The sequence below is a fragment of the Bubalus bubalis genome, chromosome 23, assembly GCF_019923935.1.
Source record: "Bubalus bubalis isolate 160015118507 breed Murrah chromosome 23, NDDB_SH_1, whole genome shotgun sequence".
NCBI lineage: Eukaryota > Metazoa > Chordata > Mammalia > Artiodactyla > Bovidae > Bubalus > Bubalus bubalis.
Window position 1 is genome coordinate 14,702,142 of NC_059179.1, and position 505,605 is coordinate 15,207,746.

Consider the following 505,605-nt stretch of genomic DNA (forward strand, 5'->3'; position numbering starts at 1 on the left):
CAGTCTCTTCCCCAGAGAATATTGGCTAATGTATCATTATCACCCTCAAGCAGTATGTCCTAAAGTGTCTTTCCAGGAACATTGATTTCTCAGGATGAGAAGAGATTTCTTTAAAAAAGATTCTAAGTCAGCTAAGTTTAGGAAACACTTTATACTCTAATCCCCTCTTAGAGACTTACCACGTGCATTAGAATTGTAAGGACTGAGAAATGGTTTGGTAACCCAACATTACCTAAACTCACAGAATACATCCCTTGCTAATTTGGAGTTGTATTACATGAACATACTTTGGGAAATGCTGCTTTAAGTCAGGATTCTAGCAACACCCTCTCGATGTCTGTCTTTGACAGTTTGGGATGAACATATTTTTTAAGTGATGACTTGGATAAATACATAGAGGAAATATGAATTATATATATAGATTACACAGAGCTACCTAAAATGATAGCAGACAGAATCAAAGTGCTGTCTGTAGACTAGAGTGATAAGCCAAAGCCAACAAAGTTACATTTAGCAAGAAAAATATTGAGTGTTCTGTTTAACTTTTTTAAAATTAAGTTTTTAAAAATACAGAATGTGGTAAATCTGACTTTTATTATGAAAAAGATCTGGTTGTTTTAGTTAACTTTTAAATGAACCAGCAGTGTGCTGGAAATTCTTAGACTGCATTAATGAATGTGTGATATTTGGGTTAGACTACTGTGATTTGAGGCTGTTAAGACTGTGCTTTAAGTATTGCATGATTTGGGAACACATAAGAGAGAATTATAAGGGTAATGAGAGATCAGATACCTTGTCATATGAAGAGCCTTTAAAGATGTGATACTAGGGGACTTCCAGCAATCCAGTGGCTAAGACTCTGTGCTTCCACTGTAAGGGCCATAGGTTTGATCTCTAATTGGGGAACTAAGATCCCACATGCCTTGTGGCTAAAAGAAAAAAAAATCTGGGAATATATAGTCTAAACCGTTAGAGAGGTATCCTTTTATAGTGAAAATCAAATACGTGGTTCTTATTAGCCTATATTTGAGTCATTTTCTATACCATTTTCTGCTGCCTATTACAGTTCAGCTCAGTTCAATTGCTCAGTTGTGTCTGCCTCTTTGGACCCCATGAACTGCAGCACTCCCAGCTTCCCTGTCCATCACCAACTCCTGGAGCTTGCTCAAACTCATGTCCATCGAGTCGGTGATGCCATCCAGCCCTCTCATCCTCTGCCGTCCCCTTCTCCTCCTGCCTTCAGTCTTGCCCAGCATCAGGGTCTTTGTCAGTGAGTCGGCTCTTCACATCAGGTGGCCAAAGTATTGGAGCTTCAGCTTCAGCGTCAGTCCTTCCAATGAACATTCAGTGCTAATTTCTTTTAGGATTGACTGGTTTGATCTTCTTGCAGTCCAAGGACTCTTAAGAGTCTTCTCCAACATCACAGTTCAAAAGCATCAATTCTTTGGCACTCAGCTTTCTTTATGGTCCAACTTTCACATCCATACATGACCACTGGAAAAACTATAGCTTTGACTAGACAGACCTTTGTTGGCAAAGTAGTGTCTCTGCTTTTTAATACGCCGTCTAGGTTGGTCGTAGCTTTTCTTCCAAGGAGCAATAACCCTATGCCATAAAAATTACAGTTTTTCTTTTCCAATATAGGATTAGATTCCATTTTCAAGTATTCTATTTCTGGCAAAATAGAGAAAAGAGGAGTGATCATTCCTCTGAACTGTGTGTAGAGAATTTTAGAGAGAATTCGCATTGTGTAAGATATATTTGGAACTCACAGCACTTTTCAGATAAATGTTTTATTGAAATATAACATACATTCAAACAACTCATAGGTATACTATTGCTAATTTTTGACAAAGTGAATACATCTCTGTAACACCCAAATCAAAAAGAACAACTTGACTAGGAAGTACCCCGAAAGAGACCACCAGCCCTCACTGTACTTCTCCCTCTCAAAGGATAATAACTTTAATGATTTCTAACACCACAGATAAATTGTGTCTGATTTTGGACTTTGTGTGCATGGAATCAGGACTTCCCCTGTGGCTCAGTTGGTTAAGAATCTGACTGCAAGGCAGGTTCAATCCCTGGGTGGGAAAGATCCCTTGGAGAAGGAAGTGGGAACCCACTCCAATATTACCTGAAAAATCCCATGGACAGAGGAGCCTGATGGCTTACAGTCTATGGAGTTGCAAAGAGTCAGGTACAACTGAGTGTCTAAGCATATAGGCATATCTATATATGTGGAATCATGCACTTCTAGCTTTTTAGTTCTGTCTTCTTTTGCTCAGTATTATGTTTGTGAAATTTATCCATGCTGTTACATGTAGCTATGGTTCATTCATTCTCTTTGCTGTGTAGTCTACCATTATATAAATATACTGTAATTTATACATTGATGGGATATGAATTGATAACAGTTTTACTGTTATAAATTGTGTTAACATGACATGCTATTGCATGTCTTCTGATGAATGTGCACACATTTTTGTTGAGGTATTTTACCTAGGAGTGGAATTGCTGAGTCAGGGGAATAGGTTTATAATCATTTGTAATAGATACTGTGAAGTAGTTTTTCAAAGCAGGAGTACTACTTCATACTTCAGCCAGCGGTGTAGAAGAGTTCTTTCTGCTCTGTGTCCTTGCTATCACTTGATATTAGTTGTCTTTTCCTTTTCAGGCTTTCTAGTGGGTATTAAATACTTTTACATTGTGGCTTTAATCTGCATTTCCTTGATAACTTATAAAATTGAGCTCCTTTTCATTTATCTGTTGTCTATTTGAATATCCTCTTTTGTGAATAACCTTTTCAAGTTTTTGCCATTTATTTTTCAATTTGGAGAAGGCAATGGCACCCCACTCCAGTACTCTTGCCTGGAAAATCCCATGGATGGAGGAACCTGGAAGGCTGCGGTCCATGGGGTCGCTGAGGGTCGGATTGTCTACTTCTTACTGATGTCTAGAAGTTCTTTGTATATTCTGACTATGAGTCCTTTCTCAAGTGTGTGTATTGCAGGTATCTTCTGCTCTGTGAGTTGTCTGTTAACTCTTACTGATGGCTTTTGATAAATAAAAGCTCATAATTTTAATGAAATCCAATTTATCATTTTTTCCTTCATGATTAATCAGTTCTTTTCATTGTTCAATTTAAGAAGTCTTTACCTACCCCTGAAATTGTAAATGTTTTCTTCTAAAAGTTTTATTGTTTTACCATTCGTATTTAGGTTTACAGTGCATCTGGAATTGATTTTTGTGCATGGTATAGAGTGTAAGGTTCAAGATTCATTATGTTCCATATGTTATCCAGTTGGCCCAGCACCATTTATTGAAAAGAATTGGCTCTCATAGCATTTCAATGTAAAATAATTATAAAACACAAGACTTTGAAACATAAATGATATGTATTTCTAATATACAAGTAACATGCTTTCTGTTGTCCCCCAGTTAACTGTATGCTTATAGTTCATGATTCATCCATTCCTCATTAACAAATTAGTTATAGGGCTGAGGTTTAAAAATAGCAGCCTAACTATATCCCTACCACATCAAAGGTATTTTTAAAAATAAAGCAGTTCTGGAGAAAGTATTCATAACAATACAGGTAACATAAAAGAAAAAAGCAAAGCGATAAGCCCATGAAGGCAAGAATCATGCCTTTTTTGTTCACTACTGTACATCTATTGCTTAACGCTATTCCTGGCAGATAGTAAACAATCAGTAAATGTTGAATAAGTGAATGCAAATTATTCAGCTATATTAAAAAATATTTTTGGTGTGTAGGTATTACCAAATATTCCTAATTGGGTATTAGGAATTGGGATACTCCATGTAAGTTAACCTTCCCTATAAAAAACATACTTTAAAAGAAATAAAATTTTCTTTACTATTTCAGTTATTTTTTATGGGAATAGTTCTAAAAAATACATGACACATTGCTCTGCCTTTTCATGTAAAAGTGTAAGCATTACAAACATTTCTTGATTTCTCTTGGTCATTTAGGGATAGTAAAAGAAATGTTGTCATTGCTCCAAAACCAACTGTTCTTTTACGGATAAAGAAATATTTTTAGTAGGAGAATTATAGGAATTTAGACAAAGGCAGTATATGCCTTAACTGAGCGATCAACAATGACTAAATATAAACTAGAACTTAAATAAAGCAACATTTATTTGGAACAGTGAGTCATGAAGAAAGTAGATTATAGTCAGTTAATTTTAGGAAATCCTGAATATTGTGTTTTTCTCTTGTAAATTCACAATTTTATTAGCACATTGAAGGCTTTGAGAGTCCTATAGTTAAGGTATATCCCTCCCTCCCACCACCACCATCAGGCTTATTTGAGTATAAAATACTTTAAAAAAAAAAAGTCTCTGGGGACTGCCCTGGCGATCCCATGGCTAAGACTCCTAGCTCCCAATGCAGAGGACTCAGGTTCGATTGCTGTTCAAGGAACTAGATCCCATATGCCACAACTAAGAGTTTACATGCCAAAACTGAAAGATCCCGCGTGCTGCAGCTAATACCTTGTGCAGCCAAATAAATAAATAAATAATTTTTTTTGTAAGAGAAAGAACAAAAAGTCCAAGTATGAATCCACACAAATATAGTCTTTAAAAAAAAATCTCTTACTGTCCTGCAAATCAATGCTCTATAGCACAGTTTGAAAACACTGAATTACCTGGACTGCTGCAATGCGTTAATCTATGGATTTCTAGAACTATGTTCTGGTTAAAACAGAAGCCTGTGAAAGCAAATAGATAAGCCTTTTAGTAGATAGATGAAATTTAAATATTAAAACACAGATAATACAAAAATGATGAAAAATAGTAGAAAGCTTTCAAAAATAATTTGTTGAACTTCCTTTTTAAAAAACACATTCAGATGATTTTATGAAGGATGGTAATTACTAGAGGATTAATGCTGCTTAGCTTCAGTAAACCAGTCAGTCAGTCATACAGAATAACTTGTTTTTTAAGAAGAATGAAACGGTAATACAGGATTGCTTGTGAAGAATGAAGCGATTTAAGAGGGAAATTAAAATATCAGCTCATATGGAGTTCAGAGCCTAACAGTTGTCACATTCCTTAGTGAATCTCAAGGCTATTGTTATTGAGCCACTGTATGCATACTTGGAGAGAAATAAAGAATATATTTGCTACTTTTTTTTCTCCATTAGTAATGCACTGTAAATGAGATGAGAAAATTTTGAAAGAGAGGTATTTTGATAAAATAATCAAGTTCTATATTTTGTTTGTTGTGAAGAACATCTCCTGGGTTGCCGTTTCCTACTCCAGGGAATCTTCCCAACCCAGGGATTCTTCCCAACCCAGGGATTGAACTCACATCGCTTGCATCTCCTGCATTGGCAGGCAGATTCTTTACCATGGTGCCACCTGGAAAGCAAATACATTTGAAGTGACTTTTTTCAAGATAATTGTACCTTTCCTTAAGACAGAAAACCCTAATACCTTCCAAATTAAGAATCTTAAAGCCAAAATGTCACAAAGAAAATAGTATTACTACTTAGTGGTACTAATAATGTGGTGAAAAAACTTCTGTGAGTCCTTTAGGAAAAGGACTCACAGAAATTTTTTGCTCGGACAGTTTGTTGTGTGTGGGGGTATATGTCCTCAGTTGTACTCTGCAACCCCATGGACTGTAGCCACATTAACTTAGCCGTAAGCACCTTAAGATACAAAAAAGAGAAGAGTTAGGGAAACAAAAGCTGCTTTATTCAGTTTGTCTCTTTTGCCTATCACCAAGTCCTCCCTGGCAGCAAAGGAGGACTTGTACACCTAAAAAAACTTTTACCTTCCATCACTTCGTTGATCTGACTTAATTTAAAGAATATGTTTTTTAAAAGTCATTTTGTGACCCTGCATATGCATCTTTTATTAATGGTACCCAGGGAAGGTTCTCTGCCTCCCAGAAGAGTCAATGGACATTCTGAATTCTGAATTTAAGCCCATTCCTTTTAGTTTTTTTTAAAAACATTATCAATTTCTGGAACTTGACTGTCCATATCCTGAGACAGTGTGACTTCATATACTTGGAACAGGAGTATAGTACATGCCATTTTTTAAAGAGGCAGCCCCTAAAACCCCTCTTCCCTTTGCAGATCTGTTTTCTTAATTACATATGTCATTAACACACATGCCATTTTCTTTCATGATAAATTCCAAATCTGGACCTCTCAACCTGCATGAGGTAACTCAACAGCCCATTAGCCATGACTATTACTGATTTGACTGATTCTTATATTCTACCACTTTATAGACAGATCTGTTAGGAATGATTTGCAGCTTTTTATTATTATTATTGTTTCCTTAAGCATTCAACTCCATGAGCAGGAATTGGTTATAACATAGATTGCATTGCATAAAGGTCCTTACATGCCTTAAATCAGGGATTCTAACCTGGGGATCACAGGTTGGTTTAGATTTATACAAAATCTTTTCTATATGTGCATATTTCTGAGAAGAGGGTCCAGTATTTTCAGTAGATTCACAAAGGCATCATATGTGACCTAACAGCAGTTATCTCGCCACCACTGCTCCTGGGAAACTGAAAACTGAGCATGCACACACACCTTAAGACACCTTTGCAACAGGAAGTGTATAAGTAAATTAAACATTTGTTAGTGAAATCCTAGAAGTATTTGTAGTAAAAGGCATTATGTATGTATGGATTGTCATTTATTTATTTACTAATTCATTTATTCAACAAGTGTTTATTGAGTGCCTTCTATAGCCAGCTACTGGGTAAACAATTTAACAGCAGGCAATAAAAGAGCTACACAATCTGAGAGATGAGTTAGCTAGTATCACAGAAGATAAAGTTGAAGATAAAGACTGTTCGATTCAGAAAGGTATCTTGACTAATAGGATGGAAATTAAGGAGTGTAGAAAGAAAGCCATTGAAGAATCCAAATGGTGTGCTGAGGAGGACATTATTGTAGAGGAAATCGTCTAATATGATGAATTCCTTCTTCTCTTAATAACTACCGTGTGCTGTTAGGAACTGTTTCCTGAACTATTTCAATGATTTAGTGAAATCTGTGTGGGAAAATGGTGTATAATTTACTTATGGGAGAGATCTTTTTCATGACATGCTTAATGTTTGTTGCTAAAATTAGTGGATTGTGTGAAACTTGCATTGTAGGGATCATTAGTTCATTGAGTCAGCAGTTACCATCTCTTTGAGTATACTATACTTCATCAGGGTGATGGCAAGACTGGTGTGCCAGCTCTGTATCATGTTAAACTATGAGTGTAGTTCCTTCTAATAATATTGTTTAATAAGGGAAGTACCCTGGGAACCCACCTCTCTGTTCTCATTACCACTCTCACCTAATTTCTTCTATCCTTTTCTACATAGTCTGACAATCTCTCTCTAACATGCCCTCAAATAGTTATAAAATTTAGGAAAGAAGGTCAAGTGTACTTCACCAGAGAAAGATAGGAGAAACCTGATAAATATATACTTGTGTTTGACTCAAATTGAACAACTTTGGTTTCTACCTAAAAGAGAAGGCAATGGCACCCCACTCCAGTACTCTTGCCTGGAAAATCCCATGGATGGAGGAGCCTGGTGGGCTGCAGTCCATGGGATCGCGAAGAATCAGACATACATGAGTGACTTCACTTTCACTTTTCATTTTCATGCATTAAAGAAGGAAATGGCAACCCACTCCAGTGTTCTTGCCTGGAGAATCCCAGGGACGGGGGAGCCTGTTGGGCTGCCGTCTATGGGGTCGCACAGAGTCGGACACGACTGAAGCGACTTAGCAGCAGCAGCAGCAAAGGGACATGAACGAGCCTTGAAAGTTATGAAGGAATTGTTAGGCCATAATTCTTGCCTTGGAGACTGGGTGTCTGCCAAGACTTTACTTTGAAATTTCTGTCTTGTTACTAATCTTGAGGCATCATAACATACAATTCTTTTGCCACTAGTCCAGTTTATTCTTTTATGATGAGGAAGAAGGCACTTTTAAATAACAATTATTTCCACTATAATTAAACAAATCTTCTTTTGTTTGCATTATATTTGTTACTATATTGTATACACATTCTGCTTGCTTAAACATGCCCCTCTGACTACTTCACAGGAACTTTCTTTAGAAGTTTTAAAGTCTTTGACTTCTTAAAGTATTAATGGGATTTGCCAAAGTTGTAGTATCCAAATGCTTGACTAGATATAGTAGCAGGACAACAAGCTTGTTCACACAGCTCCTCCAGCAAGCATTTTTCCCTTCGACAATCCTAAATTCATTTGAAGTGCCAGAGAATTAAAGGAAGACATTTTGGGGGTTTACTTCTGAATATAACAAGATCAGACATCTCGCAAAGTTTACCTCTAAGGTCCAGATATTAGAAAAGTATGCTGCCCTTTGGGAGAGCTTAGATTAGGAAGGATTAGGCTGTACCTGAATGGCTTTGCCTTTCAGTGTCGTAATTCTGGTGCCTTACAGCTTATGAACTTAACTAGGTATGGAGTTTTATGCTCATACCTTCTTTAGTTATTGATTCAAATTTTAAGCTAATAGATTTTTGTGATATATTTAATTAAGGGTAAAAGTTTGGAGCTGTTTTGTAGTTTTGGAAAGTTGCTCTCTCAATGATTTTTTGAAAGCAAGGGGGAAAAAAACAAATAACATAATAATTACAAAAATAATACATGTTCATGGTTCTTTTTGGTTTTTTAAGTAATTACAAATTTACAAGAAGTTACAAATACAGTTGAGAGAGGTCCTATGTATACTTCACCCAGCTTCCCCAATGGTAATTAATGTTTTGTATAGTTACCTGGAACGGGAAGTCAAGTGGGCCTTAGGAAGCATCACTATGAACAAAGCTGGTGGAGGTAATGGAATTCCAGTTGAGCTATTTCAAATCCTAAAAGATGATGCTATGAAAGTGCTGCACTCAATATGCCAGCAAATTTGGAAAACTCAGCAGTGGCCACAGGACTGGAAAAGGTCAGTTTTCATTACAATCCCAAAGAAGGGCAATGCCAAAGAATGTTCAAACTACCGCACAATTGCACTCATCTTACACGCTAACAAAGTAATGCTCAAAATTCTCCAAGCCAGTCTTCAACAGTACATGAACCATGAACTTAAGATGTTCACGCTGGATTTAGAAAAGACAGAGGAACCAGAGATCAAATTGCCAACATCCATTGGATCATCAAAAAAGCAAGGGAACTCCAGAAAAGCATCTACTTCTGCTTTATTGATTATGCCAAAGCCTTTGACTGTGTAGACCACAACAAACTGTGGAAACTTCTTAAAGAGATGGGAATAGCAAACCACTTTACCTGCTTCCTGAGAATTATGTATGCAGGTCAAGAAGCAACAGTTAGAACTGGACATGGAACAACAGACTGGTTCCAAATTAGGAAAGGAGTACATCAAGGCTGTATATCGTCACCCTGCTTATTTAACTTATGTGCAGAGTACATCATGCGAAATGCCAGGCTAGATCCAGATTGAAGCCCAAGCTGGAATCAAGCTTGCTGGTAGAAATAACAATTACCTCAGATACTTAGATGATACCACCCTTATGGCAGAAAGTGAAGAGGAATTAAAGAGCCTCTTGATGAAAGTGAAAGAGGAGAGTGAAAAAGCTGGCTTAAAGCTCAACATTCAAAAAACTAAGATGATGGCATCTGGTCCTATCACTTCATGGCAAATAAATGGGGAAACAATGGAAACAGTGACAGACTTTATTTTCTTGGGCTCCAAAATCACTGCAGATGGCGATTGCAGCCATGAAATTAAAAGACGCTTGCTTCTTGGAAGAAAAACTATGACCAACCTAGACAGCATATTAAAAAGCAGAGACACTACTTTGCCAGCAAAAGTCTGTCTAGTCAAAGCTGTGGTTTTTTTCAGTAGTCATTAATGGATATGAAAGTTGGACCATAAAGAAAGCTGAGCACCAAAGAATTGATGCTTTTGAGCTGTGGTGTTGGAAAAGACTCTTGAGAGTCCCTTGGACTGTAAGGAGATCAAATCAGTCAATCCTAAAGGAAATCAGTCCTGAATATTCATTGGAAGGACTGATGCTGAAGTTTAAACTCCCAATACTTTGTCCACCTGATGTGAAGAGCTGACTCATTGGAAAAGGCCCTGATGCTGGGAAAGATTGAAGACAGGAGGAGAAGGGACAACAGAGGATAATATGGTTGGATGGCATCACTGACTCGGTGGACATGAGTTTGAGCAAGCTCCAGGAGTTGGTGATGGACAGGGAAGCTTGGCGTGCAGTCTATGGGGTTGCAAAGAGTTAGACATGTCTGAGTGACTGAACTGAACTAATAGTTAACTACTGTTATTAAAATCAGAAAATTAACATTACATGCTCCTTGTTTAAAACACAAAAAAATCAAACATGTAGAAATGTATAAAAAGAAGGGCCTCATTTTTTTCCTCCTCAGTCTCTCAGAATCATTGCTGTGTTTCCCTGTAGACCTTTTAAAATGCACATTTAAACACACACACATGCATCCACTTTGTGCACACATGTAGAATTCTTGGGGGGGAATGATCATATATGCTATAATTTGCATTTTTCATGCAATACTATGTTGTTTCATATGGGTAAATATGAATCTTCTTTACTCTTTTTCATTTTTTGTTTGTATAAGTGTGCATTTGGGCAAATATGGAATATTCCTTATCTGTAAGTATTATAGTATGATTAATTTTGATGTACATTGTCAATATGTTACTTAAGAAATAAGGCTTTGTCCCCGTGGACTGGGAATTATAAGCCAGTGCATAATGTAAATAGAGATAGTCATAAATTTAAATTTTTAAATCATTGATATTCTTGCTGTTTTTTTCACTGACAGGGATAGGTTAAAATTTTTAGAATAGTCTACCATGAATAAAAAATAGTGATATTCTGGCTCTTAATAAATATTGTACATCCAGTAATATTAGATATAAAATCAGTATTTGATGCTTTCCAAAAGGGAACTTTATCCTTCCTCTCAAAATTAATTCACATTTTTGTCTAAATTCCAATTATTCATTTATAAGAAAAATTATTTTCTCTAATAATTTTTTCTTTTATTAAACAGAAATGTTTCTCTTTTTAATTATCAATTTCTTTGAGTTGTGAGGATAATTTATGAGAAGTTTAAATATTTAAATGCTTTGTCAGAAAGAATAATGTACTATTTGTTTCACATACTAATGAATACTATAACCAGAAACACCATATCCACTGTTATAATCTTTTTGCAGCATAAAACAAAATTTATTTTTTTGGGCAACTAGGTTGGCCCTACTGTATTTGCTATATCTAATGTGAAATCTTACAGAAGTGTTCTGAGAAACCTTACCAAGCATTTTTTATTGAAAGCAGATAGGTTATACATACAAATAAAAGGAAATCTTTTATAATTAAACCATCCTAAATAAGTTATTTAAGCACTTAATTTATAAATTTAGGAAATTAGATTCTAATCTTTATATAAATTTGAACTAGACAATCTCCCTGAAACTCAGTTTCTCCTTTTATAAAGTATAGAAAAGTCTCCACTTCACTGGAATAAAATGGTCAAGTGAAAGTTATATACAAATATGATGAATGATCTGAAATAGAGATAAAAATGAACAGGTGATTAGTGAACTTTGTGTAAAGACTATCAGAATCTTCTAAGTAATCTATGTGTGAAGGAGTCCCGAGAGTCAGGCTGTGTTTGTGCAAATCTTTTTTAGTGGCCTAATTAGAAGCTTTTACTTGTGTGTAAATTTCTCTGCTTTTCTTTTGTGGCTATGTTTTTTTCAGAGAAAAAACACAGTCCTTAAACTTTTGCTTCTCAAAGTGTTCTAGGAAATGTAATTTAGTTCAGTTAACCAGCTTTTATAGAGTACCCTAAAAGAGAATTCGGAGAAGGCAATGGCAACCTACTCCAGTACTCTTGCCTGGAGAATCCCATGGACAGAGGAGCCTGGTAGGCTGCAGTCCATGGGGTCGCTAAGGGTCGGACACGACTGAGCGACTTCACTTTCACTTTTCACTTTCATGCATTGGAGAAGGAAATGGCAACCCACTCCAGTATTCTTGCCTGGAGAATCCCAGGGAAAGAGGAGCCTGGTGGGCTGCCGTCTATGGGGTCGCACAGAGTCAGACATGACTGACGCAACTTAGCAGCAAAAGAGAATTAAGAGATATTATGCTGCCCTTGAAAGTCTAGTAATTTGGTTGGAAAGTGAGAACAGACATAACCCCCAGATTAGGTATATGTATATATTCTAAACTTTAGGAAGTTCTCAGTTGCCTATAGAGCCATCCATCCTCAAATTTAGATGGCTCAGGGAACTCAACACTGCTAACATTAAGCTAGCACTTGGAAGGAATGCATTCCACTCATATATTTATAAAACCATATATTAAAATAAATTTAGGTTAGTGTCTTTTAAGTCAGTAGTGACTTAAGAGCCAAATGTATAATACAGTCATGATGAAAATTTTTGCTAATATATATGGAAAGGATGTGATTTGCTGAAGGGATTAATTGATTTGAGAATTAATCATTATAGTATTTTTGCCTGAACTTCCTTCTTAGGTATACATTACAATGCTTAGTTCTTAATGTTAAGTGATAGTTTAGTCCCTAAAGTGTTTTACAATTTATAGTTCTTTTTCTTTGACTCTTTTCTGTTTTCTTAAATGTCAGATCATCTTCCAATTACCTTCAGTCTGTGAATCAGTAATTTTCATGGTCTGCTCTTCAGAGTCCTGAGACATCTACATTCAGAGGCCTCTCTGCCCTTTGAAAACCTCATGGCAGCTTTCTCCGTTTCTTCCTGAGTCTTGGTCATTATCATTTCTGGTACTTCCCAGGCATGCATCTTTCTTTCTAGAAGATTAAATATTTGATTGCTCAATAAAGTTTCTCCCTACTCTTTCTGCTTTCTTTATCCACTCCTTCCTACCTCCCAACCTGTTTCCTGTCTCATTCCCTGTTGTTTTGTTTACTCTGTACCTTCTTGCTTCTTCTAGCCCTTTCTTTATACCTTCATTCCAATGTAAACAGCCCTACGGCTTTTATTCTGGGGCAGAATGTTTTCTCTACTACCTAATTATGGAATTCTAAGGGGAATGCTACAGAGAAGGCAATGGCACCCCACTCCAGTACTCTTGCCTGGAAAATCCCATGGACGGAGGACCCTGGTGGGCCGCAGTCCATGGGGTCGCTAAGAGTGGGACACGACTGAGCGACTCAGTTTCACTTTTCACTTTCATGCATTGGAGAAGGAAATGGCAACCCACTCCAGTGTTCTTGCCTGGAGAATCCCAGGGACGGGGGAGCCTGGTGGGCTGCCGTCTCTGGGGTTGCACAGAGTTGGACACGACTCAAGCGACTTAGCAGCAGTAGCAGCAAGGGGAATGCTAACCCTGTAGTAGTTCACTAGTGGTAGCCACATATTCTTCCACAAGCTGCACAGTGGGGAAGAAATTGATGTTCTCCTAGGTCCTCATTTCTATTCATAGATTCATTGTTCTTCCACTCTTGAGTGAAAGCTCCAGCCTCTTATACCTCCTTCATTCCTCACTGCCACTGTCCATCTCTCCCTGTTGCTTTTGCAGTCACAGTTTATCTGTATTTGCACTCATCTTCCTTTCCTTCCTTTAGAATCAGATGATAGGTAGCCATTTTATTCAAAGCTCTCTTGTCTTCCTTTTTTATGGGACTTTGTTTCATTACTCCTGAACCTTTCCTCTGCTTTATCCTTTTCCGAACTACCTTAGCCTAAAAACATGTTCAGATCTTTCCTATCTGAGAGGAGGAAAGAAAGAGAATCTTGTTTGGCTTTCCCAGGGGCATGCGGGATCTCCCCTGACTAGGGATGAAACTCATGCCCCCTGCTTTGGGAGCATGGAGTCGTAACCACTGCACTGCTAGGGGAATCTGACAGTATCTTCTCTAGTCTCCTTCTGGCTATTTCTGATCCCTTTTTTCTCTCCTTTGTACCCTCATTTCTCATTGATTCTTCGATCCTACCTGCTCTGCTACACTGCTAACTAAAACAGTATTCACCAGGGAAGGCCAGTGGACATTTTTAGCCCTTATCTTACTGGTTCTTCCTACTGCATTTGATAATGTTGATCATATCCTCTCCAATTTTCTCTTCTTCAAAGATTATACTCTCTTAACATTGTTTTTCTGTGTCTTTTGTGGCTTTCTTTTCAACTACTCCCTGATTGTTGGTGTCTCTGAGGTTTTGTTCTTAGGACACCTCCCAGTATACACTTTACCTGGGTGAACGCATCCATTTTCATCTTATCTCTGACAGAAATGCTATATCCAGTTGATCGGTAGACATTTCCACTGAGAAGTGTGTCTTACATCTTGTGTGGCTAAAGCTCTCAACACATCATCTTCCCTCATTCTGGATCACATCTTCTTTCCATTTTCTCTGTTTTGATTGATGGCACCACTCTGCTGTATCCCACACCTAGTCATTCATCATGCCCTGGGGATTTTTCCTCCTAAATATTTCTCAAACCCATCCTCTTCTTTCCATCCTAACTAACTGCCTACTACCTATCCAGCATCTTCTCTCCATCCCATGGGTAAAATCTTTCAATGGCTGCCCAGAGTTCCTAAACAAGGCATACATGTCTTTTTATGACCTAGCCCTTGTCCCCTTCTCCAGTCTATCTTGTGCTACCTACTTCCTTCCTTGTATTTCAGTTCAGCAACACTATAAAGTGCATTATATTCCCCATAAGCAAAACTATTTCTTATCTTTGTACCTTTTTTCATGCTGTCCCATCTATTTGAAAAAACCACCACTCTTCCTTTGATTAACTCCTTTATTAAACCCAGTTTGGGGACCATCTAAGATAATTTCTTGGGTTTGCATTTCACTCTCCTAAGCAAGAGAAGGCTCTAATAATAATAACCTACACATAACTCTATCAGTGTAATTCACATGTTCATAATTATGTTTGTATTATCTCTTCCATTATACTTAGGAACTCCTTGAATCCAAACACTGGATCATCATCTTTAATTGCTAGTGTCAAATAGAGTACGTGTCATGTATAAATACAGTCCCTTCATTTTATGAAAGAGGAAGTTGAGATCCAGAGTTTATTACTACCTTAAATGATTAGTTCAAAATGAAAGCTGATTAAAAAAAACTTAATTGGAAGAGAATTTAATAAGGTATAGATATAAATGCTCTGTTGGTGTCAAAAGAAAAAGCATTACAAAAAAATTTTTTTGACCACGCTGTGAGACATGTAGGATCTTAGTTTCCCAACTTGGGATTGAATTCCCATACCCCTTGCAGTGGAAGCTCAGAGTCTTAACCACTGGACTGCCAGGGAAATCCCGAAACAGCACTTCTTATCCAAGTCAAATATGATCAAATAAACCAAGTCATATCCAAAGAGTATTGATTATGTGAGACATTGGAGGAGCTTGAGTTTTCCAAACCAAATGGTACCTGATTTCTAACATCCTACAGCACTAAAACCTAATGTCAGATATTTTTTAATTATTGTGTGTAGGGGGGGGAAATGCTGATTCTTTTTAAGTTGTAGTGTTTGTTGAATCATTCTTTAAAATCATTGACTATTCTCTTAATTAACCCAGCTTCTGCTTAAGAATTAAATTCCTTTTTAAAAAGAATACTTATTTTCAACTTCTCTGTAAATACTTAAAGAATGCTTCCAACTTTCTTACCTGTTTGTTAACCCTCTTTCCCCTTCTTTGTCTTCCTAATTATCAGCAAACTTTTACCTCCTCAACTATGTTGAGGGCACTGGGCCAGGCCCCGTTTTATGTATTACAAAGAGGAGATGCTATGGCTCGAACTTTTTCCCGGATGGCCTAGTGTAAAGATGTTTATGCAGAGTGTCAATGGAAACACAATTATCTTAACAGGATGACACAGCCTATTTTGCTTAGAAATGTCCTAATTTCCTGTTTAGGTTATCCAGAGGTCAGGTAGGGATTTCTTTTTGCACTCCCTTAGTGCAGATTCACATCCTGCAAGCCTTGTGGGACTTAGATCACAAGCCCTTTAATTCCACTGGCTGCATTTATCTCCCCAAGAAAGTAAGTCCTTCCTCTGTTGTTTTTATTTAGTTTCTCCTTTTGTATTTTACTGCTAAAACCTGTAGTGAAAGTGATGCCAAGAGCTGTTTACCCATAGCTGCTTCTTAACTAAGGGGCATCTTAAAGTTTGCATTGTTGCCCCTTTGAAGTTCACATCACAGTGCTGTTACTGTTACCCTGTCCAGAGAGTTAACCAGTTACCTAGGTGGGCTGCCGTCTATGGGGTTGCCCAGAGTCGGACATGACTGAAGTGACTTAGCAGCAGCAGCAGAGAGTTACCAGAGAGCTGTAACTAACTAAGCACTCAGCCATCGCCAGTCTCAAAGTAAACTATGGAACCTTCTACACACCTACTACCTTCGTGAATTAGCTTCTGCATGTAATTTCGTAACTGCCCCCCCCCACCGCCTTTTTTTTTTTCATATTTAGTTATGCCATGGGGCTATGGAAAAACCAAATTTATCTGTGAAAACAGACTAAGCAGCAAGTGTTCTAACGCGTTTATTGAGCAAATTATTATACCTGACAAAAGGTAATTACGTACAGTTAGGTCTGGATAATTGTTTAGTCCCCAAGTCATGTCCCAGTCTTTGCAACCCCATGGACTGCAGCACGCCAGGCTTCCCTGTCCTTCACCATCTCCCGGAGTTTGCTCAAACTCAGGTCCATCAAGTCAGTGATGCATCTCATCCTTTTGTCACCCCTTTCTCCTGCCCTCAATCTTTCCCAGCATCAGGGTCTTTTCCAGTGAGTCGGCTCTTTGCATCAGGGAGCCAGAGTATTGGAGCTTCAGCTTCAGCATCAGTGCTTCCAGTGAATATTGAGGGTTAATTTCCTTTAGAATGGACTGGTTGGATCTCCTTGCTATCCAAGGGGCCCTCAAGAGTCTTCTCCAGCACCACAGTTCAAGAGCATCAATTCTTTGGTACTCAGCCTTTTTTATGGTCCAGCTCTTGTATCCATACAAATCGAACCTGGGTCTCCTACATTGCTTTTTTTTTTTTTTTAACTGTCTGAGCCTTCTGGGAAGCCCCTGGATAATTCCAGTTCCAGTTCAGTCACTCAGTCGTGTCCAACTCCTTGTGACCCCATGAATTGCAGCACCCAGGCATCCCTGTCCATCACTAACTTCCGGAGTTCACTCAAACTCATGTCCTTCGAGCCGGTGATGCCATCCAGCCATCTCATCTTCTGTCGTCCCCTTCTCCTCCTGCCCCCAATCCCTCTCAGTGTTGCAGGAAGGGGGACCCTTTCCAGAGCCCGAAACAGGGCTCTTATCTAACACTCGGAAATGAATTGTCCGAGGAGACACATCTGCTGACAAAGTAAGAGATTTTATTGGGAAAGGGCACCGGGTGGAGAGCAGTAGGGTAAGAGAACCCAGGAGAACAGCTCTGCCGCGTGGCTTGCAGTCTCGGGTTTTATGGCGATGGGATTAGTTTCCATGTTGTCTTTGGCCAATCACTCTAATTCAGAGTCTTTCCTGGTGGCACACACATCACTCAGCCAAGATGGATGCTAGCGAGAGGAATTCTGGGAAGTGGACGGACACGCGATGTCTCCTTTTGACCTTTCCTGAACTCTTCCGGTTGGTGGTGGCTTATTAGTTCCGTATTCCTTATCAGGATCTCCTGTCATAAAACAACTCATGCAAATGGTTACATGGTGCCTGGCCAGGGTAGGCAGTTTCAATCAGTGTGCATTCCCTAACACCAGAATCAGGGTCTTTTCCAATGAGTCAACTCTTTGCATGAGGTGGCCAAAGTACTGGAGTTACAGCTTTAGCATCATTCCTTCCAATGAACACCCAGGACCGATCTCCTTTAGAATGGACTGGTTGGATCTCCCTGCAGTCCAAGGGACTCTCAAGAGTCTTCTCCAACACCACAGTTCAAAAGCACCAATTCTTTGGTGCTTAGCTTTCTTCACAGTCCAACTCTCACATCCATACATGACCACTGGAAAAACCATAGCCTTGACTAGAGGGACATTTGTTGGCAAAGTAATGTTTCTGCTTTTCAATATGCTGTCTAGGTTGGTCATAACTTTCCTTCCAAGGAGTAAGCGTCTTTTAATTTCATGGCTGCAATCACCATCTGCAGTGATTTTGGAGCCCAGACTTTTATTTTTAAAGTCTGACACTGTTTCCACTGTTTCCCCATCTATTTCCCATGAAGTGATGGGACCAGATGCCATGATCTTCGTTTTCTGAATATTGAGCTTTAAGCCAACTTTTTCACTCTCCTCTTTCACTTTCATCAAGAGGCTTTTTAGTTCCTCTTCACTTTCTGCCATAAGGATGGTGTCATCTGCATATCTGAGGTTATTGATATTTCTCCCCGCAATCTTGATTCCAGCTTGTGCTTTATCCAGCCCGGCGTTTCTCATGATGTACTCTGCATATAATTTAAATAACCAGGGTGACAATATACAACCTTGACGTACTCCTTTTCCTATTTGGAACCAGTCTGTTGTTCCATGTCCAGTTCAAACTGTTGTTTCCTGACCTGCATACAGATTTCTCAAGAGGCAGGTCAGGTGGTCTGGTATTCCCATCTCTTTCAGAATTTTCCACAGTTTATTGTGATCCACACAGTCAAAGGCTTTGGCATAGTCAATAAAGCAGAAATAGATGTTTTTCTGGAACTCTCTTGCTTTTTCCATGATCCAGCGGATGTTGGCAATTTGATCTCTGGTTCCTCTGCCTTTTCTAAAACCAGCTTGAACATCTGGAAGTTCACGGTTCATGTATTGCTGAAGCCTGGCTTGGAGAATTTTGAGCATTACTTTACTAGCATGTGAGATGAGTGCAATTGTATGGCAGTTTGAGCATTCCTTGGCATTGCCTTTCTTTGGGATTGGAATGAAAACTGACCTTTTGCAGTTCTGTGGCCACTGCTGAGTTTTCCAAATTTGCTGGCGTATTGAGTGCAGCACTTTCACAGCATCATCTTTCAGGATTTGAAATAGCTCAACTGGAATTCCATCACCTCCACTAGCTTTGTTCGTAATGATGCTTTCTAAGGCCCATTTGACTTCACATTCCAGGATGTCTGGCTCTAGGTGAGAGATCACACCATCATGATTATCTGGGTTGTGAAGATCTTTTTTGTACAGTTCTTCTGTGTATTCTTGCCACCTCTTCTTAATATCTTCTGCTTCTGTTAGGTCTATACCATTTTTCTCCTTTATCGAGCCCATCTTTGCATGAAATTTTCTTTTGGTATCTCTAATTTTTTTGAAGAGATCTCTAGTCTTTGCATTCTGTTGTTTTCCTCTATTTCTTTGCATTGATCACTGAGGAAGGCTTTCTTATCTCTTGCTATTCTTTGGAACTCTGCATTCAGATGCTTATGTTTTTCCTTTTCTCCTTTGCTTTTCGCTTCTTTTCTTTTCACAGCTATTTGTAAGGCCTCCCCAGACAGCCATTTTGCTTTTTTGCATTTCTTTTTCTTGGGGATGGTCTTGATCCCTGTCTCCTGTACAATGTCACAAACTTCATTCCATAGTTCATCAGGCACTCTATCAGATCTAGTCCCTTAAATCTATTTCTCACTTCCACTGTATAATCATAAGGGATTTGATTTAGGTCATACCTGAATGGTCTAGTGGTTTTCCCTACTTTCTTCAATTTAAGTCTCAATTTGGCAATAAGGAGTTCATGATCTGAGCCACAGTTAGCTCCCGGTCTTGTTTTTGCTGACTGTATAGAGCTTCTCCATCTTTGGCTGCAAAGAATATAATCACTCTGATTTCAGTGTTGACCATCTGGTGATGTCCATGTGTAGAGTCTTCTCTTGTGTTGTTGGAAGTGGGTGTTTGCTATGACCAGTGCGTTCTCTTGGCAAATTTAGCCTTTACCCTGCTTCATTCCATACTCCAAGGGCAAATTTGCCTGTTACTCCAGGTGTTTCTTGACTTCCTATTTTTGCATTCCAGTCCCCTATAATGAAAAGAATATCTTTTTTGGGTGTTAGCTCTAAATGGTCTTGTAGGTCTAAATAGAACCGTTCAACTTCAGCTTCTTCAGCGTTACTGGTTGGGGCATGGACTTGAATTACCATGATATTGAATGGTTTGCCTTGGAAATGAACATTGATCATTCTGTCGTTTTTGAGATTGCATTCAAGTACTGCATTTCAGACTCTTTTGTTGACCATGATGGCTACTCCATTTCTTCTAAGGGATTCCTGCACACAGTAGTACATATAATGGTCATCTGAGTTAAATTCACCCATTCCAGTCCATTTTAGTTCACTGATTCCTAGAATGTCAACGTTCACTCTTGCCATCTCCTGTTTGACCACTTCCAATTTGCCTTGATTCAGGGACCTAACATTCCAGATTCCTGTGCAATATTGCTCTTTACAGCATCGGACCTTGTTTCTATCACCAGTCACATCCACAACTGGGCGTTGTTTTTGCTTTGGCCCCATCCCTTCATTCTTTCTGGAGTTATTTCTCCTCTGATCTCCAGTAGCATATGGGGCACCTACTGACCTGGGGAGTTCATCTTTCAGTGTCCTATCATTTTGCCTATTCATACTGTTCATGGGGGCCTGGATAATTAGAGGTTAATAAATTATTTAACATAAGTAAGTGCCTTTTAGATTTAGAGGAACAAAAAATACATATATTTTTAAGTTGAGTAAAAGTTACAAAATCTAATATAAGATTTGAAAGAAAAAAATGAATGACAATGCAAGACCTGTTAAATATTTCATAGAAATATTCACCAAGATATTATAGTATTGTCTTTAATATAGACTGCAAAGGTCCTTATTTTCCTTATTCCATCATACTAAGTACAGTAGACTAGCTAACTCTGTATTCTTTGTGAATCTAAGGCATATTGGCAAAGGGTCTGCATTTATTAATATATTCTAGGACATAAAACAGAGACCTTTATCTCTAGAAAGCTGAACAAATGAGACATGCATCTGAAATTCACTTCCCCACCTCCCCAAAAATTTCTTGCAAGAACTAGAACCGGAGTATTTGCTTTGTCAGTTCCTGCTAAGTTATTACCATAGAAACTCTCCCCCTTTTCCTCCTGAGGCAGTTAGGATATAATGGTCATGTTGTGCTTCATTTGTCTCAAATGGCCTGAGTTCCATTTCAAAGAATAGAATGATAATATGTACTGGGGCCTGAAGTATTTAGTTTTAATTTTAGTTTAGCTTTGTTTTTTCAAAAGCTAAAAGTCAGTGTTTATAACTAGTGACAAGTTATAAATAATATATATTATTTGACTTGCTAAAATTTTATAGTAAAACATATGTCACTAATTACTTTTAAGACTAAATTAACCCAGCTATTTGTGTCTCCAAGTTTTCATTTGCATTATTTTAAAACACAATCATGGGGAGGAGAGGAGAGGAGTAGCCACTTAGACTCTTACAAACTTTAAAAATGGTTATCCTCTCCCTCTTGTTCTTCTTAATAAGTGTACTCTACAGGAGTACTTAAAGAAATCCCAGCCCAGTCTAGCTTCTCTCATTTGAGCAACTACTATATCCTGGAGTAAAGACACATTGGCATACAATTCTTCTTCATTGGCTGATCCATATTGTTTTCCTTTGTTGTTTGAGTTCTTCCAAAGTCAGTTCATATTAGCAGATCATATTTCTTCAGAGCTGCAATGACAGAATGACTTATCATAGAGAACTAAAAGTTTAGGGAAGGAGCAGTGTGAAGAAGAGGCGAGAGCGACCCCTGGATCGACTTAAAGCCCGCGCGCCACTGCATCCCCGTGTCCAGCGCCTACGTCCCGCCGCCGCAGCCACCATGCCCAAGAGAAAGGCTGAAGGGGATGCTAAAGGAGATAAAGCCAAGGTGAAGGACGAACCACAGAGAAGATCTGCAAGATTATCTGCTAAACCTGCTCCTCCAAAGCCAGAGCCCAAGCCTAAAAAGGCCCCTGCAAAGAAGGGAGAGAAGGTACCCAAAGGGAAAAAGGGGAAAGCTGATGCTGGCAAGGATGGGAATAACCCTGCAGAAAATGGAGATGCCAAAACAGACCAGGCACAGAAAGCTGAAGGTGCTGGAGATGCCAAGTGAAGTGTGTGCATTTTTGATAACTGTGTACTTCTGGTGACTGTACAGTTTGAAATACTATTTTTTATCAAGTTTTATAAAAATGCAGAATTTTGTTTTACTTTTTTTTTTTTTAAGCTATGTTGTTAGCACACAGAACACTTCATTGTTGTTTTTTGGGGGAAGGGCACGTCACTAACAGAATGTCTCCGAAGCTGAATTGACGTGGGGGAAAAATACCTTTCCCGTCTAGTTTTGAGAGACTTCCTCTTGGTTCCCAGGAAGGAGGGATTCCTTGATGTTGACACACATGAGCCACCTTGGCACAAACGGCCTTGTGGTGTGGGGAACTAAACTTTAGTTTTTATGTCCTCTTCTCCCTCTCCACCTCAGCACAGACTTGACTCCCCTAACCCAGAGACCTGTTGGAACCTGAACCCCGTGCCCCCCCCCAAAATTGATGACCAGTATGTCAGGCAATCTGGACTTTCTAGTGTCACCATTGAGATGGCGTCCTTCAAAAGAGCAGCGGTTCCTTTTTTTAGACTGTGGCTCCTCAGAGTGATACTTCTGCCATTTTCATTTCCATTTCCTGAAAGTCAGGGTCGGCTTGTGAAAAGTTGTTAAACAACATGCTAAATGTGAAATGTCAACCCTCACTCTAAACTTTCCCTGTTCAGAGCATCACATGAAGATTTCATTGGGTTTTATAGTGGCTTTCTGATTTTGGTAGTCCATTGAAAAAGGGAGTTTGAAAGTTGTATACTGTTAACGATTGTCTGCCCATGTCCTGCCTGAAATACCATGATTGTTTATGAAAAGTATCTTTAATAAAGCTGGATACAGTTTGGAAAAAAAAAAAAAAAAAAAAGTTTAGGGAACACCTCACATCATGAGTTTCAAGGTTTGATTTCTTTAGTATTGGAAGTCTGAGCTTCATTGGTAAAGGCATTACATAACTCCCTGTTATATAAGTGTGGCAGATGATGTAATGAATCTGGATAGAAAATTAAAGGTATGACCCAGGAATGTTTATTTAGCATGTTTGATTGTGGCATCACTGATTACAAAAGGTAATCTCAGGAGTAGAACTTTGGTTATGAAATATTTTACTATATTCTATAGCACAAATTAAATCAAAGAGACTAAGTATCTGGCTTTCAGAATAATATAAGGCATTACTAAAAATTTAGAGTTGTCTTGATTGTAAATAGTAAAGTAAATAATAACATAGCTATCTTATTAATATATATGATGTGGGCTCTGCATAGACATAAACTCTGTGTCAAAAGGTAACATTTGCTTGGTTCCTGCTATATACCATGTACTGGGCCAAAGGTGAAGGTACAGATGTTAAGCAAAACAAGTCACCAGCTTTGAGGCACTTACAAAGTACATTAATAGGAAGGAGAAAAGGCTTCACTACTGCCATATAAGAAAAAGTCAGACTGAGTTAGCCTTGCATCATTCAGACTACAGAAGGAATTATTGATATTTGATTCTTTCGTGGGGAGACGGACATAGTAACTGTGATATCAGCATAGTGTGAAAAACAGTGTAATAGAGATTTTGTGAAGGGGAATGTGAGGACACACGAGAGAGAACAGCTAACCCACGGTGGTCTGGGAAGGCTTCCTGAGAGAAGTGAATCCAGACCTAAATTGTACGGAATAAGTGAGAGTTCCCTGGGTGAAGAAAGAGGAGAAAGGGACTCAGAAGAAAATGACAATTTCGTGGGGGATCATCATGGTTAAAAAAACTCTTGAGTAGTTCCTTGTTTAGGAGCTTGAATTCCGAGGCAGGAGAGGAAGCCAAAAGATCACTTTGCATGTCATGTTAAGGAACTGGAACTTTATCTTGTAGGAGCTGGGAAGTCATTGAAAGTTTTAGGCAAGTGAATGACATGATCAGATACGTATTTTAGCTGCTTCTGTCTGGCAGCAGTGTGGAGGTTGATGGATCCTGAGGAGCAGGCAGAGGGAATAGGCAAGACCAAAGGCCCCAGGGGACAGAATCTGATATCTAAATCTAGGACAGAAGTAATAGCAGTGGTGGAAAGTAAATAGCAAGTGAATTCAAGAAATATTTAGGAAAAAAATATTTAAGACATTAAGTTGACATAATTTGGCAATAAATAAGGAGCAGAAGTTGTGAGAGAGAAGATTCAAAGCAGAGTGAATCCAGATTTCTGGTTTGGGTAATTAGGTTAAGTGCTAGCACTCAGTGTGTGACTCACCCCACAACATGAGGCAACTGAGCAAGGTACTCATGAAGAAAAACAAGCCGCATATACATGTGAAGGTGGCATACAAAGCAAAATCACACTCAACTGCTTGAGGAAAATATCTGAAATGTTCTTTTCTATTTGGCTAGTTACTAGGTTTTTTGTATTTTAGAAGTAGAAGATAAAAAGGTTATTTGGGGGGAGGGGGCTGTGCCTCATGTCATGCAAGATCTTAGTTCCCCAACCAGGGATAGAACTCATGCTCCCTGCAGTGGAAGCGCAAAGTCTTAACTACTGGACGGCCAGGAAAGTCCAAAAAAATTCTTCATAATAATTTACTAATACCTGTCTGGATTCATACAGAACTTTATAGGAAACTTCAGTTAAATATCTTTTGTTATGTGAGTTTAAATATATAATATAAATATTTTAAACCCCAATTGCCAAAAGAATTATTTAAAACTCAACTATATAAGGTGCTAATATTCTTACATTACTAAACAGAAAGTCAAAAGATCCTCTTAAAAGTTTCTGTAACCAGTTCTACTCCCAGATATATACCCAAGAGTAAAATGCATGTCCACCAAAAAACGTGTTCATAGCAGTATTATTCATAATAGCCCCTGAATGGGAACAACCCAAATGTTCAGTAACTGATAAATGGATAAGCAAACGTGGTATATCCATATAACAGAATGTTATTTTGCAGTAAAGAGGAATGAATTACTGAATTACCTGCTACAACATGGATAAACATTAAAATATTATGTTAAGTAAAAGAAACTGGACGCACAAAAAACATGTTATGTGACTCCACTTTGGAGACTGATTGCTAATGGGTATGGGGTGATAAAAGTGTTCTCAAATCGATTCACATGGTTGGAGAATTCCGTGAATGTACACAAGACCACTGATTTGTATACTTTAAAAAGGATAAATTGGACCATATATGAAATACATCTCCAAACTGTTAAAAAAATTTTTTAAGGTGATGCAAGAGGAAAGAGTTTAATTATATTAAAATTATAAAAGCAAAAATAGAGAAAAATTATTATAACTGTCAAAAATAGGAAGGTAGTATAAGTAAGATAAATCCTCATATATGCTAACTGTATGATGATAAATAAAAACAAGAAAAATAAGTATATTTAGAAATATTGAGGTAATCACCAGTATTAGAAGGAGTTAACATGACTGCGTCTGAGAATGGAAAGTGTAGGATAGTGGACTGTTGGTTTTATGATGTGCCCCATTTGATTATTAACCATGTATTACTTGATAAAATTAATCTTAATAAAGAAATAGACCACATAAAATCAAACACATATATGTATCTGCATGGTCTTTTAGCCATGGTAGTGACCAAGAAATTCAAGATTAAGTAAATACAGATGTGTATAAATCTGATGATGTAAATTCCTTTTGCCTCTTTTTTCCCCAAATTCCAAACCAACCTAGTAGTTATCTAGGACTACTACTTGGCTTATCATCAGAAATACTTTAGGAGCATTCTGCTTCTGCTGTGTGCAGTTCACTAGAGTTAAGTGACTTGAAGAGAAGAATGCCTTTAAGCCACAATGTGCTGAGACCTCGCTCCTGATCCTCACGTAGTTAGGAGTGGAAAGGCTGGCTGAGAGTGGACTATTGGCAGATGGACTATTTGAAGAGGGCAGGCATGGGTTAGGGGTCAGGTGTATCAGAGAGTCAAAAGGCAGCACGAGGGCAGTGAACACCTGGAGGCAAAAAAATGAAGTGGATAGAAGCTCAACACTGCTTCTTTAGTTTTTGCCCAAGCCCATTCTATCTGCTACTGAAAATTCTTTTCTGTGCGGCATGTGGAATTTTCCAAATGTGTTTTCAGATAGCTGGAAAGGGGTAAAAGCCAAGTGCTTTAAAAAGCATATGGAGCTCATCATTTGATTTCAACATCTATTTAGAAAAAGTACTTGTATTCCCCCTCCCCAATTGTGGCCAATTTAATAAGACCCATTTTTCTTGAATCCCCAGTGCCTAATTACTCATATTTCTTCCTTAAAGCTACATTCTGGTTTAGGATTTTTGTTGTCGTTTAAGTCTCTGAAGCACTCTAGGAACCCTTGCTCTGGCTTTGTTTTTTTGGAAGCAAAGGAAAAATGATCTTCTGGTTTACTTTTGGAATCTGCAAAGCAACTTTGAGGTCCCAGGTGGGTTTAGTGTTTGGAAAGGGGAATTTGGGGGACTAGGGTTGACCCTGAGCCCCCAGATCACTGTTCCCATTTACAAAAGCAAACCTGGTGTCCCCAGTTGCTTTTCTCTTGAGGTTGGCTTAACTTTATTTATCTTCTGCCTTGGGTCACTGCCCCTGAGGTGCTTCAAAAGCAAAACCCAAAGACCCAAAACAAAGAAAGCTAAACCAGATTCAAGGAAAAAATGACCTAGCACTCTGGGTTCACTTTTACAAAGGCAAAAAGTCACTTCAAGAGTTCCATAGAATGGTTTTAAGTCGGCCTAGATTCATTGTGTCCTTTGCACAAAGTGATCTCAACAGGTCTGAGACCCCAGGTTTCTTGGGTGTAGATTTGGAGTGCAGTTTAGGATGGGAAACTGTCAGCAGGCTAAATGCTTTGACACAGACTAACTCTTCAGTGATTCTGAAGTGATTCTCAACTATTTTGAGCATATAAATGGACCACCCATGGAACCATTTCTTTTCTTAAGCCGAATCTTTTTGTTTGCTGGACATATGTAGGAATCACTGAGGAAGTGAAATGTACAACTCACTTTAAAAAGTTTGCATAAATCCACCTTATATTATCAGATTACTTATGAAGGGCATTTTTGAATCCTTGGTTAAAAAAAAAAAAGTTAGGTTACTAATTTTAGGTAATCTTCTAAATCATGATGAAATAGAACTGAGACACATTATTTTGCTATTCATTTTTGTATGATCCATACTTTGCTTACTTCCCCAAAGGATTTAAGATGGAATTACTTTACTTGACTATTGGAACAAACCCATTTTTAGAACCTAATACCAATTTTTGTTATAATATGCCTGAGTTTATCCTTTAATAAGTAATTGTAAAACTGCTTGTGGATAATCTAGGGGAGATTTTTGTTTTTGTTCATGTTTGATCTACATCTTTGAATTTCAGTTATATGTGTTAACTAATAAATGCACCTGTTGAGACCATGTCTCACAGTTTATTTACAAGACTGAGGGAGATTTTTTGTGATTAATAACAGATGTATTATTTTGTACTGCCATCTGAAGGAAGCAAAACTTGAGACAGAGAAGTGAAGTTTTCCTTAAGGACAGAGTACATCCTGTGAAAGCACAACGAATGTGAGAGGCATTCCCAAAGCAGTGACTATGTGGAGTGAAGAAGTCGGTGGCACCACTCCAGTTTCCTCATCCCTTCCTGTCACACTTTGGCTCCAGAGCAGTCATGTTTTTAAACCATCCCAGAAACCTGGGATCCTGCTTCTTGGTCAAAATAGGCACAGGTAGCAGCTTGCAGAAATGGACTCAGTCCATGAGCCTGGCCCGGCATAGTGTTACGTAGGACCCAAGAATAATGCCTTTGTTTTGTGTTACATCTTTCATCTCAAAAGAACTGTACTTTAAAAAGTGAAAAAGGACCTTATAATTGTTATGGATGGAGGGACACCTGTAGTCCATTCAGAAAAAGCAGTGCTTTTTTCTCAAAGTTCATTTACCTGAATTAACATTAGACCCAATGCCTTGTAATGAGGAAATCTATCCTCTGTATCAAGCCCCTGATGTCAAGAGCCGACTCATTGGAAAAGACCCTGATCCTGGCAAAGACTGAAGGCAGGAGGAGAAGGGGATGACAGAGATGAGATGGTTGGATGGCATCACTGACTCAATGGACTTGAGTTTGAGCAAGCTCTGGGAGATGGTGGACAGGGAAACCTGCTTACTGCAGTCCATAGGGTAGCAGAGTCAGACACAACTTAGTGACTGAACAACAACAGATGGGCAATTAGGTTAAATTTTGTGGTTTCTGTAATTTCTAAAGAAATTTCTAGCGATAAGAACTTTGCATATGAGTATCCGACCTTGTGAGAAAAGAGCATAGTATTTCTTTATCTAGGAAAGTCTGTTTTTGTGCTGTAAAAGAACCACTTCTGTACTCACAGTTGGAGTTGGTGTAGGTTTTAAATTCATTAAATGGGCTCCTCCTTTCTCACCTGGGGGTAGATCAGCTCTTATTTTAAGGCCTTTTCCTCTTCCAAATCCCAAAGGTCATGTTGCTGTTGCTTTTCGGAAAGAAAGGGAATTTGCAGCCAGTACATTAAGTGGTTACTTTCTGCTGACTGTGCGCATGCCCACACACACTTGAGCAAACACAAATGCATACCTGAAAGAGGACTCCTTCAAAATAAGGCTTTTAACAACTGTGTGAGGGGAATTCATTATTGGAATTTATTGGGGGAAAATAAAGTATGTATGTAAACCTTATGGAAATAAAGACAATCACAGTTACCCATAATCCCACCATACAAATTACAGCTATTCTTAACATTTTCTCAAATTTTATTCCAGTCTCTTTTGATGGGTTTTTATGTGATTTTATTAGTAATGTTTATCATAAGCTTCTTCCCAAGTTATTTAAAATTCTGTGTAAGCATTGATTTGAATAACCACTCTATCCATAGATATACCTCACTGTTTAACCCCTCTGTTAACATTGAGATTTAACCTGTTTTCAGTGTTTTTTTTCCTTCTTCAATTTTTGATAACACAAATAACATTTTTGAGATTAATATATTTGTTGATAAAATTTTATCTACCTTTATTATTGTTCACTGAAGTTAGATTCCTAGAAGTAGGATTAGAGTCAAAGGGAATGGCCATTTTTTTTAATAAGGTTCTTACATAATGCAAAATCACAGTCTAGAGAAGTTATATTAATTTATATTTTCATTGCAGAGTGTAGAAAGTATTCCTCCTTGTGAAAGAAGGGGAAATGTTGCTTTAGCAAGAGTAAACTTGGAGTACTTGGAGTACTTCCCTTTTCTTTTTCAGTGTATTCTTTTAACATTGTCTCAGTGCAGTTTCTGTACCAGTGTCTTAACGTTTGGCATGGCCTAGAATGTTGTCTGAAAGAAAAAATAGCCTGGCTTTTCATATTAGTAGCAAACATTTTCATTATAGAATTTTCTTCTTTGTACAAGAAAGTCTCTAATTAGTAGAGAGGGGAAGAGTCAAACAAATCCGTTGTCTTCCTAAGGAAGAGCTAGTGTCTTGTAACTTTTCTCTGGTTTTTAACCACCCCAGAAGTTTTCTCTCTCTCAGAGTCAGTGGATTGGCTCATGTATTCTATGAGTAAATACAAATACTTCATTTGAAAGCAAAACCACTACACCCCGTACTTGTAAAGTGAGCTAAAACAAAAAGAAAGAATAATATAAAAACTGAAGGAAGGTAGTAAGTAAAGCATTTAGCTTTCTGAAACAGTTCAGATGGGGATAGGAAGTTGGTCTTAAATGGCTTAAAGGGGATTAGGGTTTTAAAGTTGGATAAGGAGTTTGGTGCTTTGGTTTAGGCATGGCATTGCTTTTAAAAGATTACTTCTATATTTGACAACAATTCTAACTGGAGATTATAAAGCAAATAGTCAATTTTAAAACACTATGGAAAACAAGAGGGTTTCCTTTTTGTTGTTGTTTGTTTATACAAAATGATTGCCTAGAGTTAACAAGCTGAGTCCTGAAGACCTCATTTCATAACACTACTGAGGATCTATCACCAGGGAGAATCCAGCAGAGGTTGTTTAATGCACTTCATTGAGATTATCTGAGCTTTTTGGTTTAAATTACTCTGGGAAAGTCTAGGTGTAAACGACTTCTTTGAAAGGTAAACATACTTAACCTCTTAAAAAAAAAAGGTTCAATTTAAATTCTTTAAAATTCTTCAGTTAGTGGCAACCTTTACTAATTAAATCTGAGTATGAACCAAATAACGTGTAAAGATTAAATCTCTATACATTAGAACAAGTGTTAATGTATTTATATAAAAGTGTTTTCATTATTTTACAATTATTTGGAAATGCAATGAAGTACTTTATTAGAAAGGCAACCCCTCACAATTTTAGTTATTTCAAAAGTGAAAAGACACTATACACTACATTGGTTATAAAATGTAGTTAATGACGTTTTAAAAATAAGATTGGTTATTCTGTTCCATCTGAGAAGCAGATGGATCAAATGGATCAAGAGTAGCATATACTTTATGTATTAGCTGTGGATAAATAGTCAAAAATTGCTTTAACATTTTTCCCATCTTCCTCAGCTCCTCGACCTGTTTATGGTTTGGGATTGGTCTACTTATCTAGCTGATTATGGTCAGCCAGCGTCTAAGTACCTTCGGGTGAATCCAAACACAGCCCTTACTCTTTTGGAGAAGTGAGTATACTCTGAAAGCTTCACATATCATTTTAGCAGCTGGTAATTCAGTGATAATTGAAGAACTGGAGATTTTTAATCAAAAGAAAAATGTCTACATGGAGCTTAAAAGTTCAGTTCATTTTAATGACCAAAATATAAGCCTCCTTCTTTCTGGCCTTCAGTGTTGGTATAGATTTTTACGAGATTTCTGTTTGTGTTGATATGAACTGAACATTTTTCCTATTGTGTCCTCAGTATCGGGCTTAATTAGCTTTAGAAAGGGACTGGAATCAGTTTGCCATCAGTGCTATCTAAAGCCTACCATGATGGGCTTGGATTCCTTACAGGTAGAGAAGTATGCCTTTTGAAAAAATAATATTCTGAAATCTGAAGTAACAGAACACTTACTGGTGCATCTTGTCCAGAAAACAAGTGTTGGTGTTTCTTTTCCTTCTCATTATGCAGCATGTTTTCTTTTCTCTGTATCATATTTCAGATATCACTATTAAAAATTTCAATTTTTGCATTGAAAGTGTGTCTTATTTTCCCACATTTCAAAATATCTGTGGTGTATTTGATTTGAGAAGGACACAAGGAACGGTTTTAAATAAATTGTTTTACAGTGCCATGAAACACCACTGAGGCAAAAAAAAATTACTGCTTTAAATTTTCTGTTGTTTTTCCTTTCACCTTGTCTTGCTATGAGCATGATTTTCAGAGTCTGTAGAGGGTGTGTATTTTAGCATACTTTATGGAATGATATTAGAAAATAGTATCATGTAAGAAAACATGCTTTTAGATTTATATACTAATGCAAGAACACCATTTCATGTAGAATGCAAAATAAAGCTGCCAGTATTTTCTGTGGTTGCTATCTCTGTAACTCTATTAGTAATACCTATTTTCTTTGAAGTATATTTTTCAAGCATAGATTTAGTGTGAGATAACACAGAGCATGCCAAGATATCTTAGTTGTTACAGTATAACTTTTAAATTCCTTCTATTAAGCTTCTTCATTCACATATATTCCTAGGATGAAGGATACTAGCAAAAAGAACAATATATTTGCTCAATTCAGGAAGAATGATCGAGACAAACAGAAGTTGATAGAGACAGTTGTGAAACAGCTGAGAAGTTTGGTGAATGGTATGTCCCAACACACATAGCCTTCACATCGCTTGTACTCAGTGACACCAAGTCTGTGACTCAACATTGATCTCTAACGGGCACTGGTCATGATACAGAAAATTGTTTGCAGAATTAAAAAATACAATAGGGAAAAGACACTGATGAGAGCTTAGAAACAAGAATTATAAATATCATTTGTATGGATTTTTAAATAATTGAATACTATTTTATATATGGAAAATGTGACATTAATTTTTTTCACTTCTAGGGAAAAAAGGCAAAACTGTAATATATAAATCAGGTCAAAAATTGTACATGAAACTGATTGTGTAAATACATTAGAAGAACTTATGCCTCTATAGGTGTTTTTTCTATTTAGACTTCAATGATTGTTCTGGTTGTTTTTTTTTTCTTCCCAGTATCTGGTTTTGGAATGCAATCATGTATGACATTTCCCTGACATTTTCTGACTTGTAGCTTTAATTTTCACCTCACTAGTATTTAAGTAGACTTAATTGTCTAATTCTGCTGATTCTGAGGGAGGAAATAGACAAATATTTAAAGGAACCTGAAATCGAACTTAATTTAACCCAATAAGAATGTGAATTACTTGTTCTACTTGGGTGGTTTAATTTAATCTGAATATGAAGAAAAGGTATTTGGATTTTCTGAAGATGCAATGTTGTTTCTGTTCAGCAGGGTTAATATTTCTAACTATATTGTTTGTAGCTGACCCCATTTATTTGGTTTGGTTTGGTTCAAGTTAGGAGGACAGAAGCTAAGTGGGGCTAACCACTTCAGGTGCCACTTGTGCTAGGAGAGACATACTCCTGCACATACAAGTTACCACAGGGGTCGGGTTACTTTCTTCAAGGCGCAGACCTCAGTGCTGGATCCTTATTGCAGAAACAAGCCAAACCAAAATGAACTCTGGAAAACCTAAAACGAGTGTACATTTTACTCTGTGTAAATTACTGTGGTCCAAATGGTAATATCAATCTGATCCTTACTTTGTCTTCATTGTATTTATGCTGAATAATCCTTTTGCATTTTCAGAATTTACGCCTGTAAGAAACTTATATTTGACTCTGTAAAATAAGTGTAAAGAATTATATGTGCATTTCTTGATTTTGTGATTAAATATTAAAAAGGTTGAGCAAGTTGCTGAAAATTCATTGCTGTTGCATCTGTTTAGAGTTTCCTGATTTGAAACAACTGCTTTCTTCAGAAAGGCTGTTATTTAGTTACTGGAACGGGAGTATCGCCAAAACAAAGAAAAGCATTTATTCTCTTGACCTAATCCTAAATCTCTTGATCTAATCCTAAAGTATTTAACGTTTTAAAAAATATTATATGGAAAGCATGGTTACTTCTAGGTACAATACAATACATTCTGGAAGTTACTAGAGACGGCGAGCTGCTAGTTCTCTTTGAGGACTGGAAAGCGGTGGCCCTCGACTGCCTTACCCAGCCCTCCAGGGCACTTGGGACGTCTCCCCGGCTTGGGCTGAGGCGTCCCGGATTCAGAGAGACGCCGCCTTTTCACTGTTTGGAGCAGACCACTGTGGGTTCGCAGCGGCGATGGTCTTGAGGAGTTTACTTTTCTCAGGCAAACAAGCACCCGGCAATCCCCACCACCACCCCGCCCCGCAACACATACACCCCTTGGGTTGAGCCGTAGTGGCTAGGACGCCCGAGTCCTGGGCATTTAGGGCCCCACAAAAAGCCCGAAAAGCAACTATGTAGCCTAATGGGATGGAAGGATACGAAGGGGGAGGGATCGGTGAATTTGGTCCTCGAGACCCGAAAGGCGCCCGGGGATATCTGCTCCTCGTGGGGTTAGGGGGAGTCTCCGTGAAGCTTTGGGCAGCAGTGACACTACCCCCTTTTGAAGGATTCTGGAAGTGGTGGACCGGAGACCTCGGAGGGGAGGGGATGTCGAAGAATCGCAACCCAGGCCATCCTTTGTAGGCGATTGCGATGCCAAAGCAGGCATCGAAGACCGCAATTTCCCTGAAATAAAAGCAGAGCAAAGTGGAGAACCCCTATCCCTTTTAACCTTGTAGTGCCGTGGGAACCTTGGGAACCGGCACCTGGAAGTTAGAGAGAGCCCCCGTTAGCTCCCCTGCGCTAGGTCAGTCCACTCGCCGAGCTCCTGCTTGGAGTCGGGAAGTTGTTGGCGCGAAACCGCAGGCCCCGCCCGAGGATCTGCGTCGGGCACGGCACCGGCTGAGCGGTAGCGCAGCAGCTACTGCCACTCCCCACACCAGGCCCCCGGAGAGCTCGCCGCTGCCCACCGCCTCCAATCATTACCCTGCGTGGAGCGCCTTAAATATGCAGAGGCGCGTCATGTCGTGTGGATCGGGATCAATCCGCAGGGAGCAATCCAGTATCTATATAAATGTTGCCTGGGTAGGCCGAGAAGGGTTAAAAGGCTGGAGAAGAGAGAGGTGGGCGGGGGTCTACACAACCCGGGTGAGCGCAGCCGTGGTTGGCAAGCCGGTGAGTTGCTCCTCTCTTTGCCCTCCCTCGCTGCTTCTGTCGTAGGAGTGCTGACCCAGGGCGGTGGGAGGTGCTCGGCGCGAGCGGTCCTGAGGCAGCCCGCACCCCCGCAAGGAGGTGGCATTTTGGCCCTGGAGCCATCCGACTCAGGAAAAAGTCCTGAGCTCGCGGGTCTCTATGAAGGCACGTTCCCTAAGGGCGCGTGGTCACTGAGATCCTCCGCTGCCCCTCTGCTTGTAGAGCGAAGCCCCTGGTAAATCTCAGTTTTGGTCCGCAAGCCCCCGGACCCTTTCCGGACAGAACAGGTGAGCACTGCGCGCCTCAGCTCCGGCGCTTCCTGCGCTTGGAGCGGCCCGTCCCCCGCAGGCTAGCCATGTTACCCTGGGGGCTGAGCTGCCTGTCCGCGCTGGGGGCGGTGGGTACCGCGCTCCTGGGCGCGGGCCTGCTACTCAGCCTGGCGCAGCACCTCTGGACCCTCCGCTGGACGCTGAGTCGGGACCGAGCCTCTGCCCTGCCTCTGCCCAAAGGCTCCATGGGCTGGCCCTTCTTCGGGGAAACGCTGCACTGGTTAGTTCAGGTGAGCAGTCCGTCGTTTCCGCACCTTCTTCTTCTCTGTCCCCCACTGCCTCTCAAGGTTCCCAGGGCTCGTAGCCATTCTCTTTCTGTCGCCCAGGGCTCCAGGGAGCATATACAGCCCTCCCCTCTACCCAGCTTCTCCCTCGAAGGGACCGTGTGTCACTGGCGTTCTCTCCAGCACAACCTAAGACCCGACGCCACGCAGGGATGAACAGAGGGGTTCTAGGGCCCTATGTACTGCCACCATTGAATCGGGAGTCAGGGGCACGTCTCAGCCCTGGGCTATTTGGCACTCAGGTCCCCATTCTAAGCCTCTGTTTCCCCATCTCACCAATGGGAACGGGAGCATGTACATCCCCGTAGGGTAGACAGTCGCGAGGCACCTTTGAGACCGTTTTGTAAAGAATAAGATGCCAGCCTGAAGCAGGAGGTTTTTATCAAGAGGCAGTTGGGATGCCTGGGCTAGTTTCGCAGCCGAGACCCAGTGGCCCCATCCCTCTTCGCTCCTGGCTCGCAGGGCTCGCGCTTCCACAGCTCTCGCAGGGAGCGCTACGGGACGGTGTTCAAGACGCACCTGCTGGGCAGACCAGTGATCCGCGTGAGCGGCGCGGAGAACGTGCGCACAGTCCTGCTGGGTGAGCACCGCCTTGTGCGTAGCCAGTGGCCGCAGAGTGCGCACATCCTTCTGGGCTCGCACACTCTGCTCGGCGCCGTTGGAGAGTCGCACCGGCAGCGGCGGAAGGTGAGCCCAAAACAGAAGCGGCCGTCGGGACGTCGGACTCGCGGCTTCTGAGCGGCTGCCGTGGGCCAGGCCGGGGCGAGGTGTTAGGGATACACTGTGAACCTGACCAGGGCCCCTGACAAGTGGGTGGCATTGGGTTGGTAGTCCCTTACCTTCTCCGGGTTTGTCTTATAAGGCCAGGACTGGGACTTAAAGATTCTTTCATCTTCGATCTTCTGCGACTCTGATGCCAGAACCGATAGAAATTCAAACTCAGTGTTAGGGACGACTTCCTGGAGTAGGTGGCCCCTGGAGCCTGGATGGAGAGGAGGCATTGTGTACATTAGACAAGAACTAGAGGGAATGGTGAAAGCAAAACCCAACACATTTGGGTCCGGGTCGCTTAGAAGAGGAAGAAGGGGCCGAAATTGGCCTCTTGGCTCCGCTGGAGTCGTGGAGCAGAGGAAACCGGACGGCGGCCAGGGCTGACCCTGTGCGTTCCCCTCAGATCCTGGCTCGAGCTTTCAGCCGTGCGGCACTGGAGCGCTACGTGCCTCGCCTGCAGGGGGCGCTGCGGCGGGAGGTGCGCTCCTGGTGCGCGGCCCGCGGGCCGGTCGCTGTCTATGAGGCCGCTAAAGCGCTCACCTTCCGCATGGCCGCGCGCATCCTGCTGGGGCTACGGCTAGACGAGGTGCAGTGCTCTGAGCTGGCCCGGACCTTCGAGCAGTTCGTGGAGAACCTCTTCTCCCTGCCCCTCGATGTGCCTTTCAGCGGCCTGCGCAAGGTACTGCCGCCCCGCCCGCCCCAGACCTTCCCTTTGAGGCTCCCTTGGTGCGCCATAGGCATCACCTCTGCTGGGAGATGGAGGCTCTGCCTAGTGTGGGGAGGCGGCATGGTGGCGGTGGGCCTTGGGGCTGGTCTCTGTCCTGACTCGCTGTGTGAGCCGGGGCGGGCCACACACCCTCTCTGGACCACGCCTGGCGGGACGAGCTCCAGCCCCAGCAGCCGCGGGCTTCCCGACGTTGGGTCTTGGTGGCGGGAGCCCAGCCAGTCGCCCCGGCCCCTCCCCAGAACGGCGCCTCCAGGCCCGGCCTGCAGCGCCTCTTTGGAAGCCCCGTGGCTGGGCAACGGATGGGAGCACAAGGGCCCCAGACACGCCCCCGGCCCAGGCCGGCGCCAGCCGGGGTTGGAGAGGGGTGGGTGTCGGCTCACCGCCCGCGGCCCCAGGCCCGCTAGTTTCCGGATTAGAGAACCATGGCCTCTTCAAACTTCAGAGCAATGGGCCGGACTTAGAGAGCAACTGATCTGGGGCTTCTTTCTGTGCCAATGTCCTGGTTTTCATTCACCCAATTAAAAATAATAGTTATGTGTAAAGGGACCTGATATATGGACCGATTGCCTCGGGTACGTTTTTCTGATTTAATCCTCTTGGTTGCAAAATATTATTCTCATTTAATTGATGAAGAAACTGAAGCTCCAAGAGGTTAAATGACTTGCCCAAGATCACACAGCTAGTAGGGGCAGAGGCAAGATTTGACAGCTCCCCACCCCATCTCCGTCTCCCCCGATAAGAAGCCGATGTGCTCAAAATGCTTCCCCTGGCAGATGCTTTCTCACCGTGCTTGCTCCCTGAACTCTGGGGGACCACCCCAGCCCTCCTGGCTACCCCTTTTTACAAAGGCTAATGTTTAGAACTTCCAGTAGTGTTCTTTAAGCCAGAGCTTTCCTGAGTACATCAAGGTGTCCCTTCCTCTCTGCACAGGTGCCAACTGCCCCTGCAGGCAGGAGAAGGGCGGTGGGCTAACTCCCAGGCTGGGTTCTCTGCCAAGCACAGACACTTGAAGCTGCGTGACCCTGGACAATTGCTTGACCTCTCTGAGCCTCAGCATCCTCCCCTTAGGAGGACAGTAAACTGTTGGCCTTGCTCCAAAGAGGGGCTTGTGATCATCAAGAGAGAATGGTATATGAGGGTAAAGGACAAATTCCTGAGCCTTTATATTGAGTCCCTTCTACAATGTGGAGCTAAGCTGGGAATCTGTTAACGCTAGCTTTCAGCAGAGCCAGACCAGCACTGGGAAGATGTCGGGGGTAGGTGTCCAGGGCTAGCCCCCTCTGCCTTCCTACCCCAACTCCCTTGTCTCCCCACACATCAGGGCATTCGGGCCCGGGACCAGCTGCATCGGCACCTGGAGGAGGCCATTGCACAGAAGCTTCTTGAAGACAAGGCTGCTGTGGAGCCAGGCGATGCCCTCGATGGGATCATCCACAGCACTAGGGAACTGGGCCATGAGCTCTCAGTGCAGGAGCTGAAGGTATGTGGCCGGATTTCTCCTCCCCTCTTTTGCATGTATAGCAGGTCTCTACACACAGGCTGAATCCCTGGAACAACGGAGCAACATCCTGTTTGGCCCCACTTGGAGCCACAGACACTCCTCAGGGTGAGGGAAAGAGGAGACCTGGGTCCAGTCCTGGTTCAGCCGCACCCCCTACCTCTGTGGCTTTGGGCCAAGCGAAGGCATGAATCCTAGGTCCTCCCTTACAGCTTCTGGCAGCAAACAGCTCTCCTCTTCCCCACTTCCCTGTCACTTCATGCTTTCGCCTCTGCAGTCTGTCTGCCTATGACGCTTTCTTCACCCCTTTTCTCTACAAACCCTAAGGGTTCAGGGTCAAATTCCACAATTCCTTCAAGTGTCCCCTTTCCTCCCCAAATCTACGCATCCATGAGCCAACTTGGCACCTGGTACCTCGGGTACTGGTCTGTTTTGCCACTGAGCATCTACTGGAGAATTAGAAACTGCCACCCCCTCCCCCATGTATGCATAGAACACATGCAGTGGAAGTAAGGAGGGGAGCTTTGGAATGACCCCTGGGCCCACCTGCTCAAGAACCCAAAAAGGAATGTAGCGGCTGGGGGAAGGGGGGGGGCAGCGGGCAGGGGAGTTAGAAATGGAAACACTTCATCCCTTCCATAAGCAGCTCCCATCCTTTCTCTGACACTCATTTTCCCACTGGTGAGCCACTGAGCCTGAGTGTCTTCTCTGAAAATGGGACAAACAATCTCTTTCCTAACTTCTGGGTGGTTGTGAAGTCTCGAAGAGTCAAGGGGTTAGAAGTAGATGAGGAGGGCGCTGGTGAGTCGTGGGGGAGCCGGCAGATAGGAATAGTTCTAGGCTGGGAAGGGGAGTGGTACAGAAAGACGTGGACATTCCCTCTGCCTTGGCAGAGCTGGGGAGGGCATGACAACACTGTCCAGGTTCTCAGGAAGGGACCCACTAGCCAGAAATCTTCAGTTCTGGCTGGTCAGGAAGAACCTTGGAGCCCCAGGGTCTCCGTCCCAGCTCCCCATCTTCTCCAGAACAGCCAGTTAGTCTTGGATCAGCTCATTCATTCCACAAGCAGATTCTACCTATTCAGTGCCAGACTCTATACAATGAGCAAACATAGCCTCTGCTAGAGAGGAGGGCTCCACATTCACCCTGTGAGCACATCCATCAGTGTGTAAACACACACCTGCTGCTGCCAGGAAGGAAGACACCATACCAGGAGTTGGGAGGAGGGCACAGGCAGGCAGTGAGGACTGGGGCCTGGATGATGAAGCCTCCAGACAGTGCAGACGGGGAAGCAGTGCAGTCACTCACTGGGACCACCACTAAGCGGGAAGAGGACCACGATGCTCACTTTGGTGCCAGGCTGCTGCTTCTGCTGCTGCAGGTGCCTTGGTTAATTCCACAGCAGTCCGGGTCAGGACGGCCAGGGGCATTGTCGGCAACACTGCATGGTTAAGAGTGCTGGACTCCTGGCCCCGACTACTGGGCTTGGTGACTGAAGGGACCTTGGGCACCTCTCAGAGCCTCAGTAAAACGGGCAGAAACGGTGCCACACACACTGCGGGTGAGAATCCAATGACTTAAGTCACTTAAAGCACTAAGAACACTACACCAAAAAAGTTCTGGCATTATCTATGGGAACCTCCCAAGGCTATCTGTGGTTTCCCCAGGTGGCGGACTTGGGATTCAATCCACTCCCGGACCCTCCCAGGTAGCCGTGCCTCCGAGCACTCTGCGCTCTGGCCTGTGCGCAATGGCAAATGTGGGGGCCCCTGCACCACAGCCTGAGAACCGGCTAATGGAGACAGCGCCCCTGGGCTGTGTTGCAGGAATCAGCTGTGGAGCTCCTCTTCGCCGCCTTCTCCACCACGGCCAGTGCCAGCACGTCCCTCGTCTTGCTACTCCTGCAGCACCCCGCAGCCATCGCCAAGATCCAGCAGGAGCTGGCGGCACAGGGGCTGGGGCGCGCGTGCGGCTGCGCGCCGGCGGCCTCGGGGGGCGGCGCTGGGCTCCCTCCAGACTGCGGTTGCGAGCCCGACCTCAGCCTGGCGGCGCTGGGCCACCTGCGCTACGTCGGCTGCGTGGTCAAGGAGGTGCTGCGCCTCCTGCCGCCGGTGTCCGGGGGCTATCGGACAGCCCTGCGCACCTTCGAGCTCGACGTAAGTGCGCCGCTCGCCCGCCCCGCCTTGCAACCGGCCGCTGGGAGGTGGGTAGGGGTTAGGACGGCGCTGTCTCCTTTTCCCTTCTCCGGGCCTCCTGGAAAAAGGGCTGAATCCGATCACGTTTCCCGGAACCACGGTTGAGAACGCAAAGCAAGGTTAGGGACCCCGGGCTATGTGCTAAATTGCTTCAGTTGTGTCCGACTCTTTGCGATCCCATGGACTGTAGCCCTCCAGACTCCTCTGTTCATGGAATTCTCCAGGCAAGAATAGGGGAATGGGTTCCATTTCCTCCTCCAGGGGATCTTCCCAACCCAGGGATGGAACCCACGTCTCGCGTCTCCTGCATTGGCAGGTGGGTTCTTTACCACTAGCGCCACCTGCGAAGATTTTGACTGCTGTCTGGGTAGTCAACTCAGTTAGAGGCCAGTTTTAGAATAAAATCATCCTTTTCTCTGCTCAGCACTCCCCTTTCAGCCAGTGAGCCTGGGTAGCACACAAAGAGCCGCCCACTCTGTCCTGTGCTCCATTTCTCCAGCTCTCTCACAAGATAAAGGGACCAATCATTGCTACCTGTCCAGGGTTCTGGCTGAGGCCAGGTTCCAGGAAAACGGGATTATTAAAATATGGGTAGTGATCTGGTTGGCTTGAGCCGGGCAAGAAAGTTAAGGTTTAGGCTTGGCTCTGTCTCTGTATGACCTTGGCTAATTCCCTTCTCACTCTGGGCCTCAGTTTGCTCTCTGGAGGGAAGCTGCCTTGGTCCCTTCCAGCTTTAACTCAGGGGAGGGGAACGCTAATGCTGCCAAACTGAGGGTGTTTGCCGCTGCACCCCCCCACCCCCAGCCCAATCCCTGGGCAGCTCCAGGCAGAGTGGGCACCTTCTCCCCTTCGCCTTAAACAGCCAGTGTCCCCATTGCATGCTAGAGTTTGAGAGGATGAGATGACTGGATGGCATCACGGACTCAAAGGACATGAATTTGAGCAAACTCCTGGAGTTAGTGAAGGACAGGGAAGTCTAGCATGCTGCAGTCCACAGTGTGGCAAAGAGTCAGACACAACTTAGCAACTGAACAAGAGAAAGAGATTCTGCCCTTGAGGCGCTGTTGTGGAGAGAAAGGGGGCGCAGAGCCAGCAACTTCATCACAAACTGGTGTGAAGAAGAGAGTGACCTCTAGCTGAATGATACCAAAACATTTTGGGAACTGGCATTTGAACTGGAGCAGTGAAAGGTTCAGATGGGGACCACATATCACCAAGACGGCATGGTCCAAAGGTCGGTGGATTAGTGAGGTGTTTAGTAGTGTCTGGGATGCTGAATTTTGGAGTTCAGACATCATTGAGCAGGCCTGGGGTGCAAGACTTAGGGAAACCAAGGTAGAAGAGCACTGGACCACTAGAGTGAATAGGGGTAGGGGTCTTAGCCAGATGGGAAAACTGAGGCCTAGAGAGGAGAGGGCACGCCTTGATGATTTCAAGATTTTCTATTTGCCTGTTGAGAGCAAGGCTCTCCTGAAGCCTGTTCAAGCAAGGGAGCCGGATAGTCGGGGCTGGAAGACCTCTCAAAAGTGGAATAGTTGAAAAAGAGGTGAGCTGAGGGAACATGAAAGCCTTCATCATTTTAAGCTTCCTTCCAACAATTTAATCCTCACATGCACCTTCTCAGAGTGTGGCTACTGGATCTGAAAGTTATGTACAGCTCATGGCTAGTGAGTACAGAGAGGCAGTTTTCAGTTGAGTGTAAAGAGCTGAAAAATTGAGATGATCGTAAAGGAGCTGTCCTTTGCTTTGCTCTGACGCAGGCAGCTGGTATATGCAGGACTCGAATTTAGGTCTCCTAATGTGAGAAGAAAACAGAGAAAACAGTGAACAGTAACAGAGCACACTCACTGACCACTAATACATATGTCAGACCCGTTATTTGAGTCCTCACAACAAAGCGGGCATTTTTGGTCTCACTTGATCACTTAAGAAACTGAGACTCAGAGATGATGTAGCCAACGTCACACAGCTCACCAGAGAAGGAGCTGAAACAGACGGGAATGCAAAGCAGTCTCCTAGTTTCCGGTTAAGACGCACTTCCCTGCCCGTTTGGAAGCCTGTTGGATGAACCGCGGGTGAAGGATCGGTTAGGGCTGGGTTTCCGGGTGCCTGGTGGTCAGGCGGGTCTCCTCACCTCCCCGCAGGGCTACCAGATCCCCAAGGGGTGGAACGTGATGTACAGCATCCGAGACACGCACGAGACGGCCGCAGTGTACCGCAGCCCGCCGGAGGGCTTCGACCCAGAGCGCTTCGGCACTGCGGGCGACGATGCACGGGGCGCCGCCGGCCGCTTTCATTATATCCCGTTCGGCGGCGGTGCGCGCAGCTGTCTTGGCCAGGAGCTGGCGCAGACCGTGCTCCAGCTGCTCGCGGTGGAGCTGGTGCGCACGGCGCGCTGGGAACTGGCCACGCCTGCCTTCCCCGCCATGCAGACCGTGCCCATCGTGCACCCGGTGGACGGGCTGCGGCTCTTTTTCCACCCTCTTGCGTCTCCGGCGGCGCAGGATGGGCAACGCCTCTGACTTGCTGCGCTGTGGAACCTGGCTTGGCCAGCGGCTGCGGCGCGCTTGCGGCGCCGCCCATCTGCCGTTCTCCAGTGCCGGGTCCGGCGCGCTCTCATTCATCAGAAGGTTACTGAACGCAGCTCTGTGTCCGACTCTGAGGGAGGAGACTCATGAGCCACCGCCACCTCCCTTGGTGAAGCGTCCTAGCTGGTGGGATGGTGCCTTCAGCACTTCGCACCCTTAGGGAGGAAAGGTGGTGGCCCAAGTCTCTTATGCCTTTCTCAGGATTTCAAAGCAGGGATGGTGGGAACATTTCCCCTAGGATTCAAGCTGGGGAGGAGGCATGGGTCGTGGGGAGGTGGGGTGGGGTGGGCCGTCGAATGAGGGAGGGCCGGCAACTGTAGCGAGGAAGCGGGGACGCCAGGAGCGCATCTCTGGCCTGGCTTTGGGCCATAGGAAGACACTGAGAAGGCGCCCAACGGAAGGCCCTCAGGCAGCTGGCCTCCGCTAGGTGCGCCCTGGCCACTCTGCCTGTCTCGGCAGAAACCCAGAATTGCGGGCGCTTTCCGGGCTCTAAACAGGATCAACAGCGCCGGATTCTACTGGCGATTTCTTAAAAGAAAAATTCCTAGTTCAAGAACGCATATAATCTTTCCATTTATACAGGAGAGAATAGGTACACCGAGAGGATTCTAAGGCTGGATTATTTTCATGGGAGGTTGAGACATAATCAGAGAGGTTTGGGGTATTTGTACCCAAAACAGGAAGGCCGAGAAATCGTTTCCTGGCAGTAGTTGAGTGAGAAGGCTGCAGCTTAGCTGGGCAGCTGCTCCTCGGTGGGAAAGTGGGATGGAGGTGGCAGAGACTCAAGAAAGACCCCCTCCCCGGAAGGGCCTGCCCTTCATATACCCAGAGAGGGGCTAGGAACTGGACAGCCTGGGGCCCAGGCTGCTGGAAACTCTCGAGCATAGCCCCAGGGAACTGAGCTACAGATTATCTCCAAGATGATAGCTGACTGCAGGGTCGCCCTGGTTTACTGCTTCAACCTCCTTCATTACAAGGAGAGACTGAGGCCGGAGACTAGACCACTCAGCCAGTGCTCTCCTCCACCCCATCCCTTACCCCCTGCTCCAGTCTCTGGCCTGTGGCCACCATGTAGCTCTTGGCCTTTTATCCTTTCATAGTGATCCCTAGGTTGGCCTAAGGACACTCTGTATCTTTCCAACACAAAAGTTCCCAACAGTGCTTAAATCTAAACCAAGAGCCTCCTTTTTTCCTAATACGCTGTAACCTGCTGCCCACCTTCGGACAGGCTGGGGGCAGTTGAACATGATGGGTGAGCCAGAGAAGTTGCCGCCAAGTCCTGAGCTGACCCCTTAGTGAACCAGAAGGAACCAGAAAGTGCCCTCCTGACCTTAGGCTTAAGGTGGATCCTGGGGCCAGAAGGGAAGGGGAGGCAGCAGGCTTAGGCAGGGCCCAGTAGCTCAGGAGCAGGAGCACAGCGGGCCCTTCTGAGCTCAACTGACACAGTCGTAACCCCATCTGCAACAATTCATCACCCACCGCTGACCACAGGCCCTGGCGCCATGGGATCTGCAGGCAGGCGCCAGAGCCACAGAGCCGGTGAAAGTGGTAGATCTGAGGCCTGCCCTCAGGGCGCTCCTGACGCTACAGAGACAACATCTCAGCTCAGAAGCTCCACTAGGGTGAGGTGGTGGGAAGACCAGGGCTTGGGGTTGATTCTGATTTGAGGAGAGATAGATGGGGCGGGGCTCTCAGAAGCCTGGACTTCCCAGGTTGCAAGATACCCGATTTACGTGCTGTGTGGTCTGTTCTAAACTATAAGCCTCTGAAAGGGCAGCTTCAGTTTTACTGTGACTTCCCAGTGATACATCGACTCATCATTTCAAGGAAAATCAGAGCTCTTGATTCTGATTCTCTGAGTAAGGGGCAGATACGATTCTTACCCTCTTGGACTTGGTGTGCTCGCAAAGGAAAGAGACAGTAAATAAACTAACAAACGAGCAAGAATAATTCTGATGATGGTAGAGCTGTTTCGAGAGAATAAAACAGGGCTGTCATACAGAGTGCCTGGCGGCTCTGCTGGGGGCTGGAAAGAGTGGCATTCGACTTTGGAAGGAACCAGCCAGGGGTGTCCGGGGACAGAAGAGCCCCAAGCAGAGAGTACAGGAGGTTTAGAACCGAAGGGGTGGGAATCTGCTCAAGACAAGGGAAGAAAGTGTTGACGGGAGAAAAGTGGGGGAGGGGTGCTTCAGCTGACCTCAGTCAGGAGCTCACCTCCCCTCCCAGCAAAAAACTACTCCCTACCCCTGCCAACCCTTACCACCTAAGATGTTTTGTAAACATCTTAGAAACATTATTTTGTTTTCCAGCTAACGAAGCCCTCTCCCTACCCACCAGCACCCAAGAAAGCCTGGTAAAGTTTCTAGATCAAAGTTCTTATTGGGTTGGTCATTTACCGACCCTTCCCCTCTTCAAGATGCTCTTTAGTGCTCTTCACTATCCCATTTAATCCTTTCCCCCGGTCGCCCACGCGGGCCTGGATGGCAGATAGAGTAAAACATTTTTCCCCTTTGTGGCAATTTCCAGCGGGCAGGCCCCGCTCATCTTGTGACCCGGCGCGCGCTGAACTTGGCGAGATGGCCCTGCAGAGTTCACTCAGATGTCACGGTCCGGCCCGCAGGGGTCACAGGCGGGTCAGGCCGGAGGACTGGGACTGGGCCCCAGGTCACGCCCCCGCTGGCCTGCTTTGCTCACCGGCCGGAGGCACCGTCCAGAAAGGGGCGGGCCTAGGGTTTCTGAGAATTACCTCCAGCGTGTCTCGCCCGGTTCCAGCCGGTGCCCCCAAGTGGTCTGTCACTGTTTACAGTTGTCAGTTCATTTGAAGAAACGATTGTGGGCGAGACCCTTCCCTGGAGCCTCTGAAACACCAGTGTAGGGTTATGGTGAACCGCCGATTCTCCGAAAGACATCCTGGGGCTAGCCAGGCGTGGAACGTTTCTGCGAGCGTGAGGTCCCGGCGACTCCGCAGACATTGCCGGACCCGCCCGGTTGCGGGACCACGCGGGAAGGTCGTGTATTTAACTTAACAGCTCTCGGGATCAAAGTGTTTTCCATCTCCAAGGGACGCTTTCCAAGGCGTGAGACTCGCTCCTGTGAGAGCCGCTTTTCGGCTTTAAACAAACTTATACGTTATTGTTTCGTTTTTGGCGCGGCTGGTGGGTTCAGCGTTGAAACCGAGGGAGCGAATGGCCCTGACTGGTCCGAGGAAGTTCGGACCCTGTCCCACTGGCTCGACAGGGTTGGAAACGGGGAGCGCACGTGCGCTTCTCGCAGTGTCCGAGCTCCAGGCTGTGGCTGCAGGAGCGGCCAATCGTATAGGTGGGCAATGGCCAAAAGACCCACTTCCCAGTCAGGATTCTCTCAACACTCTTAATCAGCGGCCGGTAGAGGCCTGGTTTAGGACCCAGCACCCCCTCTCCTCTGGGTAGGTTTCTGCCGGGTGGGAGCTAGAGAGCCCAGGTCACCCTGGTAAGGTAGCCTAGCCTGGGGTAGGGAAGAGTATGTGCAACCTTAGTCTAGCCTAAGGTAGCCCAGCCTGGGGCTGGGAAAAGTATGTGCAACCATAAGCCACTTTTGGAAACTCACAACTACCTGGAGGTGTAGACTGGTCAGGAAAGATCACCTTCACATCAAGGAGGAGGAAACGGGCTCAAGGATGTGCGGTGACTTGCCCAAGATCATTCAAGTAGAGATGGATCCGGGACTCAGAGCCCAAACTCTGGGCTTTCCATCCATCCTCCTGCATCTGTGTCTTTATCCTGCGAGGATTAAGGACTCTCTTCCCTTCTGCCTAGCTGGAGCTGCTAACCCCAGGGCCCTCGGAATCCGGCTTTGGCCGGATTGCAGAGCGCTGTTTGCCACTGAGTCGCAGATGAATTGCCCCTGCGGTCCCGGGCTAGGGAGTCAGAGTCAGGGCTCAGACTTGAGCAGGGTTGCACCTGGAGTCCTGGGGATCTGGAGGCTCTCTTGAACCTTTAAGTAGGACCTTCCAAGACTTCATGATGTGAGCCTCGAGGGGTTTGGGAATCTGGGAATTAGTGGTCAGCCGGTCTTGAATCCCCGCAACTCTCACTTGGGAACTGGCTCTGGGCTCTTCTGTGGGGTCTCTGGAAGAGTCAGGAGGCCTGCGTTTTGCTCCGCCTTCTGAATCTCAATTTCCTCACCTGCGGGACAAGGCAGCTGAAGATCCCTGAACGCACTCCCCTTTACTTCCTCTGCAGGTGGAAGGGGGCCCTGTAAAACAGAAAGCGGGTGCAGGCAGCTCTGGGCTGGGACCTCCCGTCGGACCCGGCGGGAGGGATTCCGAAGACACAGCCAGGGAGCCCGGGGCGTGGAGTTTCCGCTCCCCGGTGCCCCTGCCGCCGTCCGGGAGCCCCGCACACTTTGTATGGGGGCAGCAGGCTGCTCCTAGCCCCGCGCCCCAGGAGGCGCGCTCCGAGAGAAGCCGCCACGGCGCCGCCTCTGCCTCGGCGCGGAACAAACGGTTAAAGATTTGGGCAGCGCCTCGCGGGGGGAGGAGCCAGGGGCCCAATCCGCAATTAAAGATGAACTTTGGGTGAACTAATTTGTCTAAGGTAACGTGGGCAGCAACCTGGGCCGCCTATAAAGCGGGCGCGCGGCGGGATTCAGAGCGCTGAGGGTGGCGGCAGGTGGCGCGGAAGGTCGCGGCGCGCCATGGGGCTCCCGGCACTGCTGGCCAGTGCGCTCTGCACCTTCGTGCTGCCGCTGCTGCTCTTCCTGGCTGCGATCAAGCTCTGGGACTTGTACTGCGTGAGCAGCCGGGACCGCAGCTGTGCCCTCCCTTTGCCTCCCGGAACGATGGGCTTCCCCTTCTTTGGGGAAACACTGCAGATGGTGCTACAGGTAAGGGAGCTTGGGGCGGGATTGCACGATTCTCCCGAGCCCGACTCGGTTCCAGACTTCCACTGAAGCGCCCCCCGGGAGGGAGGTGACTGGGGCTAGGATCAGGACTGGCGGGAGGCTCGGCGCTCCCCGGCGCCCCCTCACGCCCGCTCACTCCTCCGCTTTCCTCTCGCAGCGAAGGAAGTTCCTGCAGATGAAGCGCAGGAAATACGGCTTCATCTACAAGACGCATCTGTTCGGGCGGCCCACGGTGCGGGTGATGGGAGCGGACAACGTGCGGCGCATTTTGCTCGGAGAGCACCGGCTGGTGTCGGTCCACTGGCCCGCGTCAGTGCGCACCATCCTGGGTTCTGGGTGCCTCTCTAACCTGCACGATTCCTCGCACAAGCAGCGCAAGAAGGTGAGGGAGGGGTGGCGGCGCCTGGACAGGAAGTGGGACCGGATTCGAGTAAGGGGTTCTGGCAGATAGGTGCTGGGCGAGCGCCAGCTGTATAAGGCATCGGCTGGGACCCTCTCAAACCCAGTGTAGCTTTCCCAGCCAGGAAGTGCCTTGGGTCTGGTGGGGTTGCAGATGTCTAGGAGACCCTGGAAGGCAAGAGGGGCGGGTGGGGCCGGGCTTTAATACTCTTCCCTCCTCGGAGTTCAGGTGATTATGCAGGCCTTCAGCCGCGAGGCGCTTCAGTGCTACGTGCCAGTGATCGCCGAAGAAGTGGGCAACTACTTGGAGCAATGGCTGAGCTGCGGCGAGCGCGGCCTCCTGGTCTACCCCCAGGTGAAGCGCCTTATGTTCCGCATTGCCATGCGCATCCTGCTGGGCTGCGAGTCCCGGCTGGCGAGCGGCGGGGAAGACGAGCAGCAGCTGGTAGAGGCCTTCGAGGAAATGACCCGCAATCTCTTCTCGTTGCCCATAGACGTGCCCTTCAGCGGACTGTACCGGGTAAGGGCGCCTTGTGGGGTTCGGAGCTAGGGCTCCGGGGGCGCGGGATCCGGACGTCTGCTCACCGCGGCGCGCTCTCTGCGCTCAGGGCCTGAAGGCGCGCGACCTCATCCACGCGCGCATCGAGGAGAACATTCGCGCCAAGATCCGCAGGCTGCCGGCGGCGGAGGCGGGCGGGGGCTGCAAAGATGCCCTGCAGTTGTTGATCGAGCACTCTTGGGAGAGAGGAGAGAGGCTGGACATGCAGGTAAGCCGCAGCTTCAGGAGCGGCACGGCGTAGTTTGCTCCCCTGGCTTCCCAAAAGCAATTCCTAGGGTCTCCAAAGTGCACGCAGAGGGGCCCAGGTTTCCAGAGTGAGAAGCCCTCCCAGATCCCAGGGACTGGACCCAGAGATTGAGATACCGGGTCTACAGAGCTCTGGGGAGAGGCCTCGTCGCCCATCCCTTTCAGGTTTTAAAGGGAAAGTTGGAATTTGCAAGATGTGAGTAATGTTGGGTGACTTTAATACAACTAACGCTTTTAAGAGTTCCAAAGAGAGTGGGAACTTACTGGCCTTTCCGGCTGTAGCTGAACTAAAGGGTCTTAGCATTTTGTTTAAATAGATTTTCTGTCAGTCGACTTTCAGCTCTTCTCATCTTCCCTCCTGAATCCTCAGTTCTATTCTGAGTAGTTGCTGTGTAAAATTGCATGCAGACTTGTCAAAACGTTGGTCTTAATCCACTTGTAGGCATTAAAGCAATCTTCAACAGAGCTTCTCTTTGGAGGGCATGAAACCACGGCCAGTGCAGCTACGTCTCTGATCACTTACTTGGGGCTCTACCCACATGTTCTCCAGAAAGTTCGAGAGGAGCTGAAGAATAAGGTAGGGGAACTGGCAGTGGGGGTGGGGTGTTGGCATGAGTTGAGGGGGGGCTGGCTATTAGCTTAAAAACCTCAGCAGCTCTCTAGCCAAGTTCCCAATAGTTAAGTGTGCTGCCTTCCTTGAGTATCTGGGAAGTACAGGGCTAAGGGTGAGTGGGTTGGATGGTGGGAAAGATAATTAACTGTGTGAATAAGAAGGAAGGAATCTTGAGCTGTAATCCCACTCTGGCAGGGTTCAACCTTGTGTTTCTTCTCCACTTTTGGTGGATCCTTGGAGGTTTTCAGACTTTCTTAGGTCTGTGTGTTCAAGGGCATGAATGGGAACCCCTAGGGGGTTGCGGTGGCAGCCAGCAGCCTTGGTGGGGACTGGGGGATGGGGAGAAACTTGGTGGTTCTAACTGGTGAGCTGCATTATCTTGGAATTGTAAATAATGGTTTGGGCCCAGGGATGGAGGCAAACGATCACTAGCTGCTCCTTGTTTCCCCCCACACTCTGGGATCACGAGGCTCTTTGGGTCCAGCCGCCACTTAAGCCTGTTTACGTCTGCTGGGCTGATTTTATTGGAGCGCAGAATAACCGTTCACTCTGTGTGACTGTTTTGATAGGGTTTACTTTGCAAAGGCAATCAAGACAACAAGTTGGATGTGGAAATTTTGGAACAGCTTAAGTACATTGGGTGTGTTATTAAAGAGACCCTTCGACTGAACCCCCCAGTTCCAGGAGGGTTTCGGGTTGCCCTTAAGACTTTTGAATTAAATGTAAGTTAAAAGTTCTCTCTCACCCGCCCCTACCTTTTGTGTAGTAGTTTTAAATCTCCATTTGTTTCCTGTGCTTTGACTTACATTTCTTTTGATAACATTGCCCTGCCCCTGAATGTCTGTTTTTTTCTCTCTCCACCTCTCTTTCCTCCTTTTCTTTCAACTCAAAACTCCGCCAAGGATATAAGTCTTAGATTTTTTTTTTTTCCTGTTGACAGTTGAATTTCAGTTTGTCAGCCCTTTGGACATCATAATCTTTTGCAGGGATACCAGATTCCCAAAGGCTGGAATGTAATCTACAGTATCTGTGATACTCATGATGTTGCCGATATCTTCACCAACAAGGAGGAATTTAATCCTGACCGCTTTCTGCTGCCTCACCCAGAGGATGCATCCAGGTTCAGCTTCATTCCATTTGGAGGAGGCCTTAGGAGCTGTGTAGGCAAAGAGTTTGCAAAAATTCTTCTCAAAATATTTACAGTGGAGCTGGCCAGGCATTGTGACTGGCAGCTTCTAAATGGACCTCCTACAATGAAAACGAGCCCCACTGTGTATCCTGTGGACGATCTCCCGGCCAGGTTCACCCGTTTCCAGGGGGAAATCTGATGGGCCAGAAAGCCCAGACCTCAGACTCATTTGAAGTGTACATAGGCATTTCTACCTAGTGTCATGTTGATTTGATTATATTTAATTTTTAAATGTATATTATAATATTTATGTGTCTCTTCTACAGTACCACAGTCTTTAAATATTAAAATAATGAATTTGGATAGTTTCCAAATAAAATAAAATCTGAAGGTGCTCGTCTTGCATTTAATATTCCTGTGGGAAAAAACTCACCGGTTTTATATTCATATATTTAACTAGATTTCTAATGTCTACAGGCATGACTTTGTCATCTGTGCCTATCTATTTTCTGGGAAGAAGAAACCTTACCTGTTTTTTTCTCTTAATAGTTATTAGAAAATATATATTATATGTGTGTGTCCAAAGGTAATTTAGTAAATTTTTCCATGATAGTTTATATTCTCTATTTGGAAAAGCTATCAGAATTAATTTAAAAAATGAGAAGGGGTTTGCTTTACAGAGAAAGTTGAATTTGAAAAGAGAACACTTTGAGTTGATCCTCTTCTAATATAACACTTTCATAATTAGTACATTTAATACACATAAATCTGTGGTATTGCATAGTGCTAGAACTGTTTTCTGAAATTAAAGTTTCAGGTAAGACAAAGTTATTGACTAAGACCCCAAATCACTGGCCTGCTTCCTTTACTCTGAAGTTGCATATGAAAACAGTATTGGAAAAGGCCAGTCTTTGGTTTAGATAAGCGAATCCAGGTTTTCTTTATTGAAAATGAGGCAGGAAGAGTAGATTTAGAAAACTGACAGATAAAGTTTTTATCTATGCCAGGCAATAGGGTGTGAGCCTGACATGACTGATAAAATGGCCCAGTCATGACCCTGTGAACCTTGGCTAACCTCCGCGAAAGCGCAATTTTGTCACATTTCTGACCCTGGCATAGCCATGTTCTGAACTGAAGGCCAGACTCTCAATCCAGAAAGGTTAGCCTGGTGACTTGCTTATGCAAGCACATTTTCAGTTTTGAAATGGCACAATCTGCTTACTGAACCTCTGATGGCTTGTCGGTTTTGGACTTTAAAATTTTCATTACAATTTTAGAATCTGGCAACACTGCAGAAAAACTGGGTGGTCTAAATAGGTGTTTGAAAAGAATTCTGACTACAATGAGAGTTACATGTTCTACCTGACTTTAGTTTTTTAGGTGAAGCTTGGATTGTAACTTCAGTTGGAACCCTCTGATGTTTTAAGGGGTATTTACAGAATAATTTATAATACCTTATAATAACCTTATAATGCCTTTTTTTTTAATGAGAAAATACAGTTGTTGTTGTTTTTTTCCAGTCAAAGCTTTAGTGTCCCTTGGTGTGCAAAGCTGACCCTTCCCCCCGTAACATTCACCCTGGATCATTCCAGTTAGGAACACACTAGCCTGAGGACATTATTTCAGATAATTTATCCAAGGTCATTTTTTAAGAGTTTCAATACTTCTCTTTTTGCCAGAGGACAGTCAGTGTTTCAAAACACCGTCTTAGGTGACTCCGTGAGCGTGTGTCTCTATGAGCATAGTGCAGAAGGAAATTTGAGCCATTTTATCATATAATTTAATTTTTAAAATCTGCCTTTATTTTTTATCCTGAGAGCTTGGAGGAAAGTGCTTCTGGCTTGCATTTCCCAGAGCAATTAGCCTAATTATATTCATCGATTACAGAGTAGTACAGAAATTTATCTCGAAAATACGTTAAAAACACAATCTTTGATAATGCGCTTAGTACTGAGTAAAGGCGGTTTCCATGTGTGTGAGTGTGAGGCAGGATCGATGTCTGTGGCTGCTGTGTGGCTTTGATGGGTCGGGTCACGTGGTCTGGGCAGGCGTGTTTCACAGACCAGGCTCCTATGGATCCATGTGTCACCTGGTGGAGAAGCGTTTCGGGAGGAGGAGGTCAGTGTTTTGTAGACTTGGCCGAAGTTGGGGGAGGCGGGGAGACCACGTAAGAAAGGACTCTCTGGGGCTCCCAGGGGCCTGGCACAGTGCTGTGCCCTCCTGGGCCTTGGGTGAACCTGCCAACTGGCCCTCTGTTTCCCCTTCCTCATGTACCTCCTGCCCTGGCAGCCTCCCATTCTCTCTTCAGTCAGGGGTATGGTGTCACCAAGGACAGAGTACTGTCAGGACTGGCATGTGAAGACTTCCAGCGTAGTCCATAAAGCAGGACACGCATTGGGATTTTAGCCTTCACCAGTGTAGCCCCAGGAGGCCCAGAGGGGCACTGTAACTTGCCCAGGGCCACCCAGGAAGTGGCAGAACCAGGAAGGACCTCCTGCTGCCTTTTCCTTCTTTTTCTCCCAACGTCTAATAACACCTGCCTGATTTCTCTTTCTCTTACAGATAGCTAGGTCCAGGAGTGTCCACCTCCTAACTTCCCTTTGTGTCCCCCACACTACTCTCTGTCCTGTGACAGTCCAGATCAGGAGACTGCAGGCAACTGGGAAATGGGAGCAGAGACAGGAAGTGGCTGCTCCTCCCAGAACCCGCATATTCTTGGAGGTTTCAGGGTGCTTTTTGCATCCTGCCACCCCTCAGAGGTCCACAAGGGGGCGGGCTTCTCCCTGCTATGCCAAGCTCAGCACCCAATGGTTCCCCCACCAGTGTCCATGAAATCCAGTGCCCACAGACTCTGGGCCAGGGCCTCCTTTTACCCCAGACAGCAAAAGGCCACAATTACCCGTGGCTTAGCCTTAGTCTCAGGCCTGGTCACGGCTTTTAGGCCCCTCTGGGAGGGTCACCCTCGCTGGGTTGATCTTTGATCTCTACCACCTTTTGGTTTCAGAAGCAGCCACTATCCACTGTGAATCTAAGGTCAGCTGGCTCTGGTTTCGAGCCTTGTCCATGGACTGCCTATGTTGCTTTCACCATCCCTGAAAAATGGCTCTCAGTTTTCTGGGAGTGGGGCCTATGCTTTTCAATGTATGTGTGCATACTAGCCAGTGTTCAGATGACCCTCACCAAGCCTAGAAGCCACCCCACAAAAGCACTGTGTGAGGAACCAGGAATGTTTATCGAGAGGTTGTGGGGGCCCCTCCTTCCTTCCAATGGTGAAAGGATTGCTATAGTAAATACAGGTTCAGACCTGCTCTGAAGGACAGAGGAGGGTAAGCAAGAAGAAGAGAAATGTTAGTACCACATAAGGAAAACGTGAGACAACTAGAGCCCAAGACTTGACTCTGTATCAACTGCTCAGATCGTTATTTTACTTTAAAATGCAGATGAACTCCAATTTAGGGAGATGGGACATCCTGACAGCTTCTTTCAGAGGCATTCTGCAGTCCATGGTGATCATTCCGCTGAAGCTCCGAGTCAAACGAGGTGGGACCTGCGGAGTCTGACGCGTGTCCTCAGAGAGACACTGAACCCCTATGCTGATGCTGGAAGACCTCTCTCCTGCCCTGTGACCTGGTGCTCGTGGCTCCCGAGTCCTGCATCTGCTCTCGCACCCCAAAACCTCTCACAGCTGTGCCATGCTGACCGTCCACTTGACCTGGCTTCTGGGGTAATGCTCTGAGATGTTCCCCAGTGCTCCCCGGTCTCCACGATGCTGCACACTGACACTGGACTCTGCCCAACTGTCCTCTCTCTCCATCTGCTGAAAAGTTACTCACAGGTAGGCACTGTGTGTCAACACTGGGATCTTATAAATTCAGCCCATTCTTGCGTATCTCCCTGCCCTCCTCTGGAACACACTCACGCATAAGAGGTGTTCTTTGGGAGAGAACGGTTCCTGGGGCCAATCGACGCCATTCACCTTATGTCTCTCCAGCTTCACGGTGCCATGTTTTCCTTTGAAAAGTGAAACTTTCATCTTTGGAAAATCTCAGCAGCCGCAAGCTTACACGGCTGTGGTTTAACAGCATGTCACATTCCTGAAACTGATGCTTCATGGGTTTTTGGCCAAACAAGCTTTCCTTCTTTTGAAGTAGAGTCAACTTGAGTTAGAACCCTGGGACAGGGTGGAAATTTAGCCCTGGATTACGTGGTGGGTTTTCTGGGTGAGAGTTATCATGTTGCAATATTCATAACCGTGCACTACAGCACCGAAGCCGACCCACAACTTATAGTTTTTCATCACTGCCAAACCCCTCCCTAGACTATCCAGGGGTCAGAAATCGACTCACTCATTTCTGACCATAGAAATCTACTCACTCATATCTGACCATAGATGCTTCAAGAATTTTATCCGAGCAACTCACAGACTCATTTAACTCAGATGCTTTGTGAAAAGAAGACAAGGTGCTTTGCTTAGACAGATATTTTACAAAACCATGTTGATTCATTAAGTACAGTCATACTGTCCAACATAACAGTGATTTATTTAATGACAGAGTAGGGGATTTTGTATTTTGAAATGGAAAGTTCATTTGTCAATTAGTCACAGGTTTTTAGGGCTGGAAGGGAGATTATGGATAGATCATCCAGGTCCCTCAGTTTGCAGCTGAGAAATCTGAGGCTCACAGAAATGTAAGGTCACAACAGAGAATTAGGATTGGCTGTTCAGTGTCTGTTAGTCTATCTGGTGTCTGATACATTGTAGCATAGTCCTCAATTGAAAAAAACTATTGTATTTATATAAGTATATAAGTGTATATGTGTACACACACACACACACACACACACACACACACACACACACTCACTCACACAGGTGTCAGGAATCAAGGGCAGGTGAGCACATTATTTGAGACTAAATTGCTTACAGGTTCTTCCTTCTACTGTGACTCTCAGAGCATGCTGGGTACAGACTGCTGGCATTTCTTGTGGGGCTGGGGGCTGGTGCTGCATATTAGTAGGGCTGGACCCTCAGCATTTAAAGTGCCTTCTTCTGAACAGCTGAAAACAAATTCTGTATGGTTTAAATTGCATCTCTCTTCCTGGAAGAAAAAAAAAAAGTTACATGTCTAACCCTCAGTACATAGAAATGTGACTTTATTTGGAAATAGGGTCCTTACAGAAATAATCAAGTTAAAATGAGATCTTTGGTGTGGCCCTCATCCAATCTGACTGGAGTCCTTATAAGAAGGGGAAATTGGAACACAGGGAGACACACACGAAGGAAGATGAGGTGAAGACATGTGTGGAGAACGCCGTGTAGAGATGGAGGACTGAAGTGATGAATCTGCAACCTAAGGAATGCCAAAGATTCCCGACAAACCTCCAGAAGCTAGGGGAAATCTAGGAAAGATTCACCTGCAGCTTTCTGAGGCAGCCGACTTCAGACTTCTAGACAAGAAGCGCCTCAATTTTTTAAAAACATTTATTTGTTCCGGGTCTTAGTTGCCGCACATGGGCTCTTCAGTCTTTGCTGTGGCATGCAAGTCTTAGTTATGGCATGTGGGATCTAATTCTCTGACCAAGGGATCAAATCCAGGCCCCCTGCATTGGGAGAGCAGAGTCTTAGCCACTGGACCACCAGGGGAGTCCCAAGACAAATCAATTTTTGTTGTTCTAAGTCACCAAGTTGTAGTACTTTTTAAAATGGCAGCCCTGGGAAACCAACACAGTTTCCAAAGGCAAGAAACCTTATTTGTCAAGACTAGAAACCTTGTCTCTTATTTGGGAAAAACACTAGTTCTCACAGTTAGCATGCTTTGGAATCCCCTGGAGGGCTTGTTGAAATACAAATTATTGGGCTTCACTGGAGTTTCTAGACCGATGCTCAAATCTGCATTACTAGGTGATGCTCATACTGCTGGTCCCAGGACCACACTTAGAGAATAATCGACAAAAAGTTTTCTGATCTCGAAGTCAAGGACCACAAAATCAGGAGGGCCAGGAGGTAATTTAACAAGTGATATGAATGAGGGAGAGAAACAGCTGGGATTGGTGCGTGTGCTGATACAAGACATACCAATACCCTTTAAAGTGGCAGGAGCTGCTCAGTCTGGCCTGTCTTTGACCTGTAGGAATGAAAACTCTTCCAGTTTTTCAGGAGGTGCTGGAAATCCAGATTTGCATGGGAATACTCTGATGACTGAAGTGACTTAGCGCGCATGCATGCACTCTGTTTCGATGTTGGCAACTAATTAGCATTAAGACATTGTGCAGGCAAAATAAAGCCCATCTGTGGCCCTGATGGCTGCCAGTTTGCAACATCATAGGTCTTTTTTTTTCCTCTTGGGTCTTTGATCCTTGACGTTTTCAGAATGCTTGTTTGAGAATGGCTCAGCTGTGTGGTTCTGTCACAGTCTCTCATAAGGTTGGGGTTAAGTTGTTGGCTGTGGCTGCGTCACCTGAAGGCTTGGCTGAAGCGGGAAGATTCACTTCCAAGATGGCTCCCTCACAAGGCAGGAGGTCTCCGTATCTTGCATTGAGTCTCTCTTAGGACTGCTTGGGTATCCAAGCAGAAGACCTCCTTTAGAGCAAGTGGTCAAAAAGGCAGTGAGACAGTGCTGAAGCCTCTGTTTTTTTCATGACCTGGCCTTGACAGTCACACTCCATTTCCACAATATCTTATTGGTGACAGAGTTTAACCCTATCCATTGTAGAAGAGAGCCACATAAGGGTGTGAATACAGGAGGTGAGGACCATTGGGGGCCATCTTGGCTCCCCTACTCAATTTTTGAGTGGGTGCCTAGAGTCTTTTCCTGATCTCTCTTAGAAGCATTTTCATCTCCTTTTCTGGGCAGTCCTCGATTTCTAACATTTTGTAGTGACCTATCACCTATGGAAACTTAAAACTGCTACCAGAAAAAAAACTCTATTACAGAATTTCTCAGCTGGATGGAGATTGAGGGATCACGTGTGCCAAGGCTACAAACTGGAGACTCTTGGGTAGAGCCTACCGGTGGACTGTTGTGGTCGACTCTTGTGTTTGCCAGTGCCTCCAACCATATCGCTGCATTCACTTCTATTACTTTCCAGGCCTCTGACTCTGCCTAATCTAACTGTCCTGTTTCCTGGACTCAGGATTTTCCATGCAAAAACTCAATAGTCCTGGGAAAAGTCAGATGGTCGATCACCCTAATCAACCACATTATTTGCAAAATGAGCAAAATTCAGCTCAGACAGCAGATACAAATTGATTAGATCCTTACAACTCGAAGTATAGTCCATGGACCAGCAGTACGTGCATTGCCTTGTTGCTTGGTAGAGATACAACATCTCAGACCCCACCCTAGACCTGCTGAGTCAATCTGAAGTTTAACAAGAGTCCCAGGTGATTCTTAGGGGCTTCCCTGGTAGCTCAGCGGGCAAAAAATCTGCCTGCAATGCAGGAGACCCCAGTTTGATTCCTGGGTTAGGAAGATTTGCTGGAGAAGGTCTAGGCTACCCACTCTAGCATTCCTGGGCTTCCCTGGTATCTTAGCTGGTAAAGAATCTGCCTACAATGTGGGAGATCTGGGTTTGATCCCTGGGTTGGGAAGATCCCCTGGAGAAGGGAAAGGCTACCCACTCCAGTATTCTGGCCTGGAGAATTCCATGGACTGTATAGTCCATGTGGTCGCAGAGTTGGACATGACTGAGCAACTTTCACAGGTGATTCTTATGCACATGGTAGTCTAGGACTTCCTGAATAGGAGCAAAACCTGAGCTTGGGCTCTCTGAGGATTCAGATGTGCAGTCCATATCGGTGAACTAGATCCAACAATGACCTACTTGTGCTACGGTAATCTGACCTTGACTTGAGCATCTTACTTTTACTTCCTGCCTCCCAGATTCCCCCAAATAAATGGAGCTAAAGTTGCATTGTTGGAAGGAATTGAAAGTTCCCAATTCTCACCTGGGTTTGTGTAGTGGTTTTTATAAATCACTTTTCAGATTTGACATTCTCCCCCCTCCCCAAACAAAATGCCATTAAAACAGAGTTTAGGGGCAATGTCAGGGAATTTAGGTTATTTCCAGTTTCTGATACTCCAAGCAACTGGCAATCAATAAGTAACCTTGTATGTGTGGGCTTATGTACAATCTATTGCTTTATTTCTGTAGGATTGAGTCCTAAAAGTCCTGCTGGGTCAATGTGAATATGCTTTTAAAATTGTAATGAATAGACAAAAAGGTGTGTGTCCAAAGAGGAATGTCTGAAAAAATAGTGATGCATTTATGTCATGGAAAGTTATAGAGCCATAATAAGGTTCATACATGATACATGTCCACGGACCTTGAGGGATAACTACCAAATACTGTTAAACAGAGAGGAAAAGTTGCAGAGGGACTCAGGCAATTGGCAGGAAAAATTGAGGGGGATATTATACAAAGGGATTAATTACACTTTCTGAGTACATTTATGGATGCTTCTTATGGTTGTAAAGAATATGTGTTGATTTTGTAATTAAGAATTTTAGGAGAGAAAAGTGAAGGTGCTGTAGTTGAAGTGAACAGATATTCTACAGATCTGCCCTCAGTCTCCCCTGCCCATTTCCAACCGCCCCCAGCTCTTTGCTTTCAGAAACCGCATCCCAGATGGGAGCATCTGATTGGCTGAGCCCAAGTCACATGCCCACGCTCTAGCTGCTAACTGTGGAGGGAAGCTTTGTTTGACCTCGTTTGATCCAGCCTGGCATGCTGCAGTCCATAGGGTCGCAAAGAGTCGGACACGACTGAGCGACTGAACTGAACTGATCCAGCTATCTTCCCTGCCCAGCTGTCTAGGTATTACCCGCAAACAGGAGGTGTGTAGTGATATAGCTGACCCCTAAGCAGAAACTGAAGTTGAAAGCCTTAGAGCATTAGCCTTTTGAAAATCTCGCTGTGATTGGGAAAGCAGTTTTGAGTTAATTAACCATATTTTCCGGAGAAGGCAATGGCACCCCACTCCAGTACTCTTGCCTGGAGAATCCCATGGACGGAGGAGCCTGGTGGGCTGCAGTCCATGGGGTCGCTGAGGGTCGGACACGACTGAGCGACTTCACTTTTTACTTTCATGCATTGGAGAAGGAAATGGCAACCCACTCCAGTGTTCTTGCCTGGAGAATCCCAGGGACGGGGGAGCCTGGTGGGCTGCCGTCTATGGGGTCACACAGAGTCGGACACGACTGAAGTGACGCAGCAGCAGCAGCAGCAGCAGCAACCATATTTTCAGAGAGTGCAAGTAAAAATAACAGACAGGCTTCATTGAGCATTTGCTATATGTGCTAAGTATTTCACATTATCTCACATTCTCACATTTCCATGATGCAGGTACAATTTTTAATACCCCTTTTACAAATGGAGCCACTGAAGCACAGAACGGTTATGTAACTTGCCCGGAGTCACACAGCTAGTAAGTAGTAGAGACAGGATTTGAACCCAGGCTGTCTGAGGAAAAGGTTCTGATCATTACATTGTATTGCCTCCAAGTTTATAGTTGGAATGGGCACTGATTTTTAGTTGGAATAATAGTGATTCCTGTTGTCACTGAATGCTTAGTGTATGCTGGGTACTGTCCTGTTATACATGAATTAATTTAATCCTCACAACAACCCAAATGAGAAAACTGAAACTCGAAGATGTTAGCAGCTCAAACGGGGCCCCTTAGCTTTTAAGTCCAACCCAGAGGGTCTGTCCCCAGAGCTCAAGCACTGAGCTCCACCCTCCAGAGCCATCTGTCCTTTACTTCTCAACACATCAACCCACCTTTTCTTCTCTGCTGATCTGAAAGCAGTTCTCTTGAGAGATATTGAAGTTTGGGCAATTGTCAGGATAATTCAATGGGAGCTTTGGATTTTATTTCAATTTTCCATTTCGTTTTGATACTGAGAATCTGACCCTAAGCTGATGTCACTGAAAATAATTTAAATTAAATCTGATCACTTTCATTTGTGAGGATTTGTTGGGAAGAAATATAAAAAGACAAAGGAGGTGTGTGTGAATGTGTATAATTGTGCAATTCTAAAATTTTATCATTAAAGAGATGACGGGAAAAAATAAGAAAGAGAAAAGAGATCAATAGCATTTTCTTGTTAAATTGTTACACATATAAAGATATGGCTTTTTGTGGGGAATTTATTCAAAAGAGAATTTTATTGCTAGAGGGAATGTGCTTTTCTCAGTGAAAATATAGTTTATCCTCAATTTGAATTGCAAATCCTTTCAAAAGCAGAGTGGAAAGGAAGAATAGTGCCTAACGGGAATGAGTTCTTTCTACTTTGTTTTTATAAAAACTTCCTGAGACAAGCTTTAAAAAATCATAATTATTTTAAAAAATTCAGATATTTTTAAAATACCTGATCTGAAAATTTTAGGTAAGTAATCAAAATAACCAGATGATTTTATACAATATTAACTTGGTTTAATATGGGAAAGAAATGACACTCAATACCCTTGCAGCTGGTGACTGGAAGCAGAAAATTGCAGGATGTCTTTGGCAAACTGTGGCTCTCAAAATCATATTTGCCCCTAGAGGATAAACCACATCATAGAGAAGTGGGGGGAAGGAGAGACACATTAACATTTGTTTGGCACTTACTGAGCATGGTGCTAGGTACCAAAGTTTACATATGGTACCAGAGTTTATCCTCACCACAGCTCTGTGCAGTGAGGTCATTATACCCATTTTGCAGAGAGGATAACTGAAGCTCAAGGAAGTAAACTGGCTTTTCCCAAGTTCCCCAGCTGGTAATCGGTTGTGTTTATCGGAGAAGTTCAGAGGAGAGCAAGCAAGGGCACATTTGGGTGTGTTAAGGAGGAGACAGAAGCCAGAGACAAGCAGGCAGGGGGGCTCTGTGATGCTCTAGATCAGGGAATGAGGAACCAAGAGCCCAAGCTTGGCAGCCAAGGTGACTTGGCACAGGTGAGGTCCCTGAGAGCGTTGAGAGGAGCAGAAGCTGGTTAGGGGAAGAGATAGGTGAGTCTGTGGACTGGAAACCCACAGAATGCCAGATGAATGTGTCCCAAGCAGGTCTGCTTCTCAGGAGAGGTTGGCTTGTGGACACAGGTTTGGAGGGAGAGAATGACGTCAGTGGGCATGGTGTGTAGAAAAGGGGATGGGAGGGAAGCCAAGGGAGGACGGAGAGAGGCTTTTGTGGTTCTGTTTTTTTCAGGTCTCTTCAGGAGGTAATAGCAAAGGGCACAGAGCAAGATGTAAGCCTAAGAGAGAGAGAAAACTACAAAGGGAGGATGAAACATTTTTTAAAAAGATGTAAAAGTTGGATTTTGAGGAGCCAAGCTTTCGCTTTTAAATAGGACAAAGATCTGCTTTGTTATCCCTCTCTTCCATCTTTGGATCTTTTTTGTTCATGGAATTTTCCAGACAAGAATACTGAAACAGGTTGCCCTTTCCTACTCCAGGGAATCTTCCTGATCCAGGAATCAAACCCATGTCTCTCGAGTCTCCTGTGTTGGCGGACGGAGACCGCCATTAGAGCTACCTGGGAAGCCTCCCTGTCTTCCATCTTAGTGAATGTTAAGGTCTTTGTACATGAGTGAAAACACAATGTAATGAAAATAGTGTTTTGGGAGCTTTAGGGGAGGCCATGGGTCAACTGAGATGATGAAAGTGGAGGGGGAGGGGAGTTTCTATATACATCTGGGGTGATTGCAGCCTCATTGGAGGAAGGGCTCAGGGCCATCCAGTCCCCAGTGCTCCATGGCCTCCCCCCCAAGCCTGCCTCTGCCCGTCTGGCACTTTCCACATGTCCCAGCAGGAAAGCCTGGGAAACGTGTCAGGAGGGGCCAGTTCTCCTTGGCCAGCCAGTCCTGGGCTGTGCCTCCTATATTCAAGGCTGCTCATTTACCCAGTGGGGCTGCCTCTGCCCATGAAAAATCGGCAGGAATGGACCAGAGGAGGAATCAGCAGGAATGGACCAGGCAATGGACCAGAGGATGGACACCCAGGGGGGCTGGCAGAATTGTGTCTGCTCTCGGATCCTGGTAGTGGGGTGGCCAGGGGCCAAGGCCAGGGCAGATGTGGGGGCTTGCCAAAGAACCTTCCTGCTCATGCCTCGGAAGCTGGTGCCTGCTGTCTGCAGCAGGCTGTGTGTGCTCAAGAGGTTTTTCAGGCGGTGCTGCTGGGCAACTTCACCACAGGAGAGCCTCCTATGCCCAATTTTGAGAAAGAAGTGACTTCTTAGTCAACCCAGACTGTCATAACAAAATAGCACAGACTGTGTGGCATAAACAAAGGAAACTTATTTTCTCACAGTTCTGGAGGTTGGGAAGTCCAAGACCAAGGTGCCAGCTGATTCAACTCCTTGTAAGAGCTCTCTTCCTGACTTGCAGGTGGCTGCCTTCTTGTTATGTCCTTCCAGGACAGAGAGAGAGAGAAAGAGAGGGAGCTTGTGTCTCTTCCTCTTCTCATAAGGATGCCAGTCCCATAGGGTTAAGGCCTCACCCGTAGTATCTCCTTTAACCTATCACCTCCTCACAGGCCTTATCTCCAAATACAGTCACTTTGGAGGTTAGGATGTCAACATATGAATTTGGGGGTGGGGAACACACTGATATTCAGACTACAACAGGTAGGAACTTTAAATCTGCCTCCCAACTCCCAACCAAAACTGCTTGTCTTCAGGAGCCAGTCTGTAGAGTGGCAAGAGGCACTCAGTGGTCTTCTAGATGGAGAAAGGGAGGCCCAAGGAGAAAGTGCTTTGTTTGCATCTGGATGGGAATCCTGGATGCCCCAGCCCTTGTGTATTCAGCTTATCCTGGGTTCCCCAGGTCCAGCCACAGAAAGGGCTTATACCTGTGGGGAGACTGGGTGGTTTCTCACTTCCCAGAAGATGGGGCAGGTGAGGCAGCAGGGAACTACTGAGTCAGTCTCCCGTCTGTTCAGTCCATCTGTCAAGACTGATAAGCCATTTCTCTGTTGCCATCCAGGCTCCTGGGCAAGAGTTCCATTGGTCCAGCTGGGGTCGGGTATCCCCGCTCGAGCCTGGGAGAAGTGGGGCTTCCAGGGTTTCTAGAGGGGAGATGACGGTATTGTGAGTTGGGAAGATGCTGCTGATGTTACTTTAGAAGTACTTGAGAGAGGATTTGATTTTTCTTGTTGGCAAATGCTGTTTACCTGTTTGTATCATCTAGAAGGGGTCTATCCATTTTTTAATTTGTTTAAAAAAATTTTTGACTTCACCATGCGGCATGTGGGATCTTAATTCTCTGACCAGGGATCGAACCTGTGCCCCCTGAGTGGAAGTGTGGAGTCTTAATCACTGGACCACTAGGGAAATACTGTCTATCCTTTTCCCCCTATTATTCTGAGGAAAAGGATCTTTCCTTTAGTGGGATATCATAAATTTAATATACATTTTCACATTAGTTGGAATAGAACTGGCATATTTTGTGATTTTTAAAAATGTATGATGAAGGCAAATTTTAATTAGCATTCCCATGGATTTTGTTTTTCCTTTTTCCATTTTAACCAAAAAATTGAGCTTAAAATTAGTATAGAGTTAGTATAGAGTTCCTTTGTTTTGGGGTGCCACCCAGAAGGAGTACAGTACAGTCAGGACCTTCTTATCTATGGGTTTTGCATCTGCGGGTTTAACTGTGAGTGTGAAACTTGTGGATACGGAGGGCTGACTGGACCATGGCCATTTCATATCAGGGACTTGACATCCATGGATTTTGATACACACAAATACCAGATACCTGGAGCAACCCCCTGCCGTTACCAAGGGGTGACTGTTTTGATGTTTTCTTCTCTCTGTTTTTAAGCAGAAATATGACTCTCATGGAATAGGTGTAAACCTATTACAATGCTTGAATCACTTATTAACAACAACAGTTATTGGTGCCCTTTGAAGTTCTGAGTGGGTCCTGGAACTGCTGGTGCTGACGGCTTTTTCCTGGGGTCTCTTGGGGGAGTGAGCATCCCTGGAGCCCAAGACTTACCTGCAGCAGGTATTCCTAGCATCTGTTCTCCCAGTCCTATTCCTCCTGCAGAGCCCTTCACAGTCCTGGGCCACTTAAGTGGGGAGTATCAGGGCCCCTGCTGAACTTTCTAACCCGTGGAGCTTTCCTTTTATTCCCTAGGGTGACTGTGGATTTTCCCTCCCCAGACCCTTTGCACATGCTGTATTCTCTGTCTGGAATACTCCTTCCCCTTCGCTGGTTGGTTAGTTAGATCTCTGCTTAGATCCCAGTTATTTTATATCAATGCGGTATCCTTCACAGCACTTGCTGCAACCTGTAATTATTTTATTTCTTATTTATATGATCACTTAGCCATCTTCCCCATGAAATCAGCAGGTTCTTGATTGTCTTGTTTAGAGCTCTCTGTATAGGCACCAGCTACACAGTAGGAGTTTAGGAAGTATTAGAGGAGTGGAAAAAACCAAATGCTTAGGAGCGGACAAATGCCATCTGCCTGCAGGACCAGCTGCCACCATGGGCTTTGCCACTTGCTGGCCAGCTAGTTACCAGTCTCACTAGCTTCTTCCTTCCACCTGGCAGGTCATAAGCCACAGCCCCAGCTTCCCGATGCCCTGGTAACCGTGTCCCCTGGTCCCCCTTCTGTCTTACTTCTGTCTTACTCTTTTCATGGACTCTCAGCTGGCCTTACACCCAGGCATTCAACTCACATCTCTCAAGAAGTGCTTACTGAGGGTCAATATTTCATATCCTGACCTGGTGTTCCTGGCCTGTATATATATACCTATATATAGGCAGCCTTACCCCTATATATCTCCACACATGGGCCAGAATGACCCCTTAGAAGTGCAAGCAGGGTCATGATACCCCTCTCCTCAAAACCCTGCAAGGGCCCCCTGTGTCGTTCTGAGTAAAAGTCAAACAAAGCTGTGACGGTGCCAGGGAGGCCCTGTGTGCTCTGGAGCCCCTGCCCTCCTCGCCTGTCTGTCTTGTCTCCTGTTTCTTTTCCTGCTGCTTCATCTGTGTCTGGCCTCCTTGCTGTTTCACACACATGTGCAAGCCACACTACTGTCTCGGGGCTTTTGCACTTGCAACTACTTACACACCCAGCTGACCAGCCCCTTAATCACCTTTAAGTCCTAACTAGGTTTACACATCACCTTCTCAGACATCCTTCCCTCCCACCCTATTTAACATTGCTTCCTTCCTCCCTGCACCTTCTCTCTCCCCTTTCCTGGCTTTGTGTTTCTCCAGAACACACAAGTCACCATCTCACAAGTGAAGTGAAAGTCACTCAGTTGTGTCTGACTCTTTGTGACCCCATGGACTATATAGTCTGTGGAATTCTCCAGGCCAGAATACTGCAGTGGGTAGCCATTCCCTTCTCCAGGGGATCTTCCCAACCCAGGAATCGAACCCAGGTCTCCCATATTGCAGGCAGATTCTTTACCAGCTGAGCCACAAGGGAAGCCCAACAATACTGGAGTGGGTAGCCTATCCCTTTTCCAGCGGATCTTCCTGACCCAGGAATCAAACCAGGGTCTCCTGCATTGCTGGAAAAGTCTTTTACCAACTGAGCTATCAGGGAAGCCCCATCTCACATGTCATATAATTTCCTTATCTTGTTTGCAGTCTGTGTTCCTTACTACATCAAAAGTCCTTGAAGACAAGAGTTTTTATTTTGACATCGTTGTACCCCCAGCACCTAGAACAAAGTGCCTGACCAACATGTCTTCCAAAATCACTGTTGAAGGGATGAGGACACATTTCAGTCAGGATATCCCATAGAGCGTGGGGGTGGGGGGAACCCATATGTCTGAAGGTGATTGGTCGCTCAAGGTTGAGTGAGGGGGCATTTTCCTCAGGTGCAGGCCTGGGTAATCATTCCCCTTCTCCCTCAGACAGGAAAGTCTCCTAAGTTACACACAAGAGTCTGAGGTGGTCACCACCATGCTCATGGAGGACTAAGGGGTCATCATTTCAGGCTGAAAGGCAACTGATTGTGGGAGGCTGTCTTAGTTTCTCCCTCTGGGGAATATTCTTGATGGTGGCTTAGCTCCTGTCCAACTCTATGGGCCTGTTCTGATACTCAGGAGGAATGTAATCATGGATTAGGGTTATTTTATGGACTAGAAGGGAGAAGGCAATGGCACCCCACTCCAGTACTCTTGCCTGGGAAATCCCATGGATGGAGGAGCCTGGTGGGCTGCAGTCCATGGGGTCGCTGAGGGTCGGACACGACTGAGCAACTTCACTTTCACTTTTCACTTTCATGCATTGGAGAAGGAAATGGCAACCCACTCCAGTGTTCTTGCCTGGAGAATCCCAGGGACAGGGGAGCCTGGTGGGCTGCCGTCTATGGGGTCGCACAGAGTCGGACACGACTGAAGTGACTTAGCAGCAGCAGCATGGACTAGAAAGAGGAGACAAGGTAATTGGGGCTGAGGTCCTTACCTTTCTTCGGACATGGTTCTTTCCTCAGGGAGCTTGTTTCAGAATCATAGGAGCATGGCCGTGGCCCAGTGTTGATAAGTGCCGTCCCTCCAGAAGTGAGTCAGGCCGTCCAGGGTTCAATGTCTGGCTCTGCCATTTGCCCCCAGTCAAACCTCAAGCAGATTTCTCAAGCTTCCTGTGCCTTGGGTTTCTCATCTGTCAAACAAGACCAAAGTAGTACTGCAAAGCAGACAACCTAGATTTGGGGAGATTCAATGTGGTGACACAAGCCAAGGGCTTGGTGTGTGCCTGATATCTCGTAGGAGCATAATAATTGTTAGTATTTGTTAGTGTCTCCTTCTGGGACATAGATGATTGGAGCAGGCAGGAACCACAGGCCCTCAGCATTGGCCCATGCAGGAAACAAGGCTCATCTTGCTCGGGCTTGTAAGCAGTGCCAGGGCTGGGATGAGAACCCACGAGTTCTGGCCCCCGGGTCTCTGTCCTCACCCTGCTCCAGGCTGCTGCCAGCTGGACTCGGCAGCCAAGGGAGTCATGACATTTGACACAGTGTTCTCCCTTGTGATCACTGACAGTGACTGTTCTGTGACAATGGTTGAAACAAGGCATTTCTGAGAAATTTAGAATTACTGAGCTGATTCAATCAAGCAGAAATTGGATCTTGCTCTCTGCTCCAGGCTCCTTGCTGTCCTGTGTCTGGCTTTTGTTCTCCTGCTCTAGGGGGATGGAATTCCCCCTGGAAAAGGTTGGGCTACCCTGAGCCCCTAATTAATCTAAATTTTATTATTCATGCAACAGAATTTGAGCTGCCTCTAATCACTTGAATGAAGAATGCTTTGTAGTCTGGTGTGGATGGGGATGTAGGAAGCATAATTTGGTCCATTATTTTTGGAGGACAGTCTTGGCAATGTGTATCAAAACCCTTCAAATTATACATGTTCTTTGACCCAAGGAGTCTAATTTTAGTTTTTGAGCAAATATTTAACTATAAGGATGCTCGTTGGAGAATGTGTTATTCAAGACAACATGATGTCCATGATAGGGGTTTGGGGAAATTATGGTACCTCTAACAATAGACTATTGTGTAGTCATTAAAAATTACCCTGGAGGCTAAGGACTCAGAGACATTTAAGGATATTTAGTTGGTTTTGAAACACTTAAGAGTGAGAGGGCCAGTTCTGGAATCAGATCTCCTGGGTTGAAATCCGAGCCCCACTATTTCATTGCTGGATGACATTAGACAAGCTACTTAACTTCTTTAAGCTTCAGTTACTCCATAAGTAGAATAATAATTATATCATCACTCAGAGTTATTGCAAAAATTGAGACAATCCAGGTGAAGGGCTTAGCATAAACTACCCAGGCCAGGTAAGCACTTGCTCAATAAACATCACTATGATTTTCATGAACCCACTTTTGCTTTCAAAATCATATACATTAAAAACAGAAGGAAAATAAGGAAGAAATGAAAACAGAATGAAGATGGTTGTCTCTAGGTGATGTGATCACGTGTAGTTTAATTTTCCTCTGTGTTTTCTGTATTTTCAGAATGCTGCACGATACATAAGAGCCACTCATGTATGAAGGAAAAGGGTCACTAAGAATAGTGGTGGGAAGAGTGCTGTCTTGACTTGTTGAAACCCTCAGATAAGTTGCTCAGCGACTCCTCTGTCTTGGCTTAGAAGCCACTGAGGTTGGGCACAGTGGGGAGAACGGACAGAAGTTGGGCCCTCCAGCCCTCCACACCTGCCCACTGATCACACTTGCTCTGCCCACACATCCTTCCTGCCTCGCCCAGCCCAGGAGGGCCCCAGAAGCACAGCCTGAGAGCTTAGCTGCTCAGGGAGGTGAAGCGACCTCCCTGAGGAGGTCTAGGATTTCGGAGAGGCCCCAGTCATCTCCCTGAATCTTATCAAGCCCAGCAGCCAGGAAGAATTCATGAGAATCCACTCCTGCCCCTTCTGCCGCTGTGTCTGTTGTCAGCCCGGCTGTTCATTAGCATGTGTGACAAACTCCTCCAACAGAAGCTTTAAGCAGAACCAAACTGTTTCAATCTCCTTGGAGTGACAGCAGGGGACTTCCCCAGAACTGCCTGACAGTGGGGGCTGGGTTGGGCCTTTGAGCGGTCAGGGAGAGTCCTGGAATTGCTGTCCTCAGTGTAGGAAGGGGAGAGAAGAGCCCAGAGCAGCAGACACGCAGCTGTTGGCTGGGGACAACTGATGAGCTGGGGAGGGTGGTTGGAGCCGCACATGGAGAAGGGTAGAGTGCGTGCCTGTGTGGCTCAGTCATGTCTGACTCTCTGTGACCCTTTGGACTGTAGCCTACCAGGTTCCTCTGTCCATGGAAAGCAGAAGGGCAGGGCACAAGTAGGAATTGGGGCCGATCTTCCTGTCCAGTGAAGCTTTGGCAGGCTGTGAGGGAGCTGAAAAAGCTCTGGAGCTGGTATTGGGCATGGGGGATCGGGAAAGACATAGTGGGTGGGGGGACATGGAGAAGGGGAGACATGCGGATGGAGCAGAGCCTGGTGTCCAGCTGACCACAGTCACTCCAGCCTCTGTCCCAGTCTCTGTGCAGCGGGGAGGGGAAGTGAGGGGGAAAACAGCAGCTGCAGGATTCTGAAGGATTTAAGTGTCCTGAAAATCGTTGTTTTGTGTATTTTGTCCATTCTTTTTGGTTGTTTTGGGCATGGAGGCAAATTTGGTTTCTGTTTCTCTTTTAATTGGAAATGGAAGAAACTCCTCTTTTCTATGGCCGTAAAATTCAAATAATACAAAATTAACCACTTTTAAGTGAACAATTCAGACATTTAGTATATTCACAGTGTTGGACAACCACCACTTCTACTTCATTCCAAAGCATTTCCATCACCCCAATGGGAAAACTATTAAGCAGTTTTCTCCCATCTCCCCACTTCCTTCAGTCCCTGACAACCACTATCTGCATTCTATCTCTACGGATTTACCTATTCTGAATATTTCATATAAATGAGATCCTACAATATGTGACTTTTTGTGTCTGACTTCTTCCACTTAGCATAATGTTTTTGAGGTTCATCACCTTGTAGTATGTATTAGTACTTCATTTCTTTTAGTGGCCAACAATATCCCATTGTGTGTGTGTGTGTGTGTGTGTGTGTATGTCATATTTTGTCTATCTATTCATCCATTGATGGACATTTGGGCTGGTTCCACCTTTCAGCTCCGTGAAAAGTGCAGCTATGAACATGCCTGTTCATGTGTCTGTTTCAGCATCTCTTTCCAAATCTTTTGGGTACATACCTAGGAGTGGAATTGCTAGGTCACAATGTAACTTTATGCTTAACTTGCTGAGGAACTGTCAAACTGTTTTCCACAGTAGCTGGACCATTTTACATTCTCAGACTCTTTTTTTAAATAGTCAATCTTTTGGTGGCATAATTTACATATCTTAAATTGCACACATTTTAAAGTGTACAGCTCAACTAGTTTGTCAAATGGATACATTTGCATAATTACCATCACAGACAAGAAATAAAGCATATCCATCACCTTCGAAAGCTTTCTCATGTCTATGGCGTCAACATGTCCTCCAGTCAACCACTAATATATTTTCTGTCCCTGTAAATTAGTTTTGCTTATTTTAGAACTTCATACAAATGGAATCATGCAGTATGTACTCTTCTGGATCTGACTTCTTTTGCTCAGTATAAAGTTTTTCAAGATTCATCCATGTGGATATGTTTGTCATAGTTTTTCCCTCTGTGTTGTTGTTTTAGCTGCTCAGTGGGTCCAACTCTTTGCAACCCCATGGATTGTAGCCTGCCAGGCTCCTCTGTCCATGGGATTTCCCAGGCAAGAATACTGGAGTGGGTTGGCATTTCCTTCTCCAGGGGAATCTTCATGATCCAGGGATTGGACACCTGTCTCTTGTATTGCAGGTGGATTCTTTACCGTGGGGCCACCAGGAAAGCCCTTATCCTTCTTTATTGCTGAGTAAAAATCTAGTTTATTGATATTCCACAATTCATTTATCCATTCATCTGTTGATGTACTTCTGGGTTGTTTCCAATGTGGGCCTGAAAAAGGTGTTAATCACTACAAGCATTTGTAAACAAGTCTTTTTGTGATCATATGTTTTTACCTTGAGTAAATTCCTCAGAGTGGACTTGCTGGATCAAAGAGTAAAGGTAGGTTTAATTTTTTAAGAAACTGTCAAAATGTTTTCAAAGTGATTATCAAGTTGGTTGATGTTGCTTCTTAATGACTTTTTTTGCTTACTTGTGTCAAATTTTGCGACAGGAGTATTAAAATATCTAACCACAATTAGAGGTTTGTCTATTTCCTCCTTGATTTCTTTTATTTTTTTCTTCATGAGTTTTGAAACTCTATTCTTAGATGCCTACAAATTTAGATTTGTTTTACCTTCTTGAAGAATTGCCCCTGGTACCATGATATCTTTAATGATCCTTTTATTTTCAGTGTATTTGTGTCTTTATGATTAACATGTATCTCATGTAGATAGCATGTATTTGAGTCTTATTTTTCATCCAGTTGAATCACCTCTGAGTTGTGATTGGGGTTTTTACCCTTAAAGTAATGACAGATATGGCTGTGTTTAAATCTGTTATTTTGCTACTTGTTTTCCATTCCATTTTTGTTTCTTCATTGCACTTGTCTGCCTTCTCTTGGACTAATAAAATATTTTTTGATATTTCATTTTACTTTCTCTGTTTCTTGGTTATACATCTAAAGAGTATTTTTAAGTAGTTTCTCTATGACTAAGAATATGCATTATTAACTTATTAAAGTCAGTTTAGAGTCGATTTTACCACTTCAGACTTTATATATCACACTTCATACTTAGACTTCCTATTTCACAAACACAAAACCTTATAACAGTATGATTCTGTTTGCCCACTCCCATTTACAAGAGACCTCTTATTTCATAGAACAGGTTAAATGATTAAGCCAATTTGCCTTCCCTCAATTAGCCCAGTACAGGGGAGAAGATGGCTATGCAAAGGAAGGATTGTATTGTGGGGAGGTAAAAAGAGAAGGAAGCCTTAAAAAGAGGCATATGTGGCCTCAAAGAGAAACTTATCCAATTTGACCCAACAAGGTTGGGAATCCAGGAAGATCTCACAGAGGAGGTGTTAAAAAATGGAGTTGTAAAAACAGGTATGACTTACCAGGAGCAAAAAGAGAAATGTGGCTCCATGGGCAGAAGGAACTAGAAAGTACAAGTAGTTTAGTGTGTAAACTAGGAGCAGGCAGTAGGCAGCAGGCAGATAGTGAATAGATGAGGCTGATGTCTAGGGCATTTTATCTGCTTCATGGAGAGTGAAAGTTTCAATTCCAGTGCAATTCCAGTTCCAGAAATAGGGAGCCACTGTTTCAGGCAGCAAAGGCTGGACAGTGCCCTGGCCTTCTGGGGTTCAGAACTTCTCCTGGACCTCAACATTTCTTACCACAGCTTCCTGTAATCAGGATCAAAGTGTGGAGGATGTGGTAGAAGGGAAGCACGGTATCAAGTGGTAGGTGTTTCCCCTTTTAGGGCTTGGTAGGGTGTTGGAGAAGACTCTTGAGAGTCCCTTGGACTGCAAGGAGATCCAACCAGTCTATCGTAAAGGAGATCAGTCCTGAGTGTTCATTGGAAGGACTGATGCTGAAGCTGAAACTCCAGTACTTTGGCCACCTTGTGCAAACAGTTGACTCATTGGAAAAGACCCTGATGCTGGGAGGGATTGGGGGCAGGAGGAGAAGGGGATGACAGAGGATGAGATGGCTGGATGGCATCACTGACTCAATGGACATGAGTTTGGGTAAACTCCGGGAGTTGGTGATGGACAGGGAGGCCTGGCGTGCTGCGATTCATGGGGTCGCAAAGAGTCAGACACGACTGAGCGACTGGACTGAACTGAACTGAAGGGATGAAAGTAGCAAGCTCTCCAGCCATATGAACTGCAGCAGTGACACAATGGGAAACGTGGGGAGAGGGGAGGGCTCTTGGGATAGAGGAAGAGTTCTCACCTCTTGCCAGGGACTTGGTTTCTTTCTTTATATTTGGCAGTGTTGGCTCTTCATTGCAACATGGGCTTTTCTCTAGTTGTGGTGAGTGGGGACTGCTCTCTATTTGCAGTGTGTGGGCTTCTCATTGGGGTGGCTTCTCTTGTTGCAGACCATGGGCTCTGGGGCATGTGGGTTTCAGTAGTTGCGGCATGTAGGTTCAATAGTTGTGGCTCCCAGGCTCTGGAGCACAGGCTCAATAGTTGGGGTGCGTGGGCTTAGTTGCTCTGCAGTATGTGGGATCTTCCTGGATCAGGGATGGAACCTGTGTCTCCTGCATTGGCAGGTGAATTCTTTACCACCGAGCCACCAGAGAAGCCCGGAACTTGATTTCTAACTTTGGTCTTTTGTAGAAGGTGAAAGAAAACCAATAAAATGCACTTAAGCCAGTGGCTCAGATGGTAAAGCGTCTGCCTGCAATGCGGGAGACCCGGGTTTGATTCCTGGGTCGGGAAGATCCCCTGGAGAAGGAAACAGCAATCCACTCCAGCACTCTTGCCTGCAAAATCCCATGGACAGAGGAGCCTGATAGGCTACAGTCCATGAGGTTGCAAAGAGTCAGACACGACTGAGCGACTTCACTTTTACTTTCACTTAAGCCATCTCACACACACACACACACACACACACACACACACACACACACACACAAAGCAGGAGAGCAGAGAAAGGAGTTTGCAGGAGAATTTGGTTGTCCCTGTGAGGAACAATGGCTGCTTCAAGGCACCTGGAGAGAAAGGCTACAGAGGCAGGCACTACAGGGCGTTGAACAGGACCCTATGATCAACTGGCTGTGCGGCACGCCAGTGAAAGAGGTATCTGGGACGGCTAGAGGTGGAAGTAACATTCACTAGGGTAGAGAGGGTAGACCATGGTCAATGACAGGAGACGGGGGAAGAGGAAGAGTTCAGGATGGGATGTGTTAAATGTGGGACTGTTTGGAGGTGGCCAAGAGGCAGCTGCACATGTGGTCTGGTGTTCAGGGAAGAGAAGAATGGAATTGGGATTCATCAATGGATGGCAGTGGGGGGAGCGTGGCAGCTGTGGTTACGGATGAAACTGACCAGATGAAACATGTGGAGTCAGTATAACAGGCAAGAAAGGAGGCTTGGAAAAGGAATGAAGGGAAACCATCCAAGAAGAGCGCAGCTGGCCAAGATTCTATGCTCTGGAGGAGCATCACTGGCTTTATTCACTTATTAAATAATCCATTTGCCTTTATGCTTAACCTAAGAGAACACTGCACATTAACTGAGCATGCGTGGTTTTATTCCGTGTTAATGTAGCAGTACCTGCTTCTCAAAGCCCAGGAGGGTGGGTCATGTGACATTTTCAATGGATCCCCAACCTCCACTGCTGGGCAAGGTAGGGAAGGATGAAGCGCCCATGCCAGCTGTCTCTCCCCGCTGTCTTGTCTTGTTGGGGACAGGCTTGATGGAGATAAAACAAGGCACCCTTTAATGAGAACCTTATATGCTAAGCACTGGGGAGACCATTTACTATTTGTCCTTCCAACCCCAACAGAGGAGTGTGAGAAAGTGATTAGCTCATTCTATTGGTAGAAAAAACCCCAAAGGCTCAGAATTCTGGAATGTACTAGAGGCTTGAATTCTTTGCCATGTTAACCTTTTTTCCCTTTCTAGGATTTCTGTCTTCCTCTTTCTCCTCATTCAAACAGAAAGTCCACCAATGCTCCTAAGCTCAAGGTAGATTTGAGACAGAGTTTCCTGGTTTTTTGTTTCTTAAAGCTTAAGATTTTTAAGAATAGTATTTGAGAAGGGGAGGATTTTATTCACATATAAACACACACAAAGCTTCCTGGGGTTGGAAGCAGAGGGTAAGGAGGGTGAAAAACCCTCTTCTCCACCAGGACTGCAGGGAAAGTAAGTCTCAAGTGAGGGAATAAGGGACCACCTCCAGAAGGTCCCTTCTGCAGAGGTGGCACAGAATGAGGAAGAGGGCGGCATTCTGAAGATACCTTGCCGACCAGAACAGGGATCTCCTGGGGGTGACCTCAGTGGAGGCATGACTGATCAGCTCACTCCATTATCAAATCTGCCCTTGGCCCTCTTCCCCTCCCAACATCAATGCAGGTGCTGGGAAAGGAAGGGGACCAGTGGAATCTGGTGAGCTGGCTTTCAAAGAAAAGAAGCCCCGATTTGTAGCACTTGCGGATTGTGTGGTGTAACTGCTCCACCATGGCTGATTTCAAGCTTCCAACATGAGGCGCTGTATGCAGAGTTGGAGAAAACCATGCGCAGTCTGCTGTCCTGAGCTGGTGCAAGCTGCCTCCCCCAGTCTAAAATCATCATTTCTTATCAGCAAAATAGAAAGGAAGCTGTGCTTCCAAAACATACAAATTGATCTTTCCTGTCTACCTGGTTTCTGAACAGAGATTGTATCTGTTGCTTAATCTAAACACTGAGGAAGTGGCCAACCTGGGCTATGAACCAGGGCTCCGTGACTCCAAGGACTTGCCAACCTTGTGATGGACTCTGTTCTTTAGGCTGAGGCCCTGTGGGGGTGTTTGACCTGTGGTACTGTCTTAGATTCTGCCATCATCCTCCACTCTTGCCCTTCCATGGTCCTATGAGAAGAACATCCTGGGCTGGGGCTGAGGCAGTGGTCAGGGGTATCCTTTAAACCATCCCTCTCCTGCTGTAACCAACGGTTCCCTGGAAATCACTAAGCAGCAGGTCTAAACTTTACTTTCCGATCCTGGACACACAGCCTAATCATGCCAAATGTCTGCTGGCCACAGCGGGGACAGGAAGGGGTCCTGTGGGTCATCACGTGGCTCTGTGGCTCACTTTGCCTGCCCAGCTGTCTATGCTCTCGGAAGTTGGGAGGTTGCGCTCACTTCTCATGCTCACTGTGGTAGGTCATTTGATCACCAGAGGAAGGTCAAATATGCAGCTTTCAAGCCACCATTTCTCTTTTCTAGGCTTATGGTCCACATCACCAATTTATCACAAAGTTTTTTTTTCTTCTTCTGAGCCTAAACTTCATAAGCCTCAATACTGCATTCCAGGAGGCAATTCCCAGGTAGCTGAGCCAGGTTGTTGTTCAGCCACTCAGTCGTGTCTGACTCTCTGTGACCTCGTGGACTGCAGCATGCTAGGCTTCCCTGTCCTTCACTGTCACCCGGAGTTTGCTCAAACTCATGTCCACTGAATTGGTGATGCCATCCAACCACCTCATTCTCTGTTGCCTCCTTCCCCTCCTGCCTTCAATCTTTCCCAGCATAGGTTCTTTTCCTTTTTTAAAATTTTATTTTATTATTTTATTTATTTATTTTTAATTTTATTTTATTTTTAAACTTTACATAATTGTATTAGTTTTGCCAAATATCAAAATGAATCTGCCACAGGTATACATGTGTTCCCCATCCTGAACCCTACTCCCTCCTCCCTCCCCATACCATCCCTCTGAGTCATCCCAGTGCACCAGCCCCAAGCATCCAGTATCGTGCATCGAACCTGGACTGGCGACTCGTTTCATATATGATATTATACAGGTCTTTTCCAATGAGTCGGCTCTTCCCATCAGGTCGCCAAAGTATTGGAGCTTCAGCTTCAACATCAGACCTTCTAATGAATATTCAGGATTGATTTCCTTTAGGATTGACTTGTTTGATCTCCTTGCTGTCCAAGGGACTCTCAAGAGTCTTTCCAGCACCACAGTTCAAAAGCATCAGTTCTTTGGCACTTAGCTGTCTTTATGGTCCAGCTCTCACATGCATACATGACTACTGGAGAAACCATAGCTTTGACTATTTGGACATTTGTTGGTAAAGTAATGTCTCTGCTTTTTAATATGCTGTCTAGATTTGTTATAGCTTTTCTTCCATGGAGCAAGCGTCTTTTAATTTTGTGACTGCAGTCACCATCTGTGGTGATTTTAGCAGACCCAAATGCCTGTCTCAACTCCAACCTCACCCTTCCATACCTGCTTTGGGATGCTGGGGCTGGGACTCTGCCCACCAGGGGGAGCTAGAGGGAAGCTGCCTGGCTGGGGGACCGGAAGGGACTGACTCCTTGGGGTCTTCCTGTGTTCCCCGGCATATCTCCTGGGCAACACTCCTTCTCTCCAGCAGTGGCAGTTTCTCTTTGTAGTAATTCTGAACACATTTTGAAGTTTTTCCAACACACCTGTCAGACCAGTCTCCTTGTGCTCCTTTAGAGATGTGGGCACGGCTTCATCGGGGGTCTGAGTCTTGTCTCTGAGGCCCTCTCCTGCAATCTCCAATGTTTTAATAATTTCCTATGGGTCCTGGTTATAGGAGTGTAGCTGCTTTTTCAGTTGCTACCTCTGTGATACCCTGAAGGTCTCTCTTAACCTTTTGCATACATAATTAGCAATTCTTTATATTAAGTTCTGCCTATTAAAATACCTGGTGTGATTTCTGTCCCCTGACTGGACCCTGATTGATACAATGCAAACAAAATAAAACCCATTTGCCATCCCTGAACTAGGCCACTCAGTTTAGTTCAGTCGCTCAGTTGTGTCCGAGTCTTTGTGACCCCATGAACTGCAGCACGCCAGGTCTCCCTGTCCATCACCAACTCCCTGAGTTTACCCAAACTCATGTTCATTGAGTCGGTGATGCCATCTAGCCATCTCATCCTCCGTCGTCCCCTTCTCCTCCCGCCCTCAATCTTTCCCAGCATCACGGTCTTTTCAAATGAGTCAGCTCCTCGCATCAGGTGGCCAAAGTATTGGAGTTTCAGCTTCAGTTTCAGTCCTTCCAATGAACACCCAGGACTGATCTCCTTTAGGATGGACTAGTTGGATCTCCTTGCAGTCCAAGGGACTCTCAAGAGTCTTCTCCAACACCACAGTTCAAAAGCATCAATTCTTTGGTGCCCAGCTTTCTTTATAGTCTAACTCTCATATCCATACATGACTATCCATACGTGACTACAAAACCATAGCCTTGACTAGATGGACCTTTGTTGGCAAAGTAATGTCTCTGCTTTTTAATATGCTGTCTAGGTTGGTCATAACTTTCCTCCCAAGGAGTAAGCGTCTTTTAATTTCATGGCTGCAGTCACCATCTGCAGTGATTTTGGAGCCCAAAAAAATAAAGTCAGCCACTATTTCCACATCTATTTGCCATGAAGTGATGGGACCGGATGCCATGATCATTTTCTGAAAGTTGAGCTTTAAGCCAACTTTTTCACTCTCCTCTTTCACTTTCATCAAGAGGCTCTTTAGTTCTTCACTTTCTGCCATAAGGGTGGTGTCATCTACATATCTGAGGTTATTGATATTTCTCCTGGCAATCTTGATTGCAGCTTGTGCTTCCTCCAGCCCAGCGTTTCTCATGATGTACTCTGCATAGAAGTTATGTAAGCAAGGTGACAATATATTTAGCTCACTATGGTGGTATTAATGGCAGGAGCTTCTGCTTCATAAAACTTGAGGCTTTTCTATTGTTCCAATATAGTGCAAACCTAACTCAACAAGCACAATGAGGCATGATAAAGTAGAAAGGGCCCTCAATGACTTTATTCTATTGGGCTAGATGTCCAGGTGGCAGGCTCCCCTCCCAGTGCATGTACTGAAATTCCAACTTTAGAGCTGAGTTGGTGTGAGGGAACCTGAGAAATACACTCCTTATTTTAGAAGCAAAGAGATCCAACCAGTCAATCCTAAAGGAAGTCAACTCTGAATATTCATTAGAAGGACTGATGCTGAAGCTAAAGCTCCAATACTTTGGCCACCTGATGCGAAGAGCTGACTCATTGGAAAAGATCCTGATGCTGGGAAAGATTGAGGGCAAGAGGAGACGGGAGTGAAGAAGGATGAGATGGTTGGATGGCATCACTGACTCAATGGACATGAATCTGAGTGAACTCCAGGAGCTAGTGAAGGACAGGGAAGCCTGGCATTGCTGCAGTTCATGGGGTCAAAAAGAGTCAGACACAGACTGAACAACAATATCTTAGAAGATAAACCCGAGACAATAAAATGGGAAGGGTGCTGACTAAGGTCACACAGAAAGTGAATGATAAGGTGGGATTAGATCCCAGGTCTCCTGAAGCACTGAACTTCCTTGGATCACCAACTGGGTCGTAACTCTCCCCACTCTGTAAACATCTAGGCTTAAGGTAGAGGTTGTGCCAACTTGTTTCTCTACTATGTTGAATAAAATAAACAGTTTTCTCCTAAAATTGAATACAAATGATTAAAATATTTTTTCTTTTTTTACAAAATTCATTTTTTATTGATGTGTAATTGTGTTACAGTGTTGTGTTAATTACTGCTGTACAACAAAGTGACTCAGTTATACATATCTGCACATTCTTTTTCATATCCTACCTTCTCCCACCCCCTTCCCTTTGGCAACTACCAGTCTATTCTCTCTGTCCCTGATTTTGTTTCTGTGTCATAGATAGGTTTACTTGTGTCATATTTTAGATTCCACGTATAAGTGATATCATATGGTGTTTGTCTTTCTGACTTGATTCACTTAGTATGCTAACCTCAGGTTGCATCCATATTGCTGCAAATGGCATTATAAAATACTTGTTCTTTATGCATTTTCAAGAATAACCTGATCACTAAGCATAAAGGCACCACCCTAATGCTGTATTTTTAAATGTGGCAAAGTAATGTGAAAGCTTGCCCCCACCTACATCATGCAGCTAGTGGTGAGATTATGGGAGAATTCCTTGACTGCTGTTTCCTGTAAAATGGCAGTTCTAATCATATTTACCTCTCAAGGTCAATACTGGGGCAAAGCATTCCTGTAATAGGTGGGACCTGTTGTTGATGAATGACTCTGATACTTGCTTCTCATGCAATTTATCCACTTCTTTTTCCTATTGGTCTTTTTGGTTCTGAAACAGTCTTTTTTTTTTTCTTCCAGTAGCACTATTCTTGGCATCAGCCTAATCTCAGTAAATGCTGGAGATGATTAAGTTGTCAGTATCAGCATGTGGTGTTTTCCTAAGAGCTCTGTGAAGCAAAATTCCTACCCAGAGAGACAGCCAAGGCCATGTCTTTGGGGGAATTGAGGACGCTTCTTCCGCCACCTCTTCCTAATCCCGTGAAAGGTCCTTTCTGGGGACTGAGCAGGCTGACAGGTCTCACACTCCTGGTGACCCATCTGCGAGGTCACTGAGTACAGGGCCTGCTGGGCTTAGCCTCCAGGATAAGGGGCCCCTGAAGGCCATCACCCAGCCCGGCTGGGTTCACACCCAGTGATTTACCGAGCATGGGGGCCACTGACACCTTTTATGCTCCCTCCTTGAAGCCAAAGGGACTCGGCGAGGGGAGAGGTGGCCGGGAACCCACGCCTGGGTCACTCCACAGAACTCTCCCATCATTGATGGTGTCCCTTTGCCCCGGAAAACAAAACCCGGGCCCCTCGACTTTGGGTTACCACACTTTGGCACCACCTTTGAAGCCATGATCTGAATTTACGACATGAGCGTGAAAGACCATTTCAGGCTCTGCCCTCTTTCCCGGCCGCTGAACTTGATGTGGTCCAGAGTAAATCACCCTAATAGCCACGGGGCCGGCATTGTTGCGCGAGGTTTTATACCCATACTGGCGGTTCTTTAGGGAGCCAAACTGCTTTGCCAAGTGTCGAGTTACGGTTACAAAAAACCATCGCCTTGTGCATAATTATGAAGAGATAGAAGTATCCAAGGTGGGTTCAGTGCAGGACTTTCAAAAGCTAGGTTCATGAAGGAGAGGGAGAAAATACGGCAACTGTTTTCTAGCCTATGAAGGGGCCTCCTTTTTCTAACACTGTGGACAAAAAGTCACTTTTTCCTGGGAGAAGAGGTGGTGCAGGTCACCAGGTGGTCACTAGACGCGATGCTGAGGAAAAGAGTGTGTGTTCCAGGCCCCTCAGGTGGCCGGGAGCTGGGCCTGCCTGGCTCTGGGTCCTTAGTGTACAGAGGGGGTGATGGGGAGGAGGTGACAGGTCCCAGAGACACTTGCCAACTGAAGCTGTTGTCGGAATAAAGATCCTTAATCTCTTCTCCACTCACATTTGTACCGAGTGCTCATATTTATGATGAGTTGTTGCATTGCATGGGGGCAGCTGTTTATACATCTGCAGCCCCAGAGGGCCTTGGAAAGCATGCTGCCCTCTTAAGGGACAGAGCCCAGGGACCCAGCCTCCGGAACAACCAGGCCTCGAGATGCACGAGTTACGTGTGTGGGAGATTTCTCTCCTGCTGCTTAGGATGATATCTGTCCCCCTTGGGGAAGATAGAATCAGTGATGGTCTAATTCCCCTTTCTTTCTTTTTTAAAAAAATATTCTTAGGAGGGAGGTTCAAGATGGAGGGGACATATGTATACCTATAGCTGATTCATGCTGGTGTATGGCAGAAATCAGTGCAATATTATAAAGCAATTATCCGTCAATGAAAAAAAATACATTAAAAAAAGCATGTTAAAAAAATTCTTAGTAACTTTATTCATAAGAGCCCCCAGTAGGAAATAACCCAAATGTTCAGAATGGACCAAAACAAGTTTTCATACAACAGAATCATGCTCAGTGATAAAAAAGGAATAAAAGCACCCAACAACATGGATATGCCCCCAAAGAGTATGCTAACTGAAAGAAGTCATACGCTGTATATGTTCATCTCTATTAAGTCCTAGAATAGGCAAAGTGAATCTATAGCAATAAAAATCAGAACACTGTTTGTGTGTTTGCTTACTGGGCAAGAGTTAGCCTGAGACGAGGACGTGTGATGAGGGGTGATGGAGGAGATCTACCTCCTGATAGCAGGGCTGGTTAACAGGTACAGGCTATTGTCAAAGCTTTTCCTTTCCTTGCTGGCGTCAGGCGCGGTGGTGTCTCTGCTTCTCCATCCGGTGATGAAGGGTGCAGAAGGGAGAGAGGCTGGTGAAGCAGGTGGTGCTAAAAAGGGCCCCGGCACCTCCTGCCGTCTAGGCAGCCCCGTCCCCTCACACGTCCCCTGAGGGTCTGACCTGTGGTGACTTTTCCTTCTTAAGGCTTCCTGCTCTTGATGCAAGTGCTGTTTAAGAAGCTACATTGTAAGAAGCTACAATGTGTTTTGCAGCTACATTGTAGCTGAAAAACACATACATTCCCACAGTAAAGAACTCACCTAAGAGCATTTAGTGAAAAGAAGACTCCTTTGCTCCTAGAGCCCAGGTTCCCTCTGCTCACCCCCAGAGGAAGCCGTCACTACCAGTGCCTGGTTTGGAATGTCCATTTCTGTACTTACTTTTACTTATATATGAAAAGGTCCCAGTAATTTTGTGGGCACTGGAGGGGACCAGTTTAAGATGGGACTTGGAGAAGCAGAATTTGGCTGCCAAGTGAGAGTGTGCATTAGGAGCAGAGGTGCTCGAAGACTCCGGTGCGAGTGGTCAGGGCCTGGGGGAGGGGAGGGTGACTACCACGCCTCCCCTTCCCCCACTCCAGCACCAGCCAGTCCATCACCACATCCGGCCCACTGCTCCTCCTCAGTCTCTCACAAGTCCATCCGTCCTTTTCTATCCCCAAGTCCCGCTGACACCCTGGATCAGGCACCATCCCACCTGGATCTGGTGTACTTCATTGGCCTCCACAGCTCCATTTTAACTTCATACAACCCAGTTTGCACTCAGCAGCCACGGTGATGTTTTCAAATGGAAATATGATCACATCACCACCCTGCTCAAAACCATTCAGATGTTTCCTGTTGCCATCAAGCTCCTTAAGATGACCTGGCCTTTGTTGTTGTTGCTCAATCGCTCAGTTGTATTTGACTCTTTGTGACCCCATGGACTGCAGCACGCCAGGCTTCCCTGTCCATCACTATCTCCCAGAGCTTGCTCAAACTCATGTCCATTGAATCAGTGATGCCATCCAACCATCACATCCTCTGTCATTCCCTTCTCCTCCTACCTTCAGTCTTTTCCAGCATCAGGGTCTTTTCCAATGAGTTGCCTCTTTGCATCAGGTGGACAAAGTATTGGAGCTTCAGCTTCATCATCAGTCCTTTTAATGAATATTCAGGGTTGGTTTCTTTAGGATTCACTGGTTGGATCTCATTGCTGTCCAAGGTCTCTCAAGAGTCTTCTCTAGCACAACAGTTCAAAAGCATCAGTTCTTCCGCACTCAGCCTTCTTTATGGTCCAACTCTCACATCCATATATAACTACTGGAAAAACCATAGCTTGGACTATATGTACCTTTGTTGGCAAAGTGATGTCTCAGTTTTTTAATAACACTGTCTAGGTTTGTCATAGTTTTTCTTCTAAGGAGCAAGTGTCTTTTAGTTTATGGCTGCAGTTACCATCTGCAGTGATTTTGGAGCCCAAGAAAATAAAGTCTGTCACTGTTTCCATTTTTTCCCCATCTATTTGCCGTGAAGTGATGGGACAGGATGCCATGATTTTAGTTTTTTGAATGTTGAGTTTTAAGCCAGCTCTTTCACTCTCTTCTTTCACTTTCATTCTCTTTCATTCTCTTCTTTCACAAGAGGCTCTTCAGTTCCTCTTCACTTTCTGCCATTAGAATTGTGTCATCTGCATATCTGAGGTTATTGATATTTCTCCCACAATCTTGATTCCAGCTTGAGCTTCATCCAGCCCAGAATCTTGCATAATGTACTCTGCATATAAGTTAAATAAGCAGGGTGACAATATACAACCTTGATGTACTTTTTCCCCGATTTTGAACCAGTCCGTTGTTCTGTGTCTGGTTCTAACTGTTGCTTCTTGACCTTCATACAGGTTTCTCAGGAGACAAGTAAGGTGATCTGGTATTCCCATCTCTTTAACAATTTCCCACAGTTTATTGTGATCCACACATCAAAGGCTTTAGCATATTTTCTGGGTTCAATATCATCACCTCTCTGAGCTCCTTGGTCCCCTCCTACCTCCCCCATTTTTTCCTGTCATACAGGATTTTTTCAATGCCATGCTCTCTTCTCGCTTGTCTCCAGGCCTTTATGCGGGCTCTTTCCTCTTCCTGTAGTTCTCCGTTTCACCTTGTGTCTCCCATGAGCCCTAAATGGTCTCTTTTCTGTCTTTTCAGGAAAGACTTTCTGTTTCACCAAGACTGGGTCAGGGGGCCCCACGACAGTGCACCTACCCCCATCCTAGCTCTTATTGTGCTGAGTCGTGACTGCCTTGTTTGTTGTCTGCATGCTGGACTCAATTCCAAGAGGAGGGCAAACTTGTGTCCTTAGCCCTTAGCATAGTGCCTGGCAGGTAGCTGGTACTTAATAGATTTAGAGTTGAAGGACGGAAATCTGAGATGTGAGAAGGAAGAACAGGTGGGGGCTGAGAGTCGAGCTAGGGAAGGAAGAGTTGGAGGTGATGTCATCAGGAACAGCTGGTGGCCATGGGACAGCAGCAGTAGAGATGCTAAATATCCCCTGGTCCTTACTGTGTGCGAGGCACAATTCTGGGTGCTTTATGCTCATTAATCCTCCTGAAAACAATATGAGGAGGATACCATGAGTATCAGAGAAGGCGATGGCACCCCACTCCAGTACTCTTGCCTGGAAAATCCCATGGATGGAGGAGCCTGGTGGGCTGCAGTCCACGGGGTTGCTAGGAGTCAGACACGACTGAGCGACTTCACTTTCGCTTTTCACTTTCATGCATTGGAGAAGGAAATGGCAACCCACTCCAGTGTTCTTGCCTGGAGAATCCCAGGGACGGGGGAGCCTGGTGGGCTGCCGTCTATGGGGTCGCACAGAGTCGGACACGACTGAAGCGACTTAGCAGCAGCAGCAGCAGCAGCAGCAACCATTAGTATTCCTCTTTTACAGATGAGGAAACTGAGGCACAGAAAGGTTAGGTAACTTATCCAGAGTCATACAACTAGTAAGTGAGAGGGCTGGGATTCAAACAAAGGAGTTCAGTTCCTACACTCTCTGTACACTACAAAGACACATTTAATCTGGGCATTTCAGACTTTGAGTGACAGTACATTCTGTCAATAGTTTGCACCAGCTTCGTGGAGTTGGGAAGAGCTCAGCCAGTCCAAATTGGAAAGGCTAAAGTACCTGTCTAGATCTCTAGGTGCCCCTAGGATGACAGGAGAGCTCTAAGCTAGCACTGAACTCCAGCCCAGTGATAGGGCCCAGGGGGGCAGCAGTCAGGCTCTTGCCTGGTGCTAGTGGTACGGCCTTAGGGGACTTCCCTTTCTTTTCCCCACTTTTTATTTTGTATTGGGGTATAGCTGATTAACAAAGTTGTGACAGTTTCAGATGAACAGCAAAGGGACTCAGCCATGTGTATACATGTATCCATTCTCCCCCAAGCCCTCTCCCATCCAGGATGCCACGTAACATTGAGCAGAGTTTCCTGTGCTATACAATAGGTCCTTATTGGTTATCCATTTTGAATATAGCAGTGTGTACATGACTATCCCAAACTCCCTAACTATCCCTCCCCGCTGGCAACCATAAGTTTGTTTTCTAAGTCTGTGAGTCTCTTTCTGTGTAGCACATATGTACAGTGGAATATTACTCAGTCATTACAAAGAAGGAAATAATGCCATTAGCAGCAACATGGATGAACCTAGAGAGTGTTATACTGAGTGGAGTATGTCACACAGAGGAGAAATATTGTATGACCTCCCTTACATGTGGACTCTCAAAGGAAAGGATACAAATGAACTTACTTGAAGTGACTTTCTAAACTGAGCAGCTTGTGGATGACGGTGGATTTTGCTGACAAAATAGACTGCCAGTCAAGAAACTCCATGCTTCTTGGTGATATAAAAACTGGCTATATTTGTATATTAGTATTAAAAATTCACATCCATTTTATGGACCTCAAACCATCTATTGTAAGCATGAGAGGTATGGCATGAGAAGGACAAAGATGAATCATTCATTCAATAATATTTACTGAGCACTTGCTCTGTGCTGGACAAAGGCAGGGGCTGGGCTTACAGGGATGGAGAAGCCAGATGGCCCCTCATGGAGCTTACGTTATAGTGAGAGAGACACGTGGGAAACAAGTGAACAAAAAGTTACTGCTTGCAATTAGTGTTATGAAGTCACACACGAATGTGGTTGTGGTGGGTTGCACGTGAGGCGTGCAAACCAATTTTAGTTCAGACGCCTTTGGGGTCTCGCTAGAAGGACGCTGGAGAAATTAAGGGTGATTTCAGGCCATAGGAGTTGTTTGAAGCATGATGCCTCTTTAATAATACACTCGAGGTTCTCTTGAAGAAAGTAAGCAGTGGGAAGCAAGAGGGCGCCCTCTTGAATGCTGGAAGAGTAGTCCTTACAACTCTTACTCAGATATCAAAGGGGCTATTTCATCAGGACCCCAAGGCTAAAAGTGGACCTTTTAGGTCCCTCTGACTTTGGAATTGTAAAGCAGTTCAACCTTTCTGCAGAGATTTTGCAATATCTACCAAGAGTCTTGAGAAGGGCATTGCATTCTCATCCAGAAATTAATCCCACAGATATATTCAGAATTGAGGACAAAAGATTGATAACTATGTATTTTTCAGGGTAGTCTAAATTATGTAAAATTGGAAACTGTGAAAAATACGTAAACAATTGTATATTTTCATGACATTATGGCAGTCATTTTCGATGAATATCTAATCCTGAAAGATGTTCACTGTGTAAGTGATGAAAACAAAACATAAAAATATGACAAAAACATTCAACAATGGTAGGATTCTATGTTTAACAAACATCGAGATGTATGCACAAGGAAAAGATGGCAGACGTTATTAGTGGTTATCTTTGGCTGGAGGGGATTTGGGGGGGGGATTTGATTTTCTTTGAAATTTTCTGTGTTTTTCCAAGTCCATGTCTCACTGATAATCAGGAGAAGGACATTTAAAAATGTACCTTTACGTTCAGTTCAGTCACTCAGTCTTGTCCAACTCTTTGCAACTCCACGGACTGCAGCACACCAGGCTTTCCTGTCCCTCACCAACTCCTGGAGCTTACTCTAAGTCATGTCCATGGAGTCAGTGATGCCATCCAACCATCTCATCCTCTGTTGTCCCCTTCTCCTCCTGACTTCAATCTTTCCCAGCCTCAGGTCTTTTCAAATGAGTCAGTTCTTCACATTAGGTGGACAAAGGATTGGAGTTTCAGCTTCAGCATCAGTCCTTCCAATGAATATTCAGGACTGATTTCCTTTAGGATGGACTGGTTGGATCTCCTTGCAGTCAAAGGGACTCTCAAGAGTCTTCTCCAACATCACAGTTCAAAAGCATCAATTTTTCAGAGCTCAGCTTTCTTTATAGTCCAACTCTCACATCCATACATGACTACTGGTAAAACCAAAGCTTTGACTAGATGACCTTTGTTGGCAAAGTAATGTCTCTGCTTTTTAATATGATGTCTAGGTTGGCCATAACTTCTTCCAAGGAGCAATCATCTTTTAATTTCATGGCTGCAGTCACCATTTGCAGTGATTTTGGAACCCAAAAAAATCTCTCACTGTTTCCATCGTTTCCCCCATCTATTTGCCATGAAGTGATGGGACCAGATACCATGATCTTAGTTTTCTGAAAGTTGAGCTTTAAGCCAACTTTTTCACTCTCCTCTTCCACTTTCATCAAGAGGATCTATATTTCTTCGCTTTCTGCCATAAGTGTGGTGTCATCTGCATATCTGAGGTTATTGATATTTCTCCTGGCAATCTTGATTCCAGCTTGTGCTTCATCCAGTCCAGCATTTCTCATGCTGTACTCTGCACATAAGTTAAATAAGCAGGGTGACAACATATAGCCTTGACATACTCCTTTCCCAATTTGGGACCAGTCTGTTATTCCTTTACATTAGGTGAAAAATAAACATGTATTCAAAGGTTAAAATGCTTCTGCTAGTTTCTGACGTGAAGGAGCTATTGAGGCTTGGAAAATAAGCAAGAGAAAGAGTGAATCTCCCTCAAGAAAAGTCCTGCAGGCTCCTTAACCCCACAAAGCCGTTTCCATCCCTTCTCTGCTGCTACTTTAGTGCATTCTCTGGCACTAGTGAGAGTGAGTCTGGTACATGAGGCACCGAGGAGTATCCCCCCTGGTTTGCGGGCAAGCCTGTGCTAGCAGAGGTGAAAGAGGAGCTGAAAGCAAGAAGGACAGTTGTCTAGTGCTTGCTCTGCATCAGCCCTGCTGTTGAGTGTGACACACACTCTGCTGTCTTCTGAACTTATGAATGCATTGCCCTCAGAGTGACCTTGTAACTTTGGTATTTCCACTACTCCCATTTTGAAGATAGGAACACTGAGGCCCAGAAGGACAGTGTCCTCCATGTCACACGTCTGGTAAGTGGTACTGCCAGAATTTGAATCCAGATCTGATGGCGCTACGTTGGGGAAAAAATGGAAATAGTGACAGACTTTATTTTCTTGGGTTTCAAAATCACTGTGGATGGTGACTGAAGCCATGACATTAAAAGATGCTTGCTCCTTGGAAGAAAAGCTCTGACAAACCTAGATAGCATTTTAAACAGCAGAGACATCACTTTGCCAACAAAGGTCCGTCTAGTCAAAGCTATGGTCTTTCTAGTAGTCATGTATGGATGTGAGAATTGAACCATAAAGAAAGCTGAGCGCTGAAGCATTTTGAACTGTGGTTCTGGAGAAGACTCTTGAGAGTCCCATGGACTGCAAAGAGATCAAATCAGTTAATCCCAAAGGGAATCAGTCCTGAGTATTCATTACAAGGACTGATGCTGAAGCTCCAATACTTTGTCACTGGATGTGAAGGGCCAACTCACTTATGCTGGGAAAGATTAAAGGCAGGAGGAAAAGGGGGAGAACAGAGGATAAGATGGTTGGATGGCATCACCGAGTCAATGGACAAGAATTTGAGCAAACTTCAGAAGATAGTGAAGGACAGGGAAGCCTGGCATGCTGCAGTCCATGGGGTCGCAAAGAGTCAGACACAACTTAGCGACTAAATAACAAAGTTGAGTAGTGGGAAAAACAACGAACTAGAGAGGAAAGGACGAAGACAAAAGAGAGGATAAATCTAGCTTTGGTATGAGCAGGAGGCCAGTAACTGCAGGGTCCTCTCCATTCTGGAAAGCAACACCAGATTGGGATGCCAAGAGGCAGTTTGGAGTAGAAGAAAGATTGTTACCTTCGCCTATGTGGACCTCGATGATTCCAGCACTACCTCTCACAAGGGCCACCCCTGTGACCTGGACCAGGGTTTCTTTCCTTCAGGAGCAGCAATAGAAAGATTAAAAGAGAAATTGTTTTGGACCAATCATGAGTGCTGGTATTTGAGAGTTTTTCTTAAAGGTTAAGAAAGAGGCACACGTTTCTGGATTGATTCCTAAGAGAACTTCTGGGCACCTTCAAGGACTTCCTAGGTGGATAGCAATGCTTTTTATTCCAATTTCACTTTTGAACAGATGGCTTTTCTGTTCTGTGCTCCAGATAGAATTGCCCCTACAGCTCCCCTTATGCTCATCAGCTCCTTTTGAGGTTGGTTTTTGGCACCCAAATTGAACACAGATGGAGAGTGTTGGGGGAAGGTAAGAGGAAGTGTTTTCAGAGGTTTCTGAACAAATGAAGGAGAAGAAAAGAGTTGGAAGCTTCATGTGAGAGACAATGCCAGTGGCTAGTGATAGAAGGAGAAACAGTGACAGGAAAACAGGGGAAGTGCAGCGTGAGTATGAGCCCCTTGAGGGAACGGAGAGAGAACCAATACTTCATACCTGCCGACAGGTGGCAGCACGGACACAATACAGCTTGGTTTTGTCTAATTTTATCTGAAGACGTCTCTGCGACTGTGGGGTGGGAGTGATGGGAAACAGCAGTTTGGGGGCTGGCAGAGAAGGCTAATGGCAGCGTGGGTCTGGCTGATATAAAGAATAGCACTCATAGCTTGTATATGGCCTGTATTCATCATCATAGGGCCCATTTCCCAGCAAAACACAAGGTGAAGTGATTTAATAGAAATCAGGTCATTTGTAGAGATGTGGATTGGCCTAGAGAGTGTCACACAGAGTGAAGAAAGTCAGAAAGAGGAAAACAAATACCATTTATTAATGAATGTATGTGGAATCTAGAACAATGGTACAGATGAACCCATTTTCAGGGCAGTAATAGAGACACAGAGGTAGGAAATGGATATGTGGACACAGAGGATATGCGTGGAATGAACTGGGAGATTGGGACTGACGTATGTGCACTGCTGCTCAGTCGCTTCAGTCGTGTCCGACTCTGTGCGACCCCATGGACTGCAGCCCACCAGGCTCCTCCGCCCATGGGATTTTCCAGGCACGAGTACTGGAGTGGGGTGCCACTGCCTTCTCAGGCTTAGCGCTGCTGCTGCTGCTGCTGAGTCGCTTTAGTTGTGTCCGACTCTGTGCGACCGCATGGACGGCAGCCCACCAGGCTCCCCTGTCCCTGGGCTTAGCACTAGGAGGATGCAAAGCCAAGATCCAACTCTGAATCTGCCTGCTGCCAAAGCCTGTTTTGATTTACTTTCCATGTTGATTTCCAAGACCAGCTGGAGGCACTGTGTTTATTGTTTAACCATCCTCACTCTTAATGTCCCAACTTGATTAAGTCGGTCTTTTTTGATCTTATGTGAACTTAAGGATTCCTGAGATATTTGTTAAAATATATCAATTTCTGGGCTGTACTCCTAGAACTACTGATTAGAATGTCTGTGAGAAGAGCCCGAAAATCTATTTTTGACATGCTCCAAATGTGATTCCCACGTACTCGGCCAGCTTGGTCAACATTGGTAGAGGTAGATTGTCACATTTATGAATATAAATTCAGTTGGCTGTAAATGGTGTATCTTTGCAAGGTTTTATATGGTTCAGGAAGTAAAATCTCTCATGTTATATTTATGTGCTTTCCTCTGATCACTGAGATTTTTTACATTGTGACATTGAAATGATCAATGAAGATTATGTTTACTTTTGGTGGCAAGGGTGAAATATAGCAATACTTCACTCCCTGTGGTGTCATTTCCCATTTTACTTTGTATTTTAGAGCTGAAATATTTATCTGCATGAATTGAATTGAAAGGCATTCTCTGGTTAAGCAGCAGGAGTTTGAATTCTGTTTAACACTGAGTCATGCAAAGGTCAAGGTTCATCGTTACCTTAACATTTTTTCTTTTAATAATTTTATGTGTTTATTTTTGATTGTGCCGGGTCTTCGTTGCTGTGCAGACTTTTCTGTTGTTGCAGTTCACAGGCTTCTCACTGTGGTGGCTTCCCTTGTTGAGGAGCATATATAGGGTGTGCGGGCTTCAGAAGATGTGGTGCACAGGCTCAGGAATTGTGGCTCCCAGGCTCCAGAGCACAGGCTAAGTAGTTGTGGTAAGTGAGCTTAGCTGCTCTGAGGCATGTGGGATCTTCCTGGATCAGAGATCGAACCTGAGGCTCCTGCATTGGCAGGGGGATTCTTTACCACCGAACCACCAGGGAATCCCCTCATCTTGAACTTTTTAATCTTGCTTTTGGTGAACCTTGCTGCGCTTCCTAACTTTGTCCATCTGAATGGATTTAAGAGGAGGTAGTTTAATCTACATTGATAAAATTAAAGAGAAATGGAGATTTGGGGGAATTATCCGTAATTAGGCCCCAAACCATTTTTAGGCTAAAATACCCAAATGTCAATTCTAATAATGCTTTTTGGGAGTCTGAAGTTAAATATGACTTACAGGAAGCTTTTACTTTACACAGGATCATCTGAGATCCAATATTCCAGTCTTAACAATTGGCAGGTAGCACAGAGAAGAATTCCCTAATAAATCAATGCCCCTTTGAATACCTTCACCCTACCTAATGTCAGCATATATCCAAGCTAACAGCATTTACAAAATATCTTAAAAAGATGCAGGATTTCATGAAGCATTCTGATGGGTGATGTTGGAGGATTCCTATGGTTTCAGACAAAGCTGTTAATAAATGAGGATTTGGCAGAACTAGTCCACTTAACGGAAGAAGAGAAAATCAACAGCATGCTTCCAAAGAGAATCATTTGAATATGAAATATTAAGAAAGCCTTCATAAAATGGATGAAGTCCTCTAATATTTTGGTGAGAATTACTGTTTTTATGATCATGCTAAAAATAAAATGAGAAGAATAATACTGTTGTGCTATCATGTAATATCAGAAAAACTTCACCAAGAGAAACCCTAAGAATATCCATCTGTTGTTTGTTCTAAGTATTAGAGTGCATTTATTATTATTTTTCATATGTAGTTTAACATAAGGTAAAATAAACTTAGTTTTGCTTAGTTTCATTTTTTAAACAAATTTCCATCCATTTTCGTCACTATTATGTCACTATTCACTGCAAACCTTTTAATCTTGTTTAAAGAGGATTCACTTTAAGTGAGGATTAAATGAATTTTTACATGTAAAACATCTAAAAAGTGAAAGAAAGAAAGTGAAGGTCACTCAGTCATGTCCAACTCTTTGTGACCCCATGGAGAGTCCATGGAATTCTCCAGGCCAGAATACTGAAGTGGAAGATTTCCCTTCGACAGGGATCTTTCCAACCCAGGGCTCAAACCCAGGTCTCCCTCATTGCAAACAGATTCTTTACCAGCTGAGCCACAAATACATAATAAGTAAATATTCTGTAACTTCAGTTATTACTGTTTTTAAAGTGTAATTTTTATTAATTAGTTTTGTGGCAACAGCATGTGGCTTGAGAACCCCAGCTCTCAGCAGTGAGACTGCAGGATCCTGAGCACTGGACCTCCAGGGAATTCCCAAAGTGCCATTTTTATAATTGGTTTTATAAACACCAATTATACTTGGATAATAAGGGCAGCATGCTTTGTATTTGGTCTTAGTAGATGTTACTGTTTATTATATTCAATTTATTAGACACACTTTACATATATGATTTTATTTGATTCTTACAACCCATGCTAGGAGACAGGCACTACTTTTCGTTCCATCACAGTTAAGGAAACTGATGACAAGCAGTATCTTAAGTCTCACACTGGTAAGTGGAAGAGCCAAGATTTGAATCCAAAATTGACTGAAAAGACTTGGATCTTCCTTCTTTTCCTTTCTTTCTTTCCCTCTCATCTTTTCTTCTAATTTTTTACTATAGAAAACATCAGATATACCCAAAAATAGCAACATAGTACCAAGGACCTACCCCCACCCCTCACATAGGCTTTTCCCAGTTTTTGCAATAAACAACTTGAGGCCAATCTTCCTTTATCTCTACCCCAACCTTCACCCCTACCCTCAGATTATTTGCACAAAATTCCAGCCATTGTATCATCTTCACTGTAGATATTTCCATGTATAGTTTTAAAGATAGGGACTCTTGGCCAAACACAACCTCAGTATCATTGTTGCACCTAAATAAAAGAAATTATATTAACCAACATTTACATGGTCTGTGAAATTTTCCTGATTTTCCCATAAATTTAACATTTGGTTAGTTGAATCAGATCTGCACATCACATCTGTTTCATATATTCCTCAGAGCTCTCTTCATCTGTAGATTTCTTCTCCATTTTTTCCCCTTGAGATTTATTTGTTGAAGAAACCGATGTTTGTACTGCAGAACTCTCTGCAACCTGGATTTTGATGATTTCATCCCTATGGTGTTTAGCATCTGTAAACTGGTAGTTTTTCTTTTCTTTTACTGCAAAATTTTCTTGAACTCCTACTGTATTTAAGGTTTCCGTCCACCTGGTTCCCTCTCACATGGGGCTTAGGGTCTAGCCAGGGATACAGACACTAAGCAAGCAAGCTAGCCTGATATTTTATTTCTATTATACTTATATAATATATAAATATATGTTGCTTTTGCTATAACTCTATTTGGTTACATAATAGTGTGAAATAAAAGGTTCTGTATTATACTAAAGAGGCCACTGAGACGTCAGAGAACCAGACAGAGTTCAAGTCGTCTCTATTATATCAATTCTGTGTGACCATGTGGTGGTGATGGGGGTGTCGGTGGGAGGGGGGAGGAGGAGTTGGTGAGGAGATGTACTAGGTCTGGATTCTAGAGTCTTCATCATTAAAAATGATGGGTTTGGACCAAGAGAGTCTTTCCTTTGCTCTAAGAATTCCTTAGAGCAAAGGAATTCTTTTTCTCCCCTACATGAGCTCTCAAGCCAATTCCTGATATATAAAAGGTAATAGTGGAGCTGAACTGAATGAAGCAGGGGGTGGCTGTTGAGCCTGGCCCCATCTCACTCTTTATCTTTTTTTATCTTATTCCCCTCCATCCCCTAGGATGATCACTGACATGTCCTTAGAACTTAGGTCTCCATGGAGAAGTCAGAAAACCACTGGGTTAGGTAAAGTTAGATGTTCATCTAAGTATTACCAAACCGGTAATACTTAAAATATTAACTATATTAACACTTAAAATACTAAGTAAGTACCAAATCTGGAAAGGCCCGGATGAGTAATGCCTCGGTTTTCTCAGTGGGCTTGGAGCTTTATGCACCCTTATTTAGTGTGTATGTGTGTGTGTGCACGCATGTGCATGTGGGTGAACATGACATGCCAGAGCTGAAATGCTCTAATCCAACCTCTCCTCAGGGAGCCCATCTTCAGTTGCAAGCGACAGAACCCAAGTCAAACTAGCTTGTGCATTACAGGAAAATCATTGTTGCATTTAACTAGATAGAAAGTCCTCACATGGATCTGGCTTCAGGGCAGGGGTTTAAGCCCATATCATCAGGATAATATGGGCTTCTTAGCTCTTCCACTTCTTAGCTCTTCTATAGTCTGCACGGTTTCCTTCTGTGGCAGGTGTTCCTCATGATGAGGCTGCCAACGCCTCTCAGCTGATAGTCTAGGAACCCAACAACCTCCCTGGAAAGAGAGCACGCCCCCTTGTTAGTTTCTATGGAAATCCTTCATGCCCACCCTCATTGGCTGGGTATGGGCCACTTGCTCAGCATTGACCATTGCCATGGCCCGGGGATGCAGACCGCTAATTGGCCAGCTTGGGTTATCGAACTCACTTAGGGCAGGCGGATTGTACTACCCCTTACGCTGCAAGCCAGGCTGAAATACCGGTATTTGCAGCAGGAAGAGCAGTTATTTGCAAGGCAGCCAAGCAAGAAGGCGGGAGACCAAATCTCAGATACTGCTCCCTGAAGGCAAAGGGCTGGAATATCTGTAAGGTAAAGAATAAAGAAGCAGGGTGGTCTAAAGCACGGGGAGTGTGGAGAAAAGATGCGGTAATTAGCCTTCTTGGCAGACGTAACTAGGCTGCAGGCCTCGAGGCCTTCTGAGGATGGAGTTTTCCGTTCTTTGACGTTGAAAGGTGGGTTGGACTCTCATGCATACCCAGTTGGGGGGAGGGGTCTGTGGGCCCATCCAGTCCTAACCGGCTTAGCTCAAACTAGCCAGGCTGACCCCAAGTTCCTGGGAAACAGCTAGGGCAGAACCTCCAAGGCTATCTACTGCTTGGCATGCAAGTCTTCAACCTTGATTAATGAAGGCAGGTGAAAAGAATTTAACCCACAGTTTGAATTCCTCAAACATCAAGGTGCTGCTACTCAAAGAACGGGGAAATATCCCTATGAGAGGAACACTGAAGTGACTGTATAACTTATGATCCAGACTGGAATACTTTATAGAGAGTAACAGGGGACCCCATTCATAGTTACAGTGGAGCCATAGATGTAGACAGTACTGTTCTAGGCAACTCAAACAGATAGTCACACCAGCTGTACCCCTTGGAGAAGCTAAATGACTTCACCAAGGTGATGAAGTAAGAGAACCGGCTGTAGAACCGATTCCAGTATTTTCCACCAAAAAGTCATTATCAGCCACCAGGAACTTGTCTGGGATTATCTCGATGGAATAGGGTTTAGTATTCTACTGGTGGCTCATATGGTAAAGAGTCTGCCTGCGACGTGGGAGACCTGGGTTCGATCCCTGGGTTGGGAAGATACCCTGGAGAAAGGAATGGCTACCCACTCCAGTATTCTTGTCTGGAGAATCCCATGGACAGAGGAGCCTAGCAAGCTACAGTCCATGGGATCACAAAGAGTTGGACAAGACTGAACGACTAACACTTTCACTTTCAAACTGATAGAACCTCTGATGAAATTGGGCTGAGTCATTCGTGGTGTCTTGTCAATGACCAGCAGCAACAACTTTCCATCTTTACCATGTTCAGATATCCTGTATTGAATACTTGGGTGCACAGACATAAAACACCCCAGGATGGTACGGCATGTGCTAAGTCGCTCAGTCGTGTCCGACTCTGTGCGACCCCATGGACTGTAGCCTGCCAGGCTCCTCTGACCGTGGGATTCTCCAGGCATGAATACTGGAGTGGGCTGCCATGTCCTTCTCCTGGTATGACATAGTCAGTGGTTAAAGACTGTGAGGTTAGAATCAACTGTGTTTAAACCCATCTCTACCACTCATTGGCTGTATGACTGGATAAATTAACCTGAGTCTGAATCGATTGCCTTATCTTTTAACAGAAACTAACAATAACACTTACCACAGAAATTTATTGTGAGGATAAAGCAAAACATTGTTTATCAAGTGCAGCGATGGAACAGGTGCATGCTGCAGAAATGTGACTGTTTTTCTAACTTCTATTATGAGCAGGCCTATAGAAACCTGTGCCGTCCCTGGCTTGGCCCCCTTGAACTCTGGATGCTCCCTGGTATAGGAGGACCATGGACAATGACAGGAATGGTGACCTGCTCTAGCTCCAGCCACACACCTGCCCAGGTGTTCCTTCTCTGTGGTCAGCCCCTCTGTGACCTGATCAGGTATTCGCATCCCAGCCCTCATCCAGTCAGTGGGGGAGCTGTCAGTTTTTGTGTGCAGCATGGCCACTGCACTGAGAAGTGTCCATAAGGACACTCTGAGGATTACAGCATCTCTGGGGATTGTTAAACTGCAGGGAGGAAAAACTGCATAAAGGACAGTCAAAAATGTATTTAAAAAATCAAGTTGAGCCATCACCAAGTCCCCGCAGTTCACACTGTTAAATTCTGAACCAAAAAGGAAAATCCGAGCCAAATGATTTTAGCGAATGGCTTTAGCTTCTGACACCTGGTTTGGAAACACATCACCACCTGTGCTGCATTAAACCTGCGAAAAACTCAGGAAGGAGATACAGTGTGTGAGGCCAGAAGAGGGTGGGCTCCTGGATCCCTTAGGTCAAACAGCAGGCTGTAAATGACTCTTTTCAAAACAGACATATTACTTCCCAAGATTGCGGCCTGCCACAAAGGAAGGTACACACAGCAGTTGTTCCCAGCAAGAGTTATACTATATGGCTATTAGGGGGAATGGGAGCAGCTTGATTCTCGCCAATGACAGGAAATAAGGTCAAGTAAAGATAACAAGTCTTTGAATTAAGGAGGCTTTAAACACACATCCTGGCCCCACGGCTTTAGCAGCGAATGAGAATTATGGAAAGAAGCCTCAGATTTTCTCACTCCCTTTAAGCTGGACTTCTGAAACACACCCTTCCACGATTAGTGTGAGGAGGCCTGCCTGGGGAAGGCACCAGTTTCCTCATACCTTTGGCTTGTTTACACTGTTTCTAAATAGACCTCCCTGCCATGTTGCTCAGGCAGTCTGTGCTGGGGTGGTTTCAGGAGTTGTCTCATCTATAGCGTGTGTGAGTCTTGCTGGTTAATACCTTCAGATCTAGAGGTCAGGATTGTAGTACTTCTGTCCAGGTGTTGGGGAGGGGAGTTCGGAAACCCCAGGTGTAGCCAGGCCAGTGTATTTTTTCTTTCTTTCTTTCTTTTTTTTTTAACTATAGATCAATATTATTTATTACCATGAATTAAACTCTATAAACAAAAAATTAGCAGTCAAAATTCAATATCATAAATAAGTGGGATACATTTCAGGATGTAAGGATGGTTTAATATTATGAGATCTATTTACATAATTAATCTTATAAGTAGATTTGAGGAGTAAGATCAGATGATCATCTTCATAGATTGTAAAGGGATTTTAAACAACAAACATCCTTGATTTAAAAAAAAATTAATAACATACGAATAGATACTTCTTAAACATGAGGAAAAAATCTATCCCAATTCAAAAGCCAACATCAGACTTAACGGTGAAATACTGGAAGCATTTCCAATGAACTCTGCAGCAAGACAAAGATGATCATTTCAATTTACTATAGCTTACAGAATATAATGGTCAAATCAAGTAGACAACCATAAATTAGAGGTGTAAGAATTGGAAGAGAGGAAATATGGCAGGTGATATCATTGGATATCTGAAAAACTGAAAAAAATCAACTGAAAAACTACCAACAAGCAGTAAGGGAATACAATAAACTAGTAGGGAACAAAATTAATGTGTAGAAATCAAGTTTTCTCAATATAAATGAGGTGATGGAAGAAAAGACTATTTACAATTGCAACAAAAACAAAAAATTAAATACCTGGAGATAAAGACAATAAGAAACACTCAAGTTCTATGTAAATAAAAAATTTTAAAACACTATCCAAAAGAAAACTTGAACAAGTAGAAATATTACATGCTCTTGGACAGGAATATGAAACATGATGAAATGTCGTGCATCGAACCTGGATTGGTGACTCGTTTCGTGCATGATGTTCTACATGTTTCAATGCCATTCTCCCAGGTCTTCCCACCCTCTCCCTCTCCCACAGAGTCCAGGAGACTGTTCTATACATCAGTGTCTCTTTTGCTGTCTCATATACAGGGTTATTGTTGCCATCTTTCTGGATTCCATGTATATGCGTTGGTATACTGTATTGGTGTTTTTCTTTTTTTTTTTTTTTCAATTTTATTTTATTTTTAAACTTTACATAACTGTATTAGATTTGCCAAATATCAAAATGAATCCGCCACAGGTATACATGTGTTCCCCATCCTGAACCCTCCTCCCTCCTCCCTCCCCATTCCATCCCTCTGGGTCGTCCCAGTGCACCAGCCCCAAGCATCCAGTATCGTGCATCGAACCTGGACTGGCAACTCATTTCATACATGATATTTTACATGTTTCAATGCCATTCTCCCAAATCTTCCCACCCTCTCCCTCTCCCACAGAGTCCATAAGACTGTTCTATACATCAGTGTCTCTTTTGCTGTCTCGTACACAGGATTATTGTTACCATCTTTCTAAATTCCATATATATGCGTTAGTATACTGTATTGGTGTTTTTCTTTCTGGCTTACTTCACTCTGTATAATAGGCTCCAGTTTCATCCACCTCATTAGAACTGATTCAAATGTATTCTTTTTAATGGCTGAATAATACTCCATTGTGTATATGTACCACAGCTTGCTTATCCATTCATCTGCTGATGGACATCTAGGTTGCTTCCATGTCCTGGCTATTATAAACAGTGCTGCGATGAACATTGGGGTACTCGTGTCTCTTTCCCTTCTGGTTTTCTCAGTGTGTATGCCCAGCAGTGGGATTGCTGGATCATAAGGCAGGTCTATTTCCAGTTTTTTAAGGAATCTCCACACTGTTCTCCATAGTGGCTGTACTAGTTTGCATTCCCACCAACAGTGGAAGAGGGTTCCCTTTTCTCCACACCCTTTCCAGCATTTATTGCTTGTAGACTTTTGGATCACAGCCATTCTGACTGGTGTGAAATGGTACCTCATAGTGGTTTTGATTTGCATTTCTCTGATAATGAGTGATGTTGAGCATCTTTTCATGTGTTTGTTAGCCATCTGTATGTCTTCTTTGGAGAAATGTCTATTTAGTTCTTTGGCCCATTTTTTGATTGGGTCATTGATTTTTCTGGAGTTGAGCTGTAGGAGTTGCTTGTATATTCTCGAGATTAGTTGTTTGTCAGTTGCTTCATTTGCTATTATCTTCTCCCATTCTGAAGGCTGTCTTTTCACCTTGCTAATAGTTTCCTTTGATGTGCAGAAGCTTTTAAGGTTAATTAGGTCCCATTTGTTTATTTTTGCTTTTATTTCCAATATTCTGGGAGGTGGGTCATAGAGGATCCTGCTGTGATGTATGTCAGAGAGTGTTTTGCCTATGTTCTCCTCTAGGAGTTTTATAGTTTCTGGTCTTACGTTTAGATCTTTAATCCATTTTGAGTTTATTTTTGTGTATGGTGTTAGAAAGTGTTCTAGTTTCATTCTTTTACAAGTGTTTGACCAGAGTTCCCAGCACCACTTGTTAAAGAGATTGTCTTTAATCCATTGTATATTCTTGCCTCCTTTGTCGAAGATAAGGTGTCCATATGTGCGTGGATTTATCTCTGGGCTTTCTATTTTGTTCCATTGATCTATATTTCTGTCTTTGTGCCAGTACCATACTGTCTTGATGACTGTGGCTTTGTAGTAGAGCCTGAAGTCAGGTAGGTTGATTCCTCCAGTTCCATTCTTCTTTCTCAAGATCGCTTTGGCTATTCGAGGTTTTTTGTTTTTCCATACAAATTGTGAAATTATTTGTTCTAGCTCTGTGAAGAATGCTGTTGGTAGCTTGATAGGGATTGCATTGAATCTATAGATTGCTTTGGGTAGTATACTCATTTTCACTACATTGATTCTTCCAATCCATGAACATGGTATATTTCTCCATCTGTTAGTGTCCTCTTTGATTTCTTTCACCAGTGTTTTATAGTTTTCTATATATAGGTCTTTAGATTCTTTAGGTAGATATATTCCTAAGTATTTTATTCTTTCCGTTGCAATGGTGAATGGAATTGTTTCCTTAATTTCTCTTTCTATTTTCTCATTATTAGTGTATAGGAATGCAAGGGATTTCTGGGTGTTGATTTTATATCCTGCAACTTTACTATAGTCATTGATTAGTTCTAGTAATTTTCTGGTGGAGTCTTTAGGGTTTTCTATGTAGAGGATCATGTCATCTGCAAACAGTGAGAGCTTTACTTCTTCTTTTCCAATTTGGATTCCTTTTATTTCTTTTTCTGTTCTGATTGCTGTGGCCAAAACTTCCAAAACTATGTTGAATAGTAATGGTGAAAGTGGGCACCCTTGTCTTGTTCCTGACTTTAGAGGAAATGCTTTCAATTTTTCACCATTGAAGATAATGTTTGCTGTGGGTTTGTCATATAGAGCTTTGATTATGTTGAGGTATGTTCCTTCTATTCCTGCTTTCTGGAGAGTTTTTATCATAAATGGATGTTGAATTTTGTCAAAGGCTTTCTCTGCATCTATTGAGATAATCATATGGTTTTTATTTTTCAATTTGTTAATGTGGTGTATTACATTGATTGATTTGCGGATATTGAAGAATCCTTGCATCCCTGGGATAAAGCCCACTTGGTCATGGTGTATGATCTTTTTCATGTGTTGTTGGATTCTGATTGCTAGAATTTTGTTAAGGATTTTTGCATCTATGTTCATCAGTGATATTGGCCTGTAGTTTTCTTTTTTTGTGGGATCTTTTTCAGGTTTTGGTATTAGGGTGATGGTGGCCTCATAGAATGAGTTTGGAAGTTTACCATCCTCTGCAATTTTCTGGAAGAGTTTGAGCAGGATAGGTGTTAGCTCTTCTCTAAATTTTTGGTAGAATTCAGCTGTGAAGCCGTCTGGACCTGGGCTTTTGTTTGCTGGAAGATTTTTTATTACAGTTTCAATTTCCGTGCTTGTGATGGGTCTGTTAAGATTTTCTATTTCTTCCTGGTTCAGTTTTGGAAAGTTGTACTTTTCTAAGAATTTGTCCATTTCTTCCTTGTTGTCCATTTTATTGGCATATAATTGTTGATAGTAGTCTCTTATGATCCTTTGTATTTCTGTGTTGTCTGTTGTGATCTCTCCATTTTCATTTCTAATTTTATTGATTTGATTTTTCTCCCTTTGTTTCTTGATGAGTCTGGCTAATGGTTTGTCAATTTTATTTATCCTTTCAAAGAACCAGCTTTTGGTTTTGTTGATTTTTGCTATGGTCTCTTTTGTTTCTTTTGCATTTATTTCTGCTCTAATTTTTAAGATTTCTTTCCTTCTACTAACCCTGGGGTTCTTCATTTCTTCCTTTTCTAGTTGCTTTAGGTGTAGAGTTAGGTTATTTATTTGACTTTTTTCTCGTTTCTTGAGGTATGCCTGTATTGCTATGAACTTTCCCCTTAGGACTGCTTTTACCGTGTCCCACAGGTTTTGGGTTGTTGTGTTTTCATTTTCATTCGTTTCTATGCAAATTTTGATTTCTTTTTTGATTTCTTCTGTGATTTGTTGGTTATTCAGCAGCGTGTTGTTCAGCCTCCATATGTTGGATTTTTTAATAGTTTTTCTCCTGTAATTGAGATCTAATCTTACTGCATTGTGGTCAGAAAAGATGCTTGGAATGATTTCTATTTTTTTGAATTTACCAAGGGTAGCTTTATGGCCCAGGATGTGATCTATCCTGGAGAAGGTTCCATGTGCGCTTGAGAAGAAGGTGAAATTCATTGTTTTGGGATGACATGTCCTATAGATATCAATTAGGTCTAACTGGTCTATTGTATCGTTGAAAGTTTGTGTTTCCTTGTTAATTTTCTGTTTAGTTGATCTATCCATAGGTGTGAGTGGGGTATTAAAGTCTCCCACTATTATTGTGTTATTGTTAATTTCTTCTTTCATACTTGTTAGCATTTGTCTTGTTTTTCTTTCTGGCTTACTTCACTCTGTATGATCGGCTCCAGTTTCATCCACCTCATTATTTACATTTCTTTAATTGGCCATTTTTCTATTGTGTAACTGGTCTTTACTTATTGACACCTAGGGGCTCTTTACATACAAAAGAGATTACTCTTTTGTGATCTGATATGAAAACATTTCTCCCAGTTTCTTATTTATTCTTTAACTTTACTTATAATGTTAAACATTAGAGTATTTTTTTTTGTATGGTTGATCTTATTAATTGTTTATGGCTTCTGGGTTTGGGGTGACAAAAAGACTTTCCTTACTATAAGATGAAAGATATTTTCCCATTTTTCTTTTAAAACGGTTGAGGTTTTTTAAAACTTTTTTTTTTTTTGGACACATGTCTTGCAGCATCTCAGTTCCCCCAACCAGGGATTGAACCCAGGCCAGGGCAGTGAAAGCCCAGAATCCTAACTAGGCCACCAGGAATTCCCCAAAAGTTTAATTTTGTATTCTTTTGAAGTTAACTCAGTGAAGCATGAGGAATGGATTCAACTGCATTTTGTCTAAGTGGCTACCCATTTGTCCCAACACTATTTATTTAGTGGTCCATACTTTTTCCAGTGATTTGAATGTCGCCTTTATTACATTGTGTCTATGTGTGATTTTGTGACTATTTTTGCCTGTCTTTGTATAAGCCAGCATTACACTATGTTGATTGCTGAGATTTGATGATATCTTTTACTAGTACTAGTACTGCTAATCTTCCTTCCCTGCCGTGGCTCTTCCTTTTCACACTTTTCATCACTGTTCTTGCTCCTTTCTTGTTCTATATAAACTTTAGAATCAACTTATCTAATTTTTTAAAAGCCTAATAGAACACATTAAAATTTTGAAATAAGTTATGGAGAACTATTTCTTTCTTTCTTTTTTTAATTTGTTGCCATTATTATTATTATTTTTTTAGTTGGAGGATAACTGTTTTGCAATGTTGTGTTGGTTTCTACTGTACAATAAGGTGAGTCAGTTATAAAGGCCAGTGTATTTCTATGTTGTTGTGTCTTTCAAGATATTCAAACAGGCTTCACTTAATTCAGTGCGACACAGTATCATCAGTTCAGGGGGGGAAAAACTCACAAAAAACAAAGCCAACATTAAAAGGTTGTTTCAAATGTAGAGAAATACAGGTTGTTAGCCTAGCTTCCCTGCCCTGTTGCGCAGAGTGTATGGGTTCTATACCCACCTTGATTTTCCTCCACCTTGATTGGGAGGGCGGGGACAAGAATAGAGTAGAAGAGGGGAACTTAAGTTGAGCAATCAGTTATAACAAACTAAAACAAATCCTGTTAAGTCAGTTAGCTGACTGGCTTGTCTACAGATAACCAGCTGGTTGGTGAAACTCAATCTTTTCTTTTGAAGCTTGTTGGCATTGATTCTGTTGCACAGGACTATGGACCTGGGCTAGCTTTTTTCCTCCAGTAACTGTTAGAAGAAAGTACACAGATTCTTTGTGCTTTTAACATTTTTTATCTTCTGATAATTAAAATAGAAAAAAAAGATCTTGGTTTTGATAGTTAAGTGAGGACCCTGGCCTAATATGGCCAAAGAGACATTGTTGGCAACATCCATAGGGTGTGGTACCTGAAAAAAATCAAATGAAAGGATTTGCATCTGTGCAGAGACAGAGGTCAGGGTCATCTGTTTGTTAGCTGTGTGTCCTTAGGCAAATCCCTTTACATCTTCAAGTTTCAGTTTTCTCACCCAAAGACTGGGACTCATGCTTGGTAGTATCTGCTTCATAGGGTTGTTGAAAGATTGAATGAGATGATGCAGTGCTTAGCCTGATTCCTGGCACAGAGTAAGGAAGACTTCTGGAAACGATAACTAACGGTTCACTGTGTCATCACTGAGATCTTTGTAGCTCACATGTACTTCATTGGCTTCACGGAGAGTCTGTGAATCTGTAAGTTTCAGTTTCTATCGTGTAGAGAATGGTTTGAATCGTTGCTGACTAGTCTTGGTTTGGTTTGAAATGGATCTTTGGTTCCTTGGTTTTTTACCTGAATTAAAAGCACAATTCTATGTTCTGGTATGCTTCAAGATTTTTAATATGTATGGACGCACTTTTTTTTTTTTTTAACAAAATCACTCATACTCACTGATTTTTAAGAAGTGAATAATTTATTTTTTAAAAGTGAATGAGTATCATGAAGAAGAATAAAATAATTGATAATTCTACCATTCAGAGATTACCACTGTCCACTTGGGTAGACTATTATTGTACATGTTTTGCAAATTTTCACCTAATTGTATATCAGTTGTCTTTCACATCATTAATAGTCTTCAACATCATGTTTAATGGCAACAGAATTTTATCCATGAGGCACCTCATTTATTTTAGCAGTCCTTTTATGGACATTCAGACCCTTCCTAATTTTTCCACTATCAAATAACACCATTGTTAAACTCCCAAGTCACCAAATCCTGTGATGTGGTTTCCAGTTTGGGGCCTTCATGCCCCTTCATAAACTTTTCAGTTTTTCTGGAAGTTAGAAATCCCCTACATCTAAAACTAGCCCCAGGGATACCCTTTGAAAAGCTTGAGAAGGGAAATTCTTCCTTCCCAAATGAGAAGAGGCAAATTTGGGGTCATTTTCATGATAGCTGTTACTGTGGATGAGGCGCTCCAAAGAGGCATTCCCATTCTTTCCTGTTTCCCTTTAACCGTAGGCAGTTTCCTCACTGCAGCAGCAGCCCCACCTTTCATGGGCAGGGTCAAAATACATCATCCAAATAGATGGTGCCTAAGACTAGGGGAGAGTTCACACGCGTGTGTTCTGTGCGATGCTCTAGCGCCTTCAGACAATGTTTCACCTCTCATTCCAGGGTGGAATTGACTGGTGAAGCCTTTTCCTGTAACTGGAATTCAGACTCATTTGAAGGATATACATGACTGCGTTTGCAGCTAAAGACAGATTGTTCAGTCCAGGAGTGGGGATGTGGAAGGGGTTTGGAAGTATGAGGTGAACTGCTCAATAGAGAGACATGGCTCAGGGGAGCCGGAGGAAGTTCCGTGGACAGTTTTGGTTGAGTGCTCAGCCCTAGTTAAGCCCTAGGCTAGTCCTGGGAAACACTGTCAAGTAAGGGCTGTCTTCCAGGTCTCCCCAGCCTTTTCACTGTCCCCATGTACCCGAGAGCATCATGAACTTGGTAGGGACCTCTGGCTCCCACTGGGTCAGCTGCTCAGGCCACCTTTTAGGGAAGCCCCTCACTGCAGGCTAGAAGAGGCCCAACCTTGTCCTAGAGATGCTGTGTGTGCTAAGTTGCTCAGTCGTGTCTGCAACCCCATGGACTGTAGCCTGCCAGGCTCCTCTGTCTATGGGGATTCTCCAGGCAAGAATACTTTGCCATGCCCTCCTCCAGGGAATCTTCCCAATCCAGGGATTGAACCCATGTCACCTGCATCTCCTGCATTGGCAGGTGATTTTTTTTAACCTCTGAGCCACCAGGGAACCCCAAACTTTTCTTAACTATAGTTAAGGTAATATATATTAAGTAAACAAAAGTTCAGTTCAGTCGTGTCTGACTCTTTGCAACCCCATGGACTGCAGTATGCCAGGCTTCCCTGTCCATTACCAACTCCCAAAACAAAAGTTATAAACACTCAAAACTTAATCACTCCCTAATTATTTTACTGTGTTTTACCATTACTGAAACTTTTGAGGTAATTTGTGTCTATTGTATGTATGTGGTGGAAATACTGGAAAATGATGGGCTACTGCATGCCTCCTAGAAATCAGCCATGGTGGGAGTGTTTACATCATGGAAATTGGCAAGTGATACAAATTAGGGGCCATGTTTTACTCTTGTTGTATGTTTAGAGAAGTGAAATAGCAAAGTTGCTAATGTCAGAACTGTAAGTGGAATCCATTTCTCCTGACTCCATCAGTGCTTCTGAACCATGTTTTGAAAAGTTGTTTTCTCAGTCCTTACCTTATTGGCCTACATATTCAAAAGCAGAGACATTACTTTGCCAACAAAGGTTCGTCTAGTCAAGGCTATGGTTTTTCCTGTGGTCATGTATGGATGTGAGAGTTGGACTGTGAAGAAAGCTGAATGCTGAAGAATTGGTGCTTTTGAACTGTGGTGTTGGAGAAGACTCTTGAGAGTCCCTTGGACTGCAAGGAGATCCAACCAGTCCATTCTAAAGGAGATCGGTCCTGGGTGTTCTTTGGAAGGAGTGATGCTAAAGCTGAAACTCCAGTACTTTGGCCACCTTATGTGAAGAGTTGACTCATTGGAAAAGACTCTGATGCTGGGAGGGATTGGGGGCAGGAGGAGAAGGGGATGACAGAGGATGAGATGGCTGGATGACATCACTGACATGATGGACCTGAGTCTCAGTGAACTCCAGGAGTTGGTGATGGACAGGGAGGCCTGGCGTGCTACGATTCATGGGGTTGCAAAGAGTCGGACACAACTGAGTGACTGAACTGAACTGAGTGTCTCTAAACAATCTTTACCCCAAAGCATGAAAGTGTTTGAATGTGAACGTGAAAGTTGCTCAGTCGTGTCCAACTCTTTGCGACCCCATGGACTATACAGTCCATGAAATTCTCCAGGCCAGAATACTGGAGTGGGTAGCCTTTCCCTTCTCCAGGCGATCTTCCCAACCCAGGGATCAAACCCAGGTCTTCCATATTGCAGGCAGATTCTTTACCAGCTGAGCTACAAGGAAAGTGTTTATATACAGGCTATTGAAAAAGTCATAGAACTATATGTTCAACAGACATTTATTGAGTATGCTGGATTTCCTAGGTGGCGCTAGTGGGTAAAGAACCTACCTGCCAATGCAGGAAATGAAAGAGATGCAGGTTCAGTCCCTGGGTTGGGAAGATCCTCTGGAGGAGGAAATGGCAACCCACTCCAGTATTCTTGCCTGGAAAATCCCATGGACAGAGGAGCCTGGCAGGCTACAATCCACAGGGTCACAAAGAGTTGGACACGACTGAAGCAACTTAGTATGAAGTGAAGTGAAAGTCGCTCAGTTGTGTCTGACTCTTTGTGACCCCATGGATAGGCTTCTCTGTCCATGGAATTCCCCAGGCAAGAATATTGGAGTGGGTAGCTGTTCCCTTCTCCAGGGGATCTTCCCAACCCAGGGATCAAACCTGGGTCTCCCACATTGCAGGTGGATTCTTTACCTTCTGAGCTACCGGGGGAGACCAAGAATATTGGAGTGAGTAGCCTGTTCCTTCTCCAGCAGATCTTCCCAACCCAGGAATTGAACTGGGGTCTCCTGCCTTGCAGGCAGGTTCTTTACTGTCTGAGCCACCAGGAATATAAATGAAGTGTATACACACACAATTGCTTCACTATTATGTGGTGGTCTACACATTAAAAACTGTAAATAGGGTCCTATAGTAGAATTGAGGGAGGCCAAAAAGTGCAGTGATTAAGAGCATGAGCTTTGGGACTTCCCTGGTGGTCCAGTGGTTAAGACTCAGTGTGGTCAATGCAGGGTGCCTGTGTTCAATCCCTGGTCAGGCAGGTAGATCCCACCTGCTGCAACTAAGACCCGGTGGAGCCAAAAAAAATTAAAAAAAGAAGCGCATGAGCTTTGAAGTCAGACTAACTTGGGTTCAAGTACTGACTGATTCCCTGCTAGCTCCATGACCTTTGGCAGATTACTCAACTGTTCCAAGTTCTAGTTTCCTTGTGCGAATAAAAATGGTAATCCCCTCATAAGGGTTATTTGAAGATTACACAATAATGTATGTGAAGCACTCTATGACTGGTGTGGAGTCAACATTCAATACACATGAGCTTGAAACAAACCTTGAAGAAATAAATCTTAAAAGAGAAGGATACTAATTCTTTGGAATTACAAGCAATTCATGTATTTCTGAAGTTTGAATTTCTGTTAAATGAGTTTCATTTACTCTGGGCTTAGAATGGAGGCTTATTTGAGGTCTTTGCAGACACCCAGGGTCCCCTTTGACCTCTGTGTTTGTCTTTGTGCCCCTCATCCTCTGGTGAACTGACCACATGTCAGGGCTCACTCAGTACTGACCGCTCCCTTGCTCTTTACCCCAGTTTCACTTCCAGCCAACCACAATCCATGAAAAGTGCTCTTACTTAGGGCACCAGAGGTGTTCTGGCTGAACTTTTTATGGCATTTGATATCCTGATGACTCCTTCTGTCTTTAAGTAAGGTCTGGCCAATTTAGCTTTTAACTGTACCCAAAGTTGGAGAAAGTAAAGGCAAGGAGGCTTGAGGAAAGAAGTTGGGAGAAATAAGAATATCTGTGAAAGCTGTGTTTCTCTTGAGTGAATATAATTTCCTAAGAGTTCTCATCACAAGAAACACCTTTTTCTCCCCTGTTTTTTCAGTGTTGTATCTGTGTGAGATGATGGATGTTCACTAAACTTCCTGTGATAATAATTTCATGATATATATAAGTCAGATCATTATTTTATATATCTTGAACATATCCAGTGCTGTATGTCAGTTGTATCTTAATAAAACTGAAAGGAAAGGAAAGAATGAAGGTAATTCAGAGAAATTTTAAAGCAGAGCTTTGCTGTATTTTTAGAAGCTGGAGTGTGTCTTGTTGATGTTATTCATGGTGATTTACACAGTCAGAATCACAGAGCTACTACACCCTTCCTGTGTGCTTCACCCCCCTGCTTGCATCTCAGATATTCTTCTGGGGTAGTTTTCTTTTTTGAGGTCTGTCCTTTAAGGAGCACTTTTAGTGGGAGTCTGTCAGTAAATTTTCTCATTTTTTTGGTTTACCTAAAACTATTTTACTTGCATTCTTGAAAGAGTTTCTCTAAGTACAAACTTTTAGATTGAAAGTTCATTTTGAAGATTTTGTTCCACTGTCTATTGACTTCTGTCTTTGTTGCTGATAATTCTTCTGTAAGTTTAATTTTTATTGTTTTAGAGAATTTCATCTTTGCTTTTTTCTGGCTCTTTCTTTTTTTCTTTGTCTAGGATGTATCCTGCTTCAAATTTATTGAAATTCCTGAATAAAAGGGTTGAAGTCATATTAGTTCGGGAAAATTCTCAACGTTATCTTCCTTCCAGAATATCAGTTAGGTATATGTGGCATCTTCTTACTATCCTTGTGCTTACTTACCCTTTGTTTCATATTTTTTGGTCTTCTTTGTGTTATTTTCTGTTTACTTTCCTCAGATTGATTTGATTTTTTTAGTTGTGATTGTTTTTCCCTGTGGTTTAACCCATTGAATTTTAAATAAAAAAATTTCTATTTTAATTTCTAGAAGTGATAGTAGGTTCATTTTCAGATTTGTTTTTTAAATTTTAGAAAAACATCTTGAATATTCTTATGATGTTTTGCATGCAGTAATTCTAATACCTAAAGTTGTTATGAATCATCCTCTGTTATTCGTTGTTTCTGCTGACTTTCATTCTTAGTGGCTTGTTTCCTTTGTTGTATGTATTTTTGATTGCAAACTCATTTGCTGAAAATATTATTTTGCAATAAAAATTCCCTTGCTCTTTTTGTGAGCGTTGTAGGTACTACCATTTGTGTTCCCAAACCTCTGTGTGTGGCCAAGTTTGTGGTTACAAAATCTCATAGAAATTTTATTGTTATTTTTGTTATTGTTAGCTCCACCCAAGCCAGGGCTAACACAGACCATTTTCTTTGTTGTCTGCCACTGCTGGGTGGGTTTTCTTCTAGGTCACATTTTCCCCAGGGTACAGCCTACTTGAGTTGTGGCTTTTTGCAGGGTGGCTCTGGCTCTTCACCCTAGATGAGATAGTTGAAGATCCATAGATGCTCCCAGCATAGGCAGTGGTGGCAATAGTCACTTAGCTCTTGTCTCCTGATTCAGTCTTGGCCTCAGGGAGGTAAAGTACTGTTATTTTCTTGGAAGCTAATCTATTGAAAGAGGGCTTTCTCTATTTTGTCTAGACTTTTAAACTTTCTTTGTACCCATGATATTTCCGTATACCTAGGCCATTGTGTTGAGGAAATGGAAATCTGTGTGCTTTTCTCTTACCACTGACATTTTCAATATGTTTTTATTATACCTTTCAGCTGTTATTTCTTGCTAGCCCAAGCAAAATTAATTTCTGACAATGGAAGCGAGAAGAAAAATGAAAATCACTTAATGGAAACTCACTTTCTAGGAAACTTGACTCTTGGCTAACTCTGCAGTCTAGCCAGCTCACAAAGCTTATAGTCAACACACATTAACTGAGCTCCCAGGGCTGCTGAGGAATGGAGGAGCTATCTAACAGAGGGCAGCTCCTCCTGTGGAGAAGATTCACAAACCAGCATTATCCCCATAATGTTTGGATGAGAAGGGCCAAAAAACTCCATTAGACTAGTTTCTCATTTGCAGATCAGTGGCTTGGTAGCCAGAGAGAGTGTTCTGTTCAGGACCACAGAGTTGGGACTTCTCTCAAAGATATGAAGGCAGAAACCCATTATTATTTTTATTTTTATTTATTTTTTTTAAATTTTTTTAAAATTTTATTTTATTTTTAAACTTTACATAACTGTATTAGTTTTGCCAAATATCAAAATGAATCCGCCACAGGTATACATGTGTTCCCCATCCTGAACCCTCCTCCCTCCTCCCTCCCCATTCCATCCCTCTGGGTCGTCCCAGTGCACCAGCCCCAAGCATTTGCTTGTGAATTCATGTAGACTTTTATTCACTGAACATTAATTGAATGTCTTCTCTATGCCAAGTCCCAGGATGCCCTTAGCTAGTAAGTACTCAGTAAATCGGTAATATGCACACATATTTGTCTGTATACAGAATAGACACTCTGTGGCTTCTAAGTCTCTTTATTCTCCCTCTCCATACCTCCCACGCTAACCCTGAGCTACATACTCTACATATAGGTGAGAGGGTTTGTACCTGGTGAGAAGAAGAATGATCAAGCAGGAAGTGCTGTTATGGAGCCCGGGGGACTTGGGTAGGATTGGCTGAGCTCAGAGCCTTTGCTCTTGGGACCGTGACCTCCAGAGGGAAATCAGGGAGAACGGGCCACCGGCACGTATGTGAGTCTGACACTGCCACACATTACCTGTTAGACTCTGAGCTTCAGTTTCCTCTTCTGTAGAGTGGGAGTTCCTACTACTGAGTGTTACGCACTCAAGAGACATTGTCCTTGCCTTTAAGAGCTTTTTCTTTTAAAAAATGGGTGAGAAAAGGGATTTCCACAATGTCCTAAGTAACAAGAAAAAAAAAAATCGCCCTTAGTCCATAATGCCAAGAAGTCTCTGTCTATCTATTTAGCTGGGACAGATGTTTCTACAACCGGGCTTACACTGGCAAACATGGGCAGTCATTCGTTTGAGCCTACCACTCTCCTTCCTTAGGGGCGGCACCTGCCAAGATTTGTCTTCAGTTGTCATTCCCCAAATGACGGTACTGTCACATGGGCTACTATTACCCAGCCACTAGGGGGCCAGACTCATTCATAAAATGCTGCATTTAAAAATGAAATCCTAAATAGATCTTAAAATATCTTGAAGTTGGGGAGTGTGCTTTTGTGGAACTAAATCCAATTTGAGTATAGAAGCCAACAAAAATAAACAAGGACAATAAGCAGAACAAACATCTTGACACCCCAGGAAAAAGCCATAGCTCGTTGTTCGAACAAATGGCGCTAACTCTGTTCCCAAAGAGAACTCTGCTCATTCAAAAACTATCAAGGGCGATTCTTCATGACATCAAAGTTAGGTTTTAAACTCACTTCTAGTTTCCACCATGGCAGTGCAATTCCTGGACAGGTCTACTTGAAAACAGTCAGTGCCTGAGCTGAGTGGCTGATGCTGGGTGGGGAGTTGGTTGCTGGGAGGGATGTGTGGGGGGTGGGTTTGCATACCTAAGGGCTGTGGGAAATGTGAGTGAGCTGGGATAAAGGATTCTCTTGCAATGAAAACCTCTTATGCCCCATATATAGAGGGTGGCATCCCAGATGGATGTTTTCCAGGTCCAAGCCTATGAAATTGTTCTGCCTGATCTCTGCCCTACTCTGAGGGTGAGAAGAAAGTTCACTTACTGAGGAGAATGAATTGGGCACAGATGCTGCAGGCCGTGGACTTGCCCTGACCTGCCAGTCTTCCTGGCAAGGCAAGCAGTTATTAGAGCCTGGTGACGACTCCCTGTGTCTGGGGACGCGCTGTCTGCATTTCTAGGAGCCGGCTCCTTCCCAAGGGGAAAGAAGAGTGCCAGACTGTGGAAGGGTCCAATTATTGGTGGCTCTGCTTTGCAGAATGACTGTCTTTGAGTGAAGTATGTGTTGTGGAATCAAACTTGGCATTTTTAATTAAGAAAAGAATCTTAGTTCTCACCTGCCATGTCCATGTGTAAGAAAAAGGATTCTTCACACACTTCTCAGGAAATAACTTCAAAGCTGCTTTGCTGCTCTGAATCTTCTTGGACCCAGTTGCAAACAATTGGTTACATAAATGGATTTTTCTAATTTGTATTTGATCCTTGTATTCAACTTCCTTAGGATTAAAAAATTCTTAATATTGCTATCAAAGGTAGCTGTTTCTGCTAACATTGTTGTAATCAGATCTGAGGGGTTGAATGGGTTATGAGCATCTTACCAGGGCCAAATACCTGTGACAGAAGAATTTTCCAGGCGCTTTGGGGATATTAGAAGCTGGAAAATTGGCAGCCCCATTCCTGGTCTCAGAATGGGTCTGTGCTTGAAGACTAATGGTTTAAAGAACTGTTCTGACCTTGGCCTTGAAGTAAACCACTGAGCTAATCCAGTTGACCTAGCACCATGACTGCAACGCAAGCAACTCTGCATTTGGGAATCCCATTTGACTTCTAGCTCTGCTGTGTATGAGCTGTATGATCTTGTGGAATCTAATCAACTTCTCTGAGACTTGTAAAATGGAGAAATAACCCTGTCCTTACAAGGCTGTGGGGAGGAGAATAAAATGAGATAATACATGTAAAGCACCACATTCAAAGCTTGTCCAGTGGACAGTCGATGTCTGATAGTGTCCCCACTATCTCTACCCTGTGAAGTCAACCCCATTTTGAAAAAAGAAAAGGGCTGCAGCTTCAGAAGACTGACGGTTCTTTTACCTTTAGGTGCAGAGAACGCTTTGATCCTCCTGAAATAGATGGCTCCCAAATTTACCTTCCAGCCCTGATATCTCTTCCAGGCTTCAGGCTGGAGTCGAAAGTTTACAAATGGTAGTTCTATCATGTTAAAGTATCCAAAAATAAAATTCATCTCTGCTTCTGTTTCCCAACCCATGACAAACACCTGGAAACCCCAACCAGCAAACCTGGTTTTCCTTGTGTATTTCTTTCTTTTTTTTTTTTTTCTGTTAATAATAGCACCATTGTTCAGGATTCCCAGACTTCAACTTAGAATCAGTTAACTCTCTTCTCTTTTACTTTCATCCCATCCAATCAGCCTCCAGATCTACCTGAAGCCGCCTTCCTTCTTCTTCCCTCTTCTTCCATCTTCCTTCCTTCTATTCAAGTCTCAGAGCCAGCAGCTCAGGTACAATAGAAAGTGTCCACGGAGGCTATTTAGCTCTTCTAACCCCATCCTAGATTGTACATTTGGAGCCTTCTCTGATGCTGGCATTAGCCTCTCCTATCTACCCTGTTGTCCACCTCTTCCCCCCAGATCAGTTGCTTCCTCAGCTTTCTGTATACCATTTTCCTGCTCATGATTCTTCAAAGACTCCATGTGATCTACAAGAAAGATTCCTTAGTTCAGGGTGCCCACCTTCCATTTCTGACTTAGTCTCTCACTTTCTCTGCTTTGGCCATATATACCCACTTCCTGAACCTGTCATTCCTTTCTCCAGCCAAGCTACCCACCTACCCACTTCCTTCTTAGTACCTACCAGCCTAAGAGTCCTCCTAGACTCTTTCTTAATCAATTGGTTGGAACCAAAATCCTTTCTGACATTTGAATACTTCCTTCAATGTACATTTCTTCATCGGGCCTACCATCCCAGAGTCAAATCAGACATGATTTGTGAGATGCCCCAGTAGGTTCTATGACACCCTGGGAGATAATGCAGTGTAGTGGTTAATAATCTGCTGCTCTGGTGTCAGAGGAATCTTGGTCTAAGTCCCAGCTCTACTATTTGCTAGTCATATGTTTGGGCTAATTCTTTAGCCTCGCCTACCCTCTGTTCTCTTATCTACAATGCTGAGTAACAGTCAGGCCTACTTCACATGACTGTTGCAGTCTAAGGTGATGATGCAAGGTTAAGCACTTGACGTAGTGGCTGGTACCCAGAAAGTGTTTGGTAAATGATTGCTATTATCTTTCACTTCTTGCTTTATTTAACTTTTTATAGCTGGTTTATTAGTGAGGAAGACTGACTGTGATTCCAGATTTGTTCTAGGGCTGTATAACATTTAAGATGGTCAAAAGATTGCAAATGGAAGCCAGAGAAATGGAAGTGATAGCTTATTGGGTTGTATGCTTTTCAAGGGCAACGATGATACTACTTTCATTTTTGTATCCCCAGCCTTAGCAAAGGGGTGTAGTTAGCATTCAAAAAATATGTTCAAGTCAACTCAATGTTGAGTTCCAAAAAATTGATTTTGATTACCTGTGGTCAGTCTTCATTCCTGTCTGTTTCTTATGATTGTCAAAGTGAACTTTCAGAATGCTGGGATTCACTCATTTCCTGTTCTTAAAAAAAGAAAAAAAAAAGTGTTTATATGTGTGAATATACACACATACATTTAAATTCTCACTGTTTCTAGTCTGTCTTGGTTGGGTGTATTCCTCTTCCTCTTTTGCTATCCTAGACATTTTGGGTTTGGGTCTGACCATAGACTTTTGGGTTATAGGTCTATATAATCTTAGATTATAACCAGGCCCAAAAGAACCTTGCTGAAAGGAGAGCTACATGCATCAGACCTACCTGAATTGGGCCCTGGAGTTAAATCTTCAGTAATCCAGTTTTCAGAGTGAGCTGGAAGAGGTCACTCTGCAGATGCATTAAGTCTGCAGATTGCTGATGAGCTTTGCCATTTTCTTGAAGATCTACTACCTTTATTTCTGGGCCATTCCACTGGACTTGTCACAGTGTGGTTCATGTACTACATGAATTCCCAGTGTAATGTCTAGATGGGTAAACAGAGTGCTTGCTTTGTTGTTACTGTTTAGGTTCTGGGAGCTTAAAGGTAGAAATTTAATATATGTGTTCGCAATGTACCAAGCACCTTTTCTGGAAGGGTTAAAATGCAACATTTAAGTAGTTACTAGAGTAATGAGTGAATGGTAGGTAAGGTTTTTCTTCCCCTCTCATCTCCTTGTTTCCTTTCCCTTCCACTCTTTCCAGTGTAGAAAAGGAGACTTTGTAAGGAGGACAATGCATAGGGATGTGGCCACGATTACCAAGACATGCACTTGTCTGTATTGTATTGTAGATGTTTATTGCAGAGAGCACGGAAGTTCTGGTGCCCCCTAGGGGTCTGGAGGCCCTCAAGGATCTGCTTTACCCCTTCAAATGGAACCAAGACCCAGAGGGAGTAGTAGTACAAAAGAGTAGAGGAATGGGATATACTCCTACTGTCTGACTTTGGACAGCACCTTGCTAAGGTCTGATCACCTCGTTACTCCCAGAGTCTTTGATTCCCACAAAGTATCCCTTTACTCCAGCTGGTTCTGTGGCTTTGGTTGAGCTGATGTGGGTTAGGCCCATGGAGCTCTTTAAACTTCCTCGTCTGGATTTTGGGTCTGCAGGTGGGCTGCTGACCTGAGCGGACGGTTCCTGAAATGCAGCCCCTCGGTGTTCCTGACCCTGTTGACTGCTTCCTGCCTTCAGGGAGGCTGAGGGGACTGTCACAGACCTGTGGCTTCTCCCTTTTGATGCCATCATGGGAGAGCGGCACCATCTTCCCTGGGACATTTCTGGTGAAGAAGTCACTTTCTTTGGTTAAAGCTTTACAGGTAGATAGCCCTGGGATCTTCTTCAGGTTCTGCCAACTCTTGGCTTTATGGCTGGGACCCTTTGGCCTAAGGAAGGATAGATATCTCAGGACCGAGCCTGGGAATGGAGCAGGGAAGAGGCATCCACCCAGTTGAGGGTGGAAGAGGAAGAGGAAACAGCAAATGGGACTGAAACAATCAAGAGAAGTCAAATTTATAAAACTTATTAAATAGTAAAAAGGAATTATGGGCCCTTTGCTGTTCATGGCCAAGGATGAGGTAGGACTGTAAGAGCGAGAGTCTTCTAGATTGCCCGCCAGTGCCAAGTGGCCCAGAAGTAAGGATGACTGAGAGGGGTGCTGTGTGAAGTCACTAGAGACCATGGGAGTTGGAGGGTGTGGAACAGGGAGGAAAAGCATGTGTTATCATTCATGTGGGGTGAGTGGATAAGGAGGCTTCTCCCAGGAAAACACAAATGAAAACTCTAGTTCCTATGCTGGGATACATGCCCCTGAATTTACAAATAAGGTCTGAAGCTCATTATCAAACCCGTGTCATTAAATTTCATGCCTGTAAAGGAAAGAATCTGGAGCTTGCAGAACAAGAGCTCAGCTCTGGGTTAGGCTATGTGTGTTTAACTGCACAACCGGCTCAGCCCCTTGGTTGTGCATCTTTGAATAAACGAGTTTTTTTCCTCTCTCAGCCCTGATTTTCTGTTGAGAAAATACAGAATAATAATACTCACTTATTGTTATGGGGAAGACTAATGAGTTCGACTCTAGAAACTATTGGCATGAGAATTGCCCCCAAAATGGTAGGTGTTGTAAAGTTCCAATGTCATCATTGTGCACTTATCAGCAGACATGGTTGACTTAGTTGCTATGTGTTAATAACATTCCTGATCATACCAGGCCATTTCCCCCTGGCTTTAAAGCAAGAGTCGCAACCTGTGTGCGCCTGGGTAGGTGAGGGCGGGAGGTATATGCCGGGCTCTGGAATGAGCTGGGCTTCCTTTTCTCCTGTCAGAGCCATCAGTACAGAGCCAGGCCTCTAGGGAGACCTCAGAACTACAGGCCTGTGGCTATTTCCACAGGATGTTTGGGACTGGGGTCAGAGGGCATCTATATGTTCTGGGCACAATGGTCTCTTATCATAGAAACTTCTCTTTCATGGGCCATTTAGGAACACTGAACCAGAGGCCCAGCCTCATCCTAGACTTGGGACTTGGACAGGAAACTCGAACTGGGCTCACAGTTTCTCTCAACAGAACGGTTGAGCTCTGTCTGACAGCCTGGGAGGGGCGTCTCTTAAAGGGAACAGGCTCGAGGAAGGATCACAGAGTCCCAGGAGAGAAAGTCACTTGAACTGAAGAAGTTTGGCAAAGACAGATTAAGCAGCAGGGCTCAGAGAGATCAGGGTCTCCAGGGTTGCGCCCACCCCATTCCTGTGCCCACTCCCTCCCTAGCCCTTGCCCCAAAAGATGCTCTAGAAGAGGACTGGGTGCTAAGGTAAGAACTGTCTCTCCCAGCCCAACACCTCTGTTGTGGGAACTCCAGGGAAGGTAAGATCTTGGCAGGTAGGCAGTCAGGAGGGGCCTGCTTGCAGCCCAGGAAGCAGCCCATGGAGGTCAGGACAACAGCAGCCAAAGCATTGCAGGGCAGAGCAGCCTTGACTGACAGGCTGCGGGCTACACTTATTACTACTGGACTTGTGTAATGTGTCTCTACCTCCCTCTAAAGCACCTGCCTCCTCGATTGTGGTAGTCTGATAACAGTGCCAGGCAGCAGTCGGGCCTCAGGAAATGTTAGCCTTATTGTTGGAGAGCCTTATTGTCTCCCAGGTGAACTTATGGAGGGAATAGTTGGGAGTGAAATCCTGGGAAAAGATGGGACAATTTGGAGAGTGGCTTTAAACGTGATCATTGTGCTCACTGAAGGGTTACGATGGCCCTGGAGTCAGTGTGTGTGGAACCAGCTCTGAGGTTTCCTGGGCCCAGAGGAGGCACCAGTTTGTATAAAGCTCGTCGTGGTTGATCTGTCTGTGTCAAACTGATGGCTCTGTTCCCTTGTTGGTCTGGGGTGATGGGAACAGTATTTCAAAAAAAGTCTATTCCCCCTGCCTGGCCTTTGGGACGGAGGTGTATGTTAGGACCAAACTTGCTGGGTTTTCTTCACGTTGTATCAGCAGGGAGATTACTCTCATCGCTTCTCCATCACAGCAGCTCATGTCTCCCTATCTCCGAAACCCCTTTCCTGCTGAGATCCCACTCATTTTTCAAGACCCCGCTTAGGTCTGGGTAAATCATTCCTTGTTCCCAGAGTTGCTTATTTACATGTTCATACGTTCTGCAAATAATGCACAGACCTTTGCTTACCTTATCAGGTTGTAAGTTCAAGGGCGGATGCATGCGCAGGTGTGTGTCTCTTAGTCATTATTTTATCCCCCATGGGGTCATGTAATATTTGCCAAAACGAATAGGAAGTCCTGTGAAGTAAGCAATATCCTGACTTTACACATAAAGAAACTGAGGCTTAGAGAAGGTAAGTGCCTTGCTCAAGGCCACCCACCTAGTGGCTGAAGGAGTCAAAATCCAGGCCAGCCAGGATCCCAGCTTTACTCACTGTACTCTACTGACTTCTATGGGAGGAACTTAAATGGTCCATGGATTAAATCTGTCCAGCTTCCTGGGCCACTTTTTTTTTTTTAAGAGAATTTTTATTTATTTTTAGCTGTACTGGGTCTTCACTGCTGTGCGGGCTTTTCTCCAGTTGTGACCGGCAGGGTCCACTCTAGTCGTGGTGCTCGGGCTTCCCATTTCAATGGCTTCTCTTGCTGTGGAGCCAGGTTCTAGGTGTACCGGCTTCAGTGGGCTCCAGAGCACAGGCTCAATAGTTGTGGCGCTTGGTCACGGGCTTAGCTGCTCCGTGGCATGTGGGATCCTTCCCGATCAGGGATTGAAGCTGTGTCTCCTGCATGACAGGCAGTGTCTTTACCACGAGCCAGCAGGAAAGCTTCATGGGACTTCTTTTGAAGATGTTCTGTATCTTCAGTTGCCTGTCACTGCCAAAACAAAGCAAAACAAAAAAACCTAGATTTTTTAAATGCTGTCAGAAGGTTGAAAAGAAAATGCCATGTAGATGTAGTGACAATGTTGCTTCATCCTTAGTACAAACAGGTGTCTCTGGCACTGTGGATAGTGAGTAATATCGCAAATTATAAGCCCTCCAGTCTGAAAGATTTTGAGTAAGCCCCCTTATGATCAGCGTTAAAGGTGTTTCTTCTGTTTTCTTCCCCCAGAGAACATTGCAGTTCCTCTAGCTGAGTAATTTATCCTGGAACATTAACATGTAGGGTCTATTCATGTCTTAGAAAAATGTTCTAGTAACTCATTTTCTCTTTTCTGGTAAAGTCATTGCACTGAATCATCCCCTCAATGAAACTCTTTTAAAAAACCATTAATGCAAATGTTAGTGTGTTTGTACCACGACATCCATCTAGATTTAAATATTTATTGGGCAAACAGAAGAAATGAAGAAATCCCCTTATGAAAAATCAGTCAAAACTGCCTCCGCCCCCCTGACCCCCCCAAAGCCTTGTCTTGTCGATGATGTCACAGACCAGCCACCCTCACCTTTGCATCTGCATTTCTGGCACTGAATTCAGTCAGCTGAGACCAAGCTACCATGTAAGGAACAGATTAAACTAACATCCATCAAGGTGAAAGATAATTATTACTTGTGTCAGACAACACCTGTTTTTGCAGCATTCCTCAACTTAGTTAAACTGGAGACAGGCTAAACTTTCCACTGAATTTTCCACTTGACAGTCGCTCCAGGCAGTGTGTCTGCAGAACACCCTTGCTATGTTTACATTTTTGAGGCAGATTAAAAATGTCATCCGTGAAATATAACCCGAAAATATCAAACTGTAATACAGAAATTCAGGGGCTGAATGGGAGTCATTCTGAAGAAGACCAACCCTTCGCTGCTTCAAGGGCAGACATCTTTCATTGCACATCTTTTACTGTGCTCCACGTGCAGACTGGCCACAGATAGCCCCATACTTCACATCACGGTGGTGTTGATTACTCGTCACTTGCCCACTTTTGTACTATGAATCATTTCTCGACAGCTTCTGCTATCTTTTTACCCATGGAGAGCCAGGTGCCATTTGGAATCTGTGGGCACCGGGTCTCCTTTTCATAGCTCCATTTCCATGGCTATGATGATATTTTTACCTGGGAAAGGAATCTCTGACCCAGGGCAAAAATCTGAAGACTTTAGTTTTTAATTGAAAAGTGACATCGGTGTGGCTGCTGTGGAAGCGCGAATGTCACGGCCAAGTATGCTGCCCGGTCGTCCCTTGATGGAAAACAGGGAAAGCAAAAGAGGAGGAAAGGGCCTGTGGTACCTCCAGAGGTTTAAGCTGGGACACGTTTTTGTACATTTTCCAAGAGAAAAGGAGAAAAATGGAAAACGGGGCGCAGGGCTCCCTCTCTGAGGGAAGGTTACAGATGCTGTAGCTTTTCTGGGCGTTAATCTTACTCATCATGTCTGTGTTGACTTCAATCACTTTCTTTGGATGTACTCTTGATAACGGGCTGCAGCCTAACTGAAGGGAGAGGGGAAGGAGACTTGAGACATCTCTTTAATGCAGGTATAGACATTAAGAGGCATTTAAGATATGTAAATCTTAGGATTTCAGCCATGAGTGCTGCAATATTTAAAAACTCCTGTAGTCACCTCCAACTTCTCATCCTCACATACACTCAGGTTCCTGATGGCATCTGAGCCTGGTTCCTCCTTTTTCCTTTTTCTCCCTGCCCCAACCCAGCCTTTTGCTCTTGTTCAGCCCTCCATAGTGAAAGTGAAAGTGTTAGTTGCTCAGTCTTGTTCAACTCCTTGCAACTCCAGAGACTAGCCCTCCAGGCTCCTCTCTCCATGTAATTCTCCAGGCAAGAATACTGGAGTGGGTTGCCATGCCCTTCTCCAGGGGATCTTCCCAACCCAGGGACTGATCCTGGGTCTCCTGCATGGCAGGTGTATTCTTTACCATCTGAGCTATCAGGGAAGCCCAGCCCTCCATAATCCCCCTCCTGGTCTGGAGTGGTAGCCCTCCATCCTTCTCCAATCTAGGCTCTTCCCAATCCCAGTTTATCTTCTGGGTACCAAGTCATTTCCCCCAAACACTAGTTTGAAGATCACCATCCTCTGTTAGAAATGTCTAATCCCTTGATGATAAGTGGCTACATTCCTCATTCCTTATCGTGTTCTGATTCAAGGCTTTTGTAATCTGGTCTTAACCTTTTAAGTCAGCTGTCTCAGGATGCTTTTGTTTATTTAAAAATGTATATAACCTTAAAAATATTTATTTGCGCCGGGTCTTAGCTGTATCACGCAGGACCCTTGATCTTAGTTGCGGCATGCAGGATCTTTTATCTGCGGCATGTGGGATCTAGTTCCCTGACCACGGATCAAACCTGAGCCTCCTGTGTTGGAAGCATGGCGTCTTAGCCACTGAACCACCAGGGAAGTCCCAGTTAGGATCATTTTAGTTGCAAGTAACAGAAACTGACTTGAGTGATGGGAACATGTATCCCCTTACAATACAGGAGGTCCACTTGTACCACCCACTTCAGGCGGTCTGCTGCAAGGACTTGATATGGGCCAAGCACCAGGTTCTTTCTACCTCCCAGCTCTGCTCTTCTTTGTCCTCAAGTGTGATAGCAGGATGGCAGCTGGAGAGGTTCCAGCCTCAGAGTCAGACCTCATGAGGTACAGATAAGGAGTGGAGCCCCTCCCGCACACCTTGCTTCATCTCTCACTGGCCAGAACTGGTCTCATACCCACTCCCCAGTCAGCCACCGGTGAGGGGCTGATGTCACTCTCAGGCCAACCAGTCCCCTCCCAACCAGTCCCCACATGGGTGGTGGGGTGGTGGGGTGTTGGTGGTGCTGCCAGCTTCCACTGAGGCACATGGCTTCATGGGGTAAGAGGTGAGGCCTGAACAAAACACATTTGGTTAAGAAAGAATCAGGGAAACCGATGCTGGGTAGGCAAGATGCGGTTTCCACCACCAGAGTTTCTGGCACATGGAGAGGAGTTTATTGTGTCCCCAGCCTACTCTGTTCTCCACGCCTATCATGGCCTTTGTATTTTTCTCAAATAGAAATATATATGTAATGCTTTCCCACTTTTTTTCCCTGGAAAACTCTCCTTCGTCCTTTATAACTGCATTAGTTTCTTAATGCCACTGTAACAGATGGTCACAGGATTTGTGGCTTCAAGCATTGCAGATTTCTTACTTGATAGTTCTGGAGGTCATCAGTCTGAAATGGATCTTATGGGGCTAAAATCGAGGTGTTGGTAGAGCTATATTCTTTCTGGAGGTTGCCAGAATTCCTTAGCTCCTATCTACAGCATTGTCACCTCTGTTATTATATCTTTCTTTCTGATCTGCCTGCCTCTCTCTCTCTTTTTTTTAAATTGGAGGATGATTACTTTATAGTGTTGTGGTGGTCTCTGCCATACATCAGCATGAATCAGTCGTTGTTATATATATATCCCCTCCCTCTTGAACCTCCCCCCTCCATTCTACCCCTTGCCTGCCTCCTTCCTAAAAGGACCTTTGCGAGGACATTGGGCCCGCTCAGATAATGCAGGATCCCATCTCAAGATCCTTAACTAAACCATGTTTGCAAAGCCTCTTTGTTAGATAACGTATGCACAGGTTCTGAGTATTAGGACATGAACACTTTGGTGGGTGGGTAGGGAGCATTATTTTGTCCACTACAAAGACCCAGCACATATGCCATCTTTGCTGCAAGGTCTTCCATGACTGTTTCAGAAAGGCCACCGGGGCAGAAACAAAGAAGAGATTGGAAGGAGGCAGGGTGTTGGCCAGCCCTGGGGCGTGGTCTTGGTGCCACCCCTCCCGCTGTCCAGGGAAACCTGATGGCAATGCTCTGTGGTCACGCCTCTCCTGGACTTGTTCTCTCACTTCACTTTTCCTGTTTTTTGACCTGACGCTGAACTTCCTTTAGGTCTGAGTCAAAGAGATTTTATACCCAGCCCATCGTGGTTTGTGGAGGCATTCACTAAAGGAAACGAAGAGGAAAGTCTACCCACAGGACAAAGTATGGCTTTATGTGCCCCCAGGTTATGGCAGTTTAGAGTGAGCCTTCTTTGCTGACCACATGCCATCCTGGCCAGGCCTGGGTTCTGGTCTATGGACAGAAGTTGTTCAGCTCAGGTCAGAAGGTCCCTCTGTCTCTGTCTTTTTCTTAAGTATTTATTGTGTACCTGTGAGCAGCATGGTGGCGGGCACCATTGCTCAGAGGCATACAGTGCCCCTGAGAAGTGGAAGATCCTTGTCAAATGATTTGTTCACAAGAGTTCCCAGTAAAAACCGGAAGGAGGAGAGGCATGGGACAGGGAGGGGAGGAAGCCAACCAAGGGTGCTCTCTCAGAAAGGTCCTGTCGAGCGTAATTTTGGATCAGTCCTCCAGGGCCACCTGGACACATAGATCACTCCTTGCTTGTCCTGACTGGGGGCAGTTGTCACTGGTTAAGGGCTGCCAGGGCACCCAGGGAAGGCAGTTCTGATACCTGAGGGGAGCCCACCATCAACAGAGGTACAGGTGCTATTGGCAATGAAAGCCCAGTGTGAACTGGTCTGTTCAGAGGTGGCTCAAGATCTGAGCAGGTCTGGGCGGAGCACTGACACCCTCTGCTGCCTAGGGAGACCCTGTCCCAGTATTTCCTCTTCTTTGTGGCCTTGTTTCCCCACCCCCAATCTGTGACTATTAGCCCCACTGCCAGTCAGGGCTTACTTCAGGGCTGCCCATGCAGAAAGCTGACCTTTCCAAGCTCAGATGCCCTGAATAGGCTTCAGGTCACGCCATGCTTCTACTTAGCTTGTTCAGGGCTTGGAATCTTAAAAGTGTTGGTTCCTCAGTCAGTTCTGACTCTTTGCGACCCCATGGTCTGTAACCCACCAGGTTCCTCTGTCCATGGAATTCTCCAGGCAAGAATATTGGAGTGGGTAGCCATTCCTTTCTCCAGGGGATTTTTCTGACCCTGGGATTGAACCCAGGTCTCCTGCATTGCAGGCAGATTCTTTACCATCTGAGCCACCAGGGAAGCCCCTAGAATCTTAAAGGAAGATGCCTATTAGCTTTTAGAACCCTAAAGTTTCCTGTGCTGACTTTCTAGTCACCTCAAGAAAAAGCCCATTTCTACCGAAAAAAAAAAACCCCAAAAAACAAACAGAAAAAATGAGGATGGTGGATATAACTGTCTGTGAGGGCTGTGGAGACTGTCCCTTGTGGCTGTCACTGCTGGCTAGTCTCCTGAGCACCCAGAGTAGAGGAGGTTGCTCTGTCCCTGTCTGGTCACCTTGTCTCCTTTGAGGTTCTCCCTCCCTTCTCTGTCTTTGGAGTGACTCTCCTCTTGACCCCACTCTCTCTCAACATTTATTTATTTGGCTGCCTTGGGTCTTTGTCACCACATGTGAGCAGCATGTGGGCTCTAGTTCCCCAGCCAGAGACTGAACCTGGGCCCCTTGCTTTGGGAGCACAGAGTCTTAGCTCCTGGACCACCAGGGAAGTCCCAACTCTGCTCTCTTGGTCTAGACTTCCCTTCCACACAGCAGAGGTCAGTTCTGCATTCAAGGTAGACAGTTTTACCCAAAGTTTCAACCTTCTTTTGGCAATGGCACCCTACTCCAGTACTCTTACCTGGAAAATTCCATGGATGGAGGAGCCTGGAAGGCTGCAGTCCATGGGGTTGCTGAGGTTCGGACACGACTGAGTGACTTCACTTTCACTTTTCACTTTCATGCATTGGAGAAGGAAATGGCAACCCACTCCAGTACTCTTGCCTGGAAAATTCCATGGATGGAGGAGCCTGGTAGGCTGCAGTCCATGGGTCGCTAAGAGTTGGGCACGACTGAGTGACTTCACTTTCACTTTTCACTTTCATGCATTGGAGAAGGAAATGGCAACCCACTCCAGTGTTCTTGCCTGGAGAATCCCAGGGATGGGGAAGCCTGGTGGCAGCCGTCTATGGGGTCGCACAGAGTTGGACACAACTGAAGCGACTTAGCAGCTACAGTGCTTAGGTGCCTTGGGCACTGACAAAGGATGCTGTCCACTTAGGTAACCTGAATGGAGGACTTTGTCAAATCACATCATTGTTTTTAAAAATGCATTAGCTACTTGAGCATAAACTGATATATATGTAATAATAGTTATAACAACAGCTAATGTGTGAATATTGTGCCATGTAATACTTCACATGCATCATTCCATTTCATTCTTTACCAACCCTCCAGCAACAATCCTACTAGGTGGGAACTGTCATTATCGTCATTCTACTGGTGGGGAAGTTGAGGCTCAGAGAAGTTAACTAATGCCACAGAGCTTGCAGAGCAGAAACTTGAATGCAGGTCTGAGTCCATAAGCTCAAAATTATCACCCTATATTGCCCCTTACTTCATGGTGAGAAAGGAGTCTTCTTCTCAAAGTTAAGAACTTTGAAAAGGAGTGGGTAGGTCTGGCAAATGAGAGTGTTTCTTCAGAACTTTTAATTCCAGTGGTGCTTAGTCACCCCATTTATTAGATTCCCTACCCAAGAATTAAATAGAAAATAGGCTCTTCCCAATCCCTTTCAGATGTGTTGGCCACCAAAGCAGGCTCCATCACCCCAAAGTGAGTCACTACGCAAGCCAGCTTTATTTCAGTTGTACTTTTCTGGAAGAGGGGCTTAGACCCCCCATACTAGCTCTTTTAAAACCAGCTTTCCTGGGAGCTCCACCCAGCTGCTGCTGCTTTTGTCTCTTTGGATAGACTGCAAAACGACTGCCCAACCGTAGCAGCAAGGCAGGCTGAGAAATAAAGTTGGTGTTTTGGTTGTTTTTTTAAGCTTGGTGCCCCCAGTGAAATCAGCATTAGAAAGAAGGGGATAATGGAGACTGGGTAAGCAACTCTCAGTGTCTGTTATACCCCACTCCCATCACTTTGTTTTCCAACTGAGAATTCATTTCCCATTATTTCAAACAGTCTCGGGTCAGTGTTCTAAACTCCCTGGCATTTACACTTCCAGTGCATTTGGTTGTTCCAAAGACATCCAAACTCACTGTGTCCTCAGCAGAACTTCTCTTCTCAAACATATCCCCTCTCATCTGAGTAACTGGTACTGCTATCAACACCGTTATTCAAACTAGAAATATAGACATCATCCTTGTTTATTTTAACTCCACCCATCCTATCAGTCATGGAGCCTGTGATTTTGATTCCTGTTTCTCTGATCTACTTCTCTATCTTTTCCTTCTTCCATCTAGCAGTACATCAAAAGCATAATATATCATGATCAAATAAGATTTATGCCAGGGTTACAAGGATGGTTCAGTTTGAGGAAATCTTTATCAGTGTAATTCTCTGTATAAACAAAGTAAAGAAAAATCCATAAGGCCATAGACTGAGAAAATATTGAACAAAATGTATACCCTTCTCTGCAGTTAAAAACAATAGGAACAAAATAGGAGTTAATTTTGCTGAGGTGCAAGACTTGTATACTGAAAAGTACAAAGCATTGCTGAAGGAAATGAAAGAGGACCCAGATGAGGGGAAAGACGTGCTGTGTTCACATGTTGGAAGTCTTAACAGGGCAATGATAGCAAAGAAATCTACAGATGGAATGCCATCACTATAAACATTTCAATTTCTTCCCCCCACCCAGGAATAGGAAAGCTAATCCTAAAATTCACATGAAATTGCAAATAGCGTTGAATAATCAAAAACTTTGGAAAAAAAAAAAAAACACAAAGTTGGAGGGCTCACACCTCCCAGTTTTAAAACACAATCCCCAATTTCAAAGCTACAGTAATAAAAATAGTGCTGTTCCAGCATAAAGATACAAACAGAATCAGTGGAATAGAATTCAGAGTCTGGAAATAAATCTTGCATCTATGACCAATTTATTTTCAATAATGGTGCCAAAACCATTCAATAAAGGCAAATTAGTTTCTTTAAGAAATGGTGCTGTGGCAACTGTATGTTCACAAGGAAAAGAAGAATGTTGACTCTTACTTCACCATATATAAAAATTAAAATGGATAAAAGACCTAAATATAAGAACTAAAACCACGAAACTCTTAGAGGAGAACATAGACATAAACCTTTATGGCTTTGGGTTTGGCAGTGGTTTCTTTCTTTTTTTTTTTTTTTTTGGCAGTGGTTTCTTAAATATGATACCAAAAGCAACAAGCAACCAAAGAAAAAAATAGATACATTAGATTTCACCATAACTAAAAGCTTTTATCCATGAAAGTACACTATCAAAAGAGTGAAAAGACAACCCACATAATGGGAGAAAATATTTACAAATCGTATATCTGACAAGGGTCTAATATCCTGAATATAGAGATTAAAGGTGCACACACATAGTTGAACAACAAAAAAGGCAAACAGTTCAATTTAAAAGTGGGCACATGATCTAAATAGACATTTTTCCAAAGAAGATATATAAATGGGCCACAAGTATGTGAAAAGATGTTCAACATCATTAGGAATTGAAATTAGTTTCTAATTTCAATTAGGAATTGAAAATTAAAACCATTAGGAATTGAAGTCATTAGAAATTGAAAATTAAAACCACCGTGGGATACTACTTCATATCCACCAGGGAAAATAACAAGTGTTAAGAAGGATTTGGAGAAGTGGGAGCTCTTACTCATTGCTGGTGGAAATATTAAATGGTGTACAAACACTATGGAAAACAGTTTGGCAGTTCCTTAGTAAATTAACATAAAATATATGTATGACCCAATAATTTTATTCCCAGGTGTATACCCAAAAGAAGTGAACAGGTATTCAGACTGAAAATTGTATATGAATGTTCTTAGTAGGACTATTCATAATAGCTAAAAGATGGAAATAACACAAATGTTCATTAACTGACAAATGAATAAACAAAAGTGGATAAAGATAATACTATTTGAATAAAGGAATAGAGTATAGCTATATGATACAACACAGATGAACATTAACAATACCCTCCATGGAAGAAATTAGTCAGAAAAGGCCATATTACATGATTTATAAGTAGGAAAATATTTTATTTTCACATATATGAAAAATAATATTGTATGGTTCCATTTATATAAAATATTCAGAATATGCAATTCCATAGAAAATAGATTAGTGATTACTGGAGGGGGAATAGGAGTGGGCATGGATTTCTTTTTGGGGTGATGAAAATGTTCTGGAGATAAATAATGGTGGTGACTGCATGGGGCTGTGAATGTATAAACGTCACCAGTGGTAAGTCTTGTGGTGTGTGTACTTGCCACAAAAAAGCCCCAATTCATACAAAGAAACATCAGACTTTTAGTAGAACTGCAGGAGAAGCTAACTTCCTCAAGCTGATAAAGGGTATCTATGTGAATAATACTAAATGGTAAAGCATTAGTGGGCTTCCCTGGTGGCTCAGCTGGTAAAGAATCCACCTGCAATGTGGGAGACCTGGGTTCAGTGCCTGGATTGGGAAGATCCCCTGGAGAAGGGAATGGCAACTCACTCCAGTATTCTTGCCTGGAGAATCCTCATGGACGGGGGTGCCTGGTGGGGTACAGTCCATGGAGTTGCAGCGTCAGATGTGACTGAGTGACGAAGCATGCACAGAATGAAGCATTAAATGCTTTCCCACTATAATCAGTAAAAAGCAAGGATGTCCACTCCATTCCCTCTACCACCATTGGACTAGACATCCTAGACAATGAAATATGACAAGAAATAGTTCTTGTGGATCTTTACAAATAGGCAGGTTTTAGTGTCCTCTGTGTATTTAAAGTTTTTAGTAAAAGTGAATCCCAAAGGAGATAACTGAAGTGAAAGAATAACAGGAAGCCAAGATTCAACTTTGAAAAGTTCTCATGTGTGGGGATAATGGAGTAGAGAATGGAGAATAAGAACTGAGAAAGGACAAGAGAAAAAAGAACTGGCATAATATATTACCACAGAAGCCAAGGTTGGCAGTGTGGAGAGTTTTAGGAAAATTACAGATTGTATGGTCAGGGTATAAATTCCTTGGAGATGCAGAAGACAGTAAAAACTGAAAATGTCATTTTCTTTGTCCAGTAGAGGCTATTGATGACCTTCGAGAAAATGGCCTCAGTGGAGGAAGTAAAAACTGGCTTAAAGAAGAGATGGGGGCAGGAGAAGCAGTGGGTACAGACCATTTCCTTGAAAAGATAAGTGGTGTTTGATAAACATTAGTGGTGCCTGAGATGGCTTGTGGGGAAGAGAATGGGTTGGGCCTGTAGTTTCCCCATCAGCTCTTTAACCCTCACAAAACTACTGCAAATGAACATCTAAGTAAAAATAGTGCTCTACAGGAAAGCACCTAACTCACTCTTCTAACTAGAATATTATCACAAGTCACTCATATAATGAAATCCTGGAGCCACCACAATACAAAATCATTTAAATTTATTTAAGCACCTGCCCTTAGCAAACACTGTCAGGGCACATGCTGAGTGTCCTTGGCGATGAATCTCCAACTGCAGAGCTGGGACAGCAACAGCAACAGCAATCTCAAGCAAAGGTCGATTGGAGTCAAGGCACAACCTCACAAAGTTCTCCTTTTCATTTTTTTGCACGATGTGATGAAAACTATCCACCATTTGCATATTTTCTTTTCTTTTCTTTTGGCAACAGATACATTCTTATTAGCTTATTTTTCAAAATGATCCATGTTGTTTATAAAGTACTGCATTAACAACCACCCCAGGTGGCTTGCTGAATTCTGATCTTTGTATCTACTTTAGTGCTGTATTTAGTGCTGTTCCAACTTGTAGAGTTCACTTAAAATGCTTTTGGTTCAAATAATAGTTATGACATATTATCCCAAGACACCAGATGGTGATAATCTTTCTTTTGGTCAAGATATATTATGCCTTCTCTTCTATTTTACACAGTAAGTTTTGATTCTGTTTATTCTAAGTATATATCTGGCACAGAATTCTATAATGGATTCCATAGATGAAATAACCCATTTTTCATCAAGTAATGCTAGGAAATACATGCATATTTATCCTGTTGGTTTTATGCAAGAGTACTCGTGGAATGTTCTCCCCACCCATTCTCTCCTTACCCCACTCATCCACAGATTCATACTCATCCAGTTGTACTCAAGTTTTCCTCCTCTGTGATGTTTTCCCTGACTTCCTCAGACTGGGTTGACCTATCTCCCCTTTGCATGTTTAATTTTTCTTTATATTTTACTTTTCTGATAGATATGTTTGTGATGAGGGCATTGGTGGTATTGCCTCTACTGGTCTGTGAGCTTCTAGAAAACAGACACTCTGGCTTTCCAGGGCCCCAAGCACTTTGCCCAGAACTCGATTGTTCATGAAGTATTTGTTGAGTTGGATTGCATGGAGCCTTCCCAGATGGTTCTAGTGGTAAAGGACCTGCCTGCCAGTGCAGGAGATGGCAAGAGATTGGGTTTGATCCCTTGGGTGGGGGAGATCCCCTGGAGGAGGGCATGGCAACCCATTCCAGTATTCTTGCCTGGAGAATCCCATGGACAGAGAAGCCTAGGGGGCTATAGTCCATGGGGTTGCAAAGAGTTGGACATGACTGAGGTGACTTGGCATACACGCACAGACTACTGTTATGGCTGCTGCTAAGTCACTTCAGTCGTGTCTGACTCTATGTGACCCCACAGACAGCAGCCCACCAGGCTCCCCCGTCCCTGGGATTCTCCAGGCAAGAACACTGGAGTGGGTTGCCATTTCCTTCTCCAATGCATGAAAGTGAAAAGTGAAAGTGAAGTCGCTCAGTGGTGTCCGACTCTTAGCGACCCCATGGACTGCAGCCTACCAGGCTCCTCCATCCATGGGATTTTCCAGGCAAGAGTACTGGAGTGGGTTGCCATTGCTTACATGCAAAAGCCAATGGAGTTCTGAGAAAAGATTGGTCAGGCCTTGAGTTCTCTAGGCATGAGGAAAGAGTTTCTTTTTTTGGCAGAAGAAATAAGTGTAAATGCATGAATTTATAAAGACCATGCTTACTCAAAGAAAGATGGAAAATTTGGTGCCTTGGGACCATAGAGATGATTCTGGAGAAGGTGGTTTGATCCTGATGATCTGTGCCCTAAGAGATGTGTGCTTCAGTAACAGAAGTCCAAGAGAGGTTTTTAAAGAAGAGAATAAGGTTTATTTTCAAAAAGCTAACTCTGGAAACCTCATGTGAACAATCATGATGTGTGTATGTGGATTCATCAGTTATAACAAATGTACCACTCAGCGGGGAATGGTTACAGTGGGGAGGCTATGTATGTGAAGGGCCAGGGAATGTATGGAAAATCCACCTTGCTTTCAGTTTTGTTGTGAACTTCAAACTGTTCTAAAGAATAAAGTCTATTTTTTAGAAAAGGTAACTGTAGCCATAGTGGGCTTCTCATGGGTGGACTTTGTAGGATCACTTCCTTTGTGTGTTCCAGAAGTGCGAAGGGCTACATTTTTTTCAATAGGTATTATGACTGTCAACTGCCACAATCCTACAAATCACACTGCATCTAGGCATGGTCTTCTGACCAGAAACCAGAAGTGAAAGAAAGACCTGAGCCGGGTGTCAGGAGTTTGAACCCAGAAAGTAGATCTCATGTTTTTCAGTGGTAAACCCTGACAGAGGGCCAGAAGGACAAGGTTGTGTCAAGAACCCACCTGTGGGAGTCATCAGAGAATTAGAAGGGGCGAGAACAAAAGCAAGCGTAGCTGGGAAGTTGTGAGGTTCTGCAAGGGGCCAGAAGCAGTTAATTTCTTTGAGTTTAATGAATCTCTTTTTTTGCCTCTAAGGAAATTACTGAAAAAGCAAGTGTGGTGTGGGCTTTAGAACACTAATCTTTGTTTTTAACCCTTTCTCCACAATGTCCTGGAATATCCTAATTTCTCCAATCTTCAATCTCCTGACCTCTAAAATGAGGATAATGGCACTTCACATAATGATGTAGGATTATTGGGAGAATTAGAAATAATATATGTACAACCATTTAATAAAATGCCTGGAAATAATAAAGGAATTGGTCTTATTCTTAGACTGCATTTAAACTTTTTTGACTTTCCCAGGGGAAAAAGAGGTGTTGAAGTTTCTTTAGAGGACTGACATGCTCTTCACTTGGTAAAGCTATTCCTTTGCCAGTGGGTTAACTGGAATGGGTGGGGATGCTTCACATGTCATATCTTGTCTGTAGAAGATGCTGTTGGTGGCCCTGCTCCCCACTTGGGCTGCCCTGCGTGAGAAGACTGCCACATGGTGTGGCTGTGGGAGGCCTGGCCTTTGGTTTGGTGTGTGCCAGTGTCTGCCGAGGCTGCTCCTGTTTGTGGCTTGGCCTCTCTGCTTCCTACTCCGCCTCTGAGGAGCCACACTGTCTGTTCTGGGAGCCAAGCCTGTCTGCTACTGCTGGTTCCTGGGAATCAGCCACTTCCCCCTTCTGGGGAAGCACGTCGTCACAGCATGGCTGGCCGCCACTGGGAAATTCACCCCTGCTTGAAATCAGAAAATTTCAAAGCAGTAACGTGGGGAAGCAAATTGTGAGTGGAATATATTGTGATGTGTGTACTGAAGGTGTACTCCCAGCTCAGAGAGAGTAAGAGCACCTCAGATCATCAGAGTCCTCCAAAGAGCCAGTTTACACTCAGGGCTCTTGACATGGAAGAGGCTGCCAGTAAAATTCAGTTTTGTTGCGAGTTGGGTAAGAAATCAAATAACAGCAAGAAGCAAAAATTCCCCTCAGGTAGGAAGCTGTCTTTGTTTAAGACACTTTGAAAAGCCTCTCCAGGCAGAAAATGAGATTCTGAGAGCATGAGTTAGCAATGTCCAGGGTTCAAACATGACAACCAACTTGGTTATCGTTAGAACAGAAGGGAAAGTAAAGAAGGATGGAGAAGAGGGAGCTTGGCAATTACAGAGCAACCGAGAGAAGCTGTTAGGGCAGGGTGGCGGGAGATAAGGAAAGGAATGTCTAATATCCAATTTAAAGTTCGGGTCGTAACATTTGGTCTAATGTGGTGAACGTTCCATGTGCACCTGAAGAGAAGGTGTTTTCTGCAGTTGTTCAGTGACCTGTAAATATTGTTTAGGCCAGGGTGTTCTAACAGTGTTATTTATATCCTCCCTGCCGTTTTGTCTTCTTGTGCTATAGCATCCACCACGGCGAGAGGAGTCTCCAACTGTGACTGTGGACTTGTTTCTTCCTTTAATATTGTCATTCTTTCGTTTTGTGTGTTCTGAAGCTTTATTACTGGGTGCGTGTACAGTCAGGATTGTTATATTTTCTTCGTTAATTGTTGTGAAATATTCCTCTTTATGTCTGGTAATTCTCTTTGTCTTGAAGTATAGTTCACCTGCTGTTAATGTGCTTGGTCTTTGCACCTTTTTTCTTTCTTATTTCAACGTGTCTGTACCTTTATATTTAATGTGTTTCTTTTAAACGGGACCAAGTTGAGTCTGCCAATCTCGGACTTTTAATTGGAGTGTTTAGTCCATTTATAGTTAATTATTGGTCTGATTGGGTTCTAGTCCATAATCTTGATATTTGTTTCCTGTTTGTTCCCTTTTTCCCTCTGTTCCTAATTTTCTGCCTTCTTTTGGGTTAACTGAAAATTTTATTTTTTTTGGTATTTCATTCTTATTTTTATGTTGAACTTCTAGCTACCTCTTTTTTATTCTTTGAATGATTGTTGTAGGGACGGTAATAGGCATCTTAATCACAATCTACCTTAAATTAATATTCTACCACTCTGCATATAATGTAAAAACCTTCTAACACAACTGATTTCATTTTCCTCCTCCCGTCCTTGTACAGTTATTTTCATCTGTTATTTTTCCGCCTAAGTTGTAAACTATACAATAAAATGATATTTTGCTTAAAAACCAATTGTCTTTTAAAGTATTTAAGAAAAAGTCCTTTCTATTTACCTGTGTATTTGCTATTCCCGGTGCTTTTCACCCTGTCATGTAAATTCATAGTTCCATTTTGTATCATTTCTCGTCATCCCAAATAATTCCTGTAGCATTCCTTACAGTGCAGTTCTCTCAGCTTTCCTTTATTTATAAATGTCCTAACGTTACCTTAATTTTTCATTTTTCAAAAAAGCCTTTTTGTTTTGTATTGGGAGTATAGCCGATTAACAATGTTGTGATAGTTTCAGGTGAACAGCAGAGGGATTCTGTCATACATATTCATGTATCCCTTCTCCCCCAAACTCGACTGTCATCCAGGCTGCCACATAACATCGAGCAGAGTTCCATGTACTGTACAATAGGTTCTTATTGGTTATCCATTTAAATGTAGCAGTGTGTACACGCCCACCCCAATCTCCCTGTTGTTACTAAGTCACTAAGACATGTCTTACTCTTTGTGACCCCATGGACTGCAGCATGCCAGGCTTCCCTGTCCTTCATTGTTTCCCAGAGTTTGCTCAAACTCATGTCCTTTGAGTTGATGATGCCATCCAACCATCTCATCCTCTGTTGTCCCTTTCTCCTCCTGCCCTCAATCTTTCCCAGCATGAGGATCTTTTCTATCAGGTGGCCAAAATACTGAAGCTTCAGCTTCAACATCAGTCCTTTCAATGAATATTCAGGGTTGATTTCCTTTAGGACTAATTGGTTTTTATCTCCTTGTAGTCCAGGGGACTCTCAAGAGTCTTCTCCAACACCACAGTTCAAAAGCATCAATTCTTCAGTGCTCAGCCTTCTTTATGGTTCAGCTCTCACATCCATATATGGCTATTAGAGAAACCATAGCTTTGATTATATGGACCTTTGTCAGCAAAGTGATGTCTCTGCTTTTTAATATGCTTTCTTCCAAGGAGCAAGTGTCTTTTAATTTCATGGGTGCAGTCACTGTCCACAGTGACTTGGGAGCCCAAGAAAAGAAAATACGTCACTGTTTCCATTTTTTCCCCATCTATTGACCATGAAGGGATGGGACCAGATACCATGATCTTGGCTTGTGAATGCTGAATTTTAAGCCACATTTTTCACTCTCTTCTTTCACTATGATGAAGAGGCTCTTTATTTCCTCTTCCCTTTCTGCATATCTGAGGTTATTGATATTTCTCCCAGCAATCTTGATTCCAGCTTGTACTTCATCCAGGCCAGCATTTCACATGATGTACTCTGCACTGAAGTTAAATAAGCAGGATGACAATATACAGTGTACTCCTTGACGTACTCCTTTCCCAATTTTGAACCAAGCCGTTGTTCCATGTCCAGTTCTTACTGTTGCTTTTTGACCTGCATACATATTTCTCAGGAGACAGGTAAGGTGGTCTAGTATTCCCATTTCTTTAAGTATTTTCCAGCTTGTTGTGAACCTCACAGTCAAAAGCTTTACTGTAGTCAATGAAACAGAAGTAGATGTTTTTTTTTGGAACTCTCTTGTTTTTTCTGTGATCCAACGGATGTTGGCAATTTGATCTCTGGTTCCTCTGCCTTTTCTAAATCCAGCTTGTACATCTGGAAGTTCTCAGTTCATGTAGTGCTAAAGCCTCACTTGAAGGATTTTGAGTATTACCTTGCTTAAAATGAGTGTAGTTTTGAATTGTGCATGTAAAATGAGTGCAATTGTGTGGTAGTTTGAACATTCTGTGGCACTGCCTTTCTTTGGAACTGGAATGAAAACTGACCTTTTCCAGTCCTGTGGCCACTGCTGAGTTTTCCAAATTTGCTGACATATTGAGTGCAGCACTTTAACAGCATCATCTTGTAGAATTTGAAATAGCTCTGATGGAATTCCATCACCTCCCCCAGCTTTGTTTATAGTAATGCTTCCCAAGGCCCACCTCACTTCACTCCAGGATGCAGTCTGGCTCTAGGTGAGTGACCACACCATCATGGTTATCTGGATCATTAAGACCTGTTTTGTATAGTTCTGTGTATTCTTGCCACCTCTTCTTAATCTCTCTGTTTCTATTAGGTCCTTACCATTTCTGTCTATCTTTGCATGAAATGTTCCCTTGGTATCTCCAGTTTTCTTGAAGAGATCTCTAGTTTTTCCCATTCTGTTGTTTTCCTGTATTTCTTTGCATTGTTCACCGAAGAACGCTTTCTTACCTCTTCTTGTTATTCTCTGGAACTCTCTTCTCAGCTATTTGTAAGATCTCCGACAATTACTTTGCATTCTTCCAGTTCTTTTTCTTGGGAATGGTATTGGTCACCACTTCCTATACAGTGTTGTGTGCCTCCAACCATAGCTCTTCAGACGTTCTGTCTACCAAATCTAATCCCTTGAATCTGTCACCTCATGTATAATCATAAGGGATTTGATTTAGGTCATACCTGAATGGTCTAGTGGTTTTCCCTCCTTTCTTCAATTTGAGCCTGAATTTTGCAATAAGGATCTGATGATCTGAGCCACAGTCAGCTCCAGATCTTGTTTTAGCTGACTCTGTAGAGCTTCTCCATCTTCGGCTGCAGAGAATATAATCAGTCTGATTTCAGTGTTGACCATCTGGTTTTGTCCATTTGTAGAGTCATCTCTTGTGTTGTTGAAAGAGGGTGTTTGCTGTGACCAGTGTGTTCTCTTTGCAAAACTCTGTTAGCTTTTGCCCTGCTTCATTTTGTACTCCAAGGCCAAACTTGCCTGTTACTCCAGGTATCTCTTGACTTCCTACTTTTGCATTCCAGTCCTCTGTGATGAGAAGGACATCTTTTTTTTTTTTTTTTTTGGTGTTAGTTCTGGAAATTCTTGTAGGCCTTCATAGAACCATTTAACTTCATCTCCCTAACTAGATGTTATCTTAATTTTTGAAGAATATTTTCTCTAGATATGGAATTTTAAGTTTACATTTTTTCCCTTCAGCACTTTGAAATTGTACAGTAAGTACCCTACATACAAACCTTCAAGTTGCAAACTTTCAAAGACGTAAACATGCATTCTTATGTCCAGTTACATTAGTTCACATGTCTGGCATTATTTTTAAAAGTTGAGTACTTAGGCTAACTTGGTTATACTTAAAAGTTGGGCTTATGAACATGCTCTCAGAATGGAACTCATTTGTATGTTGGGAACTTGTTATGTTTCATTGTTTTCTGAAATTGTTTCTCATGAGCAGTCAGCTGTCATTTGTGTGGATATCCTTTAATAATATCTTTTTACTCCACCTGCTTTTCATATATTATCATTATCTTTGGTTTTCAGTAGTTTTACTTTATGTGCAGAGATGTTATTTTCCTTGACTTTATTCTGTCTGCAGTTCCCTTAGTGTCTGTGGGTTGATCAGATAAGGAAAATATTTCTTTAAATATTTTTTTCCTACCTAGTTCTCTTATCTCACTTTTTGTGATTTCAATTACATGTATGTTGGGCCAGATGATATTTTTCTAAAGGTCCTCAAGCCTTTACTTTTTTTTTTTTTTTAATCTTTTTCTCTCTGTTATTTAGTTTGTATAATTTCTATTAATTTATCAAATTCACAAGCTTTTTTTTCCTGTGTTGTTTTATTAACTTGGATTCTTCAATGAATTTTTCATTTCAAATGTTGCATTTTTCAGTTCTAGGAATTACTTTTGACTCTTTTTTAGAGTTTCTACATCTTTCCTGAAATTCTCCATTTCTCTACCCACTGTATCCTTTTCCAATAAATTCTGTAACATATTTATCAAAGTTATTTTAAAGTTGTCTACTAATTCTAACATTTGTTCACTGGATCTGTTTCTATTGACTGCTTTTTTTCTTCTCCATGTCTGAATCAGATTTTCATGCTTTTTCACATATCTAGTAATTTTTACTTGATGATACATCACAGAAATCCTGGGTTCTGTTTTCTTCTTGAGAGGAGTATTGTATGTAGTTCTAGCTGGCAGATCATCTTGATCCTGTGAATGCATGGCTTATGCTTTGTTAGAGTGGATTTGTTTGGACTTTGCCCCTAAATTCTAGGGCATAGCCTTTAGTACTGGGATGTGATCCTTATTCCCAAGGTGTGGCTCTTTTGTGTTTCAATGGGAGGCTCAAGGTGCTTACCAGTTCCCTGTAACTTGCTGGGACCTGAACTCCAAACTCTGGGTCCCTGGAGCTGCATAGCTGTTTGGTTTTTTCAGTCTTCCAGTTGTTACTTTCCATTGGGCTCCTGTGGCCTTTCCCATGAATACACAGTTCAGGGGTTGGTCAAGGATTTGAGGAGAATTTATATGGAAAATTTGAGGCTCCCTCTCTGTGACTCACTGTTTCTGGGATTTCTCACTTCCATTTTCCGCTGCTATGACAACTCTGAATTTCAAACTCTGAACTCTTCAGCCTGATAAAAACTGACACTTCCTGCTTGAGCTCCATCTGTCCTTCACCTGGCAGACTGAGCTGTGCCCTTTAGGTGAAAATCCACACACAAGTAGATTTTATCCATGTTCCCTCCTTTAAGAGTCTATCCCTTTCAGTTTCTGCTGGCTCTTCATTGCTCTCTAGTGTCTGCAAACTGTTATTTTTGTTTTATTCAGAATTTATAATTATCGATAGGAGACGTTAGTCCAATATAAGCTACATTTTGCTAGAAGTCAGAAGTTCCTGAGTGATTCTTTAAAATTAGAGATTAGATTTCCTCCAGTGGCTTCTCATCTTTCATGGTTTGAGTTCCCTCTGGAGCAGATTCTGAGATAAGGATTTTTAGTGAAAATTATTTGGGAGATGACCTCAGGGAACACTTGCAAGGGAGTGGAGGCATGAGATGTGGAAGCCAACAAAGGGTGTGTAATTAAATTATGAGCTACAGTTGAGGCTCAGTTTGGCTGAGGAACTTTGAAAAACAGTGAGGTCATGGCTTAGTTATACCAACCAAGGTACGTGCTTGGATTTTTATCCACCAGTTCCCTGTACTCATCTAGGATTGATGGTGGCGCTTATCGGTCTATGTCCTGCCAGAGGGTGGCTTCCAGGGCATTGATCCCCGGAAATTTTGGCTTGCCATGTTTGTAGTCCTCAGACAGATAGTCATAGGTGTTTGCAGGAAGCAATTTTTGTTTAATTTAGATGAGAATTCTGAAATGGGTGAGGTCCTTACATGTCTACTACGCCATCCTACTAAGAAAAAATAAAAACTGCCTGTGTGAGTGTTAAGTCACCTCAGGCATGTCTGACTCTTTGTGATGCTATGAACTGCAGCCCAGCAGGCTTCTCTGTCCATGGGATTTTCCAGGCAAGAATATTGGAGTGGGTTGCCATTCCCTTCTCCAGGGGATAAGCCCTATCCTGTCTTTAAAAAGTATTGCCTACCATAATTCATTCCTCACTCTTCTTCTCGCCACTGAGATCTGATTGTAAACCTTTGTTTTTTTCTTGAGCATACAAGCTTGTTTTTTTCTTTAGGGCCTAAGTACTTGCTATCTCTCTGCCATGAATGCTCTTTTCATGTTGGGTCTTTTTTACATTCAAATTTTAGCTTACCATTTCCTTATCAGAGATGTCTTCCCTGAGCACCCTAAAGTAGCCTCCAACTCTTTTATCATATCACCTGATCTTAGTTCTATGCATATCACTTATGGTGACTGACTTTTTTGATAATTTATACCTTTGCTTGTCTATCATCTGCTTCTCCCACCGTATAAAAGCTGTTTAAGAGCAAGAATCTTATTTATCTTATCACAGCATAAACTTACAAGAAGAACTCACAGATATTTGTTGAATGAATGAATAAATGAAAGAATGAACATACTAAGCTTTTCAAATAACAAATTACAAACAAAAAAACTAAGGTGGAAGCCACTCAAGTGTCCGTCAACTGATTAATAAATGAACAAAATGTATACACGTACCATGGAATGTTATTCAGCCTCAAAAAAGTAAGGAATCTCTGAGACATGCTACAACATGGATAAATCTTGAAAACGTTAGACTAAAAAAAAAAATAATCCAGTCATGAAATGATACTATTGTATGATTCCATTTATATGAGGTACCTGGAGTAGTCAAATTCATAATAACAGAAACTAGAATGGTGGTTGCCAGTGGCTGACAGATGAGAATGGGGAATTAGTGTTTAATAGGTTTCAACAGGATAAGAAGAAAAAGTTCTGGAAGTGGTGGTGATGGGTGTACAACATTGTGAATGTACTTAATGGCACAGAACTGTACACTTAAAATGCTACGTTGTATATCATGTGTATTTGGCCACAGTAGAAAATTAAAAATGAATAAGTTACTCTTCAGTTTACAGAGAAAGATTAAGCCTGAATTTGAAATCTGACTCAGTCCTTACTATACCACCTTGAGCAATTTACATTTTGAAATTTATATGAACCAGTCTCCTGCCCTATAAAATGGTAATAATGATAGTACCCATTCTATGTGTTTGTTATAATAATACAGTTGTTCTTAGACTTATAAATCGTTTTATGACTCATTAACGCTTCAAAGTTATATACATATACATATATTCTTTTTTTGGTATTCTTTCCATTATGGTTTGTTACAGGGTACTGAATATATTTGCCTGTGCTATGCAGTAGGACCTGGTTGTTTATCTGTTTCACATATAATAGTTTGTATGAAAAAAGTATTTGAATAAAAAAAAAATCTAGAAAGAGAACAATCTTAAAGAACATTTTTTTAAAAACGACTTCAAAACTTCCAGTATCATAATTGTAGCTGAGGTAATTCAAACCAACTCTCCTGCTAAGAATAACTAGAAAAGCTAAACAAAATCTATTTAAAAATCTTTTTGAAGACATCAAAGAGACAAAGAGATAGTAAAGAACTACTTGGTGCTAGATTCAAGAGAAGAAGAAAATCCAGAAAGATGATCCTGGCACTGAGGGTGTTTGTCAAATCTGGACAAGGTGGTTGAGAGACTGGCACTTTTAGCTGCATCATTAGGTTAAGAAAACAAAATTTGGAATTCAAGACCCACGAAAGTGGCTGGCCCACCCCTTCTACCATTGCCCCTTTGAGTTGAGCTCTTGAAAGGCTGCACCTTAGGAGAAAGAGTAAACTTTGGGCTTTCTCACCACAGCTTTGGATGATATCAGTCCTTGAAATTAGATTAAGGTAATTCTGAATTGCTAGTGTCCCTATGCAACTACAACAATCAAATGTAAATCTTCTCTAGAGGAAGATAACACTCTAAGTCTCAATAACTCTACAAATTAGTCTCCAAACACAACATGTGGCAAAAAAGAAAACAACCAAGCACTCACGCAGACAAGAAAACATGAATGAACCGACAGAAAAAAAAAAAAAAAAACATGATAGACCTGTATAGGATCTATATATTGGAATTCTTAAGCACAGAATTTAAAATAATTGTGCTCAGTATTCAAAGGAATAAGTGATGAGATTGAGAATTTTGGCAGAGATCTCAAAACGAAAATAAATGGCATAATACATTTAGGAATGAGTCAAATAGAAAATCTAGAACTGAAAAACACAATAGCTAGCCCAAATTAAAAATGTAGTTGATACTCTTTATAGAAGATTAGAAATGGCAACCCACTCCAGTATTCTTGCCTGGAGAATCCCAGGGACAGGGGAGCCTGGTGGGCTGCCGTCTATGCGGTCGCACAGAGTCAGACACGACTAAAGCGACTTAGCAGCAGCAGCAGCAGCAGACAAGGTCAAAGAGAGAATTAGTGAAGTGGAAGGTATGTCAGTGAAAAAGATCCAGAATGACTTATAGAAAGACAAAATGCAAGAGAGAAGGTAAGAGACATAGAGTAAGAAGATCTAATATAAACATGTTTGGAATCCCAAAGTAGAAAGGAAAGAAAGTGGAGCAAGAGGAATATTTAAAGAGATAAAGACTGAAAACTTTCTTTAACTGTTATTAGGGTTTGGGCTCCCCAGGTGGTGCAGGAGATTTAAGGGATGTGGGTTCAGTCCCTGGTTTGGGAAGATCCTCTGGAGAAGGGAATGGTAAGTCACTCCAGTATTCTTGCCTGGAGAATCCCATGGACAGAGGAACCTGGTGGGATACAGTTCATGGGGTCTCAAAGAGTTGGAAAGGACTGAAGCAACTTAGGATGCATGCATGCATTATTAGGATTTAATCATCAGGGTGCAGATTCAAACCTGAATGGATTAAATATAAAGAAGCACACACCTGGATACATCAGAGTAAAACTGCTGAAGACCAAAGACCAGATAAATCTTTTTAAAAGAGAAAAAAAAATAGTGATTACTTACAAAGGAACAACATTTAGACTGACGTCTAACTTCTTAAAATAAAAAATGAATGGCATGACTGCTCAAAGAAACAGTGGAAGCCAGAAAACAATGAAATGGTATCTTTGGTGTGCTGAGAGTAAAGAACTTCCAACCTTCTATTCTAAATTCAGGAATATATCTCTTAAGAATGACAAACAAAAGTTAAGAAAATGTATCATCAGCAGGCTGCAGAAAAGGAAATATAAAATGGGGTTCTTCAGGCAGAGAAAAAATAGCCCAAATGGAAGCTCAGAGGTGCGGGAAGGTATAAGAGCAACAAAAAAGACACGTATTTGGTAAATCTAAATTAATATTGTATAAAACCATTAAAATATTTAGGGTAGTTCAAAATACAGATATCATCTGGCGTAACATTTTGTAGGAGGGGTTAATGTAAGGAAGGGGTAAAATTTTCAAATATTACTAGTACTTAAGGATGCATTTTATAATCTCTAGGGTGGCCCCTAAAAAATAGCCTAAGTGTATATTTCCGAGCAAATGGTGAGATGAGTGGAGTGATAAAACAATATTCAGTTAATGCCACGGAGGACCTAAAAGTAGTCAAAAGGAACTTAGAACAGGTAGGACAACTTAGAAAGCACATTATAAAATGTTAGACTCAAACCTGTATAAATCATTAATTGCATTAAATATTAGTGGGTGAAGTGCTGACAGAAGGCATAATTGTCAAATTAAAAAAGAAAATCTAACTACGTATCATTTTTAAAAGGCATTTGCAAAATATGAGAGGGAAAGTCAGCTGGTCCCCATATGGCAGGGGTATGTAGTGGGGTCACCCATATACTCATTTTCAAAGGAGGAATAATAAAAATATAATAGGTAATTTTGTTAAGTGTTTATTAAAGGGCTAGATTAAGCATTTTATACAGTTTATCTCAACTATTAGTGTCCAGGAGACGTTTTTGTGAACATTTTCAGGAGCATTCCCTCCAAAGGGTGGTGGTGTTGGGTGCATAGTGATAACAAGAGTTAGCATCACACTGTAGGAGAGCTTTCTGGGCACATTTGCTCCCAAATCCAGGAGGTGATGTTTTGGGTTGTAAATAAAAACTCTGCAGAAATCAGTCTGATATTTAGTCAAGCAAAACAAATCTTTTTTCCCACCCTGAGGCTACCAACCCTTACTTTCAAACTCCATCTAAATTTGAGATGTGGAAGCAAGGAAATCTGAATGACCTCACACTGACTTTGCAGTCAAGAATGGAAAGCGAATAAGCTTTAGAGTTGGGGATTTTAACCTGACTCTGCTCTTGCCAGTGATGTGACTCTGAGCAACTCAGTTTACTCACCTAAACTTGACTTCTTCAGCAAGGTGTGTGTAGGGGAGTAATCCTGCCTTTCTCAGGTTGAGTTAGGGTTAAGTGAGATACTGTGAATAAAAGCTCTTCTCTTTTCTATGTGGAATTCTCCTCCTCCAGTGCCCCACGTGCATATACCAGCATCCCAAATCTCAGATCACCTTGTCCAACTTTTTGTTTTGCAGGTGAAAAAACAGGCACGGAGAGGCTATGGGATAGCTGTGTGATCTTGGGCAAATTGCTGAATTTTTCTGGTCTTAGTTTCTTCATCTATAAAACAGAGATTGTAAGAGCAGCCTCACTGAGTTTGGGGAAAGATTGAATGGAAAAAAAAAAAATGAATGTGAAGGACTTGGCACTTGGTAGCCATATGATGCATGGTAGCTGCTACTAGTTTTTAAATGGATATTGTTATCATTTTGTGTAACGTGAGAAGTCATCCTACTCTGGGTTATTAAGAGCTGGCAGGCTGCAGCCATCTGGTCACAAACCCTGGAGTTGGTGGCTTATCCTGGGAAGACCTTCCTCATGGGGTCAGGGAGAGTTCAGTGAACTCGCAAAGAAGCGTGATTTTAGACGCTCCAAGGTACATCCACCCATCTCCTCTCCACTCCCTCTGCCTGTTATTAAACTGGTAGTTTTTACAACATCTATAAAGAACTTTCCTACCCAATTACCCCAGACAATAGGCTGAAAAGCAGTTTCGACTATGAAAACTTCGTGTTGGGTTCATTTAGATTGTTTTGCTGTGTCAAATCCTCACTTGAGTTCAAAAGTTCAGCTGAACCATGAACTTTGTAATTTCACAGCAGGCAGTTCTACAAATATAGTGGGAAGTGAAAAAGCATACAATATTTAAGGTGGGCTTGCTCTTTTGTATGTAATCTGGTTAGGAATGAATGTACGGAAAATAGCCCTTAATTTACAGTACATGGTAACACATCAAGAAGAAAAGTAAATAAAACTAAACCAAACTATTCCTTGAATTACCTGACCTCCGAGGCTTCCGAGGGAAAGCACATTTGTGACTAATCATTAGTGGACAAACTCAAGCCAGCTAATCTTCTTAATAAATTGTGAAGTCTTGTATACCTCTTGGTTTTAGTCGTGGCTTTTCTGCCTGTCTGGAACAGGCAGCATATCCAAACAAAAGGGTCATGACTTTATGTATTTGTTAAAGTTAAAATCCATGTTCTCATGTAACTCAGGCTTGATTTGACCTGGTTACACAAGTGGAGGTGGAGCGAAAGTTTCACAGGAATGAGAATAATGCTGTGCTTTCACTTGTCTATTAATAAACACACACACACACACACACACACACACACACAAGTTCAAGAACCCCTCATTTTGTAAGACTTGTATTTGTGCAGCTTACATACAGAGCAAAGCAAACAAGATAACTAACTCACTTAAGCTGTCTTTCAGCTTGTTTCCACTGAGTCCTCCATACTGTGGAACATGATTTCATGTTGCATCAATATTTTCTTCATTTGTTACGAGGAAATGGGTGGTTCATTGGTTTTTATGGTGCAGCATGTAAACGTGAAGAGACAACTTACGGCAGACAGCTTGGGGCAGGGGGGTCAGTACGAGCAAGGTGTGTTTTTCTACAGCAGCTGTTTATTCCCATTTATTTACCAAGGGGTTGGTCTGTGGGGTCACAAGCGGAAAGCTATGCTCGGTCATTTGTGGAAGCAGAGAGGAAAAGAGGGGGTGAGAAGGTCACGTCCTATGACGGATGGCTCCTCGTGAGTTTAATGGGACCGGCTTTTTGAAAGCAGTTTCCCTTTTTACTGACTTTTATCTTCAAGTTGCCAGGATTCTACCTCTAGCCAGCTCAGAACACTTTTTAGAAAAATTCCCCAGCGGGGATGGTCCAATGTTCTTCTACTGCCCTCCTCTGTGTCTCCATACCGGAAGGTTCTGGTCCAGTTAAGAGTTAGTGAAACTTTCTGTTCTTTCCAGACATAAATCATCACATAAGATTTCGTGCCTCCAGCTAAGAACCAGGATAACAAAGGGTGAGAGAGTGGAACGGAGACTGTGAATCTGGTTGACCTAGTTAAAGGTGGTCTGTCTTCCTGGGGTTATGAAGATGGAAGGAGAAGCAAGGGTCACTGCCTTTGTGGCTGGATGAACCGGGCTGCCCAGATTTTACAGCCTGGTTTCTGGTTGACTTGCCCTCCACAGTGGGACTGCGTGTCTCCTGATGAGGCCAGCACAGGAAGGAGTTGGTGGCATTCTTTTCAAGGGCTTGTAAGATAGTGAATAGCGACAGGGGGTTTTGTTCCTTCAGAAAGCATTTATGGAGAACGCCCTTCAGGGGAACGACGGGGACCGGTCAGGCAGAGGTCGGCTGGGGAAGAGAAAGAGACTTCTGGGGGGAGATGCTAGAAGGTGCAAGTAGGGAATGGGGGCTGCGTCTGGTCTGCACCCCCTGGTTATGTCTGTACAACAGTAAGAAGGGAATAAAGATTCCTAAGGGACAAGAGCGTGCTGGCGTTGACCCAAGAATAAAATGGAGAATGGGAAAACAGGAAAGAAGCGAGATTTCTGAAGCAGTCAGGCTGAGGAGGTCTGCACAAGCTTAGGAAAGGCTGAATAAAGGCAGTGGAGGCGATGGGAAAGGGAAGATGGCATTTCAGATGCAAAAATGTCCAACTTTCAGCTCACTGCTCTGTCCTGTGATTTAGCTGCCTGATTGGATCTCACTCTGCATTAGTTTTTAGGACCTTCAACAGCTGTTCTGCTAAGTTGCTTCAGTCGTGTCCGACTCTGTGTGACCCCACAGATGGCAGCCTACCAGGCTCCCCCGTCCCTGGGATTCTCCAGGCAAGAACACTGGAGTGGGTTGCCATTTCCTTCTCCAATGCATGAAAGTGGAAAGTGAAAGTGAAGTCGCTCAGTCATGTCTGACTCTTCGCAACCCGATGGACTGTAGCCCACCAGGCTCCTCTGTCCATGGGATTTTCCAGGCAAGAGTACTGGAGTGGGGTGCCATTGCCTTCTCCCAACAGCTGTTCAGGGGTCACCATAACCAATAGTTACTTGTCATCTCGGTATCAGTATCTTTATGCATATATTTATCTCTGATCCTTAAACAGTCCTGAAAGGTATGTGCTAGGATCTGTAGCTTATGACTGAGGAAATTGAGGTCCCAGGGTTAAATGTCTTAACAAGTGTACCCAGTAGACAGCGGCAAGGATGGTCTGGGAGCCAACTCTCCTGATGTAAGGCTTCAAAGAGAGAAGGACGCCACTTGAGTCCTTGGATGGTGAGGACATAAATAGCTGCCTTTGTGGATGGCCATGACCCACCAGGAAGACTGCTTGGGTCTGCACTTCCATGATCTGGGATGGGTTTGGGAAGCCCAAGAGATGTCCTGGGGTGGCCTCCTTGGCCAGGTGCATCTCAGCTTTTTTTCTGTAGCCACAACAGGAGAAGGTTTTGAGTCTGTATTTCTGTCCAGCAGGACTTGGTAAAAAAAAAAGAGAGAGAGAATAAAGTTCTTTTGAAATGGATTCATTAAGTCCAGGATAATTTGTGAGACCTGTCAGTGATGAGAAAAGAAAAAGTTAAAACCAAGCTCAGTTTTGCTATGTGCATTCCACATCTACTCCATTTTCAGCTGTCTGCCAAGGTGGTGCTGAAGGCAGCGGCTTGGCAGCTGCCCACTGAGTAGCTGTTTGGATCGTGTGATCCATATTCTGCCCCCCAACCCGCCCCCCGAGCTGACTGGAGGTGAAGGTTGCTGAGCTCTGAACCTGGCTGCAAAAAATAAGCTATGCCATTTGGGAGGATTTGGCTTTGGAAACTGAGTGACTGAGTGAGTGTGCAAGGGAAATTGAAAATGAAAAGGCAGGATTTAGAGGAGTTGAGAGGAAGGAGAAGCCGGGGTCTAGATAATGAGAACAGCATGGTCAAATTCATGAAGGTGACAAGGCTTTTCCACTCTGTTTGGGGGACAGTCAGTGGCCACTTTCCCCAGAGTAGAAGGTTGGTGCAGGGGAGGGGTAGGAAATGGAGAGAAGTGAGCAGCTCACCAGGTAGGGTTGGGGGAGACCCTCAGTTGCCAGGCTAAGCACTCTGGGCCGTAGGTTACAGGGAGCTACTGAAAATGAAGTATGAGGGAGGGAGGCAGGAAGGATATTTTCAGAATATGAAGCTTGTAGCAGTGTGTAGAACGGATGGAAGGATATGAATCTGGTAACTAATTAATGTCAGGCAATAATCAAATGTTATAATCACGGTTTGGCTGCCTCTTCAGCTGACACAAAGATGATCATTATGTGAATAACTCAGGTCTCTGCCGCCTCCTCTATTCTCAAACTGATTGCTGGTTTCTGCTCATTCACCACATATTATTTGAGATATATTCTATTCTAGAAGTGTGGCTGTCCCTGTCCCTCTGTTTTAGTACCGGCAGCCTTCTGCTTCCTATAGTTATTTATACGTCTGCCTCCACCACTACAGCACCTCCCGGAGGAATCCAGATTTCCAATTCGAGTCTGTTTCCTAGAGCATGCCTGGACTAAGATGACTGGAGCCAAGGAGATCTCTATCAAAGAAATAGCAACCCGGCCTCCTAGTTCCTGAACTTGGCTTCCAGGGTGGAATCTATTATTAAATAAATAAGGTATTAACCAAATCAAACAACTTTTAATGACCCAGAAAAAATAATTCAATTCACAGAGCAAAATAAAGAGCAGAGCAGACAACTCAGCAACGCGGCTCTCAGTGGAGTCCGAGAACACTGGTAGCAATGTGATTTCACGGTTAATCTTGCAAGAATCCCGTGCAGTTTCCTGGGGGAGATGGACATCTGCCCTCCAGACTTGGTGTACGTGTGCTCACAGATGATCAAGACAGCTAGAGGTCACCCTTCTTCCTTCCTTTAGGATGAATTGGTGCTAGGCCTCGAGGATGCGAAGACAAGGAGACCTCTCTCAGTCCTTAGGGTGGGGGACTGCAGATAAGACAGTAAATCCAGGGTGAACAGGGGTCCCACAGAGGCCAGTTCAGAGGAAGGAACCATCAGCTTTGCTGTTAGGAAAATACAGGGATCCAGGAAGGCTGCCTAGGGGAGATCAGTTTTGAACTAGGCCTTGGAGGATGGGAAAGTCCGGTGGAATGGAGTAAAGAGAAGAGTATTTTAGGCAGGGGACCCTGTAAGAACAAAGACACGGAGGGGCTCGGGGTGTTTTTATTTGGTGGTGGTTTTGTTTTCATTTTTATTGGAGTATTGTTGCTTTGCGGTGCTGTGTCTCTACTGTGCAACACAGTGAATGCTTTTAAGCAGAGGTGCTATTGGCATTTTGGCCAGGACTGTTATAGGATGCTGCCCTCTCCCTAGTTGTACTGCACACACTTTACATCCCTTCCCTACCAAGCACCCCAGAGTGACAGTCAAAGCTTCCAAGCATTTCCCAAGGCCCCAAGAAAGGAGTGGGTAAGGGTGTGTTTGGGGTTCAGTGCCACCCTGCCTGAGAACCACTGGAGGGAGTGCTTGAGACTTGATCGGTGGTGTGTGGGGCACCATATTTTATGGATTCTTGTTTAAGGAAGCTTGGGCCTTTTCCTTAGAGTGTGGCAATCAGTGCAAATTCTGGACGAGGGGAAGACCTGGGTGGAGGGATCTGGTTCTATAAAGATCATTCTGACCTCAGGGGTGAGGGTAAATTAAAAGAGGCAGAAGCTGAGATGTCCAAAGTAGTTACTTCCTTCCCTCCTTCCCTCCCTCTCTCCCTTCTCCCCTTTCTCCCTTCTTTCCTTGTGGATGTATTTTTAGCAATGCACAGTTAGTAAGTTAATTGTTCTCTGCTTTTCCTTCCATTCACTTATAAATTTCAAGGAATGGAGCCTCTCTCCCAGGACCTGCCATGTTGCCTGGAAAACTGCTTTTCTGAAGTGGTTGTAAATCATCTCAACGGCCCCATACCCAGCCTTGTGTACCTATTATATGGATGACAAAACTGAGGCTCAGAAGTCTGCATTTAAATCCTAGGCTCTTAATTACTGTAGTGACTGAGGTGTTCTTGTTGGCATTTTCCTATTAATTTAAAAGAAACCAAAACTCCCAGTGTGGTACCCAGGGAAACATCTCTGAAAGATGGGAATTGGTTTTTTGCCTTGCTCTTCTCCTTTCCGTTGGCTTTTCGGGATCCTGGAAGCTGTCTCCTGTAAGCCTTAGCACTGGGCCACTGTGCTTTAGTGATCGCCATTGCCTGATGTAAGAGGCCTTCAGTTCCCCTTGGGGAAAATTACTTTACTGAAAATCATTCACTGCCCTCAACATCTTTAGCCAAGATGTTCTCATTTTCTTGGAGCCAGAATAAGCTGGCAGGGTGCTAGAGTCAACGCCGGCTGGGACCCACGTGTGCTTCCGCTGGCCAGGGAGTGACAGACGAGGCAGCAGCATCCTTCAACCCAGACTTTCTCCCGGCCTGATTTATTGCTCCCGTCTCTTGCTCTGGCTTTTGGCTAAGATTTCCTTCCAAAATCTTTGCTGCCGATCCAGGACTGTCCATGTGTGTTTTCGCTTTGCTGCTGTTGACGGAGAGCTTTGGGTAGATGCCCTGACACCACCCACTCTGGCCTTATCTGCAGGAGCCATCTTTAATTTGTCAAAACCCAGGTCTACTCACAGGCTCGGGTCCAAAGCCACTTCCGCCCCTTCCCCTGCTCCGGCCACAGGTGACTGAGTAGCCGGCTTCAGAGGCTTGAGGACACAGCCCAACCTCTTTGAATTCTGACCCAGGGCTCCTAGTACACTCTCTGGTCAGTTGCATCAGAGATCCCTTTTGTAGAAAAATAAAAAATTTAAAAAATGCAATAATGTTGTCTCAAGAGAACCAAAGTAACCATTTATTTTGGCTCCACCATATCAATTCAAGGAAATCTCTTCCCTCTTCTTTAAACTGTCCCTGGAGTCGGCTTGGTTTGTGCGCTCCGCCATTCACCCAGGGCAAAACCCCTTCCATCTAGCCCCTCTGGATCGCATTTGCCAAAGTGGGAAAGCGCTCAAGCAAAATATCTTCCCCAGAATTAGTGAAAGAGTCCTTTTAAGGATAGTTAATAAAAATCAGGCATCTCTTTTAGTGTAATTTTTCATCTCAAAAGCCAAAGTATAGCCTTGCTTTTAAGACATGCAGACAGCAGAAGGCCTGCCCTGGGTGGGTTGAAGGTTTCCTCCCAGACACCTGGAGCTCTGGAGTCCCCACTTGGAGCAGCTTGTCTGTGTGGACGTCTGACTCTCCCTCTCCCACATAGTTCACATTTTCCTGTCATCTGACTGTCACTCCAGCTGCATTGTAAGAAACTAGTATTTTTATTTTTGACCTTTGGAATTTTTTTTTCCCCTAGCGCCTAGGGACAGTAAAGCTGGACTGAGTCTTTGTGGAAAAAAAAAAAAATTCTCTTGTGTTTCTCCAAATTGCAGACTGTCTAAGACTGGTCTCAGGATCTGCTTGTATCAGCAGCTGCCACTCAATCCCTGTTCTTTACACTGGTGGGGAGGGCAGGGATGTGTGGTTTGAAAGAATTCTCAAGATGATTCCAATAAATACCATACCAGCTCCCTTGAGACTCTCAGTTCTAAATAGAGGTGCAAGTGTTTGGCTCCTTTGAGTAAACTCATAGGGCTTACCGAAGTTTCAGCTCTGAAACCTCAATCAACCCACTTTATAGTCTTGATTTGGTCAAAATGGTTGAACTGGTTACGTATGGATGTTTGAATATGGCTTTATTTAAAGTTTTTCAGTCTTTCTGAGAATTCTATAAACTTTTGCACAGGTCCTACAGTTTCTGCTTCATTGGGCTTAAATTCCTTGGGTTAACTTTGGCAAATTGTTAACCATTTGGAGTGTCCGGTTCTTCATCTGTGAAACGGGAGGGCTTGTACCTGGCTGTGCTGTGGGGACTAGGTACGTTGCCTTGCGCAGTGGAGGAGTACAGCAGGGCCCTCGATACGTGGCTGCTTCAGTGACAGTGATATTGACAATTGAGAATAAAACAACCTACTTTTCTTCTCTGTGACACATCCCAATCTCTATGGGCAAGGTATTCCAAGATTCCTCCAACTCTGAAGACAAGGGCGACAATCGAAGCTATTTATTGAGCTTCTACTATGTGCCATGGTGTGGGGTTAGGTGCCTGCATGTACTCGCTCATCTCACTGTTTTGAGGTGAAATTGCTAGTCCCGTTTTATAGCTGAGCACGTTGAGTCTGAAGAGGCTGTTAATATGTCAATCAAGGTTCTTGCTTGCAAGTAACAGATTGATTTAAGCGGAAAAAGCTCTCAGGCAGCCCACAGAATTGCTGGGAAGGTTAGGGAACAGGCATAGAAAACAGGCTCCGAACACATGCTCTGAGGACTACAGCCAAACCCACATTGCAGAGCTGTGCACCAAAACCACTAGCCCGGGACCGTGGGAGCGGCCACCACCCCGGTAGCCGTTTGGAAGTTGAATGTTGCTGTCACTGCTGCTGCAACAGAAAGAAATTTTTTGTTTGTTTGTTTAAATATTTGGCTGTGTTAAACAAATATTTAAATAAATATCTGGCGGAGGGCATGGCAACCCACTCCAGGATTCTTGGCTGGAGAATCCCATGGACAGAGGAGCCTGGTGGGCTACAGTCCATGGAGTCATGAAGAGCTGGACACAACTGAGCAACCGAGCACGCATGGGTCTTCATTGCAGCATGTGGGCTTAGTTGCCCTGTGGCATGTGGGATCTTCAGTTGCCTGACCAGGGATCGAGCCTGCGTCCCCTTCAGTGGAAGGCAGACTCTTAGCCACTGAGCCACCAGGGAAGTCCCACAAAGAATTCTTTCCTCTTCTTGCTTCATGAGTCCCTGGCTCCCAGTTCTAAGCCTGGGATGGGTACCTGCTTACCCTAGTTTGGACCACATCCTCCCGCTCTGCTGCAAGGGAGGCTGGGAAAATAAGTATATGGCTTTAGGGAAAGGGAATATTCTGTTCCAAGGCTCATTTGGTGAAGAATTCCCCCAAATGTAGAAAGGAAAGCAGACACTAGAGTAGCCCCCACACCATTAAATGTCTGCCACTTTGAGAAATTGGGATTCTTCACCAACCTGCACACACCCAAACCCCCCTTACTGCAACCTTCTGTGGGTTGTGTGAAATCCTTATTTGCCTTCTCCAAGTCAGATATTTCACTGGTTGCCAAACTGCCAAACCAGACTCCAAGTTCTTGCCCTCAACAGGTATTTACTTCAGTTCAGTCGCTCAGTCGTGTCCGACTCTTTGCAACCCCATGAACTGCAGCATGCCAGGCCTCCCTGTCCATCACCAACTCCTGGAGTCCACCCAAACCCATGTCCACTGAGTCGGTGATGCCATCCAACCATCTCATCCTCTGTCGTCCCCTTCTCCTCCAGCCCTCAACCCTCAAAAGCATCAGGGTCTTTTCCAGTGAGTCAGCTCTTTGTATCAGGTGGCCAAAGTATTGGAGTTTCAGCTTCAACATCAGTCCTTCCAGTGAACACCCAGGACTGGTCTCCTTTAGGATGGACTGGTTGTATCTCCTTGCAGTCCAAGGGACTCTCAAGAGTCTCCTCCAACACCACAGTTCAAAAGCATCAATTCTTGGGCACTCAGCTTTCTTCATAGTCCACCTCTCACATCCATACATATTTACTTAGTTCTCTATAAATATTGGTGTTCATAATAACAAAATACACGTTAATAGTGCTAAGAAAACCTCGGTACTCAAATACATGAGAGGCACTGGAGGCTGAGGATCCCTGAAAGCATAGTCTTTGACTTACAGGGTCATTTGATGTTTGGTTGGAAAACATTCCTGAGCTGGTCTGATCCTCCTTTTTACCTGGAGAGGAGAAAAGTGCATGTGAGAAACCATCCGTAGTCACAGATGGATTGTATGACTCAGTACCCTTCCCCTGGCCTATAATCTCATAGAAAACTCTGAGGGAGAAAAGCAGGGCTCCTTCAAAAATAAAATCAAACCAACAGACAAAGCCAAATTTGGTACAGCCTTTCTAGGGGCAGTTGGACAATATGTGTCAAGAGCTTAAAAAATGTATTTAATTTTTTTTGTTTTGGAGGATAATTGCTTTACAACATTGTGTTGGTTTCTGCTGTACATCAACATAAATCAGCCACAGGTATACATCTGGCCACTCCCTCCTGAACCCACCCCCCATCTTCTTCCTCATCCCACTCCTCTAGGTTGTCCCAGAGCACTGGATTGAGCTCCCTGCATCACAAGTAAATTCCTACTTGCTGTCTATTTTGCATGTAGTAATGTATATGTTTCCATGCTGTTCTCTCAATTCATTGCACCCTCTCCTTCCCCTCACTGTGCCCACAAGTCTGTTCTCCACATCTGCATATTCATTGCTGCCCTGAAAATAGGTTTATCAGTACCATCTTTTTAGATTTCATATGCATAAGTTAATATATGTCCATCGACAGATGAATACAGAAATTGTGGTACCTATACACAATGGAATATTACTGAGCTATAAAATAGAATGCATTTGTGTCAGTCCTAATGAGGTGGGTGAACCTAGAGCCTATTATACAGAGTGAAGTAAGTCAAAAAGAGACAAAAAATGTATTTTTGATTCACTAAGTTCATTTAGAAATCAAGCCTGGGGAACTGTAGACAGAGGTGTGAAAAAAACTTGTGTTCTGGGATATTCATATGAAATAGGGTAATTTATGCTAGAAAAGTATTGATCCTGATTTTTAAAAATACATGTCTATACTGACATATGTTCATACAAAAATCCAATTAAGAAATACAGCAACATGTCAATTGTGAGATGTTAAAAAATTTTTTTTACTATTTTTGAGATTTCCAGAACATTCTTCAGTAAATGCGTACTTTTTCTATAATTAGAAAACAATTTGTATTACTTAAAAAATTCCATCAGATAATACCATCTTCAAAGAAACCAAAGAAAAAAAAATTAAACCAATTTTCAGGGGGGCAGGGCCGCTCTGTCTGTCCCTAGGGGCCATCTGGGTATAGGGCAAATTAAAACCTGAAAGTTTAAAGTCAATCAGTTTGTCTTCATGGGCCCTAAATGGGGAAAACTTCAGTCATTTCCCTTGCCTGGCACTCTTGTGGTCAGAGAATGAAATCCAATCGTGGGGTCAGTTGGGTTTATACATTCCATGGCAAACCAATTTGGCCATTTCTCTGCATTTCCCAAAAGTTCTCTGACTTCCTAGACAGGAATTGTGAACACAGGGAGACCTTTATGCTGGTTCCTGCAGCACATCTGGTTTACAGCGTGTGCCAGATGGGCCCCCTTTCATCTGGAGAGAGGGGCAGGAGGGGACACAGGAGCCTCTGTAGGTCCACGGAACTTCCCCAGTGGAGGCTCTGGTTTTTGGTGAGAGGTGTTTCAAGTTAAGCTGTGAGTGTATCGTGTTGGAATCCCAGTGTCCTTTAACTTTAGGGGAATATGCTTTTTATTATGCCCACCTGGCATTTAGGTTTGTTGCTCAGCCCAGAGATGTCTTGGGCAAGTTATTGGTTGGCTTGTGACACCATCATGCATTGCGTGAATATTTATTAAGCATCTAGACAGAATGCTGACTTTCTAACCTTCATAGCCTCAGTCTGTTGTTTGGTCTATACCTAGCCTATGATCATACCAGACTTTCCATCACCTTGAACATGCTATAGTAGTGTTAGTTGCTAAGTCGTGTCCGACTCTTTGCGACCTCATGGACTGTGGCTTGCCAGGCTCCTCTGTCCATGGGATTCTCTAGGCAAGAATACTGGAGTGGGTGGCCATTGCCCTAAACAATGTCCATGTTTACAAGCCTGAGAATAGTGAAAAGAAAGATACTGCTGGAGGAGAGTTGCTGAGAAGAGAAGGATAAGATGGTTGAGTGGCCAGTACCAACAAGGCAAGAGAAAAAAAGAAGAGTGGGGCTGAAATGCAGGTGCCTCTGCAGCCATGTTGGGCTTTGGTGAGTCCACATCAAGTGTCTCTCCAGGAATGTCTCTGCCCACTACTGTTCTTAAAGATTCTTCTTTCATTCCTTGCAGAAACTTGGGGAAAGGAAGCCAGACACATTCTCCCCATTCCCTAGTTACCACCAAACTCTTTTCTCTTACCCCAAAGGCCTAAATATTTCTACTGAACACTTTCCTAGACAACCAGCCCAAGGGGACCTGACCAACCCTCACGTCACATAACAGGACATTTCTCTTTGTCCAGAAACCAAACAACCAGAAGCCTAATCACTGAAATACTCACAGTTCTCTAGAAGAGTGAACACTATCTATAGTGACTCCAAGATTTCTCAAGAACTTAACATGAAGATGGAGAAAATAGTGCTTTGAAAAGTTGTTGGCTTACATGCTTTGTGCCATTCTTCAAAAAAAAAAAAAAAAAAAAAAAAAACTAATTTCTATGTACTTTAGATACAGGATCTCTCAGGGTCCAGGCAGGAAGCATGGTTTAAATTAGGAGACTTAGGGAGATGACCACCTATAGAAGGGTAATCAGGGTTGAGGGAGCCCATGAGGAAAGTTGAGGCACCGGAGACTAGCAGCAGTGGGCATTCATCACCACCTCTGGGCCTAAAGGCGGAAGAAGAGGGACCAGTGTTAGTGGAGATCAGGGAATGTAAGAGACTTCTTGGAGGGAGCTGGTGGGAGCAACAGACTCAGAGGGGTGGAATCTCTACCAGAACCAGAATTCTAATGCAGAATAGGAGCGGGGAAGAAATACCCTGACTTCTTTCTCCTCTCCCTTGCTAATTTCCATTGACCAAACCCAACCAGAAGCCACATGGTCTAAGGGAGAGTTCAGAGGAAGAAGATAATACAATCCCTAGGGACCAGCCTCCTGGTACACAGAATAGAGCAGAAAAAAGTAGATAGTGGACTGAGTAGGGCAGGGCACAGGTACTAACTCTCTCTTGTACCCAGAATACAGAATTATTCAGAGCATTGTTTTCCATCACTCTTGCTAAATGTCATTTTATTGGTCAAACCTCCCAAGAGTTGTGGGTTTTTTTTTCCCTCCCACAAATACTTTCTGAAAGTCATGGCTGGTTATCCCTGTAACAATATATTTTCCTTTATTGAAAAATATTTATTGGGTATGTATGTACCAGACACCATTGGAAAAGGGCCCACATTTGCCCCCCCCTACCCATCTTTCACATTCATGGGGATCATTTCACCTCCAATTTTTTCAACAAATAATCCTTCTGTTTGCACCAGTATTTATATAACCACATCAGCTTTATTTTTTTGGTAAATCTCAGTTTTGTTTGACTTGATAGTCTGTCCTGGACAACTGAACTCCAGGCATCTCTGAATCTAACAGAAATTTGACAGGTTTTTTTTCCTCAAGTAGAACTCAAGTTGTTGGTAGTCCTATATATATTTTTTTAATGAGGAGACAGTACTTTTGGTTTTGTAAAGAACTTTCAAAATAAAACTAAAATGAAATAATAAACAAAAATAAATATAAAAATTTAAAAGTCCTTTTTTAGAGTCTACATCAGCAGATTTCAAGTTTTTTGACTGCAGCCCACAATCAAAAATACTTATTGTATCCCAACCTAGTTTCATGAAACAATAAGCGCCATTACCTTGTTGGAAGCATACTATTACTTTCTTTTCTATCCTATCCTATTTCTTTAAAAATGCTGATAGTAGCCCACTAGTTGATTTTATAGTGTATTAGTGGGTTGTACTCTGCAGTTTGGAAACCATTGGCCTACATAATCTCTTGAAGCTTTTTTCGAAACAGACCCAGCACTGGAATCTGTATTTCAAGGGTAATTAAGATGTCCTAAATGTTTATTTCTTTTAGCCATCATCAGATGTGCCAATCTCACCATTTTTCTTTTATTTTAAGAGCTGCAAGCTGGTCTGAGCAGCAGCTCTCCACTATCTGTGGGAGAGTCCTGTGTTTACTGTCAGTTTGGCTTTCTGGGAAAGATTGAAGGCAGGAGAAGGGGACGGCAGAGGAAGAGATGGTTGGCTGGCATCACCAACTTGATGGACATGAGTTTGAGCAAACTCTGGAAGTTGGTGATGGACAGGGATGCCTGGCGTGCTGCAGTCCATGGGATCACAAAGAATTGGATACAACTGAGTGACTGAACTGAACTGGCTTGTGATTGGTAGTGATTGGCAATGGGGGTTTCCAAATCATTTTTCTAAATACAACCAGTGTTTTTTGCTTGTTTATTTTAGCCTGAAGAAATCTGTTTGACTTGCAGTTTGGGGGAGGAAGGCTTTATTGCAAAGATAGTACAGGTGGTCCTGGGTGGGCACCTGACTCATTGCTGAGGGATTGAGGGGATTTAGATGGGATTGGAGTGCTCTTCCACCACCAAGACTACATGGGAGGGGGCCAAGGAGTGAAAATCAGTACTGCTGTTCATCAGGCACTTAGGTGTGTTGCGTGTATGTGCATGCTCAGTCATGTTCAATTTTGAAACCTCATGGACTCTAGCCTGCCAGGTTCCTCTGTCCATGGGATTTCCCAGGCAAGAATAGTGGAGTGGGTAGCCATTTCCTCCTCCAGGGGTTCTTCCCAACCCAGGGATCAAACCTGCATCTCCTGCATTGGCAGGCAGATTCTTTAGCACTTGAGCCACCTGACATTTAGATGTGTTAAGGGCATTCTGTACATTCTCTCATTTAGTTTTTATAACAATCCAGTGAGTAAGTATTATTTTCTTCATTCTAGGGTGGAGGGAGTGTTATTGCCATTTAGACAGGAGGAAACAGAAGTTCAGAGAAGTTTCATAATTTCTTAAAGCTTCCACAGGTAATGTAGAAGGCCAAGCTAGAAATCAATTTTATCTCTTACTTGTAATAGTATAATAATTCTTTTGTCTTTAGTCTGGAAAGAGGAGCAGGTAAAGAAAATCCTTTTGGCCCTGGAGCATTAGATGTGTGGTTTAGGGGTGGGAGTTCGCTTTCAGTATCTTGGATTGCCCTGGGAAGGATGCCATTTTTTGTGACTTGATTTCTTGGTTAAAATTTAGAATTCCAGGTGTAACACAAAGAGATAATTGGAAATTAGAGGGCAACAAATGTTATCATTCAGCTTGATAGTAAGAACAGCACACTTCTAAGAGTCATTTAGACTGTCTTTATCATTCATAGCATGGGCACTATGAAAAAATTTTTAAAAGAACATCCAGTTTCAAATAATGTAATTTGAAATACATTTGATTTGTGAACTGGTGAATTCATGGATTTAATGTAGGCATGTCTGATTGTCCACCCCCACCCCCCAACCAATGATAATGCATTATTCATTTACAAAGCTGGGAACAGAGAATTGGGACCTATGGAAAGAAAGCTACATCATAGGCTTCTACTGTAATAAGTAGATTTGGAAAAAAAGGGGAGAGGGTTGCTTCAGAATTTTCCCAGAAAGACTGGTGTTGAGACTTTTAGAAAGAAAGATGTAGTAACAGACTTGATAGTTTGAGAACCAAGAAGGAGTCAGCATATATATTAAGGATACTGGGACTTTTAGCCAATTTACAGACTAAATAATGTTAAGATCTTTTAGGCTAAAATAATGTTAACATCTTATAGGCTACGGTAGTTTCGCAGGCATTGTAAAGACCTTCTCCTTTGAGACTTTGCTTAAAAGAGCCAAAGTAACAAGTTTATAGTCTAGATCAGAGATCAAATACATCTTTTGGTACTTGGACTTTTTATTTTCTTTATGTGATATTGTTACAGTTATGTTTAAGTGAATTAACTAGACATTTTAAAGCCCAATGGATATTTGTCTGTTCTATATAAACATCAGTGAAGTATCACTCTGGGTTTTAGCTTTCCAGGACTTAAATTGTCCATGAAATAACTGTTTTGCTCATTACATTAACCAAAAAAAAAATCAAGGCAGATCAGTTGATAGTTATAACTTGAGATGAGAGTTAGGATAGGGCTCCTTTTGGCATATGTCCCCCCAGTTTAAACATGGGTAGTAAAATTAAAAAAAAATAGAAAGAAGATAAATCACATAATGCTTATATAGATAATACAAGTTACAAGTTTGTGGATCCACAGAGTCAAATGCTTATAGTGGCCTGGGAAGTTACATGTAGCCTCAAAAATCCAGTGGCTCTGGAAACTTCTTATATGTTGCTACTCAGATGCCCAAAAGATTTGTGATCAAAGGCTCAAGGCCATGGTTCTGTACAGACTCTGCCTCTGAAAATGACTCATAATGCCTTTCTGATTAGTTTTTGGCTTTGAAAACAAAGATATTTCCATTAGATTTGACCCATGGAGGAGAAAGAGAGATGGTTAGCATCCTTCTAGTGTCCAGCCCAGATTTTCTGTCTTGGGGATGGACCATCACGATTCTCTTTTTAAGCTGCTGTTTCAAAGCCAGAGACCAAGGAACCAATATTCTATTCTCACCAAAGTTAATATTAAGGGTTAGGTACACTTAATAAAATTACTGCGGACAGTGACTGCAGCCATGAAATCAGAAGACGATTGCTTCTTGGCAGGAAAGCTATGACAAACCTAGACAGTGTGTTAAAAAGCAGAGACATTACTCTGCCAGCAAAGGTCCATATAGTCAAGGCTATGGTCTTCCCAGTAGTCACATACAGGTGTGAGAGCTCGACCATAAAGAAGGCAGAGTACCAAAGAACTGATGCCTTTGAACTGTGGTGCTCCTGAGAGTCCCTTGGACAGCAAGGAGATCAAACAAGTCAATCTTAAGGGAAATCAACCCTAAATATTTGCTGGAAGGACTGATGCTGAAGCTGAAGCTCAAGTATTTTGGTCATCTGATGTGAACAGCTGACTCATTGGAAAAGTCCGTGATGCTGGGAAAGATTGAGGGCAGAAGGAGAAGAGGGCATCAGAGGATGAGATGGCAGGATGGCATCACCAACTCAGTGGACATGAACTTGGGCAAACTTTGGGAGATGGTGAGGGATAGGGAGGCCTGGCATGCTACAGTCCATGGGGTTGCAAAGAGTTGGACACGACTGGGTGACTGAACAACAACATTCCCTGGGTAAGCCACACTATCTGAAAGATGGGCTCTGGATTCTCCAAATAGGTTCCATTTTCTTCCCTATCTTGGTTCATGTGTAGGGAAAAGGACAGAAAACCAGGTTTGGGGTCAACATGAAGAAATGCTATGTAGATTCAAACACAAGAGTGATTAGAAGAGCCGACTCTCATTAAACAGGATTTGCTCTCTTCCAACTGGACATGGATAGGAATTGGTTTTTTAAAAAAGTATTAACTTATTTTTTTTTCCTTCAAGCTTAGCCAGAGACCTCATGGAGGTCTAAACTCAAGCCAAGCTTGATCTGTTTTAATTCAACCACTGTTGATTTATGGCTTAGCAAAAAATGTCTGAGAATTTTTTCAAGCTAAAAATTTTTTTTACCCAAACTTGACTCTCTCACATCTCAAATACAGTTGAGGGATATTTCTCAGACTTTCAAAAGACAAAGCCATCTTTGGAATGGAAAGGAGCTCTTAGAGCTTCAAATCCCGGTAAAGGATCCTGTGATCATTTATATACAAGTAAGAACAAATATATTGGAAGGTCATATGACACTTTAAGTATGTTCATTTGATTCCTCTTGAATAGAGACAAGAATAGAATCAACTCAAGACCAAAGGGGAGATGAGGGCTGAGGGGAGGGGGCCTGGGTTGGGAGCATTCTCAGAGTTGGTGCCAGCAGGAGGGAAACAAAAATTCCTCTTCTTTCTTCCACCTCCCCCATTCCAAAAACAACCTTCCCTAAACATTGTCCAGATAGAAAACCCATAGCAGGTTTTCTTCCCTTCCCAGCTCTGGAATGGGTGTCGTTACACGATGTGAGTAGGAATCAGGCTAATAAGCAGTTACCAACTGTGAGGAGAAAACCAACACCAGGTCACTCCTCCGTTCCAGCTCTAACATTTTATGGGTCTAACCCAGTTCACAAGGAGCCATCGTTTCTCTGCCTCCAGTAGCATGGAGCCTGTGCTGCTTGGTTTAACCATTCACCAGCTATGAGTTTATAGTTCTCACCTTCTGTTTCTCCTTGTGTGAGCATCCATCTTTCCTGTAAGATTGTAAGCTCAGTGAGAGCAGGAACTGATCATATATTTTGTCTCCTTTCCCACAGCTGTGACCTTCAACCAAACATTCACACGAGTCCAGTGACCATCAGAGTCTTCGGCCTCAAAGAACACACAGAAGGAACAAAGGTAAAAGATGTCTTTCTTCCTAATGCCGAGGCCGAGCTAAGCATATAATTGCTGATAATTGCATTGCATTCTTTGTGGGGAATCTTGGAGAAGGAGGAAAGGGCATTCTCTGCCATCGTGTATTTGTGCAGTGTCTGTTTCTCTACCAAAGGTAGCTCCATGAAAAAATGCTTATGCAGCAGCTCTGCTCATGAAGGTTAATATACGTCCAGTTCTTAAATTGTCTTGGCCCAGACCTAGAATTACTGATTTTACTTCTAATGCTTTAAATTCCTTTCATGGCTTTAGTGTTTCAATTTCATGACTACAATTAACTCCTCAGAGACCTGCACCACATCTGTGCTGTGTGTTAGCTTTCTTGCCTCGGACATCATCCTGGTTGCATATCAAGTAATGGATTAATGGGCAAGAAATAGGCCTGGTCATGAAAACAAATGAGATAATGGACCAGAATCATGCTGAAGTAGTTGAAAAAAAAAAGTCCAATTCTTGGCATATAGACTTTTTGCCAAAACATGATGCCAGTTTTAGACATGAATTTATAAGGACAAAGTAGCTGACGTTTATTGAGCATTTATATTGTTCCATGTACTATGCAACGCACTCCATAGCTATTGTCTCATTTAGCACTGAGAACAATTCTAGGAGTTGTTACTGCTTATGATTTGGCACTATTGTTGTTAAATGTATGCCACCAATATTCAGTGTGACTCATGTGATCCTTACATGGGTTGATGATATCGTGTGTGTTTATCTTGTACTATGTGAACATTTTGTAGTGTTTTTTTTTATGTTAGTTGCTGAAAGAAAAAGGTCCCTAAAACTAGTTGCATAAAGAACAAAAACATTTATCTCTCTTTCATGTAAAAATCCAGGAAGCAGGTTTCAGATTGGCCAGTGGCTGCACTCCACATGGCTGTTTAGAGACCTTGGCTTCTTCTGTATTTTCTTCCCCATCATTTCCTAGCTGTGGCCTGGAGTTAAGATATCAGACCAGTAGTGACATATATCATTTCTACTTAACTTTGGAGAAAACTTAGTTGTATAGGCTATAACTTCATATGACTTCAAAGAAGGCTAGGAATTATATCTGCTGGCCAGCCAGGTGTCTGGCAACAGTTCTATCACTTTGAACAAGGGATGAATAAAATTCAGTAAGTAGCTCACTATGTCCATCACAGACTTCAGTAAACAGACTCTAAGCAATTAGAGAGCTAGGTCTCTGTCTTATTCACATTTGTCCCAATGGCAGGATAAAACACCCGCTACAGAAATAACACTTGACTCATGTGCCAGATCGCCTGACCCTGGTGCCAAAGGCAGACATCACTAAGCAATCATGAAACTCTTTCCTGATAACCTGGTTATGCCCTCAGAATCTTTTGCAACACAGTGACTCTGGAAGCCACCAGCAATCAGTAGGAAGTGGCACATGATTTGAATCCTATTAGCCATTCCTGATGGTAGGTGTTCAACTATTGAATAAAAAGAAGAAAGAACCATACTAGTTTCCCCCTTATTTCTTGAAAGCAGATATGTTAGTTTCTTGTGGTGATTTAAAGTATGTCTCCAAATTCTTTAACATGCCTTTCTTCAAAAGGTGGAGTTTAATTCCCCTCTCCTTGAATGAGGGCCATTGGTGACGTACTTCTAACAAACCAAACAGGGCAGGTGGATGCTATATGTCTTCTGAGACTGTCATAAAGGGATACCTTCTACCCTGGGTTGGGTATTTTCTCACTTTCAACTGCTCACTCTGGGGGAAGCCAACTACCATGTTGCAAGGACACTCAAGCATCTGTGTGGAGAGGTCCATGTAGAGAGGAACCTCTGGCCAACAACTGTTATCAATGTGTCAACTGTGTGAGTAAGCCACCTTGAAATGGGATCCTTCAGCTCCAGTCAAGCCTTCAGATGATGCAGCCCCAGTCATTATCTGACTGCAACCTCATGAGAGACCCCAAGCCAGAATTGGCCAAGTGAGCTACTCCCAAATTTCTGACCTACAGACACTATAAGCGATAATAAATGGTTATTGTTTTAAGGCACTAAGTTTTAGGGTGCTTATATAACAAATAATATGGACCGATAGATAAATGAAGAAGGAATGAATAAAATAATTACCTTCTTACAATGGGAACTTGTGCAATATTGAGAAAACTAAGACCAGGAGGGACTGGGCTTGAAAATTAGATCATGGCAGGGATGGAGGAGCAGGTTAGTGGAGGACCTAGTTCCTGGGGGTTGATGGAAGCTGAGGCAGGAAGATGGAGCAAGCTACTTCCTTGTAGATTGGAAGGTAGGGGGCATTAGGGTCTTACAGCAAGTTGGGAGCTCACCCTTGATCAAGGTGGCCTGGACAAGGACAGGTGACCAAATGCCAGGAGTTGTTTTAATAGTATCTGTAGTGTCTGAGGGTGCTAATGGGGGAGCAGAGGGACGAAGATTTTATAATTGTTTTTTGGTTGTTGGAGTTTTGTTTTGGTGACAGCAACTCCTTACTTGGACTAAATCAGGAAGGGGCTCATCTTTATGACACATCTAGAAGGATGCTTAAGGAGGAATCAACAGGTTCACAAGAAATGGAAACTTAACAGTTATTCTGTGGTTTTCCCAGCTAGGTAGAATACAGGAGCTACAATAGCTTGAATTTTTTCATTTTGATCTGTGAAGAGACTCCAAGATACTCCCAAATCATACTCATGTCCTACCTTCCCACATGGCCTTGTCACAGTCACCCTAAGTGCTTCCTACGTCTGTGATCCCCCTAATGCTGTCCCAAGATCCCGTCCATCCACACAGTGCGGCTGCAAAATGCCCCTGCCTCTCCCTTCCGCACAGCCTAGGTTTCCAATCTGATCATCCCTTAGACTCCGCCTGCATCTGTGTGCCCTAGTGCATGCTTTAAATGTGTACAGAGTTTACATACAATTAATGTGGCTTTAATTTTTTAAAGTGAAAATGGCAATGATATTATTATGCTGGAAAGGAAAGTGTGTGTGTGTGTGTGTGTGTGTGTGTGTGTGTGTTGGGGAGCTGGAGTGAGTGAGTGAGTGAAGTCGCTCAGTCGTGTCTGACTCTTTGCGACCCCATGGAGCCTACCAGGCTCCTCCATCCATGGGATTTTTCAGGCAAGGATACTGGAGTGGGCTGCCATTTCCTTCTCCAGGACATCTCCCCAACCCAGGGATTGAACCTGGGTCTCCCGCATTGTAGGCAGAGGCTTTACTGTCTGAGCCACCAGGGAAGCCTCACCTATTAGTTCATCAGATGACTCAAATGTCATCTTGAAAGAGGGGGATGCTAAATCATCCTCCATAGTAGAAAGCCAATAGAATATCTCTGAACTTGAGAGAGTCAAGAAAGCATACTATAAGCATGCTGTTTACAAAAACACAGTAAAATATGAAAAATAGTTGAAAAGATAAAAAGGAGTTGCCTCTGGGAGCAAGAATTGAGAATGGGGAGAGATGGACCTTTTTATTATAAACATAGCAGTAGTATACTATTTGTCTTTTAAATCAGTGTGATTCCAATTTTGTGTGACTATACACACACACACATATATACACAAGTGTATATAAATATATGTATATATCTATGTATATACACACATTGTATATAACAATATATATCATATAAATATTACATTGTTTACCTACATCTATGCACATTAATATAGAAGAAGGCATACAAAAGTCAACTCTGCTCTTTCCTGGGAGGGGAAGATTAGGATTGTAGATAAGCTTCAGCCTTAGTTTTGGCTGTCATCTCTATTTTCTGAACTAACTATAAGGAAGATACATTGGTTTATCATCATAATTCTTTGAAGAGGGAGAGAAAGGAAAGACAGGAAAAGACACCTTTTGGGGATGTAAGAGATCTGGGTTCATCCCCAGCTGCACCACTAATTCCCTGTGATCTTAAGCAAATGACCACCTCCTTGGGCCCCTGTTGATGCAGCTATAAAAGCAGAATTGAACTGAACTCTGAATAATAGCAATGCTCAGAGCTACCATTATCTAGGACTTATTATGTTGGCAACCCTGTGCTAAATTGCTTTCTTTACACCAGTGGGTCTCAAACTTCTTTGGGCTTGAGAATCACCTGGAGGGCTCTTTGGAACACAGGTCACTGGGCCCACCCTCAGTTTCTGATTCATTGGTCCTGGGCTGAGGCATGATAATTTGCATTTCTAACAAGTTGCCAGATGATGTTGATCCTTGTAATCTGGGACCACGCTTTGAAGACCATTGACTTATATTAATTCATTGAAGATTTACAAAGACTCTGCAAGATATTATATCCCCAGTTCTTTAGATGGGGACACGGATGTTGGAGAGATCAAATAGATAAGGTCAGAGCTATGATTTGAACCCAAGACTATTTGAACCTGAGTTCTTCCTCTGACCATTGAACATACAGCTTTCAGATTCCTATGTTTGTAGCTTACAAATGACAAAACCCTAAAGAGTGTCACCCAGAGTGAAGTAAGTGAGAAAGAGAAAAACGAATATTGTATATTAACACATATAGGTGGAATCTAGAAAAATGGTACAGATGATCTTATTTGCGAAGCAGAAATAGAGACACAGATGTAGAGATCAAATGAAGGATACCAAGGGGGAAACAAGGTGGATGGGATGAATCGTGAGATTGGGATTGACATATATACACTACCATGTGTGAAATAGGTAACTAATGAGAATCTACTTTATAGCTCAGGGAACTCTACTCGGTGCTCTATGGTGACCTAAATGGGAAGGAAATCCAAAAAAGAAAAGGATGTATACATATGCCTGATTTACTTTGCTGTACAGCAGAAACTGACATAGCAGTGTAAAGCAACTATATTCCAATTAAAAAACAAAAACAAATGACAAAACCCACACATCCAAGACCAAACCAAAGCTCTCCAGAAAATCCCAAGGTGATCCTAAGTATCTGCTGATGGTGGATGAATGGGTGCTGAACCCAAGAGCAGCTGTAAGAGGGAGAATGAGGGACCATGGAATGACTGGGCCTGAGCAGGCCAGCAAAGGGATTCAAATCGCATTAAGGCATCCCCACACAACTGACTTGAACTTTCTTTTCCCTTATCCTACCATTTATTTGGCATTTTCTGGGTCCTTAATCCACAGTCATCTGGGTGGTTAAAAAAAAGTGGAAATGAGCTTTCTTCAGTGTTGACATTTCTTTCAAATTCATGACGATTGTGGTGTCCCCAGGAATGGTTATTTTTGTCCCTTTCTCCCTAGCGTGAATTCTCAAGTAAGTAGCAAACGATTTCAAATGCATGCCGACCACAGTGGACAGCTGCCAGCAGAGAAGTGAAAATAAACTGGTGACAGGAAGTGTCACAGTTCACAGAAAGGGCAGGGAGGATATACTGGAGCAAGCCCATGACACTTCTGGGTCCACATGCTGAAAGGCTTACCCAGACCGGCTGCAGAGCCACAAATCTCCTAGTCATTCATTAAGTAAGGGAAGCGCTCCCAGAAGCATTGCTCTCCTCTCCTAACACCCTTTGTCTTTTAATTTCCAAACTCCGGGTTCATTCCTATGTCAAGCAAGCCTGGTGTCTCTCTAAACAAGTCCTTCATTCGTGATGGGACACATTGCAGCAAACTAATGCTTTCTAAATGTTTTAACAGGCTGAGGAGGTTTCCAAGCTTTAGGACCGCAAGATGGATATATGATCAGTGTGAACTTACAAAATAGCATCAGAAACAGCATGAGGGATGGTGGAAACAAAAGCAAATCATGTGGTACTTTGCCCAGCAAAGGGATGACAAGGCAAGAAGGAAAGCTACAGGGATGAAAAATTACACTAAAAGTTCGTCACAAGATAAAATAACAGAGTTGAGGTCAAATATATCAATCAATGTAAAGAAGCTTAATTTGCCTGTTTAAAGAAAAAAGTCGTCCAATTTGACTAACAAAGCAAAATCCCACATTCTGCTCTACACAAGAGACACACTTAGAACAAGAGATCCCAAAAGGTTAAAAATAAAAGGATGGATAGAAATATTAAGACAAATGCAAAGTAAAACCTAAAATTAGAGTTGCAATCTTGATATCTAAGAAGATGAAATTTGAACCAAAAAGCATTACAGGAGATAAGGAAGGAGACTCTAAGATGCTAAAGGCAATAATTCACAGTGAAGATATATCGTTGTTAATATTTATACACTTAACAATTGGAGATGCAGGAGAAACACAGAAACCCACTAGTAATAGGTGATTTAACTACATCTCTCTTACCCAACACAAATCAAGTAAACAGTAAGGATAAAGGAGATTGAAACATATAATAAGGTAGGTCTTATAAATCTATGTAGAAATCTGAACCTCATTAGTAGAGAAAATACCATCTTCTGTGTGACCATACCTTGAGATACGAAGAACACCTCCATAAACTCCACAAAGAACAGAAAGAGTACTTTCTGATCACAATGCAGAGTTGTTATTTAGTTGCTAAGTTGTGTCCGACTCTTTGTGACCGCGTGGACTGTAGCCTGCCAGGCTCATCTGTCCATGGGATTTCCCAGGCAAGAATATTGCAGTGAGTTGCCGTTTCCTTCTCCAGGGGATCTTCCTGATCCAGGGATCAAACCCAGGGCTCCTGCATTGCAGGCAGATTCTTTACCGCTGTGCCACCAGGGAAATACCATTATTAACAAATAAAAAACCAGAAAGACCACACCATCTGAAAATTAAAACAAAAATCATGTTAATAAGTAGCTGTTGTTCAGAGGTAGAAGTGCCCGATGCTATCACAGAATTTCTTGAAAATAACAATAATGGAAACAAATAATCAAGTCTATGGTATTCAACTAAAACAGTTAATAGAGGTAAAAGTTTAGTGTTAAATACGTGTATCAACATAATGAAAAAAAAAAATGAATCAAGCACCCACTCAGAAAACTAGAAAAGAATAATGTAAGTAAAAAGAATCCAGAAAAATGGAATTAATGAAGACAAGAACAGAAATTAATGAATTAGAAAATGGGAAAAAAAAGAAAAAAATTCTCAGAGCGGAAGCAGTCAATAAAATATACAAACTACCAGCTAAACTAATTAAGAAAATAAATGGTAGAAAGCATAGATACACTATATAAGAAGTAGTAGCAGTGGGTGGGTAGGGAAAATCATCAAAACAGAGGAATCTAAAATAAAAATGTAAGAGATTTTTTTTCACACTATGAAAAATTATTTGAAAACCTAGATGAAATGGATAATTTTCTAAAAAAAATTGCAGTTTACTTAATCCCAGAGGAGACAGTCTTAACAGACCAATTACCACAGAATAGAAAAAATGATGAAAGAACTTCCCTATGAAAAAACATTAGGTCCTAATGGTTTCACAGGGGGCTCCACCAAACCTTAAAAAGAGGAAAAAGAAAACTTTAGATACTTTAAGCATTATAAGAATAATAACTGCAGTGGACTGAAACATGGGAAGTATGTTCATTTCTGTGAGTTTATAATATATATGCCAATGATACTAACAAGAACAACAAAACCTACTTGTCACCTTTGATGATTAGAGTCTTTATTTCGAAAGTTGGCTGTAAAGGGGGAAGAATCTGTTATCTTTTTTTCCTATGTAGAGTGTATATCATGATGAAGGTTTCTCTTTATAGAAACATTTTCAGTTAAAAAATGAAAACTCCTGGTAGTTTTAGAATATCACCATTTTGTAACCTCTAACAAAATATGTGGATCTGGACTATGATTATTACAGGCTGCTCACTTCTCAAAGGGACAGATCAAGAGACATTACATGTTTTTTGATGGAAGGCCACTGCATCACCCATAATGTATTCTTGGCACAAAATCAAACGTGAATCTGACCAAACCTCTAGAACTACTAATTTACAAGAAACACACAGTCCTGAGGAGACTGTATAGTAATAACTTAGGAATACAATCAGCAAAACCCAAACTGTGTAACTTCTACAGGACAAATAATTCAATTTCCTAAACAAAAAAAATTGCAAAAGGGAAGAAGAGATGGTGGGAGTATCTGTCCAGTTAACCAATCCAATGATGCAGTTTGGATCCTGAGTCAAACAAATGATGTAAAATTTAAAGGACGATTGGGGGAAGTTTGGATACTGAATCATAATATGATGACATAAAACATTTATTGTTAGTTTCTTAAGGTGCAATAATGGTATTATAATTTGATTCTTTTTTACTTTATATTGGAAGTTGATTTACAATGCTATGTTAGTTCCAGGTGTACAGTAAAGTGATTTAATTATGCATATACATGTATCTATTCTTTTTCAGTTTCTTTTCCCACACAGGTTATTACAAAGAGTATTAAGTAGACTTTCCTGTGCTATACAGTAGGTCCTTGTTTATTTCTATTTTATATATAATAGTGTGTATATGTTAATCCCAACCTCATGATTTATCCCTCATCCCACCTCTTCCCTTTAGTAACCATGAATTTGTTTTCTAAGTCTGTGAGGTTGTTTGTGAGTAAACTCATTTGTATCATTTTTTAAGATTCCACATATAAGTGATATCATATGATATTCTCTGTCTAATTTCACTTAGAATGGTAATCTGTAGGTCCATCCCAGTTGCTGCAAATGGCATTATTTCATTCTTTTTAAAAAAATTTATTAGAGGATAATTGCTTTATTATATTGTGCTGGTTTCTGTCATACATCAACATGAATCAGCCACAGGTATACATAAGTCCCCTCCCTCTTGAACCTCCCTCCCATCTCCCACCCATCCTACCCCTCCAGGCTGTCGCAGAGCACTGGTTGAGCTCCCTGTGTCACACGGCAAATTCTCACTGGCCGTCTATTTTACATATGGTAACGTATATGTTTCCGTGCTACTTTCTCCATTTGTCCCACCCTCTCCCTTCCTTCTCTGAGCCCACAAGTCAATTCTCTATGTCCACATCTCCATTGCTGCCCTGCAAATAGGTCCATCAGTACCATCTTTTTAGATTCCATGTATATATATATGTATATTATATGTATTAATATATGGTATTTATTTTTCTGACTTACTTCACTCTGCTCAATAGGCTCTAGGTATATCCACCTCATTAGCACTGTCTTAAATGTTCTGCTTTGTGGCTGAGTAATATTCTATTGCATATAAGTACCACAACTTCTTTATCCATTCATCTGTCAACGGACATTAGATTGCTTCCATGTCTTGGCTATTGTAAATAGTGCTGCAATGAACATTGGGGTGCATGTATCTTTTCAGAGCATGTTTTTCATCAGATATATGCCCAGTAGTGGGATTGCTAAATCATATGGTAGCTCTATTTTCAGTTTTTTAAGACACCTCCGTACTATTCTCCATAGTGGCTGTACCAATTTACATTCCCACCAACAGAGTAAAAGAGTTCCCTTTTCTCCACACCCTCTCCAGCATTTATTGTTTGTAGACTTTATTTTTTAAACTTTTTATTTTATATTGGAGTATAGTTGATGAACAATTTTGTGATAGGTGCAGATGCACAGCGAAGTGATGTTTGTTGACTTTTTGATGGTGACTATAAAGCTCAACATTCAGAAAACTAAGATCATGGCATCTGGTCCCATCGCTTCATGGCAAATAGATGGGGAAACAGTGGAAACAGTGTCAGACTTTATTTTTGGGGGCTCCAAAATCACTATAGATGGTGACTGCAGCCATGAAATTAAAACGCTTACTCCTTACAGATTCTGTGTATTAATTTTGTGTCCTTCAACTTTATGAAATTCATCAACAAGCTTAAGTCAGTTAGTCAGTCAGTTCAGTCACTCAGTTGTGTCTGACTCTTTGCAACTCTGTGGACTGCAGCACACCAGGCTTCCCTATCACCAACTCCCGGAGCTTGCTGAAAAGACATTGCTGCAATTTATGTCAAGAGTGTTCTGGTAACATCTTGAGATTTTCTATGTATAGTATCATATTATCTGCAAATAATTATAGTTTTTCTTCTTCTTTCCCTATTTGGATTCCATTTATTTCTTTTTCTTCTCTGATTGCCATGCTTCAGACTTTCAAAACTGTGTTAGTAAAATTGATGAGAGTGGACATCCTTATCTTTTTCCTGATCTTAGAGGAAATGCTTTTAGCTTACCACTGTTGAGTATGATATTAGCTGTGGGTTTGTCATATATGGCCTTTATTATGTTGAAGTATGCTCCTTCTATGTCCAATTTCTGGAGAGTATTATAGCCTTTTTTAAAAAAATAGAGAATCATATATTTCAGAGATACATTCTGATATATTTAAAGATGAAATTATATGATGTCTAGAATTTACTCTGAGAGATTGGAGGTAGGAAGAAATAAAATTCAATGAGGCTATAAACTTAATATGATTGCCAGGAGTTAGTATTGAATAAAAACTGAGTGATGCACCAAGGAAACCAGAATTGAAAGAGACATGTGTACCCCCAATGTTCATCGCAGCACTGTTTATAATAGCCAGGACATGGAAGCAACCTAGATGTCCATCAGCAGATGAATGGATAAGAAAGCTGTGGTACATATACACAATGGAGTATTACTTAGCCATTAAAAAAATACATTTGAGTCAGTTCTAATGAGATGGATGAAACTGGAGCCTATTATACGAGTGAAGTAAGCCAGAAAGAAAAACACCAATATAGTATACTAACGCATATATATGGAATTTAGAAAGATGGTAACAATAACCCTGTATATGAGACAGCAAAAAGACACTGATGTATAGAACAGTCTTTTGGACTCTGTGGGAGAGGGAGAGGGTGGGATGATTTGGGAGAATGGCATTGAAATATGTATAATATCATATATGAAACGAGTCGCCAGTCCAGGTTCGATGCACGATACTGGATGCTTGGGGCTGGTGCATTGGGACGACCCAGAGGGATGGTGTGGGGAGGGAGGAGGGAGGAGGGTTCAGGATGGGGAACACATGTATACCTGTGGCAGATTCATTTCGATATATGGCAAAACAAATACAATATTGTAAAGTTAAAAAATAAAATAAAATTAAAAAAAAAAACTGAGTGATGGGACATGGAGTTTCACTATACTATTTTTTTTTCGCTTTTGTATATGCAGTTATTGAAATTTTCCAAAGTAAAAAGGTTTGTTGTTGTTTTTGATTAGTGACCATTCTGGGTGATTGTTATTTTCCCCTTATACTTTTATGTCTTTTCCAAGTTTTGCACAGTGATGGTGATTTATTTTATTTTTTACATTAATTAATTAATTTTTTATTTTTGATTGTGCTGGGTCTTTGTTGCTATGCATGGGATTTCTCTAGTTGAGGTGACTGGGGGCTCCTGTCTAGTTGCAGTGCATGGGTGTCTCTTGTTGTGGAGCACAGGCTGTAGTCACACGAGCTTCAGTAGTTCCATCGTGGGGCCTCAGGAGCTGTGGCGCACGGGCTTAGTTGCTCTGCGGCACATGGAATCTTCCTGGACTGGGGATTGAACCTGTGTCTTCTGCATTGGCAGGTAGATTCTTATCTACTGTACCGGCAGGGAAGTCCTGGTAATTTGCTTTGAATGATGGGAAGAATACTTTGTGACAAGAAATAAAACAAAAAATTTAAACACTCCCTAATTTCTTAGCTCACTGTGCAAAGTTTGATAACACCTACGCTGGATCATGGAAAAAGCAAGAGAGTTCCAGAAAAACATCTATTTCTGCTTTATTGACTATGCCAAAGCCTTTGACTGTGTGGATCACAATAAACTGTGGAAAATTCTGAAAGAGACGGGAATACCAGACCACCTGACCTGCCTCTTGAGAAATTTGTATGCAGGTCAGGAAGCAACAGTTAGAACTGGACATGGAACAACAGACTGGTTCCAAATAGGAAAAGGAGTACATCAAGGCTGTGTATTGTCACCCTGCTTATTTAACTTATATGCAGAGTACATCATGAGAAACGCTGGACTGGAAGAAACACAAGCTGGAATCAAGATTGCCGGGAGAAATATCAATAACCTTAGATATGCAGATGACACCACCCTTATGGCAGAAAGTGAAGAGGAACTAAAAAGCCTCTTGGTGAAAGTGAAAGTGGAGAGTGAAAAAGTTGGCTTAAAGCTCAACATTCAGAAAACATGGCATCTGGTCCCATCACTTCATGGGGAATAGATGGGGAAACAGTGGAAACAGTGTCAGACTTTATTTTTGGGGGCTCCAAAATTACTGCAGATGGTGATTGCAGCCATGAAATTAAAAGACGCTTACTCCTTGGAAGGAAAGTTATGACCAACCTAGATAGCATATTCAAAAGCAGAGACATTACTTTGCCAACAAAAGTCTGTCTAGTCAAGGCTATGGTTTTTCCAGTGGTCATGTATGGATGTGAGAGTTGGACTGTGAAGAAGGCTGAGCGCCAAAGAGTTGATGCTTTTGAACTGTGGTGTTGGAGAAGATTCTTGAGAGTCCATTGGACTGCAAAGAGATCCAACCAGTCCATTCTGAAGGAGATCAGCCCTGGGATTTCTTTGGAAGGAATGATGCTAAAGCTGAAACTCCAGTCCTTTGGCCACCTCATGTGAAGAGTTGACTCATTGGAAAAGACTCTGATGCTGGGAGGGATTGGGGGCAGGAGGAGAAGGGGACAACAGAGGATGAGATGGCTGGATGGCATCACTGACTCCATGGACATGAGTCTGGGTGAACTCCGGGAGTTGGTGATGGACAGAGAGGCCTGGCGTGCTGCGATTCATGGGGTCACAAAGAGTCGGACACAACTGAGCGACTGAACTGAACTGACTGAAATGTTTATTGAGTGTTTATTGCAGCTGATATATTCCAAAATGTATATGTGGATTAACTTCTTCTTTTTATTATTATTGAAGTATAGTTAATTTAAAATGTGTTAATTTCTGCTATATAGCAAAATGATTCAGTTATATAGAAATACATTCTTTTTTAGCATTCTTTTCCATTGTCATAGGATACTGAACATAGTTCTCTGTGGTATATAGTAGGATCTTGTTTTGTATCCATTCCATACATAATAGCTTACTTATGCTAACCCTAACTTTCCACTCCCTCACTCCCCAACTTTGGCAACCTCCAGTTCTTTGCCTTTGGCAACCTCCAGTTTGTTCTCTGTGATTCTACTTGTTTCAGATAGGTTCATTGGTGTCATATTTTAGATTTCACATATTCAGTTCAGTTTAGTCGTTCAGGCATGTCCAACTCTTTGTGACCCCATGGACTGCAGCACGCTAGGCATCCCTATACATCACCAACACCTGGAGCTTGCTCAAACTCATGTCCATCGAGTTGGTGATGCCATCCAGCCATCCCATCCTCTGACATCTCCTTCTCCTCCTGCCTTCAATCTTTCCCAGCATCAGGATCTTTTCCAATGAGTCAGCTCTTCTCATCAGGTGGCCAAAGTATTGGAGTTTCAGCATCAGTCCTTCCAATGAATGTTCAGGACTGATTTCCTTTAGGATTGACTGGTTGGATCTCCTTGCAGTCCAAGGGACTCTCAAGAGTCTTCTCCAACACCACAGTTCAAAAGCATCAATTCTTTGGCACTCACCTTTCTTTATGGTCCAACTCTCATGTCCATATGTGACTACTGGAAAAACCATAGCTTTGACTAGATGGACTTTTGTTGGCAAAGTAATGTCTCTGCTTTTTAATATGCTGTCTAGGTTTGTCATAGCTTTTCTTCCAAGGAGCAAGCGTCTTTTTATTTCATGGCTGTAGTTACCAGCTGCAATGATTTTGGAGCCCAAGAAAATAAAGTCCCTGTTTCCATTGTTTCCCCGTCTATTTGCCATGAAGTGATGGGACCGGATGCCATGATCTTAGTTTTCTGAATGTTGAATTTTAAGCCAACTTTTTACTCTTCTCTCTCACTTTCATTAAGAGGCTCTTTAGTTCTTCTTCACTTTCTGCCAAAGGCTTTAGGGTAGTCAATAAAGAAGAAGTAGATGTTTTTCTGGAATTCGTTTGCTTTTTCTGTGGTCCAATGGATATTGGCAATTTGATCTCTGGTTCTTCTGCCTTTTTTAAATCCAGCTTGACCATTTGGAAATTCTCAGTTCATGAGAACAGTATGAGAAGGCAAAAAGATATGACACTGAAAGATGAACTCCCCAGGTCGGTAGGTACCCAATATGCTACTGGAGAAGAGTGAAGAAATAGCTCCAGAAACAATGAAGAGGCCAAGCGAAAGCAAAAACAATGCCCAGCTGTGGATGTGACTGGTGATGGAAGTAAAGTTTGATGCTATAAAGAACAATATTGCATAGGAACTTGGAATGTTAGGCCCATGAATCAAGGTAAATTGGAAGTGGTCAAACAGGAGATAACAAGAGTGAACATCAACATTTTAGGAATCAGTGAACTAAAATGGACCAGAATGGGTGAATTTAATTCAGATTACCATTATATCTACTACTGTGGGCAAGAATCCCTACTATGGAGTTTCCCTACTATGTAGGCAAGAATCCCTAGTATGAGAAAAATCCCTCACAGTCAGCAAGAGTCCAAAATGCAGTACTTGGGTGCAATCTCAAAAATGACAGAATGATCTCTGTTTGTTTCCAAGGCAAACCATTCAGTATTAGAGTAATCCAAGTCTATGCCCCAACCACTAATGCAAAGAAGCTGAAGTTGAAGGTTCTATGATGATCTACAAGACCTTCTAGGACTAACACCAAAAAAAGATGTCCTTTTCATCATAGGGTACTGGAATGCAAACGTAGGAAGTGAAGAGATAGCTGGAGTAACAGGCAAGTTTGGCCTTGGAGTACAAAATGAAGTGGGGCAAAGGCTAACAGAGTTTTGCAAAGAGAACACACTGGTCATAGCACACACCCTCTTCCAACAACAAAAGATACAACTCTACACTTGGACATCACCAGATGGTCAATACCGAAATCCGATTGATTATTTTTTTTTTTGCAGCTGAAGATGGAGAAGCTCTATACAGTCAGCAAAAACAAGACCTGGGGCTGACTGTGGCTCAGACCATCATATCCTTATTGCAAAAGTCAATTAAATTGAAGAAAGTAGGGAAAACACTAGCCCATTCAGGTATGACCTAAATCAAATCCCTTATGATTATACAGTGGAAGTGAGAAATAGATTCAAGGGAATAGATCTGATAGACAGAGTGGCTGAAGAACTATGGATGGAGGTTCGTGACATTGCACAGGAGGCAGTGATCATAGATTCCACATATAAGTGACATCATATGGTATTTGTCTTTCTCGTTATGATTTATTTCATGTACTAAGTTATTAAATCTCTAGTTGCATCCATGTTGCTGCAAATGGCATTATTTTGCTCTTTTTAATGGCTGAATAGAATTCCATTGTATATATGTGCCACATCTTTCTCCATTCCTCTGTTGATGGACATTTGGGTTGTTTCCATGTCTTGGCTACTGTGAATACTGCTGCTTTGAACATAGGAGTGACATGAATCTTTCTGAATTAGAGTTTTGTCCGGATATACGCCCAGGAATGAGGTTGCTGGATCATATGGTAATTCTACTCTTAGTTTTCTGAGGAGCGTCCGTACTGTTCCTCATCGCGACTGCACCAATTTACATTCCCACCAACAGTGTAGGAGGATTCCCTATTCTCCACATCCAGCATTTGCTATTTATAGATTTTATAATGATGGCCATTCTGACCAGTGTGAAGTCAGAATTGTTAAATTATTTATTCTTTAATATATTTTTTCCTCTTAGAAATGAGAAAATGGAAGCCCAAATACTTGAAGTAACTTGCTCAAGATAATATAGCTGGTAAGAGATAGAGCCAGGATTGGAACTCAGGCTGACTGACTCCAGATCTTACTCCTCAAATCACAGGCATCCTTGCCTCCTGATTTCAGTAATTGCTTGGTGAAACTTCAACATCCTTCTCCCTTCCTCCATAGCAGCAAGTCATATGTGTGTTTGAACATTGTGACAATGTCCCTAAAGAGTCTGGCTCTGTTTGCAGGATTGTGGGTGACCTTGGGCACCAAGTCTCTTCATTCTCTGAGCTTCAGTTTTGTCACCTGTAAAGTGAAGAGGTTGGACTGTTCGGTGCTAGCTTGTTGCTTACCAGCTGTGTACCTTGAAGAAGTATCATAGCCTCTCTGAGCTAGATTCCCATCTCTGAAAAGGGCATCATTATTTCTGCCTTGCAGGGCGGTTGAGAAGAATATGGGAGACCATGTGTGAACAGTGTGGGGCACCATGCCTGGCGTGATAGTGATAAGTGATGATGGCCATTGTCTCTTCCCAAGAGTGCCTGAGTCTGGAGGGGTTTGGAAGAGGACTCACTTGCCAAGGGAGATCCTACAGGGCCTTGCAAGGGCATTCTGATGACACTGTGGTGAGGATGCCACACTAGCATGCTCCTGCTGCTACGTTGCTTCAGTCATGTCCGACTCTGTGTGACCCCATGGACGGCAGCCCACCAGGCTCCTCTGTCCATGGGATTTTCCAGTCAAGAGTACTGGACTGGGTTGCCATTGCCTTTTCCACCATACTAGCATAGGCAGGGGATAAAGAGAACTTTCAGCTAAAAGGGAGCCTAATAACTGTTTGAGCTGCTGTTTATTAAGCCACTGCTCTTCTCTAGATGCTTTACAAATACTTCACACAACCTTGACTCAGTCTAATAGGGCTGACATTAATGGCATCCCCATGGCCAGTACTGAGTAGAGGATTAAGAATGGAAAACTCTGCTCTTTCTCCTTTATCATTTTGCTCTAATTATGCCTAATTAGATATTTAAAATTATGTGCACCAATTACATTGATTTTTGATTAAAAAATCAATTTTTAAATTACCAATTAGATTTTTTCAGGTGTACAACAAACACATGTGCAATAGAGCAAATACAAGAAAAATCCAGAAAAATAGACAATCCACTGGCAAATCAACTATCCAGCATATAGACGCAGCTGTGACTTAACATTTTTTTCTAGATCTTTTTTCTTTTTTAAATTTATATGGTGGCATTGGGTCTTAGTGCAGATGTGGGCTGTTTTGTTGCTGTGTGAGAACATCTCTCTAGTTGTGGTGCTCGGGCTCCAGAGTGCATGGGCTTGGTTTCCCTGCAGCATGAGGGATCTTACTTCCTTGACCAGGGATCAAACTTGAGTCCCCTGCATTGGAAGGCAGATTCTTAACCACTGGACCACGAGGAAAGTCTGTAGATCTTTTTTCTTTGTATGTTTTTCTTATATTACTGAGATCAGGGGATGGCAATAGGTTTTCAACATCATTGAAATAATGAAATGACCTCAGATGATAAGGACCTTAGATTAAAGGAAAGATATAAGTATCTGAATGCAGAGTTCCAAAGAATAGCAAGAAGAGATAAGAAAGCCTTCTTCAGTGATCAATGCACAGAAATAGAGGAAAACAACAGAATGGGAAAGACTAGAGATCTCTTCAAGAAAATTAGAGATACCAAGAGAACATGTCATGCAAAGATGGGCTCGATAAAGGACAGAAATGGTAGGGACCTAACAGAAGCAGAAGATATTAAGAAGAGGTGGCAAGAACACAGAAGAACTGTACAAAAAAGACCTTCATGACCCAGATAATCACGATGGTATGATCACTCACCTAGAGCCAAATATCCTGGAATGTGAAGTCAAGTGGGCCTTAGAAAACATCACTATGAACAAAGCTAGTGGAGGTGATGGAATTCCAGTTGAGCTATTTCAAATCCTGAAAGATGATGCTGTGAAAGTGCTGCACTCAATATGCCAGCAAATTTGGAAAACTCAGCAGTGGCCACAGGACTGGAAAAGGTCAGTTTTCATTCCAATCCCAAAGAAAAGTAATGCCAAAGAATGCTCAAACTACTGCACAATTGCACTCATCTCACACACTAGTAAAGTAATGCTCAAAATTCTCCAAGCCAGGCTTCAGCAATACATGAACTGTGAACTTCCAGATGTTCAAGCTGGTTTTAGAAAAGGCAGAGGAACCAGAGACCAAATTGCCAACATCTGCTGGATCATGGAAAAAGCAAGAGAGTTCCAGAAAAACATCTATTTCTGCTTTGTTGACTATGCCAAAGCCTTTGACTGTGTGGATCACAATAAACTGTGGAAAATTCTGAAAGAGATGGGAATACCAGACCACCTGATCTGCCTCTTGAGAAATTTGTATGCAGGTCAGGAAGCAACAGTTAGAACTGGACATGGAACAACAGACTGGTTCCAAATAGGAAAAGGAGTACGTCAAGGCTGTATATTGTCACCCTGCTTATTTAACTTATATGCAGAGTACATCATGAGAAACACTGGGCTGGAAGAAGCACAAGCTGAAATCAAGATTGCTAGGAGAAATATCAATAACCTCAGATATGCAGATGACACCACCCTTATGGCAGAAGTGAAGAGGGACTAAAAAGCCTCTTGATGAAGGTGAAAGAGGAGAGTGAAAAAGTTGGCTTAAAGCTCAACATTCAGAAAACGAAGATCATGGCATCTGGTCCCATCACTTCATGGGAAATAGATGGGGAAACAGTGGAAACAGTGTCAGACTTTATTTTTGGGGGCTCCAAAATCACTGCAGATGGTGACTGTAGCCATGAAATTAAAAGATGCTTACTCCTTGGAAGGAAAGTTATGACTAACCTAGATAGCATATTCAAAAGCAGAGACATTACTTTGCCAACAAAAGTCCGTCTAGTCAAGGCTATGGTTTTTCCTGTGGTCATGTATGGATGTGAGAGTTGGACTGTGAAGAAGGCTGAGCGCCAAAGAATTGATGCTTTTGAACTGTGGTGTTGGAGAAGACTCTTGAGAGTCCCTTGGACTGCAAGGAGATCCAACCAGTCCATTCTGAAGGAGATCAGCCCTGGGATTTCTTTGGAAGGAATGATGCTAAAGCTGAAACTCCAGTACTTTGACCACCTCACGGAAGAGTTGACTCATTGGAAAAGACTGATGCTGGGAGGGATTGGGGGCAGGAGGAGAAGGGGACAACATAGGATGAGATGGCTGGATGGCATCACTGACTCGATGGATGTGAGTCTGGGTGAACTCTGGGAGTTGGTGACGGACAGGGAGGCCTGGTGTGCTTCGATTCATGGGGTCGCAAAGAGTCGGACACGACTGAGCGACTGAACTGAACTGAAGTTACTTTTTTGCAGAAGGTCTCAATTGTGGGTCATTTTGCCTCCACAGGAACATTTGGCAAGGTCTGGTGCTATGGTACGGGTGTTTGTGTTCCCCCTAAATTCATACGTTGAAATCTTAGCACCCAGTGTGATGGTGTTAGAAAGTAGGACTTTTGGGAGGTGCTTCGGTCCTAAGGGTGGAGACCCCATGAATGGGATTAGGCCCCAGAGGGCTTACTAGTGCCTTCCACCATGTGAGGACCCAGGGAAAAAGTTCTGGCTATGAAGCAGAAAGAGAGCCACTATCCGAACAAAACCATGCTGGTACCTTGACCTTGGACTTTCCAGCCACCAGAACTCTGAGAAGTAAATTTCTGTTGCTTATGAGGTACCTCATCTGTGATAGTTTGTAACAGCAGCCTGAACAGACTAGGCCTCCAGAGACTGTTTGGTTGTCACAACTTGGGAAGGAAGGCCACTGTCACCTAGTGGGTAGACACCAGGGATGCTGCTGAACATCCCACAGTGCAGAGGGCAGTCAGTCCCTACAACACAGATTATCCTGCTCGAATGTCAGTAGTGCCTAGATGGGGAACCCTGGTCTGTCTGATGCCTTCAAACACAGTGGCTTTGTTGGTGTTGGAAACAAGCAGCTGCATCCTGCTCGTCTCCATGGCAACACACCAAAGCACAGGGGGTCCAGCCTGATTAAGTGGTCGGGGAGGGCTGGTAGCTTTGGTTGCATTTCTGAGGGGCTGGGATCCAGGTCCCTGGGGGTTGGATTTCAGCACCTCCCTCTCAAAGATGGTTTCCCATCCCGGCAGCATTGCCTCCACTTTCACAACCACTTTGTCAGTGGTCTGTAGTGAAGCCAGAGGGCTGGGAGTGAAGCTGGAGTACCATTCCCACTAATTATGAGACTCTGGGATTTGGCGGGTCAGAGGTCAGAGGCAGGTGGAAATTAAGAGGAGGACATCAAGACCCCAGCCAGGAGAGGTGTCCTGAGTCTGCCCACATGGCCATCAGGGCCGTCTTTTGTTTCCTTCTGTCCTGAGGGAGTTGGGTCAGGAACACACTGCTGGTAGAGACTGGGTGGGAGAACAGGCAGAGACTTTGCCCTCATGTTAGTTTTCAGGGCTGCCGTAACAATGCACCACAAATGGAGTGGCTTAGTCCTCCCTGATGACTCAGTGGGTAAAGAATCTGCCTGCAGTGCAGGAGACACAGGTTTCATCTCTGGGTCGGGAGGATCTTCTGGAGAAAGGAATGGCTACCCGCTCCAGTATTCTTACTTGAAAAATCTCATGGACAGAGGAGTCTGGCGGGCTACAGTCCACAGGGTTGCAAAGAGTTGGACATGACTGAGCGACTAAGCAAGCAAGCAAGACAACAGAAACTTACTGTCTCACATTCTGGAAGCTAGAAGTCTGAAATCAAGGTGTCAGCAGGCCACGCCCCCTCTGAAGATGCTAAGAAAAGATCTGTTCCAAGCCTCTCTCTTGGCTTTTGGTCGTTCCTTGGCTTTTGGCAGCATTACCCCAGTCTTCATATGCCATCCTCCTTATGTGTCATCCTGTCTCCAAGTTTCCCCCTTGTATAAGAACATCAGTTGTATTAGATTGGAGACCCACCCCACTCCAGTATGGCCTCATCTTAACTGCTTCCACCTGCAATAACCCTGTTTCCAAGTAAGTTCATATTCTGAGGTGGGGATTAGGACTTCAACCTATAGATTTAGCGGGGACACAGTGCAACCTGTAGCAGAGCTCATGTTTGGGATGTGGCTTTGGTGTTGCTAGCCAAGCAGGAGGATCTGAATCACATTACCTGGATGCTCACAGGTGCTTATTAACAATGGAGTCTTTCCTGTGTAGATGCCCATCTCCTGAGGGTCCCCTGCCCTGTTCTGCACCCAAAAGAGGTAGGGATGGGGCGGTAGCCACTCAGAAGTCCTGCTCCACCCAGTGGCACTTAGGCAGGAGGATTTATATGTCTGGACCATGATGGTGGGGATTGCAGCCCATGGCCAAGAATCCATGTGATCTAAACCAAAATGGAGAAAGAAAAAAAAAAAAAAGGAAGAAGAGAGATTGGAGACTGGGAGTAGGATGAGATGTAGACACAAAAGGACAACGGTGCCCTGAACTGCTCTGCATCAGGAGTCATGTGGGCTGGAGCAGACTTTTGGGCACACATTCTGGTCAAATTGATGGGGGTTTCCCAACATGGATCCTGTGGAATACTAGTTCTGTGGGATTTTTAATAGATACTACGTGAAGGGTTAGGGTTAGGGTTAGGGTTAGGGCACTCCAGTACTCTTGCCTGGAAAATCCCATGGACGGAGGAGCTTGGTAGGCTGCAGTCCATGGGGTCGCTAGGAGTCAGACACGACTGAGCGACTTCACTTTCACTTTTCACTTTCATGCTTTGGAGAAGGAAATGGCAACCCACTCCAGTGTTCTTGCCTGGAGAATCCCAGGGATGGGGGAGCCTGGTGGGCTGCTGTCTATGGGGTCGCACAGAGTTGGACACAACTGAAGCGACTTAGCAGCAGCAGCAGCAGCAGCATGCAAAAGAAGGATTCCATGGCAAAATAAGTTTGGAGAACAATACGAAACTGAATTTTGTTTCCAACATCAAGATTTTGGAAATTTCAATATACTAATTTGGACTGTACCTTTTCCAGAAGAATGAACAGTAATAGCATTCACAACTTGATTGGGCCACAGAAACTTTATTCCCAGGAGCATCTTGCAGGATGCATTTTGAGAAATATTGAACTAGGAAATGGACAAGCCCATAGTAAAGAAATCCACATACTTGATAGATGCGATAAGTAATCATCTTGAAAATTTTCTAATTTATGTTATTACCATTCTATAGTCCTCCCTTTTTAGAGCTTCCTCTGTTGCCAGGATATTGGATTTTCTTGGTTTGTGAAACATTTCTTGATGTTTATACCTTTTTGGGGGAATGACTGATAAAATCCTCAACACTGATTACACAACTGTCAGCAAAATTATTTTAAATGATGCCACAGGCCTAGCACCAACTTTCAAATATATCCTGCTTTTTCTACCTCTAGTCGGCCACTCCCCACAGCCCCTGCAACACACACGGTCCTTTACAAAGTGTCTCTGGGTCCCCCATGGTCTGCTTAAGCCAACATGGAATAGAAAGTCATCATCATATGACCCTTGGAAGGTCTGCTGGCTTCCTGAGATGAGACAGAGCATACTAAACATATTTAGGGCCCAAAGTTCATTTTCTTTTCATATTTTATCCAAAATGCATCATTTGTTTGGAGTCCCCACCAAACAAACCTGGAGCCAGCTTCTTTGGCAGGTGATCCCAGCAATCTCAAATGAAGGAGTGGGAAAAGTGAGACAGAGAAATGAGAAAAGCCAAGAGTCGGTACATTAAGGAGTGGGTTCTTGTTGCAGGGAACTGAGACTCGGTTGAGCTGGGGAGCCTTTGGGAGACCATGACACATCTTGGAATTGTGTCACCTGAGGATGGAGTGACTGGAGCATTCACCAACCCACCCACCCCCTCTCCCTCCATTCGTTCAGAGTTGGCAACTGGACTGAAGCCTCCCCCTAAAATTTGTGTTATTTCCAGAACTTCATAAGGTGATCTTATTTTGAATTAAGGTATTGCAGATGTAATTAGTTAAGATGAGGTCATACTGCAGTAGGGGGGCCCTTAATCCAATGTGACTGGTGTCCTTAAAAGAGGAGGAGACACAGACAGACACAAGGGAAGGTGGTCATGTGAAGACTGGGGCAGAGATTAGAGTGATGCTCCTACAAACCAAGGTACATCAAGGATTGATGGCTACTACCAGAAGGTGGGGGGAAGCAGGAAAGGATCAGAGAGAGCATGGCTCTGCTGACACCTGGGTTTTGGACTTGATTGACTCCAGAACTGTGAGAGAGAAGTTTTTGTTGTAGTAAGCCATCCAGTTTGTGCTCCTTCATTGTTGGTGCTCAGTTGCTAAGTCATGTCTGACTCCTTGTGACCCCATTGACTGTAGCGTGCCAGGCTCCTCTGTCCTCCAGTATCTCCCAGAGTTTGCTCAAATTTATGTCCATTGAGTCAGTGATGCCATCCAACCACTTCATCCTCTGCTGCGCTCTTCTCCTTTTGCCTTCAATCCTTCCCAGCATCAGGGCTTTTTCCAATGAGTCGGCTCTTCTCATCAAGTGGCCAAAGTATTGGAGCTTCAGCTTCGGTCCTTCCTATGAATATTCAGGGTTGATTTCCTTTAGGATTGACTGGTTTAATCTTCTTGCTGTCCAGGCGACTCTCAAGAGTCTTCTCCAGCACCACAATTTGAAAGCATCAATTCTTCGGCACTTAGCTTTCTTTATGGTCCAACTCTCACATCTGTATGTGACTACTGGAAAAACCATAGCTTTGACTAGATAGACCTTTGTCAGCAAAGTGATGTCTCTGCTTTTTAACATGCTGTCTAGGTTTATCTAGGTACTTCATTAGGGAAGCCCTAACTGATAAAGTCCAGAAGATGTAGAGCCCCCCACCCTACCTCCAATTCTCCCCAGGTGCCTGAGAAAGCCTTCAGGAGAGAAACAGAGATGCAGATTGTTTGAGGTGGGACACTGTTGATGAGCTGAAACCATCCCAGCTATAGTGAGCTCAGGGTGAACATGGCAGTGTCTGCTATGGAAGTATTCTCATTTATTAAGAGGTATTATGTCATAGCTAAGTGCATGAACTTAGAAGTCGGATTCAAGCGTCTGCTCTATCACTTACGGGTTTTAAGACCTTGGGCAAGTTATATAATCTTTCTGAGACTCAGCTTTCTTTATTTAGAAAATGGGCATGAGATCATACTTCACAAAAATGCTGTGAGTACCACTGAGTTCACTTTTATAAAGCATCCAGCACATGGCACCATGCAGTAAGCATCATCTATTATCATTAGGTATTATTAGTAGAAAGAGTTCAGGCTTTGGATTCAAACAGATTTGAGTCTAAATTTCAGCTTTGTTGCTACACGACCTTGTGCAAGTTACTCATTTGAGTTTCAATTTTTCCATGAAGATAATAACACTGTGTGTGAAGCCCCTGCTAGTTTGAACTTTTCTCTGCTGCTCAGGAAGCATGAAAGGATTGTCCTGGAGGCGTCTTTCAAAGCTTCCGCTCACTCAGGGATGATGTTCCAGCGGGTATTTCTGAAACCCAACGTCTCGCCCTGGGCCCATGGTAGACTGCAGTGGCGTGTCCTCTTGACCTTGCTTTCTGATGCTCGTATTTCACCTGCTGTCCCTCTGGTATCTTTTTGTACCACCTCCCATCACCCTGCATCTGACTCGTACTAATAAAGCCCAAATCCCCAATGTGACACGTAGAGTCTGGGCTGACGCCTTCGCCGGCTGCCGGGCGGGCATTCCTTTGAGTGAGGAAAGGAAGCTCAGACGCCTGCCCGTGCCTTTGCATCTGAGCTGGAAATGTGGCCACCGCCTGCGGAAACGTTGGCAGCAGCTTCATGGAAAGAAGCTGGAGACTCTTTCCATGGGCAAGGAGTGGGGAGGGGTTGGCCCCCTCTCTGGCTTCTTGGCTCGCAGACAACAGGCAGTGGGGCAGGTGTTGATGGGATGATGTTGGCTGTTAAACTTTCCACTCCCCATCTCACTCTCAACTAGCAGTTTGTCCGGTGCTCTATGGGCAAGTGTGAACAGAGGGGAGGACGGTCTCCTAGGAGTCCTGCTTACACGCTCCAGTCCCCACTGTCCAGATGTCCTATATGGTAGCCACAAGCTGTGTGCGGCTACAGGACACTGTAACGTGCCTAGTGCCACGGGAGATCAAAACCTTGCATTTTATTTAATTTTTAATTTAAAAACAGATTCTCAATTCAGTTATTGGAAAAATTTTAAAAATTTATTTGGAACAACTTAGGTATGTGGATCATACCTTTTACTTTTACAACTGTAACTTTATGAAATCTAAAAACAGATTCAGTATTTCCAGTGAAAATTTAGCATCTGAATGGAGACGTGCCTGTAAATATAAAATACATACCAGATTTTTGAGGACTTATTTTGAGAAAAGAATGTAAAATAAATCATTATAATTTTTTAAGCATTAATTCCTGGATGAAATGCTAATATTTCAGATGTATTGAGCTAAATATATTGTTAAAAGTATTTACCTACCTTTTTTGACTTTTAAAATATGACTAAAACATTTTAAACTATGTGCATAGCTTGCATTTAAATTTCTGTTGGACAGGGCTGCTCTGTAGATTGTAAAAGCATAAACATCAGCACTGCAAAGAGCTTTAGGCATCATCTGGAGCATTCTTGCATTTTCCATGTGAGGAATCTGACACACGAGATGCTTGAATGGCCTTCCCAAGAACTAGAACCCAGCCCTTTTTTCTCCTGGCCACAGTTACACAGAAGCTGGAGCATTACAAATAGACCAAGTTGCATAAAGTGAGGTAATGGGTTGAACATATATGAGGGTTGGGAAGGGGAGGGAGGTGAGAGGGCATTTAAGCAGGGGGTGGGGATATATGTATACCTAATGCCGATTCCGGTTTATGTATGGCAAAAACCATCACAATATTGTAATTATCCTCTAGTTAAAAAAATTATATATTAAAAAAATTATATATATATAAAGAAGGTACATGTTGATAATGACATGACAATAGTATCACAAGGTGTTTCAAATGTGAAATGGAATTTGTTATTACTTTTGCCCTTTTCTGAGGAGCATAACTAGACTAGGAAGTATCCATTGAGATTTCTCAGAGGGGCAGAGCCCTCCCTCTCATCCCCCCTCACCCCGAGGTGTCTGCCTCATTCTGGAGCTCCAGTGTCTAAGGCTCTTTCCTGTAAGGAATGTTCTCCTCTCTTTGAGGCGGTGCAGAAAGCAGGCTCAGGGCACAGAAGCCATCCTGTGACTTTGGGCTGAGTGTCTCCTCCACTTTCCTGTCTCTCCCTCTTTCTTCGTTTCCCATTCTCTACCACTTTTGGAAGGGGACAAAGAGAGTATTATTGGAAGGTAAGGACCTCTCTCACATATCCCTAGCTCTGGGTGACATGTTGACATGCTGGAGTTGGTGATAGGGAGATGATTGCTCACTAGTCAGTCTGACCCTGACCGTGGCATTTGGGTGTGAATTTGACCAAAGCGGAGACTGTTAGTGTGATTCTAGCTGGGAAGAGAGGGTGACTATAAATGTAATTACAGAAAAGGGAGGGGGCATTGACTGGTCTGAGGGTCCTTGCATATTTGGCTTTGCTTGTATGCTGGGGTGTGTGTGTGGCTGTAACCTTAGGGGTATGGTTGTGTGTCTGTGTATGTGAGCTGAGCATGGTGTGGGAGTAGGAGGGGCCTGAAGTGGAGGTGCTCCATCCCAGTGTTTGGGTGAATGGAGGGCAAAGAGGAATGGAAAACTGATTTTGAAGGAGTTTTTGTAGACTTGGGGAAATTAGAGCTTTGAGCCTATAGTATGAGTTTGAATGTCTGCCCAGGTGGGTGTGGTTATGGATAGTGGCAGATGTGGCTGTGTGTCTGAAGGTGGAGTCAGCCCCTAGAGTATGTGTTTTGTGGCCTTCTTGTGTCAGAACTCAAAGCATTTCCTGTTGGCACCAAAGCATTGCAAGAAATTGCAGTAAGACGGGAAGAGAGTGGCCATGATGGCAGAGTAAAAAGACCCAAGTTCAACTCCTTTTATGAGAAATTGCAGTAAGATTATTATCTACTATCTTCCACCCTCTCTCTCTTCCTTCCCTGCTTTTCTTCTCTGTATTAGATTTCAAGGTTACAGAGCTCTTGCTTAGTGACAGGCACTGTATTGGAAATATTTGTCTCTTGTCTTTTGTCTCCATAAAGTAACTCCTTAAGCTGACTTAAGGTGATCGAGTCTGTGGATCCATGTCCCTGCTGCTTATTCTTCTGCAGCCCCATTGCAGACCCCAGAGATGTCTAGCCGGGTCTGCAGCATCATGGTCAATGCCACGTGTGGCCTGGGCCAGCCCTGAGGCCTCAGAGCATGATTTTCTCCACCAGCAGCCTGTCCCTCTGGCATGGGCCTGGGCAGCCTGGCTGCCTGCAGGCTGTCACACAAGCCTCAGGACTACCAGCCGAGCCTGACCCCGGAGAGGGTCACAGGACCTGGCAGAGGAGAGGCTTCTGGTGGGGTCACTTCTCCCCCTTCAGACTGTTGACTGTGGTCAAGCACAATGTCCTCCTTGACCTGGCTCCCTGGAAAGGACTTCCAGCTGCCCACAGGTCTTAGAACTTAGTGATGATATCACTTGATACACTGAACCCTGCCCTCCAGGGCTCTGCCCAGCTGGGCTCATGGTCCACACTTGGTCCTCTGGCACAGCTGCCTTGGCACTCAAAAGTGGGTTTGCAAAGGAAGAGGGAGTGCTGTCCTCAGAAAAATCCTTCAGCAAACCTGGAGCCTGGCCCCCTCTGCTTCACCTTGTTTTCTTAACTCTGTGTTTATAAAGAAAATTACAGAGAGATAAGGGAACACTGGGTCTCACAGGTGGCTCAGTGGTAAAGAATCTGCCTGCCAATGAAGGAGATGTGGGTTTTTGATTCCTGGGTTGGGAAGATCCCCTAGAGAAGGAAATGGCAACCCACTCCAGTATTCTTGCCTGGGAAATCCCATGGACAGAGAAATCTGGTGGGCTACCGTCCATGGAGTTGCAAAGAGTTGGACATGACTGAGCACAAAGGAAACATTATGGAATTTGAAATGTCCAGACCCAGAGGGTCTGCCTTGTAGGGCCTTGGGACATCTGTAATGCCATCTGGACCCCAGCATGAACTCCTTTGTGAAGTGTTTTTGAACCTCTCTGAGCCTCAGGTTTTCAAATCTGTCAAATAAAGACATCTTCTTGATCATTGTACATGGTTATGCTACTGCTAAGTCGCTTCAGTCGTGTCCGACTCTGGGCGACCCCATAGACGGCAGCCCGCCAGGCTCCCCTGTCCCTGGAATTCTCCAGGCAAGAACACTGGAGTGGGTTGCCATTTCCTTCTCCAATGCATGAAAGTGAAAAGTGAAAGTGAAGTTGCTCAGTCATGTCTGACTTTTAGCGACCCCATGGACTGCAGCCTACCAGGCTCCTCCATCCATGGGATTTCCCAGGCAAGAGTACTGGAGTGGGGTGCCATTGCCTTCTCTGGTACAGGGTTATAGTTTAGGTGAAATGAACTAGGCAGTGTGAAAGTAGTTTGCAAAAGAATGGAAGGGAAGGAGGAGACAAATGGTGACTTGGCACTTCCTGTATTACATGGACTTCACAGACTGCATCTGAGTCTGGAGCTGGACTCTGTAGACTGACAGCTTTCCTGACCTCCACCAACTCCCTTTGCTCAAACTCTAGTTCTTATCTTTCCTCCTCCATGGACTTGATATAAGCCATTCTCAAGGGGGAACCCTGACCTTTTGGTAAACATTTGTGCAGAAGCATCAGTAGTGTGTAGACAACTTCTAGGAGTTAGGAGTCCTGGGCTCCGGTCCAGTCCTGCCACTCCCGGTGAGATTTGGACAGAGTAGCCAAACTCTGGGCTTTCTGTGCACAGGCGTATCCTTGACTCTTCATCCCCCTGACACTCCCAAGGATTCCCCAAGCCTTAGTGTGAAACCAGATGCCTCAACTGGACATTCATAATCTCTAAAGTCTGGCTTCCATTTACCTCTTCCAGTCTTAAATTCCTCCTCCTCCCTGCCCTGACTCCCTTTGTCCTGCCAAAGCCCTGAACTTTCCCCTCCGTGCCCTTACCTCCATCTGTGAATGGAGTGTGTTCAGGATGCTTACAGCCGTGCCTGCTGCTGACCAAGTACTCTGTAAACGCAGCTTTGATCACTTCTGCCTAGAGCAATCACTCCTTGTCTTCTGTACCTGCCTCATCCACACAGCATCACTCATACAGTGCTCTAGGCAAAACTATTCAACCAGACTTTAACAAACAAGTTTAGACGGTGGAACACTGTGCAAGATATTTGACCGGGATTTTTCAAAGGTGTCCTCCATCCACCATTGGGTCCTTACATAGTTGTCTGTGGTCCTTTACTGTTTCCAGAATACTTATGACTGTTTTCCCTCAAACACATCAAGTTATGCTTCCAAAATATTTATAACTACCTCTTTCACCACATCTCCTCCATTCTCCGGGTGTCCATGACACAGCTTCTGTCAAAGTTTTGGTTTTAGAGTGTTTTGTATATAATGCTTTTAGGAAAATTTTCATTCCAATTCTGGCTTCTGTGTCAACTTCTCCCCCACCCCCAACCCCCTGCAACTACTGAGGATTGGCTTATTTGCTGCTCCTTAGCTACCAGAGCCATGGGATGCCATTTTATAGTTGTGGCCCCCTACCTTATGGCAATAAATTAAGCATATGGCTCTCTGAGGTTCCTAAGGAGCTGCACCTAACACGTGTTGAATGCCAGCTGTGTGCCAGGCCCTACTTGGAGCTCTCGTTTATCTCATTTAACCCTTAGTACTGCTCTGAGTAGGACTTCCCTTGTGGCTCAGATGGTAAAGAATCAGCCCACAGCGTGGGAGACCTGGATTCTATCCCTGGGTCAGGAAGATCCCCTGGAGAAGTGAATGGCTATCTGCTCCAATATTCTTGCCTGGAGAATTCCATGGACAGAGGATCCTCGTGGGCTACAGTCCACAGGGTCGTAAAGAGTCGAACATGACTGAGCGACTAAGCACACACTTTGATTCCTGGGTTGAGAAGATCCCCTAGAGAAGGAATAGGCTACCCACTCCAGTATTCTTGGGCTTCCCTGGTGGCTCAGACAGTAAGGAATCCACCTGCATAATACAGGAGACCTGAGTTCAGTCCCTGGGTTGGGAAGATCCCCTGGAGAAAGGAAAAGCTACCTACTCCAGTATTCTGGCCTGGAGAATTCCATGACAGGGGAGAGAGACTTGCAGGCTTACAGTCCATGGTGTCGCAAGGAGTTGGACACAACTGAGTGACTTTCACTTTTTCACATTTCTCACCTGGAAGACAGAGCTGCCGCATACCATCTGGCAGGCTGTGCCCTGCACAAAGGTACAACCCAGGGGCAGTCAGGGCTATTAATATAATTCAGATCATTGTCACTGACTAAACCACCAGCCCTGGAGGTGCCCTTTTAAGAAGGAAATCTGTTTTCCTTTAGTTCAGTTCAGCTCAGTTGCTCAGTTGTGTCCAACTCTTTGAGACCCCATGGATTGCAGCACACCGGGCCTCCCTGTCCATCACCAACTCCTGGAGCTTCCTCAAACTCATGTGCATCGAGTCGGTGATGCTATCCAACAGTCTCATCCTCTGTCATCCCCTTCTCCGGCCTTCCATCTTTCCCAACATCAGGGTCTTTTCCAATGAGTCAGTTCTTTGCATCAGGTGGCCAAAGTATTAGAGCTTCAGCTTCAGCATCAGTCCTTCCAATGAATATTCAGGACTGATTTCCTTTAGGATTGACTGGTTTAATCTCCTTGGAGTCCAAGGGACTCTCAAGAGTCTTTTCCCCAACACCACAGTTCAAAAGCATCAATTCTTCAGTGCTCAGCTTTCTTTATGGTCCAACTCTTAAATCTATAAGTGACTACTGGAAAAACCATAGCTTTAACTAGATGAACCTTTGTCGGCAGAGTAATGTCTCTGCTTTTTAATATGCTGTCTAGATTTGTCATGGCATTTCTTCCAAGGAGCAAGAGTCTTTTAATTTCATGGCTGGAGTCACCATCTGCAGTGATTTTGGAGCCCCCAAAAATAAAGTCTGTCCCTGTTTTCCATTGTTTCCGCATCTATTTGCCATGAAGTGATGGGACCAGATGCCATGATCTTAGTTTTTTTTAATGTTGAGCTTTAAGCCACTTTTTTCACTCTCTTCTTTCACCTTCATCAAGAGGCTCTTCAGTTCCTCTTCACTTTCTGCCATAAGGGTGGTGTCATTTGCATATCTGAGGTTATTGATATTTCTCCCGGCAATCTTGATTCCAGCTTGTGCTTCATAGAGCCCGGCATTTTGCATGATGTATTCTGCATAGAAGTTAAATAAGCAGAGTGACAATATACAGCCTTGATGTACTCCTTTCCCAATTTGGAACCAGTCCGTTGTTCCATGTCCAGTTCTGTTGTTTTCCTTAGGAGTTACCATTAAGTTACTGCTTATGGCTTGATGACCCTGGTACTTCCAAGGCAAGCCTACAGGCTCATTCCCGCTGGAAGGAACCACAGAAATAGTCTAAGACCTCAGTTACACTCTCCACCACCCTCATGCTTGCCTGGACCACAGAGTAGCCCTCTTGGGATTCTCCTACTTTACTCCATTCTCCTTCCACAGCAGCCAGGGGATGCTTTGAAACCTGAAAATCAGCTCATATCACACTGCTTCCACCAGAAGCTCTCCCATGCTCCTTTAAATCCCCTCCCCACATGGCACTTTAGATAAAACTCAAACTGCTTTTTGTCCTCACTCAAAGATCAGCTCAAAACTCACCTCCTCAGAGAGGCTTTCTCTGACCACCCTGTCTAATAAGCTCTCAATACCCTGCCTTCTGTTATTTTTTATCTCAGTGGTTTGAATTATGTATTCACCTGCTTCCTGGTTTCTTTTATCTGTCTCCCCTACCAGACCGTAAACTATGTAGGAGCAGAGCCAGTGTGAGTCCGATTCACGGTTTAACTCCTGTGACCAGCAGAGAAGTGGGAGGTGCTGGATAAGCTTTCCTGGTCAAATGAAACAATAGATAATTGTCTTTCCCTTTCACATTCCCTCCCTCGTAAGTTTCAGAGCTGAGCAAACTGAAGCCCAGGGTGAAAGGTGAGGTGCGTGGAGTAAAGGTCTGAGCTCACACCACACCATCAGCCCCCACCATCTAGTACCAGTGGAACCTGATCCACTGCCTCTCAGCACCGGGTCTGCTGTAGCCAGAAACACTGAAGGCTCACGAGGATGCCTGATGCTCTCAGGGCAACCTGAGTCGTGGGCGACTTTTGGATGTCCCCATAACCCAAGGGACGTGATCTGATGTCACATTCCAAGTCCCCCACTTCCCTCTGAACCTTTGAGAGAAAAGAAGTAAGAAAACAAAACCACTGGACCGGAACATCTAACTTCTTGCCAGGTGCCACACTGCATTCAGGTCTGATCTACTTACTCTTAACAGATTTAAGAAGATCTTAAAATTCATGAAAGGCTTTTCAGATTAACTTTTTATCAAAAAAAGTAAAAGAGTTTAAAGAGTCAAATAATGCTAACAAGCTTGTAACTTAAAAAAAAACACGCAGTTAATCTTGTTTAATGCTGAGCCAAGTGGTATATACTATTATGACATTTATTTTCTTGTATAACATTTTTCGTTTCCTGGGGCTAATTACTGCTCATTTTTTTCATTATTTAGATTTCTTTGAACCCTTGGCTAAGTTTCCCCACATCCTCTAATACACCAAAAGTGTTTCTTGATACAATTTTCCCCATTAGTAAATTTGTCAGCTAGTCTCTCAGTGTCATATTTTTGCAGAGATGGTGCTTCTGGCACCTTCCTTCCTCTCTTCTCTAGGTCCTGTGGCTCTCTTGGCCTCCTGGCCATGGTTAAGGGAATAGGTGTGCTTAGAAAATAGTGACAGCCACATCCCCACTGGACTTCCCAGGTGGCGCTTGTGGTTAAGAACCTGCCTGGCAGTGCAGGAGGAGACGTGAGAGATGTGGGTTCAATCCCTGGGTCAGGAAGATACCCTGGACAAGCAACTGGCAACCCACTCCAATATTCTTGCCTGGAGACTCCCATGGTCAGAGGAGCCTGGCGGGCTACAGTCCATGGGGTCACAAAGAATCAGACACAACTGAAGGGACTTAGCACACAGCATACCTCCACTCTCCCTTGGGTCTTTGGTTCCATACCTGTGTTCAGTCACCTTCTCTTACCTACTTCCTTAAAAGAACATTACCAACATTTCATCATATATCAGCTATCCAGCATAGGACAAAGGGAAAAGACATGCTATTACACTTAGCCTGGGTCCTACTGATGCTTTGATTTTGCCCCATGACTGGAATGTCTGAAGCAGATCTGTGTGGGATTTTGGCCTGGTTGTTGTTGAAGTAAACTTAGTGGTGCCCCCCGATTTCCTCAGGCCCTCAAGTTTTATGGTAACTCAAAAGATGAACTCCATTAAGAAGAAACAGAATCTTCCAAGCATCCCTCAGATCTTGTTATTCCACCCAGAGCCAGCCTTGTAAGTGGTCAGGATTGTGATTTGAAGGGAGTCCTAAAGAATTCAGTTCAGTTCAGTCACTCAGTCGTGTCCGACTCTTTGTGACCCCATGGACTGCAGCACGCCAGTCTTCTCTGTCCTTCACTCCCGGAGCTTGCTCAAACTCATGTCCATTGAGTCGGTGATGCCATCCAACCATCTCGTTCTCTGCCCCTAAATATCAACTCTGCCTGAATTTCTACCATTAGTGCTCTGATCTCTATTGCCTAAGGAGTTGTTGTTGAAATTCTCTTGGAGAATCACCTTTAAACTACATCCAGGTTTTTACTTTAGGAAGAATAGGTATTGACTGCTTTCCGAAGAGTAGGTAGAGTAGAGGGGTAACAAAGCGAGCTCTTCCATGGGGCTGCAGCCCACCACGTCCTGCAGAGTTGATGAGGAACCCTCCATTAGCAGACTTGTCAGGGGAGCGTAGTATACAAGGAGGGTTGGGGAAAGGTACCTCTGCAGGAACTGCAGACCCTCAGCTCCTCTTTATTTTCACCCCTCATCCAGATTTCTCACCCCCAAGTTGGATGTGAATTTTCCGGCTTCCTTTTGTGCCATGACAGCTAAGTAGACATCAGAAAGGATGGACTCAGTTCCTCTCCTTCCTGCCTGTGGTGTGGCCCTTGAATGTGAAGATCCCCTAGTGTGAGCTGACTCACATCCCTAAAACTAGGGAGGCAGTCTTGCAAGGTCACCAGCACCATCTCGTGGTACCCAGATAACACAGGCATCTGCCCTGGTGCCCACAGCTGCTTCTCAGGGCTTTTTGACTGCAGCTGGACCAGAAGTTTAGCTGATGTCTGCAACTGTGGAACACCAGCGCTTGCTGGGCTCTTCCAAATATTAATATCTAACTAGCCCAGATAGGAGGGTTGACTCTTCAATTCAAACTCACATCCTCTGTAAAGAGGAGACTTGAGGGAAAGTTCATGGCAGACTGATGCAGTGTGGGCTCTGTAGGACAGGAGTCCTCAACCTCTGGGATCAAATGTCTGATGATCTGAGGTGGATCTGATGTAATAGTAATAAAGTACAGAATAAATATTATGTGCTTGAAACCATCCCCCACCCCAGGTCCATGGAAAAGTGGTCTTCCACAGAACTGGTACCTGGTGCCAGAAAAGTTGGGGACTCTGCTGTAGGGCACTCCACAGTCCTGGTTCTGTGTGGATGCCTTTGTCGCCATCTGTTTTTTTCCCCTCTCTCCTCTGGCTTTCTCTCTCTCTCTCTTAGTCCCTTCCTGGTTCCCCTTTTTCTCTTTGTCTCTCATGTTCTCTAATCACAGCTTTCCTTTCACAAATCAAAGAAACACTGAAGCAATGAGACAAACTTGGGTCCTGAAAGGTCTGAGCTGGGACGTCATCAGCCTTTGCTCTGCAGATGCGCGCATGTGTGTGTTTGCTGATAGTTTCATGTCATGTCAAGGAGAAAGAGTCCTCGCCCATATTCCTAGCAGGTTGTGGGCCCTCCTACCCCCTCAATGACTGGAAGTATGAGTTTGTCCTGAATTATCAACATGGGTCTTTGCCCTCCGGGTTCTGTCTGTGACTGTAACCTTGAGCGTATTCTCCATGTTTATTAAAAGCTTAGCTGAACCTAACTATAGATCAAGTTAATAAAACAAAGAGCCCGTCCAAGAAGCTTGTGAATACAGTTCTTACTGCACACCCTGCTGGGTTACAGGCCAATGATGACTGAGCTACAGAGCTCTTTTGCCTTCACTGAGGCAATTTGTGGTCAGTAGTGGTTGTGGTAAAGTGATTCCTGAACCATTTTGAGTGCATTGTAGTAAATGAGTAAATAGATTGGTATTTGAGGGAACTAGGATTATATGGTGGAAGAAGGGAGATACGAATATGGCAGGGGAAGGAAAGGAAGAACTTTTGGTGTTGGGTTGGAATTGGAGTATTTGTACAAACATAACTTGAAAAATAGATACATATTTACTAGTTCTGTTCCCTCCAAAGACCTAGAAGCAATGATGCTCCAGGGGTAATGAGCTCTCAGTGGCACCAGAGCTCCTTGGAGAAATGGTTAATTCCAGAGCCAGAGGAGGGAAAGTACTAGGTGGGTCTGGCATCTACTAAGCCTGTGTGCCTAGAACCTGTGCTCTGCAACAAAAGAAGGCACTACAATGAGAAGCTTATGCACAGCAAGGAAGAGTAGCCCCACTTGCTGCAGCTAAGAAAGCCCACACAAAGCAAGGAAGACCCAGCACAACCAAATAATGATAACAGATGTTTAAAGAAAAGTCTGGGCAAGAGTCAGCTTGTGGTGGAGTCTGGAGGCTTGTTCAACACCATCCACTTTTCTAGTGGGTAAGACTTGATACTTGAGGCTTGGTCATTGCTGGGAACAGATTAAGGAAAAGGACTTAAACCTTCCAGAAGATCAGTTCCCAAATACCAATTGCCTCTGGTTGACTCTTCTCACCCCCCTTGGAACTAGTTGGGTGAGGGAACTCATCCTGAAGGACTGAGCACCAGCCCCTGCCCTGGAATAGGAATTTGTGATGAAATCCCAAGTGCTTGCCATAGAACGAGTTCCTATAAATCAGATCTCTGTTACATAGAGTGCTGCATTCGAATAGGAATATTCCACATTCTAAGACCAGGTGCATGGCAGTGCGTCCTAAAACTAGCAGCTCATCTAATCACCTCCAGGGCTTGTTAAACCAGACTGCTGATCCCTGCCCTCCACACTTTAGACTCAGCCTATCTCAAGGACACCCCAGAATCCATATTTTTAGAGAAATGCCCCAGTATATCTAATTTGGAAATGGGGATTGAAACCCGTGGACAGAGGTGGCCTTTGAGGAACTTTGCCACTCTCAATGTATCTCTACTTAAACATAGAGAATAAAAATAAAGACACACTTAAGAAACTTATCCTTGATCATTGTAGTCATCTGATGGTAATCTACACTGTCTGATTCAAAGTCTGCAGTGGGAGTAGTACTTACTGCATTGGAGTAGATTAAAGAATCGAGCCACAACTTGGTCTTGATGTTAGAAAGGTATCTTCAGATGTTGCACACGCCGGGTGTTTGGATCAGGAATGTGGTCTGGGTGCCTTCCAGGCAGAGCCTACCCATGCCAGGCTGGCAGGTTCACAGCAGGGCTCAGCCCCTGTCTCCCTTGGCTTAGGAGAGCTTAGTCTCTGCCATGTGGGAAGGAAGTTGTCTAGGTCTAGGAATACAGCAAAGTACTGAATGTATCTGTGAAAGCTGGAAATCTGGAATCAGAGACAATTTGCACTCAGAGGAAATTAAGGCTTGTCCCGTTCCCCTCTTGGACCGTTTTGGCAAGGGGGAGCTGAGATCCAAGCTTCGTCATGGCTGGAGAGTGTCAGGGATGGGTCTCCTCCGATGAGTCAGAGTCAGGGTGGGGAGGGGGGACGCCGTCAGTGCATCCCAGAGTCTCTGAAGCTTATCTCTGTTTGATCCAAACACCCTGGCCCCTGTTTTAGTCATATGTGAATATAATAAAAGTCAAGCATTGGGTGAAGTGGAGATTACAGAGTAAGAAAATTTAGGCCAAGTTCTCCATGGCAAGAAAATGCCTAATAAGTTGTAGGATTTTTCTGCCCTTTATTTTTTCCTTGGATTTTTCTTCCCAAATGAACGCTTTCCGTGTCAGCCTGTCCTTAAAAGACAACATTGGTTAGCATTTTGTGATAATGGGAGTGATTTCTTTTGCTGTCAGTTTTTGCCTGATTTGGATAAACCAAAAAAAAAAAAATTAATTATATGGGAAATCTTTTAAAATAATTAGTTTGTAACTCCATTGAAAGTTGGATATTTAAGGGACTTCCTTGGTGGTCCAGTGGTTAAGACTCTAAGCTTACAATGCAAGGGTTGTGGGTTTGATCCCTGGTCAGGGAACAAAGATCCCATATACTGCTTGGTGTGGCCAAAAAAAAAAAAAAAAAAGGATATTTAAAATTTGTTAATCCAGTATTTATGTGGGTACATAGTGAGTAAACATACTAAAAACCTAAAATCCCTCCCTCTTGGAAATTATAAGTTAGTGGATGAAATATTAGAGGTGAATCCAATAGGCAGTCTGTAGCAATTGTCTAAATAAATATAACTTTAAATGTTAACCATGCAACACAATAATGTTATGTGAAGACAATGTTATAGATAATACATTTTCTTGTTCTTAAATAAGACTGTGTATAAGATACATAAGATTTTAAATAAAATTATTATATATTTTTGCACATTTCTGTTGCTTTTTAAAAACGTTTTCATTTTCACCAAAAAAATGTACCTGTCTGAATCTTAAGTTTCTGCCGGGGTCCAGCCCCGGCTGATCCAGGGTATTCGAAGCAGGGACGGCATCGGCGACCTATTTATTTATAAATATTTATCAAAGATATAAAGAGTAATAGAATGAGGATAGCTCAGTAGGAAAATTCAGTGGAGAAAAGAGGCTAAGTAGCTTGGTTTACGCGGGAGACCAATAAAACTTCAAGACAAGAAGTTTGCACCACTTACGTAGGCCGCAGGCGTCCTTCCGTTCTCCCGAAGGAGAGGAGACACTGAGGCCTCCCTGGTCGGATCTTAGAAGCCCAGGCATAATTAGCAAGCATGGCGGGTTCCACGCTCCAGATGGAGACTCAGCCAGAATTTGAGAAAGAGAGCGACATGGGGAGACCAAGTTTCGGTGAACAAGGCCCGCACTTTATTTTCCAAAGTAGTTTTTATACCTAAAGTTGTGCATAGAGGATAATGGGGGAAGGGGTGGAGTCATGCAAGGACAGCAGTTCCTGGTCCTAATCGAAGCCAGGCTTTCAAACTTATCATATGCAAAAGTTCAGGTGAATTACATCATCTTCTGGCCAGGAGGCCTGTTAACATTTTAAGAAACTTTGATTTGGGAGAATGGCATTGAAACATGTAAAATGTCATGTATGAAACAAGTTGCCAGTCCAGGTTTGATGCACGATACTGGATGCTTGGGGCTGGTTCACTGGGACGACCCAGAGGGATGGTATGGGGAGGCAGGAGGGAGGAGGGTTCAGGATGGGGAACACATGTATACCTGTGGCGGATTCATTTTGATATTTGGCAAAACTAATACAATTATGTAAAGTTTAAAAATAAAATTAAAAAAGAAAAGAAAAGAAAAGTCAAGAGAAAAAAAATAAAATTAAAAAAAAAAACCCCAAAAAACTTATCTTTCTCTAAAGGTGATTATTCCAAAGTCAGGCACCAGCCTCCAAAAAAGCATTGGACAAAGCTGCATTCCTATAGGGCAAAGGTGAGGTGGGCTCAATCAAGAAAAGAATTAACTCAAGGGTCCAACGTTACAAACATTGAGGCTACTACTTACATTTCTATACACCCATTATATCAATCAATACACTGCCAAGGACACAGTAGGTAAGGAGTATGGAGACTTAGTAGCAAACATTGGCTCAATAAGTGAAAAACCCTTCACCAATACAATTTCTAATCAATCTTTTAACTACTCAAAAGAATCTGTGTTTAGACAGTTTAGAACATCTCCTGCCTCTCACAGTTGGGAGGCTCTGAACAATCACATGTGGCCGGAAAAACCTATTCAGGCAGGCTAGAGGATTTCCAAAGGAGTTTGTAGGTTGAAACACTGTCACACCCAGGAATTATTAACTGGAGCTGTAAGCTAACTCTTTTTTCAGAGAGAGGTAGTGGGGGACTGCCCCCGTAAAGTCAGAGGTGTAGGTGAGAGCACAAAGCTGAAAGTAGGCAGACTCTGATTTGGGGGTAGATGCTCGAGAATTTCCAGGGGGACTCCTGAGGCTCGATCGTGCCTTTGCATGTGCCGAGCCTTCTTCCTCATGACCTTTGCCATGGACGGAGCTCCTGCTCCCGGCAGTGATAGAATTCCAGTTGAGCTATTCCAGATCCTGAAAGATGATGCTGTGGAAAGTGCTGCACTCAATATGCAATATGCAATATGCACTCAATATGCAATATGCCGGCTCCTGGCAAGTTTCCTAGAGAGTTTTCTTCTCTTAATGGGGCTTCCAGAATTGAAAGGATTAGCAGTGTTTGCTTTGGGACAAATTCCTGGGGCAAGTAGATAGCAAGTGGTTTTGGGGGGGATTCTACTCAGAATCTTTTTGGTTTTGAAGAACAGAGACTCACTGGACTATCATTAAGGAAAAGGGCCTTGGTTATGAGAACCCAAGAGGAAACACAACCAAGTCTGTGGACCAGACCCCAACACAGGACATCTCACTGGAACTAGAGTGAGAAGCCTTAGGCTTGCTCTCTGTTGCTCTCTCTCTGGCCATCTCTCTCTCTCCTCCCTCTCTAATGGTTTCCTGGCTTTTCTCCGTGCCTCTGCTCTCCACCCTGCCCCTCTCTGGCTTTCCTGTGTGGTTCCAGTGTCTCCTTTCCTCCACATCTCAGCGTGCTCTTGAGCGTAATGGCCACGCCCATCTCAGTCTCCTGGGGTTTTCAGCGGTAGCGCCAGCACCACTGCCATCGGTCAAGTTCCCCTGGAGAATTTTAGTTTAAATTTGCAGGAAAGGTCCTTTTCTTAAGCCATGCCATGTAAGTATACGTTGCCAGCTGGTTTATGGGTAGTCCCCTCATTGGGTCAGGTGACACTCCTGGTCCAACTAGTCATGGCTAGAGTCAGATGATACAGAAATGACCATTGAGGGCAGCATCACCATGCAAAGGGGCAAACTCCTCTTTGGGGACAGGCAGTCTGAAACTCTTTTCATTTTGTGGTGGTTATTTCCTCTCAGATCAGAACCTTTGGGGATAGCCATAGTTGCTCCTGAACCCTATGGTGTTTTGAGTAAAGTCAGGGATTGGGGGTTCAAAAATCCAAAACTGGACCCAGGAACTCAGTCTTTTTTTTAATGCCCCGCACCCCTTGGTGTCTGTGAAATACAAATAAAAGTGAAATGGGGAGAGGGGAGATACCTGATTCAGATTCTTTGGCATCCTTGACTGCTCTTGAATCTGTATCTAATCCCAGAGTTCAGGGTAAGCTTGGGCCAGGATGAACCCTTGGTGGTGGTTAAAAGGAAGGACATTCCATGCAGCTCATTTTCAGTTTGAGCTCATGGTGGAACCTCAGTCAGGAAAGTCTTTGGGGGCGATTGCTGCTTAGAATGAGATCCTGAGTGGGATCTGCCAAGAAGACACAGTGAGATTTGGGTTAATCCATCTGGAAAAGATGGCTGGGGCCATAGAAAAGTGTAAGTGGCCAAAAATTAAGCCTAGAGTGTTCTTGTCAGAAAGAAGTTAGCTGAGAATTATTAATACATCCTGGAAGCCCAGGTTGACTTATAAGGAGATGGAATACATAGTATTCCAGGGAAATGGGAGGGCCAGTTAGGAGACTGTTGTGCTTTTGATCAGATGAGGTCACATACAGCAGGTTTTGTAAAGCCGATAAATGACAAGGCTGATGGTAATGTGGGCGAGCAAGGAGTTGAGAGAGCTGACTTTGGGGTCAACAGAAACTTCCAGAGCTGCAGCCTCAGTTTCCTCATCTGTAACATGCAGATAATACGATTTCTCAGGGTTCTTAGGGAAGTTAAATATCATATTATCTGTAAGATGAAAATGTTAGCTATTCTTCAACAAACTACAGTCCTTATCATCAGAATATTTGTCCATGATGACTGACAAAACAGATTACCAGGCAATATTTCATTTGGCTTTTGCCATTCAGAACTGCATTCCTTGATCTCAGCAATGAGCAGAAATTAGGAGGGAACGAATAGGCTTTCAATATTTCCTTTGAAGTTACCTCTTCTTTTTGGAATTCTCTTTCATCTAGGCTCAAAGCTTCTATTCTAGGGTTGAGGGCTGAAACCTTCTGGGAAAAACATGACTTGAATAAAAATTCACACGAGAGTTCTAAATGACTCACATAAAATTTCTCTTATGAGAAATGTTTTTGGTGGTCAGGGCAGGGGTAGGGAGAGAGGGAAGGCATAGGCATATTGGGTGCTTAAAGGAAGCAAAAGTGAATGAAAATAGGTTAAGGGAACTAAAGATCAGGTCCTCACTTTTTCTTGAGAATAGCATGGCCTAAGTGCTTCTCAAAAGGTACTCTGTAAATTCTACAGCCTCTCCAAGAAATTCATAATGTAAACTAGTTTTGAGAAGTTCTGTAGCTAAGAAAACACCCTCATTTCAGTTAACCCCCCCATTTCTAAACTTCTTGCCCATGAAACACCTTTTTCGACCTAGATCCCAGTAGCCTCTTGAGGAGGAACCAGGAAATCCTGCTCTACGTATAATCAAGGATGAGTACATCCCATCCTGACTTCTCTATTTTCTCACCTTGACTTCTCTAGGTACATTAGAGAAGACAGGATTAGAAAAATAAGATAATTGTCTTCCAGTGTGTGAAACATTGTCACCTTAGACAGAGGGATTGGATTTGCTCTGGATAGCTCCAAATGAGAGAGTGAGGGTCAGTAGCTGGATTTCAGGACAGTGGACTTCACTTCTGAATGAGAGAAAATTGTTCATAATTTCCTTATTTTGGAAAAGACATTATAAACCCATGGCACAAAATTCAAAAGGTATTCATACCAAGTGTGGCTGTGGGTCAACAGAAATACTTACACATTGTTGAGGATATTGCTACTTGGAAAAAGTGACCATTTACAAGTTCCATGACCTAGTCATCTACCATGTAGGATATGCCCCCAGAGAAATCCTTGCACATGTGTGCCAGAATTTGTGTACAAGGATGTTCTTGGAAACACTATAAGGGCCTCAGTGACCAAATGTCTACCAACAGGAGAATGGGTAAATAAATTATAGTATTTTCATACAGTGGAATAGTATATAGTGATAGAATTGAAAAAACTACAGATATATGCAATGAAATGGAAAAAATTTAGAAACAATGTTGATATGAAAAAGTTGTAGATCAAAGCAATCTATAGATTCAATGCAATACCTATCAAGCTACCAATGGTATTTTTCAGAGAACTAGAACAAATAATTTCGCAATTTGTATGGAAATACAAAAAACCTCAAATAGCCAAAGCAATCTTGAGAACGAAGAATGGAACTGGAGGAATCAACCTGCCTGATTTCAGACTATACTACAAAGCTACAGTCATCAAGACAGTATGGTACTGGCACAAAGACAGAAATATAGATCAGTGGAACAAAATAGAAAGCCCAGAGATAAATCCACACATGTATGGACACTTTATCTTTGACAAAGGAGGCAAGAATATGCAATGGAGAAAAGACAATATCTTTAACAAGTGGTGCTGGGAAAACTGGTCAACCACTTGTAAAAGAATGAAACTAGAACACTTTCTAACACCATACACAAAAATAAACTCAAAGTAAATTAAAGATCTAAATGTAAGACCAGAAACTATGAAACTCCTAGAGGAAAACATAGGCAAAACACTCTGACTTAAATCATAGCAGGATCCTCTCTGACCCACCTCCCAGAGTAATGAAAATAAAAGCAAAAATAAACAAATGGGACCTAATTAAAATTAAAAGCTTCTGCACAACAAAGGAAACTATAATCAAGGTGAAAAGACAGCCTTCAGAATGGGAGAAAATAATAGCAAATGAAGCAACTGACAAAGAATCTCAAAAATATACAAGTAGCTCATGCAGCTCAATTCCAGAAAAATAAACGACCCAATCAAAAAATGGGCCAAAGAACTAAACAGACATTTCTCCAAAGAAGACATACAGATGGCTAACAAACACATGAAAAGATGCTCAACATCACTCTTTATCAGAGAAATGCAAATCAAAACCACAATGAGGTACCATCTCACACTGGTCAGAATGGCTACAATCCAAAAGTCTATAAACAATAAATGCTGGAGAGGGTGTGGAGAAAAAGGAACCCTCTTACACTGTTGGTGGGAATGCAAACTAGTATAGCCACTATGGAGAACAGTGTAGAGATTCCTTAAAAAGCTGAAATAGAACTGCCATTTGACCCAGCAATCCCACTGCTGGGCATACACACTGAGGATACCAGAATTGAAAGAGACATGTGTACCCCAATGTTCATCGCAGCACTGTTTATAATAGCCAGGACATGGAAGCAACCTAGATGTCCATTGGCAAATGGATAAGAAAGCTGTAGTACATATACACAATGGAATATTACTCAGCTATTAAAAAGAATGCATTGAAATCAGTTCTCATGATGTGGATGAAACTGGAGCCTATTATAGAGAGCGAAGTAAGTCAGAAAGAAGAACACCAATACAGCATACTAATGCATGTATATGGAATTTAGAAAGATGATAATGGGAAGAAGCTGAAGTTGAACGGTTCTATGAAGACCTACAAGACCTTTTAGAACTAACACCCAAAAAAGATCTCCTTTTCATTATAGGGGACTGGAATGCAAAAGTAGGCAGTCAAGAAACACCTGGAGTAACAGGCAAATTTGGCCTTGGGATATGGAATGAAGCAGGGCAAAGACTAATAGAGTTTTGCCAAGAAAATGCACTGATCATAACAAACACCCTCTTCCAACAACACAAGAGAAGACTCTACACATGGACATCACCAGATGGTAAACACCAAAATCAGATTGATTGTATTCTTTGCAGCCAAAGATGGAGAAGCTCTATACAGTCAGCAAAAACAAGACCAGGAGCTGACTGTGGCTCAGATCATGAACTCCTTATTGCCAAATTCAGACTTAAATTGAAGAAAGTAGGGAAAACCACTAGACCATTCAGGTATGACCTAAATCAAATCCCTTATGATTATACAGTGGAAGTGAGAAATAGATTTAAGGGACTAGATCTGATAGATAGAGTGCCTGATGAACTATGGAATGAGGTTCGTGACATTGTACAGGAGACAGGGATCAAGACCATCCCCATGGAAAAGAAATGCAGAAGAGCAAAATGGCTGTCTGGGGAGGCCTTACAAATAGCTGTGAAAAGAAGAGAAGTGAAAAGCAAAGGAGCAAAGGAAACATATAAGCATCTGAATGCAGAGTTCCAAAGAATAGCAAGAAGAGATAAGAAAGCCTTCTTCAGCGATCAATGCAAAGAAATAGAGGAAAACAACAGAATGGGAAAGACTAGAGATCCCTTCAAGAAAATCAGAGATACCAAAGGAACATTTCATGCAAAGATGGGCTCGATAAAGGACAGAAATGGTATGGACCTAACAGAAGCAGAAGATATTAAGAAGAGGTGGCAAGAATACACAGAAGAACTGTGCAAAAAAGATCTTCATGACCTAGATAATCACGATGGTGTGATCACTCACCTAGAGCCAGACATCCTGGAATGTGAAGTCAAGTGGGCCTTAGAAAACATCACTACAAACAAAGCTAGTGGAGGTGATGGAATTCCAGTTGAGCTATTTCAAATCCTGAAAGATGATGCTGTGAAAGTGCTGCACTCAATATGCCAGCAAATTTGGAAAACTCAGCAGTGGCCACAGGACTGGAAAAGGTCAGTTTTCATTCCAATCCCAAAGAAAGGCAAGGCCAAAGAATACTCAAACTACCGCACAATTGCACTCATCTCACACGCTAGTAAAGTAATGCTCAGAATTCCTCAAGCCAGGCTTCAGCAATATGTGAACTGTGAACTTCCTGATGTGCAAGCTGGTTTTAGAAAAGGCAGAGGAACTAGAGATCAAATTGCCAACATCCGCTGGATCATGGAAAAAGCAAGAGAGTTCCAGAAAAACATCTATTTCTGCTTTATTGACTATGCCAAAGCCTTTGACTGTGTGGATCACAATAAACTGTGGAAAATTCTGAAAGAGATGGGAATACCAGACCACCTGACCTGCTTCTTGAGAAATTTGTATGCAGGTCAGGAAGCAACAGTTAGAACTGGACATGGAACAACAGACTGGTTCCAAATAGGAAAAGGAGTTCGTCAAGGCTGTGTATTGTCACCCTGCTTATTTAACTTATATGCAGAGTACATCATGAGAAACGCTGGACTGGAAGAAACACAAGCTGGAATCAAGATTGCCAGGAGAAATATCAATAACCTCAGATATGCAGATGACACCGCCCTTATGGCAGAAAGTGAAGAGGAACTAAAAAGCCTCTTGATGAAAGTGAAAGTGGAGAGTGAAAAAGTTGGCTTAAAGCTCAACATTCAGAAAACAAAGATCATGGCATCTGGTCCCATCACTTCATGGGAAATAGATGGGGAAACAGTGGAAACAGTGTCAGACTTTATTTTTTGGGGCTCCAAAATTACTGCAGATGGTGATTTCAGCCATGAAATTAAAAGACGCTTACTCCTTGGAAGGAAAGTTATGTCCAACCTAGATAGCATATTCAAAAGCAGAGACATTACTTTGCCAACAAAGGTTCATCTAGTCAAGGCTATGGTTTTTCCTGTGGTCATGTATGGATGTGAGAGTTGGACTGTGAAGAAGGCTGAGTGCCGAAGAATTGATGCCTTTCAACTGTGGTGTTGGAGAAGACTCTTGAGAGTCCCTTGGACTGCAAGGAGATCCAACCAGTCCATTCTGAAGGAGATCAGCCCTGGGATTTCTTTGGAAGGAATGATGCTAAAGCTGAAACTCCAGTACTTTGGCCACCTCATGCGAAGAGTTGACTCATTGGAAAAGACTCTGATGCTAGGAGGGATTGGGGGCAGGAGGAGAATGGGATGACAGAGGATGAGATGGCTGGATGGCATCACTGACTCGATGGACGTGAGTCTGGGTGAGCTCTGGGAGTTGGTGACGGACAGGGAGGCCTGGCATGCTGCGATTCATGGGGTCGCAAAGAGTCGGACACGACTGAGCGACTGAACTGAACTGAACTGAACGATGACCCTATATACAAGACAGCAAAAGAGATACAGATGTAAAGAATAGACTTTTGGACTCTGTAAGGTGAGGGTGGGATGATTTGAGAAAATAGCATTAAAACAAGTATATTATCGTATATGAAACAGATCACCAGTCCAGGTTCGATGCATGAGACAGGGTGCTCAGGGCTGGTCCACTGGGGTGACCCTGAGGGATGGGATGGGGAGGGATGTGGGAGGGGGATTCAGGATGGGGAACACATGTATACTCATGGCTGATTCATGTGAATGTATGGCAAAAACCACCACAATATTGTAAAGTAATTTAGCCTCCAATTAAATAAATTTTTTAAAAAGTTGTAGAAAAGCTACATATAGCATGATACGTTTTTTATAAACTCAAAATCAAGCCAGATAGAACAGTATATTGCTTAAAGATAAACTATATAATAAAGTTATTTTTAAAAGATAGTAAGAAGCAGTGTTATTCATAATAGCCAGAAGGTGGAAACAAGGCAACTGTCTTTCAACTGATATAGTATATCTATACAATGAAATATTATTTCGTAATTTTAAAAAACAAAGTCCTGATACACGCAACAGCATGGATGAATTTTGAAAACATTATACTAAGTTGAAGAAGCCAGTCACAATGATTTCATTTATATGAAGTCCCAGAATAAATAAATCCATGATAGTAGAAAGTAGGTTGCTGGTTTCCTAAGGGCTGGGTGGAGGATACTTCGAGGGAATAAGAGAGTGACTACTGATGAGTATAGAGCTTCTCATGGGATTAATGAAAATGTTCTAAGATTGATTGTAAGATTGTAATAGTTGTACAATTCTATGAGCATAGCAAAAGCCATAGAATTGTATAGTTTAAATGGGTGAATTCTATGGTGTGTGAATTATATCTCAATAAAGTTGATATAAAAAGTAGCAAGAGTATAGCACAGAGAACTCTGCTCAATGTTATGTGGCAGCCTGGATGGGAGAGGACTTTGGGGGAGAATGAATGTATGTATATGTATGGCTAAGTCCCCTTGCAGTTCACCTGAAATTATTATATTACAGCATTATTAATCAGTTGTACTCCAATAAAAAATAGTTTTACTGCAGTGTATTGATAATTTACATAACATAGAACTGACCTGTTTTTAGTGTATAATTCAATGAATGTGAGCCTATTTACAGAACTTTACAAACATTACAGCAATCTAATTTTAGAACATTCAGTAACTCTAAAGATAAACCTCATGCCGACTTACAGTCTTTCTCCATCTCCAATCTCGAGCAACAGCTAATCTCTTTTCTGTGTCTATATGTTTGCTCTTGTGGGATATTCTACATAAATGGAATCATACATGTTCTTTTGTGACTGGCTTCTTTCACTTTTTGAGATTATCAGTATTGTACTTTTATCAGTACCTTATTCCTTTTTGGGCTTCCCTTGTGGCTCAGTTGGTAAAGAATCCACCTGCAATGCAGGAGACCTGGGTTCTATCCCTGGGTTGGGAAGATCCCCTGGAGAAGGGAAAGGCTACCCACTCCAGTATTCTGGCCTGGAGAATTCCGTGTACTATACAGTCCACGGGGTCACAAAGAGTCAGACACGACTGAGCAACTTTCACTTCACTTCACTATTCCTTTTTATTGGCAAATAATATTCCATTGTATGGATATTTTATGTTTTGTTTATCCTTTCATCAGTTGATGGGAATTTTGGGTTGTTTTCACTTTGGGGTCATTATGAATAAGGCTGCCATTACATTTTTTAAAAATTATTAATTTTTGGCTCTGCTGTGTCTTTGTTACTGTTAGTTATCTCTAGTTGCAGAGCAGTGACTGCTCTCTAGATGTGGTGTGCAGGCTTCTCATTGTGGTGGCTTCTCTTGTGCACTCTAGGGCACGTGGGCTTCAGAAGTTGCAGCGTCTGGGCTCTAGAGCACAGGCTCACCAGTCGTGGCCCATGGGCTTAGTTGCTTCACAGCATGTGGGATCTTTCCAGATCAGGGATCAAACCTGTGTCTCCTTCGTTGGCAGGCAGATGCTTTACCACTGAGCCACCAGGGGAGCCCATGTGTTTCATTTTTAAAGACATTTCCATATTGTTTTCTAAACAAACTTGCTTTAAGAGGGAAAGTAAATTTGCATATCATATGGGTGTTCTTGGCTTGTATTTATTTTTCTCCGGAATAAAAATCGCTCAGAAATTTTTTGATCCAAAACAAAAAAAAAAGTAGCAAGAGAATAATAGGCATGAAATTTAGGAAAGTGATGCTTGTGGAGGAAGAGGGGATCTAAGAATTGGGTAGAGGAGGACCCCACATGTGTCCTTTATGTAGCTGAAAATATTCTAGTGGAGAAGTACACTCTCTGGGGGGATTTACAGGTATTTTTTATTTAAAAAAATTATAATATAACTTACATAGGTGTTACACATATTCTTTTGTAGATATCAAATAATCCATAATAAAAATTTAATACAAAATGCACAAAAATGCATATAGTAAGGGTAGACATGATTCCCTTTGCCCAGGTTTGAGGGCAGCTGCTGCTCTCTGTTTATTCTGTGTCCTTCCAGAGAATCTGTGTGTTTACAAACATGATTCCTGTGTACATAACCAGAAATGACTGCATGTTGTCACACCGCCTTACACACTGGTTCAGAGGGAAACCTGGAGAACCTCCCCAGCCTGTACACAGAGTGGCCACAGTGTTACTGACTCAGAGGCTTTCAGTCCTCTTAGGGAAGAAGCAGTGGAGTGCTTCTGGAGTCGTACTGCCCTCGGTGAGCCTGTGCTGCCGCTCCATGCAGACCTGTGAAACAGAAAGGCCCCCTTACCTGAAAGGGCAGCCTGCCATCATCCTCTGTCCACTACCCTGTGTTGCTGTTCTTCTCAGTACAACTCGTCTGCATGCGTATAGTTTACACTTCATCTCCCGACTAGACAGCAAGAACTCTGTCCCATTGCCACATCGGGTGTATTGCAGTAGACACACAATAAATATTGATTGACGGCCAAACTAATAAACACGTGAATGAATGAATGAATGAATGCCTGGTTTGAAATTCCAGCTCCATCTGTACTAAAAATCTCAGGTAACTTACTAAATCTCTTTGCTTCAGGTTCCTCATCGGTATAATAGTATAATAATAGCCATGAAGATGGAATAAATTCATGCCTTCGAAACACTTAGAACAGAGCCTGGCACTTGTAACATTCATTTTATGTTGGTTCTTACTATTAGAGTATCCCGATGTAGGGATGTACAATCATCATTTCTACTGAGACTATTTCCAAACAGGGTTGTACTGCAGAACTTTGTGCATCATATGACGTTTGGCCTCTGAAAGTGACAGTGTTAGTGGCTTAGTTGTGTCCAACTCTTGCGACCCCATGGACTGTAGCCCGCCAGGCTCCCCTGTCCATGGGATTCTCCAGGCCAGAATACTGGAGTGCGTTACCATTCCCTTCACCAGGGTATCTTCCCGACCCAGGGATCGAACCCAGGTCTCCCGCATTACAGGCAGAGTCTTTACCATCTGAGCCACCAGGGAAGCCCATTTCGCCTCTAGGCAAGTCTTATGGTTGGATGAATTTCTAGAAGTGGGGGTTTCTGGGTCCAAGGGTGCCTGCGTTTGTGATTCTGAGAGATGATGCGGACTTGATGAGATCAGTGATGATGAGCAAGACAGGACCACAGCGGAGGATGCTGCTGCTTCACTAGATGTGCTTATTTCGTCACTAGGCTTTGTGACTGGCTCTCAGGGATGTGGTGGCAACAGTTCTTTCCGCCGATGGGAGGTCGGGCTCCGAGTCTGCAGAGTCCCTGCAGACCTGGAACATGGTAGTGTGTCCCTGAGGATTACTGGCTAAATGCCAGACACATTTGTAACAGGAAAATGCAAAGCTACAATGTTCCATTTTATGTCCAGTTGGTGGCAAGGGAAAAAATACTCTTTTAACTTATTTTTAAACTAAGAGCCAATTTTTGATTCACATTGTAGTGTTTGTTTTTTTTGCAGGGAAAGAAGGTTTGTTTTATTTTTGGACCTTTTTGAAGGTATTCGGTGTAAAAAAAAAATTAAAACGTCCATATACCTTTTTAAAAAATGTGTGGTCAACTATTTGAACTTTCCCTATACAAATTAAATTTTTATATAATGATTAGGGTGGGGGTGGGTCAAGAAATATTGTATTTCTTTTTTTTTTTTAAACTTTATTCAGGTTTTTTTTTTTTTTCCCTGTTGAGTCTAGTCAATAATCCACATTCTCCAGCCACTCAAATGTCAAAATGTTTCAAAAACATAAAAAAATAAAGAAATGAATAGAAGCGTCCTTGTTCTTTAAATTATTTCTGTGTTACCCTGAACTGTAAGTGAACTCTCCTTGCTTATAAAAGAAGCAGCTGTTCATGCAATTGAAACCATGGTTCATTACAAGCTGACCTCGGATTCAGGAGTAAAACTTCCTCTATTTTACTACGACTATTCAGACAGGGACTGGAGATAAACAATAATCAAAATCAGGATGGAACTTGACTGGGAAACCCTCTATGTTCTTTGGCAGAATTATAGCAGCTCTCGAATTGCCAGGAATGAGGCAATGTGAAATGACCCTCAAACATTCCCTTCTGAAATGCAGTGGGTCCAGGCTGCCAGCTCTGAGCAGACAAAGGCCGATTGTAACGACTTCTTAAGCATATACTTATAGAAACATTAATTATCACCAACCCTATTTTAAACATTTATAGAAAGTCAAGATGAAAGGGCCCTTTTATATCCATTTTTATAATTCCCCCTTGCAAGAAACTATGATTACAGTATTTTCCCTCTCTCTGTCTCTTGTTGGAGTTCTCACTTCTAGGTCTTATTCTTAAAAGACTAATTTTGGTTTGAAGCTTATGTGCTCATCAAGTTAGATATGAGAGGATGCAGGGAAATGAAATGTGTTAGTGGGTGTGATGAGGGAGGGGACTAGCTGCAGTGTGGGAGGTAGGGGCACCTGGGGTGCCGAAAGGACCTGTTTTGGAAAGGTGGACGTTCAGTTTGCTAAGGTGCCAGTGGAAGCCAAATTAAGGTCAAATTAGCTCAGCGATTGGGTCTAAACTAGTGGTTCTCAAACACAGGAGTTCATCAGAATCTCAGGGAAGGGCTCCTTTCACAATGACCATCATGGGGGTCCCACCCCTCAGAGATTTTGATTCAGTTTGTCCCAGCCGTGTGTCAACCAAGACTCCTGGTAACTCAGATGCAAGTGGCTTGAGGTGATACTTTGAGAGGAAACTGATTGAAGATGAATTATTCCCAGCCTATCCCTCACCTCCAGCCATTATGTCTACTCAACCTGCTTGAATCCAATTTACTGTCCCCCTCCCAGGTCCCCTCCATGGCACATGGCATTACATGCTATAGACTTGGCTTCAAAAATGGTGTGTGGCAGCTGTGTGCAAGGGTGTTCTTGGCTGAGGCTGTCCTTAAGAATGCTTTGACCTCTTAAAGTCAATCGTAATTCTTTATAGAGTCACGAAAAGAAAAGAGAGACAAAAGAGAGATCACAGGCCACGCTGTCCACTAACTGGGAGCAGATACCCTTGGCATGCAGAAGGCTGACCTGGGCATGATGGGGTAGTGGAGAGACCTGCACTTGCCTGCAGAGCTGCCCGTGCAGTGAATGCAGCGTAGATGTGGGGACCGATACCAAGAGCTGGGCTGTTTGTTTGGAGGAATCATGGGGCTACATGAATTCCACTGAGGCTACAGAATGAGACTTGGTTCTCCTCTGGTTTCCCAGTGCCCACTCTCTCCTCTCTCCCTCCTTCTCCTGCACGCCCATCCCTAGGCCAAGAGAACATGCGTCTGTGACTACTTCACCTTCTCATCCTCTGCTCCATGCATGAGAACATGAACTGGAAATCCCAAATGGGGTTTCAGGAGGCCAGGACTTTGCCTTCCATTGGGTCCAATTCCGTAGTGTCTTGAGAAAAAGCTGCTGGACCAGCGCTAGCGTTGACTGTGGCCCTTCTCTTCTAGCTTCCTGCTGGTGACATGGGTCTTCCATCAGATAGGAATCAGTGATTCATTCAGAACGCTCTTTCCCAAGATGGCCAAAGCAAGGGGTTCCAATGTAGGACTGAGAGAGGGGACTGTTATTTATTAGGTGCCTACTGCATGCCAAGTGCTTTGCATCTTTATTGCATTTACTCCTCACCATAACCCTGGGTGGCGTTGTGGCAAGTGGGAAATGGGCTGAGGATTCTGCAGCTTGTCCAAGATTGCACACAGAGGGCTAGAATGTGCGAGGCATAAAGAGGGCTTTTTGCTTTCTAGTTCTTGTTGCTTTAATGATTTGTCTAGTTCTGAAGCATTTACCGTAGCTGTACTTTATGCTCACCTAGAAGGCAGTATGGACTTCCCTGGTGGTTCAGTGGTAAAGAATCCATTTGCCAGTGCAGGAGATATGGGTTTGATCCCTGGGTCAGGAAGAACCCCTGGAGAAAGAAATGACAACCCACTCCAGTATTCTTGCTTGGGAAATCCCATGGACAAGGGAACCTGGAGGGCTATACTGCGTAGGGTCACAAAGAGTTAGACCTGACTGAGCGACTAAACAACAGCAACAGGAAGCCGTACGGTAGAGAGGTTAGGGGCTCTGCAGACAGACTGCTGAGGGTTCTACCACTCGTTAACTATGTTCTCTCCTTCAGCTCTCTTGGGATAACAAGAATAATGATACTATAATACTTCTTCAAGATTTGAAAATTAAAAAAGGTAATAAGATGCTTAGCCCAGGGCCTGGTATAGTGTCAGTGCCTCAGCTAATGACTGATTGTTATCATTACCATCACCACCACCATCATCATCTTTGCAAGTTGCTTTATACATGTGTATGGGATATGAATGCATGATAGACAAACAGCCAAGTGGTGGCTGGGTGAATTCATGAAAGACGCTTGAATGAAAAAAGAGAGTCAAGTTGGATGGTGAGGAGGGCTGGGTCATAGGATGACAAAGGTGAAGCTGAATCTTGGCCCTCAGTGACCTGCTGACCCATTTTGTGGCCTGAGGAACTCCCCAGCCCCTAGTGGCCCAGGCAGGTGACCCAGGGTAGAACAACTGTGGTGGCCATTAATTACTTCCCAGCTGTGCTGCTGTTGCTGGGTGGGTGGAAGTAGGGTGTTTCTGAGATGTTAAAGAGGTGGCATTTCCATCTGCCCAGCTGGTCAGGTCCTTGATCTGTTTTGACGGTCCCAGCCCTGAGACTGGAGTGTGCATCCCAGCCTGGGCACCCTGGGTAGGAACTCTGGGACTGGATTGAGGAGAGAGGTCCTGAGGAGCTGATTAGACCAAGTCCAGAAGGTGGAGGTTCTTCCCAAGAGAAGGGTGGGGTAGGGTTGACAAAAGATACCCATGGTCAGTCCTCATTGTCCAGATGGTAAGTCAAAGGTTAGAAAAGGAAGTCATTTACCCATGCGTGAACTCAGAGGTTGAGGGCACTTAGAAGGAAGGCCTTGCCTCCAGGGGGTGGGGAGGCATCCTAATACTTGCTTAGTGTACATCATGAGCTGTGATAACCATCAAAGCAGTGATAACTATTTCTCTGTCCTCATCTTCCATATCTCCAATATTTATTGTGAGCCCATGAGCTGGGTAAATTCTTATTACGTCTGTGGTTCTTTGGGGAAATACACATTTTCCATCCACATCCTGAAGATATTTATTGTCCAAGAATAATACCTATAGTAAGAATAAAACTACTACCACTTACTGAATATCTGCTATGTACCAGGCATTTTGTGATCTTTAGTTCACTGAGTTGTGGCCGCAGTTGTCAGGGAGTGGCTATTTATCAGCCTGTTTTATGTATAAAGAAACTGAGATTCAGGGAGGTTAAGTAGCTTGCTCTCCACCAAGGACATAGAACTGTGGGTCAGTGCCAAGGCCAAGGTTCTGAACCAGACTCTGTCTAACCGCAAAGTCCTTGGTGTTAATTACTGGCCAAAGTGGGGAGTATATTTGCCTGTGAAAGATCACCCACTAATTGAAAGTGGATTTGAAGCCACTCAGTCAGGCAGAGTGATCCGGGAAGGCTTATGGAGGGCCAGGATGAAGGAGGATTCTGCAGGCTGAGGGGAGGGGTCGGTGAGGAAATGCAGGGACAAAGTGAACGTGAGGACAGTCACAGATGCTACCATCTCCCTTGATCTCCTCCATAGCCAGTGAGGCCCAAGCAACAGGGGTGACCCTTCCATTCTGAAACTGGAAGTTCAAGTCCAGCTACTAAGTGATAGAAATCGGTCCTCAGACTCCTGGACTCCTGCCATTCAATAAGCAGGGACCTATGGAAATTTCATGGGTAGAATATCTTGTATCACTAAAAGTGGAATTTTCATTATTTGTATAAGAGCAGCTTTCTTCACATTTTTTTGTGTCACAGACCCCTTTGGCAATCTGATAAAGTCTGTGGATCCCTTTGCCAAATAATTAAAAAAATTTTTTAATTATGGTAAATACATAAAATATATTGTCAGCCACTTTTAAGTGTATAGTACAAGAGCATTAAGTACATTCACTTTGTTGTGCTACCATCCACAGAACTCTTTTTATCTGTAAAACTGAACCCATTAAACGCTAATTCCTCAGTCCCTCCTTCCTCCACCATTTTGCTTTCTGTCTCCATGAATTTGACTACTCTGTGTACCTCATATAAGTGGAAACATACAGTATTTGTCCTCTTGTGACTGGCTTATTTCACTTAGCATAATGTCCTCAGGGTTTATCCATGTTATAGTGTTTGTCAGAATTTCCTTCCTTTTTAAAGTTGTAAGTCTATACCACTTTTTGTTTATGCATTATCCATCAATGGACACACAAGTTGCTTCTACCTTTGGACTATTGCAAATATGTGTCAAATAATATTTTAAGCATAAATTTATGTTTGTATATATATATATGTATGATGAATATAATTGTGTGTCTATATATAAATTAGATGTAACAGGATTATAAAACAGTTATATTGATGTACAGTTATCTATATATATTTTAAAGACAAATTGTGTCATAGAAATATGTCATCTTCTTTACTAATGTAGTAAATAAGATCTAGGAGCATGGACTTCCCTGGAGATCCAATGATTAAGACTCTGTGCTTCCATTGCAGGCGGTGTGAGTTTGTTTCCTGGTTGGGGAACTAAGATCCCACATGCTGCAGGCCAAATAACTCTTAATTTTGAAACAATGAGGAGTGTAAATGATACATTGAGATATGTGCAGTCATTAGAATATGATGTAAATGATTTCAGTGACAGAGTCCCATGTTCTGCCAACATTCGTGTAGTTTGTGGTCTACATTGATCATTAAAGGAAATGCTAGATTTCAGTTAGAGATTCATGAAAGAAAGATGTAATTATTTCCCATAAAAGTCTGGGACTCCCTCTGAAATTCCCTCTGCAGGTCCTAGGAAATTATACCCTCCAGGGGGCTTGATGAGAGTTCTGCTTTGGAGCTTGAAGACAAGTCTTGTAACCATTCTGGCCTAAAGTTACAGCTCCAACTTCTAACTTTTTGGTGTCAGTGAACTTTTCATGCTTTGGTGCATCTTTGTGAACTTGGACAGGTTATGTAGCTGTTTTGAGTTTCAATTTCTCCAATACATATGCTACAGAGGTTGCAGCGTCCTATGACTCCTGAGGTTCCTTTAAAAGATAGATAAAACTGGGTGAGCATTTTGGCCCAGATTTATCTAAATCTCAAAATCTCCTTCTCCATCCATGATGGATGACAGGATAACAGGCTTGTTACATCCATGTTTTTCAGAACCTTATTTTCTTCCTGCTGTCTTGGGTAAACAACAGAACTAAGCCAGACCCTGACTTGTCCTAGCATCCTAGCCTTTTGGGAGCCAAGATTGGCATCTGTTTTTACAGACTCTAAGTTGTCTAAAACTTTTACAAACCAAGGGTGGTCTGGGATCCTATCAGGGGTCATAAAAGATGATAGCCAGCAAAGATAGGAGCTCAGAAGGGATCATCTTAAACAATTAGCTAGAAAAAGGAAGCCACAAAGGAAAGTTTATATGCAGGTGTCCAGGCATCCCGGCAATGTGCCTTTAGATGGCCAGGTCCCCAGCCGGGGATGACAGATGGTGATTCACTACATCTGCTGCTTGTTGGATAGGCCTGGTCATTTTCTGCTTTAATACTGAGCATCTCCTACTGTAATCCTTTAAATGGGATAATGCTAGCTAGTTCCCAAGACTGCGGACAGATTGAGATCATGTGTATGAAAGCTGCTGCCCAGGTTGAGCTGGAGCTGAGCCACAGCTGGGAAGGGAGCAGGGCCCCCCCCTCACCCTAAGGCTTGTTTGTATGAGTTGATGTGCACAGCAGTTTAGTTCTTGGTCGACAGAGGAGGGTTGAGGGTCTTCTCCATTGCTGTATTTTATCTTCGCCTCTGGGGTGCCTGGGAAGAAAGGAGGAAGTGACCACTGTTTCTGGCCCCCTGTCTCGGATACTGGTCCTCAGCAATGGGGAAGGAGCTGTGTTTATGGACTTTTGGAGACTGTGCCCAAGCACTCTTGGTTCAGAGCCTAAGGGACAGAATGTTACCTGAGCAGGGAGAGAAGGCCCATCTCCCACTGTACTCTTCCCTTTTGCCCAGACTGCAGGGCAGCACAGCAGACCCATGGGGGCCACCAGCAGAGTCCTTGTAAGGGCAGTGGCTGGGTGGGGATAGGGCACAGTGCCTCACAGAGGCAGGAGACCATGAGCAGACTGCTTGCTGTGCCCATGGAGAATTCTGGAAAACAAGTGTTAGGAGAGAAAGGAGATGTCAAACAAGGTCAGATTTGATGAGCTGATGGGGCTGGAAGCTAGCAAGGGTCAACTCTTTACCACGTTTGCACTACTTCTATTTTGAGCCTGGGTCATAATAAGTCAGACCTCGTCCTCATAAAAAACTGAGAAATTCCTTTTTTTATGAGTCTGGGACACAGTAAACTATCACACACATAATTGCTTACTAGTAATGCTGTGGTTGTTAACATATTGCTCTCCCATTAACTATGTAGCAGAAAGGTTAACAGGTCAACCGGCTACTTGCCAAAGAGCTGGGATTCAATCAGGTTTCTCTGCTCATGCTCTTCATTCTAAGATAACTGTTTCCTTTTATTAAAAGTAACTTTGGTAAAAAAAAATAATAATAATAATCTTCAATAAATGAAACAGAACTACCTACCATCTGCCCCAGCAGTTCCACTCCTAGGCATAGCCCCAGAAGAATCGAAGGCAGACGATCAAACAAAAACTTGTACATTAATGTTCATAGCAACCCTGTTCACAGTAGCCAAAACACATCAGATCAGATCAGATCAGTTGCTCAGTCGTGTCCGACTCTTTGCGACCCCATGAATCACAGCACACTAGGCCTCCCTGTCCATCAACAACTCCCAGAGTTCACTCAGACTCACGTCCATTGAGTCAGTGATGCCATCCAGCCATCTCATCCTCTGTCGTCCCCTTCTCCTCCTGCCCCCAATTCCTCCCAGCATCAGAGTTTTTCCAATGAGTCAACTCTTCGCATGAGGTGGCCAAAGTACTGGAGTTTCAGCTTTAGCATCATTCCTTCCAAAGAAATCCCAGGGCTGATCTCCTTCAGAATGGACTGGTTGGATCTCCTTGCAGTCCAAGGGACTCAAGAGTCTTCTCCAAGATAATAGCAAATGAAGCAACTGACAAACAACTAATCTCGAGAATATACAAGCAACTCCTACAGCTCAACTCAGAAAAATAAATGACCCAATCAAAAAATGGGCCAAAGAACTAAATAGACATTTCTCCAAAGAAGACATACAGATGGCTAACAAACACATGAAAAGATGCTCAACATCACTCATTATCAGAGAAATGCAAATCAAAACCACTATGAGGTACCATTTCACACCAGTCAGAATGGCTGCGATCCAAAAGTCTACAAGCAATAAATGCTGGAGAGGGTGTGGAGAAAAGGGAACCCTCTTACACTGTTGGTGGGAATGCAAACTAGTACAGCCACTCTGGAGAACAGTGTGGAGAGTCCTTAAAAAACTGGAAATAGAACTGCCTTATGATCCAGCAATCCCACTGCTGGGCATACACACTGAGGAAACCAGAAGGGAAAGAGACACGTGTACCCCAATGTTCATCGCAGCACTATTTATAATAGCCAGGACATGGAAGCAACCTAGATGTCCATCAGCAGATGAATGGATAAGAAAGCTGTGGTACATATACACAATGGAGTATTACTCAGCCATTAAAAAGAATACATTTGAATCAGTTCTAATGAGGTGGATGAAACTGGAGCCTATTATACAGAGTGAAGTAAGCCAGAAAGAAAAACACCGATACAGTATACTAATGCATATATATGGAATTTAGAAAGATGGTAACAATAACCCTGTGTACGAGACAGCAAAAGAGACACTGATGTATAGAACAGTCTTATGGACTCTGTGAGAGAGGGAGAGGGTGGGAAGATTTGGGAGAATGGCATTGAAACATGTAAAATATCATGTATGAAACGAGTTGCCAGTCCAGGTTCGATGCACGATACTGGATGCTTGGGGCTGGTGCACTGGGACAACCCAGAGGGATGGAATGGGGAGGGAGGAGGGTTCAGGATGGGGAACACATGTATACCTGTGGCAGATTCATTTTGATATTTGGCAAAACTAATACACTTATGTAAAGTTTAAAAACAAAATAAAATTAAAAAAAAAAAAAGAGTCTTCTCCAACATCACAGTTCAAAAGCATCAATTCTTCGGCGCTCAGCCTTCTTCACAGTCCAACTCTCACATCCATACATGACCACTGGAAAAACCATAGCCTTGACTAGATGGACTTTTGTTGGCAAAGTAATGTCTCTGCTTTTGAATATGCTATCTAGGTTGGTCATAACTTTCCTTCCAAGGAGTAAGCGTCTTTTAATTTCATGGCTGCAATCACCATCTGCAGTGATTTTGGAGCCCCAAAAAATAAAGTCTGACACTGTTTCCACTGTTTCCCCATCTATTTTCCATGAAGTGATGGGACCAGATGCCATGATCTTCGTTTTCTGAATGTTGAGCTTTAAGCCAACTTTTTCACTCTCCACTTTCACCTTCATCAAGAGGCTTTTTAGTTCCTCTTCACTTTCTGCCATAAGGGTGGTGTCATCTGCATATCTGAGGTTATTGATATTTCTCCTGGCAATCTTGATTCCAGCTTGTGTTTCTTCCAGTCCTGTGTTTCTCATGATGTACTCTGCATATAAGTTAAATAAGCAGGGTGACAATATACAGCCTTGATGTACTCCTTTTCCTATTTGGAACCAGTTTGTTGTTCCATGTCCAGTTCTAACTGTTGCTTCCTGACCTGCATACAAATTTCTCAAGAGGCAGATCAGGCGGTCTGGTATTCCCATCTCTTTCAGAATTTTCCACAGTTTATTGTGATCCACACAGTCAAGGGCTTTGGCATACTCAATGAAGCAGAAATAGATGTTTTTCTAGAACTCTCTTGCTTTTTTCATGATCCAGCGGATGTTGGCAATTTGACTCTAGTTCCTCTGCCTTTTCTAAAACCAGCTTGAACATCAGGAAGTTCACGGTTCACATATTGCTGAAGCCTGGCTTGGAGAATTTTGAGCATTACTTTACTAGCATGTGAGATGAGTGCAATTGTGCAGTAGTTTGAGCATTCTTTGGTATTGCCTTTCTTTGGGATTGGAATGAAAACTGACCTTTTCCAGTCCTGTGGCCACTGCTGAGTTTTCCAAATTTGCTGGCATATTGAGTGCAGCACTTTCACAGCATCATCTTTCAGGATTTGGAATAGCTCAACTGGAATTCCATCACCTCCACTAGCTTTGTTCATAGTGATGCTTTCTAAGGCCCACTTGACTTCACATTCCAGGATGTCTGGCTCTAGGTCAGTGATCACACCATCGTGATTATCTGAGTCATGAAGATTTTTGTACAGTTCTCTGTGTATTCTTGCCACCTCTTCTTAATATCTTCTGCTTCTGTTAGGTCCATACCATTTCTGTCCTTTATCGAGCCCATCTTTGCATGAAATGTTCCCTTGGTAGCTCTGATTTTCTTGAAGAGATCTCTAGTCTTTCCCATTCTGTTGTTTTCCTCTATTTCTTTGCATTGATCGCTGAAGAAGGCTTTCTTATCTCTTCTTGCTATTCTTTGGAACTCTGCATTCAGATGCTTATATCTTTCCTTTGCTCCTTTGCTTTTCGCTTCTCTTCTTTTCACAGCTATTTGTAAGGCCTCCCCAGACAGCCATTTTGCTTTTTTGCATTTCTTTTCCATGGGGATGGTCTTGATCCCTGTCTCCTGTACAATGTCATGAACCTCATTCCATAGTTCATCAGGCACTCTATCTATCAGATCTAGGCCCTTAAATCTATTTCTCACTTCCACTGTATAATCATAAGGGATTTGATTTAGGTCATATCTGAATGGTCTAGTGGTTTTCCTTACTTTCTTCAATATAATACTTCCAATCATCCACAAAACGATTAGATAAACAAAATGTGGGATACAAATACAGTGGAATATTATTCAGTCATAAAAATGAATGCAGTTCTGAAATGTGCCACAACATGGATGAACCAGAAGCACATGATGGTAAATTAAAGAAGTCAGTTGCAAAAGAATACACACAAATGTATGTTATGTCCAAAATAGGCAAATCCACAGAGACAAAAAGCAGATTCATGGTTGTCAGTGGCTGGGAGGTGGGGGAAATGGAAGTGACTGTTCTTGGGGACAGGATTTGTTTGAGAGATGATAAAAGTATTTTAGAATTAGATAGCTGTGATGATTGTATAGCAGCTTCCCAGGTGGCTCAGTGGTAAAGTATCTGCCTGCCAATGCAGGAGACACAGGAGTTTGATCCCTGCGTTGGGAAGATCTCTTGGAGGAGGAAATGGCAACTGACTCCAGTATCCTTGCCTGGAAAATCCCATGGACAGAGGAGCGTGATGGGCTACAGTCCAAGGGGTCACAAAAAGTTGGACACCACTGAGCATGCATACACAATGATTGTACAATATTGTGTGCGTATGAAATGCCACGGGATTATGTGCTTTAAAATAAAGTGGTGAATTTTGTATTATGTTTATTTTATCCAAATTAACATAAAAAGAAAACAGCAAGGAACAAATTTGTAAATAGAAAACAACACATTTCAGGTGCATTCTTTTTCAGCAACCTATTTCCTCAAGTTTTAGTACAATAATATTTTTCCCATCTTGAAACTCTTTAGGCAGCCTCACCTCAGCAGAACCCATTTGAGAATCAGAGGGCAAGCGGCTCTAAGAACCTCTTTCTGTGCCTGTGAGAGGAAGGCCTGAAGGGGGAGCCTGTGAGCTTATTCCATCCAGGTATTAAAACCTAGGATAGGCCTGCATCATGGTGACTCCCTGAGCTGACAAGGATAACCCCACTCTAGGTCTCTGCAATACAATTTTAGCCCTCATGGTTTGCTTTCTGCCTTATTATATAGCAAACTGTGTGTCTTTGATTCATTTCTGAGAACTTCAAAGATTTTAAAGGAGTTTCAGGAATAGATTCAATTTAGTGGCTCAGATGGTAAAGAATCTGTGTGTAATGCAGGAAATTCGGGTTCGATCCCTGGGTCAGGAAGATCCCCCAGAGAAGGGAATGGCTATCCACTCCAGTATTCTTGCCTGGAGTATCCCCATGGACAGAGGAGCCTGGGCGGGGTACAGTGTGGGGTCGCAAAGAGTCGGACTCCACTGAGCAACTAACACTCTCACTCTACATAAGCACACACACACGCATATCCTCCAGTGTCCCTGGTTAGAACACAATTCTGCAGCTAGGACCAAGTGCTGAAAGACAAGAGTTTAGCCTAACAGCCACAACAGTTCCAATATGGAATTTGTCAACTGTAGGGCAACATGGTCTTAACACAGGACTCTTCTGAGAGTCAAGTATGGTTATGTGTGAAAAGCCTTTTATGAATGATGAGATACTATACACATGCCAGCTACTAATTATTGTGTTGGCAGCAAGAAGTCCCCACGCTAGCTCACTGCTAATAATAATAGGTAACGCATACTACACATATGGGCCATCCACAAGGCTAGCATTTCACGCACTGTCTGTATACAGACAGGAGGTAAGTGCTATTTTAGTGCCAGTTAACAGTGAAGAAACTGACAGACAGAAATGGTAAATAACTTATCCACAGTCTCAGAGCCAGTTCATGATGGCGTCAGGATGTGACCACAACAGGCTGGCTCAGTCTTCACACAGCCTCCTGGGTATATCTCATTCTTCATAAGATGGCAAGGAAGAAGTCAGGCAGAACTGAGGGATGTGTAATCAGCACTTTAAAAAAACGAGTGTCCTTGGATGAAATGATACCTATCATCACTGGGACCAGCTCAAACATTGTTGTTAGCATCCCTTTCCAGACTCCACGTTCGATGACACTGATTTCAGTAGTTTAAAATCAACCATGGTGGGAGTAGTTACACCATGGAAATTAGCAAATGCTCTGAACCAGGGCATTTTCTTTCCTTTTGAGAGCCTGTTGAATACTGGGTTGGCCAAAAGGTCCGTTCAGGTTTTCCATACCACGTTATGGAAATTCCTGAACAAACTTTTTGGCCAAACCAATATTTGCCAGTGTACCATTGGCTATAACAGTTGCTATTGGCAGAAAGAATTAGTAATAACATCTGATAATGATAATAAAAGAACATGGGGTGCATATATCTTTTTGAGTGTGTGTTTCTGTTTTCTCTGGAAGTGGAGTTGCTGGATTATATGCTAGTTCTATTATGTTTTTGATTTTTTGAGGAACCTCCAGACTGCTTTCCACAGTGGTTGCATGAATTTACCATCCCACCAGCTGTGCACAAGCGTTGTCTTTTCTCTCAGCATCCTTACCAACACTTGTTATTGCTAGTCTTTTTGTTGATAGCCATTCTGACGGGTATGAGGTAGTATCTCATTGTGGCTTTAATTTGCATTTCCCTGATGATTAGTGATGTTGAGCATCTTTTCATGTACCTGTTGGCCATCTGTATGTCTTCTTTGGAAAAAAGTCTATTCAGATCTCCTTCCCCCTTTTCTTTTTTTTTTGGTGGCTCAGTTGTTCAATCATGTCTGACTTTTTGCAACCCCATGGACTGTAGCACTCCAGGCTGCCCTGTCCTTCACCATCTCCTGGAGCTTGCTCAAACTCGTGTCCATTGAGTCGGTGATGCCATCCAATCATCTCATCCTCTGTCATCCCCTTCTCCTCCTGCCGTCAGTCTTTCCCAGCATCAGGGTCTTCTCCAATGAGTTGACACTTCCTGTTTTTTAGTTGGATTTTCTTTTTTTTTTTTGCTATTAAGTTTATGAGGTCTTTTACATGTTTTGGATATTAACCCCTTGTGCTATATATGATTTGCAAACATTTTCTCCCATTTAGTAGGTTGCCTTTTCATTTTGTTGGTGGTTTCCTTTGCTGTGCAGAAGCTTTTTAGTTTGATATATTCCCGCTTGTGTATTTTTGCTTTTGTTGCTTAAATTCTATGAGTAATGCCATTTCACATATGTGAAACTGAGGCTCACATTTCACAATTAACACTGAACACTGAGTAACGCTGCCCTTGGAGTATCAGAATGGGAGGTAAGGAGGGGCTGGGTGGAGCAGGCTGGATGCCACCTGCTGACTTGGAAGAGAAAAGGGGAGAAGGGTGAGGCAGTTTGGGTGCCTACTGCTAAGAGTAAGTGATCCCAGAAAGGCCAGGCTCTGTGGTGGTGCTGAGCTCTGGGTCATCCTTTCTGGGAGATCTTTCCTCACTGCTCCACTATGTGCCCCCTCTGTCCTGTGCTAGCCTGGATTAAGTTGCCCTCACCCTCCCACCTTCCAAACCCCGCATTCCTGCAGCCCCAGTAGGTTACATATCTCTTTAATATTGAGTTAGCCAAAAAGTCCATTGGGGTTTTTCTGTAGGATGGTATGGAAAACCTGAGTGAACTTTTTGGCCAGCCCAGTACACACACTACCTCGCACTAGGATTGTCTGTCTGGGTTTCTATGTGCCTTTTAAAGGCCAGCAGTCTGATAAACCCTCTAGTCCCAGCACCCAGCACTCCTGACTAGAGCTCAGTAATGGCAGTTCCTCCAGGCTAAAGACTCCATTGATGACCAGGAAGAGAGTCAGCATCAGATCTTTCACCTCAAGAAGTTTCACAGGTGAAAGAGCTTTATTGAGAAGAGCAAGGGGAGCATCATGGCCTTTCCGTACTAATATCTAGCATGGAAGCTCATGCTTCTGCTCCATACAGAGAAAGCTGTTACAGAGTTGAGGTCCCTCAACAGGTTTCTTGCTGTATGGGAACCATCCCTCAAAACCATGTGTTTTCACACATCACAAAGTCCAGATGGACTGCCTGTTACCTGGATGGACTGTGATTTTTCTAACCCTGGCAGAATCATGTAGGTTGTTTCCATTTTGACTCTTTCAAGCAATGCTGCCAAGGTCATTTCTGGACCTGTCACCTTGCAGTCTTGTGCAAGTGCATTCCCAGAGGGGAACTGCAGGGTCAAAAGCATTCCCATAAAGGTTGCATCTTAAAAACTCAAATATTAGAAACTGCTCATGCTAATGACAGTTACCTCAGAGGCAAATACCTTGAGTACCTTTCCCATGACGTGTTATTTATCTGTTCTGACTCAACATCAGGGTTCACAACTCTTGGAAGCCAGTTTTCTCTGAGATTGACATTGCAGTAAACAGCAGGAATGCCCAAGAGAATGTGTCAAGAGAAAGGGACGACAGAGTCACGGGCAGCAAGAAAAACAACAGCGAAGAAACTAAAATAGAAAAGACGGCTTGTAACCGAAAGTATGGTACAATCAAAGAAAGAAGGAAGAAAAAGCTAGTCTCTACCTGCAAAAGGATCTTAAAAAAGACTTCCTTTGAAAAAAACCACAGTGCTAATAAATAGCAAGACTTTGGTAGCAAAAGCAAGTGGGAAGAGATCCTCACAATTCATCCTGTTCATTTGTAGATGAAGAAACAAGGGTAGAGGGATAAACTGACTTGCTCGAGGACATGTGGCTTTAGTTAGTAGCATTGCAAGTACCAGAGCCCTTGCTTCTTAGTCATGCTGCATCATGGCCTTTATGTTTCCTTCCATTTTTCTCCACTTATCCCTTTATAATTACTTTACTTAGGCGATATGGATAATTCATTCAGAGCTGGAACATCATTTTCTCATTTCACTGAGTTTAAATAGAGATGACAGGGCCTATTCTTAATGTTTAACAATCAAAACCAATTATGACTCTTTCTTTCCCTCATGCAAAAAACACACTGCCCTTTTCAGAAGGCAGTGTTTTCATTCTATGGCATAAACAGGCCAATGAGAACAATAACATAGCAAGAAAACCTCCAAAGAAGGTAAATACGAAATATAATCAAGTAAGCCCAGTTAGTCAGGGTTGGGGAAATAATGCCATGGATACAAGATAAAGAATGAAAACAGCTCAAAGGACACTGAACTCGTGGGTGTGAGTCAGGGCATACTCATGTGCGTTCAGCCCAGTGATGTGACCAGCACCAACAAGCTCAGTTTCCTTCTAACATGTGGAGGGGACCAGAAAGCCCCTAGGTACTTCCCTGGCGTAGAACTAAATCCTCTAAACTGCCCAAGTGATGCTTGACTAGACTAGGGAGACTTCCCACTTTGCCCTGTAGCAGGATAACTGAGTCAAGAGCCACCCTTAAACATTAAGTTCAATTAATCACACACCTACTGACCCACCGATCCTTCCCTCCATCCATCCCTCTATTCTTCCATCTAACAATCCATATATGTTGAACTCACACCAAATTGGAGCTCAATTTGTGAATTTTGAAATAGCTTCCTGATTGGAAATAATAGCCAGGTCTTGCCTTCCAGTTCCACAGTATCCCTGGGTGTTTGTTCCTTGTTTATACAAAAAAGTGAAAGAGTTAGTCATGTCTGACTCTTTGTGACCCCATGGACTATAGCCCCACCAGGCTCCTCTGTCCATGGGATTCTCCAGGCAAGAATGCTTGAGTGGGTTGCCATTCCCTTCTCCGGGGGATCTTCCCAACCCAGGGATCAAACCAGGGTCTTCGGCATTGTAGGAAGATGCTTTACCATCTGAGCCACCAGGGAAGCAGAGAGACAGCCAGTTTTCTGAGGTTTTTGTCTATCAATGTGATTCATATGGATGTGGTTGCTCTTCTTTTTGTCATCCTAAATAGTAGAGCTAGAGAACTGAAGCCAGACAAATAATTAAATGTAAAAAGGAATCCTGTTTTTCTTAGACTCCCTCTTGAGGAAGCCATTCATTTGGAAATCCTCGGAAAAATATTGGCAGTAAACCCTTCAAAGAGACAGAAAGAATTCCAGTGCACCCAGGGAAGACAGTCTTTGTTTATGAAAGAAATCCTTTTGGAGGTGTTTCCTTTCACACGTATAGATGCTACCAGCTTAAGGCAGCATTAGAGGTTTTTGACAACAGTGCCATTGCAAAACTGCATCCTCAAGACATCTAGGGGGCTCTGGCCATGGCACTGTCCTTGTCCCTTTCCTTGGCAAAATGCTGTGTTTCAGGTTTTAAGGGACTGAGAACCCAAACAGAGCCATTGCCTAAGATCCTTGGATAAGTTCATAAAATGTGACTGTCTGAACTTAGAGAGGAAAGTCTTAAAGTGAAAGTGTTAGGGTTAGCCTGTCAGGCTCCTCTGTGCATGGGATTTCCCAGGCAAGGATACTAGAGTGGGTAGCCATTCCCTTCTCCAGGGTATCTCCCTGACCCAGGGATCAAACCCGGGTCTCCAGCATTGCAGGAAGATTCTTTACCATTTGAGCCACCAGGGAAGCCCCAAAGGAAACTGATGCAAAATGGCTAAGCCACACCACCTCCTTGAGCGTGAGCTCTGTAAGAATGGAGACTGTATTGACCATATTTGTTGTTTTATCTCTCAGTTCAGTTCAGTTCAGTTGCTCAGTTGTGTCCGACTCTTTGCGACCCCATGAATTGCAGCACGCCAGGCCTCCCTGTCCATCACCAACTCCCGGAGTTCACTCAGACTCACGTCCATCGAGTCAGTGATGCCATCCAGCCATCTCATCCTCTGTCGTCCCCTTCTCCTCCTGCCCCCAATCCCTCCCAGCATCAGAGTCTTTTCCAATGAGTCATCCCTTCGCATGTCTGGCAATATGATGTTCAGTGCTCAATAAATGGGTTTAATTAATAAAATCATTGTTACAGCCTTCCCAGGAAATGCTGTAGCACGTAAACTACTAAACAATAAAAAGTACATTAGATTAGAAGTAAGAAAGCCTAAGACTGATTTTTGGCATTTCTAGCTTACTCCTTGGAAGGAAAGTTATGACCAACCTAGGTAGCATATTCAAAAGCAGAGACATTACTTTGCCAACAAAGGTCCGTCTAGTCAAGGCTATGGTTTTTCCAGTGGTCATGTATGGATGTGAGAGTTGGACTGTGAAGAAGGCTGAGTGCTGAAGAATTGATGCTTTTGAACTGTGGTGTTGGAGAAGACTCTTGAGAGTCCCTTGGACTGCAAGGAGATCCAACCAGTCCATTCTGAAGGAGATCAGCCCTGGGATTTCTTTGGAAGGAATGATGCTAAAGCTGAAACTCCAGTACTTTGGCCACCTCATGCGAAGAGTTGACTCATTGGAAAAGACTCTGATGCTGGGAGGGATTGGGGGCAGGAGGAGAAGGGGACGACAGAGGATGAGATGGCTGGATGGCATCACTGACTCGATGGACGTGAGTCTCAGTGAACTCCAGGAGTTGGTGATGGACAGGGAGGCTTGGCGTGCTGCGATTCATGGGGTCGCAAAGAGTCGGACATGACTGAGCGACTGAACTGAACTGAACTGAACTGAGTAACTAGCTGTGAGCATCAGTTTCCATATCTTTAAATGGGTTCAGTAGCATCTAGCTCACAACACTGCTGGTAGAGTTAAATGGAACAGCATATTTAAAAGGCTTGAGCACAATACCTGATACAGTAAAGTGTGCTTAATAAATACAGAGTCTGTTAAATAAAATTGGAGGATTGCATACATCTTAGCAAGATGACTACAGTGACTCTAAAAAGGAAGCACCAATTTACAATGTAACCAATGAAAGAGAAGCCAAAATCATGAAATTTCCAGTCTGTCCTAAGGAAGTGTTACAATGACAGAAACATTTGGTGATAAATACAAAGAATATTTTAAAAAGGGAATCAGTTGTTAAAGTTTTGCCAGTGTTTCTTTGACAGTTTTCAATGCTAACTTTATTTTCATATGAACAAAACTGCTTTCCTGAATTATCTAGTTGCCAGCTCACTAAAACTTGCTTTCAAAGTTCTTGCTAAGAAAAAATTACGCAAAATTTGGAAATAAGGCAAAGAAGTTATTGCATATTTTTGTTTCAATGTCATACTAGAAAATTATCTAAAATACTCACTTAAGGATTAGCTGAGGCTCTGGGAAATTATCATTTTGTTTGACTTACTATTTATTATCTGTTATAGGCTAAATGCTTGTGTGCCCCCAAATTTATATGCTGAAACCCTAATTACTGCTTAAAGTCCAGAGTCTATAACTTTGGCTGTTAACTTGGAGAAATTCAATGCGTTGTTTTCCCACTAGGCATGTCAGTGGTTTCTGTTTGTAGAAATGAGAGCCCTAAAGATTACAGTTTTATCAACTGGCAGGGCATTAATCATTTTTATCTAATGTGACCTGAGCCTCAGTTTTCCTGCTCTGTAAAATGGCGTTAATGTTTCTCCTATGCAATTAAATATAATGCATATAGCACTTGTAAGGTACTGCCTAACACATGGCGAACTTAGTTAAATTTAGATTATTTAGATCAGAGGTTCACAGCTGTGTCTTGTTGGGTGTGTGTAGTGTTTAAAAATATTGGTGGCCAATAGGTAAAATTCAGGACATTGCATTTAATATATACATTGATTTTGACTTCTCTTAAAAAATCAAAAGGTCTGACAGTACAACGCTTAAATGCCTACATGGCAACCAACAGCTCTAAGTGGGTGGCATCTTCTTTTGGGGATGGGCAGGTATTGTCCCACTTGCCATGGGCCACACCCAGGTCTCTTTGTTCCTTTCCATTCCCTGCCTGGCCCTTGAGGCATCAGTCTCTGGTTTAGAGCATCATCTCCTTATTCCTCAATTGCACAGGAGGTCTTCACAGAGCATTGCTTCTTTTCCTCTGTTCAGCAGCCCTGCAGGAAGGGCATGGTGTGCTCAGGCTGAGTGCATGGATAGTACGTCTTCCTGAGGTTCTCTGAGATCGTCACGTCCTGCTAGAGACTCTCCATGGCTAGTAGCACAGGCTGAGTGCCAGACTAACTGATAATGATAGTCAGCAGTCATGTAGAACTCCCACTTATGTCAGCCACTTGATGTGAGTTATCTTGTAGAATCTTCTAGACCGTCTGAAGTCGAGCTCTGAAAACCAGAATAATTCTTGTGGTAAAATCTAACTTGAACCAAAATGAAGGTATATACAGCCTTTATTTCCCCGCCTAATGAAAATACCTCATTTTGCTGCAGAAATACTAATGTGTTTGGTTAGTAGGTACTGCCCTAGACCCCACCGGAGGGATGATATTCACCCCGTCCTAACTTTCTAAGGTCTGAATACCTGGCTCAAAGGGTTTCAGATAAGGTATGGAGGACATGTGTTATTCCCATATTAAAGACAAAGAAATGGAATCCTTGAGAAGTTAAGAAAAAAACCCATGTAAGTGCTTAATTGTAATGACACTCATCAGATAGTGTTTCCTTGGTGACCTGAAACAGGTCACTTTTGTGGACTTCAGTGACTCCATTTGTATTGGGTTGGCCAAAAAGTTCATGTGGGTTTTTCCATAAGATGGTACAGAAAACCCCGAATGGATTTTTTGGCCAACCCAACAAAAGGAAGGCTGGCACTGCTAGCTGTATGCCACACACTTAATAGAGTTTAAGTGTGCTGTGCTGTAATGCAGGCGGTGATGTCATTATCCCCATTTTGCTGATGGAAGGTACTGAAGTTCAGAGAGCTTAAATACCTTGCCCACGGTCACCTAGCCAGTGCCTGGAGAGCTGGCGGGTGAACCAGGTCTGTCTGACTTTGGCATCACACACCCTTTCATGGAGTTCAGGGGTCCTCGGAGCTGTAAAAAAAAAAGTCCCTCTCTTGTATCCCTATCATATTTCTTCACTAAAAAAATCATGCCCAGCCCATTTTATCTCTCGTTCCCCACATTCCAGCAGTCATCGGCTTGATGGAGAGGCCAGGAAAGCTTTGAAAATGGTGTTTACTATTCCCTACCTCCCCCACCCCAGGGGAGACTTCCAGCCATGCCGAAATGTCCACTTTCAGATGATTGCAGGCACTTCCTAGGATCTCATTTTCTAGAACCCAGTGATCCGTCTCTCCCTCTTCCTGCTGTAAAGATTTCTGCAAGTAGGTGCAACTTTTCTCTAGGGACCTTCAGCCCCAATAAGTCTGAGCTCAACAGGCTCAATTCTCCAGCTCCTGTTAATGAGGTCCGTCCCTCCTCCTTCCTTCCATCTCTCCTATATGATTACTGCTCCTCTCACTTAGGGGACACAAGAGAAATCACAGGAGCTCCTGAGCTGGCTGTGCCCAGGGACCTTGGCCTCACTGAACAGGGCTGGGGGGCCTGTGATCTTCCAGCCAGTCCAAGTGACCAGGGAAGTTGTGGCTGTTTTCCATAATGTCATGTTTTTCAATATCTGGGTGATAAATACAGTGGCTTGTGAAGTCTGCTGTCTTTAATTGTGGGCTCTGGTAGATTCACTGTCTACCAAAAAAGAGATGCTACATGGAAACAGAAAGCACCAGGGTTTGCTATCTCCCTCATGTTCTTTACCCTTCTGGCTTTGGGCAAGACACTTGACTTTACTGAAACTGTTTTATTATCTGGAAAATGGAAGTGAAACGATCTAGTTCTGCCTATCCCAAAGGACTACAGAGAACCATAGTGTTAATAGTCATGGATGTGACATCCTGTGCTAACATCACATACAGTCATCACGTAAACCTGAGAACAGTGGGTGAGTTACAGCCAAGGACGAGGAGAGAAGGTCACAGGAGGTCAGATCTACAAAGAGGTGAGACGTAAAATTCAGTAGACTGAACTCCAACAGACCTGGAGAGATGATCCTGAGCTTCTACACATAAATCCAACATATATTCCTTTCCCCCACTTCAAAATGATGGCAAGTGATTGGATTTTATGAATGATTGGGAATTTTGTTTTGGCATGTCTTTTAAAGCATCTTTATCCCTTAAGATCTTGGGTAGTGGAAGAAATGCAACAGGAGTAAAAATCGAGAGAAACAACATGTAGCAGAAACAAACCTGCACCAACTCTCAGTAGTGAAGTTAGATTATAAAATTTATTTATTATATAAATTATAAATACAAAAATATTTGCAGGGAATCAGTTCAGTTCAGTCCCTCAATCGTGTCTGAGTCTTTGCAACCCCATGAACTGCGGCATGCCAGGCCTCCCTGTCCATCACCAACTCCTGGAGTCCACCCAAACCCATGTCCATTGAATCAGTGATGCCATCCAGCCATCTCATCCTCTGTCGTCCCCTTCTCCTCCTGACCTCAATCTTTCCCAGCAGCAGGCTCCTTTCAAATGAGTTAGCTCTTCGCATCAGGTGGCCAAAGTATTGGAGTTTCAGCTTCAACATCAGTCCTTCCAATGAGCATTCAGGACTGATTCCCTTTAGCATGGATTGGTTGGATCTCCTTGCAGTCCAAGGAACTCTCAAGAGTCTTCTCCAACACCACAGTTCAAAAGCATCAATTATTCCATGCTCAGCTTTCTTTATAGTCCAACTCTCACATCCATACATGACCACTGGTAAAACCATAGCCTTGACTAGACAGACCTTTGTTGACAAAGTAATGTCTCTGCTTTTTAATATGCTATCTAGGTTGGTCATAGCTTTTCTTCCAAGGAGTAAATGTCTTTTAATTTCATGGCTACAGTTACCATCTGCAGTGATTTTGGAGCCCAGAAAAATAAAATCAGCCACTCTTTCCACTGTTTCCCCATCTATTTGCCATGAAGTGATGGGACTGGATGCCATGATCTTCATTTTCTGAATGTTGAGCTTTAAGCCAACTTTTTCACTCTCCACTTTCACCTTCATCAAGAGGCTTTTTAGTTCCTCTTCACTTTCTGCCATTAGGGTGGTGTCATCTGCATATCTGAGGTTATTGATATTTCTCCTGGCAATCTTGATTCCAGCTTGTGCTTCTCCAGCCCAGCATTTCTCATGATGTACTCTGCATAGAAGTTAAATAAGCAGGGTGACAACATACAGCCTTGACGTATTCCTTTTCCTATTTGGAACCAGTCTGTTGTTCCATGTCCAGTTCTAACTGTTGCTTCCTGATCTGCATACAGGTTTCTCAAGAGGCAGGTCAGGTGGGTCTGGTATTCCCATCTCTTTCAGAATTTTTCAGTTTCTTGTGATCCACACAGTCAAAGGCTTTGGCATATAAAGCAGAAATAGATGTTTTTCTGGAACTCTCTTGCTTTTTCAATGATCTAGCAGATGTTGGCAATTTGATCTCTGGTTCCTCTGTCTTTTCTAAAACCAGCTTGAACATCTGGAAGTTCACGGTTCATGTATTGCTGAAGCCTGGCTTGGAGAATTTTAAGCATCACTTTAGTAGCGTGTGAGATGGGTGCAATTGTGCAGTAGTTTGAGCATTCTCTGGCATTGCCTTTCTTTGGGATTGGAATGAAAACTGACCTTTTCCAGTCCTGTGGCCACTGCTGAGTTTTCCAAATTTGCTGGGAATGATAAACTCTAAAAAAAAATCTAGCAGGTACCAAAAAAAAAAAAAAAAAAAAAAGCCAACTAGAACTTCCAAAACAGAACCTATAGGAACTGAAATTAAACACACCACAGTTTCATAAATGGCTTCTCTGGTGGCTCAGACAGTAAAGAATCTTTCTGCAATGCAGGAGACATGGGTTCAATCCTTGGGTCAGGAAGATCCCTGGAAGAAGGGAATGGCAACCCACTCTAGTATTCTTGCCTGGAGAATTCTATGGACAGAGGAGCCTGGCAGGCTACAGTTCATGGGATTGCAAAGAGTCAGACACGACTGAAGTGACTTAGCATACACTCACACTAGCTGGGAAAAGATTAGAGGCAAGGCCTCCCATGGAAACGAACAGTAGGCTAGGTGTAACTGGAGTTGTGGGTGGTGGGGGAAAGGAAATACACAAGACCTCTGGAAGCTAGACCTCTCCCTTGACAACAACAGTAGCACCAGCATCAGGGCCAGATTGTCAGGAGCAGAAGCTTGTACTTCTTTGGGAAAAATAGAAAAGGGGTGGGAGAGGGAGACATCACCAGCTCTTACCTAGTTGTTCAGAAGTAGGCAATGTCTGTCTGTCATAAATTCCAACTATGATCCAAAACAAGAAAGTGTAATTAGCAAACTCAGGAAGTATTCTTGAACGTCAGCACTAATTAAACAAAGGTCATTTGTGTTTTCCAACTGCATAGTCTTAAAATTGAAGCCAGGAATCCAGGTTCATGAAATCTTTTTAGGAGGTGAGACCTCTTAGCAAAGCAAAAGGGTGTAAGAAATGAATGGAAATATACATCAGAGTCCAGAATCCAAAAACTTGGCACTCAGAAGAAACCACAGAATCACAGTGGGGCAATCCCTTTATTCAAAGGAGAGGGAACTAAGCCTTAGAGAGAGTGGCAGCCACGGAGCACACAGTTAACCTCCTAACCTCTACTTTGAAACAAAAGGAATACCACACACCAAAGCAGTCTCCCTTGGCTCAGCTTTCCAGAAGGAAACATTACTGTGGGTGGCATTGTGAACCCCTGGTCATCTGGTGAACGGTTGGCCAAGTCAGTGGCTGGTGGAGCACAAGGAGGAGAGCTGGTCAGAAAAGGTTGGTGGAGATGAGCTTTGAAGCATACCCTACCGCAGCCCCCTGATAGGTTGTGCCAGGACTGAAGACACTTAAGTGAAGAAGGAAAAGGTGCTTTAGGCCAGGAAATGACATAAGCAAAGGCCCAGAGGTACGGCTATATGTAGACTGACTTGGTTGATTGATTTACTCAAAAAGCATTTGCTGGGACCTGGTCATGTGTTGAGCTCAGCACAGGCCAACTGGACATGGTCCCTGTTGTCATGGACTTTATGGTCCAGTGGGCTGGGGAGGGAGGGAGAAAGATGAGACAGCCAGCAGGAGTTTGAATGTCAACTGTGGAAGGATTTTTGATACATCCCTGGGGAAAAGAAAGAAACCAGAAAACAAACAGTTTCCTAGTTGCCATTATTACTGTTACTGCCAGAATGCCTACCTCTCAGGGTTCTGGTTATTCCAAGCTGTTCCTTCAGGAAGCAGACCAAGCTGAGAACAGTGGGTGTTCCCAGACTGGGGATTTTAGGGGCTTCTGTCTTCTTCCTTGTACTTTTGTATATCTTTCAAACTTTCTCCCTTAAATGTGCGCTACTTTGAAAATCAGGAAAATTAAAACAATAAACCCTATACTTTTTACAAAGTATTTAAATGACTGATATTAACCATAGGTATCAAATATATAGACATAGAAAAAACCCATAATATATTACTGAGTGGAGAAAAAGAGCAAGCAGGTGGCCACAGGGCAAAATATATTAAGTGATTTCATTATTGTTAAAAAAAAAACTATGTTTGTATTATACATGCATATAATACATATAAATATTATAAATATATATATACACATACATACGTACAAAGTTCTGGAAGAACCTACACAAAATTCCAATGGTGAGGGTGGAGAGTCTTACTTTCACATTCTTCTGTGATATTTGAATATTTACAGGAAGAATGCTTTAACTCTTGCGATTTTAAAGTCCCAAAATAGATAGCTATAACGTCTCATTTATTGAGGGGCTTCCCTGATGGCTTAGCAGTAAAGAATCTGCTAAGAATCCAGGAGACACTGGAGATGCTGGTTTGATCCCTGGGTTGGGAAGATCCCCCGGAGGAGGAAATGGCAAGCCACTCCAGTATTCTTACCTGGAAAATCCCATGGACAGGGAAGCCTGGCGGGCTACAGTGTATAAGGTTGCTAAGAGTCAGACACAGCTGAGCACACACATCATTTACTGGGGTTTTTTTTGCTCTAGATATTGCGCTAGCATATTCCTTCTCGCTCCTGGTGGCTTCTACTCTGTCCTACTCTCTGGGCACCACGGAACAACTCACTCAAATCTGTGCCCACCCCTGTCTGAAGACCGACCCTTCAGATGGAATGTATCTTGGGCTCCTTGAATCTTCCCTCTCAGACACTCCTCCAGGGGAGATCAGGCTTTGTGGAGCAGGAAGCCTGCTGGAATTATTTTTCTGCTTCCTCTGTGGAGCTCCTTTGCCTGAGGAGGTGTTTGCAGTGGCGTTGGTGACAGGGCAGTGAGCCCAGAAGGTCAGTGGAATGAGGATGGGGCCATCTCTGGCTAGTCCTGCCCTAAGAGGAGGGGAGGGAGGGAGAAGGAGGGCTAGGGAAGTATCCCCACCTCCCCACTTGGCACCCACCTGTGGCTGACAGCCTTTCTTCCTTTCACCCTGCCCAGCCCAGGAAGGAGGTTGAAATAATTAGCACCTAAGTGGAAAGTCTTTTACAAGGGAGTGTGAACTTCTCCATGATCTGCATTTTAAACCTTCTGTCACTAATTGCGGAACGCAAGCTTTGTCTTCTCTGAAAGGAAAGAAGGCAGTGGAAATCAGGTGAAGAGGGCAGGGGGTCCTTTTTGGGTAGGGCCCCCAAACATTCTCCCTCCAAGCTTGGTATAGATGAGAAACCTCCAAGTTGGGGGAGGGTGACAGGGAACAGTTGGTTCCCGCTGTCCCCAAACGTTCTGGAAGTGAGCTCTTCAGTAGCCCAGTCCAGGGTCTGCTGCCTGTCTGTGACCTGTGGCCCAGCCATCTCCTTCCTAAAGCGGGTGAGGCCCTACCCAATGCCCCAGCCCTCAGGACAGATGAACTATGTGTAGAAGCAGTTGGGGGCCTAGAAATAGGTCTGAGCAGGATTAAAGTGGTAGAGGACTCTAGAGAAGAGTGATTCAGCATGAGCTGGGAGAATTTTTCAAGGGTTGATTAATTTGGTGAATGGGTAGACCATTTTAAAAGTTCGGGAGAGAAAATAAGTTTCCCTCTTACCCCTAACCCCCAAGTGGCTCTCTCTCTTTATATATCTGTATGTGTGGCGGCACCAGTGGTAAAGAATCCGCTTGCCGATGCAGGAGACACAGAACACAGGGGTTCGTTCCTTGGGTCAGGAAGATACCCTGGAGTAGGAAATGGCAACTCATTCCACGATTCTTGCCTGGAAAATTCCATGGACAGAGGACCCTGGCGGGCTGCAGTTCATGTGATCAGAAAGAGTCAGACATGACTGAGCACGCACACGCATATGTGTATTTACATATAATGATTCTCCATGGAACATACTCTTGTTCATCTTTATTTTTTCATGAAGCAGTACTTTTCGGGCCTACTACTTGCTGTGAGACCTGTTAATGTCATTAATTTCCTTAATGCTCAACTTCTTTCTTTGTAAAATGGGGGATAAGAAGATTACTGACCCCATGGGGCTGTTGTGAGGAATAAATGTGTTAATTCACGTAAAGTCATTAGAGCACTGCCAGCCCACAGCGAGCCCTGTCGAACATTAGCTGTTATTATCATCTGGGGCATTGAGAACAAAGACCTTTAGCCTGTGATCACCCCCAAGAACTTGAATCTTTGTCTTCTAAGGTATGTAATGAGCGTGGGGGCAGGGAGAGGAGGGGAGATCGAGATAAAGAGATGATTCAATGTTACAAGAAAAGAATAGTGATTGATTCTGGCATTCTGATTCTGGAAACTGAAAATTAACATGAAGAGAAGACAACAAGGACAAAAGCTTCTCTTCATTACCTGTCTACCGTGTGTCGGATGCTCTCCTGGCCCTGACATACCTTATTTCAGACCTGCAGCAGAGCTTTGAAGGTGGGTATCATTATTCCCAATGCACAGAGTGGGACACTGAGACTTTGGTTAGTTTACAACAAGAAAACAAAGTCATGTAAACTTAGCCTTTTGAGTGTCCTGTTTACACCGACCACATAGCACAGCATTGTCGTGTGTTCGTGTGCAGGTCGGAGCCTGTGGTTTTATTCGATTCCACCCTGTGCTCTCTGCTTGGCTCCTGTGGTGTGGTCTGTGCTTAAACCAAATAGGTAAGTAGGTGGGTTCCTGACCTCGAGCCTCATTAGCACCTCCCTTATTGATACTCTATGCGATGTGATTGAAGGCCTTCCTTGAAGCTGATTGCTTCCAGGGTAAAACATCATCCTGTTTCTTTCCTGAAACATGCCTGGGAAACTGCATTTGCTTCTTCTTTCCATCTGTCCCAGAGGTGTAAGAAATTAAACACCTAAAGCGGTCCGTTTTCAAGAATGGCTGGCTTCGAGTGACAGCTTGCTGATGTAATAGCCGATAGTCATAAGGGTTACAAAACTAGAAAGTCCAGGCCAACAAAGGAAGGGCAGGATGCCTAGGATTTTTGCACGGGTTCATCTTATTGGTGAATTCAAAACATAAGAACGGAGATCAGTTCACAGGAAACGAGGAAACAAGATGCCAGCCCATAAAAAGGGAGGGAGCAGACCTAGGGGACGCCTTGGAAGATGGTTCATCCCATAATACTCAGCCAATGGGGAACTGGGGGAAGGACTTTTGTGCTAGGGATAACTGGCTCCGTGTACTGCCTCTGGGTATGCCTGCCCACCAGACATCCGATTGTGCAAGACTGTCATTAAAGCCTCACTTCCCACTGCACCGCGTGTCTCCAAGTCCATTCTTTGAGTTTGGGCTGGTGAGTGTGTTTCTCACAGAGGCATCACTTCAGTGTTGCCCTCCACCTGCTGTGCCTTTGACCAGACTTTGTGCCATCAGTTAGCTTCCTGTGGCACAGCCCTGGTCACGTGTCTATCAAGCTGAAAGCAGCAAATGACTGGTCTTGATAGGGTTGTACAGAAAGCCCAGACTGACAAAAAGTCAAGAGAATGTCAGTCCCGTGGGGTAAAAAGTGGCAACTCTTTGAGGCATTTTATGCCAACCTTCTGGGTTCTAGTTGGTTGGAGTTGCAGAAACCTAATACCATGACGAGTGATCACAGTCGATACCATGTTTCAGACTCTGATGGGAGCCAAGAATAGTGAGGGAGGAGTTGGCAGAAAGCAGCACCAATGAATGTCTGATGACATTTAAATGGTGTGGGTTTTGTCTCTTTCTTCGAGCGCAGTGGTCGCCTCCTTCTCCACTCCAGCATGGAGCCCTGGCACCCATGGGAGGGCTGGCAGGAGTTTTGGGCACTGGCAGGGGAGGCAGGCGGCCTCCTGTGTTGTCCTGGCTTTGCAGGCTGTGTTGAGAACTCTTCCCCTTGAAGAGCTGGCTCAGGAAGAACATAAATAACAATGACAATCCTAAGCAAATACATAACTGAAAATTCCACCAATGGAGTTTCTACTGAAAATAAGTCACAATAAAGATTGTTCAGTGAGCTGAAGTGATGCCATTGTAAGTGCTGCCCAGTCACCCTGGGTCTTCCTTCTCTGAGCTGCCTGTTCACCTCTTGCTCCTGTTTTTCTACTGATCTACCCTTACAGATCTTGCTGATTGGAGTGAACTCTTTGTAAAATAGGAAACTAACCTTGTATCAGTGGTCACAGGTTGCAAACAATGTTCTCCAGTGTTATCGATCTTATTTTGTTTGTGGCATTTATTTTTGCTGTACAGAAATGGTACCTTTTTACGTAGTCGGATGCATTTGTCATTTCTTTTAAATTTGGGCTTTCATGGTCTGCTTGAAAAGTTTTTCTCTACTCTTAAATTATATATTTTGTATGCTTTTTGGAGATATTCTATGGTTTCATTTTTAACATATAAATCTTTGATCCTTCTAGCACATTTTTGGTGTTAATAATTAAGGTAGGGGTCTAACTTCATGATGTTTTTTTCAACTGATTATCAGTGGTCCCTCCAAATCATTTATTGAATTCTCTCTTTCCTCACTAAATTGAAGTGCCACTTTTATCATAATCTAAACATCTATGTGTATTTCAATCTATTTATGGTCCCCTCCTATTCTGTTGCCGTTTTTTTCTCCACTATAAACCTTTAATTATTTTTGATTCATGATGCATTTTAATATTTAGTGGTTGTGCTAAGTCATTATTTTTCTTTGGATTTTTCCCCAACTATTTTCACATGTTTATTTTTCCAGATAGATTTTAATATCATTTTATAGCCCTCCTTCCTTGGTGGCTCAGCTGGTTAAGAATCCACCTGCAATGCAGGAGACCTGGGTTCGATCCTTGGGTTGGGAAGATCCCTTGGAGAAGGGAACAGCTACCTGCTCCAGTATTCTGGCCTGGTGAATTCCATGGACTGTATAGTCCATGGGGTCGCAAAGAGTTGGACATGACTGAGCGACTTTCACTTCACTTCACTTCACTTCCATCTTCTTGGTATTTTATTTGTAAATGCATAGAGCATACACATTACTTTAGGGAAAATGACATCCAAAAGAAGCCCATGTCTTCCCATTCAGTTTTCTTTTAGGAACCTCAATTTTATTGCTACAAATGTTTTCTGTCGTTACAGTAAATGAAATACACACTCCTTCTGTTTTCTGAATGGCTGTGTGACTTTAGGCAATCACTCACCTTCTCTGGGCCTCAGTTCTCTTGCCCATAGAGAAAGGAGCATGTCTCTAAGGCTCTGCATCTCAAACTAGCCGAGGAGTTGATGGAGTAGTCAAGGACTTTGTGCAGGCTGCTGGTATTTTCAGGGGCAGCTTTGCCCTCATTGCATTTTCATGAGAAAGACCCAGGGTCAGCTGTTTCTCTGGTCCCAGCTGTGCAAACAAATGCCTAGGTCAACCCTAACTGGAGCCTCTGTGAGCCTCCTGCCCCCTCCAGGGATTCACCAAGACTCAATTGTGCCTCACTCCTCTCGGCCAGCAGGCTAGGCACCCCGCAGAACGGGCAGCAGCTTTATCCCACACCAATCTCTCTTTACTGGGCATCTGCCATGTGCCAGGCACTGTGCTAGGCCCTGGATGGGGCCCCTAGCTATTTATCTGATGGGGGCACAACCGCTTTGAATAATTCACACCTCCAAGTGTTGCGGAAAGAGTGACCCCTTCCATGGCCTGAAAGTGGACTCTTACCTCACATTCGGAAATGAACTGTCCGAGACACACGTGCTGACAAAGCAAGAGCCCCCCCGCCCCCATCCACCCCCGTCCCCCGGCAGTGAGCAGGAGGGTAAGGGAACCCAAGAGAACTGCTCTACCACAAGTCTCGGATGTTATGATGATGAGATTCGTTTTCGGGTTGTCTCTGGCCAATCATTTTGAAAGAGGAAACAGACAGAGCTGGACTCCATCTTAGGCCAGGCTGCAAACATTAGGCTACATGCATGGTCACCCTCCCAGTGGACTCTGAACTTTGTGCCTGGTGTCTATAGAAATGTCATACCAATGGGAAACCAGACCCCCATGGATAAAAGAGCCCCCGAACTTGTACTTGGATTCTCTGTTGCCTAAAAGAATATGCTAATTATCTCTGTAACAGAACAAAGTCATAAATTCCATTAGGTTTATCGGGATGTGACCACAGTCCTATTGATAAATGCCCACTGTTTATCTAGTCTTGTGACACATGAATCATGGGTTAACTTTGATCGTATCTCTCTTTTACCTTGTCCAGACTAGTTTCAAGGAATCTGGGGAGCTGGGTTTGAGCAAGTACACTTAGGGTATATAAGGTTTTCACAAAAACTGGTCGGGGTCCTTGGCGAAGAGGAGACTCTGCCTTGGGCCCGCCGGTGTAATAACCTGCACTCCACTATCTGCATCGTCCTTCTGAGTGAGTTTGTTTCCCGGAATGCGTAGCTACAACAATTCTGTTTTTAAAATTTATTGATTTTTCACTGAATGATGATCGCTTTATAGTATTGGTTTGATTTCTGCCATACATCAACATGAATTTGCCATAGGCGTATATATGTGGCCAATCGTTTTGACTCAGGGTCCTTCCCAGTGGCGCACGCATTGCTCAGCCAAGATGGATTCCGGCAAGGAGGATTCTGGGAGGTGGTAGGACACGTGGTGTCTCCTTTTGACCTTTCTTGAATTCTTTCAGTTGGTAGTGGCTTGTTGAGTCCGTGTTCCTTACCAAGACCTCCTGTCGCAAAATAACTCATGCGAGTGGTTACTACGGTGCCCTGCCAGGGTGGGCAGTTTCAGTCAGTGTTCCCCCTAAACAAGCACCGCTCGCATTTCAGGGCTGATTCTGAGTTGGTTTGGGCTTCCTTGTACCCTCAGGGACTAGCCTTTCCTCCAGGATGTGAAGGCAACCCAGCTGGCAGGTGTGGTAATGGCAAGAGAGGATGCTCCAAGAGAGAGCATTTCCTAGAGAGACAGAATTGTGGGGCTGGCCAGCCCGGGGGAAGCCAGCTCAGTCTCCCACCCTGCGGTGTGTCTCTTCCACACTTTCCAGCTGCCTCGCACCCCACTGTGCTGGGTGACGGCTCACACTCCTTGCTAATTCCAGGAGGGACCCATGTGATGCATTTACCATTTAACCTAATTGTTGCTTTAATTGAAAGTCAGCAGATAAGCACAGGTTTCTTTCCCATGCAAAAGAGGTTTGAACTACAAGAAACAAGCCCAGGGCATAAAAAAACAAATGCCAGCTTTAGTCTGACTTGGAGGAAGGAGGGCTTTGTGCCTCTGGTTCTTGCATCATAATGTATTTGAGTTAATTTGACTGGTAGGGGGGCTTAGTTAGCCAAACACTTTAATAGGATTGAAGTGAGATTGAGGTGGGCTACTTTCAAGCCCTGCCTGGATAAGAATGCATGGGCTTAAGCCCTCTTTTCTTTAAGGAAACAGCCCCCACACTGGTGCAGGCCAAAATAATTAAGTAATTAGCAAAGGCATTTGTCAAAATGCCCAGTGGGGCTGACGAAAATGACAGCTTTGAGAAGGATGAAGAGCTTGCAAATGGCATTTTCTCCAAGCTTGGGGCTGGGGTCAGGCCTGGAGCCTGTGAGGAAAACGCCTGCCTGGGACTCCAGGGTCCCAGCTCAACCTTTGGGGTTCAAGTTCACTTCCCTGTGGCAAAAGCCAAGCTCCTATTTCTAAGGAGGCTTTCTTGAAACATCAAAGGGCTCTTAATACGCAGCAAGCAAGTGAAAAATAAGGGAGTCATTTTCCTTTTCAAAGGATTGAGACTGTTAAACAGCCAAGTCCGTGGTAGAAAAAGCATTTGTGGTTTATTGAAATTAAAAGACTGGAGAAATAGCTGGAGGTTATAAGCCAGTCACCACTGTTGACAGTGAACTGATCCTGTACCTACTGTGTGCAGGACAAATCCCTGGGTTTTCTTAGGGCCACAAGGATATCTATCCTTAGGTGTATCATATTTGCTGTTGTAAGGATACTCATGTGCCTTCTCTGATGACTCAATGGTGAAGAATCCCCCTGCAATGCAGGAGACATGGGTTTGATTCCTGGGTTGGGAAGATCCCCTGGAGTAGGAAATGGCAACCTACTTCAGGATTCTTGCCTGGAAGATTCCATGGACAGAGAAGCCTGGCAGGCCACAGTCCATAGGGTTGCAAAGAATTGGACACGACTGAGGCAACTTAGCATGTATGCACAAGTGAACACGTAAGCGCATTCACAGTTACAACCACTTAGGAGCCCCTTCGATGTTCCAGGCACATGATATCTCATTCAACACCCACAGCAACCCTATGATGCTGGCATCCATTTTCCTCCTTTAATGGATGGGGAAGGGAGGCTCACAGAAGTTGGGTGACTTAGAGCTGAGAGGCAATAGAAAAGAAGGGTTAGGAGCAATGGAGTCACAGCGATCTGGTTTTGATCTCAGGTGGCCTCAACCTGCAGCGGCTTGAAGCAGGATTTCGGTTCCGGCTAGAGATTGAAGTCAGGCCATGGCAGTAAGAGCACTGAATCTTAACCACTAGATCAGTGGCCAATGACAAGGCTCCTATCCCTTCAGCTTTGCAGAAATGAATTCCGACAAAGACAAAGTAGTGAAACAAGTCAAGTGTTTATTAGGAAGAAAAAGAATATGTGTGGATAGATACATGGGCAGACTCATACATGGGCAGAGAGAGTCATGGCTCATGGTAGTTTAAATCACTTATACAGGGCATTTCTTCTGGGTTTCCTTTGGTCAGTCATCTTGCTTTGCCTGGTTCTGAGTTTGTATTTATATATCTCAGGATCCTCTGATGTACGCGTGCCCACCTCTTAGCCAAGATGGATTCTAGTGAAGACACCCATGGGTAACCTGGCATCACTCCCTTTTTGACCACCAAGGAGCCTTTCTGTGCATTCATAGTTGGGAAGGTCTCCTTGACCTCAGGAATGAGAAATATGTGGTCTCTATCTTTAGCTGGGCAGGGTTCAGCCTCTCCTATTATTCTGCTGAGCTCTGAAGAATTGATGCTTTTGAACTGTGGTGTTGGAGAAGACTCTTGAGAGTCCCTTGGACTGCAAGGAGATCCAACCAGTCAATCCTAAAGGGAATCAATCCCGAATATTCATTGGAAGGACTGATGCTGAAGCTGAAGGTCCAATACTTTGGCCACCTGATGCGAAGAACTGACTCATTGGAAAAAACCCTGATGCTGGGAAAGATTGAAGGCAGGAGGAGAGGGGGACAACAGAGGATGAGATGGTTGGATGGCATCCCCAACTCAATGGACATGAGTTTGAGCCAGCTCTAGGAGATGGTGAAGGACAGGGAAGCCTGCATGCTGCAGTCCATGGGGTCGCCAAGAGTTGGACATGACTGAGCAACTGAACAAGAACAATCTTTATCTTGGAATATCTGTCCATAGGGGACACACTCCAGCTACTCTACCCAGGGCCCAACTAACTCCTGCCTCAGTTTGACAGCAGATTCAAATGAAACAAGAACAGAGAAATGATCTTTCAATTTAGAAGCTAGGAGCTGGTGGTGGCAGGAGAGAGGTGTTTCACTGCAGTGAAATGGTTAGTCAGACATGGTGAAAAGAGAGTATGGAAGAGTGAGTCTTCCAAAACCAGCCAAAGGAAGAAACATCACCATTGTTGCAGCTGGGGAAGTCACTCAAACTAGGGGGAGATGCTACAAGAGAAGGAGAGTTAAAAGATGCTAGGAAGTGAGGGAATATTTGAGAAAGACAGGTTCTTCTGGAGGAGGTGGCCCAGAGAGTGCCAAGAAGCTTAAAGAGAGGGTAGGCTTGTGGACGTGGGAACGGAGTCGTAGGGAGAGGAGGGATGACTGTCCCTGAGAAGGGGAGAAAATGAAGGAGAGATTGGATAAACTTATTGTGGTATTTAAGGTTAGAAAGAAGGGAGTGGATTCAGAGGAGCTTTGGGGGACAGGGGAGGAGAGCAGAGAGGACTTAGATGGAGAGGAAGTAGCTGACGTGGGTGCTGTCTATGGTGAAGTCAAGTTAGGCCAAGAACCAGTGGGATTGGTGAGAATGGTGATGGGTAGAAGGTTGCAGTCTGAGACAGGAGCTCAAGATCTTGGAGGCAGAGCATTTCCATGAATATAAATGGTGTCAGGGCTGGGGGTTGGAGGTGTCTTGAATGGGAGAGAGATTGAAAGGATAGGGACTTCCCTGGTGGTCCGGTGACTAAGACTCCATGCTCCCAATGTGGGGGTGGGGTGGGGGTGGGTTTAATTTCTGGTCAAGGGGAATTAGATCCCACATGCTGCTACTAAGAGTTTGCATACTGCAACTAAGACTCAGCACAGCCAAATATATAAATAAATATTGGGCTTCCCTGGTGGCTCAGCTGGTAAAGAATCTGCCTGCAATGAGGGGAACCTGGGTTTGATCCCTGGGTTAGGAGGATCCCCTGGAGAAGGAAATGGCAACCCACTCCAGTATTCTGACCTGAATTCCATGGACTGGATAGTCCATGGGGGTCGCAAAGAGTCGGACATGGCTGAGCACTTCCACTTTCATTGGGTTGGCTAAAAATGTTTGGTTTTTTCCGTAACATCTTACTGAAAGCCCCGAATGAACTTTTGGTCAACCCAATAAATAAAAGATCTTAGAGGGCCAAAAGTCAGGGGGTCATAGGTCTCTCCGTGAGTACTAAATGAATGACGACAGGCAAGAGTGTGTCAGGCGCCAAAGTCCTCCAGGAATAGTGCCAAGGAGGGTAGAAGAGATGGTGACGAGGTGAGAACTGTACAAGTGGTCATGAGGGCTTCTGGTGGGAAGAGCTGGGGCCATGGTAGTGCCTGATGGACAAAGAGTAAACATTTGCCTCCTCTTTTTTAGAGGTGGTGAGAAATACTGAGGCTTTTGGGGTCAAGACCAACTTGGCTTCTAATCCTGGCTTTTAGCTTTCTAGTTGTGTGACCTTGGAGACATCACCCCGGATATTTCTGAGTATTCGAGCTCATCTCCGAAATGGAGGTGCCACTCCTGCTGGTGAGGTGTGAATGAGGATTACCTTAGGTTATGACCGTAGAGAATATGGAACTGTACGTGGCATACAGCCAGGGCTCAGTACATGGCAGCGGCAGGAATGTTGGAGCCAGAGGAGCCCTCTAGTCATCTTGGCCAACACACAAGGAAAAGAAAGGCCAGAAAGGCCAGAGATTAGGGACAATGATGGGGTTCCCGTGAGATCCAGGACTCTGGTAGAAGTCTCATGGGGGAGGGCATGCAGGTCCAGAGGGATTCTGCAATCTGCTAGATCCCCAGCTAGCCGCCAGCTTTGGGTACAGGCTGGGTTGTGTGTGTGTGTTAGAGGCAGCGGGGCAGCTCTTTCCAAGGTGAGGAGTGCACAGGGGGATGTAAAGCTTGCCTTCTAAGTGTCTGTGAGAGTATCTCCTAATCAGCCAAGTAGGCATGTTGCCTGTAAGAGAAGAAGGATCCTCATCCATTTGCTCTTGATCTAAGCTCTGGGCATTGGCCCCCCTCTTTGGTTGAAGGGATATTCCAGGTTTGTTTACACCTCTGGTCTCTAAGCTTGGACCTGTCATGGCAGCAAGTTCTTTGCGTGGAGATTGCTTTGCGTGTGGCAGTGCTCACCTTTGCACGCCCAGTGTCTGATGGGAGCGGGTGCTCTGCAAATACCAACTGAAGTGATGAATGCATAACTTCTTCTTTGTCTTTGGTGATTACACAGCTCTCTGTCCATCTCTGCAGCTCGCTGACTGTGCAGAGATGAAGGACCCAGGTTCAGGAGTTTGACCAATGAGGGTTTAGATCCCATCTTGATCATGTACAACCGGTGACCTTCTCCAAACCAGTTCACTTCCTGGACCCTTGACTTCCTCATCTATAAAGTGAAAACAATATACCTCTTTCACCTCTTCTGGTGATTCATTTGGTGATACATGGCTGTGACCTTAGCATCGTGTCCGCCCAGCCCTCTCAAGAACACTGGTTGTTTTTTTAATTGTCATCAGAGCATTGCGTGTGGCAGACACACACACACATTTATCTTCATTTGTTAACAAAGCTGAATGCCATGTGCCTGGCTAGCTCAATCGGTAGAGCATGAGACTCTTAAAAAGCTGAATGCCTCTCTTGTCCCGCATTCTAGAAGTGCTATGAGGGACTGGAGATATATCCCTGTTTCTCTCCTCCAGACCCCACTTCATGGCCACTGGGTTTAGCACTTCCATGAGAGAAGAGCCAAGCCAAAGGTCCTCGGATACCTTGATTACAGCCCTGAGGCACCTTCCTCCTCAGGTGGGTTTGCCCTGACATGGCGGCCAGGTAAAAGCTTGCCACTAATAGTCCCGGCCTTTTTGGGGTGCTCACCGCCAGCAGGAGAAACACTCTGCGTGGAAATTACTTTAATTTGCAGTTGACAAAAGGCAAATTGTTGGCATTTTTTTGCTTGGAGCCTGGAATGTAACCTTGCATGGCTGCCCTAGACATTCCAGTTGACGGCTTCCATTAGACCGGCCCAGATTTCTAGCTTAAAGGAGGGGGAGTAAGCACTTAAGTAATTTTACAGGGGGCAAAACCCCCAATCTGATTGCATTCCCCTAACTTCTATCCCTTGGAATTCCCTCCCACTCTTGGCAGCATACAAAGCAGAGTCAGCGTGACTTCCGACCATGTACGTGTCTTTCTTTGCGTAACCTTCAGTTGTGTATGTCCACCGTCCACAGGCTTGTCATTATTAGCTGAGGGGAGACTCCTTCCCATGATCTATCTGTGTGTGGTTTGTGTGTCAGGTCATGAGAGCAGGGTCTTCTCTGCTTTATTTCTTTGCACAATACCTGCGAGGCAGTAAGGTCTCAGTCAGTACGTATTTGATGAAGGAGTGAATGAATGAATGGGTGGCTTCTAGTCTTTCCCAAGACCAGAGCATCTTTGTCTGTCTAACCATAGACTTCCATAGCATTCCAGAGAAAGGGCATCCTTTAGATGCGGTGCTGGTTGCCTTCCACTTAAAATATGTCCCAGGGATGCCTGTCTCGGGTGGGGTTCATGGAATGCAGGCTGAATGGAATGCCTTGTAGACCCAGGAGGAAACTGAGGCCGCTGCTGCCATCTTGTGGACAGAATTTGAAACATGAGTGAAGTGGCAGCAAAGTGGCCCGTATTATGCCCTTCCATTTCTCCCAAAGAAATCTTGGCTAACTCTTTGATGGAATAATCTCCTTTGCAATGCAATATTTCCAGATCTATGCTTAACCTACTTATAGTCTCTGTTGAAATCATCATAATTATAGCAACAGTAATAAATCACATTTATTGAGTTCTAGGCTCTGTGCTAAGTGGGGGGGCGGGGAGGCCTTCTCATGCCTGTGCTGCTATTACCATCTCTACTGTAGAGAAAGGAAATTGAGGCTGTACACCTGGTACCTGGCTAGTAAGTGGGAAGAGAGAACCAAGATTTGACCTCAGCTTGACAGGCTCTGGGCCCAACTCTTGGTCATTATACCAAACTCTTTCCTACTTTCTTTTTAAAGTTCTTCCTCCCTTTCCAACCCTCTGTTTTGACAATACATCAGCACCTGCCATCATATCAGGTCTTAATGATTTACTTATATGTTTGGTTCCCCGACAAGAAGACAGTGAGCCCCGTGGGAGTTGGTCAGAGCTGTTGAGAAAGGGATTTTATGTATCTCTGAGCAGCAGCTATGCACTGGAACTGTGCTAGATTAAGAGAATATAAAGATCTGTTAAACTAAGTCAAAGACCTTCCTTGCCTGCCAGGGGGTTGCTAAGCCATGGGAAAGACCTGGAGTATGCTCCTGGTATATAGTTTGTAATGGAGATGACAAAAGTAGTGAGTTGGGGTTGGGGGGGATTAGTCATTTAACCAGTTCTTGTGTGTGTATATTAGTCGCTCAGTCATGTCTGACTCTTTGCAACCCCGTGGACTGTAGCCCTCCAGGCTTCTCCACCCACTTCTTTACAACCTGTTTTTATATGAGCTGGCCCCTGCCCCAGCACTTCTCATGTAAGTCTTTACAGTATTTCTGGGACGAATAGATAGGAAGGCAGGTCTCAGCTCCTGTTGGGGTTGGCAGATTTCTCAGCTGTAAGTACCAGTGCCCTGTGAAGTGACGCCCATCTGTGCTAAAGACATACATACAGGGGATACAGAGAGGAAAGAAGAGCATAAGAAAGAACTGGAAAGGGGAAAGGGGAGAAGCAAAGCAAAGATAGACTCTAGAGGAGGTGATAGGGAATCCAGAAGTCTTGGAGGCCCTGTGAAATATACAACCCAGGAGCCTGGATTCAGTCAAACAAGCAAGTGCCCTCTTTGGTCTGTTCCAAAATGCCTGGCGGCAATCGTCTTCCTATGACTGCTGCAAAGACATCTTCCAGGCTTCATGGGTGTCCCCAGCACAGCTGTTTTTCTTCTGAGGTCAGAGGTCTTGTGCAGAAAGTATACCACCATTATTGGTACCTCCACACCATCCTGCTGTCTGAATGTGCCCGCCTTCTTGGGTAGCAGGTGCTGGGTGTGCGACCAGGTCTGGAGGGATGAGGCAGGTGCTTCCAGTGGCAACCCAAAGTCAGCGAAAGCCCCCAGAACAAGGAAGATGGTGAGAAACCCTCAGAGCATGTGGCCAGGGCTTGGACCCACTTCCGCAGGGGTGGCGTGGCTTCCATCCAGGTGTGGCTCCTGGATGTCACTCCATCTGCATGTGGGACACATGGGGACATCCCGTCCCTAGGCAGCAACAAGTTGGCCTCCTCGAGAGCACGGCTTTGATCTTTTTGCTGTCCTCATCATCTAGCTTATTATCAAAAGCCTGGTGAAAAGGAAAAAAGACTTGGTCAAGAATTGAAAAGCTGTATGTTTCATAATATTGGGTTGGCCAAAAAATTCGTTTGGCGTTTTCCTTAACAGCTATGGAAAAATTTGAATGAACCTTTTGGCCAACCCAATAGTTGTCTATGTCAGTTGTAAGAGTAGTCTTCACAGGACTGTGCTTTCCCATCGCACCCTGACTTGTATCAGAAGTCATTACAAGAGGTATTTCTGCACTTTACAAATAGTGACAACATAAGTTACCATACAATTGTGGATGTAGCAAATGTCACGAACTGTTCTTAGATCCTGGGGGGGGGGGACTTAAAAAAATTTTTTTTATTGAAATATGGTTGATTTACAGTGATTCAGGTGTACAACAAAGTGATTCATATATATGTGGGCTTCCCTGGTGGCTCAGAGGGTAAAGTATCTGTCCACAATACAGGAGACCCGGGTTCAATCCCTGGGTTGGGAAGATCCCCAGGAGAAGGGGATGGCTACCTATTCTAGTATTCTGGCCTGGGAAGTCCCATGGACAGGGGAGCCTTGTGGGCTACAGTCCATGGGGTTGCAAAGAGTTGGACTTGACTGAGTTACACACACACACACACACACACACACACACACACACACACACACACACAGGGACTGCACTAGATCAAGAGAATATAAAGATCTGTTAAACTCGGGCAAAGACCTTTCTCGTATATGCCTGCCAGGGGGTTGCTAAGCCACGGGAAAGACCTAGAAGCCTATATATATAGGCTTCCCTAGTGGCCTAGAGGTAAAGAATCCACCTGCAATGCAGGAGATGCGGGTTCTTCGATCCCTGGGTCAGGAAAATGCCCTAGAGAAGGGCATGGCTACCCACTCCAGTATTCTTGCCTGGAGAATTCCATGGTCAGAGGAGCCTGGTGTGCTACAGTCCACGGGGTCACAAAGAGTCAGACACAACTGAAGAGACTTAGCACGCATATATACACACACACACACACACGCATATATCTCTGCTGAGTATATATTTATATATGATGTATGTGTTTGTGTATATATATATATACTTCTTCAGATTCTTCTCCACTGTAGGATATTACAAGATATTGAATATCTTGTGTATACCCCTGTGCTATACAGTAGGTCCTTGTTGTCTGTTTTATATGGTAGTGTGTCTCTGTTAGTCCCCAGTTGCTAACTTATCCCTTCCCGCATTTCCCCACTGATAACCACTAGTTTGTTTTCTGTGAGTCTGTTTGTGTCTTGTAAATAAGTTCATTTGTATCATTTTTATAAAGATTCCACATGTAAGTGATATCACATGATATTTGTCTTTGGTATGACTTAGTTCACTTAGTAAGATAGTCTCTAGGTCCATCCATGCTGCTGCAAATCGCATTATTTCATTCTTTTTTATAGCTGAGTAATACTCCATTGTATATATGTACCACATCTTCCTCATCCATTCTTCTGTTGATGGACATTTAGGTTTCTACCATGTCTTGGCTGTTGTAAATAGTGCTGCAGGGAACATTGGAGTGCATGTGTCTTTTCAAACTAGAGTTTCTGTCTTTTCTGGATTTATGCCCAGGAGTGATATTGCTGGATCATATGCTAACACCATATCTAGGTTTTTAAGGAACCTCCATACTGTTATCCATAGGGGCTTATCAATTTACATCCTAGAGAGATGTTTTTATCACCTTCTGGTGTTAGAAATAAATTGCATTTTTTCTTTGGAACTAGTATGTTTTTATGAAATAGATAAAAGCAGCCACATGATATTCTTCTAACCTCAGTGTCCTAGACATTCCAAGCCACATTTTAAACCTAAATAAGAGCAACTGTGCTGTCTTAGAATTGACATTGTTTTTCTTCTGTTACCTCTGTTTCAACCTCCTGAAAATTTCATTTGCTCGATTCTGCTTTTTTGCGCGCGCGCGTGTGTGTGTGTGTGTGTGTGTGTGTGTTAACTCAAAGCCCCTTCTTCCTCTTTATAAAAAGAACACAAAGAAGTTTAATTTAAAACTTGGTGAGGTTTAAAGATGGACTTAGATCTCAGTTTATTGGTTGGGGACTCTTGCTTAGGTTATTTTAAGCACATTGAGAGTTCTTTAGCAGAATTTACATTTTCTAAGTGAAAAAAAAAGTCCAAGCATGTGCTTTTCCTGAAGGGTGTTGGAGGATTTTTCTGCCTCTCCAGACACAGAGGGGAGACTCTGTCCTCACAGGAGGTCCTCAGAGAGGACTCACGGCAGCCTTGTTATTAAGCTCTGGCAGCAGTCCCTTCTCCCCACGCTGCTCTAGGGGATGTCCGGCAATCAGGGCTTGGGAAAGGCACCCCATAGGGCTGGAGAGCAGCTCAGGAATGTCTATCAGTTCTGGCTTGAAGCCTCTCAGACTCTGCTGGGGGTGGGGTGGAGCTGTAAATTGGTACTACATTCCAGGAAAGCAATTGGTAATTTGTCTTAAGGGTCTTAAATATGCTTCTGCTTTTTGACTCAAGGATTTCTCTTTTTTAGAGATTTAACTTAAAAAAGCTAACGAGAAATCCATTCATTCATTCATTCAACAATGGCCGCTCTGTGTCATTTACCAGCTTGGGTGAACAAAACAAATACTATCCCGCCTTCATAATGTTAATAGCTTAGTAGATCTAGAGGCCTTGAACTACAGGCAAAGATCTTTGTTGCTTTGTTTAAAGCAACATTACTTAAAATAGCGAGGAATTAGAAGCTACAAATATCCAGTGATAGGGGATTCGTTCAATTATAGTAGATACATATCATGGTATTTTAAATGGCCATTATAAATCAGATTTTTCCCTGATGTGGAAGAAAAAGTTTTATGAAATACAGTTTCAAGAAGGGGGAAGAAAAGTAAGCTATAAAACCAGTGTGCTGTGAAGACAAGGCCAGGGAAGTTCTGGGGATGGGATCCCAATTTTATATCTTAAAAAAAAAAAAAAAAGACTATGTAGAAGGAAGTAATGCAAATTATTAATGGTAGTTATCTCATGATAATGAGATTATGGATATTTTTTATGCTTCTGGCATTTCCCGAAGTTTCTACAATGAATATAAATTAATTTAGAAATCTTGAAAGCAATGAAGAGAAAAAGGAAAGTAGTAGGAGATGTGTTCAGCCCTTCTATGCTGCCAGTATACGGAGAGAATTATCTCCCAGACTCTTCTGTCTACGACATTCCTGCCAGAATCTTCCTCCAGGGCCGAGGGAGCTTGTGTCTGAAACCTTCACTACGCTCACTGCATGAACCAGTGGAAACCAGGAGTGGAAACTCATCAAGGACAAATGTGAAACTGGTGTAACTGGGAAGGCCAGTTGGTTTCATTCTGGAAGCCCTGCTTTTATTCACTGGGAGAAATGTGTAGGTTTGATACAATGCAATGGAATGAAAGGTAATGGAATGAAAATTACACAAGAAAAACAGAGCCCTTTGGGGAGAAAGACAGTCATTAATTAACTTATTCTTAAGATTTTGGTCCCTTAGTTTGATGTTATTTCACCTGACCAAAGCCTAAATAGGATCTTAAGGAGTGGGAGCAGCAGAGAAAGTGGGTCTGGAGTAGGACTCTCCAGGTCTAAATCCTGGCTCCACCACTAAATTTCTGTGTGATCTTAGGCTGGGTACTTAACCTCTCTAAGCATTCCTCATATGTAGAAGAAGAAAAATGTATAACCTACCCAACTAAGTTGTTGCAAAGATTAAATAAGAGAGCCCAGACCCAGGAGCCGGGTGCTGCAGCTTGTCCAAGTTTGTGCTCAGAGCCATTCTCCACCCTTCCCTGTGCTCATCTGTACCGCAAGGGGTCAACCTATGCAAGCTCTGTTCCTTGGGCTAGGAGACTGGAGGCAGGAGGAAGGGAAAGACAGGACACTGTCCCTCTCTTGCTCTGCTTTGGGCAGTGTTGCTGACAGTCCGTGCAATTCCTCAGAGGAGCCCGCCTCCTCCCTGCCCCTGTCTGCCTCAGGGAGGTCCCCTTTGTAATTATAGTTCCCTCTGCTGAAATCTCTGATGTGGACTCAGTTTCCTGATTAGACCCGGACACTCGTCCAACCTCTGCTGGACTTGATGTTTTGAATGACTGTGATAAACAACTTTTACACAACTTCGTGATCACCTTTGCAATGAGTTTGATTACGTCAAAAAGAATATCTGTTTAACCTTAGCATCCTGTCCAATTGACCTAATCATTTGGGGAGAAGAAACCAATTGAAAAAATTATATATTGGATATGGGGCTTCCCTGATAGCTCAGTTGGTAAAAAATCCGCCTGCAATGCAGGAGACCCTGGTTTAATTCCTGGGTCAGGAAGATCTTCTGGAGAAGGGATGGGCTACCAACTCTAGTATTCTTGGGCTTCCCTTGTGGCTCAGCTGGTAAAAAAAATGTGCCTGCAATGCAGGAGAACTCTGTTCGATCCCTGGGTTGGGAAGATCCCCCGGAGAAGGGATCAGCTACCCACTCCAGTATTCTTGAGCGTCCCTTGTGGCTCAGCTAGTAAAGAATCCACCCTGGGTTCAATCCCTGGGTTGGGAAGATCCCCTGGAGAAGGGACCGGCTACCCACTCCAGTATTCTGGCCCGGAGAATTCCATGAACTGTATAGTCCATGGGGTCACAAAGAGTCGGACACGACTGAATGACTTTCACTTTCACTTATATATTGGATATAAAAGAATATCTTCATAGGATATATGCAATATAAAGAATAATGATACAATGAACAGACCCCCACCCCCTGTATCCATATCTTTGGACCATATCTCTGGACCAAGATCACCATATGTCTTTGGACCCATCTGGGAACTCCTTCCTGATTCCATTACCACCTCCTCATCCTTAACTTCTCCACCTTCCTGAGTCTGTCACCCCTTTGCTGTTCTTTGTGGATTTACCTTGTCTCTACCCCATAAACAATATATTTGTGTGTGTGTGCTCGCGCATGTGTGTGTACTCAGTCATGTCTGACTCTGCGACCCCATGGACTCTAGCCCACCAGGTTCCTCTGTCCATGGGATTCTCCAGGCAAGAATACTGGAGTGGGTTGTCATACCCTCCTCCAGGGGATCTTCCTGACCCAGGGATGAAACCTGAATCTCTTGTACCTCCTGCAATGGTAGGCAGATTCTTTACCACTGAGCTACCTGGAAAGCCCAAACAATATATTTAGTTTAACATGTTTTTAAGTTGTGTATGTGAGAGGTAATGCACACGCACATGCTCAGTCACTAAGTTGTTTCTGACTCTTTGCGACCCCGTGGACTATAACCCGCCAGGCTCCTCTGTCCGTGGAATTCTCCAGGCAAGAATACTAGAGTGGGCAGTCATTTCCTCCTCCAGGGGATCTTCCTGACCCAGGGATTGAACATGCATCTCCTGCATTGGCAGGCGGATTTTTTTTTTTTACCACCGAGCCATCTGGGAAGCCCATAAGAGACGTAATGCTTCAGGTGATCTCCCTCCACTTAGCACTGTTTCTAGGGTTTATTCATGTTGCCATGCGTAGTTGCAGTTCATTCTCTTCACTGCCTTATAGCATTTTGTGCTGGATCCGTACATCAGTGTACTGTTCAATTACTGTTCATGGCCACAGGGGTTCCTCCAGTGTTTGCTATTTCAAACATTCTTGAGTCCATCTCCAGTGTGTGGATGTTTCTCTAGGGTAAAAACTGAGGAGCAGAGGATGGGTCACAGAACAGACTGTCACCCTCAGCAGATGCTGCATTCTTTTCCACGGTGGTTTTACCAACTGTACTCCCGCCAACTGTGTAGAAAATACGCAACTGTTCATATCCTTTGTGGGTCCTTGATGTCAGGCTTTGAAATTTTTTGCCAATCTGGAGGGTGCAAAGTGATCTCTCATTGTGGCTTTACTTTGTATGAGTGAGTTTCTTTGCATATTGGCCATTTGGATTTTTGTTTCTGACTGAAGCCCCTTTGAGAGCAGCTGATCGTATTTCCCTGAACCGTGGGGTCGTGGCTGACCTGGGGCAGCTGGGAAGGTGAGGAGAGCCCAGGAGTGAGGGAGGTGATGACCTGAAGTCCAGGGTGGAACAAGGCAGGGGCTTGGCTGCAGTGGCAGAGACAGGCTGAGAGAGCTCCCCAGCCTGGGGGGCTTACAATTGATCCCATGCCTTGGTGCCTTTGACAACAAAATGTGTATCTGAGTCCCACACTCAGCCTCTCAGAGCTGGGTAAGAAGAGTCCAGGAAGTGAAGGGCACTTGGTAAGGTTGCAGGGGGTGGGAGGGGTTCTGCGGTGAATGGGCAGATATGTGACTCCAGCCAGTTTTTGCACTCTGAAGTATTCAGTGAACTTACGATGGGTAGAGAAAAGCTCAAAATATCATTTTTTTAGTACGAATTTTTTCCATTTTTTTTTTAACATTTGGCAGCTCATTATAAAAAGCCAGTTTGGGCCAAACAAACTGTGTCTGTTGCCACTGGATCTAGTTGTCAGAAGGCCCCTTTGTGATCTGTTTGGTCATGAAACAGGATTTATCCCTTGGTCAGTCGGCAAGTATTATCTGCTGCCTGGGGCCAGGATCCTGAGGGAACAGGTGAAAACTGACTTCCTGGAAGGGGCTGTGTGAGGGGACCTTTCATTCTCTCAGTATTAATCTATGTGTATGTAGATAATATATATATGTTATATATATATATAACAGAACCGACCATTTTTAGGTGTAGATACAGCTCAGTGTCATTAAGTACTCTCATGCTGCTGTGTTACCATCATCATCCCCATAGAACTCTCTTCATCTTGCAAAACTGAAACTCTGTACCCATTAAAAACAACTCTCCATCCCCTGCCCCACCCCTACCCTCAGCCTCTGCAACCAACATTCTATACCTTCTGAGTTACGATTTTGGCTACTCTAGGAACCTCATGTAAATAGAATGATATTAATATTTGTTCTTTTGTATCTGGCTTATTTTACTTGGCAGAATGTCTTCAAAGTTCAACCATGGTGTAGCATGTATCAGAATTTCCTTATTATAGCTGGTTAATATTCCACTGTATTTATAGACCACATTGTGTTTATCCATTCATCTGTTGACGGACACCTGGGTTGCTTCCACCTTTTGGCTACTGTAAATAATGGTGTTACCAATTGGGTGTACAAATACCTGTTTGAGTCCCTGCTTTCAATTCTTCGAGGCATATACCCAGAAGTGGAATTTCTAGATTATATAGTAATTCTATCTTTAATTTTTTGAGGAACTACCTAGCGTTTTTTGTCTGCTGCTGCTACGAAGTCACTTCAGTCGTGTCCGACTCTGTGCGACCCCATAGACGGCAGCCCACCAGGCTCCCCCGTCCCTGGGATTCTCCAGGCAAGAACACTGGAGTGGGTTGCCATTTCCTCCTCCAATGCATGAAAGTGAAAAGTGAAAGTGAAGTCGCTCAGTCATGTCTGACTCTTAGCGACCCCATAGACTGCAGCCTACCAGACTCCTCCGTCCATGGGATTTTCCAGGCGAGAGTACTGGAGTGGGGTGCCATTGCCTTCTCCGCGTTTTTTTATCTACTTTTGTCTAATTAGGAATATGCAGATAGAACTTGAGGGGGAAAATCAGTATCATTTTGGATAGCGGTGATTCACATCCTTTCAAGGATGACATTTTAAAAGCAGAACATGTCTGACACCTTCTGGCCCATAAGTGTTCAGTTGTTCTTGTCTTACGTTGATGATGATGATAACTAGAATGTACTGAGTGCTTACTTTGTCCCAAGTTCTGTTCCAAACACTTCTGCATCTCTTAAATCATTTTGTCTTCACAGTCATCCCATGGCAATTACTATCTCAGTTTTACAGATGAGGAAACGGAGCCGCGGATAAGCAGAACTGTAATTCTGAGTTGGCCAAAGTGCGTTTGAATTTTTCCATAACATCTTATGGAAAAACCCAAATGAAATTTTGGGCCAACCCAGTAAAATTCAAGGTCATTTAGTCCAGTGCTTAGTTTCACTAAAGAGAGAAGAGAGGCTGGAGAGGAGATACACAGAGTCACAGTTACGTTGTGACCAAGCTGGGTGAGCTCATGGGCTTCAAAACATCTGGAACCCCCCAGCCCCGCGTTCTTGCCACCCCTAAGACAGGATTCTGTCTATCCATTTTGTTTATCCTGTTGACCCAGGTGAAACCTCATCTGAGAGGCTGCTTTGGAATCCAGCTGGATATTCTGGGTCCTCCTCCTGATAATTGCTGGGGCAGGACTTTGCTGAAATATGATGGGGGGAGGATTACGGGTTTGGCTCTAGGATTTTGTGAAAACACGGGAGTAGCACATTAATATTAGTCAAGGACTAAATGGGCCTTTTTAAGAAATTGAGATAAATTTCAGCAAAATCAGGTTGCCCCTGAGAAGCATTCAATTTACTATGAGGGAGTTGCTCAAAAAGAATTGCGGTTTTTCTCTCGTGTTAAGTTTATTTAAATAGTAGAAGTCTAGAGTTTGTGTCTCCTGCAAAGTTGCACCCCTGAGGTTCTGAGCTTGACCATGCATATGGCGGGGCTGTGTTTTTCATTATGTTCCCTTACTTGTTAGGCTTTGCAGTTAGTCCGAGTTACACGTTTCTCTGGTGTTTTTCTTGAACTTCATGAACTCTGGCATTTCACTTCAGGGATGGATATCCAAGGGAAAAGCAGCCTTTCTTTGATCTTCCTTGGGACCCCATTATGTTTAACCTAAGAAAGATTAGGGAGTTGCCATTCAACGCTGAACAAACACAAACCTCAGCTGCCAAGATGGCGGGTGCTTAATCTATTTACAACATCGACTCCATTATGAACTAATTCCACATCAAGCTGACTTATGAAAGGCATTCTTTAGAATGGAATTCCCATATGCCTTGGGAGGCTATGTGCATATGGTCCACAGTACTGAATGTATTGACCTAATAAAGAAATCTATTTAGCATGAAATATTTAAACTGTAGACGGTTTTTAAACCTTGAAATTATTGTCATCATTGGTTCCCCATATGGTAGTCAAGTTGTACTTTCTCTGAACTGAACAGCCATTTCTGGAACGCACCCTCACCTTTTAGCTGTGTTTGTAATAACATCTGCTCAACGGTGGTAAGGCAAGTCAGCTCCAGTCTTTGGACAAACAAAATCCTCTGAGCCTGAGTGAGCTCTGAGGGGCAAGGAGCTGCCACTTGGCCAGCACCTGGAAAACCAGACTACTCTGCTCCCCTCGGCTTCCTTTCCAAAATGGGTTTCAGAACTCTGCCCATAAATAGCTCTTTAAAGTAACACGCAGGTCTAATTGTGACATTTTTTCCCCCTTCTGAAAATGAGAAAGGAAGAACAAAACAAAACCAAGTGTTAGCCTGTCAGGATTTTCAGTTCCCTGTCACTCTCAAGACATTGATGGAGATTTATTTTCCTAATGAAGGCTCCAGCGTTAATGGCGGCACTTGCTAGAATCAGTTAGGACTAAGTGTTATTTAATTCACGGTGAAGCGACAATCTGACTGGACTGTGATTAGTTCCAGCTTTTAGCTATCATTTATAGGTCACCGGGCGGCTAACAACCTCAAATGAGGGACCATTATCTTTTGACAAGATGAAGTGTTTTCTGGGGGGATGGGAAGAGGGGGAGGGGTGCTACCCAGAAAGCCCAGCTCAACATTCTCTTTGGGAATTACTCATTCCTGATAGGGGTTTGCCACCAGTTTCTCAAAGGAACTTCACTGGTGGATACCAGTTAGGTGTGTTGAAGGCAGAAGAGGAAAAGCCTATCCTCAAAGCCATTCATGTATCCATTCAGCCTACTTTAGTGAGGCACTATGGGAGAGTGTGTTGGTGGGGGTCCTTGGAAGGAAGGCTAATATTCTGTCTGCACATACTGGTAGGGCTGTTCTAGTTTTTTCATGGCCATTTTTCCATTTTTATGGGGTGAAGCATCTGTTCAGATTAGTTGGTGCCAGGGCCATGTGCTGTGCTTAGTCACTTAGTCGTGTCCAACTCTCTGAGATCCCATGGACTGCAGCCCACCAGGCTCCTAGGTCCATAGAATTCTCCAGGCAAGAATACTGGTGCGTGTTGCCATTTCCTTCTCCAGGGGATCGTCCCAACCCAGGGATCAAACCCAGGTCTCCCGCATTGCAGGCAGATTCTTTACCGTCTGAGCCACCAGGGAAGCCATAATGATGGTTAAATATTCCAAGTAACAATCTTGTCTGGAACCCTTTTTCATTTTGTTGATGGCTTTCTTTGCGGTGCACTTCTTAGCTTCTTTTAACCACGGTACTATACCACCAGGGGGAGGGCTGTCAAGAGGAGCATGGACCTGAGATAGTCAAGCTATGAGTGACAGACAACCCTGCGGCTGTAGCAACCCTGTGGCTCCATGTTGAAACCAAGGATAGTTGGTGTGTCTTCTATAACACATTGAGAACATTGTCCTGTTAATGTATGAGATCGTGATGAGATCAGCAAACACTTATATTCAAAGAGCAACACAGAACCAGGGGGGCAAGAAACAGTATGGTAATGCTGATGCTTTGGGACATTTCGAATGTCTTTCAGTGGTGATTGTCTTGGCATTATTGCTGAGTTGTGCATTGTTGGTAAATTGGTGTAGACATTATGGAAAACAGTATGGAGGTTCTTTGTAAAGTTAAAAATAGATTAAAAAAAATAAAAAATAGAACTACCATACTATCTGCCAACTCCACTTCTGGGTATTTGTCCAAAGAAAACAAAAACATTAATGGAACAAGATATATACAGCCCCCCCCCCCCCATGTTCATTGTTCAGAGAAGGCAATGGCACCCCACTCCAGTACTCTTGCCTGGAAAATCCCATGGACAGAGGCGCCTGGTGGGCTGCAGTCCATGGGGTCGCTAAGAGTCAGACACGACTGAGCGACTTCACTTTCACTTTTCACTTTCATGCATTGGAGAAGGAAATGGCAACCCACTCCAGTGTTCTTGCCTGGAGAATCTCAGGGACGGGGGAGCCTGGTGGGCTGCCGTCTATGGGGTCGCAGAGTTGGACACGACTGAGAGACTTAGCAGCAGCATGTTCATTGTAGCATTTTTCACAAGAGCCAAGCTATTGAAACAATCTAAGTGTCCATTGATGGGCAAACAGATAAAATGTAATACATATGCTTAATGGAATATTATTCAGCTATAAAAGAGTAGAGTCTTCCCATTTGCCACAACATGGATGGACCTTGAGGGCATTATGCTAAATGAAGTCAGAGAAAGACAAATACTGTATGATCTCACTTATATGTGGAATCTGAAGGAAAAAAATGCAAAAGGTCATAAATAGAGAAAATATATTGGTGGCTGCCAGAAGCAGGGAGGGAGGGTGGGAGTGGGTAAAATGGGTACAGGGGGTCAAAAGGTATGAACTTCCAGTTATAAATGTCATGGGATGTAATGCACAGCATGTGAATATAGTTAATAATACTGTATTGCCTATTTGAAAGTTGCTTCTTTGAAAGTTTCTAAGAGAATACATCTTTAAAGGTCTCATCACAAGAAAAATATTCTGTAACTATGTATGCTGTCAGATGTTAACTAGACTTATGGTAGTCATTTTGCAGTATATACAAATTCAAATCATTATGCTCTGTACCTGAAACTAATATAATGTATGTCAGCTATTTCTCAATTTAAAAAAAGGCTGCTGCTGTTGCTAAGTCATTTCAGTCATGTCCAACTCTGTGCGACCCCATAGACGGCAGCCCATCAGACTCCCCCGCCCCTAGGATTCTCCAGGCAAGAACACTGGAGTGGGTTGCCATTTCCTTCTCCAATGCATGAAAGTGAAAAGTGAAAGTGAAGTCGCTCAGTCATGTCCAACTCTCAGCGACCCCATAGATTGCAGCCCACCAGACTCCCCCGCCCCTGGGATTCTCCAGGCAAGAACACTGGAGTGGGTTGCCATTTCCTTCTCCAGTGCATGAAAGTGAAAAGTGAAAGTGAAGTCACTCAGTCGTGTCCGACCCTCAGCGATCCCATAGACTGCAGCCCACCAGACTCCCCTGTCCCTGGGATTCTTCAGGCAAGAACACTGGAGTGGGTTGCCATTTCCTTCTCCAATGCATGAAAGTGAAAAGTGAAAGTGAAGTTGCTCAGTCGTGTCTGACCCTCAGCGACCCCATGGACTGCAGCCTTCCAGGCTCCTCCGTCCATGGGATTTTCCAGGCAAGAGTACTGGAGTGGGGTGCCATTGCCTTCTCCATTAAAAAAGGCAAATACATACAAATATTGAAGTGAACTATCCAGACCCATCACCCCCCTGCCCAAAAAAAGATGAAAAGAATCCATACTGCCTGGGTTCAAATTCTAGCTCTTTGATTTATTAGTTGTGTGACCTCAAGTGAGTTACTTAGTCTCTTTATGCCTCAATTTCTTTAGAAAATCTTTTATTGTGTTAGTTTCTGCTGTACAACAATGTGAATCAGCTCAAGTATACAGATTTCCCCTTCTAAATTTTTTTTAATTCTTCTAATTTTTCTAATTGAAGTCTAATTGATTTACAGTGTTAATTCCTACTGTACAGCAGTGATTCAGTTATTCATATATGTACATTCTTTTTTTAGAAAAGATTCTTTTCCCTTATGGTTTATCATAGGAAATTGAATATAGTTCTGTTATACAGTAGGACCTTGTTGTTTACCCATTCTGTAAGCTGACATCTTATGGCAAAAACCACTACAATACTGTAAAATAATTAGCCTCCAATTAAATAATTAAAAAAAAAAAAAAGCTCACATCTGCTAACCCCAACCTCTGACTCCATTCCTCCACCAACCTTCTTCCCCATGACAACCACCAGTCTGTTCTGTGTCCATGATTCTGTTTCTGTTTTAGGTTCATTTATGTCATATTTTGGGAGAAGGCAATGGCACCCCACTCCAGTAATGTTGTCTGGAAAATCCCTTGGATGGAGGAGCCTGATGGGCTGCAGTCCGTGGGTTTGCTGAGGGTCGGACACGACTGAGTGACTTCACTTTCACTTTCCACTTTCATGCATTGGAGAAGGAAATGGCAACCCACTCCAGTGTTCTTGCCTGGAGAGTCCCATGGACGGAGAAGCCTGGTGGGCTGCAGTCCATGGGGTCGCACAGAGTCGGACATGACTGAAGCGACTTAGTAGTAGTGTGTCATATTTTAGATTATGCATGTAAGGGGTATCATATGATATTTGTCTTTCCCTTTCTGACTTAGTATGATCATCTCTAGATACATCCATGTTGCTGCAAATGGCATGACTTCACTCTTTTTATGGCTGAGTAGCTTTGTGTTGTAATATGTACCACGTGTTCTTCATTCATCTGTCAGTGGACATTTAGGTTGTTTCCATGTCTTGTCTATTGTGAATAGTGCTGCTATGAACATAGGGGTGTGTGTATTCTTTGAATGTAAGAATTCAAAGAATATACAAATATATATTCTTTGAATATATGCCCAAGTGCGGGACTGCTGGGTCATATGGCTATTCTGTTTTTAGTTTTCTGAGGAACCTCCATACTATTTTCCATAGTGGCTGCATCAATTTACATCCCCACAAACAGTGCACGAGGGTTCCCTTTTCTCCACACCTTCTCCAGCATCTGTTATTTGTAGACTTCTTAATGATGGCCACGCTGGTGTGAGGTGGTACCTCATTGTAGTTTTGACTAGCATTTCTGTAATCATGAGTGATGTTGAACATCTTTTCATGTGCCTACTGGCCATCTATATGTCTTCTCTGGAGAAATGTCTCTAGGTCTTCTGCCCATTTTTGGATTGGGTTGACTGTTTTGTTGTTGCCGAGTTGTGTGAGCTGTTCATATATTTTGGAAATTAAGCACTTGTTGATCACATCATTTGTAAATATTTTCTCCCATTCTGTAGACTGTCTTTTTAGTTTGTTTATGGTTTTCTTTGCTGTGCAAAAGCTTTTAAGTTTTGATTAGGTCCTGTTTGTTTTTATTTCTATTGAACATTGGTACTATTTATGTCAGAGAATGTTTTTCCTGTGTTCTCTTCTAGAATTTTTATGGTGTCATGTCTTATGTTTAAGTCTTTAAGCCATTTTGAGTTTATTTTTGTGTGTGGTGAGAGTGTGTGTTCTAACGTCATTGATTTTCATGCATATATCTTAGTTTCTTCAGCTGCAAGATGGGGTTAATAATGTTACCAACCTTTTACGGGATTACCTTGAGGCCTAAGTTAGTTAATATGTATAAAGCATTAGAACAATAGTGTGCATAGAATAAATAAATGTTAATTTATTATACTGGCAAGATTTGGCAATATGCTTATAAAGGAATTATAGCCAACTAACTGCCAGGGCATACCATTCTATCCACTGACACCCAGACTAGAAGTTGCCTCTTTCTCAGCTTGGTCCACAGCTGCAACAAACAGGTATATGCTGAAGGTGAAATGTTTTTATTTGGGTTCATCACAGAGGTTGAATACACTCGTATGACATTTATCCATACAAAATATAGCAATGGTTGCAGGCATAAATAACAATTCCTCTAACTATTCTACTATTTTATAATGCACAGCCCTTTTTGTGGACTACAGGTAAGAAGTATATGAAATCACAATGCAGAAATTCTCATGTTCGGTTTCAGCAATTTACAAATTGAATTATAGAAGTAGGACACATAAAAAAAAGATTTTTAAATGGAACCAGCCACCTTGAAAATTACTATGAAAAAACATGGTGAAAACATTTAATACTTCAAAAGGTAAGATAAAAATGTTGCCTGTTAGCCTGACTTGGAACCTAGACGCTCTGGGAAGTGATGGGGCTCTGTGAAGTAGTGTAATATCCTCTGCAATGTAGTCTCAGACACAGACTCATTCTTGGTTTTGTTCTGTTAATAGAGACAGGATGCTCTCGTTGCTGGATGACTCTTGAAGACTTTGCTTCTGTTATGCATTTGGTTTCACAATCTTCATTGACAAATAGTTCTGAAAAGGAAACAGAAACAGGGTTATATATATATAAAACTTAGGGATTATATAACTTAGGGATGAAATGTCAACTTAGGGATTCTTCATCATGGTACCGTTGACACTTAGGACCAGATGATGCTTGTTGGACACTGTGTGTTGCAGGATGTTTAGCAGCATCCTTGGCCTCTACCCACCAGATTCCAGCATCACCCCCAGCTGTGACAAACGGATGTCTCCAGGCATCCAAATGTCCTGGGGGGCAAGATTGCTCCCAGTTGAGAACCACTGTTTTAAATCAATAGAGTCTAACTCAAGAAGAATAACTATAAAGGGTTTTCTAAATGGTCAAGACAGATTGAGCTACCTACAATAAGAAAATATTGGGTTGGCCAAGAAGTTCATTCAGGTTTGCCATAAGATCTTACAGAAAAATCCAAATGAACTTTTTGGCCAAGCCAGTAGTATGCATGTACTTACAGTTAACCAGCTGAAAGCATCTGCTGGGGGAAAAGGAAGATACCAACTCCCTGCTCTTGGGGTTGTGTGACTATGCTGCTGCTGCTAAGTCGCTTCAGTCGTGTCCGACTCTGTGTGACCCCATAGACGGCAGCCCACCAGGCTCCCCCGTCCCTGGGATTCTCCAGGCAAGAACACTGGAGTGGGTTGCCATTTCCTTCTCCAATGCATGAAAGTGAAAGTGAAGTCGCTCAGTCATGTCCGACTCCTAGCGACCCCATGGACTGCAGCCTACCAGGCTCCTCCATCCATGGGATTTTCCAGGCAAGAGTACTGGAGTGGGGTGCCATTGCCTTCTCCGTGACTATGCTACTAAACAGAAAATAATCTGTATTATTAATATGAACTGAAGGAGTGGTTTCTGAATGCTTGGACTCTCACTTCTCCACTGGGCAAACTAAGCTTAAACGCTCCCTCTTTGGTGCAACCATCCTCAGCAATGGGGTCTGATGGTCATTTTCTCATACCTCTGGACCAGCCTGCCTTTCATAGTAATTTACTTGTTCATATCCTGCAGACAAGCAGATACGTGATTTGCTTGTGGGCAGAAGTCCTGCCTTGGGCATCTCTGTATTCCGATTTCTACCCTACAGCAGATGCTCAACTAATTCCTTGATTCTCAGAGGAATGAAGGCACTGCTTCCAGGCACACTGACAAACCTGCCATTTGAACTCCCTTTATGACTGTGGAGATTAAGGGGGATGTTATGTGATGTGGGCCTTAAAGAATGAGGGAGCTTTTAACAGACAGAACACAGGTAAAGGAACAGTCTTGGCAAAGGCATCCTGGCAGGTTAGGGCAATACTTGTTTGGGGAGGCCAACTCAATTTGGAGGGAGTTCAAGGGTGTGTGGTAAGTCACTCTAGTCGTGTCCAACTCTTTGCAACACTATAGACCATAGCCTCTCAGGCTCCTCTGTCCATAGGATTCTCCAGGCAAGAATACTGCATTGGGTTGCCATGCCCGCCTCCAGGGGATTTTCCCAACTCAGGGATTGAACCTGTGTCTCCTACATTGGCAGGCGGGTTCTTTACCACTGGTGCCACCTGGGAAGCCCCCAGAGTTCAAGGGTGGTGTAGGCTTCTAATGAGCCCAGGATGCATGAAAGGTCAAAAGTTAGGATGTAGGATGGTTTGGAACAAAAAGTCTGAAGGCAGAAAGATCCATCAGAAATGCTGGCTCTGGTTCAGACCCACTTTGATAAAGGCTTGAGGGATTTCTTCTAGAATTCCTGAGACCAAAGTTTTGTTTTGTTTTGTTTTTAATAGACCCTGAAGTTCTACCTGTAATTCATAAAACCTGGAGAATGTAATTCACAGAACATAGTACTTTAAACTTTCCTAAAGCTGACAGGTTGTAATACCACAACTGCTATGTAGGTCATTTTTGTTGTTGTTTAGTTGCTAAGTCATATCCTACTCTTTTGTGACCCCATGGGCTTCCCTGGTGGCTCAGATGGAAAAGAATCTGCCTGCAATGCGGGAGACCTGGGTTCCATCCCTGGATTGGGAAGATCCCCTGGAGGGGGGCATGGCAACCCATTCCAGTATTCTTGCCTGGAGAATTCTCATGGATGGAGGGGCCTGACAGATTACAGTCCATGGGGTCACAAAGAGTAGGACATGACTGAGCAACTAAACACAGCACAGACTATAGCCCACCAGGCTCCGCTGTTCATGGGATTTCCTGGGCAAGAATACTGGAGTGGGTTGCCATTTCCTTCTCTAGGAGATCTTCCCAACCCAGGAATCAAACCTGAGTCTCCTGCATTGACAGGTGGATTCTTTACCACTGAGCCACCAGGGAAGCCCCAAGGTAGGTCATTTTACTGAACAGCAAAAAAGGCAAGTACCAACTGAGACGACCAGCCATAATTCACACCCAGAAAGCCAAGACAAGAGGCCAAGGACTCATACCGGTAAGGAATACAGAAACACAGCCACAAAGAACAGCAGGATCAGCAGGATCAGCAGGGCAATGATGACCCACTTAAATCGGCGCCACACGATGAACCTCATGGTCTTGCACGGGTTGGTGAACCAGAGGAAGGAGGTTTCCGGTCGGCTGCATTGCAAAGAAATGGTTTTACCTACCCAACTCAAGAGGGACAGATATTTTACATCTCAGAGCGTAACACAGTTTAAAGAATAATTAATAATGTTTTACAAAGCCAAGGAAAGATATTATTCCCCTTGGCTGAGACAGTCTTTAACCTTTTATGACTTCTAAAGCTGCTGAAGACACCCTGGACTTTGGTTTCACGGAAAGGAGAATGGTTAAAATGAAGCCAGATCATCCCCCATCCCGCCTGTTCAGTACAAAATTAAGACAACGGCTAATCCATTGCATTAAGTCAAGTGGAGGGGGGCTTTCAGACTGCAGGTGTTTGGGGATCAGAACAAAGAGGGCCTCTCACTTTGGTGGGTCCAGCTTGGGGTTCATGTTGGGTTCATCCCGTCCCTTCCCAGCTGGCCTCTCGTCGGCCTCCTTCTCATTGAGGACTTCCAGCGTCATCTCCACTTTCCCCTTCAGTAAAGCAGAACACATTAAACACATGACATCACGTTTCACAAATATTTTCACTTCGACCCGAGGCGTATTCCCCGAGCAGTGATTTTTATTCTTGTAAAACAATCCTGAGATCGCCTTAAATCTTCCTCAAGAGATCTCATCACATTTCCTCTTCCATGTGTTTCTGAACTGACTCCTTGTGGGAAACTGAGAGGACAAATTGCTTTCCCTCCTCCCTGCTTTCCAGTCTTCTCGGATCCCCATCGTTCTAACTTTCTCACATCCATCTCCTGGCCTGCTCACATTATCTCCCTTTGTAACTGTGCTTGGACCCAGATTAATTTGAATACTGCTAATGACAACAGCTAACACTGAGCATCTGTTGTGGGCTCCAGGAGAGCCTCTGTGCTTCATGGGACCCCTACTGCGTGGAGCAGTGCTGGCACTTAGTGAGCATCCACTGTATACGTGCAGAACAAAGGCATGAGTGAATGAATGAATGCTGCCTCCCTGCTCACAGGCGCCTGAGTGGTGCCCTGGGCACTGCTTAAGCCTTTTACAGGGACACTCTCGTGTGATGCTCAGGACAGTCCTAGAAGTCAGGTCACTGCTGTGATCCTCCTGTGCACACAAGATCACTGAGGCTCCAAGAGCTCTAGAAACTTGCCCACTCTGATAGCCAGGCTTAACCAGGGTGGCAACAGGCTTTCTAGAACCCTGGAACCTACAAAGTCACCAGCAATTTGAGAACTTCTGACGTTGATGCTCATTAGGTGATGAAGCACAGATGCCTCCTCAGTCGACAAGTCAAAGATGGGTATCTGTCTATGGCAGTGAAGTTGTTCAGTCATGTCTGACTCTTTGAGACCCCATGGACTATACAGTCCATGGAATTCTTTAGGCCAAAATACTGGTGTGGGTAGCCTTTCCCTTCTCCAGGGGATCTTCCCAACCCAGGGATCAAACCCAGGGTGGATTCTTTACTAGCTGAGCCATAAAGGAAGCCCAAGAATACTGGAGTGGGTAGCCTATCCCTTCTCCAGGGGATCTTCCCGACTCAAGAATTGAACTGGGGTCTCCTGCATTGCAGGCGGATTCTTTGCCAGCTGAGCTATCAGGAAAGTCTATGGCAAGGTAGTTCTTATTTCTAAGCCTGTTCTTTCAAATCTATAAAATGGAGGTAATGTCTGCTTCATGGGGTTATCAGAACTAAATGAGATTATGTACAAACTGCTCTAGAGTGGCAGGAAGCTACGCCAGGGATAGAGGAAGTGATAGACTGCAAAGGGCACAAGGAAACCTCTGGGGATAATGGGAATGTTCTGGAGCTTGATTATGGTGGTGGTTTCATGAGCATATACATCTGTCAAAACTCAAATTATGCACTTTTGTTTTTTTCTGTACAGAAAAATCTGAATGAACTTTTTGGCCAACCCAATAAATTTTAAAGTTGTTTTAAAACACAAAATTATGAATGTAAGACATTTAGTATGTTGTCTAGTTTATAATAAGTAGTATAAAATGTTTATTATTAGCAATACACAATTAATTAAGAATTAAGTGGCCTTTTTGTGACAGGGCATGGCAATTCTCACTATTGCTTCTACGTTGAAATTATCTTGAGTTTTCCAAATGTGTTCATAACTTATGGCCTTAAAGTTCAATGGATGCTCACACTCCTTGCTTCTTCCATCTTTAAATTTTAATTTTTTCAAGATGAGAACAGCTTAAATTTGAAGTTGCTTTTTCTGTACTGAATTGTACTGGAAGCTCAGCGTAAATTAGCATTTCTGGTGAAAGAGAGTCCCACAAAATATAGTATAATCACATGTACTCCCAGTTTTTTGACAATTCCAATCCTTCTGTCTTCCACTCAACCCCAAACATATGTTCACAGCATCTGCCACCTTCTCCTATAATCCCAGGTACAACCTGTTCCCAAAACTTAAAAGTACCACCAATTCAACCTTCCTTATCTGGAGCAAATCTACTTATAAAGGGCAAAACCTAAAGAAGAAAAGGAATAAACCACCCCCAAGCAGGAAATACTCATACATACAGCAATCACACGGGAGCCGTCTTTCTCTGTGTAGCAAGGCCACCATCCTTTCATGGACTTCTGCTCAAAGAGAGAGGCAGTTTTCACTTTCAGGGGGTTCATGGCTTTGAGGTCTGGAATCATGTTCAAACTACATTTCTCTGGTGATTTTGCTGGAATGATGGTATGATGCAAATCAAGTTCCAGGAAACCTAGCCAAGGAAACAATAAACCCAAATAAATTTCAAGTGGATCAGGCGATGTTCACAAGTAAATAGAATGTACTTGTCAGAAGAGAGGTCTAGACTGTTACTCTGAACAGGTGACAGGTGAGTTAAAGAAATGGAGCCTGGTAGACAGTTAAAATTCTTTCCAGATAGGATGGAAAGTGGCAAAAGTATCTGTCCACTGCTCTGCATCTCACAGAGGACTACCTGCTTTATTTCTCAGAGACAGGAGCATAAATAGAGTTCTTCTGCAAGCTCAAAATAATTAAACACCTAGGAACACAATTTCCACTGAACTTGGAATTTGCTCATGTTGGTTCTAAACTTCCCCGAACATAGTCATTTGGCTTTGGGTAAAGACAACGGGTACTGGGAACGTGGGAAGCGCCATCAAACAGTCAAGTTCAAGTCTCTCCTAGTGTAACCTCAGAAACAAGAATTTGAGAAGGAACATTGAATTCTCATCAGAAAATTCTTCCCAGGAACTAGGAAGCCCAGCTCAGGGTGCCCAGAGAAGCACAGGTTTTCTTCCATGATGTGAGGTGTGAACTCTCTTGTAGTTAATGACCATCTTTGATTGTCTTTGGGGCTTGGGAACTCCCGGGACCCCTCTCCTTCAGATAATCGTCTGGGTATGCTGGGTCAAGTCTATGAATTACTTACTGGGACAAAAGGTGGTCTTCAACAGGGATAGCAAAGAGCACCAGGGAGGTGGTGGCAGATTCTCTATAAGCTTTTGGACTCAGAAACTGTCCTTCATCTTTATGCATCCATAGCCCACAAGCCTTTCTGGAGTTTATGCCTGTTTTTATTTTGCCTCTCTCCGTTTGGTAATAACTGCAACCATTTACCCACTAGTTATCAGAGATACAGTCATCTCCTTATCTGTTGTCAGACTGTTTTGTTTCAAGGGAAAACTCTCTCCTGTTCTTCATGCTAAACTAGCACACTCCTGTGAACAGGGAACACTGCCTGGCCTTCCAGTAAACCAAGGGCCACCCATTATCCCAGTTCTACAAGGATCAGGACCTCAGTCGCTGCAGCCCCCACCTGAGCCTGTGACCCAAGGGGGATTCAAGATGCAGGGGGAAGCATTCTGACCTTTGGGTCTGGCTCTGGCTAGCTAAGATCCATATCTAAGGCATAATTTCAACAGGTCCAGGATCTTGTATCTCTCCAAACATAGCAAAGCACTAAAATCATTAACTTAAGATATCTGTTCTTTGTGATTAGGCGTAATCTTTTGATGTTTGCCTGTTTTTTTCTTCCCCCCAGCAAAAAGCTCTTCTATCCTGGCTCCTCAGAGCTCTCTGAGAGGTGGTGTCCTAGGTTGCAGTCCTCGGTAAGATGCCTGGACTCACAACTTTTAGATTGTACGTTTTTCTTCAGTTCAACACTTTTATACTCACTTGTCTGTTCAATCCTTTTTTTTTTTTTTTTTTGTACAAATCCATGTACTTTTTTTTGGTTTATTTTAATATTTTCTTTTTTTTTAATAATTTTATTTTTAAACTTTACAATATTGTATTGGTTTTGCCAAACATCAAAATGAATCCGCCACAGGTATACATGTGTTCCCCATCCTGAACCCTCCTCCCTCCCCATACCATCCCTCTGGGTCGTCCCAGTGCACCAGCCCCAAGCATCCAGTATCGTGCATCGAACTTGGACTGGTGACTCGTTCCATATATGATATTATACGTATTTCAATGCCATTCTCCCAAATCATCCCACCCTCACCCTCTCCCTCTCCCACAGAGTCCAAAAGACTGTTCTATACATCAGTGTCTCTTTTGCTGTCTCGTATACAGGGTTATTGTTACCATCTTTCTAAATTCCATATATATGCATTAGTATACTGTATTGGTGTTTTTCTTTCTGGCTTACTTCACTCGTATAATAGGCTCCAGTTTCATCCACCTCATTAGAACTGATTCAAATGTATTCTTTTTAATGGCTGAGTAATACTCCATTGTGTATATGTACCACAGCTTTCTTATCCATTCATCTGCTGATGGACATCTAGGTTGCTTCCATGTCCTGGCTATTATAAACAGTGCTGCGATGAACATTGGGGTACACGTGTCTCTTTTAATTCTGGTTTCCTCAGTGTGTATGCCCAGCAGTGGGATTGCTGGGTCATAAGGCAGTTCTATTTCCAGTTTTTTAAGGGATCTCCACGCTGTTAATTCTTATTAAGAACCAACTAAGCCAAAGCCACTGCACTCTGTGTTGTGAAGGGCAGAGGGATGAACAAGATGTAGCCACTGGCCACTGTGGGCTTCTCCTCTGCCAGGAAAGATGCTCTAGAGGCAGGGAAATGAGCTCGGGGCTTCTGTAATGCTGGCTTCGAGAAAGTTACATCTGAATTGGCAAGTGGCAGAGATCATAGAAATAAGAAAGTAAATGAGCATGATACAGCAGGTTACATTGTAACCTGAGGACTCTGGGTGTTTCGGCCTGAGCTACTGGGAGAGGCTGCAAGCAGGTATGAGGTCAGGGCAGAGAGGCTGAGTTTGATCTTAGTCACGATAAATTTGAGGTGCCAGCTGAACGTACAGGTAAAAGGTTCCTGTGGGGAGTGGGGAATAATCATCATAAGTGTGTCTTTTTTTCAAACTGAGACATAATTGACATAGAGCACTGTGTAAGTCTAAGGTGTATAGTGTGTTGATTTGATACACTGCATACAGCAGTCAGTGTGAGTCATCCCAGTATTTCTTGTTACTGTATGGCAGGCACCATGGTGGCCAGGCTGCACCTCCAGGTCTAGGAGTCACACCTTGCACAGAGCGAGAATGGAAGCTTTGCCTTCAACAGAAGAGAGGGTTGGTAAGTCACTGAGAGAGCCTGGGGAGGATCCACAAAACCCTAGGAGAACAAAGGCCTGTGTTTAAAGAGTGAGAGGAAGAAACAGAGTGGGCCAGTGAGACACCCAAGGCCTGGAAGAGAGAAAATCTGGACCCTGTGCTTTGCAGGGACTGGGGAGAGGGCTCGGAAATGGAGGGGCCCGCGGTGCAGGGAGGGTGCTTAACAAGGGCCTTTTACCACAGAGAAGGGTGGGGAAGAACAAGGGCTGGGATATTAGAGGACTGCAGTGACTTCAAGCCAATTCTGAGGTGTTGATGGGAGGGAGAAGAAGAGAGAGGGAGAAAAGAAAAGAGGTTTGGAAGCGAAGGCAAGGCTGAGGCATACTTGAAAACAAAATTTGTGTCTTCATAACATGTCAGAAGCTGGTGCAAGAGCCTACACCAGGACCCTGAGGGTGGATGGGGCCCACACAAGGGGTGCCATTCACTGTGCCCACTTCTCAGAGGACCTGGGATAGCGCCCGGCAGGCCACAGTGCCCAGAGGCCATCCAGGCAGTGAATGTGACCCCAGCCCCACAGGACTGGAGATTTAAATAACTGATTCCAAGTTCTAGTTGATTTAACTAATTTCAAGTACAATATCTTAGAGAAAAGTATCCACATGTCAGCCTTACCCAAGTAGTCATCCAGAGAAAACTTGTCATTGTCCCATATCTGAATGACCAGTCTGGGTGGGACCCGAAATTCAGTTTGGTCAATACTCCAGAAATGCTCCTAAAATGCCAAGAGGAACAGACAAGCCAAAATGACACAGATTACTGGACTCTTAAAACCCTCCCCTGGGGCCTCTTGAAAATGCAACATCAAGGCATAGGACCTCTTGTCTCCTTTGCATCCCCATCCAAAACCCCATCTTCTAGCCTGCTGCCCCCATTCCATGTGTATTATGTAAGGCAGGCAAGCGCCCCAGGGAATCTCAAGACCACCAGCTGGGCGACAAAAAGGTTGTCCGAGGCAGTTCCCAAACAGAAGGTTTCCCCACCGTGTTTCTATCAGTGTGACTTCCTGCTGCCACTCCTGGGGTTTGGGGGTGGTGGGGAGGGTAACTCTGTCTCCTAAACACCATGGCCTAGTTAGATTATCCTCCCAAAGCCAAGCTGTTCTAGGCCAGACCGAAATATCCCCTGCTGGGGTGTTACTTCTGCCCAGCAATCTCCCCGCCCCATCTACAACTGTCCCAAGGATGTCTGAGCACACTCCACATGGGGATGAGATGGCAGCCCACATTTCACTCTTATCAGTGCAGATTTTAAATTCCTGGCAGTTTTGGTTTTTGAAAAATACTGCTAGTTTTACATACTGTAAAACTAAGACCCTCTGATCCTTCAGACTCGAGTTAGGTGCACAGAGGATGGGGTGAGGTTCCTCCAGGTTCTCACCTCTGGTCCCTGCCTCTGCTCAGACAATATCAGCCCAAGGATCATGACACCTCCAAGGCCTGATTACACCTAAGTTCCTCTGGCCCCAGAAGAAAGGGAATTCCCCCAATACTTCATGAATTTGAAGGAAGATTATTGGGTTGTTGGTTTTTCAGATGACAGTCTGAGATGTTTCCCTTTGCAGGACTTAGAGGGCCTGGCTCTGAGGGGCTGAGAAGCCCGCTTTACCATTGTCTGGCCTCCCCCAGCTGTCCTGTGTGGGGTTACTCAGGATGCTGAGAGGTCCAGCTTAGATGTGAGTAAATAGGAAAGGAAACTTTACCTAAAGGCCTGCCTGACCCCAAGCCCCTCACCTTCCCCCGGTCTGTCTCAACATTTGAAAGTATGCATAAGCACGAGGATGAGCCTCTGCATCTTTACAAAGTGCCCTTGGAAGGCATGCATCTCACCTAAATGGAAAAAGTGCTCATTAGAGCATCAGCAGCGGGTAGGGCCTGGCCTGCTGGGACAGGAGGGGGCTGTATCCTGATCCAGGTGTAGGGGGAAGAGGTGACTGGGGCAGAGCTAGGAAAAGTTTATGGAATATGGTTGGGAGGGGAAATGGGACAAGGGCCTATAAAAGACAGCTGTTATTATTACCTGCCCCACAGATTTTTCTTAGAGATTCTATTCCTCCAGTCCATGCAGTTTGGGGAGGACCGACTTTATCCTTAACTCTAGAGCTGCCCCACTGGCTGGCTCAGAGAGGGGCACTCGGCCTCAGACAGGCCAACCCTGGGGTCCAATCTCAGAACCCTAGTTGGCGCCTTTGAGGACTTGATCTCTCTCTCTACTGAGACCTGCTGGTAGCCATCCTACCTCCACCAGGGAGTGAGGCCCATGGGTGAAGGCAGAGCAGAGGACTGGAGGAGGTGACCCCAGTTTCTAAAGACATCAGTTCAACCTGGGCTCCAGGCGTTCCTTAAGCCAGTTAACCCTGGCCTTTTTAGTAATGTGAACCAATAAATCACATTTTTGGTACCAGCCAGTTTGAGTTCAGTTCTGTAACCCAGAGTCTTATAAATTAAGACCAGGAGGGCTCTGAACCTTCATGGAAGTGCTCCTGAAGGAAGGAAGGCAGATGCTTAAGTTTAATAAGAAAGATAAGTGGGAAATTGCACCTACATTAATATTTTGTCTCTGGCTAGCTAGTCCAACAGTTCTCTTTATCAGGGGAAGAAATCGGTCTCCCGTGACATAAATACATACTTAGGTTCGGGTATGTATGGACACAGGGGGTCTTTTACCAGATCCTTCCCCCAGCTGCCAACATGTCAGGAAAGACAAGCTGTGTTTCTTTTACTCCTAACTACACAAATACCTACCAGAGTTGTGTGACCCTGGGCAAGTATCTGCACCACTGGGGTCTCTGAATCCCCACCTCACCAAGAGGGAGCTGGACCCATGACCTCCAAGGTGCTGAGCACCTCCGACTTTTTCTCAGTGTCCACATTTAAGACCCATGACGTCCCCGCCCCACTGGCACATTTCAGAGCTCACTTTTTTAGCAACGAGACAGAGCTGTTCAGCTGGGAGGTAGTCAAAAGGGAAGACAAATCTCCAGTTAAAGTTCCCTACGCCATCCAAGGACCTGTAATGGACATCTGTTTTCTGTTTGTTTTCTTCATTGCCAGGAATCCAGCTGAAAAGCAGAAGCAAACAGATTTAGCTCCATGTGATTGACAAGCAATCTAGCCGCAAAATCGTGCAGTGATTAGGAGAATGAAGGGCAGGAGAATTAATGCACTTTTCTTGGGAAGGTTCCAGTTATCTACGGAGCTGGGGAGGCTGGGGGTGGTGATTTATGAAGGGGAGGCACTCTGGTGCATCCGACACAGGTTGTAGCCAAATAAAATAGAATTCCTCTAAAACCAGCGCAGGAAACCCTTTAGACTTCAGTTAACAGGGATAAGGTGAAATTTTCTGGAAAATATCAACAACTTAGCTGCTATTTTGGGAATGGTGAAGCTTGCCGGTTATGATTTTAGTCTCCCTAACTATAACTCATTGCTGTCTGTCATCACTGCTGATAGGCTCAATGAATGTGGGTTAGTTCAAAATTTCAGCATTTCCTTTTCCACATTTTACTTAAGCAAACAAAACAGGCACGACTCAAGTAATCTTACAGCTTCCTTTTTAAATTCTTCTTAAATGTACTATGATCACATTAATCGAGACGAGCAAGGGAGATGTAAGCTGCTGCATCCATACTCCTATCTATGAAAATTCATTTCTACCAACAAATGAACATCTTAACTTTTGACACTTGGAAAGTTCTCTTTGGCCTGTGCCTGGCAGATGGGTTAGAGGGATGAATGAGCATGTCTGGGAGAAAGTGTTACCACATCCGCCAACTATGGGGAAGACTTCTGGTTTGGAACCAGAGGCACACGAAATTTGAGACAGCAAAAGTGGTGGAATGCATGGATCTCAGTACCGACTACACATTGGCATCAACTGGAGCAGCTTTCAGAAATAGTGCTGCCTGGACCCCCTAGACAGAGACTGTCAGTAGGAGGCAGGCCTGGCTGTGAACCTGCTCTGCTATTGACTCTCTGAGCTTCATTTCCCATACGTCAAACAAGGCTAATGATACTTGCTTCCTTCACATGGTCAGCCTGAGGACAAAATGAGAAAGGCCAGAGTGGGAAGAGGGAGATCCTTAACACATGTTTAGGATCAGCTACTATGAACCAGGTATATAGCATGCCTTCTTTTATTCTTTTCAACTGATAACTAGCTCCATCTCACAGATGAGGAAACTGAGGTTCAGAGAGGATCTATGTCTCATATATCCAGTAAGGGATAGAATTAAGTATAACTCCCAGGTCTATCTGACTCCTAAGTACAGGACTAGTACTCTGCCTCAAAGGACCATGGAGACTAGAAACTCGTGTGCTAATACTGGGTCCTATTATTAGTAGTGGTATTAATAGCAGTCGACCGGTAATTTTACTTTTTCTCGTCAATGGACTAACCAAATAACTGAGTTGAAATACTCCTTTTGACAACTAACGTTTAAGCTTTTGAACTAGCTCAATGAAGAGAGACCACACTTTTTGGCTATGACCATGGTAGCTTCAGCTTATAACCCAACCCTACTGGCACCATCATCCTTCCCCAGATGGCTCACCCCTGTAGCTCTTCCCTCTCCTTTCTTATGAATCTTTTCACATTTTAATTTGAAAACAAGGAAAACAGCCACTCTTGGCGTATGTACTTGGATGTAATAGCCATGTGTGTATAGTGCTAGGCATGTTATTTGTGCATTATTCATCCTTTCACATACAGTATGTAGACTTTTCATTCCAAATGTGACATGGTACTTTACGTTTTTTAATATTTTGGCCATACCATGCAGCCCGTGGGATCCCAGTTAGCTGACCAGGGATTGAACCCATAACCCCCTGCTTTGTAAGCGTGGAGTCCCAACCACTGGACCACCAGGGAAGTCCTGACATGGTATTTTAGGTTGTGTTTTATTCTTTGATTACCAGAGTTATCTCAGTCCAGTATTACTTGAGTTTGTTTCCCTGATTGGAAAAAAAAAAATGCTTATGATAGTCAAATAAATTTGCATATATATAATTAGCCAGAATTAGTTTTCCTTGGGGAATGGTAATAATATCCTGAAATGAGAAAGAATAATGAAGTACTTGATGAAACATTCCCTGTGTAGAGTGAACCTAAATGACAATAATTATGTCTTTAACAAAGGTTTGATTGAAGGCCACTTGGGATCATAAGTGAAACTTTATTCCTACTTTATGAATATATTAAATTTCAACAAGTCTTATCTTTTACATATCAAGGAACCAAACTCAATTCATGTGGAATAGTAAGTTTATGGTGTGACTGTTAATTTTATGTGTCAATGTGACTGGCCATGGGGTGCCCAGATTAAACATTATTTTGGGGTGTGTCTATGAGAATGTTTCTGGATGAGACTAGAATTTGAATCGATGGACTGGATAAAGTAGATGGCCCTCCCAAATGTAGGTGGCATCATCCAGTCTATTGGGGACCTAAATAGAACAAAAAAACAGAGGAAGGAGGAATTTACCTCCTTTTGCTGTCTCACTGATTGAACCAAGACATCTCAGGTCATCTCCTCCTGACCTTAGACTGGGATATATACCATGGGCTCCCCTGATTCTGAGGCTTTGAACTCAGGCTGAGTGATAGCTCCAGCTTTCCTGGGTCTCCAGCTTGCAGGTGACCAGTCGTGGGACTTTTTAGCCTCCATAACGACTCTCTCTCTCCCCGTCTTTGTTTCTCTGTCTTTCCCTCTTTCTACACACACGCGCATCCTACTTGTCCCTTTTCCTGGCGAATCCTGGTTAATGCACATAGTGGTTACTATCTGCCAGGTGCTATCCTAAATGCAATCTTCTGAATATTCCAGAGTGGTGGATACTGTCATTATCTCCATTTTACAGATGAGGAATAGTGAGCTTGCTAACTTGCCCAGCTAGTAGGGAAACCACCAGATTTCAATCCAGCTAATTTGACTCCAGAGTCTGACTTCCGAATCCTTGGGTTCTGTATGCATCAGTGTATAACAAAAACTGACACCAACATGGATTATTTGGAATTGAACTATGCAAGTAACAGAATAATGAACACCTATGACACTTTACACATTGGATGTAGGCACTCAGTAAATGTTGGTGGAATAAATGATTTTTTAAAAAAAGCTCTAATGTTTCTTCTTGTCCATGGATGTTAATAACTTCAGGTAATATAGTAAACAAACAAACAAACAAAAAAACACCTTGGGAGCTCTACTTCTGTCTCTAAGGCTAGTTACTCAAAGTATCAAAAAGGAATAAAAATGAACTGCATGACTAAAAAGTCTCATAAATAAAAAATCTGCTTAATAAATGAAATAAAACTTTCCTTTTCTTATAGGTATCAGATGCCGCTGCTCATAAATAACATCCATACAGGCTTTTCTTTGTTCTCTCTCTCTTTTTCTCCCTGGAGCTTTCTTCCTAAGCAATGGCAGGTGGGTTCTTTACCACTAGCACCACCTGGGAAGCCCAGTAAGACATAATATCTTCAATAATCAAGATCCTATAATGGACACCCTATAATGCAACACTCATGAAGGAGAGTCTGCTTTGTCCTCTGAGTCTGGCAGAGGCTCTTGCATGCCAGCCTTACCCTTTCACATAGATGTCGCTCATTTCCTCTCCTGTGATGCTTTTCTCGTCCAGGACAACATCCTTGGTGTTCCAGATAATCACACGCAGGTAGTATCTACGAGAAGCACATTTTGAAGGTGTTTTATCCTTTCAGGTCCTGAACCAAGACCCCGGTGAGATACAGCAGGGTCTCAAGATTACTTACTTCTTGGCTTTCCGGGGTGTGATGTTGAAAGGAGGGCCTGGTGGCCCCAAATTCTTGGGGAAAACGTCCACCCACATCTGAAGTCTTCCCTAAGCCATTCAAAAATGAAAAGAGAAATGAAGTTACATTATGGGTGGTAGAGACTACAGTCTTCTTTCAAACATCTTCAGTGAAACTAGTGTGGGTCTCCTAATTTATTAGTCCATATGGAAGGTAAGAAAAATGGAGTAAAAGAGCAAATCAAGATGAATCTTATACCTTCAGTGTCACGTAGGCCATCCACCCTCCGTTCTCTCCCAGGAGTGTCTACATGCGCCTACTTTATCATCATCTGAGTCTTCCCTGGTTAATAAAATGAGGGGCTTGCCATCACTAACACAACCCCAAACACACATACTCCCTCTTACGGTGACTCTCAGAACAGTTTTCACACCATCTCTCGTCCATCATCAGACTGTCTACTTGCTATCAGTGCCAGCTTTGTGACACCCAAGGGTTTCTCCACTTACCTTGAGAGAGAAAATAAAATAATGTAAAAATGTACTTAATTTTGTAAAAGACAGACAGCCTGGCACTTTCAAAGCAGAGACTCAATGACAAAAACATTACCATTCACCAAACTGAGGGCTCCCTGCATTAGCTTGCTAGGGCCCACCGCCTGGAAGGGGGCTTGCAGGAACGTGGAGGGTGAAAGCCTGGACTGACGCCTGTGCCGCCATCTTGGTGAGCTCCCCTCACCTCCCTTTTTATCTCTCTGACGGCTGCAGACCAGGCCCATTTATCTGACTGGAATATTCTTCCAGACAGCCTAGGAATGCCGTTAACACACGTATCAACCATACAAACCAATTTAAGTTCCCCAGACTGTTTCTGGATGTTCTGTATACTCTGCCTTCATGACAAAAACAGACTAGTCTTTAAGAAGGTTGCCAAGGAAACCACTAGGTTGGCTTCCTAATGCATTGTGATCAAAATGAATTAACTGGGGCTCTTGGAAAGGGATATATTTTACTGTGATCCTTACTCTCTTCCAACTAATCTCGAGGGCTCAAGGGTCTAGCATACATCAAGCACACTGCAGAAATTATCCATCTCCTAATTAGCAGTGTCTCCTAAGACCCAGCCACAGTCTGTCCAATGTGGTAGGTAGAGGTGATGCAAGTATTGGTGGATGCCCAGGGAGAAATCTTCCTTGCTTTGTTATGTCTTAAGACTATTCAGTTGAGAGGTGGGAGGGGAAAGAGCAGGAGGAATGGGCTCTTTGAGGGGAAGGAAGAATAATAAGAGAAGGAAGATATGAAAATAGGGAACAGAATAAGAGTGACAAAACAATCTAGTAAGCCCAGCCCACTTGTTCTCACTTCTTAAGAGACCACGGTTCTGCTATCCATATCAACAATATTTGCACACGTTATATTAATATTTCTTAAAGTGCGATTTCCTAACCATCTGCATCAGAACCTTTCCAGATACTTGTTACAAATTCAGGTTCCTGGCCCCACCCCAGACTTACTGAATCTCTGCAGGCATGGTCTGGGAATCTTCATTCTAACAAGCTTCCACATAGACTATTTTGTCATTTTCCATGCCTCCCCTTGCTTCTCTGGGAACTGACCTTCCCCCGTCACTATCCACATGGTGCCTGTGATGATCCATCCTGTGCATTGTACCCTGTCCTCCTGGCTAGAGCTTAGTGGTCTAGTGGTGGATGAAGGGACCAAGTTAGGGCAACCCATCCTTTCCACATTTGGAAGCAGGTGGGGCTGCATTATAATATACAAAACCCAGAAACCGTCCACAATATTCTGACACATGGGAAAGTGCTCACAGGAAAAGTGCAGGCTAGAGGAGACTCAGAAATAGACAAAAGACAGGGCAAGATCCTGGCCCAAGTTTGTTCTGAGTCACTGTCACTCTCCTGTCTGGATTTAGTGAGCTACCTGAAAATTCTTACAATAAATCCCCCTAGTGTATGCGTGGATGTGTGCTCTCAGTCACTTCAATCGTGCCCAACTCTTTGCAACCCCAGGGACTGTAGCCCACCAGGCTCCTCTCTCCATGGGATTCTCTAGACAAGAATACTGGAGTTGGTTGCCATTTCCTTCTCCAGGGGATCTTCCCGACCCAGGGATCGAACCCACATCTCCTAGGTCTCCTGCATTTGCAGGCGGATTCTTTACCCACTAAATTCCCCTCGGGAATGAAGCTAATCTGAGCTTCATTTCTATTTCTCGTATAAAGTATCCCAAAGAGATAAACGAGGCAAGTCTGTGTCAGCTATTGCCACCACCTTTGGGGTGTGGATGATGCATGTTCAAAGGTGGAGGGTGCTTTACCTGGGAGATGTTAGGCTGGAAGCTGCTGTGCAAAGTCCTCGTTTCCACGTGTTCAGGAACCAGCCCCTGAGTCCTGAGGATGTGGAGGGCAAGGCGCTCCTCGGGGGGCCCAAGGTGTTGGTGCAGGATTTTGTTTGCTTCTGCAATATATATATATATATATATTTTTTTTTTTTATAAGGACAGTGGAACAGGGACAGAGATCCAGAAACAGTTCAGCCTTGAGGGATTCTCAGCACTTCGGCCCAGACTTTGCAGACAGTCAGGCAGTGCCAGTGTGTGAACTGCAGCCTGTGAAAGAGCTGTTGACAGAAACAGCCCCTGACCAGAAGCCCTGCTCAACCAAGTTCATTCCTGACTTGTGGACTGCAAATAGCAAAGAGATCAAAAACACTCCAAACTGCGTAAGAGCAACCCCCATTTATGTTGGTGTCAGGGGCTCATGGCCGGACTCCTGTGCAGTTAGGTGTGGCCATGCGAACAAGGCAGGCTAGACTGTAACATAGGTGGAAGTGACAGGTGTGTCCTTCAAGGTCGTAATACCCTCTCATGTAGGATCACCTCTGGCACCTTCTCTTCTGGATGCAGTGACCTTAGACACCTGAGGTGACGATGGGCAGAGCTGCAAGGTGAAAGAGCATGGTCCATGAAGGACTATTTGGAAGAGGGCCACCCACCTGTAGGAGTACCTGTTTTGAATTTATGAGAAGTAAACTTCTATTGTGTTAAACCACTAACATTTTTAAGCTTAACTGTTACAGTATCTAGTATCACTGTGGCATTTAAAAAACATAGACTCCCAAATTTTCTGTCACTCCTCCCATTGAGAGGTGGGGGTCTAAGTCCTCTCCTTTGAATCTGCAGACATATTTGATCACTAAAGAAAGGATGTTATGTGACTTCTAAGGCTAAGCATGAAAGACCACACTGGTCTTCCTGGATCACTTGCTCTGAGGGAAGCCGGCAGCCATGTAAGGAGCCTGGGTGCCCAGACAGTGCCCTATGGGAAAGGCCTGGGTAGCTGCTCTGGTCATCAGTCCCAGGCGAGCTCCCAGCCAAGGGCCATCCTGGACATCAAGCCTTCGGGTGACTGCAGCCCCGGCCAACATCTGACAGCAATCAACTGCCACTCAAGTGAGAAGTGCCCAGGTGAGCCCTTCCTGAATGGCTAACCCCCAAGACTGTGAGCAAAACAAAATGGTCACTATATGGGGAAAGACTCTAAAAAAGAGTGGATATACATACATAACTGGTTCACTTTGCTGTACAACAGAAACGAACACAACATTGTGAATCAAATATGCCAATAAAACTTTTAAAAAACATAAAATGGTTTTTTCAGCAGCTAAGTTTTGGGATGATTTGTTATGGGGCCAAAGTAACGGGAACAACCCTGACTGATACAGCTTTTGGGAGGTGTTGTTTGATTGCTGGGGTAGTTGTCTCCATCAGGCCATGTTGCTTGCCAGTTTATTTCCAATGCCCTTTGCAAGTTCTGATGTAAACAACATCATTTGTTAAACATCTAATAATCCCTGATGTTGACCAAATCTTAAAGTCTTCTTTCAGATAGAAAGACAAATACAGTTTCTTACAATGCCAGGAATAAACAGTTGAGGATCAGGAAGCCCTTTGATTCCCATGTATCTTTTTTCAGCTTTCTCTAGATATCCCATGTGCCCTCAAAGCCAGCCCCATGCCAGCCCCACCGGGAAGCCCTCTTCCCTACAGAACACTGAATCATGCGACAACTCTTACGTTCTATTAAGCTGATTTCAGTGTATATCATAATGCAGTTAACTGTTTATGTGTCAGGACAGATTGCCTTATAAATTACTGCTCAGGAAAGAGCAAGACCCCAAGTTCAGACATGAGCCAGATGTGAACTCAGCAGATTCTTCAAAGTAGCCCCCAGCATCCCCGAGCCTTCTCAGAGAGGGTTGGGAGAATGATGGAATAATATTGGAGGAGAAATTCTTGCGCTACCATCTGAGCACTTCTGAGCTAATTATACATTACATGGAAATAAGTTAATTATTAGAACTTTGTGTTCAGAGCTCAAATGGCTATGACCTAAAAAGGTCAAGTGAAACATAAGACAGACAAGAAAACGTGTCGATTTTGACACCTGACATGTTTGCAAAACTCTAGTATAATGGGGCTTTTGTTAGACAGTCACGTGTATGAATTCCCTACGGTATTAAGGGTACTGCTCTGCCCACACCCCTCCGTAACACAAACCCAGCAGCATAGATGTGTTGCTGTGCCTTGCAACCAGCCTGCAATCCATGGTGGTGTGCTTACCAAATTCATCTAGGCCGTAGTCTTTTCCTCCATATCTGATGCTACTTCCATCTTCAGAAAGAACAGGCGGTGGAAAGCCTTTGAATCTGGCCACATTTTGAAGCAACTGTGTTGGTTTCAATTGATCTCGCCAGGTGTTTACTCCAGAACTGTGAATAATAATGCCACACTCAGAGTTACCGCAGGGCACACACATTCTTCTTAGGTTCATACACACACATACTTAAAGGCACGTTCATGTAATGGGGGAACGGGGAATGCACTCTAGACACTGGCTTTTGCCTAGAAATCTATTTAGGATTGAGAGACTTAAAATCCACAGGTATTTTGGCCTCAGCCAACTGGTCCTCCCCTTCTCTGGCCCTCTGTAAATAATGAGTTTGAGATCACCATAATCATCATAGGCAAACATAAATGAGAAATCACAAGCTATATCTCACTGGATAATACAGAGAGACACTGTTTAGCACTCAGGGAAAGAGGAACATCACAAAACTGATCAGTTCGTGGGCAGGGGCAGGGAATTCCCACCATCAAACATTGCTAGCTCTCAGTCCCTGGCATCACGGAGGGAGGGGGAGGAAGAAGGGGAGGGGAGGGACTGGCTCTTCAGGCTTTGCCAGCTCACTGAGTGCCATCCTGACTGAGCACTGCACTGCCTCAGGAGCCAGTGCGGTACACAGACGCAGTGTGAACAGCGCCCCCCGGAGTTGTGCAGTGCTATGGCCCTGCTTCTTCCTAAGTGTTAGTCACTCAGTCGTGTCTGACTCTCTGTGACCTCACGGGCTGAAGCACACCAGGCTCCTCTGTCCATGGTATTCTCCAGGCAAGAATACTGGGGTGGGTAGCCATTCCCTTCCACAGGGGATCTTTACCATCTGAGCCACCAGGGAAGCCCAATTCTCCCTCCTGACTTAAAGGATCTGAGGCTCAATGAAGACAGGCCTGAGGCAGAGCATCAAAGCTTCCCCAGTACTAATGTTAGATGGAACAGCCAACGTTTACATCCCAAGCCACTTACACGCAGTACTGCTCAGGAATGCCGCAGTGGGACCCAAACCGGGAAAGGAATCGGTTTTCTAGGTCAATGATCGTTTCTCCTACTTTTTCATCACGGGTAAAGGTGTCATAATCGTAGACAGAAATTTTCAGGTCCTTTTCTTGAGGTAAGTAGCAGCTCAGTTCATACATTCTGAATAAATGAAAATGAGGTTAGAATTGCATGATCCCCCTTCCCCCCGGGTGTCTTGCACACTCCATAGCTCTGCACAGACTCCTTGGGCCATGGGAGGAGGATGTCATGGCCGGGATAGCCAGGTGGGTGGTGGGCAGCAGGTGCTTGATTAGTACTACATGTTAGTAATAAGAACAGCAGCAGAGTATATACTTGCTCAGGAGAAGATCAGGGGCTTTAAGTGCCTAAGGAAAATTTCAGTTTTCTGCTTACTAGCTGTGGGACCCTAGGGCAACTACTTAACATCTCTGTGCTCTGTTTTCTCATCTGTAAAATGGGGATAATAATCCCTACCAGCTCATGTTGTTGTAAGGATCAAGGGAATAAATGTTTAGAAAGCATTTGGTATGAGGGCATTACTCAAAATCCACCAGCAATAATAATAATGTTCTTATACATTAAATAAAACTTATTGTTAAGAATTATACCAAAAGCTTTCTAAACATTTATTCCCTTGACTCTTACAACAACATGAGCTGGTAGGGATTATTATCCCTATTTTACAGACCATGGAACATCCTGGGCTAACCCCATGGGAGCATGGGGATCTGGAGGAGGGCAATGGAAAGCTGCCCAGAAGGCTCCCTCTCTCCTCCCAGGCTCTCTGGCTCTCCACTAATTCTTGAAGGCTTTCCTATAGTATCCGTATAAAAACACAAACCCTTCTGAGAGACCACCAGATAATCAAACAGTAGTTTCTGAGGCAGGTGAGCCATGTGGTGCCAGTTCTGAGAGGGTAATGACTGTACGGCATGAACGCAGATGGGTGAGGTTTGGGTCTGTACCTGCACACAGAGGGGCGGGTCCCCTAGGAGGTGCTCAACAAACTCTGGACCACAAACTGTGAGCGGCCCCTCAAATCTCTCCTCTCCCCCTGTGCCTCTGCCCCTCCTCCTGTCACTCTGGTGTGTGGTCCGGTTCTTGCCTCAAGAGCCAGAACTATTAATCTCTGGAATAAAAGGTTGTACATCAGTGGGGCTCTGGATACAAGCTTCCAGGGGTCTCCTAGACACATCTCAGTGACTTCCCCAGACTTCTGCAGCCAGACGGGGCCTGCAAAAGGCAGGCATCCCAGGAGAGAAGGGGCTATAGTTCTGACTAGACCGTATCCACGCATGCCCCCAAATTCTATTACAGAATCCCCAGGGATAGGTAATACGTGTCTGTTGAGAAAAAATTCTTTGCTCAAATAAGGCTGAGAATCACTTCTTCCAGTGTTCCTCTGGGCAAACTGAAGGCTCTGAGAAATCCTGAAGTTATCTTTTTAACCCAGGCATCCTGGTTTGATGAAGAAATATGCTTTTCCTTGGAACACCAATTAACATCTTTTTGGCAGACTAACATTCCATTGAATGTGCCATGCATATAGGAAAGGTTGCTCTTTCCTGAATCTCTGTCCCAGAATTCCTGAGAGTCTCCGCTGAGAAGAAAATCACCCAGTAAGACTGAGGCCAGGGCCTGGAGCCTAGGAGGGGTTGTGGAGCTGGGGTCTCCCTGGCTCCACCCTGCTGGATGGAGCCAAGTCTGAGTTCGCTGGACGGGGATTGGTCACATGGAGCCTGATGGCATCACTTCCTCCTGAAGTGGCTTGACCAAGTCTTTTCCTGACACTTAATTAAGCTTGTGCTTGGCTTTGCCAAGACAGTGATGTAGGCAGGGCTGCTTTTCTCCCATAAAAGCTGGCTTTCCCTGCTTCCCTGTCTCCCTCGCATGGGGCCCTCCTTCCTGCACTGCATGCCTTTTCCTGTCTAGACCTCAGGGCTGGATCAGCGGAAGAAAAGGAAAACGATCATATTGCCATGCCAGAGGATTATTTCCACTGCCTGGCTCCAGCACATGGTCCCGGGATGTGCAGCACAAAGGGTGTGTGTGTGGGGGGGGGGGGGGGGGGGGGGGGGCGGGTTGGAATGTGGGTGGGGGAGTGTGTATGTGTGTGAGGGGGTATGTGTGGGGTGTTTGGGGATGTGGTGGGTGTGTAGCTGTGGGTGTGTGTTTGTGGCTGTGGGGAGGCGGGTGTGTGTATATGGCTATGTGTGTCTGTGGGGTGTGTGTGTGTGTATGCAGGTGGGTGGATGTGGGTGTGCGTGCACACTCACATGTGAGAGAGGGAAGGAATGTGTAAGGGTTCCATCCACCACACATGAGAAGAAGCAGATGGGCAGGATAATAAAGCCAGAAATTAAGATACCAGCCACACATCAGATAAGAACAAGGTGTTCTCCTCGGTAGTGTTCTGGGGAAAACAATGCAAATGGTTTTAGCCAAGAACATTTTTCTACAGGTGATGTGAAAGTTGCTCAGTCATGTCCAACTCTGTGATCCCATGTACTGTAGCCGCCAGGCTTCCCTGTCCATGGGATTTTCCAGGCAGGTAGCCGTTCCCTTCTCCAGGGGATCTTCCCAACCCAGGGACTGAACCTGGGTCTCCTTCATTGCAGGCAGATTCTTTACTGTCTGAGCCACCAGGGAAGCCCTGCAGGTGATGGCTTGGCCATAAGCATGAAGCAGTACTGAGTTGGTTGGGAAAGCCTGGGGCTTGGTCAGGATTTCTCCCCAAGTTTAGGCTTCCCATGCACGCAGTTCGGGTGCCCTGTTTCCCTCACTGTGACGTGGGGCCGAGACCCCCTGCCCTGCCGGCTGCAGGGTCTGACACTGAGGTGAAAATCAGATGGCGGCGGCTGCACAGAGTGCAGCATGGCAGCCATGCAAACCCTGCAGTCAGGTGGCCGGGGCATGGGCCCCGGTTCTGCCACTCCCCAGTGGGGTGAGCTGGGTGTTCATTCCCTTTGTGCCTCAGTTTCCTCTTTGTCAGTAGCCCCTCAGAGTGGTGGGATTCTTGAGATGTTTTCTATGAACAGCTCATTATAGTGCAAGCCCTCAGTAAAAGCTTAGCAAATACTTTAGTTGCTCAGTCGGGTCCGACTCTTTGTGACCCCATGGACCATAGCTCGCCGGGCTCCTCTGTCCATGGGATTTCCTAGACAAGAATACTGGAGTGGGTTGCCATTTCCTTCTCTAGGGGATCTTCCCAACCCAGAGATCAAACCCGCGTCTCCTGCATCAGCAGGCAGATTCTTTACCACTGAGCCAACAGGAAAGCTTGTAATAGTAGCTATTATTAAATGTGGAAGAAGTTTATAGCTGACAAAACTAGTCCTCTTTAGAGGTCACTTGGGTTTGCCTTATCCTTGAGAAGGTTCTGATGAGATCAGTGTAACCATGCAGAAACAAATATCAGATGGCAAGGAAGAAGATAGTAATGCTATTTCAAGAATCTTCTTGAACAGAAGACAGGGAGCAGGACATCTGATGCCATCATGTTCTTCTCCCTTCCCTGTTTTTGGTAACAGAGTCAACCACACATACATTGGCTCAAAACAATGGAATCAAAGCATCCCAGATAAGAGAGCTCAACAGGATCGGGGTGTGAGAACCACCCTGTCACTCCACGGAAGTCACTGCCTACTCTTCTTGTCTAGAGAAGTCACTGCCTACTCTTCTTGTCTAGAAGCCACAAACTCTCTGGACTTCTGGGCCTCCTACCATCCACGTCCTGTTACCCCTGCCCCCCAGGTCTTAGGGCAGGTCTCGCAGACTTGGTTTTATTTTCTTCATGGCACTTTTTGCTTTCACGAAATGCTTTTATTTATGTATCTACATATTCATTATCTGCCCCACTGACTTGGATATCTGAATAGTTCATAGACATGGTTTCACAGCTTCTGGGCCTAGAGCAAAGCTTGGCGGCACATACTGCATCCTTAGCATGGAGGCCATGAAGAAAAGAACCACAGAAAATGTTAGGAAACAGCTGTTACCTGCCGAACACCGGGTTGAGCGTGTTGGGGATGTAGTTGTCTCGGTCTTCAATCACTTTTTTGCCCAGTGTTATTTTTATGTAAGGGTCACACTGTGGGGACGAAACAGAGGACAGGTTATGTCACTGTGGGGTGCCAGCTTAAGTTAGTGTCTGGGACAGACTCAGGTGTGACTCCTGATGAGAAGGGGCGGCCTCAGACCAGGTCTGGGTAGCGCTCCCTCTTGGCGCCATGCAGCCAGCGCGCCTTTGGAGGAGAGGCGGTGGCTGGGAGCAGTGACAAAGCAGTTCTCTGAGGTCACATCTGTAAAATGAGAAGGATGATCCAGAGGCTCCAAAGCCCCTTCCCTTCAAGCTCTTCGGTAAATCCCCATTGGGACCGTCCTCCTGAACAGATTGTTTTGATAGAGTATCTTTCCCCTCGAGAGATAACAGACGCCCAGAAAGAAGGAACATGACAATTATGGTGGTTGAAGACTGTAATTATCTTGCTACAGGAGAAGGCCCCACACCCAGACTCTTACCAGGCCATTGTTGTCCTGGGGCTGGAGCTCTAAGCCTTGAACAATGTAAATCCTAACCGTGCATTCCTGTGGGACGCTGTCAGGTAACTCCCGAAACTGCCGGGGAGGGGCCGGCACGCTGGGGTCATCCGACAGTGGGTAGATTCTGAAGGAGCCCTAGGAGAGAGACACACAGATGGAGCCACAGGGCCCTGGGTGACCAGAGCAGAGGGCCCAGGGCACTGTCGTCCCCCCAGGACGTGAGGGACAGCCACAGAGGGCTGTGGGTTTGGGGGAGGAAGGACCACTTTTGTGAAAGAAAGCTATGGTGCACTTTGCAAGTTTCTGATGGGGAAAGTGAATGATGATAAAGTAACTAATAGATCACAGGAGAGAAGGAAGGGCAGAGCAGAAGCTGGGAGGCCTGGCAAAAACCCAGGGGAGACATAGAAGTGGCTTGGACCAATATGATGGCAAAGGAGGTGGTAGGAGTGAAATTCTGCACACTTTTTGAAGACAGGAATAAAAATGATTATTTTTTAAACCCAATAAATACTAAGGTGATTCCCCCCCCTTTTTTTTTTTTTGCATTACTGCATAAATCCCCTTCCACTCCCAGGCAAACTCCTGTTCACCCTTCAGGTCTCAGTTGAAAAGTGTCACTTCTTCCAGAAAGCCTCCCTGACTGCACCTGGACTGGATGAGTTTCCTAACATCTTCTAACACCACATTCATCCCTATTGCAGCAATGACATCTGCTTCACTGAAAGTGAAAGTCGCTCAGTTGTGTCTGACTCTGCGCCCCATGGACTATACAGTCCATGGAATTCTCCAGGCCAGAATACTAGAATGGGTAGCCTTTCCCTTCTCTAGGGGATCTTCCCAACCCAAGGATCAAACCCAGGTCTCCCACATTTCAGGCAGATTCTTTACAGCTAAGCCACAAGGGAAGGCCAAGAATACTGGAGTGGGTAGCCTCTCCCTTCTCCAGTGGATCTTCCTGACCCAGGAATCGGTCTCCTGCATTGCAGATGGATTCTTTACCAACTGAGCTGTCAGAGCGTTATTACTATTTATTGTCTATATTCCTCACTAGACTGAGCTTCCTGAAGGGGGGAAATATTTCTTGTTTGTCACTATCTCCAGGACCTAACACAGGGCTGGGCATGAAGCTGGGCACAGTAAGTGGTTTTTGAATGAGTGAGCCATCAGGTCAGCTTGAGAGGTTTTATATTTTATCTTGAAACCAGCTTATGTACAAGAGTAAGCACTAAAGTTGGATTCAGAATACATGGGTCTTAGGATCCAGCTACTTTCATTCAGTAAAGCAGCATGAAGTGAGGACCTACCATGTGCCAGGTACTGGGGGCCCAAAAATGAACTCAAGGAATCCAGTCTGGCACGGGGATGACTCTCATGCTATCTTCAATCAATGGAGTGGAAGCTCTAATGACAAGGATTTTGAGACCAAAATAGGGTAAACTGGTCTGATTGATTAGTAATGTCTGCTATTGAAAGGATTAGATGTAACATAGATTTGCTACCTGTGGTTGGGGGGAGGGGCAGTCGTGAAAGCAGATACTTATGATGTGAAAGGCGCTTTACTAGTGGTGGGGACCCAGGGAGCCTGGAGCAGGAGTGAGTCACCCTGCCAGGAGCAATCAGGGAGCACTTCACAAAGCATGTGCCATTGGAGCTGGCATTGAAAAGAATGAGTAGGAGTTTGTCAGACCCCAGAGCAGGAAGGAAGGGCATCCAGGGAATGAAGAGCTTGTCTCAAGGCTCCAAGTTGTGAGAGGACAGCATGTGTTTGGGGCTTGGAGAGGGTGTGGTGGCAGGGGAGACAAGAAGCTTGTGAAAGGCCAGCTCCACCCTAGGAAGAAGTTGAGACTTGACCAAGTGGAAACTCAAGCATGCCTTTAAGTGGTCAAGAAACATGATCGGATTTGGTTGTATGGAGGATGGACTGGATCGTGAATGAGAAAGAGAACAAGGACAATGGATTGGGAAGGTGTTGTACTGATGATCCAGCTGAAAGCCTGGGAGGGGGTGGGGGACGTACGTGTGTGCACGCACGCGTGTGGTGATGGGGGGTAGGACTTAGAGAGACTGACTCTACAAGACTCAAGGCTGGTTGGCATCAGCTTGGAAGACTGGCTTTGAGGATTCTGCCCCCAATCCCACTGCCCTTTTCCTTGTTAGCATTTCCGAGCACCCTTCAGGTGTCAGAGGATAGGTCCCTGACCCAGAGACTGGTGGTCCTTTATCCTAGGTCTATAATGAAAATAAATATGAATTTTAAACGGGATAGACATACATTTTACTCACCTTAAACTCCCCTACCACAGAAGGGTCTTCATTCTCATCTGATTTGCCTCGAAACAGCTTGAAAGTATCTGAGAAGTCCGTCAGGCCCTCGAATTCCTCTACATCCTCTAGTTCACAATCATATATCTGCAAACCATCAACAGATTCTTAATTTCTCATTATAACACAGGTGGGATCTAAAATCAAAATGACTGACAATACCAAAGGCGCACGAGATGTGGATGGAGCAACTGGAACTCTCACATTGCCAGCTGGAGTGCATAACGATAAAAACACTTTGTCAAAGTGTCTGGCAATTTGAAGTTAAATATCCAGCTACACTATGATACAGAAGTTGAATTCCTAGGTGTTCATCCAAGAGACATGAACACATGTCTGCGTGGTATAAGAAGGTCCACAGCAGCTTCATCATCAGAGAATGGATAAACAAGTCATGATACATCCATACAATGGAATATGACTCAGCAATAAAAAGGGGCAAAGTACTGATATATGACAAACTACTGATATACGACAACCTGACTGATCTCAAAACTACTGTCTTGGACTATAGAAGCCACACACACAAAAATACACACACACAAATACATATTGTATGAGTCCACTTATACGCAGTATGAAAACAGGCAAATCTGATCTGTGATGCTGAAATCAGATCAGCTGTCTAAGAGGGTTAGAAGGTTGTTAGGAATTGACTGGAAAGAGGTACACAAAGGAGTTTTCTGGGGAGATGGGAATGTTTGTTGCCTTGTTTTGGTAGTGATTTATGTAGGTATATGTATATAATCATAACTCACTGAATGAATCACTTTACTGTATATAAATTATACCTTGATAAAGAGCTAGAAGAAGAGGAGGAGAAGCAAGGAAGGAAAGAGGGAGAGACGGAGGATGGACTGTGGGGCTGATCCACCAGACTAGTCTATTTCTCTAAATGAGAGGTTCTTTACATGCTGGTGTTTCTTAAGCTACATTGAGATGTGATGACAATCACATGCAAGAATGTGGATTTTCCCACTTTGATGGAGAAAAAAATTTTTTTTTATTTTTAATTCTGTATTGGGGGTATGGCCAACTAATAATGTTGTCACAGTTTCAGGTGAACAGCAAAGGGACTCAGCCACACATATACATGTCTCCATTCTCCCCCAAACTCCCCTCCCATCCAGGATGCCACATAACACTGAGCAGAGTTCCATGTGAGATGATTACTTTAATGGCCTGATATTTCTCATTTTAAAGTTTATCTTTCTGTTATGCATTGTTCTGAAAATGTTAGCCTTCGCTTTAGCTTTACTACTGGAAAACTGAATAAAGAACTAGAAAACTCAAACCCTTAACAGAAAGATCATCCATAACCAGATCTGCCTAGTTCAAAAGCTCATCTCCCTCCTGGACACCCAGTTATGACTGTATGCTGCATGCGTGTGAAAGAATCAACTGCTCAGCTAGTAAAACTGATGCCCAGAATGGAGGACAGAATGAAGCATGCTGATGTTTCATGCTGTTTTGCAAGAGCACCATGACTTCTAAGGTCTCCCTTGGTCAAAATCGACAGCTGTTTACGGCTCTAATTAGTGCAGTGCCAACCCAACCCCAACCCTCACTCAGCCAGATGCCCCTAAGCCCCAAAGTGGCAGTCACAAAAACCATAATTCAACAGCTGTTCTCAAGCCCTGGAAATCTCAGCAAAGCCAAAATCCATCACAAGACAGCTCCCCCAGAGGTGCTCCTGGCCCCTCCTCCTCAACCACCACCATCGACCTTTCAGGCTTTCACTCAGCTCGGCATGCAACCAGTCTTAACGCGTGTTCATCCCCCACCCGCTGTTGCACAGGCCCAGGTACCTTGAGTTTGGAATAACCTTTCTGAATATATTGTCCACATTTTTCATGTTCCCCTGTGGAAGCATAAAATTTACTCCACCAGTCAACAATTTCTTCCTCCTAAAGAAAGACACAACAAAACGGCAAAACCTTAGTGATGACCTGGATTTCCAATCATTGCAGGAAAACTATGTAATAGAAAAAAGAAACAGGTACTTCTGAACCTGAAAGAAGTGAGATTATGTGATTTTTGTTTACATGAACCAAAGCAATAAGAATTCTTCCACCTGCAAGCTGGAGGTGAGGTGATGATCCTTGGCCAATGAAATGTGTATGGCTTTAATGGCCACAGCTATACTGGGTGATTTTCTAACATTCTATGGATACGGTCTATTCATTTGACTGTTTTTACTCTTTTATCCTGTTGATATTTACATACCACCCTTATGGCAGAAAGTGAAGAGGAACTAAAGAGCCTCTTGATGAAAGTGAAAGAGGAGAATGAAAAAGTTGACTTAAAGCTCAACATTCAGAAAACGAAGATCATGGCATCTGGTCCCATCACTTCATGGCCAATAGATGGGGAAACAGTGGTGACTTTATTTTTCTGGGTTCCAAAATCACTGCAGATGGTGACTGCAGCCATGAAATTAAAAGACGCTTACTCCTTGGAAGGAAAGTTATGACCTACCTAGACAGCATATTGAAAAGCAGAGACACTACTTTGTCAACAAAGGTCCGTCTAGTCAAGGCTATGGTTTTTCCAGTGGTCATGTATGGATGTGAGAGTTGGACTATAAAGAAAGCTGAGTGCAGAAGAATCGATGCTTTTGAACTGTGGTGTTGGAGAAGACTCTTGAGAGTCCCTTGGACTGCAAGGAGATCCAACCAGTCCATCCTAAAGGAAATCAGTCCTGAATATTCATTGGAAAGACTGATGTTGAAGCTGAAACTCCAATACTTTGTCCACCTGATGCGAAGAACTGACTCATTTGAAAAGACCCTGATGCTGGGAAAGATTGAGGGCAGGAGAAGAAGGGGACGGCAGAGGATGAGATGATTGGATGGCATCACCGACTCAATGGACATGGGTTTGGTTGGACTCCTGGAGTTGGTGACTGACAGGGAGGGCTGGCATGCTGTGGTTCATGGGGTCGCAAAGAGTCGGACACGACTGAGCGACTGAACTGAACTGAACTGATTTACATACGCAAAGGAGAAGAGGGCAAAAGAGGATGAGATGGTTAGATAGCATTACAGACTCGATGGACATGGATCTGAGCAAACTCTGGGACATAGTGAAGGACAGGGAGGCTGGTATGCTGCAGTCCATGGGGTCGCGAACAGTGCGACTAAACAACATTTACATATACAGGTAAAGTGAAAACAAAAAAAAACCCCGTAGTATGTGTTTACTATTCCATCCTCCAGTATGTGTTTTTCTACTATTTCATTTCCTTAGCCTTTTTAGCCAGCAACACATTGCAAAACAAAGCTCACTAAGCTAAGCATGGGAGAAACTGTTTCTAACTCAAGTTCTATCCTTTACATTATAAGCCATACCCTTATGTTATAAACCACGCCACATTAGATATGCTGTTTAAAATCTCTGAGCAACATTTTCTTCATCCACTGAATTGGCTAACACTATCTTTCCACATCATTCTCATAGGGTTGTTCTGGACATCAAATAAGATGATTAGGAGGAGAAACTTTGGTTATAAAATGTGAAGCAAGAGTACGGAGGCATTATGCTTTGTTTAGACCAGTGGCTCCCAATCTATTCTTGAAAATTCTAATTCAATCAGCCTGGAGTGAGACCTGGCATCCAGGATGCTTTCAAAAGTTCCTCAGGCAATGTGCAGCCAGAGTTGAGAAACTTTGGTGGTTCTTTGGGCAGAAGGGATGGCATTTGGAATCACTTGTGGAATATTCTCAAACTCCAGAAGGCTGTAGTTTATAGCAGGCTATGACTATAAATTCCACTCAGATTTATAACAAGAATAGATCCTCATCAGACCCACCTGCATCTTAATCTACCTAGTAAAGAGGTTGCCCAAAATAGTATGTAATCAGCAACACAGCTCCTATTTCATCAGGGGGTAAAACAGAAGAAATACTCAAGAAAAACTACTTCTTCTCTGTGTATAGTACTCATATGTTTACACATATAGTTATTTCCCCTCTGTGGATCAGTAAACCCAATCCTGGATTCAAAAAGTTTTTTTTTTACCTATCAGCTATAGGAAAAATACATGAATTATAAATCTAGCAAATTGTATACAACAGTTACCTTTTCTGTTAGCTGTTCATCACATATATGGCCAGGAAGAAGGCAAAACATGTGTAGTTCACACGGAGGTAGAGAACCATGAGCATTAGGTTGAACAAGAAAGAGAAAAGCAGACATTATTTTCAACCATCATTTATATTATCAACATTTTGATGGTTTATTTATTCAAGATGATCTCATTATTAAACACATCTTTTTGGTTTCTTCTCTGAAAGTGTGCAAAAGAGTTACAAACAGTATTAAAACAAAAGGCTTGGAGGTAGTCACCCACGTCCCATTTTAATAGAGTTAGACAATCTCTGTCCACCAGCACAGTGATTACATAGGGCGTTGGGGGATTAGCAGGGTATAGTTGTTCACCTTCCTGCCCCAAACCTTTCATTCCATTTAGCTTTTAAAGTATATTCCAGCTGGCTTAATTCTCATCTCTCCAAAAACTCCTGTTGCAAGATGTTTATACCCAGCATGATTGCAATATCATTATTAATAAGCATCTTTTCTTGCCTTTTCCCCATGTTGATGTTAAAGTACCAAATACATATCCATCCATCAAAGTTGTTCTATGATGTCAAGTCTCTCACTGACCAAATCCTTCCCTTTTGAGTTTCCGCATAGAGAATCTACCAGGAGATGAAAGAATTGACAGCTAGGATGTTGGGGTTTCACTTTTCTCTTGGTACCTGCTGGAACATTAGCCAAGCTCGCCCTCAGGGCAGTTTGAAGAATTGTGGCCTCCTAACTTCAAGTTCATTTCCAATATAAGGGAACTGTGATTACTTACTACAGGCACTTCCTGCAGGGAGCGCGGGATGGCTATGAGGTTTCTTTTGCAAGTGCCCCTCAGCATTTTCCAGATCAACTTTTGTTCAGCACACAGAATTGCCAAGAGAAGCAGAGAGGCAGATGTAACAGTTCTATTAGATTAGTATCAAAGTGCGATTAAGAGTTAAATTATCACAACTGAAATGAGATTTTGGAGAGAGGGATTTTATATCAAAAGTGTTTGCACATTCTGAATTCAGATTTTTAGAATCTTTTTATTCACATCTATTTTCATCTATTTGAAATCTTTTCAAAGAAATGAGCAGTTCATGATTTAAAAAGCATTTTCAAAACAGATTGCTGATGTTAAAATCTAGAATACAGGAAAATGTATTCACGTCCGCTTGCTCGTAACTTCACATGAAAAAGTAACTGAAGCAACTTGAAGTAACTTGCTTCATTACATCCACAGGGCACAGCAGATTCTCCCCTGAAGCTTAAAACAATCACATTTGTTTAAAGATCATCTTTCGCTCCAAAATCTAGAAAGAATCTGAAAGGAGAGTTCGAGTCTCTAGAGCAAAGTCCCTGCAGCCCCAGGCAGCTTCGTGCGTTTTCTTATCATACATACATGCACTGTCCTTGGAGAAGCCATTTTGCTGAGTGCTGTTGACATGCTGCTTAAGCACTGGAATTGGAAGGTAATCGTTGAAACGGCCATGTAGGAATGTCCATGACATCTGGCTAGCACTTAGTGATCCGCCCCACCCTGCCCCGTGTGTATTTCCCACTTTACTTGTGGTGGTTCTGAGCCCATCACACGAGAGCTCTCAGTCACCACAGGGGGGTGGTGTGAGTTTCTGTGAGCATGAGGCTGTCACCTGAAGCCACAGCCTCCAGCTTCCATCATCAGCACAGCGTTGACCCAGTCCCTCCGTTGACCCACATAAAAGGATGGAACTGAGTTCGTGGTAATAGACGTTCATCACACACACAAAGCATGTACATGTAACATACACAACACACACATTACATGTGTGTATGTGTGTTACATGTGTGGACATATTTTATATGTACATATCATCCAGGACATCAGCAAGCTGGTCATTGGCTCTTCCAGAGCTCAACTTTGCTCATTTGACTTTGCATAGATGAGCCCTGTCTTCCCCAATGAACAGATGGAATCAGACTTTCAGAGGCCATTCTGAATAGCCTTTCTTATCCACACAGTATACATCCACTAGGTGTTAGGAGAGCAGCTGATTCAAGTGATATACAGTATGTGAGAATGATACGACCTTCCTCAATCCCACTGGGTTGCAACTTAAAATATGCTGTAAATTCAGCTTTCACTGTGTGTCGCTCCAGCAGCCTCATCTCTTAACTACTGGGAAGAAATGAGTGTGATTGGGGCATAGGTGACTTTATTCTTTTTCTTGATCGTCCATACCTGGGGCTACCGAGTATACAGAAGGCACAAAGACCTGATTGGCAATGGAATCTGGAGGCAGATCACAGGGTAGTATCTTAAACTGGCTTTTTCCAGAGTAGTTGTGAAAATGTACTTAAAAGATCTTAAGTATATTATACTTCTCCCTGGGCTACTACTGTTTTATTGAGAATATCTGGGGTTGTTTATAAAGTAAACACAGTGGTTTTGCAAATTTGATATTGTCATTTCTGACTGCAGAGGGTTCTCAGGGAATAGAATCAAACACACTGCTAGCGTGCTGGCTGTGGAGCCCACATTTAATATGGTCCAATTGTTAGTGAGTTTAATGCAGTGGGAAGAAAGTCAATTTCTTTAAAGGCACTGTTTATGGACCTAACACATTAAAGTGCAATCATGTGTACTTTCTGGCCAGTTTGCACATTAAAACATGCTGTGAAAGTCCATCGTGAATGCCAACAGAAACAGGGAGATATTTGATGTTTGCTTTTTTCTGGGCTGAGAACTCCCTCCCGCCAACCCTTTCCTTCTTGTCAAACTGGATGGAATGGTTTTAAAATAGGGTCCTGAGTGAGCATTTCCACCAATGTCTTAATTTCAAAACCACAGTGAATATAAAAGTCAGGGATATCCCATACACTGACAAATAGAGTCATTAAAAAATCCATGACTCCTCTGTTTCATTTACAGGGAAAAGAACTGGTGTGCTCCATGTATCTCTCTTCTGAATGTTGTGATGCTTGTATATTTGGTCCTGAGATTGCTCTTGCAAATGATACCACTCAGACCATCCACATAGACGGTTCTCACACCTGCCTGCACGTTAGAATCACTTGGGGAGATTTTAAAACTTATTGTTGTCCAGATTCCCCTCCCTCGTGCAGAGTGCAGCACGGTTCCAAGTATTATTTTAAATATCCTTGGTGACTGAGGGGAGAGGACATGAGTTCACACAATGTCACCAAAGCTACTGATGAATGTAAGAGCCAGGTTCTTTACCATGATAAGTTCGTTTGTTATCTTTAGTCGCATTGAATGGTTGTTCGACTGAATTCATCTAATGCTTAGATACCTGGAAGATAAAGCCAACATCATTCAATGAACGATCAATTCTAAGCCTACCTTTGAAGCCAGTAATGGCTTGGTGTCCTCTATTTCAATAAGAACGTCCCGGCGGGGTGGGGTAGACAAAAAGGAGGCTGCAAGACAGACAATTTCATAATCTCAGATACTTATAAAAATATAGTGGTAAGCTTTCTATTTCAAGTTTGACAGCCACACAGTGGATGGTAGAGTTTGCTCCTGGATGAGACTTACTAAATGGAGAAGACCACACAGGACTGTAGAAAAATAACCCAACAATTCATCACTTTTCCCAAAATATGATTGGTTTGAGACATTTTAAGGGGATTATCTGGCCTTTTTTTTTTTTTTTCCCCTTTCACCTTAGTTAGCCCAATGCCTATAGATATGGAATGCTCAAAAAAGGCATTTTATCAACACATGTCTTTAGAGGATGCAGGAGTGATTTTGGGGCCCTGGGGGGCTACAGAAAAGGAGCCTCCTTTTCATGGGATCTGTTCTAAGACACAGAAAAGCAAAGCAGGGTGAATAGGCACATTTCACGGCTGAAGTTGCAGCAGCCTCTTTCAGCCCCAGTTCTTACAGTACGCTGCTGCTACTAAGTCGCTTCAGTCGTGTCTGACTCTGTGCGACCCCACAGACGGCAGCCCACCAGGCTCCCCCGTCCCTGGGATTTTCCAGGCAAGAACACTGGAGTGGGTTGTCCTTTCCTTCTCCAATGCATGAAAGTGAAAAGTGAAAGTGAAGTCGCTGAGTTGTGTCCGACTCTTAGCGACCCCATGGACTGCAGCCTACCAGGCTCCTCCATCCATGGGATTTTCCAGGCAAGAGTACTGGAGTGGAGTGCCATTGCCTTCTCCCTCTTACAGTATATGTAGAGGGAAAAGGCACCCATCCTGACTTTAAATAATTCCCAGAATATGTGTGGCTCTAGAGTCTGGGGCTAGAGCGAGGGCTCATGAGTAGCCTCCCAGGGCTCACCAGATTTGGTTCAGCTGAATGGGGTACCAAAGCTTCAGCTTGGGGCAGGATGGAGCAAGAAGTACAGATGTGCTTTATGAATGAGGACATCAGGCAGACAGACATTCATCAGAAAGCCAGAACCCAGACAGAACAAACTCTGCCAAGGCAAAAGAACTTTTTGTTTGACCCAGCAATTGATGCATAGGACATAAAGGATGGAAAACTCATTCTTTAAGCACCTGCCATGTGCTGGGCAGTGGGTTAAACTATTTACATACATGATCTCATTTAACGCCTCAAAAATCTTGTAGGATAATTGCATATGTGGCATTATACCCATTATAGAGATTAAAAACAAACAGACTGAGGCTCAGAGAAAGCAAGTCTGCTTCAGGTTGAACAATCAATCACAAGTGCATGTAAGTAACCTAGGTCTCTCTGACGTTAACGCTTGTGTTTTAACTGTCATGCCAGAGTACAGAGCAAAGCAGGCCCTTTGTAAATGTCAAAGAAACAATCGGGGGAACACTGGGGAAGCAGAGGAGACTGACACTGAGAATCTATGATGCACCAGTTGCTATGCTGTTGCTAGGTGGTTGAGTATCCATGTGGCACTCCTAGATCTATCAGCAGTCTCTATGCTTCCAAGATAGCTTCCCCCAACTCCCAACAAATGCAGCAGCACAGAAGGCTGAGTGGGCAGGCATGCTGGAAAACCGCACGGGGGATCCTTTCTATATCATCAGTTCTCCACGTCACAGTGCTCATGTCAACAACACCTTGGGGAGGGGAGGCAAGTTATTCTGTGTGCTTCCCCCACGAGACCAACCAAGCATATCCCTGCACTCTTACCTCTATTTGGTTTAAACAATGTATCAGGTGGATCTAAAATAACAGATTCTGGTCTTGGGAACACTGTGTTCCCCTTTCACCTTAAGAATTTTCCTCTTTAGGGACTCTCTGAAGCCTTGACCACGTTAACTCCATAGAATTATGAACCAGGAGGCCTCTGTCTGCCCCTGACCTAGTGACATACATAGGTCCACTCAGATTCTGAGGCCAGAGAAAATGTGCATTTATACCTTCCAAATGATTTCACATGTGTGTATCAAAGAGTGTTCCCTCATGAAAGCAGTAGAAAACACACCAGGGAAACACTTTCTCTCCATTATATAATCCCAGATAAAAGAGCACCTGCAGTTATGTGAATCCTTGTTATAAAAATGTTGCTGTTTAGGCACCATCTATTCAGCACAAAATGCATTTCACGGGAAATGTATGGATAAACACATGTAGGGTTTGGCTCAAGTGTGACTGTGGATTTTTTTCTGTCTTCTCTGAATCAGGGATTCGGGATGCTCAGACCCACAATGCAGATAAGTTTCAGAGGCTCTGTAAAATCAATACCAAACCTTATGGAAGATTACACAGAACCAGTTAGCAGCACAGCTGCTCAAACAGAAGACATCTGTTTCAGTTTTGAGGCCGCCAGCGATCAGCTGAATGGGTGTCAGTTCTCCGCTGGGTCTAATCTCACAAGCGTAGGGGCTCTAGGATCTTGCTCATGGGTGGGATCCAGTCCCCAGCCCCTAACACAGTCTCTGGCACATGGTAAACTAAAAAACAAGTAATTCTTGAATAAACAAGTGCAAAATGCTATCCATATAGTTATTCTTTCATACAGAACCCTAGGATAATACTATAGCCTGCTCTAACACTTACATATTAATTATGTGACCTAAAGCCAGGCATTAAACTCAGCAGGTACTATTTTTTCCTCCACGGGTAACAATGAAATCATATGTTTCAAATCACATCATAAGGATGTTATGATGCATTAATGAGGTGGAACAATAGATAGAAAGCAATTTAAAAATTCCCTGCTCCTTCAGTGCTCACAGAGGGGCCCCTGTATCTCCCATCAGAATATTTATCATGGCAAACTGCAATCACCCATTGTTCCGTTTGATTTTTCTGCTGGACAACACAAAAAAAGAATGTTTTTTCCAGGAGCAGGATATTTCAGAAGGTAAGAGCTTGAGCATCGGGCCCCTCCAAACGAGGCCAGGATTCAAGGGGCGCTCTGCCACTTACGAACTGTATCACCTTGGGAAGGTTACACGGAGTGCTGTCAATCAAACTGTTCCCTCATCTGCAAAACCTGGAGAATAAGTACTTGCACCTTGAGAAGTTGGTGAAGATGAAATCAGCTCAACATGAAAAGATCCAAGATGTTATTTAGAGACTTGGATTTCCCTTTTTTAAAAAACTGGAGGATAACTGCTTTACAACGTTCTGTTAGTTTCTGCTGTACAACGTGACTCAGCTGTAAATATACATATATGCCCTCCCTCTCGAGCCTCCTTCCCACCTCCCCTTCCACCCTTCTAGTTCATCGCAGAGCTCCAAGCTGAGCTTCCTGTGCTAAACAGCAGCTTCACGTTATCTGTTTTACACATGATTGTATATTTATGTCAATGCTACTTTCTCAGTCGTCTCTTGCATTTACCTTTTAGCTGTGGCACGATGTCCTCCTTTCCTGCATAAGGGTCACAGCGAAAGCGGTCCAGGCGATCAATGGTGCACTGGCCCACGACAGGCTTGCGCCCGAACTGCCGGTGGTCGATGACCTTGATCACCAGTGGAGGCATGTACAGTTCCTCCTTGGGCAAGAACTGGGGAGGGAGGTGGGTCACAGAGGTATGTGTCACTTCTCTCTACAAGTCCTGACAAGGGCAGCTTTGCCAATTAACTCCCCCAAAGGGACCATCTCAGGCTCTCTCTGCCCATTTGGCATAGGCTCAGGGCCCCACAGTGAGTTCAGTAACATACACGCCAAGCTAGCAGCCTAGAGACGAAGGGCCTGAGCTCTGAACCAGATGCCTGGGGTCACATCCCCGCTCTGCCACTGACATCTGCATGGCATGATCTTAGGGAACCTTTCTGTGTCTCAGGGATCTCAATAACAGTAGGGTTGCTGAACTAATGAACGTGAAGGGACTAAAAGTGTACCTTAGTCCCTGGCTCTGCTCTGTTAACAGGGTGTGAAGTCAGCACTTTGTTAGAATTAGTTAAAATCTAGAAATGATTGAGATAAAACTGAACCTTCACAGGAAATAACTGTAGCTTGGGAGTCTTTCAGCCCTGGAAGTTCAATGCCAAAATAGGACGCTCTTTTCTCATTGTCTCCTGGTTCCTCTAGGTACAATCTGGTGACCTTGGTGACACTGTCTGATTGAGGAATCATGGGCTGGTCTCAGGTCTGCCTGGTGTGTGGTTCAGATTATTTCCACCTCTGTCCTTGCCCAGGAATAGAAGTTGGGGTCAACTGAGAGGCTTTCCTCACTTCTGCTGACCAAGGCTAGATCCCAGACTAGAGCTTGGGAGTCAGGGGAGGGAGCTGGCGAGAGGACAAGGATGGGCAGAGTGGCCCCGGGATCACTCTGGGATTCTGGCTTGGAGCCTCCAGGGGGTGCTCACGGGTAGCATCCCAAGGGGAAAGCATGGGCTTTGAAGCTGGAGGGACCTTAAGTCTGAACTCTGGCCACCCACTTGCTAGCTGTGTCTCTTTGTGTAAATCACTTAACCTTTCAGTTTTCTCCAAAGCACACTTGAGAGGGATGAAAATGCCTGCCCTGCAAGCTTGAAGACTGATGCAGGGAGTGTGAATGCAGCCAGCACTGGGCTCTACGTAGCTGCTGCTGTAGTTTCTGACAGAGTCTCTGAGCACAGCAGGCGGCACCTGGCACCGGTTATGGAACTTGCAGAGGGCATTTTTCCCTCCAAGCCTTGGTTTCCTTATCCGTAAGAGGAGGAGTTAAGCCACATGACCCTAGAGTTCAAGAGCCGTGTGTTGGAGGCCCCAAGGTCAGAAAAATGACTGGGGTGGGAAAAGGAATGGGAAGATTCTGGAACTTCCACCCCATCAAAACTGAGGAAATGCCTTTGTATCTCTTTTTATAGTAGAGTATAAAAAGAAAGGTTTTTCCATTTTAAAAAGTTAAGGATTTAACTGCTTTAAAGATGGAGTAGCCTCTTCTTGCTCCAGAGTATTATGGGGTCTGCTGTGGAGGACTGTGAACCAGATCTGAGGCCACCAAACTTCTAATAACCAGAGGGGAACATCGATGGAGCAAAAGTGGGCACCATCCCTAGGGGCGCCTGGAGGCGGGGAAGTCACAGGCTCCTAGGATGAGCCCCGTCACCCCATTATTCTGCAGCTCCTTTTCCCAGCCAGCCAGTCACTATGGGGGATTCTGGTTCACACACCTACAGGGGCATGGCTGGGGGTTAATATTCTGTTCCTGCAGGACTAAGAGCTTGTCATAGAGAGCTGACTAGATGGAAGTTTCCTGGAGAAATACCTTAGGATTGCTCATAGATACTTCTGTGTCACTGGGGCTCGTTGAAGCTTTAAGGAACTACCGCTACAGTGTGAGAAGCTAAGGGAGGCTAGCCACTGACAAGCAGACTAAGGCAGGGTTTTTCTATTTGTTGTCGGACTTTGGAAATATATTAATATATAATGTATGGATTTGTATATATTCATTTTTCAAGTACAAGTCAGCAATTCAACACACATGGACTATTATGGAGTCTTGATACAGTACCACTCTCATGAAGAGAACAGAACTTGGGAAGTTGGGTGTCTTCTTCAGGTTTTTGATCACCACTGACTCGACCCTTTCCCCTCCACACTCCACAATGAGACTGGGGGATGTGACAGAAGCCATCTGGTAATTCTTCATATTTCTTAAGCCCCAAGCTAGAATCTAAGAGAACAATATAAAGAGAAGGGAAGAAAACCCAGCATATTAAAAATATTCAAAAGGAAACATTCTTTCTTAATAACTGGTAAATTCTTTAAGATGGACTTGTACCGATTTGCCTCAAATCTCTGAGAATGTTATCCTAGAAAGCCTGGAGGTCAGACAGAGAAAGTGTTTTTGCCCATTTTCTTCCCTTATCTGAGCGGATAAAGAGCAGAACAGATAAGAACGCAGGGATCAAATCCTGGCTGCGCCACAGCTCTAACTCTGGCAAGTTAGTAACCTCTCTGGCTCAGCTACAAAAGGATCTGAGAGTATTCCCCATCATAGGGTTATTCTGAGGATCAAGTGTAAAACTCTTAACACAGAGTCTGACCTGCAGGCATTTATTTGAAAATAAGAGCTGTAGTTTAAAGTCATCTGTCTCAGTCATTATTAGCAAGACAGAGGATGGAAACCTCCAGGTAACAGCTTGTTGACTAGACAAACAGGGAGCCCTCACTAGTAGGCAGGATGCCGTCCATCGAGTTCCCTCCGCCTGTATCTGCTCAGACTGCCCCGCACGTCACCATTTCCCATTCTTCCCACCCCTCCCCTCCACCTCCCCCCTCAGGTCCCCTTTTCTCAGCACACACAGACATGCTGCTCTGAGTCCATCTCCTCTCTCCCAGTTCTCCAGTTGACCCGGGAAACTTAAAAATCCACTGGCTCCCAGTAAATGGGAATTCTAAATTCCCTCAGCAATATTGGGATTGATTTGTTTTTATTGCTTTGATGAGTATTCTATTTTCCATGAATATTTCTGTTTTGTGGACAAATTCTAAAGGAAGTTGGAGATAGCAAGAAAAGACACAGCAAGGTTCCATTCCTATACAAAAGATTCCAGTTGGGTGGCCACATCCATTTGATCTGACCAATGAAACAGGGCAAGCAGCATACCTCAATAGCAGTGAGCTGAACCACAGGCCTGATGCCCTGGGGGACCATGTACAGATTTGGTGCCCTTTGCGAGGGAAGAATGGGAAGGTTGGAGCCATCCTGTGAAACAAACACGCAAAAGTCAATGCCTCCCTTTGGTTCAAGTAAACAGTGCCTGGAGTTGTTAACAAGTGTTTTAATTGGCTACTCTGAAAAAAATGTATGAGTGAGAACTCAGTAAGTACCTTGTGCCTCAGGATCAACTCTGCAGTTACAAGGACATCCCCACAGGTTTTGTCTCCATTCATCACTGGGTACCAGAGAAGTTTGGGAGTGATGTCCATTTCTGAGTCTAGTTTCACCAGAGGAGAGCACATGCTTCGTCCTAAAAATTCATCTTTGCCCTAGAGAAACAAGCAATCCCGAAATTCTCTGACAAACAACCGTATAGAGCTCCATCATTCCCTAAATCATCTTAGAAATGCTAAATTACCTACCACTTGGTCATTGTCAAAAAGTTCGATGATAACCTTGGGTGGGTTCTGTAGAATGGTTTGGGGTTCCCCATAAATTTCAATTTCATCGAATATAATTGTTTGGTCCCATGTCGGATTCAGAGTTGAGTGGATGATCTCGGTGGTTTTACTTCGATGAAGGAAGGAGACATGAGCATATGGATCTAAAACAGAAAAAGAGAGTAACAGTGGGCCATGGCTGAGGTCTGAAGCCATAAAACTCCTGGAAGAAAACATAGGGGTAGGCTCCTTGACATTGACTTGGCCATGGTTTTTTAATCTGACACAACTAAGGCAACAGAAGCAAAAATAAACAAATGGAACTACCTCAAACTAAAAAGGTTTCAGTGCAGCAAGGTGAATCACCAACAAAATGAAAGGCAAACTATAAATGAATGAAGAAAAAATATCCATCTAAATAGGTAGATACATACATACAATAAAATATAAATCAGCCTTAAAAAATAAGGAAATTTTGCCATTTGTGACACCATGCATGAACCTGGAGGGCTTAAGTGAAATAAGCCAGACACAGAAAGACAAAAACTACAGGGTATCATTTATATGTGAAACAAACAAAAAAACCTTAACTCAGAAAAACAGAGAGGAAAATGGTGGTCCCTGCGGTGGCTGGGGGCAGGGGAAATGATGTGAATTAAAGAGTATAAACTTCACCTGCAAGATGAATAAGGTCTGAGGATCCAGTGGATAACATGATGACTACAGTTAGTACTTTTCGTATAACTGAAATCTGCTAAGAAAGTACAACTTAAGTGTTTGCACCAACTCACAAAATGTAAATTTGAGAGACGATGAATATGTTCACTCAATTGTGGGAATCTTTTCACAAGGTGTACATATGTCAAATCATCACGTTGTTCACTTTAAACTTTGTCAACTATACCTCAGTACTGCTGAAAACAGCTAAGAAAAAAAAAGTAACCCACTTCTCCATGCTTAATAATTTCACTAAACCTTTTTACAACTGCTTGGGAGCTGACCTCTGTGAGCAATACCCTGCTGTCTAACTTGAAGCTTCTGCACAAGTTGACAGGATGCCTGGCTTTTAGCATTGCAGCATCTCATGAATGGGATTCCTTGCTTTTACGCTGATGGTATATCTTCTGTATCAAACTGCAAGGCATGTGCTTTAGTCAAGAAATTAACTTTGACTTGCAATGATTGGGTGCCCCCTGGTGGTGAATATTCAAAAATGTCTTCAAAAACCATTCTGGAGCAGCATTAGAGATAACCTTAAATCTATCTGCCTTAATTTGTCAGAAAAGGAAACCATTCACAAATGTTGGTTAATATTAGTGCTCGGAACACACCTCACAACTGATGTGAGCATGGCAGAGCGTCAGGCAACTGGTCCTAGAGCTGGTTCCATAAGGGACGCTCTGCTGGCCTGCAGTGGAATGCTCCTCCTATAGCTCAGGGAAATTAAAAGATGCTTGCTCCTTGGAAGAAAAGCTATGAAAAACCTAGACAGAGTATTAAAAAGCAGAGACATCCCTTTGCCTACAAAAGTCCCTATAGTCAAAACTATGGTTTTTCAAGTAGTCATGTACAGATATCAGAGTTGGACCATAAAAGAAGGCTGAGCAGTGAAGAATTGATGCTTTCTAATTGTGGTGCTGGAGAAGACTCTTAAGAGTCCCTTGGACAGCAAGGAAATCAAAGCAGCCAATCCTAAAGGAAATTAACCCTGAATATTCATTGGAAGGACTGATGTTGAAGGTGAAGCCGTCTGATGTGAAGAGCCGACTCACTGGAAAAGACCCTGATGCTGGGAAAAACTGAGGGCAGGAGGAGAAGGGGTGACACAGGATGAGACAGTTGGGTGGCATCATCAGCACAATGCATGTGAGTTTGAGCAAACTCCGGAATACAGTGAAGGAGAGGGAAGCCGGGTGTGCTGCTGTCCATGAGGTCACAAAATGTGGGACACGACTGAGCAACTCAACAACAACACTAGCCCAGGGAGACCAGGAACTGGTTATACCAGCAACAGCACACAAATTCCCAAGCAGCAGGCGCCCAGAACCTTCCTCTGAGAACCAGTCCAAAGGCAGAAAACTAGGGTGTCAGTGTGAGGGGTGATAAGTCTCATGGTTTGTTGGTGCTGGAAATTTGAGGAGCAGGCAGCAGAGAAGGTCAAGATAGACTCCAAAGTAGGGAAATGGGTGAACTGGTGGTAATCATTTTGTCAACTTAGAGAGTTACAAAAAATATTTATATTTACATAAATGTGCTGACTTGCCAATCAACCCAAAAGGTCTGGGGTAAAAAGAGTATAAGTATAAACAAGAGAGCAGAAACTACTTTTCTTCTTGGTGATTTTCATCACTTAATCCCTTAATGATTATTAGTATTAAAAGACCACATATCTTCTTCGTCACTCAGCAACTGTGCTCGACAGACTCAGCCATTGTCTAATGACTGAGCCCTTGACTTCATGCATATCAAACTACTTACTCTCAATAAGGAAAAGCTTTTTGTTGTTGTGCAAAATAACTCAAAGCATCCACTAGATGAAAAGTAGAATCAAGCTAGCCTGCTGTGTAATAACATGTGAGATGGAGTTTTTTTTTCCTTTACCTGAAAAGCTATCCTTGTCTAGAGCCATGAGGTTTCTGGCTTGATAGATATAGCAGCGCAGGTGGTAAACGTAGACTCCTAAAAAGAACAGGATGCAGGTTACTTGTAAGAAACAGAACACTGTAAACTCCTATTTTTCTATTGGACACAACATATGTTTCAGATAAATGGGTTACCCAAATCCATTTCCCCACAATTTATATTGTATGTACAGAAGGTATACAATGGTGACGATGTGTCTTCCAAGTGTTTCCTGCAAAATGAAGCATTGTAAAAATGCTGCAGGAAGTTCATTGCAAGTGTACCAATCAGGAGAGCATACTTCTGGTATAAACTTCCTGGATTTAGGGTACTGCTTGTCATTGCCTACCTTTAAAACGACACTGGGTCTCTAGGAGTTACTGAAATAGGGCTTTCTATACCATTTCAGCACCAGATCTAGGAAACAGTTATCTGTTAAGTGATTCTTTGTTATTTCAAAGACTTTATACTTCTTCTCATTATTATTTTAATACATAAACGACCCTCCCCACCACACTGCTACCCCACCCTGCCCCTGCAAACACATAATTTGAGAAGCGGTAGAGTACTGTGATTCACTACACAAATCCTGGGCTTCTCTGGTGGCTCAGACAGTAAAGAATCTGCTTGCAATAAAGGAGACCCAGGTTCAATCCCTGGGTCAGGAAGATTCCCTGGAGAAGGGAAGGGCTACCCACTCCAGTATTCTCACCTGGAGAATTCCATGGACAGAGGAACCTGGGTGGCTACAGTCCATGGGATTCCAAAGAGTCAGATCGGACTGAGCAACTAACAATTTTCAGAGTATTGTGATTCACTATGCAAATGCTAGGAACCAGGCTACTTCAGTTCATATTTTATCTCTAGTGCCTACAAGCTACAAAATCTTGGTCAAATAATTTAATCTTTCTGTACTTGATTTCTTCCTGTGAAATTGGGAACGATAATGGTACCTCCCTTCTAGGGTTGTTATAAAAATTAAATGAGATAATATATGCACAGTACCTGGCACATGCTAAGACTAATATAAGTATTTGCTATTATTATTATACAGTAGGTCTGCTTCATTCCAAAATTCCTGAAGGGTATCACTAAAACCAACCTTAACTTTCTGAACTTTTTCAGTAATTAAAATAATCTTTGGAGGGCTCTTGATAGAATGAGTAAATATCAGACAGGTTATGTTAAGATTAAATATCTGACCATCCTGTACCCCAAATATAGTTATTAAAACTGCATTTTTAAAAATCACATTCATGATATGATGAAAATGCAAGTCACATTTACATAAAAGGATTCTTTAAAAATCACATTTGGTGATTCATAGTTATCCTGAGATAACAGTCACAGAAGTGAAATTCACAGATACACGTTTAAAACTTACTGTCAAAAGTACAGGAAACAATGGGAGTGTTTGCTCCAAATACAGTGGTGGCGCTGTGCTTCTGCTTTTCTACGCTCTTTTCCTCTCCATCCTCAGTCGTGTCTGCGCCCTAAAATAAGAGGCAGGAAGACCAATCAGTAATGCCTAAAAATGAAGAGGTAAGAATTAGAAGCAAACGGAATGGTCAGTTTTAAGAGTTTTTCTTAATCCAATCATTCCATTTTTAAACATGAATGACGCTCAGCATAGTGACACAGTGGGAAGCTAGAGCCAGCCTTTCTATCTCAAGTCTAGGCTTACCAAACCCCTACCCCTTGAGGGTGGAGGGGTGGGGGAAAGAAAAGTGAAAGTCACTCAGTCTGATTCTTTAGGACCCCATGGACTGTACAGTCCATGGACTTTTCCAGGCCAGAATACTGGAGGGATCGAACCCAGGTCTCCCACATTACAGGTGGATTCTTTATCATCTGAGCCACCAGGGAAGCTCTGGGAGGTGGGGGGAGGAAAGCATAAAGGATACATAAGAGTATTAGGAGGAAGGGAGGAAGAAAAAGTGTGGAGGAAGAACAGAGAAAGGTTAGTGTGTAGAAATATAAAAATAGGTTGTGTCCAAACACAAATTTCCAAAAATGGTCCCTGACCACCTCACTGATTTAAATCAACCACCACCATTTTCTTAATTCATTCCTTCTGCCATTCTGCTTTTTTCCTCCCTGCCTTTCTATTGTGCTTCCAGGTGAATCGTTCTCTGACTTTGTGAGCCAGCCTTCTGTTTTCCTTCCCCTCACACCTGTATATTTAACTTTCTTGGCTTGCTGAACAGTTGTAGTTTCCAGAGTATGATCCAAAGAATCTAAGCTTGGAATGTTAATAGATGTCACCCACAGCAAAGGCTTTTGAACAGATACACTTGAAGAAACAGTTAGGTGAACCAATATTAAACGGGCTTCTTAGAACCGTCCACGTGTCAATGGTCTATTTGTTCTACATTGCTGAACACCTATGATGTGTGGCTTTCTACCAAATTAGGTGCAATCTTACAGTAGTGGATTCGGTGGCCTTATATCCAACACGCATGTGTCTTCCCTCTGTGAATATAATTTGAATTTTGGCTATTTATTACTTACAAGGGCCCCTTCAAGTTTAAAGATGGCAGCTGCGCCATGTGTTTCTGAAGGAGCCATTTTTCTCCTCCAACGTCTGCGGCGAAACGTATCTGAACTACGCTGTTTCCAGTGAAATTTCCAGCCAATTAGAGAAGCGTATTCCCAGCCATCCCGGTCTTCAAATTCTGCCATGGCCTAAAACAGAGGTAAAACATTTAACAATAATCATCACCATAACAATGTTCCTTATATTGATAAAGCAGTTTACCTGATCAATCAACAAATATGTATCAAAAGTCTACTCTGGGCCAAAGCACCATGCTAGAAGCCAGGGTACAACAGAGAACAAAATAGACAGTCTCAGGACTTCCCTGGTGGTCCAGTGGTTAAGAATCTGCCTTGCAACGCAAAGGATGTGGGTTCAATCCCTGGTTGGGGAACTAGGATCCCACATGCCGCAGAGCAACCGAGCCTGTGTGCCCTTGTGTGCACAAAAGATCCCGCATGACTCAACTAAGAATCGACACAGCCAAATAAATAAATAAAATACTAAAAAAATAACAGACAGGTTCTCTGCCGTTGCAGAGGTGATGGACCCTGGGGATGCAGAGAGAACAGCAGCAACTGAAGTGAAATGAGATTTTGCCAAGGTGATGGCTATACCATCAGGAGGAGCCCCTTATTTAGACTTGGCAGCAGGGATGGGGTGGGGCATGAGGTCAGGGGTAAATCAAATGGATTCTTTTGCAAATTGCTTTCTATTTGCTCACTTCACTAGCTCATAAGCACACTGCTATTGTGATATAGTTTGGAAAACATTATTATCTCCACTTTACATATGGAGGGAAGAAATGATGCCACCCTCCTCAGGGCTTAAGTGTTTAAGATAAAAACTTCTATAGCTAATAAGTAAATCAGGGTATACTACTTCTAGAATAACTACTATAATGACTAAGGTAGCTTTTATCGTAAAATCTATTTCTATTTAATTATCTCAGTTTTCAACGTTTTCTTCAATTCATTCAGCAAATGTAAGTGCCTACCGTGCAGCACTGGGTTAAGAGCTGAGGAAGCAGTGAAGAAAGAGACAGGGTCCTTGCCCTCCTGTAGCTGACATTTCAGTGGTAGAAACTTTACATAAATATCTTAAAAGTATGACTAGATTTAGTAGATGTAAAATAATACTGAATAATATTTATGATTTCAGAAATAAGAGCTTCACGTAGGTTATTAATGTAGGGGCTATTTTTTTCAACTTTGAATAAACAGAAAATCCAGGTCAAGGAAGATCTTGTAATTAACCCTCTAGCAGCGTCACTAGTGGCATCGAAATATTTCATGAAGCCAGGAGTGAGGCAGGCTGGGGAGCGTGATCAAAGTCTCTCGACAATACTCTTTGTAGAACTGCGCCACGCTTCCGGTCTTCTGACTAGTCGCTCAGTGATCTTTCCACCTCACCTTGGCACTCTCATGTGGAAGAACGGAGTCAAAGTGCCTCTAGAAACTTCTCACCCCATCAGGATAGGGCTGATTGCAAAACAAATATTCATTCATCAGCTCATTCATTCTACTCCATTATTAATTAGGAACAAGGTCCTAAGCTAGCAGAAAAGATATGATAAGAAGATGAGAATGGTTCCATCTTTGGAAGCATAGAAGAACTGAGAAGCTCACTGGCTAATAAAAAAATCACTTCATCACATCTGCTGTAAGCCGGGCACTTTGTGGACTAGAAAGAATTCCTATTTAGAATGAGCTTAGCCTGAGTTCACTCTATCACTTACTAGACATGTGGTGGTGGTTTAGTTGCTAAGCTGTGTCTGACTCCTATGAACCCATGGACTATAGACTGCCACACTCCTTTGTCCATGGGATTTCCTAGGCAAGAATACTAGAGTGGGTTGTCATTTCCTTCTCCACGGGATCTTTCCTGACCCAGGAATCAAACCCGGGTCTCCTGCATTGAAGGCAGATTCTTTACCAACAGAGCTACATGGGTAGCCCGAAGCAAATCCATTTAACCTCTGTGAGGACTGTCTGTACAATGAGAATGAAACGCAGATTTTCTGGGTTGGAGATGATATATATTCAGTACTTACCATCATAGAAGGAACACAAACATACCATTTACTATTGTTATTAGTATTATTGTTCCACTCAATTTATTATTATTCCATTTAAGCTTATAATACCCTAAATAGACGCATGATATTATACCCATTTTGCAGATGAGAAAGGGGACGAAGCCAGGATTTGAATCCTTAGATGTCTTGTTCAAAGTCTTGAGCTACTGCCACTACTACAAGATGCTACCAAAATAATTTCTGCTTCTATCAGTGCCTCTTGAGTGGTTCTCATTATTTAGCCTGCTTCAGAATCACCTGGAAGACTTACTTGTTGAAACACAGAATGCTGGGCTTACCCCCAGAGTTCCTCAATCAGTAGGTCAGAGGTCAGGGCACACTTTTAGAACCCTTGAGCAGGGTCTCAGGTAAATGGTTTCTGTAGAAACAGCTGGATTAACTGTGATTCTGAGTGATCTAGAAGAAAGAGCCACCTGCTCCCTCTCACTGCTCCTCTTACCCTTGCGGTACTCGAAGTGGATTGTGTTAAATCTTTCTTGCGTTTTCGGACCAGCCTTCGGCGTCTATGAGTATGATACATTTTTTCTGCTGCAACCCAGGATTTGGGCTTATTATCAGGAGGAATGGTAATTCCATACTCCCAGCCTGGAATAGAGTTGGTGAATGGTTATCCAAAAGAGATGCACTTGCCAGATTGCCAAATAAACTTCAGCAATAAAGTTAAATAAAGTTCCAGGAAACAGTCACTCTCTGTCCCCCTCCCAACATTCTCCACTGTCCTGACTGAATGCCATTGCTCCTTTCACTCTTGTGCAATCAGCCAAACAGAATAAAGCCCTGTTCCCCTGGATTCTTCCTCAAGAAACTTCCTTTGTGGCCATGGGGTTCACCTCCATGTTTATACTTTCCAACATTCATGGAAATTGAATGTATGTAAGAATAAAGTGGGGCTTCCCAGGTGGCTCAGTAGTAAAGAACCCACCTGCCAATGCAAGGAGACAGAGGAGACGCAGGTTCGACCCCTGGGTTGGGAAGATCCCTGGAGGAGGGCATGACAACCCACTCCAGTATTCTTGCCTGGAGAATCCCAAGGACAGAGGAGCCTGGTGGGCTATAGTGAGCCTGGTAGGCTATAGTCCATGGGGTCGCAAAGAGTCAAACACGATTGAGCATGCCCTCACTCAAGAATAAAGCCCACTATGAGAGGCATTTGGGAACAGTGATAGAGGGCATGGCCTGCGTAGTAACAGACTGGGTTCAAATCCCAGCATCTCCTCGTGTGGACTATTTACTTAAAAAATGTCTTACAAGTTGGTAAATCTGCTGGGGGCCAAATGTCCCCAGCATAAAGGTAAATTATACCTTTTTCAAAAGAATTAATCAAAATACTGCAAGCAAAGCACGAGGACCATGATCAGCACACAGTTTGCACTCCAACAACGTTAACTAGTATTAGAAGGGCTGGTGTGTGCACCCAGATCAAGAAACTTATAACCTATTTGAAATCTTCCTTATTAATGGTAGTTCTTTCTGTGTACTAGTTCTTCAGAAGAAATTTAAAAATCAAAGTTTCTATTTGGACAATTCTAAATGTTTTAGTTCCATTTAATGTTAGATTTCTAGCCATAGGAAAGGATAAGCATCATTACCAGAAGCTATGTCAATAATCTGCCTTACTGCTGAATAGGATGACTTTTAAGGCATTCTGCAGTTCTTCTTTCTGAGGTAGGGGGCTCCTGAGTTAGTGTGATGTTCCCAGGGAGGGTATGGCGTGGTTAGAACAGAGAAACTCTAAACTGCAATCCCCTCCAAAATTCTCACTGGATCCCTGGCATCTTGAAGTCCAGCTACCCGGGAGCCTGTCACCTTGTATCTTGAGAGCCTACCACCCTGCCCTTGTCCAAGCACCTGCTTGTCTTCCAGACACCTGACCCCACCCCCCCCCCCACCCCCCCGTCTTAGACCAGAAGACGGGAAACTCTTCCCTCCCAAGGAAACTTGACTTGAACCAAGGCATTGCTGGAGAGCCCCTGGTCAGGTAATAGGTCTGAAATGTTACCTCTCTCATCCACTGCACGATTAATGTCATAGACCCATGCATCATCCTCCCATTCCCAGCCTGGAGGGCAAGTGAGCTCGCTTGGTGATGCTGCTTTATCGCCGTTCTTTACAAAAAACAAACAAAAACAACAAAGAGAAAGAAGCCACAGTGTTAAATAAGAGGCAAATGTAAGATAGGATTCCTCACACTTAACTATAGATTCACATGCTAATTTGATACCTTCATAGGCAATCTTTTCAGAAAAATTCCTAATCTATACACAATTGCCAAACAGTAACTCGTTGTTAAAAGAATACTTTCTGTTTCTACTATTCAGGGATATGTTTTGCTAAACCACAGGAAACTGATTTTTGTAAGTTAAAAATGGTCAAAGATCAGCAATTTCATATGGTTCAATTTAGTGTTATGAAATGATGCAACTCTTATGAGGGGTTATATTGCAAAGAACCCATCAGAGATGGACGGACCATGAAAAATAGGTGTTTTCAAATACGGGGTAATGCTATAGGAAGCTGTAGATGCTAATCATGTTTAAGACTGAGCAAAGTTTATGTGAAAATATTGACAAGTTCTGTATTAAAACTGATAGAAGTATGAAAAAGAAGTACATAGTAAATGAAATAAAGGAGATAAACAGAAAAATAGCTTCACTTTAAGGGTGTGAATATTGAACAACAGGAGACCATCTGTTCATGTACTGACAAAGATGTGGGATGGTGTGTGTCTAGGAAAAAAGTCCTCTCTTCTGTTGCTGGAAATATAAATTTGTACAGCCTCTTTGAAAGTGATTTGCCAATATTTATCAAAATTTTACATGCACTGAAACCTTGACCAAGCCAGGGACCTACCTCTCCTACAGGCAAACTTTCCTAAGTGAATAAGAATGTATGTAGAAGGATGTTCATTGTCACATTACATATAAAACACAAAGACTATAAAAAAAAAAAAACAACCTAAATGTCAAAGAGAGGATGAGTTAAATTATAGAGGGGTGCATATAATCAAACACTCTGAAGAAATTTTTTAAAAAACTCAAGATGTCCAAGACACATTATAATGAACATACAAGTGAAAAACACAAGTTGCGGAACTGTGCCTATATGACACCATTCTATTCAGGTGGGTAAAAAAAGAAGTAATTGTATAGGAACAGAAAACTGTTATCTTTGGTTCAATGGTTATTTCAAAGTGGGGGATATGCATCAAGGAGAATAATTACTTTTCATTTCCTTTTATGCTGTATGACTATTCCAAAGATACAAGAATTCAATTTATGATTTTAAAAGCTAGTTACATAATATAGTAAAAAAAAAAAAAAAACAACAACAACCCTGCACAACCCAGACTTTGAAAGTGAAAGTGACAGTCATTCAGTCATCCGACTCCTTGGACGCCACTGACTCCATGGAATTCTCCAGGCCAGAATACTGGAGTGGGTAGACTTTCCCTTCTCCAGGGGATCTTCCCAAACCAGGGATCGAACCCAGGTCTCCGTGTCCCAATACCTAGTTAAAATAGGCTCCATGTATTCTCTATAGGAAATAATTACGGATGTGCTTTGGAGGCTTAAGTTATAAAGGAAACACTGTTTAGAACGTGAAATGGGGCAGAAGAGCCGGGGAGCCCCGCCTTGTGCTTGGTGACGGTTTCTCGGAGCTGACACAGGAGAGGCGCTCTCACCGCATCCGTGTAGGTGTCCTCCGCCGGCTTCCACTCGCCCCCGGGGTAGCGACTCTCGTTCTGGTACACTTCATCTGTGAACTCTGTGTGACCCGCATCCGCCTCGGTCAGCAAGCTGTGGGGGAAGAGGCTCATGTTACCAAAGGAGGAACCTTACCAAAGGTGGTCGCTGACCACGCCGGCTATTTCCAATGGCCGGAAAACATCTACACCCCTGGGGTGGCCCCCTGTTCCTTCCTCACCCTTACCCTATTGGGTTCCCCATTCCAAACTCCTTTTAGTACTAATAGCTTTTGACATTCCTTTGAAGAAGGGCGGCTGGAACAAGGAGACCTAAATTACAGAGAACGTCTCAAATTAGCAGCGTTGCTTCTGCTCAGTAATTAGGGTGGGGACTGGGAAAACTGCCGTTGTGGGCAGCTCCTTCTAGGGACCTGGCTTCTGTTTCTGGGTCAGGTCAGGGCCCTTCATCTTTTTCTCAGCCTGACTCTTGGCTAACAGTTCAAAAGAACAGTCATCTTCCTCTTTCCTCCTATTTTAAAAATGGAATGGAGGCGGTCTCATTGGCCAAGTGTGGAAACCTTTCTCTCGGGGTTTGCTTGGTCTAGGTAACACAAACTGAAGGGTGGGGTTTACATTTTCTGGATAGTTCCTTGGTAGGAATGGCAGCCAAACCAGGTCATTTTAGACTCTATGGTCTATTTGGCCAGTTGAGAAATCTATATTGCCTCCCTGTCATGCCAACTTTCCTCCTGGATTTGGAACAACCCACAGAGGAAAGTACAGAGGTTCCAACTTTGGCTTAAGTTTTCTGCCAGGTATCTGCTCAACTGAGGTTTCTTTTTTCCTTTTACTGTCTCTACATCTTTGCCCTGCTGTATCCTCCCCTAGAATCAAGTGCTGGAGGGAAATCAGAAAACAAAAAGTTCCCACCCTTGGTATAAGCTGGGCTTCTCCATCGCTTCTCTGACTGCTGCTTCTGGGGTCCCATCCAGCTCTGACAGGCTCTGACCTTCAGCTTTTCCAGTTCCAGTTCCCCTGGCCTTTTCCAGTCCTCACTAACCTTCCTTCCTTCCTTCTAATTCAAATCCCATTTCCTTTCTTCTCACCAGCAACCCCAATTCTACCCCAAAAAAGGCCGTTTTAGGTTAAAAGTGAAAGTCCCTCAGTCGTGTCTGACTGACTCTTTGCGACCCCATGGACTAAACAGTTCATGGAATTCTCCAGGCCAGAATACTGGAGTGGGTAGCCTTTCCATTCTCCAAGAGATCTTCCCAACCCAGGGTTCAAACCCAGGTCTCCCACAATCCAGGCAGACTCTTGACCAGCTGAGCCACAAGGGAAGCCCGTCAAAGGTTAAAAGTAATTGTAAGCAAATACTTCACAGACCAGACCCAGCACACTTCTTTCCCCTCCTTCCCTAATCCTGTGTGCTTACAGGAAGCAAATGTGGACGAAAACAACAAACTCTAGCTTGAGGTCTTCAACTCCAACTTCACAAGCTTGTTTCCTCCAAAAGTAAGCAAGCTGTCCTGAGGTGGAAAGAAGAGGGTGTTCTGACTAAAGCTTTTGGCAACACTCAGAAACCAGCCTTTGGTTTCCTCTCGACTCCAGGGGACACATACTTGCCCCCTCTACTGTTTCTTTCTTTTGAATAACAGCCTTTAAGATGTAACTCATATGCCATACAACTCATCCATTTAAAGGGGGCCATCTGTTTTCTGCAGACCTTCCAGCATGTTGCTTTAGAACTGCTTTTGGCACCCAGGCTAGACTTGGCTTCCAGCCCTGTCTATACCACTCAGCCACAGTCTGTACGCCTTTGGACAAGTGACTTAGTCTCTCCATGTCTGTTTCATCTTTAAAGTGGAGATAACCCTGTTTTTTTGTTGGGAGATCATTCTGTGTGTGTGTCTTGCATTTCTAAACATAGGCTCCATAACTTTTGTTACAAACTATCTTTTCAAGGATGTTTATATGAGGAACAACGTCAAAAGACACAGTGTTTCTCTCCAGAGCAAAGGGCCAGCATGCTTACTACACATTATAGACGATCTGGGCGCCCTAAGCTCAGGATTCCTGTCGCACAATCCTCTTCATGCACAAGTCTCACCTGGCCCTTGTTTGTCGCCCTCTAGGAATTGGGGCTCAGAGAATGAGAGCAAATATTGATACTCTGGTACTGCTCTTTGCAGTGGGTCCTTTGTCTCTGGCTTTGGGAGTCTAAAGTCTCCTGCCAACATCCACAAAATTGTGGCAGGTGACTTGCTAGGTTGCAAGGAAGATAAAAAAAATCTCAAGCTCTTCATGATTTTTGACACTACCTATCTTGTAGGATTGCAATCCAGATTTTTTAAAAATGACACATTGCTTGACATATTGACATGTAATACATTCTCAGCTATATTGGTACCAAGTGCTTTTTAATATTTTTTTTGTTTTATTATGAGACATTGATGACATCATTCAAGCTTCTATGCATTTCTGTGGACTTACTTCTGCTCAGCGGTGTTATATAAATTTGATCAAGAATGATGATGGAGAAGATTCATTTAGCAGTTTCTCAGGAAAGACCCCATTACCATCCTTTTTTCTCAGAAAATAGAAAACTTACCTTCTTTCGGGATCAACTATCCAGTCTCCTTCCCATTCCCAGCCTTTTGGAGGCAAAAAGAATTCCCTCTTGAGTTTTATTTTTCCTGTGACATCGGAAAATTTATGACGACCCACTAATCCGGAAGTGCCCCATTTTCCAAACATGAGAGCTTGATTTTCATACTATTAAAAAGAAATTGGAGAAACATAATCAGGGAGCAAGAAATAAAGCCAACAGATAAATTTTCAGGTCCATCTAGGACTTAGGCTAAACAATGAGAAGTGAAAAAGCTTTATATTCAGAAGGTATGGACCTAAGTTGGACTACTACTGATTTTGCAACCTTGGGTAAATCATTCATCTTTCTAAGACTCAGTGTTCTCACCTGTAAACTGAGGATAATACTCCCTTTCTCATAGGATTATTCTGAAGTTCAAGCATACAAATGATTGTGAGAGTGCTTTGTAAACATTGATATATCATGCTAGTTGTTTCCACCATTATTTTGAATGGCTCCAAATAGTTCTCTGAACCTAATCTTTTAGATACCTACAAAAATCCTCAATTTATGAACATGTAGTCTTCTACAGTTTATTTATAAGTCGGCTGTCTAGAGCATGGGGCACATTTCCCCACAGAAACAATATTAGAATTAATGGTATATATTTCTAGGCAGCACAAAGGACCCATCTGAAACATGAAGGTCCTTTAGTACCCAGCCTCTATGTGGTCAAAAAGTTCTGAGCCCTCATTGCTTCTTGAGTATGGTGAGCAGGCCAAGACCTTTCTGGAAGCAGGTTTTGTGGCAATGGCAGATCCAGGTTTATAGGGCATTCCTTTCTAAGTCAGGATTTATAAATCTACAATCTGGTTGGTTTTGCACTATGTAAACCATAAAGAGGGCTGAGATTTGCCAGTGGTGAGAGTCTCTGGGTCCGAGCTGACATCTCCATTTGTCTGCTGATGAGCTCACTGAGGACATGATTTACATAAGTAGCTGGGGACTTTTTGGCTAAAGGAGGATGGAAGACATTTGAGTAGGGGCCTAGTGAGGGACCTGGTTCAATTCCTGGGTCAGGAAGCTCCTCTGGAGAAGGGATAGGCTACCCACTCCAGTATTGTTGGGCTTCCCTTGTGGCTAACTGGTAAAGAATCTGCCTGCAATGCAAGAGACCTGGGTTCGATCTCTGGGTTGGGAATATACCCTGGAGAAGGGAAAGGCTACCCACTCCAGTATCCTGGCCTGAAGAATTCCATGGACTGCAGAGTCCATGGGGTCACAAAGAGCTGGACATGACTGTGTGACTTTCACTTTCATTTTCAGGAGCCTACTATGTGCCAGGTAAAGAAAAGCAAAACTAAAAGATGGCCATGGGTTTTCTTGCCCAGCAAGAAGATCAGAGCTATAATCCAGGACCAGCAGTCAGGTATAGATAGTAGAAACACAATTACAATTTAGCTAGAATGAAGATAGTCTTCTCCTCAATTATTTGAGCATGAAGGCCCATCTGTAAAAGAATGGAATTCATCTGAAAATTGTCAGAAGACATCCACTGACTATATCTAATACATTTGTATCAATAAGCACTTTGAATAAAAGAAATACAACTAACTCCACTTTTAGATGTAACAGTTTGTGAAAATTGTTTTCAAGGGTTTAACTCTTATGAGACCTTGGATAAACTAAGTGGATTTTTAACCCAGTGAAGGATTTACAAATTATCTCTTACTGTTTTTAAAGTATTCAGGCAGCATTTTCTTTGCCCTTGGGCAAACTCCTCTGAAGAATGAGTCTTCTATGTTTTAAAGACTCCAGACACTTTGCTATGCGGCAGAAAACAGACCCCAAGCAGGTTCTCGAGGTTGGCACCTCTCAAGCATTCTTCACTCCTGGGGTGCTTGTGTGTGAATCACACTGGGGTGTCCCAACAAAGACCTCCAGTCAATCATTCCCAACCCCCTTAGTGAAGGGCCGTTGGATAGAATTTTAGTTAGCGATTATGCTGATGGTTGATTTGACATCTGAACTGAAAACATAACAGTGCTCCCCCACAAAAAGGAAAAGATAATGATGTACCATTTCAGCAAAGACGGTGAATGTTCCTTCTGCAAAGCTATTGAACTTCTTCTCAACAGCACTTAAGCCCAGCCAGATGTTCACACGCAACTCCACAGGCACCTTTGGTCCGTTGTTTTTTTCTTGTGGATACTGTGAGATGTATAATAACATGAGCTGTTATGCCAGGCACAGCACAGACTGTGATATTAAGCTGAAAACAAAAGTAGACTGAACGTCTAATCATTGTTTTCAACAGTCTAATTTTGTTTGTGCAGCTAAAATATTTCCAAATGACCAGTCTACAAAGATTAAAATAACAACTAAATCAGGAATGCCTGGGTGTCCCTGAGATCTTTCCAGGAGGCTCATGAGGTCAAAATTATTTTCCTAATAATACTAGGATGCTACTTGCTTTTTTCACTGTACTGACATTTTGCATGATGGTGAAAAAAAAAAGCAAGCGTGGATAAGACTCCAAGCTCTGTAGCAGGAATCAAGGCAGCAACACCAAACCGCACTGGGTAATAATAGTTTTCTTCATCACTCTCAGTGAAAAAAACAAAATGCCAGTTTCACTTATGAATTCCTTTGATAAAACAGTAAAAATGGCTAATCCTAAATCATGATATCCAAATACATGTCTTTTTAATATTTTGTATGATGAAATTCTGCTGTGTATTTGTATATGTTTTGAGAAAAGATTCTTATCCAATCAAGCTGTGAACTGAACTAGACTTTTTTAAAAATGAAATATCTTTTCTTTCTGAAACAGCAATTGGCTGCCCAATATGGTTATTCATGCTTGGATATGGGGCAGATGTTTTCTTGAACAAAAACAAGTGAGCTTGTCACGTCAAGGACAATAAGTGACTGTATTTTGTTCCCAATGATAAAATTCAAGGTTTCAAGTTAAAAATTAGAATTTTGGAAAGTTTGTTTCTGCCTCAGTGGGTGAACCGGATAGCGTCCCAATACGTAAGAGCTTTTATTGTAAGTGATGTTAATGTGACTTTTTATTCTATGATGAAACGTGTCAACATTAGGAAGATTTGCCTAACTCATGGAACGAATATTTTCCAAATGATGAAAGCTTTATGTTACTAAAATCAGGCATGGGTAAAGAGCCATTCAAAGTACAAGGTAGACCAATGGATTTTAATGTGGCAGAGAATGAAAAGTTACTGATATGGTTTCAGGTTCCATATGGCAATTAATCTTTTAAAAGCTACCACTTGAATTTAGTGTTGTATCAAAGATAAGTACCCACAATTATCTGTAAAAGTTATTCAAATACTCCACCCTTTTCCAAATACATATAATATGTGAGGTCAGATTCTTTTCATACACTTCAACCAAGCAACTCAGAGCATCACACTAAATGTAGAAGCAATTTTGAGAATTCAGTTATATTTCTGTGAAGCCAGGTTTGCAAAAGTGCAAAACCGTATCACTCAACATTCTGATTTTTAAAAGGAAATACAGTTATATTTTATAAAAATATATAGTTTGTTAAAATATAATGGATTTATTATAGTTACCTTAAAATAGATAAATACTTTTTAATGTCAGTTTTAATTTCTATTACAGTAAACACTGATAGATAGAAACATGTACACAAATGTGTTTGGGGTCTCCAGTGATTTTTTTTTTTTTTTGAGCGTGAAGAGAGGTCTCAAGACCAACAACAACAACAAAAAACCACTGACTTAAATGACTACCTAAACTGGATAATGAGTATTAACAAAATCAATACATATATACAACATTCTCTTAAAAGCATTTTGCTGTTTATGCACTGAGTTCTAAAACCCAATACAGAGAATACCACTCTGCCTCCTCTCCCACCCGCTGTGAAGTTTTACTTATTAATCAGTTTGCTTCCATGCAGTGCTGAGGTCAATTATAATTGTGGTTCTATCTTAAGTAAAATTTATTCCACCAAGAGACACTTGAAAGAAGATAATCACCTTGGTTCTATTTTCACCCTCTTGATTAAAGAGCAAAGAGTGCATTTATTAAAAGTTAGCAGATATCTCCCTGTTTTAATGGAACATTCTCCCGTGACTGCTTTTCTCTCTCTCGATTTTTTCCCCCATTCCTGATATCCTAAGGAACTCAGGAGGAGTCCGGAAGGGAGAGGGATGTCAAACTTGTATCTGGCAACTATTTGAATCTCTTTATTTCCATCCCCAACCTCCTCTGGTTCTTCTTATGCACACAAGGGAAGTTCTTAATCCAGGGTCCTGGGATGAATTAATGGGTTCTACAAAGCCCCTGAATTATATGCAGAATGTTGGAGACATCTGAGATGTGTGTTATTTTGGAAGACAGGGCCAATAGCTTTCATCAGACTCTTAAAGGAGTCCATGTCTCCAAATATGTTCAGAACCCCAACCCTAAAGTAGTAATTCTCAAAGTTTTTTCAATCTGAGGACCCATTTGATTAGAGCATAGATTGCATGGACTACCTATATTACCTTTGTTTTTTTCTGCTTCCCAAACACTCACTAGTAGGGAAGGCGAGAGTGGCATTGCCTCACAAGAGACATTAGAAGTGGAAAATTCATGCCAGAAAGCAAAGCATTCACAATGCCATATTAATATTAGTGTCACAGAGACCTCTAGGGAAGTGTCCTTGATTAAAGCCAGCAGACCTTAGGCCACTCTGGTAATTACCACCCTAGAGGAAGGACCAGAAGAAGCTGAAATGGATCAGGATCACCCTAGCCATTCAATGGCGGGCAAATTATAAAACAGCCCTTCCTGGGAACATGGGGTTTGCACTCAAGTACTTCACGTTACACAGTGAGGAAGCCATACCTTCAGAAAGATGGTCTGGGTTTTCCCACAGTACTTCCCAGACGCATTCCCGCCGCTGGTGGAGTATAAAACCTGATGTGCGGGAATGCGTGCGTATGCCAATCGCTTCTCTCCCCGGATCATCCAGATGATGATGTCAGGCATGCTGTTCTGAGGCTGCTCACAGCAGGGGATGGAACAGGAAGCAAAGCTAGAGTTAGTCCAAATGCAGAAACGCCACAGAGCCTGCAGGCTGGACCCTCAGGGCTCCATTTAGCAAAGAAACACTGTAGTTAGGGCGCTGCTGAAATGTCTTCTGAGGTTCTTGGCTTCCAGGACCACAGGTTGTTGGCCTGTGACTGGCCAAAGGAAACAGAGGGAAGCAGAAGGCCTTCACTTGCCAAAGACCCTTTCGACAGAGAAACTGTGTGAAATACCCCCTTTTATCTCTCCCATCATTTGAAGACAGACATCCACAGCAGTCAAGGGGTTACAGGCTTCATCTATTTCACAGGGCATATAGACAGAGCATCTCTACCTCACAACCCGACAATATTCCAAATGTGCAATATTAACTTAGTTATTTAAAACCTCTTTTTTTCTGATTTTAAAGCTGATGTAAGTTCACCATAAAAAACTTGGAAAGTAACAAAGCATAGAAAGTGAAAAACAAAAATGCCCTGGTATCACATGTGTTTTTCAAATGTACCTCTACTCACAAATGTATTACACCTTGCCCTCCACCTCCCCATCTGTGAAGGTCAGGAGGGAGGGGGCTCCTGCTCCCTTGTTCTTCCAACCCACAGAGGTCAGTGGCAGCCGACAGTAATCCAGCACTCGCTGGGTGCCCCACACTGGGCTAAGGCCTTTTCACTCTTCATCTTCTTTAACTTCGTTAAGCAATGCTGGAAACTGAGTACTACTTTTCTCCCCATTTATTTATCTATTTTAAATATGTCTTTCTTTTATTTTTGGTTGCGCTGGGTCTTCATTGCCACGTGCAGGCTTTTCTCTAGTTGGGGCGAGTAGGGGCTGCTCTTTGTTGTGGTGGGTGGTCTTCTCATTGTGGTGGCTTCTCTTGTGCTGTTGGGGAGCATGGGCTCTAGAGTGCATAGGCTTCAGGGCTTGTGGCACTCAGGCTCAGTAGCTGTGGAGTATGGGCTTAGCTGCTCTGAAGCATGTGGAATCTTCCTGGACCGGGGATCGAACCCATGTCCCCTTGGCAGGTGGATTCTACTAAACCACCAGGGAAATTCTCTTCATTTAATCTATGGGAAAACTGACGCTTAGAGAGATTGAATACCTTGCCCAAAGTTATGCACGGTAGATCCAGGATTCAAAGCCAGGTCTTCTTGATCCCAACCAAAGGTACTACACAGATCTGCTACTGTATCATTCTAATTGAAATGTTCTCTGATTGTACCATGACAATGACAGCGTGTCCATTATGAAGACCTTTCCAGGATAACCAACTCAAAATTCTTCTACCCTGTCCTCAGTGATGTTTGTCCATTAGCATCTCAGTCCAGTAACTCCTTGATTTCATCATCCATCAAGTCTGCTCAATGTCTAAGATAATGTACTAGATTTTCCCAACACCATCTCTACCCCTGGTGCCATTCTGCAGAATCCCACTTCCATACCAGATGAAGTTTGAAAGCCCTACCTCCTCAGTCAGCTGCATTAATTTATCGAGCCAGTCCTCAATTTCCACCAATGTGGACTTGACGTCTGGGACCTCAGACCGCATCCTCACAGCTGCCTCATGTATCTGAGAGAGAGCTCTGGATCGCAACTTTCGGATCTGAGTATCAAGAACTGTGACATTAGGTTTTCCTTCTGTGAGAGGCAACGTGTATCTAAAATGGGAAAACAGAATATGCAGAATGGCGTATTGGCTTTCAGAACTATCAAATTCATTTACAATTGGTTTCAATCTTACAAACCACACCAATTTCCTAACAGACTCTACAAGAGTGACCACGTTAAAGCTGAAGGTGAATGTACGTGGCTTTGGCAGAGCAGATCTGCCAGACAGACATGGGCATGCAGGGGGATGAAAATTCCAAACCAATTCCTTGGGTTCGACCCAAGGCCTGTGGAATCATTGGGAAGAAGATGGAAACAGAAGCAACAGCTGGAAAGAACTGGCCTTCCCTTCTTTTGCTTCCTATGATCATTGTACAGACCCACAAAATGAAGAAGGAAGGGACATTTGGAGATTATTTAGCAGAAGACTTCTTAACCTAGGGCCCATGCACCCCTAAGCAGTCTGCGGGAGGCCTCTGGAGGTCTGTGACTCCCTGAAACTTACAAAGAAAAGTGTCTGTCTGGGTTGGCGTGCAATGTGACATAGATGGTATCATGATGAAAACCAGAGGCTTTAGAGAAGAATATCTGGGTACAAGTCCTGACTCCATCATTTACTACTTTTGTGATGTTGACCAGTTACTGAATCTTTTGTTTTCCTATCCTCAAGTGTGGGAAAATGATATCTACCTTTAGAGTTGTGGTGAGAAGTAAGTAAATTAATATATGGCAAGCCTTTAGAGCAATGTCTACTGCGGAGTATGGCAACCCACTCCAGCATTCTTGCGAGGAGAATTCCATAGACAGAGAAGTCTGGTGGGCTACAGTCTGTGGAGTTTCGAAGAGCTGGACACGACTGAGAGTGTGCGTGCGCGCACACACACACACACACAGTCTAAATGATGTTACCATCATCGCTGTCATCTCATCACATAATCAAAGGGGCCCATTCCCTCCTAAAAAAGCAAGAACCCTTTGTATAGGTCAAGCTCCCACTAGAACAGCTGAGCTGGAGCCAGAATTAGCCTTTTTCTGCCAGGGCCTCCCTCTCACCAGGGCTGCTGATGGGGTCAAACTGAAGTTGTCACCTGTTCCAGGAAACTCGACTCTCACTGTTTCTACCTAGAACTTTCATTGGTTGGAATTTCACCCAGGCTCTTAAGGAAATCCTAGCTGACTTCCCTAAACATAAATTTCCTAAAATTAAAACACATCCAATTTGATTCTTCAAAAAAAGTATAAATAAATATTTTTGTGTTTTGCTCAACAAGCCTTGAAATTCATAGGCATTTTCTACATGAAAGGTATTACCAAATGTTATTGTTTGGCTTCACTGGTAATTATGGCAATACATTAGAAGGGTTAAGTCCCTGAAATGATTCTTTGAGGCAAAAATATCGATGGAAGCTGTACTTCAAAGGCCACACATAAGATGTTCAATAAATAGATACAGCAGTGGGAACCACTTGGTAGGAAAAGAAGTTAATAAACCCAACTCCGGGCCTCAGATGAGTCACTTCACCTCCTTGGGCTTTTGTTTGTTGGGCGTCTTTTGTAGACAAAATAAGAAGATTGGAAGAGATGACCTCTTAAGACCCAGATATAAATTCTCTGCATTTAAACAAGCTCCCCGCTGCGCTTTCATCTCAGCTGCATCACAATTACCTAGCCAAACCACTAGAGGGCACAAGGAGACTGGGAGACCGTGTTAAGGCGTTCGCTCAGAGGCAAGGAGGGTGGCGGGGGCGGGTGGACAGCCCTGGTTCTTACTAGCAGTATAAGTTCTGAAATACTCCATATGCTTTTCTTTGGGGACTTCCCTGACCACTGCTTTATTGGCCAACATTTAAAATGAGTTCAGAATGATCACTTCCTCCTTTGATTTCCAAATGCCCAGAGATCTGAACAGTTTCCCCAAGTCATAAAGGTTATCCAGCTTCACCTAAGGAAGGCTTGGCCAGAGGACTCATTAGCCATCCGATAGTAAAGTAAAGCCGCTGTTCCTGAAAACGTGTTTATGAATTAAGAACGCTGTTCTAAGTGGTACTAAAATCAATGCCCCACCATCAGATCCCATCCTCTGTGGGAGCCAGGAGTCACCTTTCCTGGGGTGGTGGGCACACCAGGGCTGCCTGGAGGCAGAGGCCAGACAGACCCACCCTCTGTGCTGCCCAACCCTTCCCCTGCGGCTGCACTGGGACGACTTCCTGGAGGGGACCCCAGCCTCCCTCCGCTGCTTACTTGGCTGATTCAAATCATTTTTCTGGCAAACCTTAGAAAATTCTAGAGACTCTTCTGGTCTTACAGTTTAAGAGAGGGGAGCACAGCTGGGAATTCTAGAGTACAAGCAAGATCACTATACCTTGTGTCTTCTATAACTTCATCCATGAGCTTATGCCACATTTTTGCCAGTTGGTTCGAAGGAATTTTACCTTGTATCCCTGCTTTTAGAGCCTCTATGTTTGATTGCTGAAGAATATGGAGAGGGGAGAAAGAATTGGTAATTGTGCATTATACCCGACAAAGGTTTAACTTTTATTTTCAAGAAAAATACACAAAAGGATTTAACAGAAAAATGAAAGGTTTTTTTCCTTTACATTTAACATGTTCCCCACAGATTAACACTATTTTTCTTCAAAATGAAACCAACACCGATATATAAAGTAATAAGACAACCTTTTCCTATAACTTTGACCTTTGAAATGAAGCAAATTTTATATATTCAGAAAGTAAATAAAAGAAAAACCAACAAGGATGGGGGAAGGAACCCTAAAATGGAATGTAGAACACGAACAAGTGAACCTAACTATATTCCACATGAATAACATAATACACTGAATTAGCCTAAGTAACTTTTGAGCACAACGATTCCCTCAGTTTAAAGGAAGGAAAACACTGTAAGTATATCAAACTCTAATTAGATCTGTTTTATCCCAGTACTTTACCTATGGAGAACTAAACAAATGAGTAAATATATTGGCGACAATGGAAGCTGGAGAAGGGAGCTATAAATATGGAAATAGGGAAGACTAGAATAAACCCTGTAATATTATCAATAAAATGGAATTGAAGTCATCCTTATAAACTCATTGCATTCAGTATACTGACAGATACAAAACATACATACACATACACACATACATGTCTGTATACGTGTGGGTTTGTCTGCTGACAAGGACTAGAAGCAAAGGCATCTCAGTAGTAGTGAACACTCCAGGACCCTGCCAGATATTATTCTTTACATTCCTCTCCCACTCAAAGGAACCAGGGCTCCTTAGAGAAACTGTGGTTCCAGAGCTGGGCCACAGAAAGTATAAGATAAACCCAGCACGTATTACTGTGTCACTTTGAGCATCTACCAACAGAGAGGTTGGTAGAGCCCCCACCATGGTCCCCAGAAGTCTGACCATGGAAATCCACCCTCCTGTCCAGATTATCATGGAATTAGGACAGTGAAGAGAGCTGATGAAAAGACTGAAGATGAAAAAGGCTGGAAATACCCAAAACAGAATAGAGGTGTGACCAATTCCCACCAAGTCGCTTGAGATGGAAACTTGGAAATTAACACCACAACCACACTGTGCATCAATTGTAACTTTGTTATGTGGACAATTATGCCTAAGTTAAATGTACAGTTCTCTTCATTATTGTCTGTGAAGCATAAAACAACATTTTCAGATTTTGACATGGAGTCTTAGCTCAAGTATATTCCAGGACCCCTCTGCATCATGGTACAAGGCTGACAGAGGTTGGAACATCTTAGAGAAATTAATATTCATATAATTTGGAAATCAAAACACTAATACCAGATGAATTCTATCAGTACCTGACAGAAATAACTTAGCATCTTTGACTTTATTAGAAACATCCCAACCATGTTTTCCTCCTCTCATTAACATCAGCCAGATGGATAACCACAGATGTCACATCTATGCAAGTTCCCACCAGAGGGACTCTCCCACCTCCAACAAGAAAGTCCTCTGAACCCACTCCTTCCACAGTAGGGATTTTTACTGCTTTGACAGCAAAGCTCTAAGGATTGCAATATTTCTATTGGAATGAACCATTCTCCACACCACATTCCACATACAAATTATGGACGAAAGCGTGAGCTGTCCCTCTACTTCAACATCCATCCTCTCTTTTCCGCAGTAACTGAACTTGCGCCTGGACACATGCCTGTGCAGGCCTGAGGCTGCATTTCCCACTCTCTTGCAGTAAGATGTGGTTGCATGACTGGATTCTGGCCAGTGGGAAATGAGGAAAAATCAAGTGTGTGACTTCTGGGTTTTTCCCTTGAAGGGAGAGCCTGGGTCATCTTCTCCCCTTCTTTCCCCTTCCTTCCGACTGAAGGCGTGGTGTAGTGGTGAGCTGCTTCTCCCTTGCAAACAATGGCAATGTCATAGTGATAGAAGAGCAACAAGGTGGAGGGGGCAAGAGCCTGGGGCCCCCAGTACCACTGAACCTCCATACCAGCCTTGGATTACCTACCTCCACTGTTTCTAAGGAAATAGTGTTCATCTGGCTTACCATTATGTTCTGAGGTCTTGTGGTACTTCTAACCTGCATTCTAACTAATACATAATTCACCCTGTTTGGTGAAAAGGAAATGTACAAAAGAAACTCACCAGCCTTTCTGCCATGACCAGGAGCGTGTTCACAGCATCCAGGCGATGACTAATATCCTCCCAGTAGGAAGTCAGTGTAACAACTGGCTTCGTGTGGGCCCAAGGCAAGTAGTAATAGTAGTTTCCTGGTGTAGAATATTGAGGGTCAGTGAACACTGGACACTTAACACATTTATTGAAGAGATGTACAAACTGGACTGCTTGGTTTATCATAGGCCTGGGGGGTGTGGTCTGGAGTAGTCTGATTCTTTCATTTTATTTAATTAAGCAACTGAGGGATAAATAAAAAGTCCGTATTCGTGCAGCCTGCTTTGAAAAATCTCTCTAAAAGGCCCTGGTAAACCTAGCACCATGATCTCAGGATCTTTTGGTGATTTGGGACCATGCATCTGAGCATCACTGGTAATTACATAACAGGGTAGCAGAAAACAGAGCATAAGAGATTAGATTATATGTGTTTGTCCCAGAAAACGGTTATCCTAAGCAAATATCTTTTTGGAATGGGACAAGAAAAAAGAATTTCCTGTTTTTTGAAAACCTTAGTTGGATACATGGAATTTGGTATTGCTCAGAGCCTTATAAAGATTAGCCCACATTTGCTAGCTTAACACTACTTTCATAAAAATTAGCTAAAAACTGGCAACGCTGTTGAGACACTGGATCAGAATTTCTTGCTCCCTTCTCTTTACTCTCCAACCATTTGTCCATATCTTTATTAGGGCATTCTCATACTCTGACTTCTATGATGATTTATTTTATACTCTAGAATGTAAGTTCTATAAAAGCAGGGACTATTTTCCATCCATCTTGGTTTGAATATAGCTATCTAATCCTCATGGCAACTCTAGAGACGAGGGATAGAATGAAGTGATGTGCTAAGGTCATAGTGCTGGGGAGAAACAGCGATGACCAGAAGTTGATTTTCCATCCACTTCAACTACTCAAACTAAAAGCAATTTGGGGCCAGGCAGGGCAGAGGCGGGCAGGGGCAGGAGCTGTTTTAGGGGAGGCTCAGTGTTCAGCTAGCTGCCATCTTATGACTTTCCAAAACAGAGCCAGTGTCAAAATTGGGCATGGAAGAAGCCTCGAGATGCAGCCCCTGGAAAAGGGTCTGCGTCTAAACTCCAGCCACCTCTGTTCCCCATTCCACCTTTCCACCACACATATGCTGGGAATAACACCTGCCGGAGAGAGAATGCACTGCGTGTCTCTCATCGTGTGGTGCGCCCCCTGTAAACGTGTGCAGGAGGGACAGCCAGCGTCAGTCTTACCATCAAATACAGCACGGCTATACTGAGTGGTTGATGCCAGAGGCTTACAAGTCGTGTCAAACTTGTTGCCGTAGTTCCCGATGCTGACTTCAAACTGAATGGCCTCGCCAATGTCTTGCAACATGGTGGCTGAATGGAACACAGCAGACAGGCTGTACTTCCGCCTTCGCTGATATTTCTGCAAAGCACCAGCAGACACAAGGCTCAGAGAAACTCCTTTTGCTCTTATTTACACGTGGAACTCTAGCAGTTATGGTTCTAACCCTAATAATTAGTGCTGAGTTAAATGCCAGGGGATAGTGGCTCAATGGTAAAGAATCCACCTGCCAATGCAAGAGACTTGGGTTTAGTCCCTGAGTTGGGAAGATCCTTCGGAGGAAGGCATGGCAGCCCACTTCAGTATTCTTATCTGGAGAATCCCATAGACAGATGGGTCTGGGAGGTTATAGTCCATGGGGTTGCAAAAGAGTCAGACAGGACTGAGTGACTAAGTACAAGTAACAGATGACAGTGGAGAATGTTCTTGGATGTAGCAGTTCCCCTCGTACTCACACAGAGGGCAGAGATATAAATACCAGGATGTTCTTTGCAGAGTTGATTGAAATAGAAAAAAAAAAAAAAAGAAAATACAAATGTTTAACAACAGGCCACTGGTTAAGCAAATTATGTTACATCCATGAAAGAAAGTCAACATTGCTCAGTCGTGTCTGACTCTTTGTGACCCCATGGACTATACAGTCCATGGAATTCTCCAGGCCAGAATACTGGAATGGGTAGCCAGTCCCTTCTCCAGGGGATCTTCCCAACCCAGGGATTGAACCCAGCTCTCCCGCACTGCAGGTGGATTCTTTACCAGCTGAGCCATGAGGGAAGCCCACGAATACTAGACTGGGTAGCCAGTCCCTTCTCCAGTGGATCTTCCCAACCCAGAAATTGACCAGGGTCTCCTGCACTGCAGGCGGATTCTTTACAAACTGAGCTATCAACATCCATACAATGGAGCAAAAGTTCATAAAAGGACTTAGGTAGATACATATTAGCGAACATGGGAAAAAGGGTGTATTTTTAAGTGAACCCAATAAATATATATTTTAATACCGTCATATACAAAGAATATGCAAATAAAGAATATAAATCAAGTTGTTAACAGTAGTTATGTTGGGGAAGGTAGAGAGATTATGGCTAACGTTATTATCTAACTTACACATTTCTAATAATTTGAATTGTTAGGTATTCTGTAGTCATAAATGATAAGACTTTTACTGTCAGTCTCTTAAGCAAGTGGTGTTGGGAAAGCTGGACAGTCACATGCTGGAAAGTATGCACATCAATGAAGTTAGAACATACCCTCACACCATAAATTGAAAATGGCCCAAAGGCTTATATATATAAGACATGACACTATAAAACTCCTAGAAAGGAACATATGCAAAACATCCTCTAACATAAATCCCAGCAACGTTTTCTTCAGTCAGTCTCCCAGGACAATAGAAATAAAAGCAAAAGTAAACAAATGAAACCTAATCAAACTTATGAACTTTTGCACAGCTAAGGAAGCTGGATCCTATGGCAGTTCTAATTTTTGGAGGAACCACCATGCTATTTTCCATAGTAATTGTGCCAATTTACATTTCTACCAACAGTACATGAGGTTTCCCTTTTCTCTGCATCCTTGCCAACATTTGTTATTTATTTGTTGCTTGTTTTATTACTGGCTTACTGAGTGAGGGAGTTGAACACAGGGCCAACAATGACCACATGGAGTATCTATCAGCCTAGCAGAAATGACCATGAGCCCCCTTCGGGCCTTCCTTCATTAGGGCACATACAGTCTCTTGAATCCCCATCCTGCCCTAAATCCTTGCTCAGATAGCATCTCGCCTTCTTTATGGATCATATTACCACTGATCTTCAGACACTTTGTTTTTTTTTTTTTCAAAGAGAGACATGAAATGGTTTAACTTGCTGTGCTTCATTATGTCTTGAGCTTTCTGCCATTTAATTTTGTCCACATCTAGAGTCTGTTCTGGGTCCTTACTGGAACTCAGTCTCTATATACTTGCTCAGCTTGGAGATGAGAACATGTGTTTACTATAGAGTAACCACACTGGCTGTATGCTCCACTGGGAAATGTGTGGGACCTACAAATGGTAATATTCAAATTGCTTAACAAATTTCTCAACATAGCAAATTTTGTTCAAAAACCTCTAAAGAAGGAACTCCCAGTTCCATAGTCCTTTGCGTTTTGGAGGTCACATAGCTATCTTACTTTGACAATTGGTGACTTTTTTGTTGTTGCCCTTTTTTCCCTATTACTTCTCTACCATTTTGTGTACTACCATCTAAGTTGCAGAATAGTGACCACTTTCACTTCTAAAAGCTAATAAAAATTATTTCATGCCTGAAGGATATTTATTAACTGATTTTCCTTCCCTTGTTATTATCTATACCATGCATGAACTTAATTCTGTAAAATGAATCACCATCACGGGTGGGTCTTCTGCCTAGTATGATGCAAGAATGCAGAAATTCATTTGCAGAAGTACTTAACCACCTATTTTTCAAACTTTAAAAAAGTTATGGTAAAACACACATAATGTAATTCAACATCTTAACTATTTTTCAGTGCACAGTTCCACGACACTGAGTACATTCACATTATTGTGCTGCCATTACCAACATCCATCCACAAGAACTTTTTCATCTTACAAAACAAACTCTGTATCCTTTCAATATTAATTTCCCATTTCTACCTACTTTCTGTCTCTGTGACCTTAACAACTCTGGAGTACTTCATGTAAGTGAACCAAACAGCACTGTCCTTTCGTGACTGGTTTATTTCACTTAGCATAGTGTCCTCAAGGTTTAGCCATGGTGTAGCATGTATCAGAATTCCCTTCCTTTTTAAGTCTGAATAATACTTCATTGTATTGTTGAATGATAAGCTGAGACATATTAAAAGACTTAAGTGTTTATGTAAGCAAACATCCATTGGAATTGGCAGCAAAAACTGGAATTGCTTATGAGCACTCCAGGACAGGAGTGAGGGAAAAACCTTTTACAGCACACAGGCAGAAGGAAGGCAAGGAGATTATTTGATTGGCTATAGCTTAAGTGGTTGCATTATTTGGGAAAGTCCACTTGGATATTTCTGGTTTGTTGTCCTTTGATTTCTTAATCTCGAAATATTGCCAAACCTCAGTTTTGGTTTGCTTAATGTAGGTTGCCAAGACATCAGAGCCACCTCTGTCTAATGGCCTCCTTGTTTGGTGGCTTAGTCGCTAAGCCATGTCTAACTCTTGCAACCCCATGGACTATAGCCTGCCAGGCTCCTCTGTCCATGGGATTTTCCAGGCAAGGATACTGGAGTGGGTTGCTGTTTCCTTCTGCAGGGGATCTTCCCGACCGAGGAATCGAACCCGGGTCTCTTACATTGCAGGAAGATTCTTTATGGACTGAGTTATAAGGGAAGTCCTAGCCTCCTTGTTTAATTAATAAAATAGTATGTATATATCACATTTTGTTCATCTGTTCATAAATTTATGAATTTATGGATGCTTCCACCTTTCAGCTACTGTGAATAATGCTGCTATCCATTTGCTGTACAAATATCCACTTGAGCTCCTACTTTTGATTCTTTTGAGTATATAACTGGTAGTGAATTCCTGGATCATATGGGCTTCCCTGGTAGCTCAGCTGGTAAAGAATCCACCTGAAATGCAGGAGACCCCGGTTCAATTCCTGGGCCAGGAATATCCCCTGGAGAAGGGATAGGCTACCCACTCCAGTATTCCTGGGCTTCCCTAGTGGTTCAGCTGGTAAAGAATATGCCTGCAATGCGGGAGGCCTGGGTTTGATCCCTGAATTGGAAAATCCCCTGGAGGAGGGTATAGCAACCCACTCTAGTATCCTTGCCTGGAGAATCCCCATGGACAGAGGAGCCTGGCGGGCTACAGTCCATGGGGTCACAGAGTTGGACATGACTGAGCGACTAAGCACAGCACAGTACATGGTATTCTATTTTACACTTCTTCAGTACCATTTTAAAAACATCTGACAGTGACTGCAGTTTGCTGTCTTAAAGAAACTTGGGTAGACTGATCAAGATGGCAGAGTAGTAGGCCATGACACTCACCTCCCAGACATATCAAAAATGCATCTACATGAGGAACAATTCCAACAGAGTATCTACTGAATGCTGGCAGACCTCAGACCTCTGAGAGGGCAAGAAAACCCCCATGTAACCAGGTAGGACAAAGGGAAAAAGGGGGAAATAGAAGAAAGTAAGAAGGGAATCAGGAGGGGAACGTGCCAACAATGGGGAAAAGTCTCTTCAGCAACTGTTGGTGCTGGGAAAGCTGGACAGCTGCATGTAAATTGATAAAGCTGGACCACACCCTCTCATCATACACAAAAGAAACTTAAAATGGCTTAAAGACTTAAATGTAAGACATAACACCATAAAACTAGAAGAAATCACAGGCAAAACATTTTCTGACATAAATCATACCAGTGTTTTCTTACCAATGCCTTCAGTCTCCCAAGGCAACAAAAATTAACAAATGGGACCTAATCAAACTTAAAGCTTTTGCACAGCAAAGGAAACCATAAAAACAGAAAAATAAAAAGATAAGCTATAGGAGAAAATATCTGCAAATGATGCAATCAATAAGGGCTTAATTTCCAAAATATACAGACATATCATACAACATGACTACAATAAACAACCCAATAGAAAAATGGGCAGAAGACCTAGACATTTCTCCAAAGAAGAAATAAAAATGGAAGAAAAAAAAAGAAATGCAACTGGCCAATGAGAACATGAAAAGATGCTCACCATCATTAATTATTAGAGAAATGCAAATCAAAACTGCAATGAGGTACCACCTCACACTGGTCAGAGTGGCCATCAATAAAAACTCTACAAATAACAAATGCTGGAGAGGATGTGGAGAAATGGACCCCCTTACATTGTTTGCGGGAATCTAAGTTGGTACAGCCACTATGGAAAACAGTATGGAGGTTCCTTATAAAACTAAAAATAGAATTACCATATGATTCTGCAATCCCACTCTTGGGCAGATATCCAGAAAAAAAAACAAATTCAAAAAGATACACACACCCCCTGTGTTCATAGCAGCACTATTCACAATAGTCAAGACATGGACACAACCTAAACATCCATCAACAGAAGATGGGATAAGGAAGATGCGGTACACACATACAATGGAATACTACTCAGCCATGAAAAGGAATGAAATTGGGTCATTTGTAGAGATGTGGATGAACCTACAGACTGTCATAGAGAAAAGTAAGTCAGAAAGAGAAAAATAAATACTATATAATGTCACTTATATGTGGAATGTAAAATAGGACACAAATGAACCTATCTACAAAACACAGACTCGTGGACATAGAGAATAGACTGTGGTTACCAAGGGGGAGAGGGTTGGGGGCGGAATGGGAGGTTAGCAGATGTAAGCTATTACACATGGACTGGATAAACAGCATAAATATATGTCCTATGGTATAGCACAGAGAATTATATTCAGTATCCTATGATGGAAAATAATATTTTTAAAAAGAATGTATATAAATATATGTATAAATGAATCACTTTGCTGTACATAGGTAATTAGACAACATTATAAATCAACTATACTTTCAAAAAACAAAACAAAAAACCCTTGGGACATCCTACTGTTACAAAACCTCCATTTTGGTTAAAGAAATTTTTGACATGGTATAACTGAAACATCCCAAAGTATTTCATTAGAAACCCCTCTGAGTCTCAAACTTTTCTGAAAGCCTTTCTAAAACACTGGTTTGCAACCTTAGCTACATATTGAAAGACACCTGAAGAGCTTTAAATTATACTTATAGCTGGGCCCCATCTTCTGGAGCTTATGCTTTAAAAGCTTCTTTACCTTAGTCCACTTTCACTTTGGTAGAGAGGGGATTGGAAGACTTTTGTCACTTGTCAGGAGTTTCCTTAAATACCTACAACTAAGTCCCCTGAGCAATCTATGGTTCCAAAGTGCTGTGGAAATTCTAGGTTTGGTTTAAATTGCATGAAAATTAAAAGTAGGAAGTTATTTGTATTAGTCAGATCTTGTATATATACAGCATGACTTGTTCTTTGTAAACCATCTAGGATCCTATCAGAGAAGGGAAGGAACAAAAATATGAGACATAATTTGGGGCCTAGGTCAGGGCCCAGAAAGAATGATCAGTATTTAAGCTGGAGCCACCTGTTACTGCTCTAGCTTAAATAGACAGGAAAAACATATAAACAGTGATAGACTTTGTTTTCTTAGGCTCCAAAACCACTGTGGACAGTGACTGCAGCCATGAAATAAAAAAGACACTTGCATCTTGGAAGAAAAGCTATGACAAACCTAAACAGCATATTAAAAAGCAGAGACATTACTTTGCCAACAAAGGTCCATATAGTCAAAGCTATGGTTTTTCCCATAGTCATGTATGGATATGAGATTTGGACCATAATGAAGGCTGAGCACTGAAGAATTGATGCTTTCAAACTTTGGTGTTGGAGAAGACTCTTGAGAGTCCCTTGGACTGTAAGGAGATCAATCCAGTCAACTCAACCCTAAAGGAAATCAATCCTGAATATTCATTGGAAGGACTGATGCTGAAGCTCCAATACTTTGGCCACCTGATGCAAAAAACTGACTCATTGGAAAAAACTAATACTGAGAAAGATTGAGGGCATGAGGAGAAGGGGATGACAGAGGAGGAGATGGTTGGATGGCAACATTGACTCAATGGACATGAGTTTGAGCAAACTCAAGGAGATAGTGAAGGACAGGGAAGCCTGTTGTGCTGCAGTCCATGGGGTCATGAAGAGTCGGATATAACTGAACAACAATAACTTGTTACTGCAGAGAAAAGAGAAGTTATATGGGGAGGTGCTGCAAAGAGGTGGGGACACCACCTCTGGTCCAGCTGGCTCTGCCCTGCACATCTCTCATGGCCAGGATTCCATTAGCTCTCTCTGGATTTTCCTGTGCAGAACTCACAGTCACCTACAGAACCCTGATAGGATCCTCACCCTGGAGGTGACAATAACTGGGGTTTCTGGCCATCACAACTCCTAACAGAGCAGGTTCTCACTGTGAGCAAGATTCCTGGGCCACTGTGCAAGTCAGAGTCCATGAGGGGTGCCTAGACCAGCTCACCTGCCCAGAGCCCTGGGATCCTGGAGGAATAGTGAAGCTAATAATTCTCTCCTTCCCCCAGTCCTTTCCCACTTCCCCTGTGCTCTTAGAGCACAAAGAGGTGTAAGACGTAACCAGCAACAGTTTAGACCAGTCTGTACGCCTCAGCTTCTGTTCCCTGTCCTTAGTAGCCTTGGGGAAAAACCTCCTATAACAGGGCAAGTTGAAGAACATAAATTATAGTCTATTGACTATCTCCTGATGGGTGTTTAACTTTGCAGGGCCTTCAGGCTTTCCATGATCAGTGAGAGCCAGTCCTGTCTGACTCTTCATGACCCCATGAACTGCAGCATACCAGACTTTCCTGTCCTTCACTATCTCCTAGAGTTTGCTCAAACTCACGTTCATTGAGTTGGTGAGAACATCCAACCATCTGATCCTGTGTTGTCCCCTTCTCCTCCTGTCCTCAATCTTTCTCAGCATCAGGGTCTTTTCCAAGGGATGTAAGGGACTCTCAAGAAGTATAAGGTACAGTTTTAGAAGTAAATTTGGGGAAGGGGATGATTTTGTCAAGCAGAATACCTGATAAGAGGGAGAAAGTTAACAAGCTCTTAAAAGTGGCTGTGGGCCCAGGAGGCATTAAAGGACAGGGGACATTAAAGGACAAAGACAAGGAGGCTGTGCCAAAGAAAACTGACAGCTTGCCACCTTTGATCTAAAGGAGCTAATGGATGAATCTCAACGTACTTACTCAAGCAATACTTATTGACACTTAACGTGAACCAGACCTATGGGAGAGCTAAGGCTGAGGATGCAACAGCTGATCTTTGACCTGCCTGATTGCCTAGGAAAATACCCAGGCTACATCCTCCTACCTATCTTTGTAGGGTCTCTTGACCAAGCCCATCTGGAGCACCACGTCAGCTTCTGCTCTAGAAAGATGGGAACCGGGATTTTTGGCAACTGAATAGGAGAAACTCACGCTTCCTCCTGTGTGTCTCCTTCACTCACACTACAATCACACAGTTAATACTTCTGATGCCAGATGCGCATCTCTGCACTAAATCACTTCAGTCATGTCTGGCTCTTTGTGATCCTGTGTACTATAGCCTGCCAGGCTGCTCTGTCCCTGGGATTCTCCAAGCAAGAATACAGGAGTGGATTGCCATACCCTCCTCCAGGGGATCTTCCTGACCCAGGGATTGAACCCACAGCTCTTACATCTCCCGCATTGGTAGACGGGTTCTTTATCACTAGTGCCACCTGGGAAGACCAACTCTAGGTGGGTATCCTAAAGTTTAACTCAATCCTGACTCTCTCCACTTGGAAATAGTATCAGATCTCACAGGGTATAAGGCTCAGTCCCACAACACTACCCCCATCCACTTCCTCTGTGCTTTTGACCTATCAACTACAAACTGGAGGTTCCCATAATCCCCTCTTTGGGTTAGATTAATTTGCTGGGGCAGGTCAGGAAAACAGTTTACTTACTGTATACGTGCTGTGTGCTCTGTCACTCAGTCATGTCCGACTCTTTGTGACCCCATGGAATGTAGCCTGCCAGGCTCCTCTGTCCATGGGGATTCTCCAGGCAAGAATACTGGAGTGGGTTGCCATGCCCTCCTCCAGATCTTTCCAACCCAGGGATCGAACCCAGGTCTTCTGCACTACAGGTGGATTTTTTCCCATCTGAGCCACCAGGGAAGCCCACTTACTGTATATGGGTTAGTATAAAAGGATACGATAAATGATGCAGAGGAACATCAAGATGGAAGAGATGCACAGGGCAAGGTTTGTGGGAAGGAGCTCTCTTTGAACACACCACTCTCCCAGCACTTCCATGAGTTCATCAACCCATGTACCCCTCCATAAAATCCCCGAACCCTGTACTCTGGGGATTTTATGGAGGCTTCATACTATAGGCATGATCAAAAATTAACCCAATTTCTAGCCCCTCTCTGAAAGATGTGGAGGGGTCAGGCTGAAAGTTCCAAGCTATTAATGATGGCTTGGTGAGCAGCCCCCATTCAGGAGCCCACCAAGTCACCTCATTAGAACAAAAGACTTTATCACCCAGGAAAGCCAAGAGATTTAGGAACTCTATGTCAGGAATCAAAGACCAAATATGAGAACAAAAGATGCTCACAAGTGCTCTTATCACTTAGAAAATCACAAAGGTTTTAGGAGTTCTATGTCAGGAACCAGAGACAAATATATATTATATTATTTCAGGGCTTCCCTGGTAGCTCAGCCAAGAGATTTAGGAACTCTATGTCAGGAATCAAAGACCAAATATGAGAACAAAAGATGCTTACAAGTGCTCTTATCACTTAGAAAATCACAAAAGTTTTAGGAGTTCTGTGTCAGGAACCAGAGACAAATATATATTATATTATTTCAGGGCTTCCCTGGTAGCTCAGACAGTAAAGAATCTACCTGCAATGCAGGAGGCCCGGGTTTGATCCCTGAATCAGAAAGTTCCCCTGGAGAAGGAAATGGCAACCCATCCAGTATTCTTGCCTACAGAATTCCATGGACAGAGGAGCCTGGTGGGCTATAATCCATGGGGTCGCAAAGAGCTGGACACAACTGAGTGAATAACGCTTATTTCACAGGAATCAAGTTGCCCTTTTGTTGAAGCCTCTTCAACTCTACCAGAAAGTTTCATTACTTGTAAACGAATCACAAGATCTTTTTAGGTGTGACAAAGGTCATGATTACATTCCAGGCTGACCACTGTCATGAAAGGATCCTCCCAGCAATTGCACAGATCTGCTCATCTCACTCTTTTTCTGGACTCCTGGTAGCTTGAAGAGTGAGTGTATCCTTGGAATCTCAGCTCCTCTCCTGCTTTTTAATATTGTTGGGATTTGGGGGACTTCCCTGGTAGTCCAGTGGTTAAGACTCTGCACTTTCACTTCAGGGGACCCAGGTTTAATCCCTGGGCAGGGAACTAAGATCCTGCATTCCTCAAGGTATAACCAAAAATAAATAAATAAATAAAAATCTAAAAAAAGCAAAAACAAAACTCAGGTGACTGGGCATGAAACAAACTCCCATAATTTGGGAGTTTTAAATATTTTGGGGATTTGGGTTCATGTAGGTCATTTTTATTTTTATTACATTTATGTAATATTTTATTTATTTATAAAATTTTATAAAAAATTTTGTGAGCTGGGGAGGGGGTTGGATGGGGTGGTGTGTGTCTTAAGTGTTAGTCCCTTATTATTTAATACTAATTAAATTATTGTTTAATTATCATTATTTATTTAATAATAATTAAATTACTATTTAATTAAATCCAGGTCTCCTGCAATGGAGGCAGATCCTTTACCATCTGAGCCATCAGGGAATGGGTGGTGGAACCCAGCAGAGACAGGCCTGAGGCGGGGGAGGGTGGGCATCAATGAGCTGGCTGCTCTGAGAAACAATTCAGATTTCTAGAACATGTACTGACCCACCCATGAGTCTTAGAAATAATTGGAGAAGAGATGGCATATATATATGTATGTATCTACACACACACACGCACATAATGGAGTGTTACTCAGGCACAAGAAGGAAGAAAATTCTCTATTTGCCTAACAACACGGATGAACCTTGAGGGCAATATGCTAAGTGAGATAGATTGAGAAAGACAGATACTGTGTGATATCACATACATGTAGAATCTAAAAATGCTGAACTCATAGAAGCAGAGAGTAGAATGGTCGTTACTAGGGGCTGGGAGAATTGAGGAGATGTTGGTCAAAGGGTACAGAGCTGCATTTAGAAGATGAGTAAGTTCTGGAGATCTAATGCACAGCATTGTAATCATAGTCAATAATACTACATTATATACTTCAACGTTGCTAAGAGACTAGATCTTATATGTTCTTACCACAAAATATGATAGTTCTATGACATGAGAGAAGTGTTCGCTAACAGTAAGGTGGTATTCATACTGAATGTATGGGCTTCACAGGTGGCACTAAATGCATCAAATCAGCACACTGTACATCTTAAACTTCCAAAATGTTATATGTTAGATGATATTTTTAAAGTTCAAAACCAAAAAAGTAGATTACCATGATTTATCAAAAAAAAAAAGAAAAAAAAACCAGCAACAGTCATAATAATGGTATAGAATGTACTAGAAACAATTCAGTGAGTAACAGAGACAGGGTTAATTTAACAATGAGCTATCCATCACACATGCTAACAAATCTGTACTGCACATGTCAATTAGTTTACAAGGAAAATTTGACCATTTAATTGTTTCATGTTGAGAATGTTCTTTTGTATTTATTGCCTTGAATTAATTACACTATTTGAATTTACTACGAAAAAAAAAATCACATCTGTGGCTCTGTGTCTTGTGAATCATGGGTGTTATACATAAGTGTCTCCATACTGGGGAAGGAGCTGATTTATAGAAAGAAAAAGAAATAAGGACTGGCTACTTCCCTAGTGGTCCAGTTGCTAAGACTCTGCGCTCCTAATGTACAGGACTTGGTTTCATCCCTCGCCAGGAAACTAGATCCCACATATTGCAAATAAAGATCCCACATACCATAACTAAAAGAACCTGCATGCTGCAACTAAGGCCCAGCACAGCCACCGAAATAAATAAATATTAAAAAAACAAGTACCTATTGTATAGCACAGGGAACTATACTCAATATTTTTATAATAACCTATAAGGGAAAATAACCTGAAAAAGAATATATATAACTGAATCCCTGTGCTAGACACCTGAAACCAACACAGCACTGTAAATCAAACATACTTCAATAAAAAAAATTTTTTTAAAGAAAAAAGGAAAAATATAAGAGCTGAAAAGGTGAGCTTGGAAGACTTCCTGTCTTTGAGAAGGACTGGGGGCTCAATGTCTACTGTAATGTGGGCATTAATATAATCATGGCCTCACATGCTATGAAGCCTGAGATATGACAGTTACTTCTGAAGATGGAAGTGACTTTTAATGGCTGCTATACCATCTGGAATGGCTCTTGTGGCCACGTCCCCATGGCACACCCAAGCCCAATTAGCACACAAGCCATTCTGTTTAGGGGGTATCACTGCATTTGCCAGCTTTCAGCAGGGTATTAACATCTCTAAGATAAAGCAAGTCTCATCACCCCCATAGGCTGTGATAGACAAGACCAGGAGGGTGTTGAGGGGCTCTTGCTATGACTCCCGTCTCTCCCCCTCTGCCACAGCTGACCCTCCAGTCCCTGGACGTCCCCTTCAGACCCGATGACTAAGGCACGCCAACACTAGCCCTCCACCACCCACTCTCTGCAATATCCTTTCCATACCACATGCTATACACACACCAACATTTACCTCAACAACCAGCAGGTCATCATGCGAAATGGACTCGAGCTTTTTATCTGGTGGTGTCTTTTCAAGTAAAGTGCTTAATTCAACCAAGATTCTGCCTCTGTAGGCAACTCCTTCCCCCTGAAAGGCAACAGTGCAGGATTATTTTTCCAGGCATGAACAACAATCAAAAGCTCTCTCTAGCGGGCTAACCTAGCTACAACTTCAAATTTCTCCTTCCCAAAATGAACCAGTCAGTAACTCTCTCAGCTGGTCTTTGTTATCTGAGAGAAGAACCAATGACTTCAGGAAGGATCCCAGAGAGAGCCAGGGTAGTCAGGGCTAAAAGGGATTTTAGTCATGGCTGGGGTCAGAGGCTTTCAAGCCATGCTTAGATCTGGAAGGGGTTCCCAGGGGCTGAGGTGGGAGTGGAAGGGGCTTGAAATCTCCCTCACTCTACTTCAGGTTTGCATTTGTCTGCATTAACTTGGCTCCTTTTCTCAGAATAGGGAGGCAGCCATGTTGGCAATCAGGGCAAGTCTCAGAGGAGCCAGGAAATAAAAGAGGAAGATGTTCTGGGTGTGGTGGAGTGTGAGGATGAATTGCGGATGCTCCTTCCAACATACTCAGCAGTGTTAGCAGCAGAACCCTCTGTAGAGGAAGGGAAGGCTTCCACCTCCACTGCCAGCCCTCTAGCCCCACCTTCACCCCCCAGGGCTTTCTCTCTACCCTAGTTCCCTTCTTGGGCTTTGGCAGCTAACTAAAAGACAGTACTTGGGCTTCTAATGTGGTGGAAAGACCACCTCCCACCTCTGGGCCTCCATGTCTTCATCTAGAAAATGAAGAGGTTGGATAACATAAGGGATAGCAATATCAAGCATGTCACTTTCAATCTTTCAGCAAATTCCTAGAATATGGCATTCAACAGAATTCTGAGATAGCACTTTTGCTTTTAGGAAAGAGCCAACATTGATTACAGACATCTGCCCTAAGTCTAGGAAGGGGGAATGGCCATGCTCAGTTCAGTTGCTCAGTCGTGTCCGACTCTTTGCGACCCCATGAACCACAGCATGTCAGGCCTCCCTGTCCATCAACAGCTCCTGGAGTTTACCCAAACCCATGTCCACTGAGTCAGTGATGCCATCCAACCATCTCATCCTCTGTCATCCCCTTCTCCTCCTGCCCTCAATCTTTCCCAACATAGGGTCTTTTCAAATGAGTCAGCTCTCCGCATCAGATGGCCAAAGTATTGGAGTTTAAGCTTCAACATCAGTCCTTCCAATGAACACCCAGGACTGATCTCTTTTAGGATGGACTGGTTGGATCTCCTTGCAGTCCAAGGGACTCTCAAGAGTCTTCTCCAACACCACAGTTCAAAAGCATCAATTCTTCGGCACTCAGCTTTCTTTATCGTCCAACTATCACATCCATACATGACAACTGGAAAAACCATAGCCTTGACTAGACAGACCTTTGTTGACAAAGTAATGTCTCTGCTTTTTAATATGCTGTCTAGGTTGGTCATAACTTTTCTTCCAAGGAGTAAGCATCTTTTAATTTCATGGCGGCAATCACCATCTGCAATGATTTTGGAGCCCCCCAAAATAAAGTCTGACACTGTTTCCCCATCTATTTGCCATGAAGTGATGGGACCGGATGCCATGATCTTCGTTTTCTGAATGTTGAACTTTAAGCCAACTTTTTCTCTCTCCTCTTTCATTTTCATCAAGAGGCTCTTTAGTTCCTCTTCACTTTCTGCCATAAAGGTGGTGTCATCTGCATATCTGAGGTTATTGATATTTCTCCCAGCAATCTTGATTCCAGCTTGTGCTTCTTCCAGCCCAGCGTTTCTCATGATGTACCCTGCATATACATTAAATAAGCAGGGTGACAATATACAGCCTCGACGTACTCCTTTTCCTATCTGTAACCAGTCTGTTGTTCCATGTCCAGTTCTAATTGTTGCTTCCTGACCTGCATACAGGTTTCTCAAGAGGCAGGTCAGGTGGTCTGGTAGTCCCATCTCTTTCAGAATTTTCCACAGTTTATTGTGATCCACACAGTCAAAGACTTTGGCATAGTCAATAAAGCAGAAATAGATGTTTTTCTAGAACTCTCTTTGCTTTTTCGATGATCTAGAGAATGTTGGCAATTTGATCTGGTTCCTCTGCCTTTTCTAAAACCAGCATGAACATCTGGAAATTCATGGTTCATGTATTGCTGAAGCCTGACTTGAAGAATTTTGAGCATTACTTTACTAGTATGTGAGATGAATATTTTTGTGCAGCAGTTTGAGCATTCTTTGGCATTGCCTTTCTTAGTGATTGGAATGAAAACTGACCTTTACCAGTCCTGTGGCCACTGCTGAGTTTTCCAAATTTGCTGACATATTGAGTGCAGCACTTTCACAGCATCATCTTTTAGGATTTGAAATAGCTCAACTGGAATTCCATCACCTCCACTAGCTTTGATCGTAGTGATGCTTCCTTCCTAAGGCCATGCTATGCATTTGCAACTGCCATGTGAGATGACCTCAGGATCCTTTCCTACCCTGCATTCTAAGACTTGAGGAACATGAGATTTCCATCCTTCAACACTTAATCAGGGACTTCCCTGGTGGTCCATCTGTTAAGACATCTTGTTTCTACTGCAGGGGACACAGGTTCGATCGCTAGTCAGGGAACTAAGATCCCATGTGTCAAGAGGCCAAAAAATAGAAAACAAAACCAAGAAACAACCACAAAAAACACCCTACTGGTCATCTGGTGGGCCTCTGAGGGTAGGGAGGTCTCCTAAATATGAGACTTAATGATAACCATTAGAAAAAGGAATTTAGAATCAGTGCTCATTAATAACACACCTTAATTGAAGAACTAACCTTTCCAGAATTTAGCTCATCATAGGGATCTGGGAATCCCGTGTACTCTCGGGGGCTTCCATAAAGGTTCAGATAACAAGGTCCAAAAGTTGGAACAAAGCCCACCTCTGTTTCTCCTGTATTCGCTGAGAGATAACATCATCATTAGTATTTTAGGCTTTTAACACCATTCTGTTGAAATAAATATTAGTTATTAGTTAGCTGGGTGAGACAGTTTTCCTCTTTTTTGTGTTAGTTGTATTAACGCAAATTGTAAACGCTTGTGAGACTTGCCATATTTCTCTTATCACTATAAAACACAAATAAAAAACATTGAGGGGATAGTTCAGGTAAACATAAAGATGATACTATTCAAATGAAAGAAGTTGATCTTCACATTTTTTGCAAGTTTATAATTGGCAATTGTAGCAAGCATGTCACTGACAACTGGGGTAGTGTATATTGTTTCGGGAAGTCATTTAAATGACTATCAGATTAATTTTATTTGTTCCTCCAAAATATCATTTAGTCTCAAGTAGTTAGTATAAATCTGGCAGATGATTTTAAAAATACAAGACATTTAAAATTTTTATATATAATAGTGAACTGTCTGCCTATGGTTATGGCCGTATGATATTCATAAGCAATGTGAAATTTCCATTCATGACATTCTATCCCTGATGAGGATCCAATATGCTTCTTATTTCTGCTACCTCGTCTCAGCAGGACTACTCCCCGATGAAGGGCACTGCAGGCAATGAAAGAAATAGTGGAGTCAGAGAGCCTGCAGGTGAAGACAGGGAAACACCAGAGCTGCCTTCAGCCATCCGAACGGCTCCCACATGGAAGAGGGATGGACTTGCTTCCAATAAGCAGGGGAAGGACCCCTACTGGGAGCTACAAGGAGGCCAACTTTGGTTCACTCAGTGTAAGGATGATCTTTCTATGATTAGTAGTCTCACACAATGGGACAGATTGCATTGGGAGCAGAGGAAATATTAAGGCCAAGAGTTGTATTTTATCTTTCAGGATATAGTCAAAACTCTTCCTCTCTGGATGAGAGGTTGACCGGATCAACTCTATGGCCCTTTCCAACTCTATGTTTAAAACTAAGGCAGAAGGATAAATGTCAAGTAGTAGGTGAGCGGAGTATCTACTCATAAACAGTTGAGCAAACTGTATACACTTGTAGTTAGCAATCTTTTTCACCTTTTTGAGGCTCTTTTGCATTTTGGACTTCTATTAAGTTGTCACTTTATATTTCCATTTTTAAACTTTAAATAGCTGCTCTGTCTGTGACTACACTATAAATTCCTTTGGTGGGTGGGTAAGAATCAAATGTGTTTTATTCTGAATCCTTAAACTCTTAGTCCTAGTTCTAGCTTGGAGTACTACCACATAAATATTTTTTGATTGGTTGAATGAAGTATGATCAAATCTGCCATGTTTGTTACATACCTAAAGACCACTTAACAGTCATATGAAGTATGACTATAAGATAATGAAGTTGGATTTTTATAAACAAACAATAATAAGGCATTGTGCCAATAATAATAAAGGCAGATGATAATACCTTAATTTTTCAGTTTGCAAGCTTTCTTACATGCAATCCTTTTTTCCCCTCTCACTACAACCTTGGGTGGTTAGAATGGCAGGGAGTATCATGGTTTTTTTTTTTTTTTTGAAAGAAGGCAAATTTCTCTAAATCACAAAGTCTTCATCTATTAGGGAAACAACATCTGCTGTAAGAGGGTAGTAAGATCAAGTGTGAGCACACTGAGCAAACTTGCAAAGAATGGCAAATGCTGTGCAAACCAAGGGCATGCTGTGATCCCACAGAGTTGGAAGATGACTCTTCAAGGTACAAAGTGGGAAAAAAAAATGTTATACAATTATTTACAGTGAAGCCAGGAGGGTATATATCTAGGTGAAAACATGAGGCACGTAGCAAAGCCCAGTTAGGCCATTTGCTTAAACTCAGCTTTGCAGGACAACCATACAACAGTAATACAAAAATTGTTACTCTAACACAACTATATTTAAGACAATAAAATGTAAGTAAAAAAAAAGTGCTAAAGCAGTTGATAAGTTCTTAATAAGATAATAATAAACAGAAAGATCTAGAAGATAGCAAAATTACAAAGCATAAACCTGTATACGATGCAGCCCCAGATCCCGAGGATGAGAAATCTACGTAGTAAAAATACCATTGGTTAAACAATAAGAGAAACACAGGCATTATAAAAGAGACATTGAAAAAGTTAATCAAATCCAACAATAGGTAAGCGGTTTAGCAACACCAGGAAAATCCCAAATCCAGACTCAAATCACATGACCCTTTTGTCATTTATACAAATATCACCAGCAGTTAAATACAAAATGGCTCGAGACTCTGACACCCAGTAGCACGGCCACACAGGAAATAGCCCAACCTCACCAGCCCCAAAGCAGTGAAGCATCTGAGAGCCAGCTTCCCACCATCAAAGGAGGCCTGGGGAAGTTACCAACATTCCATAATTTTAATAAAACATTTACGTGTCCCGTCTCTGACTTAGCTAGGACTAAGACCAGACAACCCAAGTTAATTTAGTAGAAGGCTGTGTAAACAAAGGCCTATAGTTGCCGATACAGTATCCGGTTTCTTTGCAGGGAATGGCTACTGCTCACTGTTACTCTGAGACCCTATCATAGACTGTCTTGTAGGGCCTGCAGTGAAAGAAGGCCTCAGAGACAGAGCCTGGCACTGCTTGTAACAATTCATTTGTAGTTCTTCTGGATATTACCATCATACCACTAAGACAAATGTTTATTCCATTATTTCTTGGATAATTATTTTTAGGTGATATTTAATGACTTCCTGCTAATGATAAATGAGTTAAAGTGATTTTTACGCTTCCTCCCATAGAGTTTATAGCATGATTTTAATTACTCTATTGGTTGCCTTTGACCAATAAATTCCATCTAATCTTTAACCAGTTTTTATCTACCCAATGATTTAATCTAACCTTTAAAAAAATTTTTAATTGGAGGATAATTGCTTTAACAATATCATGTTAGTTTCTGCCATACATCAACATGAATCGGCCATAAGTAAACACATGTCCCCTCCTTCCTGAACCTCCCTCCCATCTCCTACCCCATCCCACCCCTCTAGGTTGTCACAGAGCACCAGGTTTGAGCTCCCTGCGTCAACAGAAAATTCCCACTGTCTGTTTTACGTATAGTAATGTATATGTTTCTTTCTTTTTTTTTTTTTTTTTTTAGTAATGTATATGTTTCAACGGCATTCTTTCAGTTCATCCCTCCCTCTCTTTCTCGCACTGTGTCCACAAGTCTGCTCTCAATGTCTGCATCTCCACTGCTGCTCTGTACATAGGTTCATCTGTACCATCTTTCTAGATTCCATACATATGCGTTAATATATGATATTTTTCTCTTTCTGACTTACTTTACTCTGTATCATAGGCTCTAGGTTCATCCACCTCATTAGAACTGACTCGAATGCGTTCCTTTATATGGTTGAGTAATATTCCATTGTGTATATGCACCAGAGTTTCTTTATCCACTCATCTGGATCCTTCACTTGATAAGAAGTTAATAGCATGCCCACCCTCTCCCACCTTCCACTTCTTTTCACTTCTAAGCTCTATCTCCTGTACTTTTACATTGTAAGAGGTGATATTTACCTTCTTTTTAGAGCTTTGACTACAAGTTTAACAAAAATATTTTAGAAACAATTAATAGTGCTCACATTATAACAACCACATAAGTATTCTCTGCAGAGAAAAGAAGAATTGTAATTGCATTTCTTTTGTACAGGTCCAGCAACATGGTCCCCTATGCCACTTAGCAGACAATGCTTAGATGGACTCTCTGTCTCACCTTCTACCAGTTGCTTAAAATAATGCTATACCTGACTTTATATTTGGACTATTATCTTCTTGGTTCAACTCTTTATCTCTCTCAGAATTTCTAATGCCTTATTCTTCTTCTTGAGAAAGAAAATCTATATCTTTTTCACCAAGTCTCTATTATATTTCAGATTCTTATTCATATTATCTATTTCTTGGCTTACAGTATCTTTTTAAAAAACCTATAGTGCAGGAAACCTGGGTTCGATCCCTGGGTCAGGACGATCCCCTGGAGGAGAAGGGCATGGCAACTCACTCCAATATTCTTGCCTGGAGAATCCCCATGGACAGAGGAGTCTGGTGGGCTACAGTCCATGGGGTCGCAAAGAGTTGGACACGACTGAGTAACTAAGAATGTAAAGTCCTCTCTTAAACAAGATGAGGATGAGAGAAATCTTAAGTTTTCTAAAACAAAAATTTTCCTCAAATTTTCTCATTTTATTCAATGTGTTTAATCAAGTGATAATTATAGGAATTTTTGTTATTTTTATTTTAGTAACGACCAATAAGCTGCTGATGATAGTAATGGGTTAACACTAAATTTTTCTGATCATCTTAATTTATTCCTTCATTCCCTATTACAGTTTCACACATATGCACAGAACTAGAATACCAGGTATAGGCAATTAGTTCTCAATACATAAAACAACAAAAAGAAAAGTATATTGGTTATCAATGCTTGTTAGCATAAAATGTATGAAAACAAAATACACAATATCTAGAGTGGAGATTACATGGTTCAAATGTCATCTGACCTCACTCCTGCCAAGGAATATTATTATATACATGGGTGGACTGATGTCAATGCCACTTGGGAAAAAAAAAGGTGCTCTCTATATTGACACTCAAAAATCTGTAAAACACCTACTGGGAAAGTTTTTGGATTGAAATAAGAAAGTTAAAATTCTTAAACTCAAATAATTGATGTCTTGTCTTAGTCACTCATTGTGTCCAACTCCTTGTGACCCCATGGACTGCAGCCCACCAGGCTCCTCTGTCCATGGGGACTCTCCAGGCAAGAATACTGGAATGGGTTGCCATTTCCTTCTCCACGAATAATTGATAGTTACCCCAATTATTAATTACTAATCTATTATTTTGCTGATCATCATCAAAACATCACTGAAATGGTTCACTAGACTCATCACATTTGGCTTTTAAGAAACCAGGTCTGTTGCCAGGTGGTATCCAGTTCATTCCCTCTCCAGAAGTTCTCTGCCCTGTCCCATCCCTGCTCCCTGTGTGACTCACCTTCCACTTCCCCACCAGAGGCAGCAATTTTAGAGAGGTGCAGATACGTTGTTCCAACAACATCATTTTTGGTAAGACGGTCCCTGTGTTAAAAGAACAGGTTAAGACCTCCACCTATGAAGACAGATCTTTGTTTCAACAATAGTTCTGGAAAAGACCTAGATCTCAGAAATCACCCTGTCCAGCGGGCCTCAGGCGTCACTGCCCTTTAAAATCACCTGGAAACCACCACTGCTCCCCTGGCCCCCACCCCACACCACCTCTAATTTCCTATTGAAGCTTTGACTCAATGAAAGCCGAGATGAAGAACAAGAGTTTGCATTTATAACAAGTATATATCCCAACTGATTCTTACACAGATGGTCCTCCAACAACCCTCTGAGAAATGTTGATCTAACCGGACAACTAATTTCAGCTAGAAACAGTTTTTTACAGAGGCCCAGGAATTTGCCTATGGTCACACTCAGTACTGTGGTCATGAAGTGAAGGGGTCAGTTATAGGCACATAACATGGTGAGGGTCATAAAAATCTCACTACACAGAATAAGTGTGTGTATCTGATTACTATGATGGTTGAAAAATTACAACAGGCTTTTCTAAGGGTCCCTCATAGGGGAAAAAATTCCCTTTCAATTCAATTCAAATATTTCTTGATTATCTACTGTGTGACTTCATCTGCTTGTCTATAACCTAAATCTTATCTATGTTGTTGGATGTTTGCTCACTGTAAGTACATGCAACTTTGTGTATCTGTCTGTATCGTAGAGAGTTTGTGAGCCTAACCCGTGAAGTGGTCTCTAGCTGGGCACACAGTAAGTGTAACAAACAGGTTTATATTAATAACATCTTCTGTTTAATTTCTTCTCTTTATTCCATCTAGTGTCATACTCACTCTGAAGTTTAGAACTCCACAGGAGGGAGGAAAGTTTGACTTAGTATTTTGAGAAAAGATTATACTATAGTATATTATTATATATTATAGCAATACTATGTTATATATTATATGGTTTAATAAAATTAGGTTACAGAAAGTGACTAATTAACAACAGTATACATGAGGAAAAAAATTATTTGGGGGTTATTAAGCCACAAGTGTGGAGCTTGCATCCTCTCAGTCCATCCAGAAGGGTCTAGACTACATTTCAAGAATCCTTAGCTTTCCCTCAGTTGTGCAAACACCTATAGGGTATATAACGAAAGATCTGGATCCAAGGAGTCCCCAGTTAAACAGGGTCTCTCTGCACATCTGGATCTACCATTGCTTTGGAGAGGGCCGACTAGATCAGGGAAAAACCCACATCTGCCGTGACCATGGGGGACTCTAGGATGACTCAGCCAGCGATCCTCTCACTGTGGCATCAGCAGGCCCGAGTGGTCATATAAGCTATACAGGGCCCAAACTCACACTCCAGAGAGTTCTGGAGGCCCCTGGAGCACCTTTGGGGTGTCAACCGAGGGTCCAAGTGACTTAAAACAAGCTCACACTCATCGGAAGGGGCATTTTGTCCTCAGGCCCCTTCATGGACCTCCATGAACTATGCTGTGGTTACTGAACAAAATAAAGCCTTCTCCCCTCCTCCCAAAGTGTCCTGTTACCATAGTGACAAGAGGGAACTAACATGGAAGTCAAATACATTTAGCCAAAGGAAAAATCAGGGCCAGACAGGTTGGGAACCCAACTGAGTCTCTGAGTGACTGTGGCCAAGTCACCTGACCTCTCTGAGCCTCAGTCTTCATCTGCAAAATGAACTAATAATAGTCTCCATTCCATAGGGTTCCTCTAAAGAGTAAATGGAATAGTGTAGGGAAGGCAAGAGGCCAGCACCTGCCGCTAGTAGTGCTCAGAACAAGCGGCTGACATCACAACAAACACTGATGATGTCAGCACCAGTGACGACACTATGTATCTTTTCTACTCTCGGGGAGCTAAGCACTGCCAACTGAATGCCCCATCCAACTAGAATACACCCAAGAATCGCCTCATTATGGCTGCTCATTGCTAGGATGTTGGTCTAGTATAAAGTCCATCAGAAACTTTCAACAAATTTTCTTTGCATTCAATCACACAGGAAGCTCTGTCCAATTTCCCTTCTAACAATGACAGAGAACAGCTCTCAATGTTTTGATTAATTCATCCCTAGAAATAGTTTACTCCATTTCTGAAGTCTATATTGGACAGCCTAATAGTATTTAAAGCCTTAATTTCTTATCTTGGGGTATATTCAGATCATTTTTCCTTCCTTTTGTTCATGAGCAGTTCAACCAAGATATCCAAAGGTTTTCTGCAACAGCTACTGTTATTAAAGAAAACACCTGAGTCCAGAAGCAGTGTACCACTTCTGTCTGGAAGAAAAGCAAATGTCCTGAAAAGTAAGGGTTAGACCATCTAAAGTAAAATTTCTTCAAATCCAAATATTTACTTCTCCAATTTGCAATTAGACACAAGTCTTTTTTAACTCACCAGTCATATATTGTCAGTTTTATTTTTTCACACACTGAAGGAAACTGTTAAAAGAGAAAAAAAGTAGTTATTTCTCAACTTATTCAGTACCTACTAGAGTATCATTACTTTTTTCTAAAAGAAAAGAAAGCCAAACCTTGATCTGAAGATTAACGACTTGATTCCACTCAGGGTTTGCATTTTTCTCAATTATATTTGTGCAAACCTGTAAAATCATCAAAACAGAGCAGGTATTCAAATTTCTAATTTTGGAAAGTTTATAATATATGCATAGTGGATTATGATTCTAGCATACTTATGTTATAGACTTGGTCACTCAGTCGTGTCTGACTCTTTGCGACCCCATGGAATATACAGTCCATGGAATTCTCCAGGCTAGAATACTGAAGTGGGTAGCCGTTCCCTTATCCAGGGGATCTTCCCAACCCAGGAACTGAACCCAGGTCCTGCACATTGCAGGCAGATTCTTTACCAGCTGAGCCACCAGGGAAGCCCATAGACTTGGTAACCTCATTAAAGTTTTCTTAATAACAATTTGGTAAAATAGGACATGGATTTAGTATACTGATCTTTGCTTCTTCTATGCACTAAGAGCTAGTTTCTAATTGCCAAATTTTAATATTGGATTCGTGTAATGATGCAACAGTTGCTATTTAGTGAGCCCTTGTTCTTTAGTTGTTAAGTGGTACCCAGCTCTTTTGCAACCCCACAGATTGTAGCCCTCCAGGCTCCTCTGTCCATGGGATTTCCCAGCCAAGAAAACTGCAGTGTGTTGCTGTTTCCTTCTCCAGGGGATCTTCACAACTTAGGGATCGAACCCGGGTCTCCTGCGTTGGCAGGTGGACACTTGCTACATACTGTCTGATACACATCTCTTAACTAAAATGTCCAAACATATCTTTTGATCCTGCCCACCAGCCCTTCTCCCTGCTCCCCAAACTAGCTGCTATCTTTCCATTGCTGTTCACAAGGGTGTTCAGATTTGAACCAGAGTCAGTCACAACCCCTCTCTTTCCTTCACGTGCCTCATCCAATCCATCAGAAAATGCTGGCATCCCTATTTTCATCTGATCTTGCCCCAGATGCCTGTGGTTGGGTCCCATCTGGATCCCCACTTCCTCTCCTGCCTCCTCACTTTCATGTCATTCCCCATGTAGCATCTTCAGTCAGTTCCCAGGCATACTTAAGATACTAAGTCCTGATTCATCCTCTGCCTGATAAAGCCCTGCCTGCCCACCTCACCTTATCTCTCTGAGCTCATCCCTTGCTTGCTCCACCCCAGCCATGTTGGCATTCATCCAATGTGAACGTATCTCCTCCCTGGGGTCTTTACATCTGCTCTTCCTTCTGCCTGGAAGCCCTCCCCTACCAATATCTCTGCATTTTCCAGGCCTCTGTTCAAATGTCACTTCCTCCAAGATATCCCACTTGATAAACTAACTGGAAACCCCTCCAAACACCCTGCACCCATCACTTCTTGTCCCCTGCTTTATTTTCTGCTTAGTACTCAGCACTAACTGAAATTACGCAACTTTTTATTTGCTTGCTTGTTGTTGTCCCTTCTCTCACACAGTAAGCTCCATGAGAGTAAAGACTGTTCCACTCACTTCTCCATCTCCAACGTGAGGGACAGTATCTGATACTTAGCAGGCTCCCGCTGTTTACTCCCTAAATTAATTAACTCTTTCAACAATCCTATGAGATTATCCTTATCCTCATATATAATTCAGGAAATTGAGACTCAGAGGTTAAAGAATTTGACTTCACTTGCTATGGAGTGAGGTGAAGTCTGAATTTAAATCTGGCCTCGTTTAGCTCCAGAACTGAGACTTTTTCTGCCATCTCCCACTGACTCTCCTGGGACACAACCCTGTGTGTTTGTTGCCAAACCTCACTTTCACATACACATGGTTCCAGTATGTAGTAAATGCTACTTCCTCAGCCTAGGACGGACTGTGGTACACCGTTATTCTACTATGGAACCCCACTCTACAACCTTTGACCATCTTCGTAGGTAAAAGTGGTAGTTACAGGTGTTCCTACACCAAGAGTCCCTCAGCTCTCATCAGAGGACTGAGAGGGGTTCCCCTGCCAGACTCTCCAGTTTCTGCAGCTCATTGGAACATGGGGGTGGGTGTGGGGGTAATAAATATGATAGAAATGGGCACCGGGGTACTGGAGGCTCTCCTCTACACAGCGGTCCCTAATCTTTTTGGCACCAGGGACCAGTTTTGTAAAAGACAATTTTCCCATGGACGGGGGATGGAGGGGGCCTCAGGATGATTCAAGTGCATGACATTTATTGTGCACTTTTTTCTGTTGTTATTACATCAGCTCCACTTCAGATCGCCAGGCGTTAGATTTCAGAGGGTGGGAACTCTTGCCACATTGACCAGGGATCACTGTTGCTGGTTAGGGACTTTGCCTAGGAGTAAGATAATGCTGGGGCCTGAGAATCATTTCTACTCTTAGAAAAGACCACGTCTTTCTAACCTGAGTCCGGCATACTTTCCACTCCAAAATAAACCTCTAAGATGTCTGACATGCTCAGAGTCTGATAATCTGCATTCCTGCACAGTGCCCAGCTCATCAGGGGGCTACTTAAAAAAGAATAAGCAGGAAATCAGTCAAAGAAAGCACGGTGGTTTAAATACATGTTTCTAAATTAAAAGACGCTTGCTCCTTGAAAGGAAAGTTATGACCAACCTAGATAGCATATTCAAAAGCAGAGACATTACTTTGCCAACAAAGGTTCGTCTAGTCAAGGCTATGGTTTTTCCTGTGGTCATGTATGGATGTGAGAGTTGGACTGTGAAGAAGGCTGAGCACCGAAGAATTGATGCTTTTGAACTGTGGTGTTGAAGAAGACTCTTGAGAGTCCCTTGGACTGCAAGGAGATCCAACCAGTCCATCCTGAAGGAGATCAGCCCTGAGATTTCTTTGGAGGGAATGATGCTAAAGCTGAAACTCCAGTACTTTGGCCACCTCATGTGAAGAGTTGACTCATTGGAAAAAGACTCTGATGCTGGGAGGGATTGGGGGCAAGAGGAGAAGGGGATGACAGAGGATGAGATGGCTGGATGGCATCACTGACTCGATGGACGTGAGTCTGAGTGAACTCCGGGAGTTGGTGATGGACAGGGAGGCCTGGCATGCTGCAATTCATGGGGTCGCAAAGAGTCGGACATGACTGAGCGACTGATCTGATCTGATCTGAGAGGCATCTCAGAGAAGGCAATGGCACCCCAATCCAGTACTCTTGCCTGGAAAATTCCATGGACGGAGGAGCCTGGTAGGCTGCAGTCCATGGGGTTGCTAGGAGTCGGACACGACTGAGTGACTTCACTTTCACTTTTCACTTTCATGCATTGGAGAAGGAAATGGCAAGCCACTCCAGTGTTCTTGCCTGGAGAATCCCAGGGACAGGGGAGCCTAGTGGGCTTCCATCTCTGGGGTCGCACAGAGTCGGACACGACTGAAGCGACTTAGCAGCAGCAGCAGCAGAGGCATCTACATTGAGGTCACATACAAACCTTTTTTCCGGCAAAGGAAACTTCTACAAAAGGGTCCACTAGGTTCTTCTTATCAGCGATGCCTCCAAATATTTCCTTCACTGTCTGTGAGAAGGCATCATCCACTGGAAAGGAACACGTCACAGAAGAAATCAAATCTGATTCTCTTAAGAGAACAGAAATCACTCAGCAAAATTAAAAATCGTCTCCGTATGGAAAAACCATTGCAACGAGAATCATTCTGAAAAGTGGCAAGTACCAGTGGCACTGGATTGCAGAAATCCTTTGTCTTAGAAAGAGAAAACACGTTCTCCCCACAAAATTTAAAAATTAACGGGAGCGTCTCAGAAAAAAATCAATAAATTACTATGCTGAGAATCAATCACTTATTGAGGAAACCAATAGAATAAAAAAGTCTATCCAAACAGGCTAATTCAAAAACTGAGGCCTAGTTGTGATTTGGAAAATATTCTTTAGGTCAACATATAGGCCTCATCTTTTCTTGAGTAACTCCAGGAAATTTGGCATAATCATAATGTGTTTAATCCTCTATAAACTACAGATCTCTGTTTTAACAAACTTAGAAGTGAATAGATCTTGCACTGTTGGTGGGAATGTAAATTGATACAGCCACTATGGAGAAGAGTAAGGAAGTTGCTTATAAAACTAAAAACAGAACTACCATATGACCCAGCAACCCTACTACTGGACGTATACCCTGAAGAAAACCATAATTCAAAAAGATACATGTACCCCAAAGTTCACTGCAGCGCTATTTACAATAGCCAGGACATGGAAGCAACCTAGATGTCCATTGACAGATGAATGGATAAAGAAGATGTGGTACATATATACAATGGAATATTACTCAGCCATAGAAAGGAAAGAAATTGGGTCATTTGTAGTGATGTGGATGAACCTAGTGTCTGTCAGAGTGAAGTAAGTCAGAAGAATAAAAACAACCATCATATATTAACACATACATATGGAATCTAGAAAAATGATACTGATAAACCTATTTGCAGGGCAGGACTAGAGATGCAGATGTAGAGAATGGACTTGCGGACACAGCAGAGGAAGGGGAGGGTGGGTCAGAGAATAGCATTCATGTGCATACACTGCTGCTGCTGAGTCACTTCAATTGTGTCCGACTCTGTGTGACCCCATAGACGGCAGCCCACCAGGCTCCCCCGTCCCTGGGATTCTCCAGGCAAGAACACCACGTGTAAAACAGCGAGTGGGAAGCTGCTGTATAGCACAGGGAACTCAGCTCAGTGCGTTATGAGGACCTAGAGGGGTGGGGGGAGGGGGAGGGAGGCACAGAGGGAGGGGATGTATGTATACAGACAACTGATTCACTTTGTTATACGGCAGAAACTAACACAACATTGGAAAATAATTACACTCCAATTTAAAAAAGTGAACAGAGTTCAGTTGAACAGGGCCAGCAGGTATTATAATGTGAGGTTTAATTTATTTACTTCATTTAAGATATTTCCGAGGGAAGGATGCTCTGGGGAGTCATTAGAGGGGAGGGGTTCCTGGAAAAGTAGCAAATCCTGAAGAGCTCCATGGCCTGTACAGTGGTGCTCCCTCCTGAGGATGGGGAGAGGGTCCTATGTCCCAGGGCCCAGCAGGAAGCAGGCACACCAGGCAAGGCAGAGAGGATGCCAGGTCCTTAGCAAGGACAGGCGAGCAACTAGATTAGCTTCTATGAATGGAAGCACTCTAAGTAATTCTCTTAAATGCACCCAATCTCTTAATACACTAGTGACATACTTCTAGTTATTGGCACTTACAACTTTGGCCCAGCCATTTTTAATACTCTGATAGCAAATACATTTATCTGTTTATAGAACTTCCGTTTCATTTGGGATGAAAGGAGTTGGCAATGCTGACTGCTGACCTCTGTTTTGGTATCCTTTAGAATAAGGGGAAAGTGTGGAACCCAGAAGAGAGAAAGAACAGAGATGAATGGGTCAAAGGCTCCATAAGGGCCATGGGTCAGGGACCAACAGGCTTCCCCATGAATCTGCTTAGGTAGTTTTCAATAGGGCCAAAATGAATGAAAATAACTCTATGAAGGCCTTTAAGGAGAAAGACATATGGCAGGGAGCACCGACACTATTTGGAGTATGATTACTTTTATCACATGTAATCATGCAGGCAACTGACAATCCTGGGGCTGGATTAAATCAATACATACTCTGGGGGATGTCCTCCGCTCTGTAGATCTTCAGCAGGAAGGTCACCCACCGCAGGGCAATGCCAGCAGGGAGTAACAAGTTACTTTCCACGTCATCACTGTCATTATCACGATCTTGTTTCTCAGGCTATTGGGGACACACAGTGGCAAGTTATACACATAGGAAAGCAGCACTTCAAGAGGCCAAATCTGGGATAAAACCGATCATAACTGTTTTCATTAGGATTTCCTGTGTTTTGAGCTTAAGAGTTTGGCACCAATTCAACCTCAAAACTGCCCTACAAAATCAATGCTCATGTTTCTTTGACCAATACACTACAAGAAAATAATGCGTCCTTTTTAATCTTCTGAGTGCTAAATAGAGAGACAGTTACTGAAGCTCTTTTACTTTCTTTCTGGCTACTGGCTTGCTGCCCAATTTTCTAGAATAACAACCGTCCTCTTAGGTAGCAATGCCTGATTCTGCAACGGAGCCAGGTTCTGTAGAGGCAGTGATGTGGGGAACTCTTAAAAACACACATATCTTTACTGAATGAAAGACCTGCTCACAGACACAAGGAAGGAGCTAAGTGAGCTGGAATAATAATTCTGTTGTGAAGAAAATAACAAATTCCAGAAAGTTGGAGGAATTGGAGGATTGGGGTTGCTCTGCTCCATTTCACAATTACTCGTGCCCACTTGCTTAACTCTGGGTCCTCTTTCTTAGTGAAAAAACATAGAGGACAGAGAATTTGGAGCTTACAGGAGGCTCATCTCCAGTTCCCAGGACGAACATGCTGACTTTCATGTAGCCTTTAGCACCCGAGCTGGTATCTTCAGGGTCATTGAGGAGAAGCCATTTCCTCATGACAGCATGACCTAAAATAAAGAAGGCGTAAAAGGACAGGAATACTCTAAAGAGAAGCTGACAAGTCCGTGATTCCATCTGCAGTAAGATAACCAAGTATTTCCTCCAATGTGTCTTCATGACAGGCCATACTCCCCAGATGAGGCTCCCTTTTAATGCTCTCTCCTTCACACTGACTCTCCACCCACATCCTGCCCTGGGGTGACTGAACAAGAGTCTCTAAGCTCTAGTCACTGATTCTATAATTTGATTTTGATAAGATTAAAGTAGCCTCACAGAACAGAGAAATTATCTATTTGTTTCTCTTAGGACGATTGCCATTAGATTCTAAAAAAAAAGACACCCATACTAAACAGCTATCATAATTCCCACTGAGTATAGCCTTTCTTTTTCTCAGTCAAGAAAAACATCATTCTTTATTCTTTGATCCCTCAAATTTTCTTGATTCCCAGAGTCTTCCAGTTCATGGGAAAACGTTACTTACCAGGTTCATCATAAACAAATCCAACATCGATCTGGGAAAAAATAATTTAAAATAGTTCAAAGTTTACAATCAGTTCAGTCACTTCTAGAATCTATCATTATTATTACACTTAAAAAAATAAGGCTTTTGACTAGACAACTTGCTTTGAGACCCACCATTTCCATCTTACTGTCTCTGTATATCTGATGCCTCCTCTGAGGTGTGACATATAGAAGGCTCTCAATCCATCATTTTGAATGAATGAGCTAATCTCACAGCTGGAACAGACACAGTGACCAATGTGGCCTGGTTTGCTTGGGACTTTTCCAGTAGCATAGAAAGTCTCACATTCTAAGGAAACCCTCAGACCCTAGCAAACCTGGACCATAGTCACCATATGGGACTACTTACTGAGTATTCCTCCACCTTTTCCTCCAATTAATTCTAATACTAACATTAATAGACCCTTTGATTGGGCACTCCAATGTGCCAAGAGCTAGGTGCTTTATATATTGTATCTCGCCTCATTTTCACAATAATCCCATCTTACAGATGAAGAAACTAAGCACCAGAGAGGTTTACAAGTGGCTAGTTAATGGCAGACAGAGTATGAATTGACCCAAATCATCTTTTAAGACTTGCTTCAAGAAGCAGCCCATTCCATGTGGAATCACTAAGAAGGCACAACAAGTCTTTATCAGTAAGTCCAGTGTGAACTGCTCGGAAAAGCACCTTGATTCTCTTCCCTGGTTTGGCTTGCCTGTCATACACCAGATTTATAATAACTGACTTCGTAGATAGAACTCTGGGCTACTGACAAGTGGAGCGGGGTAACGGGCTTCTTGCCACAGGCAAGTACTCTTCCCTCTGTAGCAGCACTGGACTTCCAGCCACAACAGGAACTCTGTGAAGGGCCCTGGTATGGCAGCTCCCAGGCATCTTGCTCTAGGACTAAGTGCGGGACTAAGTGCTAAGTGCTGTACTTTGGAAGTTGACTAGACTCCAGCCAGAGGACACTCAACTGGCTTCTTGACCCCATAGCATTTGTGTCCGGCTTTCAGCAATGATCATGGCATCAATGCCTTACATATAACCTTCTGATGTCACCAAGATGGGTACCCTGAGTCCTGGCCAGGAACCAGATTCCTCATCATGAAAGTGCCCATGTTTGACCTAAGTTGAATGAAACAGACAGTGGACACCCACCTTAAACTCCCCCATCAGAGAATCTGCCCGCAGAGAATGGGAATTGTAAACCTGGAAGAAAGGAGAATGGTGAGAAGATTACCGGCTTCGTCTGGCAGCTAGTGAGCACTACCCTCCTACTCTGTGGCTCCTTACCCGAATGCTGATGATCTCATCCATCAGTTCAGAAGGAGTCAGGTGGACATTGTAGAAAAATAACTGTTGAAACAAAAAGGGAAAACGTTTGAATGTCAACAGGAGTGGAATAAGGTTTAGTGGGATCTGACGCTAAAATTTGAGGGGGCTTCCTAAAAAAAAATACAAGACACAACCTCAAATCAGGTGTGACTGCATGAACCTACTGCAGAACCTCAGAAAAGGCTCTGAAGCTTAAGCATCATGAGCTTCAAGGTAAACTCTGTATATCAGAAAAAGGGTTAAGTAACAATTGTGCATAGCGTTTCTTTAAATAAATATAATTGTTCATTTGGCACCAGATATCTGGTAGCTAGGGCTTCCCAGGTGGTGTTAGTGGTGAAGAACCTGCCTGCCAATGGAGGAGACATAAGGAGACATATGATCCCTGGGTTGGGAAGATCCCCTGGAGAAGGGCATGGCAAACTACTCCAGTATTCTTGCTTGGAGAATCCCATGGACAGAGGAGCCTGGAGGGCTACAGGACATAGGATCACACAGAATTGGAAATGACTGAAGTGATTTAGCCTCTAGTAGATAACTGACGCGACTTAGCAGCAGCACCTAACTAAAGATCAAGGTTATTTCATGTGCTTAGGGCTTGGATGATCTGGAAAGTTGAGGTTAATTTTCTTCCATTTTTAGTGCTATTATCTGTAACCAGTCACTAATTTTGCTCTTTCTAACAAAATACTTGTAAAGCCAACTCTGCGCATTAGATACTGTTAGAGCCTCAGTAGAGTCAGTATGGACCACATTTTAACTCATGTAACAGCTAAGTTTAAGAAGGTTGACTCTTGGAAGATGAAAATTGGATATGTAGAGGTTTTACCATAAAGTCAAAGTTTTGTGCGCCAATAGACTTTAATCCTAAGAGAGAAAGATGGAGCATTTATTTAAACTGAGACTTTTTTCTCCTACATTTTCCTTACAAATATTTAAAATTTACAGAGAAAAAATGAAAGAATCATTGCTATAATTTTGTCACACTGGCTTTTGGCTTTATAACTCTTCTTTTTTAAACTGAACTATCTGAAAGAAGGTTCTAGATAATACAATAATTCACTCCTTAAAAGTACATTTGCGTATGGCTGAGTCTCTTTGCTATTGACCTGAAACTATCACAAAATTATTAATTGGCTATACCCCAATATAAAATAAAAAGTTCAAAAAAATTTTTTTAATAAATAAATAAAACACTCACCAGTGGTAGGGGAGGGGATTATTTCCAAAAAGTAAAAACAATAAAAGATTATTTTCAAAAAGTAAAAAAATTTGCACTCATCTCTGAAGTGCAAGAACATTTTTTTCTATAATGGACTAAGGAGATCAAACCAGTCAATCCTAAAGGAAATTAACCCTGAATATTCATTGTAAGGATAATGCTGAAACTGAAGCTCCAATACTTTGGCCGCCTGATGCAAACAGCTGAGTCACTGGAAATGACCCTGATGCTGGGAAAGATCGGAGAAGGCAATGGCACCTCACTCCAGTACTCTTGCCTGGAAATCCCATGGATGGAGGAGCCTGGTGGACTGCAGTCCATGGGGTTGCTAAGAGTCGGACATGACTGAGCGACTTCACTTTCACTTTTCACTTTCATGCATTGGAGAAGGAAATGGCAACCCACTCCAGTGTTCTTGCCTGGAGAATCCCAGGGACGGGGGAGCCTGGTGGGCTGCCGTCTATGGGGTCGCACAGAGTCGGACACAACTGAAATGACTTGGCAGCGGCAGCAGCTAAGAAAGATTGAAGGCAAAAGGAGAAGGGGATGACAGAGGATGAGATGATTAGATAGCATCTCTGATTCAGTAGACATGAATTTGAGCAAACTCCAGGAGACAGTGAAGGACAGGCGTGCTGCAGTCAATGGGGTCGCAAAGAGGCAGACGCAAGTTAGTGACTGAACAGCAACAACACTATTATCACACCCCAAAAATTTAACATGTAACACAGTCAATTTTCAAATTTCTACACTTGTTCTGAAAAAAGTTCTTTTTAGCTTTTTTTTTTAAAAATCTAAGATTCACTCGAGGATCTTACATTGTATGTGGTTGTTGTATCTCCTAAGTTTCCTTTTATCTAGAACAGTACTCCTGGCTTATTTTTGTTATTTATTTCTATCAAGACCAGTTGCTTTGCAGAATGTCTTACAATCTGGATTTTTGTCAGTGTTTCCTCATTGTTAGATTCAAGTTGACCACTGGACAAGAAATGACACAAGTGATGTTGATTACTTCCATTATATCACATCAGGACACACGTGTCCATTTGACCCTTGGTGATACCAAGTTGAATCACGTGGTTAAAAATGTGTGTGTAAACTAGAGATTTTTTCGTAAAATATTTTTATTGATTTATGAATTGGTCTGTTTAGAAGTTCAGTTATTTGATTCTTCCCTTTAACTGAGAAATCTAATTTCAAAAGTATTTATTAAAATGGTAAGTTTTGAGGTGGACTTCCTATAGATGTAGTTGAGTAAATGTCCCACATTATAAATGTAGGGTAAGGGAGTTAGAGAAGGTGAGGTTTGGAAAAAAAAGGAGACCGGCACTTTACAGAACAGATCACATTTAATGAGGCAAGAAGGGGCAGCAGTCAGATTAGTGAGCTTCTGCACTAACCCAAGAAAAGAGTAAGTATATATAGGCATACATGTGGAAATCTACTGTCTTAAGGGGGCCTGTTCTTCTCCAAGGTTGTTTGGAGTAGTTATCTCTTAAACAGCTGGGGCAAGGAATTCTGGAGATTGGCCAGAGGCTGGCTCCCTCTGGGAGCTGAGCATAATCAATCTTTATGGCCATTTTTTTTCTTCGGGTGAGAGAGTTCTTTGTTTTCTTAGAACCGTGCGGAGGACTGGGAGGGGAGTTTTAACTCCAGGCTATTTTGAGCCTTATAACTTCCTTCAGTAAACACTTGGATGGGTTCTATGCTCTAGGCATCAAGTGTCCCATATTTTGTCCTTCCTGCAATCCTGTCTTGTCCCCCAACATGACTTTCACCCAGCCTTCCCTAAAGTCCACTTCCAGTGCCCCATCTCTGAATGTGCCCACCTCTCATGTTAGCTTTGACACTACCTGCCTGCTGGTGTCTGTGATTCATCTAAGGAGAAGCCCAAAGTGAGAAGAAAATGGAGCCTCTGAAAAGCTGGGGGCCAAGTTGAACACAGGAAAACAACCAGGAGCACTACACAGAAAAAAACCCGTTCCTTTTGTGAACAGAAAAAAAGAACCAACACCAGGGCTGGGATTGCAAGCTATTGGGAACTAAGAGGAACTGTGAGAGGAAGCTGTGGTAGGAAATGCCTGGCCTCAGAGATCAGAGCATAAGGCCCCAGGAATCTCAGAAATGTGGCTCCTCGGCAGAGTAAGGCTGGCATGTGAAAAATTCCCCAAATTTATCATTTTTCTTCACAGTCCTAAATGTGGAATTTCGTGGCATTGAAGACAACTGTCAAGGTATTCAGCATTTTTGAAGAGTGTTGCAGAAGAAGTCATCAGAACAGGCTATGATCTCATTATGGAGGAAAAAACCCTTTCTGCTCATAATTGCTTCTTCTAACCTATATTGTTTTTATAGTCAAGTAGGTTTTGACACCTTTATAAAGTTGGATTACTTAAGTCACATGGAGTCACCCCTCAGAGACATTTGCTAATTAAAAAGCACAAAGGCAGGTCCTAAGTGTTCTGTGTGGTCCATAGTAAGAGGTGCAAGGACCCATTTGGAAGGGCTCCCTCCAGAAGTTGTTGTAAAACCACCAGAAAGACACCAGGCTTCTCTGAGAACCAATAATGAAGCAGGCCAATGTGACTCCAAGACCCAGGGGTTCTTAGCACAGAATGTTTAAGGCTGAAACTTTGTCCTCTGTGTACAGTTGAGTTTGCACATGTGTTCCTCTCCCACTTGGGACTGTAGAGAAGTGGGTGGAAGCTGAGAAGGTACACATAAATAAAACAGACGCACAAGGACATGTATTTGCCCGTTTACCTCATCAAAAAATGGATTGTTCCCTCGCTTGATTCTTGTTCGGTGTGTCTGGCCACAGATGTGGACTTTGACCACAGGCTTGATGTTGTTGCCACTTAACTGCCGGCCCTCGATCACTCGGACCCGAATCTGCAAGTACAGAAGGGGAGTCTCACTGAACCTTCCCCAGCATAATGTATAAGAGAATCCACAGGTATCACCTTGGCTGGTTCGCCCGTAAGGACCACTGAAACCATGCCAGCGCAGCTTTGCAATGTACTGGAGCTCAAGGACTGGGAGCGTCCACCTGCGCCCATTCTCGTGATGGGAACTGGGATCAGGTTGCCAAAACCAAGAGCAGTCATGGGCTTGCTGTAGTCTAGAATTGGCCTGGGAAAGTGAAGGGCAGGGTGGAGGCTGCTGCCCAGAGTGAGCCTCCTACCTGGTCTTCCTGATCCCTGGGAGGTACTAACACCCTCCATGGCTATCTCCCAAGGAAGCAGCCAGAGCTGTGAGAAAACACAACACCTGTGCTTCCATTCCTTGATTAGCTCTTGGGCTTCCCTGGTGGCTCAGATGGTAAAGAATCTGCCTGCAGTGTGGGAGATCCAGGCTTGATCCCTGGATCGGGAAGATCCCCTGGAGAAGGGAATGGCAGCCCACTCCAGTATTCTTGCCTTGAGAATCCCACGAACAGAGGAGCCTGATGGGCTACAGTCCATGGGGTCACAAAGAGTCAGAAATGACTAACTCTCTCACTTCCTACCACAAAAGGGAATTTTATTTCTCTGAAGAGCCTCATCCGGATTGACAACACTTACTGCTGCTTGCAGAAGAAAGATGGGGAGCTCTTCTCATTGAGTTTATACCCTTACATCCCTTTTTACTGGTTAAGCCACTGCCCACAGTCAGAAGCTCTTCTAACAACATCACAGTTGCCAGAAGCTGGACAACACGGTGTTGGTACAACAGGGATGTGGGGCCCTAGGGCTGTTCCTACCTGGAAGTCCTGTGGCTTGTTAGACAGCATGCGGCGGCTGCTCTTTGCTTTCGTGAGCCTCCGGGCAAGGTGAGCTTCCGACACAGTCCCTCCTGGCCCCCTGGGCCCTGGGACCCTGACCGTACTGTCCAACCTGTCCTCATCACCTCCATCTTCCTCCTCTTCCCCTAAAATACCAAAAAGAGATGCATTCAGAGACAGTCCTCATCCTGTATGAGTCTCAACATTCCAGGGAGTTTTCCATGCTGCTGAGGCAGGTGGTGAGGGAGACGCTTCTTGGTGACAGTGACTTGGGACAAGCTGTGACTCAGATCTAGATTCTTTAGGCAAATGTGTTCACGTGCAACACGGCATTCATTCAGGCTGTTTTCAAGGTGACTAGGAGAATGCCAGAGGCCACGAGGAGCATGAGAAGAGGCGATGGTACGAATGGACCCAGCCAGACCATCACTCAGTTCTCATCTGGGAACCAACTTGAGGTCAGGGGTCTGCCTGTGGTTAGGATGGTGATGTGTGGAAATGCCGAGGAAATTGGAGACTTGGGGAGACTTCCACTCCACCCTTCCCACTGCAGGTCTTTTCTCTAGAACTTTCCTCTTGAGCTCTTGCACTGTCTCCTTTCTGCCTGAGTTTCCTGATCTCAAATGCCCTCTCCATCCTCATGGTAGGAGAGAAACTGGCCTCCAGTTTTCTGCCAAGCAGACCGAGGTGGTCATCATACTCTCGCTCCACCCTCCCGGTCTGTCATCTCCACACACATCTGTCCCCTAGCTTCCCTTCACACTCAGTGGGGAAAACACGGTTGAGTGAACCCCCTCCCATCCCTGAGACCCTACTTTCTTCTGATTCTTTGAGGACCCTCTAAATGGTCCCCTTTCAACTACCTCCCGTGGCTCCTTCCCCAGAGGGACCTTCCCTCTGCCTTCAAATATGCACGGATCTTTCTCTCCTATCTATAACAAACATCAACTTCGTCTTCTATGTTTCTTCCTTTTATTACTCACAAACTTTTTAAAACTTAATGACAAACTTCAGTTATTTTTTTCTTAATACACAGAAAGTTTAAACTCCCAGTAACCTGTACCATATAAGACTAGAAGATCAACTAACTGCCTTGTCTAAAAAATACCAGCATTTGTACTCCCTGCCTTTGGATCCTGAACCTCCTTCTTTACTGATGATCCCATATGGAAATGGTAGGAGACAATTTCCATATGGAGTCATCTGCCAGTCATTCACATCATAGTATGAATTAGTTCCATCCAACTGCCCTGTAGCATGGCTCGTAAAGCTTGGGCTTTGGAGTCATGCTGTCTGCGTGGGAATTCCAGTTCTGAGTTATGTGACTCTGAGTAGTCTCTCAATCTGTTTCAGTTTCCTCATTCATAAAAAGGGGGAACTAATGGTATTTACCACAAGGTTATTGTAAAGATAAAATTAATCTATATGCAAGGCCTTTAATACAGTGCCTGGCACAAAACAGCTCCCAATAAATTAATCTTTCTCTTTTTTCTTTAAACTTTTATTGATAAGTCCGTTTTATTGGAGCACTTCCTAAAGAGCAGTAATGGGGTAGGGAAGGGAGGCAGTCAGTGAGCAGCACGGGGGACAGGGCACAGAGTGAGAAACGGACAACCACAAGGAAGTAAAGGGTCTCCCCAGCGCTTAGCCCAGGAGGAACATTCCTCCTCACCACCCCTCCATCCATGCTCGTCCCATCCGAGTCTGGCTCCTGTTTCACAAAGACCAACCACGACCTCTCCTCGCTAAGCTCAGGACCCTTTCCTGAATGCTCGTGCTTCACCTTCCATGGCATTGGACACTGGGGATCACACAGACTTCTGTGAATTGAGAAGCTCTCCTCCTGGCATTTTGCAGGGTCTTCCAAGGCACCCCTCTTTGTCTCCAATTCATCGCGTGTGCCTTCCCACTCTGCTCCTCTGCTCTCTGCTTCTTTGACCCAACATGCTCTGGAGCCACACCTCAGTCTTCCAAGAAGTCACAAACTCACAGAATTTTGACAAGAACGGACCTTAAAGATCTTAAATCCAGGGACTTCCCTGGTGGTTCAGTAGTTAAGAATCTACCTGCCAATGCAGGGGACTCGGGTTCAATCCCTGGTTCAGGAAGATTCCACATCCTATGGAGCAACTAAGACCATACGCTGCAACTACTCAGCCTGTGCCCTAAAGCCCGTACTCTGCAACAAGAGAAGTCACCGCAATAAGAAACCCATGCACCACAACTTGAGTGGCCCCTGCTTGCTGCTGAAGGAGGAAACAGAACAGGCTCTATCTTGAAAGCAGGACTCCATCTTGGGCCAGGCTGTGGACTTTGAGCTATATGCCCAGTATCTATGGAAACGACATACCAACTGGAAAACCAGGCCCCTGGGAGGAAGAGCCCCAGGGCTCATACCTAGACTCTCCATCCCTAAAAGAATACCCTAATTATCTGTGTAACCGAATAGAATCATACATTCTATTATGCTTATTGGGGTATGACCACAGGCCTATTCATAATTGTCCACTGTTAACTACCTGGGCTTAAGGCATATTAATCACGGGCTAACTTTGATTGTATCTTTCTTTTCCATTGTTCAGACTAGTTTCAGGGAATCTGGGGAGCTGGGTTTGGGCATGTACACTTAGGGTATATAAGGTTTTCACAAAAACTGGTCGGAGGTCCTTGGCTAAGAGGAGACTCTGCCTTGGGCCCGCCAGTGTAATAAACTGCACTCCACTATCTGCATCGTCCTTCTGAGTGAGTTTGTTTCCCAAAACATGGCTACAACACTGCAACTAGAGAAAGCTCACACAGCAACGAAGACCCAGTGCAGTCAAAAATAGCTATATAAAAGAAACTAGAAAAATCAAGAGTATAAAGTTTTTGTTTTTGTTTTTGTTTTTCAAAAAAAGATTTTAAATCCAACCTGCCCCTCACCCTGTTTTACAGGTAGAAAAACTGAGGTCCATAAAGCAGACACAACTTGTTACATTATTAAGAACTGAGCTAAAACCAAGACCACATCCTCGTTCTCCCTCACTGGTTTATGACTGGATCTAGTAAAGGCGATGCTCTCTTCCTGGTTCCTCAACATCTTTGTCAGGACACCAGGAAACCCCAGAGAAGCCACAGGTGAAGAATGGCTACCTCTGCCACTCCAGTACTCTTGCCTGGAAAATCCCATGGGTGGAGGAGTCTGGCAGGCTGCAGTCCATGGGGTCGCTAGGAGTCGGACACGACTGAGTGACTTCACTTTCGCTTTTCACTTTCATGCATTGGAGAAGGAAATGGCAACCTACTCCAGTGTTCTTGCCTGGAGAATCCCAGGGACGGGGGAGCCTAGTGGGCTGCCGTCTATGGGGTTGCACAGAGTCGGACACGACTGAAGTGACTTAGCAGCAGCAGCCCTCTACACAATAATCTGGGTCTCTTCTTCCCTATTCTTTTTTTTTTTTTTCCCCTAAAAAACATTGTATTTCTATAATTGCTAATTTTACTTACAATTTTTGGCAACATTAATAAAACAGTAAATTTCATCTGAAAGAACAAGCAAAACAGACAAGGAAACTCACAAAGGGCAATAACAAAATAGTAATCTTAACAGATAACCAACATACTTGTAAACAAAACAAAGTGACATTGCCTTAAAAAACACAGAGGTTATCAATAGAAAAACAGAACTCCTGAAAGAACTCAACTCGCTATTAACTATCTTTTACTTGCAGGCACAGAAACTGACTAGCTAACTCAGTTCTAAGAGAGAAGCAAAACCCTTGATGATTATCTCTTCCCAGCATTTTGAAACACTGGCCTTGCTTTTTCCTCAAGCAAATTCCATTTCCTCCCAATCCAAAGAGTTTGCAACTGCTGTTCTCCTTCCTGGAATGCTCTTCCCCTAGGCCTGCAGGGCTTGCTACCTGCTTAATTGTTTGACATTTCCTTTGATCTATCCAGTTTCAGCACTGTTAATTCACACAATGAAATCTCCAACCCTCTTTTTTTCCTCCTTCTCCTTAAAGGCGCTTTTAAGTTTCCACATTATTCGTCCTTCTCCAGTCTAAATTTCCTAGGTTTGGGACTTCCCTGGCAGTCCAGTGGTTAAGACTGTGCTCCCAATACAGGGTGCATGGGTTTGATCCCTGGTCAGGGAACTAAGATTTTGCAGTTTGCACAGCACTGCTGCTGCTGCTGCTAAGTCGCTTCAGTCGTGTCCAGCTCTGTGCGACCCCATAGACGACGGCAGCCCACCAGGCTCCCCCGTCCCTGGGATTCTCCAGGCAAGAACACTGGAGTGGGTTGCCATTTCCTTCTCCAGTGCAGGAAAGTGAAAAGTGAAAGTGAATTCACTCGGTCGGGTCCAACTCTTCACGACCCCATGGACTAGCCTACCAGGCTCCTCTGTCCATAGGATTTCCCAGGCAAGAGTACTGGAGTGGGTTGCCATTGCCTTCTCCATTGCATAGCACAGCCAAAAGAAATAAACAATAAAGTAAATTTCCTAGATTTTCTTCTTCTCTGTTCTTAAAGAAGCATCAAAAGAAGGGCTTGCCTGCTGCCTGGATCCAAGTTCTCAGGATGCCCTTCCTACTGTTCTCCACCAGGTGGGCTCCTCACCTCCCTCAAGTTCCAGACGAAGCAGTCTGGTCTGACGCACCCATCGCAACCGGATGGAGAGAATCCCCCTTCTCCTGCTAGCACACATATTCCTACCCTGTCCTCACCACGTGATCTTGCATCTGTTGGACTGTGGGCCTCCTACTACCATCCACTATTCAGAAGCAGGGGGCTTGCCCTTCTCTTCTTTGTACCTGCCCCGTGCTGGACACACTCCCTCCTTGTCCACAGCAGGGGCTTGATGAATGTGGAATGAGAACATCCTGACCCTTACTCCGGCTTTCTGGTATCATTTTCCAGCAGTTTGGCAAAGTTCCCACTCAGAGCTCAGGCGAGAGCACCCTGTGGCTAGGGGTTGCCCCTCTCATACCTGGCTCCAGCCTTAGGGAAGCCCGGAGGGTCAGGCTCCCCTTGTGCAAACCTGTTTCAGACTGGGCAATGGCTGGGCCACATGGCTTTAAGTTTCCTCCATCTAAGATAAGGGCTTCCCTGGTGGCTTGGTGGTAAAGAATCCACCTGCCAATGCAGAAGACATGGGAAATGTGGGGTTAACCCCTGGGTTGTGAAGAACCCCAGGAGGAGGAAATGGCAACCTACTCCAGTATTCTTCCTGGGAAAAATCCCATGGACAGAGAAGCCTGGTGGGCTCTAGTCCATGGGGTCCCAAAGAGTCAGACAGGACTGTGCACGCACACAACAACTAAGATGAATGTCCTTGGGCCATCCTGGACCCAAAAAGGATTTCCTCCTTGCTGTGGACTGTTGCATGTGGGGTTGGTGGTTATTCATGGCAGTTGTTGTTGCTGTTGGTCAGTCACTCAGTTGTGTCCAACTTTTTGGGACCCCATGGACTGCAGCATGCCAGGTTTCCCTGTCCTTCACTATCTCCCAGAATTTGCTCAAACTCATGTCCACTGAGTTGATGATGCCATCCAAACTTCTTCTCCTGCCCCCAATCTTTCCCAGCATCAGAGTCTTTTCCAATGAGTCAGCTCTTCTCATCAGGTGGCCAATGTATTGGAGATTTAGCTTCAGTCCTTCCAATGAGTAGTCAGGGTTGATTTCTTTTAGGATTGACTGGTTTGATCTTGCAGTCCAAGGGATGCTCAAGAGTCTTCTCCAGCACTACAGTTTGAAAGCATCAGTTCTTCAGTGCTCAGCCTTGTTTACGGTCCAACTCTTATATCTGCACATGACTACTGGAAAAACCATAGTTTTGACTAAATGAACTTTTGTAGGCAAAATGATGTCTCTGCTTTTTAATATGCTGTCTAGGTTTGCCATAGCTTTTCTTCCAAAGAGCAAATATCTTAATTTCATGGCTGTGGTCACTGTCCGCAGTGATTTTGGAGCCCAAGAAAATGAAGTCTGTCACTGTTTCCATTGTTTATGGCAGAAGAAGTGGTAAATCATAGCCCTTTGCAGTGCTGGGCTCTGAGCAAGCCCTAATCACTAACCTCTTGATGGATGCTCCAGAAAGAGCCTGCAGGAGACAAAGAGCCAGTTTATTCTGGAAACACCTTCTGCTAGTCAGACTTTAGGTTGAAAGGAAGGATCAGCGGGAAACTGCACCAAGTGATCCTGCATCTCCGAGTAGCAGAAGAATGTTTATTTGGACAGGAAATCACCCCTTTATGTGGGGGGAAGCTGCACAAGATTAAACAATGCTGACACCCTAAGTGTTCCACAAAGAAGGACCAGGGCCCTTAGGGCACTGCCAAACTTCACACAGCACAAGCTGTTTCATTACCCAGCCTGAGCCGCTGTGCGGGCATGCCCTGTACTGAGACCCAGGGGTAAGCTGAAGAACAGCTAAGAGGATCTACAAAGTATGAGTGTTTCATAACCACAGGCAGCAACAGTAAGTTAGGAACTGCTGACTGAATAGGAAGTTGCTGGTGGTAATTTATTCCTAGGGCTGTTGTAACCAAGTAACACAAACTGTGCTTGGAAAATCCCATGGACGGAGGAGCCTGGTAGGCTGCAGTCCATGGGGTCGCTAGGAGTCAGACACGACTGAGCGACTTCACTTTTCACTTTCCTGCACTGGAGAAGGAAATGGCAACCCACTCCAGTATTCTTGCCTGGAGAATCCCAGGGACGGGGAGCCTGGTGGGCTGCGTCTATGGGGTCACACAGAGTCGGACACGACTGAAGCGACTTAGCAGCAGCAGCAGCAGCAGCACAAACTGAGTGACTTAACACAACCGAAATTTATTCTGAGAGACCCAAATCCCCAGATTCTAAAACTAAGGTGTTGGCAGGGCTGTGCTCCCTCAGAAGCCTTTAGAGAAAGTCCTTCCCTGCCTCTTACTAGTTGGTGGCTCCTGGCCTGTTCCTTGGCTCGTGGCTGCATCACTCTCATCTCTGCCTCCTCCCCTACATGTCCATGGGTCCTCACCTTTTCTCACAGGACACCAGTCATTGACTTTCGGGTCTGGTCTATTTAAGGATGACTTCATTTTAACAGATTACATTCTGGAAAGAACCTGTTCCCAAATAATTCACATTCTGAGGTTCTGTGTAGACTGGAAGTGGGGAGCGGGGGACACTGTTCGACCCACTACACTGGCCATCTTTTAGATCTTTCCAGTTTGGTCCTTCTGTTACTCCAGTCCATAGTCTGCAGCCACACAGGCTGCCACAAGCTATGGATCACATCATGTCCCCTGCTCCCACTTCCTTCATGTCCTTGCTTTTCTCCCAACCCCTTAGGTTATGGGATCTAACACGGCAACTACGCCTCTAGGTGCCCCTCAATCCCTCCCTTGATCGTATTCACCTGGTTCATTTGGCTCTCCACTGACTACACTCATTCACAAAGATAACTGAACTTGGACACACACCTTACTGACTAGTGTCACTTTAATTTCATGATCTCAAACCTTCAGCGGACTCACAGGATTGACCAGGTATCGTACCAAAGCATCTACCTCCAAGTTGTCCTACACCTTGGTTTGAGATGGCCATTGATTGGCCAAGATGGTCAAATCCCTCTACCCTTTCGAACTCCCACCTACTTTTATCTTGAAAGTGTCCAATGCTCTGTCCTCCTCACCATCAACTAATGACCTTACTTCTTATTTCACAGAGAAAACAGGCAGTCAGGGTGACCAGGACCATCCTGACCAGCAAGCACCTTTATCCAAACACTTCCCATGCCTCTCATCTTTTCCACCTATGCACTTCTTGGGTCACCATCCCAAGCTAATCTTCTTTCATTCCTTGATGGAGACTTCTTTCTATATGAATTTTTTTTTGGTCAATATTTACTATTTCCTGTTCCTAAACACAGCAACCTTGTTTTTCCAGAGTCCTAGAATGTCAATCTCTGCCTGTGATACTAACTATGCTTCTCATGACAAGGTCTTGTTAAATGGTGGTACTGGTTAAGGCAGAATTTAAACACCCTGGGCCAAAGGTCATGGCAAAATCAGGACCAAGAGTTGGTATGATACAATCAGTGCAAGTTAAAAAGTACGAAGCAGAACAGGAGAGAGTAAATTTCTAAGCATGAAAATATTTTGGAGATGACATGCTGATTTATCTGGAATGTTGAATAATAAGTTTGCTGGGTTTCTAACATGCTGGAATAAATGTCTGCATTCAAGCATGAGCAATTCATTTCTCTCCACTCTGGTTTTTGGGGTAAATCACACTATATAGGCCCTAAGAATCTTATGGAATAGTTCCAATACATTGACCAAAGCAAAGGTACCATAGAAAGGTCTGTAACTGAACAGCGATACAAACATGGGCTTGCAGGGAAAGTCTGGCAGCATCTGCCTTTGATCGATGGACGCTGTGAGCCCATCTAGGAAATACGGCCCAAGAGCTCTGAGTCCAGACAAGATAACATTAACCAGATTAAAATGCTCCACTCTAGGGCTTCTCAACGTGAGCTCCAAAACTGGCCTTCAGGGGCTTTCCTGGTGATCCAGTGGCTAAGACTCCATACTCCCAATGCAGGGGGCCTGGATTCAATCCCAGGTCAGGGAACTAGATCCCACATACTGCAACTAAGAGTTCATAGGCCGCAACTAAAGGTCCTGCAAGCCACAAGGAAGACTGAAGATCCAGAGGGACACAACTAAGAAATGGGGCAGCCAAACAAATTACTGAAATGAATAATATTTAAAAAACAAAAACAACATCAGCCTTCACCACGATCTCCTGGAAGTTCCTGTTAACCATACAGACTGGCGGGATTGTACTTCAGATCAGAGTCTCTGAAGCTAGGTGCTGGAAATCTGTACATTTAAAGATTTCCCCGATGATTTTACTGTGTTTAAAATTTAAGAACCATCTGCTTATTATGATCACTATGATTTTCCTAAATATCCTCAGTGGGAGAAATAGTCGAAAACAATCAATTTGCTGGACAAAGCCAAGTAGAGACCCAATCATGGAACGAGTGCCTACAATTGATGTTCTAACACATTGATCATGTTTCAGGGCAGCTCTGAACAACAGTCCCTTGTCCAGAAAGTTTTCCATGGATCCTCAAGGTCTATTAATCCTGTCCGGGGGCGTCCCTGGCGGCTCAGTAGTAAAGAATCTGCTGGCCAGTGTGAAGTGGTAAAGAATTCACCTCCCTGGTCCCAGGAAGATCCCACATGCCACGGAGCAATAAGACCATGTGCCACACCTATTAAGCATGAGCTCTACAGAGTCTGGGAGTTGCAACCCCTGAGCACACTTGCCCTAGAGCCTGTGCTCCGCAACAAGAGAAGCCACTCCAGTGAGAAGCCTGCACACCGCAGCTAGAAAGTAGCCCCCACTTGCCACAACTAGAGAAAAACCCAAGCAGCAAGAAAGACCCAGCACAGCCAAAAAAAATTTTTTAATTTAAAATAAATATTCCATTAAAAAAAAAAAGATCCCCAGTCTGGCACTCCTAGACCTCAGCAACATGCTTCCATTTTATTACTCTCTGAATGTATCAGTCACTTTGGCCTATACTCTGGTGTTCACCAAAATGCCCTTCTTGAACAAAAATTTAAACCGTATCTATTGCTCATCCACCATTCACTCATTCATTTATTCACTCAATCAACTGAGCGTTTATTGAACAATTATGGTTTTCCAAGTGCTGTACTAAGTAATAAAGATACACAGTTGAAATACAGCCAAAAAAGTATTTTCTCTAAGAAATTGTTTCCCATGTAATAATTAGCTTAGTCTACCCTTGAGGAATTTATTATATTTAGCTCTGATCTACAATTATGTTTATATCTTACCTTTGTACTGAAACACAAGCTCCTTGGTGGCAAATAATACCTCTCTTCTGTATGCTCCACAGACAGGTGTCAGTAAATGTTTTCTGAACTGGACTAAATTTAATTTCAAGCAAAATGACTTTGGCATCCGTGGAATGGAATGAATTTGAAGCAGCCAAGTCTAGCTACTTTTTTTTTTTTTTTTTTGCCTTTCTAGCACCGAAGGATATATACTTTTAAGATTGTTCTTCAAAAATAGATGTGAGATTTTAAAAATAGTTTATTCTGGCCATGGGAATGTAGGCTCCAGTCAGACTAAATGACATCTGGCAAACCAAGTCAGCAAAATAACAAATTTTCAGAAGGTCAAGCCTGTGGTCTGAGTCAGCCCACCCCTCTGTCATAGGAACACTCTCAAGACGCAAGCAAAGAAAAGTGGACTTTTGACACCATACATGTTCAGTTAAGTCACCAAGGCCCCAGGGTATGCAGCCTTTGTCATTTTGACATTAAGAGCTTCAAGGAAGCCTTCCTTAAAAATGAGCCTCTTAAAGATTTCTGTGATTGTCCAGTGGCTAAGATTCTGTGCTCCCAATGCAGGGAGCCAGGATTCAATCCCTGATTGGGGAACTAAATCCCACATGTGCAACTAAGAGTTTGCATGCCACAACTAATGATCCCACATGCAGCAATTCATCGAAGATCCCATGTTTCACAACTAAGACCCAGTGTAGCCAAATCGATTAAAAAAAAAATGAACCCTTTAGATACAACACCAAAGATCTGATCCATGAAAGCAATCATTGATAAGCTGGGCTTCATTAAAATTAAATACTTCTGTTCTGTGAAATACAATATCCAGATAATTAGAAGACAAGCCAAGATGGTGAGGAAACATTTACAAAAGACACACGTGATAAAGGACTGTTACCCAAAATATACAAAAAACTCTTAAAACTTGACAATCACAAAATAAACAACCTGGGTTAAAAATGGGCCAAAGATCTTAACAGAAACCTCATCAAAGACAACACACAGTTAGCAAATAAGCATATGAAAGATGTTCTACATCATACGTCATCAGAGAAATGCAAATTAACACAATGAGATACTACTACACAGATATTGAAAGTGAAAGTGAAGTCAGTCAGTCACGTCCGACTCTTTCCGACCCCATGGACTATAACCTACCAGGCTCTTCTGTCCATGGGATTCTCCAGGCAAGAATACTGGAGTGGGTTGCCATTTCCTTCTCCAGCGGATCTTCCCGACCTGGGGATTGAACCTGGGTCTCCCGCCTTGCAGGCAGACGCTTTAACCTCTGAGCCACCAGGGAAGCCCACAGATATTAGAATGGTCAAAATCCAAAACACTGACAATACCAAATGTTGACAAGAATATGGAGCAACAGGAACTCTCCTCAATTGCTAGTGAGAATGTAAACTGGTGCGGCCACTTCGGATGGCAGTTTGGTGGTTTCTTACAAACTATGCATACCTTACCCTGCTAAGTCGCTTCAGTCGTGTCCGACTCTGTGTGACCCCATAAACGGCAGCCCACCAGGCTCCCCCGTCCCTGGGATTCTCCTGGCAAGAACACTGGAGTGGGTTGCCATTTCCTTCTCCAATACATGAAAGTGAAAAGTGAAAGTGAAGTCACTTAGTCATGTCCCACTCTTTGCGACCCCATGGACTGCAGCCCACCAGACTCCTCCATCCATGGGATTTTCCAGGCAAGAGTACTGGAGTGGGGTGCCATTGCCTTCTCCGATACCTTACCCTATCACCCAGCAATCATGCCCCTTGGTATTTATCCAAAGGAGTTGAAAACTTATGTCCACACAAAAACCTGCACACGGATATTTATAGCAGCTTTACTTATAATTGCCAAACTTGGAAGCAACCAAGATGTCCTTCAGTAGGTGAATGGATAAATAAATTATGGTAAATCCAGACAATAGAGTATTATTCAGCAATAAAAAAAAAAAAAGAGCTATCAAGTCAAGAAAAGACAGAGAGGAAGCTTAAATGCACGTTACTGAGTGAAAGAAACCAATCGGAAAAGACTGCATACTGTATGATTCCAACTCTATAATATTCTGGAAAAGGCAAAACTATGGAGACAATGAAAACATCAGTGGTTTCCAAAGGTTAGGGGGTGTGGCTGGGGAGAAGATGAATATGCAAAGCACAGATTTTTAGGGCAATTAAAATATTCTGCATGATACCACAACGACAGATATATATCATTATACAATTGTCCAAACCTTAGAATGTACAACACCAGATGTGAGCTCTAAGGTAAACTATGGGCTTTGCATGATAATGATACGTCAATGAAGGTTCATCCTTTGTAAATAAAAAAAAAAGTACATTCTGCTGAGTGACGTTCATAGTGGAGAAAGCCATGCATAGGCAGGGGCAGAGGGTATATGGGAAATCTCTGTGTAGTTTGCTCAATTTTGTGGTAAACTAACATTGCTCTTAAAGAGTATTTAAGAAAAAAAAAAAAAAAGAGCCTCCAGATTGTTTCATTCCCATAATCTATGGTCATAATTAGTTTCTTCAACTTGCAGAGCTGAATTTTTCTGAACGTCTGCACTTCTGTGTTCTAGCATTAATATTTCCAACCACTATGTGGATGGTAACCTTAAAAATCAACATCAGTAGTGGTTGACAGTGGTTACCACAGGAGGGTGGACCTGTGAGAGGTCTGTATGTTCTTATGTCTTATATTCCCTGTGATGTTTATAATTTTATAAGCAGATACTGCTTTTGAACTAAAAAACACCCCCAACAAAGTCACATTTTAAACTTTGAAAAGATGTATTTAAGTTAGAGGGAGTGGACTCATTACTTTTATATAAAATTGTAACATTTAAGAGTCAATTTAAGGGAAGTGATGGGACTTTCCTGGCAGTCCAGTGCAGTAATTAAGACTTTGCCTTTGAATGCAGATGGTGCTGATCTCTAATCAGAGAGCTAAGATCCCCAAAGTCTCATGGTCCAAAAGCAAGACATAAAACAGAAACAATAGTGTAACAGATTAAAGACTTTAAAAGTGGTCCACATAAAAAACAAAAACAAAAACAAACAAACTTAAAAAAAAATGTAAGGGAAGTAGAAAACCCAATTTCTGGGCCTGATCGTCTGTCTGTTAGTCTGTGACAGCAGGAGGTATGGTTGTCCTGCTGTCATTCTCTGTTTCACGTTTGTCAGTCCTATTTCCTCCAAGACTGTAAGCTGTTGGTTTTTTGTTCCTAGGGTCTTCCCTAGCATTGAGTTGTACTAAGGACTCAAAGATGTCCTTGCTTAGTTGAATTGTCATATTAAGACAAAAAGAGTTTTACCTTAACACATCCAGATAATCTAGAACATTCAAAGTTTTTTAAATGTTGAACAAAAGTTTCTTTTAGCTGGATTATGAAATCAATATTCAGAATGCTACCCTTAACCCAGTCATGGTGAAGGTTACTCTTGTAGAACAAAGACAGTACTTCCAGATCAAAGAAACCTGTTCATTTTTTGAATAGAGAAATTTCACTCTGTCATTTCACACTTTAACACAAATTGTCCTGTGTACACAGCTCATCAACATTCTTTGTTTGAAATTCAAATAAACAGAACCCAAGTTCTGGCTCATTTCCTATCTCCATCCAGCAGTATCAGATATTAAAAAGAATTTATGAAGCAGATCTTGGCCACCCGCCACAGAACCTGCTAGGAGTCAGCTTCCTAAGAGGATGGGAGACTCAGTCCATAAGCACTGCTGAAGCTCAACACTGCCCAGACAACCCACGAGAAGGAGCCTCGGGCAAAGGGAGTCTGGATGCAAGGGTTTTCTCCCCAGTGAGTTTAAAAGTTCAAGAGTTGATGCTTTTCTCATTGCTGAGGAAGCAGCCTTTGCTCCAGGGAAATGGCGTGTTTTCTGAGCTTGGGCTCACAAGGATCTGTCTCAGGAGATGGGACCTCTGCCTGTACTCCCAACAGCTTGGTAAACTGCTTATTCTCAAAATCTTCCTGGTCCACTAAGACACAATCCGTTTGTTTGTTTTTTTTCCTGATATTTAAGAAGAAAGCACTTAGTCATCTCAGCGTGACTCAGATCATTCTTTTCTAATAGCTCTCCTTTTTAGAAGAAACAATTTGAATGTTCATAAAGACTGAGGCACTCAACTGAGCTCATGACTACCAGTCATCCAGAATTCTTTTTTGTAATAATAAAAATAAAGACCACATTCATGTAGGACTTACTCTAGGACAGGCACTGGGCTGAGTGCTTTCTATGCATTATCTCATTTAATCTTTGCAGATGATGTCCTACTATGTTCCTCACCTTACAGTAAAAGAAAACAGATTCAGAAAGGCTAATGACTTAACCAAGGTCACATGGCTAATTAACAACAGACACAGAATCCAACCTAGGCCAGTCTGACTCCAAAACCCTTGATGTTATCCATAATGTTATACCTTCAGGAAAAGTCTTGTCTCCAAACCTGGCTGAAAGTTCCTGGACAGCAGGAGCTGTATCTTAAAGAATTCACCACCCTCAGCACTGCAGCACCAAGCAATGAATCAGAATACCCAACAACCAATTTCTTTACTCCATAAATATTCAACACTAAGAACCTGTGTGGTGTTGGTTCACTGTAAACTGTAAGTTTATGATTTCTACTTGAATGAACCTCAGAGCTATTTTCCCCCCCTCTAAAGGCCCAGCTGAAAGGGTATCACAAAAGGGCCCTTTATCCTGGCTCTTGAAATGGAATAAAGACAATGAAACTGCCTTTTATCTACCAGTATACAAGGGCTTCCCTGGTGGCTCAGACAGTGAAGAATCGACTTGCAATGAGGGAGACCCAGGTTCAATCCCTGGGTTAGGAAGATCTGGAGAAGGGAGTGGCTTCACTCCATTATTATGGCTCCACTAAAGACTGGCTCTGCTTCTTTATTCTTGCCTGGAGAATTCCACAGACAGAGGAGTCTGCAAAGAGTCAGCCACGACTGAGCGACTCTCACTTTCACTATACAGGGTTGAATAGTGTCCTCTCACTAGTCATGTCCATCTGTAACCTCAGAATGTGACCTTGTTTGGAATAGGGTCTTGCAGGTGTAATCAAGTTAACCGGAGATCACACTGGATTAGGGTGGACTGAATCCAATGCCTGGTGTCCAAACAAGATGAGAAATTGGGACACAGACATGCAGAGAGCACCATGTGAGACTGAGACACCAGGGAGAACATGATGTGATGGCAGAGGTGGGGACGGGAGTGATGCGTCTACAAGCCACGGGACACCAAGAACTGGCAGCAACCCCCAGAAGCTGGGACAGAAACATGGAACAGAGTCCTTAGAGGGAACCAAGCATTGGACACTTTGATTCCAGACATCTAGGCTCCAGAACTAGAGAGGACACATTTCCATTGGTCGAGCCACTAGTTTCTTATTACCTTATTACAGCAGCCTTAGGAAACTAAGAAACAGGAAACAGGAAGTGGCTTAGGGAAAATATCAGGGTAAGAAAAGGCACCCTGGTTCTCCCAATTCAGTGGCTCCAGCAGACAGCCCACCAGTTGGGGGTGCATTTTTTGGGCCAAAAAGTACCCACTGTCCTTCCCAGGCCAGAGCAAATGCTGATGACTGCAGGCATGGGCGGAGGCGGCGGGAAGGATGGGGTTGGACCACTCGGGCCATCCCCTCATGGAGTGCCGCTCAGGACCCCACCTTCCTGTGCTGCATCTGTCATCACTGATGTGACAGCAAAGGGAGCCACAGATGTTCCTGAGGCATTGCCAGGCCCTTGTGAGGCCGAGAGAGTTAGAGGACCAAGCAGTGTGTCTGAGGAAGCAGGGCAGAGGGTGAAGGCAGAGTGCATTGCTGATGTGTTGGTGTCCTTATAAGAGGTAAGGGGCTATGTCAGTCATAACTATCTCTGAGGAGGAAGGAGCCAGGTAACTAATGCTGAACACACAACTGCCGGGTCAATAAATAGGTCCAAACCATAACAGTGAGCCATCTGCAGGGTGGGTGAGTGGGGGCAATGGCTGGGATGAGGCTGAGGCAGACAGAAAGTCACACAGGAGGGGGACAGACAGTACGAGACAGGGAAGGAGATGCTGCTGCAGGTGCTGAGAAAACCCCTCAGGTGGTCAAAGCACTGAGTTCTGAGAAATGCAGAGAAGGCAGGTCCTGAGAACCAAGACTGGCAGGAACCAGGGTTACAGCGCACGTCCAGGAAGGAGAATGCCCAGGTGGCAGTGAGTGTGGCGGGGTGAGTGGGCCCTCCCTTCCTGGGGTGCACGGCAAGGCTGGGGAGACGGGGACGCCTGGTGACACACCTTCAGGCAGAAGAAGGCCCAGAGAGACATGAAGCATCATGTCACCCTGGAAAGATACCAGGAGGAGGTCGGACTCCGCTGTGTGAAAGGCCTGACTGTCTTATAGATGTCCATCCACCTGCAGCCCCAAATTTACCCTGAGACCCAACCCCATCCAGAGCAGCACCCTGAATGACCCACAGCCCACGTCCGAGAACAAGGAGCACAAGGTGGGTTGTGCAGCCAGAAGCACTTGGTTAAAGGAGAGGGGGGCGTTGGGAGGTGGGAAGGGGTTGTGGCCAAGGGGGAGAGAGGGGCTTCAACCCGTGAGACAGGTGACTGAGCGCACAGCCTGGTGATGGCACATTTAGGAGGTGCAGACATGTGAAGGGAGAGACTACTCCTGAGACTCACAACCAGCTGACATTGTCCAGGGTGCAAGCTACAAACCCTAAGCAAAGCCTTGCCTGGGACCTCCTGCTGGAGTCTGCGTGCTGGGCGGTCTCATGAAGCTGCTCAGTCTGGTACCCAGGCGGGAACCTAGGAGGCTTTCCAGAATAGACCCCCACTCATGTCCTGCCTTTTGTCTGTATAACAGCTTTAGTCAAAGAACAGATTTCATCAGAGAAGTGAGAACATGTGGAAAGAACAGTAAAGCCAAACAAAATAATAATACTTTAGCTATGAAGCAAAGTCAAAGACCTTTAGTTCTTCAAGGACTATATAGATAATATTCTGAGCCATGTCCTTTGAGCTGTTTTGCAGATACTGGAACCCCAACCAGGAGGAAGAAGCTCACTGTATGCTGCCCACAAGCACATAGACCCCAGACCAGTTGGAACCAGAAGGTTGATGATGCTGACTCCCAATTACCTCACCACCAACCAATCAGAAGAATGTCCACGAGCTGATCACACCCCACTCCTTGAACAGAGCTGATCACACCCCACTCCTTGAACACTGTGACTCCTCACTCCTTCCTCCAGGGTGAGACACACAGTCTTGAGGCATTAGCCAGCTGTGGCCCTTTTGCCTGGAAAAACAATAAAGCTACTTCTTTCTACTTTATCCAAAACTTTTTAATCGAGCACCCATGTACAGAGGCTGAATTTCAGGAACAGCAAGGAACTGTCTCAGTCCCTTCTCCTTTAAAGGGTATTTGGTAGACTCTTGTAATGTCCCAATTCAGGGCAGCTCCACCTGCCTCCCGGGGCCCTGTCTAGCTAGGCAGGGAAGTTTAGAGAGTCTGAAAGTGAATAGTGAAAATGTTAGTCGCTCAGTCATGTCCAGCTCTTTGCGACTCCATGGAAAGTAGCCCACCAGCCTCCTCTGTCTATGGAATTCTCCAGGCAAGAATACTGGTTTGGGTAGTAATTCCCTTCTCCAGGGGATCTTCCCAACCCAGAGATCGAACCTGGGTCTCCTGCATTGCAGGCAGATTGTTTACTGACTGAACCACCAGGGAAGCCCATAGAGAGTCTAGTGACAAGGAAAGCTTTCCTGGTAAGTCCTTGTGTCTCTTTAGTAGATTCCCCTACTAAAAGGCATAGGCTGGGCCTTCAGGAGAGTCAGCTTACCTCCTGTGCCTGGCATGCTGGTCCCACCGGGGTCATTTGGATGTGGAGCTGAAGGTGGATGATAGCCAATCACCAGGTCAATTGTGGCCTGGGTAGAAAAATTCATTGCAGATAAAATCAGTGCAGGGCATCAAAATGCTTCAGACACAACACAAATCAATTCAGCAGCAGTAACAGTTTTCAAAGGGGTGAGCAGGAGGATGGGAAAGTGAGAAGAGAGAGAGAAGGGTGACACACCCTCCATGTCTTCCCAAACGCAAGCCCAGGTGAACTGGGAACGCTTGCAAAAGCAGGTACCGGTACAGGTTGCCAAGTGTATTATTGCTAAGGGGCAGCCTCATAAACCAGAGGAAAGTTGTGACGAGCAAGCAAGAACTTGTCATGAGCCTCCTTCCTAGGCTGCAGATGGCCTCCAATCACAGAATGACAGTCCCAGAAGCTCATTCTAAGTGATTAAGGTTTTGTTCACTCACTGACATCTTTGTTAATTGCTAAAATTTATTTTTACACTTCTCTCCAAAAAGATTTTTATGTGGCTAATGAAAAGTTATAGAATAATGTGATTCATAAAACGGGGTTCAAAAAAGGGAAACAAGTCTGATGAAAGAGGAAACAAACATGCAAAATATGAAACTGAACATAAGTACCATTCCTCTTGCATTAAATATGACCCCAAGTTGGCTAGAAGCCAAGGGAAGTAGAAGAACAGAAAATGTTACATAAACTTTCATTATCAGAAAGGAAGAAACATACTAAACTCATTATAGGAAATAAAACTATGTCCATTTAAAAAATCTGAGTTAAATTTCTCATGTGGAGCATTATTTTAGTGCAGAGTTTCCTATACTTTCATATTTAGTGAACCGATAAAATTTCAAAAGAGTTTGCTAGTGGGACTCACCATTGGGTCACTAATTTTATTTTGTCAAACGCATGCCCACAACGACCATCTACTGTTATAAGCATTTCACAAAATAAAGGATCTCAACAGCAAGAATGAGGAAGGATAAATCTCAGAATAAAAGATGTCTTTTGAAAATAAGAATGGGGCACACTCACACTCTACCCAGGTTATCAGATAAAATATAGGGCATAAAACTGGGGACATACCTATCCTACAAAATGACTCATTGTTTATCTGAAATTCAAATTTAAATGGGCATCTCCCACGCTTTGATTTACTGCTACTTTTGCTACACCTGGTAAACTCTAACACACACACATTCATTATGTATTGCCCTGCTTTTTCCCACCTGTCTAGTCATCAGTGAATATTCCCACATGGATCAGCACATTCTTTGCCAACTTAGGAACTATAACCTGGGAGACACTGAACAGGAAAGCAAATGATGTCTCTGACAGCAGTCTCTTGGCAAATACAGAATTGGAAGAACAGTGTCTCATGGCTACAAGTGAACAATAGGAAAACTGAATGCAATTAGGAGCTCAACTGCCAAACTTAATCCAAGAATTCAACTTTCAAATCCTAGAAGAGTCCATGAATGGCTTGACCATCAATGGTTTCCCAATAACCTCAGGATTCTCAGAGGTGCTGAAGGCCCCCTAATAGGGGTGAGATGATACCAGGGGGCCAGGACCTTACACTTCCTTACTCCATTCAATCACCACAGTTCTGCCATTTCAGGGTTCTACATACACTTGCCTTCTCTGCTTTAAAGAGAAGAAAAATACCCAGAAACATCACTGCCTTGTTACATCTTCCCTTAGTATCATTTCTCTCAGTCAGGTTTTGGGTAGATAGATGAGAGCTGACATTCTGAATTTACGTTTTATGATTAGAATGCTAATTAAAAGCAAACCTATACATTTTGGAGACTAGACTAGCAAAACTGACATTCCTAATGAGCATTAATGTATTCTTGCCTACAGGGAGGGCCTCTTTTACTTTAAACTTTCTCCCATTTGCCCAGGCTCCCACGCAAAATAAATTGTTCAGAAAATGAAGGCATCAGAGGTTAACAAGGCGAGCTTTATGAGTGCTTGTTAGCAATCTTAAGAAATCTGATATAACTGGTGGCTCAGTAGCAAAGAGCCCACCTGCCAATGCAGGAGACATGAGTTTGATCCCTGGCCCAGGAAGACCCCACGTGCTGCAGAGCACCTAAACCCATGAGCCACAACTACTAAGCTTGTGCTTTAGAGTCTGAGAAACACAACTACTGAGCCCATGTGTTACAAGTACTGAAGCCTGGGCACCCTGGAACCTGCGCTCAGCAAGAGAAGCCACCGCAATGAGAAGCCTGTGTGCCGAACTACAGAATAGCCCGCATAGCAGTGAAGATACAGCACAACCAAAAATAAATAAATACAGTATTTTTTTTTTAAATCTGAGAGTTGTGATACTTGAGTCAAATTTTTTATAGCACATTTCAGAAAGCCTCTCTTTCTTCTGGTCTCATATTAGACAATATCAGTGTATACTTATTTAGAGAGGCTGTGATCAGAAAACATGCAGCTGCCAACACAAGTATAAAGATCATGATATGAACATCTTGATATTCTGGTCTAATATTAATGAATTACCTTCTATAGAATGTTTCAAAGTGTGTCTGACACACGAGCTATACTCACCACGCAAACGTTAACACCTAAGTGAATATGCAGAGCTGTACCAAGTGAGGGTCCCACTCAAGCGATAGCATTCTGCCACAGAAAATCAAGTTTATCTAACCTGCAGTATTGTCAGTAAGAGTACAGGATGAGGCCATATCATTTGCAAATACACCTATTTATCTCAAAAACAATAGGTTTGTATATGTGTGTTTGTGTGTGTAGTGAGCTAATTATAATGTCACTCTTATCTTAATGAATCTTTGTGTTTAACCATCTCACTTCAAAGCCATTCAACAAGAGGGAAATACTCACCCCAGTCTCTTGTCCCCTTTCGTTTAGCAGGGAGACCAGTTTGTAGGGCAGTGATCTGCTCTGGTCACCCATCAGGTCCTTCAGGGCTATGGTGGCCGTGCCAATTAACCTGCAGGGAAAAGAGAAAACTCAAAGTAAACTACATAAGAGGTGAATTTCCATTTACTCATTGGACCTCCCAATTCTCTTACTGTTCATATGTTATCATTAAAAATCACTCATAACAAAATGTGGGCCATTTTGTGCTCTCCTTAGCAGGATATTTTGACAGCAATCACATATTAGCTATTACTTCTCCATAACAAGTAGTCATTTTAAGAGTGATGATGCAGCAGGATCCTCTATGACCCACCTCCCAGAATATTGGAAATAAAAGCAAAAATAAACAAATGGGACCTAATTAACCTTAAAAGCTTCTGCACATCAAAGGAAACTATTAGCAAGGTGAAAAGACAGCCTTCAGAATGGGAGAAGATAATAGCAAATGAAGCAACTGACAAACAACTAATCTCGAGAATATACAAGCAACTCCTACAGCTCAACTCCAGAAAAATAAATTGCCCAATCAAAAAATGGGCCAAAGAACTAAATAGACATTTCTCCAAAGGAGACATACAGATGGCTAACAAACACATGAAAAGATGCTCAACATCACTCATTATCAGAGAAATGCAAATCAAAACCACTATGAGGTACCATTTCACACCAGTCAGAATGGCTGCGATCCAAAAGTCTACAAGTAATAAATGCTGGAGAGGGTGTGGAGAAAAGGGAACCCTCTTACACTGTTGGTGGGAATGCAAACTAGTACAGCCACTATGGAGAACAGTGTGGAGATTCCTTAAAAAACTGGAAATAGACCTGCCTTATGATCCAGCAATCCCACTGCTGGGCATACACACTGAGGAAACCAGAAGGGAAAGAGACACATGTACCCCAATGTTCATCGCAGCACTGTTTATAATAGCCAAGACATGGAAGCAACCTAGATGTCCATCAGCAGATGAATGGATAAGAAAGCTGTGGTACATATACACAATGGAGTATTATTCAGCCATTAAAAAGAATACATTTGAATCAGTTCTAATGAGGTGGATGAAACTGGAGCCTATTATACAGAGTGAAGTAAGCCAGAAAGAAAAACACCGATACAGTATACTAACGCATATATATGGAATTTAGAAAGATGGTAACAATAACCCTGTGTACGAGACAGCAAAAGAGACACTTATGTATAGAACAGTCTTATGGACTCTGTGAGAGAGGGAGAGGGTGGGAAGATTTGGGAGAATCTTGGGCATTGAAACATGTAAAATATCATGTATGAAACGAGTTGCCAGTCCAGGTTCGATGCACGATACTGGATTCTTGGGGCTGGTGCACTGGGACGACCCAGAGGGATGGAATGGGGAGGCAGGAGGGAGGAGGGTTCAGGATGGGGAACACATGTATACCTGTGGCGGATTCATTTTGATATTTGGCAAAACTATGTAAAGTTTAAAAATAAAATAAAATTAAAAAAAAATAAAATAAAAATGTAGTACATTTTCTTTTAAAAATCAGGAAGTGAAAGTTGATGTCAACATAGATACATTATTTTTAAACTGACATATATCTGTATTCTCCTCCCCCACTCGGACCTCAGAAATTGGACCAGATTGTAGATCTGGGTTCTGTCATCCAACCACATATGTCCAGTGACTTGGAATAAGTGACCTCACTTTCTGTGCATAGGTATATTGTGCTCTGCTTAGTCACTAGTCGTGTCCTATTCTTTGTGACCCCATGGACTGTAGCCCACCTGGCTCCTCTGTCCATGGAATTCTCCAGGCAAGAATATTTGAGTGGGTTGCCAGGCCCTCCTCATAAATATACTGCACAAGACCAAAGATTGCGATGGCGCCCTGTATCACAGAATTTACCCAAGAATGTGAACCATTTGCACATGGTTTCTTGGAAGAGTGCACCAACTTGGACCAAATACACACACAACATTAAATCAACCATGATGGGTTTTCATCTTTTCTAATATCATAACTAGAGTCAGTTAATGACAATGGAAAAGAAAAATTTTGCTTCCAGAGGATTAAAAGTGAACTTTCCAGCCTTTTTAGATCTGAAGAGGAACTAAAAAGCCTCTTGATGAAAGTGAAAGAGGAGAGTGAAAAAGTTGGCTTAAAGCTCAACATTCAGAAACTGAAGATCATGGCATCTGGTCCCATCACTTCATGGGAAATAGATGGGGAAATAGTGGAAACAGTGTCAGACTTCATTTTTGGGGGCTCCAAAATCACTGCAGATGGTGATTGCAGCCATGAAATTAAAAGACGCTTGCTCCTTGGAAGGAAAGTTATGACCAACCTAGATAGCATATTCAAAAGCAGAGACATTACTTTGCCAACAAAGGTTCGTCTAGTCAAGACTTTGGTTTTTCCTGTGGTCATGTATGGATGTGAGAGTTGGACTGTGAAGAAAGAATTGATGCTTTTGAACTGTGGTGTTGGAGAAGACTCTTGAGAGTCCCTTGGACTGCAGGGAGATCCAACCAGTACATTCTAAAGGAGATCAGTCCTGGGTGTTCTTTGGAAGCAATGATGCTAAAGCTGAAACTCCAATACTTTGGCCACCTCATGCGAAGAGTTGACTCACTGGAAAAGACTCTGATGCTGGGAGGGATTGGGGGCAGGAGGAGAAGGGGATGACAGAGGATGAGACGGCTGGATGGCATCACCGACTTGATGGACATGAGTTTGAGTGAACTCCGGGAGTTGGTGATGGACAGGCCTGGTGTGCTGCGATTCATGGGGTTGCAAAGAGTCGGACACGACTGAGCGACTGAACTGACTGACTGAAGTTCCAGCCCTTTTAGGTCAATATAGAAATTAGTTCTCTCTGTTAATGCTGAGAATTGATGGGGCCTTTACAGAGTAATTTTTCAGATAAGTGTGTTCATTCAATATGTTAGTTTGCTTTTTTATTTTAACATGAGTGTGTTTTCTTCTCACTTGGGTTTTTATTTTCCTGATATATAGAGGACAAGGGGCTGCCCAGGACTCCATCTCCACCTGATGAAACAGGGAATCACCACACAAAGTGAGACCACTTGAAAATCTCTTCCATTTCTCCCTCAGCCCCACAGGGTGAGTTTTCATGAACTTCTCTCCATATTTTAAGACAGTAGGCCAAGGGGTTGGCCAACTTTTTTTGTTTTTTAAAACAATAAAAAAAATTTGAAAACTTTCTCCAAACATATAAGACATACAGATGGCCAACACATGGAAAAAATGCTCAAGATTAATTATTAGAGAAATGAAAATTAAAACTACAATGAGGTATCACCTCACAATGGTCAGAATGGCCATCATCAAAAAATCTAAAAACAATAAAAGCTGGAGAGGATGTGGAGAAAAGGGAACACTCTTGCACTGTTGGTGGGAATGTCAATTGATATAGCCACTATGGAAAGCAGTATAGAGATGCCTTTAAAAATTAGGAATAAAACTACCATATGACCCAGCAATCCCACTACTACGAATATACCTCAAGAAAGCCATAATTCAAAAAGACACATGTATCCCAATGTTCACTGTACCACTAATCGCAATAACCGGGCCATAGAAGCAACCTAGACGTCCATCAACAGATGAATGGCTAAAGAAGTAGTGGTACATGAATACAAAGGAATATTACTCAGACATGAAAAGGAAAGAATTTGTCAGTTGAAATGAGGTGAATGAACTTAGAGCCTGTTGTGCAGAATGAAGCAGATCATAAAGAGAAAAGCAAATATCATATATTAACACATACATATGAAATATAGAAAAAAAATAGTACTGATGAACCTATTGCAGGGCAGGAATAGAGATGCAGATATAGAAGACAGATCTGTGGACACAGTTGGGGAAGGAGAGGGGAGAACAAATCGAGATGGTAGCAGTGACATACAAACACTGCTGCTGCTACTGCTGCTAAGTAGCTTCAGTCGTGTCCAACTCTGTGCGACCCCACAGATGGCTGAATAAAATGGGAAACCACTGTATAATGCAGGGAGCTCAACCAGGGGCTCTGTAATGACCTAGAGGGGTGGGATAGGGTGGGCGGCTGGGAGATAGGCTCAAGATGGATGGAATGTATGTATACTTATGGCTGATTCGCATTGTTATATGGCAGAAACCAATACAACACTGTAATTACCCTCCAATTAAAAATAAATTGAAAATAATAGAGCCCACCAATGAGGAATTTGAATAAGAAATTGAAATGTCATTTGTCAAATGTCTGATGGAAAAATCAATCAAGTGGAATTATTTACTTTGGTAGCCAACTGTGATAGCCTGAAAAGATATGTTTTTGTTCCTTCAAAGTAAAATTAAAGTTAGAAAATGTTCAAGTCTAAAAAATGTGACAACTAAAAGTTTAAAAGTTATCTAACTGGTACTCACCCTGAAAGACATGGAAACACAATGGATTTTCTTCCTCATGCTTCCATGATTCATAACCTAACTTAATGATTAAAATCATAATATTGTACATTGAACATGTACTAATCTGCTTTTGCTAAAGTTTAAATGACCTGAATCTTTATTAACAATATATAATTCCCAGAACAAAACAAAAAACACATGATGGACACTGCTGAAGTAGAAAACGGGCTGGTCTGGAGTTGGATGGAAATTTATTAACATCCACCCCAGGTCAGTAGGTGCATAATATGCTACTGGAGATCAGTGAAGAAGTAACTCCAGAAAGAATGAAGGGATGGAGCCAAAGCAAAAACAACACCAAGTTGTGGATGGGACTGGTAATAGAAGCTAGGTTCAATGCTATAAAGAGCAATATTGCATAGGAACCTGGAATGTTAGGTCTATGAATAAAGGCAAATTGGAAGTGGTCAAACAGGAGATGGAAAGAGTTAACATCGACACTCTAGGAATCAAAGAACTAAGACGGACTGGAATGGGTGAATTTAACTCAGATGACCATTATATTTACTACTGCAGGCAGGAATTTCTTAGAAGAAATGGAGTAGCTATCCTAGTCAACAAAAGAGTCTGAAATGCAGTACTTGGATGCAATCTCAAAAACAACAGAATGATCTCTGTTCGTTTCCAAGGCAAACCATTCAATATCATGGTATTCCAAGTCTATGCCCCAACCAGTAACGCTGAAGAAGCTGAAGTTGAACAGTTCTATGAAGACCTACAAGACCTTCTAGAACTAACAGCCAAAAAAGATGTCCTTTTAATTATAGGGGACTGGAATGCAAACGTAGGAAGTCAAGAAACACCGGGAGTAACAGGCAAATTTGGTCTTGGAATATGGAATGAAGCAGGGCAAAAGCTAATAGAGTTTTGCCAAGAGAACACACGGGTCATAGCAAACACCCTCTTCCAACAACACAAGAGAAGACACTACACATGGACATCACCAGATGGCCAACACCAAAATCAGACTGATTATATTCTTTGCAGCCAAAGATGGAGAAGCTCTATACAGTCAGCAAACACAAGACCGGGAGATGACTGTGGCTCAGATCATGAACTCCTTATTGCCAAATTTAGACTTAAATTGAAGGAAGTGGAGAAAACCACTAGACCATTCAGTTCAGTCTCTCAGTTGTGTCCGACTCTTCGCAGCCCCATGAACTGCAGCACACCAGGCCTCCCTGACCATCACCGACTCCTGGAGTTCACTCAGACTCACATCCATCGAGTCAGTGATGCCATCCAGCCATCTCATCCTCTGTCGTCCCCTTCTCCTCCTGCCCCCAATCCCTCCCAGCATCAGAGTCTTTTCCAATGAGTCAACTCTTTACATGAGGTGGCCAAAGTACTGGAGTTTCAGGTATGACCTAAATCAAATCCCTTATGATTATACAGTAGAAGTGAGAAATAGATTTAAGGGACTAGATCTGACAGACAGAGTGCCTGATGAACTATGGATGGAGGTTTGTGACATTGTACAGGAGACAGGAATCAAGACCATCCCCAAGAAAAAGAAATGCAAAAAAGCAAAATGGCTGTCCAAGGAGGCCTTACAAATAGCTGTGAAAAGAAGGGAGGTGAAAAGCAAAGGAGAAAAGGAAAGATATACCCATTTGAATGCAGAGTTCCAAAGAATAGCAAGGAGATATAAAAAAGTCTTCCTCAGCGATCAATGCAAAGAAATAGAGGAAAACAATAGAATGGGAAAGACTAGAGATCTCTTCAAGAAAATTAGAGATACCAAGAGAACATTTCATGCAAAGATGGGCTCGATAAAGGACAGAAATGGTAGGGACCTAACAGAAGCAGAAGATATTAAGAAGAGGTGGCAAGAATACACAGAACTGTACAAAAAAGATCTTCACGACCCAGATAATCACGATGGTGTGATCACTCACCTAGAGCCAGACATCCTGGAATGTGAAGTCAAGTGGGCCTTAGAAAGCATCACTACGAACAAAGCTAGTGGAGGTGATGGAATTCCAGTTGAGCTTTCAAATCCTGAAAGATGATGCTGTGAAAGTGCTGCACTCAATATGCCAGCAAATTTGGAAAACTCAGCAGTGGCCACAGGACTGGAAAAGGTCAGTTTTCATTCCAATTCCAAAGAAAGGCAATGCCAAAGAATGCTCAAACTACCACACAATTGCACTCATCTCACATGCTAGTATGGACAAGGCAATGGCAACCCACTCCAGTACTCTTGCCTGGAAAATTCCATGGACGGAGGAGCCTGGTAGGCTGCAGTCTGTGGGGTCCCTAAGAGTTGGACACAACTGAGCGACTTCACTTTCACTTTTCACTTTCATGCATTGGAGAAGGAAATGCAACCCACTACAGTGTTCTTGCCTGGAGAATCCCAGCGATGGGGGAGCCTGGTGGGCTGCCCTCTCTAGAGTTGCACAGAGTTGGACACAACTGAAGCGACTTAGCAGCAGCAGCAGCACATGCTAGTAAAGTGATGCTTAAAATTCTCCAAGCCAGGCTTCAGCAATACGTGAACTCTGAACTTCCAGATGTTCAAGATGGTTTTCTAAAAGGCAGAGGAACCAGAGATCAAATTGCCAACATCTGCTGGATCATCGAAAAAGCAAGAGAGTTCCAGAAAAACATCTATTTCTGCTTTATTGACTATGCCAAAGGCTTTGACTGTGTGGATCACAAGAAACTGTGGAAAATTCTGAAAGAGATGGGAATACCAGACCCACCTGACCTGCCTCTTGAGAAACTTGTGTGCAGGTCAGAAAGCAACAGTTAGAACTGGACATGGAACAACAGACTGGTTCCAAATAGGAAAAGGAGTATGTCAAGGCTGTATATTGTCACCCTGCTTATTTAACTTATATGCAGAGTACATCATGAGAAACGCTGGACTGGAAGAGGCACAAGCTGGAATCAAGACTGCCTGGAGAAATATCAATAACCTTAGATATGCAGATGACACCATCCTTATGGCAGAAAGTGAAGAGGAACAAAAGTGCCTCTTGATAAAAGTGAAAAAGTAGAGTGGAAAAGTTGGCTTAAAGCTCAACATTCAGAAAACTAAGATCATGGCATCTGGTCCCATCACTTCATGGCAAATAGATGGGGAAACAGTGGCTAATTTTATTTTGGGGGGCTCCAAAATTACTGCAGATGGTGATTGCAGCCGTGAAATTAAAGGACGCTTACTCCTTGGAAGGAAAGTTATGACCAACCTAGACAGCATATTAAAAAGCAGAGACATTACTTGGTCAACAAAGGTCTGTCTAGTCAAGGCTATGGTTTTTCCAGTGGTCACTCCAGTGTTCTTGCCTGGAGAATCCCAGGGACGGGAGAGCCTGGTGGGCTGCCATCTATGGGGTCACACAGAGTCGGACACAACTGAAGCGACTTAGCTGCAGCAGCAGCAGCATGTATGGATGTGAGAGTTGGACTATAAAGAAAGCTGAGCGCCGAAGAATTGATGCTTTTGAACTGTGGTGTTGGAGAAGACTCTTGAGAGTCCCTTGGACTGCAAGAAGATTAGTCCTGGGTGTTCATCAGAAGGACTAATGTTGAAGCTGAAACTCCAGTACTTTGGCCAACTGATGTGAAGAGCTGACTCATTTGAAAAGACCCTGATGCTGGGAAAGATTGAGGGCAGGAGGAGAAGGGGACGGCAGAGGATGAGATGGTTGGATGGCATCACCGACTCAATGGACATGGGTTTGGGTGGACTCCAGGAGTTGGTGATGGACAGGAAGGCCTGGCATGCTATAGTTCATGGGGTCACAAAGTCGGACACGACTGAGTGACTGAACTGAACTGAATACCACTAACAATTTGAACTAGATATTCTTTGTTTTAGGGAGCTGTCCTGCACCTTGTCAGGTGTTCAGCACCCCTGGCCTCTACCTACTAGAACATCTCTATAACATTGCCAGTTGTCCCCTGTGAAACATCACAGGTTGAGAACCACTGGATTGGACAAATCTTGTTCTAGACCTAACTCAGTGTCCCAGCTTCCTTTGAGATCTTGGCTAAGTCACTCAAATCTGAGCCCTCTTCATTATCTGCAAATGAGTAGATTGAAATAATTCCTCAGACCCTTTTTAGCTCTGGAAGTCTGCTACTGGCTTACACATCAATGCTCCTAAAGTGAAAGTGAAAAGTGTTAGTTGCTCAGTCCTGTCCAACTCTCAGCAACTCCATGGACTGTAACTACCAGGCTCCTCTGTCCATGGGATTTCCCAGGGAAGAACACTGGAGCGTGTTGCCATTCCCTCCTCCAGGGGATCTTCCCAACCTGGATCTCCCACATTGCAGGCAGATTCTTTACTGTCTGAGCCACCAGGGAAGCCCCATCAATGTTCCTATGTATGTCTATTCAGAAAACTATCTCGTGTTACATATTTCTCTTAAAGCCTTTGTTGATTTGTGGGGTGTGGGAAATATCTAGAATATCTCCATAATGAACAATCCAGAATAGTAGGCAAGCTTTCTGCCTTCAAAGGTATTGGTCTATAACCTCAGGAGTCAAATGTAGATTCCCACAGGGTGTCAGGAGGAAAGGCGAGGCCAATAACAGAAATGTGGAATACAGTGAGTGTTAGGTAAGACAATAAGGAGTGATGGGATTGTGGTTAACTGGGGAGAGCAGGCTTGCCTAAAACACAAAGCCATCTGCTGGCCCTTTATGGCCCTGAAAGGTTTTACAGCCTCCATCCTGACTTATCCAATATCTGCTCCTTTTCCTTCCCCATGAGAGGGTGTAAAGGATGGAACATATAACAGACCAGGAATGGAATGAAAATTTAGCAAATCACAAAGTCTGACCGCAATTCCTTCCTCCAGGAACCTTTAGTCTCCTTTCTTAAGATTTGCTTTTTCATCATAAAATTCTTAGGTTTGGGGGTCTGGGGGAAGGAGATGTGAAAGAAATCTTACATTTTTTTTATGCAGTAAAGATGGTGTATGTTTAGATGAAAGCCTAGAAAGATTTTAATCCCCCAAATATTTTTCACAGTAGAGTGAGCCGAAGAAAAACGTAAATGTTTACAACTTCTAAGAGATTTCACTTTAAGTTGAAGAACACATCCCCTATAGTGAGTCTGAACTCTAATAGGACTCTGAAGGCAAGGCTGGCCTGGCCTGTTTTCTAGGATGTTGCCTGGATACAAAATACAGTGAGAGACTGGGAAATGATGACTTGGCCTCCTACAAAGGGAATAAAAACAGTTCAGTCGGACCACAAGCCAATTTCCTTTAAAGGAGGTGACGCTAAACCAAAACCCCTTTTTCTTTCATATTATAGTAATGCTATAAATAAGCTAAAATGTTATGGTGTGACAGTAATGAGGAATCTTTGCCCTGTGTTTTCATAGAACAATACGAGTCTCCCCCATTGACTCCACCCAACACTAAAACAGATGGACCACGTCTCAAAAAGAAACTTTATAGTGAAAGAATCTCAAGGCTCTCCCCTTTCCCTGTGGAGTTAATAGACAGCAGATGAATTCTGAAATGAAGAACCAGTCCTGCTCCTATTCCTTCCAGCCCATGATCGGTCATATAGTTTGTTATTGGTTCTCTATGTGACATCAAACTCATTCTAAGCCATAGAAGCGACTACTTGAAAGTTAGATGTTAGGTTTGGGGGAAATGAAGAGTTTAAACCAGTCAACTCAATCATGCAAGTGTTGGTCAAGAACTTTTTTTCTTTCTTGTTAAAACTAAGTCTAGCGTGTTTAAAAAAGAAATGGAAAACATTCTCCCCACTGGCCTGAACGCAAATGTTAACAGCCGCATGCCACTGCGGTGAGTAAGGGCTTTGCTGGCTCACATCTAGCAAGCTGTTCTGTGCACCAGGCCAACGCATAGGAGGGTTTACTGGAAATTCCCTCATGAAGGAAAGGAAAAATAAGTTGGAGGCTGGAAAGTAAATCACACACTGTTTCTGCTCCCTGGGGCTGCAGTACTCCAACTTTCCATCCTCCTAGGGGGAATGACAAGCCCCAACTGGGCCAGGGACAGACACTTTTCTGAACAGCCCTCTGGTCTCCTGCAGGACCGTGACCTGCCCACCCTCTGAGGCACTGGGCTCTCCGCCAGCTGGCCTTTGTCATGTGAGCCAGGCTGGGAAGGCCAGTGGGGATGCTCGGCTGGGTCTGCTTCCTTCCACACACTTCTCCCCGCCCTGGCCGGTATCAGTCAAGCTCTTCCCTTGGTCCCTGAGCCAAAAGGTGGGACAGCCAAGTCCCACACCTTGCTTTCTACCAGATGGGCAGCCATGGCAGCCAATCCCATCACAGGGAACCCTGGCAAGCTCCTTCACTTGTGGGGAGCCCTCTGAGTCCCCCAGCCAGCCTATCCTTTCCCTCTGGATTAGCCCATAAAACTGTTCCTCAGAGTGTGGCTGCCCTGCAGTAGTCAGCAGGGCGGTTACAGATTCCTAGGACCCTGAGTCACACTTTTCCTTTAGTTAATTCTTATACCCAGGAAGTTTGAGGAACAATTGTCTAGAATAGGTGGAGGGGTGGGTGGAGGGCTGGGGGGCAGGGAAGGCAGTGGGTAAAGCCAGATCTGGGGAAAGGGGAACATGTGCAGTTTTTGTTAAAGTACATCCAGTGTGACCATACAGGTTCACATTTGAGAAATGGACATAGAAATCAATAATTTAACAGAATAAAGTAGGAAGCAGAACTCCATCAAAACCTACTCGGCAGGCTTAGTTACCTGCACCCTCCCATGGCTTCCCCTCCTTACTCCACTCTGACTGTCTAAGGGCCTTGGGGCCTTTGTCCTGCTCATCACAAGGAGGCAGGGGTTTTAGAAAACCTAGAAGCTCCTAGTCCATGCAGTGGTTCCCAAACCTAGCCGTGCACAAGCCCCCTGAGTTGGGGTGTAACAAACTCCGTGTCCAGATTCTGGAATCACTGACCTAGCCTGGAGGCTGCAGTAAGATTTGCAGGATTCAGGGACAGCCCCTCTGAATCATAGCCCTTGCTACAGACGGTGCCATTTTAACAGGGGAAGGAGCTGAGTAGAAGCCCAGCTCTCCTCCCCAAAGCCCTCCAGGGCAGAGAGGCTATGAGGCCAGGGGAGGGTTAACTAGCCTAATTCCTGGCGAGTAGAAGATGTCCAAGAGTTACTTCTTGAATAAATGATGTAACTGGCTATTTTGCTATTTGCTCCTGACCAATTCTGCTATTCATTCAGTCCTCAAAGTTCTGACTGTGTGCGTGCCTGTTCTGGAGTTCAGCAGAACTCCCAGGCTCTGTCTCTAATGCCCTCATCCATAGGAATCAAGGTTGAGTTTTCATTCATTCATCTCTCCATCCATTCATTCATTCATTCATCAATCAAGCACTCAGACCTTATAAAGGGGGGCAACATAACATAGTGATTAAGACTGATTCAGACTCACCCTTGTACTACAGATTGTGTAACTTCTCTGAGCCTCAGTTTTTTCATCTGCAAAGTGGGGGTGATGGCAGCTCCTACCTAACAGTGCTGTTATTAACGATTAAAGGGATGATCTAATAAGTGGTTAACATTGCTATTCATTGTTATTTCAGACACTATTCTAGAAAAAGGGATCTTAAAAATCACACGACTCCAAGTCAGTGCTTACAGGGAACGCTTGTCTGAACTCATGCACAGCATAAAGCACAGGGAGGTGGGTTTATCTATGTGGAGTGTGGGCAGGCGGGCATGAAGGCATGAATGAACAGATAAAAATCGTTTGTAACTGCCCATAGTCAGGTCTATACAATCACTGTGCAGAGCTCTTAAAACGAATCCTTTCTCTTATATATATCAAATAGCTCCCTCCCCACCCTCAATGCCATATATACCGTGAATCTGCATGGAAAACAATTTTTATTTTCAGGGCTAGACAGGAAGTAAATTTCAACTGTAGCTGAATTCTCTTTAAACCCAAATAGTAGAATCAGAATGAATTTTTAAAGCCATAGGTCTCATAAGATGTTTCATTATACAACAGACCCCAGAACAATCCTTATATAAAAAGCCTTTCTAAACCAGCACATACACACACACACAAACACACTTTACCCAATCTTTTCTCCCTGTTTCCCCTACTTCATTCTTCTTCATCATACTTACAACCATCTGATAAACTACATGTGACTTTATTTTTTATTGTCTGTTCCTTCCACTCAGATGTGAGCCCCATGAAAGGCATGTAGAACCCCAATACCTAGAGCAGTATCTGACACAGCAGGCATTACCAAACATTTGTTGAATGAATAAACTGATACATCACTGAAGACAGTCCAATGATCTTGCAAATGATTTATAGGTTATAAAGCTTCCGCTCCTAAAAGATAGTCCTCCAAGTGCAATTAGGAGATAATTACAGCTCTTGGCATTATGAAATGCCTTTCTCTTTCAGTCTCTCTGGGTGTTTTTCTCCAGGGCTGTGATCCACCTTTATTTACTTGCAAGATGGTAACGGATGCCAGTAGGGCCGCGGCAGCTGCTCAATTGGTCTCCCCGAACAGCGGGTTCAGCCTTTCCAGCACCCAGAGCCGGCCAGCCCAAACCAGCTTTGATCTTTGCATAGCTCTGCTGCTTCACTGAAAACACAGTTTAAAATCAGAATTGGGAATTCTGTTTCAAGTAACATCTGCCTCCAGTTTAGATTTTTACAGAGCCTCAGAAGCTCCTCTAGAAGCTACCTGAACCCTTCTCAACAGCCACAGTGGGGAAACGGAAAGGTCATGGGGACAGCCTCAATAAATCCCCCTGCCAGGTTTATATGCGGCAACAGCAGAAACCAGGCTCACTATTAGGGGAAATAAAAGTACTGAAGGTCGAACACAAGGTCTTTTGTACATCAGAAAACAAGAATTTCTCAAGCAAATACCACACTGTCCCATCAAATTAATTTCATTCCAAACTGCAATTTTTCTGTTTTCTCTAAGAAAAAACAACAGAAAACACACACAAAAATACCCTTGCCTAGGGAGTCAGTACATTTCGTAGCCCAGGGTTGGCCTTTTTCTAATGCTGTAGCCCTAAGTGAGTGTGTGTTATTTATGATATTCACTCACTTTCACACCCTGGCACCCTGGCCCTCACCCAAACACACATACACAGGAAATAAACCTTGGAAAGTCTGAGGTTAAATTCTGGATTTATCAGGTTAAATCCACGTGGTTCCAATTAAAGAGCTGGGTGACTTCAAGAAACTTGGTGAACCTCTCTGAGCCATATTTTCCTCAACTTCAAGATGTCAATAAGCCTGTCTGACTGAAAGTCATTATAAAGATTTAAACCAAATATGTGTGGAGCAGTTTTAACACAATTCCTGGTCCATGGTAAGCCCACAATAGATATTAGACATTATGTTGTTCATCATGAAATTTATGTTTTTCTTAATTATATTAAAATTTGCCCTTTATTGAGGAAGTAATCCAGCGACCATTATAAAGACTCTTGCCAAAGGCCACCCAACCAGTGGGTGGCAGAGCCAACATCCAAACTAATCTCATGATCACACAGCTGACCACTTGTCTCCATCACTTCTTATGCAAGAACTTGGGTAAATTTCCTCTTAGACATATTGTGACATTGTTATCTCCTTCTTACACATAAGTAAAACAGATGATTTACTCTCAGATGATGTCTCCAACTTCGCTCTGCATTTGTGTGGGGATATATGTGACGGTTCCAAATGTACAAGTACACACGTATGGAGGGGGAAGAAAAAGAGTACTAGAAATGCAAACTCTTAATTATGGTCATTTTATCTCAGACATTGTAATTTGCATCTCTATCCATTCAATTTGGATTTTTTTTTAATATATCTTCCACTTCTCTACTTTACATGCTCAAGCTACCTTCCCAAACCTGTGGAATATGATAATACCTGTTTCATTGTCTATGCCTACTCATAATACCCTAATAGTGTATGTGTTCAATAATGATTTTTCTGTTTTTTTTCTTCACATTACTGAGGTAAAATCCTTCTGAGTACCTTGTTGTGGTTTAGTTGCTAAGTCATGTCTGACTCTTTGAGACCCTAAGGACTGTAGCCCGCCAGGCTCCTCTGTCCATGGGATTTCCCAGGCAAAAACACTGGAGTGGGCTGCCATTTCCTCCCAGAATACTATCTACTGCTCATGAATTAGGAGGTTTTCCCACTCCGGATGGTGGGAATATGAACTGTTCTCAGCCCTCGGGTAGTTGCCTCATTGACCAGTACTCACCTGAAGAGTCAAGAGGAACCCTTTGCAAACCTTAGGAATGGTGTGGGGGGTGTGTGAGTGTTACATGGCTGTGTGTATGACTCTAGACTCCCACCTGCACCTCCTCAATTTGGAAGACAACTAGGATCTGCCCATTTAGCACTGCAGCCTGGAAATGCTCTCCAGGCCAGAAGCCGGGTCGCTCGGGGAACTCAGCTCATTCACCCCCCTCCTGGGGATCACTGTCCTGTGCTGCCAGTGCCCAATATCTGAAGCCACTGTGGCACGTATTTCACCTACTTTTTTGATTGTGTCAGTGGAGAGGGCAAACCTGGTCCCTGCTACATCATCTTGGCATGAGCAGCACACATACTGATTTGAAAACTTGTAAAAATCTTTCATTCCTACATTTCCAGGCTCCCGAAGATGATTTTTCTTTAGAAACTCAAGTGGAGTGCCAGCAGGGTCAGGATGTCAAGGGATCAGGGTCCCAGCCTCAACCCTTCTGAGCCTCAGGTCTCATCTCCACTTCTCAAGGTCATCGTGAAGATCACATGAGATGAGATGCCTTCTCTGAACTCATCTTGTAGGGAATGAGCTTAAGTGATTATTCAGTAGCATGAAATGACTGCTTAAACTCTTACCTAGGAAGGAGGTACCAATATTCTGATAATGAGTGGGGGTTTCTTTTTTGGGGCAGGATTAGAAAAATTTAAGCTAGGGAGTTCCCTAGTGGTCAGGATTCAGTGCATTCACTCCAGTGGCCCAGATTCAATCCCTGGTCAAGGAACTGAGATTTTGCAAGCCTCATAGTACAGCCATGAAAAGGTAAAAGATAATCATTCCACCTACATTTTGGTTCCTCTAGGTGGTCAGAGGTTCTCAGTATAATGGAAAAATCAAGAGTACAGGTCTGACTATAAAAGTTAAGAATACACCTGACATATACCTGCTGTGTGACCCTGAGCAGATGACTAAACCTCTCTGAGAAAAAAACTGCATGTGTATGTGTGTGTGTGTGTGTGTGTGTGTGTGTGTGTGTGTGTGGAACTGGTGGGATAAAGTGTTTGAAGGGTTCATTAAGGGACAGCCACACTGCCTGTCTGCAAAGGGAACTCTCATTCTTCAGCTACTGGGAAAAGCCTTCCACTCTGACATTTCAGCTAAATATACCAGTTCATGTTCATCATGTGACCAAGGGTTCCTCCGGCTCTTCCCTCACTTTCTTTCAGTTCACAAGGCTGGTTGGATGACTGTAAAATGAGGAAGAACAGAGTCTGCACAGAACAGCCCCACCAGCTCCCTACACCTGGGGAGGAACACTGCTGATGCGCCAGGGCTGTGAGTGCTCAGACTGCCCGGTCCAGTTCCTGTGGGTGTGGGCTCCGAGCTCAGGCAAACCCAGGCAGCTCAAGGCAGTTTGCTTACATGCCCGGGGGCTGCAGACTCTGCAAGAGAGCTCTGTTTACACAGTTGGTCTCCATGGCAACAGGAAAGTCCACAGGCAGGACAATCCTTACGCCTGTAGAAAAATCCTTTGCCCCCACCCAGTGCTTCCATAAGTGCAGTGAACACAGTCCCAAAGCCAGATCTGTAGTAGAAAAGCCTAGCTGAAAACACGAGGCCAAAATACACAAATATTTTGGATAAACAAACCTAAAACATTGCCCTGCTGTCGTCCAAGAGTCCCCTGTGTTTTCATCAGGTATAAAATAAATATATAGGGTTCTCCCAGTATTGTTTTCCCTGCTTCCTAACTGATTCCTACATCCAATCTCCCCACAGAAAGCTTAAGCAATATTTTAAAAATGAAAGTTAGATCATACTCAGTACTCTTTAGTGGATTTCCATCCTGCTAGCAATGAAATCCAAAGCTTGCACCATGGCTCAACAAAGCCAGGTATGTTGCGGCTTTGCCGATCTCATCTCCTTCCCCGTCCCAGCCCTCTGACCTCCTGATCTTGCTCCAGTACCCCAAGGACACTTCTGCCTCAGAGCCTTTGCACGTGTTCTCTCTGCCAAGAATATTCTTTCCCCAGAAAGCTGCATGGCTCATTCTTTCACTTTGTTTAGGTGTCTGCTCAAGTGTCACCTTATTACCACCTCGTATAAAACTTTCCCCCACTCTCAACAACTATCCTTTTACTCTAGTTTTATTCTTGGGCTACGACAGTTTTCTCCATAGATGACAGCACTTCAGAGGACCTGATCTATTATATATTTCTTCATATATTTGTCCGGAGAAGGCAATGGCACCCCACTCCAGTACTCATGCCTGGAAAATCCCATGGATGGAGGAGCCTGGTAGGCTGCAGTCCATGGGGTCGCTAAGAGTCAAACATGACTGAGCAACTTCACTTTCACTTTTCACTTTCATGCATTGGAGAAGGAAATGGCAACCCACTCCAGTGTTCTTGCCTGGAGAATCCCAGGGACGGGGGAGTTTGGTGGGCTGCCGTCTATGGGGTTGCACAGAGTCGGACAGGACTGAAGCGACTTTGCAGCAGCAGCAGCATATATTTGTCTTTTTTTTTTTTTTCCTGTTTCTCCCTCTCCCCCAAGTATGTAACATTCAGGAAAGCAACAACTTTGTTTGAAACAAATGAGAGCTCTCAGGCCAGCCTGCCAGGCTTTACTGCCATGTTAAAATAGAGGAGGCATAAAGTAACAAGGCCTGAACCAGGCTGGTAGGTGTGACCAAAAGTAAGAAGCTCATGGCACAGCAGAAAGAAAGGAAAGGAAGATCTTGCAAAACAGATTGGATAGGAGGTAAAAGGTAGAAGATCCAGAGAGACCCGACTGAGGTTTTGAGACCAGTGGTCAGTCTCCACCACTCTGGTGGCCACCAGCCACATGTGGTGAGGAAACACTTAAAATGTGGCTAGTCTGGACAGAGATGTGCTGTTGGTATGAAATACACACTGGATTTCAAAGACTTAATAAGGAAATATGTATGTGAAAAGTCTCAATGATTTTTAAAATATAGATTACATAGAGAAATGATAAGATTGGATATATTCAGTTAAATAAAATGTAGCATTAAAATTCTCATCTGTTTCTGTTTTATAACATGATTGTTAGAAAAAAATTTTTTTAATATTTATTTCTTTAGCTGTGTAGGGTCTTGGTTGCAGCACACAGGTTTAGTTGCCCTGCAGCATGTGGGATCTTAGTTCCCCGACCAGGGAACAAACCCAGGTTTCCAGCAATGGAAGGTGGATTCTTAACCACTGAAACACCAAGGAAATCCAGAAAAATTTTAATTACACATGCAGCCTGCACATATTTCTATTGGAGAGGGCTGGTCTAGAATACAAACAGTGGTACCACTTGCAGAAAGAGGAGAAGAAAGAAGAGAAAGGACTGTTCGTAGTCATAGATAGAAGGTTATAGTGAGGCTCAACTACCTGCTTTCCTAGAACTTTGAAATCAGTGAAATAAAACTGTCCTCTGGGAGTTGGAGTGAGGCTAGAAAATCACATACTTGCTTCAAAGCTGAGATGTACAGCATAACCTTAAAAAGCTAGAATGTTTTTTTGATCTAAGAGGGTAGGGCCAAAACCTGCCAAAATGTATTTATGTAGCTTAAGGGGTGGGGGTGGGGGGAATGCATTGGTCACAAGAGGCATTGGTTAGCAATGCTACATGGGAGAAAGGATCTTGTGAAAAGTGACATAGGTACTATCTATCAAAGCACTGTCCAGGCTATCAGTCTGACGCCAGGAAGCAGAAGACCCCAGTGACTAGGATGACCATGTATCTTACTGTCCAACCCAAGTCACTATTGACAGCAAAAGGGACATCATAAATCATTGTGCTGGGATAATAAACCAGGACGATCCAAAGTAAGTCAGAGTATATAGTCACCCTATCTCCACTAATTTATTCTAATTTATTGCTTTCATTGCAGCCTTCTGATCCTACCAAATGTACATGAGGCTAAGACATACATCTGAAAATAAATTCACATTACTAAACACTGGGATGCTTCTTCAACTGATGTGGGCATTTAATATCAGGCTTCTTATCCTCTCCCCCAATCCTATTATTAACAGTACATCTTACAGTCAATGATGTCTTATAATCAAAAATACAGAGTAACTTGGTTTCCCATGTGATACGACATGAAGGAAAACAGACATTTCTCCAAAGAAGACAAACAGATGACCAGAAGGCATATGAAAAGATGCTCAATGTCACTAATTATTAGACAAATGCAAATCAAGACTACAATGAGACATCGCTTCACACCAGTCAGAATGGCCATCATCAAAAAGTTTACAAATAACAAACGCTGGAGGGAGTGTGGAGAAAAAGGAAGCCTCCTCCATTGTTGGTGGGAATGTAAACTGGTATAGCCTCTGCAGAGAACAGTATGGAGGTTCCTTAAAAAAACAAAAATAGAGCTATCGTATGATCCAGCAGTCCTACTCCAGGGCATACATCTGGAGAAAAGCACACTTTGAAAAGATACATGCACCACGGTGTTCATTGTACAATAGCTAAGACATGGACTCAACCCAGACGTCTACTGACAGGGACAAATGAATACAGCAGATGCGGTACATATATACAGTGGAATATAAGCCATTAAAAAGAAGGAAATAATGCTATTTGCCGCAACATGGATGGACCTACAGATTATCATACCAAGTTAAGTAAATCAGAGAGATTATTGTATGGTATCACTTAGATGTGGAATCTTAAAAATGATACAAATGAACTTCTTCACAAAACAGAAATAGACTCAAAGACTTCGAAAACTTATGGCTACCAAAGAGTAAATGTGGGAGAAGGGGAGGGATAAATTAGGAGTTTGGGATTAACATATATACACTGCTATATTTAAAATAGATGATCAGCAAGGACCTACTGCATAGCACAGGGAACTCTAGTCAATACTCTGTAATAACCCATATGGGAAGAGTCTGAAAAATAGATATATGTATAACTTAATTATTTTGTTGTGCACTTGAAATTAACATCGTAAATTAACTATAATACCCTAACACTGTAAATCAACTATACCCTAATATAAAAAAATTTTTTTTAATTTAAATTTATTAATCAGAGAGCAGGAATGCCCTCCTCAACCAGGCAATCAATTTCCGCTGGAAAATAACAAGTATTATGATTTTAGAGTTGAATAATTCTTACTGAGCTTAGTTAATTTGAATTGATAACCTAAGATTGCCTTCCGAGTCTAAGGCCAAAGTCTAGATCAAGGACTGGGGTGAATTTACTGGGGTCATTCAGTCCCATGGGAACCTCACCTTTACCCAGGAGACAACCCTCTGTACCACTCCTGGGGACTACCATGACTCTTCCCCATCTGAAGCTGGTAGAGGCAGTAAGGCAAGGAATCTGGTTTCAATTTGTGAGACATTAAAATGGAAGCAGTGCTGGAAAGAGAACCTGAATGAGATGCATGTGGGGCACACGTAATCAGAAGAAGAAATGATTTTGTGTCCAATAAAGCTACAGTTTGGATAAACCATCAGTGCATACAGGTAATTAACAAAGAAATTGCAGGAGTGTGAACAGGTTTCTCTGGAAGTACCTGTTGGATACAAATTGGATAGACTAGTGGTGGCTTCCAGAGAAGGCAACGGCACCCCACTCCAGTACTCTTGCCTGGAAAATCCCATGGACAGAGGAGCCTGGTGGGCTGCAGTCCGTGGGGTCACGAAGAGTCGGACAGGACTGAGCGACTTCACTTTGACTTTTCACTCTCATGCATTGGAGAAGGAAATGGCAACCCACTCCAGTGTTCTTGCCTGGAGAATCCCAGGGATGGGGGAGCCTGGTGGGCTGCCGTCTATGGGGTCGCACAGAGTCGGACACGACTGAAGCGACTTAGCAGCAGGGGTGGTGGCTTCATGTTTCCAACCTCTTAGGAATACAGCAATCACAGTGATTGATTAGCTACATCTGATGTTGGCTCATAAGTGGGAAGGGGGTCGGCACACAGAATTAAAGCACAATGATATTGGAAACAGTATGTTATTAAAGATGTTTTCCTTCAACAAAACAAACAGTAGTAAAACAATATGTAAAATGACAAAAACAATCAAAATCAACTTACTTATTTTGTCCAATCGTCTCAAAATCTTTCACAACAATCTCAAGGGACGATGAAAAATCCAGCGGTATACCCCGCAAGTCAAACTCCAAAATCTGTCCACAGAAAGGTTATGGAGACAAAACGTCTGTTAAAAGGATCTGGGAATATAATAAGATGCACCAATACTATTAATAAACACTGGTTCATCTTCACCAATGACAATCTTTTCAAGTCCTCAATTCTACAGTGAGACAGAAGTGATCAAATTCTGAACCTGGAAGCTGCCGAGACTTGTGGGAAAGCACACCAGACTTAGCCTCCGAGGGCCTGGTAGCTACTTCTAGCTCCCTGTTTGCTAGGCTCCTTAGCTTTGAACAAGACCAAATCCATCTCATGGGCGGAGATCTAGACTTAACGCCTACCACAACTGTCGCGTGAATAGAATGAAATCTGTATATGAAAAATGCTTTAAGGGTTAATTTTAAATTAATTTAATTATATTACTAGTGAACAAAGAGATGAATAAATCTAAGGAAACATTTTCTGAATTGCATCAGCCGCTTATTTTTAAGCCCCACCACAGTCAGCGCTGTAGCCAGGCAAGTCTCTCATCTTAAAGCAGTAAAGTGCTTTCCAAGGGTAAATATTAAAACAAACAACAAAAAAAGAAATCAACTTCGCACCACTGATGCCTTTAATTATGTAATAAATGAATTCAATAAAGCAGTTCCTGATTATGTTTGATATGGATGGAGGAGGCATCTCATAGGTCATATTAGAAGATGTCCACCAACCCCAATGGGTTTGGGATTGGCATTTCATTTAGGTTTGGTTTCAGTTATAAAATTTCAATTGGGAAATTTCCTTGATAAACATATATGCATTATAAGAAAAAATGTGTCAGAAACAAAATAGTGCGAGATGGATGATGCCCTGTGGAAAACAACCCCATTCATGTGACCACACTCCTCTCTGCCATTGGCCACATGGATTGAGCACAAACTTAAGTGGTATGCTACCACTAAAAAAAAAAATTAAATTATTGGACTTCCCTGGTGGCTCAGATGGTAAAGAACCTGCCTGCAATGCAGGAGACCCAACTTTGATCCCTGGATCAGGAAGATTCCCTGGAGAAGGGAAGGGCAACCCAATCCAGTATTCTTGCCTGGAGAATTCCGAGGATAGAGGACCTGGTGGGCTATAGTCCATGGGATTGCAAAGAGTCGGACACAACTAAATGCATACATGTATGTAACTTTTTGTTTTAGTCTTGGAGCTGTGTGTGAGGTGCTAGGATCCCATAGTGCCCACAGGGATCAACCTGACAGGCCTCTGCTCTTAGGGAGCTGGTAGTCCAGCTGGCTGTGTTCTGGGTTCCAGAGAAACTGCAGCAGTGGAATTTCCTCTCAACCTATATGAGACCAGCAGGGCTTTTCAGGAAGGCACCAGGAAACTTTTAGTCTTGGCCTCATCCAATGAGAATGAGTAATCTTTATCTTATAGGGATACTGAAACTAGTTAGGAGGGGAACAGGGGAAGAGGTTTGCAGTTGGTGAAGGGGAAGTCTTCACAGCCTGGTAACTTAGCAAAATAACAAAGATATTTATCACTGTACTTTTCCAGAAAGGTTTGACCTAGCTTTTGGAAAAACAATGCGGTGGATGATAAACTTTTCAAAAATTAGTCAGCATAGGAAAATCCTACTCAATGGAAAGAATTTAAAACTTCACATATCTATAAATATTTTAAACACTGAGCCATTTATAAAATAAAGTCAACAGGGGGAGGAGGTATATAAATTACTTCAATACAATATTACACAAGTAATTAAAAGATTTTCAAATGGAATGAGAAAGCTATATGCTCAGGATATAATAGTAAGAAAAAGATAGGAAACTGTATTCACTATATACTTATTTGCTGATTTTAAAACATCATAATAAATATATTCACTCAATAAACATTTATTGATACCTCCGAGATGTTATCAACAGTCACTTCTGGATAGTAGGGTCAAAAGTAATTTTTTAAAGCTGAAGTTTTCAAAATTTCTACATTAAGTATCTATTACTTTTATCAACATTAAAAAAAATGACATTACTCTTCTAGACACTCAAAGTATCATGGATTACACTCAATTAATCACATGCAGATATGGTTTTAATTACAGAGCTTCCCTTCTGGGGCTCTGGAGAGGATCTAATCCCACCCCTTGCTCTAATTTGCAGCATAACTGGAAAAGGTCACACAGCAAGTTCATGGCCGCACCAAGCTAGAACCCCACCCTCCTCACCCTATCCATGCTCCACTTGCCACACCACCACTTCCCTCAGGGAAGACTGTGACCTGATGCAGATATCACTGTTATGCCTCCTTGAACTGCTCTGCTGTCTTTGGGCCACAAAGGGAGATGGAGGGGGTGAGGGCAAAATGGTAGAGATTCTCCTTGCAAATGGAAGGGTTAACCTCTGACCAAGGATGAGCAATCAGAGGTAGCTTATCCAGTGAAACAAAATTGTAAAATAATGAAGGTACCTCATTCCAGACAGGGTTGAGTTCATTATCGACTTTCTTTGTTTTCTTTTTCTCATCTGCAAATAAAAAATAAGAGATAGCAATTAATTAGAAGTATCTGAAGATCCAACACTTTGGCCACCTGATGCAAAGAGCCAACTCATTGGAAATACCCTGATGCTGGGAAAGACTGAGGGCAGGAGAAGGGGGCGAGAGGATGAGACGGTTGGATGGCATCATCATCCCTAAGGACATGAGTTTGAAACAACAACAGAACCAGTATCATTCACTCATTCATTCAAAGAACCTTCCCTGAGGGAAGGTACAATGCCTACATTTTACCTTCATCTGACTAGGGTGGGGACTACCTGAATCAGTCTGCCAAACTGAACAGCATTTTTGGCCTAAAAAAAATTTTTCCCATCCCTAAAGAGCCAAGAGATGGGAGACTCAAAATCACAGAAATGCTGTAAGCCTCTGCTTCTCACCAAATCCTGCAGACCAAAGTCACCCAGAGCTTGTGTGTCTCCCCAGCTTGTTGTGGAAAGTCAACAAAGGTAACCTTTGACCCATAGGTATCCCATTTGATAAATGAGGATACTGAGACTCCAAGGAGTTGAGAAACGTGTCTGACCTCATATGCAGGAGTGGTGCCTAATATAAACCTGGAATTTCAGCTCTGCAGCCCATGCTGCCTTTGCAAGTGATAAGACCCCAACACAGCTTAAAGATTAAGCTAGACTTGCTCACTGACATGAATCTGAGCAACCTCCGGTAGATAGTGGAGGACAGAGGATCCTCATGCCACAATCCATGGGCTTGCAAAGAGTTGGACATGACTTAGCAACAGAACAACAGACCCTCTCTCACAGACCTAATACAAGGTAATAATTAGTAGATGACTGCTTTCTAGGACCAGCAGAGAATTGGGGATTTTCCTTACTCCTGGATCATTTTTTTCCTGAAGACAAAAGGTGTTCTTTCTGTGTGTCTGAGACTGAACAGTATACCTACCCAGATGAGCAAATGTTAATCCAGCTCGTGCTTAAAGTTTCCTTGGAGCAAAGTCCAAAGAGTCCCCAAGTCCCCAAAAATAAAAGCTAAGGTTTCAGTACAAAAGGTTTTGTAAGCCTTAGCTCATCTGTTTTCAGCGAGGAAAAAACCAGTTTTTCTTCCTGTGTGTCTCCTTTACTATCACACAGAACACTCACAACATTCCGACAGCAGAATGTTGCTGCATTGGGCAGGGATTGTTCCCCCACCAAGCAGTTTTCTGCGACAGCAGCTGGGTGTTCCACAATTTGACTCAGTCCTGACACTTTAGCATCACATCAGATCCCACGGGTTAAGGGCTCAGTCCCACAAGACTGCCCCACCCCCACTTCAGTCCAGATTGTCACCTGTGCTTCTAACCAATTGGAGACAAATCTGAGGTTCCTATGACCCCATCGTTGGGTTCAATTAATTTGCTTGAGCAGCTCACAGAACTCAGGAGAACAGTTACTTACCAGCTTACTATAGGATTTGATCAACAATATAGAGGAACAGCCAGCTGGAGAGATATGCAGTGTGAGGTCTGAGAGGTCCCAAGCACAGGGGCTTCTGTTACCATGGAGTTGGGGTGCACTGCCCTACTCGTACATGGATGTGCTCACCTGCCTGCAAGGTCTCTGAACCCCATACTTCTGGAATGCTTAATGGAGGCTTCATCACAAAGGCTTGATCAATTATTAACTCCACTTCTAGCCCTTCTCCCCACTTTAGAGAAGTGGGCGGTGGGGCTGAACATTCCAAACTTCTAATCATGGCTTGGTCCTTCCGGTAACCAGCTCCCATCCAGGAGTCCACACAGAGTGGCTTCATTAGAAGAAAAGATGCTCCTACTGCCCTCTCTTATCCCTTAGGAATTTACAAGGGTTTTAGGAGCCCTATGTTAGAGATGGGGTCAAAGATTAGAACCAGAAATGTTCCTACTGTTCTTATCACTTAGGAAATTACAAGGGTTTTAGGAGCTCTGTGCCAGGAACAATGAGCAGCAAGTCAGGGTGATGTATATTTTTTCTATCATCTCACATGACCCAATTTCCTGAAAAATCCTACGTACAATTATTTCCATCCCCCTTTCACAGCTAAGGAAACTGAGAAGTCAAGTAAGGAATTCCAAGTTACATTGCTATTAAGTGGGTCAAGGCTAGGTTATGGACCCAGGCAGTCCCACCTCAGTGGCCATGCTTTGAACCACTCCTCAGCTTCCCCTCTACTGTAGTGGAACGGAGGAGGTAGTGGCTTTTGTTCAGCTGAACGTCACATTGCTAAGGCTCCCAGCACACGGCCAGCTATGGGACTAGCCGCCACTTCTTCCACGACCTCAGCATAGCAAAGCTATGCGTCAGAACCCTCACTGCTAAGCATTAACTTTTCCTCTTGAGTAGGCTCCCATCGCCCTGCTGGCTTCCCTTTTCAAAGTTCAGCAGGACTACTCGTTGGCTCATGCCTGGATCTATCCTGACTACGACTATGGGCTTTCTGTGCAGAGCCCCTCACTGGATTCTGATGTCACCTAGAAGCGGTCCTCATTTCCCCTCCCACACTTCCTTATTGAGCCCACTCACTCTTCCCCTCATCTCACAGAAGCCTCTCAAGCTTTCTCTCTGGTTACAGTACCAGAAAGTGTGCGAGATAAAGAGGAGCCCTGCAAAGGATGTTGAAATTGGAGATGGACGAAATGGCTTCTCTCCACAACTGCAGCTGCTCCCTCTAAAGAACGATCTACAGGTGCCAGGCTGGGCATTCTATTGCAGTGTCTCTAAATGCTTACCCTAACCCTGCAAGGTAAACATTCTCAACAGGAATCAAGAAAAGCTGGTTAAGTTGTTCAAGCCACAGCTAACAAGGAAACAGAAACAGAATCTGCACCTACATCTCCTAGCTTCAAAACCGGAGTGTGTGTTTGCCACCACCGATGCCGCGCTGGAAGCTGTCAGAAATATTGACTAAAGAAGATGCACATTCACGATGTGGGTAGTGGGCTTGGGATCCTGGGCAGTGGCCATAGGAAAAGTCCAAGGTCAGGTTTCAGGGTATCCTAAAGGTGTCCAAGACTGTCTGCTCCAAGACACAAAATATTACATCTGAGAGTTCTTCTGGAGACAGAGTTTATTGTTCTGATCAGATTCTCAGATGAGTTAGGGACCTGGACAAAGGTTAGGAATTTCTGCCTTTGACAAGCATGAAAGGGTTACCATTAATCTCACTGCCGCTCACCACCATGCTGGCTGCCTGCCATATCCTGGGCTTCAGCTAGGGGAGGTGGGAAAATGGAGTGGAGACCTGAGTCAGGAAGGAGTGAATTTGGACCTTGAAGTCATGGCAGGCCTTCAAGAGAGAGATGGGCAACATGAGGTCCCAGCCAATAGGAAAAGCAAGAAGGCAGCAAATAACTTGTAGAAACTGAGCAGAAGCCTTAAGACTGGCAACACTGAAGGATGGTCTTGAAGCAAAATTCCAGTCTCCTCTAAGTCTTTAAGATCCCAGACAAGGAGCTAAGACAGGGGCTCCAGGGAAGCTTCGAATACAGCCAGCATTTACTCGCTTGAATTGAGTCCCAAGCCTGGTTACCAACCTGGGGATCAGTGTAGGAAGGCATGTTGCAAGGCTGTCTTGATGCCAAGCCTGGTACTAATGACTCTCCACCCCCAGTGGGGATTGTTCCAGAGTTAGCAGCTGAAGAGTGTGATAAAGGTCACCTGTTCATTCATTCTCAAACATTCATTCAGCACCTACTATATGCTAATGAAGGGCTTCCCAGGTGGCCCAGTGGTAAAGAATCTGCCAGCCAATGCAGGAGACACAGGAGATGAGGGTTCCATCCCTGGGCCAGGAAGATCCCCTGAAGGAGGAAATGGCAACCCATTTCATTTCTATTTCCATTTTCTATTCTTGCTTAGAAAATTCCATGGACAGAGGAGCCTGGCGGGCTACAGTCCATGAGGTCCCAAAGAGTGGGACACAACTGAGCATAAGGCCTAACAAGGATGTTGCTAATAACTAAAGAAAAAGAGTATAAGATAGTTCCTGGTCTCAAACATTCCTTCAATGTAGTTTATGCGTTATTGAATAGAAGAACCAAACAAATCTTCCTGCATGTTTTCACCCAGTATAAAAAGTTCCATCATGTTTTATTTTTATCTTGGAGTTTCCTCCCATAAGAGGGGTAATAACGGGAATGATGACCGGCCAGGTCAGGGACCTCATAGCTCAGCCCATGGAAATGGTCTACTAAGTGAGTTCTCCCATGACATTAATCAACTTCCTGATTCCTCCATCCAACAAATATTTCTGAAATATCAGTTGCCAAGCACTGAGCAGCTCGCTGTGAGAGATACAAAGATCCCCAAGACCTTAGGGTCCCGACCTTGGGAAGGTAGATATGGCTACAGGTGTCTGATACAGAAAGCAAGCTTCTTTCAGAAAGAGGGGTATGGATGAAGATGCAGATTCAGAGGAAGTAGAGGTAAGTGGAGGAAGTGGAGCCTCACGCTGGGGAGCAGAGGCTGAGTAGGGGTTGGAAGGAACTGGAAATGGGGAGCTGGGAAGAAAATGTCACTCCAGATGAGGGCAACAGCATGGTGGGTCAGCCATGGATGGGGAACAAGTAATGTCTGGGGACTGCACAGCCCAGTGGGCTGGAACCACAGGATGTGCAAGGGAATCAAGGCAACCAGGCTGTGTGGGAAGGTTATGGTCACACCGTGAAGCCCTGAATGACAGGAAAAGCATCATCTGGCTGATTCAAGTCACTTAGGAAGGAGGATATTAGAAACTGACTTCATAACTTCAGGAATTCATTATCCAACAGGAAAAATTAAGATTTGCTCAACGAATCTTCCGAGACATACTCCTGAACACATGATTCAGCTGTCTTGAGAACAGAGAAGGGCCGAGTCCTAGCAGATGCCACTGGTGGGGGTATCCATGTGGAATTTCCTGCCACACCTGGTACCTGCGCATGATATTGATACTACTAGTAAGACCCTCCCTCCCAGCCAGGTCTGTATTAAATCCTTCACATACCTCACTTCATTGAACTTTAACCCTTGTATCAAGCCAAAAAAGTAGGCACTGTTAATATCCCCAATCTGCAGATGAGCAAAGCAAGCCCAGAATGTTGGGTAACTTGCCAGGGTCAGGGAGGTAGGAAGAAATCCTCTAACTCAGGACTAGTCTGCAACTACCCTCCTACCTCTCTGGCTAGTAAAGATTAAGAAGTCAGCATTAGCTTCTAGCTTTCTGGAAAAACCCAGCCCAACCCCTTCCAAGAAGGAGGCTTTGATTTTTTAATCAAGATGTGTCCACATTACATTTTATTGAAAGCCTATTTTCACACATAAACACGTCAGCCAAAAAAGAAAGTACATAAATTCCAGTCTTATCAACAACCACAGTTACACACTTCTTCAATTATTTAATTCCATGTCTTTTTTTTAAAGGTCTCAGCCCCAGGCACTAATCAGTAGATTAAATTACCAGAAACTCTTTCCCCTTCTTCATACTCCTACTTCCCCCGTTTCCACCTCTAATGTTATGAAGATATGTTTCTTCCTATGGTAAAGAATTAAAAACTTTCAACCTGGAATATAACAATTGATTCAAATGCAGGATACACTCTGGACTCAAAGGCATTCTTTGAGACATTTCCTGTTGTTTTTTTTAATTAACTACAATTACTTCTCTCTCAGATCTGTGAAGGTCAACACTGCAGTAATTAACTCTCATGCCAACCTCCCAATAAGGTTTCCGAAGAACTGAATAAGCACTCTTTACCAAGCCACCACACCCTCTGGCACGGAAACTTTCCTTTGCTGTCCACCTACCAAACAGTGTGCTGAACCCTTACTGAAAAGGTGAGAGTGACACCATGACTCCTAAGTCTGCACTGGTCCATCCAGGCCGAAGGACCAGGGTGCTGGCTAATTTTATATCAACTTGACTAGTCTGTGGTGCCAGTTGTTTGGTCCAACTCTCGTCTAGATGCTGCTGTGAAGGTATTTTATAGATGTGATTAACAATGTATAAAATTGTTTTCAAGTAATTTCAATTGTTTTCAAGTAAAGCCGATCACTCTCTGTAAGGTGGGTGGGCCTATAGCTGATAAGCCTTAAGAGAAAAAACTGAAGTTTTCCCTCTCTTCCTGGAGAAGAACGAATTTTGCCTCAAGACTGTATCAGAAACCCCACCCAAATCATCAGCCCAGTGGCCTGCCCTTGAGGTTTCAGTCTCAAGACTACAATGTCAACCCTTACCTGAATTTCCAGCCTTCAGTTGGGCTGCACCCCACAGGCCTATGAGGCCTGTGTTCAACCAGCTTCAAGACCAGGAAAGAGCAACAGAGACATCGTCAGTGGTTTAATGGATGGGGGAGCTCACACGTCTGAAGCTAGGTCCTGGAGCAATACCCCCACTGCATGTGGCAGACAGTGGGGAGGACGCGGAGGCAGTCTTTGCTTCCAGGGCAAAGGGGAGGTTATTAGTTATAGGGGAACTGACGTCAGGTGGTCTCATCTGTTACCAGGGAAAGGAGCATGTCCCTCACTGCCCCTTTCAAAAGAACAATCAACACCTGGGGCCTGGGGCAAGCACCTAGGAAGGTCAGTCAGATGACTGGGATACAGGTGAAGTAGGCAAGGGATGGGCAAGGGATGTGCAGAGAGCAAGAGAACAGCCATCTTGTGTGGCCTGTCCATACATCTGCCCCACAAATTTCAATCTTGCTGACTCTACAAATGCATGAGCCCTCTCCCTACCCCCTTCTCTGCCTCTTTCTCCATTTATATATACATATATACTATTGGTTCCAGAGAAATGGGACCAACTGGTAACACCAAGTGGCCATGGAAGTAACAACATTACAATGGTAACAGATTTTACATACTTCAAAACCATACATCTCATTGATCCTAACAACCCTGCAAGGAGAAAGCAGGTATTGGTCCAGCTTTTCTGACTGGACTTTCAAATCAGGGAACTCTGCATTTCTCTGAGTTGTTATCAGGGAGACATAAGGCTCAACCACTAAACTCAGAGTCCCTCTTCGATGAACTAGGGAGTTTAGACTAGAGGAGCTCTAAGTTTTCCACCAGGTCCAATAGAACATGAATTTTATGAAGTCCCCCAAGTCCTGACAGGTTAGACTGCTGCATCTTACTGAGATAGCCCCAGGAGAAGTGGGGGTGCTATTTACAAAGCTTCCACATGCAACTCAGCTCTTTGGTGAAAGAAGTATTAGTCACTCAGTCATGTTCGGCCAGGCTCCTCTGTCCATGGAATTCTCCATCCAAGAATACTGGAGTGGGTAGCCATTCCCTTCTCCAAGGATCTTCCAGACCCAGAGATTGAACCCGTGGGCAGACTGCATTGTGGGGAGTCTGCATTCTGCACTGTGGGCAGACTCTTTACTGTCTGAGCCACCAGGGAAGCCCCAGCTCTTTGGTAGGCAAAGTAGACCAGCCATCCATCTAAACTTGACTTCTCATTCAGAAATACTTCTGCATCTTCTCTTGGTCCTTAATTATGCCCCCTTTGTTTTGAGAAATATACACATACACAAAGGCATCCACTATTTGGCCTAAAAGTTCAGACTCTCCTTGCCTCCAAGCCTTTCCACACATGGTTAACAATTATTAAGTGCTGTGAACTAGTCACTGTTCCCAGTGCTTCCCATGACTGTCTCATTTAATCTTCACACCAACCCTAAGAGGCAAGTTCTATTATGATCATCTCTAGTTACTGAGGAAGAAAGCAAGACACAGAGAGGGTAAGCCACTTCTCAGAGGCAACACAGCTAGTGAGTGGCAGAGCAAGGATTCAAACTCTAGAAGATAAAGACACAAAGCAATTTCCAAAATTGGGGGATTAACATCAGATGGTGACTCCCTAAAGGATGGGACTGTATTTTATTAATATTACTATCCCCCCTGCCAGAGTCATTTCTCCACGATCTGAGCGAGCTGGACTTGATAAGCTCATGTAAGTCTTACGACTCAAGTTGCTTTAGTGATTAAGAGAATAAATGCAAAGTGCTCAACACAGAATCCAGCACAGAGTAAGCACTGAACCACCAGGAACTATTTCTTCTCACAGCACCCAAGCAGAACTCCCTGCAGACTCTAGAGAGTTTCCCAGGTGTGGAGCCCTCCCTGGAGGTCAGGGGCCCAGTAACTAAAGCAAGTGGCCTGGGCACAGCCCTGGAGGAGCAATTCTGCCACATGGCTTGGTTCCAGGCCTCTGAGGCCTGCCAGAGGGAGCTGACATGTGGGTAGTGCTCCTCCCTGGCAGTGAGCCTGACAGCTAACAGCCTCTGAAAGAACTTTCACAAGAATCAGGAGCAGGGAAACTTCGGAAAGGGCCAACAGGAGACTCCTCTGTCCCTCGGATCTTAGAGGGACTCAGGGGAGCACGGAGATGGGGGCCCATCCCAGTTGAACTGGCTGAAGGAGCATCCCTGTTTCCTAACTCTGGCTGCACTACTCCTGCAGGAGATGTTGCTAAATGAGTTCTAGGAGAAAGGCGTTTTGGCCAAATGGCAACTGCAACACAAAGTGAGCCTCTTTTGTATATTTCTGAAAGCGTCACTGATATCTCTTCTGATAAAAGGAAAGCCCAGACAGAAAAGCAGGCTGCTCCACTTTCTGCACCCAGTGCCCCAGTGGCCTCTGGAGCTGCCCTTTCAGGTACACAAACTCCTGGATCAAAGTCAAATCCTGAAGGGAGTTGTGGTGAATCCCAGTCGAGCAGAGTCTGCTTCCTAAAGGCTGACCCTGGGGTGTGGTCCAGCCCTGCCAACTGCCCAGGCTGCAGACAGATGGAGCCCAGGTGGGCCAGGCGCCCGGATCAGCTATCTCAGTGGAGAACTGAGCTGTGTGCCTCTTCGGTTTCTTCATTTGTGTATGGGAATCCTTTCTGTGCTGGGCACTTTAAGGCGCCTATCAAATCCTATCTAGTGCCTACATAGTCCTACCAAATCCTTCTGAGGGAGTGTTGGGCTGCACCCCACAGGCCTACCAGGCTTGTGCTTGCCCAGCTTCAAGACTGAAGAAAGAGCCCAGGGTCAACGACAGAGACTGTTGATGGTTTAATAGATGGGGGAGCTTACACATCTGAAGTAAGGTCCTGGAGTGACACCCCACTACGTGCCATGAACAATGGGTACAGCTGGCGCAGTCTTCCCTCCTAGGGATGAGGAGGGAGGGAGGGTACCAGTTATAGGGGAACTGACATTGGGTAGGCTCATTAGTTACCAGGGAAACCAGCAGAAAGGCATGCCCCTTTGATAAGAACAATCACCAGCTGGGTCCCTGGACAAGTAAATGGGAAGGTCAGTCAGATAAGTTTAGATAAAACAAGTACTGGTCAAGCAGGGGATGTACAGAGAGCAAGACAACAGCCATCTTGAGTGGCCTGACCATACCTCCACCCTGCACAACCCTTACAATCTTGGTCTGCCCCTCTTTGGCAATATCCCTGGTGTCAGGTATGTAGAGGGCACTGCAACCAAACACCACAGATACAGACAGGTCACTATTGGTTTTCACATTAGAGGAAAATAATCCCATCTCATGAACAGGCTCAGAGGTATGTTAATGGGGAAACATGTCATAGGCTATACATTTTATCACTTATATCCAATTTTCAGGGCTTCCCTGGTGGCTCGGTGGTAAAGACTTTGCCTACCCGTGCAAGAGATGTAGGTTCAATCGCTGGGTCAGGAATATCCCCTGGAGAAGGAAATGGCAACCCACTCTAGTACTCTTGCTTGGGAAATCCCACGCACAGGAGCCTGGCGGGCTACAGTCCATGGGGTATAAGAGAGTCAGACATGACTTAGTGACCAAAAAATAACAACCACCCAATTGTCACACGTACATTGTACATATGCTTTTATTTTTTTAATATTTATGTTGCTGTGCGAGGTCTTAGTTGCAATACGTGAATTCTCAGTTCCCGCATATGACATCTAGTTCCTTGACTAAGAACCCGGGCCCCCTGCATTAGGGGTGCAGAGTCTTAGCCACTAGACCACCAGGGAAGTCCTACCTGTGCTTTTAGCAGCAAACTTAAAAGCAAGCAGTGTAACGCTTCATAAGTAGTTATACCCTGGCAATTTCACTAGATAATTTTCTTCACAACCAGAACATCAGGGCAAAAGTACGGTAGCACAATAACTTTCATCAATACAGACCTCAATTAACAGAATTAGAATGTAACATTCACTGAGACAGAATTTTACTCTCTTTAAAATTACCCTCATCTCCACCAAACATAACCTAATCAAGACTAATTTGTTTGCAAAACAAGTCTGGTCAATTGACCACAGCAGCTCCTCCAAACTGGCTGTGGTGTAACTCCTCAGAAAGAGTGTCAGACTGAATTCCCAAAAGGCCTCTCAGGGCCACGAAAGCCACGCCAAAGACCTGCTATCAGGCTCCATCTCAGGGGAGTTCTCTGTTCTAGAGGTCCCCAAGATATTGAGATTCCTGCACATGACCGGAGAGTCTTTCCCATTCACCTGCTAAGGCTGCTCAGAACCCGAGTCTCCAATTTCTGGCAGAACCAGGCAGAGAGAAAAGAAAAATGATTCTATTCTACCCACAGGTGTAGTTTACAAAATTGTTGTAAGTCATAACTAACTTAAAGGGAAGGGCTTCCCTCTACCTGGAGAACACAGATCAAAACCAGTAACATTCCAGACAAAACCCATATGCATTATAACCATATTCACCAGTTCACTCAATAACCAATCCTTTTGTTAACTTCTATGAAGCCATCAGGTTTTCTATTAGAATCCTTTAATTTTTTACACAGTTCAGCAGTATGATCTGAAATTTATTAGAGGCCTATACCTGTCAAAACATCCTTCCTATGAATCTTCTTGAAGACAAAGCACTTTTGCCAAAGCATCAAGTAAAACAATGCTGCTGCTGCTGCTGCTGCTGCGTCACTTCAGTCGTGTCTGACTCTGTGCGACCCCATAGACGGCAGCCCACCAGGCTTCCTGTCCCTGGGATTCTCCAGGCAAGAACACTGGAGTGGGTTGCCATTGCCTTCTCCAATGCATGAAAGTAAAAAGTGAAAGTGAAGTCACTCAGTCGTGTCTGACTCTTAGCGACCCCATGGACTGCAGCCCACCAGTCTCCTCCATCCATGGGATTTTCCAGGCAAGAGTACTGGAGTGGGGTGCCATTGCCTTCTCTGAGTAATACAATAACTATTCATAAATGACAAAAAAGTAAAAAGGCACAGTTAAACACCTAATCACAATGTAATTGATAAGGAAACAGTTACAAGAGTTAAGATTGATTATAATCTTAACCCTTGAAAACCTCAGTCTCTGGCAAAAACCAAGAAGTAATTGTGCATTTCCTGGTTGAAAAACTTAATGCTTCGGTCCCCTTCTTGTAAGCAGGCAAAAGTAGATAAACTTAGACCTGCCCGGCAATTAATGTTCCAATATTTTATCCTATTTGAAATGACCCATGAACACTTGTCTTTCAACTTTAGTTTCAAGCCTAAAATCTTCAAGTCACTAAAATCTGGAGACTATTTCAGATAGACATTCCCAAAGTATAATTATTTCTATAGAATTTACCTAAAAGTTCTTTTTACTCCTTTACTCTTAAAGATCACATAAAATTTAAGTTCCAGAGAGGCCAGATAGATAATTGACATATAAAAGGCACATGAGGAATACCAATTCCTTCTAGAAAGCTGACTTAACCAGTTACCAAAGCCTCCCTTTAATACAACAGCAGAGTCATTAGAGGCCATTTTTCTATAGATCTCTTGGCAGCCCCCATTCACCAAGGACAGCCCACTGCGTCCCCTCATACTAGCAGATAGCCACCTCAGAATTTCCCCATAACTTCTGGGATGACCCCCCTCAACTTTTGGGCCCCACATTCTCGTGGATGACGCCCACAACTTTCCATTCCCTGTCCTGTATTTCCCAACATCTCGGCACTTATGGGAGTTTCCTCAGTCTCCCGGTTGCTGTGCCAATTGTTGGGCCGAACCCTGCAAGCCCACAAAGCCTGTTGCTTGCCCAGCTTCAAGACTGAAGAAACAGCCAGAGTCAACAACAGAGACATCAGTGGTTTAATGAACCAGGGAGCGTACACGTTTGAAGTAAGGTCCTGGAGCAACACCCCACCGTGTGCAGCAGACAACAGGCAGAATATGGCAGCAGCCTTGACTCCCAGGGCTGGAACTGAGGCCAGGTGGGCTCATTAGTTACCAGGGAAACCATAGAGGGGCAGGCCCCTCATAGCCCCTTTGATAAGAACAATCACAAGCTGGGATCTAGGGCAAGTAGTAGGATGGTCAGTTGTGTGCATAGGGTACAGGCGTAGCAGGAACTGGTTGGGCAGGGGATGTACAGAGAGCAAGAGAACAGCCATCTTGAGTGGCCTGACCATACACTCACCCTTACATACCCTGCACAACCCTTACAATCTTTGTCTGCCCCTCTTCAGCGATATCTCTGGGGTCAGGTATGTAGATGGCACTGCAACCAGATACCACAGATACAATACAGAAGCCACTGTGGTTTTCACTAAAGATGGCTGTTGTCTTGCTCTCTGACCATCCCCTGCTTCACCTATATCTTACTCACCTGACTGACCTTCCTAGATACTTGCCCCAGGCTCCAGCTAGCCATTGTCCTTATCAAAGGGGCAATGAGAGACACAGCCTTCTAGGTTTCCCTGGTAACTAATGAGCCCACCTGACATCAATTCCTCTATAACTGGTAAGTTCCCCTCCCTCTCTCATCCCCTGGAGCAAAGACTGCCAACACATCCTTCCAGGCACCTGCTGCATCAAGGTGAGTGTTACTCCAGGACCTGGCTTCAGACTTCATTAAACTCCATGTCAATTCCATGTCAACTCCCCTCTCCATTAAACCACTCATGTCTCTGTTGCTGACTCTGGGGTCTGTCTTCACCCTTGAAGCTGGGCAAGGCCTGTGGGTGTGGTCAACAGGGAGGTACTAATATCTCCATTTTGCAAATGAGACTGAGGTTCAGGGATGCTAACTGACTTGCTCAAGACCACACAACTACTAAGTGGGAGAGCTCAGCTTCAGCCCCAAGCCTGCCTCGTTTCCAAACCTGTGCTCTTCATCACCACCTCAGGCTGAGGGTGCCAGTGACCTGCCACATTTTCACCACTTACTAGCTGCATGACCTTGGGCACTGACTCCAACTCTCTATACCTAGATTTCCTCATTCATAAATATTGGGACCTAATGCCCAGAAGAAATGGGTACCAAATTTGGGGGCTCATAATATGCCAGGGATTCTTCAAAGGGCTCTGTATGTCACCTGTTGCTATTATTATCCTTATTTATGCCCACTAGCACAATACAATTAAGGAGCTTCTCCAGCCTCACCTACTAGTAAGAAATCCAGAATCTCCATGCAGGTGTTCTGGCTCCTAAGACTCTTAAACTCTCACACCTCTGCCTGGCATGTTTCTGAGACATAATTTGCTAGTCAATTAAGCCTGGTGCTCTGCAGATTCACTTTGGACCCTGCTTGAGGAGATAGGCATTCCAAGAGTTTCAGAGGGCTTCCCTGGTGGCTCAGTGGTAAAGAATCCACCTGCCAATGCAGGAGATGTAAGAGACGTGGGTTTGATCCCTGGGTCGGAAAGATCCCCTGGAGAAGGAAATGACAACCCACTCCAGTATTCTTGACTAGACAATTCCATGGACAGAGGAGCCTGGTGAGCTATAGTCCAGTTCAGTTCAGTTGCTCAGTCATGTCTGACTCTGTGACCCCCAAGGACCACAGCACGCCAGGCCTCCCTGTCCATCACCAACTCCAGGAGTTTACCCAAGAGCTACAGTCCATGGGGTGGCAAAAGTGTCGGACAGGACTTAGTGACTAAAACAAAGTTTTAAAACAGTTTCAAAAGGGCTCCTCAAGGCCTCAGTGTCCTGCAGAGGTGCATGTAAAAGGCCTCTTTGCAGCGCTGAGGATCAAAGGAGAGAGAATGAAAGTGTTAGGACACAGGGGACACGCCTCTGTGTAGGATTAGAGTCAGAATCATAAACATGGATCCACGCCTTCTGGGCTTCTGACTCCAAGAAACTGTTATCAAGAGAAAATAGTCACAGAAAAGAATTTTGAAAATAAGCACAAAGCTCTGAATCAAAATCTTGCTAACTCCATCCTTACCCTCCTGGGCAATAATTTTAGCTGAATTATGATGCTCAGCCTCAGGTCTCGGTGTTCCATAATTAATCATGTCTTTAAATGAGACTTGTGCCATTGCCAGCAGTTTTGATCCACTGCACCCAGCCCTCCTCTCCATGTTGAGAATGGCTGTGGCCCCTGGGCTCTTGAGCCAGCAAGGCTGATCAGCTGCTCCAGGTATGAGGGAGAGCTGGGAATCGGGGGTGTCTGTGGGTGGCTGCTTGGTAGTGGGAGGGCCTGGAGGGTAGAAACGCAAGAGAGATGCCAAGCACAAAGAAAGCCAGACACCCACAATGCAGTGGGAAGGCGCCTGGGCAAAAGAGTCTTGGTCTGGGCTTCTGGCCCTTGCCTTTTCCTGGTCACCCTGCTTTGGCCACTCTTGTCCTCTCTGAGACTCAAGGTCCTCATCTGTGAAAGGTGTATAAACAATCATGTCCTGGACACCTGCTAGAGTTGTTATGAAGAACAAACACGAGGAAGCCCAAGAAACGGCTCTACACTGTAAGTGCCCTAGGAGGAGGCTCCTTCCTCAGGCCATGTCACATCTGGAGGCCATCTTAATGTGTCCAGCACACTGGGACAAACTGGAGGTCATCTGGGGCCTGGAACAAGGCCTCTGAAGTCTGAAGTGTCCGGCTCCAGGGAACCACTGCCCCAGGCCCTATTGCTGGTCTGATTGGAACCTGGATTGTCAGGTTTAGGGGTCTAAGTTACCCCAGGGTAGGTCAAATGCACTAGTTACCCCAGGGTAGGTCAAATGCAGGTGTGGCCAAAAGCCAGTGTCGCCACAGAAGAGTGAATGTTACAGCCTCAGGGTGGGCCCCGTAAGCCAGCCCCACCTCAAACCTAGCATGGGGTCTCCAACAAGGCAACTTATTCTCCCCAACACTTGGCCTCTTCAGCTATAAAATGAGGGATTTCAATTTTTTTTTTTTTTTTTGGTGTGAAATAAATGCATCTATGTGAAGCTTTAGTGCAATGTTTCATAGCTGGTCATCAATATAATCTGCAAAAATAATGCTTCCTTTCCAAGAGATTAAACTTCTTTAACTCTGAATTCACTGAACTCTTCCTGGATCTACAGCTAGACTATAAGCTGCATGCATGCAGCGGTCAAGTCTGGCTTGTTTCCCATCCGACTTGCAGTGCTGAGACCACAGCCTGGCAAAGTACACTCTTGACCAAGATCTGCTGAATGAGTTTATGCTTAAGAGGAGCAGTGGGAAGAAACAGAAGGAAAAAAGAGGGTGGAGAGAGACAGGGACTGCCCAGGCAGTGAATTCCAACGAGGAGAGGTAACCACAAGGAACATTTTTTTTCCTTTTTTTAAATAATGAAAGAGAGATAAGGGAAGGGATTAAAATAAAAAACAAAACATAAGTTATCCTATTGCAATGATAAGATGATGAAAATAAAAATCCAGAAAACTAAGGTAATGAGAAGTAGAAACTCACCCTGCCATTTAGGATCTTACTATTTTATATAAGATAAGAGTTGTGATCTCCACTAATAAAATGGCTCCCACTTGACTCTCAGAAGAACTGATTCACTGAGAAGTTAAGTTAGCTCTGAGCTTCTAAGTCACAGCACAGTCCTAAAGACTTATGTACCCTGTGGAAACTCACCACAGGCGGGCCGGGTTTTGTTTTTTCTTTTAAGTTCTTTTGTTCTTGGTACACAGTCTTCCTCTCTTAGACTGAGTTCAGATGACCTGGCAGACAAAACAACTCAATTTGTTCAGAGGAGGAAGAAGAATCATAATTTGACTTGGATATTTAAGGCACACATTGTGTTTTTTCTGTGTAACTACAGTGACCTCCAAGAAGACACAATGGAGGCTTTGGAATCAGAGTTCAGGGTTGAATTCTAACCTGTCTCTGCCTCAGTTTCCTCGTGGGTAAAATGAAGATCATAATAATACCTTGTTGCTGTTGTTGTTCAGTCGCTAAGTCATGTCTGACTCTTTGTGACTCCATGGACTGCAACACACCAGGCTTCCCTGTTCTGGGCTATTTCCCCGAGTTTGCTCAAACTCATGTTCATTGAGTCAGTGATGCCATCCAGCCACCTCATCCTCAGTTGCCCCCTTCTCTTCCTGCCCTCAATCTTTCCCAGCATCAGGGTCTTTTCCAATGAATCACCTCTTTGGATTGGGTGGCCAAAGTACTGGAGCTTCAGCTTCAGCATCAGTCCTTCCAATGAATATTCAGGGTTGATTTCCTTTAGGATTGGCTGATCTCCTTGCAGTCCGAGGGACTCTCAAGAGTCCTCTCCAGCACCACAGTCCAAAAGCATCAGTTCTTCAGTGTTTAGCCTTCTTCATGGTCCAACTCTCACACCCATATATGACTACTGGAAAAAACCATAGCTTTGACTATACAGACCTTTGTCGGCAAAGTGATGTTTCTGCTTTTTATAGCAACCCACTCCAGTACTCTTGCCTAGAAAATCCCATGGACAGAGGAGCCTGATAGGTTACAGTCCATGGGGTTGCAAAGAGTTGGACATGACTGAGCGACTTCACAAGTTATCATAGCTTTCCTTCCAAATAGTAAGCGTCCTTTAATTTCATGGCTGCAGTCACCACACACAGTGACCTTGGGCCCAAGAAAATAAAATCTGTCACTGCTTCCACTTTTTCGCCTTCTATTTGCCATGAAGTCATGGGACCAGATGCCATAATCTTAGTTGTTGAATGTTGAGTTTTAAGCCAGCTTTTTCACTTGTATCTTTCACCCTCATCAAGAAGCTTTTTAATTCCTCTTCATTTCCTGCCACTAAAATGGTAATATCTGCATGTCTGAGGCTGTTGACATTTCTCCCAGCAATCTTGACTCCAGCTTGTGATTCATCCAACCTGGCGTTTCACAAGGTGTACTCTGCATATAAGTTAAATAAGCAGGGTTACAATATACATCCTTGTACTCTTTTCCCAGTTTTGAACCAGTCAGTTTTTCTATGTTTGGTTCTAACTGTTGCTTCTTGACCTGTATACAGGTTTCTCAGGAGACAGGTAAGATGGTCTGGTATGCCCACTCTTTAAGAATCTTCCACAGTTTGTTGTGATCCACACAGTCAAAGACTTAAGCGCAGTCAATGAAGCAGAAGTGGATGTTTTTCTGGAATTCCCTTGCTTTTTCTATGATCCAACAGATGTTGGCAATTTGATCTCTGGTTCCTCTGCCTTTTCTAAATCCAGCTTGTGCATCTGGAAGTTCTTGGTTCACATACTGTTGAAGCCTAGCTTGAAAGATTTTGAGCATTATCTTGCTAGGATGTGATATGAGGACAATTGTGTGGTAGTTTGAACATTCTTTGGCATTGCCCTTCTTTGGGACTGGAATGATACCTGACCTTTTCCAGTCTGTAGCCACTGCTGAGTTTTCCACATTTGCTGGCATATTGAGTGCAGCACTTTCAAGCATCATCTTTTAGGATTTGAAATAGCTCAACTGGAATCCCATCACCTCCACTAGCTTTGTTCACACTATTGCTTCCTAAGGCCCACTTGACTTCACACTCCAGAATGTCTGGTTCTATGTGATACTTCCTGAAAACGATGTGAAGATGAAATCGATAATACGTACAGGTCTGAGCACAGAGTGAGAATTTAGTAAATGGTGGTGGTGGAGTAATTGGTTGTTACTCACCATGCCGACATCTCCAGAAGGCCTAAGCAGCAACCAACACTTAAAGCACTTCCTACATGCTTTCTCTTTTGTAATTACTTTCCGAGTTTTGGACTGTTATCCTCTCTATTTTACAGATGAGACAACTGAGGTAAGAGATGCTGGGAGCGGTGAGTGGGAGGACATGGGGAACTCTTAGCCACAGAGGCTGTTCTGTTCTCTGTGCTGTCCAACACAGCTGTCAACAACCTCATGTATCCATGAATATTTGAATGAAATAATATTAGCAATTCAGTTCATCAAGTCACACTGACCACATTTCAGTGATCACTATCCACACATGTCTCATGGCTCTGTTGGAGACAGCAGATCTTGGACATCACCACTATCATAGAAGGGACTATAAGACAGCAATGCTCTAAACAATCAGGCACACAGTAGGCACACAAAGACGTGTCTGCCAAATGAAGTAAAAAACACTTAGTAAAATGATCTATTTTATTCTCACCATAATGACGAGCTGTTCTGACAAAATACGAACCCCAGCTAGAGCTCTCTTCTAGGTTGTAGCTTCACCTTCTAAATGGAGAACAGGCAATTCTCTGGCAGTCCAGTGGTTAAGACTCAGAGCTTTCACTGCCAAGGGCCTAGGTTCAATCCCTGGTTGGGGAACTCAGATCCTATAAGCAGCACAGCCAGAAATAAACAAATTAAATAAATAAAAGGAGAGCAAACAGGTTCTGCCTCAACTGTCTTCATTCAATTTGAAAACATTTATTTAGTCCCTAAGCTAGCCTACTAATTTTTCACTTTGCAATGTGCAAAGGAAACAAAACTTCAGGAGGCAAGATGGCATTAAACATCTATTTTTAGTCCAGGTACCTTAAATACTCATTTGACTTTTATAACCTTCAGGGGTAGGCCTTATAACCACCTCACAGCTAGGAAAACTGAGATTCAGAGAGATTTCTTGCCATTGATTAGACCAAAGCCCTAATATCAAGGTCAGAGGTAGGCTAGGACTCCCCCGCCTTCCAGTTTCCTTTGAGATGCAGCTTAATGGATCCCAAATAGCATGTGGAAACTCTGAAGGACTACACACTCAGGATCAGTTTTGTAGTTTGTGGGCACAGGGATCTGTGGGCACTGGTATCATTTGGTCCCATCTGCTTCCCCTGGCCTGTGAGATCCTAAACTGAATGACTGAAGGGAGGAGCCAGAATCATTCATTCAACACCACTAATTGGTCATCTGCTATCTGCCAGGCACTGAGCAAGGTGTTGAAGAAGGAGACATGGCCCCTGTGCTCAAGAAGCTTCTAGTCTCTGGAGGAAGCAGACAGAAATCAAATAAGCCAGTAAATACACAACTGCATATTCCACTAAGTGCCACGAAGGAGTGTAGAATGTTAGGGGAGAGGACTACAGGGCACCTGATCTGGGGCTACTCTGATCTCCTAGGATGTTCTGGGGGCAGAAACAGGGGGCCCTCTGGTTCCAGCCTTGCCCTGGGGAGTCCAGGCCAACTGGGAGACCTGGCACTGCAGGGAACCAAGGCTATTTTCTACTTGCCTTCTGCTCTGCTATGGCTGCCAGCACAACCTGAGCTACACAGACCTCACAAGACCAGGGCCCCACTGGTCAAGAGGCCACCAGGCTCTTGAGCTGCTGCTGGGCCCCGATAGGCAGGCTTCTGGTCACAGGAGGGCTGCCTCATGGCTGGCCACTAAGGCTGCAGAAACACTATGAATTAATGGGGCAAGTATGAGCTGACAATCCAAGTCAACAGAGAGTTGCTAAGAACCTACTGTTCACATCCATTAAGATGACAATTATACCCCAAAAAACAAACCACAGAAACAAACAAACAAACAAAAAAACACAGAAAATACAAAATGGTGGTAAAAATGTGGAGAAGATGGAACCCTTTTAGCACTGTTTGTGGGGATGTAAAATAGTACAGCCACAATAGAAATCAGTATGGTGGCCACCTTGAGCAAATCTGAGTTCCCTGCAATTAAATAACTGCTGACACTCCCAGGTGGCTCAGTGATAAAGAGTCCGCCTGCCAATGCAAAAGACACAGGAGACCCGGGTTCAATCCCTGAGTTGGGAAGATCCCCTGGATAAGGAAATGGCAACCCAGGCCAGTATTCTTGCATGGGCAACCCATGCACAGAGGAGCCTGGCGGGCTGCAATCCGTAGGGTCTCAAAAGACAAGACTTAGTGATTGAGCACACACGCAGACAGGACACCTTACCCCTTAGATGGTGGAACAACTGAGTCCTGAGAGAAGGACCTTCTGTGAGACCGCAGTTCAGTTTGGTTGAGGAAATACTCCTCATTGGACTTCTGGAAGAATGACAAAATGTGTCTTTGCTATCACTTTCCATTTCTGTGCTTTTCTTCTACCTCTCTGGACCTCCCTCTCCAGTCTCAGGCAGGTAAAGCCCTCAGGTCGGCCTCTGGCAGGGCTGCCCCACCTAGCCCTGCAGGCCTGCACAGGCTGAGCACTCCCTAACCCTAATCCTATTTCACAGAAGAGAGTGAGAAAGCATGGTCCAGCTAGCCTGCAAAGTGCAGTTTTCTTATTAATTTAGTTCAGTTGGGCTGCTTCTGTAGTACTGTTCACATTAGTTTCTTCCTTCTCATTCTAGCCATGAAATGAGCTCCCTCTGTCTTAGAAAGCACTTGTCTCAACTAGTACACCCCTTACTTAGTCTTGTTGTTGTTCAGTCACTTAGTCATATGCAACTCTTTGCGATCCCATGGACTGCGGCATGCCAGGCTTCCCTGTCCCTCACCATCTCCCAGAGTTTGCTGACGCTCATGTCCATTGAGTCAGTGATGCCATCCAACCATTTCATCCTCTGTCCCTCCCTTCTCCTTCCCTCAATCTTTCTTATACCTGACTAGAACTAAAACATCCACAATGCTACCTACTGGCTCCCAACTGGTTTATGAGTAAAATGTAACCCTAATCACACCAATTACTCCTTGATCAACCTCACCCCACAGGACAGGGGCTCCCTGGTCTTTTCTGATATTTTTCCAAACCTGGAATGTCTTTCTTTTCATTATTTCTGTTATCCTTTAAGATCAACTCAAGGACACCTCTCCATGAAGATTTCCTCTCTTCCTCTCTTTCCTCTTGCATTATAACCTTTGCATGCCTATTCTGGTTTGTAACTCATTCTTGTGTTCCAACCAGCTGGTTCCCTAGACACAGAAGACAAACCATGTGATATGTATTTTTCTAGACTTAATTTCTGTTATACTGTCTGGCACATTTTAGGGCTCCATAAAAGTAAACGTTATCAAATAGGGAAGGAAGTTTAGGAATTCCCATGTGCAATTTTATATACGTATTCATTTAACCCTCAAACATCCCTGCAAGGTAGGAGATATAATAACTCCTAGTTGAACTATAATAACTCTGCAGCTGAAGGTTTTAATTCATTAGCTCATGAGCACTTAGAAAGTAAGAGGTGAAAATTGGAATGCTCATTCCTAAGCCTCCCTAGCTCCAAAACCCAGGGTTTTTGCATCCTCATGTCCAATAAGCTTTTACCCTAATGCTCAAGGCCAAGTTTGCTGATAAAGCTTAAATGTCTAAGCAGCTGTTTCTAAGAGAAAACTGCTCAGAGTCTCTCAAAGCACACCCCCTATGCAACAGAACAGCTGTTCAAAAGGACTTACAAAGTAAAGTAATTACTGCCAAATTATGGCAAACACATTCTGCCTTACAGACCACTGAATGTTTCATGCACAAATTTTCAACATAAAACTGGCAGCTTCACAGTTTTATGTTGGATCCTTTCCTGGTCAGGATCAAGGAAGCAAAAAGTAGTATGATATTGATTTGCCCTTGGGTAGCAGGTGCTAGGGACTCGGTGCTCAGAAATGTATGAAGTGGCCCTTTGCCAAGCCTAATCCACAAAGCACCTGAGAGAATAATAAATGTAATTCTTCCTGAAAGAAGAGAGAATGGTGGACTTGTGACCATTTCAAGACCAAGAATTAATGACTTTATTGTCTTACATCTCCTGCCAGGGCATTGTTTCCAGGGTCAATCTTTAAAATGTATATTCAACATCTGTGATATGATAGAGTGGCAGAGGACATAAAAACTCCATGACTTCTTTTTTTTTTTTTTAATCATTTATTTATTTATTTTTGACATTGCTGGGTCTTTGTTGCCGCTCTGGCTTTTCTCTAGTTGTGATGAGTGGGTGCTACTCTCCGGTTGCAGTGCACGAGCTTCTCATTGCGGTGGCTTCTCTTGTTGCAGAGCACAGGCTCTAGGGTGCCCAAGCTCAGTAGTTGTGGCTCCTGGGCCCTAGAGCACAGGCTTAGTAGTCGAGACGCATGGGCTTAACTGCTCCTCAGCATGTGGAATCGTCCCAGACCAGGGATCAAACCCATGTCTTGTGCATTGGCAGGTGGATTCTCAACCACTGAGCATCAGGGCATCCCCCACCTCCTTCGTCATGCCTCCGTGGCAGAGCCAGATCCCATGGGGATGGAGAGACCTACCAGCAAACCCCAACCAATCAAAGACCAGCACCCCTGGACATACCTTAAGGGCATACACTTAAGATTTGTTGTGCAGGAGGAAAGCAAGTCACATTGATTTGTTTTTCAAAGGAAATTGTGGCTTTGTAAATAACTGCTGCTGCTGCTGCTAAGTCGCTTCAGTCGTGTCCGACTCTGTGCAACCCCATAGACAGCAGCCCACCAGGCTCCCCCGTCCCTGGGATTCTCCAGGCAAGAACCCTGGAGTGGGTTGCCATTTCCTTCTCCAATGCATGAAAGTGAAAAGTGAAAGGGAAGTCGCTCAGTCGTGTCTGACCCTCAGCGACCCCATGGACTGCAGCCCACCAGGCCCCTCTGTCCATGGGATTTTCCAGGCAAGAGTACTGGAGTGGGGTGCCATTGCCTTCTCTGGTAAATAACTGAGAGTCTATAAAATATGCCTTTGGAAAGTGTACCTTTCAGAGTTTCCATGCCTTGATAAGGTGGGGACACTTTCCACAGATAGTGAGTCTCCAAACCCTGTTCTCCCAGAACTGATGGGGATGATTCAGTACCTTGAACACTTTTGCTTTCCAGAGTGTTTCGTAAAAACACCGCAGTAGTTCTACCAGAGGACCAGTGTGGCATGGTTGTCAGTTTGTGCCAGTGGGAATCTTTGACTAGCCCTACAGTATGGGCTTCCCTGGTAGCTCAACTGGTATAGAATCTGCCTGCAATGCATGAGACCCCGGATTGATTCCTGGGTGGGGAAGATCCCCTGGAGAAGGGATAGGCTACCCATTCCAGTATTCTTGGGCTTCCCTGGTGACTCAGATGGTAAAGAATCCGCCCGCAATGCGGGAGACCTAGGTTCGATCCCTAGCTTGGGAAGATCCCCTAGAGGAGGGCATGAGGCAACCCACTCCAGTATTTGCCTGGAGAATCCTCATGGACAGAGGAGCCTGGCGGGTTACAGTCCATGGGGTCTCAAAGAGTTGGACACGACTGAGCGACTAAGCATGCACAGCACGGTATGGTCTGGGTAAACCAGGTCACTGTGTGGGCCACTCACTAGGTGCCTTCACAGACGATAGTGAATGAGACCCACTGGATCTTTCTCCCATCATACTTCACCATTCTTAATTGGAATTTCATAGCTTTTCCCTTTACTTAAAATATCACTTTTCTAACTCAACTATTTTTTTCAAATTTTCAAGTAGCTAAGTAGTTTTTGCTAAAAATAGTCAGAGAATTCTCTATTGCATAAATCACAACCTTTGGGGAATTTCACAAATCTACTTCCTTTCAGATAAGCCACCAGAGGCCTATTTTTCAAGAGGAAAAAGGGATTCTCAGAGAGGTTAAGTGGTTTCCTCAAGACTACAAAGTTGATAAGCTCAATGCAGGGGATATCCTAGAAATACCAGGATTTCAGTCTCAAAATATGTCCAGATGAAATAACAAATATCTGGAAAAATAAGCAATAACATGACAATTCTTTAGTGATATCTGGACTAAGCAGTAGACGTTCCACAAAGACCTCAAAGAGCTACATAAGACCAGAAGTGAGAAAATTCTGGCTAATGGAATGGGCTTGATAAGGACAAATGAGATAACTGTTAGTAGTTGCTACAACTATGCTCTTTCAGAGTCAAATGTTGAATATGGACACAATGTTGCCACATTGTAAAAGTACAACAATATAAAAGTGTGCAAGAAAATTTCCATTCAACCAATCTTTTCAAGAGATTTGACACAGAGGCAGGAGGCTAGCCAAATGGAAGTCATCGGCAATAGTCAGCAAGACTGCCTTTAAAAGAAAAGAAATGCACACATATACGTACACAGACACACACACATACAAACACCAGGGAATCTGTCTTTCAGAAATGTTCACTTTTACAAGGAGATCCACTATAAGGATGTCCATTGCAGCCTCCTTGCTAACAGGGAGTAGCTACTTACAACTTTTAGCAAAAAATTACAACTTTTTAGCAAACTTACTCGGAGAAGGCAATGGCAACCCACTCCAGAACTCTTGCCTGGAAAATCCCATGGACGGAGGAGCCTGGTAGGCTGCAGTCCATGGGGTCAGGAAGAGTCGGACACAACTGAGCGACTTCACTTTCACTTTTCACTTTCATGCATTGGAGAAGGAAATGGCAACCCACTCCAGTGTTCTTGCCTGGAGAATCTCAGGGACAGCGGAGCCTGGTGGGCTGCTGTCTATGGGGTTGCACAGAGTCAGACATGACTGAAGCGACTTAGCAGCAGCATTGCAGCAAATTTACAACTCTTTAGCAAAAAATCAGAAAGGATTCAAATCAAACTATTCAGAGTAGTTACCCCTAGGTAGCAAGACTGGAGAGAAAGGAGGGACATGGTGAGAATTGTCACTTTTTAGTTTTATAATCTCCTTTGGATTGTTAGTCGGTTTTGTTTCTACATGCATATATTTTTTAATTAAAAATCTTTAATACTAAACAAACTTTTTTGATATGTAATGTTTGGGGGAATCATAAAGTCTTAGCCTTGGAAGAGGCCTCAGAAGTCTGTCTAATCTAATCTCAACTAGATTAGTCTCACAGCCTGGCTGTCTGTGTGAGACTCAAGGGAGAATGGCCAGCACAGACTGACAAGCACTCTGCTCTTATGATTCAGAGTTGGCTTGCAGAACCCAGCACACCCTAAGAATGTGAAAACTCTCTCCTTTTGCACTGCTAAATATCCATGACATCCACACCACAGGGACTTCAGTAATCCTCAGATCCTGCTGGTTCATACAAGGTCCTGAGTTCAGCCTCAGAAGGGGAATGAACATGAGAGACTGAAGTCAACTCTAAGTCAGTTGGCTGTGAGTACAGCACGTTCCCAACTAAAGTCTACAGGGGGGCTCGGTGTCAACACAGCCGTCACCATTAACACTCCCATCACTTCGCCATTCTTCCTACAATCCTACAGCTTGAAAAGAGAAGTGCTGATTACTGCCCGATCTTGCTGTTTTATGTACTCAAGAGGCAAAACTATATACAGTCAGTAAACTCAGGGGCTTTCTTTGGTGCTGTCTTGAACCTCTGTTTGGAGAAGGCAATGGCACCCCTTGCCTGGACTCTTGCCTGGAAAATCCCATGGATGGAGGAGCCTGGTAGGCTGCAGTCCATGGGGTTGCTAAGAGTCGGACACAACTGAGCGACTTAGCATAACATGAACCTCTGTTAGGGCTTTTCACATCTTACTCTCCTCATTTCTCACTCACGCCACCCCATGAAGCACATCTGGTTTTGCTCCATCCCAACGGATGGATTTATGGTGATATCAGTATCCTCAATTCCGTCAGAATGTAATGTTACTTAATCTTACCCAGTGCTCAAAATTGGAAGGCATGCCTGGAAAGGGTTTGCTATCACCAATATTTTAAACTATTGGAATAGACTGAAAGCAAGAAAAATGCCAGAGTCATTATTATATCTGCTTTAGTGCCTAACGCAATGCCTTTCATACCCTGCTGAGAGCAGTTATTCAATACATGGAACTGTAAAATTATAGAGCCTTAAAACTGAAAGAAATCTCAGGGAGATAAGTTCCCCTGATTCCACAACTGAGAAATCTGAGACCTTGGTGGTTAAATCCGCATCATTGGCTGTTCTATGAACATTAGCCAGAGTCCAGATACTCCTGCTCTGGAGTTGAGTTGTTTCTTCCATTAGATTGCTTGTCAGGTGAATAAATGAACGACTTTACCATTCAACTTATACAACCAAAGGAGACTAGAAAAGAGACTGAAGCTAAATAATCTAGTAAATGTAATAATTTAGATAACCTATATTGGCCCATATTAACTGAAGTTTTCCACTTTCAGTTGAGTGTTTACGTTCACAGCCTTAGGCAGATGTAATTTTAGTCATGTAAAATTTTTGACCAATACATACTCACTCCAGACAAATAAGTCAGATTTCAATATAGTGTTAAATTCTAGTTCCTTTACAATCTATATGACATGACATTACCCGATTGAACCCAACATATTTTTACATGTCTTTACATGTCAATGGTGAAGGAAACAAACTTTTCATCTTATGTCCCAATTATGTAACTGCTTCAGGAAAAATTTTTTTACAAAGCCACAGTGAGATATCTGTCAGAATGGCTGCTATCCAAAAGGCGAGAAATAAAATGTGTTGGTGAAAATGTGGAAAAAGGGAACCTTCATACATTGTTGGTGGGGATGTGAACTAGTCCAGTCACTATGAAAAAGACTATAGAAATTTCTCAAAAAATTAAGAATAGAACTGCAACATAATTCAGCTATCCCACTTCTGGCATTTATCTAAAGAATAAACAAACACTCATTTGAAAAGACATGTGCACCCCTGTGTGCACTGCAGCATTATTTACAATAGCCAAGATATAGAAATAACCTAAGTGCATACCAATGGATGAATGGATAAAGAAGATATGGTATATATAGATATGCAATGGAGTATTACTCAGGAATTTTTTAAAAGGGTAAAATCTTGCTATTGCAACAACATGGATACACCTTGAGGGTATTATTATAAATGAAGTACATCAAACAGAGAAAGACAAATATTAACACCCTATGATTTCACTCATATACAGAATATAAAAAACAAACTTAAAAAAACAAATGAACAAACCAAATGAAAAAAACAAAGAAAACCCAAAACATGTAGATATAGAGAACAGAGTAGCGGTTACCAGAAGGGGAGGGGTGGGGAGGAAGGCAAAATGTGTAACCGGGATCAACTGTGTAATGAAGAATGGAAATTAAATATTTGGTGGTAAACATGCTGCAGTACATACAGAAGTAGAAATATAATATTATATAAAACATAAAATGTTACAAACCACTGTAACTGCAATAAAAATAAATTTGGAAATAAAAAAGATTTTTTAAAAGAACACATGCAGGGGAACCCTGATATAACATGAGTACGTGATATTCACTAACCAGATTCTTAACTACATTGTACATTAAGAATCCAAGTTTTATCTCCCAAATCTTTTTTAACTAACCAATCATTTGGCAGCTTTAGGTTTCATTTCTCTGCTCATCTCAGAGGGGGAGATTTCAGAAGAGGAACAGAGATAAAATGGACAAAAGAAAGAAGAAAGGCACAGGTTACTCAGAAACTGGAAGGGAGAAGTAGTGAGTTCCCGGAGGAAGAGAGAAACGTGCTGAGGTTTGATCAGGATCCACACACTCATCAAGGCTCCCACTTTTTCTGCCCTCCTCTCTTACTCCTTTTCATTTTTCCTGCCAAGGAGTGAGCTGGCAATCTTACCAATGACCTTGGACAAACAGAACCCACTAAAGCTCCTAAATTCAGCTTTAGACACATCACTCCAGCCCAAACTGGAATGACCTACCATGGCTGAGAGTGTGCCATCCCTCCAACCACTCATGTCCTCCTCCATTGCAATGAAATGTCAAGAAAAATCACCTGTCAGAATTACAACAAGCCTTTTAAAGATGATCTACTCTACACCCCCCTCATTTGTTTTGCAGAAGAGAAAACTGACATCCAGAGATTTCTAAGTCACTAGAGCAAGTCCAAACTAGATGCCTAAACTGCAAATTTGCATTGTTCAGAGCTCTTTCCTCTAGGAGCAGTTTAAAAGCTACAGAACACACAAAAAACACCCTAACTTTGGAGAGATGAAGAACAACTACAAAGAAGCACAAAATAACATGAAACAAACCAAAACAATACCTTTACTCCACCTCCCAGAAGCCCAGTGACAATAAAAGCAGCAAAGGGCTGTTTTACCAAGTAATGGTACTTCGAACAACTTAATTGTGCTTTTTCCTCCTTTATCCATTTCTCACAGGCAGAGGCAATAAAAATGTATACAAGACTACTGAAACTCTTAATATGAACCAACACAGAACTATTTTTCCCCCAGAACATTTTGATACTTGAAATTTGGTATATGGTTTACTACAAGGGCTATTAGAATTCAAGCATCCGGTCATTCAATGAGCCTCAAAGCCCTGCGGAAAATCAAATGCCTTCCACAGAAATCGGTCCTCTCCCCTGACCTGTACAGGTAACAAATTCCAGCTATAGCCTCAGAGGATTTGATCAATCGCAGACTTTCAGAGAATGCGTAGACCCAAGAAACTAACATTCCAAAGCAGGACTGGAGAAAAAGAAGCAAACTTGACCTTACCCTTAAAAATAACAGAAACAATAGGATCCGGTTTCCCAAATTTCGTCTTAGGGATATTGCTGGCAGATTCCACAATCACTCGAAGCATGGCTGTCAATGGACAGAAAGCAAGCTTCAGCAACCAAGTTAAGGAGGCTAGGGCTCTGGATCCCGGCCGCGCTGCCCGGGAGAGAAGGCGGGGAATGACTTTTCCAGTGAAGAGGGAAGGAGGAGAGGCAATGGGTGGGTCCCTGACGGATTATTTACTGAAGGTTACGTGTAAACTGATATCCAAACGCCCCAGTCTCCGCAGCTCCGCAGGCACCCACTTAAGAATTCGGGAAATGTGGAAGTGAAAAGGACAAAAGCCAGCTAAAAATAATTATGGGCAACAAATGAAACTGGAGCTAACAAATGTAGACAGGTCAGGAGACTACTAAAACGCTGCTGCTAATAAGTGACAATACTCGAAGCCCAATTAATCGGTTTTCTGTTACCCCTTCCATTCTTTTCTGATCTTCCTGGAGTTTTAAAACTTGACTGAATCAGTAAAAAAAAAAAAAATTTAACTTTTGCGGTTTCTTTTCTCCTGCTGTTGAGCATACTCACTCAGCAGTAACTTACAGAACAAATTGTTTTGAATCCGTTAAAGGGTGCCCCCTATCGTATGGCAGAGAAATGAATGAGTTATTTCAAGCAAACTCAATCCCGAAGTCCTAATAGGGTTTTACAAAATTGATGTCCTGGAGGCTGATCCTTTTTAGTTGCAAAAGGGTTCTCCATAGACCTTCTTTAAAAATCCTTAAGAGGTGAGAGCTGGCGAGCTAAGTCTTCCTGGTCCATCAGAAGCCGCTAGTAGCAGTGTTCAGTGAAAATGGAGAATTGACTCTCCATTCTTCAGGGTCTAAACCCCAGCAGTGTCTTCCTTTTCTTTGTTAGAGAGAAAAAAACAAAGAAACATTTCATGAGACTTGTTAAAGTGGCCCAGGAAGACTTCATTCAAGGGGAGGGGACTACCACACTGGAATCTTTCAGGGTAAGAGAGAGTTTGGGCTCATATCGGAATAGGGCATGGACAAGGGGGAATTGGGGCTTTCCTGGTGGCTCAGACAGTAAAGAATTGCCTGCAGTGCAGGAGACCGGGTTTGATCCCTGGGTCAGGAAGATTCCCCTGGAGAAGGGAATGGCAACCCACTCCAATATTCTTGTCTGTAGAATTCCATGTACAGAGGAGCCTGGCAGGCTATACTCCATGGGGTCACAAAGAGTCAGACAGGACTGAGTGTCTCACACTTTCACTTTCAAGAGGGAATTAAAAGCCAATGAGCAGGCTGGGGGGTGCGGGGGTGGGAAGGAGGGGGGTGGCAGTCAGTGGATGGAAATTACTAGAAGAAAACATCAAGGATAAAGGTAATTCTGGTTTAACTGACCTAACAGGATTCTTACTGAACACAGGTCAGGGTGATGGAGAATGAGAAATCCCAAAAGATGCAGAAAGTTGATCAGACATGGAGAGAGGGGCATTCTGGTTAAACCGACTCAGCAAGGTTCTTGTTAAAACTAGATTTTATAAGGAAGTACACAGACGGGTGTGACTAAAGTTTGGTCAAGGAAAAAAATCTTTATGGCCTAAGGGTGTGTTGGGTGGTATAGCCTGGTGATTAAGATCACTAGAGGGGGCCTGGTGATAATAGTCAGCCAGACCCGAATGTGGATCCCTGTTTAGTCACTCTTGAACTATGTCACAAACCCTCTCTTTTGTAGTTATCTGTAAAATGAAGATTGTCACCAAGGTCTTAAGGTGGGACCTGGCAAAAAGCAAGCAGTAAGTTCCACACGTCAGCAACCAGAAATTTATGCTTATTCAAAGCATTTCTGTTAATGCAAGTTGGGTTTAAATCAGGATATCATTGTGTTTCAGAAGAAAAGGCTAAAATAAAACTGAGTGAAAAAAACAGAGGACTATGCTATCAAGAAGACCCATCTGTAAGCAAACACTTCAAGTACATGGAATAAGTACGATTTACCTACACGAATTCTTCTGTCTGAGTAAATTTCTCTTGGCAATTTGATGTCTGGTTCCTCTGCCTTTTCTAAAACCAGCTTGAACATCAGGAAGTTCACGGTTCATGTATTGCTGAAGCCTGGCTTGGAGAATTTTGAGCATTACTTTACTAGCGGTGGACACATAAAGTAAATACAGTCCATATTTTAGTGGACTATAGACAACATTATGATTATTTTGGGCTTGTTTCTATTTATCCTTTTTTTTTTTTTTTTTTGCAGATCTTGTGTTTTTTTTTTAATTAATTTTTTAAATTGGAGGATGTGAAGTCAAGCGGGCCTTAGAAAGCATCACTACAAACAAAGCTAGTGGAGGTGATGGAATTCCAGTTGAGATGTTTCAAATCCTGAAAAATAATGCTGTGAAAGTGCTGCACTCAATATGCCAGCAAATTTGGAAAACTCAGCAGTGGCCACAGGACTGGAAAAGGTCAGTTTTCATTCCAATCCCAAAGAAAGGCAATGCCAAAGAATGTTCAAACTACTGCACAATTGCACTCATCTCACACGCTAGTAAAGTAATGCTCAAAATTCTCCAAGCCAGGCTTCAGCAATACATGAACCGTGAACTTCCAGATGTTCAAGCTGGTTTTAGAAAAGTCAGAGGAACCAGAGATCAAATTGCCAACATCCACTGGATCATGGAAAAAGCAAGAGAGTTCCAGAAAAACATCTATTTCTACTTTATTGACTATGCCAAAGCCTTTCACTGTGTGGATCACAAGAAACTGTGGAAAATTCTGAAAGAGATGGGAATACCAGACCACCTGACCTGCTTCTTGAGAAACCTGTATGCAGGTTAAGAAGCAACAGTTAGAACTGGACATGGAACAACAGACTGGCTCCAAATAGGAAAAGGAGTATGTCAAGGTTGTATATTGTCACCCTGCTTATTTAACTTATATGCAGAGTACATCATGAGAAACGCTGGGCTTGAAGAAGCACAAGCTGGAATCAAGATTGCCGGGAGAAATATCAATAACCTCAGATATGCAGATGACACCACCCTTATGGCAGAAAGTGAAGAGGAACTAAAGAGCCTCTTGATGAAAGTGAAAGTGGAAAGTGAAAAAGTTGGCTTAAAGCTCAACATTCAGAAAACTAAGATCCCATCACTTCATGGGAAATAGATGGGGGAACAGTGGAAACAGGGTCAGACTTTATTTTGGGGGGCTCCAAAATCACTGCAGATGGTGATTGCAGCCATGAAATTAAAAGACGCTTACTCCTTGGAAGGAAAGTTACGACTAACCTAGATAGCATATTAAAAAGCAGAGACATTACTTTGTCAACAAAGGTCCGTCTAGTCAAGGCTATGGTTTTTCCAGTGGTCACGTATGGATGTGAGAGTTGGACTGTGAAGAAAGCTGAGCGCCGAAGAATTGATGCTTTTGAACTGTGGTGTTGGAGAAGACTCTTGAGAGTCCCTTGGACTGCAAGGAGATCCAACCCGTCCATTCTAAAGGAGATCAGTCCTGGATGTTCATTGGAAGGACTGATGCTAAAGCTGAAATTCCAATACTTTGGCCACCTCATGCGAAGAGTTGACTCATTGTTAAAGACTCTGATGCTGGGAGGGATTGGGGGCAGGAGGAGAAGGGGACAACAGAGGATGAGATGGCTGGATGGCATCACCGACTTGATGGACATGAGTTTGAGTAAACTCCGGGAGTTGGTGATGGACAGGGAGGCCTGGCATGCTGCGATTCATGGGGTTGCAAAGAGTCAGACACGACTGAGCGACTGAACTGAACTGACTGAGTTTGAGGATAATTGCTTTACAGTATTGTGGTCGTATTTGCCACACATCAACATGAATCAGCCTCGAGTGCACATGTGTCCCCCAATCCTGAACCCCCATTCCACCTGCCTTCCCACTCCATCTTTCTGTGTTGTCCGAGAGCAATGGCTTTGAGTGCCCTGCTTCATGCATCCAATTTACACTGGCCATCTATCTTACATATGGTAATATACATGTTTCAATGCTATTCTCTCAAATCATCCCACCCTTGCCTTCTCCCACAGAATCCAAAAGTCTGTTGTTTACATCTGTGTCTCTTTTGCTGCCTTGCTTATAGGATTGCTGTTATCATCTTTCTAAATTCCATATATATGCATTAATGTACTGTAGTGGTGTTTCTCTTTCTGGTTTACTTCACTTTGTACAATAGGCTGCAGTTTCATCCACCTCATTAGAACTAACTCAAATGTGTTCTTTTTTGTGAAATATATTTACAGAAAAATGCATACAACATAAAGGTGACAGTTTAACAAACAAACATCCAGGTCCAGAGAGAGAACATTACCAGAACTTTGGAAGCCCCTCACATGACCCATATGTCACAAACACCTCTCTTCCCCATAGGTAGCCTCTATCCTGACGTTTATGGTAATAATTTCTGTGCTTTTCTTTATGGTTTTTAATTCCCTCAAATGGTTTAGATTTGCTTGATTATGATCATATGAGTTATTTTATAAATCACAAAATTTATATATATATACTTATACCTATGTGTATATACATCGGAGAAGGCAATGGCACCCCACTCCAGTACTCTTGCCTGGAAAATCCCATGGATGGAGGAGCCTGGTAGGCTGCAGTCCATGGGGCCGCTAAGTCAGACACGACTGAGCGACTTCACTTTCACTTTTCACTTTTCACTTTCATGCACTGGAGAAGGAAATGGCAACCCACTCCAGTGTTCTTGCCTGGAGAATCCCAGGGACGGGGGAGCCTGGTGGGCTGCCGTCTAGGGGATCACACAGAGTCGGACACGACTGAAGCGACTTAGCAGCAGCAGCATGTGTATATACATGCATACACACACACAGTATGAATTCTTTGATATATTGTGAGCTTTACAGCAGTGGAATATAAGTAAATTCTTTTGTGTTTAGCTTTCTTTTTTTCCCACATCATATTGTGAGATTGATCCTTACAACTCTACTTTGTTGAGTGTACCATGTTTTATTAATCCACTTCCTTGTTGACACACATTTGGATCATTCAGAATTTGGGTCTGTTACAAACAGGTCTACTCTGAGCACACTTGTACAAGTTCACGTACAAGTGTGCCTAAGCAGATTTGGGGTCTAACCTATGACTGGAATTGCTGGATCCAAGGGTATATGCATATTTTCAAAATTACTAGGTGGTTCAACATTGTTTTCCACAGCTTTTGGACTGTTTACACTCTCACCACTAGTGGATGAGTCTCCCCATTCATACACTTGGCAATGTTAGATTTTTAAATGTTTACCCATCTAGTGAGTATATGACATTATATCATTGGACCTTTAATTTGCACTTTTCAGATTACTAATAGGTTTTATGCCTTTTCATATTTATAGTTCCTAATTTATGACATGCCTAGTCAAATATTTCATGGATTTTTCCATTGAGTATGCTATGTTTTTCTTACTAATGTGCAGGAGCTCTTTATGTGCTTTGAATATTGATCCTTTGTGGGTTGTAACTTTAATATAATTGACTTTATCAATATTTCGTTTATGATTGGTATTTTTCTTTCTTCTTTTTTTTTTTTTTTGCCACACCATGTGGCTTATGGGATTTTAGTTCCCTGACCAGGGATTGAACAAATTTGGGGCCGTAGCAGTGACGGTGTCAAGTCCTAATCACTGGGCCACAAGGGAACTCCCAGTCCTTTTCATATTGAAAAATCCTTTCTACTCTGAAATTGTGGAGATATTCCAGTATTACCTTCTAGAAACATTGTTTCATCTTATACCCTAAGATTTATATTCCATCTATAACTGATTATGTGTCATGTATGGTTAGAGATCACATTTCATTTTTTTCTCACATTATTCAATGGATCCAGTACCATTTATTGAAAAATTTGCCCCTTTCCCAAACTTAGGTCCTTTATCAGGTGTGTAGATGTTTCTGTGCTCTGTCTTCTGTTTCATTCCTTTATTTGCCAGTCTTTTCACCAGGATCATTCTGTCTTGATAGAGCCTTATAAAAATTTCATAATAAGATTTTTATCCTCCATTCTTGTTCTTTTTCTTCAAGTGTCTTGGCTCCTCTTGAATTTTAATATACATGTTAGGATCAGCTTACCAAGTTTCAAATATTTGAAAATCTGTGGAATTCTGTCTTAAATTGCATTAACCTACAAATCAGGTTTTTAGGAATTGATGTCATTATAAGTATTTCAATTCAATAATTTATTATATCATTTCATTTACCTAGATTTTCTAAACATCTGTCAGTAAAGTGTATAATTTAGAAAGGCCTTGTGCATCCTTTTTTTAGATATGCTTCTTTCAGCTTTCAAATATATAAAAAATGAAAAAAAAAATAGTACAATTAACACCTCTATTCCCATTATCTAGATTTAACAGCTATTCACATTTTGCCATGAGTATGTTATCTATCTAGATTTTTCAAATAAATTTATTTTAAAGTAATTACAGACATCATGAAATTTCACCCTTAAATGCTAAAAGACTGTACTTTGTAAGAGTGATAGTCACCTACAATATTGCAACCACACAACCACATCTGTGTGTGTATTCAAATTATCTAATTATGCTAAAAACAAATTATACTAAGTATCTTTTTCATTTTTTGTATATTTTCAAGTTAAGACCCAATCAAGATTCATGAACTGCCTTTGTGCATTTAGCTGAAGAAATCTGACCAATAAGGTAACCGAGAGGGGCGTCCAAAGGTGGCGCTAGTGGTAAAGAATCTACCTGCCAATCAGGAGATGCAAGAGATGTGGGTTCAATCCCAAGTTTGAGGCTATCCCTTGGAGTAGGAAATGGCAACTCCCTCCAGAATTCTTGCCTGGAAAATTCCATGGTCAGTGGAGCCTGGCGGGCTACAGTCAATAGGGTCGCAAAGAGTCGGACATGACTTAATGACTGAGCATGAAGGTAACTGAGATACAGTTACCAGCTTCTATAGGTTTTCAGAGGCCCGAGAAAGTGTATGAAGCCAAAAATACAGCCAATTCATATAAAATATAATGAAACTAATACATTGAGAATTGATACCTTATCATTTATATGGTATTCTTCCCATACATTCATAACCCCAGTCTAAACAATCAAGGAATTCCCTGGTGGTCCAGTGGTTAGAACTCAGCACTTTCACTGCTGGGCCCTGGATTCAATCCCTGATTGAGCAGCTAATATCTCACAAGCCGTGGAGCATGGCAAAAAAAAAAAAAAAAAAAGAGAGAGAGAGAGAGAATAGACAAAATCAACTGAAAGACAGTCTACAAAAATACCTGATAATTACTCTTCAAAAGTGTCAAGGTCATAAAAATAGGGAAAGATCGAGAGACCGTCACAGATTGAAAGACACAAAGGAGATGTGAGAACTAAATGCAAGATCTTATCCTGAATCTGGTCCTGGAACAAAGAAAGAACATTAGTGGAAAAACTGGAAAAATCCCAAAGTTTGCACTTAATGGTATTGTGCCTATAATCATTTCTTAGTTTTGATAGATTTACTATGTATGTAAGATGTTAATATGAGGGGAAGCTGAATGAAGGACGTGATGGAACTCTGTACTGTTTGCAACCTTTCTGTAAATCTAAAATTATTTCAAAATAAAATGTTAATAAAATTGAAATAAATTTGTAAATATTGGCTTAGAAGTGTGAAAAAGAAGCCTCTAAAATTGAAACAATAATTATTCCATTAAAAGTGTATAGGCAGGAACTTCCCTGGGGGTCCAGTGGCTAATACTCTGAATTCCTAATGCAGGAGGCCTGGGTTCAATCCCTGGTCAGGGAACTAGATTCTGATGCCGAAACTAAAGATCCTGCATCCTGCAAATAAGACCCAGTGCAGCCAAATTTAAAAAGAAAAGAAAACAAGAAAATAGATTTTTTTTAAAAGTGTATGGGCAAAACAAAATGCCTGTTTCATTAATTGATAAGTTTTAGTAATGGCACCCCACTCCAGTACTCTTGCCTGGAAAATCCCATGGACGGAGGAGCCTGGTAGGCTGCAGTCCATGGGGTCGCACAGAGTCGGACACGACTGAAGTGACTTAGCAGCAGCAGCAGCAGTACTCATAAGATTTTAATTTCAGTTGAAAAGAACTTGTAGTTAGATTTTCTCACTATAAAAAAAATTCCTGAGCATGCACAATAACCACCAAGAAATCATACCCTATCAGAAGTTAGTTAATCATAACCTAAATTTTTAACAATGTAATTATTAAAAGTCCTTTCCAGATTTTTACAGCAACAAATATATATTTTTTTAAATGTGGCATAAGGTACCATCAAATATGTTTTTGATGTAATATATCCAAAAGCAAGATTCTGTTAAATTGTTAAGTAAGCCCTGAAGCAGATTAATTCTCCAATCCCTAGCATTTCCTGGAGTCTTCTATTTGGCACTGATTTATATAACTTTGGCAGGCAGGAAAGTTTATATAACTTCCTGGCAGGCAGGAAAGAATAAGCTAACTCGCAGAAGTAGAACCTAGTAAAAGGACCAGCCCTCCTTTTAACAAGCTCGCAATGGCTTTGCAGTAGAAGGAAACACTGTTGTCCTTATCCTCAGGGATAAATATTTGAGGAGAGGCAGGTTAGGATACTTGGAAAGTAGTAACTTAAAGCTAAAGGGTAGAAAAGATGAGAGCTTGAGGGGTGTGACCTGGTCTCAGAGCTTCTCTCCTGACATCGGGGGATGCTGCGGAGCAAAGTCATGAGCGTTGAGATTCAGATTCCAGAGAGAGCCATGAGCTGTGTTTCACTAGGGAGTGAGAGGGAAGGAGGAACTTTAAGACTGAAGACCTTTAAGTGGGAGACAGAGGCAGAAGTAGGGTAGGTGGTGTTTGGAGAAGCGAGGAGGTGCTCAGAAGCTGCCGGTCAGATTGACTTTACATCATCCTGGAGGGAGAGAGAGAGTGTGTGTGTGTGTGTGTGTGTTGGGTGGAGTTGATTCAGTGGCGGGAACATGAACTTGTGCTTTGGAGACCACAGAGTTGCACACAAAGGTGGTTCATGTGCTTACATGCCATCACAATTGGCATCCGCACCATTAAGCCTTACCCTCTTCCTGTCACCTTTGGCCCAACAATAGCCACTGGAGCCCCCATTCAGCAGGCTGCTCCTGTCTTAAGGGCTTAATTTTTACCAACTACATTGTCCCTAACAACAACCTTATGAGGTAGATCGTGTAATAACCCCCATTCGTAGAGGTTTCCCTCCTCATAGAGGGAGGGAAAGGAAACTGAGACACAGAAACATTAGGTAACTTGTTCTGGTTATAAATGGCTGAGCTGGGATCCAAACCCAGCTAGTCTGGCTGTGAATTTTCCTGCCACACTCTATTGGAATGTATCCCTTACAACATGCTTTCCAGCCTCCACACACCCTGGAGACAAGTGCACCAGTGTTGAGTCTGCTCAGATGTATTACAACCAGAGCCCTGAGACATCCCTGGTGGTCCAGTGGTTGAGAATCTGCCTGCCAATGCAGGGGACACTGGTTCAATACCTGGTCCAGGAAGATTCCATATGCCATGGAGCAGCTAAGTCTGCATGCCACAACCACTAAAGCTCGGGTACCTAGAGTCTGCTCTACAACAAGAGAAGCCACTCCAATAAGAAACCCACACTCTGCAACTAGAGAAAAGCCCACTAGCAGCAATGAAGACCCAAAGCAGCTGAAAATTAATTAATTAAAATATCCCATAATCACTTATTAAAAAAAAAAAAAAAAAACAGCTCTGGATACCATCTGCTCTTAAGGACTTTACCCTCTGAGCTCTCCAGCTTCCTGCACCAGGAAGGCAAGAATGACAGTTTCTGGTGGCCGCTGGCATTATCCCTGCACCTTATGGGGCTAACTCCTCAGTTCCTCTATCCCAGTGACCTCTCTTTGGACAATCCTTATTTTTTTCCCAGAGACAGGAAAGAAGAAAAGGATAGGAGATTTCTCCTTAGCTTCACTCAAATACAAAAAGCTCACAGGGCCTCTTTTCCGTCTACAACCCAGTTTTAGATGTAAATGTTTAAGATTCCAATCAATACTGTAAGAAAAACACTTAAGGAAAAATATTTCCTCCTGGAAAAATTGAGGAAGATTGAGTTAGAGTTAAGAGTAAATTCACACAGAGGGGTCAAACCTTTATTCATTAGTAATATGTCCATTTGTTCAACAAATATTTGAGAGTCTACAAGTACCATGCGTCAGCCAAAGAGCTTCAGTGGAGAATAAGCCGAAGTTCCAACATGATGCAGCTCTCAGCTAGTGGAAGCCACGTGCCAGGTTTCACATGTCTATCATCCACTGCTTTCAACAACTCTAGGAGTTTGGCTTCTGAGCTTCTTTTACAGTTGATGAAACTGAGGCTTAGAAGAATTAAAAACGTGAACCAGGATTCAAACCCAATGTCTCTGAGCCCTCCTTCTTTTCCAACTGCACCTCAGCTGAGAGCACACCTTTTGCAATTTCATGATCCTCACCATTTTCGTCAAGTAAACTCAGGCTCCAGTCTAGGTGAGTGGCCTTGGGTCTGCCCTGGACAGTGAGGCAAAAGGAATAGAGAAAGAAGAATATTTCTGTGAGAGGAGAGATTTAGCAAAACATCTAGACAGGAGGAGCAAAATAAGAGAAGGTAACAAAGAGGATTTAACAGAAGAGAAATGAAGATAGAGTCATAATATCTTATTTCAATTCCAGTTATACAGAGTCCTGCTGCTGCTGCTAAGTTGCTTCAGTCGTGTCCGACTTTATGAAACCCCATAGACAGTAGCCCAGCAGGCTCCCCCTGTCCCTGGGATTCTCCAGGCAAGAACACTGGAGTGGGTTGCCATTTCCTTCTCCAGTGCATGAAAGTGAAAAGTGAAAGTGAAGTCACTCAGTCGTGTCCGACTCTTAGTGACCCCATGGGCTGCAGCCTACCAGGCTCTTCCATCCATGGGATTTTCCAGGCAAGAGTACTGGAGTGGGGTGCCATTGCCTTCTCCGTACAGAGTCCTAGGTATTATCAAATGGCAGTTTTCAAATTGGCACACACAGAGGGTCCATTGTTGAGATCTGCTTGCTGAAATGCTTCTTCAAGAATTATTTCAGTTGATAACTAAAGTGCTTTTTAGAACTAAAATACTACTTTTAGTGTTTAATTACAGAGTTTTACCTATGACAGATGCTATTTTTAAATAACTTAATGTATAGTGTATCTAAATATCATTCCTTTAAAAAGTGCCTGGAAGTGACTAAGTCTACTTGGTGGGGGAAGGTGGGAAGAGCAGATAAATTATCTTATAACATTTGGCATCATTATATTATCATTATTCAAGACAACTGGAGGAGCTAAATTTAAGACAGGAATGAATCCGACCTTCTCCAAGTATTAACTTACTTAAGTATATTTTCTAAAGCAAACCTAGAACCATCCTAAACTTGTGTTTACTTTTATGGAAACCATAATTCCTCATCAAAATGCTTGATAAGCAAGTGTTCCCCAGTCATTCTTCTGCAAGAGGTTTGATTCACTCAGGCACATGTGCATTTATTCAGCAAACACTTAATGGAAAGTCTATTTGGTGCCAGGTATGATGCTGACTACAAAGATGACTAAGGCACATTTCCTCTCTGCAAGAAGCTGACAGGAAATCACAGCACAATGGAGAAAGTATGATGACAGAGGAGATAGGTGTCAACAGGGAAGGGTGGGCAAATAGAATAGGTTTCTGGAGGTGGTGAGAGATGGCCGGAGTATTAACAGTTGAATTGATGTCTATGTGTGTATGTGAGAGAGAGAGTCAGAGAGAGGAAGGGAGGGAAAGCGGTGGGGAGAGAGAAAAAGATCTGAAACAGAGTTGGACAAATCCACGTGATGAGCAGTGTCAACCTCAAACCACTTGATGTGGGTGAGAGATCACGTGGGAGGCGAAACAGTCGAGCAGGCCCCAGCCCAGAGAGCCCCGTTTGCTGTGTTAACAACTAACATCTACCAAGAGCTCATGACATGCCAGATGCTATTCGAAGCATTTTATTTAGTCTCATTTAATCCTTCCACCACCCCATCTTATGAAGTAAGTACTGTTTTACCATCCCCATTTTACAGATGAGAAAGTGTGTTAGTGTTAGTTGCTCAGTCACATCCAGACTCTTTGTGACCTGATGGACTGTAACCCTCCAGGATCCTCCGTCCATGGGATTTCCCAGGCAAGAATACTGGAGTGGGCAGCCATTCCCTTCTCCATGGGATCTTCCTGACCCAGGGATTGAACCCTGGTCTCATGTATTGCAGGCAGATTCTTTACCGTGAAGGCCAGATGAGAAAACTGAGGCCTAATTTGGTTAAGTAGTTTGACCAGTTCTCACAGTATGCAGAGCTGAGATCTGAACACAGACAATCTTCCTTCAGAGTCCATGGTGGTTTTGGCTGGGACAGGCGACTTGTGGGATGTTACTTCCAAACCAGGGATTGAACCTATGCCCCTGTAGTGGAAGCATGGGATCCTAACCACAGGACCACCAGGAAGTTCCTAGAGTCAATGCTTTTAACTCCTTAACCCAGGCCTCACTGGCAGTGGGAACTTATTACAGATACATTTTGCAGCAGGGGAACAAAATGACTGAATTGCATACCAATTCTCTGAATACAAATGGAATATTTAATAACCCGATAGACTAAAATTTTATAAGGAGCTAAAACAGACAGAACACTCACTGCGTGGAGAGCTGCCCTCTCCAAAGGGGACATACCCTGAATCAAGAAGTGAATTAGGAAGCATCACTCACTGGATAATGAGAATCCTCCTAACATGACATTAGGCAGTCAGAGGAAATCTGCTCCATCTGCCCCTGAGTTGGCTTTCAAATTGTCACTTACTAATAGGGCTGCTATAGTCTCAGCTAGATGCTGAGAGGGTCTCTCTATTGACCAATGTAAAATGCAGCCCATCCTGGCTGGAGATGAACTTTAATCCAGGGAAGACCAGTGATTGGGACTGTGCTGTAAAATGATGCTTTTGATGCCTGTTAAGGAATATTGATAATGGAAAGGAGAGTAAAGAGTTTGTTTCTTCACAGTAGTCCAGGGCAGAGGAGACTGCCATTCATTCATTCATTGAACAAATATTTATTTATTATTTGAATTCTTCTTCTTCTTTTTTTTTTTTTTTTGCCACACTGTGCAGCTTGCAAGGAGATCCAACCAGTCTATTCTGAAGGAGATCAGCCCTGGGATTTCTTTGGAAGGAATGATGCTAAAGCTGAAACTCCAGTACTTTGGCCACCTCATGCGAAGAGTTGACTCATTGGAAAAGACTCTGATGCTGGGAGGGATTGGGGGCAGGAGGAGAAGGGGACGACAGAGGATGAGATGGCTGGATGGCATCACTGACTCGATGGACGTGAGTCTCAGTGAACTCCGGGAGTTGGTAATGGACAGGGAGACCTGGCGTGCTGCAATTCATGGGGTCGCAGAGTCGGAAATGACTGAGCGACTGAACTTAACTGAACTGTGCAGCTTGCAGGATCTTAGTTCCCAGACCGGGGATTGAACACAGGCCCCCCAGCAGTGAAACCATGAGTTCCAATCACCAGAGCCCCCCCCACCCCCCCCACCCCCAGGGAATTCCCTGAACTTAATTTCCTAATTTGTTCAAGCACTGTGATGGTAGGTGCTATGGATACGGGGGTGAGCAAAATCAGACAGATTCCTCGAGGAGTTTACAGTGAAGCAAGGGAAAGGGGCACCAATGAAAGAATCACTCACGATTCAATGTGCAGCTATAACTGGAGTGAAGCCTTTGAAGAAATTCGAAGAGAAGAAATCCCTTTCTCTGGGAGGCAGAGAAGCCTTCCCTTAGGCAGTGAGGACTGAGCTGAGATCTGGGAGACGAGCAATTGTATGAGCATTCCAGACAGGTGGAACCTCCTGTGAAAAGACGCTGAGGCAGGAATAAGAGGTGTCTCGTGTCGGGGTTTGAGACTAGGTTGAGGAGGTCAGTTTAGACCTTCAAGGCCTGAGAGGACACACTGGGGATTTGGTGCTTTATGCTGAGAACAAACTGCAGGTCAATAAAATGTTTAAGGATTTTCACTGGGGAACATGATATGATTAGATCTACCCTATTAATGAGATCCTGGATCATCTTCACTAGTATTATTCTGGATTCTTTTTCTGGGAGATTGCCTATATCCACTTCATTTAGTCATTTTTCTGAGGATTTATCTTGTTCCTTCATCTGGGACATAATCCCATTTCTTTTCATTTTAGCTAGCTTTCTGTGATTGAGGTGTCAGTTCTGAAGGCTGCTGGGATTGTAGTTCTTATTTCTTCTGTCTGCCCTCTGATGGATGAGACTAAGAGGCTTGTGCAAGCTTCTTGATGGGAAGGACTGGCTGTGGGGAAAACTGGGTCTTGCTCTGGTGGGCAGGGCCATGATCAGTAAAACTTTAATCCGATTGTCTGATGATGGGTGGGGCTGCCCTCCCTCCCTGGCAGTTGTTTGGCTTGATGCAACCCAGTCCTGGAGTCTACAGGCTCTTTGGTAGGGCTATTGGTGACCTCTAAGAGGACTTCCTAAGTGGCTCAGATGGTAAAAAATCTGCCTGCAATGTGGGAGACCCAGGTTTGATCCCTGGGTTAGGAAGATCCCTTGGAGTAGGGAATAGCAACCCACTCCAGTATTCTTGCCTGGAGAATTCCATGGACAGACCCACTCCAGCATTCTTGCCTAGAGAATTCCATGGACAGAGGAGCCTGGCAGGCTACAATTCCACAGGGTCACAAAGAGTCGGACACAACTGAGAACTAATGCACACTTCAGAGGCCTTACACTGAGAGGCATCTCCCAGGACTGCTGCCTCCAGTGCCCTGTCCCCATGGTGGGCCACTGCCAACATACGCTTCTGCAGGAGACCCTCGCTCACAGGTAGGTCTGGCTCAGTCTCCTGTGGGGTCACTGGTCTTTTCCCCTGGTTCCTGGTGCATGCAAAATTTTGTTTGTGCCCTCCAAGAGTCTCCATTTCCTCCAGTCCTGTAGATGTTTTATAATCAAATCCCCCTGGCCTTCAGAGTTAAATTCCCTAGGGATTCCCAGTCCCTTGGCTGTGTCCTCAGGCTGGGAAGCCTGATGTGGTGCTTAGAATATTCACAATAGGTTCTAGGTCCTTCCATAATCAAGGACCTGCTATGTAGCACAGGGAGAACTTTGGCATTATTGTTCTCCAGTTTGTGGGTTCCCCACCTGGCCGACATAGGATTTGATTTTATCATAATTGTGCCCTTCCTACTGTTTTGTTGTGACTTCTTTGTCCTTAGAAGTGGGGTATCTTTTTTTGGTCTTCCAGTGTCTTCCTGTTTATGGTTGTTTAACAGCTAGTTGTGGTTTTGGTGCCCCAGCAGGAGAAAATGAGTGCACATCCTTCTACTCTGCCATTTTGAACCAATCTAGATATACATTAAAAAAAAAATAACTCTGCAGATTCGACTGGAAGGAGGCAAAAGTTTACTAGGTTCTTCTCTTACTGCATTTAAAGAACATTTATTGAGCACAGGCCAGAACTGTCCAGTAAAAGCATAGTATTAAAAAATAACATAAGCCACATATTTTGAATTTTCTAATAGTCACAGTAAAGAAAGTAAAAAAAATAGTAAAATTGATTTTAATATATTTTATTTTACTCAATATATCTAAAATATTATTGTCTCAACATGTAATAATATTAAAAAGCTTAGTCTTTGAAATCTACTGTGTATTTCACACATCTCAATTGGAACACAAAATATTCATCAGAAATACTTCATCTGTATTTATCTTCCATAAAATTTATAGTTAAAAAAAAATAGGCTTACACCCCAATGTTCACTGCAGTACCATTTACAATAGTCAATACACGGAAGCAACCTAAAGGTCAATCAACAGATGAATGCATAAAGAAGAGCCCAGGAGCCATAACTACTGAAACTCACATGCCCTAGAGCCTGTGCTTTTGCATAAGAAAAACCACAACGAGAAGCACTGCAACTAGGGAGTGGCCCTTACTCAAGGCAACTAGAGAAAAAGCTCACACAATGAAGACCAGCACAGCCACAAATAAAAATAAATAAGTAAAATTATATTAAAAAAACTATTTTAAATTTACTTATATTTATTTTTCTTAATACGAAGAACATTTTTCTTTATTGAAGTTGACTTACAATGTTTCAGGTGCACAGCAAGATGAGTCAGTTGTATGTGTGCACATATATTATTTTTGAAATTATTTTCCATTGTAGGTTATTATAAGATATTGACTATAGTTCCCTGTGGGTACACAGTAAACCTTTGCTGCTTGTTGCATATCTATTTTTAAAAATTAGAAATCTAGCATTCTATTCATGCTAAGTCAAACAGGTAGAATCAAAATGTCATAAATTTTTTAATTAGGCAAAAATTCATGTTTTCTAAAACATATATTATACATATTATTTATATGTGTGTATACAAAAACTTTCTAATATGCTTGGTAAAGGCTTGAGAAAGAACATCAAAAAAAAAAAAGAGAGAAAAGATGGAGAATTTGGAAAACATAAGCTAAATGAAATGATAGTACTGAATATGACATAGAAACAGTGAAACCAACCAGATAAAAGTAAAAGATCATCACACAGTCCAGTTGTTTTTGAACAAGGCTGCTCATTAGAAACATAACTGGAGCTTTGGAGAAAAAAAAGCAATACCTGGACATTTGTATTTTTCAAAAAATTCAAGATAATTCTGACATGCATCTGGGTTTTAAAAAGTGATTACAAGTTTTTCTATTAAATGGTAGTCTTAGTAATATAGAATTCTATTATTTTTCTGTTGACCAATCATGATACAATGGTATGAAATGAATAATAGTTACATAATCACAATAATAAAAGATGTTTATCAGTTTTCACAATAGCCAGACAAAAAATAAAAATAATTACGATTGTAAACCATAATGGGAACATGATTAGCCTAACAGTATAAAATAATTACATGCAATTTGAGGGGTCAAGCAGAGTGATATGGTAAGTGGAAGTGCATACACGCACATGTTTTCATCCACCCAGCCAGTCTATGTCTTTTGGTTGGTACATTTTACCCATTCACATTTAAGGTAATTATTGATATATATGATAGTATTACAATTTTCTTAAATGTTTTGTGTTTATTTTCTGTAGATCTTTTCCTTCTCTTGTGTTTCCTTCCTAGAGAAGTTCCTTTGGGATTTGTTGTAAAGCTGGTTTGGTGGTGCTGAATTCTCTTAACTTTTGCTTGTCTGGAAAGTTTTTGATTTCTCCATCAAATCTGAACGAGAGTCTTACTGGGTAGAATATTCTTGGTTGTAGCTTCACTTTCACCACTTTAAATATACTGTGTCATTTCCTTCTGGCCTGTAGAGTTTCTGTTGAGAAATCAGCTGATAGGTAGGCCAATGAGCCTCCTGCCTACTCCTCTTTCTCAGGGGTTCCCAGTCATGGGGGAAGTCCCTGCCAAAAGAAGGGGTCCTGGGGAGCAGATGTGTAACTGGGGTGTCTGGCCCAGCAGGCCCAGGCACCAGACCCCTGTTTATCAGGTGCCACCCCTCTTCACACAGTTCCTACCAATTCCTGTCTTTTCTCTCCCCATTTGACACCAAGCTGAGCAGTCAGACCTTTCTCTCTCTCATCCAAGACATTTATAAATTTCTAGGGAGACTAATTTTGCCCTTGCTTTCAACTCTAGGCAATGCATAGAATTCACAGCTTCACTAATCCTTTGCCTCAACTTCCTCCCACTCTAATTCCATTTGATAAATTAATACAACAGATATGAAAGAGCCCGATTCTAATTTTTCCATCAGAAATGTGTGCTCCTTGAAAGCACAGACCAAACGTTATCTTCTTGCCTTTTCTTTTATGCTTTAAAATTCTCTACATGGTTTCTCATCCACTCTATTTAACATAGAAGTTTGTTGCTTTTGCAGGGTGGGGGTGGAGGGGGTGGTGTGGAGCTTCCCAGGTATCTCAGTGGTAAAGAATCCACCTGCCATGCAGGAGACTAGGGTTCAATTCCTGGGTTGGGAAGATCCCCTGGAGAAGGGAACCTCTATCCACTCCAGTATTCCGGCCTGGAGAATTCCATAGACTGTCTAGTCAGACACGACTGAATGTCTTTCATTTGTTGCTTTTTATATAATAATGGCTGACATCAGTATTTACTAAACACCATACACCTCACATGGATTCTCTCATTTAATGCACATTAAGTCGATATCCTGTGAGGTAGATATTACTATCATTTTACAAATCAGGAAGTTGAGAGGCTTGGAGAGCTTAAATAATTTATTAAAGATCACACAACTAGTAAGAGGCAATCAGGCTAAACTCATTTCTAATCCAGAGTTTAACCCTTGTATGACACTACTTTCAGAGGATGGTTTGCTTCTGTAGCCTTTTCTCTAGAGTTTATGCAGCGGTTTGAGAACTTCAGGCCCTGCCAAACGCGTTCTGTGCTTGTTTGTTTCAGAGAGAGAAAGTCCTCAAAGTCCAGGTAACCATGACCCGGATTTAACCAATAGATGCCAAGCCAGAGGGCAGCAATCTGGAGCAAACGCCTGCCTAGCTCGCTTCCTCTAGAGTTTCTAATCTCAGCATTCAAACTGGGCGTGCCTATCAATCCTTCCACCTGCTACACTCCACATGGCTCCACCCTGATTTCTGGCAGGATGAAGGCTCACCCCAAGAGGAAAACAGAGAGGCTGTGCCCCCTTGTGGAATCCAGTTCTCCTATTTCATAGAGGGCGAAAGTGGTACTCAGAAGGGCGAATCAAACTCAAGGACGCAGAACGAGTTAGTCCCAGCTCTCAGTCACTGGATTTATCTCTCAGCATTCTAATTTGCTTCAGCCCCAAAGCAGATAAACACAAATCAGTTCTTCACAAAGAAACCTTGACTTGAGGTCTGAGACCTCACAAAAGCATTGACAAAGTCCCAGAAAACGTTGGCGGATCCGGGAGACGCCTTCCGGGCCTGGGCACCGTCCTCTCCACTTGAGCTCCACCCCTCCACCCGCAGCCCAGCTACGTCCCGCACTCGTTTCTCACTCAGGTTCCAGGCCCCGCCCCCGGAGGCCGCAGCCAATCGGAGAGCCTCGCCCCGCCGGCAGTGACGTGCCCCGCCCCGCAGCCGCGGGATTCAAACTCCCGGAAGCAGCTCCTGCGCCAAAGGGTGTGACTGGGCCGACACGAGCCCTGCGCTTCGCCTCAGGTGCTGGCTGGCTGCGGGGAGGCGACCGCGGAGGGTGGCGGAGGCGGCCTGGACCCGCAGCCTTGAGGCCGGGCGTGACCGCGGGGGAGGCGGGATCAGTGGGAGATCGCGTTGGCTGGGATTCAATCTCTGCCTACCTTGGAGCCAGTCGCCGTTCCCTGGCGCTCACTTTGTGCCTGTACCCGGGAGGCCGTCGCCTATTGGATCCTCGCTTTCAGCTCTGCCGTGAGTGTTATCATCCTCTTTCAGACAAGAGCAGGGAGTTCTAGTGACTTGGCCAAGTCCTTTCCTTAGTGCAGCATTTTGCGGATTAGCAAGTACTTGAAGGCAGTGGCACCCCACTCCAGTACTCTTGCCTGGAAAATCCCATGGATGGAGGAGCCTGGGGTCGCTAAGAGTCGGACACGACTGAGCGACTTCCCTTTCCCTTTCATGTCTATTCTACAAACTTCTTCACCTCAGAGGTGAGAAGAAAGGTGCCTGTTTTTGCAGTTTTCTTTGCCTCTCTTCGCACTGGAGGTCTTCAGATCAGATCAGATCAGTCGCTCAGTCGTGTCCGACTCTTTGCGACCCCATGAATCGCAGGCCTCCCTGTCCATCACCAACTCCCGGAGTTCACTGAGACTCAGGTCCATCGAGTCAGTGATGCCATCCAGCCATCTCATTCTCTGTCGTCCCCTTCTCCTCCTGCCCCCAATCCCTCCCAGCATCAGTCTTTTCCAATGAGTCAGCTCTTCGCGTGAGGTGGCCAAAGTACTGGAGTTTCAGCTTTAGCATCATTCCTTCCAAAGAAATCCCAGGGCTGATCTTCAGAATGGACTGGTTGGATCTCCTTGCAGTCCAAGGAACTCTCAAGAGTCTTCTCCAACACCACAGTTCAAAAGCATCAATTCTTTGGCGCTCAGCCTTCTTCACAGTCCAACTCTCACATCCATAAATGACCACAGGAAAAACCATAGCCTTGACTAGACGAACCTTTGTTGGCAAAGTAATGTCTCTGCTTTTGAATATGCTGTCTAGGTTGGTCATAACTTTCTATGTGAAGGTTTTTGTAGATTTGCCTCCACTTGTAGAAGACGTGGCCTGTAGTAGATGCTTTGTGCCCTTTACTAGGTATCTTAGTCTTTCACCTTAGAATGGACAAAAATCCAGGGCTAACCTTTTCTGGTGGCTTAGTGGTAAAGAATTCGCCTACCAATGCAGGAGAAGAGGTTCGATCCCTGGGATGGGAAGATCCCCTGGAGAAGGAAATGGCAACCCACTCCAGTATTCTTGCTTGGGAAATCCCATCCACAGAGGAGCTTGGGTAGGCAGTCCATGGGGTCAGAAAAGAGTCAGACATGACTTAGCAACAAAGCTTCTCCTTACTTCTTGTTCTTAATTCCTGCCATTCCTGAATTCTTTGAATATTGGGTCTCTTTTTCCTATAAATGCCTCATACTGAATTCTTCTCACTTCTGCCCACTGTGCTGTCTGAACATTACAGTTAAGATAGAACTGAACTAGGCCTATCTTCTCAAACAGGACACACCATAATGTCAGGTAATGATGTTTCAATGTCCATTTATTCAGAATTATATTTTTTGTCATTGGCTTTTTATTCTGGAGTAAAGTTTGTCTTTGTAATCTAACTTTCAGGTTTCATTTAATGGCTTAATCATTGGTTATCCCTCTATTTTTTTAAAAATGAAACATTTCTAATGAAGTATGACACACATAAGAATCCTGCACAAACACAGACGTACAGGTTGACATATTGAATACCTCCGTGCATCTACCACCCAGATTTAAAATATATATATTGTTGTTAGCAAGCTAGAAGCCATACCCCACGGTATCAATTTTATTTACATAGAAAGGTTCTTCTGTTTAGTAAATAGGTTATTAGATCTTTTCAAACCTGAGATTTGACCTTGTAAACTCAGATTTCTTTTTACAGGCACTTTCAGAGATGTCTTACAGAAATCCCAAAGATTTAATTAAAAGTAAATGGGGACCAAAGCCTAGTAACTCCAAATCAGAAACTGCATTAGAAAAATTTAGGGGAGAAATGACAGCTTTAAAAACATCGGTAGATGAAATCACAAGTGGAAAAGGAAAGCTGATTGATAAAGACAGACACAAACTTTTGGAGGTAAGACCTTTTAAACTGTAGTAAGCTTTACTATGGGAGATGAGAAAGTATATGATATAATCTACTTTTTATGTTCACTAAATGTAAACAACAAATCTAATCATGTCACCTTTGGGGTTTAGATTTTAGCATGAAGTTCATTTAATCATGTATTTTGGCTACTTTACAAGTAATTTTTGTTTTCAGATTTTTTTTTAAGGTAAAATCATTACAGATATCAGCATTTTGTGTTTTGTTAAACTATATTTCCCTAATTTACAATTTGTTATGACATAGTCTGAAAAGGAGTTAGGAATATTAGAACTGGAAGGACTTAAAATTTAATCAGTTCAATTTATTTTGCAAGAGTACTTTTATTTTTCATAGTTAGAAAACAAATTATCCGTGCTAAATAATACCATTGGATTTCTTTAAATTTTACTTGATAAGGCACATCATAAAACCAAATGATTTATTATTTTTTTAAACACATACTGAGGTGAATTCTTATTCAAGCATGGAGAAATGGTCTATCACCAATTCTTAGACATAAAGATTATTTTGTAATCTGGTGAAAGAATCTAGTAGCTTTTCTGAGAGCTCTCTTTCCAGTTCATTTTACTTCTGACAAGCAAGGGCTGTCAAAATCCCTTTATAATCAATTGAAATTAAACTTCCTATAACTTCTACCAGTTTGTTCTAGTTATGTCCATTAAAGCTACATAGAACAAGTCTTTTTTTTTTTTTTTTTAATCCAATTGACAGCTTTTCAGGTGTCCAAGTCTTCCCAGATGGCGCCAGTGGTAAAGAACCCACCTGCCAAAGCAGGAGATTTAAGAGATGGGGTTTCGATCCCTGGGTTGGGAAGATCCCCTGGAGAAGGGCATGGAAAGATATTCCAATATTCTTGCCTGGAGAATCCCATGGACAAAGGAGCCGGACAGGCTACATCCATAGGGTTGGACACGACTGAAGTGACAGCATGCATGCATGCAGATATACAAGGAAATCTTGCTTCCTCTTACTTATCTATAGGCCAGCCCCATATTCTTCAACTGTACTGGCTTTTTCTCATCCTGGTCACTTTCCTGAACACTTTTCTGGTGTTCATGTCCCTCTTGAATTAATGCTTCTGGATTGCACACAGTCACAAACACAGATTCAAGCAGTAGTATTATTTCCCCTAATCTGGATGCTGTACTCTATGAAATCTTAGAATTGTATTGGCTTCTTTGGTACTGTGTCATAATACTGTCTTATCTTAAGCTGGTCAGATCAGATCAGTCGCTCAGTCGTGTCCGACTCTTTGCGACCCCATGAATCGCAGCACACCAGGCCTCCCTGTCCATCACCAACTCCTGGAGCTTACTGAGACTCATGTCCTTCAAGTCAGTGATGCCATCCAGCCATCTCATCCTCTGTCGTCCCCTTCTCCTCCTGTCCCCAATCCCTCCCAGCAACTAAAAATCCCCTCATCATTTTCACACAACCATCCAACTCTATGTCCCCATTTCTATTTGAATAACTGTTAAGCTTTTTTCCCTTTGTCAGCATGTAAAGCCATTTTACTTACTTTTTCTATCATCTCTATATTAGTGCTTTCTCCCTTTTGCCAGCAAGTTTAACTAACATGCCTTCTTTAACTTTCCAATCCTTGAAAATGTTGAACATTCCCTTGAAGATCGCCTTCTAGATTTGATACCAAATCATTTATTAACAAAAAGCAAGTTTATGAATGTACTTTTATCCAGCTATAACATTCTGTAATATCTGAATTCTGTTGCTCCAAGTTCATCAGTGAGCATGTATGTCTTTGTGTGACTCAACTTTTAGCCATTAAGATGACTAGAATTGGCGTGATGGGGGAATAATTAGCAGATAATCAGGTGAGAGCCAGCTCTTCTTTAGCTTTCTAAGTGGTCTCTCCTTTCTGTGTCCATGTCCCGTTTATTTTATATATATCTTAACCACAGCACTTATCATACTGCATTAATGTATTGGTCTAATTCCCTATGAGCTCTCTGAGCATTTTTCTGGTTCTGGTATCTGGTGTAATGCTGACTTGATACCTAATAAATACATCCTATACGCTTGTTGTAATGTACTGTTTATTTTTGTGTTTGACCTGGCCTTGTTCTAAGATTCTTCTTAGTTTATATCTAGAAAATTCGAGTCCTTGAAGCTGAGAGAGAGAAGAATGTTTATCGCCTCACAGAGAAGGACAAAGAAATACAGCGACTCAGAGACCAGCTGAAAGCCAAGCACAGCAGTACTGCATTGCTTGAACAGCTGGAAGAGAAAACCAAGGAAGTTGAAAGAAGAGAACAGCTGTTGAAATCCTTGTCTGAAGAGACAGATGTGTTGAAGAAACAGTTGTCTGCTACAACTGCAAGGCTTGCTGAACTTGAAGGCAAAGCCAATACACTTCATTTATCGCAGGTACTAATTTCTTTAAAACCTGATTTTTTTTTTTAATCTTTTCTAATACAGTTTGTAATTCTTATGAAGAATGGGTTTGTTAAAACATGCTTGTCAAATGGTGAAACAGTATAGTATACTAACAGGTTTACTTTTTTTTTTTTTTCCATAGTCTTGTTCTTCTCTATAAGCAAAAATAGGTAATATGGCTGCCTCCACTGACCATACCATTGTTTTGCCCAAGGGAGTATTCAGAATACAGATTCTGCTGTGTGTCTACAATAGCCAGGACGATTTTATTGAATTCTTTTTTCTATAGTTTGTCTTGTGAGAAGAATGGCTTCATTTCTGGTTATTTTTCACATTTGAGGCACCCAGTTATAACAGCAAGTATGCTTTTCTCCCGTCTTCTGTTTCCGAGTCACTAGTGTAGTAGAAAGAGCGTGGATTTATGGGTAGGCAGCTCCGAGTTCAGATTCCACTTCCGAGCTGTGTGAGTCTAAACAAATTCCTTAACCTCTCTAGCCTTAGAAACAATGCTAGAATTCACCAGACCCCTCTCCTAAATCTCAGTTTGCACATCAGTAAAATGAGGATAAGAGTACTGGAGATTAAATGTTACAATATATGTGAATAACCTAGCAGGGTGCCTGGCATGTGAAGTGAAAGTTGCTCAGTTGTGTCTGACTCTTTGTGATTGCATGGACTGTAGCCCACCAGGCTCCTCCATCCAGGGGATTCTCCAGGCAAGAATACTGGAATGGGTTGCCATTTCCTTCTCCAGGGGATCTTCCCAGCCCAGGGATCAAATCTGAGTCATTGCAGGCAGACTCTTTACCATCTGAGCCACCATAGTGCTAAATAAATAGTTTCTTACTGATCAGACCTTTGATTCTCTTGAAAATTTGGACATGTGAATCATACTAATACTACAGCTATTAACACTACCTACAGAAGAAAGGGCACCTCTGGTAGCTTAGATGGTAAAGAATCTGCCTACATTGCAGGATACCTGGGTTTGATTCCTGGATCAGGAAGATCCCCTGGAAATGGGAATGGCAACCCACTCCAGTATTCTTATCTGGAAAATCCCATGGACAGAGGAGCCTGGTGGGCTACAGTCCATGGGGTTGCAAAAAGTCGGACACCACTGAGTGACCAAAACTTACTTACAGAAGAAAATCTATTGCTTTCAAATAAATGCTTCAGTGATGTTAAGGGTCTTTGTACTTTATCTCCCCTTTAGAGTGGGGCTTCCTACTCTAAGAGAATTTGCCTGCCAATGCAAAAGATGTGGGCTTGAGCCTTGTGTCGGGAAGATCCCCTAGAGGAAGAAACGGCAACCCACTTCACTATTGCCTGGAAAATCCCATGGACTGAGGAGCCTGGCAGGCTACCATCCATATGGTTGCAAAGAGTTGGACATGACTGAGCGACTTCATTTTCACTTTTACTTAAAGCTCAAGAATTAGTTTCTCTACTTTTGAAGATGGAAATAAAAATCTTGGTAGAAATGATTTTAAAAATGTATTCATATAATCACTACGGGATACTCACTGTTAATTTCTGTACTAGTCAGCATGTCTAATCACCTGACAACTGACCTCCAAATCTCAGAGTCTTATACAACAAGTGATTATTTTTCTGCTCATGTCACAGCTTATTTTAAGTTGGAGTGGAGGAGGCTTTGCTCCACAGAATCATTCAGAGATCCAGGTTCCTTCCTTCTAGTGGCTCCCTCATCTCTCAGACTGCAGTCCTCCACCAGATCCTTTATACACAGCTGTGGGCTAGAGAGCACGTGAAGAACTGGGGTAGCCTGTGGGGTCTAGGCTTCGGATTGGCATATCTCATTTCTGCTTACATTCCACTGGACAGAATTCAGTCTCATGACCTCACTAACTACAGGGAAGGCTGGGAAATGTGGTTTGCAGTGTGCCCAGGGTAAAAGGAAAGAAATGTGATGAACTATCTCTGTCATGGTTTCCACCTGAAGGACTAAATTGAGAGGGGGGAAAGAGCACCTCTAGAGAAGAAAATACATATTTTGAGCTTTCTTGCCATCCTTCACACAAGTCTCTTTCCTCAGAGCTGTTAAAAACTGAAATGCAGCTTTTTATGAGCTTTGTTGGTTAGCTTTGGTACCTTACCACCTGGAAAATGAAAGTGTTGTCAACTCAGTCGTGTTCGACTCTTTGTGACCCCATGGACTATAGCCTGCCAGGCTCCTCCATCCATGGAATTCTCCAGGCAAGAATACTGGGGTCTTCCCAACTCAAGAGATCAAACCTGGATCTCCTTCAGGTGGATTCTTGACCATCTGAGCCACCAACTTACCATCTACTTCCCCTCTTTTATTCCCTCTGGAAAAATGAAGAAAAGAGAGGAGACAAATTATATTTTGAGTTCTATATGAATGAATACTAATTAATACTATTGCTAATGTTGAATATAAATAAATTCTAGAAAACAAAATTTATCTTTTATTTGACAATTTAATATTTTAGGGATTTCATTTAAGTAGGCCAATTGCTTGGTTTTGTTTCCTGGTGAAAATCAGAGAGCTGTTCATATCCACTGAAGGCTAGTCTGGTGATTCTGGGGTCCAGATGACATCAGATATCAAATTAGATATGAAATCTCAGGGTGTCCAATCTGCTTAGGAGGCCTCCAGGACATCTTAATTCCGCACTGCTACTCATCACTTGGCATGTACCAGTTCTGGATTTTGGGATGTATGTGAAATATACTGTCTTATTATGAAGGTAAGTATAATGAGCAAACTTATGTTCTTAAATTATTATGTTAACTAATATTGATTTACTTACAGACTGTGGCTACAAGTTGCTTCAATTCATCAATGAGTAATATTCATGAAATGGAAGTACAGCTGAAAGATGTAAGTTTGTTTTTATTTTATTAAGTTATGGCTAAAGAGGACTCATTCCTTTATTATTAAATTTCATGGAAATTGACAACAGTAATGCTGTAGCTTGAAAAATTCTTTTGAGGAGATGAAGAAATGAATGGTTTGAGATCATCTCTCTGGGTTACCATGTTTAAGTCTCTTTCCAGGCATTCAAGAGGGCCAGTTCCTGTAAGTATGGCTAGGAAAGCCTTGGAAATCTTTAGGCTATAAATCATCCATTTCTACCAAATAACTCAACAATATCCCGTTTTCACTTAAATCTAATTTGTTCAATAATTTTATTATAGTAATGTAATTTAATATGTATTATTTTTTCTTTTTGTTTACCCATGCTAGATGTCCTCTTTAGTTTGAAATTATTCCTTTAGAAACAGGATTTTCTTTCCTAGTTTGAAAAGGAAATACATTCTTTGTGTATTCAATATTTCTTTTTCCTAGAATTGGATATGAAGTTAGCTATATTATTCCAAACATATCTTAAATGGATTGGTGGGTTGCATTGAAAATTAAATAAATTGGGGACATAGGACTAGTAGTCACAGTGTATTTTTTCAAATTTTAAGGTTAGATATGCAAAGTATGAAATTCTTGATTTAATTATTGGGTCAATAGGTAGATATTGTGATTCCAGAAATATTACTGGCATGTCTACCCTGATCTAAGTATGCTCTTAAGAGTCCTGTTTTATCTCACATACCAGGCATACCTTGAGGCCTATTTGATTTTCAAGAAAAGAATTTAAATCGTTAGTGTCTGTATAACTGGGTTCTAGAGTACCCTTTTCAAAGTAATTTATCTAGAGGTAGCTAAAATAAAGAAGAAACACAATTCTTAAAGAACTATCAAAATAAGTTTTTTGTATGTCATGTATTATCCCCAGCATTTAGACAATTGGAAAGAATGACTAGATGGAATCTGGTGAAGTTTCTTGAATCTTATAATAAGTGTCTCTTTTAGCAAAGTGCCTGAAAATAGATGCTGTTTTCTTAAACCCATGTGTAATTTTTAGGCTTCTCAGTGCTAACTCGGAGAAGGTGATGGCACCCCACTCTTGCCTGGAAAATCCCATGGACGGAGGAGCCTAGTGGGCTGCAGTCCATGGGGTCGCTAAGAGTCGGACACGACTGAGCGACTTCACTTTCACTTTTCACTTTCATGCATTGGAGAAGGCAATGGCAACCCACTCCAGTGTTCTTGCCTGGAGAATCCCAGGGACGGGGGAGCCTGGTGGGCTGCCATCTATGGAGTTGCACAGAGTTGGACACGACTGAAGTGACTTAGCAGCAGCAGCAGCAGTGCTAACTACTCCAAATATCAACTAAAGTTATTTTTATGTAATGATGATTAGTCTGGGGTAGAACCTGAGAGTCTCCATTTCCAATAAGCTTCAGGTGCTGCTGCTACTGTTGGTGGTCTGAGGACTGCTCTGTGAGAACCATTAACTTACATTTGAGGAGCGAGAGGTGGCCAAGCTCTGATTATCCCTTTGGGATCTCAGCAGATCTTTCAGACCAGGGGGAGAATTATAGTTGGAAGACTGAGGAGCAGGGAAAGAGAAATCTCACTCCTCAGAGTCTACACCATCACTTTATTTGGCTTTGGAGGACTCAGCCATTCTAATCCTATACCCTCTGCAGAGCTCCCACAAAACTTCCTGTAGAAGTTTGCCCACCTGTTTAAGAATCAGTGTTTGTTAGGCTAAAATAAGTCCTAAAAATCTATTTTGCTTCTCTTAGGGTCAAGCTGTATCATTCCTCAACTATCATTTAGATCTGGCTCATATTTTGAAATAATTACATGGAGTTAATGCTGTAATTGCATTCCTGATAGCTCAGTTGGTAAAGAATCCACCTGCAATGCAGGACACCCTGGTTCAATTCCTGGGTTGGAAAGATCCCCTGGAGAAGGGATAGGCTACCTACACCAGTGTTCTTGGGCTTCCCTTGTGGCTCAGCTGGTAAAGAATCTGCTGCAATGGTTGGGAAGATCCCCTGGATAAGGGAAAAGCTACCCACTCCAGTATTCTGGCCTGGAGAATTCCCACGGACAGTCCATGGGGTCACAAAGAGTCAGACACAACTGAGTGACTTTCACTTTCAGTGCTGTAATCATTATCCAGTTGGTCCGTAACTTTAAAATCAAATAACTGAATGTCGGTTTTAATAGGCGTTTCTTGCTCTTGATTTAAAAAATCTGATTTTTAGGGAATTCCCTGGTGGTCCAGTGGTTAGGACTCTAGGGTTCCACTGCAGGTGGGTATGGTTTTGATCCACTGTTGGGGCACTATGATCTGTAAAGCCACATGGTGCAGCCAAAAAAAAAAAAAAAATCTGACTTTTAAACATAGAATTACTGAAGATAAATAATTATTTTTAATTTGGAAAAAAATCAAATTTACAGAAAAGTTATAAGAATGGAAAATAGTACACAGAAGTCCACATACTCTTTACCAAAATTGAACTCATTAGCATTTTATCCCATTTTATACTTTCTCTTTCAGTCCCCACCCCTATCCACACACATACACATACACACACAGACATAATATTTTTTCTGAACCATGAAATAGTTGCGTATATCTATAGCCTTTTCAGCCTGTATATTCCCAAGAATGAGGATACTCTTACATGACCACCATACAGATACCACCTTTAATAAATTTAACATGGACATAATACTTCTAATCTACCATCCGTGTTCTAGTTTTGTCAATTGATGCGTATTTTTTCTTTTTTCAATATAGGCTAGCATTTCAATCTCTTAGAGCTTTTGCCCAAGGAAATATTTAATGGATCCCTGCCAAAGCAGGAGGAAGAGCTTTCATGGCATTCCCCACAGCTTCACTTTATCTACTTCTGTATTTTTATTGATAACTTGGGTGAACATGATAAATGCATGTCTAACAAATGTGTAGAGACACAAAGCTGGAAGAGATAACTAATGTAAGGAAGACTCTAAAGATGCAAAACTCATAATGTCAACATCCACTGACAGCTATCAAATCTACTTTTTGTTGCTTCTATAAAGAAATGAAAGTAGACACAGAGTCCTTGAGATCAGGAGTAAAGAAATGTTTATTACTTTATTGAAGTAACATCGCCATCATGTGGTCCTTTAGAATAATGCCTCATCCTCACTTTGGCAGCACATTTACTAGAATCAGGCTTCCCTGATGGATCAGATGGTAAAGAATCTGCAGTGTGGGAGACCTGGTTCTATCCCTAGGTCAGGAAGATCCCCTGGAGAAGGGAATGGCAACCCACTCCAGTATTCTTGTCTGGAGAATTCCATGGACAGAGGAGCCTGTCAGGCTACATACAGTCCCTGGGGTCGCAAAGAGTTGGGCACGACTGAGCAACTAGCGCACACACACACACACACGCACACCTATGTTTTACTTCAGTTGAGTTACACTAAGCAGCTTTTTTGTTAAGAACTTTGTATTTGTGCCATCTCTTTTCTGGCAGCCCTAAAGGATAAAAACTCATACCTCCTGGCTGCCACACTTTAATCATTGATAATAATTAATTCCCCCAGGTCAAGGATTAATTATGACACAAAGGATACGTATTATGCACTTGTAAGACTACAGAAATAGTTATGATAGTTCTATGACAAGATGTTTTGATTACATTTTCATGCATTACTTAATGAGTAATAGATTTTTGAAAGTGTTTTATTCTTTTTGAATCACTAAATGTATTGTTCTACGGTGTGTAAGGAACTGCTAGATTCCTTCTTGCTCTCTCCTCCCTTCTCTGAACACTCTCAAACTCCGGTCTAGGTCTACAAGGCTTTCTGGTTCTTGCAGGCATTTTCTCCACCCATGTTGTCAACATCATTCACAAACATTTATCAGGCAGCTTCTAGGTACAGAAACACAAATAAGGAACTGTGAAATAAAATATCTAAACAAGCCTGTGCCCAGCTGTCCAGAGGGCTCAGGGTATAGTTAAGGTAAGAAGTATCATCAGGAAGCAATCAAGAGTTCATGAGTATAAGATGCCAAGTAGACTGAATGCACACAAAAATCACTAGTTGCTTACAAAGGAGGGGAAACTTGATAAGGAGAGTTATGGTGAGGAGCCTTGAGAGATAAGCCTGGACTTGCTGGAACATGATGTAATGTGGAATTTAAGTGGGCAGATAACATAGGAAGGGATTGTAGAGCACTCTGCACGAAGGGAAGAGGCACAGAGGGTATGCATTATTGTGTAGACAAGGAAGCAGTGGAGGAAAGGAAAGGCCAGGCTGTGCTTTGAAGAGATGGGAAGTGGCAGATTGTGGGTAGTTTTAATGTCAGCCTAAGGGAACCTAGCTTCAGTTTCAGCAAGTGTTGTCCTGAAGCTTTAAAATATTCTGTTATTAATATAAAAAAAACAACTTAGCACTTCGGGGGATAGAGGAAGAGGTTGAACTGAACTTACTAGCTATAGCTATTTTGCCTCAAAATATTAAGCGATCATTATATTAATTGACCTAAAGCTATTGGTCATGGCCTGTGTCTCCTCTCACTGTTCTTGATGAGGAAATCAGCCTCCAAGTGAGGATTTATAAATCCCCAAATTACCAAGATCCAACAGTGAGCCACTGCTCAAGCAGGCATTTCTGTGGGGGTAGATAAGTCTTGGGCTTCCCTGGTGGCTTAGATGCTAAAGAATTCACCTGCAATGTGGGAGACCTGGGTCCGATCCCTGGGTTGGGAAGATCCCCTGGAGAAGGGAACAGCTACCCACTCCAGTATTCTTGCCTGGAGAATTCCATGGATAGAGCAGCCTGGCAGGCTACAGTCCATGGGGCCACAAGTAGTCAGACACGACCGAGTAAGTTTCATGTAAGTCTTGGCTTCTCTGGGGCTTCAGATGGTAAAGAGTCTGCCTGTAGTATGGAAAAACTTTGTTCAGTCCCTGGGTCAGGAAGATCCCTTGGAGAAGGAAATGGCAACCCACTCCAGTATTCTTGCCTGGAGAATCCCATGGACGGAGGAGCCTGGTGGGCTACAGTTCACGGGGTCGCAGAATCAGACATGACAGAGTGACTCACACTTTCATGTTAGGCAAGTCTTAGCACAAGTGGCACGGGCAGAGGGCTCATTACCAATGAGCTTGGCCATTGGTGAAGGGGTTTTAGTATCACTGTGTGTACCTCCTTCTGGGTCCTGAACATTTTACGCCTGTGACATTAGATTTAGCTGTGCATGTTCTCTTTACACAAGTAGTAATTGAGACTTATTTCCTCAGCCTCCCAGAAACATAGAAAAAAAAAAAAGGAGGCAGCCCCTGATAGGTCAGTTGGTAAAGAATCCGCCTGCAATGCAGGAGACCCCTGTTTGATTGCTGGGTCGGGAAGATCCTCTGGAGGAGGGATAGGCTACCCACTCCAGTATTCTTGGGCTTCCCTTGTGGCTCAGCTGGTAAAGAATCTGCCTGCAATGCGGGAGACCTGAGTTTGATCCCTGGATTGGGAAGATCCCCTGGAGAAGGGAAAGGCTACCCACTCCAGTATTCTGGCCTGGAGAATTCCATGGACTGTATAGACCCTGGGGTTTCAAAGAGTCAGACACGACTGAGCACTTTCACTTTCACTTTCCATGCTCTTGGATGGAAGACCTCGATTGGAAAGGAGAGAAGAGTTGTAATCTCGCATTTTGGTGCTAAAGTATAAGCATTTCAAGACTTCGTTTTCCCTCTGCTACTGACCGGCGAATCTTCTTTGCTAGCTTTCAACTTGAATTTCTGTCCTGCTGCTACTGGCAAAACAGGGGGTATGGATGAGGGGAGGTGTTTATACAGTTGTGTACAGCCCTGGCAGGCTCCTTTGGCTTTGCCTTTGACTGAATTTCCAAGGATCCAGTGGTTAAGACCAGTGAGAGTTAAGTCAGAGTATATATGAATTTGTCCCAGTTAACAATCAAAATATCACCAATACAATATTGTAAAGTTAAAAAATAAAATTAAAAAAAAAAAAAACAATCAAAATATCAGTAGAATTTTTCACTAAAAGTTTCATAAATCTGGGCTTCCCTGGTAGCCCAGGGGTTAAGAATCCACCTTGCAATGCAAGGGGCATGGGTTTGATCCCTGGTCCAGGAAGATACCACATGCTGCGGGGTGTCTAAGCCTGTGAGCCTCAACTACTAATGCCTGAGAGTGTAGAGCCCATGCTCTGCAACAAAAGATGCCACTGCAGTGAGAAGCCCCCACTCTCTGCAAGTAGAGAAAGCCCATGCACCACAATGATGACCCAGTGCAGCCAAAAATAAATAAATAAAATACATACTAAAGCCTTTCATAAACCTATACACCCCTGTCCATATATGCTACCTTGATTTATCCACTAAAGGTAATGTAGCTTCTTATGTGACTATTTGCTAATATCTTGCCACAGATCAGGTGGAATGAGCCACAGAAAATATAGATGAGGTTTTATAAAATTTTCCAACTTATGCTAGGTGGCTGGTAAAGCATAGCGAGGTTCTTGTAGGAAATATGTAACTGAAATGAAAAGTGAACATGAGCAGTAATGGTAAACCACTTTCTCTGTTACCAGCTAACTTAAATAGACACTGCTTATTTTATTAATATTGTCCATCATTCAAATAATTTCTTGACTATACATTGTATGCAAAAGCTGGGAGTCCTTTCAGAAGAACATGGTCTGCCACTTCAAGGAACTTAATATAAAAAAATCTGCCTGCAATGCAGGAGACATAGGAGATAATGGATTCAATGCCTGGGTGAGGAAGATCCCCTGGAGTAGGAAATGGCAACCCACTCCAGTATTCTTGCCTGGAAAACTCCATGGACAGATAAGCCTGGCGGGCTGTAGTCCATGGGATTGTGAAGAGTAGAACTCGACTGAACGACTAAGCACACACAATCTATTTGAAAAAGCAAACACAGAAAAAAGCTAATGATGGTTGGTAAAATAAGTTTTTAAAATATGTAGGTATGTGTTTATAACAACTGAGTTCCTAAACCCCTATACAAACTAGATGAAAGGTCCCATTTGGGGATTTTTGAGCTTTAAAAGATGAAAACCGGTGATAAAGAAAGAGGGTGATGTTTGAGTTTGATTCTCCGGGAGGCAAACACGAGATGGAGTAGTCAGCAGTGCAGTTTATTGGGGAGCCACGTCTGTGAAAGGAAGAGGAAGGCCCAGGATTAAGGCGGGGTGGCGGGCGGGGGCGGCACAGCCAGAGCAGGATGCACGCCTGGCAGAGCCTCTGTCCACCCCTTGGAGAGCCCGCAGGCAGAGCCCTCGGGTGGGTGGAAATACCTCTTAAAGAGTACCTGAGCACTGCACCTCCACCTCTGCCACAAAGACATTCTGTTAACAGAGAATGATGTGGGCACCGACATGAGGCAAACTGTAGAGTCAGTGGACAGATGAACGTAACCCTGTGTGGACATGACTTGGCCGTGTTCTTTGGAATTCTGAAGGTGTGTGGCCTTGGAATGTGTCTCTGTGTGGGAAGCTTTACACAGATTCCAGTGATGCCTGGAATCATTGTGTGATATGAGCCATCGAGTATTTATATGCTGGAAAAGACTGCGTCCTGTGTGGTCTCTTATCCATCTGAAGGGTTTGGGTTTTGATTATTGATTTGCTTTCATTTGCACTGTGAGGCTCTGGAGAAAAATCAGCAGTGGCTTGTGTATGATCAGCAGCGAGAGGTCTACGTGAAAGCGCTTCTAGCGAAAATCTTTGAGTTGGAACAGAAACTGGAAACAGCCCCTCAGACACTCCCGCAGCAGACAAAAAAGACTGAATCAGAAGGTACTGGTGTAAAAATGTTCTTCTGGGTTGGCCTGCCTGACGTTTTCCAAAAAGAGAGATGCATCAAATTTAGATTCTTATAGATCTGTGTTATAAAGTAAAACAAGAGCAAGTCTGCTAGCCTTGAAGTAAGAAATCCCATTTTAGCCAACCTTCTGAATTCATCTCCCATTGTTTTCTGACACCAGAGGGCGAGAGGCACAGGGTAAAGGGATCTTGCAGCTCTGCAGGCACGTTAGGTTTTTTCCACCTTGCAAATCCTTTCCCTCCTTCAAAGTCCTGCTCCAGCTTCATTTCCCCCGGTGCTAGCCTTGTCAGTGACTATCTTGTTATTCTGCTTCCCTTTAGCAGTTATTCATATCAACTCTAGGAGAAAGATTACATTTTTATACGTGATCCTTCAATCATTTGAATCTCACCCTAGAACTGAGGTGAAGTTCTTATCAGTGATGCTGTTTGCCAAAGGTTTTGCAGCTTCTCTGACACTGATCTCCACTGAGTTTCACAAAAGCCTAAGAGCGGGGGCAGAAAGGATCATTATTCTCGTTTTACAAATAGACTCAGCAGTTCCAGGTGATGAGCCAAGCTCTGTGCAAGGCTCTCATTTAAATGACTGATAGCCCCACTGGCACTGGAACCTTGAATTATAGAAAGAGAAGGCTCATAATCTCAGAGCTTCACATTTGAATATTTAAAATGAAGCTAATGCTAAAACAGTATGAAAGGAATGTCTCTAGAGAATTCAAAACTGTTTATCCCTCAGGGGACAAAGTTACTGCTGTATTGCCTGTATAAATTTGCTACACATAAAAGTAGGTTTTTAATTATGGGTGAAGTCTAGCTTTTTCCTTTGGTAATATGATTTTTCTTTTCTCTCTCCCTCTTATTGTCTCTCTCTTTCTCTCTCTCTCTGTGTTTTATCAAAGTGGTATATGCATTAATGTCTCTATTTGTTGGTTTGTTTTCTTTAGACATTAGTGACATTCCCCCCCCTCTCAGAATAATTCTATTACTGTTTCTGATTCTTCTATCTATTCATTTTGTAACTTCAAGTAGTATACCTGAACTTCTGTTTCTTGTTCTGTCAAACATCAACCATGATCCCTGTCTCTTGAGTCTTCATTTTTGAAGATGAGGAAAAAATGCAATCATGCTTACAGAAACATATTTACATTTATTTCTTCAGGAAAATTACCTATTTTGTAATTTGTAAAATTACCTATTTTGTGCCATGATGTGTTTGTCACAGGTTATCTTCAAGAAGAAAAGCAAAAATATTATAACCATCTCTTGGAAAATGCAAAAAAAGATCTTGAGGTAGAACGACAAACCATAACTCAGCTGAATTTTGAACTGAGTGAATTTCGAAGAAAATATGAAGAAACCCAAAAAGAAGTGCAAGATTTAAATCAACTGTTGTGTTCACAAAGAAAGGCAGATGTACAACATCTAGAAGATGACAGGCATAAAACAGAGAAAATACAGAGGCTCAAGGAAGAGAATGATCTTGCCAGGGAAAAACTTGAAGAAGAGAAGAAGAGATCTGAGGAGCTGTTATCTCGGGTGAGTCTAACCAGCATGGTTTTCCATGGTTCATAATCCAGAATTTTCATGGTACTTACGAAGTGTCAGGGGCTATTTTAACTACTCAGGAACCAGCATGGAACAACACAAGTTCCTACCCCCTCATAGGAGTTCATGCTAAGAAGGGAGACAGACCATAAGCAAGTACCTAAATAAAACAGGGTAGTATGATCAAGAGAAACTGAGGCCAGCGAAGGCCTCACTGAGGAGATGGTATTTGGACAAAGCTGATGGCGAGAAGGCACCAGCGAGGTGAGTGACTGGGAATTCCCTCCTGATGAAGAGATCACAGACACAAAGGTTCTGAGTGAGGAGGAGGTAGGCATGTGTGGGAAGCTGAAAGGCGGGGTGAGGAGGAGGTAGGCATGTGTGAGAAGCTGAAAGGGGGGGAGTGAGGAGGAGGTAGGCATGTGTGGGAAGCCAAAAGATGGGGGATGAGGAGGAGGTAGGCATGTGTGGGAAGCTGAAAGAGGGGGATCCAGGTTGATTCCTAGGCTGGCACTGTGAACTGTTCTCAAGTTAATTCACTATATACCTCCCATGTTCTCACTATGCTCATAGCCAGATCTGGAACGTTTGTCTCAGTAATGTTGGCATTACTACATTAGATTTATTAGAATTCAGTACTGTTTCAAGAGAAACTTAGTAACTTTTTCCCAGCAGCATGAAATAATGGAAAACACATAATTTGTGGTCTATCCCAGGTATCATCGAGGATGTGTGGCCTGAGGAAAATCAGCTAACTTCTCTGACTGACAGGTTATTTGTGTGTCAAATTAATAATAATAAATCTTATAACCTCTCCTCACCTCATAGGACTTTTGTGAAGGTCAGCTGAGAGAAGGTGAAAGCGCTTTGTAAATTAAAGGGCTAGGTAAATGTTAGCTACTGCTACTCTTAGAATAGTGATTTCTAAAATCCTCCAAAATTTGAGTGAGAGGGAAAAAATGGTCTATAACATTTGCCTTCTCAGTCTTTACCATGCTCACTTCTGCCTAGAGGTGTGAGCAGTGATATTTACAAAAGATTAAGCAGAAATGATTGAAAATTTTGCTCCAACTCTGTGGCTGAGGAGGCCAAGCTCTGCTTTCTTATCCTACTCAGAAATATCAGTGGATGTTAGGACCTGCTTGTCCACTGCGACTTAGTGCTTTTTGTCTACATTCAGTCTGTGCCTCAGGGAACTCGGCCGGGGCGGTACTGCTCAGCTGCTTGCACAGATAGCTGTCCAACCACAGCTAGGATTCACCCAGAAGAGCAGGTGTTGCCCTGGTTAGAGATGTGACATTTGTGAGCCTTTCATGCATCCTGGGTCAAGGTCAAGCTATAAAATGTTGATGTGACAGTGTTGGTTCTATTTGCATCCTACAGGTCCAGTTTCTTTACACGTCTCTGGTAAAGCAGCAGGAGGAACAAACAAGGGTAGCTCTGTTGGAACAACAGGTACTCATGAGGGTTCCTTCTATATTCAGTTTAACCTTTGAGAAATGGAATTTTTCCTCATGTTTACACTGTTGAATGAGGAACCATTTGTAAGTTCTAGAAAATGTTTTTTTAAAAACTTTAACAAAAATGTTGAAAGTGATGACTTGTGCGAGCCATATATTCCCATTACTATCTTTAGGCTAAACAGAATTCTCTAAGGTGACATGGCAGTTTTCTTGACAGGTAGATGTTTGCCTTAGCAAAATTTCTTCTTCCCTAAATGGCTGGTAGTCTGACAGGATGTTCCTAATAGAACTACTTGATAGTAGTTCTCAAGTAGAACTCAAAGAGAGACCAGTTACTCTCAGAGACCAGAGATTTTTAGTATATTCGAAACCAGGGAGCAGCCATCTCCTTCCCTTCCCCACAAAAAGGAGGATGAGGAGGACAGATTCTAACCAGCAACTTCTTAAGCTGCTCCTCACTCACTTAGACCTCACACTTTGGCTTTGCTCCTTGGACAGAGCTTCTTCATTTATCAACATCTCCCTGTGCTCAGAGGAGTTCTTGGTCTGATGGCACAACCTGTTTTTTTCTTACGATACTAAAGAAACATCCAGTCAGGAAAACTAGACAGTATACAGTAGCTGTCATTGTCTTGTCTTGGGCACTTTTTTCCAGATGCAGGCATGTACTTTAGACTTTGAAAATGAAAAACTTGACCGTCAAAATATGCAACATCAATTGCATGTAATTCTTAAGGAGCTCCGCAAAGCAAGAAATCAAATAACACAGTTGGAATCCTTGGTGAGTCTGGAATGGTTAGACAAAAACTTATTTCATCTTTCTTTTTCTGCCATCTTTCTATTTATATGTCAAAGCAGTTCCCAAAATAGAAGGATACAGTTTAAGAATAGCTGTTTCTTAAATTAGTCAAATCAAATCCCTTGCCTCATGTGAAGCATCTGCCCTTTGAGCATCAGTTGAAAGTACTAGACAGAGGGACATTACTGGCCTCTTGGTAATGATAACATTACCAGTGCCTGGGATCATCCCCACCCACTCTGGGCTCTGTGATTCTGGAGGCACTGAACAGACTTTGGTCTGGGGGACAAAGGGAGCAAGGCAGGGCAGTTTTAGATTCTGAACTGAAATTGTGCTTTTCTCTTTAAACAAAAAAAAGAAAGAAAAAATTGCTGCTTTTAGGGCTAATGGACTATTACTGTTAATACACTCTTGTAGGCATACTGAATTAAGCACATTCTGTGAATTAACTTGAACACATAACCTTTTAAAACATTAACCTTTTTAATAACATTGCTTCTATAAGGAAATGGTTTTGATTTACCTATTTTCATTCTACTAATAAGCTTTGAGGGACTTCCCTGATGGCTCAGTAGTAAAGAATCCACCTGCCAATGCAGGAGATCATTTGATTCCTGGGTGGGGAGGATCCCCTGGAGAAGGAAATGGCAACCCACTCTAGTATTCTTGCTTGGGAAATCCTATGGACAGAGGAGCCTGGTGGGCTACAGCCCAAGGAGCTGCAAAAGAGTTGGACACAAATTAGAAGCTAAAGAACCACACAGTAAGCCCTGGACTAAACCTGTTAGGGTCTGTCCCATTAGCCCATATTTTGTGTATGATCCTTGTATTGCAGAATATTTGCACAGGGTGAAATGTTACAAATAGAATTCCTCAGTTTTCAAAAGAGAAAAAAGCAGTTTTTAAAATCATTTGCAATTTCTTTATGAATAAAAGACAGAAAATACATTTTTGGCTCTGTTTATGTCATTGATTTTTATCATAATATTTAAAATTGAAATTTATAATTCATTCCTATTTATGACTATTTATCAAAGTATAGGAAGCCAAGGAGTATACAAATGAATCCATAATTTTCCTGTATTTTTCTTCATTTTCCTACCATTCATCTTTACAGTATGCTGTAAAATGTTCATTTTTAGTTACTGACTGTTCTAAATTTCTCAGGGAAAAAAACATGAAAATGAGACATCACAAATGAATTATGTAGTATCTTAGTCATTCCTGTGTATAACCTGTTTGACCTGCTAAAATTTTTTGCCACTCTTAATTCCATGCAGTTCTTTATTGCTGAAGTTGCCTGTCTTTAACCTAGCAATCTTGGTCAGCATTGCCCATAGGCCCACCTTTACATGTGACTCTAAGCATTTTAATAAAACCTGCTATGTAAATGCCCGATCCTAGTACTTCCTGGGTAATTTCAGTGATATATAACAACCTCATAAGGGCTTCCCAGGTGGTGCTAGTGGTAAAGAATCCGCCTGCCAATGCAGAAGACATAAGAGATGTGGGTTTGATCTCTGGGTAGGGAAGATCCTCTGTAGAAGGTCATGGCAACCCACTCGAGTATTCTTGGCCTGGAGAATCCCATGGACAGAGAATCCTGGAAGGCTACCGTCCATAGGGTCACAAAGAGTCAGACTGAAGCAACTTTGCATTCATGCGTAACCACCTCATAAGTTACCAGTATAATACCAGTGACCGGAGAGATTCAGAAGAAAATCTAGCTAGAGGGCTGAAGCAACTGGAGTATCTATGGAGCAGTTACAACTGCTGAATGGTAGGCCATCTATACAAACCGTGTTCATTTGACACTTATTTTTCAGAAGCAGATTCGTGAGTTTGCCTTCACAGAGCCATTAGTCACTTTCCAAAAGGAGACTGAAAACCGAGGAAAAGTCGCCTCACCAAAATGTCCCACTGCTGCGTTAAATGAAAGCCTGGTGGAATGTCCTAAGTGCAATATCCAATACCCAGCCACCGAACACCGAGATCTACTCGTCCACGTTGAATACTGTTCCAAGTAGCAATGTGATTATTCTTTGTTTTTGTGCCAAAAGATTCAATACTGTATCTTATGTTAGCTAATGGTCATTTTGAATTGCTTATTTCACCTCACATCAGAAACTGTCTGTCTACCTTAAAGAGTCTAGCATAGCAGTGAATCACTGTGTTTTGTTTTTGTTTTTTTGCCTGCTTTGCATTTCTGAGCATTGAATGCTGAGACTGCCAACATTTTGCACTGTTAAAGTACTTGATGAAGAAAAGATAGTTCAGGTTATTGCTTGTAGGTCAAATCTGTTACACCAACAAGCAAATATTTTATGTTTTTCGGATTTTTAAAAAATCGAAGGCAATTAACCAGGGATCTTTATTGTTATTATTTTTTAATCCAAGCACTTCATAAGCCTACCATTCTGACTTTGATGTCCTTTGTGAAGAGATGGTGATACTTTTTTCTTTTCATTTATATTTCCTTTCTATGGTAGAGTAGTTATTAGAAAAGTTGGGCGTTTTCTTCATCTTTATTGCTGCTGACTGTTGAAACTGTAGACCTAGCTGTGTTTGAAGCAAAAGTAGATTCTGTTTAAGGAATACTCCTTACTAGCCACACAGTGCTTTCTGTGATGTTAACTGGCTATACCTTTAACTTGAATTTCATCAGCACATGTTAGTTAGCTAAAATTGTTAAAATGAATTTTAACAAAACCACCGAGCCCTCTCTTTTGATATGCAAATGTTTTATTTATTTATTTTTGGCAGTCTTGAAAGCTGGGTGATGTAATGAGCAGATATTTGGTTATCTGAATATTTTTATACATGTGTGCATAAACCAAGATTTTTTTAAAAAATTTCTTCAGGTTTTCTAAAATGCTTAACACTGGGCTACTATTGGTAATGTAAAGGAGAAAAGAATAAAGAGTTATTTAATAAATTTTGCTATGAGGAGAGTATATGTATATAGACTGGTATTTTTAAGATTTCTGCCCTGAGAAGGGTGCCAGAGAGTTACAGATAAACATACAGTGTAAAATGATTTCCTTTAGGATTGGTTTGTTTGATCTTCTTGCAGTGCAAGGGACCCTAAAGTCTTCTTCAACACCACAGTTCGAAAACATCAATTCTTTGATGCTCAGCCTTCTTTAAGGTCCAAATCAGGGTTTCTGGGGGGGTGGGAAGCATGGAATATGCCTTATCAACAAGTTCTTTAGATGCATTTTGGGGTAAAACTGAAGACAGAACTACTGAACTAGTCCAGCCTTAACTCCCTGATGAAACAGAGTCCCAGAGAGGGGCGTGACTTACCCAGTCACTTAGCAGGTTTGTAGGAACATGAGGGAGGCCCTGACTCCCAATGGGAGTGGTTGTTAGAGCCACTACCATTTTGGTTTGTATGAAATGATTCCTGAAAAATTACTCTTTCCAAGATCCCCAGTGCTCTGCCTTCTAAGGCAAATCCAGTATTTGTTGGTCTGGTTCTCTTTATTTTCCTTGTTGTTTGTGCTGTGCTCTCTGCTTTGAACCTAGTATTTTTTGGCTTTGGATGGTTGAGTGGGAAACATGAGTAAGACACTGAAGAATACAATCTATTGCCGTGCTGTGCTGTGCTCAGTTGCTCAGTCATGTCTGACTCTGCAACCCCATGGACTATAGCCCACAGGCTCCTCTGTCTATCAAGAGTCTCCAGGCAAGAATACTAAAGTGGGTTGCCATGTCCTCCTCCAGGGGATCTTCCCAGCCCAGGGATTGAACCCAGGTCTCCTGCATTGCAGGTGGATTCTTTACCAGCTGAGCTACCAGGAAAACCCCCAATCTAGTGGTGACACCCAAGGTAAAAGGTAGGTTCACCAAAGGTAAAAGGTAGGTCCAAGTTACCCAGGATCTGAAGAGATAATGGAGAAAGGGGCAGGGAAGGCTGAGCCCTAGGGTGCATCCTGCAGTCCACAAGTAGAGAGGAGCACTCAGATTCAGATTAAAGTTGTGTCTCTCAAACCAAGCAACCAGAGAAAGGAGTGGCATGCACCTGTACGACAATGAATTAGCACCTGACAATAACCTTCAGTTTGTTGCTTGCCAGACACACTGTATTGATTTAACCCAAGGACCAACACATCTTCCACTACACAGTTTAACAAGTATTACAGATAAGTGTGTGTATGTGTTAGTCACTCAGTCATGCCTGACTCTTTGCTACCCCTTGGACTGTAGCATGCCAGGCTCCTCTGTCCATAGAATTCTCCAGGCAAGAATACTGGAGTGGGTTGTCATTTCCTTCCAAGAGATCTTCCTGACCGAGGGATTGAACCTCAGTCTCCTGCATTGCAGGCAGATTCTTTAATATCTGAGCTGCGAGTGAAGCCCCAAAATTGCCCTAAGGTTGTTATTTAGTCGCTGAGTCATGTCCAACTCTTTGCAACCCCATGGACTATATAGCCTATGAAGTTCCTCTGTCCATGGGATTTCCCAGGTAAGAATACTGGGGTGGGTTCCCATTTCCTCCAGGGGATCCTCCCAACCCAGGGATCCAACCTGCGTCTTCTGCGTCGGCAGGCAGATTCTTTACCACTGAGATACCGGGGAAGCCCTTGAAGGAGTCTCACCTCTTTTAGGGGATATACCAAGCACAAGTTTCCTCACTTGGTTCAGCAAATATTTAATCCATCTGCAACGGACAAGGTGTGGTGCCAGGCACTAGAGGTGGAGAGAGTACAGCAGGAACCACCTTAGAAGAGCCAAGGCAAGGTGGACATCAAGGCTGACCAGTGAATGGCAGCACAAGTGAGGTCAGTGCCTTGTTAGAGGTCACCCCACAGGTGAGACAGGAGAGGATTTATGAAAGCGGTGATGACTAAGCTAGGTTCAAGGAAGCATAATATTCAAGTTTTAACAGTGTTTGTTCCTAGACTTATGTTGAGAGTGAATCATTCAACACTGCTTAAAGGAAAACATGGCCTGTGTTAGAGTGGTTACTTTGTGACGACAAAGGGCAGAGGTGTAGATCCAGATTGTGATAGGGTGAAAGGTGTCCCTTTGTATCTTATTAACTTGATGTTGAAAGGCACATTGCAACAAAGATAGAGAAAGTAAACTGTTTTGAATGTTAAATATCAGAGGAGATAAGAAATAAAGGTTTTAATGAAGGAGAAAGAAAAAAGTTAGCTTTGCTGTGTGATTTACAGATTTTGTGGAATGGTAATTAAGCCACCTTGTGTAGATTAGGAAGATGTGTATTTTCACTCAATCTTTATAAAGTGGAGATAGGTGGTGGTGGGGTGGAACCGAGACTAGAGGGTTAGGAAAAAACCTCGAGGGCTTCCCTGGTGGCTCAGTGGTAAAGAATCCAACTGCCATGCAGGAGACACAGGTTCGATCCCACATGCTGTGTGGCAACTAAGCCCCTGTGCCACAGTTATTGAAGTCCGAGCGCCCTAGAGCCTGTGTCCTGAAACAAGAGAAGTCACCGCAAGGAGAAGCCTGCACACCACAACAAAGAGTAGCCCCCACTCGCTGCAACTGAAAAGCCCACGCATGAATGAAGACCCAGCACAGCCAAAAATAAACGTAAAAATACCAACTTTTTGAATATGTTATTTCCAGTACAAGCTTAACGGTCACTCACATTTGCACGTAATACAGTAATAACTATAGTAATAACTCTCTTCCAAAGAAAATTATTCTGTTGATTGGAAATGAAAAAGGAAGTATCTCAGAATTTAAATTTTATTTTGTATTGCTTCTTTGGAATTTCCAGGTGTTGCTAGGGGGTAAATAATCCACCTGCCAATATAGGAGACGCAAGAGACAGATTCAATCCTTGGGTCAGGAGGATCCCCTGGAGTGCGAAATGGCAACTCTTTCCATTTCTGGAAAAATCCCATGGACAGAGGAACTTGGCATGCTACAGTCCATGGGGCCACAAAGAGTCAGACACGACTGAGCATATTTGGCAATTTCAAGGAAACATGTTACTATGGCAAGGGCCCTGAAATGGGAATCAGGGGATTTGGGATGAAAATCTATTTCTGACCTTGAGCAAGTCATTTCAACTCTCTAAGACTCAGCTTCCTCCATTCTAAAATGAGAATGTTCATGGCTGCCCCATCCATCTTCCTAGGCTGTTATGCAAATCAAAATCCAACCTATTTTAGGGAATCCTGTATATTAAGCATTTTTAGTGTCCCACACAACGTGCTTATAAACTTCCTGTGTCATGTCATTTTCTCCTCATAGTGACACTACCTGTGAGTTTCCAGAACTGTTCCATTATATAGATGAGGAAACCATGGTTTAGAGAGTTTGTCAGTTGTCCAAGGTCACACATCAAAGGGATTGACAGAGCTAGTATCTGAACCCAAGTGTGAGAGCCTATAGAGATAGAACTGTTACCTCCTACATTATGCTGCCACTTGTAAATCACATTTGAGCCAGAAAATACACATGAGAGCACATCACAGGCAAGGAAATACTGTCCAGGACTATTTTTATTTTTCAGCAACGATTATACTGTGAATGAGGATGAAGACAAGAGATGACAGTGACATCACCTACCCCCACAAACAACTGTTCATTTTATTCATCCATTATAACCACACTTCTCATTCTCTTCGTAACTAGTATGAGGGCAGGTGCACTCAGAAGCCCTGACACCATCAGGGCACTTATTGTTTGTTAAAAAAAGAAGTCTGGAATCAAATAATCCTAGTTTAGACCAGCAATTTCACAACCTTAAGGCTCTGTGTAACCCTCTGTTCCCTACTCATGCTCACGGTGGATATTGCAATTACCAGCATCACAATCTAATGAGACAAATCTTTTTTTTCTTTTTTTCCACAAAACTGAGAAACCGACAGCTGGCCAGGGCAATGAATGAGCACTCCTTATACCTTTCTCTCCTTTTCTTCAGTGAAAGGAAATGTGTTGCAAGTGGAAACAGCCACCGGGAAACTGCACAGCACACTTCCCTGGGATCTCACTGACTAGAACTGGATTACAATGTATCAGGATGAGCCAGGCTAGGCTCCCTTACCAAGGAAGCCCCGAAACCTCAGTGGCTTAACTACAGGTTTATTTCTTGCTCATCTCACAATTTAGGAGGGCCGGGGGACCCTCCTTCATTTTATAGTTACAGTACCTGGAACACGAGGCCCCCCATGTCAAAGAAGCAGGGTAAGAGTGATGAAAGCTACCACACCATCTCATCCACTTCCGGTCTGGCACAGTTAGGAGATGGTGTGGTGCCAGACCAGAAGTGACGCACTCTGCTCACGTTCCTATTGGTCAGATCTTGGTTCCACTGCCCCTCCTACAAGATGGCTGCCAAGAATGGTCCCAGCAAAGCAGATGTGAAGAACAGGTTAGAATTATGTGCTCCTTATGGGCTGGATGGCATCACTGACTCGATGGACGTGAGTCTCAGTGAACTCCGGGAGTTGGTGATGGACAGGGAGGCCTGGCGTGCTGCGATTCATGGGGTCGCAAAGAGTCGGACACGACTGAGCGACTGATCTGATCTGATCTGATCTATGGGCTTCCCAGGTGGTTCAGTGGTGAAGAATATACCTGCCAGTGCAGGAGACACAGGAAACACAAGTTTGATCCCTGGCTGGGGAAGATACTAGGGAGAAGGAAATGGTAACCTGCTCCAAAATTCTTGCCTGGAGAATCCCATGGACAGAGGAGCCTGGCAGGCTATAGTCCATGGGATTGCAAAGAGTTGAACACGACTGAGTGACTGAGCACACACACAAATGTGGTGAAACTGCACACCTCCAATGGGACTGTTCACAGTCTTCAATCGAAACTATGCAACTAGTCTCAGGACTTAGTGAAGCTCAGGTTCTTTATGTCTCCACATGGGAAGGAATTCAGTGAGGCAACGTGATAGGTAAGAAGTAGTCTTGTTAATATACTCTGTAAAGAGGTTACAGGAAAATGTGTCGAGAGGACGGTCGTGTCTCAGGTCTTGGGTGAGTTTCTGGGACAGGTGCCAAGTGAGAGTCCTTGGTTTGGCACAGGACAGAATTCACAAGTAAGCCAGAGTAAAGGGAAAGCAGGCTCACTGAGAGAGATACATGTTCCATAGGCAGAATGCGGTCCTCTCAGGAGGGAAGAGAGGCCCTGGGGGAACACCTGTCAATGGAGTGTGGGCTGCCTGGGGAGGTGAGAGTGTGGGGGTAAGGGGTTTGAGGGTGGTGGGTACCGGGGGTGGTTAGTTTTTATGGGCTGCTTAATTTCATAGGCTAATGAGTGGGAAGATTATTCCAATTATCTTGGAGAAGGGGCAGGAGTTTCCAGGAATTGGGCCACTGCCCACTTTTTCGCCTTTTCTGGTTGGCCTGGGACCTGTCATGGTGCCTGTGGTCATGTTATTAGCATATGCCAGTGTATTACAATATGCATATAATGAGGCTTAAGAGTTGTTTGAAGTCACATCTTCTTCCATCTTGGGCCTAATCGGTTTTAACCAGTTTATGTGGTGTCCTCAATGGCAGTGTAATTTTTTTTCAAAGGTTGTGCTCTGCCCCCTTCCCTCTTGTCTCATTGGCTACCCCTAGATGTTAGAGAAGAAGTGGCTGGGGAATGGCTCCTGGGTGGAAGCCTGTCCCTCCATCTCACCCACCATCTCATGCCCTCACCAGCAACTCTGGTTAAAGATAAGGCAGGAAATGTTCTCTGAGCTTCCATGATTCCTACATCACCCCCTTCCACAGCCTTTTCCTCTCAATATTATAATAATTTTCCCTTTGCCTGTCACTCTCTCCCTTCATCCATGCCACCCCCCAATAGACTATAAGCTTCTTAAGACCCAGAGATTGTCTTCCCTTTTCATCTCTGGTGCCTAGGCAGGGTCTGGCACAAAGCAGGTGCTCAACAGACGTTTTTAGAGCAATTGAATGAGGGTCCATTTGAAACAGTGATTTCAGTCATATGACTGTCTTTAACGATTGTCTTTAAGAAATACCTGACTCTTTAGAATTTTTAGTAGAGCCATTGAGGAACAAGAAGTATGATTCAACCTTTAAATAAACATGGGTGCAAAAAGAGACCATATAGCAAACTTGAAGAATGTGACCATAAATCAAGTAAATATTTGATCAGTGACATCAATGTATATAAAACATTTCTTTAAAGAAACTAACTTTTGGAAATCCACTTAGTATATCTTAAGTCTGGCTTTGGCATTTTAATCAAAACTACATCTCCAAGACCGGGCATCTCCATGCCCAAAGGCAGTGTCACAGTGATAATGAATGAGGCAAGAGGTAAAAAAAAATTTAGGGTAGTTTGATGTATACTTTTTAAGAACTTTAATTAAAGGAGCCAAATAAATGAGGCACTTAATCAGAAAAGATTTTTCTGAGTTTGTAGGAAGTAGGCAAGAGCCACTATGACTTCTGTGCTCCCATGAGTGGATGAGCTGCCTGAAACAGAGCCAGTTCAGAGAAGAAGGTCAGGGGGCGGACAGCCACAATAGTTGAAGTGTATTGAGGACTACGTGCCTGATGTTGTGCTGAAGGCTTTATGCACATTGTCTAATTTGATCTTACCAGCACCGTGAGACAGGTACTAGTATACCCATTTCACCGATTGGCATAGTAGGGCTTAGAAAGTTTAATAATTTACCCAATATGGAGCTGCTAAGAGGGTGGTGGCAAAAATTGAGAACCAGGCTATCTGGTTCCAAAGACAACAACTTTTTACGATTAAACTTTAAACTCACTCCCAGATTCAGGTACTAGAAGAAAATTTGATGGGTGTTTTGCTCATTCATTACAGTGTAACAGTACAGCCCCAAACCTAGTTTCATAAAACAAAAATGTATTACCTGTTGATGGGGCCATCAAGGTTTTTTCTGTGTTGGAATCTCTCCTATAGTTTAAGTCAGAAGGTTCAGCCTTGAAAGTCACACAGTGTCACTTCCTCTGCATCCTGCTACTTAAAAATTGGACACAGGACCAGCATAGATTCAAGGAGAGTTTCTGCATGCAAGGGAATAAATACCAGGAAGCAGCCTTCCTTGGGGACATTTAGGAGACTGGTTGTTACAGTGGACAAAGCTAAGTGAGCACGTATGAAGCATCCCAGATGTGTATGTGTGCTCCACTTCTCGTGTGCTCTTTCACAGCCCAGAAGGCAGGCAACCCAGGGGCAAGTGTAGATCTCTAAGTAACAGACATGGACACTGTCACTCAGTGAAATTAAGTGACTTACCAAAAGTCACACAGCTTCTAAATGTGGGCGTGGAGTGTGGACTTTGGTCTTCTGACTCCTGGCTCTGCACACATTATAGATTTTTCCTCAGCTGCTTAGGCTCAGAACTCTTTGGCACCTAGAGGCAGGAGGGAGACAGAGGCTCCACTAGCAGAAAGTAATCAAGAGGAAGGAATCATAAGTGTAAATTGAAAAGGGAAAAGGATATCAAAGTTGTAAGAATTTTAAAAACATGATAACATCAGCTAAAATAGCTGATACAGAAATGGACATGTATCTGCCACTCACAAGAGTATAATTTGGTACAGACTTTCTGGGTATGCAATAGATGCCAAAAGTCTAAGAGTTTTGCAAAATATTTGACCCAGAAATTCCACATCTAGAAAATATTCTAAGGAAATAGCCATGAGTATGGACAAATAGTTATTCAGTTCAGTTCAATCGCTCAGTAGTGTCCGACCCTTTGCGAACCCATGAACCGCAGCTCGCCAGACCTCCCTGTCCATCACCAACTCCCAGAGTTCACCCAAACTCATGTCCATTGAGTCAGTGATGCCATCCAATCATCTCATCCTCTGCTGTCCCCTTCTCCTCCTGCCTTCAATCTTTCCCAGCATCAGGGTCCTCTTCAAATGAGTCTGCTCTTTGCATCAGGTGGCCAAAGTATTGGAGCTTTAACATCAGTCCTTCCAATGAACACCCAGAACTGATCTCCTTTAGGATGGACTGGTTGGATCTCCTTGCAGTCCAAGTTATTAGGATATGCCATATAGACTTTTTTTTTTTTACTGTTTCTGTGCCTGGGCTTCTCTTGTTGTGGAGCTTAGGCTCTAGAATGCACGGACTCAGTAGTTGCAGTGTTTGGGCAACTCTCTAGTTGTAGCACACAGGCTTAGTTGCCCCATGGCCATGCAGTCTGTCCACCAACCAGGAATCGAACCAACGTCCCTCACGCTGGGAGGCAGTGTTGATCACTGGCCCACCAGGCAAGTCCCTGTGTTGTAGTATTTTTGCTAACAGGGAAAAATGAGATAATTCACATGTCTAACAATAAGGGTTTTGTTGCATAATGAAAGGCCATTCTGCCATTAAATTGATGTTATGCAAAACTATTTAATGTCCTGTAAAATGTTCACAACATTATTTATAGGAAAAGAGTAGGTTTTAAAACTGTATTATATGTGCCACCTTTACTACAAAAAGCCATACTGTATCCATACACACAGAAAAAGGGACAAGAAAGAAGTAATACCAAAATGTTAATAGTAATTTTTTGAGGATGAGGGGGATTATAGGTTTTTTTCTTTAAAAAATTTTTTTCTTCTTTATATTTTTAAAATTGTTTATAGTATGTATTACTTTTGTAATGAATATTTTAAAAGACAGATCAAGAAGGGAATTAGGAAAATATAGAGGATTTTAAGCTAGTTTCAACAAACCAAATAGAAGGTAAGCATAGGAATAATATAATACCTTATATTTGACTCTTCAAAGTGCTTTTTAATTCAAGGTCTAACATTTTGAACTGTGGTGTTGGAGAAGACTCTTGAGAGTCCCTTGGACTGCAAGGAGATCCAATTAGTTCATCCTAAAGGAAATCAGTCCTGAATATTCATTGGAAGGACTGATGCTGAAGCTGAAACTCCAATACTTTGGCCACCTGATTTGAAGAACTGACTCATTTGAAAAGACCCTGATCCTGGGAAAGATTGAAGGCAGGAGGAGAAGGGGATGACAGAGGATGAGATGGTTGGATGGCATCACTGACTCAGTGGACGTGAGTTTGAGTAAACTCCAGGAGTTGGTGATGGACAGGGAGGCCTGGCGTGCTGCAGTCCATGGGATCACAAAGGGTTGGACATGACTGAACGACTGAACTGAACTGAAGTGGTTAAATCTGCAAGGTCAACCCAGCTCGTTAGGATGAAACCAGCACTCGAGCACAGACCTGCTGGCCCATTCCTGGACCTTAGATGCCGAAGTCACACAAAAATGTATTACTGCCTATCGTGGTTTTGTGCATCAATGGGGCCAGCTTGTTCTCCTTTGGAGTCTTTCCTACAGTTTCAGTCAGATGGTAGCTTTGGAGTGAACTGACACATCCACTTTTCATATTATCACTGTGGACCCCTCTACCTCTATGGCTTTAGCCTACCCAGAGTCCCTGCCCACCTCTGGTCTCAGCATTCTGACTTTTCTCTGTGGAACCTGCCCTTTCTTAGACTTGGTCCCGATTCCAGGGGTGAGCACATGACCTCAACCCAGCCAATGAGAGCCATCATGGGGAATTCTGCCCAAAGTGTTAGAAAAGAGTTTTTGAATTTGTAGGAAGTGGGCAAGAGCTACTGTGGCCTCTGTGCTCCCATGAGGGGATGAGCTGCCTGAAACAGAGCCAGTTCAGAGAAGAGAGTCAGGAGGCTGACAGACACCCAAATAAGTTGTTTGGGTCCCTGGATCCTGTGTGCCTAAAGCTGGATCCACCTACTGGCCTTTCTGCTTACCTGAATCAGAACACGGCTTTTCCCTTCTCTCCGCCCCCCCGCCCCACCTTTACCCTCCTCTTCCTTCTTTTTGTTTGTTTAATTTTGAGTTGAATATCCAACCAAGACTCCTGACAGTGTATTCTCTGGTCTCAGTTCTCTTTTCTTTTTAAAAAAATTTTTAATGTGTTTATTTATTTTTGGCTGTGTTGGGTCTTCATTGCTGTGTGTGGGCTTTCTCTAGTTGTGATTCCTGAGTCTCTCATTGCAGTGCCTTTTCTTGTTGCAGTAGTTGCGGTACATGGGCTTAGCTGTTGTGTGGCATGTGGGATCTTTCTGGAGCAGGGATCAAACCTGTCCCCTGCACTGGCAGGCAGATTCTCAACCCCTGGACCACGGAGGAAGTCCCAGTCTCAGTTTTCTTAGCTATAAGATGGGGACACAAATAGTAAAGTGCCACTCACCTCCCATAAGGGATTTTCTGAGATTTACATGAGTCAATCATATCATGTGCTTGTCAGTAAAAGCTATGATTTTTTAACAATTTAGAAAAGACTGACTTCAGAAATCTCAGCTCCTCACCACCATCCCCAAAAGAAGGAAAGAGACTGCTCCATGCATAAAAATATAGAGAATAGATTCCTAAGTTGTGAGAAAAGAGAACGTACTGTGTCAGCAACTTCAACCAGGAGCTTCTCTTTCTTAATTCTCTGATAGCCGGTCCCACCCCGACCTCCCTTCTCATGCACTCACACACACCCTTACTCCCTCAGGGTCCCCTTCAATGCCAGCCCCTGGAAAAACTTTCTGTTGGCAATTGTTAGAAATAGCAGAAGTTTCAAGAGAGGAAGAAAAAGTGGAGGTGACGTGGTTGGCAAGACAGAACTGGCTGATTTTGCAACACAACTTGGAGAGAGGGAAAGTAAAGTAGGAGAAAGTTGGCGAGGACTTCCAGCCTTGTTCCTGTAGTGCTTGTAGAAAGGAAGGACTTGGGGCCTGCACCCAGCCAATGCTCAGGTAAGCCTGAGGATTTCCCCAGAGAGCTGGGACTCTGATGAAGCCAGGTCAGAGGGCCCTGAGATTAAGGAATAAACCTTAGCACAGGAGGAGCAAAATTCACATACAAACCTACTCTGCTGGATTAAACCGAAAAGGCGTTAATGTAGCTTACAAGAGCTCTGAAGTGGGTCCAGAGAATTGGTTTTGGACACTTCCCAGTCTGGACAGATGTCATGCTCAGCTCCCACTGTTGGTGTGGTCACTGGGTGCTGGAACCCCCACCACAGTGCCCTAAACCCTCACCCCAGAGTGAATTCTCTGCAGCCCCAGCTTCCTCATGTCCTCTCCTGGAGGCCAAGTCAGTCATGGGGTGTCTGATTAGGCTAAACCTAGGATACAGTCTTGCTGCAAGGGAGCTGAGAAAGCCGGTATCAGCCTCTGACCTTGGGGAGGCAGGACCCACAATGCGGGAAACTTTCCAATTACAGGATGGGGTTCAAAAGGGCAGCCATCAGGTAGGTATATATCCCCCAACAGCATTTCTGTACTGTGTGTGTATATGTGCACACACATATACATGTGTGAAATAGGCATAAGACCTGTCTCAATGTCTCTTTTCCACAGTGTCTTCATCCTTAAAAATCCAAAGAACCGTCATTCAAGCCCCTGCCCACAGCAGAAGCCCAGTCTCCTCATATGACTGAAGTCAGACCACAGCTCCAAGTACTACCTGGTCCCCACTTCTCCTTGTGGTTCTGTTCCTTCAGGTCGTTATTACCCCCTGCTCCCCACCTCAGATGTGGACCCAGGGCTGTCTAATCCCCCCACTCTCTGAAATGTAAGAGCTGATATGCTCCTCAGAGACACACCAGGCCCCTGGGGACACTTTCTCCTAATGCGTCTCCTGTATCGTCATTGGGCTATGATTTGTCACATCCTCTCCCCTCAGGACTCAGTTCTGGTTTCCCTCTACAGAAGCAAGGGTCCATTAAAGCAGCCTCAGAGATGAATTCAGCTACCAAAACTAGGCTGCAAAGACGGAAGTAATTTTTTTAAGCACTGGATCTTATCCCAGATAGAGAACCCTGTTCTGGGGGAGAGTTGAGGAACTGCTCTAGGAAGTTTCTCCTTTAGAAAAGCCCAGAAAGCAAACTAAGGTCAACGCCCCAGATCAGTCCCTGCTCCACACTTCAGGTGACCGAGTCTGTTAGGAACCCACAGTTCTGGACAAAGGGGGGTGAAACACTGGGTGGGGACTGATGCGCATGTTCCTCGACTCTTCCACGTCTGCCTTCCCCCTTCAGTGACATGTATGTACTTGCCTCGCCCTCCATCCCAATTCATTTCTGTCCTCAGTGCTTGTCTGTTGAGTGACCCACCAGCTCCTCTGTGCATCCTGCTTGAGTCTCCCGGGAGGGCCTGCTACTAGCCCCACCTATCTCCATGACATTCACCCAGGGGTCGGTCCCATATTTTATCTATGTTTTGTGAGTTCCCCACAGACTTAAGACAGGGACTATATATCATTTGCTTTGGCATCCTCAACAACTGGCAGAGTGCCTGTTAGTGTTTTTGAATGGAAAGAAGAAAAGATGGATTGATGGATGGATGGATGGACACCTGAGCTTTGAGGGACCATAGTCAGATGCCACGAGGGGGCAATGTGGAGCAGCTTTAAAAGTATTCCCCAGCTCTGCCACCAGACCTTTGCTGGCAGCTAGGTTTCTAGAATCTATTTTGTTTAATATTTTCATTTGTGAGACAAGAAGCTCAGGCTCCAGAAGGTGATGGCTGTGCCCGAGGGCAGGCAGCTCCTGAACTGGGCTCTTGGGTGGGTCCAGCACTCTCTCCATTATAGTATGCCCCATAAACCAGCTGCCTAGGCTCTGGGGAGCCCCTTTCATTACCCGCTGGAGCCCTTCCTGAAAGGCTACCCATCAGCCTCAGAACCAACATCCAGCCTGGGAGGCTGCCACCCGTATGACCAGGCATTTCCTGACAACCTTCATTGCTGGGCTTGCGGCTGCTTGTGCCTAGATTCCCCAGAGTCTGCACCTCCCCAGCAGTGGCAGAAGCCCCCAGGCCTGGGTTTCTGGCCACTTAAGTGGGTTGTAACTTCGTGGTTCCTGGAGAGGAATTTCAGAATATCCCATCAAGTTCGATACTGCAACTGCCTATCTCTATTCTGAGTGGGACCTGGTGTCACCTCAAAACTGCTGTGGCTCCAAAAACAGCCCGTCTAAGAACCTGTCCAAGGTCACTGGGATGGCAGTCAGGAACCTGGATCTGCTCCGTTGGGCCTAACCAGCCATGGAAGCTGGACCCCCTCCCCTTGCCCTGCTGGGGCCTTCCACTGCCTCATGTGTAGAATGAGAGACTACACTACCTGCCCTGAATAACTGTCCTTAGGAGGAGATGAGAGCATGAACACGAGAGGGTTTTTAATATGGAGGTCTTTTCTTCTATAAATTCACGCATCCTTATTATTATCATGGTCTGGGCTGCTGAGCCTGGACTGAGTTTTCCTGGAGGCCTGGAGTAGAAGTTCCTGGTCTTTGGGACCTCACAGGTCAGGATAATATTTTCTATTATAAATCTTAACAAATCTCATAGGTTTTTGTTTTTGTTTTTTTTCTCCAAAGGAAGAAGTAAGCGATTTTAAATATTTAGTCCATTTAAAAAATGCACTTATTTATGTATTTTTGACTGTGCTGGGTCTCCACTGCTGTGTGCAGGCTTTCTCTAGTCGTGGCGAGTGGGGGCTACTCTCGTTGCTCTGTGCAGGCTTCACGTTGCCGTGGTTTCTCGTATCCCGGGGTCCGGTCAGCCTCTGGAGTGTGGGCTCAGTAGTTGTCGTGCACAGACTTAGCTGTCCTGAGGCATGTGGAGTCTTCCCCAACCAGGGCTCGAACCCATCATGTCCCCTGCATTGGCAGGAAGAGTCTTAACCCCTGGACCATCAGGGAAGTGCTCATAGGATTTTTACACAGGTCAACCTTTTTACATAGGATTGTTTCTTCTAAAGATACTTTGTCCTATAAGAAAAAGAAACTTAGCATAAAAGTGAGGAGAACATAATTTTACAATTAAAAGTGGACATATTTAGCTTTGAGAAAAACTTGTTTAGTTGCTAAGTCGTGTCTGACTCTTTTGCAATCCTATGGACTATAGCCTGCTAGGCTCCTCTGTCTATGGGATTTACCAGGCAAGAATACTAGAACGGGTTGCCATTTCTTTCTCCAGGGGATTTTCCCAACCCAGGGATCGAACCTGAGACTCCTGCATAGGCAGGTGGTTTCTTTACCATTGAGCTACCAGGGAAACCCCCGATGAAAAACTACGTGGCCTATATTTTTCTTGCTTCACTTTAGACCAGTGGGAAGGGAAGCAGGAATGGATGTCTGAGAGCTGTTGCTGGAGGGTATGTGTGATTGGGTGTATCCCCCACCTGCAGGCAGCTCTCGGCAGGAAGAGGTGTGTCATGGGGCAGCCTTGTGCATTGGGGGGATTGAAGTACAAAGCAGGAAAATAATGTTCCAGGCAATTTTGAAAATGCATATTACAAATTCATGGGTGTACCCTGACCCCCAATTTGTAAAGTACTATATGCCTACAGCCAGCCTCAGATGCATAGAAAAAAAACACTGGAAATCTACACAGCAAAATTTCACAGGGTTATCTCTGAGTTATTTCTTATATTTGTTTATGTTTATTTTCTCTGAATTATTTCTTATATTTTCCAGATCTTACTGTTTTATAATCTGAAACATAGAAGGAATAAAGTTTTTTAAAAAAATAAGTGATGCAAGAGGAATCTTGCAATATACTGTGTAAGACCTTGGCCAACGGTCTCCTTGGGATACACAGAATTTCAATAAAGCCACATCTTGGGTTGCAGAAGGCTCTTTTGGGATTGTGATGGTATCATCCACCCCCCATCTTCACATTTCTAGAGCCTGGTCTGGTGCCTGGCATGTGGTAAGAATGGAACCATCAGTGTGTGTTAAGTGGACCACTTTCCTTCCTAGACTGGCCAGTGTGGCTCCTCAGGGAGAGGGGGCCACAGAGAAAAGCTGCCATTTATGTAGAAATGGACCTTATCTGAATTGCTTTTCTGAGTACAAAAATTTGTAGTTGCGGCTTTTCCTTGGAAGAAAGGAGCCAGGTGATCACCAAATTCCCTTTTGTGAGTTTAAGGTCCTATCTTAGAGGCAATCTGGTTGCCACTAAAGTAAAGACCACCTTTAAACAACAAGGTTTGGGGAGGGCAGATCTTCCAAGGTTAGCCGTCTTGGTGACAGCAATAGGAATTAATTCTGGCCAATTCAAGCAGGAAGGAAATGTACTGAAAAGGCTCCTGCTAACTCCCAGTTTGGACAGGAGGACTACAGCCAGCTGATAAAACGGGCAGGACCAGGAGCAGTCAGCGGAGGAACCACTGCAGAGGCCACTGGGCCCCGCCTCCTGGGCAAGCTTCTGTTTTCTCATGGTTTCAAGTCTTGGCAGGTTCACCACATCATGCAGAACATGGAATCTGGAGCCAGACGGGCTGGTTTCAGACCATACTTATGAGGACCTTAGGCAAATTCCGTTACTTCTCTAGGCTTCTGTTTCCACATCTGTAAAATGGGCTTTTAAAAGTACCCACTTGAATTCATTATCTTTGCTATAATATGAAACAAAATTTCCCCAAAGTTAGTGGCTTAGAACAACAATGAATATGTATTATCTCTCAGTTTCTATGGTTCAGGGATTCAGTAGCAGCTTATCTGGGTGACTTCACCATAAGGTTTCTCTAGAGGTTTGGTCAGATAGGGGCCAGGGCCATAGTTACCCGAAGGCTCAGCTGGGGCTGGAAGTGCTGTTTCCAAAGTGACTTTCTCACCTGGCTGACACGGTGGTGCTGGATGTGGGCTGCACTTTATCCCTCAGTGGGCTGTTTGAGTGTCCTTACAACATGGTGGTTGCTTTCCCCCCAGAGCAAGTGATGCCAGAGAGAGAGCAAGACAGAGATCACATGCTTTTTAATGACCTCACTGGTGGAGTAGTATCATTTCTGCTACATCCATTCATTAGGCAAAAAGTCAGTCCAACTCACATGCAAGGGGAGGAGAATTAGGTTCCACTTTTTGAAGGGAGGAGTGTCCAAAAATTTGCAGCCATATGTTATAAACACCACACTACCTCACAGGATTGTTATGAAAATTAAGTGGCTTAATACAAAGAAGTGCTTAAAACAGTGCCTGGGTCATGGTAGTTACCATGTACATATGTGTTGATTGCTCTTAATATTGTTACTGCTTCTATTATTATTATTCTCCCCTGCCCTCCCCCCACCCCCAGCCCCACCCCCTGCTCCTCACTGTCCTATCTCCTCAAAGTCACCTCAGAGGTGAGGCTGATCCCTCCTGGAGCTGTTGGCTCCTAAGACGCCCTCAGGAAGCAGTGGCTTCCTCAGGATTGGCCTCACCCTCTTTGTTTGCCTCAGGAAACCAAGTGTCGTCACACTCGGTCTCCAACAACCGAGGTCCAGCCGGCGCCAGCCCCTCATTGTACGTCTCAGTCCTCACAGTTGCACAAGGCTGGCCCCTACTCTCCTCTCTTCCTCTGCTCAGGCGAGATTCCCGCAACGGTGAGCTCAAGCACAGCCCCCAGGCAAGTGGTGGGCTTCATGGGACACGCTCCTGTCCAGTCAGCGCCCCCAGTGTGATAGGTGTGGGGGGCAGCTCTGAGGGCTGAAGCAGAGACCACTGACAAGTGGAAGGGTCAGGGAGAAGAGCCCTTGCAGCACAAGCCTGCAAGCCACCGGGTTGTTCCCTGCCGAGGACACCCACCTGAGGGGTATAAACGGCCGCCGAGACCCAGCCGGGCCCTCCTCCCCGAGCTCTGAGCCTTGGCTGCATCCACCTTGCCTCTTTCTACTGTCCGCTCACTTTTCTAATTTTGCTACAGCATGGCATGCGTTAGTTGTGGTTGGGCCACCAGGCCTGGTTGACAGATGCCTACCCTGGGCCTTTAGTATGCAAATACTTCATGACCAGGTGCGGATCACTTGTCTCACTTGGCCTTAGCTTTTCGTTTTCCACTTTCTACTTGGGTTTCTCTGTTTTGGCCAATAAGTATGACACGGACAGGGGGATTACAGGCCCGAAGCACGTGAAAGCTCCTGCTATTTACTCAGAACGGTGTGGCTGTCACGTCCTACACTTTGCATATATCTGAAGGCCACTCGATGCCCTGTCTGCTTGGGAACTCATGGGCCTCCTTGAAGAAGGAGCTTGAGGTGGCCTTCCCTGCACCCTACTGGCCTGGCTGGGGTGGTTACTCAGCTGTGAATACTCAGGGCAGTGGGGCCTGGGGTCTAAACACCTTGATAAGATGGGAGGAGCAGAGGCAGGAGGGAGACTTTAAATCTCCACACAGGAGTAAGTGCCCTTTGCCTTCTGCTCCAGAATAGATCCTAATTGTACAAGGAGATATTCTGGACTTTGCAAGAACTTATGTTTCAAACCTGATAGACATAGATCTATAGATAAAGAGATGATACACAGACTGGCTACGGAGAAGTCTGGAGAGGAAACTGCAGACCAGAAAGCATTTTCATACAAACTTTATAAAGTTTTTCCAGAGGAAAATTAAGAAAACCCACACACAGGAAAAAATCCCCTCCTCTTGTTTGGTTAAAAATATAAATAGGCACAGGAGTCACCCTCAATATGACCTTCCATTTATTTCAGAAACTAGACCGCCCATATTTATATTTGGTGGATCCTCATCTCCATTTCTACCAGTTTATCTAAGCGTGGAGGAGGCAAAGAAACATGATACTAACGGTGACCCTGAGCAGTGAATACAGCTTTCACAACCAGGGCTCACCTCTCTGTGGTTTCCTCCCGTCTTGTCTCTGAGGAACAGGTGATGTCAGTGCACTGAGGGGACTCTGTACCTGGCCCCTCGGAACAAGGGGATTTTGCAGCTGTGGACACCTGGGGCCACAGCACGAAGTTGAGCCTCACCAGTGGGTTGGTGAAAGGGGTTACAGAGTTCATGGTGAAGTTCCTACCAGGAAAAGAATCACATTTCTGGTTTTTGCTGCAAGGTGGGACTTCATAACGGAAGCCAACAGTAAGCGGTAGAGTGTGCCAAGGCCTCAAGAGGACGCAGCCTCTGGCCCAGGGTTTCTCAGCCTCAGCACCATCGGTACTTGGGGCTAGACAGGTCTTTGCTGCAGAGCTGTCCTGTGCACTGCAGGATGTTTGGCAGCAGCCCTGGCCTCTCCCCTACCCACTGGACGCCACAACAACCCCCTAGGGTGACAAGCAAAAAATGTCTCTGGATGGTTACCAAATGTCTCTGTGGCAGTGTGTGTGTGTGTACGCGAGCGCATAACATCTACCTCCTGCCTTCACCCCAGTTAAGAAGCACTGCTCTAGTGCTTAAGAGCAGAGGCCAGGGCAAATTAGGGCAAAAAGCAGATAACCAGACTGCTTAGATTCAAATCCCAGTGCCTGCAACCTGTAGGAGCACTGCTACTGCTGCTGCTGCTGCTAAGTCGCTTCAGTCGGACTCTGTGCGACCCCAGAGACGGCCTCAGGCTCCCCCGCCCCTGGGAATTTCCAGGCAAGAACACTGGAGTGGGTTGCCATTTCCTTCTCCAATGCATGAAAGTGAAAAGTGAAAGTGAAGTCTCTCAGTAGTGTCCAACTCTTCGCGACCCCATGGACTGCAGCCTACCAGGCTCCTCCGTCCATGGGATTTTCCAGGCAAGAGTACTGGAGTGGGGTGCCATTGCCTTCTCCGTAGGAACACTAAATGAGTTAAAAAATGTAACAGTGGGCTACCACATAATTTATCTTCCAAATTAGAGCAATTTCATATTGGAAGAGGATTCTAATAATAATCTCATGACCCGAGACAATCCCAGCAAACAGGGCTGTGTGGTCAGCCCTTAAGTCCACACACAGTGTTGAGCAGACCCTGACCCAGTGTCCCCTGAACATCTACTGTGCTAAGTGCATTACAGGTGGGAACTTCACTTGATTCCCCCAAAACCTATAAGATGGTACTTTTATTCTGCCCTTTGGATACACAGAAAGATGGAAACACTTAAAGCTAAAATAATTAGCCCAAGGTCACACAGTGAGTAGTACAGTCAGGATTCTGGTTCCAGCAAGCAAGTTTTCAAGCCTGTGTTCTTAACCACTGCCCATGTGTGCTTGGGGAGTCCCGGAAACAGTACTACTCAACATTCACCAAACTCCACATGGACTACTAGCTCTGGGTTATTCACAGTTTCAACATCAAACTCACTGACAAATCTGGGTCTTCAGGGATTACTGTGATGGAAAGCAGATAGATTCAGATCAATGTGGAGCAGGAGATGAGAGTGGCAGCCTTCCATCTGATTCCCCACTTTATAGAACCCAGTAGGGTCACCCATTCTGTTAGGAAGTCATTATTTGAGAAAGAAATGAAAACTTTTTTTTTTAATTGATGTTTATTATTTTTCCAGACGGCTACTAAGTTGTTAGGACATAAAGTCGTATTAAGTCACTTGGCCCCAGCTGCTTAATAAACGAAACTGTTGGGTTTTTCTTTTGGCCAATGAATGCCATGTAGATGATGTGAAAGTCTGGGAATCTCTGTGCTAGCAAGATGCATTTGCCATTGAGAGAACTCAGGAGGGTAAAGATGGAGAAGGCTTTCTAGTGCAGAGACTGAACTCTTGTTGGCCACTCTGGGAAAATCTCTTCCTGCCTCCATGCTGTGCATCGAGAATGTGCTCACACACACGCAGAATTCTCCTTTCCCTTCTACAGAAACTCACACACTGTGGCCCCAATCAGACAGTTACCAAATCACACTCGAGTTCCCTTTACTTCAATCTCTTGCCCTTTTTGGTCTGTGTCAGAAAGCAAACTGCTTCCCTTTTACTACCTGAATTTAGTCCAGGTTCAAGTTGAAAATCTCCCACTGACATGCAGTCTGCCCTTCAGAGGTCACATTGTCAACTCAGACCCCAAATGCCAGAGTGATAAGCAAACACAGATATGACCGCCCTCTCCCCCTCCGCCCCACCAGAGAGCACCTTATGCTAGTGCACCAAATTCTTAATAAATGCCCAGATGATTACAAGATGGATGGGCCTGGTAGTATGGCAAAGGGGAAGAGAGTGAGGCTGTGGGTGGTGGGACGGTGTCTGGCAGGGAAGTGGTCACTGGGTCTAGGGCCACAAGCACGCTTTCATTCTCTGTCTAATTTACTATAACAGAAAACTAGACAACAGGGGTGTGACAGAAACGTCTGGGTCAGGGGCTTTATTACTAACCAGGCGCCACTCTGGACAAGTCCCTTTTTTTTGGTGGCTGCACCTTATGTCCTGTAGGATCTTAGTTCCCCAACCAGGGATTGAACCTGTGCCCCCTGCTTTAGGAGCTCGGAGTCTTAACAACTAGACCACCAAGGAAGTCCCTGGACAAGTCACTTCGTGCTCTTCCTCAGTTTCTTCATCTGTAAGGGGACTGGTTTGTTCAGTGTTTGTCAAATTGGGGGGCCAGAGGCACATTCACCACCTGTGTGTGCACTTGGAGTGACTGTCTTTCCTGGGTGCCAAGTTTATTTAATATATTTTTGGGCCCCATTCTTTTTACATGAAAGTATATCTTTGTTCAGAATGCAGAATTTACCTGGATTTTAATTATGGCAATTGATAATTGATAACATTTCAGGAGCAATTACTGTGTGCCAAGTATAAATCTCTTTCTATGATACTCGCAATTACCCAATGGGATATTATTATCTCCATTTATAGATTTTAAAAAACTAGGGCAGAGAGATGAACTAATCTACCCAGTTACATGTTACTTAGCAATGATAAATGACTCCTCCCCACCCCCACAAAAAGATCTGGACCCATTGCAAGCTGCTTTGGGA

General features: G+C 43.3%; 6 protein-coding genes, 1 long non-coding RNA gene and 1 other non-coding gene across 23 annotated transcripts in view; 7 read left to right on the top strand and 1 right to left on the bottom strand.

The window, feature by feature from the left end:
- The window catches only part of EXOC6 (exocyst complex component 6), a 191,561-nt gene extending 158,519 nt beyond the window's left edge, over positions 1 to 33,042 (top strand). For 7 of the 8 annotated variants that reach the window (XM_025274102.3, XM_044935318.2, XM_006073686.4 and 4 more), the window contains 2 exons: positions 30,645 to 30,757; positions 31,773 to 33,042. In XM_025274102.3, coding sequence (XP_025129887.3) covers positions 30,645 to 30,757; positions 31,773 to 31,905 — 246 coding nt within the window. In that variant the 3' untranslated portion in view covers positions 31,906 to 33,042. The remainder of the gene's footprint in view (positions 1 to 30,644; positions 30,758 to 31,772) is intronic. The other variant, XR_003106194.3, reaches the window with a different exon arrangement.
- LOC102389195 (non-histone chromosomal protein HMG-17) lies at positions 21,751 to 22,970 on the top strand. Its single transcript, XM_006073684.4, has one exon. It carries the CDS (start codon positions 21,874 to 21,876, stop codon positions 22,144 to 22,146), a length of 273 nt encoding a protein of 90 aa, XP_006073746.3. The 5' UTR covers positions 21,751 to 21,873; the 3' UTR covers positions 22,147 to 22,970.
- A 1,404-nt stretch (positions 33,043 to 34,446) lies between the features above and the next one.
- LOC102396855 (cytochrome P450 26C1) lies at positions 34,447 to 47,394 on the top strand. The gene is made up of 6 exons (XM_006073710.4): positions 34,447 to 34,946; positions 35,463 to 35,687; positions 36,175 to 36,450; positions 37,820 to 37,978; positions 39,823 to 40,152; positions 42,336 to 47,394. The coding sequence occupies exons 1-6, from the start codon at positions 34,743 to 34,745 to the stop codon at positions 42,711 to 42,713; spliced, it is 1,572 nt and encodes a 523-aa protein (XP_006073772.1). The 5' UTR covers positions 34,447 to 34,742; the 3' UTR covers positions 42,714 to 47,394.
- Positions 43,350 to 51,000, top strand: LOC102416634 (cytochrome P450 26A1). Its single transcript, XM_006073683.4, has 7 exons — positions 43,350 to 47,642; positions 47,818 to 48,042; positions 48,289 to 48,579; positions 48,668 to 48,826; positions 49,307 to 49,441; positions 50,047 to 50,199; positions 50,464 to 51,000. The coding sequence occupies exons 1-7, from the start codon at positions 47,454 to 47,456 to the stop codon at positions 50,803 to 50,805; spliced, it is 1,494 nt and encodes a 497-aa protein (XP_006073745.3). The 5' UTR covers positions 43,350 to 47,453; the 3' UTR covers positions 50,806 to 51,000.
- Positions 51,001 to 93,780: 42,780 nt separating this feature from the next.
- Positions 93,781 to 278,172, top strand: LOC123331393. Of its 3 annotated transcripts, none has more exons than XR_006548004.2 (6): positions 93,781 to 95,260; positions 96,565 to 96,731; positions 162,110 to 162,191; positions 273,297 to 273,394; positions 274,760 to 274,853; positions 277,945 to 278,172. It is a non-coding gene; the product is annotated as an uncharacterized LOC123331393 (long non-coding RNA). The 3 variants fall into 3 exon arrangements; XR_006548001.2 differs by having other exon boundaries at positions 94,225 to 95,260; positions 273,297 to 273,363; XR_006548002.2 differs by lacking the exon at positions 273,297 to 273,394 and having other exon boundaries at positions 94,237 to 95,260.
- MYOF (myoferlin) lies at positions 266,194 to 443,868 on the bottom strand. Of its 5 annotated transcripts, none has more exons than XM_044935128.2 (55): positions 443,648 to 443,868; positions 415,078 to 415,133; positions 412,564 to 412,655; positions 391,820 to 391,928; positions 388,934 to 389,021; positions 371,200 to 371,366; positions 370,221 to 370,349; positions 366,194 to 366,256; positions 366,059 to 366,109; positions 364,874 to 364,904; positions 364,285 to 364,400; positions 363,543 to 363,669; positions 361,358 to 361,461; positions 357,961 to 358,029; positions 357,825 to 357,868; positions 355,364 to 355,446; positions 352,353 to 352,391; positions 350,223 to 350,347; positions 347,369 to 347,485; positions 334,863 to 335,040; positions 333,592 to 333,716; positions 331,326 to 331,432; positions 328,821 to 329,013; positions 327,176 to 327,331; positions 324,374 to 324,505; positions 322,316 to 322,479; positions 319,702 to 319,816; positions 318,019 to 318,124; positions 316,459 to 316,604; positions 313,897 to 314,070; positions 312,770 to 312,878; positions 311,365 to 311,442; positions 308,746 to 308,927; positions 308,494 to 308,652; positions 308,270 to 308,368; positions 307,172 to 307,333; positions 305,071 to 305,236; positions 301,638 to 301,714; positions 299,697 to 299,753; positions 298,304 to 298,315; positions 296,032 to 296,130; positions 294,185 to 294,310; positions 291,878 to 292,033; positions 291,355 to 291,446; positions 287,324 to 287,494; positions 286,303 to 286,451; positions 283,999 to 284,138; positions 281,663 to 281,751; positions 281,477 to 281,572; positions 277,811 to 277,952; positions 275,507 to 275,606; positions 271,816 to 272,006; positions 269,662 to 269,771; positions 269,162 to 269,309; positions 266,194 to 266,743 (listed from the first exon to the last, which is right to left on the bottom strand). In XM_044935128.2, exons 1-55 carry the CDS (start codon positions 443,733 to 443,735, stop codon positions 266,705 to 266,707), a joined length of 6,243 nt encoding a protein of 2,080 aa, XP_044791063.2. In that variant the 5' UTR covers positions 443,736 to 443,868; the 3' UTR covers positions 266,194 to 266,704. The 5 variants fall into 5 exon arrangements, with proteins under 5 accessions (XP_044791063.2, XP_044791065.2, XP_044791066.2 ...); XM_044935130.2 differs by lacking the exon at positions 443,648 to 443,868 and adding an exon at positions 424,208 to 424,226; XM_044935131.2 differs by lacking the exon at positions 443,648 to 443,868 and adding an exon at positions 421,359 to 421,441.
- Positions 344,921 to 344,993, top strand: TRNAE-UUC. The gene has a single exon. It is a non-coding gene; the product is annotated as a tRNA-Glu (tRNA).
- Positions 443,869 to 462,819: 18,951 nt separating the features above from the next.
- CEP55 (centrosomal protein 55) lies at positions 462,820 to 487,398 on the top strand. Of its 3 annotated transcripts, none has more exons than XM_044934928.2 (9): positions 462,820 to 463,133; positions 464,848 to 465,042; positions 467,185 to 467,460; positions 470,270 to 470,338; positions 477,997 to 478,147; positions 479,397 to 479,710; positions 481,103 to 481,174; positions 481,838 to 481,963; positions 487,338 to 487,398. In XM_044934928.2, the coding sequence occupies exons 2-9, from the start codon at positions 464,860 to 464,862 to the stop codon at positions 487,374 to 487,376; spliced, it is 1,230 nt and encodes a 409-aa protein (XP_044790863.1). In that variant the 5' UTR covers positions 462,820 to 463,133; positions 464,848 to 464,859; the 3' UTR covers positions 487,377 to 487,398. The 3 variants fall into 3 exon arrangements, with proteins under 3 accessions (XP_044790863.1, XP_006072031.2, XP_044790862.1); XM_006071969.4 differs by lacking the exon at positions 487,338 to 487,398 and adding an exon at positions 483,808 to 484,916 and having other exon boundaries at positions 462,823 to 463,133; positions 464,834 to 465,042; XM_044934927.2 differs by lacking the exon at positions 487,338 to 487,398 and adding an exon at positions 483,808 to 484,916 and having other exon boundaries at positions 462,825 to 463,133.
- The last annotated feature ends 18,207 nt before the right edge of the window (positions 487,399 to 505,605 follow it).

What these genes read in the sequence shown, in the direction of transcription:
- LOC102389195 (XM_006073684.4), top strand. Translation starts at nt 21,874, where the DNA reads ATGCCCAAGAGAAAGGCTGAAGGGGATGCTAAAGGAGATAAAGCCAAG.
- LOC102396855 (XM_006073710.4), top strand. Translation starts at nt 34,743, where the DNA reads ATGTTACCCTGGGGGCTGAGCTGCCTGTCCGCGCTGGGGGCGGTGGGT. An exon ending in TCTCAGTGCAGGAGCTGAAG is followed by an intron (nt 37,979 to 39,822) that starts GTATGTGGCCGG and finishes GCTGTGTTGCAG; the next exon opens with GAATCAGCTGTGGAGCTCCT. An exon ending in TGCGCACCTTCGAGCTCGAC is followed by an intron (nt 40,153 to 42,335) that starts GTAAGTGCGCCG and finishes ACCTCCCCGCAG; the next exon opens with GGCTACCAGATCCCCAAGGG.
- LOC102416634 (XM_006073683.4), top strand. Translation starts at nt 47,454, where the DNA reads ATGGGGCTCCCGGCACTGCTGGCCAGTGCGCTCTGCACCTTCGTGCTG. An exon ending in CACTGCAGATGGTGCTACAG is followed by an intron (nt 47,643 to 47,817) that starts GTAAGGGAGCTT and finishes TTCCTCTCGCAG; the next exon opens with CGAAGGAAGTTCCTGCAGAT. An exon ending in CCTTCAGCGGACTGTACCGG is followed by an intron (nt 48,580 to 48,667) that starts GTAAGGGCGCCT and finishes CTCTGCGCTCAG; the next exon opens with GGCCTGAAGGCGCGCGACCT.
- MYOF (XM_044935128.2), bottom strand. Translation starts at nt 443,735, where the DNA reads ATGCTTCGAGTGATTGTGGAATCTGCCAGCAATATCCCTAAGACGAAA. An exon ending in CTCTGGTGGGGAAGTGGAAG is followed by an intron (nt 352,392 to 355,363) that starts GTGAGTCACACA and finishes TTTACTACGTAG; the next exon opens with ATTTCTCATCCTCGGGATCT. An exon ending in CTGTTCTCTTCATGAGAGTG is followed by an intron (nt 305,237 to 307,171) that starts GTACTGTATCAA and finishes CTCCCTCCCCAG; the next exon opens with TTCTTGCCCAAGGAGGAACT.
- CEP55 (XM_006071969.4), top strand. Translation starts at nt 464,860, where the DNA reads ATGTCTTACAGAAATCCCAAAGATTTAATTAAAAGTAAATGGGGACCA. An exon ending in TAGCTCTGTTGGAACAACAG is followed by an intron (nt 481,175 to 481,837) that starts GTACTCATGAGG and finishes ACTTTTTTCCAG; the next exon opens with ATGCAGGCATGTACTTTAGA. An exon ending in TAACACAGTTGGAATCCTTG is followed by an intron (nt 481,964 to 483,807) that starts GTGAGTCTGGAA and finishes CTTATTTTTCAG; the next exon opens with AAGCAGATTCGTGAGTTTGC.